General features: G+C 44.1%; 1 protein-coding gene and 4 pseudogenes across 8 annotated transcripts; 3 read left to right on the top strand and 2 right to left on the bottom strand.

The window, feature by feature from the left end:
- Nucleotides 1–24064: 24064 nt before the first annotated feature.
- Nucleotides 24065–24183, bottom strand: LOC148522341 (5S ribosomal RNA; annotated as a pseudogene).
- A 6722-nt stretch (nt 24184–30905) lies between these two features.
- Nucleotides 30906–31024, top strand: LOC148522340 (5S ribosomal RNA; annotated as a pseudogene).
- A 38185-nt stretch (nt 31025–69209) lies between these two features.
- On the bottom strand, nt 69210–450862 carry NTNG1 (netrin G1). 8 transcript variants are annotated; one of them, XM_088474047.1, is made up of 10 exons: nt 450067–450862; nt 433605–434336; nt 296121–296761; nt 204981–205153; nt 200651–200671; nt 198522–198560; nt 197831–197896; nt 166689–166748; nt 142295–142462; nt 69210–70610 (listed from the first exon to the last, which is right to left on the bottom strand). In XM_088474047.1, the coding sequence occupies exons 2-10, from the start codon at nt 433833–433835 to the stop codon at nt 70393–70395; spliced, it is 1617 nt and encodes a 538-aa protein (XP_088330173.1). In that variant the 5' UTR covers nt 433836–434336; nt 450067–450862; the 3' UTR covers nt 69210–70392. The 8 variants fall into 8 exon arrangements, with proteins under 8 accessions (XP_088330173.1, XP_088330168.1, XP_088330166.1 ...); XM_088474042.1 differs by lacking the exon at nt 142295–142462; XM_088474040.1 differs by lacking the exon at nt 166689–166748.
- On the top strand, nt 349801–363839 carry LOC148522339 (uncharacterized; annotated as a pseudogene).
- Nucleotides 364192–364689, top strand: LOC148522338 (kelch domain-containing protein 7B-like; annotated as a pseudogene).
- Nucleotides 450863–509403: the final 58541 nt, after the last annotated feature.

The raw sequence follows: 509403 nt of genomic DNA, 5'->3' as shown, positions 1-509403 counted from the left end.
GCTTCTGTTGATGTGTGACTCACAGGCTTTTGTTGTTGTTGTTGTGGAATTACATTTCCATTCTTTAGTCACCTGGAATTATACATATCAGCGCAGTTGGAGGTCTATATATATTAATATTTGTGGGTGTTTTCGAGGTACCTGCAAATATTAAGTATTAAGTCTCTCCCAAATGTATGTACGGGGGATGGGGCATGGCAGATATCAGAGATATCTGCTGCAGTCTCCAATTTTCAATCGCCAAAGCAGCCCCCGTACTGTAGGTTTCTATGGGGACTGCTTTATTGCAAAATTTACCACGCTTGGACCTGATAGATAATGCCATCTTTAGATGATGTTAGCCATTGTAGGCTATAGGATATCTACCGCATGATTTACCAGGAGAGCGATCAATGTTCTTGTTCAGTATGTATACCGTGTAGACTAATTGACTTATTTACTTTTTGAGAGTTCAAGTAACATATATATTCTGTAGTAATATATTTTTGTCTATATTTTCCCCATCGTGTTATGACCCCTTTGAATTTAACCAGTAAATATATATAGAGCATATTTAACGATTAAATATAGACAGGGCTGCCATCAGGGGGGTGGGGTGCCGGGACTGGAGTCCCAGGCCTGCGCACTTGGACAGTAAGTTGGGACATGTCCGCTCCTATCAACCGCCCACTACTACCACCGTGTATTAAAATGAGAGATGGGACAGTGGCCGCTCCCACCGCCCACCCTCCAGCTCCTACGGCAGTCATTGTGCAATATAAAGAGAGAGGGACCCGCCCTCTCCAACTGTTAGGCTGTCGCAGTGCAATGACGTTTTTTTTGTTTGACAGTTGCCACATGTGACTCACGCCGTGCCACTGAAAAAGAGAGGATCCGTCATGGCGCACGAGTATCAGCCACAACAGAAAACAGTAAGTCTCATGGGGATGCAGGGACTGGCTATGGATGAAGATGATACATAGCAGGGCTGGAGAGACAAAAAGTAGACTGGCTGGGGTAAGGGATATAGCGCAGTGCTGGAGAGATAGAGGGGATGCTGGCTGGGGAGATAGAAGGAGTGCTGGCTGGAGAGACAGGGTGCTGGATGGGGAGAGAGAAGGGGTGTTGGCTGGAGAGACAGAAAGGGTGCCGGTTGGAGAGACTGAAGGGATGCCGGAGGTACTGAAGGGGGGTGGCTGGACCAGGAGAGACACTGCAGGGCTAGAGTTGCAGAAACACGGAGGGGGCGGCTGTCTATTTTTTCAGTCCCGGGCCCCACAATTTCTGATGGCAGCCCTGAATATAGAGCATAAAGTGTTATTGAAATTGCTTTATCACCTCAGGCATATAAAACCCCTTTAGGTTTTAGCTTTACTTTTTCATCTTATGTTTATTTAATTTCACTAAATAATGTTTTTTTAATGTACTATATTTAATTCTGTTTGCAATTTAACTCATTTTATTGTTTGTTTAGTCTATAGTATACTTGCTTTATATGCTTTTTTTTATCACACTCTCGGTCTATAAAGGAAAAAACTACAAGCGCTAATACCTACTAATAGATCATGTTGATCTCTACATACAAATGAACCCAATGAAAAGCCAGCCCTCTACAGTGGGGAAAACTGGAAAATCCCCAAAAAAGCAGTAACCAATGTAAAAAGAAATAGTGGGCGCTAATCAGGGTACAATTAAAAAAGCATTTAATAAGGGGCAATAGGAGTAACCTCCAAGGGATATAAACACATATGGAAAAACATAAATAATATTCAGAACTATTGAAAATACAACAATTGAAAAATATTGAAATTAAAGATAATACATGAAATTGAAAAATAAAAAATAAAAAAATATATAAATAAAAATATAAAAAATACAAAATAAACAATAAAGTGGACCCTAAAAAATGAAAAATAATAAATAATGAAATTAATATGAGATGATATAATAAATACACAGTGTATGCATACACAATAATGATAAAACAGCATGCACCACTCCTCGTATGGTGCTGCACATAAAACTACACAAATGTATTGAATCACAGAGCAATTACTGTTTGATAAACACAGATGTAGCAATGTTGAATCGATTAGGATACTAGGATCACTTAGCAAGAGAGATACATGTCCTTCAAAAAAACTGTGTACATTTGTATCTGAAATAGTTCCTGATTGGGTCTGTATTTATTTTTTATATGTTGTTTTCTTAGCACTTTTGAAAACGGTTACTTCCTTGTAGAACAATAGCAGCCTTTTGGCTTTCTCTTTTGTTTGCTTTTACTAACATATCTAGCACAAAGTTCTGTTGCATTTAATGCATTTAAAAAAATTATTTCACTGTTCCTGCACTTTGTGCATTAATTCCTAGCCTGTCAGAGTGTAACATAAATGATTTCTCATTGGACTAAAGTCAGCATTTATAAAATATTAAATATTGGAGCGGTTCTTCTCTACTATTGACAATATATTAAACCGCACTCTCTGATAGTCATTAGACGCTAAGTTCTTTCCAGCAGTCACATTTTATACTATGGGGCAAATGTAGTAAAGATTTATTGAAATTCTTTTTTTTAATTTTATGTGATTTCTATGCTGTCTGTCCAGCGTAAATTGTGGCACCTTACAAGAAAAAGATGATGATGATAGGTAAATTCTCACTGTGGCAGATGGTCGATACTCAGCAGCATCACACATGGGCAGTGTACAACTGTGAGTCTGAGTCTAAAGCTGGGTAGACATGAGACGATGTGCACCCAGCACAACATCCAGTGGTGTAAATTCATCCCAGATGCTCGGAGGTAAATTATAATTTGGTTCCCCCGTCACAGCCACTGACACTGTAATGCAGCAATTTGCATGCTGACAGGCTATAGATAGACAAAGGCAGCAACTGATGGTCTATTATGGAGCTCTCCACTAGTGTATGGTGGCTTCTCAGGTGCCGGGAAGAGGTGCCATGTATTGGGCGGCCGTGACGGTACACTCCGGGTACATAGTTACAGTGGGGTGAATAAATTGTGGGCAATGGGGAGGTGCCCCTCCAGAGCTGAAGGCACCTCCATTTGTCTCCCATACAGTAGTTCTGCCCCTGACGACATCACCGGCGACAGGACCTGGCATGCGGCAAGTGCATACATACGTGCCGATGCTGGGCCTGACAGGGGGAGGGACATGTCATCGTTATCGTCATCGTTAGCGACATCCCCTATTGGCCCTGCAGCAAGGCCAACAGGCGATGTCACTTGTGACCCGTGGGAGCGTGCACATCATGGGTACACAGTAGATGATGTAGCCGACATGTCGCTCCAGTCCACAGGATCGGACAACATATCGTCTATTGTGTACCCAGCATAAGTTTCAGTTAATAAAAGAAAATATACAGTACTTAACACTTGCTCACCTGTTATTGGATTTGTGATGGGTGATTATAGGCCCCGAGAGGAGGGATGGGGGTGGTTTAGCCATGTTGGTGGTCGGGTCACATTGAGTTCTGGTTGACTGTCTTCATGGCAGTGTCTATACCCAAGCTGTCCTTTTTTTTCCAAGGATGGGGAGCTCACCAGGGGTCAGCTCAGAGAAATCACTATACCTTGTGTGGTAGGTGGACTACACCTTTGTCCCTCCACCACCCAATAAGATAAGTTATAACACACAAATGCACAATTTATTGAAGAGAAGAAAAGAATGTTAAGAGCAAATAAATAACAATAGGATTAATATATCCATACCCAGGGCTGGTGTAAGGTGTCACGGCGCCATAGGCAAAATTTTAGCCTACCATCCCTCAAATACCCTCACAAGTGACATATAGGGGTGGGAGAAGGAATAGATAGACAGCAGTACACTGGTGGCTGGCCACAGGGGAGGGAGCAGTCACCATGCAGAGAGGGAAGGGGGTGGGCATTGGGCACTGCTGCGCTGCATCAAACTGTGACATGTCTGCAGTCTCAGCCAGACAGCAGCTGATATGTGCAGGGGAGGTGGCAGTGGCTGTGGCTTGTAGGTTCTGCTGCCAGTGTTAAGTAAAATAAGCATGTCTCTTTGAGAGACATCCTTATTATTATACCAGCAGCCTCAGTGCTGCCCACTCAGGTGCCGGTGCCCTTGAATTGAATAGATGCTCTGCCCACTGACTGACTTGGCTGGCACTGTCTCCCTCTCAGAACTTTGAGAGGGGCTGACAAGGACCTCTTCTTCACTGAGGTACCTGAGAACTCTCTAACAGAACTGAATTTGGTAGTAGATAGGCACCTCTGTATAGATCCTGCAGCTTATGCTCTGGTTTTCTTACTGGCAACACAAGCCTAAGGGGCCCATTTATCAAGAATCATATAATCAATGTGATCTGGGCATGATATTAGTGCTAATGCCGCCCGAATGTATTAAATAGCACATGCAGGGACAGGGGCTCCAAAAGGAGCCCGTCCCACTGATGTGCTTGGAGTGAAGTGACCTCATCAGTGGTCTCTTCACTCCTCTATCTGGGCTCCTGCGCATGCAAGGTCTACAGACCATGCATGTATGGTAGCCATTGCCGGGGAAACTTCCAGTGGAACCCTTTCCCAGTAAATTTTGCAAAGTGTAACCTATAGGCTACAGCAGCACAATGCAATCTTCAGATGGGGTAAGCTGTGGTGGCCGAACTCCAGAATGACTCCCATAAAAATCTATGAGAGTTGCGGCTGATTTTGATAGAGAGGGTGGATTCCTTGTCGGACCAAATATCCTAAAGCTGAAGACCCTGAGTTACAGGGCTCCAGCCTGTCAACCTGGCATCCATGGTGAGTAACACCTGATAGATCGGAATCAATCTTCAGTAATTAATCACCAGCCCAAGTTCATTAGTGTATATCAGACCCTTGCATTACTGAGATCTCAGGAGATGATATCACCACAAACATCTGCCTTGGCTTCAAGATTCCCTCTGGCTATATTTGCGTGTCGTACAATAATATAAATCACAGTGTTCTCACTTTGCAACATACATAGTATCAGTAAGTACAAACATCTATTGTTTTCCAAGGTTAGTAAGGGGAGTAATGGGAGACAGGCATGCATATAAGTTAGAATACATTATGCTATTCATAAGCTTTTCTTAATTAGAACACATCTGCCAATGCCAAGGTCTTCTAAAACTCAAAGACTAGTGAAAATAATTATTTGTAATATTATACATTTAAAGCTATGAAAAACTTAAAGGCACACACCATCTTGTGACAAAGATGGAGTCTTATGTGGATAGCTTAATAACAGATTTATCATTTTTCCTATCTTTTATTCATAACTTTACTCTATACTATCTACTGTACCTCAGAGGAACACGATCTTGCTATACTAAGTATAGGTACATTTATATATAAGTTCCATCTACAGAACCCATACATAGGATTACACATTGATCCATTCCCCATAAAGTAAGTCCACGGTCCTCAGTGTCTAATTGTCTTTTATTCAGTCCATCTTGTCATGAATATTCAGGGAAATGTTGATAGTCTTGCATTGTCCACATGTTTGCTTGTCATCCTCAATGAGGCTGGTTCCACAAATGGTACAGCTTGGAATGTTGTCTTTGGCACAGATGTTATCATAGACTTGAATTATCATCAAGGCCTTTAGTGTATTTTCCTTGGAGAAACAACAGTCAAGTGTAAGTAACTTCTTAACCAGAAAAATAACAAGCTTTATAATAATCTAAATGATTACAAACAAAGCTAAACATTATCAATAAGTGAAAGAATTCCTGATATCCATCTAATGAATTCATTAGACCATTTAGCTGGGTTTAATTAGGAAAACCATTCATTATCATCAAGATCATACTCTGGATTACTATGAGTTTTCCTAAACTGCTCTTTCAGTTCCTTGATGTTCTTCACGTGTCCATGTATCAGGTCAGAAAAGTAATCAGCTATATACATTACATCAGGTTAATCTCACTATAAGACATGTACCTTATCAAGCAGCTGTAAGGTACTCAAGGATCAGTCTAAACTGTCCTATAACCTTTACTTTAAATTGCAGTTCATTAGGGATCATCTTAAGTACATCAAATATTTAATTTGTAATATTATCAAACAATTTGGCTTAAAGCTTCTATATTGTTAACATACTATACATTGAGTCTAGATATTTTTACAGCTTCATCTCTTTATATAAAACTATATATGCAGTTACTCAGCTTGATACTTGTGATAACAAGTCAAAGTTTTAAAGCTAAAGTAAAACTTATAACAAAGCAAAGCAAAATATACATTTCCACAAGCCTTTGTCAGGCTTGGGGCCTAGGAACATGCATCTATTCACAATATCAAATTACTCCAACTCCCCTCGGATGAAGACTTTGCAATAGAAGGCATATATTCAGGTGTCCTTCCCATGAAGTTTCATTGAAATAAGTTTTCTCATCAGGATTTGGAATAAACTTTCAAATCTGGACTCAATAGCCTTCCTGGTATATTTCCAAATCATCATCCAATTTCCTCGTTGTAAACAGTGGATACTAGTATCAAGATAAAGGACTGGGATAGAAGAAAACACCTAACTATGTATTTTAGTTAGTTGTTTCTGTAAAATTGATATATCTGCAGTTGACCTTAATCATGATTTTCTTAACACACTGGAGAAAATAATTTTCTTAATTAAATTAATTACCTTAATTACCTTGGCCATTGTCTTTGCATCTGCCCTCCAACACACCTACCCTCCGGGCTAGTGAATGATGAGGATCATACCTGGAGCTTTGTGAGTGTACTTAAGTCAATCTTTGGGGCAGGATCTGCCACATAAGTGGGTTGCCCTTGGGAGCAGTGACTTATGGAAGCAACACGTGTGGCCTGGTCTACCAGACTATTGTCTTCAGCTTCAGGTGTAGTCTCTCAAGTGTACTCTCATTTTTATCACTACTAGCCTTTGAGATAACTGGAATGCAGTAGACAGTGCTCTGACGTAGCCAACATATCTTGTGTATGGAACTCCATCTTTAAAAGAAACATTTGAAAAGTTAAATAAGGACAATGATTCCTGCTTCATTAGTTCAAAACAATAATGATCAGGAAAAGAAAAAGTTTGTATATTTTCAGTGTCCTCCTTGACACTGTTACCATTTACTTGTATATCGTCACTATACTCTCCCATCTTTTGAAACCTGCAGGATTAATGATGACGCAGGGTTTTAACATTGTACCTTTAAGAGTGACATTACTTGTACAACAAAGCAACTTTGCCTTTCGTAAGCCTAACAACAGATAAATACTTTCTTTAAGCTCTGCTCAGGATTTTATACTCTAGGGGGTAAATTTACTAAGAATTGAGATAGGTCAAGATGTCAATCTCGGGTGTTTTTAGGCATTTTTTCATCTCGCAAATTTACTAAGTGCAAACTCGGTTGGGTATTTTAGTGAGTTTGGTTTTCTCACTTGTTTTTTCTCTCCCGAGATGTAAAACTCGCCTTTACTCGCCATCGGCAAAAATCGGTCAGTTTTTTACTGTCAGATATACATCTCTCAAATTTACCAAGAATCGAGATTACAATCTCGGGAGAGATGCCTGCAAACTCGCTGCCAAATTGATGTTTTAAACAGTCACCTCCTGATCAGCGAGTTATGCAGAAAAATGCCGAAATCATTTTTTTTATTTTACATTTTTGGAAAAAATAACGTGAGGTCCTCCCCCAAAACACTAACCAGCACCGAACTTGCCAGCCTGTCCTGGTACCTAAAATTATGGGGAACAAAATTAATAGGGTTACCCCGTAAATTAGGCACCAGCACCAGACAGCAGGGACAGGGCTGGTTTTAAATATAGAGGCAAAAAAATTAAAACCAGCCTTAACCCTTTCTAGTTTGGGGCTGATGCCACAGCCATGGGAGCCCTTTCACTGGGCCCCCCAGCTGCACATCAGTCCTGACCGCTAGTCAGCCCAGGCCAGAGATCCCTGGGGAGTTGGGTACCCCTCCAATCAAGGGGTACCCCTCTCCAGGGCACCAATGGCCTAGGCTGATAGCCCGGGGCTATCCCAACCACTCCTGTGCGGTGGTTGGTGGGTTGATAGTGTCCGTGTTGTGTAAAATTAGAAAATTCTACATTGTCTTTCCAGTCGAATTACAGGTGCCAGCAAGCCTCCCCGGCATGCTGGTACTTGGAGAACCACAAGTACCAGCATGCAGGGCATTAAGGGCCTGCTGGCACCTGTAGTTAACCTGTAAAGAAATTAGTAAAAAACCACTACACCGTGACATTAAAGTTTTATTACACACATACATACACACACTGACTTACCTGCTGACAATTGTTAATGTCCACTTGTCAACATAAAGTATCCAAGTGATAAACCTGAAAGAAAAAGCCAATACTCACCCTTATGTCCCGCAACGTTCTCCGCAGATATCCAATTCTGTGGGCGGACACACTGTAACAGCATGTATCAGTATGCTCTTGCTGTCAGGACTGCGACTATTTCAGTACAGAATGATAGACTACTTTTGCCAAAGTTCCATTGTAGTCGTTGGAGGAGCTATCCTGCTTGCTGGGATGCTTCTCATTCAGTGGATAGAATGTTAAAGTGATCATCTGTTTCTCAGCTGTCGTCAAGTTGTGGGATTCCTAGATTGCTCATTATTCAGACCTGATTCCATTTGGGTCACATGTTCTGAAACTTCCTATGGATCACAGACCTCTAGAATAAAGCCTGTTACTAACTGTGTCTCAGTGTCTGTGCAACATTGCTATCAGGTCTTTTCTTGGACTCCTGCCAGATCCCCGCTGTGCCTGTGGATTGCTGTGGACTTTTTTATATTCCAGATGAACTTCTGATATTAGTCACCTACTGCACTACAGGGCCCAGCATTCCAATTGCCTAAGTATTGCTTATTGCTTCATCACTGCAGTTTCACCATTTTGCTGCACTATTTACTTTGCCTGTTGTCTTTCCATTCCTGTGGATATTGAACTCATTCTTGTTACAGTTGTTAACTGCACCATTACAGTGTTATCTCTGCATAACGGGGCTCAACCCCGCTCCGAACCCTAGCCACACCACAGGGCCCAACCCTGCTACAATCTTTTCTGCATCACAGGGCTCAGTCCCGCTCCGAACTCTAGACACACTACAGGGCTCAACCCTGCTACAGTCTTCTCCACATCACTGGGCTCAACCCAGCAACAATCTTCTCCACATCACGGGGCTCAAACCCGCTACAATCTTCTCCGCATGACAGGGCTCAACCCTGCTACGATCTTCTCCGCATCACGGGGCTCAACCCGCTACAATCCTCTCTGCATCATGGGGCTCAACCCCGCTCCGAGCTCTAGCCATGCCGCAGGGCTCAACTCTGTCCTGGAATCTCATCGCCTTACAGAGCTTTACCCTGCTCTGACTTCAGTACCCCACAAGGCTCAAGTTTGCTTCATCTCTCACTGCACCACAGGGCTCGGGCCCTGTCATGGAACTATATTATTCTGCAGGGCCTGCTCTGCTCCGGATTTCCATTACTATAGGGTTCTACCCTTGCAAAGGTCCTCAATGTCATCCTGAGGTGTTAGCCTCATTCTGGATTCAGGGTTCCCTACCACGTTAGTTCTTATATGCTAAAGACTGCTTATATATATTTGGGGATTCTCTCCTATACATATTATTGCATATGTGAACCTCTGTGCTGTTTGAGACTTTATTTGAGACTTTGTTGATTATCATTCTTTTGTGAATAAATTCTATTTTACTTTTATCCTGTGCTACTGAGTTTATGGAAAGGTCATTCCTAAGACCACCCCAGTCATTGTGCCTAGTAGGCCTGTCTCCCTCCAGGAGTCTCAAGTATCGGCAGCCATGACAGTTACAGTCTTGTTAATGAGTTCAGTCTCCAAGCCGACAGCCAATCAGTGGCGGCTTCCATTAGCGGCCGTTCATTGGCTGGGACCCACGTGGAGGAGCCGCTCAAGTCCACGTGGGTCCCAGCCGATGAACAGCCGCTAATAGAAGCCGCCGCTGATTGGCTGGCGACCGAGAGACTGAACTCATGAGCAAGACTGTAATAGCATACTGATACATGCTGTTACAATGTGTCCGCCCACAGAATTGGATATCTGCGGAGAATGTCGTGGGACATAAGGGTGAGTATTGGCTTTTTCTTTCACATTTTTCCCACGGATACTTTACGTTGACAATTGGACGTGAACATTTGGTAGCAGGTAAGTTAGTGTGTGTATTTATGTGTGTAACAAAACTTTAATTTCATGGTATGTGTAGTGTTTTTTTACTCATTTCTTTACAGGTGAACTACAGGTGCCAGCAGGTCCTTAATGCCCCGCATGCTGGTACTTGTGGTTCTCCAAGTACCAGCATACGGGGGAGGCTTGCTGGCACCTGTAGTTCGACTGGAAAGACAATGTAGAATTTTCTAATTTTACACAACACGGACACTATCAACTCGCCACCCACTGCCCAGGGATGGTGGGGATAGCCCCGGGCTATCAGCCTAGGCTGTTGGTGCCCTGGAGAGGGGTACCCGTTGATTGGAGGGGTACTCAACTCCCCTGGGATCCCTGGCCTGGGCTGACTAGCGGTCAGGATTGCTGCTGCAGCTGGGGGGCACGGTGAAAGGGCTCCCCTGGCTGTGGCAACAGCCCCCCGCTAGTAAGGGTCCAGGGCTGGTTTTAAATATAGGGGTACTCTTATGCAATTTTTTTGCCCCTATATTTAAAATCACGCCCTGTCCCTGCTGCCTGGTGCTGGTGCCTAATTTATGGGGTAACCCTATTCATTTTGTTCCCCATAATTTTAGGTACCAGGACTGGATGGCAAGTCCGGGGCTGGTTAGTGTTTTGGAGGGGGACCTCACATAATTTAAAAAAAAAAAAAAATCAAATTTATTACAGGTACAACACAAGCAGCCTGCACATATCTCACTGATGTGTGCAGGCTGCAAGGACGGGCAAGATTTGCAGTGAAAAAACAATGCAATCTCGGGTCAGTAATCACATCTTCACTTGTAACTCGGGAGAGAAATCTCGATTTGCTTCAGCATCGGAAAACTCACTTTCAGCTAAACTCGCTTCTTAGTAAATTTGCAAAACCAAAAAATACAAAACAAGCCCGAGTTTAGACTATGCAAATCGAGATAAAAAAATTTAAAAAATCAACCTATCTCGATTCTTAGTAAATTTACCCATTAGGGTTAAGGGGTGTCCTAACACTATGGACCTCATTCAGAGCCGGACGCTATTTGCGCTCGCTCGTTCAGAAAAAAGGGGTGGCTATTCAAAAGAACCGTTTGCTCTTTGCGGTCTGTTCACGCCTCTAGCTCTGAACGAGCGAACCAAACATGCGGTCGTTTTTTGGAAAACTACGCCCCCTGGCCGCTCGCATCCTACGTCATGTCCGCTATTTATTAGATTAATTGAGTACATCGACCAGCGTATGAACTGCTCGCTATTCTTGTGATTGGTTTTTCCTACCACAATCTTGCGAGCAGTTCTGACTATAAAATAACCCAGTGACGTGGTCAATGACGCTGCTGTATTAATTATGCACACCCATAAAACGCCCATTTTGACCGTTAAGCACGCCTGCGTTCTGATCTCCACTCCCCGTTTTCAAGCACCTTCCCCTGTTACCACCCACATACGCCTCCTCCTGTCACTCAAAATAGCAGGCATTCGCTATTTAGCGAACAAATGATTTTTGGCCGCACTGACTGGTTCGCGCATGCGTATTACGATCCGTACGCATGCGCAGTTGTGCAAACATCGCTCGGAACGAACGAGCGGCCGCTTACGAGCGGCTCTCAATCAGGCCCTATGTCAGCACTTAACAGTGTCTAGGTGACAAGATTTTCCATGCAATTGCTCAAGGACCCCCTGAGCATGTGAGTTAGACTCATGACAAAACAGTATAAACGGCTTACTATAATCAGGTAAAACTAATGCTGATGTATTAATAATATCTTGTTTTACAACTTAATAAACTTCAATTTGTTCATGTTTTAATGCAAGTATCCATGTATTATCTATAAATACTTTATAATTTTGTTTTACTTGGGCAGAATACTCAGCAATACTATTGTTTCATGCAAACAATTTTGCTCTGAATCAACACCAAATTGTTCATATACCATATAACGATTATGATTGCACTGGCAAACAGCCAGTCTTAACATTAGAACTTGCAGCACACCCTTGTGGCAGTTTAGATTAAACATACTGCTTCTTTTGTTAGGGACTAAAAGGCAGTAAAACACTATGAGGTGGCTGGTATTTCATTCAACAAGGTGTCCAGATTAGGTACTGTTAGCAGGGCTGCCATCAGAAACTGTGGGGCCCAGGACTAAAAAAAATAGATAGCCCCCCCCCCTGCGGTGTCTGTGGAGGGAGTGGTGATTGCATGTGTGTGTGTTTATGTGTGTGTATATATATATATATATATATATAATTCCAAATAGGTCCACACTCACGTCTTCAAAAACATTTTGCTGGGGTAGCTTACCCAAAAGGGAGTCACAAAACCATCCATAAAAGATAAACATTTGAAAAAATGGGGTGCACTCACCAGTCTTCTGAATAAAACTCCTTTATTAAATTATGACATAGCAGGTTTCACATCAAATCGACGTTTCGGTCCCAAGTTTGGACCTTTGTCAAGATATATATATATATATTGTATGTGTGTGGTACCCCCAAACTTGTGCCCAAATAGGGGTCCCCCAATTTTTTTATTATACAGATAATACAGCCCCATTAACTGTAATTGTCGGCTGAATTGTAGGTGACCCTGTGCTTCCCTGGGGCTACTGAGCCTTGCCTGCCCAGGAAGTAGAATTGTCAGCTGGCTAGTAACTGAGTGAGCCCACTAAAAAGGGCCCATATTGAATGGCCCCTTAAGTTGCAGGGCAGAGAGCCTTAGTGGTGGGCTACACTAGGGGCCCCTAACCAATGGGGGCTGAAGCTGCTGCTGAGAAAGAGGGGCAGCTCTAACCAGACCAGGGGTTCCTGGCACAGCTGATGAAGGAGAGAGTTACTGCCTGCAGAGCAAGAAGAACAAGGGAGCTGCTATGAGGATCCCCGCGGTGGGGAGAGTAATCGCTGGACCTGCTGCCCTGTTAGGGTGAATAGCAGCCAATACCTGCAGAAGAAATCACCGTTGGAGCTGAGGATTGTCTGCATGACCCGTGTAGCATTTGTTTGGCCTGTCTGCTGGATTCCTCACATGCACACCCACCTGCTCTCCCCTGCTGGTGACTGCTGACGGGACGCACCGGAGCTGCGCTGAGAGCGGCGTGGAGAGGTGCCCGTCCCTGCTTGCCAGCATAGGAGAAGGACCCGCCGTGGACTCCGCACCAGACCAGGCTGCCGGAGGAAGGACCAGGGAAAACTGCGGCCGAGGACAGTTTTCCCTGGAAGACTGAAGACCCCAATCACCACGGGTTGTCCGGATAAGTGCCCGAATACACGGAAGACCGGCGCGGAGGATCTGCATGCCAGGATCAAGGGAAGGAGCCCGCACCACGACTGTGCCCCCAGCATTGCCCGGAGAGACACCCTCCTGGAGGAGAAACTTCATCGTGGACGGCCCAGAGAGGAGATCCGGAAGCCGCGAGCAGAAGAGGAGAGCGTCCTCGTTACAGCCCTGCTTCTGCACATGCGCAGATGCTTCAAATTGGCTGCTTGAAATGGAGGAGCTCTGCAGCCGGCCAGTTTATCCAGGAAGGCAGGGACTGTTCATGGCAAGACACTGATTGGAGTATGGGGCCCGGCCCAGAGGGTAGTTGTTAGGAGTGGACAGGCCCTCCCTCACTGTCTGAGTGTGCGGGCCCGGGACTCCAGTCCCCGCTGTCCACCCCTGATGGTGGCCCTGACTGTTAGTGTATTAAACCTGTAACCTTCTACCTATTTGGTTACTTGATCTGATCTGAAAGGGTATTGTTTAAATGGCCACACATGTTAGCTTTAAGTTTCATTTAAATGGGCAGTAGCCTTATATCTATTTTACCTTGTGCCCATAACATATCAGGGACTCAAGCAAACATCTCATTTCAGTATAGACTTTCAGTGTTAACAACATTAATGAGCTAAAGTCACTTCCCCATCTTTGTATGTTATTGTAGCATTTAATGCTGACTATAAATCTGCCTCTAAAAGATTAGGTAGGCAGTCATCTAAGACTATTACACCATTATTTACAATAATCTGCAATGGATTTGTCTTTTGTAAATACTGTATTAGACCATCCAGGCCAGTGGCTGGGACTACAGAGGAGGTCAAATATCCTATATCCTAGTAAGATTACTTTGAACTGAATAACATTTTTAGAAGCCCCAGATGGGTACAATATATTGCGGGACTCTATGACTGGTCATATTGAGAGGTGGATGATTCTGAGGGCTATCTTCCTATGATTGTGTATGTTATTAATGTTACCTTTACAATAATTGTTACATTCAACACTTTTTGTAAACACTTCAATGTTACAATTCAACTTACTCATTATGGGTAACATAAATGTAAATAACAATATCTTAATAAATCCTTGTACAGGATTAAGGAAGACGTGGACAGCAATACTTACACTGTCTCCGTAATACCATAACTATGCAAAACTCATACATATTTATGTAGTATCACTAAAACAAAGGTCAATAGCAAAAATAAAAAAACTTTTGCAACAAAACAAAGGCTCATACCAAAAAGTAAAAACAATTTTGATTTGCTTGCTGGCCTGTGGAATGTCACTCCTCTCTTTACGGAGACAAATATCAGCAAGACAAAACTCAGCATACACGGAGATTTTTCACTGAGCCTTTTGTGAAAGATTTTGTCATACTTTCAAATATTTGAATATCTCAATAATATCATACTTAGATGTCATTGAACATACACCTTAATTTATGTATCTTTTACGTTCAAATGATCAGACATTTTCATTCTGAAAGTCCTTTGCATTGCAAGCTCACTTTTTTCAGCACAAACTTCTGAACACTCACTCCCCCTCTCTTCAGAATTTCTTAAAGGGAGACTATTGAAATTCTCAGACACACAATAGCAAAACTTAGTTTCTTTTAAAAAACGTAACCATTACATTGTATGGGCATCCCCAAACAAGTAGGATTAAACTGAAATATTTTAACACATTTCTGAAATCTACCTTTTGCAATCTTTACATGCACTTATCTTTACATTTAAAATCATAAACAATTTAGCACTCTCCACAATTTAATCGAGGGTGTTCACATTTCTATGTATTTTTCTTCTTCTAATTTTTGGTATTTTTTCTGGGTTCAGTATATGATACCTTCAGTTTACAAACTCTACAATCCACAGTTCCAAATCATCACATGCTTTACAGTCTATATCAGGGCATAGCTACTCAATTTTTAGCAATATTCTTTACTGAACAATGTAGACCTACTGTCCTTACAGATGTTACTTCAAAATAATCCTTAAGGTACATACAATTAATTTCTTATTCCCTTTCTCGGGAATCTTTATTTAACAAGATCTGGTTTATCACTTTTATCCAATCTAAAATTTTGCCTTCAAGTTTGTTACTGTTTATGCAGGAGCCATGTAACTTACGTATCTGTTGTAATTTTAATCGGATCAAGTGGGCCACTTCCATTCCTTCTGTTGCCCCAGGACCTAACACTGTATGTATAATATCCATGGGGTTCTGATAGTTGGACGGATTTTTGCTGTCTGCATTACCCATATCAGTTGGTTCTACAAAGCCCTATACGGTGGACTTACTAAATTGTTTTGTTTGGTGGGCTTACTAAATCCTGTATGGTTGGTGGGCTTACTATACACTGTATGCTTGGTGGGTTTACTAAACCCTGTATGCTTGGTGGGCTTACTAAACCCTGTATGCTTGGTGGGTTTACTAAACCCTGGGCTTACTAAACCGTGTTCTGTTAGGCAGCTCCTATTTAGAGGACGAAGCCAGATACAGATTATTTTGTACCCTTCTGTTACTAAAGTGGATCTCCTTAGTAGTTATGGGCACACTATGATCGTACCTTTGGGATATAGCTTGATTGACAAAGTTGTTATAAACAAATCCCAGACTTCTCCTACTATAGTCTGGAGATAATCTCCATCAATATGGCAACCTACCAACAAACAAAATGTACTTCTATGTCTATTCACTCTGGAAGTATAAAGATCACAAGATGTATCAAGGGACAATACTTATGCTAATCAGAGAAACAAATTATCAGACTGTTAAACACAATAACACATTTGTTCATATTCAAATCTATAAGGGTTATAATCTGTATACATTTTTAAAGATTCATTGGACATGTCATTCCATAAAACAAAACCCAAAACTTAAAAACAAAATACAAAAACAAAAACAAGAATCTGAGATGCACAGATATCCGAACCTGAATCCCTAAGCAGACACGGGAACTCCCCAAAACAGTGCAGTCCAAGTTAAGTAGAAAACTACTGATCCCGGGAGGAAAGGTAGAATCCACTTTTCTGGTCACACCCGATGTGTCCGCCCACCGATCAGGGTTAGAAATCTTGGTATGGGAGACTCCAAGTGATAGATTTGAATCAATCTTCAGTAATTAATCACCAGCCCAAGTTTATTAGTGTATGTCAGACCCTTGCATTACTGAGATCTCAAGGAGACGGAATCACCACAAACATCAGCCTTGGCTTCAAGATTCCCTCTGGCTATATTTGCATGTCGTACAATAATATAAAGCACAGTGTTCTCACTTTGCAACATACATAGTATCAGTAAGTACAAACATCTATTGTTTTCCAAGGTTAGTAAGGGGAGTCATGGGAGACAGGCATGCATATAAGTTAGAATACACTATGCTATTCATAAGCTTATCTTAATTAGAACACATCTGCCGATGCCAAGGTCTTCCAAAACTAAAGACTAGCGAAAATCATTCTTTGTAATATTATACATTTAAAGCTATGAATAACTTAAAGGCACACACCATCGTGTGACAAAGATGGAGTCTTATGTGGATAGCTTAATAACAGATTTATCACACCCAATCCCAGATGAAGAAGGGGGACCCCTTGAAGAGGTTTGGGGCATGGGACACCACAAAAGCGACTGACATGCACCAAGGAGAGAATCAGAAGAGTTGTCTGCCCAGACGGGATCCCATTTTGGACCACCATTGCAAAAAGTGATTTTGAAGAGTCCAAGCATGAAACCTGGAGAAGGTTCTGTCAGCAAGGATGGTGTCTCAGTGTCTCTGAAGACCTGCCAATGAGGAAAGGGTTTGTAAAGTACTGTGTATGAGAAAATGGAGTCTGAACTCCTGGCGCCATAGAGCTCACCAGTAGTGAGGAAACAACACTGCTACTGCACTCTGCCTTCTACCTTGTCATGGAAGCCCATAGGCTCCGCGTACCATGAGAAAACTGTGTGAGAGCGAACCACAGCCCAGCACTACTGAAGTGGTAAGCTGTGGCTGTCCTACCATGAATCAGCTGGCTGCTCCATTGTACTGTGTGCAGGAGAGGGTTCAGGATGGTTTCTGCACTTTTTAATGCATTTATCCCAGGTTGCTTTCTATAGAAAAGTCGAACCTCGATGCGAGTAGCGCACATTGACAATTCTTATTGAATCTTACATTTCTTAGGTATGCACTTTCACGAGATGTATACAAGCTTCATGAAACAAACTAGCTTTCGCAAACTTGCTCCTAATTAAACTGACGCCTATGTCAGTAGATAACACATTAAATTATTGTCTAGTAATAACATCAGCTGCTAATGCCTGTTCCAAAATGAATTTCATTTAGAGTTACTGTATTCTTCTGTTTTTTAAGCTGTATATAAAAATCATTTTCATTTAACATTCTAATATAATCATTACAATACAACTGGGTGGGATCATTAGGGCCCCTCCACACATATTGGCTATTTAATAATGATATTTAGAATATATTTTAGTTGTTTGAGGGCCATTCTTTCAGAAATGTTTAAATTATCTTTCATTTTTCCTGTTAGATGGATTACGTTTCTTAATACCTTTCATTATCAAATGATTAAAAGTATCAAGAGAAGCATCCAGTGCCTGTGTGGAATAAAATGTAAATGGATTCTTAAAACTAGTAATGAAAAGTTATTTTCCATTGTAATATCAGTGAAGGCGCTGTCAGAAAAAGAAGATAGAACAGTCTACTTAAATACTACAAGGGGTCTATTTACTAAGACTTGGATGGAGATAAAGTGAACAGAGATAAAGTCCCAGCCAATCAGCTCCTAACTGCCATGTCACAGGTTGTGTTTGACAAATGACATTTAGGAGCTGATTGGCTGGGACTTTATCTCCGTTCACTTTATCTCCATCCAAGGCTTAGTAAATAGACCCCTTAGACTCTAGTGCTTGCTTGCTCACAAACCAGGAGTCATACACATTGATGGTGGAGCCAAGTGCAGAACAAGCTGCTGTGCAACCCGTGCATTGCACCAGAGCATGCCGCAATGAAGAGGCCCGCAGCTGACGGCACTATAATGAGTCAGACTATTATGCTTCCACTACGCTGCAGGCTGTAACAAAGAAGGGATGCAGTCTGGCTGGGGGAGAGGAGGTGGTGCCACCCATCCCTCCATTTTCCTCTCTCCTCCCCTCAGCTCTCCCTGGCTCTTCCTTCCTCTCTGCCAGACTGCCTCCTCTCTTACTGCTGGCACCGGGGATCTGATGTCATGATCTCTTGACCATCCACTGCACTGCCGTGGGCCCAGGTAAGTAAATCGTAATAAATGTATAAAATGGGGTGTATTCAAGAGAGTAGACATGATCTGAGGGAATTACTTCAGGGGGTATCACTAATGAAAATTTGTATATAGCCATCAGATATATATGATCTACCTCTCCCTGTCAACCTCTGCCTCTCCTCATCACCATCTGCCTTTTTTCCTGTCACCCACTGCCTCTCCCCATCACCCATTGCCATTCCACATCACCCTCTCCCTGTCACCACCTGCCTCTCCCCATCACCCACTTCCTATCACCCTCTGCCTCTCTTCATCACCCACTGCTTCACCCCATCACGCACATCCTCACCTCAACATCCTCTACCTTTCCCTGTTACCCACTGCCTCACACTGTCACCCTCTCCCCGTAACCCTCTGCCTCTTTGTGTCACATACTGCCTCTCCCTGCACCCTCTTCCTCTCAGTTTCACGCACAGCCTCTCCTCGTCACCCACAGCCTCTCCTATCACCCACTCCCTATCACCCTCCCTCTGCCTCTCTTCGTCATCCACTGCTTCTCCCCATCACGCACATCCTCACCTCGTCACCCTCTACTTTTCCCCGTTACCCCCTGACTCTCTGTGTCAACTACTGCCTCCCCTGCATCCTTTGCCTCTCACTTTCACCCACAGCCTCTCCTCATCACCCACAGCCTCTCCCAGTCACACTCTGCCTCTCCCTGCCAATCTTTGCCTCTTCCTGTCACCCACTGGCTCACCCTGTCACCCTATCACACTCTCCCTGTCACCATCTGCCCATCACCCACTGCCTCTTCCTGTCACCCTCTCCCTTTTACCCACTGGTTCTCCCCATAACCTAAGCTCTTCCCCTGTCACCCACTGCCTTTTCCACGTCACACTTTCCCTGTCACCCACTGCCTCACCTCGTCACCCTCTGCCTCTCCTTATCATCCACTGCCTCTCCCTATCATTCACTCTCTGCCACCCACTGCCTCTCTCCATCACTCTCTTCCTGTCACTCCCTGCCTCTCACTGTCACCTTCTCCCTCTCCATGTCACCCACTGCCTCTTCTTGTCACCCTGTGTCTTTGACTGGCACCCACAGCCTCTCCTGTTACCGCCTTTCCCAGTCACCCCCTGCCTCTTGCTGTCAACCTCTTCCTGTCACTCACAGCCTTTACATGTAACCCACAACCTTTCCTTGTCACTCACAGTGTCTCCCTGTCACCATCGGCCTCTACCTTTCACCCGCACCATCACTCTCCCTTTCACTCACTCCCAATCACCCTCATCCTGTCGTCCACTGCTTCACCCTGTCACCCTCTCCCTGTCATCCACTGCCTTTCCATGTCACCCACTGCCTTTCCCTGTCACCCTCTGTCACTCCCTGTCATCCACAGCCTCTCCCCATCACCCACAGCATTTTCCCATCACCCTCTGCCTCTCCCAGTCACCCTCTGCCTCTACCTATCACCCTCTGCTTGTCACCCACTCTCTCTTCCTGTCACCTTCTGCCTCTCCCTGTCACCCACTGCCTCTTCTCTTCACCCTCTGCCACTTTGCATCTCCCACTCCATCTCTCTTTCACGCTTTCCTTGTAACCCTATGCATATCCCGCCACCCACTTGCCTCCTTCTGCCATTGTAGCCGGAATACATACAGGAGACCGGTAGTTGGGATGCCGGTGGTCAGAAGACGACAGTGGCACCCTGTTTCTCAGAATCCTGATAGGGGCTCGGTAAGTATCCTAACCCTCCCCCATTCACCCCACAACCCTAACCTTCCCTTCCTGCATCCTAACCCTAATCCCCCCCGCATCCTAACCCTAACCCTCCCCGTTAGTGCCTAAACCTAACCTTCCCCCCTTAGTGCCTGACCCTAACCCCCCCATTGTGGTGCCTAAACCTAACCCCCCCTGCCCACAGCCTAACCCTATCCCTCCTCCCCTGCAGCCTAACCCTAACCCCCCCAGTAGTGCCTAAACCTAACCCTCCCCACTATACTTATGTTCGGGATGCCGGCATCTCAAGTGATGTAGCTATTCTGGTGCCTGTATTCTGGCTGCGGGTCTGGCTTCCTGTGCTGGGATATTGGCTTCTGGCATCTTAACTGCATCCCATTGTAGCCTATAGGCTAAGTATCACACATTTTACTGGGAGAGGGACCCGTAGTCTGATGACCGCACATGCAGAGTAGCATCCTGGGGGTCCCGCAGCAGAAAGTAAAAGTAACATGATTGCACTATTCATTTACTTTACGCATCGCAGGGATGAGCTCCTATCGGAGCCTCTGTCCTTGGATGTGTTTCTTAATACATCCCAGCAGTACTGTACATCATATCTTAATGCCGTGATAAGCGACAATAATAAATTACAATTATTGGGTCTGAAACCTGATAATTAATAAATAGACCCCTTAGGGGCCTATTCATCATCACTTAATTTTGACAAAAGCAGATGAAAAAGCACATTTTCACCGGGAATTGTTAAAATTAAGTATTCTGGCCATTCATTAAGAAGGTGAAGCAGGAGATATCACAGATATCTCCGACTTACCTTCTGTTTTCGGAATAACCCGCTGTCCCCATACACTAGTATGGGGACAGAATTCATCAAGCTCCGAAAATCTTATATTTTCGCAGCTTGACTGCCGGGGCACTCCTTCCGCTGGACGTGACCTGTGTGGCTTAGGGAATCTGTGAGGGAGATCACTGCATCCATGCTGCACATGCGCAGCTTTCTGGCAATCAGAAAACTGCAAGAATAGTCGCTACACCGACCGGACATGAATCAGGCCCTATGTCAGCGTCTTACAGATGCAGCGGTGCAAAGTGTTTATTGGTGTATTTTAATAGTGGCATTAGTTTTCAGTGCTTCAAAGCGTTATTATCAAAAGCATTGCACCATCCAATCTTCATCCACTGTTGGTTTTGCAATATATTTTTATGTTTAATGGTGAATATTCTAAAATTAACTACTCACAATATTTTAGAATATACTGTAGGGAAACATTCTCTGTTTATATTGCATCTCCCTGTGTATCTCTGTAGTTGTGAGCTAATCATCTGCGCCACATGGTCACTACCATTAGGTGAACCTAGGCTGTTATATGTCAAAGGCATACTTTCTAACTGTCCCACTTTTCAGGGACTGTCCTGCTATCCCATCTGCAGGCCGCAGTGTCCAGCAGTGAGGGGAAGTTCGGGGAAGTATAGCAGAGCAGCGGGTGAATAGATGCCGAGCACGCACACAGTATCTATTCACAGTGCGGGGAGAGCCCCGAGCACAGCCCAGCATCTCCGGGAGTGCTGGACACACCCCTAGAGTGATGAAAATGGGGGCATGCCGCAAAGCCACGCCCTCCGAACTAGGTCACACCTCTTCAAACGCACTCACAGGATTCTTATTTCAAGTTTGAATATGTTGGAAAGTATGCAATGAGTGATTTTAATGCCCCTGCAGTGCCCGCACATGGAGCACTAGTCTCTGTTATAAAAAAAAGTTCCTCATACCTACCAAGGTATTATTATTATTATTATTATTATTATTATTATTATACAAATAATTTATGAACTCGGCACCAGTACCTAAACCAATAAATTAATCACTGGTGTGATTTAAGGTAGTGAAACACAATGCAAGTAATCCCAAAGGCGTTAACCTACATGGGCGTCTGCTCCTATGTCAATAGTCTGTAGTGTTGGTGAGTACACTACTTTGTAAATAGAAAAGGGGGGTTATTGACTGTGGGCGACCAACCTGCTATTGATACATGGTGATAATATATAAAAGTGTTACGTGCAAATGTGCTTAATAATCAGCTATACAATTGTATATTAAAACATAGAATAATAAAGTGCTTAGTGCAATGAAAAAAATAACTTTAGCGGCATAGACCAATGAAGTGACAAAAGATTGCTAATACCATTTAAAATACCAATTTAATAAAGTTTTAAAGAGATAAAAATAAACACTGTGGTTCCTAAAAGAGGAATTACCACCAAATAGCAATAATAGAAATATATAAGCAATAAAAAATGGTTCGTTTTTCAGAAGTGAATAAGAGAATTTAGCTGATCTGAATATCAATGCAAGAGAGTCTGGATGTAAATCACATGGGCAAGCTATAATAACCCAATGCGTTTCATCTGTTGACTTCTTCCTGGGGATGAAGGTTAGGGAATGGTGGTCACCTATTTATACCCCTTTTCCACCTTCCATTAGGGACTGAGAACTTCCGGGTCACAGTTCAATTGTGCATCCGGATCACATGTCAAAAATTCAAATATGGCGCATATCTTTATAGAAGGCGCCTAGAATCTAAACGTTCACCATAGGCAATGTCCATAAAAACTTTTGGCAATGTCCATAAAAACTTTTAGTTAGTTTAGACCATCAGGTCTAGAATAATCGCATGCCTCCGTCCTTACATGTGTATACTTCCGCCAGGCCTATTACATCATGTCCAGTCACTTGTCATTCTCCGGGACAGGCTAACATAATCGTCCTGCCTTTCGCCATTCCTCTGTCATGTCCGGTCATGTGCCTCGCTCCGGAACACCATAGCACCGCCGTACTCCTGCTTGCGTGCTTCCATCATGCGTCTATGACACTTGGTCACATGCAGCGCTCCATACTTCCTCCGGCTACCCATCTGTGTTATGCAGTCCATGTCATGCACTTCCGCCAGCACTTATGGAAAGTGTGGTTAACTTCCGCCCTTAGTTGCCGTCATTATTGTCCATTGGTTTTGATACCTTTTAATAATAATGGGCCATATCTAGAAATAGATAAAATCAATCATAAATTATATGGATCTGGACCTTTGAGCATAAAGCTGTCCACCAATAAGTAATATCACTAATCATTGGTACAAATCATCATATGGTGTAATTAGTTACTTTGTGTATAAGCCATAAAAAGATCAATTATGTATGCAAGTATGAAAGGAATATTGTTGAAAGAAATAAATAGTTGATGTCACTGAGTATAGCTAATAGATGCCGTTCCTAAAATATATATATAAACAATAAATAAATAATAAATAATAATGGGTATAGTACAGTTCCAACTGGGAAAGTTATTAGTTCTGTCCCTTCTTCTTTTAGTTGGGAAGAGATAAGGGACTACTGATAAATAGGTTAAAAGTACATGTTATCCTATTCATTAATCTTAAAATTAAAAGCAGAGACTGATGGTGTTTGACTTCCCATGGGGTTTAGATTCCAAGTTGTACTGAATTATTAAAAAATGTTCCTTTCCAAGAGTAGAGGTTTCTGAATGATTATTGCATATAGTCCTTTTTCTTTTCTCATCTTTTCCATTTCCACATGAGACTTAATTCGGATCTTCAGGTGAAGCCCACATGGGCTGGTGTAAGAAAAACCTGGACTCTGATTAACTACAACACCCGGTATGCTCAGGAGGTCCCCCATCCCAGTACTAACCAGGCCCAGTTGTGTATAGCTTCCAAGATCAGACGAGATTGGGCACACGCACACTGGTATGGTAGTAGATGTTCCCAAGGCTTTTTGCCATCTAGTCACCACTTAGATTTGATAGTAGTCATTGGAGGAAAAGGCAAATCTACCACACCTGGTATTCTTTGGGGTCTCCCTCCCAAGTACTATCCAGGCACAATTCAAATTACCCCACTTAGGCACCCATCAAAAAATGGGAAATAATGTTATAGTAGTAGAAAAAAACGATTCTATTCATCTCTTGACTCCTTCTAGAGGAATGGTGCGATCTCGTAATAGTCATTGAATCCTTCAGGGACCATTGTATCAAGAGTAAAAATCCAGTACATTTCATGTTTGGACAGGAGGTTTCCTAAATCACCCCCTCTTTCACTCAACATAACGTATTCAATAGCTTTAAAATTAAGGTCTTCTGGATTGGAATTGTGTTTCTCAGAGAAGTGTTTAGACACCGCATGGCCTTCCACTTTGTTCTTAATGTTCCTGATATGCTCTTGAACACGTGTTTTTAATGCTCTTTTAGTTTTTCCAAAATACTTTATTCCGCAAGTACACTCCAACAAGTAGATAACTGATGTGGAATTGCAATTCATAAAGCTTTTTATGGGGAATTCTTTAGAGCCTGCTGAATTCATAAAAGATTTACATGTGGGATGTAAGTATTTGCATATGTTGCACCATCCGCACTTAAAGCTACCCTTGCAGCTTAGGATGCCACTCCCCATTTGCTTAACGGTTTTTTGCAAATAGCTAGGTGCTAGAATGTCTTTTAAGTTTCTTGTCTTCCTAAAAACAATCTGTGGTTTGGGTGGAAGTATCTCCTTCAAAACAGGATCCATAAGGAGAATATTCCAATTTTTGCTTAGGGATTTTTTAATTTTATTTTCATGGCCATTAAACATAGTGATAAACGGAACCAAATCTGTCTTGGAATTCTTATCATTGTACTTCAACAAATTGTTTCTATCCAGAGCTTTGGTTTTGTTCAGGGCTTTCTCCAGGATCTCTTCCGGATATTCTTTATCCCTGAATTTTTCCGCATATTGTTCCAGTTGTTCATTGCATATTCTTTGGTCACTACAATTATGTTTAATTCTATAAAATTGAGAATATGGTATGTTCTCTTTCCATCTACTTAGATGACAACTTTTAAAGTGCAAATAACTATTGGCATCGACATGTTTAATAAAATTCTTTGTGGAGATTTTACCTTCATCTCCTGTTAAAACCAAGTCTAAAAATTCAACAGATTTATTGTTAAAATTAGAGGTGAACTTTAAATTCATGTTATTATTTGAAACCAGAGATAAAAACTGATTAAAAACTTCTTCTTGCCCTTGCCAAATAATTAAAATGTCATCTATGTACCTTTTATAAAAGATGTTTGCTTTATAGGGATTATTATTATAAATAATAATTTTTTTCCCAGCATCCCATAAACAGATTAGCGAAACTGGTAGCGAAAGTGGTTCCCATAGCAGTACCACAGATTTGTTTATAAAATTGGTCTAAAAATTTAAAATAGATCACATAAAAACTCCTTGTGCAAATGGTCCACATGTCCATCCATCTCTAAGAATTCTCTTGTAGCAATAATTCCTTTTGTATGTTCAATACAGGTATATAAGGATTGTACATCAGTTGTAACCCAATTATATTCTTCTCTCCATTGGATCTCTTTTAAGGACTGTAGCACATTGGTAGTGTCTTTCAAATACGAATCTAGCTCCTTCACTTACTTCTGTAGAAAGATATCAACATATTTTGAAAGGTGTGATGTGAGTGACTCTGTCCCGGCTATGATAGGTCTACCCGGTGGTTTCTCCAACGATTTATGTATTTTGGGTAGGAAATAAAATATGGGGGTAATGGGGTTATTTTTCATTAAGAACTGGAACTCTTCCTTAGTAATGATTTTGTTATGTAGCCCATATACCAGGAGTACTCTTAATTCATCCGTATAGTCCTCTACGGGGTCACTCTCTAGTTTTTAGTATGAATCTGTATCATTGAGAAGTCTAGTGGCTTCCTCAATGTAATATGATTGGTCCATGATGACTAACCCCCCCCCCCCCTTATCAGCAGGTTTTTTTACGATGTTTTGGTTATTTTTCAATTCCTTTAAAGCTTTTTTCTCTTGGCAATTCAGATTTTGTTTCTTGATTTTCTCTACCTCTTTCTCGCATAAGTCCTTTTTCACCATCTCGTGAAAAACATTGATATGGCTCCCCTTGGATTCGATGGGGTAGTATGTAGATTTCCCCTTAAGCCCAGATTTTGATGCATTCTCATTCCAATTTCTAATCGGTGCATCCTCTTTTCTTAGAAAATGTCTCTTAAGAGTTAAATTCCGAACAAATTTATTGAGGTCTATAAAGACATCAAAGTTCTTCATAGTAGTAGTGGGTGCAAAAGTCAATCCTTTACTGAGTAAAGATATTTCAGGTTTCTGTAATACATGTTGCGAGATATTAAAAATACCTTTATCCCTTGGATCTATTGGAGGGTCCTCCTTTTAAGGTTCCTTCCTCCTGTTGCCCCGCTTTCCTCTTCATCTCTGTACCTTCTTTTTAATGGTGATGCTGGAAGGGTTGTTTCTCTTAATGCGGTTTTTCTGTTGCTGAATACATTGTCCTGTCCCGGTGATAAAAAAAGTTCTCCATCACTGTTAGAATCCGTACGTTGGAGTACAGAAAATCTGTTTTTCATATGGATAGTTCCCTCCGTGGGATGAATCTTCTCCTCCTGTACTTTCCTATAGCTGTTTCTCCTTCTAGGGGGTACTGTTTACCAGCTGGGTCTTTCCCAAGATTCTAATCTTTGTACATTCCTTTCATTCCTTCTAAACTTGCTCCAATTCTTAATTTGGTTCATCTCATAGTCCTTCTTGTCCCTGATGAATTTCTTTTCTTTGCCCTTCATCACACCCTCTTCAATTCTTTCAATCTTTTTGATGAGAACTTTCTCATTCTCCTTATATTCCTCTTTTTCCTTCGCTTCTTCCATTTTGGTCTCCATACCTTTTATTTCTTGTTCTAGGGTGTTAAGTATGGTTTTCTTCTCTTCAATAATAAGTCGCATCAAATCTAAAGAACATCTATGTAAAATGTCCTCCCAGTTTCTCATAAAATCTGGTTTATCTAAACCAAAGTTGGGATTCTTCAATAATCTGAGTCCTCTAGGGATTCTATTCACTGTAATGTAATGTTCAAGCCCCTTTATGTCCCACCATGCCTTGATTTCCTTAGTAATCAGTTTTTCTATATCCCAGAACATATTGTCAATATTTTTAGTTGGGATATTCTCACTGGGAACTGCATTTTCATTAAACACCCTTTGACAATAATCACTTCTTTTATTCAAACGGTCTCTGTTTCTAAACATATTATTAAAAAAGTGTATAGTGTATGTGTATACAAAAAAAAATATATAATAAACAATTGGTGTTGTACTGTCAGCCTTAATTCAAACCACCAAATAGGAAATTGCACAAATAATTTATGAACTTGGCGCCAGTACCTAAACCAATAAATTAATCACTGGTGTGATTTAAGGTAGTGAAACACAATGCAAGTAATCCCAAAGGTGTTAACCTACATGGGCATCTGCTCCTATGTCAATAGTCTGTAGTGTTGGTGAGTACACTACTTTGTGAATAGAAAATGGGGGTAATTGACTGTGGGCGACCAACCTGCTATTGATACATGGTGATAATATATAAAAGTGCTATGTGCAAATGTGCTTAATAATCAGCTATACAATTGTATATTAAAACATAGAATAATAAAGTGCTTAGTGCAATGAAGAAAATTACTTTAGCAGCAGAGACCAATGAAGTGACAAAAGATTGCTAATACCATTTAAAATACCAATTTAATAAAGTTTAAAAGAGATTGAAAGAATTGAAGAGGGTGTGATGAAGGGCAAAGAAAATAAATTCATCAGGGACAAGAAGGACTATGAGATGAACCAAATTAAGAATTGGAGCAAGTTTAGAAGGAATGAAAGGAATGGACAAAGTTTAGACTCTTGGGAAAGACCCAGCTGGCGAACAGTACCCCCTAGAAGGAGAAGCAGCTATAGGAAAGTACAGGAGGAGAAGATTCATCCCATGGAGGGAACTATCCATATGAAAAACAGATTTTCTGCACTCCAACGTACGGATTCTAACAGTGATGGTGAACTTTTTTTTATCACCGGGACAGGACAATGTATTCAGCAACAGAAAAAACACATTAAGAGAAACAACCCATCCAGCATCACCATTAAAAAGAAGGTACAGAGATGAAGAGGAAAGTGGGGCAACAGGAGGAAGGAACCTAAAAACCTGAAATATCTTTACTCAGTAAAGGATTGACTTTTGCACCCACTACTACTATGAAGAAGTTTGATGTCTTTATAGACCTCAATAAATTTGTTCGGAATTTAACTCTTAAGAGACATTTTCTAAGAAAAGAGGATGCACCGATTAGAAATTGGAATGAGAATGCATCGAAATCTGGGCTTAAGGGGAAATCTACATGCTGCCCCATCGAATCCAAGGGGAGCCATATCAATGTTTTTCATGAGATGGTGAAAAAGGACTTATGCGAGAAAGAGATAGAGAAAATCAAGAACCAAAATCTGAATTGCCAAGAGAAAAAAGCTTTAAAGGAATTGAAAAATAACCAAAACATCGTAATAAAACCTGCTGATAAAGGGGGGGGGGTTAGTCATCATGGACCAATCATATTACATCGAGGAAGCCACAAACTCCTCAATGATACAGATTCATATGAGAAAATTGAGTGACCCCGTAGAGGAATATACAGATGAATTAAGAGTACTCCTGGTATATGGGCTACATAACAAAATCATTACTAAGGAAGAGTTCCAGTTCTTAATTAAAATAACCCCATTACCCCCATATATAATTTCCTACCCAAAATACATAAATCATTGGAGAAACCACCGGATAGACCTATCATAGCCGGGATAGAGTCACTCACACACACCTCTCAAAATATGTTGATATCTTTCTACAGAAGTATGTGAATTAGCTGGATTCATATTTGAAAGACACTACCAATGTGCTACAGTCCTTAAAAGAGATCCAATGGAGAGAAGAATATAATTGGGTTACAATTGATGTACAATCCTTATATACCTGTATTGAACATACAATAGGAATTAATGCTACAAGAGAATTCTTAGAGATGGATGAAAGTGTGGACCATTTGCACAAGGAGTTTTTATGTGATCTTATGTCTTTTATATTGAATCACAATTATTTTAAATTTCTAGACCAATTTTATAAACAAATCTGTGGTACAGCGATGGGAAACACTTTCGCTCCCAATTTCGCTAATCTGTTTATGGGATGCTGGGAAAAAAATAATTATTTATAATAATAATCCCTATAAAGCAAACATCATCTGTTATAAAAGGTACATAGATGACATTTTAATTATTTGGCAAGGGCAAGAAGAAGTTTTTAATCAGTTTTTATCTCTGGTTTCAAATAATAACATGAATTTAAAGTTCACCTCTAATTTTAACAATAAATCTGTTGAATTTTTAGACTTGGTTTTAACGGGAGATGAAGGTGAAATCTCCACAAAGAATTTTATTAAATATGTCGATGCCAATAGTTATTTGCACTTTAAAAGTTGTCATCTAAGTAGATGGAAAGAGAACATCCCATATTCTCAATTTTATAGAATTAAATGTAATTGTAGTGACCAAAGAATATGCAATGAACAACTGGAACAATATGCGGACAGATTCAGGGATAAAGAATATCCGGAAGAGATCCTGGAGAAAGCCCTGAACAAAACCAAAGCTCTGGATAGAAACAAATTGTTGAAGTACAAAGACAAGAATTCCAAGACAGATTAGGTTTCATTTAACACTATGTTTAATGGCCATGAAAATAAAATTTAAAAATCCCTAAGCAAATATTGGAATATTCTCCTTATGGATCATGTTTTGAAGGAGATACTTTCACCCAAACCACAGATTGTTTTTAGGAAGACAAGAAACTTAAAAGATATTCTAGCACCTAGCTATTTGCAAAAAAAAATTAAGCAAATGGGGAGTGGCATCCTAAGCTGCAAGGGTAGCTTTAAGTGCGGATGGTGCAACATATGCAAATACTTACATCCCACACGTAAATCTTTTACGAATTCAGCAGGCTCTAAAGAATTCCCCATAAAAAGCTTTATGAATTGCAATTCCACATCAGTTATTTACTTGTTGGAGTGTACTTGCGGAATAAAGTATTTTGGAAAAACTAAAAGAGCATTAAAAACACGTGTTCAAGAGCATATCAGGAACATTAAGAACAAAGTGGAAGGCCATGCGGTGTCTAAACACTTCTCTGAGAAACACAATTCCAATCCGAAAGACCTTAATTTTAAAGCTATTGAATACATTATGTTGAGTGAAAGAGGGGGTGATTTAGGAAACCTCCTGTCCAAACATGAAATGTACTGGATTTTTACTCTTAATACAATGGTCCCCGAAGGATTCAATGACTATTATGAGATCGCACCATTCCTCTAGAAGGAGACAAGAGATGAATAGAATCGTTTTTTTCTACTACTATAACATCATTTCCCGTTTTTTAAATGGGTGCCTAAGTGGGGTAATTTGAATTGTGCCCAGATAGTACTTGGGAGGGAGACCCCCAAAGAATACCAGGTGTGGTAGATTTGCCTTTTCCTCCAATGACTACTATCAAATCTAAGTGGTGACTAGATGGTGAAAAGCCTTGGGAATATCTGCTACCATACCAGTGTGCGTGTGCCCAATCTCCTCTGATCTTGGAAGCTATACACAACTGGGCCTGGTTAGTACTGGGATGGGGGACCTCCTGAGAATACCGGGTGTTGTAGTTAATCAGAGTCCAGGCTTTTCTTACACCAGCCCATGTGGGCTTCACCTGAAGATCCGAATTAAGTCTCATGTGGAAATGGAAAAGATGAGAAAAGAAAAAGGACTATAAGCAATAATCATTCAGAAACCTCTACTCTTGGAAAGGAAAATTTTTTAATAATTCAGTACAACTTGGAATCTAAACCCCATGGGAATTCAGTTTCTGCTTTTAATTTTAAGATTAATGAATAGGATTACATGTACTTTTAACCTATTTATCAGTAGTCCCTTATCTCTTCCCAACTAAAAGAAGAAGGGACAGAACTAATAACTTTCCCAGTTGGAACTGTACTATACCCATTATTATTTATTATTTATTTATTGTTTATATATATATTTTAGGAACGGCATCTATTAGCTATACTCAGCGACATCAACTATTTATTTCTTTCAACAATATTCCTTTCATACTTGCATACATAATTGATCTTTTTATGGCTCATACACAAAGTATCTAATTACACCATATGATGATTTGTACCAATGATTAGTGATATTACTTATTGGTGGACAGCTTTATGCTCAAAGGTCCAGATCCATATAATTTATGATTGATTTTATCTATTTCTAGATATGGCCCATTATTATTAAAAGGTATCAAAACCAATGGACAATAATGACGGCAACTAAGGGCGGAAGTTAACCACACTTTCCATAAGTGCTGGCGGAAGTGCATGACATGGACTGCATAACACAGATGGGTAGCCAGAGGAAGTATGGAGAGCTGCACGTGACCAAGTCACGCAACGCATGACGGAAGCATGCAAGCGGGAGTACGGCGGTGCTATGGTGTTCCGGAGCGAGGCACATGACCGGACGTGACGGAGGAACGGCGAAAGGCAGGACGATTATGTTAGCCTGTCCCGGAGCAGGACACGTGACTGGACATGATGTAATAGGCCTGGCGGAAGTATACACATGTAAGGACGGAGGCATGCGATTATTCTAGACCTGATGGTCTAAACTAACTAAAAGTTTTTATGGACATTGCCAAAAGTTTTTATGGACATTGCCTATGGTGAACGTTTAGATTCTAGGCGCCTGCTATAAAGATATGCGCCATATTTGAATTTTTGTCATGTGATCCGGATGCACAATTGAACTGTGACCCGGAAGTTCTCAGTCCCTAATGGAAGGTGGAAAAGGGGTATAAATAGGTGACCACCATTCCCTAACCTTCATCCCCAGGAAGAAGTCAATGGATGAAACGCGTTGGTATATTATCACTTGCCCATGAGATTTACATCCAGACTCTCTTGCATTGATATTCAGATAAGCTAAATTCTCCTATTCACTTCTGAAAAACGAACCATTTTTTATTGCTTATATATTTGTATTATTGCTATTTGGTGGTAATTCCTCTTTTAGGAACCATAGTGTTTATTTTTATCTCTTTTAAACTTTATTAAATTGGTATTTTAAATGGTATTAGCAATCTTTTGTCACTTCATTGGTCTATGCTGCTAAATTTATTTTTGTCATTGCACTAAGCACTTTATTATTCTATGTTTTAATATACAATTGTATAGCTGATTATTAAGCACATTTGCATGTAGCACTTTTATACATTATCACCATGTATCAATAGCAGGTTGGTCGCCCACAGTCAATAACCCCCCTTTTCTATTATTATTATTATTATTCTTTATTTATATGGTGCCACAAAGTTTCCGCAGCGCCTTACACAGTACAAAAATGAGCACACGAGAAAAACAGTTAATAGTAATTAGGGATGAGCGGGTTCGGATTTCAGAAATCCAAACCCCCCCGAGCCCCCCTGATCCGAGTCGTATCCGAGTCAGGCTCGACTTTTCCCGTCTGACTTGGATCTGAAATCGAGGCAAAACGTCATCATCCCGCCTTCCTGATCTCGCGGGTTTTGGATTCTATAAAAGGTCCCCGCGTTGGCGCCATTTCTCACTCCGGCTGTGGACAGTGAAGAGGGAGGGTGGGAGGTAGGGTTGGCTGGGCTGTGTTGTGCTGCTGTTGTCCATAGGGACTGTGACCACTCAGTCCATAGGGGCTGACTGGGCTGTGTTGTGCTGCTGTTGTCCATAGGGGCTGGCTGGGCTGTGTTGTGCTGCTGTCATAGGGGCTGGCTATGCTGTGTTGTGCAGTTAGTTGTCCATAGGGGCTGTGTCCACTCAAAAGTCTATAGGGGCTGGCTGGACTGTTTTGTGCAGTGTCCCATAAAGGCTGTAGTCCTAGAGGGGTGCTGTAGTGCTGTCCAGGGGGTGATCTGTGCATCAGGGGTTCTCCCCCAAAGTGCACTCCAAACAATAATAATTTATTTTTCTGTGTTTGTGAATTGTGTGCACAGTAGCCGCACGAGCATCAACAAAGTAACGCCAAGCGTGCTCCTGTGTCATAAGTAAAGGGCTGGCTGGCTTGACTGTTAAAGGGTGCTGTAACCGCCAAAGTGCACTCCAAACAAAATAAAAAAATATTTTCTGTGTTTGTGAATTGTGTGCACTGTGGGCGCACGTGCATCAACAAAGTAGCGCCAAGCATGCGCCTGTGTCATAAGAAAAGGGCCGGCTGGCTCATCTGTTAAAGGGTGGTGTAACCCACCAAATTGCACTCCAAACCAAATAAAAAATTATTTTCTGTGTTTGTGAATTGTGTGCGCAGTAGCCGCACGTGCATCAACAAAGTAGCGTCAAGCATGCGCCTGTGTCATAAGTGAAGGGCCGGCTGGCTTGTCCATTAAATGGTGCTGTAACCCCCAAAGTGCACTCCAAACAAAATAAAAAATTATTTTCTGTGTTTGTGAATTGTGTTTACTATGGCTGCACGTGCATCAATAAATGAGCAGCGCCAAGCGTGCGCCTGTGTCCCATAAGTAAAGGGCCGGCTGGCTTGTCCGTTAAAGGGTGCTGTAACCCCCAAAAGTGCACTCCACACAAAATAAAAAATGATTTTCTGTGTTTGTGAACTGTGTGCACTGTGGCCGCATGTGCATCAACAAAGTAGCGCCAAACGTGCGCCTGTGTCCCATAAGTCTGTTAAAGGGTGGTGTAACCCCCAAAGTGCACTCCACAAAAAATAAACAATTCTTTTTATTCTGTGCTTGTGTGCGAAATGTATGCGCAGTAGCCGCACGTGCATCAACACATCAGCAGCGCCAAGCGTGCGCCTGTGTTATAAGTCAAGGGCCGGTTTGGACATCTGGTCCAGACTGAAGGACGTGCCAACAATTACTGACATGTCTACTGTAACTGCAGATGATACTGTCACCACTTACAGAATGGTGGAGGAATTATTTTCTGTGTTTGTGTGCACTGTGGCTGCATGTGCATCAACAAAGGAGCAGCGCAAGCATGCACCTGTGTCATAAGTGAAGGGCTGGCTGGCTTGTCCATTAAAGGGTGCTGTAACCCCCAAAGTGCACTCCAAAAAAATAAAAAATTCTTCATTTTTTTCTGTCTTTGTGAATTGTGTGGGCTATAGCCACACCTGCATCCTCAAAGCAGCAGCGACAAGCGTGCATCTGTCTGTTAAAGGGTGGTGTAACCCCCTAAGTGCGCTCCAACCAAAATAAAATAATCTTCTTTTTTTTTCTGTGTTTGTGTGTGAAATGTATGCGCAGTTGCCGCACCTGCATCCTCAAAGCAGCAGCGACAAGCATGCATCTGTCTGTTAAAGGGTGGTGTAACCCCCAGAGTGCGCTCCAAACAAAATAAAATAATCTTCTTTTTTTCTGTGTTTGTGTGTGAAATGTATGCGCAGTAGCCGCACCTGCATCCTCCAAGGAGCAGCAACAAGCGTGCGTCTGTCTGTTAAAGGGTGGTGTAACCCCCAAAGAGCGCTCCACAAAAAATAAAAAATTCTTCTATTTTTTCTGTCTTTGTGAATTGTGCGGGCTGTAGCCGCACCTGCATCCTCAAAGCAGCAGCGACAATCGTGCGTCTGTCTGTTAAAGGGTGGTGTAACCCCCAAAGTGCGCTCCAACCAAAATAAAATAATCTTTTTTTCTGTGTTTGTGTGTGAAATGTATGCGCAGTAGCCGCACCTGCATCCTCCAAGGAGCAGCGACAAGCGTGCGTCTGTCTGTTAAAGGGTGGTGTAACCAATAAAGTGCGCTCCAACCAAAATAAAATAATCTTTTTTATTTCTGTGTTTGTGTGTGAAATGTATGCGCAGTAGCCGCACCTGCATCCTCAAAGCAGCAGCGACAAGCGTGCGTCTATCTGTTAAAGGGTGGTGTAACCCCCAAAGTGTGCTCCAACCAAAATAAAATAATCTTTTTTACTGTGTTTGTGTGTGAAATGTATGCGGAGTAGCTGAACCTGCATCCTCAAAGCAGCAGCGACAAGCGTGCGTCTGTCTGTTAAAGGGTGGTGTAACCCCCAAAGTGCGCTCCAACCAAAATAATAATCTTTTTTTCTGTGTTTGTGTGTGAAATGTATGCGCAGTACCCGCACCTGCATCCTCCAAGCAGCAGCAACAAGCGTGCGTCTGTCTGTTAAAGGGTGGTGTAACCCCCAAAGTGCACTCCAACAAAAAAAAAACATTTTCTCCTGTGTTTGTGAATTGTGTGCACTGTACGTGCATCAACAAAGGAGCAGCACCAAGCGTGCGCCTGTGTCCCATAGGTCTGTTAAAGGGTGGTGTAAGCCCCAAAGTGCACTCCACAAAAAATAAACATTTATTTTTATTCTGTTTGTGTGCGAAATGTATGCGCAGTAGCCACACGTGCATCAACACAGCAGCAGCTCCAAGCGTGTGCCTGTGTCATAAGTCAAGGGCCAGTTTGGACATCTGGTCCGGACTGAAGGATGTGCCAACAATTTCTGACAAGTCTACTGTAACTGCATATGATACTGTCACCATTGACAGAATGGTGGAGGATTACATCAATGACAGCATCCAAGTAGGTATGTCAGACAGTCCGTACCTGTACTGGCAGGAAAAAGAGGCAATTTGGAGGCCCCTGTACAAACTGGCTCTATTTTACTTGAGTTGCCTCCCCTCCAGTGTGTACTCCGAAAGAGTGTTTAGTGCAGCCGGAAACCTTGTCAGCAAAAGAAGTAGGAGGTTGCTTCCACAAAATGTGGAGATGATGTTCATAAAAATGAATTATCAACTCTTCCAGGGAGACCAGCCTCCAGAACATACAGAGGGACCTGTGGTGGTGGATTCCAGCGGGGACGAATTAATACTCTGTGAGGATGAGGATGTACACAACACTGAAGAGGGTGAGGAATCGGTGGATGAGGAGGATGAGGATGACATCTTGCCTCCGTAGAGCCAGTTTGTGCAGGGACATATTAATTGCCAGCTTATTTTGTGGGGGCCCAAACGAACCAATAATTTCAGCCACAGTCGTGTGGCAAACCCTGGCGCTGAAATGATTGGTTTGTTAAAGTGTGCATGTCCTGTTTATACAACATAAGGGTGGGTGGGAGGGCCCAAGGACAATTCCATCTTGCACCTCTTTTTTTTCTTTGCATTATGTACTGTTTGGGGCCTAGTTTTTCAAACTGCCATCCTGTCTGCCACTGCAGTGTCACTCCTAGATGGGCCACGTGTTTGTGCCGCCCACTCGTGTCGCTTACCATAGTCATCCAGCTACCTCGGTGCAACCTTTTGGACATAAAAACACTATTGTGAGGTGTTCAGAATAGACTGGATATGAGTGGAAATTAAGGTTATTGAGGTTAATAATAGCACAGGAGTAGAAAGCCCACAAATTCTGTGATTTTAGCTGTTTTTATGCTTTTTAAAAAAAAAATACAGATCCAAAACACAAAACCCACGTAAGGGTGGTTTTCGCAAAACCAATCCAGATCCAAAACACAAAGAAAGATCCAGATCCAAAACCAAAACACAAAACCCGAAAAGTGGCCGGTGCACACCCCTAATTATTTGTCTCCTTATCTATTATGGTGGTTAATACTTCACCCATTTTGGCTCTGAGGTCAATACTCTCCCAGTGGAGACAGGTGTCTAGGGTGTTTTCTGGTAGAGCATCTAAAGTGTGAATGCGGTGTGGTGGGTTGCTGGAACATGCAGTGTAAGGTTGTCTGTCATCAGCTTTAGGCTTGCAAAATTATTTTTTTGTTACAAGTATTGTAGCGCTTATTGAAAGCAGGACATTTGTGGAATGCATGAGAATGGTGACCACCTCAATTCACACAGCATGTTTGTTGCTGCACGCATTGCTGGAGGTCACCTACCTGCACACAGCAGTGGCTGCAGCCTCAATGACTAAGTTACTGCAGAGCACTGTACAGGCGTGATGGCATGTGTCTGTGGAACCAATGATGTCATGGAGTCACATCGCCTTAGGTTGCAGCCCGGGCCACATCTGAGCACCAGGAAGAGTTCACCGCTGCCCAGGCCCAAAGTTAGCACTTGCAGTGCTGCTGGCTACCAGCTCTTAGTTTGTTGACAGGCCCATCAATCTTGATCAGGCCATGGCAGCGGCCCCACTGCGCCCCCCATGTGGCTGCCCCACTGGAACTGCCGTGGTGCCGGTTCTGCCAGTGGGTAGATAACTAATGTTCATATACTGTTTATATAACTGTTAGTTGCAGAGAAGTTGTAGAAAATATATAAAAGATTAGTAATTGTATTTTATGCACTTTCTGCTCTTTGTGTATGTCAACCACAAAAACCTGGTGTTTATTCATGTGCACTTAGTTCCTATCACAGTAGCTGTAGATGATTCTGGATCACCAAAGAACCTTGTGAGTGATTGGTGTAGGAGGATACTTCCTCAAAATGTGGAAAAGCTCATGTTCATAAAAATGAACTACAAATTCTATGAGGAAGACCTTTGCCGCCAATTGCAACAAAGTACAGAGACTTCTGAAATGGTGGATTCCAGTAGGCTAAATTTGTGTGATGATGATGTTAACAGTGATGAGAGTGAGCAGGATGAGGATGATAATGACATCTTCCAAGTGTAGAGATGATTAACAATGCTCTTAGCTGCCTTAAGCCCATTGGTAGCTTGTATTGTGGGGGGCCCAAACAAACCAAGTACTTCAGCCACAAAAGTGGTAGTCCCTGTTGCTGAAGTACTTGATTTGTTAATCTGTGTTTGTCCTTTTTAATATACAACATAAGGGTGGGTGGGAACGCCTCTGTCTGGGCAGCCACGCCCCCGGCACACCCACCAAAGGTGGCGTGCTGTCAATCACCATCAACAGCACGCCCCCTTTGGTGCGAGACACAACATCTCCACTTCTAAAAACTCTCACTTTAGTAAATATACCCCTAGCACTGAAAAGGGTTAAGTACTGTAGAATCTATAACCTTCTATTTTTATGTACAACAACATATTTAAATTCCTTTTAGTTATCAGCCTCTGAAATGCATCCAGGGCCACATTATGGGCCACATGGGCCTGGAGCTGAAAATGATACAAGTGTCATTAATGGTTACCGGATAAATAGAAAGCATATATGGAACCCAAGGTGTTTAAACCTTCTTACTTCCGGATGTGCACATCGTATGGACTTGTGGAATGCATGTTGGAACGCAAATTCACAACTTCCGGACATACGCAGTGTACAAACAGTTTGAAATGCAAACCGCTGTTTCAGAAGCCATCTTGTTTCCGGTGATGAACTTTCGGTTATCGTAATTCTGATTACGGACATTGGTTATTATTACACTTACCGAAACTTGTTTAGACTAATGAACATCACCTGTTAATTCAAGGGGGTATATAAACTCGATCACTATAATAGCCACATGACGCTTCTGAGGAAGAAGCTTGCAGCTCGAAGCGTGTAAAGCGGTGTGGCTGCGAACACTGACAGATGGCTGTGGGGATGTACCATCTGTGACAATCCTGAAGGAAGATGGTTTTCTGGGACTCTGCTGCTCCATTGGGCACCATCTGGTCTGCTGGGTATGAGATGTACCACGATGCCAATCGGCTGGTATACATTTGTGTTTTTTTTATTCAAATTTGAGTGCAATGAATATTAAAATTGTATTACTTGTACTGAGTTACCTGCACACCTCGTCTTTATTTTTTGCTTCTCCCTGAGTACGAATACATGCCCATGAATATGAGGGAAATTAAATACCACGTTGCTCATATGGGAGTAAATTAATAAACACTCATTATTGCCTGGATATTGGAAGATATTACATATTCGGTTGTGCCTATAAGGACCTAGCAGTGGCATAACATGGGGGGGTTGAGTGAGGCACGTGCCCTGGGTGCCGTCAGACCCGGCAGTGCAGGGGACGTGCGGACCTTGGCACTACGCAGTAAAACAAACTCGCCAGTGGTGGTGTGTTTGTTTTAGCACTGCAGCCAATAAGAGTCAGACAGACTCTTATTGGCTGCTGCACCCTGGGCACTGAAAAGGGGAACTACTGGGGGCTCTGTATAAGGGGCACTATATATTAGGCACTACTGGGGCCACTATATAAGGGGCTCTACTGCAGGCATTGTGTAAGGGGTACTACTGGGGGCACTATATATTGGGCACTGCATAAGCAGAACTACTAAGGGTACTGTATAAGGGGCACTATATATAGGGCACTACTGGGGGCACTATATATTGGGCACTGCTTTAGAGACACTATACATTGGGCACTACTGGGGGCACTGCATAAGGGGCACTACTGAGGGCACTGCGTAAGGGGCACTACTGGGGGCATGCATAAGGGGCACTACTGGGTGCACTGTACAAGAGGCACTACTGGGGACACTGTATAAGGGGCACTACTAGGGGCACTGCATAAGGGGCACTGCATAATGGGCACTAAAACAGGGGGCAATGAATAAGGGGCACTACTACTGGTGGCAATGCATAAGGAGCACTGCATAATGTGCACTACAACAGGGGCATTGCATAAGGGGCACTATTATTGGAGAACTGCATAATGTGCACTACAACAGGGGGCATTGCATAAGGGGCACTGCTACTACAGGCACTGCATAAAGGGCACTACTACAGGCAGGGCCGGTGCTAGGTGTCAGCGACATCCCGTGCTTCCCCTCCACCCGCTCCTTCCCTGCGTCTTCCCCCTGACCATAATACCGGCAGCAGGTGGATGGTGGGCGGGGATTTTCTTTAGCCGGACCCGGTGAACCTGTGCGGCCGCACTGACAGAATGTGTCAGGAGCCAGCCCTGACTACAGGGGACATTGCGTAAGGGGCACTACTACACTGGGCATTGCATAAGGGGCACTACTACTGAGGGAAAAGTGATGAGAAACGGTGGTGTGTCATGTTGACATGCCCCCATTTTTTCAGTGGCCACACCCCTTGTGGCCACTTTACCCACTTTTTTTTCGGTGGGGGCTCCATTTTTCATCTTATACTGGGCTCCATATACCCTAGTAATGCCACTGGGACCTAGAGAATAATCCAGGAAAATCTTACACATTCAATAGTGTTTATAGAATATATATATATATATATATATATATATATATATATATATATGCTTGATTTAAAAAATTGCCAGTCTCTGGTTCTGCAGCACACCGAAGACAGGCTGAATAGGCTCAGTCTCTTCTATGCAGCCTATACTCTCGGGCGCAATACATGTTATTTAAATAAAAACAACAACACAGCAGATCACTGTTCATGGGTTTATTTTTGAGAGTTGGCCTAGAGCTGTAACTAGCTCTGACAGGCCAATATAAATATGACACTGCAATGGACCTATTTTAATATGTGGGCCTGGGGCTTCAGTGCCCCATTATTAATCCACTCATAATAATGAGTTAACAATTCATGTCTCCATACCTCCCAACATTCTGATAATGAGACTCGTTCGTACATGAAAAGGGGAGATGACCTCTTGCCACACCTCCTGGTGTGATATTTTAGGTGCATGTCCATGTTTCTCATCACGCTGCGGGCGAGCCTACGAGTACTCTGAATCAGGCATAAGTGCTGCACCTTCCTTCCTACAGTTTACATTACTTTGAGGTGATGAAGTGCCAGTAGTATTCTATGCCTACCACTATTGCTTATTACCTTATTGAGCTCTGGGGGTGGGGTCCCAATCAGTGAGCACACAAAGACATGTTTGTAACTTTAGTTATTAGTGCTCACTAAGGCTGCATAGACGTAGGCTGTGTTAGATGAAAAGTGTAATTACAATTTGATAACTAAGTCAGAGTTTAGCCGGAGTTAAACTGGAGGAAAACTGAGGGAAAAGAAACTCAAAACCAGAACACTTTCTGAACGACAACAAGCACTTATGTGAATTACCAAAATCAACATCTTCTGCTTTATGAATATCCAGAAAACTCCCTACTACACTCACTGCTCGGACATTGCAAATACTTCCCTATCTGCGAGCTGCTCTTGTTGATTGATCTTTGTTGATCATAACACTTCGGACTGGATCGGCTTGGTACATTGTAACTGTCCCCTCATACTACATAAGTTCTTCTTTGTATTGCCTTTTCCCATTGCGTCACATCTATCCACTTCAATAATTTGTTTAATAACTAATTCCTGCACCCACTACTCACATACCTCTATTTATATATCACTTTTTGAGCTTCGCTCATGCATTAGCAGCGCTGTTCTTTTATCTCTATTTTTGAACATTTAACAACTTTAATCCACACTGTCTCTACATCACACAGCCTCATCTCCAGTTTTCATCTCACTTATTACCTCGTCCACAGCATGAACACTCTTACTTCAAACACCCCCCTTAATCAGTGCCCACATAATCCTCTACTTTATCCATCCCTATCCTCCCCCTCTTGTCTCCTATGCTTGCTGTTCTCCCTTTTTTCTCACATCAGTCTGCTTTCCAACCCTCTGCTTCTTTCCCCCGCCATTACTGTTCCTCCACTCTGAACCACCTCCCTCCCTCCATGGCCTTGATACCCCACCTCTATGCCCATCGGGTTCTGCCTGTCACCTCCAGGACTGCCAAGAGAAATTCTGGGCCCGGGTACTGCAACATCCTGTGGGACCACAGCATGTCGGGCATGGCCGCACCAATTTGTGGGTGGGTCCTGCATGTGAGATGCACCCACTCACAGTAGCATGGCATAGCACCCAGCAGCTGGGATTAAAGTAGTATCAGTATCAGGATGGCAGGACAGTTCCATAATATATCCATTTTTATCTGGATGTACTTAGATGCTAAAATGTAACACACAATAATTAAAGGGCTACAACTTTATTTTGTACATCTCTCATGTAAATAACACATAATCAAAATCTATTTTCTGTCATAGAGACAGATGAATGAAGGACTTAATCTTGACATAACATCAGGTCATCCTAAACACACACATTCCGCAGCACATAACCTAACCCACTGTTCCATGCTCTTCCTCACTATCTACCCCATCTGTGTCACCCCTGTCTGTCTGCCCTTCCCCTTTAGAATGTAAGCTCTCACGAGCAGGGCCCTCAACCCTCACATGCTTCTCCTCCCCCTACTTATAGTATAATTTACTCCTAACTTCCCACTGCTCCTTTGTTGATGCACGTGCAGCCACAGTGCACACAATTCACAAACACAGAAAATAATTTTTTATTTTGTTTGGAGTGCACTTTGGGGGTTACAGCACCCTTTAATGGTCAAGCCAGCCGGCCCTTTACATTTGACACAGGCGCACGCTTGGTGCTACTTTGTTGATAACCGTGTGGCTACAGTGCACACAATTCACAAACACAAAAAATATTTTTTTATTTTGTTTGGAGTGCACTTTGGGGGTTACAGCACCCTTTAACGGACGAGCCAGCCGGCCCTTTAACTTATGACACACAGGTGCACGCTTGGCGCTACTTTGTTGATGCACGTGCGGCTACTGCGCACACAATTCACAAACACAGAAAAAATATATTTTTTGCACTTGGGGGGAGCACCCCTGATGGACAGAGCACCCCCTGGACAACACTACAGCACCCCTTTAGGACTGGGACACTGCACAGGACTTTGGAGTGGACACAGCCCCTATGGACAACTAACTGCACAACACAACCCAGCCAGCCCCTATGGACTTTGGAGGAGTGGACACAGCCCCTATGGACAACAGCAGCACAGGCCAACACAGCCAGCCCCTATGGACTTTGGAGTAGTGGACACAGCCCCTATGGACAACAGCAGCACCGGGCAGCACAGCACAGCACTACACTGCACTGCACTACACTACACTACACAGCCCAGCCAGCCCTAACTCCCACCCTCCCTCTTCACTATCCACAGCCGAGTGAGAAAATGGCGCCGACGCGGGTACCTTATATAGAATCCAAAACCCGTGAGACCCGGAAGGCGGGCTGATGACATTTTGCCTCGATTTCAGATCCCAGTCAGGCGGGAAAAGTCGAGCCTGACTCGGATCGGCCTCGGATCGGGGGGGCTTGGGGGAGTTCGGATTTCAGAAATCCGAACCCACTCACCCCTACAAATAATGCCATCAATATAAAAAATGTACACTGGTGACAAGTGTAACGTCATGTCACACAAACTCCTGCGCACAAACCCCAAAACACATAATGACTGCCTTCTCACTGTGATTTTTATTGCTTACAGTGGCCAAGTAATCAAAACCATGGACGTAGCCACACTACAATTCACAAATTTTCCACTGCAGTTTCATCAACCACTCCCAGGTTTGCCGAACAGCATAAAACTGGGGTTTATAACTTTAAGTGCTGATGTGCATATCATTCAATAGGATGTTCCAGAGTTAAAAGGCATTGCTGATCTGCTCAATTGTAATACCATTGGGAAAATCTCAGTCACCTATCTCATACATTTAGTTGAGACTGTTTATTCCCCCCCCCCCCCCCATTGTATGTACTCCCATACGTGTGCCTTTGGGCATGACAGCATTGGACGTCATTGCTTCAGTTGTAGAAGCAACCACATAGGTGTTGGCCATGGTTGCTGCAGTAAAAAAAAGATGGTTCTGTATTGACCCCGTGCCTCTGTACAAAGCTATGCTGCTATGATGACACTGCATCACCCCCTCAGAACTGTGGAGCAAGTAATAGCTGATATGCCAAATGCAAAGATATGTATTACTCTGGATGCCAAATGTGGATTCATAGCAGATGCTGGCAGATCTCTTTGGACAAGGAATCATCCATGTTCATCACGTTCCTGACACCTGTGGGCATGTATGCCTTCCTCAGAACGCCCTTCGACATATGCACTGGCAGTGAAGTATTCCAACATTGTGGAGCATCTCTTCAAGAGATACCCTTGTGAGATTATCATGGATGACATCCTAGTTTGAGGTTACACCATGGAAGAGCACGACATGCGCCTTTGCAAGGGTCTCCAAGGAATTGTAAAATCAACATGCAGTTAAACCCTGACAAGTGTCGTTTCAGTGTCACTGAGGTCCCATATGTTGGCTGTATCCTATTTTCAGAGGATGTTAAGCTGGAGCTTGTTAGGACACATGCTATTTAACACATGCCTACACCACAGACAAGATGACTCTGCAGCATTCTTTTGGTATGACCACGTACATTTCAAAATTTCTGCCACACTACAGTGAGGTTACAGCCCCACTCCGCCAGCTTTTATATATTGATGTTGAATGGCGTTGCTTGGACTGCCATGCTGCTACTATTTCTCTCCTCAAGGCTATGTTGACTTCCAGGCAGGTGCTCCAAGTTTTTGATGTGCACGTTCCTGTTGTGATCTATGTTGATGCCTCTGAGCATGGTTTTGCAGCTGTATGCTTGCAGCATAACAAACCAATCAGTTTTACTTCCAGGGCCCTTACTAAGACTGACTGATTGAAAAGGAGTCCCTGATGCTGATGATGACCTGAATGTCATGGAGTTTGATGTCCTCTCCTCCAGGCGCATGGAGGAGTTCCGTGATGCCACACTCTGGGATGACCTTTGCCCATGGTTGTCTCATTTTGTCCTACATGCCTGGCCTTCTTCCAGAGAACTGTCTCATGACCTGAAATAATTTTTCACCATCCGCAAATAATTAACCCTCTCAGATAGAATTTGCCTGCATGGTCGGCATGTCGTGATACCTTATAGCATTTATTTATTGTTTTGGCCCTCTATGGCTGCTGACATTGATCACGTTGACTCTGCCATTGCCCCCTGCAGTGCTTTACAGGCACATCATACCAAGGAACTGCTCGATCTCCATGAGGTTCCCTACCTCCCTTGGTCCATCATTGCTGCAGATCTCTTTGAATGGAGGGGAAAAGAGCACCTTGTGTTAATGGATTCATATTCTGGTTGGTTCAAGGTAGACTATCTTCCCAAACTGACAAGTGCCACTGTCATCTGCAAAATCAAAATACAGTTTTCTGCACGTGGCATACCACTCAAGCTACTAACTGACAATGCCATGCACTTCATGAGTGGTGAGATATCCGATTTCACCTGTGAATCGGATATCTTACATGTCACCAGCAGTCCTTGCTGTCCACAGTCCAATGGACTAGCAGAAAGGACAGTACGTTTTGCGAAGCACCTGTTGGACAAATGCTATAGAGATGGTTCTGAACTGTTTATGGAGCTTCTGAATTAGAGAAATAATCTGAGAGATGGACTTCTCTCTCCTGCTCAACACCTTCTGTCTAGGCAAACCTGCACCATAATACCCACTACCAAGTTAAAACATACAGATGTGTCCTCTTACATCCTTGCCGATCACACTAAAAATGTGCGCATGCATCGCGCCACGCGATTACCCACAGTAGCGTACGCTACGGTACACTAGGACGCACACTGCGATTGCACCATGCAATCCTATGGAGTCCTGGGTGTGAACACAGTGCGCAAATCTGCTCACGTGCGCACGCCTAAGGCCATGCATGGCACGATTTTCCACGTACACAGCAAAGATGCAAGAGGACATATCTGTAGGCCACAAGTTGAGAACAACGTGAAAGATACTCTTCAGAACTCCAGGTTGTGGCTCAAAGTCACTCATAATAAAGCATCCCATCGCTTAAGACCAGTGTTCTTGGGAAGAAGATCTGCATCCAGTACCCTGTGGGGCTTGACAGAGCTGGGACTGTGCAGGGATTTTCCAACAAACCCAACAACTCTGGCTTGCAACCTGACAGTGTTTTGTATGAGCACTACAGGCGCCACCTCCTAAGGGTGTGTGAGCCAATGCCTCCACCTCATCTGTCAGAACACCCACCATCATGCACACTGAGTCTTCTGAAGAAGCACCTATTGGGATGCAGGACAGTCTCATGCCCTTGCCCAATAGTGATCCTATTGAGACACCGAACACACCACTGACCCATTATTTTGTCACCAGGTCTGGGAGAATTTCCAAGGCTAATCCAGAACTATGTTACTTAGGGGCCTATTCATGATGTTAATTATCGGGGTCCGTTCGGACCCTGATAATTAACATTCTAACTCGCCTCGGATTCTGGAGCAATTCATCATTGCTCTGGCGCGGGGACAGGTTATATGAAAATCAGCTGTCCCTGCGAGCTGCTTCACTGCTCCTTTTCGGAGTAGTGACTCTTTTCACTTTTGGAGCAGTGACGGGAGTGCTCATGCGTGACCTACGACGCATGCACAAGAGCCCCGATGTCCGGTGTAAGGAGCCGGACAGGGGCTGAGGGGTCTAAAAGTCCCGGGTCTTCGCGACCTGGGACTCCTTCCCATAGGGAAGGAGCGGGTATTGGGAGCATTCGCCATCTGAAGATGGCGAATGCTCCCGCACTCAAGCTCCAAAAATATAATATTTTCAGAGCTTGATGAATTCTATCCCCATACTACTGTATGGGGACAACAGGCCATTCCGACGGAGGAAGGTAAGTAGGAGATATCTGTGACATCTCCTACTTTACCTTCTTGATGAATGGCCCGAATACTTAAATTTTACAATTGCAGGTGAAAATGTTAATTTTCACCTGCTTTTGTAAAAATTAAGTGATGATGAATAGGCCTTTGAATCTCAATTTTTTTCAGTTTATGTTTTTTATTTTGTTTCACACTGTCCCCGAACACCTATCACACTGTTTTACACCCACACACTTGTTTACTGTTCTGTTTGTTGAAAAAGTTGGATGTAGATATATGCCCGGGATGCGTTTAAGATGCCGGCGGTCACAATCCCGACCGCCGGCATCTAGAATACTTAATCCCGGCTAGGGTTAAATGACAGGCGTCTATAATCCAGACGCCTGTCATTTTCCCGACGCTGGCACACCGGCGTCCGGCATCCTGATGGAAGGGATGCCGGGCGCCGCAAGCGGACAGCCGCGGGGGGGGGGGAGGGTTAGGTTTAGGCCACCGGGGGGGACTTAGGGTTAGGCACCTCCCTGGGAGGGTTAGGGTTAGGCTAGGGGGAGGGAGGGTTATTGTTAGGCACCACCCCTGGGTCTTAGGGTTAGGCACCCCCCCCGGGATTTAGGTTTAGGCAGCGGGTAAGGGGGGGTTAGGGTTATGCACCTAGAGGGGGGAGGTTAGGGTTAGGCATTTGGGGGGGAGGTTAGGGTTAGGCACCCCTAAGGAGGGTTAGGGTTAGGGGGTTGGAATAGAATAGTTTATACTTACCTTTAGACGATCGGGATTTCCAATGCTGTCGGTCTTCCGCTGCCGGGCTCTGCTGTTTTGTCGGGCTGCCGCAGTCGGGATCCGAACTGCCGGTCATGCGGCAGCCGGCATTCCATACCAAATGCATATGCCCTATGTGGACTGCATCATAGTTACCCACTTGTCATACAGGAAGTGTTTGTTACACATGAAGTTTTTGTTATACAGTAAATGCTGTAGCAGAGTTGTACGCAAACCCAATGCTGTCTGTGTCCTTGTACACAGCTTCAATGGCTTCAGCTGCGTGAAAACACATCCATTCTGAGTAGATATGAGCGGGTTCAGATCTCAGATTTCCGAACCCACCCGAATTTTAAGATCCATGGCAAGAACCGAACGGCCCCGGATTTCAAACCGAGGCAAAACCATAGAGACGAAATCTTGCGGCTCGCGAGCTTTCGTCTCTATATATAAGGGACCCCTCAGTGGCTGCCATTTCACTCCAGCAGTGGAGACTGAACAGGGAGGGTGGGTAGTGTATGGCTTGGAGAGGTACTACTACTTACCTGTGCTGGTAGTACTACTTACCTGTGCTGGTGCAGTGCTGGTGCTGTGCTGTCTGCTGTGTCCTGGGCTGGTGTACTGCTGATCCATCTGGTACTGTCACTGCTGTCCATCTGGGCTAGTGCTGTTGCTGATCCATCTGGGCTGGTGCTGTGCTGTCTGCTGCGTCTATCTGGGCTGGTGCTGATCCATCTGGGCTGGGGCTGTGCTGTCTGCTGCGTCGATCTGGGCCCAAGTTCTGGACCCGGAAAAATATAAATATATATCTATATATTGTCTTTTTATTTTTTTTCTGTGTGTGCATGTTAGGCTTAGCCGCACAAAATACAGCAACACAACCTAGTGCTGCCCGACTCCAGTCGTCATCAATCTGTGCTCTGTGCCCAAGTTCTGGACCAGAAAAAAAAATAAAACAAATAGTGTCTTTTTTTGTCTATTTTTTTCTGTGCGTGTTAAGCTGGCCACACACTAGACCAACTTACATCCAACCAGCCAACTTGTTGATTGGTTGGAATGAAAATCTGGTAAGGAATGGGAGTAACTGATGATCAGCAATTTGCTCCTAAATGCCAGAAAACAGATGAAAATGATCGTTCAGACAAGTTTGTTAAATGTTTGATCTAAACTATTTGTTCAAACAACATTTTTGGTCTATTTTCCGGCGTTTGGGAGCAAAATACTGATTGTCATTTGCTTTCATTCCTTACCAGATTTTCATTCCAACCAATCAACTAGTTGGCTGCTTGGACAGATAATCTTTAGATGTGTGGCCAGCTTTAGGCTTAGCCGCACAAGATACAGCAACGCAACCTAGTGCTGCCCGACTCCAGTCATCATCAATCTGTGCTCTGGGCCCAAGTTCTGGACCCGAAACTCCCCCCCAAATAGTGTCTTTTGTCAATTTTTTTTTCTGTGTGCGCACAACTGCACGTGTGTGAATTTTGTAACCGCACCTTGGTTACACTATTGGTGCTTGTGACACTGCTTCAAGACCACAGAAAATATGGAGGGCTGTCATATGACAGGACAGCAAGGCCAAGAACCACATGTTGTAGCTGCCGCCAGCAGTCATCATGATAATGCAAGGCCGTCAACTTCCTCGTCCTCTATGAAGGCCCATGCCCCAGGGCTTAAGTCACACCATGGATATGGTAAAACTACTTTTACAGTAGTAAAGAAAGAAAAATCGAAAAGGTAAGTTGCCTTTAGATAAATAAATAAATGGCAATATGTCATTCACTACACAAAGTGGCAAGGAAAGGATAAGGCCTTGGCCTTTATTTATGTTGACTGCTTGTTCTGATAGCCCTTCTGCTTGTAGTAGGAGTGGTGATGGTACCATTAAAAAATTGAAAGTTAAGCAGAGTAAGACAGCCCTGGAAAAACCAACTGTATGCCCTGAGAAATCGAAATCACAAATCCCCAAGGAGAGTGCAAGTGTTGCCATGTGTGAGCCAGACCTAAATACTAGTGTACTGGAGGATCCTCCAAGTTATAACACTTGTGTGCCTTCTGTAAATGTGGGGAAGGGCAGTCAACATCTTGCAGACGTAGTCATTGAGGATGCTTCTGTGGAATTGCACATGGAGGAGGAGGATATTTTGGTAATTGAAGGCGCTAAGGATGATGAGGATGTTGATGATGAAGATGTTGGTGATGAGGATGTTGATGTTGAGGATGTCCTTTGTGTAAGTAAGGCAACAGCTGTTGCCCATGGATTGAAAAAGCCAAAGCCTATTGTCGTCATGCCGCGGCAAAAGACAAAAAAATCCACTTCTCACGTGTGGAATTATTTGCACCCGAATCCGGACAACAGTTGTCAAGCCATATGTAACCATTGCCAAGCATGGGTGAGTAGAGGTAGGGACCTAAACCACCTAGGAACCTCCTCCTTGTTACATCACTTGGAGCACATTCATCAAATTTCAAAGTGTATGTCGCCAAGTTCCAAAACTCAAAATGTAACAAGTCCAGTGTCACCTACCTGCTCCCTCTTTGTGGGATCCAAGCGCCTTCGATCTCCACCACCAACACCTGCATCATCAACAACCTCATTCATCATTAGGAGTAGTCCAATGTTGATATCCGTGATTCCTCAGAGGGATCCTTGATGACTATGCCTGTTGCTGCTGCTGTGAGTGGATCTTCATCCCAGAAGGGGACCAGGAGGAAGACTACTTGCAGTGTATCCTCCAAAAAACAATTAGCTGTCAAACAATCGTTTGCAAGGGCAAACAAGTATGACAGCAATCACCCAGTTGCACAGCGGATTACTGACACCATAACAGCTATGCTGGTATTAGATGTGCATCCAGTATCCGCCATTACTGCAGTGGGTTTTCAACAGTTAATTGAGGTCCTGTGTCCTCGCTACCAGATCCCTTCTAGATTCCATTTTGCTAGAACAGCAATTCCAAGTCTGTACAAGGACATTAAAAAAAACCTTATTAATGTCCTCAGAAATGCCGTGGTACCCACTGTCCACTTGACCACTGATATGTGGACAAGTGGAACAGGGCAAACTAAGGATTACATGACTGTGACAGCCCACTGGGTAGGTGTATTGCATACAACAGCAACAGTAGCAGCAACATCTACCAAAAGACAGCTGATACAGAGGCAGGCTACTCTTTGTATAACTGGTTTCACTAAGAGGCATACCGCTGAGAACCTCTTAGAAAAACTCAGGGAAATCATTACTAAATGGCTTACCCAACTTGGACTCTCCTTGGGATTTGTGATTTCGGACAATGCCACCAATATTGAGAGCATTACATGTGGGCGAATTCCAACACGTCCCATGTTTTGTTCACACAATTAATTTGGTGGTACAACATTTTTTTAAAAATGACAGGTGCATGTAGGAGATGCTCTCGGTGGCCCGCAAGGTATCCGGACATTTTAGACATTCAGCAAACGCTTGCCGAAGATTGCATGACCAGCAGGTACTGTTAAATTTGCCCTGCCATCAGCTGAAGCAAGAGGTAGTAACTCGATGGAATTCTACCCTCTATATGCTTCAGCGGATGGAGGAACAGCAAAAGGCCATCCAGAGCTATACATGACATAGGCCGTGGAGGGGGAATGCACCTTACTCAAGTGCAGTGGAGAATAATTTCCATGTTGTGCAAGGTTCTCAAACCCTTTGAACTTGCCACACGTAAAGTTAGTTCAGACACTGCCAGCTTTAGTCAGGTCATTCCCCTCATCAGACATCAGGAGGAACTGAAACGGAGCGATTGCACAAGGTATGTCGGACTGGTAGATCAAGCCCTTGATTCACTTCACCAGGATCCAAGAGTCGTCAATCTATTGAAATCTGAAAAATATATTTTGGCGACCATTCTGGATCCTAGGTTTAAGTCCTACCTTGTGAGTTTTTTTCCAAATGACCGAAATCTAAAACTATGCAAAGAGCTGTTGGTCAAAAAATTGTCAGCTGCAGCCGCACGTGAAACGCCTTCATCTCCTCCTTCAGTTTCTGCAGCTGCCAGGAAAAAACTAAATTTTCCTTACAGAATGGTTGCAGATCGTTCACCAAAAAAATTACATCTGGTCGGGCCTGAGAGAACTCCCTACTAGTGACATGTCTTCTACCGTGACTATGTGTGATACGATCTCCATTCACAGAATGGTGGAGGACTATTTCAGAGATAACATCCTAATAGGAATGTTAGACAGTCCCTTTCAGTACTGGCAGGAAAAACAGGCAATTTGAAGTCCCATACACAAACTAGCTTTGCATTACTTAAGTTGCCCATCCTCCAGTGTGTACTCCGAAAGAGTTTTCAGTGCAGCTGGCAACCTTGTCAGTGATCGGCGTAGGAGGTTACCTCCTCAAAATGTGGAAAAAATTATGTTAATTAAAATAAATTACAAATTCCACGAGGAAGACCTCTACCAACAATTACATGAAAAAATTACAGAGGTGCCTATGGTGGATTCCAGCGGGACGAATTAATATTGTTTGAAGAAGAGGATGTACACACTGATGGGGAAGACGAGGACGATGACAATTTGTAATGTTAAGCCAGTTTGTGTATGGGATAATTTTCATTTCCATGTCCAATGCACATTGGCAGCTTGTTTTATGGGGGTCCAAACAAACCAATAATTTCAGCCACAATTGGCAGTCCTTGTCGCTGAAATTATTGGTTTGTTAAACTGTGAATGTCCTGTTTCGTATACAACATAAGGGTGGGTGGGAGGGCCCAAGGACTATTCCATCTTGCACCTTTTTCCTTTCCATTATGGGCTGGTTTTAAATTAATGTTATGGCTGGTTTAGGAACCAATGATTTGTTTTTAAATTACTTTATTATCAATTTTACATCCAGGGGCTGCACCAATGAATTTCTTTTTATTAATTATTCAGCCAGGGGCTGCACCAATGAATTGTTTTTTAATTAATTTATTATCAATTTTACAGCCAGGGGCTGCACCAATGCATTTCTTTTTATTATTAATTATTCAGCCCGGGGCTGCACCAATGAATTGTTTTTTAATTTATTTATTATCAATTTTACAGCCAGGAGCTGCACCAACTATCAACTATCAATTCTTCAATCCTCAAGGGTATCCCAACCATCATCTTTGCACAGTCCTCAACTCTATTAATAATGATATCAATTAGTTTTGAGCCAGCAAGCTGGATGCAACCTTTTGGCCCTTTAACTAGATGAAAAAAATCAATTTTGTGAGCTGTGAGGTGGTCAAAATTGATTGTAAATGAGTGGAAATAAATGTTATTGAGGTTAATAATACTGTAGGAACACAAAAAGGCCCATTTTATGTAGAGATGAGCGGGTTCAGATCTCAGAGATCCGAACCCACCTGAATTTAGCAGATCCGAGTCGGATCCAAGCAGGCTCGGGGTTTCCCGCCTGACTCGGATCTGAAAACCAAGGCAAAACCATGGAGTCAGAAATCTCGCGGTTCTCTTACGTCTATATGATCAATGTAGTATATAGGGACCACGCGGAGGACGCCATTTCACTCCAGCTGTGGAGACTGAATACGGAGGGAGGGTAGTGTAGGGCTGGGAGAGGTGCTGGTGCTCCTGCTCGTGTGCTGTGCTGTCTGCTGTGTCCTGGGCAGGTGCACTGATCCATTCTGGGCTGTTGCTGTCTGCTGTGCTGTCTGCTGTGTCCTGAGCTGGTGCTGCTGATCCATTCTGGGCTGGTGCTATGCTGTCTGCTGTGTCCATCTGGGCTGGTGCAGATACATCTGGGTTGGTGCAGCGTACATCTGGGCCCAAGTTCAGGACTCAAATAAAAAAAAAAAATATATATATATTGTCAAAAAAACCCAATAAAAGTGTCTTTTTGTGTAATATTTTTCTGTGTGTGCGTGTTAGGCTTAACTGCACAAGATTGAGCCAGCAATGCAAGTTGCAACCTAGTGCTGCCCGACTCCAGTCGTCATCAATCGGTGCTCTGGGCCCAAGTTATGAAGCTGAAAAAAATTAAAAATAAATTGTCATTTTTTTTATCTTTGTGTGTGTGTGCATGTTAGGCTTAACCGCACAAGATCCAGCCAGCAACGCAAGTTGCAACCTAGTGCTACCCGACTCCAGTCATCATCAATTGGTGCTCTGGGCCCAAATTCTGGAGCTGTAAAAAAAAATACTAAAAGAGTCTTTTTTTTGTGTAATCTTTTTCTTCTGAAGATGCCGCCGCCAGGCAAGGAGGCGGGGAAACGCGTTAAGGATTGCCGACTTCTCATAACTCGCCTGTGCTAATAACCATCATCCTGTTCAGGTTTGGACCCTCGCTTCACACTATGGATATAGCTGTATTCTGGGGAACGCTGCCAGCAGTTTGGAGGAACAAGCTGCGGTCTTTACACAGATATTACATTTCCCACTACCTACCTGTGCTAATAGAACAATCCTCCCGTTCAGGTCTGGACCTGCGCTTCATACTCCAGATATAGCTGCACTCTGGGGAACGCTGCCAGAAGCTGGGAGGAACAAGCCGCAGCCTTTCACATGGACATACAGAGACAGAGGCACTGGATACATATATATCTTTTACTCCAGGAGCTTGGACATGAGACACCAGTGATACAGAGGGATGGCCCAGAGAGTGGTGAGTAGCAAATCTGCTACCAGATACAGTACATTATCTATTGTAATCAAATTGTTGCCATTTCACTTGTTACATATTGAACTAAACACTGCTGGATGACAAAAGACTGTTTTGGACACTCACGGCCCAAACAAACTAAGTGATGTTCAACTAACCAATGTGCAGATTCACATCTATATGATTTATGGCATTCATTAAGATCAAATAGATTGTCATTCAGGTGCATAATAATAATCAGCTTTACCCGCAGAGCATAATAACAAGTGTATTTTTACTATTGAATTCCCAAATCTAATACAGTCTATCGATATAGGTTAAACTTTATAATTTGAACATATTTGAATATAGATTGCAGTATTTGCTCTTATATATATATATACTATTCAGAAAATATTATATGTTATAAACTTTTAAAATATATGCCGGCCGGCCAATTGGGCCCATGGTCATTTTAAGGTATTACTTATATGTGTTTTTTTGATCTTTTAATAAATTGTTCTGATTTAATCAGTGCCTCTATATTTTATATAATTTTTTCTGAGATCATTTGCTGTGGGGATTGGTAATTTCCCCCCTATAGAGGCTGCAGATTATCAGGGAACATTAGTGTACAAGTGCAGCGCCAACCACATATATATATATATATATATTTCTTGGTCTTTTTATGTGTGTGTGCGTGTTAGGCTTAACCGCACAAGATCCAGCCAGCAACGCAAGTTGCAACCTAGTGCTGCTCGACTCCAGTTGTCATCAATCGGTGCACTGGGCCCAAGTTCTGGAGCTGAATAAATGTTAAAAATATTGTCTGTTTTTTGTCTAATAAAAAATTGTCTGTGCGTCTGTGCATGTTAGGCTTAGCCCCACAAGATCTAGTAAGTCGGCAACGCAACCTAGCGCTGCCCGACTCCAGTCGTCATCAATCTGTGCTCTGGGCTCAAGTTCTGGAGCTGAATTTTTTTTTTTTTAAATTGTCTTTTTTTGTCTAATATTTGTCTGTTTCTCTGTGTGTTAGGCTTAGTCGCACAAGATCTAGCACGTCGGCAACGCAACCTAGTGCTGCCCGACTCCAGTCGTCATCAATCTGTGCTCTGGGCCCAAGTTCTGGACCTGAAACCCCCCCCCAAAAAATAGTGTCTTTTGTCTATTTATTTTCTGTGTGTGTGCGTGTTAGGCTTAGCCACACAAAATACAGCAACGCAACTTAGTGCTGCCCGACTCCAGTCGTCACCAATCTGTGCTCTGGGTCCAAGTTCTGGACCCGAAAAAAAATAGTGTCTTTTGTATATTTTTTTTCTGTGTGCGCACGACTGCACGTGTGTGAATTTTGTAACCGCACCTTGGCTACACTATTGGTGCTCGTGACACTGCTTCAAGACTGCAGAAAATATGGAGGGCTGTCACATGACAGGAGAGCAAGGCCAAGAACCACATGTTGTAGCTGCCGCCAGCAGTCATCGTGATAATGCAAGGCCATCAACTTCCTTGTCCTCTATGAAGGCCCATGCCTTCAATCCTCAAGGGTATCCCAACCATCATCTTTGCACAGTCCTCAACTCTATTAATAATTATATCAATCAGTTTGAGCCAGCAAGCTGGATGCAACCTTTTGGCCATTTAACTAGATGAAAAAAAATCAATATTGTGAGCTGTGAAGTAACCAAAATTTACTGGAAACTAGTGGAAATAAATGTTATTGAGGTTATTAATACTGTAGGACCAAATAAAAGGCACATTTTATGTGATTTTAGCTGTTTTTTAATTTTTTTAAGAAAAAATCCAGATCCAAAACCAAAATACGAAAACAAAGCACGGAGGTGAGGTTTCGGCAAAACCAATCCAGATCCAAAACCAGGGGAGATCCAGATGCAAAACCAAAACACGGGGGTTGGCGCACATCTCTAATTTTATGTGATTTTAGATGTTTTTTTTTTATTTTTTAAGAAAAAAATCCAGGTCCAAAACCAAAACCCGAAAACAAAACATGGAGGTGAGGTTTTGGCAAAACCAATCCAGATCCAAAACCAGGGGAGATCCAGATCCAAAACCAAAACCAAAACACGGGGGTCGGTGCACATCTCTAATTCGGAGTAACCTGAAGGTTACTTAGATGACCAATGGTCATGCCGAGTGATCTAATTCTGCTGCCTCAGAAGCAGCAGCGGATCACTTAAGCTGGCAGGAGGCATCTATTATACAAAATGCCTCCTGTGGCATTAGTATATTTTAGCACTTTTGTTGCTTCAAAAGACGCAGCAACAATGCTAAGAGTGTACAACTCTGAATCAGGGCCATTGTTCAGCATGACGTGCTGGTAGCTCTCCAGAGCCTCTGATAATTTGCACACAGATCACTTTACACCGGCCTCCTCTGGCCATTTGTGCTATGAACAGGGGTGCCGAGAGAGGGGGAATTGGGTACTATTTACCCGGGCCTGGGCCTTATCAGTAAAAAGCTACAGGGGTCTATTGACTATCACTTAATTTCTACAAAAGCAGGTGAAAATGAAAATTACGTTTTGGGGCCATTCATCATAAAGGTAACACAGGCAATATCACAGACATCTCCTGCTTACCTTACTCTCCTGATGTGGCCCACTGCCCCCATACACTAATATGGGGACCTAAATTCATCAAGCTCTGAAAATACAATATCTTCGGAGCTTCACTGGGGGAGCATTCGCGATCTTCAAATTGTGTTTGCTCCTGCACACCACTCCTTCCCTATGGGAAGCAGTCCCGGTTTACATAGAGGTTTCTTTCGGATTCCTCCGCCCCTATCTGTCTCCTTCCGCCGGGGATTTGTGCGCCTGCATGAGCAGTGAAAACATTAAGGGAGACAGCTGATTTTCAGATCAGCTGTCTCCGTGCCAGAGCGATAATGAATTCCACTGGCGCTCGCCGCAAGTTAGAATGTTAATAATTAATCTAATGAATAGACTCCACAATAACAGTTTAACACGTTTGATATGTGAAGTGGATTTTTAAGGGAAGTGCGTTGGTGGGTTAGAGGTATATGAAGCATACTGTCTGTCCTATTTGTCCCCGTTTGGTTTCCCATATGTCATAGCACATGACACACGCTAACCTGCACTTGCTAACATAACCAGACAAGGAAGCGACTGTGGGACAGTCCACAGAAATCGGGACAGTTAAGGGCTAAGATGTGGTAAAAGCACTTCAGACAGTTACAGCTGCATAGACATTGTGCTCCTGATAAACTGTTGGTGACACCATAAGAAGTCTAGTCTACATCCATCAATAATTATTATATATATGCCTTAGGAACAGAACACAACACTGTACAAGGGTACCAATGTTAATTAATATACATTGCAATTACAATTAGGTTTTTCTCAGACGATAAATGTTTGTTTAAAAAAATGTGTGCAGGAATATATTTCCTGTATAAGACTAACATATTAAATATAAAGCTGCCAACATCGGGGAATATCTGAGCTGCATCTTCATACACATTGCTCAAGGGATACCTGTGTATTTGCAGAGCATGCAGAGCGCTTCTATGGTACTCATTTCATTTTGTTGAATAATTACACAGCCAATAAAATTTAAGGCACCGCTAATTCTAATTTTAATAAAAGGAATCACCTTTAATTATCAATAATCTCCTGTTCAGTGTTTGAATTTCCATCTCTGTATGATAGATAAATTCATTTGCATTTTATCACTGAGAGAAGTTTTTCAGCTAAATATATATTTAGATAAAAATGATTTGTAGCTGAGTGATTCCGTGGCAGCGGCTCACCTCGGCAGCGTGTATCTATATTACTACTGTACGTGCTGGAGAATGAAGGTGTATTAGATCCAGTACATGGGGATCTTTTCATTTGTGTAATAATACCCCGTCATCTTGTTCACTTTTCGTGCCTGATGTCTCACCCAATTCAATGGAGTTGGCTGCTTGCTGGACCTCGCAAGAAAGGGTTTGGAACTGATTTTGAGGTGCACGCAATGTGGATGCCAGAGGCTAGTGGTTGGTGCTTTCAGTCTGTGCTTGTGTCAGAGCCACATTGTGCAAATGACCCGATGGTTACCGCCAAATTTGGATGCAGAAAGAGGCAAATTTAGTGGGCATTTTTGGGTGGTATCATGGCGTGTCGTGGTCAGCTACTGCGTGTTTTGCCGCAGTAGAACTGATTCCGGCTGACATGTTCAGACAGAGCCTCCATAGGGTTGGTGCAATGTTCGATGGTGCGGCAGATGGTGAAGGTTTACTGTTAATATGCATGGCTAAACAGCGATAAGCCGTGTCCTAGTGCCCAGAGTGTTTTGCAAAGAGGAGACAATGAGGAGTGGACTCATTTCAAGCACCCCCCTTCCCCTCTCAGGGCTATCTGAGGTCACACAAACATATTGCACTTTTCTCAAACATTTTGGCAAAGTCCATCTGTAGTCAAAAGACATGGGGCTATGCAAAAGAATAAACAGTGAAACATATCAACAAATATACTGCAGTCCACATTTCTTTAGAAAGACACTACACTACACTAACACAATCAATCCGCCATCCACCGCCCAGGAGTGGCGAGGGTAGCCCCGGGCTATCAGCCCAGGCTTTGGGTGCCCTGGAGAGGGAGACCCCTTTATTGGAGGGGTCCCCAACTCCCCGGGGAACCCTTGCCAGGGCTGACTAGTGGTCAGGGCTGATGTTGCAACTGGGGGGCCCGGTGATAGGGCTCCCCTGGCTGTGGCATCAGTCCCCCATTAGAAAAGGTCCAGGGCTGGTTCTGTGAATTACAGGGAGACCCTACACAAATTTTTCCCTGTAATTCCAGAACCAGCACTGGTTCCCATAGCCCAGTGCTGGTTGTACTAAGTAGAGGGAGACCCTACGCAATTTTTTCCCTGTACTTAGTCAACCAGACCTCGTTTTTCAAAGTCCAGGGCTGGTTCTGTTTTGGGGAGGACCTCACGTAAAAACTTTTTTACATTTAACTCTTTATTTGCTTTTTACAGTCAGATACATGCAGGCATCTCACTGATGTCTGCATGTATCTGTGTGAGAACTAACTGCTCATGCTGAAAGTGAAAGCATGAAGCAGTTCTATGCTGTCGGTGATTTGCAGTTCGGTTTGAAGTGTGATTTGCCGTTCAATTTGTACATGAACATGTCAAATCGAACTGCAAATCACTGTTCAAATGCGAATCAAATCAAATTTGTTTTGCAAATTGCAAAAAAATTTGAACTTTAGTAAATCTAGTTAAAAAACGGTTTTGACACAATTCGATTTGAATCGTTTTGAGAAGAGCTAAATCACTCTTCAAATCGACCATCAAATCGACCTTTCATAAATTTACCCCAAAGTCTCTTTTAAGCATAAGGCTTCCTTAGAGATTTCTGTAAGCACCATGTATTCCATCTCAGGGGTGGAGTGGGCAACAGTGGATTGTTTTCTGCTCATCCAGCTGTCTGATGCACCTTCCAGTACAAACAGATATCCTATGAGTATGAACGACAGTCATCCTCACCTGAGCCCCAGATGGTGTCACAGAAAAACTTCAGTTCAGAATTCCCATACTTGTTGGTGACATGGCTTTTGTGCATTTAGTGCATTTGTTAATAGGAGTTCTGACTGGTTTAGAATCTAATATTGCATACATAATAAGTATTGCTTCAATATATCCATGTTAATAAATTTAGACAGTTCCTTCAGTCAAGTTTTGTAAGATTCTTAAGTCTAACAGGTGATGTGCAGGCTCTAAGTCTTTTAACTTGGAGTTCTGCTGTAGCAGATGCTTGACATTGGCTATGTGTTTTTCCTGACCTGCCAGCAACAGTTTATCCACATCATACTTGAGTACTCTCCCGGGAGTCAAGGGAGGCTCCCATTTTTTCGGGTAACCCCCTGCACCCCCGGAATGGTAGGCAGATCTCCCACATCCTGCCCACTTCCCAGTGAAGTGGGCAGGATGGGGAGACTTTACCTGAAATATTCGGGTCTGTATGGGGGGGCGGGGCTAAATGATGTGAATCGCATCATTTAGCCCCGCCCCCTCTGTGCGGACCCACAAATCGTGGGGGTTGTTTCATGTAAAGGGGGCAGGGCCTAATGCCGGCTATAGTCTGGCCCCACCCCCCAAAGCAGAGACAAGATGGTCCTCTCCGGCTGCTCCCGGAAAGGAGTGAAAGAAAGTCGGTAAGTATGATCCACATACATGACTACTATAAACAGTTTCTGTTCTATTTTTTTGTGGTATAGACAGTGATCAGTCTCTGATTGCACAAAGTCCATCTCCATTAGTACAGCATCTAACTTAATGCATCAACAATGAACACTGTGTTTCAAACCATATAATGTTTTCTTCAACAAACAGACTTTTCCCACTTGTAACATGTCATCAATAAAATGCTTAGGATATTCCATATAAATCTATTCAATTAATTCTCCATTTAAGAAAGCTGAGTCAAAGTCTAACTGATAAAGCAGCAAATTATGTATGGCAGATATGGTAATGACTAAATGTAATGTACTGTATCTTGCAACAGGTGAGAAGACTTTGACATAGTCAATCCCAGATTTCTATGTACATGTATTTGTAACAAGACAAGCTTTATAACAGGCAACAGTTCCATCTACACTCAACTCTTTACAGAAGACCCATTTATTTTGATTGTCTTGCTGTGACTCAGCCTGTTAACGAAAGTTTACGTACTGTGTCATGTAATGATGACATTTCTTTGCCTATTGTTGATTTCCATTCCTCCCAGTCAGTGCTTGACTTTTTTGATAATTTGGGATTCACATAAAGCGATATTTGCAAACTTCTCATAATATCTCTTGGGGGGGGGGGGTTCCTTTATTATTTCTCACAGAACACCTGCTCTGTGATTGGATGTCCACACTTGCAGTCTCTAGTTCAGACACACTTCCAGCTGGTGGCAAATCCAACATAATACACCTGTGCTGGGAATCCTGTTACAGCTTAACATTAGGTGGTGCTGTTTCTTGGAGTCACTTCACTAACTTGGGATCCAGCTTATGTCTCTTCTCTGTAGGTACAGTATGTGGCATATGCTCTGTACCCAAACATTCTGAGATTATTGACAATTGACTTACTTCCAGACCATGAATCTAGCTGTGTGTTAACTTTTACAGCTACTGTGGGTGCACGGGTTCTTAAGTATACTTCAGTAGATACTGCTGCTACCCAAAAACACTTTTCTAGACCCGTGTCACTCAGCATAGTCCGCACTCTCCCACAATCATACAGTTGGCACTCTCACTGACACCATTCTGTTCTGACATCTACGCAATAGTTAGCTAGTGCTCAATTCAATATTTTTTTCAGAAAACAACTTCATTTTTATATTCATACTCTCCGCCATTGTCAGATCTCAAGATCTTCCATTCCTGGCCTCTTTGAGTCTCTACCAGATTATTGTGGTCTGCAATTTTGTTTATTACCTCACTTTTGGTTTTGATGAAGTATATGTTCATCATTCTTATGAAGTCATCAATGAATGTCAGGAAATATTGGTATCCACTTATCAATTTCTTTTCCATTAGGCCACATACATATGTATGAACCAATGCTAGTGGTTCCTCAGCTCTGGTTGCTGACCTTGGGAAGGACAACGGGTTTACTTACCATTATACAGCTCTCACACACCAGACTCTATGGATTGTTTGCGGCTATTCCCATCACCATGCCTTCAAGGAGTTTCTGGATGTTATCATACCCCAGTTGGCCTAGCTGCCTGTGTCACAACTCCATAGATATATTTGACTCTATGAGGGTATTCCTTTAATGATTTTGTGTGATTAAAAGCAATTCTATATGGTTATGCACTTACTTGTGTTATATCACCTTAAGAAACTCACATTCAGATGTTTTTGCAAGTTATACAGACTTTCACCCCTACTACAAAGAAACAACTTATGCACAGCCTTCAGAAATTAAGAATCAGCATATCGGGATGTTCTCAGAACATGTAGTGTTCATGATGTGAAAGTACAGCAGACCTTGAGAAAAGAACAACTTGGGACATTCCTTTACAGACCTTGAGAAGAGAATAGACAAACAGTTCTGTAGGAGTGTACTTGTGAAACTTATTTTTTTTTGACAAGTAATTTAATTGAAAAAGTATTATACCCTTTGTTGTATTTCAAATAAATATAGCTGACTTATGAACGAGCCTCAGAAGCGGTTCAGTGCAGCATTATACTCACATCTCTATGTTGAGTGCCTTTACTGCTCTCCAGTCGACTGCAAGGGGGAATATCCAAATAGACATCGAAGGTACTTAGAAGGTGCTGGGTGGTCCCAGCACCCCGACAGATCAAAGGCTGTCATTGCATAACACTCTTCTGTGTCTAGGATATATAGTTGCTGGCATTGGATTGCTGTTATTATCACAGTTCCTCTTTTCTTTTAAACAACACATTTGCCCTCTGCGAACTTGACTCTAAATCCTTTTTCTTCTAGGATACTTATGGCAATGAGGTTTATCCCCAAATATGATACAAATAAAACATCCTGGATGTTTGTGACTGTGGTTTCAACAATTATTCTCACCAAAAACTATGTCTACAATCCCTCTGGATGTTATAGTGCCACACATGCCCAAGGATGTAAACCATTCTTGATTGCAAATGAAATGCCATGTGGCTCCTGAGTCCATGTACTGTACCAACAATTCTTCCTGTGACTGTCTGTCACAGATAAAGCTGACTAGTTTCTTTTATCACACTAATTCTTTCAGTCAGCATTCAGAGGCTTTATGTCCCACCTTGAGACATATAAAACACTTGTACATATTTGTTTTGTACTTAATGTTCTTTGTGAGTAAAGCAGAACTCTCAGCATTTGTCTCAACCTGTATGCGTTCTTGGAATTGCAGCAGTTTAACTCTCATGATCTCTGTTGATAGCTTAGTTGTATGTGATTCTAAAGCCACTACTCAGAAATGTAATTCAAGCATTACATTTTGCAGCATTGCCACTGCAACCTCTTCATCATCCACCTGGAATCCTACTGATGTCAATTGCTGAGATATGGACAATATTTTGCCAATGTACTAATTCACGTTACCGGGCACTACTTTACGTGGCAGAACTACAGGGGCACTACTTTAAGGGGCAGAACTAAGGGGCACTACTTTAAGGGGCAGAACTACAGGGAATTAGTTTAAGGGGCAGAACTACAGGGGCATTACTTTAAGGGGCAGAACTACAGGGACACTACTTTAAGGGGCACAACTACAGGGGCACTACTTTAAGGGTCACAACTACAGAGGCACTACTTTAAGGGGCAAAACTACAGGGGCACTACTTTAAGGGGCAGAACTACGGGGGCATTACTTTAAGGGACATAACTAATGGGGCACTGCATATGGGCACCACTACAGGGGGCACTGCATATGGGCACAGCTACAGGGGGAATTGCATATGGGCACAACTACAGGGGCAATGCATATGGGCACAACTACAGAGGGCCACCTTCTCACTGGAACACTTGAGGGGAGGGGACGCCATAGCATGCACGTGCTCCGGGCACCCTGGCTACAGGCTACACCTCTGGAACTATATAGAACTTGATTTTCCCTAGCTACTAGCCAATCATATTTGGCCAGCCAGAGTGAGAAACCACTTATGATTGGCAGCAGGTCACAGGCATTCAGCAAGTAACTGTAGAAAGCAGTTGTGTTTTTCATTGGATTACAAAGTCAGAATAACTTCCCAGTGGAGTACAAGGAATTAATAAATTCCCATGATTTATTCATCCCATTCAATCAGTAGCCCCTACATTGCAACGCTCTGGAAATTAATTGACTATTCTACATAAACAAAACCCTATGCCATTTATGTGTGATGCATTTGCAAATCCATGCGCATATGAACCACAAGTATACCACATGTCAATTGCATATCAAATGCATAAAAGTTTGCACTAGCTTTTTGTTTTTTGCACAAACACAATGGTAGCAGGTAAATGGCTAAGGTACTCGTACTGAAATAAATGAATGAATAAATAAATATTTTTTTCGGTGGTCTCCTAAAACAACAGATACTTAACCCTAGAGCTGTAACAAGGCTGTGTGACCAGATTTTAGCACTTAAGTTTTTGAATTCCGCTGTCCCTAAATGCTTTTGCTACCTTAAGTGTGTGAGCAGATTCAAGCAATAGGAAATAAATTTTACTTGATCCAAAATATATTTTTTTAAAAACTGCATAGAACTTTTGGAAAAATAATATGAGCGAGAAAAGATGTTCACTGCACTTATGCCTCACTATTCAATGCGAAGAATAAAACAGTTTTAAAAAATGCACAAGATAAGTGACTGATTTCTCCCCAAAGTCATAAAGACATAATTTAGCAGTTTGACAGTAGGTTTTAAATAATGTAGCATCTGAGACAGAATTACAGTAAATCAGGGCCATCTCTACCTATAGGCTAAATGAGCCCAAGGGCCCCAGGATTCCAAGGGCCCATTGCCGATAGCACCCCTACCCCCCATCGTATAGCTGCCACCGCTGATAATCCTGCATGGGGAAGAGGCAGAGGTGGGTACCGGCTCAGGGGAGGAACTAGCGAGAGTGCAGCCGGTGCCTTGCACCTGGGCCAGCTGTAGTGCAGGGGCCCATAGCCACCGCTGCACCCCCGCTAGTGTCCCCCGGGCCCAATGTGTAGGGCAGACCGCAGTGAGAGCTGTCTGCCCTACACACACAGTTTACACACAGGGCCTGATTCAGAGCCGCTCGTAAGCGGCCGCTCGTTCGCTCCGAGCGATGTTCGCACAACTGCGCATGCATATGGGTCGTAATGCGCATGCGCAAACCAGTCATTGCGGTCGGAAATCGAGCGCTCGCAAAACAGTGAGTGCCTGCTATTTTGAGTGACAGGATGAGGCGTTTGTGGGTGGTAACAGGGGAAGGTGCTTGAAAATGGGGAGTGGTGATCCGAACGCAGGTGTGCCAAACGGTCAAAACGGGCATTTTAAGGGTGTGCATAATTAACAAAGCAGCGTCATCGACCACGTCACTTGGTTGTTTCTTAGCCTGAACTGTTCCCATGATTGCGGTAGGAAAATCCAACCACAAGCACTGCGAGCAGTTCAGACGCCTTTCGATGTACTCGATTAATCTAATAAATAGCGGAGATGACGTATGATGCGAGCGGCCAGGGGGCGTCTTTACAAAATAGCGAGCGCATGTTTCATTCGCTCGCTCAGACATAGAGGCGTCAACAGACCGCAAAGAGCGAGCGCTCAATTTAAATATCCGGTCCCTTTTTCTGAACGAGCGAGCGCAAATAGCGTCCGGCTCTGAATCAGGCCCACAGTTTGTTATAGCAGCGAATGAGAGTCAGACAGACTCTCATTGGCTGCTGCGTTGTCCACAGAGGGAGCCGGCTGGAGTTCACTCATGAGCTCTGCCTTCCGGCTCCCCCCCGCAGCAGGTAATGATGGGAGAGGCACCATGACGTCTGTCCCATCCCATAGTGCAGAGTGAGAGCGGGCCCGGAGAAGTGGACAGTGGCGGTCGTCTGCAGGAGCAGGGATGAGGTAAGTTGCTTTTTTAGTGTATGTGTGTGTGTAAGGGGGCACAGGGACTCACAGAGCATGGGGGGGCGCTACTGGGGGCACTGTAGAGCGGGGGGGCACTACTGGGGGCACTGTATGGGGATGGTGGCCTCTACTGGGGGCATTTTATAGGGGTAGGCACTACTAGGGGCACTGTATAGGGGGGGCCACTACTGGGGGCACTGTATGGGGAGGACTACTACTGGGGGGCAATACATAGGGGAGATTACTACTGGGGGCACTGCATAGGGGGGATATTTTTTTAAACTGCCATGCGTTTGTGCCGCTTACTTTTTTTCAGTTTCATACTGTATTTATTTCAACTAAAATCACAAATAGGTATACTTGCAAATTACTCTTATGCCTTTTTCAACCTTTTACCAACCTGGTTGCTTTTTTTCTTAAACTTTCATTACAATGTGTAACAACATATGGGCTTGGCTTTCCTTGATCATAACAGCCATGTTTGGTCAGATGCAACTCAAGCACCAAATGGAAAGGATATTTTGTGATGGCATCTGTTCTCCCCCTCCCCTCTCCTCCCCTCCCAGCCTTCCCATACATAATCCCAGAAGCACAATGATGAGAGATGTTTAGTACCAGACTTTAATAATAACACATTAATAGTTCTTCCACCCGTTCAAGAATCGAAATGGGCAGGTGCGACACCGACATTGCTCCCGTCGGGGAGGGCCTAAGGACAATTCCATCTTGCACCTCTTTTCTTTGCATTATGCTCTGTTTGGGGCATTGCTGACTGTTTTTTTGTGTAGACAACAAACATATTGTTATAGTTTATTAAACTGCCATCCTGCATGCCCCTTTGTTTTTGTTTTTTAAATTCAGAACCACTGAAGAGCTCAACTGGGACAAGGACTGATGTAAATGAGTAAATGTTCTTTGTAAATGCCTCCCCTCGTCCCCCATAAATTTGCTTCGGAATCAAAAATTTTTATTAAATTTACTACGACCCAATCTTTCCTTTCCCTGCCTTCAACTACATACATACTCCATCTCCCTCAGGCCTCTTGATTATTGAAAACATTTGTTTCCTGATGTGCCATGTTGGAAGTTGAACTGACACGTGTTTGTGCCACCCACTGCTGTCGCTTAGCTTAGTCAGCCAGCTAGCTCAGTGCAACATTTTGGCCTAAACTGGATGAAAACAATATTGTGAGCTGTGAGGTGGTCAAAATTGACTGGAAATGAGTGGAAATGAATGCTCCAAACTTGACAAAGAGGCTGATCACATGCACAACCACCTCTTATATGCATAATCCTCAAACACTCCCACAATTCACTCCATTGGTCAGATAACCAACCACCTGACCAATAACTTCAGCTAATCTACCTAGTAACGAGGCTGTCAAGACAGCCAAATCAGCAGAAAACCCAGGATTCTTATTTATTCTCATGCCTATACGGCCTTCGTCTGCTATAATGTTAATGATACTCTAGGAACAAAATCGGCTCAATTGATGTGATTTTAGCTTTTTTTATAAATTTTTGGAAAAAATTCAAAACCAAAACCAGTCACTGCCTTCTAGCTAAACCAAAACTGGATGACAAATTAGAACCAAAGCCAGCAAAAATGGTCCAGCGCACATCTTTAGTAGTGTGTTTAGAATAGGGGTGTTCCCGCTGGTGTCCCCTTTGCCTCTGTTCTGTCCTGCTGGCAATCAGGAAACTGTCCCAGGAACATAGGAGCTATAATGTGCCAGGGATGGAGTAGACACATGGAGTACGACCTCCACCTTCACTTTCCAATACAGTGAGGGAAAATGCAGATGTTTGTACAAGATTCTTAGGAGATATAGGAGTTAAGTATGTTTAGAAACCTGAAAGTTTTCAAGTTTTACAGTATTTGAAGTAATTGTTCCCTGTACTCCAGTTTCAGAATATGGTCCTTATTGAATAAAAGGTTTTCTCCTAAAATACTGCTCAGTTTAGCCTTATTTAAGGTTTAAATAAATGATGAAGGTGAGATGACATTTGGGAATGTGTTTATTACATGTTTTATCTTTGTGAGGGTGTGACTTTTTACTACATTGCTTACAGCATATCTACTATAACATTTCTGTGACAAACACTGATGGAAATTAGGATGTTCTCTTAATGGGACACATTTAACAGAGGTGTACACCAAGCAGTGGCGGATTTTACCTAAGAGCTGGAGTGCTGCCCGAGTAAAATCTGCCACGTTAGTGAGCTAGTTTCGCTGCTACACTGTGACTGGCAGTGGCTTCCCATTGGAAGCGCTACCTGCCAGTCACACATAGAACAGGCAGTTTCAGGGAGAGGTGTGTTCTCCCCCTGGGACTGCCAGTCCAGGTAGCAATTAGCAGAGAGCGTGCTTCCAATGGGAAACAACTCCCCTACCTTCCGGGCAACCCTACCCGGCTTCTAGGAGCTGCAGCCATTGCAGTCCTTAGAATCTGGTGGTATACACAGTCCCAAAACCGCATATGCGCTTGCGCCGTCCCAGTGCCTGCCAGATCCATTGCGCAGGTGCCAGGACGTGGCAACTGTGACTACTGTCTCCTGTCTTCCTGCAATGCAGGCAGCGGCAGCCCTCCTCATTTAAGAGGGTATGTGCCACTGCTGACACCGAGTATCGTCATATACTTCGCACATAAAATTGGATTTTATAATAACAGCTCGTGAGAGCTTTAGATTGTAAGCTCTCATGAGCAGTACCCTCTTCCCTCGTGCTTTTCCTTCCCTCACTTATACTATCATCTTCTTCCCACTGCCAACAACAGCAGCAAACCTTTGGGTTTAGCCACCCTGCTGCTCATTAAGGTATTACAACTGCTGCTGCAGCAGCAGCAATGTTTAATAACCTTGTCCATGTTTTGCACTGTAAGTTCTTTTGTTCATACTGTTTCTGTTAATGTACTCTCTAAGGCACTGTGGACCTCTTGTGATGCCATATAAATAAAGGATAATAATAGTAATTAAAAAACAAAACAAGCGCCTAGGCTAGTTTCCACAATGACAAAGGCCAAAACTCTGAGGTCTTCTTTATTTTGTGACGCCAGCGGCTAACAGAGATTACTACAGACATCCAGGGCTCCTCCAAACTGCCAATGCTGCCTGATAGGAGCCGAGCTCCGATCAAAGCAGCCGGCCCCGCAACATTGAGCGGAGGCCTGGCGGCAAGCTGCATTAGTTCGGCCCAGCAGGAACTCTCCCGATCCACCCCTGCGTGATGCCCAGCCCCAGGTTAGTCAGACAAGAGCTGGTGCCTCTATGGGGGAAGGAGCTCTTTTGCTAAATGCAAATGACCTACAGTACACAGCAAGGGACACCCCGAGAATGTGTTTTTTCACACCCTTATCTCATTACAATATTCTGCTGTTTCAAAATATAGCTTTATGTACTAGTAGGAGCACTGTCTCCTATCTATTTTCTGTTATTTAGAAACTACGTATATCAAGTTGACTCTGACTTGTACTGTAGATTCAGATTAAAAAAAATTGCATTACATTGTTTGTTAAGTCGTTTTCAGATATGTTTTATTCCTTTGAAATCCTCCAGTGTTTTAAAACAACAAGAAAACATTTATAATTTCCTTTGGTGGAACATTATTACACGTCTTGTATATGTAAACTTGTGGCTTTCCATTACACCAGCACACGCTCCCTAAGGAAGATATTCTGAGCAATTTACCCATTTACGGCTGTAGGGGACCCAGGGAACTTTAAGCCCCTCTAGCCGTCAAAGGGTTAAAATGAGTAATACAATATAATGTAACTTATATAGAATTTAGAAATGAAAGAAGAAAATTATAATAATAAAAAAAAATATTTTCTGATATTTTGATGAAATTCACTTAATAGATTGTCTGTTAAACACGGATTTGCAATAATACAAAAAATCTACATTTTACATTATTTCAAGAAAAATAACTTCATTTGAATACAAAAGGATAAATACATTTTATTTTTGCTTAATCTCTAGCCTTTTCTCATATTGGATATCACACGCCTTATTTTTATCATCATGGCGTATCTATGATATACAAGTACTCTCTTAAAGGGTATGGGGCAAAGGAAGGGAGATATGTGCGCCACTAACATCGGACAAATAAAATCTTTCAACCAACAAGGGTATACGGAGCGACGTTCACAAAAGCACAGGTGTAAGGGTATCAGGGGACCAATATGGCCGCTCTCCTTTACCCATAATGCACTGGCAGCAAAGAATGACGCTATTTGGTTGGTCCACACACTGGGCAGAAAGGTACAATAACTGTGTGGAAGTGGCAAACAAACACTTGTTGTCCTTTTCATTTGGAGCAATTTTAAGGGCAAACAAATAATGCATTTCATCCTGCCATGGTAGCAGTCCTGCCTGAGGAAGCTCTCTTGCTGGGGCTTCCCATGTAGATTGAAGGTCCTTACACCCGGTATTACCATGGCTGCAGTTCTGCTTGAGGTGACCACGTTGCTAAGGCCTTCTATCTGTTGAAGGTCCTTATAGCTGGTTCTGTTACCATGGCAGCAGTCCTTGAGGCAGCCATCTTGTGAGCCAGAATCATAACAGTCATGGATCTCTCATTCACAAATTGATACATATGGCTTAGTACAGTCAGGCCCTCTCAATTTTATTATAATTTATTTAATCCTTTATATTACTTTTCTCCCCTTTATCCTTTATGGGAAATTGCAGGTATATTATTCATGTTCTTTATAAAGTGCAGAGTCGAACTACCAATATCATGGTTGTCAGATAGATGTTATGGGAAATAGATTCTTGTCCAGATTTAGAAGAGCAACCCCCAGTTTCCGCACACTTCTGTTTCTCACACAGTATGCCTGTGTAGCCATGAGGACACTGGCACCTTACATTGTTGTGGCAAACTCCACCATTTTGACAACGATGCAACTCATTGTCGCAGACATTTTCTGTGGAGATAAAAACAAACATTATTTAACAAAATAAGTACTCAAATAATCCTTCCGTCAGTCAAGTGTCATTAATGTTCAAGAAATAGCCATAACAACTATCATAATCAATGTGAAGCCAATGACTAGGTTTACTTATAAACATAATATTAATCTATATTGTTTATTAAAATATTACTATTTTAAATGAAATCCAAACTTTTAAAATACATTTTTAAGAATTGTCTTACAGAGATCTAAAAAGTTTAATATACATATAAATATATACTTATACTCGTGCCCAATAGGGGCTGGAATTAGAGCTGTATTAAGTGTAACATAAAAATGTGAAGATACATCTTGGTACATATTAGACAGGGCTGGCTCGAGGCATGTTCGACCCCTCTCAACTATCCCAATTTCAGCGGGACAGTCCTGTTTTTTGGGCACTGCCCTGATGTTCCACCCATGGGCCGAAGTGTCACGCTGGTGGTCAGGAGATTGGACACCTCCACCACTGCAGCTGTGCCAGCACCAGAGAAGTGTAATGGATGCCACGCGCATGTGCACGGCATCCATTCAGTGCGCGGAGAGGGCTGGGGGAAGCCCAGCTACTGACGGAGTGCTGGCCTCGCCCCCAGCCTGACATTAAATGGGAGGCATGCCATACAGACACGCCCCCAAATAGCATAATCTAGGGGCGTGGTCTATGGTAATTAGGCCATGCCCCATTTTTATGGGGCGTTGGAGTCCCAGTCAGCACAGGGCACATCGCCTGTTGGAGCCGGCACTGAATTTAGGTGCACAACTTGCATCCGTATTTACAGTTGCCCGTATCTTCCACTTACAGCTCCTTGTGCTTGGAGAGTCCAAGCAGGGGTGTTAATGTGTAAATGCAGTGCATAACTATACCCAGGGGTTAATGTGGGCAGGAACGGGGTGGAACTGAGTTCTGTCACCTCTAATGGTAGGTGGAACTAGCTCCACCTCCACCAAGTCCTTGCACAGAAGTCCCACAGACAGAGAGCCACTCTGCCTATGGAGGCTCAATCTATTCAGAGAAACCAGCATATAGGTAAGGAAAGAATCAAGCAAAGGCAATACATAGGGGTTCCAAAAAAACATTGGGCATCCAAGTGACATAGACTAGTTTGTGAGGACCCAATAAAAGAAACTCAAGGCACGACAGAAAAATAACACTGATGATATAGAATTTTTTTTTTCTTTTTAAGTGATCTAACATTGTAGTCTCAGCTGATATCAGGAGTGCTAAAAAATCATCTAAAATGTTTTTCACACTGTCATAGCCCCAAAACCAAAGCTTCTGGGGGCCTAGGCGGCCCCCATCCATTCACTTTACCATTTTGTATACACAACAGTGTGTGTGTAAAAAGAACAGTTTTCACACTAGTTTTGGCCTGTCAGACTAGCATGGTGGGGGGGTGGGGAGTATGCGGTGGGAGAGATGAGTTCCACCACCTCTCCAGGACCACTTTAAGCCCTGACTATACCCCCCATATTCGTGGCAGCAGGAATATGACATTAGAAGGGGATGTGGTCACATATCATAGGCCGTTATCATGCATAATGGGTGTGCCCAATGCTTCCAATGTGCTGGACTGCCCTCCTTTTGAATGCATCGCAAACATACAGCAGGTGTGTTCAGCACCAATTTACCATGAATGGGATTTACTTCCCCAACTGCCTAGCCAAGACAGACTATGCAATCTCAATCCGAAAGGGGGGACAGAACTACCAAATTTGGACTGTCCAACCAAAATGTGTGTAACTCAAAATACAGACAAACTATGGCACCTTTTTATCCTACTGGAAAGTTAAATCTTTATTTTTAACTCCACATTGGTCCCTGGAGCTCTAGAACTCAGAGCCTGAATCAGAGATGCACACTAATCCTGTTGAGACTGCGATTCCGCATGCCCCAGTTCTGCAAAAATATGCAAATGTCATAGCCACTGGGATTTGCCCAGTCTGATCTGCCACTTACTTACAAAGACGTACTATCGGTTGCACCATCGATCGTCTGAGCAACCCTGTAGTTGCTCAGTATGTCTGTAGGAAGTCAGCCCCTGGAGCCATTGTAACTGTGTACACAGATGCAGTCGCAGGCTAAGACATGTCACCAAAAGTCATGACACGCTTGACTGGCCACACCCGTTACCTCCCACAAGCTCTCACTGACTGTCAATAATTCTGCATCCAAATCCTCACTGCAAATGCTGTCAGTAATTCATTGGGACGCATATGTGCAGTGCGATTTACACGCATGCACAGTACTAAAAGTAATCTCTCAACTCGGCAAACATCGGCATGTAGTCCACCACTGAATCAAGCCCTTAGACTCATGAAGTATATATGGATTACCTTGGACATTGGAAAGGATCTATCACTTCACATCATATCACATGTATATTGAGAATATCTGTTTAACAAATAAATAGTTCTATGTACAGACCATACAAATGTCCATTTGGCCCTGAAACATGTTACAAGCATTTAAACGTCCAATTTTCCAGAATGCCCTGACATTCACATGTTCAGCTACAAACACAATTCTCCTAAGAAAAAGTACAATTCAGTAGCCTCTGCTTCATTACTGGGGACACACTCTCCCTTTCCTGGATGGAAACGTCCTGCACTCTGCAATGCCCAGACAATATAATAGTGAGAAGGATCTGAGGCTTCTTAGCAGTAGACACTTTGCTATTTACTAGGTTGGAGCTTTGGAAGCACTAAAATATGCAGCATTTTCTATTTGGTGTTCCTCACATTGAGGGGCCCAATAATTATGTTAATTATCGAGGCTGGACGACTTACCTTATTCTAGAGAGGTTGGTCACTGAATCCTGCCATTACTATGCTTACCTATATGCCTATCCTAATGTAATTTGATCCCTGTATTGCTTACTATTCTGTAAGCTTGTATCCCAAACTGGGCTATAACATCAAAGTTGCACAATAAAGTTCGGCTGTGGTCGGTGGGGTAACTTTCTTATGAATGGGGCATTGCACCAAATAGTTAACAGAGTGGCAGAGCCTAAATGATGAATGGTTCGTAATGTGCTGCTTTCCCAGAGGTTCAGACCTTTCTCTGACAAGCGATTTGTCAAGTCCATGCCATTGGGGAAAATGGTAGTGACAGCAAACGACAGATCCGCACAACCCCCATGCACCACAAAGTGTATGAGTGTTTAAAACGGTGTGTTAGAAATCCATTTGACCTTTATTTGTATCTGATTTCTAGCAAAGAAAAATATTTCCTTGACATTTTTTGATTAAAACAAGAAAAAAAAAATGTTTATCAGTAATAAAAAGTTATACAACCGTCTCACATTATTCAGTTGCAACTTTCTCCCCCAGAAGACACACAGACCATTCCTTGGGGGATATTTACTAATTATCAGGATGCAGACCCAATAATTAGAATTTCTTATCAATGCTATTCGTGGCAATAACAATTCACATTCTCAAAAATGCACTAAAAATCACATGCAGGGACAGGGGATATGAAAGTAGCCCGTCCCTGCGATGTGTATGGAAGTGAAATGATAGCAAAAGCAATAATTTCCCTTCTATATCAGAGGCCTGGGCTGTCCTGTGCATGCGAGCCAGTAGACCACGCATGTGCGGCGCCATCGCAGGATAGGGTTCTGGAGGAACAATCTCCCCATATTTTTTGCGAAATAGTAGCTCATAGGCTACTATAGGGTAGTGCCATCTGGAGATGGCGTTACCTATCGGGGTCAAACTGCGGAATGTGATCGCTGCCCCCGAACACCTCTGAATAGGCTGCAATTTTCTCTACACGCCCATGACACACCTGTTCTATTTGCGGAAGCCTTGCTGCCACCCAATTAACCACAACTAGAGATCCACCCTCGGACATACTGTATACAAATCACAGCTGTGACCAGGTCCCAAAGAGAAGTGATAAGTAGACTGCTGAGACACTCATCCTCATCATGTCTGCTTTCCTATTGTATACAAATAAAAAGTAACCAAGTAGTGAAACAAAATCCCTCCCCCCCCTCCCCCCCACCACACACACTCCAAAAAAAGTGCTTATAGCCTTGGATGCCCGCTGCAAATCTGGGGGGATAAGCAGATTGGTTTTCCCGAATAAAAAGTATACGCTATGACAGGCGGGTGACACTATAACAAGGAAAACTGCTCCAAAGGGGAATCCAACCTGCAACAGAAATGCAAGGCTTCCTCATAGGAAAAACAGCCCAATATGCAAATACTAACGCTCTACCCAACACCTTTTGCCTGTTGAGAAGAGTGCTCTGCGCTGTCTCCTCCGCTGCAGGGTCCCCGGGACCCCGTCACATAGCTACAGAGGTGGGCTGATGTCACAGTCGCCTTCGACCCAATGCAATACTGTGCATGTGCAGCTTGTACATGCATCTTCCTCCGTCCTCCATAAGAAAAGGACATGCTCCTGAGTGTCTCCATAATAGAGTCTGCTATTACCACTGTGTCACCACCACTCAGCACTGCATACAGTACATTCCACCGCCACCACTGAGTGTAGGTGCAGCTGTGTGCTCCAGATATCGCCCACCTCCTGTATTAACCTGTTCCTGGCTGGGACGTTACATTATATTCCTGCATTGTGTACCTGCTGCAATAACCTTGTGCTGACTTGCATCCTGCGTTCTAGCTGGTTAATATACCAATCCCTGGTTAAGCTATTCATCATGTGGACTGACCTCCATCACACACTGTTCACACCTATATCAACACCCACTGTATAGGTTCTGATAATAATGCCATGGCTGCCTGAGCATGCTGGCACTTATAGAACTACAGTGGTGCCCAAATTAATTGTGACAAATTTCTTATTTTGCTGGGTTTTATTTATTAAACAAAATAAATATATATTTACATATCATTAATAAAGAATATGTCTGTTTAGTGCTAGAAGTGGCTCTTTTTTTTGGGAGGGGGGGCGGGACTCCCCTCCCCTCCCTGAAGTTACGGCTACCAGCCTAGGCCAGGGGCGCCGAGAGGGGGGGGAGCGGGTACTGTTTACCCGGGCCCGGGCTTCCCGAGGGGCCCGGCGGGGCCCGGGTCCGGCGCCGCCCCCCCTCCCTTCTCTCTCCCACACATGCTAAGCAGCAGCCACAGCAGTCTCCTATGACTATGATCGCGTCCCCCCCTTGCTTTGCGCCGGGCTGAGGGGCTCACAGCGCCGCCCTCCCCGCTTTGCGGCGCTACAAAAGTGTTTATTTTGATTTTTTTTTGTTCACCCGTGATTAGGCGACGCCCCCCATCCTCTGTACGTGGGCCCTGCATAGCTCTCTACGGCCCTGGCCTAGGCTATGAGCACTGGAGCTAGGAACAATAGCAAAGTCAGTACTGATGTTCATCAGCAATCAGTAATTCAGCAGCCACAATAGATTCAGCTCCTGTCAGGCATATATGTGGCTGTTTCAGTTTTGACTTATATGGCTGTTTTAGTATATCAATATTTGTGCACTTATTTTTTTGTGATCAGAAATGTATTTTTTACACTAAGCATATCAGCACCAGCCGCTTGGAGAGGAAATTAAGGTTCTAGACATCTGCACACTCACTGCACACTGGGTCTGATTCAGAACCGCTCGCTAAGCTGCAATCACTTGCTATGGGCGATTGTCACCCGTCTGCGCATGCATATGCGTTGCAATGTGCGTGCGCGAGCCAGTCTGTGCGATTTGAAAGTGATCGCTCTCGTATGCCCACAGACGGAGCAGTACTTTGAGTGTCGTTTGTGGGTGGTAAAAGGGGAAGGTCCTTGAAAACAGGAGAGTGGATGTGTGAACGCAGGCATGTCTGAGCGTCAAAACACCGTTCTTTGGGCGCACATAGTTAACCTGGAAGTGTCATAGTACACGTCACCTGGTTGCATTTCAGCCTGCAATGATCGCAGTGCTTGCGGGGGAGTAGGGTCTACCTCAAGCGCTGCGTGCAGCTCCGATAGTTCTCGATGGTTCGGATTAATCATACACTTTCTGGAGATGACGTGTGCTTAGAATGAAAAGTGGGCGTCATTAGTCATTACACTAGCGTGCAGTCACTCTGCCGTCGCTCTCTAAGACATAGAGGGCGTCCTGAAGCCTGGCTGTGCGATCACGGAAATTGCATATCCGCCCCCTGATGGCTGCGAGAGAGCTCAGCATTGCGAGCAGGTCTGAATGAGCTCCACTGTACTCCGAAATGCTAATTTACATATTTTCTTATATGTGTTTACACTGTGACCTCATTTGCACATTAGTTCATAATGATTACTGTAAGTCTTCCAAAACCTAATTAGCCTGTAAATTGTCAGCAGATAAATCTTATGTATCTTTCATGGTGTATGTTTTAAATCATCAAAGCGAATATATTTCTTCTTCCATAAACTACTAGCAAAAATCCCTGTTTGGTGAACAGAGCTGAAAAAAAAAAATAGTGAGAGTTAGATGAAGTAATAAGGCAATATAGTGGCATGCTGTATTAAGCCTGCTTACCTCATCAAGATGTACCCAATTACGCTGGACACAGAGTATGAAAAGAACTATTCATGATGTTAATTATTCAACTATTCATGATGTTATTTATCGGGGTCCGAACGGACCCCGATAATTAACATTCTAATTTTCCACGGCCACCAGAGCAATTCATCATTGCTCCGGCGCGGTGGCAGCTGATGTGAAATCAGCTGCCCCTTCGAGTGGCTTCACTGCTCCTTTTCATAGCAGTGAATCTTTTCACTGCTCCTGTCGGAGCAGTGACGGCGGCGCGCATGCACGACCTACAGGTCACGCATGTGCACAAGAGCCCCGACGTCCGGCGGAAGGAGCCGGACAGGGGCGGAGGGATCTGAAAGGAAACCTTCTCGCAACCCAGACCTACTTCCCATAGGGAAGAGCGGGTTGTGAACCCCAAGATGGCGAATGCTTCCGCAGTCAAACTCCGAAAACATAATATTTTCAGAGCTTGATGAATTCTGTCCCCAAACTAGTGTATGGGGACAGCGGGCTATTCCGTAAACGGAAGGTAAGTAGGAGATATCTGGGATATCTCCTGCTTCACTTTCTTAATGAATGGCCCGAATACTTAATTGTCACAATTGCAGGTGAAAATGTGCTTTTTCACCTGCTTTTGTGACAAAGTGATGATGAATAGGCCCCTTAGACATTTTGGGGCCTGTTCATCATTACTTAAAAATCGATGGAGGTAATTAGGTTTCGAACTCGCAAGGAGTTCTACCTAATTGCCGGAGGAATTCATCATCATTTTTGAAATTACAGTTTTTCAGAAAATAGATACTTTTCCCTATCTGCTCTAACTTACCGCAGCTGTAATCAGTGCTGCGCATGTGCCGTTACATTCACAAAAGCAGCGCATGCGCAGCACTGATTACAGCTGTGGTAATTCTGTCAGTCCACCTCCCTAACCCACTCCCTCCGCTCACCTCTCCCACCTACCAGGCCGCATGTCATTGGCTCACAGGCTGTAGCCGCGGACCCCGACCTCTGGGTGAAGATTTTTTTTTTAAAACTTTACTTTAAAAAAAAAAAAAAAAAAAAACTTTACTGTGTTCTCCTGGGGGAACACAGTCAGAGGAGCAGCCGGAGGAGGGACCAGGGAGCGTCGGAGGGAGCCTTGGAGGACCTACTCAGCTGAAAGCAGGTAAGTGTAACCCGCTAAACGCCACCTGACAGTGGCGTATAGTAACACCATCAAATTCCGAAAATACATAATTTTCTGAGTTTGATGAATGGCCTAATTTCTACATCCCCATACTAATGTACTAATGTATGGGGAGTGTGGAAATTAACGCAGGCTGTGTGAACTGTTGATTTTGCCCAGTATCTATAATTTTTTGTCACTTGACTTAATAAGAAATGAAACTAATACCCCTTTCACACAGAAAAGCAAATTACCGGGTAAAGCACTTTTACCCAGTAATTTGCTGATCAACACGGGTATTTTTTCTGTGTGAAAGGGTCAACCCGGGTCAAAATTGCCAGGTCTCCGACCCTGGTTAAAAAAAAACAGGGTCGAAGTCACTTAATCCTCACAATTGTGCTGCTGGCTATTTGGTCTTAAACAGAATTGGAAACACGCTCTGCAATCAAACTCATTGGATGTGCATCTAATACTTTTAGTGCCAATCACAGACTCTGCCTATTTGTGGAAAGGGAAATAAAAACTCGTTTTATTTCAGCTAAAGCAAATTATATGCTTATATATAGAGGAACTTTTATCTACGTATCCCTAAACGGAGCCTACAGTATTTCTGTCGATAAATTGTTTCATCATTTCCTCTATTGGAGGTTGATACGTTTACGTGGTGTGTCTTTTTTAATCATAAATTGGCTTTTTATTATATATATTTTATTTATTAATTTTGTGTAATAAAATATTCTTTGTTTTTATTCGTCTATTTAACAATATATAAGCGCCCCCATTGCTATGACATGGTTACATGTAAAGCATCCTTTTTCTATAGCATTGTTAATGTACATGCTGAAGATGAGTCATCCTTAGCATTCAAAAAGTTAAACAGTGGAAGAAAGACTAACGGTATTTTGTTTCCAAAACTAGAAACAATGAAATTAGAAGCTAAACGCATTTATCAAAAAAGAGTTTATAGAAAATAATATTCTCCTGCAGTTGCACCCAATATGCAGGGCTGACAAACAGATATATTTGCTGATAAACAGAGGGCCTGATTCAATTTCAGACCCTCTCACAAGCGGCCACTCGCTCATACGCGGCCGATGTTATGCAATTGCGCATGCATATGCATCGCAGTGCGCGTGCGCGAAATAGTTTGAGCGATCGGGAAGCGCTCACTCGCCCAGCAAAGACAGCCCAGTGGAATGAGTGACAGGAGAGGCCGTTTGTGGGTGGTAACAGGGGCAGGGCAGTAGTAACGGGGGAGTGGAGTTGCGAATGCAGGAGTGCCAGAGTGTTTCAACGCCGTTTCAGAGGTGAAGTGCTCGCAATGTTTGCGGTAGGGTACAGTCAACTGCAAGCGCTGCGGTCAGATCCGATGGAACCTGATGTACCGATGGTTGTACTTCCTGGAGATGACGTTCACTAGTGGGTGGCTAAAGACAGGCTGGTGGGCATCTGTAAACACAAAGTGGTCACTCGCCAAGACATAGTGGGTGTGCTTATGCCTTGCTCAGCGATCGCCTGCCTTGACATCACTTACCTGAATTTCCATACGCAGGGGCCGAACGTCCGCATCTAGCGAGAGGGTCTGAATCAGGCCCAGAGTCCACTACCAGCTCCACCCTTTTCCTTTGAACTATGGTAAAAGTCCTCCCAGGTGACTAGTATATACCCCTTTTGTTGGCAGCTATAAAACCTGATCCAATTCTATTAGCTATTGTACAAAGCAGATCCATTTCTGGTGGCAACCTTCCAAAACTCACCCAATTATATTGGGTTGGTTTATAAACTATTCTGCTGGCTAGTATAGAAAGCAGAGTTCATTATGTTGGCTAGTACATATACAGTAATAGAGCCTTTTATGGTGAGGTGAGAATTGTAAAAATACAAGGTAGGATTTCCAAAATAAAGACTAATTCTTAATCTGACTTCCAAACTAATAGCAGCATTATTATAGGACTACCAATCTGGTGGCTAGTGTATTACAGGACTTTACATTTAGCAGATAGTGTGCAGTAGGATATCCTATTTAGTGTCTAGTTTGCAGTAGATATTCCCACCTAGGCAGTGGCGGAACTAGATAGTGGTGGGCCCAGATGCATGAATATGCTTTGGGTCCCCCTATGCAGTGCCCCCAATAGTGGTCCCCCTGTGCAGTGCCCCCAGTAGTGCTCCATATACAGTGCCCCCAGTAGTGGTACGTCTATGCAGTGCCCCCAGTAGTGCCCCATATACAGTGCCCCCAGTAGTGGTCCCCCTATGCAGTGCCCTCAGTAGTGCCCCTTATATAGGGCCCCCAGAAGTGGTCCCCCCTTTGCAGTGCCCCCAGTAGTAGTCCCCCCTATGCATTGCCTCCAGTAGTAGTCCCCCTTATGCATTGCCTCCAGTAGTAGTCCCCCCTATGCAGTGCCCCTAGTAGTCCCCCCTATGCATTTCCTGCAGTAGTAGTCCCCCTATGTATTGCCTCCTGTAGTGGTCCCCCTATACATTGCCCCCAATAGTAGTCCCCCCTATGCATTGCCTCCAGTAGTAGTCCCCCTATGCAGTGCCCCCAGTAGGAACCACCCCCTCTATACAGTGCCCCCAGTAGTGCCCCCCATACAGTGCCAGTGTCAGTGCCTGTGCCCTTTACACACAAACACAAAAAACCCCCACACAACTTACATGAATCCCCACTCCTGCCACGACCGTCGCTGTCCGCTCCTCCCTGCCCACTGGCGGCAGTGTATTTGTTACTGTGTAGTGCAGACCGCTCTCACTGCGGTCCACACTACACTTAAATACTGTGGGGCCCAGGGGACACTGGCAGTGGGTTGCAGTGGTACTGTTGGATGCAGGTGGCTATGGGCCCCTGTACCACAGTGGACCCTGGTGCAAGCCACCAGCTGCACCGCCGCTAGTTCCACCACTGCACCCAGGTGGATAATAAATAGTGGGAATTCCCACATGGTGGCTAATGTGTAGCAAATCTTCCCACCTGGTGGTTAATGTATAGAAGGACTTCCCACATGACAGCTAATATAACTCAGGACCCACCCCCATGATGTACTCAGTGTCTACTCTGCTCTGTCACTGCTTATTGTTAGTCAGTTTTGTAGTCGATTAATAGTCGATTTCCTATCTGACTGTTAGTAAATGAGGGGATCCTATAGTGGTCCATGACAAAGTATCGATGTTTGGTCGATGGTTGATTTTGGTCCTGATTTGGTTTTATAGCTGATGTTGCCTTTAGTAAATCTCTGATTCGCAAAATCGACTGAAAATCACCTACAAATACACCAAAACACCCAAATTGACCAAAATCGACCTTTAGTAAATATACCCCATAGTGTCTGACTATAGTAGTGCCAGAAGCTGTCAGCTAGATGTAAATAACTGCTCCCATAGGCTATCATGGTAGCAACGCAACAAGCAAACTGCATTGGAGGAGTCCAGAGCTAAAAAGTTTGGAAACAACTGTCCCCCAATCCCACCACCAATAATTAACCCAGACTGCCAATGTGGCTCTTAAATGTATCTGTCTGGTGGTGGCCCTGCTCATATATATGCACATTGTCCCCACCCCCAAAACATGTTACATTAAACATTACAGCATTCTCATGTGTATTAGTAAAAACCGCTTTGAGAATGTGAGAATCTAATTTGATAGTTATCAGTAATGCTAAAATGATTGACCTCCTCGTGCTGCCTTTTTGCCCCCTTCATTACCCAAGGTGCGCTGCCTCATATGCCCAAGGAAAGTGCCTCTGCTCCCCCTAACAGAGAAGGATGTGGCAGATATATAGCCTCTGCTCTCACAGCACCTTGTGAGACAAGGTTCAGTGCTGGCATCCCAGTTCAAACACGTTCCGTCTTCTCTTCACACATTGAAACCCCACAAAGCATTCAATTAAAAATAATTATGCATTTGAATCTGGTTTCTCTGTAACTCCTCATTAGCGCAGCTCCCTGCTGAATATTCTCCCATGGCATTTTATGTTATTTATTTATTATTTTCATTTTAGTTTCTCTTTAATGAGGGTAAGGCAAGCACTGCAGATGGATTTCCAATACAGACCAGAATACCAAACAGCAGCGGCGAGCTGTCGGTGAATTAGTGGTGCTTAACACTTGTTTTCCAAGGGCATACCCTCCACCCTGAGGCAAGCATCTAAGATACACAAAATGTTTCTGTTAAGCTTGTAGCTCTTGTTGCTGAAACAGTGGCTATTATCTTGGGTACAACATTGACATGTCTGCCCCTTTACACATTATGGCTATACACATGGTGATGAAGCCAATTCGATTTCACATTTACTAGCTCTGAACATGCAGGACTGCCTATGTTCCAATATTAACACAAAAAGAATTATAATTGAAGTGTCATGAATCAGTTAGTGCTAACAAATCATCATGGCAGAGAAAACCCACTTGGGCATCCCAGCCCAGTTATGCAGCGTAAACCAACAGATTATTCCTCTGGAGCCTGTGGGAACTGGATATAAAAAAACTGCTATGTAATGTGCTTGCCATTTAAGTTCTGCAATGTTACATTCAATTAATTTCTGTACAGTTAATGGCCAAATAGAGCTAAATATAAAAAGTACAGGGCTGTAGGGAGGGCATTGTGTCTGCTGCTGTTGCACAAGGTGTGATGCCATTACACCGGCCCGCCATGCTCAGCTGGGCGCCCAGGATGATACAAGGGTCATGCCCGGCACCTGCTGTTGGAGTGGCTTACCCTATGCATTAAGGCATTTTTTTTATATGTACAAGTTTCATACCGATGATGGTATAATTTAGATCAGTGCTGTGATACCGATGCATCTATTGTAACATTAATTAGCATATATTTTACAGCAAGACTTTGCAGCTGCAGTGACTTTATATTCATTAATGTTATGCACGAGACATATTCTAAGTTTAGGTATTCCACTGTACATGGCAAGAATATACAGAATAGTGAAGATGTTTAGGAAAAGTCTAGCAGCAGTTAGATTTATATATCATGTATAATCTTATTCATTACATTACTATACCTGAAATTACGATAACTGTATATTTCCACTTTAGCAACTTGTTGCATTCCAAATTCGCCCTTCAAAATCTAAAAGTGCCCGAGGTATACCTCACCTCACTGATATGTATATATATATATATATATATATATATATATATACATATATATACATATATATACAACATAAATATATATATATATATATATATATATATATCAGTGATGTTCGGTCAGGTGAGGCATAGCCTTTCCTTTCATACTTCAGTATACTCCAGAGTTTTGACTATAAAAATGATAAGAAAAATTTAAATAACATATTATAAATATCTTCCTTGTATTATTCTAATAATTTTTATAGTCAAAACTCTAGAGTAAAAAGTGTATGGCAGGTGAGGCAATGCCTCCCCTGTCTACCATTCCACAAATCCCTGTTCAAATTTCCAGCACTATATACTGCTGCACCTTTGTATAATGCCAACATGAACCTTTGGTTTCATATACAGTATGTATGTGTAAATTGGCTCTGATAATATCCAGTGCCTTCACAGCCAGTTACCTCACCGCACGTCACTATATATATATATATATATATATATATATATACTAGGGGTGTGCACCGGCCACTTTTCGTGTTTTGTGTTTTGGTTTTGGATCTGGATCTTTCTTCGTGTTTTGGATCTGGATTGGTTTTGCCAAAACCACCCTTCCGTGTTTTGGGTTCTGGGTTTTGTGTTTTGGATCTGTATTTTTTTTTAAAAAAGCATAAAAACAGCTAAAATCACAGAATTTGTAGGTTTTTCTGCTCCTATGCTATTATTAACCTCAATAACCTTAATTTCCACTCATTTCCAGTCTATTCTGAACACCTCACACCTCACAATAGTGTTTTTATGTCCAAAACATTGCACCGAGGTAGCTGGATGACTATGCTAAGCGACACGAGTGGGCGGCACAAACACGTGACCCATCTAGGCGTGAAACTGCAGTGGCAGACAGGATGGCAGTTTGAAAAACTAGGCCCCAAACTGTACATAATGCAAAGAAAAAAAAGAGGTGCAAGATGGAATTGTCCTTGGGCCCTCCCACCCACCCTTATGTTGTATAAACAGGACATGCACACTTTAACAAACCAATCATTTCAGCGCCAGGGTCTGCCACACAACTGTGGCTGAAATGATTGGTTCGTTTGGGCCCCCACAAAACAAGCTGGCAATTAATGTGTCCCTGCACAAACTGGCTCTATGGAGGCAAGATGTCATCCTCATCCTCCTCATCCACCGATTCCTCACCCTCTTCAGTGTGTACATCCTCATCCTCACAAAGTATTAACTCGTCCCCACTTGAATCCACCACCACAGGTCCCTCTGTACCTTCTGGAGGCTGGTCTCCCTGGAAGAGCTGATAATTCATTTTGATGAACATCATCTTCTCCACATTCTGTGGAAGCAACCTCCTACGCCTTTCGCTGACAAGGTTCCCGGCTGCACTAAACACTCTTTCGGAGTACACACTGGAGGGGGGGCAACTCAGGTAAAATAGAGCCAGTTTGTACAGGGGCCTCCAAATTGCCTCTTTTTCCTGCCAGTACAGGTATGGACTGTCTGCCATGCCTACTTGGATGCTGTCACCGATGTAATCCTCCACCATTCTGTCAATGGTGACAGTATCATATGCAGTGACAGTAGACATGTCAGAAATTGTTGCCAGGTCCTTCAGTCCGGACCAGATGTCCAAACTTGGTCCTGCCTGCCCTGCATCACCGCCAGCGGGTTGCTTAGGATACCTAAGTTTTTTCCTGGCAGCCCCAGTTGCAGGAGAAAATGAAGAAGGAGCCGTTGACGTGTCACGTTCCGCTTCAGCTGACAGTGTGTTCACCAGCAGGTCTTTGCACCTCTGCAGGCTTGTGTCGGCCGGAAAGAGAGACACCACATAGGCTTTAAACCTAGGATCGAGCACGGTGGCCAAAACGTAGTGGTCTGATTTCAACAGATTGACCACCCTGGAATCCTGGCAAAGCGAATGAAGGGCTTCATCCACAAGTCCCACATGCCGAGCGGAATCGCTCCGTCTTAGCTCCTCCTTCACTTTCTCCAGCTGCTTCTGCAAAAGCCTGATGAGGGGAATGACCTGACTCAAGCTGGCAGTGTCGGAACTGACTTCACGTGTGGCAAGTTCGAAGGGCTGGAGAACCTTGCACAACACGGAAATCATTCTCCACTGCGCTTGAGTCAGGTGCATACCCCCTCCTTTGCCTATGTCATAGGTGGATGTATAGGCTTGTATGGCATTTTGCTGCTCCTCCATCCTCTGAAGCATATAGAGGGTTGAGTTCCACCGCGTCACAACCTCTTGCTTCAGGTGATGGCGGGGCAGGTTCAAGAGTGTTTGCTGGCGCTCCAGTCTTCGGCACGCAGTCGCTGAATGGCGAAAGTGGCCAGAAATTTTTCGGGCCACCCAAAGCGTCTCCTGCACGCCCCTGTCGCTTTTCAGAAAATTCTGCACCACCAAGTTTATTGTGTGAGCAAAACATGGGACGTGCTGGAATTTGCCCAGATGTAATGCCCGCACAATATTGGTGGCGTTGTCAGATATCACAAATCCCCAGGAGAGTCTAAGTGGGGTAAGCCACTGGGCGATGATTTCCCTCAGTTTCTCTAAGAGGTTGTCGGCGGTGTGCCTCTTACTGAAACCGGTGATACACAGCGTAGCCTGCCTTGTAACGAGCTGGCATTTCTGAGATGCTGCTACTGGTGACGCTGCTGCTGTTGCTGCGTAAGGTGATACATCTACCCAGTGGGCTGTCACAGTCATATAGTCCTTAGTCTGCCCTGTTCCACTTGTCCACATGTCCGTGGTTAAGTGGACATTGTGTACAACGGCATTTTTCAGGACACTGAGGACACTTTTTCTGACGTTTCTGTACAGTCTCGGTATCGCCTGCCTAGTGAAGTGGAATCTAGACGGGATTTGGAACCGGGGACACACTACCTCCATCAATTGTCTAAATCCCACTGCACTAATGGCGGATACCGGACGCACGTCTAACACCAACATAGCAGTCAAGGCCTCAGTTATACGTTTTGCTTCAGGATGACTGCTGTCGTACTTCATCCTCCTCGCTAAGGACTGTTGGAGGGTCAATTGTTTAGTAAAAGTAGTGGTGTTCCTACTTCCTCTCTGGGATGATGAACGACTCCCAGCAGCAGCAACAGCAGCAGCGGCAGCAGTAGGCGTAGCAATGCAGGATCCTCCGGAGGAATCCCGGATAGGAGAGTCAGTCATGCCAGTGACATGGCCTGCAGGACTACTTCCGATCCTAACTAAGGAGGAAATTGACGAGGAGGGAGTTGACGGTGTGGTTTGCAGGCGCTTGGATACAACAGGACAACGGGATTTAGGTGTCCCTGGACTGCTTACGGTCTTAGCCAAAGTTTCTGAACTTGACAGTAACTTTTTATGAACGCGCTGCAGGTGCCGTATAAGGGAGGATGTTCCTAGGTGGTTGACGTCCCTACCCCTACTTATTTCACCTTTACATATGGTACATATGGCAAGACAGTTGTTGTCCGGATTTGGATAGAAATATTGCCAGACCAAAGAGGTGGAATGTTTGGTCTTCTGCCCAGGCATGACCGTGATGGGCTTTTTCATCCCACGGACAACAACTGTCTCCCCCGGAGCCTGATTTAAACAAACCACATCACCATCAGAATCCTCCTCGCCAACTTCCTCCTCAGCGCCAGCTACACCAGTATCCTCATCCTGTTGTACTTCAACAGTGACATCTTCAATTTGCATATCAGCAAGTGGACTGTGGGTGCTCCTTTCAGCACTTGCAGGGGGCGTGCAAATGGTGGAAAGAGCCACCTCTTCCCGTCCAGTGCTGGGAAGGTCAGGCATCGCAACCACCACCACACTTGGACTCTCCTTGGGGATTTGTGATATCTTCTTAGAAAGCACAGTTCTTCGCTGTGCTTTTGCCAGCTTAACTCTTTTGATTTTTTTAGTGGGAGGAGGGCTTCCATCGTCATGTGAAGCTGAACCACTAGTCATGAACATACTAGGAATCGACCTTAGCCGTTCCTTGCCACTCCGTGTCGTAAATGGCATATTGGCAAGTTTACGTTTCTCTTCAGCTGATTTAAATGTCTTTTTCAAGGTCATTTTCCTGAACTTTGCCATTTGGGATTGTATGTGCCCTCTACTATGACATTGGGCATCGGCCTTGGCAGACGACGTTGATGGCATGTTATCGTCTATGTCATGACTAGTGGCAGCAGCTTCAGCACTAGGAGGAAGTGGTTCTTGATCTTTCTCTATTTTATTTTTATCGGAGAAAGTTTGGTCCTCCATTTATGTTATATCGATTTGATATATACGTGCGGCTAAACACAGAAAATAATTTTTTTTTTGGTTTGGACTGGAGTGTACTTTGTGGGTTACAGCACCCTTTAACGGTCAAGCCAGCCGGCCCTTTACTTATGACACAGGCGCACGCTTGGCACTACTTTGTTGATGCACGTGCGGCTACTGCGCACACAATTCACAAACACAGAAAATAATTTTTTTTTGGTTTGGACTGGAGTGTACTTTCGGGGGTTACAGCACCCTTTAACGGTCAAGCCAGCCGGCCCTTTACTTATGACACAGGCGCACGCTTGGCACTACTTTGTTGATGCACGTGCGGCTACTGCGCACACAATTCACAAACACAGAAAATAATTTTTTTTTTGGTTTGGACTGGAGTGTACTTTCGGGGGTTACAGCACCCTTAACGGTCAAGCCAGCCGGCCCTTTACTTATGACACAGGCGCACGCTTGGCACTACTTTGTTGATGCACGTGCGGCTACTGCGCACACAATAAACAAACACAGAAAATATATTATTTTTTTAGCACTTGGGGGGAGCACCCCTGATGGACAGAGCACCCCCTGGACAACACTACAGCACTCCTTTAGGACTGGGACACTGCACAGGACTTTGGAGTGGACACAGCCCCTATGGAGAACTGACTGCACAACACAGTCCAGCCAGCCCCTATGGACTTTGAAGTAGTGGACACAGCCCCTATTAACAACAGCAGCACAGCACAACACAGCCAGCCCCTATGGACTTTGAAGTAGTGGACAACAGCAGCACTACACTACACTACACTACACTACACTACACAGCCCTAACTCCCACCCTCCCTCTTCACTGTCCACAGCCGAGTGAGAAAATGGCGCCGACGCGGGTACCTTATATAGGATCCAAAACCCGCGAGACTCGGAAGGCGGGATGATGACGTTTTGCCTCGATTTCAGATCCGAGTCAGGCGGGAAAAGTCGAGCCTGACTCGGATCGGACTCGGATCGGGGGGGCTCGGGGGGGTTCGGATTTCAGAAATCCAAACCCGCTCACCCCTAATATATATATATATTTACTAGGGCTGATTGAAAAGTAATGAGACTGCCTCTGTTTTTCTGTCACATAGGTAGACGCGGCAACGCTATGCTGGTTATTGTGAAGCTCATACATCAATGTGTCTGAACCTGCGGTGGGACTGCCGTAGTCTTCTTTGTATGGTCACAGAGAGTGGGAGATTTTCGTACGTTTCGTCATAGTGGATGTGGTAGACGGGTCTGCGAGATTGCGTCAGAGATGAGTGATTGAATTTTGTGTTAAAATTGGAAAAAGCGGAAATGAAACTCATGAAATGTTATGGCAAGCATATGGCGGAGAAACAATTAGCCGTGCTGCAGTATTTCTGTGGTGGAAGAACTTCAGAGAGGGTAATATGCGAGAGACTGATGAAGCGCATTCTGGGAGACCATCTACTGCGGTTACAGATGTCAACATTCCCAAAGCTGCGGAGATGTTGCAAAATGACAAAAGGTTACCTTTATGCGTCATCTGATTTTGATTAAAAAAATCAGTCTCATTTCTTTTCAATCAGCTCTCGTATATATATATTAGAGATGTGCGCCGACCCCCGTGTTTTGGTTCTGGATTAACTTTTGTGTCGTGCTTTGGATCTGTATTTTTTTTTTTAAATTGGTACGTCCTGTGTCACAGTGCTTATACGGAAACACTGGGGTACGGCCTGCAGCGTCACAGTGCTTATACGGATACACTAGAGTACAGAAGCATACACTGGGGAACGTTCTGCAGCGTCACAGTGCTTATATGGATACACTGGGGTATGGCCTGCAGAGTTACAGTGCTTATATGGATACACTGAGGTATGGAAGCATACACTGGGGTACGGCCTGCGGCGTCACAGTGCTTAAGTGCTTATATGGACACACTGTGGTACAGCACAAAAGTTTTTTTACTTTTTTTTATTTATTTTTTTACATTTTTTAAAAACTTTTCTTGACTTTTTTTTTTACAGCCCCTGGATGGACAGCACACCCCTGGCTGGACAGCATACCCCTGGCTGGACAGCACACCCCTGGATGGACAGCACACCCCTGGATGGACAGCACACCCCTGGAAGGACAGCATAGCACACCCCTGGATGGACAGCACAGCACACCCCAGGATGGACAGCACAGCACAGCCCAGCCCAGCACATACAGCTCGCCCTCCCTGCCATTTTTTAAAAACTTTTCTTGACTTTTTTTTTACAGCCCCTGGACGGACAGCACAGCCCCTGGATGGACAGCACAGCACACCCCTAAATGACAGCACACCCTTGGATGGACAGCACAGCACACCCATGGATGAACAGCACACTGGATGGACAGCACACCCCTGGATGGACAGCACACTGGATGGACAGCACATCCCTGGATGGGCAGCATAGCACACTTCTGGTCGGACAGAACAGCATACCCCTGGATGGAGAGCACACCTGTGGCCCTGGATGGACAGCACAAACTTGGATGGACAGCACAGCACATACAGCCCGCCGTCTCTGCACGGAGACTCAGCAGCAACTGGTGGCGATCACCGCGGGGAGAGACTTATATGCAATCCAAAACCCACGAGAATACAACACGGGATTGATGACATTTTGCCTCGTTTTGGATTCTGAGTCAGACAGGTAAACCCGAGCCTGCTCGGATTCACTATGTTCGGGCGGGTCCGGTTCTCTGAGAATCGGATCCGCTCATCTCTAGCAGTAACAGGACAAAACACCAACATGACTGACCTGATACTAGACATGATCTTTAATACAATTCTCATCACAAAGCCACAGCTGTATCACTCCACAAGTGTAAACAATAATATCTCTCACAGAGACACTGCTCACAGAAAAGCAGCACATTACTGCCTCACTGACGGGAACACACATCTGATAGAAAAATATCAAAAGGACCTAACATCAGTCTTCACTAAATAATGCTGGTACAAATGATGATCTATTCAAAGAATTTAAGCAAGACTTTTCTGAGCAGCAACTGTACTTCAGATTCCAGCAGAGCAAACGGGATGCAGTCAGGAAGCTGACGGTCAAAATGTCGACCGCCGGCTTCCCGAGTGTCTAATCCAGGTAAGGTACTAATGACAGGCATCCAACTCCCAATGCCTGTCATTAGACCTACGCTCAGAGCCCAGCATACCGAACGAAGGTAAGCCGGGCGCGAACAGCCGCAGGGGGGAGGGTTTGGTTTTAGGGCTCCCGGGGGGACTTAAGGTTAGGCACCCCACCGGAAGAGTTAGGTTTAGGCTAGGGGAAGGGGGGGCTAGGGTTAGGCATCCCCGGGGGGAGGTTAGGGTTAGGTACCCCCCGAGAGACTTAGATTTAGGCTGTGGGGAAGGAGGGGTTAGGTTTAGGTACTTGGGGGGGGGAGGTTAGGGTTAGGCACCCCTAAAGGAGGGTTAGGGCAGGGAGTAGGGTTAGCGATACTTACCCAAATTAACGATCGGGATCTTCACCCCTGTCGGGCTTCCACTGTTGGGATTAGAACATACTGATTCCGAGCAAGCAGTGAGCAGACATGCCAGCCTTGACCCTGAAGAAGCATTAAGCTTCCGCAACTTCCAGGAGTGTGGGCAAGTATGCCCAAAAGTCCTGTAAGTTGTGAGGTGGGCCTCCATGGCTCGCATTTGTTTTTGTAGCACATCCTGAAGATGCTTGATCGGATTGAGATCTGGGGAATTTGGAGTCCGTACATTGTACTCTTTGTCATGTTCCTCCATCCATTCCTGAATAATTTGCTGGAGAAATCAGTGTAGCAGTTGATGCATACCCTGAATATCATTGTGCTGCTGGGACTGGCTGGAAAATGTATAGAACACAACACTGGCCCTTGACCAGCGGTCTCTCCTTAAAAAGTAGTTTTAAGTATAGAACACAGGGACTTTGGGGTCTATTAGTAAAAATATATTATCTAACTACATGAAAATCACCACTTTTCGCAAAAGCATTTTTTCCATATTTATAATAAACATGCTGCCAGGACAGCTGATGCGAAAAAGGGCTGTCCCAGGGGCCTATTCATCATCGGAGGCCGTATGGCCTCCGATGATGAATTATTGAACTCGCTGTGAGAGATACTTAAGTATCAAACTCGCAGAGGGGGATAGATTACACCGAGCAAATTATCATTGCTCCAGTGAGGGGACAGCTGCTCCGAAAAGCAGCCGTCCCCTTGGTAAGTATCACAGGTACAGAAGTAGCTGCGTTACTTACCTCCTCCCCGTCGGCCTGGCTACGCATGCTTCCTCTGAGGATGGCGCTTGTTCTTGGAAGCAAACTTTTTGCTGATTATCAGGGGTCCTATCGGGCTCCTAATGACGAATGGCCCGGTAACTAAAACATGCAGAAACCAGTGTTTCCGCATGGCTACCGGGCCATTTATCGATAATGAATAGGCCCCCCCAGTGAGGAAATTTTTGCACACTCCCATTTCAATACAACTGTGCATGCGCTGGTTTGGGGACACAGTGGAATTGGAGGACCACCTGCGGGACGAGAGAACCGTCCAGTGCAGGAGAGTTCTGGCCTAGGGAGGAGAGAGCTGGCCGGAGGAGACAACCAGCTGGGGAAGGGAGAACTGGCCAGGGAAGGTGACAGGGAGCCGGCCAGAGGACTGAAGAAAAGAGAGAGAGTGCATATTCCTGTCTTTTTTACACTTCATCAGGTATAAAAAGACACATATCGGCTTCCAGAGATGGCGTTATGCTTGTAAAAATATTGCCTGGCGGAAGCACCCATAGCATCCTGTGGGGCTGCTAGTTCTTCTGTGATAGCTGAAATGTCAGAGAAAACACTCTCCGGACTTTTCACTGCAGATAAATATGGGAATAACTCATACTTGCCTACATTTTTCTTCTCCTCCCCGGGAGAAGCCAGCAGGTGGGTTGCGACGGGGGCGGGGCATCATTAAGCCCTGCCCCCTTTGTGGGACATTGTCACATTTGGCGCACATTTAAATTAGGGACGGGGCTAAATGGCACGATTCTTAAAGAATCGCATCATTAAGCCCCGCTCCCTACACGGGGACTCGCGATTGCCGCAGAAATTCTCCCCATTCTGCCCACTTCACTAGGAATTAGGGCAGAATGCGGGAGAAATGCCTACCCTTCCGGGGGTGCGGGGGGTTACCTGAAAAATTGGGGGCCTCCCGCGACTTCCGGGAGAGTAGGCATGTATGGAATAACTTCAATATCGCAATCTCAAAATAATATGCTGGAGACATGCGATTAGTTTACTAAATAGACCCCTAATTGTCAAAGGGTGAAAAGCCCTTTTGCTAGAGAACACTGTTGTTTTTGCTGGCCAATATATTTGCTCAGTAAGTAAGGCCCCAAATCCATACAGAACCTGCTGCTGGGGAGGTTTAGAGTTGTCCACTATGACGTTAAGGAAAAGGTTATTCATTACATCCGCCTGCAATATTGACATTAATAATGGTATTATTATCAAAATTGTATTTACTACAAAGCTGCAGAAAGAACCAGTGGACGACTATTCTTTCTGCTAACTAGGCACTTACATGGGATGTAGTCAAAATGTTTATGACTTCATAATGTCAACACCACAATGTCAACAGTTATGATGATGACATGCAATATGTCGACATTATTAAAATGCTGATAGGTGGAATGCATTGTCAGAATATTGACATTAGGGTTAGGCTGGTAAGGGAGGGTTAAGGTTACACTGCAAGAAGCGGGATATGCTTAGGCTCTAGAAGAAGGGGTAGAGATAAGGATTAGGGGTTAGGGAAATTGTAATCCGAGTTAACGCTGGGCCACCAGGGATTATATGTCAACATTTCATCACTATCTGCATGATGAATGTCATAATGGTCAACATCGACATTATGACTATGCTTACATTCTTATGTCGACATGATTAATGTTGATATTATGAGTGTCGACATATCATACCCAACCCCACTCACATTTGTACAATGGGACCATTTGCAAGCTATTCATTCATTTTGCAGTAGAGAAGCTAGGTTTCTTAGGGGCCATTACACATGTGGAAACACCAGTTTCTGCATGTTTTAGCTTACTTGCCTACTTTTTTTTTTCTCTTCCCAGGAGAAGCCCGGGTAGGAGAAGGAGAAGGGTGGAGACGAATCGCGTCATTAAGCCCCACCTTCTTCACGGAGACCCGCGATCACCGCGGAAATCCTTCCCATTCTGCCCACTTCACTAGGAAGTGGGCAAAATGCGGGAGAATTGCCTACCCTTCCGGGGTTGCAGGGAGTTACCCGAAAAATCTGGAGCCTCCCTCGAATTCTGGGAGGGTAGGCATGTATGTGTTTTAGGTAACGAGCCCATTCATTATTAGGGGCCTGATAGGGCCACATAATATTCAGCAAACTGCAAACAACAGTTTTCTGAGTTTGCTCGCGGGAACCAACACCATCTTCAGGAGGCATTGATTCCCAAAGCCCCCCTATGGGAAGGAGGTCCAGATTTGCAAAGGAGGATCCGAGTGGATCCCTTTATGGCCTCAGCACTGAGGGCCTGATTCAGCATATATCGCTATTCTGCTTATACGCACAAAACTGCGTTGCTAATATCAGTGGTGATATTTAAATATTTGCATTCGCATTGCAAGCGCAGCCTCACATAAGGACGCCCACGTCCCCTTACTCACATCCGTATACTAGGGGAACATAGCGAAACAATCGGTAACATCGAGTAACATCGGACCCAGATGCACAGTTAAGGAAGCCCAGACCTCATTCAGGAATTGCTTACTTCTGCGCACGCTATGAGTACTCAGGAGGCGTATCGCAGTTGAGAATTCATGCACGCCCATGCAATGGCATTGAAACGCACCGACCGCCTGCGTTCGCACGGCCACCCGTCTGTCACCACCCACAAACGGCACTTCCTGTCAATCACTCTGACGTTCGTCTGCGTAGCCTCTGCGTACGCAGTTCTGACCACAGCGCTTGGCTTGCGCTCATCGACTGATTGGGTGCATATCAGCAACTGCGTTCCTTGCTGAATCAGACCCTGAGTGCACAGCGGCCGTGCCATGCGTGACCTCTGGTCAGGCATGCGAATAAGGCCGAATGGGCACTGGTAATTTGACTGCTACTTCGGCAGCAGTGTTACTGATCATGGGGACAGCTGCTTTCGGAGCACCTGTCCCTGCACTGGAGCAATACAGAATTACTCCGGTATTTAAATATTGACCGCCACAACACGCGGCGAGTAGGATACTTAATAATTGGGGGCCCTCTAGCTCCCAATGATGAATAGGCCCCTTAGTACCAAGGCCGGCTCGAGGCATGTTCGACCAGTGTGGTCAAACAGGGGCTCCACCCCATAGAGGACGCACCCCTCCCAGACATTCCTGATTTCAGCGGGACAGTTCCGTTTTTCGGCCACTGCACTGCTGTGCAGCAGTGCTGGCCCCGAAGAAGAAGAATGGCTGCCGCACTTCAGTGCAGGGAGAGAGTTGGGGCAGCCCAGCTACTGACGTAGTGCTGGGCTCGCCCCCAGCCTAACGTTAAATGGATCATTTAGGGGGCGTAGCCTGTGGTAATTATATAACACCCTATTTTTGCCAGTGAAGGGGTGTGGCCATGCCTGCAGTGGGGGTGGCCTAGTGGACAGGGGGCGTGGCCCCACAGACCAAACCCACATGCCTATTACTTGGGTGCTGCAGGAGGTACCTGTGTGCAGTGCTGGCTGGCTCCCTCAGTTTCAGGAGCCGAGTGCTGCACTAAATGCTACAGTGCAGCACCTGGCTCCTGTCAGTGAGGGGGAGTTTGCACCTTGGTGTCAACCCTCGGCGGACCGCACCCCCTTTGTGACACCACTGGTATTAGCACAGTGCTGACTGCAATTACAGTGTCTCTCAACAAGCCTGCTGCCTGTTCCCCAGGAAGTGAGAGACTAAGACTAGCAACTGACACACCCTATATCAGTCTATCACAGGTGCTCTGACAATGAATGTTGCCAATTAGCTTATGTCCACCAGACAGAAGCCAGGTACCTAGGGCACGCATATCATCACAATATATAAATATATTACACCACTGTACTAACACCACTTACTGTACTAAATTTACTTCACCACTGTACTAAAACCACAGACTGTACTTTGGCTGCGTTTGCATGCTCACAGCCCACAATGCAAGTCCATTCCAGCCACAGTTTTGGCCCTCTAGTCATATAGTCTCATGTCGAAATCAAAGACAGAATAAAGACCAGGGGGCTAGGGTGCGATCTGGTGCTACTGCGGGAACTCCTGCAAGTCTCTGTATTTTTAAAGAGGCAATAATTTTAACGGCAAAACCAAGCTGGTTTTCCCTGACTGCCACTTCACAAGTTCCTGCAGCAGCACTTTATCACACCCTATTACATAAGTCCCCCGGATTGCGAAAATTTTCACTGGCACAATAAAAATAAAAAGCAAGTTGATACAAAAAAAAATGCAAATTGCAAAAAACAGAAAGCAAATTGGGACTGTCCAGCCTAAATCAGGACAGTTGGGAGGTATGCATTTGTAGAATGTCAACTTTGTTTAGTTTGGTATGTACTAAAAACAGAAGTTAGTTTGTGATTTCAGATCTGTTTCTTTTTAGACTACTAGAAAGACAGGTCTAGAGAAAAGCTAAGTAAATACCTTTGCAATCACTCGGCTGAGGGGTACTGTGGAGCTCATTCAGACCCGGTCGCTAAGCTGCGCTCGCTTGCAAAAGGGGCCGGGTATGCAAATCCAACGATCACTCTTTGCGGTGTAAGGACACCCTCTATGTCTTAGAGAGCGATGGCAGTGAGCGTACGCTGGACTATAAAACCTCCCACCTGTCACTCGCTGCACACGTCATCTCCAGGAAGTGTGTGTTTAATCGGGAAAATCAAGGGCCAACGGTGCTGCTCGCAGCGCTTGTGGTAGACCTTACCAACCGCAAGCACTACGAGCAGTTCTGGCTAAAAAACAACCAAGTGATGTGGTCAATGACGCTACTTTGCTAATTTTGCACACCCATAAAACTCCGTTTTGACTCCCAGACACGCCTGCATTCGCACATCCACACCCCCGTTCACAAGCACCTTCCCCTGTTACCACCCACAAACGGCGCTGTCACTCAAAGTAGCGGCCTGGTAGTGACTTACGAGCAACCAAAATCATATCGCAAAGACTGGCTTGCGCACGCGCACTGCGAATTATATGCATGTGCAGATGGGCGAAAATAGCACAGAGTGACCGCAACTTAGTGACCAGGTCTGAATGAGCTCCTGTGTCCCCAACTTCTCCACCGGTGAGTCCCATACACATTGTGTAAGAAATAGCTCAGTGTGTATGGGCTTCTATGGGATCGGGAGGATAAATATTGAACAGCACATAAAATGCAACCTCCCGATCCCGACCATTGCAGGAGCGTTATAAACCATTTATAGTCTAGTGATCCTACAACAGTCCTGCATACACACCTATACAATCGTCATCCCGATCAATATTGGGTGATCTGGCCGAGGATTGTATAGAAGTGTACACATCTTAAGATTTTGTACTTATGGCAATCATATAATTGCTGTTGTTATTATGTTTTATATGTGTTGCTAATACTCTTTGCTCATGTTTCAGTTAGTGAACGTAGGCTGTGGCTATTTAAGTCCAGTCATGCTGCGTACTTGTCGTTTGGGTGCAGAGGTCAGGTAGACAATTCCATAATACCCTCCTCATGCTGGCTGGTTCTCTCTCATCCCTTTTCATTTGTATACAAATTACATGGAAGAGGCAGATGAAAAGGTAAATGCAGAAGCTAAAGTAAGCATGTGTGGAATAAATGCCTTGCATGATAATTTCTGCAAGCTACCATGAATTAGAAAGAGAAAGTCCAGCACTATAGAGAAAAGGTTTCATGCTCTTCCAATGTCATGCAGAACACACGATGCTCTGAAAACATGTATTTCTACATGGACAGGTAGTGTTCAAGTGCTGCTGTGCTACAGCTCCCATCATCATCGAGTTCTATATATACTGAAAGCTGATCCTCATATTATTACTCGTTTTATGAGTAACTCTTTCATTACCAGAGGTTTGTGGCAAAGTGGTACCTCAAAAGGCCCCACCTTTATTTTGAATTATTTTTCAACTATAAACTATTTTAAGTTTTGCTCTTCCCAAGTAAGTTTTAGGATATTATTTTCTGGACATGGAAGCTTTTTTTTTTTTTCTTAAACAATAAAGTAAATAATTTATAGGCATTATATGTAGAGATAAAGGGGTTGATTCTTAGTCACTTGCTTACTTATTAGCAGAGTATAGCGGAGAGCGCCTTGGCACGTGACCTATTGGCAGAGTGACCAAGGAAGGACATTTGATAGATGGTATGATGTAAATATATGTAGTGAGTACACTAGGAGTACACTGGGCCCTGGGTATACAGGATGTTAAGTGGACTGCGCGGCAGAGGTGCTGGTGACGGTTACTCCACACATGGTACAGCTTTACCAAGTTTCAATTGTATTTAACCAAGTAGGACAGGTACGAAAACAGTGCTGGAGTAGCCTGGAGCTTAAGGATATGGCTAGGCGTTATAGTGCACTGGGTGGCAGGATTGTGTATGCCCTGGTGGCTAGTGGCGCTATGCCCCTTAGTAATAGGGTAGTGGTATAGGGTACTTGCGGTACTCTGTAGGGCTCTTATCGCTGGGAGTCTCAGAGGGCACATTCGGTCTAATGGTAACACTACCGAGGAAAGATGCTCCAACAGGGCACACATGCACAGTAGCGCATGTTGGAGGTCACCCTGCTGCCAATATCACTGCTGCCATGTGGCCCAGAACATCCTTTGGGCAAGCACCCTGCAGTCTGTACAGCCACTCTGTGCGTCCTCAGTGCCATACTACTCGGTACTGGCAGCCCCAGCCCCTTATTGCGACGTCATGTTGCTCTGGGGTCGTGCTGGCACAAGGGCGCACTGATGCCAATTTTTTAAGATTGAGACCAAGGTTGACAAACCCACAATACTTTCCTCATGCAACCTAGCTACACCCCTCTGGATTGCATTCCCTAGCATATTGTTGGCTCACTCACTTGCATTATAATCTCATATTTCAACCATTTATTAATCATCCATTTAAAAAAAAAAAACAATTACCAGCTTAATCCATTATCTCCAGCGAGCAACCTCATTTTCTCAACCAAACTTCTTGAAAATGTGTATACACCCACCAGATTCTCTTACATGAGCCCTTTCACCCAGTACAACACCTTAAGCTCTCAAACATCTCACTTAATTTATTATTGCAGTTATATGGACTGATTCATTAACTAATGTAAAGGGTGTTTAACAACTTGAATTAATTATTTCAGCCTCACTAGGTGTAATATTAAATTAAGTGGGATGTTGTGGAGAAAAGTATTTTGCACCAGCGGGATGAGTATTCACCCGCCTGACAGAACCTTTTTACACTCTTTGACCTCCTCTAGGGTTTGTCCTTTGCTTGTTGCATTCTACTGAATCGTTGAAATTGTTGAATATCAGTCTCCAGCAATGTTCTACTGCAGCTTCATTCTACTGTACTGTTCTACTGTAGCTGTATTCTACTATACTGTTCTACTGTAGCTGCATTTTACTGTACTGTTCTACTGTAGCTGTATTCTACTGTACTATTCTACTGTAGCTGCATTCTACTGTACTGTTCTACTGTAGCTGTATTCACTACTAATGGACTTTGTCTAAGGAACATTGCCCAATTTTGGATTTAATTGTCTCTCTATAATAATGAATTAAGCATTTCTATATTTGTATTGAAGACTCTACTGTACAGTGGTTCTTCAGCATATGTTCTCCCATTTGGAGGCCCCAGAGGACCGGTGCTGGGTCCCTTATTCTCAAATTACACTTGTACCCTTGGAAATGTGTCAAAAGATGTTAATTTCCGTGCTGTCTCTGTGCTGATGGAACTCAGATTCAATTGCAAATCAGCTCCTCTCATGTGCCTTCACTTCTAACCAAACCTTCTACTGCCACCACTTACATCTGGGAATCCATTCAGCACTTTGGCCAAATACTAATGAATTTATTATGATTAGGGTGTGCAGGAAGTCATTTGGGGCATTAAATACCAAATGAATTACTTTAATAGAAAAAAAAACCAATTTAGATTTGTTTATTTATGTCCTTTTGGTGTAATTATAATTTGCAAACTGACTGAGTTTTGTTTCACTAATTCAGTGCATTTTCAATCTTCTGGTTTCACTGCAAACACCCATTGGCACCACAGATTAACACAGGTTACGTCCCATACAGTCTACAAAAAAAGCACATATGTACTGGTCAGTAGGCATATATCTTATATGTGTTCGACTCCTGGTGCATAATACAACAATCAGCAGGAACTTCTGATTGGCCGATTGTATCTTGACTCCTCCCACTGATGCAACTACTATTAGCATCAATGGGAGTGATCTTACGGGTATATTTACTATAGTGCAGGTTTATAGAAGTGGAGATGTTGCCCGTAGAAACCAATCAGATTCTAGAAGGTGCTAGATAAATGATAAGTAGAATCTGATTGGTTGCTACAGGCAACAACTTATACTTACCTACTCTCCCGATTTGGTCGGGAGCCTCCCAAAAATCGGGTGCCGATCCTGTCCTCCCGGAAAAGAAGGTAAGCCTCCCGGCCAGCTGCCAACCCCCAGACCCCCCCGCAAATCCTCCTGCTTCGGGGGGGGGTTGGCGATGACGCAATTTGCGCAGAATCGCGTCATCCTGACCCTGTGCCCTGCTTTACAATGCTGAAAACCTCGGCATTGTGAAGCAGGGGCGGGGCCAAAATGACACTGTCATGGCCGCGCCCCCTGCCCCGCCTCCATTGCAGGGTAGTATCCCCGGCCACGCCCCCTCTATACGCGTCACTCCTTCCTGCTTGTCGGACCTGGCTGCCCCCTCCCGGGGGGGCTGCCGGAATGTGCGCAAGCCTGCAACAATTCCACTTTTAAAAACCCGCACTTTAGTAAATATACCCCTCAGTGTGGATACAGCGATCTATTTGCATTTTTTATTTGAAACGGTATCGCAGTAGGTAATTATATGGTGTAATTATAATTTGCAAACTGACTGAGTTTTGTTTCACTAATTCAGTGCATTTTCAATCTTCTGGTTTCACTGCAAACACCCATTGGCACCACAGATTAACACAGGTTACGTCCCATACAGTCTACAAAAAAAGCACATATGTACTGGTCAGTAGGCATATATCTTATATGTGTTCGACTCCTGGTGCATAATACAACAATCAGCAGGAACTTCTGATTGGCCGATTGTATCTTGACTCCTCCCACTGATGCAACTACTATTAGCATCAATGGGAGTGATCTTACGGGTATATTTACTATAGTGCAGGTTTATAGAAGTGGAGATGTTGCCCGTAGAAACCAATCAGATTCTAGAAGGTGCTAGATAAATGATAAGTAGAATCTGATTGGTTGCTACAGGCAACAACTTATACTTACCTACTCTCCCGATTTGGTCGGGAGCCTCCCAAAAATCGGGTGCCGATCCTGTCCTCCCGGAAAAGAAGGTAAGCCTCCCGGCCAGCTGCCAACCCCCAGACCCCCCCGCGAATCCTCCTGCTTCGGGGGGGGGTTGGCGATGACGCAATTTGCGCAGAATCGCGTCATCCTGACCCTGTGCCCTGCTTTACAATGCTGAAAACCTCGGCATTGTGAAGCAGGGGCGGGGCCAAAATGACACTGTCATGGCCGCGCCCCCTGCCCCGCCTCCATTGCAGGGTAGTATCCCCGGCCACGCCCCCTCTATACGCGTCACTCCTTCCTGCTTGTCGGACCTGGCTGCCCCCTCCCGGGGGGGCTGCCGGAATGTGCGCAAGCCTGCAACAATTCCACTTTTAAAAACCCGCACTTTAGTAAATATACCCCTCAGTGTGGATACAGCGATCTATTTGCATTTTTTATTTGAAACGGTATCGCAGTAGGTAAGCAATTTTTCATTCGATTTTTTCAAAAGGGAAGACAATGTATGTTTGCATTTAATGGAACTTAATTATTTTATATTTGTGCCTCTATTTAAATGTATTTACATATGTCAGGTGCATATACAGTACTACTGGGTTTACCTAACGTCAAACTGACGCATTTACTACTGTTCTCTCCTGGTATAGCATAGGACATATGCTACCCTTGCTGAGCTGGACAAATGTTGGGATTCGTTCAGCTACACAATGTGCGCAAAATGTGCCATTATATCAAAATTTTTATTTAATGAAAAGGATTGTTCTAAAGTGGTATTTATTTATTAGATATTTACTGTATACTTACAATAAACGTTCCCACACATCTAGATGTACTGCTGCAGTAGTTTGCAGCAGCACCTCCGAATACTATAAAGGGTACCAAAAGTAAAATGTATACATACTGTATATAGCATTAATAGTGCCAAGCACCAGGTACCATGTATAGTACATATATATATATATATATATATATATATATATATATATATATATATATATAGGTAAAACCGAGCACGGACATATCTCATTTTTTTTTTAAAAGTAACGTGATGCTTATCCTATGTGCAATGATTGCAACTGCATTTTTCCAGCAGTTAGGTGGACTGTAGCATGAACTCCTACTAAATCTTAGTCAGTGTCTACAATGCTGGTGATATAGGGCAAAAGATTTAAATAGCAAAGTGGAACATGTCAGTTATTTCCACTAAAACTTGCAACGGCATCATGAGCTGTACCCATGAAATGAGACACACACACACGTGCGCACACACACTTTGTTTTTTACATCAAGTGTTCATGTATTCTGTAAATTAACTGATTAATCATCTTTGTGCTTTAGGCATATGCTAATTATGTCATTCTACTTTTCAGAACAATTTATGACGGTCATGTGTATGAAATTTTTTCACGAGCAGATCTTTGTAATTAATCATGTCATGATCATTCCTTCAAGTACTTAGTAGAAACTGACTATTATATAATTGAAAGGAAAGAGTTTGTCACACATGCCAGGCAAATATATGCACCATATGCTCAGAAAATAAGTGCTATGACCTCTATGTTGTACATTGTGTTACCTGAGACAAAATATGTCCAACTTTTAGGAATTTGCTGTGACACCTATTAGGAAAGTGCGAGATACATCTAAGGCTGATAATTGATAATATCTCTGATATCAAAATACAGTTCTTAAAGAGCCACCAAGGCCATTATGTAGATCATGTGTGAAATATTTCCTAGCCGTGTACCTTCACCAACACACAGGGAGAGAAACCATTTTGTGGGCTGAACCAAAATATATAGAACTATAATTGCTGATTTTATTATTGTTCACTGCTGAAGATCCCAGAGGGTTACGTCAAGGTGGGAAGTGTGGGGTCATGGTGCAGCAAATCACGTCATCCCACGGACCATCACCCACTTATATCACTAGTGATGAAGCTAATAGTGGGACTAATTGTGAGTCACACATAGGTCCGAATTCTGCTGCATTGAGCCATTTTTCACATACAGCGCATGTATCTCGGGTTGCATACGCATCTTAGTGAACCTACGCACAATTCAGAGTGGTACATATCTTAGCTGTAGCTCTGCGGTCCCTATATGGATGTGTCTAGGGGCCAACTGGGCACAAACAATGCAAATGCATGCAAGAGAACCATTTAGTGGGTGTGTCGGTGTGTCATGGGCATGTAGCCAGAGGTACTGACTATTTTGAGCTAAGTGTATGCATTGTGAATGCCAAACGCAGATGGCTCTTCTATCATCCATAGGCATCAGGACTTGCCTATAGTCGCATTAGCATTCCACTCGCAATCCATTTATATTCAAAATGCAGCTACAATCAGACCTGACTTGGAATCAGCCAAGTATGTGCACTGCAAAGTACCTTGGTATTACATTGTTATGCCTAATTGGTCTTCATATTGCACTGTAAGGTACATGCCCTTTCTCCACACCATGGAAATGCCACCGCAAACTCAAAGGGCACCTAGATTTCTAGATAAAGTGTGGGACACTGTGTTAAAGTGTATATATCACTTTTATTGCAAATTTTTGACTATAAAAATTATTAGAAAAAAAGAAAGAAGATATTTACAATAAGGTAAACACTATGGAGTATACTTAAGTATGACAGGAGAGGCTCTGCCTCACCTGCCTCACCTCACCGCACATCACTGCTTAGCGGTCTATTCTTCATCACTTAATTTATACAAAACCAAGTGGATTTTAACATTTTCACCTTCTTTTGTGTAAATTAATGATCAGGGTGATTTATTATACAGGTAAGAGATATCTCAGTCCTGATTAGTCCCACTGTACCAATACACTTGTATGGGACCCTAAATTCATCATGTTCCAAAAAGACAATATTTTTGGAGCTTGACTGCAGGAACATTCAGCATCTTCAGATGGTGAATGTTCCTGCACTCTGATCCTTTCCAATGGGAAGGAATCCCGGTTTGCGAAGACTGATCAATTTTGATCAAACTTGGTAGTGCTAATTTTCACCTCTACTAAAGTAGCATTGAAGGCGTTTGCGGGGACAGCTGATCTTCGGATCAGCTGTCTCCCCTCGCCGAAGAATGTTAATTATAGGGGGCCACTCGACCCCCGATAATTAACATAATGAATAGGCCCCTTAGAGTCCATTCTCCTGACACTTTCATTAAATAGATAAGCCTTATTTTAGCATTCCCTAACCGCAAAATTGTGGCAGAGCATGCTGGGATGAGTAGTTCCACAGCATCTATTATCAGCAAATGGACAACCAACATTTAAAATAACATTGATACTATGATATCTAGGTCATAACACCTTCATCTATTTAAAAAAAAGTTATTTTTCAGAAAGTTATTACATAAATGTTTCAGCCACTCGCCTCTACAAATACAAGTTCCAATCTGAGAGCTGGCAGCAAAAATCAGGGCCCCTTGCCTTGTGCAAATGATTGTGCACCTTTCCGTGCAGGACACTCTTCACTCCATTATCTGATTTTGTGCTGTGCCTTGGCCGCTTTACGCATCACAGTGAGAATTCTTTCAGCTATATCCTGCAATGCCATTATTCTGTATAGCACTAGGTGGCAGTATTTGCACACCCCACTTCAACAATATTTGTACTGTTTCAGCTTCATTCACAGATTACAGAAAACACAGTTTTGCACTATTTTTAAAAAGCCTCTTTTAACTCTTTCTCAAAAAGCCACCAGTAAAGTGTCCTTTAATGCCATAGTTTCATGTTGTAACAGCAGTCATTGCCAAGGAAGCCACTGAGCAAGATGTATTGTATAATTCTGCTACACAGTATAAAGAAATAGGACAGTTCATCAACATGGCCTGACTAATCATCATGTTTATACAACTCTATTACACTCTGTGCAGAGTGCAGACACCTGACAAAACACCAACATAACTGACCTGACTACCAGACGTTATCTTACTACAATTCTACTATTACACTCTGTAGAGATAGGACAAAACACCAACGTGGCCAACCTCATCGTATCCACACGATCTTTAACCACTTAACTGACAAATTTTTTTCTCATCAAAACCGCACAGAAATTGCAGGTTTTTTTTATTTGATTTAGTTTAAAAAGTATTTTTTTTAATATTTAAATATTTTATTTAAACAAATATATATATATATAGGGGATGTTTTACATCCCCCCTAACTCCTCTGTCCATAGGCCCCCATTGTAATTTACCGTTCCACCCCCCCCCATTAAAAATAGCCCTCAAAGTATCAAAAGATCCCCAGCATTAACAACCCCTGTCCCCCTAGTTATAATAGGTACCTGTGGCACAGCCCCCACCCTCACTCCCAGGAACAATGGGTGCCCAGTTTAGGGCCCTCCCTCCCCATGTGTCACTATATACTGTACATGATAAATACAATTTTTTAGATAAACCCACCCCCCCAGCTAAAAAAAATACTTGACTGGCCTGCATAACCCCCCTCTCCCCCAAGGGCCAAAAGATGCCACCCCTCCCCGTTACCCCCGCCTCCCCTTTTCTAGCCCCACCCCCTCACATTTGCAGAGAGCAGTGGGGGACCGATCATCAGTCCCCCCTGCTGCAGCTGATCTCTGCAAATGCAAGATAAGGAGGCTGGTGCTCAGGGGGGAGTTATGTACCCCTCCTCGCACTTTTACTATCAGCGCATGCACCCCAGAGTGCCGTTCGCACAGTATTCTGGGGTGCGATTCTGGCAGTGATATCGGCGGTCACTGCAGGGGGGTTCGTGGTGACAGAGGAGATCCGTTCTGCACTTGTGCAGAATTGATCTCCTCTGCTGAATCCAGGGGACAGAGCGGGCTGGCATGTATATATACATATATACAGTCAGGTGCATAAATATTGGGACATTGACAGAATTTTCATATTTTGGCCTCTATTCACCACCACAATGGCTTTGAAATGAAACAAACAAGATGTGCTTTAACTGCAGACTTTCAGATTTAATTTGAGGGTAATTACATCCAAATCAGGTGAACGGTGTAGGAATTACAACGGTTTCTATATGTGCCTCCCACTTTTTAAGGTGCCAAAAGTAATGGGACAAACTAAACAATCCTAAATCTAACATTCACTTTTTAATACTTTGTTGCAAATCCTTTGCAGGCAATTACAGCCTGAAGTCTGGAACGCATAGACATCACCAGACGCTGGGTTTCATCCCTGGTGATGCTCTGCCAGGCCTCTACTGCAAATGTCTTCAGTTCCTGCTTGTTCTTGGGGCATTTTCCCTTCAGTTTTGTCTTCAAAAAGTGAAATGCATGCTCAATCGGATTCAGGTCAGGGGATTGACTTGGCCATTGCATAACATTCCACTTTTTAGCCTTAAAAAACTCTTTGGTTGCTTCTGCAGTATGCTTCGGGTCATTGTCCATCTGCACTGTGAAGCGCCGTCCAATGAGTTCTGAAGCATTTGACTGAATATGAGCATATAATATTGCCCGAAACACTTCAGAATTCATTCTGCTGCTTTTGTCAGCAGTCACATCATCAATAAATACAAGGGAACCAGTTCCATTGGCAGCCATACATGCCCACACCACGACACAACCGCCACCATGCTTCACTGATGAGGTGGTATGTTTTGGATCATGAGCAGTTCCTTTCCTTCTCCATACTCTTCTCTTCCCATCACTCTGGTACAAGTTGATCTTTGTCTCATCTGTCCATAGGATGTTGTTCCAGAACTGTAATGGCTTTTTTAGATGTTGTTTGGCAAACTCTAATCTGGTCTTCCTGTTTTTGAGGCTCACCAATGGTTTACATCTTGTGGTGAACCCTCTATATTCACTCTTGTGAAGTCTTCTCTTGATTGTTGACTTTCACACATATACACCTACCTCCTGGAGAGTGTTCAAGATTTGGCCAACTGTTGTGAAGGGGTTTTTCTTCACCAGGGAAATAATTCTTCTGTCATCCATGACAGTTGTTTTCCTTGGTCTTCCGGGTCTTTTGGTGTTGCTGAGCTCTCCGGTGCGTTCTTGTGGAGCGCACTTTGAGGGTACCACCCTTTAACAGACAGACGCACGCTTGTCGCTGCTGCTTTGAGGATGCAGGTGTGGCTACTGCGCATACATTTCAACACACAAACACAGAAAAAAAGAAGATTATTTTATTTTGGTTGGAGCGCACTTTGGGGGTTACACCACCCTTTAACAGACAGATGCACGCTTGGCGCTGCTGCTTTGCGGATGCAGGTGCGGCTACAGCCCACACATTTCACAAAGACAGAAAAAATAGAAGAATTTTTTATTTTTTGTGGAGCGCACTTTGGGGGTTACACCACCCTTTAACAGACAGACGCACGCTTGTCGCTGCTGCTTTGAGGATGCAGATGCAGCTACTGCGCATACATTTCACAAACACAGAAAATAATTCCTCCACCATTCTGTCAGTGGTGACAGTATCATATGCAGTGACAGTAGACATGTCAGAAATTGTTGGCACGTCCTTCAGTCCGGACCAGATGTCCAAACCGGCCCTTGACTTATGACACTGGCGCACGCTTGACGCTGCTGCTGTGTTGGTGCACGTGCGGCTACTGCGCATACATTTCGCACACAAACACAGAAAAAAAGAATTGTTTATTTTTTGTGGAGTGCACTTTGGGGGTTACACCACCTTTTAACAGACGAGCCAGCCGGCCCTTTACTTATGATACAGGAGCACGCTTGGCGCTACTTTGTTGATGCACGTGCGGCCACAGTGCACACAATTCACAAACACAGAAAATATTTTTTTATTTTGTTTGGAGTGCACTTTGGGGGTTACAGCACCCTTTAACGGTTAAGCCAGCCGGCCCTTTACTTATGACACAGGTGCACGCTTGGCGCTACTTTGTTGATGCACGTGCGGCTACTGCGCACACAATTCACAAACACAGAAAAAATATATATATTATTTGGAGTGCACTTTGGGGGTTACAGCACCCTTTAACGGACGAGCCAGCCGGCCCTTTACTTATGACACAGGTGCACGCTTGGCGCTACTTTGTTGATGCATGTGCGGCTACTGCTCACACAATTCATAAACACAGAAAAAATCTATATTTTTTTTGCACTTGGGGGGAGCACCCCTGATGGACAGAGCACCCCCTGGACAACACTACAGCACCCCTTTAGGACTGGTACACTGCACAGGACTTTAGAGTGGACACAGCCCGTATGGACAACTGACTGCACAACACAGTCCAGCCAGCCCCTATGGACTTTGGAGGAGTGGACACAGCCCCTATGGACAACAGCAGCACAGCACAACACAGCCAGCCTCTATGGACTTTGGAGGAGTGGACACAGCCCCTATGGACAACAGCAGCACAGCACAACACAGCCAGCCCCTATGGACTTTGAAGTAGTGGACACAGCCCCTATGGACAACAGCAGCACAGCGCAGCACAACACTACACTGCACTACACTACACTACACAGCCCAGCCAGCCCTAACTCCCACCCTCCCTCTTCACTGTCCACAGCCAAGTGAGAAAATGGCGCCAATGCGGGTACCTTATATAGAATCCAAAACCCGCGAGACCCGGAAGGCGGGATGATGACGTTTTGCCTCATTTCAGATCCGAGTCAGGCGGGAAAAGTCGAGCCTGACTCGGATCGGCCTCGGATCGGGGGGGCTCGGGGGGGTTCGGATTTCAGAAATCCGAACCCGCTCACCACTAATATATATATATATATATATATATATATTAGGGATGTGCACCAGACCATTTTTGCAGGATTTGGATTTGGTTCCAATTCATCGTCTGTCTTTGGATTTGGATTTGCCAAACTGCAGTGTGACTGGCTTTGGTTTTGGATTTTTTACAAAAAAAGCTAAAATCACATAAATTGGGCCTTTTTTTCTTCCTAGAGTATTATTAGCCTCAATAACATAAATTTCCAGTCTTTTACAGTCAATTTAAACCACCTCACAGCTTATAATATTGTTTTCACCATTATTGGCCAAAGGTTGCAGTGAGCTGACTGGTTACTAAATACCCCTTTTCCACCTAAATTCCGGGTCTGACCCGGAGTTGGAACAAAGTTCCTATCCGGATCAGACCCGGAATTTTGCCGGCGCCGACTCGGGATATTCCCGAGTCAGCGCCGCTCACACCGCAGTGGGGTCTGCATAGACCCGGCTTTTGCGGAGTGAAAGTGATCGCTTGGAGATGACGTCATCTCCAAGCGCCACTGAAGCTGGACCAACTGGCCGGCTAGCAGCGCACTCCAGGTCATCGTGACCCGGAGTGCGCTGTTCTCACAGCAGGGTTTCACGGGCTATGCCAGTGTTAAACCCTGCTAGTTACCTGGGTTGGATTGCCGGGTCACTCGACCCGGTGATCCAACTCTCTCCCCTTTTACACCGGGGAGCTGCCCGGGTTAACCCTTCAAAAACCCGAGTTTTAGCTCTGGTGTAAAAGGGGTATAAGTGACAGAGCAGTGACACAGACACCACAGTTTAAAGCACATCTATGAAACATTGCCACACAGCAGTGGCAGAAATGAAAGGTAGTGCAAGATGGTCACAGGTACTTGTATGAACAGGGGGCTATGGCCGACAAAGTCACGGTGCTTGTATTTTTATACAGAGAGGGCTATGGCCCACGGAGTCACGGTGCTTGTATTTTTTATGCACAGAGAGCTATGGCACACAAAGTCACGGTGCTTGTATTTTTTATAAACAGAGGGCTATGGCCCACAAAGTCACAGTGCTTGTATTTTTTATACAGAGAGGGCTATGGCCCACGGTCATAGTGCTTGTATTTTTTATATACAGAGAGGGCTATGGCCCATGGAGTCATAGTGCTTGTATTTTTTATACACAGAGAGTCACGGAGTCACGGTGCTTGTATTTTTTATACACAGAGAGCTATGGCCCTCAAAGTCACAGTGCTTGTATTATTTATACACAGAGAGCTATGACCCATGGAGTCACGGTGCTTGTATTTTTTATAAACAGAAGGCTATGGCCCGCAAAGTCACGGTGCTTGTATTTTTTATAAACAGAAGGCTATGGCCCACAAAGTCATGGTGCTTGTATTTTTTATACACAGAGGGCTATGGCCCACAAAGTCACAGTGCTTGTATTTTTTATACACAGAGGGCTATGGCCCATGGAGTCACTGTGCTTGTATTTTTTATAAACAGAGGGCTATGGCCCACAAAGTCATGGTGCTTGTATTTTTTATACACAGAAGGCTATGGCCCACAGAGTCACGGTGCTTGTATTTTTTATACACAGAGGGTTATGGCCCACAAAGTCACGGTGCTTGGATTTTTTATACACAGAGGGCTATGGCCCATGGAGTCACGGTGCTTGTATTTTTTATACACAGAGGGCTATGGCCCACGGAGTCACGTGCTTGTATTTTTTATAAACAGGGGGTTATGGCCCACAAAGTCACAGTGCTTGTATTTTTTATACACAGAGGGTTATGGCCCACAGAGTCACGGTGCTTGTATTTTTTATACACAGTGGGCTATGGGCCACAAAGTCACGGTGCTTGTATTTTTTATACACAGAGGGCTATGGCCCATGGAGTCACTGTGCTTGTATTTTTTATAAACAGAGGGCTATGGCCCACAAAGTCATGGTGCTTGTATTTTTTATACACAGAAGGCTATGGCCCACAGAGTCACGGTGCTTGTATTTTTTATACACAGAGGGTTATGGCCCACAAAGTCACGGTGCTTGGATTTTTTATACACAGAGGGCTATGGCCCATGGAGTCACGTGCTTGTATTTTTTATAAACAGGGGGTTATGGCCCACAAAGTCACAGTGCTTGTATTTTTTATACACAGAGGGTTATGGCCCACAGAGTCACGGTGCTTGTATTTTTTATACACAGTGGGCTATGGGCCACAAAGTCACGGTGCTTGTATTTTTTATACACAGAGGGCTATGGACCACAAAGTTACGGTGCTTGTATATACACTTACACAGTGGAGTACATCACCAAAAATAAGTTGTTTTTTTAAAATTTTTTTACTTTTACACAGTCCATTTTGCCAGCGCAGCCACTTAGAGTATAGCGCAGTCCAGAGCGTGCAGGACAAATGACTCAGTGCCTTATGTAGAGGCAAACTCTCGCCTCTCACGAGAGTTCGGCACTCTGGCGAGATCCAACGTCAGGACGCTGAAGTCGGGTGGACTAGGATCCCCACTATTCTGAGCGGTTTGAATTCCACAGAATCCGAACCACTCATCTCTAATATACATATATATATATATATATATATATATATATATATATATATATATAGTAAAACGGGGTTGAGATATGAGGACTCCAGAAAGACGGGTACTCGGTGAAGCAGAGTCTTTTTAATGGCAGCAAAAACTGGACCTTAGCAAACTTGAGCATAGGCCAGGACACACAGACTTATAAAATGAAATGTCTCATTGTCCTATTGCCTGGCCAGCTTGTCTGGCACCAGGAGCAAGGAGCATCAGGTGTGTGAGAGTTTTAAACCCTTCCTGTGTTCCAGTAATTATTCCAGCTGGGTCTATATAAATGTGAAAACCTGGAATTCGACACACACCTCCACTGCTAATGCAGAACGCACAGGTTTCACTCCAGCCTCCCCTGGAGTGAGCTGATCCCACCAGAATGTTGACAATTCAGGTTAGAGACAACCTTTCTCACCACAATAAATATACTGACACACTGAACAGGGGAAATAGGGGACAAAAGGCAAAGCTAAGGCCAGAATCTACTGTGTACACGCGGTATTTGGAATAAAGTGGCGCCTACACCATTTTCCCGGAGACAGCAGTATTGTACATGCGTGAGTCACTGGGCAAATGGCCGCCGCCATTTACCCAGTGATTTTTTTCTGCTCTGCAGTGTCGGCTCGGCGCTGCAGAGCAGCACTACGGACAGGTATGTATAACTCTATATGGGTACAGGATGTGCAGTGCACACAGGCTCCTGGGGCCAGGGAGACCCATCCTCAGACATTATAGATAAACCCCTGGTCCTGCTGATCAGCTGTTGAGCAAGGGGGCTGCTCCCTGGCTGTACTGGGTATGCCAGGGAAGAGAGTCTGCAACCGGGGAGGACAGGCAGCAGACGGGGTGAGGTCCTGTAGTTGCTGCAAACTATAACTACTGCATACATGCCTACTCTCCCGGGAATCGCGGGAGGCTCCCAATTTTTCGGGTAACCCCCCGCGATCCCGGAAGAGTAGGCATATCTCCCGCATCCAGCCCACTTCCTAGTGAAGTGGGCAGGATGGGGAGAGTTTACCTGAAATTATCGGGTCGGTCGGGAAGGGGCGGGGCTAAATTAGGCAAATCGCGTCACGGACCCGCAAATCACGGGGGATTTCTGTAAAGGGGGCGGGGCCTAATGCCATATATCATCTGGCCCCGCCCCCCAAAGAGGAGAGCAGCAGGTCCCCTCCTGCTGCTCCCGGAAAGCTGCCCAGCAATGTAGGTAAGTATGAACTACTGTATGCGTGTGCGGCTCAGGAGGATGGAAGAAAGGCAAGAGCAGAGATCCCACTGCTGCAGCAATCGCTCAGCCAGGCAGGGAAAGGCTCACTTTTCAGCTTATCACACAGGGGAAGGAAGTGGATTGCCGCCTCTCACGTCTGAGAGCATAGGGCTTCTCCTAAGCTTCCGGCCGGAACTCTTCTTCCTCACAGAGGAGATCAGGGGGAGGACTTTGCCAGGGACCAGCACCAACAAAGCAAGATAAGGAGCTGGCAGGCACACAGCTAACGTAATATGCTAGCATAACATTGCAACACTGCCCGACCGATGAAGATCGCGGCTATGGCTGGTTCCGTCCCAGAGCACCCTGTGCTCTGTGTGGCTGCTCCGGCTGCAGCACCCTAGTTACGGCCCTGGGGTTATACATGATTTCATACACAGGCCATTACATACTGTAGAAGCTAGTTGACAACATTTTAAAATCTTCTCCTGGGCAACTGTGATACTGGGAAGCTTCTAATTACATTGTCATGGTCCTGAGCTGCACAGCAGCGATGTTGGACGCAGTGGAGAAATTTTTTTTTGTGTGCACCGCACCATGCTGGCGGTCCAGTTTTATAAATACAGAGTCGCATTACAGATTTAGATGCATGGGAGCAGGTGTATTGGAAATGGGCAGTGATTGGGAGGTAGCAGGGAGTGGCTAATCAGACACACGGAGATGTTGCGCCTTAGGGGAGTGTCACGGTCATGTTGGTGATAGTGGTTGTGTACAGTGGCGCAGATTTGTTCACATAGGACTCCATATTCAGATGATAATCTGCCATAGGACTAGTGCAATCTTATATGGTGCGACTAGTAGTGTGTCTAAGATGCTGTATTTCAGCATCTGAAGAAGCTCAAAGTGGCTGTCTCTGTCCTTGCACATTCAAACACACAGATGGGAAGGGCTCTGTAGCAGCAGGTTGCAGATGTAACTGCAGCGGATAGAGCTACAGTATGCATACCTCCCAACTGTCCCGCATTTAGCTGGACAGTCTCATTTTTCTGGGACTGTCCCTCTGTCCTGCCCGCAGGCCGCAGTGTCCCGCGGTGGGGGGGGAAGTTGGGGGAAGCATACACCACTGCTCTGCTCTGCAGGGCAGCGTGTATGCAGAGCGAGAATAAATGCTGTGCGCATGCACACAGCATTTATTCACAGTACGGGTGAAGCCCAGGGGCAGCCCAGCATCTCGGAGATGCCGGACACGCCCCATTAGTGATGTAAATGGGGGGTGTCATCAGATCACACCCCTTTACCATCAGGCCACGCCCCCTTCTCGGGTGCGCGCAGGTCCCGACTCCTTGCCTGCAAATGTTGGGAGGTATGAGTACGTTCAACTTTGAATCAGGCCCCATTTGTGCCCTGCAATCCCCATCATGACATGTTACCCAAATTTGGCTAACCTGTCATTTATTTCATTTAAAATAATAATTTGAATTAAATGCTAGCATATAAAATGAAGAGAATAAGAGAACTAATAGTGACATTTGAAAACACAGATTAGGAGGACAATACAATACAAAGCATGACATGGACATGGATTTCAGGTTTTAGAGACATCCATGGCTGAGCACAGGTGACTTAATTAGTACCTCAGTAAATTTGATTTAACCACCTGCGCTCAACCATGGATATCTCTAAAACCTGAACTGTTGAGGAGCCATGAGAACCGCGTTTGGGAACCTCTGGTTTAGCCTAATTTGTATTTTGACTTTGTTTGTTTTTTTCTTGCATGTTGGTCCTCCATGTCTTTGTTCTATGCTGCATTTCCTCACAGTATGGCAGTGTGGAATTTATGGTGCCTTATAAATAAACAATAATAATAATAATATTAATAATAATAATAGGTATAGGAATACTACATGTCTGGTGTTCTTCTGAAAAGACAGGTTTTGAGATATCCCAACTAGTTTTCATAACACAATTGCCATTTCAGTGATCTTGATTATCAGACCATTTAAAATGATTAAGTTATGTATTACTGGATGCTAAGAAATTGCCTATAAATGCAGGTTAGGGCCAGTCAGGGAAAGGCACAGGGAGTAATAAGACTGGGATAGATAGGATCCTAAATGCAGATGGAGCATCAGTTATCTCTAATGAATTCCGAATTTCTTCAGTCATTTTAATCTCATTAACACTTAGGAAAACAGCATAACAAATTACTTCAACTATAACTATCTGGGAGAGCTTGAGTAAATCAATTTGGGATACGTGTTGTTCCATCTGTAATTACATGGAATGAGTTTACCTTTGAAGCACCATATATATTGTGTCTCGGGCAATCTGTGGTGCTCACTAAGGGCCTGATTCAGAGGTACATGATATTGGAGTCATGACTGCATCTCAACATGACTGAGCCTTTATGCTATTACCGTGGTCTATGGTATTCATATAGAGACACCTGCCGCTGCTGTGCACAGGGGCGTTTTAAGAGAGAAGAGGGCCAGTGTGCAGACTCAGGGCCTGATTCAGACCCGCTCGCCACCGCATAGCGCTTGCAAGCGGGTCGATGGTGGGATACTGTGCATGCGCAAGCCCCGGTGCGAGAGAGAAATTCTCTTGCTCCGGGACTCACTACAAAAGGGGCGGCTGTCGATGTTGATGGCGGCGGCTGTCGAGGGGCGGCTGTCCCGAAGGAACGCGTGCCATTTGTGGGAGGCACCACTGACATCACCAGTGATATCAGTGGAGAGCTTCCTGCTCTTTTAGAGCAGGAAGCTCTCTGGGGCTTGCGACCGACAAGACCCTACCACAAGGGTCTCGTCGCAAGCCCCGATGGTTCGCGATGATCGCAACCATCACCTGACCGCTCGCAAAAGCTGTAGGTGGTTACCCACAGCTTAGCGAGCAGCCAGGAGGCCGCAACAAAAAAACAAAAACGCCCTGATTCAGAGCAAGCGCTCTTAAAGAGCGTCCAGCTCTGAATCAGGCCCTCAGTGCAGGCCCCATCCTCTCTGGCAGCGCAGTAGATTCTGGCTTGGTGGCAGAATCTACTGTGCATGCCCGGGTCTCCAGGAAAATGATGCCCACAGGGGCATCTTTAATACGCAGAGCAACACTCTGGAAACTATGGAGAGTTAGTATAAATATATATGGGTGCAGGGTATGTGATGTGGGCCCCCCAGGAACCATGTGCACAGCACACCCTACACCCATTATACTGTAGATACGCCATTGGCTGTACATATTAAGATGCACCATTGGTCGGGTCATCGGACACACCATTGAACATTGCCCCAGCCGTATAGAGGCGCCGATTATCTGTCTGAACATGGCTGCTTGTGTCAGTAATGCAAAACTTGTTACCTCCCAGGAACGCCCACTGAAATCCCCAGCTCTTGCGTCCAAATTCGTTCTGCGGTTCCCAGCGGAACCATTAGGACTCATTAGCCACATGTGTGTGGTATCCACACTGCGTGCACCTCTGAGACAGGCCCTAAGGCTCAGTAATGAAACTGGTGAAGCAGCACAATTGCCACTTTATAAGGACGTGTTAGTGCAGGCTTACTTCTCCTGATGGGGGAATGACGTGAGGATGGCAGTCAGTGATAGTTGATCTTTAGATGACTTTTGAGCTCCACCTCCCACTTAATCATCTTCTCACAAATAAAAACAGTTATAAAATTGGGAAGAATGTGGGAAATTACATGGTAGTGCTGAGCAGTGTCATCACACCAAGGGCGTCTTAAAAGATCCACGGAATGCTATCTCAGCTCAGCTACTGGATCAACTGTTGTAGTTCTGCAAGCAGCAATATACAGCAACAGTAATCGGCTGCTAACAAGAGTCTAATATGCTGTTTGAAAAATGATAGTTACAGATCTGTCCACATACATCTATCCATAACGCGGGAGCTCCGTGTGACTAAGTAGCGTTGAGCACCTTTTCTTGCGACTTTTAACCTTCAAATGCGTCTTATTCGCACATCAATGCAAATATTTTGCACAAGCAGCTCCTGCTGATTAAAGTGATACTATTATATATGAGATGGTGGGCGGTCAGTGTTCCGCCCTCAGCAATGTTGCGCTCTGTGCGGAGGCACCGACCGCACCGCCCTAGCTAGGGCCCTGCTCACATCTGTTTACGATTTTAATTTTGGAGCTTGAAATGTGTGGGCTACTGGCCATTCATATATTTTTTAGGTTGCTCGATCTGAAGCCATTAGGAATGCTGGTTTATTTGCGGGAGCCAATAGAGTGTGCTGGCTTGGTTTGTGAGGCATGCTATGGGATTGTTTGGGTTGGTCGCACATGGTGCCCAGGTTGGTTTGGCAGGAGCCTAGAATTGAGTGGGTATTGATGAGGCCCGTAAGAAAGTGAATTCGGCACTTTCCAAATTTCTCTTAGTCTATGGTGGGTTTGTTGTTGCGCAATCCCTTGATACGTTTCCACTGTAAATATCTTTATCGAGTGGATGGTGTTTATTTTAGTGAGGATGGGTTGATGGTTTTCTTGGGAGATTTGTTTTGTGTTCTTGACAGTTTAGGTTACTGGGTGTATGGTGGTGGTGCTGTGGTTCTGTAGCCAGAACCTCGCATTGGCAGGAAAGCATGGTGGAACAGCTGACGGTGCAAATTTAGGGCCTGATTCAGACCCACTCGCGAGCGGCTGTCCGCTCGCAAGTGGGTCGATGTTATGCACTGAGCATGCGCATGACGGAGGGAGCTCCGTCGTGCGCATGCGCCAGACGCGACGAGCGAAAGGAAAGTCATTCGCTCGTTGTGTCTGATCAAAGGGGGCGCGCTGTCGATGTTGATTGACAGCACGCCCCCTTTGGTGGGCGTGCCGGGGGCGTGCCTCCCTGATGGGGGCGTTCCCACGGGAACGCCTCCCGTCAGAAGCCGGCCCACTGACATCACTAGTGATGTCAGTGGGAGTGATTTTGGCTCTGATAGAGCCAAAATCACTCCGGAGCTTGCGGTTGAAAACCTCAACCGCAGGCTCCGTCTCGCAGTTTCGATGGTCGCGATGGTCACGACCATCAAAATGCACGCTCGTAGAGGCTGTGGGTGGTGACCCACAGCTATACGAGCGTCCAGGAGGACGCTCCATTTTCATGGAGGGCGGCCCTCATTCAGAGCGTGCGCTCTGCTCAGAGCGTACGGCTCTGAATGAGGGCCTTAGAGTCTAAGTGTCTGATTCAGTACGGATCATAGTTTCAATCGCAGCTGCGAATCCATACGGAACGCAGCTGCTAAAATATGCAAATGCTTGCCAAAGCTCAGTAGGCATAAAGACGCCCACTGTTGCCTTCTCATATCCATCCAATCTCGCTCTTCTGCATAAATATTGGTACCATCGACCACTCACGCAGCATTTACAGTAGGTCTGACCAGCTGCAGGCACTGCAAGTCTCCTCGCACTCAAAGGGCTTTCATGTTGCGTATGCAATTGCAGTAGCTAATTTATGCACGCCCAGACAACGATGTTCAAATGGACAGGCAGACCTGTGTTTCTCCGACCACTCCCACGTCACCACCCCCAAACGCTGACATCCTGTCACTCAATCTGCGATGGGTTCCTCATACGCATTCACAATGGCAATCGTTTGATGTTGGTCTGTAGTTGCACTTGCAATTGGTACTTAATCGGGCCCGCCACTATACTTTTTTCTTTAAATCAGTAATATTCAAGTTTAAATGTTAATTTTATATAAATAGCTAACCTAATATGCACCCTATTTTCTGTGTCAGTGTGTTTATTTTAGAATAATTTATATTAATGTTATGTTTATTTTAGAATAAGTTATATTAATGTTATGGTATTTCACAACTGCGTCTTCATGCTAATGCTGCAGCCGATGGGCTTCCTACTGAGACAGCCAACCGTCTGCGGCACTAATCGGTCGCATCATCGGACACTGCACCTATACTATGGCAGGTGCAATTTCTCCATCTGACCATAACCGCCTGGATCATTGCAATGGCTTATTTGACCTCAGCCGCTGACCGCGACACGCCCATGACATGCCCGCGTCAGACTAGCCACCGCCTATTGCCTCCCAGAAACGCCCACCAAAATTGCTTGGATCTGTGTGCATTTTCGGTCTGCGCCTTTGTGCAGAAACCATTGGGATGCATGCACAGACTGAAAACATTAGCCGCTTGCAAGCAGCATCGACAGTATGTGCACATCTGAACTTGCCCAATAACTGAGGGGCTCTGAAATATTGTACATACAGCAAACAGCACATGCTGTGACAGTTCAGTTATTTAAAGGAGGAAGTAGGGGACACTTTTATTTATGTGAAATGTTTTGCTCGGGAGAGCAACACCTGACCAGCTTGTTATGCCAAGCAGATGCCGTCTTGTCTTGTTAGTCACTCCTCATAAGAAAATTGTTTGATAAAGACTCTGGGTTTCACGGGTCGGGAGGGGACGGGGACAGGTGAGCTTCTGAGAGGCCAGGTTCACTTATTTACTAATAGACTAAAATTCTGCAGAAAGCGGAATTTACATATATAAGGCCTGAAGAAGAGTTGGAGGTAAATCGTCTGTGTGTTGCTCCCAGATTGTGTGCATAGAAAAATATGCATATTCAGGATCTCATTCAGAGTCGGTCGAAGCGGCCGCACGGTCGTACGCGAAAAGGGGCCGTATATGCAAATGATTTCCTCGCAAGTTGCGGCCCTAAGTTTGGATCGGTAGTTGGCCGACCAAGGGGAGGAAGCGGTCGTAAGACAAAAAAATACGCCCCCTTTTCGTACGCATTGCACGTCATCTCCGGGCATATAAGGATTAATCGAGACCATTGGGAACCATCGGAACTGGTCGTAGAGCTTAAGGTTGACCATACCCTCTCTTAAGCTCTACGATCATGTCAGTGTAAAAACCTCCCATGTCACATGTGCCATGACGCTACTTTGTTAATTATGCACTCCCATAATCCGTATGCACTCCCATAAAACGCCGTTCGCATAATGAGGCACGCCTGCGTTCGGATCTCACTCCCCCATTTTCAAGCACCTTCCCCTGTTATCAACCACAAACGCCTCCATCTGTCACTCAAACTACCGACCTGGCTGTGTTCAAGGAGAGAGAAATTTCTGATCGTAGCGGCTAGTTTGCGCACGCGCATTGCGAACTGTACACATGCGCAGTATAGCGAACATCGGTGGCGTACGACCGTGCGGCCGCTTCGACTGATTCTGAATGAGGTCCTCAGTATTCTCCCTTATGTAGAGGTGCAAAATTCTTACATCCAACTCTGCATAACCCGCAGTTACACCATACTTGCCTACTTTTGAAAAAGCATTTCAGGGAGATTGTGAAAGTAACACCTATGAGCACTACGGTAAAGTGGATGTGTACTGCTACACCTGAGAGGAGCGCCATAAAACTGACACATCCAAATTCAAGCGAGCACAAATGCAATTAATAAGATCTATTTGTTGATGTAAACACACTAATACTCTTCAGAAAATGGATGTAGCCATAGGGATCATTGTGCCTTATAACCAATGAAGGGAAATGATACTAATGATCCCATTTGAATGTATATAATATATATATCTTTTTTTTTTTAATATAACAGCTTCATAATGGGGGTAAGGTGCAATCAAGGAGATTACTACACTCTTCAGGGAGTCAGGGAGATTGCTACTATGTCAGGGTGTCTCCCTACCAATGAGGGAGAGTTGGCAAGTATGAGTTACAGCCAGAGGTGTCACTGAGTCTGGTGACACCTGGTGTGCACTCCAGATACCCCCCGAGCGCCGGAGGCACGGCCGGCCGAAAGAGGTGCGTGGCCTAAATAAAAGGGGCGTGGCCTCGCGGGGGATCCCGATAACAACAACCCTGGGGGCAGCCCAGCATATGTCGGCTCCTCTTCTATGACAAGAGCTGGGTGCTGCAGGAGAATGTCACATTGCAGCACTCTGCTCTTGTCGCTGCGGAGGAGATGGCATTTTGGTGTCACCCACTCTGAGGGCCCGCACCCTCATGACACCACTGGTTACACCTTAAGCAGTGACGGATTGGGGGCAGTAATTGGCCTTGTGAAAAAGGGCATGGACATGAATTATTGGTCCATACTGCGAATCTCAGGGGGCATGGCCTCACTTCACGCCCCATATCAGCATGCCAGCTGAGCAGAGCCCTGGGAGATGGAACTGCTCTGCCAGGCCTTCAGGCAGCCGGACCGGCCAATCAGAAGTGCAAAATGTCCAGTACAACCGCGCTTGTAAGTGAAGATGTGACTGAAATGCGTATGATTCTGCATAGCCCGTATTTTTACAGTGTGTTCTGAAGCATATGCAGTGCGAAACATGCAAGGTGTGCTCACAAATGGGTATACATTCACCTCTGAAGAAATCCCTATGGGAAAAAACGCGTTAGGGAATCTATCATTTGTCGTTTTGAACACTGATGTGGGATCCATTCTGCGCTCCTGCAGTACTATCCGGTGTATGAGCTCATTGAATATCATTGGTCTTGGAAGCAGGTATATATTGACACCTGCTTGATCGCTACATCAGTAAGCGGAGGACGCCGCTACATTACACACGGCAGGCGCCTCACACCGGCTCTATACTTCTGAGGACGCAGTGGGAACAGACAGACACTGCTACATACGGGAGACCTGACTCCCCATGCACTGCTCCACAATTAGTAAATTATTAATCTTGTGACACTAAGAGGGGTATTCAATATGAAAGGTTAACTACCCTGGCGAAGTTAACATTTCATATCGGAGTTTTTTTCTGCGTTAAGTCTGGTGCGCGCTCCAGCTTGTCCCCGTATTCAATATCAAATTAACGAAATGAGAAACTCTGAAGTTGGATTTGCGTAAAGTTACGAATTTTTCCTTAAAATAATTGTAAGACCCCCCTAAAGTTGTAAAAACATGGGGGAACACTATAGATACCCCCGTTTTAGCCTTTAATTGAAAGTCGGGGATTTAAATAGCCGCAGCAGGTGCTTTTTTCCCGACATTGAAGAAGTGATGCAGAAGAGCACTTAGGTTCTTTTTTTCATTTTTTAAAGTGGTCCCATCAAATTTGGGGTACATGAAAATGGGTACTTGCATATTTTTAAGTCCCTAAAGTCAGTTTTTAAAAATTCTGCATTTGTGCACCTGCCGCTATAATTCTATCCTAGAAAACACCTGCCGCATACTTGCCCTGAACCTATTTCCCTATTGTTTAACAATTTTTTCCCATTTTTTTTTTTTTGCACCCCAATTTTTAAATACATTTTTTGGGATGTCCCTATTTTTTTTAAAACTTTTTTTGACACAGTTCTTTATTAAATGTCAATCTCAGGGGTGCAGGCTATTTTTTTTAAGCCTGCACCCCTAAACCCCAATTCTGCACTTTTTTTCGACACCTATTCAATGGTGAAAAGTTATCACCGTTTTTTATCAAAGACTTTTCAAAACTGCGATAAGTCTTTGAAATTGAATACGGTGTAAAACTAAAACCAGTGATATTAACGCAAAAACGTTAAAAAGTGCGATATTAACGTAAAAAACGATGTTATCGCACCCATATTGAATACCCCTATAGGTGAGAGCAGGTGGACACTGCCATACTAGGAGACGGGATCCCCCGCACATCACCGCTCCCACTGGGGACGAGGTGAGAACAAGTATTGCCGGCGAAATCAGGAGCTCCTGACTGTTAACCCGGAGAGGTGGCGAGTTTAATTTTTAAGCTGCTGCAGCAGTGAGTGCCAAAGTTTTTTTCACACTTACCACTATTCTACTGGCCCCCAGTGAGAGTGCGGGGCACAATGACTGATACTTTTAAGTATATTAATACAAAACATCTTTGCACTTGCTGGATAAATTTGAGTGCTGAACATCACTAACCATCTATTCAGGCATCACCTGTTCATCTAAACACAGTTGAATCTGGACATAAACCTCAGTGTCTCCCTTTTTTTTTCCGTCTCCCACATTGCACAATTGGTTACGAACTTAAGGGGGGTATCCACTAGACGATAAAGTTGAACGATTGAACGATAATGATAAAATCGTTCGATAATCGTTCAAACATCGTTTGAACATCGTTTGCAAATTGTACAGTAATTGTTTCTAACGATGTACGATGCGTGCTCCCGCTGGTCGTTTGATCGTCTCCTCCATCGACTGAACATGCAGGTCAATTTCACTTGATTGCTTACACATCGTTTACACATCGTTTACATATCGTTCACGCTGAACGATCAAACGATGAACCACTGTCTGCCCACTATAGCTGAAAGCTCTCAATCACAAATTAAAACAACATAGTTTATTGTTAGATGTTTTGCAAATCGTTCAGAGTGGAAGATCATATTTCAAGGGAAACTTCAAGGGAAAATCGTTAAGAGGTTGGACAGGGATAAAATCGTCTAGTGGATGCCCCCCATTATAATTTTGTCAAAACCATTTTATTATTAAATTGTGGTGTTTTCATCAACAAACACTCTTTCTTAATTTCACATCACTGTCTTTTTTATATGTACTATTTTTGTTTTTATTCAAATTCATTTTATGTAATAAATTGGTATATTTATCATTAATCATCATATGGCATAACTGTTTTTTTATATATCATGTAATATATATTTTTATATATATTTTTTTTATTCATTGTTTTGGGGAAATGGTTATCAATACCATTATTTTAATGTTTAATCATTGATTTGGGTCATCCACAGCGCTGTTATTTTTTCTTTTGTTTTTCACCTCTGCATCAAGCCTTCAATGCAAAATAGCTTTCTGTAACATGGCAAAGCAAAACTTTCCAATGGTATCGCCCGGGTAGGAACATGACACCTTTATGGAATGGCCTGTTCCTCCAGTATGACTTAGCCGCAACTTTGCTTATCTAATTTGTAGCATCTGAATTTAAACATCTCATATATTGTGATAAAATAATAAATGCAGAAACTGTTCATGTACATCCAGTCATATGAAGTACTGTACTTAGCGGCTTAGTGTATTTGCTTATAAACACTTATAATAGAGAAAGAATTGATATTTCTATAGAAAGTGGAAATTGCTTCTTTGCTGTTAGCCATAGCAGCATTAAATAATAATTCAGCTCTATTAGAGAATTTAATTAATGAATCTGCAAGCAGGCCAGTTAAGAAAATAAACAAAGAACAGAGGGGGTGATTCAGCAAGGATCGCAATTGCAAAGCTGCACGCAGGCTATAGATATGATGTATGCACACAGGCTATAGATATGATGTATGCACACAGGCTATAGATATGATGTATGCACACAGGCTATAGATATGATGTATGCACGCATGCAGCTTTGCAATTCCGTCCTTGCTATTATGCAAAATTGCAAATGCAGCAGTAGGTGTATGACACCCCCTCCAGGCACTGCGACGGAGGTCGCAAGCTGGGATCGCCATCGCGACCATTGGTAGACAATGGTCGCGATGGTGGACAGCGTCGGGCTGCCAGCCAGCTGAGTAAGTCTCAGTTTGCTCAGGCTGGCCGGCTTGCGAGGCCAGGACACTGCATCAACGCAGTCTCTGGCCTTGCCACTCCCAGAAAATCGGGCGGACACGCCCCCATTTCCGGGAACACCGGCCGCCCCGCCCCTTAAATGCCTATGCCTATCAATCAGGCAGAGGCACAGAAGGGGCTGCGTGCGACTACGCAAGACCCATTCTGCAAACTCGCAGAATGGGTCCTGCACACACGCAGATTCTCGGTATTCGGGAATCTGCGATCAGCTGTGCACTTGCGTGTACTGCTGAATCAGCCTCAAAATGTGAAGTCTGAATTGAAGTCTGACTAGAAAGATTTACCCAAAGTCAATATGATGAATACAGTACTCATCATTTAGAATATACAGTATATTGGAATTCAAATAGGATTCAGCAGATTTGGGAATAATGAAACTATAGTAAGAGGGTTCCTCCCAAAGAGGTGAGAGGGAAAGAAGAAACCATTTTTGCTGGCACTCTTTAAAGAAAATATAAGTAAATGTGATAAAATATAACTTTTATTAAAAGTGCATTAAAAAGGGGTCAGTAGCTCCCTACTAGACCCATGTGTGCCCTTTGGGAAAAAAAAATATATGCATAGTAATCTATGAGGCGAAAATACGTATTTAACACTTTTGCTAAATTGCTTGTGTCTTAGATAGACACACCCATATAATATTATGTCATGTAGGATAAATTCCTCTAAACTGTATCCACAGCAGCCAAAGCAATGATAACGTTTTTCACAATTATAAACCTATGAAGAAAAATTTGCTATTACAGGTTGAGTCTCCCATATCCAAAATGCTCGGGACCAGGGGTATTTTGGATATCGGATTATTCCGTATTTTGGAATATTTGCATACTATAATGAAATATCTTGGGTATAGGACCCACAACTAAACACAGAATGCATTTATGTTCTATATACACCTTATACACATAGCCTGCAGCTCATTTTATACAATATTTTTTATAATTTTGAGCATCAAAAAAAGTTTGTGTACATACATGAAATTAATTTATGTTTCATATACACCTTATACACACAGCCTGAAGGTTATTGTATACTGTATTTTAATGAATTTGTGCTTTAAAACAAGTTTGTGTACATTGAACCATCAGAAAGCAAAGGTTTCACATTCTCAGTCATACTAAAAATATTCCGTAATTCGGAATATTTGGATATGGGAGACTCAACCTGTACTTGAAAACATGGCATGCAAAATTGCTGCAAGAAAATTGTCATATATTTAAGTTGCCCAGGTAAGTGGTTGCTTGGAAACTTCAGACAGAAGGCCTTCAGTAGGCTGTCATAATTGTGTCTTTTGCTTATGATGACATCACATCATAAAAAATACATCATTTTCCCCATATCGAATAAAAGTCAGGCATCACAGTATACAGATTTTAAAATATAAACAGTAGTCTGAGAGCAGTGATTCTGACACTTCTACTACCTTTCCATATGATATAAGATCAGTGAACGGAAGGTGAGAGAGTGTCAGACTGCGCAGACTGGAAGAAAGTTAGTGGTGCTTCTGCTGTCCAAGTTGCAGGTAATGTATGAGCCTTTCCCTGTTGTCATGTACATTGCAGGGACGGTTCAGTCTGCAGTTGAATGAGAGAGCACTGGAGAAAAGTGCCTGATACCTGTGAACAAACCCATGAACGGACGAAACATACGTCAGCAGCTCAACCCGGATGCCCGTGGTGCGCACACGGGATCCGGCAGATAGACACACCCAGTCCACAGCTATAACTAGGAGCAGGCATCTCTAAGATCCACGGTATCAGGTACTTCTCTCCAGTGCTCTATCATTCAACTGCAGACTGATCTGTCCCTGCAATGTATATCATCCAGAAAAAATTGTCTGTAGCACCAACATAATGATATTATTATATATATCTAAACCAAAAAATTCTTGCTTGTTGGTTCTACATATGTTGCTGTATGAGACAATTTTTTTTAAAAAAAAGGGTCTTGTGCAGAATCAATCCCCTCTCCCCCACCTAATAATGAAAATATGTCTCTAATATATCCTTTTTACCTGATGTTGCTGCAAAGTGGCAACGATTTATGATTTAATAAGCTCTTATTGTGTAAATAAACTGATAGGTAATGTGCCTTTTCATCTTATACTATTATATCATGCTCTGCTATATAGCGTTGTGTTTTCAGTGTATCGTGCATTACAGTTGCAGATCTATGTGTACAGTTGTATCGTAAGTTGCCCTCAAGCCATTACTTGGAATTTCTTTGTGAACAAATGATCTCATGCACAGACCTGAAGACTTATTTCCGCCTGATATATCTAGACCTACAAACCACACTGCTAGTGTAACCGATCATAGTTTGCCATGTCAATTACCACAAAACATGGGACAAGCAGTTCAGAACATACATATTTTATGAAAGGTTCCCATGAGTATTGCTTGTTAAAAACAATGGTGGAGAGAGTGCAGATGAATGCAATGCCTTACAGGTATGTCAAAAGCATAAACTGGGTTCTAATTAATTACCAATGTATGTTGTAGCTTGTTATGCATTATATAAATGTAACTAAGGGGTCTATTCATGCAGATCTGTGGTATAGAATTACTACTTATCACTATAGATCGCATCACTTCGGCGGTCCAGCCTTCTCTTTTTTTTTCTCGGTGTCTTTGTTTTTTCTTTATTGTTCTGTGCATGCACTGGTATTTGTGTGGATGCTGGACTTTGTGAGCATGTGCCTGGTCATTTTGGCGGTGGGGGGTAGGTTGGGGCAGAGTGGAGGGGCACTGGCACTGACATATGCCGGGTCACCTTACAATAGCGACGGCAAGGAAATGAACAGGGTGGGGCACGGACAGTGGGCAGTCAAGACAGAGGAGACCCAGCAGTGGGCAGTCAGGACAGAGGAGACCCGGCCTTAGCAGAAGCAGGGGTAGGAGCAGTGCGGGGTGGACAGTGGGTAGTCAGAACAGAGGAGACCCGACATATGCCCTGGGCTCCTCTGATAGGATCCAGTCCATGAAGGGGGCGGAGAGAACAGGGAAAAGGCAGGGAGACAACTGTCTTCTCTGATCTGCTCCCCTAACAAGCCTCCTTACGCCATCCTGAGATGACCAATGCAAACCAAGCAAAGAAACGGAGAGCTTAGCTTTCCATTCTTTCATGAATTGCACTCACCATACAAAAGTATAGGCCCCCATACACCAGCAATCAAAAACCACAATTGAAAAATTTTAAGATTTGTTGCTCGATTTTAATACTTCCCAATTTAGCAATCTGCACCCATATAATATTAGATCGTTTTCAGTGATTTGCAGATCACTTTCAGCAAATACAGTTCTGTCAATCTTGAAAGGCCCATCCTTTTACTAGTAACTGTCTGAAAATCTGCTGATTGTTACCATACACTAGAAATCTACAGCCTCAATTGATCTGTGAAATCCAACATGTTGGACAACCTGAGTTACCAATTCCAATCACTTAATGGTTGAGAGCTGCGATCTGTGAACCCCATACAGTACATTGCAGATATTTTTACACAATCATCTGCAAAATGCAGAATTGCCACAATCGATCGTTGATGTATCGGGGCCTTAAAGTGATGCGATGTAGGCACGGAGCGGGTACACCGCTAGAGAAGTAATAAGCTTCTCCACGGTAGCTTGCTCTATGAAATGCATAAAACAAAGCCTTGTTATCAGATAAACAGGACTCTTCTCTGCTTCATGAATAGACCCCTAAGTTAAATAATTGGGTGTATTGCATTCTGTGTATTGCAAAGGTGTGGACAGACAGAAGAATTGGGCGAGCACAATGGCAGATTTTAGGCTTTGGCAAAATATACAAAAATTGCAAATGTGCTTTAAATTGTCTCCAATTGACAAAGTCCTGACAGTGAAATGTGCATGTCTTGGACGCATGTGGGATCAGCTGTGTGCACTAGTCTGATCCCACTGACAGTAGCTATGGTGCCCCCATGGACTTCTCACACATAGGGGCCTATTCATCATCGGAGGGCGTATGGTCCCCGATGATTAAGTAATTATCTCGCTGCGAGAGATACTTAAGTATCCAACTCGCAGCGGGGGGGAACTTGACACCAGAGCAATTCATCATTGCTCCTATGCGGGGATAGCTGCTCCGAAAAGCAGCTGTCCCCTTGATGAGTATCACAGCTACAGAAGTAGCTGCGTTACTTACCTGCTCCCCGTTGTCCCGGTCTCGCATGCACATAGCCGCCGGGGAGTTAGTGAGGAGGCAGTGGAGGGATCCGCTCGGATCCATCTTCGCATACCCAGAACTCCTTCCCATATGAAGGAGCGGGGATCCGAGAACAATCGCCGTCTGAAGATGGAGCTTGTTCTCGGAAGCAAACTCCTAAAGCTTTCAGTTTTCGGAGTTTGCTGAATATCAGGTGGTCCATTTGGGACCCCTGATGATGAATAGCCCAGTAACTAATATATGCGTTTCCGCACGGTTACTGGGCCATTTATCAATGATGAATAGGCCCCTGAATCACCAAGTACCTTTTTATCTCTGGATTACCTCACTACAGACGGCTTTTTATCTCTGGATTACCTATTACACCCTGCACTGTTATATTGCCACCAGAGGGCACAGGAACAAGTGCCTGCATAGGCTTCCCCCTTTATACTCTTCCTTCAGGTGGGAGCACTGCCCAGAGGATTGCTCACCACAGTTCACTATGGTGTAAATCATACACAGCGGAAAGCAGTGTCTTCTGGATAGAATCTCTCACCCCTGTACATTCTCCTTATACTCTGACACTCTCATTGGACTTCCTGTTTGGGTTGGTGGACCTGTGCTACACTGTAACAGGTCCATCAACATTAGGGGCTCAACAGCAGATGTTATCTTTACTGCTCTCCGTACCCCTGGCATAGGTATAGAGGGCCTGATTCAGAGCCGCTCGCAAGCGGCCGCTCGTTCGCTCTGAGCGATGTTCGCACATCTGCGCAAGCGTATGGGTCGTAATGTGCATGCGCCAACCAGTCATTTCGATCGGAAATTGAGTGCTCGCCAAATAGCGAGTGCCTGCTAATTTGAGTGACAGGATGAGGCGTTCGTGGGTGGTAACAGGGGAAGGTGCTTGAAAACGGGGAGTGTAGATCCGAACGCAGGCGTGCCAAACGGTCAAAACGGGTGTTTTAAGGGTGTGCATAATTAACAAAGCAGCGTCATCGGCCACGTCACTTGGTTGTCTCTTAGCCTGAACTGTTCGCATGATTGCGGTAGGGTAAACCTACCACAAGCACTGCGAGCAGTTCAGACGCCTTTCGATGTACTCGATTAATCAAATAAATAGCGGAGATGATGTAAGATGCGAGCGGCCAGGGGGCGTCTTTACAAAATAGCGAGCGCATGTTTCGTTCGCTCGCTCAGACGTAGAGGTGTCAACAGACCACAAAGAGCGAGCGCTCAATTTAAATATCCGGCCCCTTTTTCTGAACGAGCGAGCGCAAATAGCGTCCGGCTCTGAATCAGGCCCTGAGTTCGCTCACATACTATTCACTACTTGGTACATGGTATGAAACAGCCACACTCTTCATGCCAAACGGGGGTTATCACTACCTTCTCCCTATCCCAAATGTATCCAACACCACTATACTTGATTATCAGTACATACCTTTTTAGCCTGATGTTACTTAATTACCTGCTGATATTATTATGATATGTGTGCATACCTACTGAGAAATCCATTATTACCCATTGCTATTTCTGACCTAGCCTGGCATTTGAGTGTGCCTTACATAATTGTGCAGAGCTTTGTAGTGCACAGCATGCACATTTACTTATTGCAGTGACATGTGTTCTGTTATTTGACACTATGGGCCTGATTCAGAGCCACTCGTAAGCGGCAGCTAGTTCGCTCCGAGCGATGTTTGCCCAACTGCGCATGGGTACGGATCGTTATACGCATGCGCGAACCAGTCAGTGCGGTCGAAAATCGTGTGCTCGCAAAATAGCGAATGCCTGCTAATTTGAGTGACAGGATGAGGCGTATGTGGGTGGTAACAGGGGAAGGTGCTTGAAAACGGGGAGTGGAGATCCGATCGCAGGCGTGCTTAAAGGTCAAAACAGGCGTTTTATGGGTGTGCATATTTAAAACAGCAGCGTCATTGACCACGTCACTGGGGTTTTTTTTTGCCAGAACTGCTCGCAAAATTGTGGTAGCAAAAACCAACCACAAGAATAGCGAGCAGCTCATGCCCTGTTCGAGGTACTCGATTAATCTAATAAATAGAGGACATGACGTAGGATGCGAGCAGCCAGGGGGCGTAGTTTCCCAAAAAACGACCGCAAGTTTAGTTCGTTCGTTGAGACCTAGAGGCGTGAACAGACCGCAAACAGCGAATGGTTCATTTGAATAGCCACCCCTATTTTCAGGACGAGCGAGCGCTAATTGCGTCCGGCTCTGAATCAGGCCCTATAACATTACTGTGGTTTTTTTAATTGGTCTACACAACATATACTGCATCATAGAGTTTGTAGTCTGCAGTGCCATATATTTTTGTTTATAGTGACATGTTTTTCATGTTTTCATGTTTAGTGCTACAATATAAATGTGTACCATCTATATGGATTGTATTTCTTTGACAGAGTTCTGCCTGACATTTTTGTGCAACTTGTAGTACCGCACATTCATTTTACAATGACATGTTTTCTTATGTCTGATACTACAATAAAACTGTATATGATCTGTATGTACTGCACTAGCTTAAATTATCTCCTGTGGTGCTACACATCTATTCTACAGTGACATGTTTTCTAATGTTGGCACTATGATACATTTATGTGCGCCCAGAATGCTCATTTATTATTGGCAGCGACATGTTTTCTGCTATTAGACACTACAACATTACTGTGTTTTTTTCTGATTGCTCTACACAACCTATAATACATTATCCTTGGTGGTGCTATACACTTATTCTACAGTGTCATGTTTTCTAATGTTAGCACTATGATACATTTATGTGCGCCCAGAATGCTCATTTATTATTGGCAGCAACATGTTTTCTGCTATTAGACACTACAACATTACTGTGTTTTTTTTCTGATTGCTCTACACAACCTATAATACATTATCCTTGGTGGTGCTATACACTTATTCTACAGTGACATGTTTTCTAATGTTGGCACTAGGATGCATTTATATGCTATTTGAAAGGTCTATAATAGCATACACTAATTATTTTCGTGTGGCACCCACTAGCTCTGATTAAAAGGGATTGTTCCCTTATATGGTTATCCTTTATAGCTATAGTTCACCTATACCATACAGTACATGTTGTATTACATATTCGATGGATTATTACCTCTATTACCACTAGTAGATACATGTCTCTTGATCAGGGTTGCCTACCCTCCCGATTCGGCCGGGAGCCTACCGATAAACGGGTGCAGCTCCCAGCCCCCCGGAAAGGCAGGCAAACCTCCTGGCTGCCGCCAATCCCCCCCGGCCCCCCTGCAATCACCTGTTAAACCCCCACAGCGGGGGGCCGGTGATGCGATTCACGCTGAATCGTGTCATTTTGGCCCCGCCCCCTACTTCACCGCGCCTTTATTATCGGCATTGTGTAGCGGGGCCATTGTGATGCTATAACGTAGCCCCGCCCCATCACGCCCACAAATTTCATCAGCCCGCTTGGCCATGCCCCCTTCTTGCCGGCCACGCTCCCTGCCCTGCCGATCTGGCTACTCCCTCCCGGAAGGAGCAGCCAGATAGTCAGCAAGTATGCTCTTGATTTAATGACACGTTGTCTTGGTTCTTTGGCTCTATTTTTATGGCAGCTACTGGTGAGTGGCAATTTGTCACAGATGACTATCTCTATCTTCAAGATATATATCTAGATCACATTGAATTAAGCCATTACACTGTCCTTTGGATCTTCATAACTACTTTATAGTGAGGGATACCCTTACCAGGGGCGCCGAGACGGGGGGGAGCGGGTACAATTTACCCGGGCCCGGGCTTCCAGAGGGGCCCGGATCCGGCGCTGCCCCCCCCCCCTCCCTTCTTCCCTCCTCCCTCCCTCTGCAGCAGCCCAGCACACAGCGTGTGCTGGGCTACAGTGGGAGATTGCTCGTGGCTGCTAAGCAGCAGCCACAGCAATCTCCTATGCCTGAGGGGGGGAGCGATCACACCCCCAACTGGCTTTTCGTCGGGCTTAGAGGCTCACAGCCCGGCGTGGCCACGCCTCCCATGGTTAGGCCATGCCCCCTCCTTTACCGAGGCCCGACGGCACTCTCTGCGCCCCTGACCCTTACACAAGTTTACATATGGAGTTATCGATGAACCAGACCTGTTAATACCATTTTGGTTATTTTTTTTTATGTTTGTCTTTTGTTTCTATTTGCCTCACTTGGAGGCAGATGTATGAAGCTATGGAAAGTGATAAAGTGGTGATAAACGACCAGGCACTCAGCTCCCAACTGTCATTTTTCAAACACAGCCTGTAACATGACAGTTGGGAGCTGAGTGGTTGGTCGTTTATCACTCTGCACTTTATCACTTTCCAGAGCTTCATACATATGCCCCAGTATGTGATGCACTATATACTGTATTAATAAACGTTATGTTTTAAATTATCTCAAATAGGGTGATTGTCCCAAACAAAGAGAGTACTTGTCTTTCTTCTTGCTTACAATATACCTGTATTTTACTCTCATGGGTGCACCTCCAGCGGTCTCTTAGCAATTAGCCCCTAGTAGCATGATATTGTGCCCGCAGATAGATTTCCCTATCTAACATTGGGCCTGATTCATCATGGATTGCAACTGCAGCAGCGTACGCAGATCGACCGATGGTGCGTACTGCACATGCAGCATGCACTGACCCTGTTTAAGATGGGGGGGGGGGCACCAAAGCTCTTTCTGGCACAGGGCACCAAAATGTCTAGCTATGGCTCTAGTGATAAGTATCCCCAGCAGGGCCATACTAAAATATCCCGCGCGGCGAGGTAAATACTTCATCATTGTTGGCCATATGGCCCCCTGATGATGAATAGGCCCCATAGTATGTAATGGCTTTTATGCATTTCTTAACTGCTATTCATTTTAATCTTTAATCCGGACTCGGAAGTCACCACTGCACCACAAAGGTCAGTGATCGCCACACCGCCAGGACCCACTGTTTTGTCTATATAAGAGTAGAGCCTGTTATTAGTGGAATGCGCTACTGCGCTGTCTACAACAAAATGGCTCCTCCAGAGAAGGTTTATTCCCTAACCAAGATGGCCACCGGTAGTGTATCTACGCATGCCTGGTGCCATCTTGCCACTGTGTATGGGCGACATGGTGGAGGATGGACATGCTTCTCTTAGCTCCAGGGACCTGCATACTTAAACTGCTGTATCCAGTAATCCAGACCCTGCACACCTGCCCTACAGAGGAGAGTCACCGGCTGGTGAGATCTCTGCACCCTTGCTCCGCTACAGGCTCCGCTCCATCCAGAGTGTGTATTACAACAGTAAGTATACGGCTGTACAAACTATTTCCAGCAATAAATCACAAAGCCTACTTAAATTACTTGATTTGTCAGAATTGACCACTGGTGTGTACAGTATTCTGTTTAACATCCAGGTTGCACACATATTCCCAACGGATGCGGCTGGAGGTTCAATTCCTGACTGCGGCTGCCCGACAAAGGAGGAAATCCCGATCGTCCTAAAGGTAAGTATTTACTAACCTAACCTAACCCCCCTATCCCTCCTTAGGGGTGCCTAACCTTAACCTCCCCCCCTGTGCCTAACCCTAACCCCCCCTCTAAGTGCCTAAACCAAACCCGCTTTCCCCGCTGCCTAAACTTAAGTCCCCCGGGGGGTGCCTAACCCTCCCTCCCCCTAGCCTAACCCTAACCTCCCGGGGGGGTGCCTAACCCTAAGTCCCCCTGCGGCGCCCGGCATCCACTCGATCAGGATGCCGGGCGCCGGTATCCCGACGTCGGGCTAATGACAGGCGTCTCAATTTAGACGCATGTCATTCGTCCCTAGTCGGGATAAAGCAGTCTGGAAGCCGCCAGTTGGCATTTAGACCGTCGGCTTCCAGACTACATCCCTTCCCAACAGGGCTCTCTCCTTCTGTTTTCACTATGTAATTATGTAGTCTATGGTTTGTAATTGTGTAATTATGTATGTTAATTTGTGTACTCCTCTGTATTTGTCTAAACTGTTCACCTTGTACCCATGTAATCCTGTACGTTCTATGTCTATGTACAGCACAACAGAACCTGTGGCAGCATATAAATAAAATATAATAATAATAATAGAAATTTATCATTTAAATTTCAATGAATACATTAATTTTTCATGATGTTTTTTTTTTTTTAAAAAGTGTGTTTATTTATTTATGCTTATTTCCATTAAAGGGATGAAGTCAAAATATCGACAGATACAGTGCATCCGGAAAGTATTCACAGTGTTTCGCTTTTTCCACATTTTGTTATGTTACAGCCTGATTCCAAAATGGAATAAATTCATTTTTGTCTTCAAAATTCTACACACAATGGGGGTCATTCAGACCCACTCGCGAGCGGCAGTACGCTCGCAAGTGGGTCAATGTTCCCCACTGCGCATGCGCACGACGGAGGGAGCTCCGTCATGCGCATGCGCGAGACCCGGCGAGCGAAGGACTTTCCATCGCTCCGGGTTTCGCACCAAAGGGGGCGTGCTGTCGATGTTGATTGACAGCACGCCCCCTTTGGTGGGCGTGCCGGGGACGTGGCTGCCAGACGGAGGCGTTCCTATGGGAACGCCTACCGTCTGAAGCCGGCCCCACTGACATCACTAGTGATGTCAGTGGGAGTGATTTGGGCTCTGATAGAGCCAAAATCACTCCAGGGCTTGCGGTTGAGAAACCCGACCACAGGGTTTCACTCGCAAGTCCGATGGTCAAGACCATCGCGACCATCTTGTTGGACGCTCGTATATGCTGTGGGTGGTGACCCACAGCTATACGAGCGTCCAGGAGGACGCTCCATTTTAATGGAGGTGGGCCCTGATTCAGAGCGAGCACTCTGGTCAGAGCGTCCGGCTCTGAATCAGGGCCAATATCCTTAATGACTACGTGTAAAAAGAAATAAATCACATGTACAATAAGTATTCACAGTCTTTGCAAATACTTTGTTGATGCACCTTTGGCAGCAATTACAGCCTCAAGTCTTTTTGAATATGATGCCACAAGCTTGGCACACCTATCTTTGGGCAGTTTCGCCCATTCCTCTTTGCAGAACCTCTCAAGCTCCATCGGGTTGGATGGGAAGCGTCAGTGCACAGCCATTTTCAGATCTCTCCAGAGATGTTCAATTGGATTCAAGTCTGGGCTCTGGCTGGGTCACTCAAGGACATTCACAGAGTTGTCTTGAAGCCACTCCTTTGATATCTTGGCTGTGTGCTTAGGGTCATTGTCCTGCTGAAAGATGAACCGTCGCCCCAGTCTGAGGTCAAGAGCGCTCTGGAGCAGGTTTTCATCCATGATGTCTCTGTACATTGCTGCATTCATCTTTCCCTCTATCCTGACTAGACTCCCAGTTCCTGTTGCTGAAAAACATCCCCACAGCAAGATGCTGCCACCACCATGCTTCACTGTAGGGAAGGTATTGGCCTGGTGATGAGCGGTGCCTGGTTTCCTCCAAACATAATGCCTGGCATTCACGCCAAAGAGTTCAATCTTTGTCTCATCAGACCAGAGAATTTTGTTTCTCATGGTCTAAGAGTCCTTCAGGTGCATTTTGGCAAACTCCAGGTGGGCTGCCATGTGCTTTTTACTAAGGAGTGGCTTCCGTTTGGCCACTCTACCATAAGGCCTGATTGGTGGATTGCTGTAGAGATGGTTGTCCTTCTGGAAGGTTCTCCTCTCTCAAAAGAGGAATGCTGTAGCTCTGACAGAGTGACCATCGGGTTCTTGGTCACCTCCCTGACTAGGGCCCTTCTCCCCAGATTGCTCAGTTTAGACGACCGGCCAACTCTAGGAAGAGTCCTGGTGGTTCCGAACTTCTTCCATTTACGGATGATGGAGACCACTGTGCTATTGGGACCTTCAAAGCAGCAGATATTTTTCTGTACCCTTTCCCAGATTTGTGCCTTGAGACAATCCTGTATTGGACGTCTACAGACATTTCCTTGGACTTCATGCTTGGTTTGTAGTCTGACATGCACTGTCAAGTGTGGGACAATATATAGACAGGTATATGCCTTTCAAAATAATATCTAATCAACTGATTTTACCACAGGTGGACTCCAATTAAGCTGTAGGACTATCTCAAGGATGATCAGTGGAAACAAGATGCATCTGAGCTCAATTTTGAGCTTCATGGCAAAGGCTGTGAATACTTATGTACTTGTGATTTCTTAGTTTTTTTTTTATTTATTAAATTTGCAAAAAGTTAAAAAAAACTTTTACACGTTGTAATTATGGGGTATTGTGTGAAGAATTTTGAGGACAAAAATTAATTTATTCCATCTTGGAATAAGGCTGTAACATAACAAAATGTGGAAAAAGTGAAGCGCTGTGAATACATTCCGGATGCACTGTATGATGCTTGTCGACATTGTTGAAATGTCAATATTGAGCATGTTGAAATCTGCAGAATGTCAACATGTTCACAATGTCAACATCTGCACTGTCAAAATGTGAAATGCCGAGATTATGCAGAATGCCAACATTAGGGTTAGGCTGTGGGGGGAGGATTAGGCTGCGGGAAGTTGGGTTAGGGTAAGTGTTAGGGATAAGAGATAGGCTGCTCACAGCTGGAACTGCTGGATCAGATCACACCACTGGAACTTCGCATCACCTGACACTGCCGGACTCACCGCTGCATCACAAAGGTCAGTAATCACCACACCGCCAGGACCCACTGTTTTGTTACATTCTAAGCATGTCGACATTTCATCAGTTTTGACATGGCCAGTATCGACATGCTAAAAGTTACGACAAACTGCATGTCGACATTAGGACCGTGTATATCGACACAATGAATGTCAACTCCCTTTAAGAGTTTCAGAGCAATATTGCTATATAAACATAATTGGCCTGATTCAGAGGTGGAAGCAGAAGTGCATGTAGCAGCGTCTACTGGCAGTCGCCCGTCTGTGACTTTATGCCACTACGAACTCCTTCCCTTGTGTACATCCGTGTGGCTGAATATACCCCACCGGTCACACCATTGAACCTTGCACCAACCCAATGGCAGATGCAGTTTCTACGTCTGCCTATGGCCTCCTATGCCTGCAGCTGAGCATCTGTGTATGCAGCCGCTTTCATTGACATGCCTGCGACACTCCCATAACACGCCCACTGTATGGACCATAATTGTCTGCATTTCTAGCCACCTCCTAGTAACCGCCCATCACTTTTCTACAACATTACTGATGCGGTATATCTCCATCGCAGCAGCACCTTCGCATACGTTATGTGTGATGCTTGCGCAGAAGGAGATTTAGGAATTTTAGCACATCGCTCAACTATATTAACATCGGCATATTTCTGGAGCCCTCAGTATATAGATAACTAAAGTGTGTCGGTCTGTAGATCTGTTAATAAACACATTTACATCCATGATCCCTTTAAAATTTAAATCACCACAAATAGATAAACTTGCATCATACAGGTCTTATTTCTAGCAGCAGTAATTCTAAATATCAGGCACCTATTTTTCTCTCACAGCGGAAACTGCACATCCTAATTAAGATGAAGAGTCTCGCCCCATTCCGAGCTCCTTTTCTCAAAGGTGTGATAAAGGTTTTTATTCATCTTCCTCTCACTCTTGCTTTTTGTCTGATTGGACAGACGCTCATGTCTTTGAGTCAAGTTACAGTAGAGGTGGGCAGTCTGGTAATGATCATTAGAATGACGAGAATTAATTAAGTCTATGGAGAGAAATTAGTAGCTGTAAAATGTCTGTCATTTTTGGTGGAGGTGAGAAACCCAGGAGAAATGTCTTCAAGAGGAACAAAATACGTTCTTTAAAAAACACAGAGAAAGGATAACTTATAAAACAGAGTTTAGCTATATACAGCACACAATCAAACTTACAATAATTACTGGCATTCCAGAGATATAATATTCTACAGCACAGTTATATTAGCAACACAACCATCGTCAGTACACTACTAATGCACTTACAAACAGACTGCTAATTGATTCACACACATAATAATGTATGTTTTCTGCTGTAATTTGCTGTGTATAATTATATGGTGTTCATTTAGCATTGGTGGCAGTGGGGTCCCCAAAAGTATTATTACTTAATGCTGTATATAGTGGCAATATGAAGTGATGATGCTATTTATTAATAAACCCTTGCCAGGACTGCCGCTCCGGTAGGAGCCTGTCCCGGTGAAGAGGTTGGCAGAAAAGTGATAGCTATTGTAATCACTTTTGCACATGTGTGGCCATAGGGATGTGTACACGCAGTTTAATTTCACAAAAAATAGCTGGCTGCTGGGGAGAGATCAGAAAATCCCTCTCCAGTGATAATGCCTCCATAGGGACAAAGCAGCTAATGTCATCTGAAAATGGCATTAGACAATGGGGTCAAGCTTTGCAAGCTATAAACCTTCAATCGGAAGTGTGTCATGTCTGTAAATCACTTAACATCTAAAATATAACAATAAATAAAGACACAGACTTAGATTTAGCAGAAATATTGTTAGCGATTTATTAAATTGAATAAGCCCATACCTTTACTCCGCGCAAATGACCACGGCACACGTGTGCTCCGTCATTGAAGGAGCCGCCAGCCAATCAGCGGGCATCTCCGTCGGAGCAGCTCGCTCATTGGTTGAATGCGGTCAGCGTGTCTCCCCATAGACTTCAATGGGTAGAATTCTCCATTGAAGTCTATGGTGGGGACCGCTACATTGTATCATTGATGTAACCACAAGGCTCACCTCAAGTAACCTTGTGGTTACATCAATGATACAATGTAGCATATAAAAGTATGACACAGACAAAAGTCAGAGGAGTATATTTATTAAAGTGCGGGTTTTTAGAAGTGGAGATGTTGCCCACAGCAACCAATCAGATTCTACTTAACATTTTTCTAGCATCTTCTAGAAGATAATAGCTAGAGTCTGATTGGTTGCTATGGGCAACATCTCCACTTCTAAAAACCTGCACTTTAGTAAATATACCCCAGACACACTAAAGTTAGACATGTAAAAAGTTCGACAGGTACAAAAGGTTGACAGGGTCAACAGTTCGAAAGTGTCGACCATTTTTGTGTTGACCATTTTCATTTCGAACTTTTGACCCTGTCGAACTTTTTACATGTCTAACTTTAGTGTGTCTGACTTTTGTCTGTGTCAAACTTTTATCGTTGTCTAACTATTAACTGTCTAATAGTGTCTAATAGTGGGTACACACTGGCCGATTCACTGATCGGCCAATATATCATGCCCCCGTCGGCCAGTGTGTACTGAGAACGTGTCTGTGAACAACGTTGTTCACAGACATATCACACAGGGGGGCGATATGGTGGGGGGGAGGGGAGAGCCGCGAGCGGGTACTACTTACCCGGTCCGGCACAGCTCCCCATCCACAGCAGCACCATGTCGTAAATGATTGTTTTTTTTTTTGAAGGGGGTGTGGCCACGCTGTCTGCGATTATGCCACGCCCCCTATCCGCCCCCAGTCCGGCCCGACCTGCTGCAGCATGCAGATGATGGTCGTTCGGTGTGTATGAACAACCATCATCTGCAGATATATCTGCAGATCACTCGATCTGCAGATATACTGTATCTGTCAGGTGTGTACCCACCTTTACATCTGGTGTCTATCTAGACATTGTCTAACTAATTACTGTCTATATCTTATACCACACCCGGTGGCCTCAAATGTAAGACAATGAAACAGAACTACGTCATATACAGTCCATGATGGTGGCTGGGGCTGGGTGCTGAGTGTCACAGTCATTATTAAATGCACTTGAAAGGGCACTCACTGAAAGCCAATAAATGGATGGCTGTCAGTGAGTGGCCTTTCAGAGTGCAGTAAATGCCTGTGATGACGTAATTCTGTTTCATTGGCTTACATATCATGGACTGTATATGATGTAGTTCTGTTTCATTTGCTTACATTTGAGACCATCGTGGTGGGAGAAAAGGCCACCACACCACTGCTGCCTGACACCTGCACTGCTGTCCCTGATCAGTGCAGCGCTGCGGATCACTGCAGCGCTGCTGTTACCATGCTCCGCTCCGTTCTGCCCGATGCCGCCGCCACGCCCAAGCATACTCTGTGTGCGCACTGCTGACTAGCCGGCCACCGCTACCCACAACCCAGCGGTGGCCGGCCTTTAAGTATCATGGCGTGGCGTGGCGTGACGTCATGACGTCCCTCCGCAGACTCCGTCCCCCGACATTACATTTTCACAAATGTGCAATCCAATGGTTTCAAGTAACCGGGAGTTAATGTAATGTTTGCGGGGCAGCGGGAGGCTTCATTAAAAACCAGGAGCCTCCCGCTAAAATCGGGAGGGTAGGCAACTATGGCTTACACCTGACTTGTACTACAAGGAGAAGCGCAGCAAATGAGAAATGAATCGTAGCTTCACATTGACATAAATGCCTGAATCTATTTAGTCCTTAAATAACAATGTCCAAAGGTAGCCATTGCTTTTTAAAGGACAGAAGTTAAAATATTCAGACAAGAAATTTGACAAAAATAAAAACTTGTTTAGTATTTGCCTGACATTCCTTTCCTAAACTGGTCAAAAGCAAAATATTACCTCAACGTTCCACAACAAACAGGCGAATTCCCTCCTACATTTTAAGCATAATGGACCTGATTTAGTTGTACGCTATGCCAAATGATTTCGCAAATGGAGTGACATTTGCCACTGTGCATACGTCTCAGTCGAGCTGCGCATGTGTCAAGGTACATTACCGTAGTCACATGCTGCGAGTATTTGTTCGCAATGTGAGTAACAAGCAGGGAACAACGGGAAGTGTCAGCTAAAAATGCAGGCGTGTCTCGACCATTTCAGAGGCATGTCACATCCTTCATCTGCGGCAACAGCAAACCACACCCTTCGTCGACAATTGAGTTTCCCCCTAAGTCTGCATATCACATATCTTCTAACATGGTAATATGCTGCAGAGGTAAAAGAGGGCACGAGAGACAAATTTAGTTAATTATAAATATATATCATACTTGCCTAGTCACCAAAAACGTCCAGGAGACTCCCGGATTTTGGGGAGTCCCACTTCTGGAAGAGCAGGTCACCCATCTGTATCAGACAACTTCCTTGTGATATGGATAAGGCGGGATAGGTACGTGATGCCGATGCTCGGGATCCCAGCAGTCAGAATCCAGACACCAGCATCCCGACCAGGTTATAATCTCAACGGCTCTAGGTAAGTAACCCTAACCCTACTCCTAACCCTCCCTACCCAGTGCCTAAAACTAACCTCCCCCCAGTGCCTAAACCTGACCCTCCCTCCCCACACCCTAAACCTACTCCCCCCACCCTTAGTGCTTAACCTTAACCCTCCCCCTAGTGCCTAACCCCTAACCCTCACCCCGCTACTTACCTTCGGGATCCCGGCGGTCGATTAATTGCAGCAAATTGAGTCATCATGGCTCCGCCCACTCTTTGCAGTGCTGCAATTTACGGCATTGCATCGAAGGGGGGAGGTCAAAATTAGGTGATTTGCCCCACCCCCCACTTCTGTCACCTGCATCTCTCCTACAGAATGTCTCCAGGAGGGTACAGAAAAAAATAGGTAAGTATGATATATATAAATATCAAATATTGCCTGCTTTTTAAATGACATTACAGAAAGGTAACTGTTTACTAAAAATGTCAATGGATAAATGTTCAGTTATAATGTGCTGATACACACGTCAAAACATAATAAGTTAACATATACTTTACTCTGCAGAATGTGAATATAACTGTTATACAGTATGTGGTTATAGCTCACAAGGTGCAATAAATGGATCCTGCCTTTCATCAGTTGAATTTTAAGCTGCTGTTGGAAATCATACTTGTACTTTTGTAGCTGTGGTTGCATAAGTAATAAGTACTACTAACACCCATATGTGTCTCTACAGTAACAAAACTACTAGCAAAAAACGTACAGTATGCACAACAATATTACAAAGACGGAAGACACCTGTGTCCCCTATTTCCATCCCCGCCATGCAAAAGCGATTTCTGTTGTGTGTGAGGAGCAGTTGGAAACTAACCTATGCATACATTTACATCATCCAGTTTGGCAGACCCATTTCTGTGGAAACCTTTCTTGCACTTCTCACACTGCTGACCACGAGTGTTGTGTCTGCAGCCCACGCAGACCGCCGTGTTTACAACCTCGATGTAAGTGCAGCGGCTGGAGTGCCCGTAGCAATAGCAATCTTGTGAGGAAGGAGGTGGGGGGAGAAAGAGAGAGAGAAAGAGAGAAGGCATGCTTGGTAAGGAAGGACTGTGTGAGGGAATAGGGTGGTAGATGTCAGCATGATGTTGTGATACTGAAACTGGGAAGGGTATTCATTAAAATAAACTAGTGCTGACTGAACTATTTTCAGGCAGAACATCAGGCTGAAGTCAAACTGAGCTGCCTTAGGTATCACCAAGGGTGGTACTATCTGAGTTCAATAAATAACACCCCCAGCAGTAATAGTATTTTGACAGGAACTCAGTCACCATAATATGATGAAAATAAGGTATAGTGGATACCACTGCTGCCCTAAAACAAACCTACAGAGAATTCTAGCGTCATGCTTCTTCAGTTATACTACACTATCATTCTTTAGCACAGGTATTGCAACATATTAAAGAAAAGGAGTTCATTATATATAAAGCAGGTGAAGCGGCAGTAGCAAAAGGCCGATTGTTGCTTCACCTGCAGGTTCACAGCGCAGGCCATGAAGTAAAACCATAACAAAGGTGCCGCTGAACTTGCTAGCTGGATCATTTTGCAGAGGGCGGAGACATCCCTAGAATAAGCCGCCCACAGTAAGCTAGAAAATACACACTATAACAGTACAGGACTTCCGTCTCATCACTTTATTTACTGACACGTGTAACTTATACAAAGTCACTGGCTAATAAAAGCAAGGTAACATTCAGCCACAGAATCTGTATGATTTAATGGGCTATTTATTAAGGGCAGCCTAAAAACCCTTTAATTAACGTCTGTAATTGCAGCTTTTTATGGGGATAATATATTGATTCGTGGGGTAATTTACTATTGGCATTTACTATTGGATGCCTTTGCCCTATTAAGACTTCCTTTGTCGCTTACTTATTGCAGTGGCAAAGGAGGTGTTCGGACTGCTCATGCACACTGTCAGTGCAGCCAGGGATGGATCCAGAGATCCCTCTCCAGCATAACTGTAGGATATAAGCAGCAGTGTACAAACGCCAACTGAAGATTTTTGATTTGTGAAAAATTCACAAAAACTGCAGTCCCCTTTGAGAATTCTGGGGACTGCAGTCTTCAGCATTAGTTTGCTTAACGCAGGAGATATCTCTGATATGTCCTGCATCAGGCTATGCTTAGACAGGTATGATAATTAAAATAGTCATCATAATCATGTGAAAAATGTTCTTTCCATTTTTCGCATGATTTTATGGGTGGAAACAGCTTAAAAAATAGGCCGCTAAGTGTTAGTAATTAATGGGATGAGATGGCGATCCTGGATTTTCACCGTTCTTTTGTATGAATAGATAAACAGATCTCCCGTGAAATGTGCAATTCCCATGGGAAAAAAGCAAAAGTGCTATAAAAACCTTAATCTCTTGTGTGTGCGACCATGCTAGATCTAAAGGCCCCCATACATCAGCAATTGATTGCAGCAATCGTGAAATTTGCAATCGATTGTGTATAAAAATCTTTCCCTTTTTCAATCGATTGTGGCAATTCTGCAATCTGCAATCCCTTGAAAAAGGGAAAGATTTTTATACACAATCGATTGCAAATTGCACGATTACTGCAATCAATTGCTGATGTATGGGGGCCTTAAGTCTTTTCTCTAGAAAGAGTATTAGGAAAGTTCAAATCTTGCAATTTTTTTTTTTACTAAAGGTCCTTTTTAATGTAAAGATGAAGTTAATTAGATGACAGCATGCAATGTGTTATATAAAATTACATATTAACCTTCTCCCACTTGATTGTCTGTATAAATAAAGTAATTACATTATACCAGATAGGAACAACAATAACAATAAATTGAGAACCATTTTTTTAACAGCCGGGAAACCAATGCCACTGAGCTTGTATAAACTATATTAAGATACAAATGGGGGAGGTCATGGTGTTTAACGTTTAGACCAAAAACAAAGCTGCACTTTAGGGTCACACGACTCACACACGTAAGCAGATGAACAATGTGATAGATGTGACAGAGCAAAGAGAACAATGACTGAATTTGGCAGAAGCAGCAACAACAATCAGGAGGAGTTTGGGGAATACAAATAATTGCCTTTTTATATCCAGGAATCATTACATTGTCTCTGCAAATGTAGAAACCTAATGATATTTACTGCAGATAAATGAGTCTATCCTGTCTGCACATTTCACTTATTCACAGTATGTGCAGGATATTTATTCATACTGTATCATCTCTGTGAATTAATTGTACTGTATGTTTATGGTTACTCAAGTGTATAGGTATGTGCTGTCGCTAATGTCTGAAATATTAATGATGCTTATATAAGCCAGGTCCCATTGGCTAATAATATATATTATAGAAGGAGATGTCCACCTTCGATGTAGGGTTCATGCTTCAGAATGATAGCAGCTATAATTTTACAAAATACATGCAATCAGCTGGGTGCCAAAGTCTGTCACCAGACAAAGTCTCCAGATCTCTCTCTGGCAAGGTAAACTGCTATTTAGTGTCCCCTGGTAGCCAAAGAGAACCATGAACTAGTCCACGCAATCTTCCAACATTGTCACAGAGCCTGAGACTGAGATATCCAGTGAGGAATTTAAAAACAGTAATAAAAAGTAAATGTCTCCTGTGACAGTCCTAAAGATGGCGTTGCCCACTTCATCCAAGCCCAGAAATGTATTGGATTCTGGGGCTCGGTGTATATAAGGTGAGCAGCCAAACCTACGAAAGCGTCATTTTTGGAGGTTTGACCGCAAAAAAATGCTATAGTAAAAAACGCTATAGTGCATTCCACCCATTATCATGCTATAGCAATCATGCTAGGAAGATAAAGTACCAGTATGGAAAGAGGTGCTAGTGTCCCATATAAAAACAGTTCCTGGTTACTAGTGTAATAAGATTGAACCCCCACCTGGTGTTTAACATGCAATACAGGCTCCCTTCCTAATGGCTAGTGTTCAAGATAGACTCCTTTACAGTTACTAATGTACAAACAGAGAACTCGTACCTGGTGTTTAGCCTGCAATACAGTCTCTCTTCTTAGTGGCTAGTGTACTAAAGGATATTATCCTGGTGGGTAATGTGTTTACCTCCACTAGTGGCTAGTGTACAAATAAGAATATTTTCCTTGTTGCTAATGCGCTCACATTCCTTGGTGGTGATTTACCCACACCACATCTCGGAACTTGCACAAGCCTGTGCATTTGTTAGCTGAATGCACTCTATTTCCTTGTACGGTGCTGAACTCCAGTAGCTGTCAAACTTTAGTTCATGGAAGGAAAGTGAATGATTAAGTCAATAACTGCACTTTGGGCCCTGGTGGGAGGCTACAAGCAATGGCAGAAGCATGGCCAAGGGTGCATAAACAGAGTAGTGTGGATATATGATAATAATTGTGACCGTTATTATCTGCCTTTGTTACAGCTCTGTAATCTCTATCAACCGTGGGCTGTCAGTCAATAATATGTGGATGAAGAGACTGTTGTGAGAAGTAGTGTGATAATAATTTTGTTTTGCTTTCAGTACACCTGTTTTCTATGCAGTGTCAAACATGCAATAACTTATTCAGCCCAGGAACCATAGGAGTCTTTATAATGGGTGCAAGGTGTGCGGTGCACACGGGCCACTGGGTCAGGGGGGCCCACACCACACACCCTGCACCCATAGGTAATTATACTTACCTCTCCGTCGATCCCAAAGTGCTGCTTCGCAGCGCTCCCCCCCAGACAGAAGCAGCTAGATCCCCTTCCACAGATTGACCCTGACGTCATCAGCCAGTGTCCAACATCATTCCCTACCATCCAAGTGGGTATAGAGGGGGAACATAATCATGTGGCGAGCGTAGCGAGCCACCGAACCCGAAGCGTGGCGAGCGAAGCAACCCTTGAGGGGCCACCTTTTTTTTTTTGGTGGACTGTGCGGGCAGGAAACTGCACTTCCACCCTCAGTTCACATCACTTCTAGGTACAGTATCTCAAGGGGAAATATACCTTTCCAGCGCCGGACTGGTACTGCAGAGCAGCAAAAACGCACTGGGAAAATGGAGGCAGCTATTCTCCCCGTGATCTGCGCATGCGCAAAAAAGATGTCCCCGGGAAAAAAAGATGTCCCCGGGAAGCCAGTATCTATAGCGTTAGTGCGCTGAGGCGAGCCGCTGACAGAGAGGAGGGGGCCCAAACGGAGGCTGCACACAGGACCCCTCCTCTCTTAAAATGCCCCTGCCAGGAACTATTTTGTTACTGTTTAACTGGAGACTATAGTACACTTTTATTGAATGTCTATCAAAACCTAAAACCTACTACATGAATTATTAACCCTGTACGTGTCATTCCCTTTTAAATTTGAAGTGTTCATTCTAATAATTAATTATGTGGTACAATGTAGATAACAGTTAACATATTTAATTTTTTTATTTTTGTGATAAAAGACTGAATAGGATATAAAACTAACCCTATACTGCCCAATTTGCATCTCTAAAATGTAGGTATAAGAATGTGTTGCTTTTTAAGGGGTATCTAGTAATACATTCTTTTAGATAAATCAATCTGTCACGACAAGTCATCTACTTAGTGTAAGTGCAAAAGCACTGTGCTAATTAATTACCAAAACAAATTTTCAAACCAACCAGTTCTCATTACTTCAATCTTGTTATGTCAGGAATTAAGTTTATTGATTAGGATTTCACTCTGCTAGATACACACAGCTGCCTGAAAAGACTTTTCTAAAGCTTTAAAAATGCCAAAGGCAAAACTAGCAAGTGCCACTTAATTAAAGTTAGTTAAATTTTTTTTTCTTCATCTTTCATAGCTCAGCCAGCAAAATCAATGGGACTTGCATTTGTGATTTCTATAAGTGTGGTGGAAATAACTGGTATATATTTTTAAGGGGATGTCAGTTTACCTACGATTGGGATGCCTGCTGGCGAAATGCCAGCACCGGAATCCCGACCCGCAGCCACAAAAACAGCGCTGGAATCCCGACATCAGGTGAGATGCCGATGCTGGAATCCCGACAGCCGGCATCCCGATCGTAAGTATCGGGCCAGGCTTAGCTGTTAGCCAAGAGTGGGGGGGGGAAGGGCTTAGGTTTAGGCACGACCAGGGGGGTTAGGGTTAGGCACCACCAGGGGGGTGAGGCACCACCATGGGGGGGGGGGGGTTGGTTAGGCACCTAGGGAGGAGGGTTAGGTTTTGGCACTAACTGGGAGGGTTAGAGTTAGGATGCAGGAAGGGAGGGTTAGAGGGTGAAGGGGGGAGAGTTAGGATACTTACATAGCCCCTGTCGGGATTCTGAGCATCAAGATCCCGACTGCCAGTCCCCCATTCCCAACCCATTTTTAAGTGATTAAAAAGGAACCAAAAACTTTACTGTCACTTAGCACCAGTGATGAAAGCATTTATCAATGGTGCAAGTGAGGTTGAACTTGGAAAGGAGAGCCTGTAATTATCTTTTTGTACACATCTAGTTCTTTCCAAGAAAAGAGGACTCAAAATAGTGCCAAGGTTTCCTGTTCTCTGAATTACAGTTTCTAATTAGTATATGTTTTACATACTGTATCTCTGCAGGTTAGAAAATATACCTGCAGTTAATGGAATGTTCTCCAAATAAGTACATAGAATACTGTAATTAGTTTAGGATATAACATGGTCATATTCTGTTAGGAACATGTGTACACCTGGTTATTCTTGATACATCTTGTTACTGGATGAGATTGAAAGACCTGAACCTTGCAGACAGGGTAAAGGAGAACATGAGTTGTAAACAGGATGTGACAAAATTTAAAGCACCATAGGTTCTATACAGGTGCCAGGGATATGTCTACATATGAATATACTTAAGTGGTTTTGTTATTATTATTATTTGTCAATAGTTTCCAAAACGGAGATCAAATTTCAGATCTCGTAAACGCTTTGTGATTCTAGGCCAAAATATAATGTAAGTGTATGGTGAGTGGATGGAACACACACAATTTTTCAGACAGCTTAAATGAGCATCATTTTTCAACACCGTTCTGTCGGAGCCCTTAATTTGACAGTGATGTCTAAAGGGCACAGGCAGACGCCACTGGTATGGCAGCTGTGGAAATTTAGAGTTAGGGATTAGATATGAATGAATCTATGCAAAACTGATATCCAAATACTCTAGATCTATGGATGCATAAGGTAGATTTACTGTAGTATATTTTATTTTTTGAATCCTACTGTAGTTGTTACTATACATAATAACAAAAATATAAACACCTTATTTCAAATTTAACTGTCAGCAAATTTCAGAATATATCAGATTACAAACCAGGACTTCCATATACGAAGTTGTACTAAAAATAAATTATTAAACTAATGTACAAAAATATATGAATAAACTATTATGCATTACTGTTAAACATGGCAATCATTTGGCTCTTGGTCTACATTTGGACATGTACTATGTAAATGACTTCCCACCATCCCAGATTTTATGCTACACTTGGTAATAATATAGTGTAGTGATAATAGTACTATAATGGGAAAGCACTATTTTAGGATTGAAAACAGACACACATCAGCTCCTTTCCATAAACTCAGGTCAAAATGTTATATCAGTTCTACCCAGTACACAGGGATTGAATTAGGCTTGCCAGACAGGTTAGGAATGACAGATACTCTGAGGAATATTCTACCCCTATGGCCTGTCCCTTCTAATTATTACTTAATGAGATACAGTAAGCTCCACATTTTCTGTGTGCTACGGCTGTCAGTTTAAGCCGTTTAAACAACAAGATATAGCTGTACCAAGAGAACTAAATTTTGTTAAATGAGAAAATAAATGATACTAGGATTTGTACCAGGAATCAAAAAATAAGTTTTAAAAAAGAAAAATGTTTATATTAAGCTTGTAATAAAATGTATTTCAGAAATATGGCAAATCAATGCAATAAGATGAAAATAGTGAAACCAAGTTACGACCCCACATGTTACTATGTATTTTATCATTCAATTAATTCTACTTGTAAATTGTTAACCTTATATATATATATTGCTTGAGATTTTAGAAACCTTTGTGTCACCAGGTTCATTCATTTAAAATAATTGAACTAATTATATGGGGAATAAATAAGACTACTCACAATACAGACCGGCATCCTCTGACAAAACTACCTGCATTCAGACTACCAACTACTTTTGAAATTGGGACCCATAATTTATATCCAATAGGCACCCTTACAGTGAAACAAGCTGCAGGTGGCAGCTGCACGTTGGGCACATAGAGTTATCAACATCAGCTAACCCAGAATTCACTGCTCTGCCCGGGAAGAGATGGCGGTCTCACTGGAGTATGAAAGCTGTGTTACCGGGACAAGCTGCCTGCATTCAGGTGAACAATTGTTGGATTACACAAGGGGCCTGACTGGAGCTTAACAGCGGATTAACCGGAGAGGTAATACATCTATACCCCTGTCATTATACCGCTCACATTGCCCACATTCAATAAAGGCTATTCAAGTCTCTATATGGTAACACAGCGGTCTGCCATAAACAGCTGTATAAATTGATTTTCAAGTTAATCTGTGGACATTCCTTATATAATTTCACAGTTTAAAGATCTAAATATTTCTCTATTAATATACTTGGATATTCAACCAAGAACATTGAATGGAGTGTGAATTGGGTATAATATCCAAGATATTTATGTATGTGACTAACAGCTTTATATCAATGGATGTTGTATTTTAAAATTTGCTGGGACTCATATTCATATATGCATTATTCATTTATAGGTAATTTAATATGTCTTATCAATAAACATTTTATTATATTATAGTTTGACTTTTGAAGTGGATCATACATTGTATATTTTAATCGATACATTTCTAACTAGTGGAGCGCAGCTCATATTTTATTGCTTTGCAGTCAGTACAGACTGCCACCACCCAGGAGCAGGATGCTGGGAAATGCTGCAGGTAGGTTTCATTTTTGTGGGTGTTATATGCACTCTATAGTAACCACAGCATCCGCCAGTTTTTACAGGTTGATCATTATGACAAGTAGTAGGTAATCTGATAATAGGTAGATAGAAGTGGAAGTATCTTTTTTTTTCCTAGCATAGTTGTAAAATCGATTTTAGCTGTAGAACCCCTTGAATATTCTTCTACGCCATTGATTTACAATATGTCTCTATAAAAGCCAGGCACAGCTCTTAAGACTCATTTGGTAACAGCTCTTGTTCTTTAAACAATGCTCTTGCAAGGAGAATTTTTATTGTTATTGTATTATTAGGAGCTCTTTTGTGGCAATAAGCAAGTTTTCTTAGTAACAGTTATCTAAGCGATAATAAATTCCACTTAAAAAACAGAATTTTGCCAAGCTTGCTCAGTGATACTCAGGGGCTGGCTGGCAACTTTCAACCTGGGGGGCAAACACAAGCAAGTGGCCCCGGCTTTAAGCACTGTCTAGACCACCTTCTCTCTCACATGCCCAACCATTCAATTGCATGGTCCACCCACCCTCAAAATGCTATATGAGCCCAGGTACCCCCTTACATGCCCCCTCCACAGCTATTTCCCACCTGTTTGCCCGAGCATCTACCACTCTCCAGCACCATGTTCGTAACATGCCCTCAAGTGCCCAAAATGTCTGACATGCTCCACTTTGTGCCCTGAAAAACCTTTAGCATCTGCTCTGCAGCAGCGTTATCCCCACATGTCCCCCTGTTGCCACAATTGCTCATAGTGTCTGTCTGTTTCACACCCAGCAGCATCTGCAGCACATGCCCCCTGTGGCCAAAATTCTCCCAGCTGTGCCCCCCAACAGCATATTTCACATATGTCCCATGCCCTAAATGCCCCAGCATCTGCCCATTAGCATTTTCCCTACATGCTTCCTTGTGCCCCAATTGTCTGACGTGCCCCCTCCACATTAGTCACTTTGTGCCCCAAATGCCCCCATCTTCTGCCATCCCCCAGAAGCATGCTCCCCACATGTCTCCTGTGTGCCCCCAGCCTCTCCCTGGCATGTTCCATTTGCCTATCAGCTTCTTACCTTCATTGTGATGAATTTGCAAGCAGCCAGCTGCCCGCAAAAACTATGCTGCTGCAGGACCTGGGGATACTGTAACATGGATCGGTCACATGGGCTGATCACATGATCAGAACTCATAACGACATCAGGGGATATATTTCCTGCAGGTGGTCTATCCTCTACCTGCCCCCTAGGATCCGGCACCCGACCTGCTGCATCATCGTATCTCTCACTATCCTCCTGTGACCAGGGCCGGCAACAGATATCCTGGGGCCCAGCACACTCATTTTTTGGGGGCCCCCTATCCCCTCCCAGTATGTATATGCAGGTCAGCTATTGGCTCATCCCCTGTGTTTCAATCTCTCAGTTTAATCATCCCCCAACCCCTCTGTCTCTCATCTTAATCATTCCGCAGCCCCTGCCTGTATAATCATCACCCTGCCCTTCAGTTTAATCATCACCCAGCCCAGTCTCTTTTCCCAGTCCCTTTGTGTCTCAGTCTAATTCCCTAAGCTCCATCTTCCCAACCTATCATGTGCATACCTCCATCTCCCCCCATCACCTGCATACCTCCACCCCTCCTTCATCTGCATACCTCCATCTCCCCCCATCATGTGCATACCTCCATCTCCCCCCCATCATGTGCATACCTCCATCTCCTCCCATCATGTGCATACCTCCATCTCCCCCCATCATGTGCATACCTCCATCTCCCCCCATCATGTGCATACCTCCATCTCCCCCCATCATGTGCATACCTCCATCTCCCCCCATCATGTGCATACCTCCATCTCCCCCCCATCATGTGCATACCTCCATCTCCCCCCCATCATGTGCATACCTCCATCTCCCCCCCATCATGTGCATACCTCCACCCCCCCATCATGTGCATACCTCCACCCCCCCCCTCCCCCCAGCCCAGCCCACACTTACCTGAGGCGGCTCTCTGTCCGGCTATGTATGTTGTTCTTCTTCCTGGGTGGTCAGCCCAGAGCCAGCCCCGGTTCCATTGTGTTCCAGCGGCGCAACGTTATGACGTCATGCGCCTGCGCCGGGCAGCATCACCTGTCAGCTCCGGCTATTCTGCTCTGCGCCGCACAGCTGGCCCCGGGCTTATTTGAATATGTTGCTGCTTAAAGCAGCAGGCCAGCGGCAGAGGTAAGGGATGGGGGGACACATGGACAGGGCCTGATACAAGTGTCCCCTTTCTACCCCCCTGTCGCCGGGCCTGCCTGTGACTGTAGGGCTGCGGCACTCTCCTCACCGTAGCGTGTACCCGGCGTAATGGTCGGGCAGCCTCACAGTGACAGCCGGGAGGCAGGCACAGGAACCTCTGCGGCTGTCACTGGTATATGGTTACAGACCGCAGCGGCAGCCCTAGTGCTTCACAATTATACCGGCCCGGGGGGCAGATGGCACCCTGCCCCCCGGCCCAGCCCGCCACTGGTGATACTGGTCCAGTCTCTCCAGCTGCGGACATGTCTGAGCTAAATTGCCAGATCGCATATGAGCAGTGGAACTGAAGCCCATATATGGGCTATCCGTTCTTATTATGATGTGGAAACACAAACAAATACGTTATTAAAAAAAAAAAAGGAAACCAACTTTTTTTTTTAACTTTGATTACCGTATATACTCGAGTATAAGTCGACCCGAATATAAGCCGAGGTACCTAATTTTACCACAAAAAACTGGGAAAACTTATTGACTCGAGTATAAGCCTAGGGTGGGAAATGCAGCAGCTGCTGGTAGTAATCTCCCCTCTGGTACTGTCCCCAGTAGTAATCCCCCCCCTGGTAGTGCCCCCAGTAGTAATCCCCCCCTGGTACTGCCCCCAGTAGTAATATCCCCCCTTGGTTGTGCCCCCAGTAGTAATACCCCCCCTGGTAGTGCCCCCAGTAGCAATATCCCCCCCTGGTAGTGCCCCCAGTATTAATCCCCCCCCTGGTAGTGCCCCCAGTAGCAACATCCCCCCTGGTAGTGCCCCCAATATTAATCCCCCCTGGTAGTGCCCCCAGTAGCAATATCCCCCCCTGGTAGTGCCCCCAGTATTAACCCCCCCTGGCAGTGCCCCCAGTAGCAACATCCCCCCTGGTAGTGCCCCCAGTATTCCCCCCCTCCCTGGTATTGCCCCCAGTAGCAACATCCCCCCCCTGGTAGTTCCCCCATTATTAATCCCCCCCTCTGGTAGTGCCCCCAGTAGCGATATCCCCCCCTGGTAGTACCCCCCGGTAGTAGCCCCCCCAGTAGAAAGAAATGTAAAAACACCGTATATACTCGAGTATAAGTCGACCCGAATATAAGCCGAGGTACCTAATTTTACCACAAAAAACTGGGAAAACTTATTGACTCGAGTATAAGCCTAGGGTGGGAAATGCAGCAGCTGCTGGTAGTAATCTCCCCTCTGGTACTGTCCCCAGTAGTAATCCCCCCCTGGTAGTGCCCCCAGTAGTAATCCCCCCCTGGTACTGCCCCCAGTAGTAATATCCCCCCTTGGTTGTGCCCCCAGTAGTAATACCCCCCCTGGTAGTGCCCCCAGTAGCAATATCCCCCCCTGGTAGTGCCCCCAGTATTAATCCCCCCCCTGGTAGTGCCCCCAGTAGCAACATCCCCCCTGGTAGTGCCCCCAATATTAATCCCCCCCTGGTAGTGCCCCCAGTAGCAATATCCCCCCCTGGTAGTGCCCCCAGTATTAACCCCCCCTGGCAGTGCCCCCAGTAGCAACATCCCCCCTGGTAGTGCCCCCAGTATTCCCCCCCTCCCTGGTATTGCCCCCAGTAGCAACATCCCCCCCCTGGTAGTTCCCCCATTATTAATCCCCCCCTCTGGTAGTGCCCCCAGTAGCGATATCCCCCCCTGGTAGTACCCCCCGGTAGTAGCCCCCCCAGTAGAAAGAAATGTAAAAACAAAACCCACTTACCTGTAACCCCGCTCCTGGTCCCGACGCTGCTACAGGCTCCTCCGCCGCTTTGCATAATGGGAGAGACGTCGTCATGACGACGTCTCTCCCGTTACCCACTGCGGGAGCCGGAAGATGGCTCCCGCAGTGGGAGCAGCAGTAGCCGCTGAGAGTCTGACAGACTCTCAGTGGCTGCTGATTACACCAAACACATAGCTGCCGGCTCCGGCGGCTGTGTGTTTGGCAGTGTGTAGCGCTGACCGAACTCCGTCCGGTCAGCGCTACACACGCGGTGCAGGCTGGGTCACAGTGACACAGTCTGCACCGCGGCCCGCATGGTACGCTACTCAGCAGCGTACCATGCGGGCATGACTCGAGTATAAGCCGAGGGGGTGCTTTTTCAGCACAAAAAATGTGCTGAAAAACTCGGCTTATACTCAAGTTTATACGGTAATTAAAAAGATGAATTCAGATGAATAAAGCATTTTTTTTTTAAATGTTCTTTATTGCCTTTAGGAGATGGCTGTAGTACTTGTTAAGTAGGCTTTTTTAAGAACTGGTATTGGAACCAATTCCATACTTGCCTACTTTTGAAAAAGCATTTCAGGGAGATTGTGAAAGTAGCACCTATGAGCGCAGCGGTAAAGTGGTCCTGTACTGCTACATCTGAGAGGCGTGTCATAAAATTGATTTACATCCACATGTAAATGAGCCCCAAAGCAGTTAGTAAGATCTACTTGTTGATGAAAACACACTGATACTTCTCAGAAAATACATGTAACCATAGGGATCATTGTGCCTTATAACCAATGCAGGGAAATTATACTAATGATCCCATTTGAATGTATATATCTCTGTTTTTTCTTTTATAGAACAGTGTCATAATGGGGGTAAGGTGAAATGAGGGAGATTGGTAGACTCTTCAGGTAGACAGGGAGAATGCTGCTATTTCAGGGAGTCTCCCTGACAATGAAGGAGAGTTGGCAAGTATGACCAATTCACAGACAAAAGCCTAGGAATCTTACCATTAGCAGGGTTAACTTTGGTGATAATTATAGTTATGTCATCCATTTGTGCTGGCAATAAGGGGTAAATTTACTAAAGTGAGAGTTTTTAGAAGAGAGTTTTAAAAGTGATGTTGCCCATAGCAGATTCTACTTAACATTTAACTAGCTCCTTCTAGAAGATAATAGCTAGAATCGGACTGGTTACTATGGGCAACATCACTTTTAAAACTCTCTTCTAAAAACTCTCACTTTAGTAAATTTACCCCTAAGTGTCTTTTCCCTGTCATACATATGCCCCAAAGATTCAATTATTGTCTCCTAGTGCTCTGCATGTTGATTTGGGCCCTCTAGTAAAGCAGAATGCAAATCATCAGGATCCCAGGGTTTCTCAGGTCGTTACCCCACTTACAGACATTTTATGTAAAGTTATGTTTTAACATTGATATATATATATATATGGCTATTATCACTCGTTAGTAATCCTAAAAAGTGTTGCTGCTATCAATCAACCCTGATTGGGCTCTTTTACTAATTGCAGGCAGCTGCGGTAGTCAGTTTACTACTGCCCATGTACAATGCATTGGCTTGGTATTTAATGACAAGCGTTTTTTTCATCTTACCGCTAGCTGTGGTTATAAAAATTCTCCAGGTATTTGCTGCTGTAATTTAGCGCTGACAAGCACTAAGGACCCGACGGGGAGGCTGTAGTATGCGGGTCCTTACCCACAATGCACTGCTGCAGCTCTTCATACTTTCCCTCCCGCTCACCGCTCCTTTCCTCTGATTCCTTGCCTCCTACACTGTCACCTCCCTCCAGCTCTCCGCGGTCTGCCCTGTATTATTCATTCAGCAGCATCCGCAGGCACAGAAAAACATCGCTGCCTGCTTCACTAAGACCATCACTCGCCATGTCTGTGGTAAATACAAGGTCAAAAATTAAGATAGCGCAGCGAGTGGCAGTGCTATATAGCGCAAAAAAATAAAACTGGTTATTAAATGGAGCCCTTAATAATACCCCTTTTACACTGGAGCTAAAACCTGGGTTTTTGAAGGGTTAACCCGGGCAGCTCCCTGGTGTAAAAGGGGAGAGAGTTGGATCGCCGGGTCGAGTGACCCGGCAATCCAACCCAGGTAACTAGCAGGGGTTAACACGGGCGTAGCCTGTGAAACCCTGCTGTGAGAACAGCGCACTCCGGGTCACGATGACCTGGAGTGCGCTGCTAGCTGACGTCATCTCCAAGCGACCACTTTCACTCCGCAAAAGCCGGGTCTATGCAGACCCGACTGCGGTGTGAGCGGCGCTGACTCGGGAATATCCCGAGTCGGCGCCGGCAAAATTCCGGGTCTGATCCGGATAGGAACTTTGTTCCACAAATCCGCCATTTTGTTCAGTTTCTCACCCTCACAGATCATCATGAAATCATCAGTCCATTGTGTCTAACCAAATGCTCTCTGAAACCCTAGCAACGAATCCCAGGCACCAAAGTAATTCTGTCTGTAGAGTCATGGCCGAGATTTCCATGAAAAATATCACAGATGTCATGCAAGCTTGCCCATCACACGGGGATCAACTCATGGTCACTAGTGTAGCTGCTCCCTGTTTACTAAGCTCTAAACTGTTAAGATTAGGGGTGTGCACCGGCCACTTTTCGTGTTTTGTGTTTTGGTTTTGGATCTGGATCTTTCTTCGTGTTTTGGATCTGGATTGGTTTTGCCAAAACCACCCTTCCGTGTTTTGGGTTTTGGGTTTTGTGTTTTGGATCTGTATTTTTTTTAAAAAAAGCATAAAAACAGCTAAAATCACAGAATTTGTTGGTTTCTCTGCTCCTATGCTATTATTAACCTCAATAACCTTAATTTCCACTAATTTCCAGTCTATTCTGAACACCTCACACCTCACAATAGTGTTTTCATGTCCAAAAGGTTGCACCGAGGTAGCTGGATGACTATGCTAAGCGACACGAGTGGGCGGCACAAACACGTGACCCATCTAGGAGTGACACTGCAGTGGCAGACAGGATGGCAGTTAGAAAAACTAGGCCCCAAACTGTACATAATGCAAAGAAAAAAAAGAAGTGCAAGATGGAATTGTCCTTGGGCCCTCCCACCCACCCTTATGTTGTATAAACAGGACATGCACACTTTAACAAATCAATCATTTCAGCGCCAGGGTCTGCCACACAACTGTGGCTGAAATGATTGGTTCGTTTGGGCCCCCACAAAACAAGCTGGCAATTAATGTGTCCCTGCACAAACTGGCTCTACGGAGGCAAGATGTCATCCTCATCCTCCTCATCCACCGATTCCTCACCCTCTTCAGTGTGTACATCCTCATCCTCACAGAGTATTAATTCGTCCCTGCTGGAACCACAGGTCCCTCTGTACGTTCTGGAGGCTGGTCTCCCTGGAAGAGTTGATAATTCATTTTATGAACATCATCTTCTCCACATTTTGTGGAAGCAACCTCCTACGCCTTTCGCTGACAAGGTTCCCGGCTGCACTAAACACTCTTTCGGAGTACACACTGGAGGGGGGGCAACTCAGGTAAAATAGAGCCAGTTTGTACAGGGACCTCCAAATTGCTTCTTTTTCCTGCCAGTACAGGTACGGACTGTCTGACATGCCTACTTGGATGCTGTCACCGATGTAATCCTTTAACAGACAGACGCACGCTTGTCGCTGCTGCTTTGAGGATTCAAGTGCGGCTACAGCCCACACAATTCACAAAGACAGAAAAAAAAAAAGAATATTTTTATTGTTTGTGGAGCACACTTTGAGGGTTACACCACCCTTTAACAGACAGACGCACGCTTGTCGCTGCTGCTTTGAGGATGCAAGTGCGGCTACAGCCCACACAATTCACAAAGACAGAAAAAAGAAGAAGAATATTTTAATTGTTTGTGTAGAACACTTTGAGGTGTCACCACCCTTTAACAGACAGACGCACGCTTGTTGCTGCTGCTTTAAGGATGCAGGTGCGGCTACAGCCCACACATTTCACAAAGACCGAAAAAAAAAGAACAATATTTTAATTGTTTGTGTAGAACACTTTGAGGTGTCACCACCCTTTAACAGACAGACGCACGCTTGTCGCTGCTGCTTTAAGGATGCAGGTGCGGCTACAGCCCACACAATTCACATAGACAGAAAAAAAAAGAACAATATTTTAATTGTTTCTGTAGCACACTTTGAGGGTGTCACCACCCTTTAACAGACAGACGCACGCTTGTCGCTGCTGCTTTGAGGATGCAAGTGTGGCTACATCGCACACAAGTCACAAACACATTAAAAAAATAGTTTTTTATTTTTTGGAACACTTTGAGAGTTACACCACCCTTTAACAGACAGACGCACGCTTGTCGCTGCTGCTTTAAGGATGCAGGTGCGGCTACAGCCCACACATTTCACAAAGACCGAAAAAAAAAGAACAATATTTTAATTGTTTGTGTAGAACACTTTGAGGATGTCACCACCCTTTAACAGACAGACGCACGCTTGTCGCTGCTGCTTTGAGGATGCAGGTGCGGCTACAGCCCACACAATTCACATAGACAGAAAAAAGAAGAAGAATATTTTTATTGTTTGTGTAGCACACTTTGAGGGTGTCACCACCCTTTAACAGACAGACGCACGCTTGTCGCTGCTGCTTTAAGGATGCAGGTGTGGCTACATCGCACACAAGTCACAAACACATTAAAAAAATAGTTTTTTATTTTTTGGAGCACTTTGAGAGTTACACCACCCTTTAACAGACAGACGCACGCTTGTCGCTGCTGCTTTAAGGATGCAGGTGCGGCTACAGCCCACACATTTCACAAAGACCAAAAAAAAAAGAACAATATTTTAATTGTTTGTGTAGCACACTTTGAGGGTGTCACCACCCTTTAACAGACAGACGCACGCTTGTCGCTGCTGCTTTGAGGATGCAAGTGTGGCTACATCGCACACAAGTCACAAACACATTAAAAAAATAGTTTTTTATTTTTTGGAACACTTTGAGAGTTACACCACCCTTTAACAGACAGACGCACGCTTGTCGCTGCTGCTTTAAGGATGCAGGTGCGGCTACAGCCCACACATTTCGCAAAGACCGAAAAAAAAAGAACAATATTTTAATTGTTTGTGTAGAACACTTTGAGGGTGTCACCACCCTTTAACAGACAGACGCACGCTTGTCGCTGCTGCTTTAAGGATGCAGGTGCGGCTACAGCCCACACATTTCACAAAGACCAAAAAAAAAAGAACAATATTTTAATTGTTTGTGTAGCACACTTTGAGGGTGTCACCACCCTTTAACAGACAGACGCACGCTTGTCGCTGCTGCTTTAAGGATGCAGGTGTGGCTACAGCCCACACAATTCACAAAGACAGAAAAAAGAACAATATTTTAATTGTTTGTGTAGCACACTTTGAGGGTGTCACCACCCTTTAACAGACAGACGCACGCTTGTCGCTGCTGCTTTAAGGATGCAGGTGCGGCTACAGCCCACACAATTCACAAAGACAGAAAAAAGAACAATATTTTAATTGTTTGTGTAGCACACTTTGAGGGTGTCACCACCCTTTAACAGACAGACGCACGCTTGTCGCTGCTGCTTTAAGGATGCAGGTGCGGCTACAGCCCACACAATTCACAAAGACAGAAAAAAAAAGAACAATATTTTAATTGTTTGTGTAGCACACTTTGAGGGTGTCACCACCCTTTAACAGACAGACGCACGCTTGTCGCTGCTGCTTTGAGGATGCAGGTGGAATCTAGACGGGATTTGGACACACTACCTCCATCAATTGTCTAAATCCCACTGCACTAATGTCGGATACCGGACGCACGTCTAACACCAACATAGCAGTCAAGGCCTCAGTTATACGTTTTGCTTCAGGATGACTGCTGTCGTACTTCATCCTCATCGCTAGGGACTGTTGGAGGGTCAATTGTTTAGTAAAAGTAGTGATGTTCCTACTTCCTCTCTGGGATGATGAACATCTCCCAGCAGCAGCAACAGCACTAGGAGGAAGAGGTTCTTGATCTTTCCCTATTTTATTTTTATCGGAGAAAGTTTGGTCCTCCATTTATGTTATATTGATATATATACGTGCGGCTAAAGCGCACACAAACACAGAAAATATTATTTTATTTTTGCTGGAGAGTAGTGCACTTTGTGGGTTACACCACCCTTTAAGAAATGAGCCAGCCGGCTCTTTACTTATGGGACACAGGCGCACGCTTGGCACTACTTTGTTGATGCACGTGCGGCTACTGCGCACACAATTCACAAACACAGAAAATAATTTTTTTTTTGGTTTGGACTGGAGTGTACTTTCGGGGGTTACAGCACCCTTAACGGTCAAGCCAGCCGGCCCTTTACTTATGACACAGGCGCACGCTTCGCACTACTTTGTTGATGCACGTGCGGCTACTGCGCACACAATTCACAAACACAGAAAATATTTTTTTTTTTGGTTTGGACTGGAGTGTACTTTCGGGGGTTACAGCACCCTTAACGGTCAAGCCAGCCGGCCCTTTACTTATGACACAGGCGCACGCTTCGCACTACTTTGTTGATGCACGTGCGGCTACTGCGCACACAATTCACAAACACAGAAAATAATTTTTTTTTGGTTTGGACTGGAGTGTACTTTCGGGGGTTACAGCACCCTTTAACGGTCAAGCCAGCCGGCCCTTTACTTATGACACAGGCGCACGCTTGGCACTACTTTGTTGATGCACGTGCGGCTACTGCGCACACAATTCACAAACACAGAAAATATATTATTTTTTTAGCACTTGGGGGGAGCACCCCTGATGGACAGAGCACCCCCTGGACAACACTACAGCACTCCTTTAGGACTGGGACACTGCACAGGACTTTGGAGTGGACACAGCCCCTATGGAGAACTGACTGCACAACACAGTCCAGCCAGCCCCTATGGACTTTGAAGTAGTGGACACAACCCCTATTAACAACAGCAGCACAGCACAACACAGCCAGCCCCTATGGACTTTGAAGTAGTGGACAACAGCAGCACTACACTACACTACACTACACAGCCCTAACTCCCACCCTCCCTCTTCACTGTCCACAGCCGAGTGAGAAAATGGCGCCGACGCGGGTACCTTATATAGGATCCAAAACCCGCGAGACTCGGAAGGCGGGATGATGACGTTTTGCCTCGATTTCAGATCCGAGTCAGGCGGGAAAAGTCGAGCCTGATTCGGATCGGACTCGGATCGGGGGGGCTCGGGGGGGTTCGGATTTCAGAAATCCGAACCTGCTCACCCCTAGTTAAGATGAACCAATGACTACTGCAGTCATCGGGAGGCAGGACATTTATTTTATCAGCATATAATGTGGGGATTCTAATTATGATATTTTAAATATTTTTTATTAGATTTATAAAATGTAATGATAATGACTGTCTCTTAAGAGTAATTGGTCAAAATTAAGGATGTCAGGTATTAGCAAAGCCATGGCTTCTATGCAGTTGTAGTTGGTGTGTAATTAAACAAATAACAATGCTGGTCAGAATATAATTATATGTGTAATTGCTGCTTTATGAGACCTGATTGCTGTTTTATGCACCAAGCTAATATAGGTGGGCAGATGAAGATATCTATTGCGCAAACCTGGATTGTAGCCGGTACATTTTAATCAGATGTGGAAGGTAAAATGTGTAAAACATCTGGAGATGAATTTGCTGGGATACTTGAAATTACTTATTTAGAATTGAGCTGGTATGATTTATATGGTATGATACAGGTATTTATATTGATTGCGCAGTATTTAATTCCCCCCTGCCACGGACGGACAATAGATGGGAAATGTGTTTGTATTCTAGTTTAAAGGGCAGATTTTTTTCCTCAATGAGGTATCATTTAACCAGAGAAGGATGGGTAGTTACATTAATGACTTATAATGGCATAAGACATATAATGACGTGAGGCATACACACACAAAAAACAAATTCATACAGCATTACAGATATGTCAGATTTTAGATCACCAGCCAGCAGGCAAGACAAAATGTGCCAATAAATTTGCAGAATTATAATTCTTAAATGATAAATGGAAAGCAGGGCCAGGCTTAGCCTGGCATGCTGTGTTCTCAGAGACACCAAGGCTGGTCTTTTCACACTCTCACATCACACTGTTAGGGGCGCCAAGATGAGAGGGAGGGGCAGGCACTGTTTACCCAGGCCTGGACCAGTTGGAAGGGCCCAACAGGGAGGGGCCTTGGTCAGCAACCGCCCCAACTGCTCTGCTCACTACTGCTGTGGCCTCATCTGTACAACAGCACGACCACTGAGTCACATTGGGCAGTAAGATAGAGGAGACTACTTCTTCGCAGCGCACAGCAGGAAGAGGGTGAGGTTACTTCTCTCCAGAACTGGCCGCGCCCCATACCCAGGTCCGTCAGAGCTCTTGACGGTCCTGCACACTGTCACTGAAACAATTAAGTGGATTTGTCTATTTTAAAATATAGCAGCACAATGTAAAGGTATGGTTACTGTACTAGATGTGCTGACAAATTCAATGAGGTTCTCTTACTCGGGACCCCTGTTACATTGTATTGGTCACTGCAAACAGCTGTAGGAGATGTGAGCTTCTAGTATTGAACCTGTGAGCGAGGCAAAAAATTAAATACAGGGTAGTCCTCCAGAACTGTAATTCTCTTCTCTGACAGTGGGGAACAGCAGTGAATCTAACATACCAGTGAGAAGTTACAAGATTGACCCCCAATATGTTGCTACTCAAGGATCTGCTGCTTCAAAGTGAACAATCCCTACAGTATAAGAAGGTGGTGACTTAGGTAATGTAATATTGCTTTGTGTTACTCTGACATCTATGAAATAAGGGAATAGTCTGAGTATAAGGTGGTATGAACATTGATGGAGTGGCTGTTGGGCACCAAATATCTGATGCTCACAGGTTCCAATGATATAAATGTGGTTTATACAGTAAATTAAAGTATTGCCAGAACTATTTATATTAATGGGAGATAAGTAATTTCTCCAGCAACATAAACAACTCTTTTGCTGTTGTTAAGCTTACTGGAGAAACTATTTGCCGGGTTTCTCTCCAAAGCATGTAGAAAACTATTTATCGCAGAGGTGCAAAGCCAGTTCACGCATGTGCAGATGCTTGCAGGACTGGCTGGCAAAAGCAGTAAGCCTTAACACTGCCAGCCAATATCACCAGAGAGCTGGGTATCACCTGTCCCAAAGACATTTTCATAGTAGATTGTGGCGATAACTTCAATAAGCTGCCTTATAAATATGACTATTAAATGTTAGGTAAACAATCCATCAAGACTCCACTGAACAGCACTAAACTTATATTCTGAGCTAAACTTATTTTCTGTGGGTGAAGTTCTCATGATTAGATTGTAACTTGAAGACCATCTCGACCATTGGGCTTGCGAAGAGACCCTTGTGGTAGGGTCTCGTGGCCGCAAGCCCCAGAGAGCTTTCGGCTCAAACAGAGCCGAAAGCTCTCCCACTGACATCACTTGTGATGTCAGTAGGGCCGCCCCCAGACGGTAGGCATTCTCATGGGAACGCCTCCGTCTGGCAGCCACCCGACCGGCCCGCCCACCAAAGGGGGCGTGCTGTCACTCAACATCGACAGCACGTCCCTTTTGGTGCGAGACCCAGAGTGATGGAGTGCCCGTCGCTATCCGAGTCTCACGCATGTGCACGATGGAGCCGGCTCCGTCGTGCGCATGTGCTCTGGGCCACTATCGACCCGGTTGTGAGCGCTCAGCGCTCGCAACCGGGTCTGAATCAGGCCCAGTATTTCAAACCTTTTCATTGGTACCTTTCAAAATGTAGTGAACAGTGGTTCATATAACAATTCCCTACTGTATACAATTTGCTGTATCTCTATGGGTCACTGGAAACTAGTTTTAAATTGTAAGCTGTATGAGATAAGGGCTGAAAGGTCTGGCTTCCCGCGGCTCAATATATCCATGTTCAACCTCTACATTCTGCAATTATGGCTTATTTCATTTTTCCAAGAACCACAGAAACTGCACTTTAGCACCTATGTGAAGTAGCCTGAAATAACCAACTTGGCTTGGCTTGGAGTTGAGTACTGTGAGGATGGTAGCTGCCTAGCCATACCTCACACCCAGAACATACATGATTCATTGGTTAGTACAAGAGAGCCCTAATACTGCAAAATGACTGAAGGACAATTTAGTCCACTGTCCTGAGTAGCATTAGTATGCCTTCATTAACAATTACAATATTTGCTAGTTATACTTATTAAACATATGTACATTGAACATTCTGGGGACATTATGATCTATGACGTTGGGGTCTGTTCAGTAAAACATGGGATATACTATTGCAATGCAGTGATTTGGGAACACATTTTGGGAACAATTTATTATTATACTCATTCCAGGATAGCTGCTCCAATAAGCAAATCTAACTGGATACTTTCATCACTGATGGCAATGGTAGGAGTTTACACTGCTGGGTTATGTCCCTGCAGTGTAACTATGCATACACCACCTTATGTGATGCATGCCCATTGTGAAAGCTGGAGGAAGGGGAGGGATCTGAATGGATCAATGTTCTCACTCCAAAAGTACCCTCCATAGGAAAGAGCAGGCTATCGTCATCTGAAAATGGTGTTAACTATTGAAGTCAAGTCAAGTGAGCTTGATAAGTGACACAATTGCAACATCCCCATTCATTGTATGGGGAATGCTGTGTGCTCCGAATTGCCATTGATCTAGGAGATATCTGTGGTATTAATTAAATAACTTTACTTAATTTAGTGCAAACCAGACGGAGATCTCAAGATTAACTGAGCCGAAGTGCTTGTCAAATAGGCCCCATTATCTCACATGCGCATCAGGCATCAACCGCCCTTCTCACCTATAATTTATTTGACTGCTGTACTAGTAAAATGAAACCAAAAAATGTATCTGATAGAGGAAATGTTTCTTTATTTCCACAGATTTGTAACTTCTTCCCTATGCAAGATGCCAGGCCCACAATGTTGGGTTAAACCATTGGTGGACGCAATTACAATGTTTGCGCAGCTGAGTGATTATTGGCTACTGCACATGTGTGAATATTCCTGACAACCCCCAATGACGCATGCATTAACCCGAGTTACGCAGATAAGCGCTGCTGCGTATGGAATCACAGGCAACACGCTGCAGCCCGCTGCAGCCTTCTGATCCGCAGACCCAGCCCGGGTCCGGCTACATCACTGACCCAGACACCACCAGTCTGCCAGCACAACAAACGGAGTGCCAGATTCATTAGCACGGGCACATCCACACCAGGTGCCGCAGCATACGAGGAGCAGCAAGCGAACACAGTCACCTGGCGTTCTGAACTACAAAAGACAGCCGATCATCGCCACCATCCTCCCATATCGCAACGCCTACCCAGGCACCTACCGGTCGGTAAGTTGTACATTTGCGGGACGCCGCTACCCCATCCACCCCAAGGGCTTCCACCACCACACTGTCGGGTGTCAAGACTGTTGACCAAAGGTCCAGCAGGGACAACGTGCTGGTCCAGAACCGCACGGCAAGGAGCCCCCTAAAAGGGTCCACCCACCTTATCCCCCGTGCCACCACTCTGAACTACCCCATTGCCCCTGGGTCATTTGTTCTCAAGCAGCATTGTGCCTACTTAATAAAGCCTTTGACCCAGCACCATTGCTTCAGTCTCTCTGTTACACATCTCACTGATTATATACCAACACTACACACTCCCTCACCCACTAGAGAGCGCACCTTACCCTACTTCTACCAGTCTTTATCTCAGGTAGGATCAGGTACTCCTACCATAGGTGCAGCACTCTCACACTCCCCACCCCCATCCCTTCAGATACACGAACACTTTCTCTCCCGACCCCTCCCCCCCTCCTCCCCCCCACTCCTCTCCTACAGTCACACCAGTGAGCACGGTTCACCCACCTTTATCAGGATTCTGACTGATACCGCTGTTGGTATTCTGACCGATGGCATCACGAATTGCCGGGACCCTGTACCCAACCCCATAGGACATTTTTGGGATATCCTACCTCAATAAATCATCTTCTGCGAACTAGGGTTAATGTATAGACATTCATTGCATGCTTTTTTGTTGGTGCAAGTTTGCCATAATGGGTTAACTTGCACCATAACTGTTTCCATGTGGATTATCTATAAAGTGCTGGGGAAAATATAACCCTAGAGTAGAGTTTATGACATTATAAACGGTTTGCATGTAAATGAAGACTCCTCAGAATTGAGTTTTCTCTTTGGTGGAATAAAATCTGTTTAATCTGTATGCAACACAAACCAGAGCCACTGTATGAATGGAGGAGTTCCTACCTCTCTTGTGACTCGAAACGCGAGCAGGTGGCACAGTAGAGTGGGCTATTTTGGAAAAAACTGGACAGACAGGAAAGGAAAAAAAAAAAAAATTAGAAAAGAAAAAACCCTTGCAAATGTAAATAAACTAAAAAATAAATAACGTACAATTATGAGGATATTTACAGTAAAATTACAGACAGCAAATGTACTAAAAACTATGGAATCCAATAGTTAAACAGAACAATAAAGACATAAAGCATTAGAAGGAGCTATAGGAAAAACTATAAAGGACTTACACGTAGGGGCAGATACAGCAATAGACAATGGACATTAGACAGTAGCTTTACTGAAAAATATTATTGGATTACTGTACGGTCTTTCCTAACTAAGACACACACATGATTTGTTATGCAAGCAGTGATATATAAACATATAGAGATTAATGAGAAAATATAATAACATTTTGAAATGGTGTTAAGTAAAAGATTTGCCTTATTATCTGAAATGAACTATAATGTATTTGTAAAAAAGATTTGGGCGTCTCATTTATTCTACTTTAGTCCTGGGAAATGTACAGGGAAATGTTATATTTTTAATTGCAAAAGTTGAAGTATCACAACATATCAGGATTTGGAACTAATTACAATTGTACTGTAAATACTGTAAAAGACTAAAACACTCATTCTGTAAATGTGAATATTCTTGATATAATAATGAATAATAACTTCTAAAGTTCCTTTCTAAGCAAGTTTGGTTCAGCATTTCTGGATATCTCTCCTCTCAGTAATTAAGTTATGGATGTGCAAATGTATTTGTACTTTAGTAAGCTCAGTTGTTAGTACATAACAATACACATATAAGGGCCTGATTCTGAGATTTACGCAATGATAATATTTATGCAGATTGAGCGAATGTTAACCATTGCACATTACCTGGGCTTGTTAGAGTTGCCCGGCGGTGGCCCGGATCTACCGCCACCCCCCCTTACCTGTCAGAAGTCCAGCACACACTGCTGGATGCTGGGCTGCAGTGAGCAGCAGCAGTCTACTTTCCTCTGCAGGAGTGGGGGGGAGCGTGGGGGGGAGCGTGAGGCGTGTGTGCCGCTAAGGGGGTTATGGCTACACCTCCCACCGTTAGGCATACAAGCCTACCCTCCAGGAATTCACAGGAGGCTTCAGATTTTTCGGGTAACCCCCCGCAGGTGGCCCGTGGAGATCTGTCGGGTGGCCCGCCGAACGGGGAGAGCTGTTCCCCGCGGCCAACCAACAGGCTCCATTTGCCGGGCGCCGGCTGAAATTTTGTTATCAGCGGGCGCCCGACTCCCTACCTGCACCACACCACGAGCCGGAGGCTGGAGCTCACTCCTGAGCTCCGGCTTCCGGCTCCCGCAATGCGTGCAGTGCACTATGGGTGAGACGTTATGATGTCTCTCCCATAGTTCAGACAGAAGTGCAGCCGGGCGGACCGGAGGCAGCAGACGCAGGAGCGGGGTTTAAGGTAAGTAGTAGTAATTTTTTTTTGTAAGCGGCTTCACTTCTGGGGGCACTACTACTAGGGGGATGACTATTAGGGGCACTACTACTAGGAGGCATTTCTATTAAGGGCACTAGTACTTGGGGGCATTTCTATTAGGGGAACTAGTACTGGGGGAATTACTATTGGGGGCATTAATACTGGGGCATCACTAATGGGGGCATTGCATAGGGAGCACCACTCCTGGGGCCACTACATAAAGGGCACTACCACTACTGGGGACACTGCATAAGGGGCATTACCACCAGGGCTGCCATCAGAAATTGTGGGGCCCAACACTGACAAAATAGGCAGAGCCCCACTTGCAGGGGGATGGGACATAGGTAGGCGGAGCTGTAAATAATATGGGTGGAGCTACGTCAGGGATGGGGCATCAATTGGGAGAGGTGGACCGAGAATGGCAGAGGACGGGTGGAACAGGACAGGGAACGCTGTACCATACGGGGGGGGTCACAGGGCACGAAGGCTGGACATCAGGGGCACAAGGCTGGGAAAACTGGACTGGGGGGACACAGGGCTGGGAAGGCTGGCTGTACTAGATGGGGCACAGGGCTGTGAAGGATGGCTGTACTAGGAGGGGCACAGGGCTGGGAAGGCTGGCTGTACTAGGGGGACACAGGGCTGGGAAGGTTGACTGTACTAGGGGAGGCATAGGGCTAGGAAGGCTGGCTATACTAGGGGGCGGCACAGGACTGGGAAGGCTGGCTGTACTAAGGGAGGGCACAGGGCTGGGAAGGCTGGCTGGACTAGGGGGCACACGGCTGGGAAGGCTGACTATGGGGGGCACAGGGCTGGGAAGGATGGCAGTTCTAGGGGGAGCACAGGGCTGGGAAGGTTACTATGGGGGACACAGGGCTCGGAAGGCTGGCAGTACTAGGGAGGCACAGGGCTGGGAAGGCTGGCTGTACTAAGGGGGGGATAAGGGTTGGGAAAGTTTGCTGTACTTGCGGGGCAAGGGGTTGGGAAGGCTGGCTGTACTAAGGGGGGCACAGGGCTGGGAAGGCTAGCTGGACTAGGAGGGCACAGGGCTGGTAAGGATTGCTGTACTAAGCAGAGAAGGCTGGCTGGACTAGAAATGGGGTGCAGGGAAGGGTCAGTGTACTTACCGGTTACTGGCAGCCAGTCAGGCATGGAGAAAACCGGGAAAGGATGTCAGCAGTGTGTATACTGCACCGGCAGCCAGGGAAAAAAAACAGTTCCTGGCGGATTTTTGAATATGGTTCATCGGACCGACAGCCAATCAGGAGCGGCCACTGCTGATTGGCTGCTAGTGGGACAACCAAACAGGAGCGACTGCTCCTGATTGGCTGCCGCTCCATGAGCTCTAATTGGCTCGTGGCTGGCAACTTATTTGGAATGCTGCCTGTCTGCGCCGAGTCTTCTTCCTGGCTGCAGTATAATGACCAATCCATTAATGCTGACATCCGGGCCCCCCCTGATGGCGGCCTTGATTACCACTGTGGGCTCTACATAAGGGGCAGCACTACTGGAGGCACTGAATAAGGGGTACTACCACTACTGGTGGCACTACATAAGAGACATTACCACTATGGGCACTGCATAATGGGCAGCACTACTGGGGGCACTGAATAAGGGGTAATATCACTACTGGGGGCACTGCATTAGGGGCACCACTACAGTGAGCATTGCATTAGGGGCACTACTGCCGTGGGCATTATGTGTAAGGGGCACTACTGATGTGGGCATTGTATAAGGGGCACTAATACTGCGGGCATTGTGTATAAGGGGCACAAATATGGGCCTTGTGTAAAAGGGGCACTGCTGTGTGTCATACGTGAATAAGGGACACGACTATGTGGTGTAATGCGAATTGGGTGAATCAAGATTGTGCTACTTTGTGGCGTATAGCTTAGTGGCCCTTGGGCTTTGTTGAATTTTTTTATGTGGCCCACACTGTGTAAAAGGTTGAAGACCCCTGATTTAAATGTTTCATAGGCGTGCATAAATTAGCCATTGCAATCTCATTGCGAGGTCAGACATGACTTACATGCTGCGTGACTGCCCGATCTGCGTCAGTGTTACCGATTGTTTACACTATTGCACGTCGTTGGACGGATATGAGAAGGCAGCAGTGGACGTCCCTATGCTCGGGTAAGCTTTTGGAGACATTAGCATATTTTCGCTATTGTGGTCTGTAAAAGATTGCAGCTGCGATTGTATTAGCATACATCTCGGAATCAGCCCCCTAGATCACAAGCATGCAGCATGTCTATGTAATGGTACACATAACAATATTTTACATGACAAAGTATGGTTGGATTTTATTAGCATTTTTCTGCATTCACTACTTATGTAGCTGGAAACATAATGAATTTAAATATTCCAGTAATAATATTGTATTATGTGGTGATGATCAGTGCTAAACACACGTTCTACTGTGTAAGAGATTCATTTAAATAATTTGTTAGGCTGATACATTTTAGCTAACCAGTAGCAGAAAGGAGAATGATGATGTCATAAAACTAATGATGTGTGTCACACAAAGGGAGCTCCATTAACACTCAGCTAATAAGTGACAGCTCTGCCAGGGATAATAAAAGAAAAAAAGTGTTTCTCTGCCCCCTCCTTCTACACCACCTTCTCCCACCACCTAGTAGGTGAGTGTTTGAATCATTGCATGGGAAGACTCAGAAGTCCTCGCCTCTCATCCTGCACACAGCCACTGCTAATCCATGCAATTAAGGCCAGTGATTCAACTGCGTTTTTTTCTGTTACGGTTATAGTGCAGGGACCCAGACACAATAATTTGGAGCAGATGAACGAGATAATTGCATTTATTTGCTATCCATGAATCTAGGTCAGGATCTGATTTATCGTGGCTCCCATGGGCTAGAGTTTCAGTACTTGAGCTATAAATCTTAGAGAGATTGCTAATGTATTTTCTGCGATTACTAATCTGCTCTCCCCTTACTGCTCTCATCACCAAATTCATTTGTGTCCCATTAAATTATGGTGCTGGGACTTCTGCTGGCACTATGCTTGTTTAGAAAGATGCCCCTAATAAACCAGATCACACATATGCCCACTCCAATAACTTTTAGTAGCATTATTGATGAGAGAGTGAAGAATGTCAATAGGTCCTATAGGAGAACTTGTCAGGAGATGTTTTATAGATGCCCAGCAGCGACTTTGCAAATCCAGGCATCTGCATAAAAAGCCACTGGCATTGGTCGCAAATCTTTCTATTGTAGCAGTCCTGAGTAAAGCTGGGTACACACACAGATCGGAACGTCAATTCCTCCAAATCATCTAGTGTGTACTCATTACGTCGTGTGGTACGAGCTCCCGTGGGGTTGTCAGCCGCATCGTCAGGTTGGCCCTACATGCAGCTCAACCTGACGATGCGGCAGACGACCCCATGCAGTAGGATGCGGCAGGGGCCGACATATCAGTCAGTTGGGCACCGGATCGTCTAGTGTGTACCGGCCACCCGATATGTCGGCCTGTCGGCGGGGGGCGCTGGTCGCTTTGCTGTGTACACACGTCGTTTAGTGTGTACCCAGGCCAGCTTAAGTCTATGGTTCCACACAATGGCCGTGGGAATTGAGACGCCAAAGCCATGTGCTCTGCATACAGGATCACAGACGTAGGCAGCGACACGCCTTGAAAATGGTCGCGACATGCCTCCGTTTTTTCCACTCCCCCAAATGCTGAAGACCTGTTAATCACAATGCAAGTAAAAAGATGCATGCACAGTTTACCGATAATTGCGAAAACAGCATAGCGTAATTCTCTGAATCAGGCCCCAAGATCAGTAGTGGAACCACACAATGAAGCAACAGGAAACTGCTTCCTGATTTTACTATATTATAAAGTTACATAGGTTTACAATGAAACTATTTTTTTTTCCCATTGTACTCTGTTTACTGTACACAAGTGATGAGCTACACCACATAGAGGGCCTTATTCAGCAAGGATTGCAATTGCTTATATGCATGCAATCTGCCGATTGTTTTGCACTGCGAATGCATACACATCAAATTGCGCATACGTGATCCAGATGCTGCGACGGGGACTGTGAACACAGCGGCTACAGCAGACCCATTGCAGAGTGATTGACAGGAAGTGCCGTTTGTGGGTGGTGACGGGGGGAGGTGGTCAGGGAAACGCAGGCGTGCCAGTGTGTTCGCACGCCATTGCAGGGGCGTGCACAAATTAGCCACTGTGATACCATACGCAGCCTGAGGCCTCATAGCATGCGCTGAAGTTAGCAATTTCTGAGTGAGGTCTGACCTGCCTTAATGGTGCGCATGGGTCCGATGTTGCCAAAAGTTTACTGGTGTGAGTAAGGGGAAGCACCCTTATGTTAGGCTGCGATAGCAATGCGAAGGCAAACATTTACATGTCACCGCTGATATTAGCAACTGCATTGCATGCATATAAGCAGAATAGCGAGCCATGTTGAATCAGGCCCAGAGACCTAAACATGCTCTGATGTAAGGAAGGGAATTTAATAAGAAAAATAAATTGTTCCAATATTTCCACCATCAGTAATAAAATATTGATTCCACTAAAAAATTAAGGTTTATAAAACATTGTTTTTAAAGCATGGAAACATTGGGCCTAATTCTGAGTTATACGCAAAGCCGATGTTTCCACAGATCCAGCAATTGTTTGCTACAGGGGAACCACTCGCAAAGTGAGTGACAGGTAGTCAGCATTTGGGGAAGGTAACAGGGGTTTGGTTAGAAAAACGCAGCAGTGTCTGACTGTTTAAACACCGTTTCATGGGCGGGCATAAATTAGCCATTAGGATCTGCTTCACGGCATGAGAGCTATCTGCATGTCAGCAGAGCTACAGTGTTTGTGGATGGTCAGATTTGACTTACATGCTGCGTTACTGCCCCTTGTAAGTCGATGGTACCAATGTTGCACGTCGTTGGACAGATATAAGAAGGCAGCAGTGGGAAGACATTAGCATATTTTAGCAACTGCTATATGTGAGAGACTGCAGTTACAATTGCAGTAACGTACAACTTGGAATCAGGCCCATTGTTTTTTGTGTATTTCTTCATTGGTGCCAACATGGCAACTAACCAATCACCAGTCAGTTACCACCCCTATGTCCATGTTTTTGTGTAAAGAAGATATTGAAAGAAATCATTGCTTGTGACTAGACCAGTGGTTCCCAAACTTGGTTCTCAAGGCACCCTAATAGTCCTGGTTTTCAGGATATCCATTCAGCACAAGTGACTTACTTTAGTACCTCAGTCAGTTTAATTATACAATCTATGCACAAGTATATATATCCAGGGCCGGTGCCAGGTTTCTAGGCGACCTAGGCAAAGCTACACAATACCGCCCCCACCTCCCCCAAAACCCGTATGTTATATATAAACATATGTATGTTTAGTGACCCAACATAGATGTTATTAATATATGTAATATACAGTTTAATATATACAGTATGTGCCTCACACTTTTTAAGGGGCCAAAAGTAATGGGACTATAAACTCAAAAGCTATTTCATGGACAGGTGTGGGCTATTACCTCGCAATTTCAGTATCAATTAAGCAGGTAAAAGGTCTGGAGTTGATTCTAGGTGTGACATTTGCATTTGGAATCAGTTGCTGTCGACTCTTAATATGAGATCCAAAGAGCTGTCACTATCAGTGAAGCAAGCCATCATTAGGCTGAAAAATCAAAGCAAACCCATCAGAGAGATAGCAAAAACATTAGGTGTGGCCAAATCAACTGTTTGGAACATTCTTAAAAAGAAAGAATGCACCGAAGAGCTCAGCAACACCAAAAGACCCGGAAGACCACGGAAAACAACTGTGGTGGATGACAAAAGAATTATTTCCCTGGTGAAGAAAAACCCCTTCACAACAGTTGGCCAAATCAAGAACACTCTCCAGCAGGTAGGTGTATATGTGTCAAAGTCAACAATCAAGAGAAGACTTCACAAGAGTGAATATAGAGGGTTCACCACAAGATGTAAACCATTGGTGAGCCTCAAAAACAGGAAGGCCAGATTAGAGTTTGCCAAACAACATCTAAAAAAGCCATTACAGTTATGGAACAACATCCTATGGACAGATGAGACAAAGATCAACTTGTACAAGAGTGATGGGAAGAGAAGAGTATGGAGAAGGAAAGGAACTGCTCATGATCCAAAACATACCACCTCATCAGTGAAGCATGGTGGTGGTAGTGTCATGGCGTGGGCATGTATGGCTGCCAATGGAACTGGTTCCCTTGTATTTATTGATGATGTGACTGCTGAAAAAAGCAGCAGAATGAATTCTGAAGTGTTTCGGGCAATATTATATGCTCATATTCAGTCAAATGCTTCAGAACTCATTGGACGGCGCTTCACAGTGCAGATGGACAATGACCCGAAGCATACTGCAAAAGCAACCAAAGAGTTTGTAAGGCTAAAAAGTGGAATGTTATGCAATGGCCAAGTCAATCCCCTGACCTGAATCCGATTGAGCATGCATTTCACTTGATGAAGACAAAACTGAAGGGAAAATGCCCCAAGAACAAGCAGGAACTGAAGACATTTGCAGTAGAGGCCTGGCAGAGCATCACCAGGGATGAAACCCAGCGTCTGGTGATGTCTATGCGTTCCAGACTTCAGGCTGTAATTGCCTGCAAAGGATTTGCAACAAAGTATTAAAAAGTGAAAGTTTGATTTAGGATTGTTTAGTTTGTCCCATTACTTCTGGCCCCTTATAAAGTGGGAGGCACAAAACATGAAAATTCTGTCAATGTCCCAATATTTATGCACCTGACTGTGTATATATGTAATATATATATATATATATATATATATATATATATATACATACATACACAAGAAAAGTATAGGCGGCACTGAATGTCTTAGAATGCAAAGGTGGTTTATTCCAATGTTTCAGGGCATATACAGCTGTATATGCCCTGAAATGTTGGAATAAGCCACCTTTGCATTCTAAGACCTTCAGTGCCGCCTATACTTTTCTTCTGCATACCAATTATAAGGAAGGCACGGAGGCAATATTATTACTGGAAACACATGAGTGCCAGACCTTTTGGAAACTAATATATATATATATATATATATATATATATATAGTGACACAGTTAGGTTAGGGGGTCCCTCTCCTGGGTAGAGGACTCCTTCCTTACACACACACACAGCAGCAGGGAAGCAGCACACCAGTCTGGATGCAAGTACAAGCTGGTCGGCGCCAGTCTTTATTGTACAATGTCAGAAATAACATAAAGAAAACATAAACACAAAACCTAGCCCTGTCGGGGCACTAACTTCACAGGTAGTTCCCTCACTACCAGAACCTGGCAGGGCCTAATGCCCTCACCAGCAACCAAGGCACAGCACAACACTTACAGATAGGTTTTCAAGTGTCTCTGAGCAAACTCCCTGTCTGCTCTCCCAGGTGAGGCAATCAGCCCTCAACACACTAGGCTTATATTGGCCACTCTCAGGTGGAAACCCAATCAAGCCTGTTACCAGGCTGCGAGAACCAAAACCTGGAGTGGCCGTGGGTGGAGCCCTCCCTCTCCTCTCACCCACAACCCCCAGGTCCAAAACCGGCTTTTCAAAAAGCCGAAACTCAAGCCTGCTACACTCTTGGGGATTTTAAACACATAGGACAGGAATCTGGGATAAATGTCCCTGCCACAGACCACTTTACCAGTGATCCTATCACAATATATATATATATATATATATATGTGTGTGTGTGTGTAATTGGTACATATTAATAAGTTCAAACATTTTCCACTTTACTTGAACATGGAGAATACACAATGGGAATAAATCAACTCAGTCTCTGATGTAACTGCACTAAATGTTCTCCTCACAGGCAGAAGTGTTATGACAGTAGAGGGGGAAAGTATTACATGGGCTGAGCACTCACTGACTGCTTCTGATGATAAAGCCCACTGTTAGCTGTATCTGCTGCCCAGATGATAAAATAAGTAAAACCCCTAGAGACGTTAATCACTGCACTTTTACCTCAGTGACTGATTACATGTCTGACAGATCTGCCGAGGTGCTTATCTCACGGTGTGGGTGTGCTCTTAGCTGTCTCCACTCCGTCCTTAACTCCTGTTGTAATGCTGCTTCCCCAGCTCTCTTCACTGCTGTCACAGATTCTAGGGAAGCTTAATCTACTTCCAGTTCTGTAACAAAGTCCTCCGGCTCCGCCCGACTCTGCGGCGGAGTCGGAGGGTGAGGAGTGAGGAGACACATTGTGCAGCACTGACAGGGAAGTGAAGAGCGCCCTCCAGTGGCAGGTGCCCTTAGGCAGCTGCCTAACGCTGCCTAATGGTAGCGCCGGCCCTGTAGATATCCTTAAACCTGGAGTGATAGAGTGCCTCGAGGACCGAGTTTGGGAACCTCTGGACTAGACATTGGAAACTCTAAATCAATTACAGAATTAATTATTGATTTTCGTAACTAAATATCAATTGTTTCGATATATCCAATATATCGTTAAATCCCATCCCTTCTCAAAAGATGCAGAAAAATAATGGCAACGCACATACAACTGACAATGACATCTTACTAGACTAACTGGCAGCAGCTCTTCTAACTCTTCTACTTCCTCACCATGTAAACAAAGAGTACTGATAGGAATCTAAATCCATTCATACGAGTGAGAGAGAGAATGATTAGTCCTCGATTTCAGTGACATTATAAAGGAGGCCTGGATAAGGCCATCATTGACAAATATAAATAGGGCGAACTTGACAGCATGAGTAACGCAGTAGGATGGGCCACTCTTTACTGCCAGAAAAAGCCAGAATTACCCCATGGGACCCTATGCAAACTGCTGGTTTGGTCCCCTTCCCCTCTCCATTACTAATAACAAAAGTAAACATAAAGACCAGTTAGGGCATACTGGGCCTGAGGCAGGAGCATAGGTTGTCTAGTAGATAATCCAGAAATGCTTCCAGGAAAGTTAGAAGTTACGCTGAAGTAACAGAGATATATTATGGGGATCATAATTTGAAACAATAACCAGGGCACCAATAATATATGAAGTTTACTTAGTCTGTTTAATCCAGTGTTCCCAAACAGTGGCATCACTGCCGGGGGTGCGGACCACACCAGGTGTCACCCTCCGAGGGGATGACACCAAAATGTCGGCTCCTCCTCAGTGACTGGAAGACTGGTGCTGCACTGTAATGTTATTGTGCAGCACCCAACTCCCGATTGCTGAGGAGCCAGTATTGCGGGGAAAGTCTCTGCTGGCAGCTGGGCATCTCTGGAAGTGCTGAGCATGACCCCATGGTGATGAAATGGGGTTGTGCCATGAGGCCATGCCCCCTTGACCTTCAAGCCATACCCATTTTTGGTTGCGCACCTTTGCCACGCACAGGGATCTATTGGTCACACTGGGTGTCACCGACTCAGTGACACAACTGTTCCCATAGCCGGTCCTCATGACCAACTCACAGGTTCTAAGGATATCCAGCACAGTTATCTTAGTTATCACCTCAGTTATCACAGTTGGCTTAGTTATCACCTCAGTCTGTTTCATTTACCCAGCTGTGCTGAAGCATGGATATCACTCTTGTCTAAATTGTGAGTGGGCCATGAGGAATGAGTTTATAGAAAATAAAATAAATTAGACAAAATAAACTATTGCTACTAATCCTGTTAATGCAGGTGTATCGGAAGTCTGCATTTTTAGGTAAATCTCTTGTACAAGATTTCCAATAAACAAAAAGGAGCACTGTCCTCCAGAAAACCAAAATACAAGGTACAGTAGTATACTGTAGCAGAAAACAGCATTTACAAGCGGCTGTATTGTACCATAAGAATACTAGATTTTGAAATGAACTATCTACAGATTCCCATTAATTTTCATCTGTATTTATAAGTATCCCAGAATGCTCTGTGCAGCTGTCAGCGTGATCTGTAATGTCAGGGCACATGACTGTCTGCATAGCTCTCCTCCCTACGGTCTGTCAAACTGCCTGCAAGCGGCTTACATTTTCCCAACGTTTGTGAGATATAATTTAAAACAGAATAAATGTAATGACTCAAGAGTGAAGCAAAACTGAAAACTGTGTTGGAACACTGTATTTGGATTAGAGATGTGCGCCGACCCCTATGTTTTGGTTTTGGATCTGTATCTTGTGTTTTGGTTCTGGATTGGTTTTGCGTGTTTTTTTTTTTTTGGGGGGGGGGTTGGATCTACAGTTTTTCTAAAAAAAATTCATAAAAACAGCTAAAATCACATAATTTGGGCCTGTTTTTGTTCCTATAGTATTATTAACCTCAATAACATTTATTACCAGTAATTTTCAGTCAATTTTGACCACCTCACAGCTCACAATATTGATTTTTTCATCTAGTTTAGGGCCGAAAGGTTGCATCCAGCTAGCTGGCTAACTAAGCTAAGCGACAGCAGTGGGCGGCACTAACATGTTGCAGCTCAGCTTCGAACATGGCACAGAGTGGCATTGCAGTGGTAGACAGGATGGTAGTTTAATAAACTATACGACCCCTAGGAATTTAAAAAACCAAGAATGTTTTCCTTAACGTGGTCAGAGGCCTGATGGAGTTGGAATATGTTTATGGATTGAAGACAGGGAAAGGATGGATGGATGATTAGTTTTTAATTTAATGTTTTGATTCTTAAAAAAATTATGAGGGAAGATCAATCTAAGATCAAGTTTTTCAGTTCCTAAAAGACATCTTTGATCTGGAGGAGGTTTTTTAATTTTTTTTATACATCATGATATAATAAAAAAAATGAGGTGGCCTTGCTTGTGGAGGTGCTGCTAGAACATACTGTAAACAGATGTTTACTAGTTTGTACTCAGGGAGGTTGTTAGGGATAATGGGACCAAGACTTGCTGTTTACATCAGATGAAAGCAGCCTGAAGTTCTCCCACCATCTGTGATGTTTGCTGGGCCTACTGTACGTTATGTGTCAACAACAGGTGGCGTGCTTCAGGTTACACACTGTATGTACCATGTAAATATATTTGTATGTGACCAATATACACAACTCATTTTTGTATTAAACGTATTTGCAGTGTACTTTATTACACACATCCTGGCAGGAAGATGCTCTGTGCTGCTGCTGCTCATATTTGCCCACCCCATCAATTTGGTGGTCCAGAATTTTATTTAAAAAAATTAAAGGGGCATACAGGAGATGCTGTCTGTGGCCATTACAATTTCTGGACATTCATAAACCATAAAATTAAAAATGTCAGGCAGCAATGCCCCAAACAGCACATAATGCAAAGAAAAAAAGATGCAAGATGGAATTGTCCTTGGGCCCTCCCACCCACCTTTATGTTGTATATATGAAACAAGACATTCACAGTTTAACAAACCAATCATTTCAGCGACAGGGACTGCCACTTGTGGCTGAAATTATTGGTTTGTTTGGACCCCCCACAAAACAAGCTGCCAATGCAGTGGACATTGGTGGCAATGATCCCATACACAAACTGGCTTTACAACATAGGTAAGATCAGATGTCGTCATCGTCATCATCATCCCCATCAGTGTGTACATCCTCTTCTTCACACAATATTAATTTGTCCCTGCTGGAATCCACCATTAAAGGCGCCTCTGTATTTTTTTTACTCAATCGCTTGTAAAGGTCTTCCTTGTAGAATTTGTAATTCATTTTTATGAACTTCATTTTTTCCACATTTTGGGGAAGTAACCTCCTACGCTGATCACTGACCACAGTACACACTGCAGTGTTGGAAACTTAAGTAAAGCAAAGCCAGTTTGTGTAAGGGTCTCCAAATTGCCTCTTTTTCCTGCCAGTAGTGAAACGGACTGTCTGACATGCCTATTTGGATGCTATCATCTAAAATAATCATTCACCATTCTCTGAATGGTGACCGTATCAGATAAAGTCACGGTAGACATGTTACTAATTGTAGGCAGTTCTTTCAGACCCAACCAGATGTCATTAGTTTTTGCTGTCTGATCTGCAGTGGGTCCCTTAGGAAAATTTAGTTTTTCCTGGCAGCTGCAGAAACTGAAGGTGCTGCCATGTCGCGTACTGCTTGAGCTGACAATTTTTGTAACAACAGCTCTTTGCATCTTTTTAGATTAATGTCCGTCAGAAAAAAATACACAAGGTATGACTTAAACCTAGGATCAAGTATGGTCGCCAAAATATAGTGATCCGATTTCAAGAGATTGACAACCCTTGGATCCTGGAGAAGCGAATGAAGAGCTTCATCTACAAGTCCGACAAACTTAGTGGAATCACTCCATTTCAGCTCCTCCTTCAGTTTCTCCAGCTGCTTTTGCAAAAGTCTGATGAGGGGAAAGACCTGACTCAAGCAGGCAGTGTCTGAACTAACTTCACGTTTGGCAAGTTCAGAGACTTTGAGAACCTTGACTAAGGTGTATTCCCGTTCCTTTTCCTATGTCATAGGCCGTTGTGTAGCCTTGGATGGCCTTTTGCTGCTCCTCCATCTGCTGAAGCAGATAGAGGGTAGAATTCCATCTAGTTACTACTTCTTGCTTCAGCTGATGGCAGGGCAAATTCAACAATACTTGCTGGTGATGCAATCTTTGACACACAGTTGCTGAATGTCGAAAATGTCCCGAAATCTTTCTGGCCACCGAGAGCATCTCCTGCATGCCCCTGTCAGTTTTTATAAAAATGTTGCACCAACAAATTTTTCCAAGAGGTTCACAGCAGTATGCCTCTTAGTGAAACTGGTGAAACAAAGAGTAGCCTGCCTCTGAATGAGCTGGCATTTGTTAGATGCTGCTTCTGCTGTTTGCACTGTTGGAGGCAATACACCTACCCAGTGGGCTGTCACAGTCATGTAATCTTTAGTTTGCCCTGTCCCACTTGTCCATTTATCTGTGGTTAAGTGGACAGTGGGCACAACGGCATTTCGGACATTGATAAGGTTTTTTTTTAATGTCCTTGTACAGACTGGGAATTGCTATTCTAGAGAAGTGGAATCTAGAAGGGACATGGTAGCGGGGACACAGGACCTCAATTAACTGTCTAAAACCCACTGCATTAATGGTGGATGCTGGACGCATAGCTGTTATGGCGTCAGTAATCCGCTGTGCAACTGGGTGTCTGCTGTCATACTTGTTCACCATTGCAAATGATTGTTTGACAGTCAATTGTTTGGTTAAACTACTAAAAGTAGTCTTTTTCCTGGTCCCCATCTGGGACGAAGATCCATTTACAGCAACAGGCATAGCACTCAAGGATCCATCTGAGGAGTCACAGATAGGAGAGGAGTCAGTCATTCTTATGAAATTGGATGCAGGACTACTTCCGATCATGATTGAGGATGTTGATGATGATGCAAGTGTTGGTGGTGGAGATTGCAGGTGCTTGGCTCTAACAGAGAGAAGGAAGTAGCTAGGTGACACTGGACCGATTGTTATGTTTATTTAGCCAAAGTTTTTGAATTTGAAAAACACTTTTCAATTTGATGAATGCGCTGCAAGTGACGTAACAGGGAAGAGGTTCCTAGATGGTTAAGGTCCTTACCTCTACTCACTCTTGCTTGGCAAACGTTACATATGGCTTGACAACTGTTCTGCGGATTTGGGTAGAAACTATTCCACACATGAGAAGTGGATTTTTTTGTCTTTTGTGCTCGGCATGAAACAATGGGCTTTTTTTCTACCATGGGTAACAACTGTTGCCTGAACAACATCCTCAGCATCAACAACATCATCTTTGTTAGCGCCAACTACAGAAATATCCTCCTCATCCTCATGGTGCAATTCCACAGAAGCATCCTCGATTTCTACGTCAGCATGTTGACTTGTGATACTCATCCCCACATTTGCACAGGGCACACAAATGGTGGAAGGAGGATCCTCTTCAAGTACAGTATTAGAAAGGTCAGGCTCACACATGGCAACCGCGGACACACTTGGACTCTCCTCAGTGATCTGTGACTTTTCTGAGCACAGTTGGTTCATGTGCCTTAGCGATTTTAATTTTTTTGACACTTCTACAGGGAGAAGGACTTACATCTTCATAAGATGCAGAACCACCAGTCATAAATAAAGGCCAAGGCCTTATCCTTTCCTTGCCATTTCGTGTAGTAAATGGCATATTACCAATTTTTTGTTTCTCTGCAGCTAACTTAGCTTTTTTTTTTCTTTAACGCTGTAAAACATCGCTTGCTTGATGTTAGATGCCCTGACTTAAGACCTGTATGCCCTTGGGCATCGGCTTTAGTAGATGATGTAGGTGGACTAGTATCGTCATGAGTATGACTGGTGGCACTGGCAGCCGCTCTACCACTAGTATGTGGTTCCTGCTCCCCTCTCAACTGATCGCTCTCCATAGTAACAAACACGAATTAAGTGAGGTACAGCACACACGTCAATTTGTACCAATTTTAAATATTAGACTGCGGTATCAATGACCTACAGTGTCACAAGATTTTTTTGAATAAGAAAAGAATAACACACTGTGCTGTATTCATGAATACACTGCGTTTCCACTAACAGTGTGACAATATTTTTAACGAATACACTGCGTTTTCCACTTACTGTGTAACAATATTTTTTATGAATACACTGCGTTTTCCACTTACAGTGTAACAATATTTTTTATGAATACACTGTGCTACCACTTAAAGTGTCACAATATTTTTTATGAATACTGCGTTTTCCACTTACAGTGTCACAATATTTTTTACGAATACACTGCATTTCCACTAACAGTGTAACAATATTTTTTACGAATACACTGCATTTCCACTAACAGTGTGACAGTGTAAATGCAGTGTATTCGTAAAAAATACTGTCACACTGTTACTAGAAATGCAGTGTATTCGTAAAAAATATTTTGTTACACTGTTAGTGGAAATGCAGTGTATTCGTAAAAAATATTGTGACACTGTAAGTGGAAAATGCAGTGTATTCATAAAAAATATTGTCACACTGTTAGTGTAAATGCAGTGTATTCGTAAAAAATACTAACAGTGTGACAATATTTTTTATGAATACACTGCGTTTTCCACTTACAGTGTCACAATATTTTTTACGAATACACTGCATTTCCACTAACAGTGTAACAATATTTTTTACGAATACACTGCGTTTCCACTAACAGTGTAAGAATTTTTTTTACGAATACACTGTTTTCCACTTACAGTGTGACAATATTTATTATACACTGCACTAACCACTTACAGTGTCACAAACAATACGTGTATGAATATTACATTGCGATCTGACAGGCAACGTCACAGTAAAATAAAATAATAATAAATATAGTACACGGGTACAGCACAAAAATAATATATAATATATTCTTTTTTTATTAATTATATTATTTATAGCTTTTATTCCTTTATACACTGTGCACGCTTTGATGGACAAAGCACCCCTGGTTGGACACAGCAGCCCCTGCCCCTGGATGGAGACAGAAACCCCTGGATGAACACAGCAGCCCCTGCCCTGGATGGACACCGCAGCCCCTGCCCTAGATGGTCACAATAACTCCTGGATGGACACAGCAGCCCCTGGATGGATACAGCAGCCCCTGGATGGACACAGCAGCCCCTTGATGGACACAGCAGCCCCTGGATGGACACAGCAGCCCCTGGATGTACATAGCAGCCCCTGGATGGACACAGCAGTCCCTAGATGGACACAGCAGCCACTGCCCCCGGATGGACACAGCAACCCCTGGATGGACACAGCAACCCCTGGAGGACACAGAAACTCCTGGATGGATACAGCAGCCTCTAGATGGACACAACAGCCCCTCTTGGATGAAGCATAGCCCTGACAGCAGGGGACTCAGCAAGCAAATGGTGCCGATCACTGTGGGGAAGGACTTTTATACAATCCAAAACCCGTGAGAATCCGACAGCGGGATGATGACGTTTTGCCTCGCTTTGAGATCCGAGTCAGGCGGGAAACCCCAAGCCAGTCTCGGATCTCGTCTCGGATATGGAAGTTCGGGTGGGTTCGGTTCTCAGGGAACCGGACCCGCTCATCTCTAATTTGGATATTACTTTTCTGGGTCATGTCACTTAAAATGGATATAAACAAACAAATATTCCTGATTCAACAAATAGTAGTTAACAATAGTACAGTAGTAGCAGGGTTTTTTCACAGTTTTTTTAGTTTTCTCACATAAGGAGCACTCCACAAGTAAAGGGCTCATATATCTGCGGCGGATTGCTGCAATTCCCTGTTCTGCCGATGACAGGGCTGGGGAATCGGGGATATTCAACATGTTGAAAAACTCGATTCACTGATCCAAACCATGGTCAGAATGAGCGATTCAGGAATTTTTAACATGTTGCATTTCCCTGATCCACCGGCCCCATCGTCAGGAGAACGGGGAATTGCATTAATTGATGTCCGTAGATTGGCGCTTTTCATCGCTGATCAGCAGATCGCGTTGGCTGAAAGGGGAATCACAGCTCAGGTATGGGGCCCTTAACTTTACTAATGTGTGCATGCAACCATTGTCAATATACCTACAGTATGTGCTGCTTTTAAACAATATTTACAATTGTTGCAATAGCTTACTTTCAGTCTTATGCCGTGTATCCACTTGCCGATTAAAATGAGCGATTGAATGATAATGATATCGTTATTGTTCAATCGCTCATTAATCGGGCATGATTCGGGCATGAAAATGTCGAAAATGACCAGCGGTACATGCTCCTGCTGTTTGTTTTCGACATCAATCATCGCCTGAAGATGCTTGTCAAGCTGCCTATAAGGACAGACTGACCATGTTCAGGGATGAGGGAGGGTGCCTGCACTGAACGACATATCGTTCAGTGTAGGCACTTCAGGGGAAGAGGAACGACTGTCCGATTACCAGGTTGTAATCGTACTGCCGTTCCACTATCTGCTAGTGGATACGCACATCTCTATTTCCTTGGAAAATCCAAAGGACATTGTAAGGGATTATACAGGTTATTAAATACAACAAAAAAGTAATAAAAAAATTATATCTGCAGCAGTAACACTTGTAGTGACACAGAGCTAGACATTGTTCTACTGCCTATTCGTATACATCCTTATAGACAAATGCAGACTTGCTATTTGTCTATTGTTAAGATTTAAGTCTGCTGTGGGACCTGAGTTCTTCAGATGTTGCTCACTTATTCTTGCCATATTTCTGGGAATGTATTTCCCAACCTTTGAGTTGGATCAATAAATGAATGATACTCTGAGATTTTAGAACTGATATAAATGTATATATTACCATTTTCCACTTTCAAGCAAATGAATTTATTTCTTGGAATATAAAATATATTTTAAGTTTTCAAGTTTAGTCTCAGGACCTGATTCTGCAAGGATCTTAATTGCAAAGCTGCATGCAGGCTATAGATATATGATGTATGCACGCAGGCAGCTTTGCAATTGCGACCGTTGCAGATATGGTAATACAGCAGGAGGTATCACGCCTCCTGTGCATTACTTATCCGAGCTGCATTGTCCAACGAAGCATCGGATAATCTGCATAACATCGGCCAACTGTGGTGGCCCATGGGGTCCTGCAGCCGGCCGCCGCAGTTTAGAGGAAAAGGCCAGGAAATCTCCGTCAGCCGACGGAAATCCTGGCTTCTTCCCACCCCGCAATGGCGGAGACACCTTTGTTTTTGTCAGTATACAACAAAACCGCAGGACAAAAAAGAGCTGTAAAAGGTTGTAAGGAAGGAATGATACAATATTATCAATAACTGAACAATAACTGAACAAAATTGATTCATTAAAAGTAAGGGTTAATTTGACTATTCTAATTACAAAACCTTTGTTGCTTTGTCTTTTGAAATTAGCTTGAAACATAGCAAAAAAAACCATAGGACCTATGAATGCAACAAAAATGCTGAAACTACATAATGTCAAAAAAAAAATTCTATTTGTATTCAACTGGGTTTCCTTTCTTGCAAAGGTGCAGGTTGTTGTGACCCCACATTGCACCAAAAACTCTTAGCTCACTTAACCAAACAAAGCTGTAGATGATGAGAGGACAGGAATTTTATGTAGATAATGGAATCCCTCGGCACATAGCAGCTTAAAACTCATAATAGAGCTGCAGGGTTTTACAATTCTCTGCTCCTTCTCTTGGGAATATCTGTACTGACAACTGGCAGCTTCTTGTACTCTTTTTCCCATCACTTTATCAGGTGAAATTCCAGTTAGTGTTGTAAAAAGACGAATGCTCAATCCTTCCACTGTCACTTGGATCAGAAATGTGCTGCGAGGTTACCACACTAACTGCAGTCATTTCCTTTATTTAGTGCACCTGTTGCCTACACGCAATAGACAACCACTGTGTGAGCTGAGGCAGTGTTGTCTCTAGTCCTGAGCACTCTCACATATATTAGATAAACGCAGAAAGTGGCTGCCATCACATGTTTTTCAGACTCAAAAAACTCTCACGATTTAAAATCTCATTCAGATGTTTTCCCATTTTGAAGATAAAACTCGATCAATGTGAGAGTTTTTCTGCTAAACTCTCACATTTTCTAAACTCTCCCCCTATTACATTTGGCCTAAATCTATGTCTGGAAATGAGGCAGAGGAAAGGTTGGGTATTACAGAGGCCGAGTACGGTAATTGCAACAGGCTTGCCGACTTTCTGGCTGCCTCTTCGGGGAGAGGCAGCCAGCTCGGCACAGCTGCGGGGCGTGACAAAGTGTTTAGGGCGGGCCGGGGGCGTGACCTCACAATCGTGTCATCGTAGCCCCGCCCCTGGCAACATAATGCCTGTAATTTCGGCATTGTGGTGTCGGGGGCGGGGTCACAATGACGCGATTTAGTGCAAATCGTGTCATCAGCCCCCCCCCCGCAACCCCCGCTGCAGGTAAATATTTTTTCTAATACATCCTGTGGGCGGGAGGGGGGCTTTATTAACAGGACATGTGCCTACTTTTCTGGGAGGTCAGGAGCGGCACCCGATTTTTGGGAGGCTCCCGACCAAAACGGAATGTAGGCATGTATGAATTGCAAACACAAGCAGAGACGCATATGCATGTGTCAAGCCTGTAACAATTGTTAGTACCTAAGGGCTGGTACAAATATATGTTAGTGATAAATACGGTCACTAGCTGCTTTGATGGGCTAATTGCAAATTTACTTCTGAAGCTGACAGGAGCGTTCTTCATTGCTCGTGAATATACTACAGTATATGATTTTATGAGCGAAGTTTAGCAGCATTTTTCTTCAAGCATAAAAGTTTAAGAAATGTGTTTAATAAAATTGTATCTGACGTATTCCTGACATAAACCTGGCATATAATTCTACTACAGTAGGACAGACCTGCACACATATTGTGATTTTGTTTATGAAAATAAGAGATATGGTAAGAACTTACCCTTGTTATATCTATTTCTACGAAGTCCATAGGGTTCCACAGGATACCTTGGGTATAGGTGATGACGTCAGTCTTCAGGCACCACAGAGTTAAAGTTTTCAGCCTCCCAGGATGCATCTGGGTCCCTCTCCTATACCCCGCCCCCGGGCCAAGGCATCTCAGTTACGTCAAAAGCCATAGGCCGGAGGAGGAGAAGAAAGAGAGAGAAGAAAGATCTGGACACTCACGAGAATCACATTCTCACCATAGGGAGATGGAAAAACCGGTGACCAGAATAAAGCCCATCTGCAGTACAGGTGCGACAGGGCGGGAGTCCTGTGCAACCCTATGGACTTTGTAGAAATAGAGATAACAAGGGTAAGTTCTTACCATATCTCTTATTTTCTACTGCAGGGTCCATAGGGTATCCACAGGATACCTTGGGGATGTCCCAAAGCAGTATCCTTCAAGGGTGGGGATGCTCCTGTGCTGAGAGGAGAATCCGCCGCCCGAAGGAAGCATCCTGAGAGGCAAAGGTGTCAAAAGCGTAATACCTCACAAAGGTATGGACTAAAGACCACGTATCAGCCTTGCAGTATCTGAACTGCAGAGGCACCACGTCTAGCTGCCCACGAGGCCCCACAGACCTAGTGGAATGAGCCCTCATAGAGGAGGGAACTGAAAGACCTTCATGGAGATAAGCTTCTGAAATTGCCATACGAATCCAGCCTGCCAAAGTCTGCTTTGAAGCAGGCCAACCCTTTTTACGGAAGCCATAGAGGACAAACAAAGCGTCCGACTTCCTAAAAGACGAAGTGCGGTCCACATAAATCTTTAAGGCCCGCACAACATCCAAAGTGGCTTCACCCACTGAAAGTCCAGGTGAATTGAAAGCCGGCACAACAATTTCTTCATTGATGTGAAAACTGGATACCACTTTGGGAAGGAATCCCGGACGAGTGCGAAGCACCGCCCTATTCCTATGAAAAATCAGAAAAGGGGGTCTACAAGAGAGAACCCCTAAATCCGAAACCCTTCTGGCCGAGGCAATGGCCAGAAGGATTATGGTTTTAGCTGTAAGCCATTTAAAGTCCACTGAGTCCAGTGGTTCAAATGGCGGTCCCTGGAGAACTCTCAGGACCACAGCCCAATTCCAAGGCACCACCGTTGGAACAAAAGGTGGCTGAATGCGAAGAACACCTCGCATAAAGGTGTGCACATCAGAGAGCGCAGCAATCCTATGATGAAACCAGACTGACAGGGCAGACACCTGCACTTTCAGAGAAGCCAGGCGAAACCCATGATCCAGTCCAGTCTGTAGGAAAGCCAACACCCTAGACAGGCGGAACTCCCTAGGAGAATACCCTCTAGGTCTACACCACCGGAAGAAAGTATGCCACACACGATGGTAGATTCTTGCCGAGGAAGGTTTACGAGCTCTTAGCATGGTTTGCACCACGGAGCCAGAAAAACCCTCTGGACCTTAGCATGACCGTTTCAACAGCCACACCGAGTCAGGTCCGGGTGAAGACAAGGACCCTGTGACAGCAGATTCGGTCGTAATGGTAACCTCAGAGGAACGTCTACTGACAGACTCTGGAGGTCGGAGAACCAGTGCCATCTGGGCCACTCGGGAGCTATCAACAGTAGCGTACCTCCTTCTTTGATTTGAATTCCCGTATTACCCGCGGAAGAAGGGAAAACGGAGGGAAAAGGTAGGCAAACTGGAACATCTACTGGACGGACAGGGCATACACCAGAGATGCCTTTTCGTCTCTTGTTCAAGACCCGTACACCGGCAACTTGTTGTTGTGCCGGGACGCCATGAGGTCTATCTCTGGAAGACCCCACTTGTTCACCCGACTCTGAAAGACATCCTGGTGTAAAGACCACTCTCCCGGGTGCACGTCCTGCCTGCTGAGAAAATCCGCTTCCCAGTTGAGGACTCCCAGGATGAACACTGCTGATAATGCTGGGAGATTGCGCTCCGCCCAGACCAGAATACGGGACACTTCTGCGAGTGATGCCCGATTTTGGGTTCCTCCTTGCTGGATTAAATAGGCCACCGTGGTGGCGTTGTCCGACGGGATCTGCACAGAGTGACCCTGGAGAACCGGCTGTGCCAGCTGGAGAGCTCTTAACACTGCATGGAGCTCCAAAATGTTTATTGGGAGCTCTGCTTCCGCCCGAGTCCACATGCCCTGAAACAAGTGTGGACCTGTGACAGCTCCCCAGCCCCGGAGACTGGCGTCCGTTGTTAACAGGACCCAGTTCGCCACCCAGAACGGGCGACCCTTGTTGAGGTGGGTCGTCTGCAACCACCAGGTTAGAGACAGGCGAACATCCGGAGTGAGCCCCATCGTCTGGGACTTGAGACACTGAGGCAATCCATTCCATCTGGACCGGATCAATAGCAGCAGAGGTCTGGAGTGAAATTGGGCGTACTCCACCATGTCGAATACCGACACCATTGAGCCCAATAACCTCATTGCCGAGTGTATCGACACTCGACGACACTGCAGACAACTGCGCACCCTCAACTACAAAGCAAGGATCTTTTCCTCCATCACAAAGATCCACTGCTGCCTGGAGTCCAATAAGGCCCCGAGGTGCAGGATCCTCTGAGACGGGGTGAGAGTGGACCACTGCCAGTTTGTCAACCAGCCGTGACGTTGCAATACCGCAATCGTCAGATCCAGATGGTGTAAAAGAAGCTCTGGAGACCCCGCTATCAACAGGAGGTCGTCCAGATAAGGCAACAGTCGGACTCCCTGCGTCCGCAGGAGAGCCGCCATGACCGCCATGACCTTGGTGAATACCCGTGGAGCAGTCACCAGGCCAAAAGGCAGTGCCCGGAACTGGAAATGTTCATTGCAGATTGCCAATCTGAGGAACTGCTGATGGCGCAAAAGAATAGGGACATGCAGGTAAGCGTCCTGGATGTCCAATGACACCATGTAGTCCCCAGGTTCCAGTGCCAGAATAATGGACCGCAGGGTCTCCCTCCGAAACAGAGGCACCCTCAAGGACTTGTTGAGGGCCTTTAGGTTTAGTATTGAATGGTAAGACCCATTGGGTTTCTGCACCAAAAATAGAATGGAATAGAAACCCAGGCCCCTCTGGGAAATTGGAACATGCACTGAAACTCCGGCCTGGAGCATAGTGTGCAAAACCTTCCGCAGTTCTGAGGCTTTGCTCTAGTCTAGCGGAAGGCCTGTGGTAAAGAACCGGGATGGAGGCCTGTACTGAAAGGAGAGGGCATACCCGTGAGAGACCAACTCCTGAACCCAAGTGTCTGTCGTAGTCCTCGACCAGCACTGGGCGAACTGAAGCAGGCGCCCCCCACTTTGGGGTCCCCCAAAGGGAGACCTGGACCGTCAGGCCGCAGGTTTGTTATCTGACCTAGGAGCCGGACGTCTGGTACTCCAGACCTGTTTCTTGGGCTTGGACAATTTCTTGGTCCCAGCCTGCCGTGGAAAAGACTGTACTTTAGGCCTACCTTGGGCCGTGTGAGGCCGAAAGGACGACACACCAGCACTAGAAGGAATCGTAGCAGACGGAAGACATGCAGATTTTGCTGCTGCCAAGATCTGGACCAAATAGTACCTGTCCAGACCTTCTAATCCCTTTTTGGAATCCGCGTCCGCTTTCCAAGAACGCAACCATAAGGTGCAACGAGCAGCCACGGCTGCAGAGGAGATCCTAGAGATGAGCATACAAATATCTAAGGCCACTTCATTAATGTAAGTGGCCGAGTCTCGGAGATTGCCCACCAACTCGGTCTGTCCAAAGACGCCTCCAAATTATCCGCCCAGCGCTCCATAGCTCTGGTTACCCAACACACGGCCATAGCCGGTCTGGATGCTTCCCTGCAAGAGAATAAATGGATTTGAGGCAGATCTCCACCTTGCGGTCAGTGACATCCTTCAAGGATGACATCGAAGGCATAGGCAACGTGGCACTTTTGACTAGGCGTGTGACATGTGAATCCACTTGCGTAGGGGATTCCCACTTAGAAAAATAATTGACCGCAAACGGATAAGCCACGGCTAAGCGCCTCTGGGGCTGAAACCGTTTACCTGGATTTTTCCACGCCTCCTCTAAATGATCCACTAATTGATCAGAAAGAGGGAACACCGTAGCCTCACCCTTAATATCCTTAAAAAGGCATATATGAATGTGGCCACCGAAGGATCAATATCCTCAATAACTAAAGCCGTGCGGACCGCTCGAATAAGACCAGGGATATACACCCTGGACTTAGCGTCCGGCTCTTTGGTACGGAGAGGTTATTGGTCAGATAGATCCAGAATCTCCCCATCATCCGACGTCTCATTGTCATCTCCATAAGGAGCAGATAAAGACGCCACCGGCCGTTTATGAGGCCGCAACACAGACTCCCCCTGTAAAACATCGGACAAATGCTGAACCGATGTAGTTAGAGTATTAACCCACGCAGGCTCCGGAGAAACCTGGGAAGGGACAGGGAGACTGTGGGGTACCATCAATTGTCTTGGGAACTCCCGCATGGGTGACGACACCACTGACTGCTGGGACAAACCCGTCTGGGTAAACGCAGGTGGCGGAGCTAGCTGGCCCACAAGGGTTGTAAGCGCCTTAGCGAAACAAGCCCAGGGAGGTTCCTGTACCGGGACCGTGACCATAATCCGCTGTGACAGTGCCAGGCACTGGGGACATAACCCCTCCGCGTTATACTCCCCCTCCGCTATTGGTACCTTACATTTAGTACACATGAGCTGGAGAGGAAAGTCAGTCTCAGACATGATGGTAAGTATGTGACACTCACACCTATACGTATTGGTATAGTGTGAATAACACCCTGCACACCGCGCACCGCAAGGGCTTTGAGCAGAGCAAGATCAGGGACAGTAATAAGGCTGACAGTAGAAAGTGAAAGTACAGACAGCAGGCTAGCAGATTAGTCACATACAATGCAGAAGAAACAAATCCCTGCACTATTAGCGCTGATTCTCAACTACTCAGGCTGGTAGGACTCAGCGCTGCATACACTGACCTGTGACAAACGGAGGAGAGGTATGCTGGGGGACCCAGACCGCAATGCCACCGCTCACAGGCTTCCAGCAGCGTTCACCATGCTTCAAAGATGGCCACCGAGGAGCAGAGGATGAAGGAGGCCGGCCTGGGGGAGGAGCGCTGACACACTATGGCCAATCAGACAAAGCAGAGAGGCTGTGTGCAGCAGGGGAGGCGCTGGCTGTGAGACAGGGAAAGCGCGCTTCCCTGGCACGGATTTAACCCCTAGGACGCCGCAGCGGCCCGCTGTCCCAGGGGGTAGTGGAAGCGCAGGTTGGTCGCCTGGCTCCACGCTGCAGCCAGTCCCCAGGGAGCCCCTGCCTGAGGACTCAGGACCATGTGACCAGCGGGGACCCACCGCGGGACCCCGCTGCTTGCCTGCTATCTCCTGGGATCCGGCCATGGTCCAAGACATCTGGGGGCACTGCTAGCCGTGACCCCAGATGTCTACCAGCATCCCTAGATCAGTACCGGCGTTCTGGTACCGGCGTGGTGTAGGGGAGACAGCATGGACGTCAGTACTGCATGCTGTACTCCCATATGTGCAGCCAGCGCTGCCTTTAAAACAAACTTCAGGGGCTCTTCATAGCCCCCCTCTGCACAGTGCCTCCGACTCCGAGCCAGGCACCGACGAAACTGAGATGCCTTGGCCCGGGGGCAGGGTATAGGAGAGGGACCCAGATGCATCCTGGGAGGCTGAAAACTTTAACTCTGTGGTGCCTGAAGACTGACGTCATCAACCTATACCCAAGGTATCTTGTGGATACCCTATGGACCCTGCAGTAGAAATTGTATTTTTGTAGCAAATGCATTTGATAACTGCAGTTTGGACGCAAATGTTTTCGAACTCAGCATCAGCCCCAAAGTGTACAGATCCTGTAAATCAGGGACTATGCATTAAAGTTTGTATAGTGGATCAGAGTTGCCTACCCTCCCGAATTTCACGGGAGTCTCCTAAATTAAGGTGGGAGCTCCTACCACCCCGCAAAGTAGGTCCCCCACATTCACAAAGCCCTGCATAAACATCCGGACTGTGCATGCGCAAATCTGGAATCAAAGGGGTTGGGGGCTGAGCTTAAGAGGCAGGAGGTACTCACCGGGTGCAGGGAGTCAGGAGTGTGGCTGCTACTGGCCCGGAGGTCTCCGGGGCACGCCTTCCCCTGCTCACAGACTGCTGCTAGGAGAGGCTGATGCTCTCAGCATTCCCGGGTCAGTCAGTGATAACAAAGGGGGGAGGAGCCGATGCCAGAGGACAGGACACTGAAGACAGAGACCGAGGAGCTGCCTGAGACTGCGAGTGTTAGAGCTCACTGCAGCTCCTGCCAGATCTATTCATGTCAGTGCAGTGGGGAAGGAGAGAGGGAGGGAGATCTATTACTGTGTATGTGTCTGTGTGAGACTGTGTGATGTGTGTGGGAATCTATTCAAGTGATGTGTGTGTGTGTTAATCTATTCTTGTAAGTGTGTGTGTGTGAGACTGTGTGTGTGGAGGGAATCTATTCATGTAAGTGTGTGTGTGAGCTTATAGGAATATATACGCCCATAGGTGGAACAAGACAAGCCCTTTGAGTGGAGCAGACCACGTCCCCACAATGGCGCGGCGCATTCTACAGCCATCTGCAGTCTCCCTCAAAGTCATTTTCAAAAGTAGGCAAGTATGCAGTGGATACAGTACAATATCTGTGTTATTGACTGTGCATGACTGAACGGCCACAATAACATCACATGTCTATTGTGCATGACTTGTCACATGTTTAACTCACCAGACTTCAAGGTCAACTCAATTAAGCTGTAGGTGCAGGACTTGTTTAATTGGCTCTATAAAAGGGTCTGCCCAAACCTATCACTGTGTGTATAGGAGCCTCACAGTGCTGTACAGATGTACAGTACTTAGCCCAATAGAGATTACTACCTTAACGTATTAAGTGCTGTTTATCTTTCATCACCTGTATCCTGAAAACCTCAATAAATCCTACTCTGGTTTGTAATCAACGTGTGGACTAACCTCCTTGTTCACATCCATTATGCACCTACCAACTTGTAGGCAACTGCCAATAGGTTATGGGCCCAGCACTGCGGCTGTGAAGGACACGTTCAACAGGATCACAACTTCATATTCAACCTTAAAATCTATTCTCAAAGTGCAAGTTTGAGCTTTATAAAATTGAAAGGCAGTTAAAACATGAGAAGATGTGGAAGGTCACAATTAAACCAGGAGACAACCCAAATCCCAAAGAGGTGGACAGAGCCATTGGAACCATTGGCTTAGCTGCAGAATAGCAAGTATATTTCATCATCAATGAGAAGACATTTGCAAAGGACATGTGGGTAGCCCTGCAAATAGCTTACAAAGATAAGGGTCTTTTGAGGAGAATGAACCTCAGACGCACTTTGTGCAAGACTAAACTAAGTGATTGTAAGGACATGAATTATTACATTGATGAGATGCTTATCACCCAGCAATTGGAATCTGTTGGAGTCAAGGCAGACGATGAAGAGGTTTCTATGGCTATGCTGTAGAACCTGACCCCAGAATTTGCGTTTCTGCTAGTGGCATTGGAGTCAAATAGCACTGCATTAACTACTGATACCATAAAGGCAAAGCTGCTACATTTCCAGGAATGGATACCTGTGGACAAAATTGCTAGAACATCAGCCTTATAAATTAAGGACACTAAGTTTAAAAAAACAAAAATGCTTAAATTGCCACAAATTAGGGCACAAGGCTTCAAATTGCAGACCAAAAGACCAAAGTGGTATGCAGAAAAAAATGTTATTACAAAAACGAGTCAGCTTTGAACAAAGCAGACAGTCATAGGAGAGACTGCTGGTTTATGGACTCGGGGGCAACTATCATTTTAGTTGCAATGAAAAATGGTTCAACTCATTGAATTAATGTGAACCCATCACAGTCAGAGGAATCAGGGACAAAGTCCTCACATCATCTAAAAGTCTGGACAATAACAGTGAACCTAAAAATCAAAGGCAGAACTGTAGTCACAGATATTGAAAATGTTTTATTTGTACCAGACCTTGGAAGTAACTTAATCACCATCTGTATCCTTGAGGAGAAAGACTACAAAATCAACTTTGCAGTAGGCAAGTATACTGTGAACAATAAGAAAGGGACAATAAAAACTACTGATACCTGATGCCAGTATGTCTTAGATACTGAAGATTGTTATGCGATGGCTGCTGCTGACTCTAGTCAAACTATGGAACTGTGGCATAGGTAATTGGGATATTTAGGATATGGGAACATACAAAAACTTCAAGAAGAGATGGTGACAGGAATTAGTATAAACAATCCTGATGACTGAATGACTATAAACAATCCAAATTATCTGGAATATGACAGTCGCATCAATGGTAAGCAAACCCGATGCCCCTTCCCGAAACTAGAGCTGAGGCACCACTATCATTGGTGCACACATATGCTTGTGGTGCTATGGACCATGAATCATTTAGTAGATTCAGGTATTTCTTGACACTAAGGGGTAAATTTACTAAGATGGGAGTTCTATTAAGAAGTGATGTTACCCATAGCAACCAATAAGATTCTACTTCTCATTTATCTAGCACCTTCTACAAGATAATACCTGGAATCTGATTGGTTGCTATGCACAACATCACTTCTTAATAGAACTCCCATCTTAGTAAATTTACCCCTAATAGACTATTTTACAAGGATGACCCATGTATAATTCCTAAGAGCAAAAAATTAAGTTATACACAAAATTGTGGACTACATGAATTTAGTAGAAACTCAAACTTGTTACAAACTGAAGACTTTAAGATCTGACAATGGAGGAAAGTACAAACACAAAAATTTTTCGGACTTCATGAGAAAATATGGGATCAAGCATCAGCTAACCATGTTGTATATGCCAGGATAAAACGGTGTAAGTGAGCATGCAAATCATACTATAGTGGACAGAACTTATGCAATGCTGAATGATGCTAGCCTTGAAAATAAATTTTGGGCTGAGGAAGTTCAAACAGCAGGTTTTATAAAGAACACTGCACCCACTGTTGCAGCGAAAGGGAGAACACCAATTGAAGCGTGGACTGGTGAGAAACCTGACATAAGTCACTTAAGAGTATTGGTTGAAAAGCTAATATACATATTCCAATAGAAAGAAGGCACAAGTTAGACTACAGATCACAAGACTGTATTTGACATGGATATTGTCTTGAGAGCAAGGGATGTAGATTTTGGGATATTGCTAACAAAAAACTCGTTAAATTCCGAGATGTCATATTTCATGAGTCAAACTGTAAAGTGCGAGAGAAATGTGTAATGCTGGAACTACCTGTGAATACAAATACTTCTAACCAAGAGAGTTAAAACCTTGAAAGCCAACAGCAAGCAAGGATTACAACAATGAACATAAACACGTTTTTTTTAAGCCTCTTCTCCTGAGGTATGTGTGAGTGCATATAGGTTCACCTCAAAATGAGGGGTCTATTTACTAAGCCTTGGATGGAGATAATGTGAACGGAGACAAAGTACCAGCCTACCAGCTCCTGTCATTTTTCAAACACAGCCTGTGACATGGCAGTTAGGAGCTGATTGGCTAGTACTTAATCTCCGTTCACTTTATCTCCTTCCAACGCTTAGTAAATAGACCCCTAAGCCCTCTAATGTATATTGAAATTAATGAAATATTATTTCAGCATTTGAAACAATAATTTACAAATATAATTCTATTTTATTGCTTTGTGTTTTTTTTAAGGAGACATTTCTAAATCGCATATGACAATGCCCGCTGATTGGTTAAAAGCGCTCTGAGTCTAAGCAAATCATGGTTATAGTGCAGGAACCCACGTAGGGGAACTGTCATTCTCCAGGGAAGCACTGTAAAGTACAGTATGTACATACAGTGCTTCTAAATCCGTGGGATTGCAAATTCCATTTTTTGCTTTAAGAAGACCTTGGACTTCAACCAGAAGGGGACCAACCACCTCCAGGAAGAAGTAATTATGTAGTGTGTGAGTGAGTACGCATGAATGTGTAATAAAGGGATACATCATTTATTGTGTGTGTCTTATATTTTTTTATGTTAATAGGTATTTTTTGGGGACCCCAAAAGAAGTGGTTCCCAAAAGAAGGTATTGCATATCAAACATGCAGGAGACCTCAAAATCAGATTCTGTGACTTCACTAGGGGTCCCGAACCACAAGTTGTGTTCTTCTGATATAAAGTACAGTATATATGAAACAATCAGATGGATTGTAGTAACCATGGACGAGCCTGAGTAAAATCTGTTTAGTTTAGGACATCATACCTTGCTTTCTGTTTGCAACGTCTAGGAAAGAAGCATTCGTCTTTATCCTATCAAAGTTTGGAGGCGCTGTGTGTGTTAGGGAGAAATTCTGAATCATTATTTTGTACCGTAAATCAAAGGGGGAATATATAAAAGAGGAGCAGGTGAAAGTGGAGTTGTGGGGACAAATGTACCAGAATCATATTTTTAAATATGACCGTCAATTTGAAAGCAGTGTATGGTTGAAGAATGCTTTCCACTGAAAATGCTACATTTTGAAGATGATTATCTTTAGCAAATTTAAGTTCTTAAAACATTCCAGCTCAATTTATTGTAGAATGAAAGCACCCTTCAAATACATATGTATACATATATGTATATACATAGTGTGTGTGTGTGTGTGTGTTCCCAAGGTATCCACACAACTCCCAGCCAACACTGACTAGTCCTATAGGACGGGTTACCAGAGTATAACATTCAGCTCTAGGACTACAAAAAGGAGAGAAGGGTACACCACAGTCTAATGCACGTCACAAACCTCAGTGTACTAATGACATGGTAAATGTGATAAATTTATAGGTATATAGATATAAAGCATAGTTATAAATTGCATGGAAACTTCAATACTGTAGCTACACCAAGTTTCAGAATGAGCAAGAAGATAAAGGAATAGACAGAGCTTATATACTGATGTATATAATAAAATGATTACCTGCAGTGATGGTTTGCTTCCGTTTTTTTTCCTGTACAGCTGCCGTAAAAAGACAGGTTTGTCTCATTTAGTCAATGTTTTAATGAGTAGAGGCACATATGTATTATTTATCTTCCTTATATTATAGCATGTGTAACATTGTCATTATAATATAAGTGTTGAAGGAACGTGATTATATAAATTCCCCAAACTACTCCCTAGGATCAAACATGCTCTGCTTTATGCTTTCCCTGGTTAAACACTGTTGAGGTATGGAACTGTGCACTTATAACAGAATGGCCTAATTCCCAGAATACTTTAGGAATAGATTTTCATCAATAAACTGCGCTGTATTGCTGTGGTTCAAGATGTGGCTTACACTCAAATAGTTTATCAAATTACTCTGTAGGGTGAATTATCTTGCTGTGGTGTGTTTAAGTTAGCCAATCCCCATAAGCTGTGCTCTGGAGTGTTATAAATGGACCTTGCTATGAAAAGTCTATTGTGAATGGTTGCGCTGAATAACAGGTTCATAATGCCATCGTGCAGGGTGGGGTTCTGATGAGAATAAGCTTTTCACTGTCATAGCGCATCACATAGGGGTAGATTTTCTAGCGGGAGCTTCGTCCAAGCAGCAGTCCATCGGTGGCTTAGATAAACTGTCTGTTAATAAATCTACCTCTTAAACATGACAGTGATAAAAAAAAAATCATAAAAAGGAATAATTAGGGATTATATTAGTTAAGCTTTTGAGTAGTGGACTCATTAGGGCCAATTCAAATAAGTACTAGGTCCCGTTGAAGCCTTATGCACTGCATCTTCACAGGATGTTTATGGAATTAACCACCACTCTATTCGGACCTTGAGCTTAATGAAATTGGCCCATGATGTCTATGATGTCTATGGAAGTGATTGAGTTAGCGGCTCAGCTGTGAGGTGCCATTCCAGAATGGCACATTGTGCCCAGCAACATCGCTAGTTTTTCCTCACACACTTTAGAGTTGCGCAGAAAGAGAACAATGTTGAGCTACTGTAATTGGTGGTAAGTGTGCAACATTGCAGGAAGTTCAGTGGCATATCGCTATTAACTGAATCGCCCCCGCTAAGTGTATAAATTAATTTGAATATAAAAGCAACATAATCATTTGGAGGTTACATGTGGAAGAACGGGATGACATGTAAGTGTAAGATTTCAGGCCATATCTACAGTACTTGCTGCTGTATAGTGATAATGATATAGTGCACCCTGACACTTGCACTTACATTTCATAATATGGTTCTCTTTTATTTTAACACTTATAATGTTGATAAATACACGCCTTTGGAGTGGGTTCAAAGTGCAATAAAATAAGCTAAGATGGCGTGAAGGTTAAAAGGAAATATTATGAGGCACAGGGATTTGATACAGTGAGATTTATTGCAAAGGAATAGTGAAAGGCTCACAGGGCTGGATCAGTGCTGTGTTGGGCTATAATACAGTACTGGAAATGGTAATCCATGCATTCTGACTTACTGGGCTTCCAATTCCATTCTTTGTTTAGGAGCAAACACACAGAACAAGCAGGATCAGATGGTATGGAGAGAATGAGGAGCAACCACGTCATGCAACATAGGCAGCACAGAACCAAACATCCACCAAGACACATTTCTACAGTAGGCTTAATGGGATGCAGCCGACTTATAAATGTATGTAGAAAACATACCATATATGACAAATATTTTAATTTCAGTAACTCAGGCTGTCGGGAACAAGCAGGTAACGTGTTGGGGGAATAAAGCTTATTTATTCTGTAGGTAATATCATTTTTTGGAATCAATGATTTCCATGAGTTTACTTCGTCTAGCTTTCTCCATTGATTTAATCATCTGTCCGTCTTTGTGTCTGTGTATGTGTCTGCCTCCTCTGCTCAGTACCTGGGAGGAATATATCAGGCAAATAAAACCTGGTGCAGACAGGCCGAGACGGTTCCTGTCAGACCTGTCATAAGACGTATGCTCTATTCTCTCTGATTCAATTTTACATGTAAATGCAGCAAATATTATCCTGTCTTTCCTACAAACTTGTTCTTTCATTGCCGGTCTGTGTGGCTCTGATGGATGTTTGGAGAAGACTAGAATCATTGTACGTCAAACACTGAGATTGTACTCACTGCTGGGCATGTTGGATACACCTATGACAAAGGAATAAGAAAAGACATGTTAAGTACAGTCCTACCATACGGTGTGTTTACTTTCAGCTTTTAAATGAAAAAAAAAGTCATATAACCATATAGGACCTGATTTAGAGACGGCTGCAAGTACATTTGTGCCAAATAAAAATGTGACTTGTGTAAGGGTAGTCTATTGCGCATAAGTGTATTTTGTGGCAAGTATATCTTAGATTTGCAATTTCAATGGTGGGTGGTGGTAGTTTACGTGGTAAATACAGTAGGGGTGTGAAGGCACAAGTTACCCACATTCCTTGGAGATTACTTCGCTTTTGCTTTACACGCATATTTAAGGTACTTCTTTAGTAGGTGCATATTTACATGTCCCATAGGCATAGATCTTGATGATGGAATGGAAACGTGTACACAAAAGGGGCCATAGTACAGAAGAGATACACTATATGGACCAAAGTATTCGGATACCTGACCATTACAAAAACAGGGTGACATTGTGACATAGTGACATTGTATTCAAATACATATACTGTACTTTAATATGGAGTTGGTCCCCCTTTTGCAGCTATAACAGCTTCCACTCTTCTTGGAAGGCTTTCCACAAGATTTTGGAGTGTTTCTGTGGGAATTTATGCCCATTCATTCTGTAGAGCATTTATGAGGTCAGGCACTGATGCTGGATGAGAAGTCCTGGCTCGCAATCTCCGTTTTAGTTCATCCCAAAGGTCAGGGCTTTGTACGGGCCAGTCAAGTTCTTCTACACCAGACTAATCAAACCACGTCTTTATAGTCCTTGCTTTGTGCACTGGGGCACAGTCATGTTGGAATAGAAATGGTCCTTACCCAAACTTTTGCCACAAAGTTGGAATCATAGCATTGTCCAAAATGTCTTGGTATGCTGAAGCATTGAGATTGTCCTTCACTGGAGATTAGGGGCCTAGCCCAAACCCTGAATATCCCTATATCATTATCCCTCCTCCACCAAACTTCACAGTTGGCACAATGCAGTCAGGCAGGTAACGTACTCTGGGCATCTGCCAAACCCAAACTTGCCCATCTGACTGCCAAACAGTGAAGAGTGATTCATCACTCCACAGAACACGATTCCGCTGCTCCACAGTCCAGTGTCGGTGTGCTTTACACCACTCCATCCGATGCTTGGCATTAGACATGGTGATGTGAGGCTTGCATGCAGCTGCTTGGCCATGGAAACCCATTCCATTAAGTTCCCGCCGCACAGTTTTTGTGCTTACATTAATGCCAGCGGAAGTTTGGGGCTCTTCAGCTATGAAATCAGCAGAGCGTTCCCAACTTTTACGCACCATGCGCCTTAGCAGTCATTGACCCTGCTCTGTGTTTTTACGTGGTTACGTAGTCAACATGTACAAAAGGTTGACAGGTACAAAAGGTCGACATAAAAATGGTCGACACTTTTTTTTAATGGTTTTTCAAAATTTTTAAGGTTAGGGTGAGGGTTAGGGTTAGGCACTTTGGGGAGGGTTAGGTTTAGGCACCCGGGAGAGGGTTAGGTACTAGGGGAAGGGTTAGGATTAGGGTTTAATTTGAAAAGAAAAAAAAAAGTGTCGATCCATGTGCTTGGATACTTTGAACCTGTCGACCATCTGCATTGTCAAACATTTTTTCTTTCAACCTTTTGCACCTGTCAATCTTTTGTCCCTGTCGACATATTGCATGTCGACCATTTGGTGTCGACCCACTGAATGTTTACCTTTAATGTACATTGTCATCTTTTGTACCACACCCCCTTAAGTGATCCAGGCAAAGGCCAGTGTCCAGACCACAATCCCTTTGGGGATCAATGGAGTAAATAAAACATTGCTGTTCATTCAATCTGATGCCATTTGAGCAATATTGAAACAGAAGTACTGTATGGGTGAAAACTGCAGTGCCCAGATTTGTACAGCTGGTAGAGACTTACCCACTCAAACGCAGCACTGTAAGTAAAGCTACAGGCATTTCTATCAAGAATTTTTTTTTCTTTGTAATTCATTTAGATAATGCTTTAGAGATTTTTTTTTTGTATTTGGCACTATATCGTATTTTGTGTCAATCAGTTGTAGAGTTACTAGTTTGTAATAAAATAAAATCCTAAATAATGTGAATACCTTATTATTGCTGCTGGTGGACCTTTTACATTATCACACAAAGGTATTTAATATTTCTGAGGATGGTGATATTTATTCGGATTCCATCACAGTATACTGTACCTCTGGGATTGTGGATGCAACTTTTACTTCTGAAATACTGTCTTATCTTGTCCAAGATGCTGCTGCAATCAGTGATGTTTACTTTTATCAGCATCTTGATAAGTTGTCTTTAGAATATTGGGGGCCTATTCATCATCACTTAATTTTTACAAAAGCAGGTGAAACTGCAATAGTAAATATTAAGTATTCGGTCATTCATCGCGGAATGGACCGCTGTCCCCATACATTAGTAAGGGGACAAAATTCATCAAGCTTGGAAAATATATTTTTGGAGCTTGAGTGCGGGAGCATTCGCCATCTTCAGATGGTGAATGCTCCTGATGGTGATGGTGAATGCTCCCGATACCGTCCCTGTCCGGCTCCTTCCGTTGGATGTCAGGGCTCTTGTGCGCATGTGTGACCTTTAGGTCGTGCATGCACACTCCCGTCACTGCTCCGAAAGGAGCAGTGAAAAGATTCACTGCTCCGAAAAGGAGCAGTGAAGGCGCTCGCAGGGACAGCTGATTTTCGCAATAGCTGTCACAGCGCTGGAGCAATGATGAATTGCTCCGGAATCTGCAGCGGGTTGGAACGTTAATTATAAGGGTCCAAACGGACCCCGATAATTAACATCATGAATAGGCCCCTTGGATACTAACATTTGAGATTATCTATAAATGCAAATTAGTTATCTTACATATGAATTTCAGTAATACTTTTTATAGTTAGTGCTTGTGCTATTTTTTTTTTTACAGGTCTTTGGAAAATATGGTCACAGAATGTTTCAGAGACTCCTCCATATTCTACCGGGGTCCATCTATTAAAGTATATAAAGCTGTAAATCGCAGGATTAAGAGTCAATTAAGTTTATTTGCAATTTATTGAAGCTATGACACCGGAAATATCACAGATATCTCAGGCATTTACAAAACATTCATTAGCTACAGCTATCCTGATAGTTCTCAATGGGGGATGGAAATGTGGGGCTATTAAATAACCCACTTGATATGGGAGAAGCCAGGCTAGGAATGTGTCTTCTCATCACTCGGTGAGCTGCAGTTCCTCCCCATCCTCATAGCATATTTCTTGTTATGTACATGCGCAGCCTTATGGCTCAGCACATACAAACCCATGTCCTATCACTATACTGTGTTCTGATTATCAGGACCACCTCTTATCAGATGTACTTTGCTGGCTGAACTTCTTTAACAAATAGTGCATAGAAATCATTTCTTCAATTCTCGATGAAAATTAATATAGGTAATTCACAATATATAGGACTCATAACTAGCAGGCATAAATATTACATTATCTTTGTCTGAGTGTATATACTGGAAGTATTGGCTCATCAATTGTTACTTAAGGAGAAACCATATTTGTCTTGTCTAGTGGCACATTTGTGTCCAGGGACTGCACCCAACACAATATTATACTACAGAGGTCTAGGAATGCAATTCTAACCTCTATAGTTTCAAAGCAAGTCTCACTAGATATAAATCATCTAGTTAATGGGTTATGGGCAAGCTAGGTCAGCTGCTACACACATTTCCTACTTCTATTAGATTAAATTCATATCACCATCCGTTTTCCTCTTGTTCCCCCTGTCAGCTGCCTACGGTTGAAGCTCTATATTAAAAAATTAATTGAGCAGAATGATAGTAGAAAGCATTAAACCAATCATTGATCTAACACCTCATTGATTCCTCTCCATAAAAACAGGCTGCATTAACCTCTCCAATACTAGAGTGGCCTTGGTACACTAATGATTATACCACTATTTCTAAAGTACAATTATTCTTTTTAACCATCTTGTTCTGATGTTGGATAATTACTGTTTGTTATACTTATTGTATTTTTTAAACACATATAAATATTGCCAAGCTACTGCAGACATAATCCAACTGTTCTGGAGGCTTGGATTATATTGAGTTACGTAGGTTAACACATGTGCAATGCAACTGGACACATTTTAGATGATAAATAAAACATAGCCCAAGTATGGTTATGTGTTTATACAGTCAGAAGGTATTTATCCTCTAAGACATACAGTATGAAATCAATATGTGTAATATGATTAGCTTGTTTGTATCTGATGTCTACTAAGTACTCACATATATTGGCAGTTCCCTTGGGAATGGTGAGGTAAGAGCCGGGACTCCAAGCCTGTCCCCGGTAGTTCTTCTTACACTGGTCGCAGTCCTGTCCAGTAGTGTTATGTTCACAGTCACAGGTTAGTTGGCTTTTTATGAAGATACAGCTGTTGGCATGTAAGTTACATTTACACCTGGCAAAGATAAAGTTATATAATTCAGTATATCATGAAAAATCTCTGTCATTTATTATAAAAACTCATAATTAAGTTGTTTCAGTATTACATAGTGACTAATTAAACAGATTGCTAGTAAGGGCTGCAAATGGAGGTCAATGCTTGTTAAGCGTATGGTAGGACCTCTTTCTGCAGGGAGTTTATTATTTTTATTTAACTCTCATTTTACATTTTGCAGGTTGTCTTCTGCCTGAAACTAATTGAACTGCACTATGGGTTATCTTCTGTCACCATCAAAAACAGATGCTGCTATAGCCTGCAGACCCCCCACCAGAGGTAAGTGTCCATGCCACAATGCTTGTTACATTTGTGGCCATAGTATGGCAATACTGGAAGAAAATGTATTAAAATGTCTTAGTATTTGAATAAAACTTTTTATATATATATTTATATATATACAGGATATATATATATATATATATTTTTTTTTTTAACCATTTATTCATTTTTACTGAGTGAAACTGAAAGTCCAAGTCTGGACTTCAGTTCCACTGCGCTTGCATGAACTGGCTAGCTGGATCATGCATGCACATGCCTCCCGTGACTAGACTGACAAAGTAGTAACATAACCCTGACAGCTCCAGACCAGTACTGCCAAACCAGCTGTGTATCGCTCAGCTGTCCCAGTGGAATTTGATTTATAAATGACGGCGCTAAACAATCATTGCTATTGCCACTGTTAGTTAATAGACTCTATGGGGCCTATTCATCAACACTAAAATAAAGTTTTTAAGGACATTTTCCTTAATTACCGTTATTTTAGAATTCATGAAGACACTTAGCACAGGAGATGTTAAGTCCGCCTGCGTTCATTTCCACACTCCCCATACATTAGTACATTAGTATGGGGATATGGAAATTATGCTATTTATCAAATTCCGAAAATTATGTATTTTCGGAATTTGATGGAGTTACTATCCGCAACTGTGAGGTGGCGTATAGTAGGTGACACTTACCTGTGTCAGCGTGGGCAGGTCTTCCTCCGCTCCCTCCGGCGCTCCCTGGTCTCTCCTCTGGCTCCGGCTACTGTTCTGACACTGTGTTCTCCAGGCAGAACACAGTAAAGTTTAGATTAAAAAAAAAAATGTTTTTTGTCTTCTAAACTTTACTGTGTTCTGCCTGGAGAACACAGTGTCAGAACAGTAGCCGGAGGCGGCTGCAGTGGGCAGGTAAGTCGGGGACAGGGGAGGTGAGCGGAGGGGGGGTTGGGAGGGCGCACAGAATTACTGCAGATGTAGGCAGTGCTGCGCATGCGCTGCTTTTACGGATGTAACAGCACATGCGCAGCACTGATTGATTACATCTGCGGTAAGTTAGAGCAGGCAGGGAAAACTATCTATTTCCTGAAAAGTTGTCATCGCAAAAATGACAGCTTTTCGAAATACATAGTTATGGGGAGGAGGAATGATGAATTACTGCTGTAATTAGGTAGAACTCCATGCGAATTCTAAACCTAATTATCTCCAGAGAAATTTTAGATATGAAGAATAGGCCCATATATCTTGGATGCATAGGTAGGTCATATTTCAAGGTACATAAAGGTAGCAAAATCCAGCACACAGCCCTGGTTAAATGTAGGCCCCCATTTACCAATGAAGCATAAACCCTTTAGCGCTCGATAAGATGGCGAGAGCGATGCGGTCCCCATTGATGAAAATGGGGACCCGGCGCTGCCCTTCGGCGGACTGTCATATATTACACTGGAGCCCCGTCGCTGGCAGCATTAGGCTGCCAGCAGCCCAGCGGAGGACCTCGCAGAGCAGGTTGACTTCGCTGGACTTTGCAGGACCTCGCCGGAGGGTTAAGAATTGGTAAATACTAATGGATTTTTTGTTTGTATCACAGTGATACTATATGAAAAATTCCGCTGGTATTTGCCTTCGTTGGTAAACGGGGGACTTAGGGCCTGATTCAGACCCGGACGCTAAGCTGCGATCGCTCACTATGGGCACTATGTCACTATGATCGGGAATCGTGCGCTCGTAGCACAAAGACTGAGCGCTACTTTGAGTTTGTGGGTGGTAACAGGGGAAGGTGCTTGTGAACGGGGGAGCGGTGCTGCGAACGCAGGCGCGTCTGGGCATCAATACAGGGTTTTATGGGTGTGCATAATTAGCATGGAAGCGTCATTGTACACGTCACTTGGTTATATTTCAGCCTGCAGTGATAGCAGTGCTTGTGGCGGGGTAGGGTCTACCTCAAGCGCTGCGTGCTACTCCAATGGCTATCGATGGTTCTGATTAATCATACACTTCCTGAAGATTACGTGTGTTTAGAAAGAAAAGTGGGCATCTTTATACCGGTGTGCACTCACTCTGCCGTCGCTCTCTAAGACATAGAGGGTGTCCTTACACCAGACAGTGCGATCGCAGAATTTACATACCCGGCCCCTTTTGGATGCGAGCGATCTGAATTGCCCCCTTAGTTCCAACAAGAGATTTTGCATGCATGATTTTGTATATGCCATACAGGTGATTTATCACCTATTATATAACTCCCTCTGCTATTTCCTCCCAACATGACTCAGAGTGTAATAGTGATATGTACACAGAACATACCTGACAACTTTCTGGCTGCTCCTTCCGAGAGGGAGCAGCCAGATCGGCAGGACGGGGGGGGGTGACGAGGGGGGGTGGGAGGGCCGGGACAAGGGGGAGTGGCCGGGCGGGTGACAGCACTTGTGGGCGTGGCAGGGGTGGGGTCACGCGATAGCATCAGTTTGGCCCCGCCCCTGCTACACAATGCCGATAAAATAGGAATTGTGAAGCAGGGGGCGGGGCCAAAATGACACGAATCGCGTCACCGCCCCCCCGCTGCGGGGGTTGCAGGGGTTATTGCGGGGAGTATAGGAGGGGTCGGCGGCAGCCGGGAGAATTGCCTGCCTTCTCTGGAGGTCGGGAGACTCCCGAAAATCGGGTGGGTAGGCAAGTCTGACACAGAATCACTGGTGACTAATGTCAATAATTAATATTTCTTTGTACAATGTGTGGGTCCCTTCAACTATGACTTACTGTTCCACATTTTACTCAGATATATGTAATAACTGATATACTGTATCTCAGTACTTTTGGATTATGTGTGTTATGTAATGTCAATAAAAAATTTATACACAACTCAGGTAAAACAAGCCAATAGATAAAATGCTGGTTTGGTTACAGATGGACCCTAGTAACATTAATGGCACCATACTGGCAATACTTAGCCAAAATAGGGCGTATTCAATTTGGAGCGAAAAGCCGTTTTCGCGTGTTTTTGGCGGAAACTTTTCACCGATGACATCATTTCGCCAGGCGGAAAAGTATCGCCGTATTCAATTTGAAAGACTTTCCGCCAAGGCGGAAAGTCAATGCAATGTAATAGGTGAAAAAGTTTCGCCTATGAATAGCAGGCGGAAAAAAGTGCAGAATTCGGTTTTTGGGTGCAACGTTGTGGGAACCCCCGTGCAGCCTTCAGACAGTGCCCCATAGGTAAACTGTGTCAATTTTTAAAAAAAAAACACTTAAGGCCCCCCCATAAAAATCACTTTGAATTTGGGGGCGAAAAACAAAAATGTTGGGAGACAAATTTAAAAACTAGCGAAGTATGCCTTAGGTATTTTTTTCATTGCAGGGGCTTGCGGCAGGTGGATTTTTCACGATTTTTAAAACTTAACTTTAGCAACTTAAAAATATGCTGGCCCCCATTTTCAAGTACCCCAAATTTGCTGGGATAAGTTATTTTCTGCAAAACAAACTCCTGAATACTATTCTTCACCACTTCTACCAAAACGCTATTTAGCAGCTATTGAGCCCGTTTAAAAACACTAAATACCTTCAACAAGCCAAATCGGGGGGTATCATAGGGAACCCCCATGTCAGAGCATCTTTTGGGGGTGTCAGGCTGACTTCCGCTTGTTTAAGTTTCACCTGGTCCCGTTTTCGCCTACTTTCAAATTGAATACGGCGATACACAGGCACGCGCGTGATACTTTTCCACCTGCAAAACAGGCGACGTAGGCGAAAAGTTCAGGAGACGAAAAAGTATCGTGGCTCAGCTCAAATTGAATACGGGCCTTAGATTGCATTTAGTTATTTGGGATAAACCTGAAACAATAGCTCCGTTTTAATTTCAAAATATTCTATTTGCTCATGTATTTGTGGTAGTTGTGGTGTCATTGGGTGTCTATAGGAAATATTTTATAACAAATTGTCCCAAATTATTAATACATACTGTATGTAATGTCTGCTTCCACCTGTGAAGCTGGGAATTCCATTTCAGACAAACACGTATCCCTGGCCAGTTGCTGGGGTCCTGAAACACTTCTCAGTGATCATCAACTGAAGAATCCACATGTCCCATCAGCCCCTGCTACTGCTAGTACTGACCACCAGCATAGTGAGAGCTAAGTCATTTCCAGTATCTAGTGATCCAGGATACTCCCTCTGTGAACTTACTTGACAGATAAAGGACTGTGGGGAAAATGTGTTATACACTCTGTAGTGTGGGTGAGAAATCCATAGCAACCAATTAGCTTCTAGTTATGCTGCAGAGATCCACCTTGAACCCCTCCAGCGGGCATTCTACACTTTAATGTACACTTCACTTCTATTGTACTAAAAAGGGAGTAAAGGGGTGCAAGCCTGTAATACACTCAAATCTAAAGGTGCTTACACACGGTACGATATCTATGAACGTTATGAACGCTAACTATATCGTTCTTATCGTTCACTTTTTATGCAGTGAATGATCAACGATGCGCGTTCCCACATGAACAATAACGATATCTATGATCTTCCGTACATGCAGGCCAACTTGCACAATATTGTCAACTTTGCCTGTTCAGACATGTGGCAGGGTGACTTCACTGAAAGATATCTTTCAAGTCGTTGTTGGTACAGATTATACCGTGTGTATGCAGCTTAAGTACTCACGCACATTAGAGAGACTTTAATCCAACTCTAATTCAAGTCCTTTTGTTTACATGCTAAAACGTACTTTGTATAATGTATGGTTTTACTTCATGAATAAAGAGTAATTCTTTCACTACCTGTAATACGGCAAGTTAATGCTTTGCCGACTTTTGTAACAAACAATGGTTAATTATTTGACTAATGCAATTCAAAGCAGTAGCCGCCGAGAGTAAGCAGCCACTGGAGAGGCGCTGATACATTTTTAATGACTTGCCATATGTTCTAAGTTTAAACACATTTTCACCTTCTTGTTATTCTGTGTTAAAGTTTCCGAGCTGCAGATTAAAAGGACAGGGATCAGGGGTGAGCATCACTTGCCTAGCCGAGGAACTACTGGGAAATCTGAGGCAATAAGTGACTACTACACATTGCTAGTCTCAGAATAGCCCACAACACCCATCGCTGGTATCAGGCTGTCTATGCACGTCCTACATATGGTATATTCCCACAGCAGATGACTGCCCTGTTCTGCATCCTCTGTCTCCCAAAATAAAAGTCACTTTAGATGCAAAGCAAACATTTCCTTCCTTATATACTGGATTTGAACGGGCTGAACAAAAGTAATGCAGCACCTGCCAATAAGATTAGGTCCTAGATGACGTTATTGGAATTTATGAGGCACATCTGGATCAGCAAAAGAACGTGTAGCAGACAGATCTGTGGTAAATATATATTCCATGGTATTTGGTATATTCCATAAATATGTAAGTTATTCCATACTGTAATATAATTTCATGTTTTTAATTGCAGAATTGCATTCAAAATAGAACAAATAATTGTACTTTGGACAAGCCAGTTTCTAGTATACAAGTGTATTGTTAATGCTAATCAAGTTTTACAACCAAAGTTTGGAGATTTGGGGACATATTTTTTATTTATCTTTTTTTTCTTTTAAACTGAAAAATAATGGATCAATTTGCAATTGTTGGTCTGAATTACTGGATCTATTTATCAAACTAGAGCTACCAGAAAAGGATTCTCTCTATGGAGAAACTGTAGCCTATAGGCTACAGCAGCTAACGCCATCTGAGGATGATGTTAGTTATCAGGGACATGCTATAAAAAGCTAAGCTGTTTGGAGCTCAGTAAATTGCTCATGCAGCAGTACCTATTGAGAATAATGGCAAATTGCGTCAACGGCCGACTGTACCGCCCACTAAACTTGGAAGTGGACGGACGCAGCCGGGGAAGCAGCCGGCACCGGGAGACTTGGCTTCTTTTCCGGCCGGTCGGGAGCGTCACCTGATTTTCGGGAGCCTCCCGACCATTTCGGGAGAGTAGGCAAGTCTGGCGTATACATGTAACTTTATATCTCATGACTGCCTAGTGAAAAGCTACAGTCTAATGATGATGACCATATCTGTACTGCAGTGGCATAGTATAGCCAGAGGGGCCCGTGTACAGCACCTCCCTCCTCATTGAAGCAAACCTGCCCCTACCTTCTGCGTGGGGCGCCATCTTTTCAGATCGTGCATGCAATGAGATTACAAAGGCTCTGACACAGTACTAGAGTTTTTGCTTACACCACTATGGGCTCTATTTATTAACATTATTTTGACTAAAATAAAGTGAAAAAGGGTGTTTTCACACCCTTTTCACATTATTTTAGTATCACCTATAGTTATTACAGGGCAATTGGAGTAGAATTAGTAAATTTCTACTCCAACCCCTAAGTATCACTTATTTTTAGTAAGCAGATCGCATTTACCATAATTGTAATGGGAAATGTGATCTGCCTGGTAGTTACTAAAAATAATTAGTGAAAAAAATACCTAGGGAGGTCCTGTGATAATAACGCCACCTGGAAGTGGCATTATCCAGGGTCTCCCTCGGTTACTGGGCTCCTACTCTGCTCTAACGGGGAGAGCAGAGGCGGGAGCCGGCCCCAGTAATCAGCTGTGTGGTCTAAACAGACTGCAAGCTGATTACTGTAAAAAAAAGAAAAAAAAATTGTCAAAAACATTTTTTACTTACCTGACTCCAGGGACCGGTGATTGGGCCTCCGGTGATGTCTCCCCTCCGGTCAGCTGATCTCCCATGCTGCACTGCGGCCCGGTCATCAGATGACGGGTCACAGTGCAGTATGGGAGATCAGCTGATCGGAGGACATGGAAGACATCACTGGAGCCCGGATCATGCAGGTAAGTGTAATTAAGGGAGAGAGGGTGTCACCGGGGGGGTCACGGGGGATCAGCGATCGCGGGGGGTGGGGCTTAGCGGTTGGGCTTAGCGTCGGGGGGTTGCAGAGATGGGCGGTTGGCGCATGCACCTGTGGCGGTATTTTTTTGCGATAGTACAATGTGCAATGCGAATTCAGTCGGTAATATCACACTACAATCTGCATTACAAATGCGGATTGTAGTAAATAGAGCCCTATGTACTGTAGTGTGCCAGCGGCGCCATCTTTCCGAAGACATCACTTGAAAGATGGTGCTACTGGCACACTATATAGTGGGTCGACCCACTTGCTGGCACCTGTGAGGTATGTTCTATGTCAGGTCTGGCCAACCTGTAACTATCCAGCTATTGTGAAACTATAAAGCTGCATACACAAATTACAATCTGTACCACCAACTTGAAAGATATCTTTCAGTGAAGTCATCCTGCCACATCTCTGAACAGGCAAAGTTGACAATATCGTGCAAGTTGGCCTTCATGTACGGACGATCATAGATATTATCGTTCATAGATATTGACCGTGTGTACGCACCTTAGTCCCAGCATACCCTCCCACCGATCAGCTGGTCAAGCATGCTTTCAGCAGAGAGCCACAGGTTGGCCAGGCATGTTCTAGGTGGTGGGTGTGCATTATACTGCGCACCCTGCACCCATTATAGATATGCCTATGCTGTACTGTAATAATAAATAAGTAAATAATAGAAAAAAAGATTTGTTCCCTCCACTCTACCCACAAAATAAGTTACCAGCACCAGTGTTATAGCCTGTGCTAGTTACTGCTGTAGCAGGGTAACAACTGATGGATAAGGAGCGCTCCTGCGCTGCGTCCATCCTCAGTCCAAACAGGTAACTGAGCCAACCATCTTAAGGACCTGTCGAAGCTCAGCAGGGAGCCTGACCTCTGAAAAGGACTACTGTACAAGTGCCCCTTGTTCACGCGTCTTTCTCCCTGACGTTCCTAGTGACTGGACGCACCTCTGAGACCCCCGTAGAGATACCAACCATGCAGAGCCCACAGAGTACCGTAAGTACACTATATCACCACTGCTACATTAGAGGGGCATAATGCTGCTATCCACCCATGTTTTTACCACTCTGATTCACGGTGCACTACAATGCCCAACGATACCCTAGTGATCCAGGCTGCATCAATACTACTATTTGTACACCTGTTATATCTCTGTATCTTATACTGCTTATTGTTTTTACCTGGTTCAATAAACCTAAGACCTGGTTAAGTTGTACTATGTGTGGACTAGCAGCCACCAGCACCAAACAATTGTGCAACACATTTAACACCTTATACACTCTAACTCAGTGTATTTACTGTTATCTAGTGGGACCAGGACTGTTTTTCTGGAAAAATAGGTTCAGGAACTGTGGGTGGAGCTACTGGAGGTGGAACTACATAAAAACAATTATATATCGTGTGGTGAGGTAAACGGCTAGGGAGGCACTGGCTAGTATCAGAACCAGATTTACACATACATACTGTATATGAACCCGAGCATTCATGTGGGCATTATACAAAGGTGCAGCAGTAAATTGTGCTGGAAATTTGGTGTGTTTGATCAGGGATGTGTGGACAAGGTAGACAGAGGAGGCAGTGCCTCACCTGCCATACATTTTTTACTCCAGAGTTTTGACTATAAAAATGATCAGAATAATACAAAGAAGATATTTATATTTTCTTATATTACTTATAATTTTTATAGTCAAAACTCTGTATACCTTAGTATGACAGGAAAGGTTCTGCCTCACCTTACCGCACAGCACTGTATATAATATATACTTATATTTATATTATATATACATATATTTAGTATTTAGAAAAGAAGGTGCACAAAAGGGCCTTTAAAATACTGTAAAACTTATCTTATGGAAAATACATTTTGGCCCAGGACATTCTGTCATAGTAAATGAGAGGTTCAGGAATTGAGTTTCTGCTTGTTCCTGCTGAAAAATAGCACTGAGTGGGACTAATAACTAGGGGTGTGCACCGGCCACTTTTCGTGTTTTGTGTTTTGGTTTTGGATCTGGATCTTTCTTCGTGTTTTGGATCTGGATTGGTTTTGCCAAAACCACCCTTCCGTGTTTTGGGTTCTGGGTTTTGTGTTTTGGATCTGTATTTTTTTGAAAAAAAGCATAAAAACAGCTAAAATCACAGAATTTGTAGGTTTTTCTGCTCCTATGCTATTATTAACCTCAATAACCTTAATTTCCACTCATTTCCAGTCTATTCTGAACACCTCACACCTCACAATAGTGTTTTTATGTCCAAAAGGTTGCACCGAGGTAGCTGGATGACTATGCTAAGCGACACGAGTGGGCGGCACAAACACGTGACCCATCTAGGCGTGATACTGCAGTGGCAGACAGGATGGCAGTTTGAAAAACTAGGCCCCAAACTGTACATAATGCAAAGAAAAAAAAGAGGTGCAAGATGGAATTGTCCTTGGGCCCTCCCACCCACCCTTATGTTGTATAAACAGGACATGCACACTTTAACAAACCAATCATTTCAGCGCCAGGGTCTGCCACACAACTGTGGCTGAAATGATTGGTTCGTTTGGGCACCCACAAAATAAGCTGGCAATTAATCTGTCCCTGCACAAACTGGCTCTACGGAGGCAAGATGTCATCCTCATCCTCCTCATCCACCGATTCCTCACCCTCTTCAGTGTGTACATCCTCATCCTCACAGAGTATTAATTCATCCCTGCTAGAACCACAGGTCCCTCTGTACGTTCTGGAGGCTGGTCTCCCTGGAAGAGTTGATAATTCATTTTATGAACATCATCTTCTCCACATTTTGTGGAAGCAACCTCCTACGCCTTTCGCTGACAAGGTTCCCGGCTGCACTAAACACTCTTTCGGAGTACACACTGGAGGGGGGGCAACTCAGGTAAAATAGAGCCAGTTTGTACAGGGACCTCCAAATTGCTTCTTTTTCCTGCCAGTACAGGTACGGACTGTCTGACATGCCTACTTGGATGCTGTCACCGATGTAATCCTTTAACAGACAGACGCACGCTTGTCGCTGCTGCTTTAAGGATGCAGGTGCGGCTACAGCCCACACAATTCACAAAGACAGAAAAAAGAAGAATATTTTTATTGTTTGTGTAGCACACTTTGAGGGTGTCACCACCCTTTAACAGACAGACGCACGCTTGTCGCTGCTGCTTTAAGGATGCAGGTGCGGCTACAGCCCACACAATTCACAAAGACAGAAAAAAGAAGAAGAATATTTTTATTGTTTGTGTAGCACACTTTGAGGGTGTCACCACCCTTTAACAGACAGACGCACGCTTGTCGCTGCTGCTTTGAGGATGCAAGTGCGGCTACATCGCACACAAGTCACAAACACATTAAAAAAATAGTTTTTTATTTTTTGGAGCACTTTGAGAGTTACACCACCCTTTAACAGACAGACGCACGCTTGTCGCTGCTGCTTTAAGGATGCAGGTGCGGCTACAGCCCACACATTTCACAAAGACCGAAAAAAAAGGAACAATATTTTAATTGTTTGTGTAGCACACTTTGAGGGTGTCACCACCCTTTAACAGACAGACGCACGCTTGTCGCTGCTGCTTTAAGGATGCAGGTGCGGCTACAGCCCACACAATTCACAAAGACTGAAAAAAGAAGAAGAATATTTTTATTGTTTGTGTAGCACACTTTGAGGGTGTCACCACCCTTTAACAGACAGACGCACGCTTGTCGCTGCTGCTTTGAGGATGCAAGTGCGGCTACATCGCACACAAGTCACAAACACATAAAAAAAAATTTTTTATTTTTTGGAGCACTTTGAGAGTTACAACACCCTTTAACAGACAGATGCACGCTTGTCGCTGCTGCTTTGAGGATGCAAGTGCGGCTACAGCCCACACAATTCACAAAGACAGAAAAAAAATGAACAATATTTTAATTGTTTGTGTAGCACACTTTGAGGGTGTCACCACCCTTTAACAGACAGACGCACGCTTGTCGCTGCTGCTTTAAGGATGCAGGTGCGGCTACAGCCCACACAATTCACAAAGACCGAAAAAAAAAGAACAATATTTTAATTGTTTGTGTAGCACACTTTGAGGGTGTCACCACCCTTTAACAGACAGACGCACGCTTGTCGCTGCTGCTTTGAGGATGTTGGTGGAATCTAGACGGGATTTGGAACCGAGGACACACTACCTCCATCAATTGTCTAAATCCCACTGCACTAATGGCGGATACCGGATGCACGTCTAACACCAACATAGCAGTCAAGGCCTCAGTTATACGTTTTGCTTCAGGATGACTGCTGTCGTACTTCATCCTCATCGCTAGGGACTGTTGGAGGGTCAATTGTTTAGTAAAAGTAGTGATGTTCCTACTTCCTCTCTGGGATGATGAACAACTCCCAGCAGCAGCAACAGCACTAGGAGGAAATGGTTCTTGATCTTTCCCTATTTTATTTTTATCGGAGAAAGTTTGGTCCTCCATTTATGGTATATTGATATATACATGCGGCTAAAGCGCACACAAACACAGAAAATATTTTTTTATTTTTGCTGGAGAGTAGTGCACTTTGTGGGTTACACCACCCTTTAAGAAATGAGCCAGCCGGCTCTTTACTTATGGGACACAGGCGCACGCTTGGCGCTGCTCCTTTGTTGATGCACGTGCAGCCACAGTGCACACAAGTCACAAACACAGAAAATATATATTTTTTTGGTTTGGAGTGTACTTTGGGGGTTACAGAACCCTTTAACGGTCAAGCCAGCCGGCCCTTTACTTATGACACAGGCGCACGCTTGGCACTACTTTGTTGATGCACGTGCGGCTACTGCGCACACAATTCACAAACACAGAAAATCATTTTTTTTTTGGTTTGGACTGGAGTGTACTTTGGGGGTTACAGCACCCTTTAACGGTCAAGCCAGCCGGCCCTTTACTTATGACACAGGCGCACGCTTGGCACTACTTTGTTGATGCACGTGCGGCTACTGCGCACACAATTCACAAACACAGAAAATAATTTTTTTTTTGGTTTGGACTGGAGTGTACTTTCGGGGGTTACAGCACCCTTTAACGGTCAAGCCAGCCGGCCCTTTACTTATGACACAGGCGCACGCTTGGCACTACTTTGTTGATGCACGTGCGGCTACTGCGCACACAATTCACAAACACAGAAAATATATTATTTTTTTAGCACTTGGGGGGAGCACCCCTGATGGACAGAGCACCCCCTGGACAACACTACAGCACCCCTTTAGGACTGGGACACTGCACAGGACTTTGGAGTGGACACAGCCCCTATGGAGAACTGACTGCACAACACAGTCCAGCCAGCCCCTATGGACTTTGAAGTAGTGGACACAGCCCCTATTAACAACAGCAGCACAGCACAACACAGCCAGCCCCTATGGACTTTGAAGTAGTGGACAACAGCAGCACTACACTACACTACACTACACAGCCCTAACTCCCACCCTCCCTCTTCACTGTCCACAGCCGAGTGAGAAAATGGCGCCGACGCGGGTACCTTATATAGGATCCAAAACCCGCGAGACTCGGAAGGCGGGATGATGACGTTTTGCCTCGATTTCAGATCCGAGTCAGGCGGGAAAAGTCGAGCCTGACTCGGATCGGACTCGGATCGGGGGGGCTCGGGGGGGTTCGGATTTCAGAAATCCGAACCCGCTCACCCCTACTAATAACATAACCGTAACTCCACCCAGTGTCATTCTGCTGCATATCTTCACTTCTGCTACTCTGCTAATAGGTTTACGAAACCAGCAGCCTCAAGGTTCTGGGGCAGGATGCAGTGATGGGAGAAATGCAGTCAAACCTCAAAAAATGCGGGTTTTACCTCATTTCTCATATACACCAAGCCGCTTGGATGCAGTTGGTAACGCCATCTTCTCATGGCGTTAACCTACAGAAGCCTGTGGGCTTCTCTCCGCAGAGTGCTGTGAGAGAGATACAGTAACTAAAAGGCAGAAATCATTATTGCATTGATACACATTTTGCAGAATGAATAGTCTATGAATGGAGCTGGGATGATAACAGTGAAGTTAATCTGTTGTATGATTTGGTTAGGAGCACTTAAGACCAAACTCTGCTGGAGAAAGGTACAAAGCTCGGCATCCAAATATGAAATGAGGCAAATATTTTGAAGAACACTTTTGAAATGATGATCATCTCTCTATGATTCGGTATGTTTTGAACTGTGGGTTGCTGTAATGTGCTGCTGGTGACTGTTCCAACAAATATCTTTTGTTAGCATGCTGGAATAACAAATTGCCCGTATATGTAAATTTACTAAGATTCGTGTTGGTCCCGATTTGCATTTACAGGTGATATCACTTTTTTGCAAATCGGAAACCATCCTGGTTGTTATCTGTTACATGGATCGGGAATTTCATTTTTTTGTTTTAAGAAGACCTTGGATGCCTACTTTGGACAAAGAGACCAGTCCTGGTAATGTAGGTGAGTATGTGTGTATGTGTGTGTATGTATGTAATAAAACTTTACTTTCACGGTGTGTGTGTCTTGTGTTTTTTTAGACATTTCTTTACAGGTGAACTACAGGTACCAGCGGGCCCTTAATGTCCCGCATGCTGGTACTTGTGGTTCTCCAAATACCAGCATGCGGGGGAGACTTGCTGGGACCTGCAGTTCTACTGTAAAGACAATGTTGATATTTCTCTGTTTTTACACCACACATACACTATCAACCCGCCACCCACTGCTCAGGGGTGGCAGGGACAACCCCGGGCTATCAGCATAGGCCTGGGGTGCCCTGGAGAGGAGGACCCCTTTATTTGAGGGGACCCCAACTCCCTAGGGATCCCTGGCCTGGGCTGACTAGCGGTCAGGACTGATCCTGCGGCTGGGGGCCCGGTGAAAGGGCTCCCCTGGCTGTGGCATTAGCCCCCCGCTAGAAAGGGTCTGCTGCTGGTTCTGGGAATTACAGGGAGACCCTACACATTTTTTTCCCCCTGTAATTCCAGAACCAGGACTGGTTTCCGGAGCCAAGTGCTGGTTGTACTAAGTACAGTGGAACCCTACGCATTTTCTTCCCTGTACATGGACAACCAGGACTGGCTATGAAAAGTCCAGGGCTGGTTCCGTTTTAGGGGGAGACCTCACGTAAATATAAAAAAAACAAGCAGCCTGCACATATTTCACTGATATGTGCAGCCTGCTTATTCGGGAGAGAAATTTGGCTGGTTAAATCGGAGCTTCAAAACAGACAGGATCGACCAGATACACCATCAACCAAAAACGATCCTGTCAAAACAGGGACCTTGGTAAATTAAAAAATTTTTAAGTGAAAAAACTGCATTTTTTGATCGATCCTATCCGAGTTGAAAAACAGGACAAATCGGGACCAAATCGAACCTTAGTAAATTTACCCCTCAATCTTGAATTATCTTCAAGACTGTTGGTGCTTTCACAAAAGAGATCATTGATCCATATACAGTAAGAATTACAGGTAATGAGCAAATATGTTAGCTATGCTCCATAATCATTCTGCACTGTCATGAGTGGGCTACGTCACAAGAATTCTAAGCCTACAGAACTGTCCACATTCACCTAGTGTTTTTTTTTTTCACCATGTGGCGAAAAAAGCTTGGCATGACTTAGATGCTTCTCCACAGGTAGCGTTTCCCAGACTTTTGTACTGTTTCTGAATTTTTTTTTAAATTTGCGTCGTAGTTCATACAAAGTTGCTTATAGTGTACCAGGCATGCTAGATTAGTACTTCTGTCACAAAGGAATTGGTATTGCTGTTTAAGCATAGCAATGCATGGCACAAGGCACGGTGTGGGTCGCTCAGACCTCTGTTGTTTGTCCTCTTACCTAGAGTAGTGACTGAGTCGCACATATAAGATACATGAAATGCCAGCCTCAGTATTCAGGGCAGGGCCGTAGCTAGGGTAGTGCGGCCGGTGCCATCGCACAGGGCACCACAGGTCAGGGGGCGCTGTTTGGGCCTGTCAAATTTCTGTTTATTATCATTCTTGCTTGTAGCCTCCTCTTATTTCATCCCCAGCATCTCCTGGACTCTCCTATCTCTTCCCTGGCCCTTCCCCATGAGGCCATTCCCCTTTTTTGGGTGCCTTATGTCCCTTTGAAAAATGAGGGGGGTGCCAATGCTCTTCTGGCACAGGGCACTAAAAAGTCTAGTTACGGCTCTGATTCAGGGTACATTGTACTTTTGTCGCATTAGTGATTTGAAAACACATATTTTGTGAAAAAGTCTCTGGCGGGATGCTTGGCCTGGCGCAAAGTCTGTGGATAGGTGTATGCGGACACATCTGTATTACAATGTTGTGGTGCCTCAGTGATACATTATCATTTTAGTGCCAATTATATTGACTTTCACGTCAGTAATGTCTGTGTACCCACTAGGGCTGGTGTAAGCTGCCTCTTCACCCTAGGCAAAGCTTCAGTTTGTGGGGTTTGAACGTATTTCTGCCCTTAGTACATCCCGGCCAAAGTACCAAGCAATCAGTTCCTCCTGTCATTTTTCAAATACAGCCTGTAAAATGACACTTACAGATGTGCCCTCTATCATTGTTGCTGCAGTCACGCTAAGCAGCCCTTCTAGTATCGCCTAGTCCTGTGTGAATTTACTCATGCCAAGAATCTTTTTACCGAAAATGTGTCTTATTCGCAATGTAATGCTTTGTAATATGATATGCGGCATGTGTATGTTCTGTGCGACTGCAGCTGTCTCTGTATACAAAATGCTACGTTACACTGTCTGCGGCTGTTTTCCACACCACGTTCTGTTCTGATGATTATTACAGACTTGACCGCACACAGAACATACACATGCCGCATATCATTTTAATCAGCGTAGTCGCTTGTGCATCTTATTCGCATCGCATTGCGAATGAGACATATTTGCGGGGAAAAAGACGCCCGGTGCCGGCCGTGTCGCACGGGAGCCGGAGGCTCTCATGGGCCCTGAGTAACGTGACTCATAATGCATGGAGGACAGACAAGGAAGCACAGCTAATCAGGCGCCAGGAGTGTGAGAGCATCACTGACCTGCCTGCTGCCACTTCACGGTGGTTCTTCTGTACACAATGCTGTGGATTCAGGGCTGGTGCCCTAAAGCAGCTGCCTAAAGTTTCCCTGATCCCCACTTTTGAAAGTTACTTGGTGTTAATATGCTTTAAGTTCAACTCCATTCAATAGAATATGGGTTATTAAGAAGGAATGGGTATGGCTGTCGGGATGCCTCCTGTCAGAATACCAACAGCGGCATCCCCCTAATCCTCCCTTCTTGTAGCCTAACCCTAACTCTCCCCAGGAGGGACTGCAAGGATTGTGATGTGAGGTGGGCTCACATCTTTGTGCCCCCCCCATACAAAGGTGCAATTCTTTGCATTATAAAGAGGGGGTGGAAAGCCATAATTACATTATTCAGCGCAAATTTCTGCACCTAGGCGGCTGTGTCTACTCTCCCAGGATGAAGGAGACTGGGACATTCTGGGAGAGCAGGCAAGTGTGACATTTTGTAAGAAATGAGAGACAGAGGGAATTTGAATCCAAAAGCTAGACAGATCTCCGTAAGTAGAATTCGGGGGAAAATGCTACTTTTTCTCAACATACCTGTCAGCTACTGTTTCATCCTTGCTGTTCTGTCTAGGTTTGTTTCATTCCCTGTAAAGAACTGTGTGATGTTCAATCAACTCTCATCCATTTCTATACCTGGCTGCTTCTTATAAACCACTCTTCATCTCTCCCTTTATTCTCTCACAAACAAGACATATTCTGGCATACAGTAGTAAATGTTCTCATGGAAGCCTCACTCTCTCGCCGATCAGCTAAATGTGAGTTCTGAAACCTGTCATCTCAAACATTTGCTAAGTGTTTTAGCAGTAAGCGCTAACCCTTTGTGACAAAGGAGTAGGTGCACAAGAACACGCCAAAACAAAATACAAAAACATAAAGCATGTTATACTTGAAACCAGGGCTTAAAGTGGTCCTAGAGAGGTGGTGGAACACATCCCTCCCGCCGCCTACTCCCCTCTCCCCCGCCACACTACTCTGATAGGCCAAAACAAGTGTGAAAACTGTTCTTTACGCAAACACGCACACACTGTTGTGTATAGGAAACGGTAAAGTGAATGGCTGGGGGCCACCTAGGCACTATATCAACAGTGTTATTTTCTGCCGTGCCTCTGAGTTTTTTTTATGGAGTCCCTATAAACTAGTCTATGTCACTTGGATGCCCAATGTTTTTTTGAAACCCCTATGTATTGCTTTTGCTTGATTCTTTCCTTACCTATATACTGATTTCTCTGAAACAAGGGACCTCTGAAGAAATTGGGACTTCTGTGCAGGGACTTGGTGGAGGTGGAACTAGTTCACCTACCATTAGAGGTGACGGAACTCAGTTCCACCCCGTTCCTGCCCACTTTAACCCCTGCTTGAAACCAGCTAAAACAATTGGGGGCCTGTTCATCATTGGAGGCCTTATGGCCCCCGATCATTAAGTATTGATCTCGCTGCAAGGAATACTTAAGTATCCAACTCGCAGCAGGGGAAACTTTACACTGGAGCAATTCATCATTGCTCCGGTGCGGGATCAGCTGCTCCGAAAAGCAGCTGTCCCCTTGGTTAGTATCGCAAAGCCGCCGGGGAAGTAGTATGAAGGTGCCGGAGGCCCAGATCCCTCTTTGCATCCCTGGAACGCCTTCCCGTGGTAAGGAGTGGGGATCCAAGAAGATGGCGCTTGTTCTCGCAAGAAAATTCTGAAAACTTTCAGTTTTCAGAGTTGGCTAAATATCAGGTGGTCCATTTGGGACCCCTGATGATGAATGGCCCGGTAACTAAAATATGCAGAAACTAGCGTTTCCGCGTGGTTATTAAGCCATTTATCGATGATGAATAGGCCCATTAAAACACTCTGAATTGCATATAGATAATGGGCCTGATGCTGGGCTGAACGCAAATTGACCATATGAGCACCTGCAATGCATGCCCAGAAATACCAGCTGTTTCTGCATTGTTTCAAGAGATACTACTGATTGACCAACTAAGATTTGGGTCTACTTTTCAGCTATCAATTTTATTAAAGTCCTGTAAACATCCCACAGCTGTGCGTCCTCCCCTCCCATGTCTGTGTTGTACATGCCCCAAAATGTTGGTTCATTTATTACATACTTACCATGTGTTAAAAATAATGTACACACAGCTTAATATACCATTTTGAGCTGAGGTCACTATGTAAACAATAAATACTGTCTCTCATGTACCTCCTGATCTGCCAGATTTATTTAAGTCTCCAATGGTGCTGTGCTGCTCTTCTGTATGTATACTAGTATTGTTGATCTGATCTGAGTAGGCAGAAGTATTGTATCCCTCCAAGGTATTCTTATCAGTGGGTATTGGCTACACAAGTGCTTTTGGACTGGGGCGCAGGGCCATTAATGGCTTCAGGCTACTGGACAAATAGCCAAGTAAAAATTACAATGTAATCTCTACCCAATAATAGTTGATTTTAAGTTTTGGGTGGAACTTCCTAAAAGGTTATTAAGTGATGTACATGCATTATATGTTTTTTATTCTTGCCTTAAAGCTCCCCAACTGTTGCTGAGCTAAGGGCCTGATTCAGACCCACTAACGAGCACATAGCGCATGTGCGGCGTGCGCAATGTGCGTGCGCGAGCCCCGGAGCAAGTGAGAACTTCACTCACTCCAGGGCTCGCTACAAAACGGGGCGGCTGTCGATGTTGATCGACAGCTCGCCCCGTTTTGTAGGCGGGTAGGGGGGGTGGCTCGACAAACAGAGGCGTTCCTGAAGAAACGCCTGCCGTTTGTGGGCGGCCCTACTGACATCATTTGTGATGTCAGTAGTGAACTTCCTGCTCTATAAGAGCAGGAAGTTCACTCAGGCTTGCGGGAACCGAGACCCTACCACAACCGAGACCCTACCACGAGACCCTACCTCGTCGCAAGCCCGATGGTCGCGATAATCGCGACCATCACCAGGCCGCTTGCAAAAGCTGTGGGTGGTCACCCACAGCTATGCGAGCGGCCTGGAGGCGGATTTTTTTTTTCTTTAAATCCGCCCTGATTCAGAGCGAGCGCTCGCAAATAGTGAACGCCTCTAAATCAGGCCCTAAGTCCTAGCATGACCAGAAATGTACTATTTAGTTAAATATAAACACTAGTACAGTATTCCCAAACTTTCTTGAATCACGGCACCCTAAAGTATCAACATTTTTTTCACGGCACCCCTAAGCCAAAAGTTTGTTATTGAGAAATTCTGAAAAAATAATGATTAAGTAAATTGTGCTTAAATGTCATCCTTAGGTTCAGTTATGTGGTGGTGGACAGGGATGCACTTCTGTTTGTCCACATAATTTATGTTTTTACCTCTTACATTGACCATAAATAGTTTGATTTGGTGCTGGACCTGAGGCTCCCCTGAGAGTGTCCTGGGGCACCCAAGGGTGCCACGGCACACAGTTTGGGAACCACTGCACTAGTATATATTGCTAATGTATTTTGTATTATCACCAGAATCTAAAACACCTTAACACTTTTTTCATGTCATTTGCAAGTTATAATTATCATTTAGTAATGCAGTAATTTAATACTATAATGCGCTATTTATAACTGATGCCACAAGTTATTACAAAGCTAAATATGTTTGTGACACTCTTCAGCAGCAGGATGCTATATTAGCAAGGAGATGTGTTTCTAGCTAAACATGCAGAGTTTGCAGATTTGCTGTGCACAAATTCACTGTGAGGACTGGAAGATTAATGCATGGGGGCAAGGCCTCTATCAGATACCATCTAGGGTTGGCCATGACCATCGATGATAAGCAACCATCTAAAGTCTGATTGAGATAAGAGGCTGCTGACAGTGTACACCGTGGTAGCACTCCAATGGCTAATGCCTGCCACGGATCATGGCTGGCATTAGCCATCACTGGCTCAACTATCAAAAGTTTAAAACTATTGACCACTGATGGCATTGTCATTGATCGGCAGTCCTAATATAATCCCAAATTGGGAAGTGCATCAACTGTCTGTAATGTAGTGGTGAGGTAATACTTAAATTTTTAGTGTTTAACCACTTAACTGACAATTATTTTTCCCACAAATTGGTCAGAAATGTTTAAATTTTTTTATTTAATAAAGTTTGTAATATATTTTTAATAATATGTTTAAATATATATATATATTTTAAATCATACCTAGGGGGTCTTGTGAACCCTGTGTCCATAGGCCCCCATTGTAAAATGACCTCCCATTACCCATCAGAAATAGCCTTCCTAGTGGCAAAAGATCCCCAGCATTATCACCACACCTCCCTACTGTTAATAAATCCCAGTGACAGAGCCCCAACCCCCAGTGTCAATGGCCCTCACTGTATTAGTGCCACCAGTCCCCTTGTTTCACTGTACATGAATTTATATTTTTTTAATATGTCTACCCCTCCCACCGGCCATTTTATTTTTTGTGTGGTATATTTGCCCCCCTAGTGCCAAAAAATGACCTTGTTATTATCCCTCTCCCCTGTGGCATAGCCCCACCCCCTCACCTTCGTGCAGAGCACAGTGGAGCGTGGGACAGGGGAGTCTGATCATCATTCTTTCCTGCTGTAGCTGATCTCTGCATATGCCCTATAGGCATGCCCGCAGAACACCACCACAAAGCCCTTTGGCAGTGCTAATAGAGGTATAGTGTGGTATACTGTGTTGGTGTTGTCCAGCCTGTCTCCAGCAGCAGTCACTGAGTAACACTGTGGGATGGAAGGCTTGCCAATTGCCTGCTGCTTCCCTGCTCATCATGCTGTGGCTGTGCTAGTAGAAGTTGCAGCAGTGCATGGGAGAGGGGCAGGCAGTGCTCTGATTGGTTATCACTGTATCAGTGAGCCTAGATAGGGGAGGTATCACTGAGGCTGACTGATTCCCAGAGACAGCTTCCAACGTGTACAAGATGCCCCTGATGCAATCGCACAGTAGCTAGGAAGGAGCAAGGGCCAGTGCAGCTCTGAGGAATTAAAGAAAGAGTCAACCATCGAAACACCATCGAATAATTTCCATTATTAGGATGGATTTGGATAAAGCTCTGGCCGATTCCACTAGAAAGGAAACAACTCCCCCCTCCACCCCTATCTCCCAACTGTCCTATTTCAGGAGTTTGATGGGACTGTACTGCCAACTTACGAAAAAGTAGTTCTTCAATTCCATGTCATTAACATGACATTCTGTTAGATACGCGTTGTAACCCGTCAACTGCAGAGGTCGCTAGGGCTGTTGATAACAGAATTATAGCTGTATGGACTAAAGCGTCATTACCTACTGTCACCCTGCAAACCATAGACAAACGCGTTCAGACTAGGGGTGTGCACCGGCCACTTTTCGTGTTTTGTGTTTTGGTTTTGGATCTGGATCTTTCTTCGTGTTTTGGATCTGGATTGGTTTTGCCAAAACCACCCTTCCGTGTTTTGGGTTCTGGGTTTTGTGTTTTGGATCTGTATTTTTTTGAAAAAAAGCATAAAAACAGCTAAAATCACAGAATTTGTGGGTTTTTCTGCTCCTATGCTATTATTAACCTCAATAACCTTTATTTCCACTCATTTCCAGTCTATTCTGAACACCTCACACCTCACAATAGTGTTTTTATGTCCAAATGGTTGCAACGAGGTACTGGATGACTATGCTAAGCACCACGAGTGGGCGGCACAAACACGTGGCCCATCTAGGAGTGACACTGCAGTGGCAGACAGGATGGCAGTTTGAAAACTAGGCCCCAAACAGTACATAATGCAAAGAAAAAAAAGAGGTGCAAGATGGAATTGTCCTTGGGCCCTCCAACCCACCCTTATGTTGTATAAACAGGGCGTGCACACTTTAACAAACCAATCATTTCAGCGCCAGGGTCTGCCACACGACTGTGGCTGAAATGATTGGTTCGTTTGGGCCCCCACAAAACAAGCTGGCAACTAATCTGTCCCTGCACAAATTGGCTCTACGGAGGCAAGATGTCGTCCTCATCCTCCTCATACACCGATTCCTCACCCTCTTCAGTGATGTATACATCCTCATCCTCACAGAGTATTAATTTGTCCCCGCTGGAATCCACAACCATAGGTCCCTCTGTACTTTCTGGAGGCTGGTCTCCCTGGAAGAGTTGATAATTCATTTTGATGAACATCATCTTCTCCACATTTTGTCGAAGCAACCTCCTACGCCTTAAGCTGACAAAGTTCCCAACTGCACTAAACACTCTTTCGGAGTACACACTGGAGGGGGAGCAACTCAGGTAAAATAGAGCCAGTTGTACAGGGGCCTCCAAATTGCCTCTTTTTCCTGCCAGTACAGGTATGGACTGTCTGACATGCCTACTTGGATGCTGTCACCGATGTAATCCTCCACCATTCTGTCAATGGTGACAGTATCATATGCAGTGACAGTAGACATGTCAGAAATTGTTGCCAGGTCCTTCAGTCCGGACCAGATGTCCAAACTTGGTCCTGCCTGCCCTGCATCACCGCCACCGGGTTGCTTAAGTTGTTTCCTGGCAGCACCAGTTGCGGGAGAAAATGAAGGAGCTGTTGACGTGTCACGCAAAAAGCACTCACTCCGGCGCACGCATCCAAAAGGGGCAGCTGTCGATGTTGATTGACAGTTGCCCCGTTGGGAAGGCGGGGAAGGGGGGTGGCTGAGCAAACGGAGGCGTTCCTGCAGGAACACCTGCTATTTGTCGGCGGCCCTACTGACATCACTAGTGATGTCAGTAGGTGGACTTCCTGCTCTAATAGTGCAGGAAGTCCACTCGGGCTTGCGGCAACGAGACCCCTACCGCAAAGGTCTCGTCGCAAGCCCGATGGTCGTGATGGTCTTGACCATCGCGACCATCATCATGGCCGCTCGCATAAGCTGTGGGTGGTAACCCACAGCTATGCGTGTGGCCAAGAGGCCACAGCAAAAAAAAAAAATACACGCCCTGATTCAGAGCGAGCGCTCGCTTTTTGCGAGCGGCTCTGAATCAGGCCCACAATTCACAAACACAGCAAAAAAATTTTTGGGAGTGCACTTTGGGGGTTACAGCACCCTTTAATGGACAAGCCAGCCGGCCCTTGATTTATGACACAGGCGCATGCTTGGCACTACTTTGTTGATGCAAATTACAATACAATTCACAAACACAGATAACATTTTTTTTCTGGAGTGCACTTTGGGGGAGCACCCTTGATGGAAAGATCACCCCCTGGACAACACTACAGCACCCCTTTAGGACTACAGCCTTTATGGGACACTGCCCAACACAGTCCAGCCAGCCCCTATAGACTTTGGAGTGGACACAGCCCCTATGGACAACTGACTGCACACAACACAGCCCAGCCAGCCCCTATGACAGCAGCACAACACAGCCCAGCCATCCCCTATGGACAACAGCAGCACAACACAGCCCAGTCAGCCCCTATGGACAACAGCAGCACAACACAGCCCAGTCAGCCCCTATGGACTGAGTGTACACAGCCCCTATGGACAACAGCAGCACAACGCAGACCAGCCAGCCCTAGCTCCCACCCTCCCTTTTCACTGACTACAGCCGGAGTGAAAAATGGCGCCGACTCGGGGACCTTTTATAGAATCCAAAACCCGCGAGATCAGGAAGGCGGGATGATGACGTTTTGCCTCGATTTCAGTTCCGAGTCAGGCGGGAAAACCCAAGCCGGACTAGGTTCCCGACTTGGATCGGGAGGGCTCGGGGGGGTTCGAATTTCAGAAATCCAAACCTGCTCATCCCTAGTTCAGACGTACTAATATCAACACTTCTAAAAATAAGAGGGGGCCTACTTTCCATAATGGTCAGTCCGGGGTTGTTGCATGTATTTGTTCGCTACAAGCTGAGAGCTGCAGCAACAGATACCCTACTACTGCATTTTAGATGATACGGCTATGTTGAGCGCACTTACAGTACTATAAGACACTATACAGTGGCAGGACATGTATTACGATTCAAAACTATTGTATTCTGCTACTTAGCAACAAACAGTATGAAAAATATGCTGCCAGAGCGCTTTGCGGTGGTGTTCTACGGGCATGCCTACAGGGCGTAAATCCAAAATCTTTAGACGCCAGTTATTATCTGATTTTGGAAAACTAAACGGCAATCATCTTCTCGAATGGTCCCACAATTTTTTTTCAACCCTCGCAATTGATTCAATTTTTTTTTCTTTTTTTACCCACTTTTCAACCCACCCTATTGTCCAGCCCCCCAACCCGTATGTATCTCACCTACACAGTGAAGTGGTCAGTAAAGGGTTATGATGTTGCGATTTGCATTGAATCTCAATATTGTGACACCGCCTTGCTGTACAATGTGCGCACACACACGCACAGCATATATAAATAAATATATATAAGATTACATCTGATACCTCACAAGAATGGTTCATTAAATTGTCTACAGTATATGAGAAATTAGCTAATGATCTGACGGCCGTATTTAAAAAAGAATTGGATCGAATCTTACAACTGGCTGTACAGCAATCCATTATCACTAATAAAATCAGAACAGCATTATTACAAGAATGGCCCAAGACTCTGGTTTTATACACGGTCCCGAAATTACATACGAAAGCGACGTGCCCACCTGGCAGACCCATAATTGCCGCAAGAGACTCTCTTTTTATGTAATCTCCCAATATTTGGACTTTTTTTTACAGCCGCTGGTACAGAAACATCATTTTTTCCTGAAAGACACTACAGCGTTTTTACATAAGCTACCGGATCTATCTCCTTTACCAACTCGACAGTTACTATGTACCATCGATGTCATGAGTCTATACACAAGTATCCCACACCATCTGGGGATTGCGGCAGTCAAGAGATTTATTCAAGATAATGAAGATTATGGGGGCCCCAACAAAGAGTTCTTTATACAGTTACAGTTATTAGAACTGACACTATCTCGCAACTATGTTTTGTTTGATGGCAACTATTACATACAACGGTCAGGTTGCGCCATGGAGTCGTGCGTTGCACCTAGTTACGCGAACATTTTTATGTTTAAGATTGAAAAACTATTTTTTTTTAGTAACCAGAATATATCCAAACATATTTCAGGATACTGTAGGTATATAGACAACATCTTCTTTTGTTGGACGGGGACCCAGGAAGACTTCAGTCGTTTGATGGAAGGTATCACCTATTCCTGCAGTTTTGACTCGGTGCATTATTTGGATGTTCAGGTGTCGGTCACAAGTTCGCTACAGTTATGTACAACCATTTTTTACAAGCCTACAGATAGAAACACCATTCTCCAATGTGGCAGTCATTATCCACCTTTCCTCAAAAATAGGCTTCCTTACTCACAATTCCTCAGGATACGGCATATTTGCAGTGAGACAGCAGATGCCATTCAACAGATTAATGTGATGACCTTGAAATTCCTTAAACGAGGATACCACTACAAACCCTTATATAAGGCTAGAGCAAAAGTATTAGCAATCTCTAGATCGGAGGCATTACATCGAGTAGTGAAGGATAAACAGTCCAACAGAGTAGTGTGGACACAAGAATATTCCCCAGTCATGCATTGATGAAGTCGGCCAAAACCATATGGCCTATTGTATCCAAGGATGCTTCTTTACCTGCTTTACACAATTCGAGTATCCTTCCATCATATCGTCGTGGTAAGAACATCAAAGATATAGTGGTACAGAATGATGTATCCAATCACACAGTGACTAGACCGACACACTTCCTTACCTGCAAGGCCGGTAACTACCGATGCACAGGTTGCATTACTTGCAGTTTCCTGGAAGTAGGTAGTCATTTCCATCATCCTAGGTCAGGAAAACAGTATGACATTAAATATCCCGTTACCTGTTCCAGCCATTACGTTGTCTATTTCATTAGATGCCCGTGTGGATTATTGTATGTGGGCAAGACCACCAGAGAGTTAAAGGAGCGCATGACGCTCCACAGATCTAGCATATGTGCGGCTTTAGAGGGTAAGGGTACTGATTTACCAGTTGCCCAGAATTTTCGTGAACACCAACACGGTTTGTCCACGATCCAATATAAGATCATCGATTGGATTCCCCCTAATTCCAGGAGGAGGTGATCGTTGTCGTGTCCTCCTGCAGAGAGAAGCTAAATGAATTCTCATTTTGCAAACTGTTCATTCACTGGGACTTAATAAAGGAACATCTTTGATTTGCTTTTTATAAATGGGTTCATTTGCTTTGTATAAGTGTGTCCACTAGCTCCTAGGTCCCTGGTTATAGTAGTCCCTTTTCTTTTTATCATAGTCCATATTGGCCCTTATCTTAGTGTATAGTTTGTAGGTTCCGCTTTTAGTAGGACTGTATTGCTATTGGGGCATTGCTCTTGATGTTGCATATAATCCCAATTTGGGATATATTTATCTGTTATAGGCATGCTTATTGCATCTTATTTTTTTCTGCTACACAGCACAACGTTTAGAACATGAGGTCCTTAAAATGTTTTATTTATATTGCAGTGTTGTTGATGTTATCACTATGGTGATGGTGCACGGAACTTAGCCATGCCCCCTGGAGACGTCTGGAACGTGGGCGCATGGTCGCACCAGTGACGTCATCGGGTCTCCACGCGGGTGCTGCGGCTGCTGCGGCTGCTGACTGTCTTCACTCGGGTGTCACACACAGGACTTTATTGTCTGTTTTTTTAGTATGTATGTAAGTCTTGATAAAAGGGATAAGTCCCTGAAACGTTGATTATACGCCGACTGGTGTTATGGTAATTTTTTGACATAGTATAAGTGAGTGCCGTCCATGTTGCAGCTATACATTGGATTTTCTTTGGACAGGCACCTGAGCAGCTGGGAGTGACTTGGAGTGCCGGTTTTCTTGACTATTATTAATAGTCGTGAGCGGGTCTGAATGACCCCCTAAATCCGAGTAAAACCGAACACACACATCTCTAATTTGTGTATATATATATATATATATATATATATTATAATGCATGCAAGGCGGGATTCTAAATGACTCAAAGAAGGAATAAACAGCAAGCTGTATATATATCTCAATGCAAAAATGCCGGCACTCTGGATATAATAATCCAGTGTCAGAGCATAATCACATTGGTTTTACAATGTTATCCAGAGTGCCGCCATTTCAGCATTAATTCTACATTTTAGCTGCTGTTGTTATTGTGGAAAATACCCGTTTAGTACTTAGAGCGGCTGTTTCCCTAAATGCCGGTAACTATATATACATAAAACAAAGAAAGATGTCAATAGAGATTGATATAGTTAATTTAAATTTTTAAAGGCAACTGTCTTCACTGAATTGGTAATTCCCATCTTCTTGAACTGAAGCATGAATGGATTACGCATTAAATATTAGCATTTAACAAAACTCAGCAGAATATTGTTACCGCCCTGCGATAGGCTCCTATCAGCTGCATCTCTGCTTCCCAGCGCTGACAAGAAATAGGTCATGGAAAGCAGGAATGCAGGAAAATAAAGAAACAAACACCATAGAAAGGTTTTGCCAGAGCTAGAATCTTCCTATTGGATTTGAAATTTTCTCAAATAAATCTATTTTCAGCAATTTTCCATCCTGCCTACGGGAGACTAATTCAATCTAGTCCAGGTTATACTGCAATGGAAAATGAACAGTTACAAATCCAGAAAAACAACATACTAAATAACATAATGCAGTGTTATCTCTTCTGATGTGAATGCAATTAACCATAATTGGCATTCAGTGGGTTACTAGCAATGGACGTTTAACAATCAGCACTTAACCCTAAAACATCTCTTGATCTTGATATGCTGAGTATGTGTGTGTTTGGCAGGATGCCCCCAGATGTGGCAGAGGTGGATTTATTCCAGTATTAGACCAGCTGCTCCACACGCTGATTGCCCATTGTACTTGGCTTTTGTCATTTAACCTATGATCCTTGGGATTGATTGGGCCCTGATGAAAATCCAGGGATCCACAGGGAGCTAATTACCTTGTTACCTCTTTCGCTGCTGCCTCCCAAATCACAAACTGTCTTTCCTCATGTCTTTCTCAGCTCTTTCTTCTTCTTCTTCTTCTTCACCTTCATTCTATGTGTGCCTTGCCCCTTCACAGTCTCTATATTGTCTACGTTTGAATTTTGTTATGTGCATCACTCATTTACACTCTGCTTCAAACTTGATATCTTTTTTAATTCTTTCTCATCTTCGTTGCTTCTCTACTTCCTATTCTGACTGGATTCTACTGTAGTTGAATTTATTTTTTAAGACTTTTATCTACAGATTTCCCCATAATATATAATTAAATCTAACAGCTGTATGGTCATTAAATAATAGCTTCAGTTAAAACTATTATTTTCGTCATGCAGCGTGAGCCCCACAAGTGTCAATAAAGCTTTCACCCAGCTTTATTGACACATTGTAGTAAGCTCAGTATTGATTTAAACATATCCAGCGTGTCTTTTTTTTTCTGGGGGATAGAACTTTGAGATATATTTATCATTTAATAAAAGTAAAACCCATCTGCTGTGTCTTTTTCCAGTTATTTTACTGTAATATTTCCATTTGTTCTTTTGCATTCTATCTTTACTTGTTTAATAAGTTATTTTTTTTCAGTACTGTAAATATCCTCAGTTCTCTTTTACTTTCCACATACATACAGTCAGGTGCATAAATATTGGGACATTGACAGAATTTTCATATTTTGGCCTCTATTCACCACCACAATGGCTTTGAAATGAAACAAACAAGATGTGCTTTAACTGCAGACTTTCAGATTTAATTTGAGGGTAATTACATCCAAATCAGGTGAACGGTGTAGGAATTACAACGGTTTCTATATGTGCCTCCCACTTTTTAAGGGGCCAAAAGTAATGGGACTATCAACTCAAAAGCTATTTCATGGACAGGTGTGGGCTATTCCCTCATTATTTAATTATCAATTAAGCAGGTAAAAGGTCTGGAGTTGATTATAGGTGTGACATTTGCATTTGGAATCAGTTGCTGTCGACTCTCAATATGAGATTCAAAGAGCTGTCACCATCAGTGAAGCAAGCCATCATTAGGCTGAAAAATCAAAACAAACCCATCAGAGAGATAGCAAAAACATTAGGTGTGGCCAAATCAACTGTTTGGAATATTCTTAAAAAGAAAGAAAGCACCGGAGAGCTCAGCAACACCAAAAGACCCGGAAGACCACGGAAAACAACTATGGTGGATAACAGAAGAATTATTTCCCTGGTGAAGAAAAACCCCTTCACAACAGTTGGTCAAATCAAGAACACTGTCCAGGAGGTAGGTGTATATGTGTCAAAGTCAACAATCAAGAGAAGACTTCACAAGAGTGAATATAGAGGGTTCACCACAAGATGTAAACCATTGGTGAGCCACAAAAACAGGAAGACCAGATTAGAGTTTGCCAAACAACATCTAAAAAAGCCATTACAGTTCTGGAACAACATCCTATAGACAGATGAGACAAATATCATGGCGTGGGCATGTATGGCTGCCAACGGAACTGGTTCCCTTGTATTTATTGATAATGTGACTGCTGACAAAAGCAGCAGAATGAATTCTGAAGTGTTTCGGGCAATATTATATGCTCATATTCAGTCAAATGCTTCAGAACTCATTGGATGGCGCTTCACAGTGCAGATGGACAATGACCCGAAGCATACTGCAAAAGCAACCAAAGAGTTTTTGAAGGCTAAAAAGTGGAATGTTATGCAATGGCCAAGTCAATCACCTGAACTGAATCCGATTGAGCATGCATTTCACTTGATGAAGACAAAACTGAAGGGAAAATGCCCCAAGAACAAGCAGGAACTGAAGACATTGCAGTAGAGGCCTGGCAGAGCATCACCAGGGATGAAACCCAGCGTCTGGTGATGTCTATGCGTTCCAGACTTCAGGCAGTAATTGCCTGCAAAGGATTTGCAACAAAGTATTAAAAATTGAAAGTTAGATTTAGGATTATTTAGTTTGTCCCATTACTTTTGGCCCCTTAAAAAGTGGGAGGCACATATAGAAACCATTGTAATTCCTACACCGTTCACCTGATTTGGATGTAATTACCCTCAAATTAAATCTGAAAGTCTGCAGTTAAAGCACATCTTGTTTGTTTCATTTCAAAGCCATTGTGGTGGTGAATAGAGGCCAAAATATGAAAATTCTGTCAATGTCCCAATATTTATGCACCTGACTGTATGTCTCTTTATGGTTCCTTTTCCACCAGTGAACCTACTGTATTATAAGAAACATTTGCACTAATCTAGAGTAACCAATCAGACACTTGCTTCCATTGCCTAACTTGCAATTGTCAGATTAGCTAATTATGAAGTTGCTGTGGTTCAGTGTAATGGGAATCTTGTATCTAAATGAATGGACCAATGTGCTCATTATATTTTATCTGTCCTTCTCTCCTAATTTTTTCCTTTTTTTTGTAATTTCATTAATAAACAAAACTAACCAATATTTCCACTATGAAGTTTCTTAGGTGAAATATTACTTTCTATCACATTATAGTGTCTGTCATAGAAACATTTACAGTATAAATAACTTCACTGATGAACTTTATGCACAGAATAAGCCTGAAATAATATCATCTTATATAAGATAAAATTACACTGTTTCATATATCTAGGACAGTGTATTGCTGTAATATATATAAGCCGATTTTATTTAAACCTTTTTCATTCTTTCTTTTTTTTTCCCCAATCTTTTTGACTACCTTTAATCTTCCTGTCTTAATTTGACTTTGCGGAGTGTTAGATGTGCGTGAGAGATGTAACATGTGGGAATGAGAATGGGTGAGGTACAAAGTATAGAGGGTAACATGATTTAGGGAATGTATGAACAAAGGGCGCTGAGAGACATAGTCCAGACAGATTGATGTAGGAGCTGGGAACTGTGAATGAGCAAAGATAATGAGGGGGATAGTAAAGAGGAATGACAGAAATAGCAATGTAACGGAGAAAAGTTGAAAGAGAGTGTTGTAGATGTAGCGGAAATGTAAGAGAAGAAGGATAGTGAGCGGAAAAAGGTTAGAGAGCAGGGATACTAATCGTCAGCAAATATACTGACGCCAAAGGCAATTCTACAAGTATCAGTAGGAAACAAGCCATGGTCAGTAAAAATCAGACCTCACCTGTCATTACAATAATACACACAGTGCAAGAACAATGTTTTTTTAGATTGTACAGGGCTCTATCCTCTATGTACAATCTATATATAATCCTCTACATAAAACCCCTCACAGCATTCTGTAGTGATTCCATCACCAGTTTTGGATCTATTGTGAAATAATATGCTAATGCATCCATTATAAAAAAAACACTAGTCATTTTTATTATACATTTTTAGCAAAAAAATATTTCTGTGGTTTGACAACCCTGATGATATAGGTGTGGTGAGGGAGGATGGATGGAGAGCAGGAGAAATAGGTAGAAAGCTGGTAATATGAGATCTGAGAGAAGAAACTCTGGAATGGATGGTTTTTTAGAGGATAAAATGGCAATGTATGAAGGAAGGGAATTATCTATTTAAAGAAATAGTTTGCAGAGGAGGTAGGAAGAACATGAAGGTTCCATGTCTTAGCTGATGAAGTTTGTGATGAAATAAGAATTAACAGAAAAACAGAGAGAGATCACAGGGAAGGACAATGGAAAGAGGGCTATGATGGAAGAAGAACCGATAGAGAAGTCAGTGCGGATTTGATCATGAAAGAAGAACTGAGAGAAAGGTCAGTGAGGGACAATGGGCCACGCTATGGGCAATTATCGCCCGTCTGCGTCAAAATACGCATGCGCGAACCAGTCACTGTGTCTGGGAATCGTGCGCTCATAGTACACAGACTGTATGCTACTTTGAGTGCCATTTGTGGGTGGTAACAGGGGAAGGTGCTTGTGAACGGGGGAGTGGTGGTGCGAATGCAGACGTGTCTGGGCGTCAAAACTGAGTTTTATGGGTGTGCATAATTAGCATGGAAGCGTCATTGTACACGTCACTTGGTTGTATTTCAGCCTGCAGTGATTGCAGTGCTTGCAGCGGGGTAGGGTCTACCTCAAGCACTGCGTGCTGCTCCGATGGCTCTCGATGGTTCTGATTAATCATACACTGGAGATGACGTGTGTTAAGAAAGTAATGTGGGCATCTTTAGACCGGCATGGATTTGCTCTACCTTCGATCGCTAAGACATAGAGGGTGTCCTTACACCAGACAGTGCGATCGCGGAATTTGCATACCCAGCCCCCTTTTGTCCGCGAGAGAGCGCAGCTTAGCGTCCGGGACTGAATCGAACCCAATGTACTGTAGCGAGTGATAGGATGAATGAAAGAGTCATCGGTGAAGGACAAAGGAGAGAGAGATGTAGTAAAAGAAGAACTTGAAGAGATATGACAGTGAAGGGCGATGCAGAGAGGGTTATGATGAAACAAGAACTAATAGAGTGGTCAGCAAGGGACAATAGAGATAATGATATGATAATAGGAGTTTATGGAGGAGACAATGGTGTTGATAGAGGAAGCCTGATATAATGTGATGTAAAAAGACCTAAGAAGCCGTTGTGTGAGGGATAATGGGAAGTATGGAGGAGGATGGGGAACTGTGTTACAAACAGTGTAGAGGCCAGTGTAAGTAAAGAGTGAGGATGTGATAGAAGGATGGAAAGGGCTGGGAAGAATGAGGTACTGTATGAGAAATGAAGGACAGATACAGTAAAGTAAGTTAGGACGCAGGGGGTGATAGAAACAATCGGAAAGAGGATGTGGGAAGAATATAAAGAGCAATGTAGTAGAAGAATTGATAAATATTGGTAATATGTGATAGGAGTGATGCAGACAGGAAGAAGAGACACTAGTGACGCAGATGTGCTATGAGTATGGAAGGAATTAGGGTATCACTGAGGTTGATACAAGCATAGAAGAGAATGAATGGAATAAAATGAAATGGAAAATGAAGATCAGTAAGTATGGATGATGAGAGGTTGCTGAATGTGCAATCAGAAAACTTGGTATGAATGAATAAGTAGATTGGAATTAAATATACACCCTATTTATTACACAAAATGCCTATAAATTTGCCATATTTGATATCCTTTCAAACATTCCATAATAAGTCAGAATAAAAATTGGGGTATAATTATATAACAATGTTATTTGAATTTGCAAAAGACAGAATTATGATCCACTGTAATCTCCCTATTTGTACAATATTGCATGTCATTAAACTTGTATGCACTCTACACATCATTATCGATAAATTAACATTAATAAATAATCATTAATACATCTTTACAGTTAGTATTTTACATGTTACATCATGCCGCTATGAGATTTTTAGCTGAAAACAATATATATCTGTGTAATTTTTATTAACAGTATATATTTTATTGCAAGAGTATACTGTGGAGTACAAATATTGTACAGTATATGGATACTACTTTTAAATTCCATAGTGCCTACTTTCACAACATATACAATTTGGTGGAGGAGGACTTTGATTAACTTAAAATATAAGAGGAAATAATACATGTTTTACCTTTGTATGCAAAAAAATGCCTGGTTACCTGAGGTGTAAATGTGAATAGATCATTGGCAGGTGAAGAGTTAATTCTGTCTCTCAATGATGATAATGAAAAAAAACAAAAAACTTTTTTTTTTAAAAATATGCAGAAATGTGAATAGCTAAATATTCATACAGAGTTCATCTATTTGTCAGGAGACACTTTCTGAAATGTTTTGCAAAAATAAAACTTTATTAATAATAATGGGCCCCATTTACAAACAAAATGAAATACCAGCGGGAATTTTCGTTTAGTATCACTGTGATACAAACGAAAATTCCACTGGTATTTAGTAATACTCACCCGTCCGGCGAGGTCCCGCGAAGTCCAACGCATGTGCATGACACGGAGACCCGGCAGTGCCTGCAAGGCTTCGCTGAAGAAAGCACCGCCAGGTCTCCATTGACGGCAATGGGGCCTGCATCGCTCTCGCCATCTAAAACATGGTGAGAGCGATGCTGTAAGATTACCGCTGTTTACTAAATACAGAAACCTGGCATAACCTTTAGCGAGCGCTAAAGGGGTACTTTTTCGTTTGTAAATGGGGCCCATTATCATTTATAACTAACAATGCAAAGTAAGTCTACAAAACATGCTTAAGTACACAATGCCCTTTGTATCTACAGCTTGTCTTACAATTAACTCCATTAACTGCAGAGAAATAGATCTATTAACTCAGGTCAAATGTTTCCAGCATGGACAACTGGAAGACAATAACATTGTTATGCTGAAAGTAAATTTGTTTTCGTGAGATAAGAGTGATCGTCCCTTTAAGTGAGAGGCAAAACAAGACATCTCGGGAGTCTTTGGGTGGGTAATAGAAGCCTTCTGAGTTGCTCAAGGTCGTGGGTTCATCTCCTTCTCACTGATTAGTGGCTGAGAGACATTGATTGCTGACTGTAAATAAATTATAGTAACTTCTTGCAGCATCTTTAAGAAATGAAGCTGAGTGATGTTCGATTTCTGGGAAAGATGATTAGAAAAAGGAGACGATCCTGCCAGATATATCAGAATCATCAAGACTGTAAAATGTGAAGCTTACACCATGTGGCGGCACATAATGTACCACCGGCAGTGATGTGTCAGTACTTAGGGGTCTATTTATGAATGGATGAAGAGCATTTGCACGAGGAAGCCTATTTAACCAGTATTTTACCTATATTCTGCTACTGTCATGTCAACATAGCACAACAGAGGAGACTGGCCCAGGGAAGTGGTAAGTTAAAACATACTGTTCTGAGGTGTGTTTTAAAAATATCAAAATATGTTTTGTATTTTCCAGTTCTGCCTGGAACATTGGCAAAATCATCTTATCCCTACTCACATCTAAGTGCCCTTGCAATGCCAGGAGTTACCAGCCAAGGTGGAGCAGGATGAAGAAGTGGCAAATTAAACTCAGTTTGTTGCAAGTCTTAAAATGCTACATAAGATAGCACAACCCTGTCATTATACATTTGTTCCTTGTTTGTTATAGTGGGTTAAGTCTATTTTTCTCTTTCACAACTACTATGATCTCTATTGAATCTGTCACCTGCATCCCTTTACATACAGTAGAATGCCATTTGCTCTAAGGATATGTTACCAGTAGATGATAAGGAAAAGAAAGACAAATGCATTAATACTTTTGGCAGCCATTCCAAATGGAGAGTACCAGGGGTAAATTTACTAAAGTGAGAGTTTTTAGAAGTGAGTTTTAAAAGTGATATTGCCCATAACTTTCTTTTGGTTGCCGAATGCAGTCAGACATATAGGGACCAATTTCAGCTAATTCTTAATCTATATGCAAGTGGAATATAAATTCTAGGAAAATTTAATTTTGAAGGTGAACATTTTCAGTGGCAAAACATGGAACTATGCTGGGAAAAGCAAAGCACATGGACACATTAGCATTTGGGAGAAGATGAGAAACTATTTTTACTGACTAAAACCAAAGATGTAAATGCTAAAAAAACAAATAGCAAAAAAATTTTATGTTTTGTAACTACACTACAAAGTATATAACCTATTTAATAAAAAGTAGAACATGTGCTGTAACACATAGCGATCAGTGACACATTAGAGGTCTAAAAACTGACATGTGACTGGTTATTTTTAGAGATGTGTATAACCCTCCAAGATCCGTTTTTTTAGATCTGAGGTCTGTTTTTCTGGAAGACCCGAGCCAGGACTCTGTTCTACTCTAAATCCCCAAAATGACCCGAGCCTGGACTCGGTTCTACTTCAAATTACCCAAAATGACCCAAGCCGGGACTTGGTTCTCTTTGAAAAGCCCAAAAATGACCCAACCTGGGACTCAGTTTAACTCTGGATCTCAAAGTCCGGGTGTGTTCGGTTATCAGCAAAACCGAACTGCTCATCTCTAAGTATTATGGGTTATAACTTGAGATGAGCGGGCCCGGTTCTCAGAGACCCGAGCCAACTCGAACTTTGGGGATCCGAGGGGACCTGATACACAGCTTGGATCTCCCCACCCTCCCTGGATCCCTATTCGAGACAAAACCTTGAGATCCCGCTGTCGGATCTCGAGGTTTTGTCTCGAGTGGCCATTTTCAAAGTCCCATTGAATTCAATGGGCTTACCACTGATTAGCTGAGAAAGCCATCTGTCACAGCTCTCAGCCAATAGAGCGCTTGCCCATGGCTGAGAAAGCCATCTGTCACAGCTCTCAGCCAATACAGCGCTTGCCCATAGACTTCAATTGGCACAGGACAAGGAAGGAAGATACCGCCCCACTGCCGACACCGCTGGCACCCCTGCATTGCCACACACCGCCATCACTCTGCACTGAGGACATCATCAGCACCCTCACACTGATGACACTGCAGGCACCCACATACTGAGGTCACTGCCGGCACCCCTGCACTGCTGACACTGCCCACACCCCCGCACTGAGGACACCACCGGCATCCATGCACTGAGGATACCACCGACACCCCCGCACTGCCGACACTGCCAGCACCCTCACACTGAGGACACTGCTGGCACCCCAATTCTGACGACACCGCTGGCACCCTGTACTGAGAACACTGCCGCTTCTCATACTGAGGACACCGTCAGCACCCCCACAATGCCGACACTGCCGGATCCCCACCCTGATGACACCGCTGGTACCCGTGCACTGCCGACACCGCCAGCACCCCCACACTAAGGACACTGCTGACACCCCTACACTGCCGACACTACCAGCATCCCTGCACTGAGGACACCGCTGGCACCCCACACCGAGGACACTGCTGGCAACTTTGCACTGCCAACACCGCCATCACCCCTGCACTGGGGACCCCATTGGAATCCCCGCTCTGCCAACACCACTGGCACCCTGCACTGAAGACACTGCCCCCCATGTACTGAGGACACCGTCAGCAGCCTCGCATCGATGACACTGCGAGCACCCCCGCTGTAAGGACAACACTGGCACCCCCGCATTGCCAACACCACCAGCATCCCCACACTGAGGACACCGCTGGCAACCCTGCACTGCCGACACTGCCAGTACCCCCACACTGAGGACACCGCTGGCACCCCTGCTCTGCTGATACCACTGGGACCCTGTACTAAGGACACTGCCAGCGCCCCCGCACTGCTACCCCCCATACTGAGGACACCATCAGCCCCTCCCCCCTGCACTGCCGACACTACCGGCACTCCCACACTGAGGACACACAGAAACCCCCACACTGCCGACACCACCAGCACCCATGAACTGAGGACGCTACTGGCATTCTCGCACTGAGAACACTGCCGGCATTCCCACACTGCCGACACTGCTGTCACAGGAAGTGCACTACTGTTATATCCAAACCACACTGTATCCGACCTACACTGTAACCTGCACTGTAACTGACCTGCACTGTATCCAACCAACACTGTATCCCACACTGTATCCAACCTGCACTGTATTCAACACTATATCTGACCTGCATTGCATCAAACCCACAATGTATCCTGCACTGTATCCAACCCACACTGTATCCTTCCTGCAGTATAAACTGCAGTGTATCAGACATGCACTGTAACCAAATCACACTGTACCCCACACTGTATCCGGCCTGCACTGTATCCAACCCACACAGTATACCGCACTGTATATGACCTGCGTTTTATCCAACCCACACTGTATCCCGTACTATATCAGACCAGCACTGTATCCGACCTGCACTGTATCCAACCCACACTGTATACCGCACTGTATATGACCTGCATTTTATCCAACCCACACTGTTTCCCGTACTATATCAGACCCGCACTGTATCCCACACTGTATCTGACCTGCACTGTATCCTACCCACACCCTATAAATACACATCACAACACCACATACATACATACACCCCACACCCTATATATACACACCACACCCTGTATGGGATGCAGTCAGGAAGCCGACGGTCGAAATGCTTACCGCTGGCTTCCCGACTGTCAAATCCTGGCAGGGGTCTAATGATAGGCGTCAAAATCCCGCTGCCTATCATTATCCCTACGCCGGGAGCCCGACGCCCGGCATACCAAACAAAGGTAAGTCGGGCTGCGTGCGCGGACAGCCGAGGGGGGAGGGTTAGGTTAAGGGCTCCAGGGGGGGACTTAGGGTTAGGCACTCCCCCAGGAGGGTTAGGTTTAGGCCAGGGGAAGGGGGGGCTTAAGGTTAGGCACCCTCGGGGGGAGGTTAGGGTTAGGCACCCCCCTGGGAGATTTAGGTTAAGGCTGCGGGGACAGGGGGGTTAGGTTTAGGCACTTACAGGGAGGGTTAGGGTTAGGCACTTATGGGGAGGGTTAGGCACTAGGGGGGAGGTTATGGTGGGGGAGAGGGTTAGTTATACTTACCTTTTTTAGCTGTCGGGATCTTCACTGATGCCGGTCTTCCGGTGTCAGGATTCGAGCAGCCGGACATATTCATACCGATCCCCCCTGTATAAAGTAGATCCCACATCCTATATATACTGTACATACCACACTGTATATATATATATATATAATTATATATATATATATATATGCACACACTACACCATGTATATACAACCAATACCCTATATATACTGTACTTGCCATAGCCTATATATACACATCACCAAACCCCATACACATACACCCCACACCACACCCTAAATATACACCCTACACCCTGTATGTACATCCACACCCTATATATACACCCAGCACCCTCTACTACAATGACAAGATGTACAGACATGGGGACTCATTCTGAGTTGGGTATATGCCAATTTTTATGGTACAATATGCAAATTTCTATTGCTCAAGTGTAAAAAGATAGATGTGCGTCTACCTCCGTGTGTAGATCGGACACCTGGAGCTCATTACTCTTGGAAAGACGGTACTGGGCAGGAAAGGATGTGCAAATGCAGACCTGTTATGAGAAGGGCACGTTTATGTAATTGTGCCCTGGAGGCTGTCACTTGCGTGTGCCAGAGGGCTGCAGCAAATACAGATGATGATCATGGTCTCCAGCTGTAGCTGCCACTTCTGACATATATGAAACCTAATAGCGAATGCGTTTTTTTCGCGATAAAAACAAATGTTAAAAATCTTGGGTGTCACTATATCTGGGTGTAAGAATATATGATGTAATCTGGCTGATATACTACTGGTGCAATGCTGATTGTAGGATGATACCAAGGACCGGACACCTGTGCACCCTCTAAGCACTCAAGAATACACATTGGAATGGGTAAATCCTGGATAACTTTATATAATGTGGGTGTCAGTATTAGGGATGTTAGGGATCCACCTGATGAGGTCACCTTGACGTAGTATGTGGGCAAATGTTTTTGGCCAAACATGTATTAAGAACCTTATTTAAACCCCATGTTAATTGTTAGAGTTTATTATAAATGCTTTGATTATCAGTGTTCTTAGTGCTTAGAGTGCGCACCTGTTTCTTTTCTCTTTTTACTGTGTTTGGAGACGCAGGTCACTGATCTATAGGAGTTTCTTTAAATGATGAATCTCAGACGCCTGTACAGGGGTTAGTGCGATCACTGATCTATACATTCTAAGTTCTTAATTTTAGCTGAAATCTGTACATTTTTACAACACCTGAAAATGTTCTGACTCCATATCCCTCAAAATAGCATTGAAGCATGTGCCCCTATATGTGGTAGAGGACATCCACACCATGGACCTATCCTCAAGATATTAATTCAATTACACAATTTATTTAATTTTATCTTTACTGTATATATTTTACAGTATTTGAATGCTCTTTTTATATAAGAAAAAAACGTTTTTTTCAGTGCTAAAATGTCGAAAACATTTAGGTCCGTGAGCTTATCACGGATCCTATGTGTTTTCGGGAGAAATATCCTATGTTTTCGTTCTAAATAATAGGATATGGGGAAAAAATCCCCGTTTTTTGCCCCCGACAAATATCGGGGCTAATTGGATACCGATCTAAAGCATCTAATTGGAAAGGCATGATATAAAATAAATGAATAGGTGATATTAATGGCAATACTGTTATATATTAAATAAAATCCTTGGTGATACAAACTGTCAGCGTGCCAGAATAAAAATATAACATGATGGTTTTTTTTTTTAACAATATTATATATTTATTATAATCACTATGTTAAAAGGAATTATACTACATCAGTTATAGTTATGGGCTGCTTTGACTCTTTAGATATATATAAAAGAAAAGAAGAAAATTTTTTTTTTGAAACAAACAATGCTACTGTTGATTTACCAGTAAAAGGGCACTAATGCAATTTACCATTTACGTATAGATGGGAGTTTATAATGTATCTCTAAGGTCTCTACATAAAAATAAGCCCATCATGACGGCAGCATGATAATGACCAGCTGCCTAGATGGCCACGCAGTTGGACATAAAGCATAAATATTAAAATATTTTTTCTTAAGTTTTGTCACAAAAATTATGCCTTTTTATATTTATATATATTTAGGGAGACATTGGGGCTGAAAGTGTAGGGGGTGTACACACCCACGTGGCTCTGGCCACACCCACTCAGCACTGGTCACACCCACAGTTACTTTATTAATTAATTATTTTAATTATTCATTTATTTAGTTATGTTATAGTCTTTTTATTGACTTTTTATTGAGAAGATTTCAACAAAAGTACAACAGTACAGAAGTAGCTTAGGGAAGGGTAGAGCTGTATTTGCTTTAGGCTAGGATTATACAGTAGCACAAAATGCTAATTATATAGTATTCAGTCGAGCATCAGCCTGAATGTGGTTAGTTCTAGGAGATCCAGGTTGTAACATAGTGATGGGGAGCGTCATACACAGGGACGTAACTAGGTATTTGAATGCCCCATAGCAAAAGTTTGTAAGGGCTCCTATGTACCACTGAATGGTGAAAAATGCATAAAACCCATGTAATTTTGACAAGGAAGATGGGCCCCCTCAGCTCTGGCCCCATAGCAGCTGCACCCCTTGTGTGACACCCATGAAACGGACACCACTAGGACCGTGAGGGGTTAATACCACCTTGGGCCAGGAAGGAGTTAATACATATCTCCCCAGCCCGTGTGAAGCACGGGGACAGCGGGCGCTGATTGGATGAGCCTTGAGGGACAGCTGTCCTGTCCCTCAAGCGGTGGGTGTGACCAGGTGCCCGCGAAGAAGAGAGTGAGTTATAGAGTGCACGTCAGGAGCTGAGGAGAAGTGTGGCGTGCAGCGAGAGGACAGCGGGCAGAGACCGCCAAGCTGCAAAGTGGTAGTGTAGTGTGGAGCAGCCGAGCCGGGAGCGCGGACACCGGGGACCCGCGGAAGATAGACCGGGTCTGGTGAGCCACGGCAGTGGGAAGTTGGGACCAAGGGCAGCACTGAGCAGCTGTCCTGTCCCTCAAGCGGTGGGTGTGACCAGGTGCCCGCGAAGAAGAGAGTGAGTTATAGAGTGCACGTCAGGAGCTGAGGAGAAGTGTGGCGTGCAGCGAGAGGACAGCGGGCAGAGACCGCCAAGCTGCAAAGTGGTAGTGTAGTGTGGAGCAGCCGAGCCGGGAGCGCGGACACCGGGGACCCGCGGAAGATAGACCGGGTCTGGTGAGCCACGGCAGTGGGAAGTTGGGACCAAGGGCAGCACTGAGCAGCACACCATTAAGGCGCCCACCGCAGCAACAAGAGCCGCTCGTGGAGGTACGCGGCCACAGTGGCGACACGCAGTACAGGGTAATCATCCTCCCTGCCCCATACCACAGCAGCAGCCATCATAGGGTAACCCCAAAGCACCCTCATTTCAGTTATATTACTTGTAAGAGAAGACGCTGTCCTATTGCGATTTATAACTTTTCCAGCCAACCACAAGATGGCCGCAGGCCAACAACAACACTTGCTTTGAGTTGCCATGCTGCCAACCACAAGATGGCCACCGATTAACTGCAGTATAGACATACAGCTCCAGCAGTGGAAAAGTTACATAGCCTTGCACCAGAGGTAACTACAAGAGTGGAGTGGTGAGTGGAGGACTGATTGCACCAAAGGCAGAGCTGCACTGACACTCAGTATTAGTGGACTTTCTCATTCCTTGTTGCAAATAGCAGAACCTCAGTGTTGCTTTCACTTTCATTATATACGAGTTATCTGCTTCACTGACCAAGTTTACTACTATTTACCCTGCATGTATTCCGGATCACACCAAGACTGTCCTATTTCACAGCACAGTGATTCTTTGATACTTGAAAGCTGGAATACAATACTTAATGGAGAAAATATAGCCCATCAACCTGGGATAGAACTGCGGGACACTTTGCAGGAACAGTTGTCTAGGAATATTGAATAATCTGATTGCCTGTGAATTGAATGTGCCTATAGACAGAAAAGTGGAATTAACATTCAGTGACTGAATTGCTGTACTGCGTACAGGACTTCCATATACACATTGGCGATTCTTCCCTCCCAGATTTAATACTAACAAACTTTACACTAAGTGGGACTAGTACCATGGTCAACTTAAACTGATCTATAAGAGCTCCACCAGCTGCAGCAGCGAAGACGGGTAGTAATACAGTGTTTTGTGTTTAAGGTCATCTGGACATTGAAATTGTTAATTAGTTTAGTACTGTCATCATTGCTGAATTGTTTTCTTGTAGTGTGCAACCGTTTGAGATAAGAATGTATGCTTAATACTGAATTTAACTGTGAAGAGTAATGTAAAAGTTGTCTTACATTGTATGGTCATACTGCCGAGGTATTATATCACCAATTCGTATGGTGCCGTGCAAATACCATTGTTTTTTACGTGTAATCTCATTATTGATGGTTTTCCCACTGATAATGCAATACGAAGGCTGCCTCATTGAGTGAGGTGTGTTATTTATGCAAGTGCCCTGCCGACTCTCTAATAAACCTGTGTTCACAAAAAAAAACACAAGCTGCCTCGTCACCCCTTCATGTGCTTCTATTACTCTCACCTCTCCATAAGTCGAGTGAAGATTGAACCACAACACACAAGGTAAACTCTTTACTTACCATATAAAGTCAAGGTTACCACACTTGCCCCTATGGTAGTTATGCACATGGTCATACAGGGGAGCTGTAATGTATTCCTGATAAACCGTGGGGGCCTTGTTGCCAATATTAATATTATACTCCTAACAAATATGGCTAATTTAATAACTGAATAACTTATCATAATTAATAACTAATTATATAACTTTTATACTCATTAATACTAAAGGGCATATTTCTTAATTAATTCTGCCCTTAATATATGTGGAAACTAAACTGCTCTTTCCGCATATTTAAGGGCAGAATTAAATATACCTTAAATATACTACAGAGGAAAGCAGGAGATATTGGCGATACCGCCTGCTTTATGTCCGCTGGCTCCAGCAGCAAACGCTAGGCCACACAAATGATTCCAAAAAAAAGAGTTCAGGATGCACAATGGTGAAGAATGTTTTTTTTATATGCATTTTAAAAAAGGTTAAAATTACGTACATCAAGATATATTGTTCAGGTTTTCTATAACTTATCGCTGGAGCTTGGTGTAGTCACAGCACCGGACTCAGGGCCGGTGCAAGGTTTCCCGGCACCCTAGGCAAAACTTCAGCCTACTCCCCCCCGACACTGCCACCACAACCACCAATACCCAATTTCTAGCCACTCAGGTAAAGAGTGTAAATCTGTAACTCCTACTGCCTCGCTGTTCTATTATTGGTAGCCCCTTATGCCTCTATCTGTACCTCTGACTACCTCTCTGTGCCCACTTCTGCCTCTTTATGCCTTAATTTGTACCCCCTTGAGTCTCTATATGTACTGTACCTCTTCCTTCTTTTAACTGTACACCTTTAACCTGTATCTGTAATCACTACTGCCTCTCTGTGCGCCTATTTCTACCCCCTTTCTACCAGTTTTCCCTTTCTGCACTGCCCTTCCTTTATTTTATTGTGGTCTCTAGTCAACATGTCACCTTTCCCTTTACTTCTGCTCTGCTTACCTGCTCCAGTAGTGCAACATTAACCATGACCTCTTCAGTGTTCCCGGTCTGTGGTGCATTGGCAAGCACAATCCATTATCTCTCTACTGCTGAAGACTGAAGTCCCACTGGTCGGTTCCTCAGTCCTCGAGTCCTCCCTTTCTGCACGGCTCGGGTTAGCCTGCATCTCAGACACCAGCACCACCCTTGCTGGAGTCAAGCAGCCCCTTCTATACTACACTCTGACGCCATTTGGCGACCAATGCACACCCTCACACTACTACTCTTTCTAGAAAAGGCACCATTTGATTGATGGCGGAGTCTAATGAACAGCCCCCAGGGCCGGATTAAGCCTTTGGGGGGGCCATGGGGTACTTAAGACAGGGAGCCCTCCCGTGGCTGTGCACTCATCCTCCCGCTCCTCCATGAAGCAGAAGCACAGGTACTACCTGCACTCTGTCAGCGGGAAAGACCTGTGGTTCTAGCAATAAACATATTTCATTAAACCTTCCCTCCAGTGTTACAGCATATATGTGCACTCCACTACTTATAGTACACACACATATAGGGCTCTATTTATTAACATTATTTTTACTAAAATAAAGTGAAAAAGGGTGTTTTCACACCCTTTTCACATTATTTTAGTTTCACCTGTACTTATTATAGGGCAATTGGAGTAGAATTAGTAGAATTCTACTCCAACCCCCAGTATCACTTATTTTTAGTAAAGCAGATCGCATTTCCCATAATTGTAATGGGAAATGTGATCCGACCATAGTTACTAAAAATAAATTGTAAAAAAATACCGGGGGAAGCCCTGTGATAATAACGCCACCTGGAGGTGGCGTTATCCAGGGTCTCCCCCGGTTACCGGGCTTCCACTCTGCTCTAACGGGGAGAGCAGAGGCTGGAGCCGGTACCAGTAATCAGCTGTGTGGTCTAAGCAGACCGCAAGCTGATTGCTGTAAAAAAAAGAAAAAAAAAAATGAAACATTTTTTTTTTTACTTACCTGACTCCAGGGACCGGTGATCGGGCCTCCGGTGATGGCTCCTCTCCGGTCAGCTGGTCTCCCACAGTGCACTGGGGCCCGGTCATCAGGTGATAGGGCCCCAGTGCAGTATGGGAGATCACCTGATCGGGAAGCCCGGAGAAGATCACCGGAGGCCAGGAGGATGCAGGTAAGTCTAATGAAGGGAGGGGGGGTCGCGGGGGTCCGCGATCGCGGGGGCAGGGCTTACTGCCGGGGGGCGGGGCTTAGCGTCGGTGGGGGGGTAGTAGCGGTGGTCGGTCGGCGCATGAGCGGGCTCTTAGTCGCGGTATTTTTTCCAAAAATACCGCGACTAGAGTGCGGATGGGATCCGCAGGGACAGAGTTTTATCGCAAGCTCTGTCCCTGCAAGGGATTTATAGTAAATCCCTGTGATATTGCCTGAATTCGCAATGCGAATTCACTCGGTAATATCACACTACAAACCGCATTCAATATGCGGATTGTAGTAAATAGAGCCAATAGTCTGTGCCTCCCTCTCAGCATCATAATCCGTATATACAAGCACAGCAATTACATTATAGATACTTGTGGTGTCATCAATTTGCCTGTATACATCATGGCCCTGATTCAGACCCACTTGCAAGTGGGCGTACGCACGTTCACCGTACGTAAAAAAAATATTTAAATTCAAGCACTCGCTCGTTTTTTCCTACGCAGCTAAAAATCCGCCCCAAACTCAGGCGACCCCTCCTCTGACTAACGAGCGTGCCAAATAGCGAGCGTACGTCCCCGAAATGGCTTGAAGGGAACGCACGCACAAGTACAAACCGGAAGTGGGACTGTCAGATTCCGATTACCTGCTCGTTTTTTCGGCCTACCTCCCTCAATCGTATCATGCCAATCAATGTATCAATTAGCTTAATTTCTTTTTTTTTTTCAACACAATGCAATAAACTTTAATCTTGTCCGTGTTTGTATTTGCTCGCAGAATACGTACGGCTGAAACCTTCGCTTTTATTGTTCCAAAGACATGTTAGCCCCAATTAAACAATTGTTCTATTTGTTTGTCTCCCCACAATTTTTCTGTGGTTCATTTCTTTATTTAAATTAGCTTACGCATGTCACTGCATCAAGCCTATCATAACTCTCAAGAGATTTCTGGCCCTGTCGAACACATGACTCATACACTAACCAATAGAATTGGTCCTGTTAATTTCCCAAATACATTAGCCAATCAAATTTTTTTTGGGTGCTTTATTAAAAATATTTTTTCAAAAAAACACCATTGCCATCATGAGATCCGCCGCATTCACCAGGCGCGAACTGCTGGTGCTGACGGAGGTGATGGACAGGACGATCACCAGTCAGCCTCCACCCATCTCCAATAGGCGCAAGCGTTCCGCATATGCGGAGGTACGTCGACGCCTGCGCTCCTTCGGCTCACGCCGACATATTGGCCAGCTGGAGCACAGGTGGTCGAACCTGCACCGGCGGACGCCCCGCTTGCTGGCATGCTTTCGCATGCAGATTGCGGAAAGTAAGTGTTCTGGACTGTGGTTTTCAAGTTTTTCTTGTGGGCCCTAACTGCGTGTGCATGTTTTCATGTCTGTCCTATTGAGTCATTGTAGTCAAATCTGCATGTGCATGTTTTCATGTCTGTCCTATTGAGTCATTGTAGTCATATCTGCATGTGCATGTTTTCATGTCTGTCCTATTGAGTCATTGTAGTCATATCTGCAAGTGCATGTTTTCATGTCTGTCCTATTGAGTCATTGTAGTCATATCTGCATGTGCATGTTTTCATGTCTGTCCTATTGAGTCATTGTAGTCATATCTGCATGTGCATGTTTTTATGTCTGTCCTATTTTTTTTTTTTTGGTTTCCTGTTGAAACTAACAACAATTTTTTGGTCATTTTTTAGGGGCACAGCAAACACTACGGCGGCATCGCCACACAAGACGCCGGTCCCGGCCCCTCTCTCCAACCCCCAATTCCTCTATTCCCCCCTCATCCCCAGACCCTGTGGCCGATATTTCTGGCCTACTTCCCCTCCAGCCCAATTCCCCCTCTCCTCCATCCGTCCCTCCTCCAAATACCCCCTCCCAGGATCAAGAAAACACCTTGCCCCTCGGGTTGGGGAATGTAGCCACCTCCGAGGTGGTCCAGGGAGTGGCTTCTGGCTCTCTCGTTTTGGAGAACGGTATGTTTTTAAAGTTTATTTTGGACACCACAAACTGTCTGTATGTAATCATGTGTCGTCCCCATTTTTTTTAACTTTTTTTCGCCTTAGGGTATTTTTGGGGGTTGTCTTTACCTGTTCCTGCTGATGTCACCATACACATATCACACCTGTGTGCCTTTTTTTAGGGCCCTTGTATTTTTGGCATACGACATTTTGGGGTTCTGGGTTTTATCCGTGTAATTTTTTTTTGGCCCACAAGCTTGTAAGTTTGTGTTTGCTTGTTTTTTGTTTTTTTACAATGTTGCTTCATTATCGATTTATTAATCCCCAAACTTTTGTCACCCACAGAGGAACAGAGGCGTCGGGAAGAGATTCTGAATTGTGTGGGCCGTATGCGGGAGCAGGTCACCGGGCTAATGCAGGGCCTTGAGCATCTGTTGGTCCTCCTTAGGAATTAGTTTTTTTTAAATTTTTTTTACAAATTGTTTCTTAATAAATCTGTTTAAAATCAAGCTCTGTCTCATGCGTTTGGAGTAAATCCAAGATTCTTTACACTGACATAAGTAGACTCTTAAAGCAAGGTTTGCCCCAGAAACTCACTACAGATTGTGTGTTGTATTTCGAATGCAAACAGGCACAAGAAACACCTCCCAGTACCAATGTCATTTTCCTTTTTTGGTCAACATGATAGTTTACACCATTTTTCAGGTTCCTATTTGGTGGCCAAACTGCTCAGGACAATCTTACGAACGCAACTGATTGTACACGATTCCTTGTTGTGTTGGTTAGTACCCCGAAAACATATTACATTTTAGCTCCACTTGCTTCATTACTGGGTTACCCCTTAGGTAAAATTAACGTTTGGGAGTTTGTTTACACTTGCTTCTAACGTGCCCAAAAAGGAAACAAATTACACTCTCCAAATATTTATTCACAACAGAAATCAAAATCCAAAGTGGTCACTCACAAACAAAACACACAGTGATAATCAGAAAAACTCCACATACCAAAAAAACTAAACAAACACACAACAAATCAAGAACTGGTTGACGAAGGTCCATGCCCACATGATTTAAAAAATATGGCGTTGCAATATTGGTGTCAGAATATATTCCCGAAGTTTCCACAGAAAGGTTTTGGAAGGGTAGCAGGAAGTAGTCATCGTGGGAGTGCCAAAGATTATGCAAACAAACAGAAGATGGTGCAAGAATTAATATAAAAAAAGATGATCGTTAAAAAAATGGAACACATTGGGTATACACACTGTTGTTTGATCAATAATTACCTAAAATATCGGGCCACCACATCATCGCGTATGGCCCCCCCACATACTGACCTCTGACCAACCTCGGGGGGGCCATCCTCAGGTAAGGCATCCTCTGGCTGCATTGGAACACCACTCCTTATGGCGATGTTGTGAAATATCCCACACAGGACCACAATTTTCGAAACCATATCCGGCAAATACATGAGCTCGCCACCAGAGCGGTGGAGGCATCTGAATCGGCCTTTTAAAAGGCCGATACAGCGCTCCACCACTTGCCTGGTGGCTGTAAGTGCGGTATTAAACTCACTTTGTGGACCTGGTGTGGGAGCCAAGTAAGGAGTGAGCAGCCAGGGCATGCAAGGGTATCCACTGTCTCCTGTGAAAAAGAATAGACAACATCAGGATCACTGTGTATCAAGCTTAACATTGTTATGTACTAAAGGTCTCCACTTACCCAGAAGCCACGCATCACCAGCTTGTAGGTTGTTTAATTTGTGCCATATCCCTGATTGCCGGATGACGAAGGAGTCATGTGCACTTCCTGGTAATTTTGCATTCAGGGACAGGATCTGGAGGGAGGCATCACATACCACCATTACATTCAGGGAGTGATAGTGTTTCCTGTTTCGAAATATGGCCTCCAGCCGTGCTGGAGGCTGAAGTGGTATGTGAGTACCATCCACAACCCCTATGATGTGTGGGAAGCCAGCTATTTGGTAAAAATTGGCCTTGGCCACACTAAGGGCACCCATATCCAAAGGCATTTGAATAAAATGATGGAGGTGCTTGAAAAGTGCCTCCATCACTGCCCTCAGGATCCGGGAAAAGGAGGATTGTGAGATGCCCGCCACTATTCCCACCGTTGTTTGAAACGATCCTGAGGCACAGAAATGTAACACATGCCATAAATTGCGTAAGTGGTGGTATTGCTGTAGGACTGTCAATTTGCCGCTCAAGATCACTCTCTATTAATGAGAGAGTGTCTATGATGATTTTGGGAGGAAGACGGTAGCGTCTTAAAACCTCATCATCGGGCATTCCAAAAAGGGTGACACGTGTTCGAAATATCTGGGGCCTTGCACGCCTACGATGCCTACGCCTGGGACGAGATTGAGGTTGGTAGGCTTCCGGGAGCATGGCCAGAACAATCCGCCCTAGATCAACCTGAAATGGCAAGATTGGAATGTAAGGCTTTGGACCCACCCCAAAAGAAAATTCAAAACAACTTAGCTTGATGATACCATCCATTGCTGCTTACATGCCGGGGTATTGTCATGATACGTCCAAACTGAAATGAATCACAAAAATTATTTTACAAATTTCACTCTGTGCATTTTTGTTTCTAAATTTTGTGCTAGACCAAACTTAAAATATGCGAAACACACATTTGGCAAAAGTGCAAAACGACATTGCACACAGTACATCAAAATGGGTTGAAATGTTTGCCAAAAAAGCGAAAGGGCAAACTCAAAAATATAAAAATGATTAATAAGCATTTTAAAAAGCGCTAATTAGTTCGCAAATACAAGTCACAATAGTAAGTAGTAAAAATGCGCTAATTAGTTCGCAAATACAAGTCACAATAGTAAGTAGTAAAAATGCGCTAATTAGTTTGCAAATACAAGTCACAATAGTAAGTAGTAAAAATGCGCTAATTAGTTCGCAAATGCAAGTCACAATAGTAAGTAGTAAAAATGCGCTAATTAGTTTGCAAATACAAGTCACAATAGTAAGTAGTAAAAATGCGCTAATTAGTTCGCAAATACAAGTCACAATAGTAAGTAGTAAAAATGCGCTAATTAGTTCGCAAATACAAGATAAAAAATGGACTTACCAAGAGCAAATATATGAGTCCAAATCAAAAGGTCTTTGGGTCCGAAATTAATCAAAAGCTAAAATAGATGAAATTAGGGATCCAAAATGTAAAAAAACGAAGAAACACAATGAAACAACAATTGATCAAAAGTTAGACTTCACAAAACTTACCAAATCAAGAAACGAGGTCCAAAAAATAAAAAGCAAAAAAGAGAACGGAAAATAAAAACGCAAATCTACCAAACAAAATAATCTCCAACCGCCAACTCCTTTATACGCAAACAATACACTCCAGCCAAGGTAACCTCCAACAATCCAAAAACGCCACCTCGACTCGAGACACACCAAGCCATAAATAGTGTTTCGTTTCCCGCACAAATTAAGGAGGGATCATAGGAACGCACAATCAATGATGCGGCCGCAAAATAAGGACGCATGTATAAATACGTCACGAAAACACATTAAAATTCTGGTGTATTTCTTGTTTGGACCTCAGACATGGCGACAGACCAGGGAAACAATGCCCAAGAGTCTGGCGGTAAGTCTTTCATGCATTTTGTATCAATGATTAATTTGAAACATAAGATTGGGCAAGTTGTGATATCTGAATATTTACACAAATAGGTGAGGAGGATGACATGGAAGAGGCTGCTGGGCCCAGTATTCCGGCCAAAGCTGCCAAAAAATGTCAAACGGCGGTAAGTAAACACTTGCCCCCCCTAAAAACAAACACCATTTTAAACAAAAGGATAATGGCTTCCATTTTTTCCCACAGATGGGGCGACTTCAAATATCGCCTAAAGCAAAAACTCGCGGACAGGGCTAGGCATGCAAGGGGGACAGGTGGGGGTCCCACCCCTGTGTCATTGGAGTTGACGGATTTAGAAGAGCTGGCACAGGGGTGTGTGCAGCCTGTGGAGGTGTTTGGCGTGTCCAACATGGATACGGACATGCCAGACTTTGCGGCTCCTCATGTTGTCCCAGGTAAATCTTTTGATGTCATCAACTCTGAAATGTTATTGTGCCAATATGTAGATTCTAATGTGAGGCTTTTCTCTTTTTTCCTAACAGAGACACAGGCGGATGAGTCTGCTCCAGAGGGGAGCCTTGGCCGCCGAATTTCTGCTGGCTCGGCAGGGGAGGAACCAGTACATCTGGCTGAGGACCCTGCAGAAGCCAGTCCAGGGCAATCCCCCTCGCAGGCAGTGTCCCTCCTCACAGAACTCAATTTCAAATCGGATTTCCATACGGAGATTCTGCAGAGGATGGACGCCAGTCTGGTACGGGTGGCTGAGGCCCTGGAGCAAAATGCTGCGGCCAACGTGACCATTGGTCAGGCCCTGGCGGAAAATACCAGGGCCAACATCCGCATCGCCAATGCCCTGGAGCAGCTCGTTCGCCAGCACATGGTGGAGCCGACCTCCCTTCCTGCCGGAACATCAGGATCCTCCACCTCTGGCACAACATCAGCCAATCCTCCAAATGTGCCTAGCCCTGTGCCCACAACATCTGCCTCTGGACAGGCCAGCCCGATGACATCCCGGACCTGGTCTGGCGCCCTCCCTCCCCCATCCAAACGGGTGAAAAAACGGTGACAGCAATGGTGACTTTTCCCACAATCCTTCTGTGCTTGGCTCATATTCCTTTCTGGTCAAAACTTCCCTCTCCTTTCTTGTGAAATGTTTTTCAATTTTGGATGTATGTTTATGTCAACAGTTATGGGCGTGCGGCAAGCTGGTGATGGGGCGGGCGTCTAATGGGGACACATCTTACTCCTTATTGGTCGAGGAGATGCTGCCGCCCGTGCCAATTGGTTAGGGAGACGCTAGGGGAAGTTACTAAGCCGGCTTCTGAGACATGCACACACCCTTTAATCCGATCCTGACTGCCCTGTCAGAAGGCAGCAATCCTTCTCCACCGCAGCACCCGGGGGAGCACAAGCTCCAGTTTCTCCACCCTCCTTACGCCCCTGCTCTGAGATGGCTGGTCACCATTAGACAAGGGCCGGGCTGTGCCGGCAGCATCACACAGCTGGTGAGCGGGGGAGGTTGCTTCAACACGACAGTCTGTGTCAGCGCTGTTGTGATCCCAACTCAGAGCAGGGGAAAAGAGCTGGTATAGCAGCGGCCGCAGCAAGTAGGACCTGCAACCATCGCCATGGTTGTATTAATTTCTCTCCCTGCCTCAGGTAGCCTCAGCGGGCCGCCCCTCACGTCCCCTGCCTAAAGCTGCCTAATGGAAGCGCCGGCCCTGACCGGACTCACATCACAGAGAGCTCATTGATGATGAAATCCATTGGAAATGCTTTGGGAATGACACACGCGTAGTAGTAAATGAGGCTGGAGATCTCTGTAACGCAAGTTTGTCATTGTGACCAAGCCCCAGAGATAACTCACCATTGTGCACCCTCTAACTTTTTCTTTTATATAAATAAATAGTTAGGGCAACTTGAGATGGGGCAGTAAGTTGTCTGTAACGTTGCTGCTTTATATTGCTGTATGCTTAAATAAACAAAGAAAGCGGCACTCCAATTGTCAAGTCCCACCAAACATATATATATTTTATATAGAGTCCCGTCACTCATGCACTCAATCCTCCATTTCTTCTTTGTATTGATCTTTGGAGCATATTTATTGTAAAATGTGATGTCCCCCCGAATATTAAGAATCCTTATTGATGGATATCGCACCAATAAGGATTCTTTATTCACTTGAATGTATTATTTAGGTCTCCTGGATGGACTCTTATTGGATCCGCGATCATTTTACTTCTACCTACGGGCCCCTTTGCAGCTAATGTGCATGCAGATATTCAAGCTGCGTGTGATCAGTGCTGTAACGCAATGCACAGCAGGACCCCCAATGGGCTACTGCCATCTGGTAAGCATACACCAAGCAGTAGGTGCCTGGGGAAGCTCTGTAATATTAGCAGTTCTTGTGAGGTGTCAGTTTCTGGATGTGCTGCATAGAGAGTTTACTGGCAGAGGCTTCCTATTAGAACCGCTATCTGCTAATCACTGTCAGACAGGCAGCCCCAGAGGGAGGGGAGTGCTTTCTCCCACTGGGACTGCCAATCCAGACCACAATTAGCAGAGAGTGCTTATAACGGGAAGCCACTCCTCTGCCTTGCGGTGAGCCCTACCCAGCTTCTATGGGCTGCAGCTGATGCAGTCCCTAGAAACTAGTGTTTGTGCACATGTGCCAGTCGCAGGTCCTGCTAGATGTATTGCACATGCGCAATACACCTGGCAGGAGCAGATCAGAACAGGGCCGGGACGCTTTTCAGCACACGGGCAGCTCCCACTAACATAAAAAGGTAGGAGCCGTCACTGCTTTTAATATAATATCGATAATCTGCGCCCCCTGAAATTAAAATAGCAATAATCTGTTACCTTTATAAAAAAATACCAATAATTGGTGCCTCTTTTATTAGATTAGCAATAATTCACACACACACACACACACACACACACACACACACACACACACACACACACACACACACACACACACACACACACACACACATGTATGTGATGTGTGTGTGTATATATATATATATTTGTGTATATATATATATATATATATACATATATAATACACACGTACACACAAAGTCCAGATACTGTAGGTGCCTGGCATTCCAATAGTCAATAAAAAAGGCACTCCGGGACTGGTTATAAATAGAATCTTATGAAGTGCCGTCCATACACACAATGCTAGATATATTTATCTATCTCTATGGGGCCTATTCATCATTGGAGGCCGTATGGCCTCTGTAGATGAAGTATTGAACTCGCTGCGAGGGATACTTAAGTATCCAACTCGCAGCGGGGGAAACATGACACCGGAGCAAGTCATAATTGCTCCGGTGCGGGGACAACTGCTCCGAAAAGCAGCTGTCTCCTCGGTTAGTATCGCAGAGTACAGAAGTAGCTGTGTTACTTACCTCCTCCCCGTCATGAGTCGTAACTAGATGTTTTGGTGCAATGTGCCAGAAAGAGCATTGGCTTCCCCCTCCCCCTCATTTTACAAGTAGGGACATTAGATGCACACCCAAAAAAGGGGTTTGGCCTCATGGGGAAGGGGCATGACAATTCCGATTTCTCCCGTAGGATGATGAAGGGGTACTGATCCCATTGTATCACTGTTATCCAGCTATCACTGCTAAATACAGTGTGAATCCAATGGCTGCAGTGATGATACAATAATTATGCAGTATAACTAACCAGCTCTGGCCAGGTGTGCTGGTAACACCTGGGTTGGGAATTAGTGGCTGTGTTCAGGGCTGCCATCAGAAATTGTGGGGCTGGTAACTCCATGTGTAAGGTGTCTTACTGTCATGTGAGAGAGGTGATAGGTTTGAGTCCCGGGTTTGACAGTATTTTGAAATGTATGTGTTAAATAAAAGAGAATGTGACAGAAGGTGCTTGGGGAGGTGGCCAGATGGAGGGGGAGTTGGCGACCAGGAGAATAAATGAAAAGGAAGCTACAAGTGCGAATGATTATAAACAGAATTGAGAATTGACAGGCCCGAGCAGCACTCCCTGCCCTGCGGTGCCCTGCGCAGTGGCACATGTCGCACCACCCTAGTTACGGCCCTGGTCAGCGCACATCTCTAGTTATAACACACCACTGTTCTTTGGAACATGTCATATTAGCCTTTAATGTTCACATTTTGCATGTCAGTTAACAATTCTGATTTGATAATAGAGTCACCAAATATCAAGACCATACTTATTATGTCATCCTTTATTTATATAATGCCAACATACTACAGTTATGTAGCACATTACTGAAAATGTTTAATTATTAATAAATAGTCCCTACCCTAATGGGGGTTACAGTCTACAATCCATGCTAAGCACAGTGCTATCATGTTGACAATAGTATTTTTTAATCTGGAAATTATACTCAAAATTGAAAGTCTGTATGAGACTTCTTTTGTAATGTAAATCAGCACATTAACAAGCTGGTAACAAAGATACTTAAAAAAAAATCTACATCTTATCTGTCTATACAGTAACTGGAAAGAAGCAATAATAGGTAATAGTCTTAGGAAATAGTTAATACTGCCCTTCAGAGATCACGTGGTTTGATAACCTTGTCACGTATTTTCATCTAGATTTTTTTTAAAGCTTTTGGCTTTTCTGTTGCAGCTGAATTCTCGCTTCTGCTTTATTCAGTTCAAAGCCTCAGATCCTAACTTCACATTGTTCTGTTCTCGTTTGAAGCAGAGGATAGCTATTCTAACAAACTACTGTTAGATCTGTGTGTTACCTTTCCACCGGGATATGAAATCCATAGCTAGCCGCTCCGTGCTTCTCACATATTCTTTTTCAGCTATTTCTGTTCTTTACGGATTCTCAGCCACAATGGAATGTGGGCAAATATACCTTTGGCAGAATTCTTCTCTCCTAGATGATTTCATCTGCCCTGATTAATTCATTTTTCTCTTGCACTTAACACATTTAGTAAAAAAAACAAAGAAGCAAAAGTGCCAGGTATTTTTTATTACAGTATGTATTGTTACCCACACTACCAAGGCTACGTGTTCTATGGCATCTTTCACTCTGGAGTGTTAGAAAAGGCTCATAAATTACACCTGGAACTTGATGCAGACAGCTGCTGTCCTGGAGTTTAATGAAATCCAGGACAGTCTCTATGTGTCACTATTTATATTAACTGCTTTGTAGCCACAAAGAGAAACCCACACAAAATAAACCAGCCTATAATGCTACGAAGAAGGCAGAGACAGAGATAAGAAACATTTTCAAACTATAAACTCCCTATCGTCAAATAATGTGTGCAACCATAAACAACTTATCAAAACTTAACTAAAATAAAGAGACAGACCAAGTATATGCGATCAAAATAATGGTCAGCTTTATTTATTTTACATCAGAGTATGGTGGAATTAGAAAGAACGGCAAGTCATCTGACGCCCCACTTGACTTAAGCAAGGATGTAATGCACTCACTGAAAAGGGCCACTATCCCAATTCAAGTGTCAGAGTGATGTAAAACTTGTAAGGGCCGATATCCCTCTCTGGCAAGTTAGACGGTATCCAGCCCCCATCCCAATGCACTATTTTAGCCCACTCCGACGTTAGGTGCCGCTAACCCCAGTAGGGTAAAATAAACCTAACCAGTGCATTGAAGGGGGGGCGCACCGCCAATTACTGCAGCAAGGTGGATGCTTTATATAGACTGCCGTTCTTTCTCGCCATTGAAATAAAGCCGACACTAGACACAAAAGGAAAATTTGGGGGCAGAAGGTTGGGAAATCAAGTTCAAAAGAGGCAGTGTAACTCTACAGACCTACCCACACTCCTACTAACCACACCCCTTAACTCAACACTCGCCAATCCTTATTCAGTGTCCACCTGTCAATCATTAAACTAACACTCCCTACATAACTTTATTAACTCCACGTATTCCTGCCTAGGGGTTTATATGCCCTCTGATCTATCCGAACTTCAGTTATTTTTTGGTGAAATATTTGTCTCATTCAACATCTGGCTATGGAATTTTGCACACAGAAAGGAAGGGTTGGTCCCAGCACAAGATCACCATTAAGTAACGAGTAAAGAAATCCCACTCCCAACCCTGTTAGGTTGGATAATGTTAGAAAGGTGCTACCAGAAGTAAAACAATGATTCAAAGTGAAAAAGAGCAAACAAGTACTTCTCTATGGGGCACAGTACGGGGACTATTCATCATATGATAAATGGCCCGGTAACCATGTGGAAACGCTAGGTATTCAGCAAACTCCAAAACTGAACGTTTTTTGTCGTTAGCCATTGTAGGCTATGGGATACACCTCAAATGTTTCCAGGAGAGGGATCCAGCACTCTCCACTCGCACATGCATGACCGTGATATTGACCGTGACATGCACAGTACCGTGGTCAGGTCCTGAATTCGGAAGAAAAGTGATCGCATCAGTGATCACTTTACTTCTAACACAACACAGGGTTTGTTAATCCACCTCACTTCTGTTACACTAATTCATATTAGCAGCCCCACCTAGTGGTCAGGACAGTAGCAGCTTAAATCGGATCTATTTTGTCCTTCCTAAGATGCCATAGCAGTCTAACAATGCATTTTGGGCTAAAGGAGCTGTAAGCAGCCATTTCCCATTCTCACATGGTCCCAGGCAGATATCACCTCATATGCTCAACCTGGTATAGCATCCGATTGTGAGTTTCTAAGCTTCAACTGTGCCATCATAGATCTGCTTAGCCAGTTATGTATGATAGCTGTACTATGTCACACTGCAGCCTATACTTTGCATACTGTATAACTTTATGCTGTTTGCATATTCCATGTTATGTATGTTTGCCTTGCATTTCCATGTGCATATTGTAATTGCCTCTTATTGTTTACATTTACAGTTTTACCGCACACTCGCTTATACGCACGTACATTCTACTCGCCAAGAGAACAGAGATAAAGATCCTGCCAAGCAGTGTCCTCTGCATAACAAACCGCATCCTCTCCTGAAATGCAGAGCCTTCAGAGAAAAGACCCTGGAGAACCGCAAAGCATTCCTAAGAGAAAACGGCATCTGCTACAAGTGCTGCTCTTCTACAACATACCTTGCCAAGAATTGTAAGGTTAGTGCTAACTGCATAGATTGCCACAGCACAGAACACAATACAGCTCTACACCCTGGACCTTCCCCATTAACTTTACAACACAATTATGGTGACACAGAACATGGCGGGGAGCTCAAGGTGGAGCAAAGAGACACTACTGCCGCCATACCAGAGATAACTTCACAATATACTGAAGTCTCCAAATACACTATTAGGGGCAGATCTTGCTCCAAAATCTGTTTAGTCAGAGTCTACCCCAACGGCCTGCCAGAAAAAGCTGTCAGACTTTATGCAATCCTAGATGATCAAAGCAACAAGTCTCTAGCTAGATCAACATTCTTTGAGACCTTTAATATCAAAGGACCCAGCACCCAATACTCCTTAAGGACTTGTGCAGGGAGTTTCGAGACAATGGGGAGAAGAGCAATCGGCTATCATGTCGAGTCATAGACGGAAAGACATGCCTTCCCTTACCCACTATCACTGAATGCAATGAGATCCCTGATAAAAGGTCTGAAATCCCTACACCAGACGTAGCTATCCATCATGCACATTTGAAACGTATAGCACATCTGATACCAGAACTGGACCCACTAGCCCAGATAATTCTACTCATTGGGAGAGATATCTTACGAGTCCACAAATCCAGAAGTCAGATTAACGGTCCACACAATGCTCCTTATGCTCAAAGATTAGTCAAAGATGATGCCAACAGCTGCTTTTCACCTCTACCCTTTAAAACACACAGACGGCACCTACCTAACAACAGAGAACAAGTACTTAAATGCTTCTCTTCACTAAAACGAAACTTTCACAGGAAACCAGAAATGAAAGATCACTTCTTCTCTTTCATGGACAAAATATTTGAGAATGGTCATGCTGAGATAGCTTCCATTCTTAAAGACACACACGAATGCTGGTACTTACCAATGTTTGGAGTATACCACCCAAAGAAACCAGGTGAGATCAGAGTCGTGTTTGATTCCGGTGCTAAGTTCGAAGACATATCCTTATATTATGTTCTCCTGACAGGACCAGACCTTAACAACAAACTCCTTGGAGTATTCATACATTTCCGTAAGTACTCCATTGCCTTCACAGCTGACATTCAACAAATGTTTCAATGCTTCCTCGTGATGGAAAGTGACAGGAATTTCCTAAGATTCCTTTGGTTCAGAGACAACGACCCCTCTAAAGATATTGCAGAGTACCACATGAGGGTACACATCTTTGGTAAAAGCCCTTTCCCTGCAGTTGCCATCTACGGACTCAGACGTTCAGCTCAAGAGGGCGAGCTAGAGTATGGTTCTGATGTTAGACAACTTGTGGAAAAAGATTTCTATGTAGATGACTGTTTGAAATCTATGCCAACGGATGAGACAGCAATCAGCCTCCTCAAGAGAGCTCAGGAAATGCTTGCCTGCTCTAATCTCAGGCTTCACAAAATAGCTTCCAACAGCAAAAGAGTGATGGAAGCTTTCCCTTCTCAAGATCATACCAGTGACTTAAGGGAATTAGATTTAGGAACTGATTCTCCTCAAGCTCAACGTAGTCTCGGACTCTTATGGGACTTAAAATCTGACTCCTTTACCTTCCAAGTGAACAGTGAGGAAAGACCCTACACTCGCAGAGGCGTCTTGTCTGTTATAAACAGCTTGTATGACCCCTTAGGATTTGCTGCTCCTGTCACTATCCAAGGTAAAGCCTTGCTCAGAGAACTAACCTGCAAGTCATCCGACTGGGACGCGCCACTGTCTCCTTAGAAAAGAGATTTGTGGGAGGAGTGGAAAAGTTCTCTGTCCACCTTAACCAACCTTTATATTACACGTTCATATGCTCCTGTGCCTTCTACAGAAGTACAAAACCAGAGACTATGTGTATTTTCTGATGCTTCAATCCAAGCAATTGCCGCTGCTGCATATCTTAAAACTGTGGCTATTAGAGGTCAGTATCATATTGGGTTTGTCATGGGCAAAGCGAAGTTAGCACCACTTCCAGAGCATACCATACCCAAGCTAGAACTTTGTGCTGCAGTGCTAGCTGTAGAATAAGTTGAGCTCATTTCATCTGAGTTGCCAATTGAACTCTCGGGTGCAGAATTCTACACAGACAGTAAAGTAGTGTTAGGATACATCTGCAATGAGACAAGGCGATTCCATGTTTATGTCAGCAACCGCGTTCTACAGATCAGGAGGTCCACCAATCTAAAATAGTGGCACTATGTATCTACTGCTCACAATCCTGCATATCATACTACAAGATTCATCTCAGCCAGTCTCCTTAAAGATACTTCATGGCTCAGGGGACCGGAGTTCTTGTGAGAAACAGATAGGAACAATCCTGTACACGTTTGAGCTAGTAGACACAGATACAGATGTGGAAATCCATCCACAAGTGACTACGATCCATACCATGATCTCACATTGTCAACTTGAGTCACACAGATTCCAAAGATTCTCTACTTGGAAATAACTTCTTAGAGCAATTACCTGCCTAACTCACATAGCCCGTTCATTTAAACGTGCCACATCTCTCTAAGAGTGACTGAATGTAAAGGTTGGCATCACTGGCAAAATATTTACACAGCAGAAGATCCACTTCTGCTTACTCCTACCACTCTTTTTACTCAGAAGATCGGGACGATCTATGCTCCTTCCGGAGAGTTCACCAACCAAGACTTATTCAAACGACAATGGAGGCAAATTCAAAATCTAGCAAACACCTTTTGGGACAGGTGGAAATGACAATATATTTCTAACCTGCAGCCAAGGACCAAGTGGCAAGCTGCCAAACCTAACCTAAAACCTGGTGACATTGTGCTTGTCAGAGATTGCCAGTCACAACGTAATGAGTGGCTTTTAAGTCTTGTCACCAAGACGTTCCCAAGCAAGGATGGGAAAGTTCGTAAGGTCGTGGTCAAGATCTGTAAGCAAGGAGAGACTAAGTTGTTTCTCAGACCAGTGTCTGAACTGTTTTTACTGTTACCTACTTAGAGTTTAAATTTGTGGTATCAGCGATACCAGAGGGGGAGTGTCATGCATTCAGCATAGGGTTTGTCATGTTACACTAATTCATATTAGCAGCCCCACCTAGTGGTCAGGACAGTAGCAGCTTAAATCGGATCTATTTAGTCCTTCCTAAGATGTCTTAGCAGTCTAGCAATGCATTCCTGGCTAAAGGAGCTGTAAGCAGCCATTTCCCATTCTCACATGGTCCCTGGCAAATATCACTTCATATGCTCAACCTGGTATAGCAACCGATGGTGAGTTTCTAAGCTTCAACTGTGCCATCATAGATCTGCTTAGCCAGTTAGGTATGTTAGCTGTACTATGTCACACTGCAGCCTATACTTTGCATACTGTATAACTTCATGCTGTTTGCATATTCAATGTTATGTATATGTTTGCCTTGCATTTCCATGTGCATATTGTAATTGCCTTTTATTGTTTACATTTACAGTTTTACTGCACACTCGCTTATACATACGTATCTGTGTACATTCACACAAGTTCCTCTATTGAATAATAAATTCTGTTCTTCAGATCACATTTGACTGGATTATTGGAAGATAGAGTATAGGTTATGCTGTCTGCTCCATATTTGTCAGACACTTAGTGAGGGGCAGAACATATAGGCTTCTATTGGAGCCCCTGTCCCTGGATGTGATTTTTATTACATCCCTGCAATCCTTAATCTCTGCGATAAGAAATTATAGTTTTAGGACTAATTCACAAATCACCTATATCGGGGCTGTTAGTACTGTAGGGGGTATATTTACTGAAGTGCAGATTTTTAGAAGTGTAGATGATGCCCATAGTAACCAATCAGATTCTATTTATAATTTATCTAGCACCTAATAGCTGGAATCTGATTGGTTGCTATGGGCAACAACCAGAGCCGTGACTAGACTTTTTGGTGCCCTGTGCCAGAAAGAGCATTGGTGTTTCAAATAGGGACATAATGAGCCCAAAAAATTGGCATGGCCTCATGGGAAAGGGCCAGGAAAGGTATTGGGGAGGCCAGGAGATGCTGGGGATAAAATAAGAGTTAGCTACAATTGAGAATGATAATAAATAAAAAATTTACTTGGTCAAACAGCACCCCCTGACCTGTGGTGCCCTGTGCCAAGGCAGAGGTCGCACAACCCAAGTTACGGCCCTGGAAACAACTCTACTTCTAAAAATCCACACTTTAGTAAATATACCCCTAGGTATGCAATAATAATCTTATAAAAATCTACTGGAGCATTATTGGGCATGTTAGGCAACGTGGTCAGAAGATCGTTGTTGGCCTCTGTGCCTGGCTGCAGAAAATGAAAATAACACTTTATTATGCTTAGTTACATATCTAACTGTTAATTGTTTATTAATTGTTTTGTATGTTGAATACAATTCTCATTATCTCCTTCAATACTGTGTAAAAAGGTAAATTAACATTCATTCATGGAGAAAACATAATCATGTGCATCAGCCAAACCATGCTAAATACTGAAAGCTATAATTAGTTTACTCATCCTGCGTTCTTGTGACGCTTGCTATGTGTGACTCTCATACAGTAGATGCTTCTGTTCAGCAGTGAAGTGTCTATGAAAACTGTATACAAAATTTGGCAATGTAAAGGCAGATAGGTTGACAGTGCGGGGGATGCATCAAAGCATATTTTGAGGTCAAACCTTCGACACTTATGTTTTCGGAGGTTTGGCTGCTTACCGCATATGCACCAAGCTCTGGAATCTGAGCTGGATACTTAATTATTAGGTTCATAGAAAGATACAAGTGCTATCTATCTATCTATCTATCTATCTATCTAAAAAATTTAATTCGGGTAGGTCTGATGGTATGTGGGCAGATTCGGGGTATGTGTGAGGTCTGATGGTATGCAAGGTGATCTGGCGGACATATGGAGAGGTCTGAGGTGCATGTGGGAGGTGCATCGGTACGATAGAGAGAGCTTTATAGCTTGTGTCTGCTCTGGGTACCAGGGCTCAATGCCAGACTGTGCATCCCCCAGGCATTTTGGGGGGGGTGGAAATGAGAAGCTGGGGAGAGGGCAGCCCTTTTCATTTGTACTGGGCCCCACAATTTCTGATATCAGCCCTGCGCTTAGTAATTATGTAGTTGTTTGCGCTAAAATATACAGTATAGAAAGTACATAAAGATGACATCTGTTTACATGAGAGATGTCATGGTGTTCTAATTTTATACAACCAAGGGGAGGAAAAAGGTGAGAAATGATTATATTTCATTAATTCTCTTTTAGCAGAACGGATCAGCCAAATGCCGCTGCAGAATGACCGTAGAACTCTGTTTAATAGGCTCTAGGGGAATGAGATAAAGTGCGAATCTCTTAAGAAGATAAGCCCTTTTTTTTAATGATCTTGATCATTTTATTTTAGGAATTATCAGGAACAATAGCCACAAAAAGTGGCACTTCAATCTCATCAGGGAAAACAAGCTGCTTTAAAAAGTAATCCGCTCATAATACTGAAAATCCGTAATGATGTTACAAACGCCATATGCTGTGCTGTATATGAGAAATGTGAAAGGGATGCTGTACTCTACGCAACCTTTGACTTTCATATGCGTATTCCATGGTACTCTACGTCACACCCACAATCCTCCATTATAAATTATCTGTCTTCATAAAATCCTGTTTTTGTACTAGAATTTAATTTTCCTTGTTTCATTCTCACACAGAATGAGATTCTTCTTAAGCATTGTTCTGCCTTGGTAGAGGTCAATAAAATTGTAAATTGGTTCCTGAGATCTTCGAGTTTAGATTTAGAGTAGGATGCAGTTTTGTAGGACATGTGCAGGTGTGAGCCTATGGCTGCAAAATTGTCGCCTTACATATGTATCTTGAAATGCCTGTATCTTACATATGCTCTTTGTCTTTGTCATGGATGGAACTAGACATTTGAGGTTCCCTAGAAGAAAATTTGAGAGGGGAGGAGGTTCCCCCAGCTGCGGGCCCAGTAATAACTGAAGCACCTTTCTACTATGATAGTTACACCTTTGCTTTCTAAGCAGCTGGTTATCATCATATCATCAATTTAGTTGTGATGACTGTCATGTCTTTATGGTTTATAAAAACAGAATAATTACATAAATAATAAAAACATAAATATATAAACAAAGCATTAATGTCCTCCTTCCCTCTAACATAAGTAACCAGAATCAATGCTATAGCCACTACAGCAAGGGGACAATGAGCATGGAGTCTCACTGAAAAAGCGACAATTAGCACTAGGCTATGCCAGGCTGGGTACTGGTAGGATCATATAATACTGGGGAAAGACCCCTTGTCATAACGTGAAAGCAGCTCCAAACAGGTGTAGGGAGCCAGAAGAGCAAATCATGCTTAGATCTAAATCAGTCTGCCTATTACTGTATGGCCAAGCAGATTTTTATATTCTGCAGGTGGACTTATGTCCAACTCTGAAAAAGCCCAAGTATGGTTAAATGAGATATAAAAATGAGGTTGGCATTTGAATTAAATATCACCTAATTGTTAATTTTTTAATTAAACCAAGAAGAAAACTGATTTTACCGATTTGACAAGTAGGTCACAGTAATACAGCTCACTAAATTGTTTAATACTCTATGCAATTCAGAACTTTGTTTGATATGCATTACTGAGACATATTAATCAGATATTATGTTGTTAATGTGGGCAAATTTGGCTGATATTTCCATGAATGTGTCCCAAAACCATTACTATTGTCAAAAATGTGGCAATGGATCAGGCATGGCCGTAAATATGACAATAACTACTGTTGAGCCATAACACTAACAGGCTCTATTTGTCTGGCTAAACAACCTGAGTGCCAAATGGCTGGATCTGTCCAATTGTATCCACGTGTGTAGCCAAATTGGAGGGTATTTGATGCAGGAGCAGCCCATGTGCAGACACCTACAGTTCACCTATTTATAGCTAAGTCCGGTCCTTTTATACATTATTCCTCATTTATGTATATATTCACAGTTTTATATAAGCTGATAAAAGATTATAGACTATAGGAGTTTTGGAGTTACCTACAATATCTAAGGGATTCCCTAGTACAGGACTTCTTATCTCCAGAACTCAAGTACCCCCAACATGTTATGTTTTGTGTACTTCTTTAATCATGCACATGTGAGTTAATCTATTTTGCTGGGTCAGTAATTATCCCACCTGTTTCATAGACAGAAATCCTTAAAACAAGACCTGTTGGGTCCACAGCCCTAGAATATCATTAAGAATTATTAGAACATGATACAGCATGCTGACTGGTTTAAGTTATAGATGAGCGGGTTCGGTTTCCAGAGATCCGAACTCACCCGAATTTAGCAGAACCGAGTCAGATCCAAGCAGGCTCGGATGTTCCTGCATTAAGCTGGCCACAAACGACCAACTTACATCCAACCAGCCAACTAGTTGATTGGTTGGAATGAAAATCTGGTAACGTATGGGAGTAACTGATCAGCAATTTGCTCCTAAATGCCAGAAAACAGATGAAAATGGTCGTTCAGACAAGTTTGTTAATGTTTGATCTAAACTATTTGTTCAAACAACAGTTTTGGTCCATTTTCCAGCGGTTGGGAGCAAATTGCTGATTGTATTCCTTACCAGATTTTCTTTCCAACCAATTAACTAGTTGGCTGGTTGGACAGATAATCTTTAGATGTGTGGCCAGCTTTACTTGGATCTCTCAAATCGAGGCAAAACCATAGAGACGAAATCTCGCGGTTCGCAAACTTTCGTCTCTATGATCAATGTAGTATATAAGGGACCACGTGACGGACGCCATTTCACTCCGGCTGTGGAGACTGAACAGGGAGGGTGGGTAGTGTAGGGCTGGGAGAGTTGCTGGTGCTGTCTGCTGTGTCCTGGGATGGTGACTGCTGATCCATTCTGGGCTGGTGCCTGTGACAGCTGTCACTGTACTGTCTGCTGTGTCCATCTGGGCTGTTGCTGAGCCATCTGGGCTGTCTGTGCTGTCTGCTGTGTCTTGGGCTGGTGTTTTTCATGTGTGCTGTGTCCATCTGGGCTGGTGCAGAACTGTAGATACATCTGGGCTGGTACTGTGTCCATCTGGGCCCAAGCTCTGGACCCCCCCCAAAAAATAAGAAAAAAATATATATAGTCAAAAGAAAAAATCAAAGTGTCTTTTATATTTTTCTGTGTGTGTGTGTGTGTGTGTGTGTTAGGCTTAACCGCAGTACCGCACAAGATCCAGCCAGCAACGTGAGTTGCAAGCTAGTGCTGCCCGACTCCAGTCGTGCTAAAAAAAAAAAAATCAAAGTGTCTTTTATATTTTTCTGTGTGTGTGCGTGTTAGGCTTAAAAGCAGTACCGCACAAGATCCAGCCAGCAATGCAAGTTGCAAGCTAGTGCTGCCCGACTCCAGTCATGATCAATCTGTGCTCTGGGCCCAAGTTCTGGAGCATAAAAAAAATAAAGATCAATTGTATTTTTTTCTAATGATTGTCTGTGTATCTGTGCATGTTAGGCTTAGCCGCACAAGATTTAGCAAGTCGGCAACGCAACCTAGTGCTGCCCGACTCCAGTCAATCTTTGCTCTGGGCACAAGTTCTGGACACGAAACCCCTCCTCAAAAAAAAATAGTGTCTTTTGTCTATTTATTTTCTGTGTGTGTGCATGTTAGGCTTAGCCACACAAGATACAGCAACACAACCTAGTGCTGCCCGACTCCAGTCATCACCAATCTGTGCTCTGGGCCCAAGTTCTGGACCCGGAAAAAAAAAAGTGTCTGTTCGTATATTTTTTTTTCTGTGTGTGTACGACTGCACGTGTGTGAATTTTGTAACCGCACCTTGGCTACACTATTGGTGCTTGTGACACTGCTTCAAGACCGCAGAAAATATGGAGGGCTGTCACATGACAGGAGAGCAAGGCCAAGAACCACATGTTGTAGCTGCCGCCAGCAGTCATCATGATAATGCAAGGCCGTCAACTTCCTTGTCCTCTATGAAGGCCCATGCCTTCAATCCTCAAGGGTATCCCAACCATTATCTTTGCACAGTCCTCAACTGAGCTGTGAAACGAGTGGAAATAAATGTTATTGAGGTTATTAATACTGTAGGAACAAAAAAAATGCACATTTTATGTGATTTTAGCATTTTTTTTATTTTTTAAGAAAAAAATCCAGATCCAAAACCAAAACACAAAAACAAAACATAGAGGAAAAAAATTCAAACCAGAATCAGATCCAAAACCAGGGAGGATCCAGATCCAAAACCAAAACACGAGGGTCAGCGCACATCTCTACTTTAAGTTGTGTATCTTTTTTTTTTGTGGCGTAAGAATTTTACTATTTTTATTAATAAGCTGAAGGAAGAGGGTACAGAAAAATAAAAGGGGTTTGGTCAGGGTAACAAACTATTTTGATGGATTGCAGTTGAGACAGCGATATTACAATAGTTGTTCCTTGTAATCCATAGCAACCAATCAGATTCTAGCTATTATCTTCTAGAAGGTGCTAGTTAAATGTTAAGTAGAATCTGATTGGTTGCTATGGGCAACATCTCTTCTAAAACTCACTTCTACAAACTCTCACTTTAGTAAATTTACCCCTAGGTCTTCGTCCTGACCAAATGAAGTGGGAGATGTGTTTTTGCTAATCTTTTATATATGCAGCTGGCACCCGTACCGGTAGAATCTGAAATAAGTATAAAAGTCTAGCATTCATTTTGAAAGCTGCAACTCTACCTTACCATGAGATGTATAGGCTGTTCCATGAATGGTCCTTCTTGAGACAGTCCAAGAAAGGGTGGAAATCAGTGGGGAAGAGTTGGTCATAGTGCTTCGTCAAGAAGACTCCAAGGTATTTTAATTGTTGTGGCTGCCATTTAAATTGAAAGTTGTAGGAAAGGCAGCTTTGTTCTAGGGATGTGCGCCAGAATATTTTTGCTGGATTTGGATTTGGTTCTGATTTGTCGTCCGGCTTTGGATTTGCCAAACCTGCCGTGACTGGTTTTGGATTTTTTTTTACAAAAATTGATTAAAAAAAGGTACAATCAATTAATTTGGTGTGTTTGTTTTGTTCCTAGTGTATTATTAACCCCAATAACATTACTTTCCAGTCATTTACAGTCAATTTAGACCACCTCATAGCTCACAATATTGTTTTTACCATTATTGGCCAAAGGCTGCAGTGAGCTGGCTGGTTACTAAGCGGCAGACACCGCAATTTAAAGCACATCTATGAAACATTGCCACTCACTGCCACTTACTACTGAGTCACAGTACTTGCGTGTTATGGACACACAGAGGGCTAAGGCCCAAGGAGTCACGGTGCATGTATACACAGAGTGCTACGGCCCAAGGAGTCACGGTGCTTGTATACGCAGAGGGCTACGGCCCAAGGAGTCATGGTGCTTGTATACACAGATGGCTATTGCCCAAGGAGTCATGGTGCTTATACATTAGAGATGAGCAGGTACGGTTCCCTGAGAACCGAACCCACCCAAACTACGGGGATCCGAGGCAGAACCGAGTCGGCTCAGGTTTTTCCCGTCTGACTCTGATCTGAAAACTAGGCAAAATAGCATCATCCCGCTTTCGGATTCTCGAGGGTTTTGGATTCTATAAAGGTCCTGCGATTCGCCACCATATTTCATTCCGGTTGTGGAGAGTGGAGAGTGAAGAGGGAGAGAGCTGGGAGCTGTGCTGTGCTTTTGTTAACACTTGTTATTGTTAATTGCATGCTGACGCTGTGCATAGGGGCCAGCTACTGTTGTCCATAAGGGCTGGCTGGCTGTTGTCTATAGAGGGGCTGGCTGGCTGTTGACGTGTCCTTAGGGGCTGGCTGGCTGTCATTGTCCTGTTCACAGGGGCTGGCCGTTGTCCTGGCTGTTGTCCTGTCCATAGGGGCTGGCTGGCTGTAGTGCTGTGTTGTCCAGGGGGTGCTCTGTCCTTCAGGGGTGCTCTTCACCACCCCCAGTGTGAAACAAATTAAAAAAATTAGTGTTAGCCACACTCATCATCAGTGCAGAGGTGCTGTGCTGCTGTCTGTTAAGGGACTGCTGCCTCTATTGAGGGGTTCACCCCAGTGTTAAAAAAGAATCAAATAAACAATTTTTTTTGTGTGGCGTGTTAGCTACGCAGGGGTGCTGTGCTGCTGTCTGTCAAGGGCTGCTGGCCAAATTATTATTTTTTTTTGTGTGTGTGTTAGCCAAATCTGGCTGTCACTGCCATCGGCGTAGCTGCGCAGGGGTGCTGTGCTGCTGTCTGTCAAGGGCTGCTGGGCCAAAAATAAAAAAACTAATTTTTTTGTGTGCATGTTAGCTACACCTGGCTGTCACTGTCATTGGCGTAGCTGCGCAGGGGTGTTATGCTGCTGTCTGTCAAGGGGCTGCTGGAAAAAATAGTAAAAAAATTTGTGTGCATGTTAGCCACACCTGTCATTACCGTAGGTGCGCAGGGGTGCTGTGCTCCTGTCTGTCGAGGGGCTGCTGCACAAAATAATAAAAATAAAACCAACAATTTTTTTGTGTGTGGTTGTGTGTGTAGTCAGTGTGGAGGACAGTCACATGATCGTAGAGCAGGATCCACATACCAGTCTTGTAGCTGCCGGCAGCAGTCATGATGATGATGCAAGGCCGTCATCATCATCATCATCTTAAGTCAGGCCAAAAAGTCAGGCTAAAAAAAATCAACTTTTAACCTGCTGAAGCAAAAAAAAATTAAAGCTAAGTCAGCTTTAGAGAAACAAAAAATTGGCAACATGCCATTCACTATACGAAGTGGCAAGGAAAGGATAAGGCATTGGCCTGTATTTATGACTGATGGTTCCAGTGATAATTTAATCCCCTCTGCTTGTAGGAGAGGTACAAAATAAAATTAAAATTGTTAAGAAGAGTAAGACACCGGAACCAACTGTGTGCTCGGAAAAATCAGTAATCCCAGAGGAGAGTCCAAGTGTGTCCGCGGTTGCCATATGTGAGCTTGACCTTTCTAATACTGTACTTGAAGAAGATCCTCCTTCCACAATTTGTGTGCCTTCTGACATAGAAATCGAGGATGCTTCTGTGGAATTGCACGAGGAGGATGAGGATATTTATGTAGTTGGCGATAACAACAAGGATGATGAGGATGTTGATGATGATGAGGATGTTCATGGCCAGGATGTTTGTGTAAAAACTGTAAATCAGGCAACAGTTGTTGCCCATGGTGGAAAAAATCCCAAGCCATTTGTAACCATTGCCAAGTAACAGTGAGTAGAGGTAAGGACCATAACCATCTTGGAACCTACTCACTGTTACGTCACTTGCAGCGCATTCACCAAATCAGAAAGGGTACAGAAACTTTGGGGACAAAAAAACAAACAACAATCAGTCCAGTGTCACCAAGCTGCTCCTTTCTATCTGGATCCAAGCGCTTGCAATATCCACCACCAAAACCTGCATCATCATCGACATCTTCATTCATGATCGGAATTAGTCCTGCATCCAATATCATAAGGACTGACTCCTCTCCTATCCGTTGTTCCTCAGAAGGATCCTTGAGTGCTACGTCTGTTGCTGCTGCTGCTGTTGCTATAAGTGGATCTTTGTCCCAGAAGGGAACCAGGAAGACTACTACTTTTAGTAGTTCAGGAAGTTTAACAAAACACTTGACTATCACACAGTCCCTTACATTGGCAAACAATTATGACAGCAAACACCTAGCTACACAGCGGATTACTGATGCCATAACAGCTATGCTGGTATTAGATGTGCATCTAGTGTCCGCCATTAATGCAGTGGGTTTTACCCAGTTAATGGAGGTACTGTCCCCCCGCTACAATGTGCCTTCTAGATTCCACTTCTCTAGAATAGCAATTCCCAATCTGTACAAGGGCATTAAAAAAAATCTTATTAATGTACTCCGAATTGCCGTTGTGTCCACTGTCCACTTAACCACAGATATGTGGCCAAGTGGGACAGGGCAAATTAAAGATTACATGACTGTGACAGGCCACTGGGTAGGTGTATTGCCTCCAACAGTGAAAACAGCAGCATCTAACAAATGCCAGCTCATTTAGAGGCAGGCTACTCTGTGCATCACCGGTTTCAGTAAGAGGCATACCGCTGAGAACCTCTTAGAGAAACTCAGGGAAATCATTGCAAAATGGCTTACCCCACTTGTACTCTCCTCGGGATTTGTGATTTCTGACAATGCCAGCAATATTGTGCTAGCATTACATGTGGGCGAATTCGATCATATCCCATATTTTGCTCACACAATTAATCTGGTGGTGCAACATTTAAAAAAAAAATGATAGGAGCGTGCAGGAGATGCTCTCGGTGGCACGAAAGATTTCTGGACATTTTCGACATTCAGCAACTGCGTGTCAAAGATTGCAGCACCAGCAAAAACTGAATTTGCCCTGCCATCAGTTGAAGCAAGAGGTAGTAACTAGGTGGAATTCTACCCTCTATATGCTTCAGTGGATGGAGAAGTAAAAGGCCATCCAAGGCTACAATACGGCCTATGACATAGGGAAAGGAGCGGAAATACACCTTAGTCAAGCGCAGTGGACAATAATTTACGTGTTGTGCAAGGTACTGAAACCCTTTGAACTTGCCACACGTGAAGTCAGTTCAGACACTGCCAGTTTGAGTCAGGTCATTCCCCTCATCAGACTTTTGCAAAAGCAGCTGGAGAAACTGAAGGGGGAGCTGAAACGGAGTGATTCCGCTAAGTATGTGGGACTTGTAGGTCAAGCCCTTCATTCGCTTCGACAGGATCCAAAGGTCGTCAATCTCTTGAAATCAGATAACTATATTTTGGCGACCATACTTGATCCTAGGTTTAAGTCTTACTTTGCGTCTTTCTGACGGACATAAATCTGAAAAGATGCAAAGAGCTGCTGGTGAAAAAATTGAATTGTCAGCTGACTATTTTAGGGATAGCATCCAAATAGGTATGTCAGACAGTCTGTTTCACTACTGGCAGGAAAAAGAGGCAATTTGGAGTCCCTTACGCAAACTGGCTTTGCTGTACTTAAGTTTCCACCCTCCAGTGTGTACTCTGAAAGTGTTTTCAGCGCAGCCGGGAACATTGTCAGTGATCGTCGTAGGAGGTTACTACCCCAAAATGTGGAGAAGATGATGTTCATCAAAATGAATTACAAATTCCACGAGGAAGACATTTGCCAGCACTTAAGTCCAAAAAAGACATTAGCGTCTGACTCTGTAATGGTGGATTCCAGCGGGGACGAATTCATATTGTATGAAGAAGAGGAGGATGCACACAGTGATGGGGATGATGATGACAATGACGACATCTAATCTAATGTATTGTAAAGCCAGTTTGTGCATGGGATCATTGCCACCAATGTCCACTGCCCATTGGCAGCGTGTTTTGTGGGGGGTCCAAACAAACCAATAATTTCAGCCGCAAGTGGCAGTCCCTGTCGCTGAAGTGATTGGTTTGTTAAACTGTGAATGTCCTTTTTCATATATACAGCGTAAGGGTGGGTTGGAGGACAATTCCATCTTGCACCTTTTTCCTTTCCATTATGTGCTGGTTGGGGCATTGTTGCCTGACATTTTTAATGTTATGGTTTATGAATTTCCAGAAATTGTAATGGCCACAGACAGCATCTTCTGCTTGCCCCATTCATTTTTTTAATAGAAAATTTGGAACCAATTGCTGCTTGTTGTGTCAACCCGATGGCACAAGTTGCACAACAGTGACATTCAGCCAAGGGTTCTCAGCCCTTAAGGCTTCTACACGTCCCAAAGGCCGCATCCTGCTTCATGGCCCAAACGCCAGCTGTCGTCACTCCTCACCAGCCCTCAAGGCTGTAATGGCCGCAACTTGCCAAGAGTCCTAGGCCTCAAGGCTGTTGCAGGACTAATCATAGCTCTCAACTATCAATTCTTCAGCCAGGGGCTGCACCGATTTTCAAGTATCAACTCTTCTTACTTCAGTTAGTGGCTGCACCAACTATCAACTATCAATTCTTCAATCCTCAAGGGGTACCCCAAACATCATCTTTGCACAGTCCTCAACTCTATTGATCAATCAGTTTTGAGCCAGGTAGCTGGATGCCTTTAACTAGATGAAAAAAGCAATATTGTGAGCTGTGAGGTGGTCAAAATTGACTGGAAACAAGTGGAAATAAATGTTATTGAGGTTAATAATACTGTAGGAACAAAAAAAGGCCCATTTTATGTGATATTAGCTGTTTTTATGATTTTTTTAAGAAAAAATCCAGATCCAAAACCAAAACCGAAAAACAAAACACGGAGGTGAGGTTTTGGCAAAACCTATCCAGATACAAAACCAAGGGAGATCCAAAACCAAAACACGGGGGTCAGTGCACATTTCTATTATACACACAGATGGCTATTGCCCAAGGAGTCACGGTGCTTATACACACAGAAGGCTATTGCTCAATTGAGTCACCGTGCTTGTATACACAGTGGGGTACAGCACCAAAAATAAGTTGTTGTTTTTCTTTTTAAACTTTTAACTTTTAACTTAAAGTTTTTTTTTACTTTTTTAAACTTTTTGTTTTTAACACACAGCCACTTGTGAGTCTCAACACTTTAATCAGCAGACTATAGCGCAGCAAACATCAGTGTGCAGTGTGCCCCCTATACACAGTCACTTTGCCAGCACAGCCACTTGTTAAGGTGCCTACACACTACGTGATGTGCTCGCGATGCGATATCTTGAGCAATTTCCCTTGAACTCTCCCTGGCAGCTCCCCGGCACTCCAGGACACGATGTGCAGCAAAGCTGCACAATGTGTCACAAGATCTATCATGCATGATCTAAAGATTTGCCCCGGGCTTCAGTGACCCAGTGCTGGTTGTGCAAAATACGGGGGACAAATGACGTAGGGGTCCATCGTACTTAAGCACAACCAGCACCGAGCTAGTCAGAACCAGCCCTGGTTGACAAATTACAGGGGACAAACGACGACTTTGAGCAACCACCACTGGGCTCTGATCCGGTCCTGGTTCTGGAAATACACGGGGAACAAATGCGTAGGGTCCCCCTGTATTATCCAGAACCAGCACCAAACTCTTTCTAGTGGGGGGGCTAATGCCACAGCCAGGGGACCCCTTTCACCGGGCCCCCCAGCTGAAGCATTAACCCTGACTGCTAGTCTGCCCAGGCCGGGGATCCCTGGGGAGCTGGGGAACCCCCCAATAAAGGGGTCCCCCTCTCCAGGGCATCCCTGGCCTAGGCTGATAGCCCGGGCCTATCCCTACCACCCCTGGGTGGTGGATGGCGGCTTGATAGTGTAAGTGTTAGTGTAGTGTAAAAAAAGAAGAGTATAAACATTGTCTTTTACAGTAGAACTGCAGGTCCTAGCAAGCCTCCCCCACATGCTGGTACTTGGAGAACCACAAGTACCAGCATGCGGGGCATTAAGGGCCCGCCGGTACCTGTAGTTCACCTGTAAATAAATTTTAAATAAATACAATACAAACACACCGTGATAGTTAAGTTTTAATACATAAATACATACATAGACACACACTCACCTGGATTACCTGCACTGGTCCACATCTCCCTGTAGGCATCCATGGTCTTGGTAAAATAATAAAACAAGTAACGCAATCCACACAACAGGCAATAACCACGATGGTTGTTACCTCCCGAATGAAGAGCTCAGACATGGTTTCTGCCTTTGAAGAGCCGTATCTGAGCGTTCATTGGCTACCAATGGTGGGAACAGCAAAATAAACTTTAGTTACCCTGCGGCTCTCCATTGATATCAATGGAGGGAGCCATTCATTGGCTGAAAGAGGCACCGGCTGACCTCTCTCAGGTAATGAACGCTCAGATACGGCTCTACAAAGGGAGATGCCACGTCTGAGCTCTTCATTCGGGAGGTAACAACCATTGTGGTTGTTGCATGGATCGCATTACTCGTTTTTTGTTTTACCAAGACCATGGATGCCTACAAGGAGAAGTGGAATATGTGTGAGTGTGTATGTATGTATTAAAACTTTACTATCACGTGTGTATATTGTGTTTCTTTCAACATTTCTTTACAGGTGAACTACAGGTACTAGCGGGCGCTTAATGCCCCGCATGCAGGTACTTGTGGTTCTCCAAGTACCATCATGCGGGGGAGGCTTGCTGGGACCTGCAGTTCTAATGTAAAGACAATGTTTACACTCTTTTTTTATACTACACTTACACTATCAAGTCACCACCCAGGGGTTGTGGGGATAGCCCTGGGCTATCAGTCTGGGCCAGGAGTGCCCTAGAGAGGGGACCCCTTTATTGGCGGGGTCCCCAGCTCCCCAGGGATCCCTGGCCTGGGCTGACTAGCGGTCAGGGTTAATGCTTCAGCTGGGGGGGCCCGATAAAAGGGCTCCCCTGGCTTTGGCATTAGATTCTGGATAACACAGGGGGATCCTACACATTTTTCCCCCCTGTATTTCCAGAACCAGGACTGGATCAGAGCCCTGTGCTGGTTGCTCAAAGTACGAGGGACCCCTACTTCGTTTGTCCTTCGTATTTTGGCAACCAGAGCTGGTTCTCACTTGCCTGGTGCTGTTTGTGCTTAAGTACAGGGGACCCCTACTTTGTTTGTACCCCGTATTTTGCACAACCAGCACTCGGTCACTAAAGCCCGGTGCTGGTTGCTCTTTTGGGAGAGGGGTCACACCGTCTTTTTTTTTTACACAAGTTTATTCATTTTTATTAGACACAGATGCATGGATCGAGGTCCGTCTATGCATCTGTTTCTTCATGCATGCAGCACGGAACTCCTTGTTCCATGCCTGCAAGCATTGTATCCGGTCTCGGCGCCTTATGTAGAACCAAACTCTCACGAGAATCCAACATCGGAGGATGACGTTCGGCCCCGCAGTTGGATCCAAGTCAGGCGGGAACACCAGAGCCGCGGCTCGGGTGGACTCGGATCCCCGATGTTCGGAGCGGTTCGAATTCCACAGAATCTGAACCGCTCATCCCTACTTTGTTCCTCAGGGGAGACATTAAGGGCTAGGACCTCCATCTTATTGGAGTTGATTTTACTATCAGAGAAACGACCATAGGAAGTGATTTCATGCACGATGGATGGGAGTGAGATGTTGGTGTTCATAATAGTAACATGGATGTTGTCTGCATAGAGAGCTTGTTTATACTCAGAAGAGCCTAATGTTATTCCAGAGATTTCTGGGTTTAGACGAATGTGGGCCATGAGGGATACTAGAGAGAGGGCAAAAAGGAGGGTGACAGAGGGCATCCCTGTCTCGTGCTGTTTTTAATTATAAAAACTGAGGATGAACATTCATTAAATAGGATACAAGCTCTAGGATTGCAGTAAAGTGCAGCGACAGCATATATGAAGTGTGTATATCATGAAGGGCCAGGAGACCCTAAGAAAGGCCTTCTCGGCCTCAAGAGATACCACCAGGGCAGAGGTCTTCAATGTGTTAACTATATGTATCAGATCAATTATCTTCCTAGTATTGTCTGATGCCTTACATCCCGGTATGAACCCAACCTGATCAGGATGAATCAGGCCTGGGATGATAGCAGCCAATCTGTTCACAAGGATCTTGGTGAATATCTTCAGGTCCACATTCAAAATGGAAATGGGTCTATATCTTGCCCTGGTTTAGCTATGACCACAACATTTGTACTGGTGGTGGCCCCGTCAAACCACTGGCCATGTAGTAGTGAGTTGAAAAGGTCAAGAAAGACAGGGGTAAGAGAGTGTAGGAATTTCTTGCAGTAGATGGCTGAGAAGCCATCGGGACCAGGGGCAGAGGTATTTTGTATGGATTTAATCGCACACTTCAGCTGTTCAACTGTGATATCCGCATTGACTTAAGAATTTTGTGAGGGGGATACGTGGGAGAGAAGGCAAGATAAAACAGTATGTCCTGATCTAGTGTGTGTGGGGGGAGAAACTGCATCAGTGGGGAGATTGTATAGACCTGAATAATAGGTCTGGAAGCAGTGTACTTTTTACTGAGAATAATAAAGCTGGGTACCCGGAGGGTCTTTAATGAATGGGATCCTGTTGCGGGTTCGTGGAGAGCGAAGCTTATGATTTCATAGTACTGTTGGCGGAGTCAACGTAGGGTAGAAGCTGCTTTAAAGAACAATAGTTGATTTATTTCGCCTTTGAGGGCTAGAATTTTTAGATATATTTTTAGTTTGGGGAAGCGGTGTAGGGCCTTTAGTGAAGCGATCAAGCACTCAAGATGAGCAATAGAGGTCTTTTGTGATTTGGCTGCAGATGAGGCTAGGCTAATAACTACACAGCGGATTGTGGCCTTATGGGCCTCTGAAATCATAAAGGGGATGGAGATTGGGACATTACTTCTGTATATTCAGTTATCGCCCGTAAGATACTGGAAGCATTATCTGGCTTAAGCAGGAGGCACTCAGGAAAGAGCCAGCGATGACGATTTGGAGTCTGAAGGTCTATGTCAGGGTGGACCGCTGAGTGGTCAGACCAGGACATGGAAGAGACATCAGCAGACTTTAGGAACTGGGTCGAAATTCTATAGACCAACAAAATATCAAAGCGAGAATATGTTTGATGAGGAGCCGAAAAATGCATATAAGCTCTTGCAGTGGAGCATCTTCCTATTGGCCCTCGCCAAGGGCGCCATTGCCGCCCGCCATCATTAGTAAATGACTCTGGTGTCTCCTCTGCTCTTACCAGTGCACCGCAGTCAGCCGTCCTTAACAAATGATTCCTGGTCTCCTTCTATCTCCTCTGCTCTTACCAGTGTCCTCCATTGATTGCTAGTGTGTATCAGGCTTCTTATACGTCCCTTTACATCAGAAACATATCAGCAAGCACCACATCAATCACAAGGCTCCATTTACGAGGTAATTTGCATATATGCAAATTATCTTACCCACAATGCATCTTGTTAGTTTTTGATGCCCTTTTTTCCTGTGTTGTTGACATATAGATATTAATTAACAGTGCTTTGCATGTAGTACGTGTCATAACTGGAAAAAATCTTAAAATATATATTAAAAAAAATATATATATATATATATATATATATATATATATATATTGTCTCCCTATTTCTACAGCGTGTAAATTAAACTACCCCCAGTGTAAGTATAGAAAATTTAACTTTTCTCTAGTTTAGGGGAATTGGCTATGATCCTTATTGGTTGTGGATACTCTCATTTTGGGAATAAGACATGATTGTTATGGACTGTCTTTATTCTTATGTGGGAGATTGGAAAAGACCCATGTGGTCTGTCATCCCAGTGAATTTTATGGTGGAGTGTAATACCCCTTTTACACCAAACAAATAACCTGGGTTATTGCCAGGTCGATCCGGGTTGAGGCTCTGTGTGAACGGCTCCCAACAAAAAACCCGGGTCGATTTAGCGGGCAATCTTACTCGGGTTGAGAGCAGGGTTGAAAATGGGTTGTTCCCGGGTCATGACGCAGTGAAAACGGGTGCTACCCTGCTTATTTGACCCGGCTAGCTCTGAAAGATGCTGATTGGAGCTTCTGGGGCACCGGCAGATGATGTAATTTGTCAGTGCCCTGCAGAGAGAGACGCACATGAAGCCATCGCTTGCCTGCCTAACCTCCTGCACCACAGCAGCCTGACCAGCAGCCACAAAAGCATGCAGGCACACAGCCTGCCACAGCCAGAACTGCAGCCTGTAGCAATGCTGTAAGCAGTCCCCACCCCTCTCTTTTGCTGCCTTTTGTGACCATCTTTGTCAGACCTTAAAACAGACCATTTTTAATGACTTCTATAGAGAAAAGCAGGGATTACCCGGGTTCAGTGTAAACGGGGCAAACCCGGGAATAACCCGGGTCGAGTTGCAGTGTAAACGGGGTCTGAAGCCGAGCTCGACCCGGGATTGACCAGTGTTCAAATTCCAGGGTCGGACTCGAGATTTTGGTGTAAAAGGGGTATAAGTATCACTTGTTAAAATGCATAAGGCAGTATAGACAGTATAATTTGAATTTATGTAAATTATTTTACCCATAATGCATTTTATTTGTTTTTGATGCAATCTTTTCAATCTTTTCCTGTGTTATTTTGCATAAATAAATTAATAAATAGTGGTTTGCAATACAGTAAGTTCTATAAAAGATATATATATATATATATATATATATATATTATATATATTAAAAAGAGAAAAAAATATATTCTCCCTATTTCTACAGGTGTATGAATTAAACTATCCCCAGTGTGTGTTATTTTTTTTCCAGTGCAAGCAGTCATTGCCAGTCCCTTGGTTTGCCAGAGGTGCTCAGACCCCTAGATACACCCCTGCAGAGGAGTATAGGGATCGCCAAGAATCCTGTAGATCATAGTGTTTTAGTAGGTGGATAAGTTTGCAGCTGCTCTGGAGCAGAGCGCATAAGGTGGGGAATAGGATTTGTCTAGGGTATTATCAAGAAGAACATTAAAATCTTCCCTAAGCCCTAGGACAGTTGTGACAATTTGAGCAAGAATTCCCCAAAAGAAGGCACCCTGCAGTACATTTGGGGAATAGACCGAGGCTAAGGTGAGGGGGGTTTGGTGCAGGTGGCCGTGAGGATCACAAATCTGCCCTGACTATCTGAATAGGAAGTATAAACCGTGAAGGGGATGGAGTTGTGAAGCAGAATAGCTGTACCTTAGGTTTTGCGGTCCAAAGTGACATAATAAGTTTGGGGGAAAGCTCTGCAGGTGAGGCTATTATGTTGTGTATCTTTTGCAGAAATATTGTTGCAATTTCTTAGCAAACTTATGACCTTGACTATAATCGCCATCCATGTGCAGCGCAAAACATCTTGCTTTTACAGCGCTGCATCTAAATGGCCCTTCCTGCTGACAGTAACGTGCAAATTTACTCTCTCGAGAAATGTCTCCGCAAACTGGAAATGCACCTAGGAATTCAGAGAGGTAGAAGAGTCTGTATAAAGTATAAAGCTGCATACACACACAACGATTTAGTTAATGAACGATTTTAGTAAACGATTTTCTCCCTTGAAAAAATTTACTAAAATTGTTTACTAAAGTTGTTCATTTACTATGTTCATTTAAATGTAATGAACGATTTTTTAGAACTACAAACGATTTTTGCATATTCCCTTACTGAAAATCGTTGAGTTGACAAGTCTGACTGAACTACAAACTACAAATGTGAACGAGCATGAACGAAAATCGTTCATCGTTTGACTCAGAAAGTGAACAATTCTTACAAACGATTATCGTTAAACGATATCGTTTAACGATAATCGTTCAAAAAATCGTTGTGTGTGTATGCACCTTAAATGTCACGTGTACAACTGAAGAACAACCTGTGATCCATTTACCTTAGGTCCACCTTTCTATTATAGTAGTGCTTGCTTTTAGCTCATTTACAGTATATGGATACATCTTCATAACATGGACATTTTTATTTCAAGTTTTCACATAGATTGTAGAAAGTGTTTCTAGAAATGCCTTTATCTGCTGAAGTGCAACTGGAAAGCACAAGGGGCTTCCCTGGTGCAAAAGTCAAGTCCTTGGAATAAAAGTGCTTAATATGACCCCTCTCCATCCCTTTATATTAATGTTACTCTGCAATATGAAATATCATTGTTGTATTGCTTCCTAAATCTAAGCACACCAGTGTACCTGCACTGTACTCTTCAATAAACCTTAAGTCAGCTAAACTCTCTGCAGGTTCTGTTCCTCCACCACAATCTTCCTCCTTAAACCTAATGCATTCGTGTTATGGTGCATACACACGATCAGATTTTTCCTTCAGATATGAACGATAACGATTTAAAAATCGTTCAGTCGTTCATATCTGAAGGAAAATTGTTCATATCTGACATGCCTGAACGATGGACGATCAACGATGCGCGTTCCCGTTTGTCAGATAACGATATCTGACATCTGATGGGTTTGCAGTCAGACTTGGACGATTCCATTCATTTTAATGCAGTCAAAAATCGTTCAATCGTTCAAATCGTTCAAATCGTTCAATCGTTCAGTCGTTCATCTGACAAGTCTGACAAATCTGACCGTGTGTACGCTCCATTAATGTATACTCCTTATTGTAGCACCACCAAAGAAGAGTCTTTCACTTCTTATCAGTTTGTGTGTGCATGTAAGTATAATTTTACACATACACCTATCGGCAAATCACACCAAATAGCCGTGCTTGGCGTGCCACGGGCTGTACACATAACCCTTTTCATGCATCCCGCCACACAGTTTTGTACAGAATATGCATTTTATTTGTATCACTAATGCAACAAAAGTACAATGCACAAGTACCCTGATCCATTCACAACCATTGCAAGTAGCTGTGTGCAACTCAGGCGCTAAACTGGGTAAAAAAAACAAAAGACTAGAACTGATATGAGTCAGCTGTGCCATGCATTGTGTCACACAGCATTGTACTTAATCTGCACCTTTACACCACAATTCCACTGTGACAAAACTAGTAGTCCTAAGTGCCTAGGGCACTCTTGGCGACTTTGGATGCAGCTATGATGCCAATAACATAAATTCACAAATAAGTACAAAAGTCCAGGAATCACCAACCATGGTGGAGTGCCATGGCGTAAAAAGAATAGGTGTATGAGGACACAGCTATACCTATGGCCAGGATACTATGTGCAATAATATGTGTCATACATTATTTCTTTCTGCTGTAAACTTTATTATGTTCCTAGGCAGTGCTCGAAGTGTGCCGGTATACAACGGTATGGTATACCGGAACTTCGAGCACTAAACCATTTTTTTTTAACTTCAAAGGACAGCAGGCTACATGCTTCCGCCCGCCCGATACACTGACACTGCTCATAGGCTGCGTAGCTGCACCCAAGCCTGAGATCACCATGCTATAGCGAGCGGCCATGATGATGGTCGCGATGGTCAAGACCATCGCGACCATCGGGCTTGCGACGAGACCCTTGTGGTAGGGTCTCGTTGCCGCAAGCCCAGAGAGCTTTTGGCTCTAACAGAGCCGAAAGCTCTCCCACTGACATCACTTGTGATGTCAGTGGGGCCGGCCCCAGATGGTAGGCATTCCCATGGGAACGCCTCCATCTGGACAGCCACGCCCCAGCCCGCCCACCAAAGAGGGCGTGCTGTCACTCAACATCGACAGCACGCCCCCTTTGGTAAGAGACCCGGAGTGGCGGAGTGCTCGTCGCTATCCGGGTCTTGCGCTTGCGCACGATGGAGCCGGCTCCGTCGTGCGCATGTGCACTGGCCTACCACCGACCCGGTTGCAAGCGCACAGCGCTTGCGACAGGGTCTGAATCAGGCCCTATGTTCTCTGGAGTAATTATTAATCACGTTTCACAATTTGGCAGTCTGTTGGACAAATTGGCTGTTGGTGGATGCTTGATGAAATCTTCCTACCTGAATGTGTACTGCCAACTGTACAGTTTTGCGTTGGAGGAAAATGGTCTAGGGCTGTTTTTCACAGTTTGACCTGGGCCCCTTAGTTCCAGAAATGGGAAATCTTTATGTTATGTGTTATTTTTCATCTTGGTCGCATCAGCGCCAAATGTGCCTTCGAGGTGCGGCATGCGAATTGCAGTGCACCTGCACGTCACAGTACTGTACGTGGCAGCACGGTGATCCTATGGGATCGCATGTAGAAACTCTGTGCCCGCTAGTGGGCAATTAGTCACGGCATGTTTACCGTGGCGTTCAGCAGCCCTGGCCAAGATGGAAAAGAACACATCTGTACAGCACACAATGATTTCAGCATTACAATGTCCCAGATGTACAAAACAAGGTCCATCAAACAATGCTTTACCAAGATTGTTGTGGAAGACTTTGATTGGCTTGCACAGAGTCCCATTTTAATCCCATTGAACATCTTTGAGATTTATTGCCCAATATGAGGGATGTATTTTTTTTCGGTCTATTTAATTGAACAGAAGAGCTCTATTGCTGACTTTCAACTACATCTGTGCTTTAATTATAGTACACATTTCTCCAGTATTGGACTGTCACTTGTCAGGCTGCAGCTGATTTGTCCCTGAGTTCCAAGCTCGGAAACTAAGCAAGTGACTGACAGGTGCGCTAATGGTGGCTGATAGAACAATACTGAGCTGTGCCAATATGAACACTCTCATGAGTAATAGACAGGCATTATGTACCCAATGGTTGTGTGTCATGACTGTGAAGTGTCCTAGGTTCATTAGTGTGCTGTTACAGGAGGTTGTTCAGGTGTTTTCACCATGCCTAGTTTCCTAGGTCTGGTACTCTGTGTTACTTGTCAAGAAACATCTGAGCTGGACCTTGGCAGTCACAGGTCACTTTAAGGAAAGGAGACTTCTATAGGTAAACAATATGCTATAGAGGTCATTGACAGAAGTGAAAGTAAATGATAAGAATGAACTGTAATGAAGCAATATGAGATAAACTAATCATATCATTGCTAGACGTTTGTGAACTCTATAGAGGGGTGATAAATTAGCTCTGCTGTGTATATACTACTAGTCCCCAAAATGGGGGGGGGTGTATTATCGTGCTGCTATAGCTCTTTTCCTGCTTTGCCTCTTTACTGAGGCGAGGAGGAAGCAGTACCTGGTGTTGCCTTAAAATCAATTGTCATTTTAAATCTAGCAGCTACAGTATCTCACCAAAATTACACCTGTGCCCGGACATTGCAGGCTATTACATTTGGGCCATGCTGTCTATACTAGTTACCAGAATGATGTGGGTAATAGTCATTTTGACAATAATCAATATGTTGACAGTGAATATGAGAACAGCAGAATGTCAGCACCATAATGTTACTTACAGCATTTAAACAATGTGTACACTAACCCCAAAATGGGGTGCACTCAGGCCAAGCGACAAGGGGGGGGTCTAAGGGGACACCTGTACCGGTCCCCAAGATCCAGAGGGGCCCTGAAGTCCAGAAGGACCCCTATGTTCACAGGGGCACAAAATGGGACAGTGGACTCACTGATCCAATTGGTGCAGTGCGGCGTCCGCCGGGACCCATACGCACCCGCTGCGCATCTCCCTTGTAGCCTGGCCCGGGCAGTGCTGGGCTCTGCCGGGTTGGTCAGATGTGACCCGGGCCAGGTGTGACCTTGCAGTCGACAACGTAGTGGCGTGACGTCATAGATCATGTCGCCATCACCACAAGTCTGCTACAGCCACCCGCAACTTTCATTGAAGGAGTAGCTGACTCGGCAGGCTACAGTGGTGAGGGAATAGGGGCTGAGGAAGGTAATGGGGACTGTGGGAGGTGATTAAGGCTGGTGATGAGGGCTTAGGAAGGTTGATGGGGGCTGTGGAAGGTGATTAAGGATGGTGATGGGGCTGAGGAAGGTAATGTGGACTGTGGAAGGTAATTGAGGCTGGTGATGGGGGCTTAGGAAGGTTGATTTGGGCTGTGGAAGGTAATTAAGGATGATGATAGGGCTGAGGAAGGTTGATGGGGGGCTGTGGAAGGTGATCGAGGATGGTGATAGGGGCTGAAGAAGGTGATGGGGCTGAAGAAGGTGATGGGGTTTGAGGAAGGTGATGTGGACTGATAAGGTGATGGAAGTTGAATAATGTGATGGGGGCTAAGGAAGGTGATGTGTGGGTGGTGGGGTCAGGGGTGGTGGTGAGGAGGTGGGGGCCCCAGAGACATAAGTGTACTGGGCCACAAGATTTCTGTGGACGACACTGGGTGCACTTGTGTAAGTAACTCACAGACTAGGCTCTTCAGTGTATACATGTCACTAGAAGGGAGTTCTGCTGTTATATTAGACATACTATAAGCCTCTTCTGTGTTTCCTAGTGTGTTTACTCATCACCATTAGTATATGATTATGTGTACTGGTCACGACAATGGGATCGAAATTATAATGAGCATGGTATCATTATGAGAAATGAAGTTCATAGCACTAACTTGTTATCTAACATTTTCATCTTTGCTTATGTTATCAACCTTGTTACATTTCCCATGTCTTTACATTTCCATGTTCCTGAGATAATGCCTACTCTATAACACTTTTCTTTTATCTTTGAATATCTTTTTCATCTTTTTACACTATTATTATCCATTCCATCACTCCCTTTATATGTATCCACCCATCTTTTTCTTATCATATCAATCCTTCTCCATGCCATTGTCATTTCCAACTTGAATTTATTATTTTATTTTGCCTCTCACCTTTCATTATATCTTCCACCACCCCCACATTACATTTTGTCTCCTTTCCTTTACTGAGATCTTCTGAATGATCCCAATGTTGTCTCCTTTCTAGTTCTCATAATCCTTTCCATCTCCCCTATAACTAATCATCACATCCTCCTCTTATGATAATTTTTTTCATCTTCGCCCTTTCCATTCTCCTTGATATTTTTACATATGTTTCGCCCCCCTTCCCCATGTCATTATTTTTTTCCATGTATCCCTCTCTTGATCTTTTTATCTTCCCAATGTCAGTATGTTTCTGTCATTCTCCTTGCCTAGTATGTCCATATACAACTTTCACCAATTTAACAGTGTCTCTCCACATTTTATGCTATTCCTGTATTACGCTATGTTACTTTTATGTGCAATTAACCATCACTGATTTGGTTTTTCTACCTAAGCTGCTCATCATTATATAACACAAGTTGATCACTCTCCAATCTGTTGTTAATCTAGCATCTAATTTTATTAGCTCATATATTGCAAAAGGCTTTTGCCGGCCTGCAGTATCATAGCAGCTAATCCTTGTTATCTGTCCAGTCTCCTGTTGCAAAAAAGGCTCTCTAGAATTTAATCCCACCCTGATGGGAAAGGCAGCAATTTTAGTGTTTGGCATGAAACATTTTGTTCAGGTCCTGAATCCATCCACAGAGCATACCTAGATAAGCTGTTAATCCTTGCTTGGCAAGAACACATACCCAGGAGACGTGAATATACACTGCTTGTTTTTATACACTTACCTGTCCAGGATGTTGTGAGGAGGAAAATAATATCCCAACACACAGGGAGACCTAGGTTTCAAAATTAAATAACACTGTCTCAGATATGTGTGATGTGTAATAACAGTGGGAACTGCACACTGGTCCTTCCAAAACTATATTTATTATGCGTTCAGCTGCAGACTACATAGCATAGCTGTGTGGAACTACGTGATGTAGAGTGTTAATGGTGTTGAGACAAAATACAGAACAATTTCATACATCAGTAATGCTCTTTCTTTCTCTACTATCATGCTTGAGGTTCTTTTATATATATTTACAAAAATCACTGGATCCAAGAATAATATATATTAGGGATGAGCGGGTTCGGTTCCCTGAGAACCGAACCCACCCGAACTTCGGGGATCCGGGGCGATCCGAGCCCAAGCTCGGATCTCCCTGTCTGCCCCGGATCCCTCTCCCGAGGCAAAACCTCGAGATCTGCTGTCGGATCTCGAGGTTTTGCCTCGAGCGGCCATTTAAAAAAAAATGCCTTTGCCTTTAATGGGCAAAGTGCTGATTGGCTGACAGAGCCGTCTGTCACGGCTCTCAGCCAATCAGCATTATGGTGCTCATTTGCATGTAGCACGGACTCGTGAGATCCGTGCTACATGCATCTGTGTGATTGACAGTGACACAGAGCACAGATGGGTCAGTGAGACCCGTCTGTGCTGCTGTGTATTTCAATGACACAGATGCACGCACGGACCAGGAGATCCGTGCTACTTGCATCTGTGTCATTGACACAGAGCACTAACGGGTCCGTGAGACCCGTCTGTGCTGCTGTGGTAAATAAAAAAAAAAAAACCTGTGTAAAAAGAGAAAAAAATGGCGTGCCCCCCCCCAAAAAAAAGAGCAACCAGCCCCGGGCATTAGTGACCCAGTGCTGGGTGTGCTTAAATACAGGGGACAAACGACATAGGGGTCCCCTGTACTTAAACACAACCAGCACCGGGCTAGTCAGAACCAGAGCTGGTTGCCAAAATACGGGGGACAAACGACGTAGGGGTCCCCCGTATTCTGCGCAACCAGCTCTGGGCTCTGATCCGGTCCTGGTTCTGGAAATACAGGGGAAAAAAATGAGTAGGGTTCCCCTGTATGTTCCAGAACCAGCACTGGACTTTTTCTAGCGGGGGGCTGATGCCACAGCCAGGGGAGCCCTTTCACCGGGCCCCCCAGCCGCAGCATCAGCCCTGACCGCTAGTCAGCCCAGGCCGGGGATCCCTGGAGAGCTGGGGACCCCCCCAATAAAGGGGTCACCCTCTCCAGGGCACCCCAGGCCCAGGCTGATAGCCCGGGGCTATCCCCGCCACCCCTGGTGGCGGTGGGTGGCGGGTTGATTGTGTGGTGTGGTGTAAATAAAGAATATCAAACATTGTCTTTACAAGTAGAACTGCAAGTCCCAGCTAGCCTGCCCCGCATGCTGGTACTTGGAGAACCACAAGTACCAGCATGCAGGGCATTAAGGGCCCACTAGTACCTGTAGTTCACCTGTAAAAAAAATGTTTAAAAAAACACAGGACACACACACCGTGACAGTATAAGTTTATTAAACATACATACACACACACACATGTACACATACTCACCTATGTAACCTGTAGCATCGGTCCACTTGTCCGGTAAAGTATCCCTAGGGGACCTGTGAAAAAAAACATACTCACCATCTCCTATGCGAGGTTCTGTCCTCTTCGTTCCAAAGTAGGCATCCCCGGACTTGGCAAAAAAAAAAAAACGAAAACGCGATCCACGAACTTAGTACCGTTCTATAGAACGGTACTTCCCGAATGAGAGCTTAGCGGCGGGGTATCACCATGGAAACCCCGCTGCTAAGCGTTCATTGGCTGAGAGAGGTCATCTCCCGTCTCTCAGCCAATGAACGGCTCCCTCCATTGTAGTCAATGCTGGGAGCCGCAAGGTTATTAAAGTTTACCCTGCGGTTCCCACCATTGACTACAATGGAGGGAGCCGTTCATTGGCTGAGAGACGGGAGATGACCTCTCTCAGCCAATGAACGCTTAGCAGCGGGGTTTCCATGGTGATACCCCGCCGCTAAGCTCTCATTCGGGAAGTACCGTTCTATAGAACGGTACTAAGTTCGTGGATCGCGTTTTCGTTTTTTTTTTTTGCCAAGTCCGGGGATGCCTACTTTGGAACGAAGAGGACAGAACCTCGCATAGGAGATGGTGAGTATGTTTTTTTTCACAGGTCCCCTAGGGATACTTTACCAGACAAGTGGACCGATGCTACAGGTTACATAGGTGAGTATGTGTACATGTGTGTGTGTGTATGTATGTTTAATAAACTTATACTGTCACGGTGTGTGTGTCCTGTGTTTTTTTAAACATTTTTTTTACAGGTGAACTACAGGTACTAGTGGGCCCTTAATGCCCTGCATGCTGGTACTTGTGGTTCTCCAAGTACCAGCATGCGGGGCAGGCTAGCTGGGACTTGCAGTTCTACTTGTAAAGACAATGTTTGATATTCTTTATTTACACCACACCACACAATCAACCCGCCACCCACCGCCACCAGGGGTGGCGGGGATAGCCCCGGGCTATCAGCCTGGGCCTGGGGTGCCCTGGAGAGGGTGACCCCTTTATTGGGGGGGTCCCCAGCTCTCCAGGGATCCCCGGCCTGGGCTGACTAGCGGTCAGGGTTGATGCTGCGGCTGGGGGGCCCGGTGAAAGGGCTCCCCTGGCTGTGGCATCAGCCCCCCGCTAGAAAAAGTCCAGTGCTGGTTCTGGAACATACAGGGGAACCCTACTCATTTTTTGTCCCCTATATTTCCAGAACCAGGACCGGATCAGAGCCCAGAGCTGGTTGCGCAGAATACAGGGGACCCCTACGTCGTTTGTCCCCCGTATTTTGGCAACCAGCGCTGGTTCTGACTAGCCCGGTGCTGGTTGTGCTTAAGTACAGGGGACCCCTACGTCGTTTGTCCCCTGTATTTAAGCACACCCAGCACTGGGTTACTAATGCCCGGGGCTGGTTGCTCTTTTTTGGGGGGGTGCACGCCATTTTTTTCTTTTTTTACACAGGTTTTTTTTTTTTTTTTTACCACAGCAGCACAGACGGGTCTCACGGACCTGTCATTGCTCTGTGCCAATCACACAGATGCATGTAGCACGGATCTCCCGGGTTCGTGCTACATGCAAATGGGCACCATAACGCTGATTGGCTTCCTGTCTGCCACTGCAGTGCCACTCCTAGATGGGCCACGTGTTGTGCCGCCCCCTTGTGTCGCTTAGCATAGTCATCCAGCTTCCTCGGTACAACCTTTTGGCCTAAAAACAATATTGTGAGGTGTGAGGTGTTCAGAATAGAGTGGAAATGAGTGGAAATTAATGTTATTGGGGTTATTAATAGCGTAGGAACAAAAAAAGGCCCATTTATGTGATTTTAGCGTTTTTTTTTTATTTTTTAAGAAAAAATCCAGATCCAAAACACAAAACCCAGAACCCAAAACACGGAAGGGTGGTTTTGGCAAAACCAATCCAGATCCAAAACACGAAGAAAGATCCAGATCCAAAACCAAAACACAAAACACGAAAAGTGTCCGGTGCACACCCCTAATATATATATATATACATATGCACACACACTGTATATATATATGTCATTTTTATATTAAACACTGTAGTTGTGTTTAGAGTTGAACTTAAATATATGCCGTTTGTGCATGATGAAATGTACATTTCCATGTCTTTATTTTGAGCTACAGTATACCTACTGTATACTGTAGCTCAAAATAAAGACATGGAAATGTACATTTCATCACAAACGGCATCTTAGGATATGTACCATCGTAGATCTAATGCATAGATGCTTTAAAAAAATTGTGATCATCATCAACAAAGCTTGCACCTGAATTATGTCATTACTGACATATTTCCATGAAACTCGATAAGACATCTCAAAGGGTGTGCTTAACTTGGGTCTACAGACCCCTATTGTATTGCTCTTAATTGTTAACACCCCGGTTCACCTCACGAGCAAATGCAAAATAGTCACATCTTTAAAAATAGAAACAAATTGTGAACATGCCCCATCCATCAATTTTGAACTCAGACCCGTTCGCTAGGATGCGTTCACACGCAGCCGTCAGCAGCCAATATATGCAATCCCGCGATCGCTAGCAAGACATTAGCACGCCCACTATGTCTTGCCGTGCGATTGCGGTATGTATTTAGACGCCCACCAGCCTGACACAAGACACCCACTATCCCTTAGTAACATACGTCATCTCCAGGAAGTGTATTAAACAATCGGTAACATCGGACCCATATGCACCACTTGTGGCTGACCATACCCTACCGCAAGCACTGCGAGTGCTGCTGTGTGTAATTCAGCCATGTGACGTGTACGCTGATTTTGCGTCTTAGTTTTGCACACCCCGAAATGGCGTTCAGGCGCAAACACATGCCTGCGTTTGCACCACCAAACCCCCGTTACCATCGATCACCCCCTGTCACCACCCACAAACGGCACGACCTGTCACTCATGCTTGCAGAGCTTTCGCATGGACTGGTTCGCGAACGCGCGCTGCGTCTTATACGCAAGTGCAGATTGCAAAACATCGGCAGACTACGTGCGAACTCAGCCTAGCGAACGAATCTGAATCAGGCCCTCAGTCCCTTCTTTATGTTGTGTAACCTCTCTTATGTGTAAAACTCTATATCTTTCCTCATGGGTTTTAATCTCCATATGCATAGAGGTGACATACTGTAGTGTACACTGTATTTTTGACTGCATTTATGTTGGCATAAAATTAAAAAATAAATTCATGTACTTTATTCTTTGAATAGTTCAAAACACATTTTAGGTACAAAATATAGGAAGACTTTCATAGGATAAGTAGTTGAAAATTCTCATAATCAGATTATGGTCAACTGCTCTGTTATCATATAAGTACTTGAATAGACAAGCAACACACCGCTGGGCACCGCTGAGCCACCTACTGTTCCCTGTTGGTAATTGAAACCTGATGTGACTACAGCTAGAGAGTAGATAATTACTTTAAAAAATAATTACATTCAACATTTTAAGAGTTGTCTAATTTTATAATTAACTAAATTACACAAGTATAATGATGCCATAAACAAATACATCTCATGAAATGTTCTTACCTGCCATGGATCTTGATGTCTGATATCGCATAGAAATACCTCCCGAGATTTCTTTCATCAACAAAAGTGGCCCCAGTGGCCGGTTCAAGAAGTCTAATCCTTAAATCTGTCACGGTGAAGAAATCCCGCAGATTTTTTGTGGTGTCCAGTTGGCTGTAGAGGGAAGCCATATTATGCAACCGGGGTCCAGCAAATATTGCAAATCGATCTTTGATCTCAAAAGATATGGTTTTGGCATGTGCTGCATATCCTGTGGAATACTCCTCTGTACATATGATGTCTAGGACGGTACTTGCAGTCAAGTCTTTCACCGATTTTGGCTCCATCCTAAAGGCATCCAGGCAATCAGCAGCATAAAACTGGTATGGTTGCCACGTTTGGCCATAATCCAGAGATTTCTCCAGAATCATCTTTTCAGGTCGGCCAGACTCGAAGGTGATTGCAATATTTTGGGTGAGCTCAATGGTCTTTCCCCAGGACAATGTTATGTTGATCTGTAGAGGTCTTGGAAAGTGCTTCCATGTCACAGACTGCCAAAAAGTGCTGGGATTTCTGCCTTCAGCATCAAACATTAGTTCAGGAGGATGGGCAAGCTCCTTTGTGCTGGCATCACATTCATTGTTGCACATGTATGGATTTCCCTGAAAGGATAAAAATTGTGTTCAGTTTTCTAAGAATTGACAACCAATATTTATCATATGTTTTAGTGGAAAATAACCTTTTTTACAGGATGCCCAAATTATTTTAACCTGACTAGATCAGTAGGCCAATTTTTATGCTTTAAAACATGGCTCTAAATAGATCAGTATTATACTCACCTGCCAAAGCATTATACGTCTGAAACCATATTGAAGTTTCAGCATTGCGTGGCTGCTTTAAAAAGATCAGTAGCAATTAGTTCTCTCAAGAGGAGCCCAAGTAAGCACATTCTAAACCTGATGCTTTATTTACAAGACGCCTTTATAAATAAATTGTGTTCAAAAAGAACAGAGACAGCATATTGATCTTTATGTGAATCTTCCATTATATTTTTTATTAAACAATGACATTTTGTTTTTCCGGTATATATACACACAATAGGAGGGTAGTGGGGTAATATTACTCAACTAGTACTGCATCTATAAAGGACAACAAAAACAAAAGGTTTGACCACTTCAATGCCAGAGAGATTTCACACCAACGTGTATGGCTGATAGTCTAAGTTGAATGTAATTAGAAACGTTTATCAACATATTGCACAGACAATTTAATATACACCATTCATAGGGCCTGATTCAGTTTAGGATGGAGTTGCAAAGCTGTACGCAAGTAGCTTTGCAATTCCGTCCTTGCAATTATGGTAATGCAGCAGGAGGCATCACGCCTCCTGCACGCATAACTTATCCGAACTGCATTGTACAACGCAGCATCAAATAATTTGTGAGAACATAGGCCGGAAAAGTGACCCATGGGGTCATGCAAGCCAGGCACCGCAGATGAGAGAAAGAGTGTAGGAAACTCCATCAGCTAACGGAAATCCTTGCCTCTTTCCTTCCCCACAATGGTGGCGACACGTTTCCGTTGTGGAAACTTAGGCCATCACCAGCCCCTCCCGCTCTCAAACGGCAGCAGACTGTCAATCACTGATGGTCTGCTGCCGCTCTGCGTGCGTTCACACAGGACCCGTACTGCACCTGCGCAGATTCCCGACCATCGATCATCAGTTTCCTTGCTGTAAAGAACCTGTTATTCAGTTTTTGGTGTTATGATGACATGTTTCATGACAGGCGACAATACTGGGAGTCCACAGAAGTCTGTATCTCTAGCTCTCAATTTAATGCTGTCAAACAACACATTGGGGATCATTTACAATGGAACTAGGCAGAGCAATGTTGAACATCTAATTTATACCTCACATTGTTTTTTTGTGCCCAATGTTTTGTAGGGGATGGTTGTTTTTTGTGCCCAATGTTTTGCAGGGGATGTAGCCGGCATCCACATGTAGTTGGCATCCAGACTGTCAGGTTGCTGGCAGTCAGAATCCCAGCGCTGGAATCCTGACAGTAAGGTTAGGGTTAGGCTGCTGATAAGGAAGGTTAGGGTTAGGCTTGGTGAAAGGTGGGTTAGGGGGGAGGGTTAGGGTAAGAGTTAGGGTTACTTACCTAATTCTGTTGGGATTCTGACTGTCGGCATGCCACTGTTGGTATTCCGACTGTCGGCACCCTGCCTGTCGGGATCGCATACCCAACCCTTTTTGCAGTTTCCCTACATATATGAGTCAAAATCAGGTTGAAGCCAATTTATTTTGACTACTGTCTTATTATATTACATACCTGTTTATTCTCCATGCTACTGGTATGAATTTTATTAAGGTGTCAGATAAGGAAGGTAAAAGACACTTAGGGCCATATTCAATATGGGGCGAAAGTCCGTTATCGGAGATAATTTGTCGCAGATGACGTCATTTTCGCCTATTTCCAATATCCCCGTATTCAATTACATTGACTTTTCGCTGGTGCGAAAAGTCAATGTTAAAAAACGGGGATCATTTTTTTGTGAAAAAAAATGCAGAATTGGGCTTAGGAGTGCAGGCTTAAAAAAAATTAGCCTGCACCCTTGGGAATGCCCCCTTAAAATGATCTGTGTCAAAAAAATATTTTTTTTTAAAAAAAATAGGGACACCCCAAAAAAATTAGTTCAATTCTGGGGTGTAAAAAAAAAAATATGGGGAACAAGTTTTAAACTAACAAAATAAATTCTGGAGGGGTTCCCAAGTATGCGGCAGGTGTTTAAAGAATGCGGGTGGTAGCAGCAGGTGCATTTTTGAAGAATTTAAAAAATGTACCTTAGGGACTTAAAAATATGCTTGCACCCATTTTAATGTACCCCAAATTTGATGCACCTATTTTTTTTTTCGTAAAAAAGAAAGCTAAGTGCTCTTCTTCACCTCTTCTTCCCAGGTGGAAAAACACCTGCCGCAGCTATTTAAAAACCATACTTAAGTTCCGCAGGCCAAAATGCGGGTACCCATAATGATCCCCCATGTCAGGACATCGTTAGGGGGGGTCCCTGGATGCTTTCCCGAAAATTCACAATTTTTTTCCGATACTATTCTGTCGGGTCCCGTTTTCCCAGCTTTCAAATTGAATATGGGGATAAAGCGGGCGCGTGCCCAATACTTTATCCCCGTCAAACCTCCGATGTGGAGCGAAAAGTCCAGCATGGACTTTTCGCTCACATATTGAATACCCCCCTTAGGCTGACTTTATGCTGTGTCACACCATTTTAGAATATTAGATGCAACTCTTTACCTCTCATGTACAAATTACACTGTAGAGAAAATACTGGTTAATATTATCACCGAGTTGGCATTCAAAACATGCCCCATATTATCAAGCTTTGTGCCAGCATGCATAATATCGTATAAAGTTTATCCAATACCCATTCCTTGTAACATGTTGCGCTTACAGACAAAATCTTGATTTTGTGATGCACCTTTGCAACTATGGTAAATGATAAACTAATGGTGCATACACACGGGACGATTGTCAACGATAACAATATCGTTGAATGATCTCCCCGGTGTGCTGGATGATCGATATCGATCATCCAGCACACCACCAACGATGGCCTATAGTAACCTGGTCGATATCGACCAGGTTGGCCTGCATGCACGAGCAATGGACGATACCGTTATCGCCCATACGTGCCCGAAAAAATGCACGTTACGAACGATAACGATATGATCGATATCGTTATAGTTCATATTGGGCATTTTAATCATACCGTGTGCACGCACCTTAAACAGAACCTCACAATTTGTTCATTATACAGCATTCCTGGGAACCTCTATAAAAACTGCTATCTCAACCTGCTCTGCTACCAATTGTAAATTACTTAAAACAAGACTTGAATCCTTCTATCTTGTTCCTTGGAAACGCATTTCATATGCTTAATGTCATGGAAACAAGGTAACAACTTAAGGAGTTAAATGTATAGTTTATTTTACTTCACATATGCTAAGGATGTCCCAATGTAGTTGATGTGTAAAAGAATGTGACGGCATCCAGCTGTGTACTGTTACCATGTGATAACGTCCAGCTGTGCACTGTTACCATGTGATAACGTCCAGCTGTGCACTGCTACACTTAAGTAATACTAAGAGCTGCATATAGATGAATTATGCATAATAACCTCCACATGAATACATGGTCTTCGCTGCTCGGATCACATGATGTTACAACTACTGTTCTTTGTTTGTACACGTGAGAAAATAGGTTGAGAATTTTAGAATCAGAATTCTCCTAATTAACAAGTCATATCTCTGCACATCAACTCAGGGATATGATTGTGTCTATGTAAATATTTGAAAGCCAACTAGTACTTTCATCTTAAAGGAGTTCTTGGAAAAACCCTCACTTAGGTGGGCATCCTTCCACTAGGAATTTATAACCTTAAATGAGAATGTACCAGATCCATAGGAGGCCCCCTGCACTACACACCCTGTACCCAATGTATAATTGCCTAATTTTGGCAAATGATTCCCTCCTTCCCCGCTGCGCTATCTTCCCAGTGACAGCCTCTGAAAGATGGTGCTATGCAGTGATAATAAAGACTAAAAGATTTGCTCTCTAGTACACATGCACTATCTTCCATAATTTCCCTGGGAGTTGACGCTGCGGAGGAGGAACCCGCTTGCCAAAGTGAGGTAATATGCCAATGGGGGGGAGGGGGCCCACTGCTCAGTTGAGGGGATCCACTGCACATGGGCCCCCTTGGGCATTAATACGCCCCCTGACCTGATCCTTTGATTTGGAGCATTTTGGAGTCTGACTGGAAGTCTTTTTCAATTTCATATTGTTTTTTAGTGTCTGCAGGCCTTGGCAGTAATCAGCTTCATAATGAACAGTCATACTTCTAGAAACTACTCTTTGGAATGGAGATGTGACTATCTGACTATAAGGTGAAAAACACTTCTACATTCCAAATATCTTTTGAGTTGGTAAAACTCCAGGGATGATATTTCCATGACTTATTCTGGAAGATTTGTGAAACCAAGTAAAAAGGGAAAGGAGTCCTGCATGATTTGCAAATGAGGTGGAAAAGAATTATGGTGGATGGGTATCGTGGGTCCAGAAAGCCTTCAAGTGTCCTTTTAGGCAGTATCAACGGCTACTTATAAGCACTTTCATCAATTGCTGTAACAAATAAATTTGAGGCCATCAACTGTGAACTCCTTCCAGAAGATTGATATGATTTTAAGGCCCTTATTTAAAGCTGAAACCCCCACAATAGCAAGACTACATACATAGGGGTCAAGCTTCTAGTGACTAGCTACAATGCCGACAACATCATAAAAGAAAACTTTGCCAGAATTTTATAAAAAAAATTTAAATTCTACACAGTAGAATCAGTAATGGCAACTAAAGCTATAAAGATAAACTCAATCTGCAAGGGTAGAGCAGTATGAGGAAAGCTAAGTGCTTAGGACACAAACACAACATGTAAAATATATGGAGAGATATATTAAGCAGAATGATTATTTTTTTGTTTATGTAATTATATATAGCATAGTGTAGTTTGATGGTATGATAAACTGTATCTTTAAAAACCCATTTTCATGTTTTTACATCACTGATTTTCATGATAGGAAATTGGGGAAGCACCATACAAAATGGTGCAATGAAGTTTTCCTGAGAAGAAGCTGGAGATGAGTGTTGACATGTCTTGGAAAGGCATTAAAAACTGTCAGGGTGAAGACGCCAGCGAAAGGACGAGATGAGCTCGTCCTTCAGGAACAAAGAAAAAAATAGAAAAGAAGACCCTCTCGCTCCTAATTTCATCAGTGAAATGCTTTTATTGAAATCGATACCAAGCAAATTAGAATCTCACAGCAAATGTGCAGAAAATCAATGCGAGGCAGGTGTTATAGTGAGGAGGGTGAATGCTGTGGATGGATTGATGTGCTGATAGACATGGAGAGAAGGAATTAAACAGATGCTCACCATAGGCTTGGTAAGTCACATAGCGCTCACCTTGAATCATTGCATTACAAGTAATGGGATAACCCTGCCCAATATTATTTCAACACTTATTTATTTAGTTATTAGCAAGACTAAATCAGACAGAGCAGGCTTCATTGCATTGCTTGTTGTGCCGTTGCAAATGATAAACTGAAGAATTCCCTCAATAGTTCAATTAGCCGGTGCATGCTGATCACCACCTGGTCAAAGGAGGACAATGTGAAATCCGTGCTTCCTCAACTGGCATTTTCTGTAGCCATCCATCTCCATACTATATACATCAATGCAGTGCCTTTACATTTATTCAGTAAGCACTAACACAATATACTGCAACTACTGCTATACAAATTTGCAGAGAGGGGAGGAAAGGGTGGTGGTGGTGGTGAGATGGTCTGTGGGGGTTAGGGAAAGAGAGAAAGTTGGTGTAAGGTGTTCCACCTGGTAATGCTAGACACAAGCCTAGGTACACCCACACGTGGAGCTTGATATAACCTTTAAGCAGACCAAGACACAACTACTTCAACTGTGCATGATGATTACATTATTAGAGCATGTACCTGAGGTTCCTGCTGACCCATGGGACAGCACCCCCAAATTGGGGCTATCAACCCAAAATTGGAACAGCTACGAGGTATGACTTTCCATTGTCAATTGCCAGCTGTCTCTCATTCAGCTATTACTAGTTTATTCAAACATTGTATCCTAATTCTACCACCATGATTGTCCTTCATTTGGGTGAATATCAGCTGAAAAGAGAGTTATATATTAATGGTTTAAAGAGACCATATTGTGTCTTTAGACCTGTGTTTGTCAACCTGCGCCATACAATTGGTACAGTACATGTTTTCAATATTTGACCACCATTTATGAATTAGCTTGGGAGGTACTCACTTCTCAACAGGTCATTGCTGTTGGTATACTTTGTTACTAAAATCACTGGTCACATTTTTGTCCCTCCCTTTGTTGTCTAATTAAAGTATGTTTAACTATCCCCTGTTGCTAGGGTGAAGGGGTTATATATTAATATACATACAGAATCCCTCTCTTTCATATACACACAAATTCCTGGCTACATATTCTAATGAAGTCTGCACTCACTGTTAAATATTTCATACACATATTTAATGTCATGGAATTATAAAGCTACAGAAAAAAATGAAATAATTCAGCCTTAATGTCGTCCTTGTGAACTTTCCATTTATCTCTCAATATCAGGGTTTTTTCATCAAGCATCATCAACAAATTTGGTTAACTCTTTCACGCATTACTGGAGCAAGAATATTATTAGCACAATGGTATAATGAAAACGATCATTATAAAATCCTTAGAACTTTGTATGCATTATAGAGAAATGCTTTGAAGCATTTCCAATATAGCTTTCACTGCCTTAATGTTAAAGTTATATGATACATTAGAATTTTAACTTCATACTGTGTGAAAAATACAGTTGTTTAAAAAATGAAATTAATCAGCACTAATGGATGTATTGCTTGCTTTTATCCTGCTATAAACATATTTCTACTCCATTGCCAGCTGTACAGTATGTTATTAACGTATTAGCATTAAAGCCACTTTCCCAAGACATGTCTACAAATACATTTCATATCATGATAAACAATGACCAAAACAATGAAGAGACAAATTAATTAAATTGTACTGTCCTGAACTTCATACCTTACCCCCTTGTAAGACCTACAGTGGTCTATTTACTAAGCAGTGTTATGAAACAGAGTGAAAAGTGATAAGTCTGTGATAAGGTGCCAACCAATCAGCTCCCAACTGCCATCTAACAAGGCTGTGTTTGAAAAATTACAGTTGGGAGCTGATTGGCTGGCACCTTATCACAGACTTATCACTTTTCACTCTGTCTCATAACACTGCTTAGTAAATAGACCCCTAACTGTTTATCTCCCATGTTCAATATGTTAGCTGTATACACACTAAATGAATTATAGATTTAATTTCCCTCGCACAATCTAACCGATACAGAAATTATCCATCAACATGCTTTGTTAATATTGTTACCGATGTTTTCAATCTGCGGAAGCAGTTGCTCTGCACATTTGTCCCGATGGTTACCGCCAGAGGACGCAGAGCGAATTTGGACTCAGAGAGAAGCAATTTTAGTGGGCACATGGGTTAGGTTGCGAGTTTGAGGCTGAGTTGGCACTCTAACCATGATATGTGGCGAGTTATGAAGCCACACATTGACAGCATTCCAGTATGTTTTTAAAATGTTTGCTGTAAATAATTAAATAATTTAAAGGGATGGCAAAATTTAGGGGACAAACAGTGTGGAGTCTAACTAACTTTGCCTTTACAAGCACTAGGCTTGACCACCCGGGGCTAGTGGAACCATAAAGGGCAGACCCGCATTGTGGGGTTACCCCCAACATTATTCCATAAGTCATAGGCCAGTTGGCACCAGTGCTGGTTTTCCCAGAAGAGATGAACCCATACAAAAATGAGGGTTCTCTTGGGAACTACCAGCCATAGTGCCAATAGCATAGTGGTAATGAGTAAATAATAGTATAAGAAATATTGTTCTTTACAGGTGGACTACTGGTTAGCCTCTGTACCCATTTCAAGGCAGATATTGTTAGGAATTATAGATCTGATTAAAGTAAGTAGAGGTAAGTGTGGGCAAATTGAAGACCGTCCAGCCCAACTTTAGGTTTTGGGAAATCTCGTCTTAGTGGTGGCAGAACAGGGTACTTAAAGGTGAGTGTGGGATATAAGAAGGGGGATTGTAATCATTATAGACAGGCCAGGTAAGTCCGAGTTGTTGCAGTTAATACCACTAGATTTTAACTATTTTATATAATATAATTTCACTAAGAATTTTGCAATTGCAAAATAAATTAAGATAAAAATCTTGGCAATATACTGATGTGTTTGGGCACTTTGCAAATGTCTCACAGAGATGCATGATTTAATTAAGACTCAACAAGTAAATCTAAATACTAGAGCAAATTTCAAAGTACTAATATTTTGTGGACCTTTCTATAGAAAACCATTTTAAAAGACGCTTGCACTAGTAAAATGAATCAAGGCAGTAGGATGGACAGATCTTGGTGTTGTACAGTACTACCAGAGGTACAGTACAGTATTTGTACAACTACTGCAGCCATCCATGATGTTAACATCCATGGGTTAATAGTCTAACAGGCAGTTCTATTTTTATTTTTAATAATTTTTTTATTAAATAGAAAACGTATACAATAAAGGCAGACAACAGTATAGATCTTGCTGTTGCTCCCTTAATTTAACACACTCCTAGACACTAGAAAAATCCCTGAATTATAATAGGTTAAAATTCAGAAACATGAAGTGCAGTCCTTTGTCATCAGATTTATGTTATCAAATATTGTTTAAACAACAGTATTTTGGGAAAGTTGCTTTGAGGAATGACACAGTCTTTGAACATATCTAATGTAAGTCTTAGGTGTTCTCTTCTACTTCTTGTATTTTAAAAGTGGTAATTAAATATATTCCTTCTAAGTTACCTATACTCTTTATACGTCTTTTGGAATATGCTTAAATTATCAGCAAGATATAGCAGGTGCTTTATGCCTTTGAGACAATGTGAAGGGTTAATACCAAGCATTTACTCTGATACCTTGAACCTCAGCTCATGTGCAACAAGACTTGATACATTGTTTTGTTCCACAATCAAGCGCATATTATTATATCTAAAACCGCATTTACCCAAATGAAATGCTGCTGAATAATTAAACAGACACTCGTCCAAAATACTTTTCTTTCAATTAGTGGTAAATTGATATTGCTGTTGTGTTCTTTTTACAGTTCTGGAATTTACCACCCATTAGGAGGAAATTAGAACTTAAAGTGCATTTAAGAAGTAATAAGGATCATTTAAACAGAAATTTCTGTTTTCATTAAAGAAAGATATCTTGCATTCTGTAAGTCTGAATAGTTTTTATATGAGGAAAATTGTTTTCTTATTATAAGTAGATATATAATATGTTTAATTTAAAGGTGCAGTTAAAGAATATAAGAATATTTGAGCATGTACGAAAGCAGTAAAATTGGACGCTAAGGGGTATATTTACTAAAGTATGGGTTTTTAGAAGCAGAGATGTTGCCCATAGCAACCAATCAGATTCTACTTAACATTTATCTAGCACCTTCTAGAAGATAATAGCTAGAATCTAATTGGTTGCTATGGGCAACATCTCCACTTCTAAAAAACAGCACTTTAGTAAATATACCCCTAATCATGTCATTGTGCAATGGACATCACAGCTGTTTAACACATTAGAGTTGCCTGATAAATCAATGATCATTATACATCTTTGCTGCAGTAACGCTAAAAAGACCCTCTCGGCACGCCAGGCCCCATGAGAATCTGCTAGCGTCGGGGGTCTTTTTTGCCAAAAATGCGTCCAAGTCACAATGCAAAGCGTCTAATATGCACCAGCAGACTGCTGATTGATTTCATATGCAACACTTGTATATCTGTGTGCAACTGAGTCTCTGAATCTGTATATGAAGTGCTACAAAGTAGAGGCCAAAGCTTTTTCAATCCAAGTTCTGATGTGGTTCATATACAGACTCAGGTGAACACAGATATACAAGTGTCGCATATCAAACTAATCAACACAGTCTCCTGGTGCATCCTAGTCGCATTGCATTGTAACTTAGGTGCATTTTTGGCAAAAGACGCCTGATGCTATCAGAGCGGCAAGGGACCTGGCGGGTCACTCACACCAGGGAAGTCACGCTGCGTGGCGTATGGATGCTAGATGTATAAGGACACACATCTGTACAGTTTGCAAAGTATAACAGCAAATAGAATCTCTAGCAGGACTGTATGCTTATGTTGTCCTACCAATTAATTTATACAGTAGATTTTAATATGACACATTTTGGTGAAATTAATTAACAAATCTTAGCAAACATCTTTATCACCAATTAATTAAATTAGTCAAAACTAAATGAAGGCTAGGGGGAAAACCAATTCAATTTTGCTCCAGTGTGGGGCCAGCTACTCTGAATAGCAGCTGTCCCCACGATCCTTAACACTAATGATCCATTGCTAATTACTTGCGGTGGAATTTTAACTGAGTACACACATGCAAATTGACGGATGGGACGCAAGGCCGGAGGGATCAGAATGGAATAGGAATCCCATAGGAAGGAGCTGAGCTCCGGCCGGGAATCAACGCACGTTCCACCAGTCAAACTTAGATAAGGTTCAGTATTTGGAGTTTGATGAATGACGGACCCCATACTATGTAATAAATAGCCCGTTACTTCAATCCAACAAAATTAGGTAAACATAATCTTTAAGAAATGCTGAATGGGCCCCTAAGTGTTGGATATGTGTTATATTGGCATAAGACTGCTGATTGGTGTTCAGGAGGGATTCATTTTTATAGGTCATGGGCCATAAAAGCCCAATGGCATGAAATAACAGGAAAATGGGACACTTTGATGGCAAGCCTCTAATCATATTTAACAAATTATAGATTTTGTGCCCCTGGTACAATTTAACTGGTACAAGGATGGTCCTCGATCTGCATTGTTAATGTCACTAAATATTAACAAGGTATTTTACACCGTGTCATGCATAAATTATTTTACATACTAAACCTTTTTGAGTTGGTTGAAGTTTTTTTTGACACTTTTAAATGATTTTCCCCAGTCTCCTATCACATACCTTTCACTTACAGATTTTTCTCTGAACATATCCCAAAGCTGAGAGGCACAACTCAGGCTTGCCTACTATTACTGATTATTACTATTACTGATTATTATTATTACTGATTATTACTATTACTGATTATTGTTATTACTGATAATTTTTATATTTTCTATGGAGCAGTTAGTGACCTTTCTTGACTAAATGTGGATAAAAGGGGTCATTTGGAGGATATTTTAATTCCTCTAACCTATAGATCTGCCTCAATTATGTGATGTTTTGGATTAATTCTCAGTCTAACATTTTAATAGCTCTATCTGAACTCTCCTTACTTTATCACTTAGACAAACTGTTTAAAATACATTTTCACATAAAACATCTCATAGCGGCAATGGTTCTCCCATAATTTTGCCTCAAGATTTAAAGCAATTTTTTAAAAGGCAAAACCATACTATCTTGCCTTTAAAAATATTGAAGCTTTAAATTGAGCTTAAAAAAACACAGAAAAAACATTACCCATTGTAGCTATTTAGAGCTCTCCCTATTCTCTTCCAAATTGTAAATGTTATGCAGTTTTACAAAGACGTTCTTAACTTTGTTCGGGATGAAAGGAATAGTAGAATAATCAGACTTAGGGGCCTATTTATCAAGCCTTTTTTCATTAAATTATGCAGAAACTGCAGTTTCTGCATAATTTTATGTACCCCGTCTAGGTAACAGCTTAATATAGAAGATTTCACAGAAATCTCCTGCAACATGCTAACTACCGCTGTAGACCGCAGTCACCATTAATGTCAATTGGGACTGCAGTTTGGTCCCTTTGGTCTATGTCATCCTTAGATGACGTAAACCACTTTATACCTATAGAGGCATTTTAGTAGGGGATGGATCTTACGATCCCTCTCCCACAGCCTCCGTCCGGCTCCAGAATCTGACACTGTGCGCATATTATGCAACTTGCAGGGACAGCGGATAGTGCTGCCATTGTCCCTGTGAGTTACATTTAGTACATAGCGGGGATAATCATGTAAAAAATAATTATCAATGCTGCGATGTACAATTAAAATATCGTGGCACTTCTGATAATTTTTTGGCTCCTAAACTAAAGGCTGGATTGGAAATAACCATTTTGAAAATTTTTTTGTACACAAATATAAACAAATGGGAGTATCAGTCAGTTGTGGTGCCCAGAATGCAGTCTCTTGATGGGGTGCTGATGCCAGAAAATAAGAGGGTGCGAAAGCCCTTAAAAACTTATGTAACAAACAGAAATTGTGCTGCGCTGTTTACATCAAAATTTAAATTCTCGAGCGGTAAAATTAAACATTTTAATATACACATTGTTCAAAACAATTTAAAAACTACAAACATGACAACAATGACAACATACTGTATACAATGCTATGAGTATCCAATTGCAAAGTAATTAATTATAGTATGCTAAGCAGGATAATTGGAAAATAAAAGTATATGTTTCTGCATATGGTAGACTGTATGCTAGAACGTTATTCAGTGCATATGGCATAGAGAAACATTCTATAGTATATCACCTTGGCTGCTGAGAGTAGAGTGCTCTTGTGAACAAACTGGGCAAAATAAAAAAAATAAATTACGCAAACCATACGAACAGGTGCAAGTATATGTTGTTTCATAATACTTGCACCTCGTAAAATGACGGATGACCGGGATCATCTGTTAGTTTGCACGGGCCGCTAGCCAATCAGCTGCTGGGACCCACGTGTAACCAGCCAATGAGCGGCTGCTACCTGTAAAGCGGCCGCTGATTGGCTAGCGGCTTGTGGGAAATAATATATGATTATGGTTATCTGTCATTTCGCAAGGTGCAAGTATTATGACACAACATATACTTGCACCTGTTCGTATGGTTCGCGTAAGTCGTTTTCTTATTTTGCCAAGTACGTGGATGCTACAGAGATTAGCGCCAGGATTGAGGTGAGTATGGGATCTTTTTTCCAGGTACATCCGTGGAATCTACATGGGAGAAGTGGACAGACCAGCTGGCACAGGTAAGTATGTGTGAGTGGCATAGGTGTAACTATTTATTTTACAGTGGGGGTACAGGTGCCGGCCGCCTGATGGCACTTGTAGATCCACAAGTGCCAAAGGGCAGACATGCTGGCACCTGTAGTTCCACTGTAAAATACAATAGTTTTCTACTATTTTACACATTATTACCCCTGTACCCATAGCCCAGGGGTGCGGGGAAGAGCCCCGGTCTTCAGACCAAGCCTGAGGTGCTGGGAGAGGGGGACCCCACCTCCCCTGAGATCCCTGGCTTGGCCTGACCGGCTTGGGGTGAGAATGCTTTGGCTATGGAGACATGGTAATAGGGACTACTGGCTGTGCCATTATAACCCAGTCGGTTTGGGTCCGGTGCTGGTTTTAAATATAGGGGGACCCCGATGCAATTTTTTCCCCCTACATTTAAAACCAGCACTGGCCCTGCAGCCAGGTGCTGGTTCCTAAAGTATGGGGAGACCCTACTTGTTTTGTTCCCCGTAATTTTTTGAACCAGGGCTGGCTGACCAGTCCTGGGCTAGTTATGCTTTTGGGGAGGTAACGTAATTTTTTTTTACGATTTAACTCTTCTTTAACAGGTGTAACACACAAGCAGCCTTCACATATCTCACTGATATGTGCAAGCTTGGGAGAGTTTTGCAGAGAGAAAACACTGTAATCTTGGGTAAGTAATCTCATCTAAACTTGCAACTCGGGGGAGATATCTCGATCTGCTTCACCATTGGTAAACTCACTTTCAGCTAAACTCACTTCTTAGTAAATTTGAGAGTTTAAAAACGGGAAACTCACCCGAGATTCGGCGATGCAAATCGAGTTTAAAAAAAAACTTGTCCAAACTCGAAGCTTAGTAAATTTACCCCTTAGGGTGGTATTCAATTAGTGTCACACCCGCCGACGTCGTGTCTTTTGGAGGCGGAATCTTACCATGCGCGTCCACGCTATTCGCCGTATTCAATTCCAAAAGACGCAAAAATGCCAAGTGGCGAATGCAGAACAGGCGGAAGTACTGTCAGAATTGGGGAAACCAGGCTGAACCCCCCAAAAAGATGCACTAACATTGGGGATCAATGTAGATGTGTCCGAATAGCTCTAATAAAACTGTTTGGGGTACTTAAGTTGTTTCAATAGCTTCTTATTAGCGTCTTTGCACAAGTGGTGACGAATGGCATTAAGCAGTATTTTTTGGTGATAATAAGTAGTCCTGTCAAATTTGGGGTACTTGAAAATGGGTGCAAGCATAGTTTAATGTCTCTAAAGTGAAGTATTAAAAAACTTGAAAAACGCACCTGTTGCAAGTACCTGCAATCATAAAAACACCTGACCCATCCTTGCAGACCCCCAAGAAGTGTATTTCGCTAGTTTTTATACTTGTCCCCCCACTTTGTGCTTTTTCACCCCCAAAATGAAAGTACTTTTTTGGGGTGTTCTTAAGTTTTTCCCCAGAGTTTTTTGACACAGTTGTCCTTTGGGGGGTTGTCCCAATGGTTCTGAGAGGTTTCCCCACCTTTGCACCCCAAAATACAAATGTTGCACTTCTTTTCAGCTTCTATTCAGAGGCAAATCATTTTGTCTATTACACTGTATTGACTTTCCGTGTAGGCGAAAACCGGTTGTAATTGAATACGGAGATAAGTTCTAACCTGGCAAAAAGAGGCAATCGGTGATACTTTTTGGCGGAAAACGGCTTTTCGCATCTAATTGAATACGGCCCTTAGTCTCTTGGAAAGGTTCATATTCATTACTGTATAGCAGTGGATGATAATATTTTGTTGCCCAGACCAAAATTATTAAGTTTACAGCAAAAAGTAATTAAGTAATTTATGATGCATAAAGAAATACTCATAATCACATGTGACTTCACATCAAAACAGTGAGCTACTTTTCTTAACATTGAGCCACCAGTAAAAATAAAAAAATATATATATAATAAGAAAGTCAGATGAACAAAACTCTGTTGTCTCTGTTGACTGTATTTCATTTTGCAGTCACCTAACTTTCAAACTAATTTTCAAATAACTACATTCGCACAGTGTCAGTTTCCTGAGCCAGATGGAGGCTGCAGGAGAGGGATCATAAGATCCCTCTCCTGCTAGAAAACTCATAGCCATACAGTGGTTTATGTCCGTTTCTACATAATTTTATGGGGAATAAAAGCTTGATAAATAGGCCTCTAAGTGTTGCATCTCTTACAACATCGTTATCTCTTTGTTAGGAAGATGTGGGTACAAAACTATGGGGATGGAACAAAAGATGTAGCATTTTATTAACCCATTTTCCTAAACAAGTGTGAAATAAATGTCTAACCTTCAATGCTTGCAACATTTTATGGTTGGCAAAAAACAAGGCAGACTACTGGTCTTAGCTATCTGTGTCATGGTGCCAGGCATAATCTTTCCTACTGACCCCTCCCGACCTCACTTAACTAACAGCTTACTGTACTTCACTGAACTGTCAAGACTGCCCCGGAAGGTGGGCTGAAAATGCCTAATAAGACTATATTTAACTACAATGACTTTCTGAATATTCTCAGCTCATTCTCAGGCACACAGTGAAGCTTCAGGAGGTGGACTGTTAATTGAGTGCTTTTAGCCCACATCCCAGACCTTCAGTGACAGTACAGCTTAGGCTGTGTCTGTGATTAAAGTTATGGGAGTTGGGCTGGAATTCTGCTAAGTGCAATGAGGAAGACTGTCAGCACAGTAGTGCCTTGGAGATAGCTTCTGTAGTGGGAGACAAGGTATTTAGCAAGCAAACAAGCAGACAAGTAAATACATAACAGGACAGTAGATGCTCAGAGTGCAGCAAATGAACATATCTGCAAAAACTTTAAATGTCCCTTTAATTTAATTTGTTCTGATTAACAATGCAATTTAGGATATTTTTATGACTTTTTTATTAAGTGATTGAAAGGAATGGCGCTGAAGTACTAATTACCCGGGCCCAGGCTTTTTAAAGGGGCCTGGTGGGGGCCCAGGTCTCTGAGCAGCAGCAGTCTCTCTATGCCTGCTGTGCGGGGAGGGGTAACGATCGCACAGATCACACCATCCCCCCGGATCTACCCCTCGGCACTCCTCTGTGCAGCCCCCATATATGTTTTATATTGTAGAGGGTGTGGCCACACCTCCAGTGTTTGGCCATACCCCCCTCCAGTACCTGGGCCTGCCCCCACTCTCTACAGTCTTGACTGAAAGATCCAATTTTAAGTAGCGATGTTGGTTTGAATGGGCATTCATGAGTCAACAAAGGATGAACCACCAGAATAGAAGATCTATGGTGTGTGTGGGGAGAAGCATTGTGTCACCATCAGTGATCTGTGGCCTGCATTATATTGTCACCAAAGCCCCATTTTATGAATACCATGCCCCCTGACATATTCAGCATGCCGTCTGCAAACAGTAGTCATGAAAAATTGTTTTATTCAATGCATATATTTTCTCCAAAATACTGTACATACTGTACATATTTGTTATTATCACATAGTGTGAAAGCCTTGGAGAGAGATAAAGTGAATGGAGATAAAGTACCAACCAATCAGCTCCTAACTGTTATTTTTTAAACACAGCCCATAAAGTGACAGGAGCTGATTGGTTGGCACTTTATCTCAATCCACTTTATTTCTCTTCAAGACTTAGTACAAAGACCCCAGAGGTTTAATTGCTGGTTAACTGGCAATGAATTCATTCCATATAGGTTCCGGAATTATAGGTCTATGTCCGACCTAGTTAATTGAACAATTGCTCTAGAGCATACTCTTCTGAGAGGGAATTATCTGACGATCAATTGACTGCGGGTCCTCCTTTTTGTCGGGTCACAACCAGATCACAAATAGATCCACCTCCCCCAAACGTCACAGACCCAATTCAACTAGGGGTAAACGCAAAAAACAGCAAAATACCAGCAAAGAATCCTCGGACACAGTAAGTAATTAATATATCTTCCTACAATCTTGATATGGATGATCTGTCTGTATTATCACAGTGTCTTACATTTGTACACACTGTAAAATGTAATGGTCTCAGGTATTTCCAAACTGTATTCACCTCTCATACAATTAGTGTGATATGCGCACAAAGTCCGAAAATAAACAATTGTCACTGTAAGTTGCCTATTGCACAAACATAAGGGATAACAGCCCACCTTGTACAGTCTCACCTTGTACAGTATAGATTTCTAAAAGAAATAATAAAAAACAAAGAAAGCCGCTTAGTGCAATAAATCAGTGCAATCACCATTGTGCTCAATAATTAGCCCTGAGGAAGATGGTGATGCTATACACAGTGCCATGATGAAACGCGTTGAGGCTGGACTTAGGCTACTTGGCTGAATTCTTCTGATTCTTATTGTTTCTTTTTTAATGTACACATAATACATTATATTGTTACTGGCATATATTTTGTCTTAATGTTATTACAATATGTACTTTATCTTTATTTTATCGGTCACTCTCTGATATACGCATGCCTTTACCACTCTGAGGTGTGCGGTCGTGCTCTGATATACGCATGCCTTTACCACTCGGGTGTGTGGTCGTGCTCTGATATACGCATGCCTTTACCACTCTTGGGTGTGCGGTCGTGCTTTGATATATGCATGCCTTTACCACTCTTGGGTGTGCGGTCGCGCTCTGATGTACGCATGCCTTTACCACTCTTGGGTGTGCGGTGGTGTACGCATGCCTTGGTGGCTTATAATGTGGCTAGGATTAGTATTTTTGTCACAATGGAGTTGGTTTAAAGTCACAGATGAAGCACAATAGTATTTAGTTGGATGCATAACACGGCATCAGTTTTGTTCTTTTGCCTTTTTTCCCAGGTGAGCGTCAGGGTCGCACACCACTGCTACATGCAATGCCAGCATCAATGTCCCGGTTACTTGTGCATTGTACTTTTGTCACATTAGTGATGCAACTAAGGTTCATATTTGGTACAAAACTGTGTAGCAGGACGCATGCTGCAGCTTAGTCGCATAATTTGCGGCGCGTCAGAAAGGACAATATAAGGATAGGATAGTGTGGGCACATCTGGCTAAACATATGTAGAACGTATGTCTTTGCCATTTCAGCCACTCACTTTGCTAAATGGTGCATCAAATCAAGCATACAGCTATGCAATTTTGTGGCACTGTCATAGGATGCCAGCTTTCCACGAGTCGTGCATCTCATTTCTGTCCTGGTCAACTGTAAGTGCTGTTATTGTGAATTGGAAATGTCTAGGAGCAACAAAAACTCAGTGGTAAAACTCACAGAATGGGACAGCTTACTGCTGAATTATGGAGTATGTAAAATCATCTGTCCTATGTTGTAGCACTCCAGGGGTGGATTGGGACGGAAAACCAGCCCGGGAAGTTTATGGAAGCAGCCCTAATAGGTGCGGGGTCTGTTGAGGAGGTGCGGTCTGTCTAGGGGGGCCGGGATCCCTTCTCATAGGGTCTGATTCTGAGATGGACACAGTAGCAGCTGTCCTTGTGTTTTTTGCTGCAGTTGCCTCTTTGACTTTAGGCTATAAACACTACAATGTCCTTCCCTGGTGTATAGCCATGCGTTTGAATATGCAAGTACTGAGATGCCAACTGTCAGTGTCTAAGGGGTCTATGTACTAATAATCTTGGTACTGCCGCGATTGGTATCGGTTCAACTTGCATGGGGATATTTTCATCTTTAATGAAAATATCCCCGCTATGTACCAAGGGGAGCTAGCAGGGACATAGGTTGTGGTAACCACTGTCCCTGCAAGTTGTATAACCAGCAAATTATAGAAGAATTCACGTTTGTGAAAGACTTCACCGGGGGAAGCTGATGACAAACAATGCACAAAAAAAAAAAAAAAAACACTTTGGCCCCCACAGGAAAAAAAAACCACATTGTCCCCACAAAAAATACATAAATACACATTAGCCGCCACAGGAAAAAAACAAAACACATTGCCTCCACAAGAAATACATAAAAACACATTAGTCTCAACAATAAATAAATAAAATACACACCGTCCCCCGCAGAATAAAACAAATACATTGGCCCCCACAAGAAAAAAAAAACACTTTGGCCCGCACAGAAAAAAATAAGACACAATGGTCCCCACTGGATAAACAAACACTGGACCTTACCAAAATGGTAGGGTGTAGATGCCCTTCATGGAGAGGACCCTGACGTCATCAGTTACTGTCCAATGTACAGTAATTCCCTACTATCCACGTGGACATAGAGGGAGAATATAATCCTGTGGCGAGCGAACCGAGCCCACGAGGGGACAAATTTCTTTGTTTGGTTGCCTTTATGCGTATGGGACCGCTCTTCCGCCCTCTCCTCATGTCACTTCCAGGTCCTTACAATGAAGGGGAAATAAGTTCAACCCTACAGAAATCAATAAAACACAGTGGCCCCTACAAGGAAGAAAAACACATTGACCCCCGACACGTTAAAGAAAAAACATTGGCCCCCACAGGAAAAAATACACATTGGCCCCTGCAGTATAAAAATAAAAACACAGATCAGGTATAAGCTTGGAGTAGTAGTAGTGTGGGGGCAGACAGGGAGTAAAAGTAGTGTGGGGCTGGAAGTAGTAGTAGTGCGGGGCAGGCTTGGAGTAGTAGTGTGGAGCAGGTGGGGAGTAGTAGTAGTGTGGGGCAGGCAAGTAGTAGTACTGTGGGGCAGGCAGAGAGTAGTAGTTGTAGTGTGGGACAGGGAGTAGTAGTGTAGTGTGGGGCAGGCAGGGAGTAGTAGTAGTGGGGGCAGAAAGGGAGTAGTAATAGTGTGGGGTAGGCAGGGAGTAGTAGTAGTGTGGGGCAGTCAGGGAGTAGTAGAAGTGTGGGGCAGTCAGGGAGTAGTAGTATTTCAAAATAGGTGACAGAAAGGGAGTAATAATGTAAAGCAGTGCAGGATGGGAGTAGTTGTGTTGGAAGCTGGTAGGATAGGGGTAGGTCACCTCAGCTCATGGGTCCTGGCCGCTGTCCCTTTCTCTGCCCTGACAGCTGCTTCACACAGCCAGAGTAAGCCTCCGTATCCTGCACCGCTCCTCCGGCTGCCATACGTGTCCTGCTGTCTACTCCAGCTCCATCCCATGCAGAGTGACCACTGCATAGACCCGGCCCGCCCCCCCGCATGGTCCCGCCCACTGGCTCATCTCCCGCAGCCTTGCTCCGACATCCCACGGAACTGACGGTGGGCAGAGGTGGATGAGTGTATGAGTGAGGGCAGGAGGGGGCACCACACAGTCATTGTGGTGCCTGGAGCTTCAGCTTTGCGTTCCATAGCGAAACATAAACCCCGGAAGCGCTGCAGCCGGCAGTCAGTGCCAGCCTGAACGGCAGAATCAGCCAGCCCAGCAAAGGGGTTTAGGGGTCGACTTTCCCGCTGTCTCGGCGCCCCAATCCGCCCCTGTAGCACTCACTAGCGAGGTCCAAACTATCTCTGGAAGCATCATCAGCAAGGTTCTTATGGAGCTTCATGGGTTGTGTTTTCTTACGTCAAGATCTGTTTCATCTGCGACTTTGTGTTTTAAACTAATTCCTGGGCGATTCAAGTCACAATGATGTTTTTCTGCGTCGATGCAAAATTTAAAGCAAATGACATTACGCTAATCTCTCAGAATCATTATGATTCGGTATGGTTGGAATCCCGACAGCGGCTGCCTGACATGGGTGAAAATCCCGATCGTCCCTAAGGTAAGTATTGACTAACCTAATTCCCTCCCCTAACCCTAACCCTCTCTTAGGGGTGCCTAACCCTAACCTTCCCCCCAGTGCCTAACCCTAATCCCACCTCCTAAGTGCCTAACCCTAACCCCCCCTTCCCCTAGCCTAAACCAAACTCCTGGGGGGTGCCTATCCCTAAAACCCCCCCGGGAGCCCAAAACCTAACTCTCCCCCCACCCCGCGGCTATCTGCACTCGGCATCCCTTCGATTGGGATGCCGGGTGCCAGTCTCCTGGCATCGGTAAAATGACAGGCGTCTACATTTAGATGCCTGTCATTTAACCCTCGCCGGGATTAAGCAGTCAGGAAGCCGGCTGTCGGGATTAGGTACGCCGGCTTCCCGATTGCATACCAATCTCTCAGAGTGGTTCAGTCACTCTGGGCATCTTACATGCATATAATTAATGATCTATCTATCTCTTTCAGGTAAAGTCAAGTCACACTGAACATTATATATACAGTGTGTATATATATATATTAGGGATGAGCGGGTTCGGTTCCCTGAGAACCGAACCCACCCGAACTTCGGGGATCCGGGGCGATCCCTCTCCCGAGGCAAAACCTCGAGATCTGCTGTCGGATCTCGAGGTTTTGCCTCGAGCGGCCATTTTAAAAAAAATGCCTTTGCCTTTAATGGGCAAAGTGCTGATTGGCTGACAGAGCCGTCTGTCACGGCTCTCAGCCAATCAGCATTATGGTGCTCATTTGCATGTAGCACGGACTCGTGAGATCCGTGCTACATGCATCTGTGTGACTGACAGTGACACAGAGCACAGATGGGTCAGTGAGACCGGTCTGTGCTGCCGTGTATTTCAATGACACAGATGCACGCACGGACCAGGAGATCCGTGCTACTTGCATCTGTGTCATTGACACAGCAGAGCAATGACAGGTCCGTGAGACCCGTCTGTGCTGCTGTGGTAAAAAAAAAAAACCTGTGTAAAAAAATTAAAAAATGGCGTGCCCCCCCCCAAAAAAGAGCAACCAGCCCCGGGCATTAGTAACCCAGTGCTGGGTGTGCTTAAATACAGGGGACAAACGACGTAGGGGTCCCCTGTACTTAAGCACAACCAGCACCGGGCTAGTCAGAACCAGCGCTGGTTGCCAAAATACGGGGGACAAACGACGTAGGGGTCCCCCGTATTCTACGCAACCAGCTCTGGGCTCTGATCCGGTCCTGGTTCTGGAAATACAGGGGAAAAAAATTAGTAGGGTTCCCCTGTATGTTCCAGAACCAGCACTGGACTTTTTCTAGCGGGGGGCTGATGCCACAGCCAGGTGAGCCCTTTCACCGGGCCCCCCAGCCGCAGCATCAGCCCTGACCGCTAGTCAGCCCAGGCCGGGGATCCCTGGAGAGCTGGGGACCCCCACAATAAAGGGGTCACCCTCTCCAGGGCACCCCAGGCCCAGGCTGATAGCCCGGGACTATCCCCGCCACCCCTGGTGGCAGTGGGTGGCGGGTTGATTGTGTGGTGTGGTGTAAATAAAGAATATCAAACATTGTCTTTACAAGTAGAACTGCAAGTCCCAGCAAGCCTGCCCCGCATGCTGGTACTTGGAGAACCACAAGTACCAGCATGCAGGGCATTAAGGGCCCACTAGTACCTGTAGTTCACCTGTAAAAAAATGTAAAAAAAAAACACAGGACACACACACCGTGACAGTATAAGTTTATTAAACATACATACACACACACACACATGTACACATACTCACCTATGTAACCTGTAGCATCGGTCCACTTGGGACCTGTGAAAAAAAACATACTCACCATCTCCTATGTGAGGTTCTGTCCTCTTCGTTCCAAAGTAGGCATCCCCGGACTTGGCAAAAAAACTAAACGAAAACGCGATCCACGAACTTAGTACCGTTCTATAGAACGGTACTTCCCGAATGAGAGCTTAACGGCGGGGTATCACCATGGAAACTGGCTGAGAGAGGTCATCTCCCGTCTCTCAGCCAATGAACGGCTCCCTCCATTGTAGTCACGGACCTGTCATTGCTCTGTGCCAATCACAAAGATGCATGTAGCACGGATCTCCCGGGTTCGTGCTACATGCAAATGGGCATGGAAATTAATGTTATTGGGGCTATTAATAGCGTAGGAACAAAAAAAGGCCCATTTTATGTGATTTTAGCGTTTTTTTTTTATTTTTTAAGAAAAAATCCAGATCCAAAACACAAAACCCAGAACCCAAAACACGGAAGGGTGGTTTTGGCAAAACCAATCCAGATCCAAAACACGAAGAAAGATCCAGATCCAAAACCAAAACACAAAACACGAAAAGTGGCCGGTGCACCCTAATATATGTATATTAGGGGTGTGCACCGGCCACTTTTCGTGTTTTGTGTTTTGGTTTTGGATCTGGATCTTTCTTCGTGTTTTGGATCTGGATTGGTTTTGCCAAAACCACCCTTCCGTGTTTTGGGTTCTGGGTTTTGTGTTTTGGATCTGTATTTTTTTTTAAAAAAGCATAAAAACAGCTAAAATCACAGAATTTGTAGGTTTTTCTGCTCCTATGCTATTATTAACCTCAATAACCTTAATTTCCACTCATTTCCAGTCTATTCTGAACACCTCACACCTCACAATAGTGTTTTTATGTCCAAAACGTTGCACCGAGGTAGCTGGATGACTATGCTAAGCGACACGAGTGGGCGGCACAAACACGTGACCCATCTAGGCGTGAAACTGCAGTGGCAGACAGGATGGCAGTTTGAAAAACTAGGCCCCAAACTGTACATAATGCAAAGAAAAAAAAGAGGTGCAAGATGGAATTGTCCTTGGGCCCTCCCACCCACCCTTATGTTGTATAAACAGGACATGCACACTTTAACAAACCAATCATTTCAGCGCCAGGGTCTGCCACACAACTGTGGCTGAAATGATTGGTTCGTTTGGGCCCCCACAAAACAAGCTGGCAATTAATGTGTCCCTGCACAAACTGGCTCTATGGAGGCAAGATGTCATCCTCATCCTCCTCATCCACCGATTCCTCACCCTCTTCAGTGTGTACATCCTCATCCTCACAAAGTATTAACTCGTCCCCACTTGAATCCACCACCACAGGTCCCTCTGTACCTTCTGGAGGCTGGTCTCCCTGGAAGAGCTGATAATTCATTTTGATGAACATCATCTTCTCCACATTCTGTGGAAGCAACCTCCTACGCCTTTCGCTGACAAGGTTCCCGGCTGCACTAAACACTCTTTCGGAGTACACACTGGAGGGGGGGCAACTCAGGTAAAATAGAGCCAGTTTGTACAGGGGCCTCCAAATTGCCTCTTTTTCCTGCCAGTACAGGTATGGACTGTCTGCCATGCCTACTTGGATGCTGTCACCGATGTAATCCTCCACCATTCTGTCAATGGTGACAGTATCATATGCAGTGACAGTAGACATGTCAGAAATTGTTGCCAGGTCCTTCAGTCCGGACCAGATGTCCAAACTTGGTCCTGCCTGTCCTGCATCACCGCCAGCGGGTTGCTTAGGATACCTAAGTTTTTTCCTGGCAGCCCCAGTTGCAGGAGAAAATGAAGAAGGAGCTGTTGACGTGTCACGTTCCGCTTCAGCTGACAGTGTGTTCACCAGCAGGTCTTTGCACCTCTGCAGGCTTGTGTCGGCCGGAAAGAGAGACACCACATAGGCTTTAAACCTAGGATCGAGCACGGTGGCCAAAATGTAGTGGTCTGATTTCAACAGATTGACCACCCTGGAATCCTGGCAAAGCGAATGAAGGGCTTCATCCACAAGTCCCACATGCCGAGCGGAATCGCTCCGTCTTAGCTCCTCCTTCACTTTCTCCAGCTGCTTCTGCAAAAGCCTGATGAGGGGAATGACCTGACTCAAGCTGGCAGTGTCTGAACTGACTTCACGTGTGGCAAGTTCGAAGGGCTGGAGAACCTTGCACAACACGGAAATCATTCTCCACTGCGCTTGAGTCAGGTGCATACCCCCTCCTTTGCCTATGTCATAGGTGGATGTATAGGCTTGTATGGCCTTTTGCTGCTCCTCCATCCTCTGAAGCATATAGAGGGTTGAGTTCCACCGTGTCACAACCTCTTGCTTCAGGTGATGGCGGGGCAGGTTCAAGAGTGTTTGCTGGCGCTCCAGTCTTCGGCACGCAGTCGCTGAATGGCGAAAGTGGCCAGAAATTTTTCGGGCCACCCAAAGCGTCTCCTGCACGCCCCTGTCGCTTTTCAGAAAATTCTGCACCACCAAGTTTATTGTGTGAGCAAAACATGGGACGTGCTGGAATTTGCCCAGATGTAATGCCCGCACAATATTGGTGGCGTTGTCAGATATCACAAATCCCCAGGAGAGTCTAAGTGGGGTAAGCCACTGGGCGATGATTTCCCTCAGTTTCTCTAAGAGGTTGTCGGCGGTGTGCCTCTTACTGAAACCGGTGATACACAGCGTAGCCTGCCTTGTAACGAGCTGGCGTTTCTGAGATGCTGCTACTGGTGACGCTGCTGCTGTTGCTGCGTAAGGTGATACATCTACCCAGTGGGCTGTCACAGTCATATAGTCCTTAGTCTGCCCTGTTCCACTTGTCCACATGTCCGTGGTTAAGTGGACATTGTGTACAACGGCATTTTTCAGGACACTGAGGACACTTTTTCTGACGTTTCTGTACAGTCTCGGTATCGCCTGCCTAGTGAAGTGGAATCTAGACGGTATTTGGAACCGGGGACACACTACCTCCATCAATTGTCTAAATCCCACTGCACTAATGGCGGATACCGGACGCACGTCTAACACCAACATAGCAGTCAAGGCCTCAGTTATACGTTTTGCTTCAGGATGACTGCTGTCGTACTTCATCCTCCTCGCTAAGGACTGTTGGAGGGTCAATTGTTTAGTAAAAGTAGTGGTGTTCCTACTTCCTCTCTGGGATGATGAACGACTCCCAGCAGCAGCAACAGCAGCAGCGGCAGCAGTAGGCGTAGCAATGCAGGATCCTCCAGAGGAATCCCGGATAGGAGAGTCAGTCATGCCAGTGACATGGCCTGCAGGACTACTTCCGATCCTGACTAAGGAGGAAATTGACGAGGAGGGAGTTGACGGTGTGGTTTGCAGGCGCTTGGATACAACAGGACAACGGGATTTAGGTGTCCCTGGACTGCTTACGGTCTTAGCCAAAGTTTCTGAACTTGACAGTAACTTTTTATGAACGCGCTGCAGGTGCCGTATAAGGGAGGATGTTCCTAGGTGGTTGACGTCCCTACCCCTACTTATTTCACCTTTACATATGGTACATATGGCAAGACAGTTGTTGTCCGGATTTGGATAGAAATATTGCCAGACCAAAGAGGTGGAATGTTTGGTCTTCTGCCCAGGCATGACCGTGATGGGCTTTTTCATCCCACGGACAACAACTGTCTCCCCCGGAGCCTGATTTAAACAAACCACATCACCATCAGAATCCTCCTCGCCAACTTCCTCCTCAGCGCCAGCTACACCAGTATCCTCATCCTGTTGTACTTCAACAGTGACATCTTCAATTTGCATATCAGCAAGTGGACTGTGGGTGCTCCTTTCAGCACTTGCAGGGGGCATGCAAATGGTGGAAAGAGCCACCTCTTCCCGTCCAGTGCTGGGAAGGTCAGGCATCGCAACCACCACCACACTTGGACTCTCCTTGGGGATTTGTGATATCTTCTTAGAAAGCACAGTTCTTCGCTGTGCTTTTGCCAGCTTAACTCTTTTGATTTTTTTAGTGGGAGGAGGGCTTCCATCGTCATGTGAAGCTGAACCACTAGTCATGAACATACTAGGGATCGACCTTAGCCGTTCCTTGCCACTCCGTGTCGTAAATGGCATATTGGCAAGTTTACGTTTCTCTTCAGCTGATTTAAATGTCTTTTTCAAGGTCATTTTCCTGAACTTTGCCATTTGGGATTGTATGTGCCCTCTACTATGACATTGGGCATCGGCCTTGGCAGACGACGTTGATGGCATGTTATCGTCTATGTCATGACTAGTGGCAGCAGCTTCAGCACTAGGAGGAAGTGGTTCTTGATCTTTCTCTATTTTATTTTTATCGGAGAAAGTTTGGTCCTCCATTTATGTTATATCGATTTGATATATACGTGCGGCTAAACACAGAGACTGGAGTGTACTTTGTGGGTTACAGCACCCTTTAACGGTCAAGCCAGCCGGCCCTTTACTTATGACACAGGCGCACTCTTGGCACTACTTTGTTGATGCACGTGCGGCTACTGCGCACACAATTCACAAACACAGAAAATAAATTTTTTTTGGTTAGGACTGGAGTGTACTTTCGGGGGTTACAGCACCCTTTAACGGTCAAGCCAGCCGGCCCTTTACTTATGACACAGGCGCACGCTTGGCACTACTTTGTTGATGCACGTGCGGCTACTGCGCACACAATTCACAAACACAGAAAATAAATTTTTTTTTGGTTTGGACTGGAGTGTACTTTCGGGGGTTACAGCACCCTTAACGGTCAAGCCAGCCGGCCCTTTACTTATGACACAGGCGCACGCTTGGCACTACTTTGTTGATGCACGTGCGGCTACTGCGCACACAATTCACAAACACAGAAAATAATTTTTTTTTTGGTTTGGACTGGAGTGTACTTGGGGGTTACAGCACCCTTTAACGGTCAAGCCAGCCGGCCCTTTACTTATGACACAGGCGCACGCTTGGCACTACTTTGTTGATGCACGTGCGACTACTGCGCACACAATTCACAAACACAGAAAATAATATTTTTTTTGGTTTGGACTGGAGTGTACTTTCGGGGGTTACAGCACCCTTAACGGTCAAGCCAGCCGGCCCTTTACTTATGACACAGGCGCACGCTTGGCACTACTTTGTTGATGCACGTGCGGCTACTGCGCACACAATTCACAAACACAGAAAATAATTTTTTTTTGGTTTGGACTGGAGTGTACTTTCGGGGGTTACAGCACCCTTAACGGTCAAGCCAGCCGGCCCTTTACTTATGACACAGGCGCACGCTTGGCACTACTTTGTTGATGCACGTGCGGCTACTGCGCACACAATTCACAAACACAGAAAATAATTTTTTTTTTGGTTTGGACTGGAGTGTACTTTCGGGGGTTACAGCACCCTTAACGGTCAAGCCAGCCGGCCCTTTACTTATGACACAGGCGCACTCTTGGCACTACTTTGTTGATGCACGTGCGGCTACTGCGCACACAATTCACAAACACAGAAAATAATTTTTTTTTGGTTAGGACTGGAGTGTACTTTCGGGGGTTACAGCACCCTTTAACGGTCAAGCCAGCCGGCCCTTTACTTATGACACAGGCGCACGCTTGGCACTACTTTGTTGATGCACGTGCGGCTACTGCGCACACAATTCACAAACACAGAAAATAATTTTTTTTTTGGTTTGGACTGGAGTGTACTTTCGGGGGTTACAGCACCCTTAACGGTCAAGCCAGCCGGCCCTTTACTTATGACACAGGCGCACGCTTGGCACTACTTTGTTGATGCACGTGCGGCTACTGCGCACACAATTCACAAACACAGAAAATAATTTTTTTTTTGGTTTGGACTGGAGTGTACTTGGGGGTTACAGCACCCTTTAACGGTCAAGCCAGCCGGCCCTTTACTTATGACACAGGCGCACGCTTGGCACTACTTTGTTGATGCACGTGCGACTACTGCGCACACAATTCACAAACACAGAAAATAATATTTTTTTTGGTTTGGACTGGAGTGTACTTTCGGGGGTTACAGCACCCTTAACGGTCAAGCCAGCCGGCCCTTTACTTATGACACAGGCGCACGCTTGGCACTACTTTGTTGATGCACGTGCGGCTACTGCGCACACAATTCACAAACACAGAAAATAATTTTTTTTTGGTTTGGACTGGAGTGTACTTTCGGGGGTTACAGCACCCTTAACGGTCAAGCCAGCCGGCCCTTTACTTATGACACAGGCGCACGCTTGGCACTACTTTGTTGATGCACGTGCGGCTACTGCGCACACAATTCACAAACACAGAAAATAATTTTTTTTTGGTTTGGACTGGAGTGTACTTTCGGGGGTTACAGCACCCTTAACGGTCAAGCCAGCCGGCCCTTTACTTATGACACAGGCGCACTCTTGGCACTACTTTGTTGATGCACGTGCGGCTACTGCGCACACAATTCACAAACACAGAAAATAATTTTTTTTTGGTTAGGACTGGAGTGTACTTTCGGGGGTTACAGCACCCTTTAACGGTCAAGCCAGCCGGCCCTTTACTTATGACACAGGCGCACGCTTGGCACTACTTTGTTGATGCACGTGCGGCTACTGCGCACACAATTCACAAACACAGAAAATAATTTTTTTTTTGGTTTGGACTGGAGTGTACTTTCGGGGGTTACAGCACCCTTAACGGTCAAGCCAGCCGGCCCTTTACTTATGACACAGGCGCACGCTTGGCACTACTTTGTTGATGCACGTGCGGCTACTGCGCACACAATTCACAAACACAGAAAATAATTTTTTTTTTGGTTTGGACTGGAGTGTACTTGGGGGTTACAGCACCCTTTAACGGTCAAGCCAGCCGGCCCTTTACTTATGACACAGGCGCACGCTTGGCACTACTTTGTTGATGCACGTGCGACTACTGCGCACACAATTCACAAACACAGAAAATAATATTTTTTTTGGTTTGGACTGGAGTGTACTTTCGGGGGTTACAGCACCCTTAACGGTCAAGCCAGCCGGCCCTTTACTTATGACACAGGCGCACGCTTGGCACTACTTTGTTGATGCACGTGCGGCTACTGCGCACACAATTCACAAACACAGAAAATAATTTTTTTTTTGGTTTGGACTGGAGTGTACTTTCGGGGGTTACAGCACCCTTAACGGTCAAGCCAGCCGGCCCTTTACTTATGACACAGGCGCACGCTTGGCACTACTTTGTTGATGCACGTGCGACTACTGCGCACACAATTCACAAACACAGAAAATAATATTTTTTTTGGTTTGGACTGGAGTGTACTTTCGGGGGTTACAGCACCCTTAACGGTCAAGCCAGCCGGCCCTTTACTTATGACACAGGCGCACGCTTGGCACTACTTTGTTGATGCACGTGCGGCTACTGCGCACACAATTCACAAACACAGAAAATAAATTTTTTTTTGGTTTGGACTGGAGTGTACTTTCGGGGGTTACAGCACCCTTAACGGTCAAGCCAGCCGGCCCTTTACTTATGACACAGGCGCACGCTTGGCACTACTTTGTTGATGCACGTGCGGCTACTGCGCACACAATTCACAAACACAGAAAATAATTTTTTTTTTGGTTTGGACTGGAGTGTACTTTCGGGGGTTACAGCACCCTTAACGGTCAAGCCAGCCGGCCCTTTACTTATGACACAGGCGCACGCTTGGCACTACTTTGTTGATGCACGTGCGGCTACTGCGCACACAATTCACAAACACAGAAAATATATTATTTTTTTAGCACTTGGGGGGAGCACCCCTGATGGACAGAGCACCCCCTGGACAACACTACAGCACTCCTTTAGGACTGGGACACTGCACAGGACTTTGGAGTGGACACAGCCCCTATGGAGAACTGACTGCACAACACAGTCCAGCCAGCCCCTATGGACTTTGAAGTAGTGGACACAGCCCCTATTAACAACAGCAGCACAGCACAACACAGCCAGCCCCTATGGACTTTGAAGTAGTGGACAACAGCAGCACTACACTACACTACACTACACAGCCCTAACTCCCACCCTCCCTCTTCACTGTCCACAGCCGAGTGAGAAAATGGCGCCGACGTGTGTACCTTATATAGGATCCAAAACCCGCGAGACTCGGAAGGCGGGAAGATGACGTTTTGCCTCGATTTCAGATCCGAGTCAGGCGGGAAAAGTCGAGCCTGACTCGGATCGGACTCGGATCGGGGGGGCTCGGGGGGGTTCGGATTTCAGAAATCCGAACCCGCTCACCCCTAATGTATATATATATATATATATATATATATATATATATATATTATATATATAATCATAAAGTGCGAAAAACACAACATGACATGGCTAATGTAATGAGTCAAAGTTTCAATGCCTAAAGCAGCGGCATTTCAGCAGGTCATACTAGTCACACTGTTTGTACATGGCATACACTGTTTTATTGAACAATAGCACCTAGGCAGAGTCTGTCCTAGGCTTGCACAATGTTTAGTGTACTACAAAAGGATGTGGAGTGGGCAGGTTCTAATCCTCACAGGGCTTCATTATACAATGTATGCATCATTCTTAATTTTCTAATTCTGACTTTGCAAAGATCTCCCGCTTAGCCAGCTGGAGATTTCCTTAGTGCTTTAATAGGGACACCAATCAATATGATTTGCTAGCTTCTTGAATGTTGCTCCCTACTGTAATTCTGTTTGATGCAAGGCTATATAAAAAATGGTTTAACTTAAGAAGAAACGGTTATAGGGCATTTTTATTTCAGACAACAAACATTAAAGAGCCATTGTCATGAATAAAATGTTTTTCTTTTATGTTTTATGCATGCAAAAAAAATTTTGTGGGCTTGGAGGCAAATCAGAATTTTATTTTTTCTGTATCATTTCTACTCACTGATGACATTATGAGAATTTAAATGTTCACTTTGCAGAGCTCAATAATTAGAGATGTGCACTGACCCCCGTGTTTTGGTTTTGGATCTGGATTAATCTTTGTGTTTTGCTTTTGGTTTTGCAATACCACTCTCAGGTGTTCTAATACTGGATCTGTTTCTATTTTTTTACATTGATAAAAAGTTTTAAAAACAGCTAAAGTCATGTAATTTTCGCAATCCGAAATTCGGATTTAAAATCCAAACTCTCAACCACGGGAAGATCAGAACCTCGATTCAGATCTGTCCGGATTTCCTCTCGAGCTCAGAACCGCAATTCGGATTTGTCCGGATTCACAAAAGTTGGGTGGGTTTGGATTTCTGTAGAACGGAACCGCACATCTCTATTCAATATATGATAGCATAAATAATGATAATTAAACAACAACTTCCCCAAACGTAACAAAGAAGCTGAAAAACATAGAGGCTAAAAATGTATGCGTAAGTAATTAATTGCTCCCTCTTGTGCGGATGTACGTTATGTTATGGTGTTGCGTTTAGCTTTGTCTCACCTATGTCTAAATACTAGTGATTTGGATGGTATTGAAGACAATACAATCTGAATTAATGTGCTTTTATATTGCTTTTGCAGCATTGTGTCATTCACATTTTCAGTTTTTCAATATTTTAATCAAGACAGTAATAAACTTTGAGACATCGCTCTACGTCTTATCTATGCTTGTCCAGGCATTTAACGCAATGTGATTTATTAATTGATGATACAGTAGTTCAGCCATTTATGAGTCAATAGACTGTGATATACTAGAAAATTCTGTAAAATGTACATATATGTTAGTAGATAATGATAGGTTGTGGTTATTTTGTAAGTAAAGATAGATTGTGGTTATTTTGTATACATGTTAGTAAATAAAGATAGGTGGTGGTTATTTTCTAAGTAAAGATAGGTGGTGATTATTTTGTATACATGTTAGTAAATAAAGATAGGTGGTGGTTATTTTCTAAGTAAAGATAGGTGGTGATTATTTTGTATACATGTTAGTAGATAAAGGAAGGTTGTGGTTATTGTGTTTACATGTTAGTAGATAAAGATAATTTGTGGTTATTTTGTTTACATGTTAGTAGATAAAAATAAGTGGTGGTTATTTTGTAAGTAAAGATAGGTGGTGGTTATTTTGTATACATGGTAGTAGATAAAGATAAGTTGTGGTTATTTTGTAAGTAACGATAGGTGGTGGTTATTTTGTATACATGGTAGTAGATAAAGATAGGTGGTGGTTATTTTGTATACATGGTAGTAGATAAAGATAGGTTGTGGTTATTTTGTATACATGGTAGTAGACAAAGATAGGTTGTGGTTATTTTGTTTACATGTTAGTAGATAAAGATAGGTGGTGGTTATTTTGTATACATGTTAGTTGATAAAGATAGGTGGTGGTTATTTTTTAAGTAAAGATAGGTGGTGGTTATTTTGTATACATGGTGGTTGATAAAGATAAGTTGTGGTTACTTTTTAAGTAAAGATAATTGGTGGTTATTTTGTACATACAGTATATTAGTGGATAAAGATAGGTGGCGGTTATTTTGCATACATGTTAGTAAATAAAAATAGGTGGTGGTTATATTGTATACATGTTTGTAGATAAATATAGGTGGTGATTATTTTGTATAGATGTTAGTGGGTAAAGATAGGTGGTGGGTATTTTGTATACATGTTAGTAGATAAAAATAATTGATGGTTATTTTGTATACATGTTAATGATAAAGATAGGTTGTGGTTATTTTGTATACATGTTAGTAGATAAAGATAGGTGTTGGTTATTTTGTATACTTGTTAGTAGATAAAGATAGGTGATGATTATTTTGTATACATGTTAGTAGATAAAAATAGGTGGTGGTTATTTTGGAAGTAAAGATAGGTAGTGGTTATTTTGTATACATGTTAGTAAATAAAGATAAGTTGTGGTTATTTTGTAAGTATAGATAGGTGGTGGTTATTTTGTATACATGTTGTTAGTAGATAAAGATAGGTTGTGGTTATTTTGTATACATGTTAGTAAATAAAGATAAGTTGTGGTTATTTTGTAAGTATAGATAGGTGGTGGTTATTTTGTATACATGTTGTTAGTAGATAAAGATAGGTTGTGGTTATTTTGTATACATGGTAGTAGATAAAGATAGGTGGTGGTTATTTTGTATACATGGTAATAGATAAAGATAGGTTGTGGTTATTTTGTATACATGTTAGTAGATAAAGATAGATTTTGGTTATTTTGTATACGTGTTAGTAGACAAAGATAGGTGGTGGTTATTTTGTATATATGTTAGTTGACAAAGATAGGTGGTGGTTATTTTTTAAGTAAAGATAGGTGGTGGTAATTTTGTATACATGTTGGTTGATAGAGACAAGTTGTGGTTATTTTTTAAGTAAAGATAGGTGGTGGTTATTTTGTACATACAGTATTTTAGTGGATAAAGATAGGTGGCAGTTATTTTGTATACATGTTAGTAAATAAAAATAGGTGGTGGTTATTTTGTATACGTTAGTAGATAAAAAATAGGTGCTTCTTATTTTGTAAGTAAGATAGGTGGTGGTTATTTTGTATAGATGTTAGTAGATAAAGATAGGTGGTGGGTATATTGTAAACATGTTAGTAGATAAAAATAGGTGATGGTTATTTTGTATACATGTTAATAGATAAAGATAGGTTGTGGTTATTTTGTATACATGTTAGTAGATAAAGATAGGTGTTGATTATTTTGTATACTTGTTAGTAGATAAAAGTAGGTTGTGGTTATTTTGTAAGCAAAGAAAGATGGTGGTTATTTTGTATACATGTTAGTAGATAAAGATAGGTTGTGGTTATTTTGTTTACATTTTAGTAGTTAATGGTAGGTTGTGGTTATTTTTTAAGTAAAGATAGGTTGTGGTTATTTTGTAATCATATTAGTATATAAAGATAGGTTGTGGTTATTTTGTATACATGTTAGTAGATAAAGATAGGTTGCGGTTATTTTGTATACGTGTTAGTGGATTAAGGGCCTGATTCAGAGCCGGACGCAATTAGCGCTCGCTTGTCCAGAAAATAGGGGTGGCTATTCAAATGAACCGTTCGCTCTTTGCGGTCTGTTCACGTCTCTAGGTCTGAACGAGCGAACAAAACTTGCAGTCGTTTTTTGGGAAACTACGCCCCCTGGCCGCTCGCATCCTACGTCATGTCTGCTATTTATTAGATTAATCAAGTGCATCGACCAGGGTATGAGCTGCTCGCTATTCTTGTGGTTGGTTTTTGCTACCACAATTTTGCGAGCAGTTCTGGCTATAAAATAACCCAGTGACGTGGTCAATGACGCTGCTGTATTAATTATGCACACCCATAAAACGCCCGTTTTGACCTTTAAGCACACCTGCGATCGGATCTCCACTCCCCGATTTCAAGCACCTTCCTCTGTTACCACCCACATACGCCTCTTTCTGTCACTCAAATTATCAGGCATTCGCTATTTTGCGAGCAAATGAATTTAGACCGCACTGACTGGTTCGCACATGCGTATAACAATCCGTATGCATGCGCAGTTGGGCAAACATCGCTCGGAGCGAACGTGCGGCCGCTTACGAGCGGCTCTGAATCAGGCCCTAAGATAGGTTGTGGTTATTTTGTATACATGTTAGTAGATAAAGATAGGTGGTGGTTACTTTGTATACTTGTTAGTAGATAAAGATAGGTTGTGGCTAATATGTATACATTCAACTAACTTTCTCCCTTACAAAGTTCTTTAGCAAGAAAATGTATCTTGCCCTGAATTACTCCAATTTGCTATGTTGAAGGAGTCTTACTGTGTTACTGTAGTATGGCCATTCATTATTAATCCACAGCTGCACTTAGAGGCTGGGAAGGCACTATTAGAGGCTTCCTGCTGAGGCTGGAAGATGAGCACATACATCTTGGACTGGCAGTTTCCCTCTCTAAATTGTGTCTTAACCCATGCACTACCAAAGGGCATAAACTGTGCAACACTGCACACCAGGTACCAGAATTGTGTACCCTGTATAAGTAGACAGAACTATGGAATGTTATTATTACCTAATTATGGGTTCTTATACATGGTCAATTTGTCTGCGCCTGTGTCCTGTTGATACATTTAGTGACATTATAATGTAGCTAGTATGCATCTTATTTACATTGGTGCCTATATATCATCAAGAGCATTAACAAAGATTTTTTAATTGTCACAACAAAAAAACAGAAATGTTTTTTCTGTGTGTGCAACCATTATCCATACATGGGCACATTGCTTTCTGTGTGTGCAACCATTATCCATACATGGGCACATTGCTTTCTGTGTGTGCAACCTTTAGCCATACATGGGCACATTGCTTTCTGTGTGTGCAACCAATAGCCATACATGGGCACATTGCTTTCTGTGTGTGCAACCATTAGCCATACATGGGCACATTGCTTTCTGTGTGTGCAACCATTAGCCATACATGGGCACATTGCTTTCTGTGTGTGCAACCATTAGCCATACATGGGCACATTGCTTTCTGTGTGTTCAACCTTTAGCCATACATGGGCACATTGCTTTCTGTGTGTGCAACCATTAGCCATACATGGGCACATTGCTTTCTGTGTGTGCAACCATTAGCCATACATGGGCACATTGCTTTCTGTGTGTGCAACCACTACCCATACATGGGCACATTACTTCCTGTGTGTGCAACCATTAGCCATACATGGGCACATTGCTTTCTGTGTGTGCAGCCATTAGCCATACATGGGCACATTGCTTTCTGAGTGTGCAACCATTAGCCATACATGGGCACATTGCTTTCTGTGTGTGCAGCCATTAGCCATACATGGGCACATTGCTTTCTGTGCATGCAACTATTAGCCATACATGGGCACATTGCTTTCTGTGCGTGCAACTATTAGCCATACATGGGCACATTGCTTCCTGTGTGTGCAGCCATTAGCCATACATGGGCACATTGCTTCCTGTGTGTGCAACCATTAGCCATACATGGGCACATTGCTTTCTGTGCGTACAACTATTAGCCATACATGGGCACATTGCTTCCTGTGTGTGCAGCCATTAGCCATACATGGACACATTGCTTTCTGTGCATGCAACTATTAGCCATACATGGGCACATTGCTTTCTGTGCGTGCAACTATTAGCCATACATGGGCACATTGCTTTCTGTGTGTGCAGCCATTAGCCATACATGGGCACATTGCTTCCTGTGTGTGCAACCTTTAGCCATACATGGGCACATTGCTTCCTGTGTGTGCAACCATTAGCCATACATGGGCACATTGCTTTCTGTGTGTGCAGCCATTAGCCATACATGGGCACATTGCTTTCTGTGCATGCAACTATTAGCCATACATGGGCACATTGCTTTCGCGCTTCGTCAATGAAAAACTTATCGCCGCAATTTATCAGTGAATTTGTCAGTAAGACAGCTGAGCGATACTCATCTGTCTCAATGATATTGGCACCTAGCTACAAAGGTTTGCTTAACGCTTAACAGGTACGGTCTGATATGTGCATGCAGAGCAATATGTACAATGGAATTTGGAGGATTTCATGGTCTGGTGCACAAAATGGTTTACAACAAAATCCAATTTTAACCATAAATGAGCTTTTGTCAGCAGCACAGTATAACACTTATGGGCCCCATACATATGTGACGGATTGCCGCAATCCCACGGTGCTGCAATCCGGCATCACAGGATCGCAGAAATCCACCATGTTGAATTTCGGCGATTTGACGATCGTGATCAAAAAATGATTGCAATTGTCAAATCGTGGACATTTAACATGTCAAATGTCTGCGATCTGGCCACGGATCATAGAAAATCAATGGTGGGAGGTCGGCATTTCCACCTGAAAACGCCGGCATTTCCCATCGCAGCGCCGGATCGCGACAAACAGTCGCTGATGTATGGGCACCTAAACTCTAGTAGACATGGAGACTGCTTACTCACAATTTCAACCTTCACAATCTAGTTGGTAGCTAAGTAACTTACCACTTTCTTTAGTGACTGCATCAAGAAACATACAGTGCTTTTATCTTTATATAGATTCTTCCACAGACCCTCACTTAGCTGTCTTGTAAGCTAACTTTACAGACATTTTGCCTCTTAAGGGTCACATGCTAGCCTAATACTAGGCACTTCACTCAGTTTCCCACGCCTCTATTCCTCTTGGACAGACTTCATGGGCGGGAAGTACTAAGCTTAGCATTCGTGATGCTGTACATTCCGCCACTTATTGGGTACATACTGGCAATAAGTGGCTTTCCTGCTAAGAGCTGTTCTTTGTGATAGAAGGACTTCCGGGTTTATGACCCAGAAGTCCCTTTGGCGTCCTTCTGCGCATGCGTAAAATGATGCACACACTGCAGGAAAGCTGGGAGGGATCTGATTGGATCCCTCTCAGGGGGCATCGTGAAAAGAAGCGCATAGACTTCTATTGGGTAGCACCATCTTAAGATGGTGTTACCCAATGGGTCCAATGGTCCAAACAGCATTTTCAGGGATTTTACTGCATTTTTGCTCTTAGTACATCCTGCAACATATCTCTGATTGGTTCTCCTCTCTTACCAATGTACTGGGATACAGATACTGTTGGTGTGGCCACCTCATCTGTTACCATCTCACTATTTATAATGAAGTTTGACATTAATTATTTTTATAAGGTGATCAATTTTATTTAGCTGGGAGATGCAAGGAAGATTGGAACATTCCTTTTTAATGTGGCTTTGCTGCAGTTATTATTGCAGTTATAGGTCCTGAAACCATATGAAAAGGTGACATTCATCAGGATGGAGGTTGTGCAGATAGGGGGTCATTCTTGGTCTACCAAGTGGTTGTCCAAATCAACCTGATTTTAGAGTAAGCCGTCACTTTTAATCTGACGTCCTTTGCATGTAGATGCATATTGGAAAATTATTTTTTCTAATACACATGAAACAGTTTAATTCAAATATTAAAATGTACAAATGTAGCATATAAAATATAAAGAACTTTGATGTCTCCTAACTTTCATGACTTAATTAAGACATAAACGAGGCTCCAATGATCATTGTTTTAGGAGAAAAATAGAAAAGCTGCAATTAATTAATATGTGGTAGTTCAAAGTGATTGTAAGCAAGTGAGTGAATATGCGCATTCATCTGGCAGACTGCAATTCCGTATAATGCAGTGCGAAATACACACTCTGAAAAAAGTGTCCTGGGAGTGAACAGTGAGTATGAACTTGCGTCACATTCTTTCTGGTTCATTAATCATCCCCAAGTTCCCTATACTGTAGGTTTTTTTTCATAAATTGTCTCTCTTTCAACAACCTTAAAGGTGTTGGGTTACGAGATGCCGGTGCTCGGGGTCCCGGGGGTCAAATCCCAATGCTGGCAGCCTGACACGGTTAGGATACCGACACCTGTTGGGCAGTATCCTAACCCTTCCCCTCTCCCTACCCCTCACCATAACTCCTTGCTATCTACACCAAACCTCCCCTCCTAGTGCCTAAATCTAACCTCCCTCCCGCACCTTAAACCTAACCCTCTCCTCTTAGTGCCTAACCCTAACCCTCCACCTAGTGCCTAGCCCTAACCCCTAACTCTCCCCCTAACGTCGGTATGCCAGCAGTCTATTGGTATTATGACCATATCTCCTTTAAAAACTTCCTTTATAAACAAACATGTATTTGCCATAATATTGTAATTTTAAAGGTACAAAATATATCTTTAATTAATCTGGAGTTATTTTAATACCATGTACAGATATGTCTTCATACACCTAGCATCAATACACCATATGGTGCGGGACGCCTGGCATAGTAGAGATGCTCTGAGAGGTGTAGCTTGCCATATTTTTCTTTAGGCTGCACACATTTCAGATGCAGCCAATCACCAATCAAAGTGCACTAGAGACGCCAAGCAGTTTACTTGCCGATGCGACCATTAGCGGCTGTTAGCTGTTCAGGACATGCTGTGCGTGCCAATGCAGCCCCTAGCTATTCAGGACATGCTGTGTGTTCCTTTACAATTCCAAGAACCAACTTGTCCTCTTTTTCATGTAAAGTTCATTTGAATGTGAGGAAGACAAAGAAAATAAAAACAAAAATGTAAAAAAACATAAAAAACTAATCTTAAGAAAGTACCTGCATTCCAAGGGACGAAACGCGTTGACGTTATACCCCTGCAGTTACATCATTCTGGATAAGTGCCCAGACAAATGTTGATTACCTTACCGCCTGGCAGTGCAGCAGAGACTTACAGCAGCATTTGGACTCCACTTTTGATCTCTCCATTACCTAAGCCACCAATTCCTGCAGGGACAAGATTACCCTGTAGTGTGACCACGCTTGTTACAGTGGATCAGGAAAATGAACACTACCTAAGGGTAAATATAGCGTGCTGGCTCGTATGGACTTAAGCCGGCCACACACTAGACCAACTTACTTCCCAAAAGCCAGATAATGGACAAAAACTGTTGTTTGAACAAATTGTTTAGATCAAACATTTAACAAACTTGTGTGACGACCATTTTCATCTGCTTTCTGGCATTTATGAGCAAATTGCTGATCATCAGTTACTCCCATACCTTACCAGATTTTCATTCCAACCAATCAATTAGTTGGCTGGTTGGATGTAAATTGGTCTAGTGTGTGGCCAGCTTTAGGCAACTGACTGTTTCATTATTTATCTATATAGGAGAGAAAAGGAGACCTGTTGGATTCTATAGTATATGTACTGGGACGCCAGTATATTATTTATTAACAGTTTCTTATATAGCGCAGCATATTCCGTTGCGCTTTACAATTGGAAACATTGATAGAACAAAACTGGGTAATAACAGACAGACATAGAGGTAAGAGGGCCCTGCTTGCAAGCTTACAATCTATAGACTGATTTCTTATATACAGCTGCCTACTAATACCCCTCAGTGGCAAACGCAGGATTTTTTTGGGGGGTTTCCAAATCTCTCTCTATATATACAGACACACATATATATATATATATATATATATATATACACACTTTGTATATATATATATGAGAGATACACTCCCGTTTTTAGTTATGTGTATCTGTCTGTATTGTTACTCTTATGCAGTGCCCCTAATGCTGTGCCCCCAGTAGTTTTGTCGCATATGCGTGGCCCCCTTAAGTAGTGTCCCTTATGCATGGCCCCCTAAAGTGGCCCCCTTAAGTAGTGTCCCTTATGCATGGCCCCTTAACTAGTGCCCATTATACATGCCCCCCGCCCCTCCGCCCAGTACTTACCTCACCACCACGCTGTCTCCCGCTTCGCCGCTGCTTTGGCTGGATCAGGCTCTTCACATCGCGCGGGTGACGTCATGACGTCACCCGCGCAGTGCATCACTGGGAATGCTGGCCTCTGAAGCGATCGGAGGATTCTTTAGCCTCCGGTCTCTTCAGAGGCCAGTGTTCACAGTGCAGGGAGCCACAGAAGTCGGAGACGGAGCGCTGTCTCCGTCTCTGAAAATAAAGAATTTTGGATCATCAGGGGGGGTTTCTGGGTACTCAGAAACCCCCCCTGCGTGCGCGGGTGCCCCTTTTACACTGGAGCTAAAATCCGGGTTATTGAAGGGTTAACCCGGGCAGCTCCCTGGTGTAAAAGGGGAGAGAGTTGGATCGCCGGGGTCGATTGACCCGGCAATCCAACCCAAGGTAAATAGCAGGGTTTAACACGGGCGTAGCCCGTGAAACCCTGCTGTGAGAACAGCGCACTCCGGGTCACGATGACCTGGAGTGCGCTGCTAGCCGGCCGTAAGGTCCGGCTTCAGTGGCGCTTGGAGATGACGTCATCTCCAAGCGACCACTTACACGCCGGAAAAGCCAGGTCTATGTGACTGGCACCGACTCGAGAATATCCCGAGTCGGCACAGCAAAATTCCGAGTCTGATCCGGATAGGAACCCTGTTCCAACTCCGGGTCAGACCCGGAATTTTGGTGGAAAAGGGGTATTACTGACTGCCTTTCCTGGCTTACTAAACTTGAGAATTTGAGGACTGGAAACATATTTGCTACATGCTTAAGAAACAGACAAACATACAAACAATTATGTTGCTATCTTGCTAATGACTATATAGAAGTCTGGTGCGAAGTGTGGATTTTAAATAGAATACTATATGCTTAAGAAGTATTTATGTGGTCCTCTATAGATTTCTTTATATTTATTGTTGTTTTTATGTGATCTATACTGTTATATTTATTTGAGATTTGCATGTTTATGTGGGATATCACTACTTTTAAATAAATCCAATTATTGGTATAATTAAAACATGCCTCCTGTCTATAAATAGAGAGCAAATATATAATAACAGTTAATACTATATATTAAACAATAAAAAACACCAAGTGCAGTAATTATTGTTGTTTTAGAGACACTGGGCTGCAACTTAGTTTTAAACATGTACAAAATCGCAGGTGAAGCACAATGGAACTTGGGGTGAGAAAAAGCCACGGCTGCAGCAACACAGCGCTGCACAGACAGATTCGGGAAGCAGTCGGGAAGCCGACAGATGAAATCCCGACCGCCGGCTTCCCGACTGTCTAATCCCGGCAAGTGTCTAATGATAGGCGTCGATATCCTGACGCCTGTCATTAGACCTATGCCGGATCCCAACACCTGGCTTACCGATCGAAGGTAAGCCGGGTGCCGATAGCTGCGGGGGGAGGCTTAGGGTAAGTGCTCCCGGGGAGGTATTTAGGGTTAGGCACCCCCCCGGGAGCTTAGGGTTAGGCTAGGGGAAGGGGGGGTTAGGGTTAGGCATCCCCGGGGAGGTTAGGGCTAGGCACCCCCCCGGGAGACTTAGGGTTAGGCTGCGGGGAAGCTGGGTTAATTTTAAGCACTTAGAGGGGGGTTAGGGTTAGGCACTTGGGGGGAGGTTAGGGTTAGGCACCCCTAAGGGAGGGTTAGGGGGGGGAGGTTAGGTTAGTAAATAGAAAATATACTTACCTGTCAGGATCTTCACCTCCGGGCTTTCACTGTCAAGTGGTAAATCATACCGATCCCACAGATTCAGACTCATTCGCACACATATGTACAATTGTTGCACATCAAATTCCCGATAAATAAATGATTGCTTATTCCGTAACACACTACTCGGATCTGTGGCCGTGAAGTGGTTAAGACACTGTGTGGGGCTGAATGTACAAGGAACATATCATAAAAAATACAATAATAATTCTCTTTCTTGCTGCCCTCTGGGACATTAATAAGGATCCAGGCTGTGAGATGAATCCCAACCCTCTGATTTGGGGTATAATTTCCCAGTTCTCCCCCCAATGAAGATGAACTTCAGATGTGGACTGCGATTGATGCAGAATCTCCAGATACTTGTAAGAGATATAATATTCTTTCAGAGAGCCGAGCCTGTGTTTTATGTCATTAGGAGAAGATTTAGCTCATCTGTGCTGTAACGAAGTAGTGTAAAATATAGAAAGACACTGCAGGTCTTTATAGCTAGTGCAGTGGTTCTCAAACACGGTTCTCAGGACTCCACACAAGTCATATTTTCCAAGTCACCCAGCAGGTGCACAGGTGTATTCATTACTCACTGACACATTTTAAAAGATCTACAGGTGGAGCTAATTATTTCACTTGCGATTCCATGAGGATACCTGGAAAACATGCACTGTTCCTGAGGACCGAGTTTGACAACCTGTGATATAGACAATGGGCCTGATTCAGCAAGGATTGCAACTGCGATTACGCATGCAATCAGACAATTGTTGTGTTCTGTGCATGCGCGTACCACCCACTGCGATCGGGACTGCGAAAGCAGTGACTATGCAGACCCATTGCAGAGTGATTGACAGGAAGTGCCGTTTGTGGGAGGTGACGGAGGGTGTTCGGCGAAACGCAGGCGTCCCAGTGCGTTTGAATGCCGTTGCAGGGGGAGCGCATAAATTATCCACTGCGATGCCATACGCAGCTTGGGCTTTCACTGCGTGCGATGACGTTAGCACTTTCTGAGTAAGGTCTTAACTTGTGCAAGTGTACATGAGGCTCCGATTGTATTCAATGTTACCGATGGTTTCGCAGTCTTGCAAAACATTACAGATATGTGTAAGGTAAGGTGGGCGTTCTTATGTTGTGCTGCGACGGCATAATGATTGCAATGGATAAGCATATAACCACAGTGAGACTTTGTGTGTAATAGAAGCCGCGATCCTTGCTGAATCAGGCCCAATATCAATAGATACTAATTACCACATAGATAAATGTAATTATTATTATTATTATTATTATTATTATTATTAATAACAGTTACTTATATTACACCACCATATTCCGTTGCGCTTTATATTTGGGAATAAAACAGTAATAAAACAAGACTGGGCAGTAACAGACAGACAAAGGTAAAAGGGTCCTGCGCACTAGCTTACTGTACACTGTATTTATATGCACTTACTACAGCTTAAATTTAAATAGAAAATAATATCCTGTTCACGTATAATGTGCATTTAAATGGCAGTCATGAGCTTCTCTTTGACTTTACTTAGCTGCCCTGGCTAAAGAAACTCCACAGGTGCTCTGCAGGGTTAATTAGGTATCATGTTTGTGTCTGAACAATGTAAAAGTCTTATCTCAATCAGGGGCAAGTGCACAATTCCCTAAGAGAATTCCTCCTTAGCCTTTAAATATATGTATACATTACAGAGTATTGTGTATATAGCAACATGAAACAGCTCCATCATTCAGACTTACTGACACCTTACTATTGGTAAAAAAAACCTGCTGGTATCTGTAGTTCTCTGAGGTGAGATGGAATTTGCAGCAAAAAGCTGTGGAATTCATTAGGTCCCAGCACTCTTGGTCAGATTTTCAAATACTTTACTTGCAACCGAGCAGACTAGGTGAAGGAAAGAGACTAGGCTATCCTGTAACAGGGTGGGTATGGGGCGCCGGTGCTCAGGATGCCGGCGGTCAGAATCCCAGGATGCCAGCATCCCGGCAAAGTTAGGATACCTACACCTGTTGGTAAGTATCCTAACCTTAACCCTGCCCTAAACCTAACCCTCCCTCCCCACACCCTACACCTAATCTCTGCCCCTTGTGCCTAAACCTATCCCTCCCCTCTACAGTGTCACAATCCCGACAGAAGGAGATAAGTATGCTCTCCTTCCCCTACTCCTAACCCTACCCTCCCTCCCCGCAGCCTAAACCTAACCCTACCCCCCTAGTGCCTAAACCTAACCTCCCTCCCGCGCAGCCTAACCCTACCCCCTATTGCCTTACCCTAGCCCCTAACCCTAACCTTAATCCTCCCCCTAACCCTAATTCTTACAGTCGGAATGCTGGCGGTTGGGATGCTGGCACTGGGATTCTGACATGTGCCAGCATCCCGACTGTCGGTATTATAACTACATCCCCTTGGAACATGGTGATTTGGGTGTAAGAGGACAGCAATAACTGTGATGAATCCATATGGGGTCTGTGCAGCAGTGATTTAGGGGAGTATTTATAAAGTGAAGATAAGCCAAAATCTCTGACAAAAAAAACAGAAGCGAGGATCTATCCCAACTTCTCACATATAAAAGATAAACCATGGAGAAATCATTGTTTATTTCCCTGTGGTAACCCCATACTGTGCCGTTTACTATTACTGCATTATTTACTGGCCTGTAATAGGGCATTCACATCTAGGCAAAGGTTGGTGAGGGTGTGTCAATGAAGATAGCTATGCAGAGCTGAATGGAAAAATATACAACTCTTTTCCAGGCATATCTTTTGCACCTAGTAGGGGGTAAGTGCAAGTGATGATGATCAAACCAAGCATATGGATAGGGAGTAGGGCACGCTGCAGTATGTGCATATTTCTACATATGGGCACATTTGTTTTTACCTGCAGGCAATGCAGGAGCACATGCACTCTGTCCAACTGGTACATCGGGCCCTACTATATGTCTTAAAGTCAGTTCAGGGTCATTATCAGGATGCTGGATGAAAAATATTATGAACACTTGGTGGTATATTTACTAAAATGAGAGTTTTTAGAAGTGGAGATGTTGCCCATAGCAACCAATCAGATTCTACTTAATATTTAACTATCACATTCTAGTAGATAATAGTTAGAATCTGATTGATTACTATGAGAAACATCTCCACTTCTAAAAACTCTCACTTGGTCTAGTGCAGTGATTCCCAAACATTTGTCAATCACAGCACCCTATACTATCAGCATTTTTGTTCATGGCACCCCTAGGCCAAAAGTTTCTTACTGAGAATCTCATATAAAGTAATTAAATGAGGCCTTCATCCTAAAGTTCAGCTACGTGATGGTGGACAGTGTTGGGCTTCTATGTGTCCACTATCACTAGTTTTGTCTATCACATTGACCAGAAATAATTTGATTTGGCCCTGGACCACCAACCCGTGGCACCCCTGCAAGTGCCGGCTGCCACGGCACATAGTTGGGAACCACTGGAAAAAGGCATGATGCTTCAGCTTATGACACAGCCATACCTAGCACTGAAATATGAGCATTTATGTTCAGGCACTGATGGTTCTTCCTAGTGTGATTGAGTTATAGATTTGAAAATTAATAATAGTGACGGTTATATTATTGCATGTAATGTCATGAAACAAAAGGTAAAGATGGCCTTATCCAAATAGAGAGATGTGGGGTACAAATTGTACATAATGTAAGTTAGTGGAATAACAATTATAGCTGTTGGTGAGGAAGGTACATGTGACCACTATAAGACAGAAGAATTATTAGTACCCAATAATAAAGCAATTACTGGTGACTGGCATTACTGTGCAGCTACGGGTGGTGCCGTATGGTTGGAATGAAGAGAGACAGTCAAAGACATCGACATGACAGCTGAACTAGTCAATATTAAGACAGTCAGCCGTAGCCTAACAGACCAAAACATTAAAACCTGGCATGAGACTATGGCTGGAAATTGGTGTTATCTGAAGAACTGCTATCATAACACTAGCAACTTAATGTATCTGCAATCACTATATTATGATTCTCTATCACCCAAGCATAGTGCGGCTGAGTAAATCTTTGTGTTTTGCTGGTAATTGCTTGTATCCACCTAATATTTTCCCATTAATATGACAATTCATTATGGGTTTCCTGTCACAACAAATATCCCAATTATCTTTTTCTTATTTTAATTATGTTTCGCTGCAGGCAGATTGAATGCGTGTTCTGGTTTATTGAAGATAACGCACGTTTGCCCTGCCGCTCCTGAGCTGTAGTTTTGTTTTAAATGCGACCTCTCTGAGTAGATGATGTTAAATATTCATAAGGTGAGAAAAATCAAATGGTAAAATCAGCCCTGAGCTGACAGCCAGAAACATATTTTATGAGTTTGGACTTCTGCTGGGCAAAATTCAGCATTGATGGGGTTAAAACAGATTACACACAATTCAATTTTCACGTTTAACCCTGCATGTGACAGCAAGTCTGTAATGCAATATTAACATGAGACATCAATCCTTTCACAATATAATTCCAAATAGTAGATGACTTTACACCAGTACTAAACATATTCATAAAAGGTGCTGATTCTAATTTGGGAGCAAAGCAGAAAAAACAAGTGACTTTGCACTGGGACAAACCATGTTGCAATGCAAGGGGTGCAACTATGCAAATACATTTATATTTTTGCATGCAGGGCAGGAGCGTATCTATAATGGGTGCAGGGTGTGCGATGCACACGGGCCCCTGGGCCCAGGTGGGCACACAACACACACACTCTGCACCGATATATGCTTTTTTACTTACCTGTCCATTGACTCCAGAGTCCTGGCTGGTGCTGCAGAGTAGCAAAAATCACTGAGAAAATGGCAGTGGCCATTTTCCCTGTGACTCGCGCATGCGCAGTGCTGCTGTCCCTGGGAAACCGGCTCTAAGCCATAATCTACTGCACCACTAGTGAGAGAGGAAGGGGCCCCCACTGAGGGTCTGATTCAGAGTTGGGAATAGATATCTCTCAACTGTGAACCTGAACAAACCATATTGCAATGCAAGGGGTGTAAATACATAATTTTTTTTACATGTGGGGTAAATACTGGCTGATTTTACATGTAGCCCACATATACTGCACAGCTTTATTATTACTCTACAATTTAGATGTCAGTTTGGAAACACTCCTCCCAAATGTAAATCTCTCTGCACATTTTAAATTTGCCCCACCTGCAGTGCAGCATGGTTTCACCAAGATGATCAGTTGAGAGATATATCTCACTCAGGACCTGATTCAGAGCCGGACGCTCTGACCAGAGCGCTCGCTCTGAATCAGGGCCGGCCTAGCTTAAAATGGAGCGGCCTCCTGGCCGCTCGCATAGCTGTGGGTGACCACCCACAGCTTATGCGAGCGGCCAAAAAGATGGTCGCGATGGTCAAGACCATCGCGACCATCGGGCTTGCGACAAGACCCTGCGGTAGGGTCTCGCTACCGCAAGCCCAGGAGAGCTTTTGGCTCTTGGCTCTATCAGAGCCAAAAACACTCCCACTGACATCACTTGTGATGTCAGTCGGGCCGGACCCAGACGGTAGGCGTTCCCATGGGAACGCCTCCATCTGGGCAGCCATGCCGACCAGCACGCCCACCAAAGGGGGCGTGCTGTCACTCACCATCGACAGCACGCCCCCTTTGGTGCGAGACCCCAAGCGACGGCTTCCCCGTCGCTCGCCGGGTCTCGCGCATGCGCACGACGGAGGTGCCTCCGTCGTGCGCATGCGCATTTGGGTAACATCGACCAGATTGCGAGCGTACAGCGCTCGAGAGCGGGTCTGAATGAGACCTTCTATTCCTTAAGGTGCCCACACACATGGCGATCTGCACACGATCAGCCGATGTGTATATTTTGTGTACGATTTCCCTTGAAACTCTCCCCGGTAGCTTTGCACACGATCTCCACACGATCAGCACACAATTTGGTGTCCAATCTTCAAACGATCTCTCCTGCATCCAGATTTTCACAGTGCATCGTGTCCTAGATTGTCAGATCTGCCCTACTGCACGGCAGATCTGAAGATGCGATGTGCGACCAGCGGGGACGCGCATCGCATCGTGTTGGGTGAGTGGGGACTCACGATTTACTCACGATTTGGCCATATTTTGAACGATCTGTCGTTCCAATGTGTCGGAAATCGGCCAGATCGGGTAAAATATTGCTATGTGTGTGGGCACCTTAAGTCTGAATCAGGCCCTGAGTCTGCACACAGGCCCCCTCCTCTCTTAATATGCCTTTGATGGGGTACATAGTGGCTGCTTCTGCATGTAGTACACAAATGCTGGACAGCTTTATTTCTAAACTGCAATTTAAGATTTCAGTTTAGACACACCCCTCCCAAATCTAAATCTCTCTGTACATTTTACATCTGCCCCACCTGCAGTGCAGCATGGTGTTACCAAGGTGCAATTTACTTGCTTGTATTATTGCTGTGCTCCAAGCACAGAATCAGCCTCAAAGCATGAAACTTGGGTGGTGGGGGGGGGAGGGGGGGAGTTTGCAACCGGTTTATCAGCTGGTTTATCAGACCATTTCTGTACTTGTTACTAACAAGTTGCCCATTCTTTATCTATTGTCATAGTGAGGGAAAAGCTGCTGTACTGTAAGCTAGGTACACACTAGACGACTTGCAAACGATTTGATGGTGGTCTAGATTTCTCTTTAACTCCCAGGCAAACGATATAGTGCATACACACTGTGCGATCTACCAAATGCCCAAACAATATATAATGCGTCGTTTGGTTGTTTAGACGTTAACGATACAACATTAACATATCACCTGGTCATTCGGTAGAGCTTACACACTGCACGATTTGGGGGGAATCGTTAACAAGATTGACAGATTGAGTTGCATGTAAGGAAAATCTGAAGATGCGATGGGCGACGCTGTGGGAGCATGCAGAGTGTGTACGCACTTGACGATTTGACCGATTTATCGTTCCGATGTGTCAGAATTTACCATATCGATAAAAAAATCTTCTAGTGTCTAGGGCCTTAACTCAAGTGATCAGATGCTTGCTTTCATTGTCTATACTAGTGCATACATGCCTACTCTCCCGGGAATCGCGGGAGGCTCCCGATTTTTCAGGTAACCCCCCGCGATCCCGGAAGATTAGGCATATCTCCCGCATCCCGCCCACTTCCTAGTGAAGTGGGCAGGATGGGGAGATTTTACCTGAAATTATCGGGTCCGTCGGGAAGGGGCGGGGCTAAATTAGGCAAATCGCGTCATTTAGCCCCGCCCCCTCCTCACGGACCCGCGAATCACGGGGGTTTACTGTAAAGGGGGCGGGGCCTAATGCCGTCTATCGTCTGGCCCCGCCCCCCGAAGAGGAGAGCAGCAGGTCCCCTCCTGCTGCTCCCGGAAAGCTGCCCAGCAATGTAGGTAAGTATGTACTAGTGGTCATCCAACCTTAATTGAGGTGTGGGCTACTTTAGTAAATTGAAACCTCTTGAAGAGCTACTAAAATTGTAGAAAGAAAATCTGGCTAATAACCGAACAATTGAAGGTCATTTAATGAAAATTAAAAATAATGTTTTATAGAAAACAACAATGCATTCAACTATTACAGTGATATTGTTGTAGTTTGTAAATAAAATGTAAGCACAGGCACATTTCACTGTTAATTACTGGCTCCAAGGAGGTATGTGCAGTAGAGGAGCAAAAGATACTGAATAGGCAGGGCTGCTGTGTGATTTTCTGGCAGGGCTGGAGTCACTCGCTCCGCTGTAGCGTAGACACCGTGGGTGGAACCACAGGGAAGCACGTCAGGCAATTGCTGTAGAGGCTGCAGCAATCACCTGATGGGCTTCCCTGTGGCTCCAACCATGGCGTCGACACCACGGGGGAGCACGCCCCAGAGGTAATTTCCTCCTAGTTTACTCGGCAGTACTGCAGCTAGGTGAGCTACCAAAATTAAGACCGTGAGGTACAGGTTGGAGACCATCATGGGAATATGATTGTCTGCTATGAGATATACAGTAGTACCATTTTATATACTACTAGCTGGGATACCCGACGTTGCCCGGCTTGAAGACTGGACCCTGAAGTAAACCTGCAGCCTTTATAGGTTTACATTGTCCTCGCCTATATCCCCATTCCATTGGTCTGTCTTACGGCAGGAGAATAAATACAACAATGGGTGCAGGGTGCGCAGTGAGTGCCTCCCTTGACCCAGAGGCCTGTGTGCACCATACTCCCTGCACCGATTATAGATACACCACTGCAGGAACCCCCAAAATCCACTTGAACCCTACAGGTTCTGCTCTACTAATATAGGGATAAGTATGTCATCCTCTAGCTTCAGTAGTTTCAGGATTAATTTCATTAATTTTCTTTCTCCACTAAAAATAGATTAAATTCCTCCCATATCATCCAGACAAAGGGCCTGATTCATCAAGGAAAGCAGTTGCTTATACGCACACAATCGGCCGATTATTGAGTCGTGCGCATGCGTATGTATCACAGTGTGTGTGCGCTGCATTCGGAGCTGCGATCGCAGTGGCGACGCAGATCCATCACAGAGTGATTGACAGGAAGAGCTGTTTATGGGTGGTGATGGGTGGGGGGTGGTCGGGTGAATGCATGCATGCCAGTGCGTTTCAATGCCATTGCATGGGTGTGCATAAATTAGCCACTGCGATACCAGACGCCGCCTGAGGCCTCATTGCGTGCGCTGAAGTAAGCAACTCCTGAGTTAGGTCTGACCTGCCTTTTTTGTGCGTATGGGTCCGATGTTACCAATTGTTTCACTATGTTGGCCAAGTATACGGATGTGAGTAAGGGGAAGTGGGCGTCCTTATGTCAGGCTGCGATCGCAATGCGAATGCAAACATTTACATATCACCGCTGATACGAGCAACTGCTTTGCGTGCGTATAAGCAGAATAGCGAGCCATGCTGAATAAGGCCCAATGTGCAAATGATACCTGAGTTGCTGTGACATCACATTAACATACAGCAGTTACACAAGATCAGATATTTAGCTTTCATTTGTGCCCCATTATTGCACTAGGTTAAATTAAATAACCTGCACTGATTTCACAATACACAGAAATGTAACTACATTACTAAACTAAATACACAAATAAATAAATAAATGTGAAACTGTTACATGCTCACTGCACAAAAGTATTGAACTTAACTTTGCTGGAGTTTCTCTCAGAATGAATAGTATTCTGTACTTACACTTAATGGCCAAACTCTCACGTTCTGAAAATGCTTCCAACAGTTTCTTGAAGGCACTGACTGTATCTGACAGTAGCTGTAACCAATTCTACATTCCTATTGCCCTTAGTGGAAAGAACAAATGTGTTTGCAGATGAATTCTCCTTTCTTCTAGACCCAGGGGACAACCCATTTATTCTACCCATATGATAGAGATTTTCCCAAGTGGCCCTCGTATTGAATGTGAAAATACTTAAATAAATAAAAATATAGCCAAGGGTCTTCTTCTCCAGTGTGAACGGCATGAAAAATGAGGACTATATGACATACAAAGTATTATACTATAGTATATAAAAAGAAGGTTTGGTTAGTGTGTATGGGCACATTTAAATGCTTTCTTTTCACTGCAGGTCCCTCCCCCCAAACCGAATTAGTATCTGTGATTGTGTACTAAACACAGGGGCTGAGTCGGATGTTGCAAAGTGGCTGTGTTTGTGGGATGCTGCTGGAGTCAGATTTTCTACATTATGCTGATGCGGGAATCTGTCCTTCTAATGCGAGCATACGTATGGATTCTAAAGGAAAAACGCACTGCCCACTGTTTTTATCTTCACGGCTGCAAATCATCATCAGTATTATTGACACTCACACCTGACCCATGCTGGGTGCCAGAGATATATCAGAAAGGCTTCTCTCTGCTGTACTCATGCTTCAGAATATCACAGAAATCTAGCTATGCACACAAAACACAAGACAGATCTCGATGTGTGTGACTACAACATTACCGCCCAGTTGCCATCCTGAAATGCCCATTTTACGCATGCTTGCCGACTTTTCTATGTCCTCTTCGGGAGAATCCCAAAGAGGATATGCTTTTGGACACTTCTTGGGGGGGAGGGGGGGGGGGGCTGGATCCTTTGTCATTAGGGGCTAAATTACGCAGTTTCACAATTTAGCCCCACTCCCTCAATATGGAGCTGCGTTTCTCAGAAATTACCTCCCCATCTTGCCCACATCACTAGGAAGTGGGTGGGATGCGGAAGATCAAGATACTCTTCTGGGGATGCGGAGGGCGTTTCTGAAAATTCAGGAGCCTCCCTGAGCATCTTGGTGAGTAGATAACTAAGATTTTATGCACAAAGTGATCCTGCCAAGGTCCATCTGAAACAGACGGAGATGCACAACATTATGTACATTTGTTTCTGTGCATACGCAGTATGGCACGCCTGGCTACTACAGTATGTCCATGAAAATGTTGGGTATACTAAAAATATATTTTTTAATCACAAAGGTGTGCAACCCCTGCGATTGCACGGCTCACGATTCCACACTACAGTGCTGCAGCCATACAGAGTAGACCCGGGGGCCGTTTCGCATGCCCGTTGCCTGCCCACTTCCCTGCCCGCTGCCTGCCCACTTCTCCGCCCACTTCCAAGCCCGTCCTCAAGCTTGGCTGCCTTCCAGCTCAGCCACTGTGCAATAAAGTTTTTTATTTCTTTAGACCGTGTGCGGCGCATGGCGTCATACCGCGCCACCGCAGCTGGAAGAGAGGAACTGCACCGTCAAGAAGAAGGTAAGTAAGAGAGCTGGGCTGGTGACAGAAGGGGCCAGGCTGGGGACACAGAAGAGGGTGCTGGCTGGGGACACAGAAGGGGGTACTGACTAGCTGGGGACACAGAAGGGGGTGCTGACTGGCTGGGGACACAAAAGGAGAGCTGCCTGGCTGGCTGGGGACACAGAAGGGAGAGTTGGCTGGCTGGAAACATAGAAGGAGCAATGTGCTTTTTTCTGTGGGGGAGCAAAGTTATTTCCTCTGTGGGGGAGCAAAGTTATTTCCTCTTTGGGGGAGAATAGTTAATTCTTCTGTGGGGGAGCAAAGTTATTTCCTCTGTGGGGGAGCAACGTTTTTTCCTCTGTGGGGGAGCAAAGTTACTTCCTCTGTGGGGAGCAAAGTTATTTCCTCTGTGGGGGAGCAAAGATTTTCCCTCTGTGGGGGAGAAAAGTTACTTCCTCTGTGGGGAGCAAAGTTATTTCCTCTGTGGGGGAGCAAAGTTATTTCCTCTGTGGGGAGCAAAGTTATTTCCTCTGTGGGGAGCAATGTGCTTTTTTCTGTGGGTAGCAATGTTATTTTTTCTGTGGGGAGCAATGTTACTTCTGTGGGGAGCAAGATAATTCTTCTATAGGGGAGCAATGTGTTTTTTTTCTGTGTGGGGGGGGTACTGATGGTGTGCATTGCTCACTACACATAGACTCTGGCTACTCCACCTTACAGACAACCGTGCAAAATGACTTAAGATGATGGTCTAAATGAAACAGCCTGCGAGTTGTGGCAAATGCTGAGATTTTGATGATTTAGCGGAGAAACTTAAAATGGAAGTTATTTTTAAAGGCAAAACCCAATAAAATTGCCACTGTAAATCTTGAGGGAAACCGATGGAATATCTGCACTTGCCGCAACTCGCACACTATTACATTTGTCCTGGGGAGTGCATCACACTTTTCTCTATATTTACCTTGATACATGCAGCCCAAAATGGCAACTAAGGGGGAGATTCTATTAAGTGCGATTTTCAGTGAGACTCTGGTACAATATTTGGCTGTGCACATTGCAGGTAATTACAGGAAAACTTTGCTCATTATTGCTGGCACCTCCAGCAAAAGTTTTGATTTTCGGATTTATTGTTCTCATCATGGGGGCCACATTTTTATTTAATTAATCCTATCTTCATAACAAGAGAAAACTGTATTGGGACTCTAATGTTAAGATCTACCCCCATGTGGGTGACATGAAGACGACATCTACTGTCTCAGTCTTAAATGACCAGTCCACCAGGAAATGATCAGATATTCTGTACATGTGTCATTCACCACATCATCCCCATTACTGTAGGGTGAACAGAATGTACTCTATAAGTAATGGAGGCTGTGATTGATTTATGTTGGGTAGCTGCATTTATGATGTAGCTCATGTCCACAGCTACCTGGGAGTAGACTTAAGTGTTACGTCCATGGCAGTGAAAGGGTTCAACAAGGTAAAAGCCAAAGTGATTATGCCACAAGGGATTATGCCACAAGGGATTATGCCAGTTTCTATAGCAAAGGGTTCACTATTTTGTAGCCCCTACAACAAAGAACGCTTTTGCCCTTTACAAGGTGAGACAGAAAAAAAAATTGGATTGTGAAAAGAGAAATATATTAAAAGCTTGCTGTATCTATACTTCTCAACAGGGTCTAAGCGGAGTAATTTTAGTGGCAGAACCAAAGTCCTTGAGGCAATGACTGAAAATTATACGATACAGATGTATCTGCTGCTATTTCTGGAACCCATCAAGCTGAGATTCCCAAAATACATACCTCGTTTCTGCATTGGATTCTCCAGCCGAGAGGCAATCGCGACAGACTCGCAGATAGCCGGGTGGGAAACACAGAGGAATCTAATCAGCCTTTATTTCCACCAGTTCAGAAATGTTGGTTGAGAAACAAAAATTACAGGCTATGTGTTGGATGACCGATTGTAAATTGCATAGGGATGCATAATAAGGATTGCTATTGTGCAGGCAACTGTGCTCTGCCTTATGTGCTCTCCACTGGCAAGCAGGGGCTTATAAGGAAGAAAACAGATTTATGGATTTAGCTTTTGTTCGCTTGGGTCACACAGGTAATTCACATCAGCATAAATATAACACAATTAAAAAGAGGTTGTTCTCTTTCATTAGTACAGAACAAAGAGGTTATCTGACACAAACAGATGTCCGCACAGAGGGGGACATACCTGATGTTAATTCTAGTGCACCACTATGAAGCTTCCCGTCCTTCACCTCTCAAACTCACTTGGTGCAGAGGTAATTTGGGCATTGTGATCACAGTGGAATAGTTTATATGGGTTAATATGGATTCAAGGATAGATCTATTCTTAATGACCTTATGGTACTACAATACAGTACTGTCCGTTGCTGCATGCAGTAATGATGCCACAGAGAAGGGCAAGTTTAATGATCAGGCATTTGTAAAAACAATTATTTTGGTCCTCTGTTAATGTTATATCCTGTAGCTATGTGTTGTCTTGAGCTTGCAGTAGTTCTGAAATTAACAGCCAATAGATATTGTGGCAACTTTCATGCAGGGTCTAATTAAGGGTTAATTAATTTTGCTAATGTGAATATAATACCCCACCCCCATTCTCCACTGCGAGCATCACCTTTATCTGTCTGCCCAGACAAGAACATTTTTAGTGGAAGACTCTAAAGACGATTGCATACTGTACAGTCCTCCAACTGACCCAGATGGAGCTGTAGCATAATGGATTGTGGATAAAGCAAAGGGTTCAGCAGTAAGTTACATGGTGGCATTGACACAGTCAACTCATCTGATAGTCATTTAAGAACTTCAGGTATTTTCCCTCAACACTTCCTCGGGCGGTTGGATAACTAACAAACTGTACAGCATCCAGTGGCTTTGGAAGTTACTTTCATTAAGCTCAGCAGTCATTACCATCATGTAATTAATTGGTTCCTTCTAAAGAAATCTTCCCTGAAAGAGAAACGCATTAAGACAATTGGGTGAACACCTGTGTAGAGATCAAGAGGCCTATGTATCAAAGCTGGGAGAGAGATAAAATTGTGAGAGATAAAGTACAGTACTAACCAATCAGCTTCCAATTTACATTTTCCAAGCTGTGTTTAAAAAATGATAGTTAGGAGCTGATTGGTTGGTGATTTATTTGTTACAATTTTATCTCTCTCCCAGCTTTGATACATAGACCCCCAAGTGTGGCTGCCGAGATGCATCTATTACAACCACCAGCGGAGTAATCATTCAGCCTCAGGTAGCGGTGATTACCAAGTACACTTGCTGCTTTACCAGACAGCCAGAGGAGTGGAGCTCTGTGAACAACAATCTCAGGGCCTGATTCAGCAAGAATCGCAGTTGCAAAGACGCACGCAGTCGGTCAATTAATTCACATTGCGCATGTGTATGCATCGCATTGCGCATGCGCAAACTAGCAATTGTGATGGGAAATGCGTTTGCAGAGGCTACGCAGACCCTGAGCACAGTGATTGACAAGAAGTGTCGTGGGTGGTGATGGAGGGGTGGTCAGGCGAACGCAGGCATGCCAGTGCATTGGGACGGCATTGCAGGGGTGTGTATAAATTATCCACTGCAATACCATACGCAGCCTGAGGCCTCATAGCGTGACCTGAAGTTAGCAATTCCTGAGTGAGGTCTGACCTGCCTTAACGATGCGTATGGGTCCGATGTTACATTATTTCACTATGTTGCCCAAGTATACGGATGTGTGTAAGGGGAAGTGGGCATCCTTATGGTAATTTGTGATCGCACTGCGATTGCAAACATTTACATTTCACTGCTAATAATAGAAACTGTGGTGCATGAGTTCTAGCAGAAGAGCGATCCTTGCTGAATCAGGCCCTCAGTCCCAGCTACTGGTGCAGCGTGAAGTAAGGAGACCACACTAACTACAGCAGTGCAGCGCAGCTGTACACTAGAAGTGCTCACAAGCGGGATTTGAGCTGCATTTGCAGCGCCAACCTGGGAGAGCGAGACAAAGTTGGAGCTGTAGCCGGGTAATGTAACTACACTAATGGCAAATATATTAGCAGCACGCATACCATATTATACTATTATAGCTCTCAGATAAACCCGTACCTTATTCTATTTGCACCTTGGGACTTGATTATACCCTACTAAAAGGGTCTCATATTATGAAATGTTTGGGCTGTCTTAAATATGGACTGAGGCTGTATCTACATATATAACTGTGATTGTACCCATACCTGGACACTAGTTTTACTTGGAAATTAACTTTACCCATCATATCTATACAGAAAGTGTCGTTTTTAAACATATTTATGGGGAAATTTATTCTGTCTACATTGTGTCTGTTTACTAACTGAGAGAAATACAGATTAACTATTGTGAAACATGGGCCTGATTCAGAGCCGGACGCAATTAGCGCTCGCTCGTCCAGAAAATAGGGGTGGCTATTCAAATGAACCGTTCGCTCTTTGCGGTCTGTTCACGCCTCTAGTCTGAACGAGCGAACAAAACTTGCGGTCGTTTTTTTGGAAACTATGCCCCCTGGCCGCTCGCATCCTACGTCATGTCCGCTATTTATTAGATTAATCGAGTACATCGACCAGGGTATGAACTGCTCGCTATTCTTGTGGTTGGTTTTTGCTACCACAATTTTGCGAGCAGTTCTGGCTATAAAATAACCCAGTGACGTGGTCAATGACGCTGCTGTTTTATTTATGCACACCCTTAAAACACCCGTTTTGACCTTTAAGCACGCCTGCGTTCGGATCTCCACTCCCCATTTTCAAGCACCTTCCCCCATTACCACCCACATACGCCTCCTCCTGTCACTCAAATTATCAGGCATTCGCTATTTTGCGAGCACATGAATTTAGACCGCACTGACTGGTTCGCGCATGCGTATAACGATCCGTACGCATGCGCAGTTGGGCAAACATCGCTCGGAGCGAACGAGCGGCCGCTTAGGAGCGGCTCTGAATCAGGCCCCATGTTTGCAATAATGTTGCTATTTTTACTTTAATAACCTTTTAAGAATTAAGTGAATAGTTTCACCTGTTTTATATTGTGATTATTTGAATAAGTATTAAATAATTATCAGAAACCGTGAGTTGCACTATTTTTATTGAATACTGGAAACATAGGCGCTCCATACTATAATTAGTATGTAATTAATTAGGTCTTAATTTTATTCCCCGGCTGTCACCTCAGTGGCACCCCCCTAAGTCCTGGTGCCTAGGCTGCAGCCTAATCAGCCTACTTGTTGTTCAGGCACTGCTTTCATGTGATGGGAATGATATATGTTCTTCTCTGAGAAACATTTGAGGGTATAATGAACCAATAAACTGTGGGTACACACATTAGTATGGTACATTGATGGAATGGACATGTGTACTGAGACACCAGAGTCACTTTTACTGCATATGGGATCGTAGGCGCCGGTCGCGACATGCCTGCGTGCTTACCCACTACTCCCTGGTACCTCCCAAAAACACTCCCTGACTGTCATTCACACTGCGAGCAACTACGCTAATGTACCTAATGCATGTGCCCTGTGACTCAGACGCATGTGCAGACTGCCAATTATCACGCAACTACAAAAATATCGGCATAGCGTACAACTCTGAAACAGGCCCTGCTGTATGTTTCTACGAGCCAAAGAACTTATTGGGTCAATAATAGGGTCAGCTATGTATGTTAGGAGAATTTAACTCTTGCATACAATATGTTTCCTTTTCTTTCTCCTAATTTGATTGGCTAAAAACCAAATACAAGTATGAAAACCGTCAGAACAGTATTTTCCTTAATGAATAAGAGAATCAATGTGTCTGATTCAGAGGTGGACACAGTTTTGAGTCATTCACAACTGGCCAATGCTTTGTGCACTGTGCATGCATCTAAACCGCTCTGTGCATGTGCTGCGATGGACTTGCAACAGTGGTCACAGTTTGGATTTAGACTAGGGGTGAGCGGGTTCGGATTTCTGAAATCCGAACCCCCCCGAGCCCCCCCGATCCGAGTCCGATCCGAGTCAGGCTCGACTTTTCCCGCCTGACTCGGATCTGAAATCGAGGCAAAACGTCATCATCCCGCCTTCCGAGTCTCGCGGGTTTTGGATCCTATATAAGGTACCCGCGTCGGCGCCATTTTCTCACTCGGCTGTGGACAGTGAAAAGGGAGGGTGGGAGTTAGGGCTGGCTGGGCTGTGTAGTGTAGTGTAGTGTAGTGCTGCTGTTGTCCACTACTTCAAAGTCCATAGGGGCTGGCTGTGTTGTGCTGTGCTGCTGTTGTTAATAGGGGCTGTGTCCACTACTTCAAAGTCCATAGGGGCTGGCTGGACTGTGTTGTGCAGTCAGTTCTCCATAGGGGCTGTGTCCACTCCAAAGTCCTGTGCAGTGTCCCAGTCCTAAAGGGGTGCTGTAGTGTTGTCCAGGGGGTGCTCTGTCCATCAGGGGTGCTCCCCCCAAGTGCTAAAAAAATAATATATTTTCTGTGTTTGTGAATTGTGTGCGCAGTAGCCGCACGTGCATCAACAAAGTAGTGCCAAGCGTGCGCCTGTGTCATAAGTAAAGGACCGGCTGGCTTGACCGTTAAAGGGTGCTGTAACCCCCAAAGTACACTCCAGTCCAAACCAAAAAAAAATTATTTTCTGTGTTTGTGAATTGTGTGCGCAGTAGCCGCACGTGCATCAACAAAGTAGTGCCAAGCGTGCGCCTGTGTCATAAGTAAAGGGTCAGCTGGCTTGACCGTTAAAGGGTGCTGTAACCCCCAAAGTACACTCCAGTCCAAACCAAAAAAAAAATAATTTTCTGTGTTTGTGAATTGTGTGCGCAGTAGCCGCACGTGCATCAACAAAGTAGTGCCAAGCGTGCGCCTGTGTCATAAGTAAAGGGCCGGCTGGCTTGACCGTTAAAGGGTGCTGTAACCCCCAAAGTACACTCCAGTCCAAACCAAAAAAAAAATTATTTTCTGTGTTTGTGAATTGTGTGCGCAGTAGCCGCACGTGCATCAACAAAGTAGTGCCAAGCGTGCGCCTGTGTCATAAGTAAAGGGCCGGCTGGCTTGACCGTTAAAGGGTGCTGTAACCCCCAAAGTACACTCCAGTCCAAACCAAAAAAAAATTTTTTTTCTGTGTTTGTGAATTGTGTGCGCAGTAGCCGCACGTGCATCAACAAAGTAGTGCCAAGCGTGCGCCTGTGTCATAAGTAAAGGGCCGGCTGGCTTGACCGTTAAAGGGTGCTGTAACCCCCAAAGTACACTCCAAACCAAAAAAATATATATTTTCTGTGTTTGTGAATTGTGTGCGCAGTAGCCGCACGTGCATCAACAAAGGAGCAGCGCCAAGCGTGCGCCTGTGTCCCATAAGTAAAGAGCCGGCTGGCTCATTTCTTAAAGGCTGGTGTAACCCACAAAGTGCACTACTCTCCAGCAAAAATAAAAAAATATTTTCTGTGTTTAGCCGCACGTATATATCAAATCGATATAACATAAATGGAGGACCAAACTTTCTCCGATAAAAATAAAATAGAGAAAGATCAAGAACCACTTCCTCCTAGTGCTGAAGCTGCTGCCACTAGTCATGACATAGACGATAACATGCCATCAACGTCGTCTGCCAAGGGCGATGCCCAATGTCATAATAGAGGGCACATACAATCCCAAATGACAAAGTTCAGGAAAATGACCTTGAAAAAAACATTTAAATCAGCTGAAGAGAAACGTAAACTTGCCAATATGCCATTTATGACACGGAGTGGCAAGGAACGGCTAAGGTCGATCCCTAGTATGTTCATGACTAGTGGTTCAGCTTCACATGACGATGGAAGCCCTCCTCCCGCTAAAAAAATCAAAAGAGTTAAGCTGGCAAAAGCACAGCGAAGAACTGTGCGTTCTAAGAAGATATCACAAATCCCCAAGGAGAGTCCAAGTGTGGTGGCGGTTGCGATGCCTGACTTTCCCAGCACTGGACGGGAAGAGGTGGCTCTTTCCACCATTTGCACGCCCCCTGCAAGTGCTGAAAGGAGCACCCACAGTCCACTTGCTGATATGCAAATTGAAGATGTCACTGTTGAAGTACAACAGGATGAGGATACTGGTGTAGCTGGCGCTGAGGAGGAAGTTGCCGAGGAGGATTCTGATGGTGATGTGGTTTGTTTAAATCAGGCTCCGGGGGAGACAGTTGTTGTCCGTGGGATGAAAAAGCCCATCACGGTCATGCCTGGGCAGAAGACCAAACATTCCACCTCTTTGGTCTGGCAATATTTCTATCCAAATCCGGACAACAACTGTCTTGTCATATGTACCTTATGTAAAGGTGGAATAAGTAGGGGTAGGGACGTTAACCACCTAGGAACATCCTCCCTTATACGGCACCTGCAACGCGTTCATAATAAGTTACTGTCAAGTTCAGAAACTTTCGCTAAGACCGTAAGTAGTCCAGGGACACCTAAATCCCGTTGTCCTGTTGTATCCAAGCGCCTGCAAACCACACCATCAACTCCCTCCTCGTCAATTTCCTCCTTAGTCAGGATCGGAAGTAGTCCTGCAGGCCATGTCACTGGCATGACTGACTCTCCTATCCCGGATTCCTCCGGAGGATCCTGCATTGCTACGCCTACTGCTGCCGCTGCTGCTGCTGCTGGGAGTCGTTCATCATCCCAGAGAGGAAGTAGGAACACCACTACTTTTACTAAACAATTGACCCTCCAACAGTCCTTAGCGAGGAGGATGAAGTACGACAGCAGTCATCCTGAAGCAAAACGTATAATTGAGGCCTTGACTGCTATGTTGGTGTTAGACGTGCGTCCGGTATCCGCCATTAGTGCAGTGGGATTTAGACAATTGCTGGAGGTAGTGTGTCCCCGGTTCCAAATCCCGTCTAGATTCCACTTCACTAGGCAGGCGATACCGAGACTGTACAGAAACGTCAGAAAAAGTGTCCTCAGTGTCCTGAAAAATGCGGTTGTACCCAATGTCCACTTAACCACGGACATGTGGACAAGTGGAATAGGGCAGACTAAGGACTATATGACTGTGACAGCCCACTGGATAGATGTATCACCTTACGCAGCAACAGCAGCAGCGTCACCAGTCGCAGCATCTCAGAAACACCAGCTCGTTCCAAGGCAGGCTGCGCTGTGTATCACCGGTTTCAGTAAGAGGCACACCGCCGACAACCTCTTAGAGAAACTGAGGGAAATCATCGCCCAGTGGCTTACCCCACTTAGACTCTCCTGGGGATTTGTGATATCTGACAACGCCACCAATATTGTGCGGGCATTACATCTGGGCAAATTCCAGCACGTCCCATGTTTTGCTCACACAATAAACTTGGTGGTGCAGAATTTTCTGAAAAGCGACAGAGGCGTGCAGGAGACGCTTTGGGTGGCCCGAAAAATTTCTGGCCACTTTCGCCATTCAGCGACTGCGTGCCGAAGACTGGAGCGCCAGCAAACACTCTTGAACCTGCCCCGCCATCACCTGAAGCAAGAGGTTGTGACACGGTGGAACTCAACCCTCTATATGCTTCAGAGGATGGAGGAGCAGCAAAAGGCCATTCAAGCCTATACATCCACCTATGACATAGGCAAAGGAGGGGGTATGCACCTGACTCAAGCGCAGTGGAGAATGATTTCCGTGTTGTGCAAGGTTCTCCAGCCCTTCGAACTTGCCACACGTGAAGTCAGTTCAGACACTGCCAGCTTGAGTCAGGTCATTCCCCTCATCAGGATTTTGCAGAAGCAGCTGGAGAAAGTGAAGGAGGAGCTAAGACGGAGCGATTCCGCTCGGCATATGGGACTTGTGGATGATGCCCTTCATTCGCTTTGCCAGGATTCCAGGGTGGTCAATCTGTTGAAATCAGACCACTACATTTTGGCCACCGTGCTCGATCCTAGGTTTAAAGCCTATGTGGTGTCTCTCTTTCCGGCCGACACAAGCCTGCAGAGGTGCAAAGAGCTGCTGGTGAATACACTGTCAGCTGAAGCGGAACGTGACACGTCAACAGCTCCTTCTTCATTTTCTCCCGCAACTGGGGCTGCCAGGAAAAAACTTAGGTATCCTAAGCAACCCGCTGGCGGTGATGCAGGGCAGGCAGGACCAAGTTTGGACATCTGGTCCGGACTGAAGGACCTGGAAACTATTTCTGACATGTCTACTGTCACTGCATATGATGCTGTCACCATTGACAGAATGGTGGAGGATTACATCGGTGACAGCATCCAAGTAGGCATGTCAGACAGTCCATACCTGTACTGGCAGGAAAAAGAGGCAATTTGGAGGCCGCTGTACAAACTGGCTTTATTTTACCTGAGTTGCCCCCCCTCCAGTGTGTACTCCGAAAGAGTGTTTAGTGCAGCCGGGAACCTTGTCAGCAAAAGGCGTAGTAGGTTGCTTCCACAGAATGTGGAGAAGATGATGTTCATCAAAATGAATTATCAACTCTTCCAGGGAGACCAGCCTCCAGAAAGTACAGAGGGACCTATGGTTGTGGATTCCAGCGGGGACAAATTAATACTCTGTGAGGATGAGGATGTATACATCACTGAAGAGGGTGAGGAATCGGTGTATGAGGAGGATGAGGACGACATCTTGCCTCCGTAGAGCCAATTTGTGCAGGGACAGATTAGTTGCCAGCTTGTTTTGTGGGGGCCCAAACGAACCAATCATTTCAGCCACAGTTGTGTGGCAGACCCTGGCGCTGAAATGATTGGTTTGTTAAAGTGTGCATGTCCTGTTTATACAACATAAGGGTGGGTGGGAGGGCCCAAGGACAATTCCATCTTGCACCTCTTTTTTTTCTTTGCATTATGTACAGTTTGGGGCCTAGTTTTTCAAACTGCCATCCTGTCTGCCACTGCAGTATCACGCCTAGATGGGTCACGTGTTTGTGCCGCCCACTCGTGTCGCTTAGCATAGTCATCCAGCTACCTCGGTGCAACCTTTTGGACATAAAAACACTATTGTGAGGTGTGAGGTGTTCAGAATAGACTGGAAATGAGTGGAAATTAAGGTTATTGAGGTTAATAATAGCATAGGAGCAGAAAAACCTACAAATTCTGTGATTTTAGCTGTTTTTATGCTTTTTTTCAAAAAAATACAGATCCAAAACACAAAACCCAGAACCCAAAACACGGAAGGGTGGTTTTGGCAAAACCAATCCAGATCCAAAACACGAAGAAAGATCCAGATCCAAAACCAAAACACAAAACACGAAAAGTGGCCGGTGCACACCCCTAATTTAGACGCAGTTTGATTGGCAGCCAGCGATTGTTTGGGAGAGGTTACAGGGAGTGGTGACTAAATGAAGGTGTGTTACGACCATTTTGGGGGCATGTCGCAACTAGCAGCTACATTTTAGGTAGCAGTAGTTCTGGCCCTGGCATCTCAGTTGTGATGGAGATTCTGAGCAACTATAGGGTTGCTCAGAGGTCCGATGGTGGTCAGAGGTCCGATGGTGCAACCAAAATTCCCATTGTTCATCCCATACTGCACATTCAGAAACCAGCAGCGGATCTGAGAAGCTGTCAGTGGGCGGAAGTAGTCGGGAAGCCGACGGACGAAATCCCTACCGCCGGCTTCCCGACAGTCCAATCCCGGCAAGTATCTAATGACAGGCGTTGAAATCCCGACGCCTGTCATTAGACCCACGCCGGGAACCCGACACCCGGCTTACCGATCGAAGCCACCATCGCAACACCATTGAATGATTACCATTCGATGGCAGCAAACATTGGAATGCTGCCATCGAATGGTTAAAGCACTAATATCGAAATAAAAACATTGATGGTAGGCAACCATCGACCATCGATGTCCATCCCTAGGACTTAGGGTTAGGCACCCACCCGGGAGGTTAGGGTTAGGCTAGGGGAAAGGGGGGTTAGGGCTAGGCACTTAGAGGAGGGTTAGAGTTAGGCACTTGGGGAGGGAGATTAGGGTTAGGCACCCCTAAGGGAGGGTTAGGGGGGGAGGTTAGGTTAGAAAATAGAAAATATACTTACCTGTCGGGATCTTCACTGCTGGGCTTCCGCTGTCAGGATTTGAACCGTTTATAGGAGGTGACAGGGGATGGTTGATGAAAACGGAGGTGTGAACGCAGGCGTGTCTGAGCGTCTTAACACCGTTTCAGAGGCATGCATAATTAAGACGCAGCGTCATGGTACACATCACATGGTTGAATTACACACTGAAGCATTCGCAGTGCTTGTGGTAGGGTATGGTCAAACACAAGTGCTGCATTTGCTTCCGATGGTACTTGATGTTATCGATTGTTGCATACACTTCCTGAAGATGACGCAGGAAAGTGGGCGTCTTAAGACAGGTTGGTGGGCATCTAAATACACATCGCAATCGCACGCCAAGACATAGTTGGTGTGCTAATGCCTTGCTGTGTGATCGCGGGATTTGCATACTTTGGCTGCGTGCAAATGCATCTAGCGAGCGGGTCTTAATCGAGCCCTAAATGCAGATATTCACAGGTATGCCAAGTTGTACAACACTGTGACCTCACTGCCCCTATCAGTATACTTTATTGCATAGCCATCATCATTATCAATGCAAACTTGATCCTGCCATATCACTGGATCCTGAGATGCGCCTGAACTCAGAACTTGGCTCTCAGTTGTATCAAATCTATCATCCCTCACAAAACTTTGCCTATGTGCATATTCCCCATTATCAAACCATTAGCCACCATTTATCACCCAGCTACAAGTGGAGATACGTATTGCATATGACTCTGAATCGCCCATTGATATGTACACACACACCACTAAGTATATCCCTAAACACAAACAACTATGAGAAGCCATAAATAATATATTCCAATAAATCAGTGTTTCTCAACCCTGGTTCTCGGGACCCTGAACAGTTCATTTCCAGACCACCTACCAGATGCACAGGTGTATTTCCTTCTGTCACATTTAAAGGTCCAAAGCTGGCCTTGAAGACATGAACGGTTTGGGATCCTGACAGAGATAGCAGCATATAATCATTCACAGATGAACCAAGATGTAATAGAAGATGGACGATCCCCAGGGAATGGTCTTAAAGTCCCTGATGATGTACCAGGAGAGAACGCAAAGGTGCCACAGGTTAGTGATAGGGTTGAAATAAATTTCACACTTTTGTCCTATGACCATCAGCAGAATTCTCAGGTCAGCCTCTAGATACAGCTAATGATGATGTCCAGGAAGGTAGTGTAAGACAAGAATGTGACGTGGTCAACTCCTTGTTGCCGCCAACATAAAATGCAGAACAGAGTGACCTTGATGAGATCTATTTAAGTTCAAACATTACATATTTTCAACAAGATCTGCACAATGACTTTACATGTAGTAGCCATATTCCAAGTCATAAGCAGAAAAAAGATAAGGCATTACCACTTGATAATATAAAGTGATGGTGTGCAGCACAGGCAGATGGCTTTTCAATTTCCAGAGAAAATAGTATGTCCACCATTACTGACAATCCAGAGCTAAGTTTGTTAGAGTACCAGTCTGGATCATAGTGCCGGCTGCAGGTTATGTTTGCTGACAGAGTTTTACTCCTCTAACCTGCATGCTTTGGAGAATGGGCCAGTTGAAAGAACATTCATTTGTATTCCAAAGTGTCTTCAATATATAGATGGAGCGAGCAAAGTTACAGCTAACATTGGGAAACTGCCTACAAGTGTTAGCGTTAGTAAGAAAGAACCATGTGCCAGGACTTCTTAAAGCAGTTTACAGTATTATGAGTGACAACTATATAAATGTGCTAAATAACACTGCCATTTATAATAACTTAAATGGCTCACAGAGAGAGAGAGAGAGAGAGAGAGAGAGAGGATTCTATAGGTTATAATGATGGGAAAATTGTCTCTTTGTAAACTTGAAGCGAAGATCATATATGGCTTGATTACAAATACAGTGGGCGGGATGCTAGATGCCACCCTTCGCATGCATGCCGGCGTTGATGATATCGGTATGCATGACGAGCACCACAAAGGACAACTGTCTCTGTAAGAGCGGTCCTTTGCCATGGAGGGACTTCCAGGTCTATGACCCAGAAGCCCCTCTGATGTCCTTCTGCACATGCGCAGAAGGACGCACGCATCATGGCTGATAGAATTGGATCCCTCTCACAACACTCCCAATAGAAGCCCATAGGCTTCCATAGGTTAAAGCAAACAGGAAGATGGCGTTACCCACTGCAACCAAATACCAGAGTGCATCACATTCCGGGGCTTGGTGCACATGAGAAATGCGGTCAAACCAATATTTTGGGGATTTTACCACATTTCTTAGATTGCTGCATCCCGCCCAGTACCAGGTGTTGCAGGTCACCTCCAATGCAGAGCTCAATGCTAATTAAACATTAAAAACGAAATAATGGAAAACAGTGACCAGTATCCCAGAGGAAACCTGTCTTACATGGTGTAGAATCTGCACTATGTACAACTTCCTATTCATTGCATGAGGCATTTAAAGACCAATGAAGTCTTAGTATGCTCCAAGAAATTGATTTGTTATAATCATTTTACAGTAATCTGGACCCAACTGGCATCAATGAAACAAGCAAGGTACCAATTGAATCTCCTCCCTCTAGCTGCATTTATGCCATTGGAGGAAAGGGATTTAATACAAAGGAAAAATATAATCCAAGGTCAAACAACTGGATCTTTGTAGCTCCCCTTTCAAAAAGCTAATCTCCTGTAGTACATTAAGCTGCCACCTATGGAAGGAAAATCTATGTCACAGGAGGAGATTATATTACTGGCTGTTCAAGTACAAACCCAGCTGTGACCAGTGGTCAGAATGTCTTTATAAAGCCAGCTGGGGCCCTTCTTGTGACAATGAAGTATTGGATGTGTGAATATTATCCAATACAGTACTCAGGGGCGTTTTAAGAGAGGAGGGGGCCCGTGTGCACTCCCCGTATGGGGCCCCCTCCTCTCTTCCCGGTGGCCGGCAGCCAACTGACGCAGCTGGCCAGCCACCGGAGCATTAGTAGACTCTGGGTACTAGAGTGTGCTCGGAGTCTACTGTGCATACGCAGAACCCCTGTAAAATGGCTTCGGCTGCCATTTTCTGGTGTTCTGAGCAGCGCTGACACCCACAACGGGATCCACAGACAGGTAAGTTTAAAATAATATGGGTGCAGGGTGTGCGGTGCGGGGCCCCCCTGGACCTGCACACACTGCACCCATTATAGATACGTCACTGACAATACTGCTGCCAAGGAGTGGTCTCATTATACAACAACTTTTCCAGGCAGCAAGGTTCCCGTCAGATGAGCTGTGCTGGATGATACCAACTACAGCCTAAACCGGGAGACAACTGCACAGAGAGAAGTGGAAGAGTGATGCCTAAGTCAGCACTTGTCAGCGCAGTCCCCACCAGGGGTGTAGAATCCCTTTGCCCCATTGGTTTGAATCTGCGATGGACAATATCAGAAACATCTGTTTAAATTATTGCACAAATGTAATTTATACATTATCTGCAAAAAAATGACCTGAAAAAATGTTTTATGTGTTAATAATATTTAATAGGAATTTGGAGAGTGTAACATTTATTCCTACTTCTCGGTTCACTGTAGCATTTTAAGAATGGTGTGTTAGGAAGTAGTAATAGTGTGTCATCTATGTGAGTCACATTGTAAGGAAAATTGGGGATTCTGCTAACATTTGAAGGAGCAAAGGTGGTTTCCCATCTTGAAAAGTTGAGGAAAAAAATGCCTAAATCAGCCCCATAGTGCAACGATTGTTAATAAAAACATAGGTTATCGAGTTTGTGTTTTGTTTGTGTGTTTTTATGTGCTATACTCTGCAGCTGTGCTTTCCATGTAAGTATCTGTTCATCCACATGTTTGAAGAGATTCAAGTTAATGCTACATAGTGGAATTACGTCCCGTTAGTGGTAATGTTTGTCCTGGCTCATGTCTGCATAGCGGGGCAGAAAAGGTGTCCAGTTGAATGATTTTTTTTCTACTGTGCATGTGTCTAAGCTGCACCGTGCATGCGCCCAGAGTCTCTGCGCGTAGAGTCATAGTTGTTATTGACACGGTCTCAGAAATATTTTAAAAATCTACTTGGTGTTCCAGGGAGTGTTGTGGGCATGTTGCTGAACTGGTTGCAAACTCAGATGCACAATAGCTCACATTGGAAGCCATACGTATATGTCTTTGCATGGGGAAGCCTATATAACATACATCAAAGGGGTACTATGAGGGTGATAACAGAACAAAAGCATTTATACAATTATTTATCCACTGAATTAAGTATTTTTAATGCATTCCTCTTTTGAAAAAATTTTTTTTAAAGAAAAATCTGTTTCTACACTTTATTTAAAATGTACGGACCGCCCCCCCCCCCCAAAAAAAAAAAAAAATCACTGACTTTCATTTTGGCTTTCAGTTCACAGCTGATGCGAGAGTCAGTGAGCCTGCCCATGTATATACATAGCCGCAGACACTGGCCTAGCGAATCGTTAATGCTCACCACTCAGGCACGTATTGCTGGAGCAGCTGAATATTGCTCATCTGTCAAGGCGATATTTTTATAAAATACTTGTGATAAGTGATCACCATGAAATAAAATAGCGACCAAAATTCATGCTTATAATCGTGATGGTCTTGGCATTGATAAATAGACCCCTTATTTATGTAATCTTCTGACACTGAAACATGACAGGATTCATGGCATATTCTGATTTTAGAATTTGGGGTACTACTTGGAAAAAAGATAAGTAATAGAAAACTGAGCAACAAGTACACACTCTAGGCTGCCACCCAACCCGCACAAGGAAAAATCAATAGCACCTAAATGTAATAATTTCACTTTCTCTCCACCCCAATTAGCCCACCAAGAAATGAATAGTGTTTTTGGCTTCATAAACAGACCTTTAAATCTCTTGGATCTGTGGGAATAATGGATTGAATACATTTCTGTTCCATCCCCTCCTCCGAAAACCACAAGGTAAGTGGAACAAGTAATGAATCTTTACAAGAGCAATCAGACAAGCACTTAACAACCCTCTTGCAAAAACACAATAATTAATCCAAACACCAGGATAAATTGTGGTGAATATTATGGGCACCAAAACACTACAATTTGTTATTTTGACCCTGTGAAGAGATCTAGATTAAAAATTAAAAAGATTAGTGGGGTCATACTGTGATATGTGACAGGTTTCTGTGGTTTAAAGAACATAGTAAAGTGTGTAATGTTTTACAATTAGAGATACATAATGAATCTATGCTATTCTATAAATGAAGAGCTGTCTGTCTATTAACAGACACAAATTATCTGAAGATTGGAGAATGCTTATTGTCTAGACAAAAAATTATCTTATGTCAAAATAACATGACAAATACCTTAATACCGGCAGACGGCTTCCCGACTGTCATATCCCGGCGAGGGTGAAATGCCGGGTATCTAGATGTAGACGCCTGACATTTTCCCGACGCCGGGAGACCGGCGCCCGGCATCCAGATCGAAGGGATGCCGGGCACCGCAAGCGGACAGGGAGGGGGAGGGTTAGGTTTAGGGCACCCAGGGGGACTTAGGGTTAGGCACCCGCCCAGGAGGGTTAGGGTTAGGCTAGGGGGAGGGAGGGTAAGGTTTAGGCACCCCCCCGGGGGACTTAGGTTTAGGCAGCGGGGAAGGGGGAGTTAGGATTAGGCACTTAGAGGGAGGATTAGGGCTAGGCACTTGGGGGGGAGGTTAGGGTTAGGCACCCCTAAGGAGGGTTAGGGTTAGGGGGTTAGGTTAGGTTGGTCAATACTTATCTTAGCAACGATCGGGATTTCCAGCGCTGTCGGGCTTTCACTGCCGGGAACTCTGCTTTGGTCAGCCAGTTGCTGCCGGGAATTGAACCGCCATGTGGCCGGCGGTATTTCATACCGATTCCGTGACGTCAAAAGAACATGACAAATAGGAGCTCGAAAAAATGGCTAAACCCCCAGTAACGTCAAATATGTAATTGCATACGGTGTCTTTATAGCGCAGGGCAGCCAGGCACCATATACACACAGGGCCCCTAGTGGTGAAAGTTAAGGGGAGGCATGCGCATACCTGCCACATGCATGTCCCTGCCCGTGCAGCAGTCCGTGGCTCTCTGTGCCACAACACATACTACAACGCAGCCACTCCCACCCACAAATAACTTACCCACCTAACCATTTACCATGTTGTAATTGTATCCTGCTCCTCCTCATCCAGGAAATGTCCATTTCTTCCTGATGCATCCTGCGCTTGCATGACTGTGACACACACACGTGACACCTGATCCTGTCACTGCGCGTCATCGTGAAGCCCAATTTGACAGTGCTGTCAAATGTGAGAGCCAGGACGGAGAGAGAGAAACCTGAAAAGTTAGTGGAGATTTTCACAGAGGTATTTCAGACATGCAACACAGGCTGTTTTTACCTCCTTGTAAGAGATAGGAAAATAAGCACAGGTTCCTGCATTGCTGTCTACATATTAGAATGGGCATTATTATACTTTGCTACATTGACATAGTGGGCCAAGAGGTTTTGCAGTGCAGCGGCTATGACTTTTGGCACAGTCACATTAGTGCAGGGGTCTTCATCATGTTCCCCGCGGCCCGCCGATGGTTAGTGTAGTGCAGACTGCAGTGAGTGCGGCAGTGTATTTGTTTTGGCAGCCAATGAGAGTCAGACAGACTCATGAGCTCTACCTTCTGGCTCCTGCAGTGGGTGATGGGAGAGATGTCATGACGTCTCTCCCATAGTGCAGAGCGGGCCGGGAGGACAGAGGAGCGGACAGCAGCAGGCGCAGGGTTTCAGGTGAGTGGTGTTTTTTTGTCTTTGTCCTATATATGTAAGGAGCATTGCATAGGGGGGGCTACTACTGGGGGCACTATATAAGGGGCACTGCAGAGGGGGGGACTACAACTGGGGGCACAGCATGGGGAGACTACTACTGGGGGCACTGTATAAGGGACACTGCAAAGGGGGAGCTACTACTGGGGGCACTATATAAGGGACACTGCAGAGGGGGGGACTACTACTGGGGGCACAGCATGGGGAGACTACTACTGGGGACACTGTATAATGGGCACTGCATAGGGGGGACCACTGCTGGGGGCAATGCATAGGAGGGACCACAACTGGGGGCACTGCATAAGGGGTACTACTACTGGGGGCATTATATAAGGGGCATTACTAGGTGCACTGCATAGGGGGGCTACTACTGGGGGCACTGCATAATTGGGACCACTACTGGAACCACTACTGGGGGCACTATATAAGGGGCACTACTGGGGGCACTGCAGAGGGGGGCAGTTATGGAACATAATTAATGGAGGAGGAGAGACAGTTATGGGGCTTAATTATAATTGTGGGAGGAGGGGGGCATTCTGGGACCTAATTAAAAATGTAGGAGGGGCAGTTATGGTACATAATTGTGTGAGGAGGGGGCAGAGTCTAAATACCGCAGTATAGCTTAGTGGCTGTCGGGCTTGTTGAATTTTTAATGTGGCCCACACTGTCTTAAAGGTTGAAGAACCCTGCGTTAGTGAGTTATGCTAATGCCGCAGCAGATTCTCTCAATACTGACACTCCCACTTGCAGTGTCTTGAGACGCTGCATTTCTCCACAGGCAGGTGCAGTTTCTCCATTCGAGTTTGGCCTCCTGTGTGCGTGGTTCAGCATCTTTGGATGCAGCTACTTTCAGCGACACACCCTAGTCAGCTTAGTCATCCCTATGTTACTTCCCTGGAACATCCACTAAAAATCACAGACCCTACATCCGGTTCTGTACTGCGTCTCTAAGTGGTAACAATCGAGAGACATGCGCAGTGAGTCCACCTATAAATCAGGCCCGATGTCTCTGCAGCTCTCCATGACTCTCACTAAACTCCCACTCAGAACACTGGGCCTGATTCAGTGGTGGAGGTAATGCTGATGTTTGAAGAGTTGAGAGATTTTCATGTACTGTGAATACATCTGAGTCACACTGCAATGTGTCCCAATGGATTACCGATGGCAGACACAGTGAGGATTTGGACACAGAGGGATTGACAGTCAGTGAGCATTTGTGGGAGGTAACGGGGATGGAGAGTCAAATACAATTGTTTCACAACCGTTTGGGGGTAGAGTCTGGGGCAGATGTACTAAGATCTAGAAAGTGATCAATTGGAGAGATAACTACCAACCAATCAGTTCCTAACTGTCATTTTTCAAACACATGACAGTTTGGAGCTGAGTTTCTGGTAGTTTATTACTCTCCAAGTTATCACTTTCCAGAGCTTAGTACATCTCCCTTTCAACCTGCGACTGCGTCTGGGTATGCAGTTACAATGGCTCTGGCGGCTGACTTCCAACCTACATTCATAAGAGCCTGTCCAAAGAATCTAACACACCTTTTATCAGCCTCTCACAGGCTGTCTGTCAATTAAGGCTGCTCATTACCTGTATAATTACCACAGTGGTGTATACAATTATTGCGGCGCTTTACCAATAATCTGGTGATCAGCCTTATTTATTGTATAGTGTGTATGAATGATCTTTTCAGCGTTTCACTGATAAAACGGTTAGAAAAACATCCACAAAAGCATTTCTTCGATTATCTGATCTGTTGGTCAAGACCGAAAATCTTGGCCTCAATTTCCCAACATTGAGCAGTGGCCCTGATACAGAGCCAGACGCTCTGAAAGAGCGCTCGCTCTGAATCAGGGCGTTTTTTTTTGTTTTTTTTTAGCAGCCTCCTGGCCGCTCGCATAGCTGTGGGTGAACACCCACAGCTATTGCGAGTGGCCAGGATGATGGTTGAGCTTGCGACGAGACCCTTGTGGTAGGGTCTCGTGGCCACAAGCCCCAGAGAGCTTCTGGCTCTAATAGTGATGTCAGTGGGGCTGCCCACAAACGGCAGGCGTTCGCATGGGAAGGCCTCCATTCGTGAAGCCACCCCTACGCCACGCCTCCAAAATGGTGCGAGTTGTCGATCAAAATCGACAGCCGCCTCCTTTTGGTGCGAGACCTGGAGCGACGGAGCGCCTGTCGCTACCCGGGTGTCGCGCATGCGCACGTCGGAGCCGGCTCTGGCATGCGCATGGGCTGTGGCCTAACATCGACCCGCTCGCGAGCGCTGTGAATCAGGCCCAGTGTGTGGGAATTCTAATATAATAGTAACATTATATGCTTTATAATAGTATCTGATTAGGGATTAACTAAAATGTAATAAATAGATTATATATTTTTTTATCACAAAATTATACCCTCACATGTGTGCTGGTTTCTGTCTTTTTTATTTTACACATAGACAAATAAACACCTGTACTTGTTATTCTGCAATTGGACCTAAGCTCGGTGTGTGCTACTGTGCAGAGCTAATATTTGCTGTAGAAAATGTCAAACCTGTAGTTTGCATTACAAGGTAAACATTAATGGTTTCTGTGCCTTAATCAGTGTAAGCAGTTTTGCAATTGCTATGCTCTGTTGTGACAAGAAACTGAGCATTTCTACATCTGTTAATTAGCACATGGATTGTCACATTGTAAAAAACACAGTTGGTAAATATGTATTTCTGTATCATAAATCGTATACAGATCTGCACGCAAAATTGTCTGTACTTGAATGTCACAATATTATGGAACTGCACTTTTAATGCTGTCCTGCCACCAGCAAGGAGGTGCATTCAAAATAGTAATTTAATGAATGCATTCCTCAAGAATACATGGATATAAAATACGGTAGCAGCTACTGTTAAGTTAGGTTTTATTTTCCGCAGTTCAAGCTATAAACCATGTAGGAAGTTTTTCATGGTTTTAAAACGAATCTCTGTTATGATCCAATTAGTCTACTCATTGCAAAGACAGCCACATTGTGAGCTGTACCACTATTGATCAGTTACCACTTTCCAGTTCACTAGACACATGGTAGCAGAGTTGAAGGAAGTCAGCTTTGCATGCAGACCCTGCTTCTTTTCACACCGTGCATGCTCCAGAGCTAAGCGCACACAACACAACTACAGGTAATTCAGAACTGTATGTAATTCAATTGCATCGCTGCTTGCAGCTAAAGGGGCATAACAATTAAAAAAAAGAGAGGACCGTGCTTGAGGGTATAAAATCCACCAAAACTCAAAAACGAAATAAAACAATTTTCAGCTGATTGCTGGCATCTCAGTTTATAGCACAGAGCAGCTGACTTGGGGCCACAGAGCAGGAACCCGGCAATCTGCTACCCGGAGTCACAGAGGAGCTCACCAGATAACCGATCAATGGTCCCATGGGTGCAGGTACAGATGTCTCCACATACTGTACATCTATGCTCTATACATCTCTATACAGCGATACATCAATGCTGCATGTACTACAAGTCGCGTTACACACAACGCATCAGCTCCGTGCAACATTGTAATGCTGAGCGTCTTTTAGTGTGACTTTTTCCCTTACAGTGCGTCTTATTCGCAAAGTGATGTGAATAGGATGCACAATCAGCTTATGAATATACGCTTGGCGCTACCGAGTCGCATTGCTGTTTAACGTGATCAGCTTGTGGTCTATTTTTTTAGACATACAAGGCTGATCACAGGCGCTGGCTCCCGGCTCTGCTCTGCCTGGTCAGTAGTCAGTGAAACGGGGGAAAGCGCTTATAACCATCTCCAGGTGGCATTATTATCACAGGGCTTCCCCCATTAATTATAATTCAAATATATAATACATAATGATTATGTGCTCCCCACACCTTCCCTTGTATATATTTATTGATTATGTGGCCCACAGCCCTTATATATAATAGTTATGTTCCCCCACCTCTTCTCATATTATATATATATATATATATATATATATATGTATATGTATATATATATATATATATATATATATATATACAGTCAGGTGCATAAATATTGGGACATTGACAGAATTTTCATATTTTGGCCTCTATTCACCACCACAATGGCTTTGAAATGAAACAAACGAGATGTGCTTTAACTGCAGATTTTCAGATTTAATTTGAGGATAATTACATCCAAATTAGGTGAACGGTGTAGGAATTACAACGGTTTCTATATGTGCCTCCCACTTTTTAAGGGGCTGAAAGTAATGGGACTATCAACTCAAAAGCTATTTCATGGACAGGTGTGGGCTATTCCCTCGTTATTTCATTATAAATTAAGCAGGTAAAATGTCTGGAGTTGATTCTAGGTGTGACATTTGAATTTGGAATCAGTTGCTGTCGACTCTCAATATGAGATCCAAAGAGCTGTCACTATAGTGAAGCAAGCCATCATTAGGCTGAAAAATCAAAACAAACCCATCAGAGATAGCAAAAACATTAGATGTGGCCAAATCAACTGTTTGGAACATTCTTAAAAAGAAAGAACGCGCCGGAGAGCTCAGGCAACACCAAAAGACCCGGAAGACCAGGGAAAAATACTGTGGTGGATTACAGAAGAATTATTTCCCTGGTGAAGAAAAACCCCTTAACAACAGTTGGCCAAATCAAGAACACTCTCCAGGAGGTAGGTGTATATGTGTCAAAGTCAACAATCAAGAGAAGACTTCACAAGAGTGAATATAGAGCGTTCACCACAAGATGTAAACCATTGGTGAGCCTCAAAAACAGGAAGACCAGATTAGTGTTTACCAAACAACATCTAAAAAAGCCATTACAGTTCTGGAACAACATCCTATGGACAGATGAGACAAAGATCAACTTGTACCAGAGTGATGGGAAGAGGAGAGTATGTAGAAGGAAAGGAACTGCTCATGATCCAAAACATACCACCTCATCAGTGAAGCATGGTAGTGGTAGTGTCATGGCGTGGGCATGTATGGCTGCCAATAAAACTGGTTCTCTTGTATTTATTGATGATGTGATTGCTGACAAAAGCAGCAGAATGAATTCTGAAGTGTTTCGGGCAATATTATATGCTCATACTCAGTCAAATGCTTCAGAACTCATTGGACGGCGCTTCACAGTGCAGATGGACAATGATCGAAGCATACTGCAAAAGCAACCAAAGAGTTTTTTAAGGCTAAAAAATGGAATGTTATGCAATGGCCAAGTCAATCCCCTGACCTGAATCCGATTGAGCATGCATTTCACTTGATGAAGACAAAACTGAAGGGAAAATGCCCCAAGAACAAGCAGGAACTGAAGACATTTGCAGTAGAGGCCTGGCAGAGCATCACCAGGGTTGAAACCCAGCGTTTGGTGATGTCTATGCATTCCAGACTTCAGGCTGTAATTGCCTGCAAAGGATTTGCAACAAAGTATTAAAAAGTGAAAGTTAGATTTAGGATTGTTCAGTTTGTCCCATTACTTTTGGCCCCTTAAAAAGTGGGAGGCACATATAGAAACCGTTGTAATTCCTACACCGTTCACCTGATTTGGATGTAATTACCCTCAAATTAAATCTGAAAGTCTGCAGTTAAAGCACATCTTGTTTGTTTCATTTCAAAGCCATTGTGGTGGTGAATAGAGGCCAAAATATGAAAATTCTGTCAATGTCCCAATATTTATGCACCTGACTATATATATATATATATATATATATATAAAATGTATAAAAAATGTCCGCACTCACCAGACTTGTTAGAAGCAATAGTATTTACTCGCAACATACCTACAGGGTACATGTGCAGGGTCGACTTTTCGGTCCTTAACAAGACCATTTTCATGACCAGTGTTCAGCAGTCAGAGGACCTCATTCAGAGATGCTCGCAAAATGTGAGTGCTCGCTCTGAATGAGGGCTGCCGTATTTAAAACATGATCCGGCCTCCTGGCCGCTCGCTAGGCTGTTACCACCCACAACCTTAACGAGCGGCCAGGATGATGGTCGCGATGGTCAAGACCATCGCGACCATCGGGGCTTGCGACGAGACCCTTGTGATAGGGTCTCGTCTGCCGCAAGCCCCAGAGAGCTTTCGGCTTTAATAGAGCCGGAGGCTCTCCCACTGACATCACTGGTGACATCACAAACGGCAGGCATTCGCTTGGGAACGCCTCCATTTGTGAAGCCATCCCCCGCCACGCCTACAAAACGGGTCGAGCTGTCGATCAACATCAACAGCCACCCCTTTTGTAGTGAGCCACGGAGCGAGAGAATTTCTCTTTCGCTTCGGGACTTGTGCACGCGCAGTGCAGCCGCTGCGCTGCGCACAGACAAACATTGACCCGCTTGCGAGCGCTCAGGCGCTTGCGAGCGGGTCTGAATGAGACCCAGAGTCATAAAGAACCTGTAGATATGTTGTGAGTAAATACTATTGCTTCTAACAAGTCTGGTGAGTGCGCCCATTTTTGATACATTATTATTGGGACCCCAGTGTAAGTTGGGATATCCCTGGCTTGTTGCACCCCAGCAATGGATGGACATTTGGACTATTGAGAGTGTGGCTCTATCTACATCTATATATATATATATATATATATATATATTTATGGTTATATATATATACATATATGTATTTTTTTTTTCTTTAATAAATATGCACCCCCCCCAAACCTTAAATATATTAACTGACTTTATGGTCCCCTCTCTCTATACTTACCTTCTCCTCCAATTCTTCATCCTCTTCTCCCTGTGGCCTGTGCTGCTGGGGCTGAGCTCAGGCATTTGCTACACTCTTTCTGACTGCTGCTCTGCTTGGGGTTGAGAAGTTATGACGTTGTGGCATCATGACGCCTCATTCCCCTGTGTCACAGAACCATCACCGCCTGCTCGGCGTACACAGGAGCCTAGCCAGCCAGGACTCAGGAGAATAAGAGCCAAGGACAGCTGAGCGCATTGCACATCGCTGCAGTTGCTCGGCACTTCATGGTGCAGAGCACTTCATAGAAGCAGTGCGGGAAGGAACATCATGGACTGGTGTGGCTAGGCTGCGCCACCCTAGGACATAGCACCCTGGGCAACGGCACCACTGCACCGTCCTCCCAATGGCCCTGGCAATCATGCTTAGATGAAACATCACTTGAGAGGTCCAAAAATTTACTAATTCCAACTAATTTTGCTATTTACTAATAATGCACCAACATAATTGTTCACTGTTTTCTCCACTATTTCTAATCTTAGATATGTTGGGCCTGATTGAGAGCTGCAAGCAAGTCAGCTGCAAATACAAGCACATTGTAGTCATGGAAATGTGTCTATTTGCCTGTTTTCAAAGATGGATGGACGCAAGTACAGTACAGTATGCTGCCAGTCTGTTCCTAGCGACCTGATTGAAATAGTAGCCATCACCCTTATCATAAGGACTAGCACCAGCCCTATTTTTGGTGCAAGAGAGCCATTTAAAATCAGACATAAATTTGCTTTCGCTAAGCTCTGAATAGCAAGCAATTCCCCACACTTCTGCGCTATTTGAGGCACTGTATCAATCTAATTTTATTACTCCTATATTTATTTTTAACTTTGTTTTTTATTTTCAAGAATGCTTTATGTTTGCTATTTCACTGTAGTAAATTAATTATTTGTTTACCGCAAAACCAGTTCTCTGAGGTATAGCTATATTTTTAAATCATTCCCCAGCGCTGTTCTTGTTTGGGTAATGTTTTATTGAGTTTTGTGGGGTTGGCATTTCCTTTTCTAAACTGCAGCTTTAAGGATTTATGTTTTTATCGGGTTATTAGTTACTAATTTGTGATTACCCCTTTGAGCACATGGTTAATTGTTTTCTGAAGCCCACAATATAAATGCTTCCAGTGTGTGTAGGCAGGGGATACACTTGAAAGCTTGTACTACAGTTTTGAATAGAGGAACGGGGAGTTAAAGTTTGTTTATGTTGTGAAGACCAAACTAGACACATCATTATATTACTTTAGCATAATTATATTTGGACAACAGATCACTTTGAAAACAACAAGCATCTTAGAGAGGGTTGGTGTGTGGGTGGAAGAGACATTATAAGTTTTTCACTTGTGGAAACTTTAATATTTATAATAGAGCTGTGAGTTCTGCTTCTGTCACGAAGAAATGTGAAGAGGGAAAATGCCAAGGTCAGTATACACAAAATCCAAATACGTGTATACACAAAAAAGATTCACATGCTCCAATGGTGATATATTTTCACATAAAAATAATTTTACCCACATTTTCCAAATACACTGATCAGGGATAAACAGACCTAAAATAATAAAAAAAAATGAAAAACACTTTGAACCATACTCGCCTACTTTCTCGGAAATTGCGGGAGGCTCCCAATTTTTCGGATAGCCGCACATCCCCGGAGAGTAAGTGGATTTCCCACATCTCGCCCACTTCCTAGTTGAGTGTGCGGGATGGGGAGATTATACTTTGAATTTGAGGGTTCGTACGGAGGGGTAGGGCTAAACTTATGCAGATCACGTCATTTAGCCCCGTCCCCTTCTCACGGATCCGTGAATAGTGGCAATTTGCTATGATGGGGACGGGGTCTAATGACGTGAAGAGCCCCGCCCCCGAAGCTCTCAAGTACATCTTCTCTCCGGGCTTTTCTCGCAGAGGAGTTTATTAAAGTAGGTAAGTATGCTTTGAACAGGAATTATTTAATTAACACAATTATATTTTCCAACAAGGGAGAAATGATTTAAGATTTAGATTAGCATTTGTATATTGTGCTGCCTGCTCAATTCTGTTGTTTGAGACAATCATGTCCCTATATAGATTAGGGGTAGGCAACATGTAGCACACCAGCTGCTGTGGAACTACAGATACCAGCATGCCCTGCCACCGATTTAGCATTCCCTAACAGCAAAACTGTGGCAGTGCTGGGAGGTGTGTAGTATCACAGCAACTGAGGTGTAACAAGTTATCTACCCCTGATATAGAGGAAGAGCTGCCAAACCTTCTAAAGTGGACACATACAGATGTTGTCTAAAGCAATCATTTAAATTATAGCTATAATTTATCTAATACATTCTATAAAACTAATCTGATTGGTTGCTATAGACAACCCCTCCACTCAGCACATCCCATGACATTATTGGCAGAGTGAAACGCATTGGTAATGCCCCCTTTTACACCCGGAAATGGCATCAACCTCTAAACCTTTCAAATGGGATGTAGTTATTATCCCAGCACTCAGAATGCTAGCGCCGGATTCCTGACACCTGTCAGAATTCCGGCACCTTTATCCAGACTGCCAGCATCCCAACAGTGAGTATTGGATTTAGGAGGAAGGTTAGATTTAGGGGTAAGGTTTAGGCACTAGGGTGGAGGGTTAGGGTTAGGCACTAGGGGTAGAGGGTTAGGTTTAGGCACCAAGGGTAGAGGGTTAGTTTTAGGCACTAGTGGGAGGGTTTGGGTTAGGCACTAGGGGTAGAGGGTTAGGTGTAGGCACTAGGGGGAGGATTTAGGTTAGGCACTAGGGGTAGAGGATTAGGTTTAGGCATGCCGGTATCGGGATTTTGACCTTTTGACCACCGGCATCTCGTACCCAACCCCTCCAAACTACCTATCATTATGTCCCGCTGGCAAGAGCTCAGTCAGCAGGGTCTGAAGACCAAAGCGCAGCACTGCAGTGAGTTTGTAACAGACAAGCCTAGCCTCACTGACTGATTCAGTATGGGAAGCACTACTGAGATCAGTACAGTTACTGATTGGAACAGCTATTTACCAGGGGGCCTCTTCACATTCACTCCCTGCAATGGAAGGTAGGCGGTGTGTTAGTTCACACCACCTGGTCACTTTTAATACTGCTGTTGAACTTTAAAGAGTCCACACTCCTTTATGAAATTCTATTATTCATTCAGACCCATCAGTGATATTTAAGACTCACAAAGGGGCTCATACTTTTAAAGGACTTCTCAAGGACTCATTACTTTTTACATTGGTAAAATAATAACATTTTATAACTTATTTTCTTATAATTCTTTTTAGGGATGAGCAGGTCCGGTTCTCAGAGAACTTCCAGATCCGAGCCAAGAACCGAGCTAGGCTCAAGTTTTCCCGGTTGACTCAGATCTCAAAACGAGGCAAAACGTCATTCTCCCGCTGTTGGATTCTCGCGGGTTTTGGATTATATAAAGGTCCCCATGATCGGCTCCATTTTCACTCCGGCTTTGGAGAGTGTAGTGATCAGATGTGCTCTGTCCATCCAAGAGATGCTGTATCTGTCCAGGGCAGTGGCAGCTGTGTCCATCCAGGGGTTGCTGTGCCCATCCAGGGCAGGGACTGCTGTGTCCATCCAGGGGTTGCTGTGTCCATCCAGGGGTTGCTGTGTCCATCCAGGGGCAGTGACTGCTGTGTCCATCCAGGGGCTGCTGTGTCCATCCAATGGTTGCTGTGTCCATCCAGGGGCTGCTGGGTCCATCCAAGGGTTGCTGTGTCCATCCAGGGGCTGCTGTGTCCATCCAAGGGTTGCTGTGTCCATCCAGGGGCTGCTGTGTCCATCCAAGGGTTGCTGTGTCCATCAAGGGCAGGGGCTTCTGTGTCCATCTAGGAGCAGTGGCTGCTGTGTCCATCCAGGGACTGCTGTGTCCAACCAGGGGTGTTCTTTCCATCCAAGGGTGCCCAGTGTATAAAAATATAAAAGCTAATATAATTAATAAAAAAATAAAATTTATTTTTTGTGCTGTACCCCAGGTGTACTAAATTATTATTATTATTTTACTGTGACATAAATAATTAATCTTATCACACTAAGTAATATTGTGACACTGTAAGTGGCAGCGTAGTATGTTATTCTTTTCTTATTCATAAAAAATATTGTGACATTGTAGGTCATTGATACCGCAGTGTAATATTTAAAATTGGCACAAATTGAAGTGTGTGCTGTACCCCACTTCATTCGTATTTGATGATATGGAGAACAATCAGTTTAGACTTGAGAGGAGAGCAGGAACCACATACTAGTGCTGGAGCTGCTGCCAGTGCCACCAGTCATGACGATACTAGTCCATCTACATCATCTACTAAAGCCGATGCCCAAGGGCATAGTGGGCTTAAGTCAGGGCATCTAAAATCAAAAAACAATCGTTTACAGTGGTAAAGAAGAAAACATCAAAGGGAAAGTTAGCTGCAGAAAGACATACAATTGGCAATATGCCAGTTTCACCACATGAAGTGGCAAGGAAAGGCTAAGGCGTTGGCCTTTATTTATGACTGGTGGTTCTGCCTCTTATGGTGATGTAATCACAAGTGAACATGCTGACATAGAAATCGAGGATGCTTCTGTGGAAGTGCACCAGGATGAGCAGGATATTTGTGTAGCTGACGCTAATGAGGATGTTGATGATGAGGATGAGGATGTTGATGGGGATGTTGATGATGAGGATGTAGTTGATGGGAATGTAGTTGATCAGGATGTTGTTTGTGTAAATTAAGCACCAGTGGATGAAACAGTTGTTGCCCATGATAAGGAAAAGCCCATTGTCATGTCTGGGCACAAGACAAAAAAACTTGGTTATGTTGATTCATCTGCATCACTAGTGTGTTTTTTTGGGAAAGTTTATTTTTTTCTCGGCAGATGCACTTGCTGGAGAAACTGTAGGAGAAGCCACCGCTGAATCATGTGCCGCTTGAGCTGACAATTTGCTTACCAACAGCTCTTTGCATCTCTTCAGATCTGTGTCCATTGGGAAGAAAGACACAATGTCTTCATCCCTTCTGGGATGAAAATCCACTCCCAGCAACAGCAGCAGCAGGCTTGTGTCAAGAAAGACACAACGTAAGACTTAAACCTTCAATCTTAAATCTTGTATTTGCTCTGTTCTGCTTGTTCACATATCTGTGGTTAAGTGGACAGTGGGTACAATGGCATTTTGGAGGCCACTAATTACGTTTTTTTAATGTCCAAGTACAGGCTGGGAAATGTTTTCTAGTGAAGTGGAACCTTTGCAAAGGAATGTTTAACAGTCAATTGTTTTTTGAAAGCACTACTAGTAGTCTTCCTGGTCCTCTTCTGGGATGAAAATCCACTCCCAGCAGCAGCAGCAGGCATAGCACTCAAGGATTCTCAAGAAAGACACACCGTAAGACTTAAACCTTTAATCTTAAATCTTACATTTTCTATGTTTGGCTTGTCCAAATATTTGTGGTTAAGTGGACAGTGGGTACAACGGCATTTTGGGGGCCACTAAATAAGTTTTTGTAATGTCCCTATACAGGTTGGGAAATGCTTTTTGTAGTAAAGTCGAATCTTTGCAAAGGATTGTTTAACAGTCAATTGTTTTTGAAAGCACTATTAGTAGTCGTTGTGGTCCTTTTCTGCGATGAAAATCCACTCCCAGCAGCAGCAGGCATAGCACTCAAGGAGTCTTTTGGTGCAAGGACTGATGTGAATGAAAAAAATATTTTTTTGTAAATGCCTCCCCTCCTCCCCTCGCCTCCTCCCTCATAAATTTGCTTCAGAATCAAAATATGAAATTAAATTTAGTACCAATCAACCCTTCCTGTCCCTGCCTTCAACTACTTACATACTCCAACTCTCTCAGGGCTCTTGAATAATAAAAACATTTGTTTCCTGATGTGCCATGTTGGAAGTTGAACTGCCATGTGTTTATGCCACCCACTGCTGCCGCTTAGCTTAGTCAGCCAGTTAGCTTGGTGCAAATTTTGGGCCTAAACCGGATGAAAAAAGTGGTCAAAATTTACTGGAAATTAGTGGATATTATTGTTATTGAGGTTAATAATACTGTAGGAATGAAAAAAACAACAACAAATTATGTGATTTTAGCACATTTTATCAATTTTTTAAAAAAAAATACAGATCCAAAACCAAAACACGCAAGGGGCGGTTTTGGCAAAACCAAATCCAGATCCAAAACACAAGGAGATACAGATCCAAAACCAAAACATGGCGGTCGGCGCACATCTCTAATTCTTTTACTACAGTGTATTTGTAAACTATTGATTTGATCAATACTTACAGAATTGTTATCGTAAGATTTACCTGCACATACTGTAATAATACTATTAACAAGCACCCTTAATTAACACTTCAACTTGTCCTCTTTAGAAGGTTTGATAAATGTCCCCCTATGCTTTACGGCACATGCCCATGTCTGAACTCCAAGCTAGGTTAAACTGATTATTAGGTATAATTTGAGCGCTGTACTCATAAATGACAATGGTACAGTATGAACACCATTTTATGTCAACATGAATAAATACTGAACTTTCATTGGTCCAATTTCAACAACATCAAACTGTGTAACTATTGAGATCATTTGACAAGAAGGTTTTGAAGAGAGAATAAGGTACTTAAAAGTATCCAGAGTCTTTTAGGGTTTATAGGAGGTAGAATAAAAGTAGACTGAGCCAAGAAGGAGATTATTATCAGCATCAAAATCCATGTTTCTAAACAGTAAGTACAGTTAGATCGGCAGAACAGTCACAATCTTCCGGAGATACCTACTGTAGAACAACATTATCAATTCATCAAAGAAGCAAATGTCATTAGGAACTGGGAACCGGGAATCACTGCATTTGATCTCAAGCGTTGATAACATTGCTATTGATTGGCATATTCTCCGGCTTCTTGGGCTAGACACAACAGATCATACATACTTGAATCCTGTCACTCAACTCGAGCTAAACAGAGCAACCTCTTCTAGACACTAAACAAACTTTCCTAAATATTTTCATAGTCAAGTTGAGTTTGTTGCAAACAAAATATCTTTATAATGTTTTATCGAGTGATGTGTAACATGTTATCAGACCCGCATATAGAAAAGTTTTCTTAAAGGGAATTTGTTTTGAAAATAAAACCTTTTGAAAGAAGCTTTCTGTTAACCAACATTATTTCTTAGTAACGGTGTGCTTTGCTATGGGTCTCATCTGTGTGTCCTGTTTATCAGAACATTGTAATGATCAACGGCAGGTGAGGAGTGTGCCTATTTTGGGTGAGTTTTGACTACGGGCCAGGAGTGAAGCTAGGCTTATTATTTAGGCAAAGACGCACACCACCCACTATCCCTCATCAACATGATGGTTCTTAAGGGTAAGTGCTGTGCTGTGAATTGGTTAAATCTGTGTCACTCCAGCTGCTGCGGAACTACAGATCCCAGCATTCCTTGCCCCGATTTTAGAATGCCCTAACAGCAAAACTATAGCAAGGCCTGCTGGGAGGTTTAGTACCACAGCAACTGGAGTGCCACAAGTTGCCTACCCCTGGGTTAAATAATGATGGTGGTCAGGTTAGGTAAATCAGTAGGAACATTTTATTTGAACGCGTTATTGTAAATAAAAGCAATCACTTTACAATATTTAAAATAATAATAATGCTTATGATAATATTATTGATGGCTGACAGCTGGGACACTGCACGTCAATCTGGCAGACCCAGCAGCACCCACGGCCATCCGGCGTCTTGGTCTCCTAGCAACCGTGAGTGCCGTCCCAGTTCGGTGTCCACATTGCCTGATGACCAGGGAGGTTGATAGATCCTGCGGCCAGAAGAAATGACGTGAAGATAACCAGCCGCAGTAGCTTCTTGTGACAATATATGACTTCAGATTCCTAAACCTGCCCCTTTTGTGCCATCAAGCTCAGCCCATAGGCATCACCAGTTTATTACAAAACAAATGTCAAGCAGTCTAAGGGTGACTCTCTCTGATGATGCATGCTCCTTAGCTGGATGACTCAGTGTGCCCGGCCAATGTGCCACACTAAGCCTGGCAATAACCTGGAGACAGCTGCAGCGACGCTGATCTGAAAGGAGATGATTGCTCATCATTGATGTGGGGAGGGGGCAGTTACTCATTATCAGATCCAAGGCTTGTTTGTGGGGGCATGATGGAGGCAAACCAACATCCCCTCTTGGCACCTGCTGATGCTTTGCTGTGGCATGCACATGCTCCATTATTAGCCATGCTCCCTCTCTTGTACTTGGCCTGCAAAATGTTGGCTCTGGCAGTGACCTGTTCACTTGTGTAATGAAGTTAGTGATGAAAGGGTTGCATGTGACAGGGGTGTGTCGTGATGTGAGGAGCTGGATGGAGTCAGACAGGAAGCCACTAAATGAATGGAGCAGGGTCCTCAAACAGAGTTCATGCATTCAGATTTTTTGAGTTTGGATGGAATTGCAGAGGTAACATGTCATTTATGTACATTAAATTACTTACTGTAATGCACTAGACTAAAGCAACATTGGACACAGTCAGGGCCAGATTAAGGCTTGTGGAGGCCCCAGGCGTTCCTTCGGGAACGCCTCCATTTGTGCAGCCACCCCCCCCGACCCGCCTACAAAACGGGGCGAGCTGTCGATGAACATCGACAGCCGCCCCGTCTTGTAGCGAGCCCCGGAGCGAGTGATTTCTCACTCGCTCCGGGGCTCGTGGACATTCAGTGTGCACACCGTGCGTGCGCAGTACCCGGCCATCGACCCGCTTGTGAGCACTATGCGCTCGCGAGCGGGTCCGAATCAGGCCCATAGCCCCTAAGTAAAAGCATAACAGAAACAGCTTCTGATCTTAGTACAATTATTAGTCCCTTATGACAAGCCATTACCGAGATAGACAACATTAGTATTTTCAAGGCTGGATGTTTGCAGAACCTAAACGTCAGCGGCACCTGATTGGCTGATGACAACTGCGTACTCTAAACCTCTTCCAGTAACTGTAACTCTGTAACATACAATGTAAATGCTATATCAGCTGCTTGTGCAATTAGATCCTTAAATTCTTTACTAGGGGCCTGATTAATTATGGATCGTAACTGTGATCGCAGCTGCGATTACGCACGCAATCTCACGGTGAAAATATGCTAATGTCTGCAATTGGTATACCGTCGCAGTACAACACAAGGATGCCACATCTCCATACACACATCCCGTAATACTTTGCAAGTCATCGGTAACATTGAATATCATTGGAGCCTCACGCACGCTTGCACAATGTCCGACCTTACTCAGAAATTGCTAACCTCATCGCACGCACTGAAAGCCCAAGCTTGCATCACAGTGGCTAATTTATGCACGCCCCTATAACGGCGTTCAAACGCACTGACACGCCTGTGTTTCGCCGACCACCCCCCGCCCCCACCCTCAAATGGTTACTTCCTGTCAATCACTCTGCGATAGGCCAGCATAGTCAATGAGACCTTCGCACACTGCAATGCATACGTATGCGTAGAATGCAACAATCGGCCGTCTGTGTGCGTTGAAATCGGTAATGAATCAGGCCCTAAATCTGTTGTCCATGCATTGATGATGATACAGAGTGAGCACTACGTGTGGCATTATTTGCGTATGTACACACTTCGCATGGCCATAAAGCAAGCGCACTCTAATATGCGATTAAAGAGTGGGATTAAAGAGTGGGATGCAGTATTGATGCATTGAGCCTTAGGACCAGATCAGGGAAGGGAAGCAGTGATCTCAAATCATCAAAGTTCAATAAGGGCATGTTCATAAAGTGCGGGATGTACTCAGCATGAAAATGCGGCCAAAAGGCAGAAAATGCAGGTTTTGGAGTTTTGGCCATATTTCCATATGTACAAAGCTCCAGAATGCAATACATTCTGGAGCTTGGATCCGATGGCGTTACCCAATAGAAGCCTATGGGCTTCTTACCACAATTCTTCTGGGAGAGATCCAATCAAATATTTTGCCACAGTGCAACTGCACCTTAATGCTAATGCCACAGCTGATGGGATTCATTCAGAGACGTCCACCGGCTGCAGCATCTTAAGATGAACCATCAGCCATACATCGGTCACACCATCGAACGCTGCATTAGCCCTTTGAAGCCGCAGAATCTCCTTCTAAAGATGGCCGCCAAAATCAGTACAACTTCAGCAAAAGAAGCAGTCACTGACCACAACGTGCCCACATCTGGCTAGCCACCCCAAGTTACCACCCAGAAACGCCCACTGAGATTGCAGCTCTCTGGGTCCAAAATCATTCTAAGGCTTTCAACGGTAACCATAGGGACGCATGAGCAGACATAAAACATCTTTTGTTTGAGCCCGACATAGACTTTGCACCCACCTCTGAATCAGGCCATAGATGCATATGCTGCCAATGCAGACACATAACGAGATATGTGCGGCTCTTCATATGTATGGAAATATGCAATTTTTGCATCAACTATTTTTTTTTTTTTGTAATTTAGGCCCATTTTATTACCGATGCTAGATCAAGACCAGGTGTTTTTTGTACCTTTAAAACAAATATAACAACAATGTAGACATACCTATTACCTCCTTCCAATCCAAAGTTAATCAATGTGCTAATAAAGCGGTACAAGAAATTCATGGTGACAGATCAGGAAAAGTAAGATTTGGTAGATGGACAATCACCCACTCCATTCTGGGTGCAATAGATAAGTCTAAACCAGGTGTCCAATCCCCGTACACACACTGTGAATGCCCACAACACACAGTGTAATCACACTGTCGCCACCTAGAAAAGCCCGTTTCACGGATAGCATGGTCCATGAAAAGATGGATCAGTTCTCGCTATGCGTGTGAGGGTGTGCCGAGGAACAGCTGGCTATGCAGAATTAAGCATAAATACACACCTTTTCATACTTCTCACTTACACCAAGTATAAGCTGGCGCAAGTGTGCATTGATGAAGTTGACTATTAGCAAACCAAGATATTGGTGGGGGCATTCTAGCATATAAATGCATTTATATCTGTGCAGCAATGTGGGAGTATACAGTATATGGCCAATTTTCATGCAGCTCAGCACAAGGGCCTGGAAGTCTATAAGATGGGTGTATCAGCAGACACAGTTTTGCAGTATGAGCTTTGCACCATGCTGCTGTGTAGTGAGGGCCTGATTCAGAGATGTACATTCATCCGAGGATAAACGCACATCGCCGATGGTTAGGGGTCTGTGTCTGCGCAGGACCCGTTCTGCGCAATTGTGATCTTGCACGCAGACCCCCAAGCCACAGCATGACATGTTGCGGCGTTTGGGGGGTGGAACGGGGGCATGCCTATTCGTCGTTCCCGGAAATGGAAGCGCGTCCCTCCATTTTCCGGGAGGGATAAGGCCAGGTTCTGCCTCAGCGGATGCAGATTCCTGGCCTCTTTCGTGATCAGGCACCGGCCAGGCTGCGGGAATCTTCAGCTTCCACAACCTGACCAAAGGAGAAACTATCTTGACCATCGGTCGCGATGATCGTGATGGTGATCCCAGCCTACGACACCGGTCACCGTGCTGGGATCATAAATACAGCAATGAGGTGTCTGGTCTGACACCTCCTTCTGCATGTGCATCTGAGATGGACGGATTTGCATAGACACTTGTGTGCGGCTCTGCCAATCCATCCATCTCTGAATCAGGCCCTAAATGCCCCTCAATTTATCAGACTCTTATCTTTGTGGCAGGCACCAGTCAGTACCAGTTAGTACCTTTCCATGTTACCAAGGTTTTTCTTACCAATTGCTAGGTCAGTTATTTTCTGTCATTTTTTTACTGGCAAGTTTTCTTACTGTTCAGTTTTTTAAATAAGTGTTACTAATTTCTCCCTAATGAATTCACCAGCTACATATTTATTTTAAAAGCAAGCTCTTAGTTCATTTAATTACTATGTTCTCATCTTGAAAGTACTTGTGTTTTGGTTACACCAAATTATAGGGAACAAATGGCCTTTCCATAGTTAATTATTCCTCTATTCTACATACTGTAAAATATCCATCTAACACGACTGATTTTGCAATTGTAATATCGTTAATTTAAGATTATTCAAAGATTAATTTTAATTTTGTGATTAAAATATTTACTTGATAATATAGTCTGAGATGACATTTTATGCAGTGAGAGTGATTTATACAGAATATGCAGGGTCGGTTAAGGGCCACATGGGCCTGAAGCTGAAAATGATCAGAGACATATAGAAGCAGAAAAAAGGCATAGGGGTCTATTTACTAAGCAGTGTTGGAGACAGAGTGAAAAGTGATAAGAAAGTGATAAGGTGCCAGCCAATCAGCTCCCAACTGTCATCTCACAGGCTGTGTTTGAAAAATGACAGTTGGGAGCCGATTGGCTGGAACCTTATCACTTTCTTATCACTTTTCACTCTGTCTCCTAACACTGCTTAGTAAATAGACCCCATAATGTTGTCAGAAAAATAGAAATACAATTTAATACTTGTGATTTATGGTCAACCATGTGCCCAGCTCTCTTGCTGGTGGACTTTGACATCATGCTGTCATGATGATTGGCCTATTTTATGTAGAGGTCTGGGGCTGTAGTCTAATCTGTCCCGTTGTTAATCTGGTCATGAGTATATGGATCATATTGCGTTAATAGAGATGTATGCTGCCTCCATAGTTCCCTTCTTTAGCTACTAGTAGATGCACTGTTAAATCTATGTATATTGTAAGGAGAACTCCAGGTAGGATTAATATTTAATTATTATTACAGATGTGTTCTAATACATTATTGCTGTCATCGCACCAAACATCCCTTCTCAGCGCGCCAGGTCCTCTGAGCCTCGACTTCTGCCGAGCATCATTTGTTGCGTCTTTTTTACTTGAAAGTGCAACAAAACCTCTTAAAAAGATTGCACTGATAATCTGATATGTGACACTTTTATATATTTGTGCAAGTGAGTCTGAATCTGTATAGATTAGAGATATGCGCTGACCCCCGTGTTTTGGTTTTGGATCTGGATCTCCCCTGGTTTTGGATCTGGATTGGTTTTGCCAAAACCTCACCTCTGTGTTTTGTTATTTGGTTTGGGTATTGGATCTGGATTTTCTCTTTAAAAATCATAAATACAGCTAAAATCACATAAAATGGGCCTGTTTTTGTTCCTACACTATTATTAACCTCAATAACATGTATTTCCACTTGTTTCCAGTCAATTTTGACCAACTCACAGCTCATTATAATGTTTTCATCCAGTTTATGCCCAAAATTTGCACCAAGCTAGCTGGCTGTCTAAGCTATGCGGCAGCAGTGGGCGGCACAAAAACGTGGCAATTCAACTGCCAACATGGCACATCAGGAAACAAATGTTTTTTATTATTCAAGAGAGGTCTGACGGAGTTGGAGTATGTATGTAGTTGAAGGCAGGGACAAGAAGGGTTTGGTAGTAAATTTAATTTAATTTTTTTATTTGGAAGTAGATTTATGAGGGAGAAGGGGAGGGGAGGAGGCATTTACAAAAAAATATTTTACTCATTCACATTAGTCCTTGGGAAAAATTTACTAAACGATGGTTTGACTGCGGTTTCTATTCTATTCTAAACCCCCGTGGTTTGGTGGCGGTTTCTATTCTATTTTAAACCCCGGGGCTTTGGTGGTGGTTTTGCAGCGGTTTCTAAATGACACCCCTGTTCTATTCTATTGTAATATGTGTTTTGACTGTGGTTTAGCGGTGGTTTTGCTTTCTGCAGATTTACTAAGGCCAAAACCGCTGCAAAACTGCTATCAAAACACATTTTAGAATAGAATAGAACAGGGCTGTCATTTAGACACCACTGCAAAACCACCACCAAATCCCCGGGGTTTAGAGTAGAATAGAAACCGCCACCAAACCGCCGGGGTTTAGAATAGAATAGATACCTCCTTCAAACCGCCGCTTAGTAAATTTTGCCCCTTGCCTCAGAAGAATCCTTGAGTGCCATGCCTGCTGCTGGGAGTGGATTTTCTCATCCCAGAAGGGGACCAGGAAGACTTCTAGTAGTGCTTTCCACATGAAAGAGGATTTCCCAACCTGTACAGGGACATTAAAAAACAAAGTTAGTTAGTGGCCTCCACACTGCCACTTAACCAGCACAAAGATATTAAAGGGTAAATTTAATTTACTAAAGTGAGAGTTTTTAGAAGTACGTTTTAAAAATTATGTTGCCCATAACAACCAATCAGATTGTACTTAACATCACTTTATAGAAGATAATAGCTAGAATCTGGTTATTTTCTATGGGCAAGCAACATCACTTCTAAAACTCACTTCTAAAAACTCTCACTTTAGTAACTTAAATTTACCCCTTAAGATCTTACGTTGTGTCTTTCTTGAGAATCCTACCCCAACTTCTGCTGCTAGGAGTGGATTTTCATCCCAGAAGAGGTCCAGGAAGACTGCTTTCCAAAACAATCGACTGCAAAATCATTCTTTGCCACTTAACCAGCACAGATATGTGGACAAGCGTAAGATCTGATTTAAGGCCTTACATTGTGTCTTTCTTGAGAATCTTGCGCCTGCTTCTGCAGCTAGGAGTGGATTTTCATCCCAGAAAGGGACCAGGAAGAGTGCTTTCCAAAACAATTGACTGTTAAATAATCCTTTGCAAACCTTCCAAAAAAGCATTTCCCAACCTGTACAGGGACATTAAAAAAAACATTGTTAGTGGCCTTCAGTTCAAACTGCCGTTGTACCCACTGTCCACTTAACCGGAGCAGATATTGTGGACAAGCAGAACAGAGTAGCAAATGCAACATTTAAGATTTAAGGTTTAAGTCTTACGTTGTGTCTTGAGCGCCATGCCTGCTGCTTGGAGTGGGTTTTCATCCCAGAAGGGATGAAGACATTGTTTTTCTTCCCAAAGGACACAGGTCTGAAGAGATGTAAATAACTACTGACAGAAAAAAGAGGCAATTTGGAGGCCCTTGCTTTACTTGAGCCTACACCTTCCAATGTGTACTCAGAAAGAGTTTTCAGCACAGCCAGGAACCTTGTCAGTGATCGACCTGAGACTACTTCCCCAAAATGTGGAAAAGATGATGCCCATCAAAATAAACTACAAATTCTACAAGAAAGAATTCTACAATTACATGCAAAAATTACAGAGGCACCTGTAATGGTGGATTCCAGCAGGAATAAATTAATTTTGTATGAAGAGCATGATGTATACATCACCCCAGATTATACCATCACCCAAGCCTATATCGTCATCCCATCCTGTGTTTGTTGTGTATAAATTACAGCTGCGCTCCCTGTTAGATTGGGGATTCATTTGCCACTTTAGTGGATGTGAGCTCCATTTTAGTCCATATCATCTCCACACCCCTTACACATCTTCTGACCTGGGCTACAGGAGGAGCAGCTGCACTCTGGAATACGGTTGCATGGAGTTTCCCCTCTGCCTTGCTGAAATTCAGGTAGAGGGCCCATGGGTAGGGACTGGGAGTAGGGACACTATAATCAGATAATGCAGTTTTAACTGCTTTATACCATTTTTTAAAACATATCCTCTAATTTTACCTTTGAAAATGTTTATGCAAATCTCAGCAGAAGCGTTTTGTGATGCCATGGCTAACACACACACACACAAAAAACAGATTGATTGAATTAAATTTTGGGGGGCACTTGGGAGGGAGAGCACCCGAACTAGGCAGCAGCCTCTTGATAAATGACACAGGCAGCACCCCTGACACACAGACACACACACAAAAACTGATTGATTGATTGAGGGAGAGCACCCGAACGAGGCAGCAGCTTCTTGATAAACAACACAGGCAGCACTCCTGACACACACAAAAAAAAGATTGATTGATTGATTTAATTAATTTTTGGGGGGCACTTGGGAGGGAGAGCACCCGAACGAGGCAGCAGCCTCTTGATAAACGACACAGGCAGCACTCCTGACACACACACACACACACAAAACTGATTGATTGAACTAATTTTTGGGAGGCACCTGGGAGGGAGAGCACCCGAATGAGGCAGCAGCCTCTTGATAAATGACACAGGCAGCAACCCTTAACACACACACACACACACACAAAAAAGATTGATTTAATTAATTTTTGGGGGGCACTTGGGAGGGAGAGCACCCGAACAAGGTAGCAGCATCTTGATAAATGACACAGGCAGCACCCCTGACACACACACACACACACACAAAAAAAAGATTGAATTAATTTTTGGGGGGCACTTGGGAGGGTGAGCACCCGAATGAGGTAGCAGCCTCTTGATAAATGACACAGGCAGCACCCCTGACGCACACACAAAAATAATAGAAGATTGATTGATTGAATTAATTTTTTGGAGGCACTTGAGAGGGAGAGCACCCGAATGAAGCAGCAGCCTCTTGATAAACGACACAGGCAGCACAGCACCCCTGCGCACCTACATTGCTGATAAATGTGGCTAACGTGCATACACCAAAAATAGTTTTTATTTTCACACTGGTGGTGTGGCAGGCTAACACACACACATACACCAAAAAATAGTTTTTATTTTCACACTGGTGGTGTGGCGGGCTAACATGCACACACAAAAAAATTGTTTTTATTTTCACACAGGTGGTGTGGTTAATATGCACACACAAAAAATATTTTTTATTTTTTTTACACTGGGGGTGAAGAAGAGCACCCCTGATGGACAGAACATCAACTGGACAACACAGCAGAACAGCCAGCCAGCCCCTATGGACAACAGCCAGCCCCTATGGACAGGACCACTGCCAGCCAGCCCCTATATGGATTAATATGGACAACAGCCAGCCAGCCCCTATGGACAACAGCCAGCAAGCCCCTAGGGACAGGACAACCTCAAAGTAGCTAGCCCCTATGGACAACAGCCAGCCCCTATGGACTACAGCGAGCCAGCCCCTATGGACAGGACACCAGCTAGCAACAGCCAGCCCCTATGTATAACAGCCAGCCAGCCACTATGGATAACAGCCAGCCAGCCCCTATGGATAGGACAACCTCAATTATGCACAACAGCAGCGCAGCATAGCTCCCAGCACAACCTCACAAGTCACAATGCACAACAGCAGCCCAGCACAGCTCCCAGCTCCCTCCCTCTTCACTCTCCACAGCCGGAATGTAAAATGGCAGCGATCGCGGGACCTTTATAGTATCCAAAATGCGCGAGAATCCGACAGCGGGATGATGACGTTTTGCCTCATTTTGAGATCCGATTCAGGTGGGAAAACTCGAGCTGACTCGGATCCTTTAAGTTCGGGTGGATTCGGATCTCTGAGATCCAATCCCGCTCATCTCTAGTATGGATAGGGCTTGATTATGCAGCACACGCTAGTGTACTGCTGAAAGCAGATTACTGATGGTCGGAAATCTGCGCAGACGTCTGACTCATTCAGCGCGTATGCAGAATGGGTCTGTGATGCTGCACGCAGAGCGGCAGCAGACTATTATTGATTGACAGTCTACTGCCATTCGTGGGTCGGGGAGGGGGCGGCAATGGCCTCCATTTTCCGAAACGGAGGCGTGTCACCACCATTGGGGGGGAAGGGAAGAGGCCAGTCGACGGAGATTTCCTGGCCTCTTTTTCTCATCTGCGGGAGCTGGCTTGCGCGACCTCATAGGTCATTTAGTCAGCCGATGTTCATGCAGATTATCCGATGCTGCGTTCAGGGGCGTTTTAAGAGTGGAGGAGGCCACTGTGCAACCTCCGTTTAAGCCCCCTCCTCTCTGTCAGCGCAGTAGATTCTGACTTAATGCCAGAATCTACTGCACATGCACGGGTCCGGGAAAATGACGTCTGCTTCTTTTTCCCAGGGACATATATTTTGCGCATGTGCAAGTCATCGGGTATATGGCCACCGCCATTTTCCTTGTGATTTCTTGCTGCTCTGCACAGCAGCACACCGGACAGAAAGGTAAGTATGACTAAATATGGGTGCAGGGTGTGCCCATTATAAATACGCCTCTGGCTGGGTTGTACAATGCAGCTCGGATAAGTAATGCATGCAGAAGGTGAGCTGCATTATCATAATTGCAAGGTCGGAATTGCAAAGCTGCTTGTGTGCAGCTTTGCAATTCCATCCTAGGCCTGTATTCAATTAGGCGAAAAGTCGGAAAAGTTTTGCCTGTCCGACTTTCCGCCTTCTTCGCCAGTTTCAGAGACGGAAACTTTATGTGCGCATCCCTGCTTTTCTCCCTATTCAATTACTAAACAGCGGGGATTGCGGAACAGGCAGAAAGTACTGTCAGAAGTGGGGAAATCAGTCTGTACCCCAATAAAAGCTGCACTAACATAGGGAATCAATGTACATCTGTACTAATAGTCCTAATAAAGGTGTTTGGGGTACTTAAGTAGTTTAAATTGCTTCTTATTAGCGTCTTTGCAAAAGTGGTGAAGAATGGCATAAAGCAGTATTTTTGGTGAAAATAAGTAGTCCAGTCAAATTTGGGGTACTTGAATATGGGTGCTTGCATATTTTTATGTTTCTAAAGTGAACTTTTAAAAAATGTGAAAAACCAACCTTATACATGTACCTGCAATCCCAAAAACACTTGGCTCCTCCTTACAGCACCCCAAGAAGTCTATTTCACTGTTTTTTATAGTTGTCCCCCAACTTTTAACTTTTTCGCCCCAAAATGAAAGTACTTTTTTGGGGTGTTCTGAGGTAATTTTCTTTAATTTGTATTGCTGTTTTGTCCTTTGCGGGGCTGTCCGTAGGGTTCTGAGTCATTTCCCGACATTTGCACCCCAAAATAACGAATTTGCACTTTTTTTCACCAGCTATTCATAGGAGATACTTTTCCGCCTATTACAATGCATTGACTTTCCGCTTAGGCGAAATCATCCTGGAATTGAATATGGAGATACTTTGAAAACAGGCGGAAAGTCCGAATCCACGGAAACTGATCTCCAAACTGTACTTTTCGCCTCTAATTGAATCCGGCTCAGAGACAACAGTCACTAATTTGGGCATTGGGTAACCTTAAATATTAGCTTAAGAACGTGTTGGGTCATAGTATCCTATTTTAATTCAATATTCATCCCCTATTTGTCATCTGTTATATACCAGTTTTGAAATGAGCATTAAAAAAATAACCTGTAGCCAATCAGATCATTGTAATTTGCAATGCAGTGCAGAATATTTCAGGAACTTATATTATCTATCTTGTGGAAAGCATTTACCTATCAACTTAGAGCAGCAGAATGTGGTTAGGGCAACCTAGGCAAGCTGGAAGCCAAAGCCTGACAGCTATATTATATAGTGGAAGCAACAAAGTCCCCAAAAGAAAAGATGGTAATTTGTGAAAGTGTAAGTGTGAGTGTGCTGGACACTGGGAATGACGCTGGACACTGGCTGATGACGTCAGGGTCCTCCCGTGAAGGGGATTTAGACATTACCATGATTGATAATAATTATGAGTGTAGGAAACTTGGGTTCTCTCTGCAATGAGTACGTAAAGTACACAAGTACTAGCTGTTTTACAGACTGCCAAAGAGAGTCATCTTAAAAAATACAAAACTGGCTTTATATCGAAAGGTCTGAAGAGTAGAAACATAGAAATGTTTTTGCCAGCTAACCAGGGCCAGATTAACAATGGGGTGGATGGAGCTACAGCTCCAGGCCTTCAAATAAAAATAGGCCCATCATCACGACAGCATGATGTTGACTGATCATCTGCTGTCCACATGGTCAGCCATAAATCATAAGTAGTAAAATTGTATTTCTAGTTACCTCACGAAATAGAATTTTTCTTCTTTTACATATTTACGGAGACATTGGTGTTGAGATTATAGCGGGTGCATATGCCCATGTGGCTCTGGCCACACCACACAGCACTGGTCACACCTCGTCTGCTTTTCAAATTAGACCCTTAATCATTATCAGCTCCAGGCCCATGTGGCCCTCAATCCGGCCCTGCAGCTAACTACAATAAATCTATTATTCCATTGTCTCTATGGGGTAAATTTACTAATGTGAGAGTTTTTAGAAGTGAGTTTTAGAAGAGATGTTGCCAATAGCAACCAGTCAGATTCTAGATATTACCTTCTAGAAAGTGCTAGTTAAATGTTAAGTAGAATCTGATTGGTTGCTATGGGCAACATCTCTTCTAAAACTCACTTCTAAAAACTCTCACTTTAGTAAATTTACCCCTATGTGTATTGAGAGTTTATGCTGGCAGAGCTGCCCTCTGTCCGCTGCATACTTTGCTGTTACCTTGATGGTCTTTTAACAAGGATTAGGTGAAGAGGTTGAGAGAACACTTGAATGACAAAAGCCCTTCATTCCTTCATTTCAGAAGAGGGATACATTATTTATTCCCAATTAATTTACAAAGAAAATACAGAAGATAAAACATTTTAGTCTAGTCACTTGAGTTCATTACAGTACATAATTTCATAATGCTAATGTGCATTTGCCCATACATGAAATTAGATTAAATTAAACAGAATTATTGTTTTATCAGTATTTAAATCCCATTAAACACAGCACTCATCCAATAATGTGTGTGATTCTCGACATCAGTTTCTCAGATATTAACAGTTACATGGGCGTGCATAAATTAGTCACTGCGATTGCATACGCAGCTCTGCGTGTCAGAAGAATTGCCATGGACGTGGCAGGTCAGACCTGCCGCAAGGGTAAGATGGCCGCCAATGTTCTTCGATGTTACCGATGTTTACAAAGGTATGCGTACTCGCACGCAGGTGAGAAGGCAGAAGTGGGTGTCTTAATGCTCAGATGATTTTTACAGACATTTGCATATTTTCACGACTGCGTTGTGTACGAAAACGCAGTTGCGATTGCATTAGTATCCATCTCTGAATCAGGCCCACAGTTACCACACACGTATGAATGGAGTGTGGAGTCTACAATGAAGCGGATAATCGGATGATATCACAATGTCGACAGTCATAATGTTGACACCACAATGTTATGACAGTTATGATCTTGACATTGTTGATATGTCAGCATGGTGACAGCATCCATTTATCCGCTTTATTGTAGACATGTGAAATCTCTGCATTCTACAGAATGCCCACATTAGGGTTAGACTGGGGGAGGGTTAGGCATTGAGGGGTTAAGGTTAGGCTGCATGTAGGGGAGGGTTAGGGATAAGGGTTTGTCGAAGCTGGAAATCACCTGACCCAGGGGCTTTTCTAGTGAGGAGGGGGCCCGTGTGCATTCTCCGTCACGGGCCCCCTCCTCTCCGTTCGGCAGCCGGCGGCGCACTAAGCTATGTGCAGCCAGCACCGGAACTATAGACTCTGGGCACTAGAGTGTGCCCAGAGTCTATAATGCATGCACAGGTTACCGGGAAAATGGCCGCAGTTGTCTTTTTCCTGTACTGCGCATGCGCAAACAACTGTAAATGGTAGCCACAGCCATTTTCCAGACATTTTTACAGCGCTGGACCCCCACGCCGACGTGGGACTCCGGAGAGGTAAGTACATTATGGGTTCAGGGTGTGCGGCATGGGGCCCCCCTGGACCCAGAGGCCCGTGTGCCCCGCACAGCCTGCACCAATTATAGATACGCCCCTGACCTGACCGCAGTGGCGTCATAAGGGGGTGCGGGCCCCCTCAGTGACAGGAGCCGGGTGCTGCACTGTAGCATTAAGTGCAGCACTTGGTTCTTGACACTGTGAGGGAGCCGGCACTGCACACAGGGCAGTCCGCACCTCTGGCACCCTCAACCCCGCAGTAATAAGCACGGGACCATTGGGGTTCGGACCGCGAGACCATGCCCCTTTCCCATGTGGTCCCGCCCCTTCCTGTGGTCCTGCCCCTTTTCAGTGGCACAGCCTCCCTCCCCGCACCGGGTGACACTGCGGAGAGGGACACCACTGCCTGACCACCGGACCCAGAAGAAACCACAGGAGCTCTGCTAGCAGGTAAGAGAGCACTGCACTGGTTTGTCGACATTCTAATCATGTCAACATTTAAGCAGTGCTGACATGACAATATTGTTGATGTCAACATCTTAAGCATGTCGACATTAGGAATGATGACAATGTATACTAAACCCAGATAAACAATCCTGTCTTATGTTAGGTTTACTCAGAAAGTGACAAAAATGTAAACATATCATCTTTGCTTCATGTAGCGGCATATTTATCACAATCCACATTTAAAAATACCCTGAGACTGTGCCTGGGCATGCACCACAGGCTTCCACTCCTTGCTCCCTAGTTCAGCTTACACTTACCTCCGTTCAGTTGATTGGTGTCCCAGTGATCTCCTCTGCGATCCGATCATCTGATTTGCTGCACATGACCCCGGCAATAAGCTGAGGATGCCACCATAATCTCTGTCTACAGACCAGGTGGCCCGTGGCACAGCGATCAGAAGACTGGGTCACTGAGGCGCTCACTGGATCACTGATGACTGAATGGAGGTAAGTGAGTTTTGTTTTATTTATTTTTTTCACTGTAATCAGCCTGTGGTCTAAGAGACACAGAGGCTGATCACAGAAGCTTACTCTGGGCTCTGCTTTCCCTGTAAGCAATCAAGAAATGCTGAGCTGGAGTGAGGGAAATGGGGTGGAACCCTGCATACGCCATCTCCAGATTCTGGTATTTTTTCACATTTTACTTTAGTAAATTTGAACAGATAACAGTTTCCATTTACAAATATGAGAAATGCAATCTGTTTACTAAAAAAATGCAAATTTGAGGGCTTGGAGGAGATTTTTTTTTAATTCTCCTCCAATTGTCCTTTCATACATTTCTCTGATACTAAAATAATGTGAAAAGGGTGTGAAAACACCCGTTTTCACTTATTTTAGTAAGACAAAGGGCTCTAGTTATTAACATTATTTTTACTAAAATAAAGTGAAAAACTGTGTTTTCACACCCTTTTCACATTATTTTAGTATCACCTATAGTTATTACAGGGCAATTGGAGTAGAATTCGTAAAATTCTACTCCAACCCCTAAGTATCACTTATTTTTAGTAATCAGATCGCATTTCCCATAATTGTAATGGGAAATGTGATCTGGCCAAAGTTACTAAAAATAAATTGTGAAAAAAATACCTAGGGAGGCCCTGTGATAATAACGCCACCTGGAGGTGGCGTTATCCAGGGTCTCCCTCGGTTACCGGGCTCCTACTCTGCTCTAACGGGGAGAGCAGAGCCGAGAGTCGGCCCCAGTAATCAGCTGTGTGTGGTCTAAACAGACCGCACGCTGATACAGTGACTCCATGGACTGGTGATCGGGGCTGCGGGTGATGTCCTCCCTCCGGTCAGCTGGTCTCCCATACTGCACTGCGGCCTGGTCATCAGGTGATCGGGTCCCAATGCAGTATGGGATATCAGCTGACCAGAGGAATGGAGGACATCACCGGTGGCCCGGATCATGCAGGTAAGTGTAATTAAGGGAGGGGGATTGCGGGGGGTCTGCGATCAAGGGGGTGGGGCTTAGCGCCGGGTGCGGGGATTAGCACCGGGGGTGGGGCTTAGCGCCAGGGGGTAGCAGCGGCGCATGGTCGGCGCATGCACGGGCACTTTGTCACGGTATTTTTTTGCGAAGGGACAGAGCTTTCTCGCAAGCTCTGTCCCTGCAAGGGATTTGTAATAAATCCCTGTGATATTGCCTGAATTTGCAATGCGAATTCAGTCAGTAATATCACACTACAATCTGCACTTATGTAAGCACAAAGTAGTCAGATATTTGCTTTTGTGTGAAATTAAGTGTTATACAGTAGTCTCATATTTTGATGTTCATAAATGTCCTTTATAGTAACACTAGCTGAAGTACCCGGCGTTGCCCGGGTTTAAATTTATATCTTTTAAGATTATTATGTGATGTCGTCCAAATCTATCCAGCAGAAGTCCCAGAACAGGCTCAAAGTTCTGACCAATGTACACCAACGGGAGGTCCGACTGGAACCCTAACCCTGCTAGTATGTCTTCTGGCATCCAATGATACCACTCTGTGAAGTTTTCATCCAAATCCATCCAGTGGAAGGCTCAGAACAGACTCCCTGGGTCAAAGGTCTGAATAGAGTACACCAAAAGGAGGTCCGACCAAAACCCTAACCCCCCCAAAAACCTGACCATGATCCAACTGGACCACCTAGTATTGGTTTCATCCCAAATGGTGCAGGGGTGTTCGTATGCATAACCGGACAGACACACAAACAGACCAATGAATTTTATATATACGATTATTATAGTAATAAAACACCCTTCACTTGTGATGTCACTGAGATAAAAAGCTGGTACTCTTCCCACCCATGTCCTGTCTAATGCCAAAAGTTTTCGTTCACATATATATCTGTTGGTCCCAGATGATGAATAAGCACAATTAATTAAACTACCTTTACATTTATTCATTTAAAAAAAAAACTAAATTTCAAAATGGACCTAAAATAGTGGAAGATTTGCTCATTATTCTCAGACTCTTTTCCTTCAGATATTTAAATACCAACCAAATGAATTAAAATATATAACAAAAGAGATTACTTATTTTTTTTTAATCCTAAACAATATTCCTGTGCATGGCCACATACTAAAAAATAAATTAGGTAATGACCAGAGTTGGCCTATTTCCCCTTGCATTCTTTAATTATAAATATTTAGCAATGCAGACTATTTGCCAGTCTCCATGGCTGGGGATGCATGCAGATGAGGTTCCAGAACCAATGAATAATGCAGATAGGAAGCAGAGAGAAGTCTGCGGGAATCCTTACTGCTTCACAAGGTGTTTCTCTGAATTTCAGTAACATTTGTCATTAGAAACTAGAGGATTCAGCAAGGGGTGACGAAGGTCGGCTACCCCCTTTCTACATGTAGCTATAATTAATATTCAGAGTGCTGACTGCTGGAGAGCTGACATGTCATTAAAATGAAAATGATGCAATTTCTCTTTCTCTTCCTTAATGGGGCTCTATGACATTGTAGTTGACACGTGTTTATATGCACCTGATAGGGCGGCATCCTCCATGCAGCTGGAAACTTGATGAAGTCAGATTGTTCATTAAGTAGGTTCCAATGAGCTTGTGAATGATGTAGTAAACTTTTCAGTGTGCAACATTTATACTGGTCACCTTTATGTGTCATTACTACTGGTCACCTTTATGTGTCATTACTACTGGTCACCTTTGTGTGTCTCATTTCTACTGGTTACCTTTGTGTGTCTCATTTCTACTGGTCACCTTTATGTGTCATTACTACTGGTCACCTTTGTGTGTGTCATTTCTACTGGTCACCTTTATGTGTCATTACTACTGGTCACCTTTGTGTGTCATTACTACTGGTCACCTTTGTGTGTGTCATTTCTACTGGTCACCTTTGTGTGTCATTACTACTGGTCACCTTTGTGTGTCATTACTACTGGTCACCTTTGTGTGTCTCATTACTACTGGTCACCTTTGTGTGTCTCATTTCTACTGGTCACCTTTATGTGTCATTACTACTGGTCACCTTTGTGTGTGTCATTTCTACTGGTCACCTTTATGTGTCATTACTACTGGTCACCTTTGTGTGTCATTTCTACTGGTCATCTTTGTGTGTGTCATTTCTACTGGTCACCTTCGTGTGTCTCATTTCTACTGGTCACCTTCGTATGTGTCATTTCTACTGGTCACCTTTGTGTGTGTCATTTCTACTGGTCACCTTTATGTGTCATTTCTACTGGTCACCATTGTATGTGTCATTTCTACTGGTCACCTTTGTGTGTGTCATTTCTACTGGTCACCTTTGTGTGTCATTTCTACTGGTCACCTTCGTGTGTCTTTTCTACTGGTCACCTTTGTGTGTCTCATTTCTACTGGTCACCATTGCGTGTCTCATTTCTACTGGTCACCTTTGTGTGTCTCATTTCTACTGGTCACCATTGTGTGTGTCATTTCTACTGGTCACCTTCGTGAGTGTCATTTCTACTGGTCACCTTTGTGTGTCTCATTTCTACTGGTCACCTTTCTGTGTGTCATTTCTACTGGTCACCTTCGTGTGTGTAATTTCTACTGGTCACCTTCGTGTGTGTCATTTCATATGGTCACCTTTGTGTGTGTCATTTCTACTGGTCACCATTGTGTGTGTCATTTCTACTGGTCACATTTGAGTGTCTCATTTCTACTGGTCACCTTTGTGTGTCTCATTTCTACTGGTCACCTTTGCGTGTCTCATTTCTACTGGTCACCTTTGTGCGTGTCATTTCTACTGGTCACCATTGTGTGTCTCATTTCTACTGGTCATCTTTGTGTGTCTCATTTCGACTGGTCACCTTTGAGTGTCTCATTCCTACTAGTCACCTTTGTGTGTCTCATTTGTATTGGTCACCTTTGTGTGTCTCATTTGTATTGGTCACCTTTGTGTGTCTCATTTGTATTGGTCACCTTTGTGTGTGTCATTCTATTGGTCACCTTTGTGTGTGTTTAATAAGAGCCTCATTTTAGGTTCAATTATCATTGGTGGCTAGGGAGCAGTTGTGCTTATTACTCTATATCGTTGCATATCGCTGGATTTCGGGTTCTTTTCCCTATGATAAATAGGAGCCATAGGAAGATGTTTTTAGAGGCTGGAGAAAATACGATGCTGCAATTGTGTTTTTTTTCTTTCGATGTCCCAGTTAGTGACCTGTTCCTCTAGTAGTGAAATGGTTAATATAGTCTCTGAGTGTCCTATGTATAGTGCATATAAATAAAGAGAAAAGAGAGGCCTCATTGAGTTGTCCCACTCAGAGAGCTGTAATTTCGGCTTTATAAGGCACTATTGATAATCAATAGGTTAATCACTTTGCACTAATGAGAGGCAGAGTATTGGTGATAAAGTAGGGATGATTTCCTATTGAGGAAATAGAATATTTAACAAGTTCCTGAGGCTAAAACACAAAAGCCACAACACACTACAAAATAACTCAATGTTTATGTATATAATGTACAGACAGGATTTTACTATACTATAGAGTAAATGTCATATAATACCTGTATATTTATGTATTTGAGCTGTGACAATACTGTCCACACTACAAATCATACTTGGCTGCTCTCCCAGTGATGTGGGCAGTACAGGAGCTAGATGGCGCAATTCAAAATGAATTACAATATGTTATCATGGACTGGCCCCAGTTGCATGATGCATAAATCACAACATTCCATAGGGCGAGACAGGGCTGCGATGGCAGGATTCACGCCGCCCACAATCTCCCACCCTTCCTCTATCCTGGAAACTTCCAGAGGGTATAAATAAAAATAGGAAAGTAGGCTACAAATGAAAGAGTACATAATAAAATGTATTTATAAATATCAACTAGAAATATATCATTTAGATAATCTGATGATTTTACCGCTAGTAATAGCTTCCTCGTGCCTATTTCACAGAGATTACAGTGGTCAGTGTCGGGCATGGAGGGCCCACTAGCAGATTGCAGTGGTAGGGGCCCATGCTTAAGGGATATGTTTACCCAACAGTCTGGTACTGACCCCTAAAGGAGGGTGTGGGGCCCTCATGCATTGGGGCCCACCAGGGATTTCCACTGTTTCCCTGTAGGCCAGTCCGACCTTGACAGTGGGTCAAGGATCACTCTTGCACAAGTACCTCCACAAATTCTTATTTCGTTATCGTCATCTTGCCATGGCAACAACATAAAATAAATAAAATTATACTTTAATATTTAAATAAAGCATTTAATCATTGTGCAATACTTTTTAAATATATTTATATATATATATATATATATATTTTTTTTTTAAATATCTCACTGCTCATGTGTAAACAGGCTGCTGAGATCACACATGACTGGGATGCGGTCATACTCAGGACTGTTGTGATGCCGGCACTCTGAAGGCGCTGGAATCAGAACCCTGCCACTGGCATCCCAACAGTAAGTAGTGCTAGGGGAAGGGCTAGGGGAAGGGTTAGGGGTTAGAGTTAGGCACTAGGGAGATGGTTAGGGTTAGGCAATAGGGGGGAGATTTAGGGAGCAGGATGCAAGGGGGAAGTTAGGTTAGGCACATGGGGGGGAGGTTAGGTTTAGGCTGCGGGGATGGAGGGTTAAGGTTAGGGGTAGGGAGAGGGGGAGGGTTAGGATACTGACTGACAAGTGTTGATATCCAAACCCTGTCATGATGCTGGCATCGGGATTCTGACCACCAGGATGCAGAGTGCCGGCATCCCGTACCCAACCCAGTGAGAATAACCCCTTAGACCAGGGGTTCCCAACCACGGTCCTCAAGGCACACTAATAGTGCATACACACTAGACGATATGCTCCCTGAGTGATATCGTGTAGTGTGTCCCCGGCAGGGTGTGCTCAATGTCGTTCATGACATTGAGCACAGCTGCTGAACGATATCATTAACGATATCGTTCAGCGCCGGGCTCTCTTCCCCCATTCCCCAACATGCAGCAACCTGACAATATCGTCAGATTGTGCTGCATGTTCAGGCGATGGACAATGTCGGAAACGACGAGCGGGAGTGTGCATCGCTGGTCGTTTCCGACATAAAAGTGCACGATTTGTGCGCGATTACTGAGCGATTGCACGATTACGATGTCGTAATCGTGCAGTCGCTCAGTAATGTCGCCCAGTGTGTACCCATTATAACAGTGCAGATTTTAGGGATAGCTATACTTGAGCACAATTGACTTAATTAGTATCTCAGTTATTTTGATTTAACCATCTGTGCACAATCATGGATATCACTAAAACCAGGACTGTAAAGGTGCCCACACACATAGCGATATTTTACACGATCTGGCCGATTCCAACGAATTGTGACGACAGATCGTGTAAAATATGGCCAAATCGTGAGGAAATCGTGAGTCCTAACTCACGATCACGATGCGATGCGTGTCCCCGCTGGTCGCACATCGCATCGTCAGATCTGCCGTGCAGTAGGGCAGATCTGACAATCTGGGACAAAATGCACTGGGGAAAAAAAAAAAAAAGTTAAGCAGCACGATAGATCTTATGCTTTTTACTCCAAATCGTGTGTAGGAGCTGCTGGGGCGCTGCCGGGGGAGAGTTCAGGGGAAATCGCACACATCGTGGGATCGTGTGCAGATCGGTATGTGTGTGAGCACCTTTAGTGTGCCTTGAGGACCGAGGTTGGGAATCACTGCCTTAGACTGTCCAGTAAATCTAAAAGGTAATACTCCAGTCCAGATGAGTATTGCTCAGCTGCCTCTGCCATATTTTAATTGTTAACTACAGTGACTTCTATTTCCCTGTGGGTTTTGGACATTACAGCAGTGTCATATAATCCTTTCAATTGCACGTTCTAAAAATGTTGCAGAAAAATAATAGCTTTTCATGTTGCCCTTTATAAATCGAGGCGATAACTCCGACCACTTCAAATAAGCCATCACTGTAATTTATTTTAGAAACTGTGGTCAAATAACTTTCTGTGGCCGCATAATATAATTACTCTCTTATTCTTCTGTAAAATCTGATCTGACTTTCACTTTATATGAGTTGATTGTTTATTTAATCTCCCAGAATACAGTATAATTGCAATGAAAACATGTACATGAATATCTATATAGTTTTAATGATGTTCTTTATTAAAGCTATAACTAATACATGTCTTGTATCATGTTATGACCAGTATTTATAATATGGCTGTGCAGTGTGTACATTATCCTATTTAATGTCTGTAAAGCAGACTACATGCAGATTATTTGTTATAAAGTACAGCTCTATGTAAACACATACAGTATGTATTTTGTCTTTAAAAACACAATCTGTGATTAGTAACTTTTTTGTACCCCTTTAACTTCCTGGCTGAATCGTTCCTCCATTTCCCAGAGGTTACTTGGCATGCATATGGCTCCCAGCACTTAAGCCTATACAAGTGCTTACTGCCTACAGATAGACAAAAGCAGTTATCTGTGAATGTCCCCATAGTTTGATTGATGATCATGTCTGCATAAAGTGAAGTCTATGGTTGAACATCACTGGAGCAAAGCATGATGGGACAGACAGTTTTTTCAGCTTAGATTAACAAAGCCCAGCAGTATATAATGCACACCAAACCATTTTTATTCAAGAGCTTCTGTACATGTAATACTGGCACATTCCAAAGTTAAGTTTCAAAGGCCTATGTAGAAAATAATAATAATAATAATAATAATTTTATTTATATAGCGCTTTTCTCCTAAAGGACTCAATAAATATAGCACACCAATATGTAGGAATAAATTATGTATATGAAAATAATTATTTTAGTTGGAGTTCTTTAATAGCAGTAAGGATCTAGACACTTTTATATATACTGTTATCAAACACATTAGTATTTAGGCATGTTTCAAAAACATGTAGCAGCTGCAACACCGACATCTAAATAAATAAGTGTCGAAAGGTATTGTCAGTAACACTTTCTAAAAGCTGTGGGGCATGTAAGTGGGAAATTAGGAGCTGATGATGTACAGCATGGAAGAGCTGAAAATAAATCATTTTTTTTTCTAGGTGATTTTTAGTTTCTGATGGATATATATCAGAGATAGCAAAGAATAAGGAAATCTTATATAGCTACCATTTACTGATGCTTGGGCAGCTTGGTGACATTCAGTGCCCTGGTGGTACTGGTTGGCAGTGGTAAGCAGACCCTTGTATCCTCCATTATCTACATCCTTAGAAGGTAATAGCCATCACAATCTTTCTTGAATAGGCTTCTCCCTTGATAGATAGGGAGAACCCCTATCTCTGGCACAAACACCTTATTTGCCAGAGAAATTGCATTTCTCCCTTTAGTAAATAATCCCTAGTATGATATTTTCCTTTCAAGGGGTAGTAATAACAGGGCCATAATCTACTCTCTACATAAATTTCCATATTACCTATACAAATAGGCCCCTATTTACTACAGTCCGCATTTCAATAGTGGTTTTGGTGTATAATTTTCACCTAGGAAATATCACAGAAATGTATCAAAAATCACTTGCAGGGACAGAGCTTGTGATATAAAGCTCTGTCCCTGCGAATCCACTGCGCACATTTCTCATTGTATTTTTAGCAAAACATACAGTGAGAAGGTGTCCATGCATGTTCCGCTGGCTCACCAAAACCCCCCAGGACCTAAATCGCACCCCCTCCCCGGGCCCTGTGATCGCACTTACACACTTACCAGCCGGGTGACCGGTGCTCCAGTGAGGTCCTCTGGGACTCCGAACAGGTCAGCTGGTCTCCTGCACTGTGACCTCGGTCACCTGCTCTATGCTGCAAACTGAGATGTTGACATAGTGCAATATTTTCTAAACTTGAGTGCGGGAGAATTCGCCATCTTCAAATGGCTAGTGATCCCACACCAGGCTCGCAACCCACATCCCTTTCAGATCCCTCTACCCATGTCCGACTCTTTCCAACGGACGTCGGGGCTCTTGTGCGCATGTGCATTAGAGTCACTGCTCTGAAAGGAGCAGTGAAGCCACGCGCGGGGATTGTCAGATCAGCTGTCTAGGCGCCAGAGCAGTGATGAATTACTACAGCGTCCATGGCAAGTTAGAATTACCGCAGCTGTAGGCAGTGCTGCGCATGTGCTGCTTTTAGGGATGTAACAGCGTATGCCCAGCACAGATTACAGCTGCGGTAAGATAGAGCAGGCAGGTAAAAATATCTATTTTTAGAAATGCTGTCATCGCAAAAATGACAGCTTTTCGGAATAGATACTGATGGGGAGGAGGAATGATGAATTCCTCCGGTAATTAGGTAGAACTCCATGCAAGTTCTAAACCTAATTACCTCCAGAGAAATGTTATGTGTTAATGAATAGGCCCCTATGTTCTTGATCATTATGTGAATATACTGTACATGCAATCTGTACATGCAATTGTGTTCTAAAGTGGATGAACTGCAAACATATCTTTAATTATAATTAAAAAACAGTAAATATTACTTGCTATTTATTTCTCAGGGGCCTATTCATCAACACTAAAATGACGGTTTTAAGGACATTTTCCTTAAACACCGTTATTTTAGTATTCATGAAGTATCTTAACACAGGAGATATCACTGATATCTCCTGGTTAAGTTCCCGTGTTCATTTCCACACTCCCTTTACATTAGTACATTAGTATGGGGATGTGGAAATTATGGTATTCATCAAATTCCGAAAATTATGTATTTTCGGAATTCGATGGAGTTACTATCCGCAACTGTGAGGTGGCGAATAGCAGGTGAGACTTACCTAATTCCAGCTGGTGAGGTCCCCCGGGGTCTTCCTCTGGCTTCGGACACTGTGTTCTCCCAGCAGAACACAATAAAGTTTAGAAAAAAAATAAACGTATTTTTTTATCTAAACCGTACTGTGGTCTGCTGGGAGAACACGTGTCAGAGCAGATACCAGAGCCGGAGGCACTGCAGCTGCCAGGTAAGTGCGGGTCAGGGGGGAGGTATGCGGAGGGGGGGTTGGGGGACACACACAAAATTACCGCAGCTGTAGGCAGTGCTGCGCATGCGCTGGTTTTACAGATGTAACAGCGCATGCGCAGCACAGATTCCAGCTGTGGTAAGTTAGTGTAGATAGTCAAAACTATCTATTTCCCGAAAAGCTGTCATTGCAAAAATGACAGCTTTTCGGAATAGATAGTTATGGAGAGGAGGAATGATGAATTCCTATGGTAATTAGTTAGAAGTTGAACTCCATGCGAGTTCTAAACCTAATTACCTCCAGAGAATTTTAAGTTATGATGAATAGGCCCCTCAATCTCTTCACTTACTGCCCTAGAAAGTTTAAACTTAACCAGGCAGACGCCACAAAATGCACAAATCTGTCATCACTACATCATTGCTCATAAATCCGCCCTCCCAACGTTTGATAGTGCCAGATATCACCAATCTGCTGTGTGGGTAATTAGCATTTATTTATAATGTGCCAGCAATATCTGCAGTGCAGTACAAAATACAAAGACTATCCAAAGAATTCAATAACATTAATTAATGCACACTGATGTAACCCTGTCTCTGCCAATGGATTGTGTCGGGCAGAAGACTTCTTAATTTAGTTTAGATTGGCTGTGAAAAATATAGCTGCACTCAAGGTTTTCAATTTCTCCTGGCTCAGCATCCCAAGCCCCATAACCGCAAGCTGTCTTCCGCTCATCCAGTCTCTGTCAGAGTCACTCTCCTGAAGCTGCAGATCAGCATAGCCGTTTATTTGCTCTTGATCTGGCAGAGCCACTGGGCAAAGCTACGTTGGAGATCTTTTTCTTTTGGCTGATATGAGAAAGCTATATAATCAGTAGACTTTGGGTCTGAACCAGAGATGGAGCAGTGGAGAGGTTTACGCAGTTTGAGTGATTATCGGTAATCTTCACATGCCTTAATTTTCGTTGTCACTCACAGTGAGGTTTTATTCGCAAGTCGTTTGCCAGGCAGCAACTGTTTGTGGGCGGGAATGATGAGGTGGCGACTCAAACACAGTCATGTCGCAACCATTTTCGGGTCATGTCTGTGTGTGACTGTGATCCTGTACATAGTGAAAATGGCTCCAGCATCTTAGTTCCTGCGGTCATTCTGCGCGACCATAGAGTTACTCAGAAGACTGATAATTGACTTATCTGCACACAAGTTGCGTCTTACACAGTCACTTGGATTTGCGAAGCCGCCAATGGGCATCTCAATGCAATTCCCAGCGGCTGCAACATTTGCATATTTTCTGACAGAAGCTGCGTACAAATGTGAAGCTGCGGCAGCATTACTGTACATCTCAGAATCGGGCCCTTTGTAAAGGTTCCGACACCATTATTTCCATGGAGCCAACAACTCCACATTTTATTTTTACAATATTTTGTACCAAATAATAAACAGAACCTAAAAAATACAGAACTATCATTTCACTATGACAGATATTTATCCATTAGATCTTTTCTAAACCAGACAAGTATTAAGGCTTGTTGATGCTCAAGTTCATCTGTGGCTGAAAAGTGTTTTGAACACTTTGAAATCCTCTAAGAAATAGAACACAAGATGAAGCTGACCCAAAGTGAAAAAAGGTTCATGTACAATCCGATGGGACATTTAAAAAAACCCTTTATTACATACGTACCTTTATTTATATGGGATATGTCTAGGTGGGTTGTGGATGTGGAGGGAGTGTAGCATCGCCATTTGCATCGTCGTGTGAATTACAGCATGGAGGGGGCAGTTTTGTTTAAGACTCACATAGATTGTGTTGCCTGCCGGGTCCAAGCTCCGGAAAGTTTCACTTTGGGAGCTTTGTACATATGAGGAATATTTACAGTGCTGAGGGGCCTATTCATCATCACTTATTTTTCACAAAAGCATGTGAAAATTAACAATTTCACATACTTTTGTAAAAAATAATTGCCAGGGCTATTCATCAAGTTCTGAGAAAGCATTTTTTTCAGAACTTAATGGTTTTAATGAACGCCACTTTCAGATGGCGTTCAGCACTCGATAACCTTCACAGGCTGCTGTTTACACGGCAGCCTGTGAAGATTACCTGCCAGTCACAGAAGAGGATTCTATTAAGATCCCTCCTTGTTGTGTCTGCATTCCGCAGAGCTGTGTGCAGCCCAGGCGGCGACGGCAGCTGAGGGAGAGGGATGGAGAGAATGCTCCCGTGCATGTCCCCCGCGACGGGGAGAAAGTTCCCTTCCAGGCTCCCGGTGGCAGCAGATAAGAGAGAGGGAAAGGAGAGAGAGAGAGAAATGCGGCGACGGCAGGGGGAGGTGAGACAGCAGCAGAGGCAGGATAGTGGATACTTGGGGAGACACAACAGCGTGGTTGTGTGGCGGCGGGGGGCTCCGGCTGCGGGGAAAACCATGGGACATGGCAGGTGTAGGGGGAAAAGTATAAGTTTTTCGAAAAGCTGACTCCTCAAAAAGAGCAGCTATTAAGGAGGAATGATGAATGCCTCAAAAACATCTTTTAAACTCGCAGCGAGTTTAAAACATAATTATCACAAGTGATTATTATGTAATGATGAATAGGCCCCTGAGTCTGTCTGTTCAATGCTCAGGACATCTTGTGAACATTGATTCTATATGAGCATTGGAAGGGAATTGATGATAAAGCAACCTGAGTGACAAAGTGACATTGGGGCCTATTCATCATTGGGGGCGTATGATGAAGTATTCATCTCACCGCGGGGCATACTTAACCCCGGAGCAATTCAGCATTGCTCCAGTGCAGGCACAGCTGCTCTGACAAGCAGCTGTCCCCGTGATTAGTAACACTGCTACAGATATAGCAACGTTATTACCTCCCCCCGTGGCCGGCTTCTGTGCATGTGTGATCTGAGGTCACGCATGCACAAAGCCGCCAGGGAAGCAGTATGGAGGCGGAGAGGGATGCACTCTGGGGTGTTCGTCGGAGGCTGGCTACACCGCGGGAGGGGGCACTGCAATAGAGGAGGCTGGCAGCACTCACTGTGACTGCAGAGGCAGGCTACAGCAGCGCAGGCTGCCGGGGGGATGTTGGAGTAGGCTGACAAGATCAGCGCATGCTGCAGGGATGGTCTGGCCACACTGTGGGGGGGGGGGGGGGGAGGTTAAGCTAGCTATAGCAGGAGGTAGTTGGTTGGAGTGGGCAGATTAGATCAGTGAAACCTGAGGGGAGGTGGAGGGCTGGCAACAGTGCGGGAGAGAGGGGAGGTGAGCAGAAGGGGGTTTGGTCGGAGGAGACGGGCTGAACTCATTGACTGCAGCAGCTCACACTGCATGGGGGTGGAGTTGATTTAAGCTGAGGTGAGGAACAGGAAGTGGACTGGAGCTGTGCTGGAGACAGTGATGACAGTGGTTACCCGGGCTGCAACTTTGCTTCTGCATGATAGTAGAGGCAGGGCCCCGACTGTTCTGCTGTTATACTGCCTGTGTGTGTGTCCTCTCCTTGGCCGGTGTCAGCAGGAGCAGTTGAAGCACAGCACAGAAGGTTATCTCCAGGGCTCGATTTCAGGGGGCCTGGCAACTGGCCCCTTAGGAGCCGACAGGCCCTAGGCAGGCCCCTAGGTTGCCTAATGGTAAGTCCCACTCTGCTCTTGAGAGTAAATATTGACAACTGGGGGAAACAGAGTACCACTAGGAATATCTAGGTTTAATGAAAAACCTGCTGCTAATAGTGAAGACCACAAGTAGTGTGGTTATTGGTGCTCACAGACAGGGTAGGCAGATATTATCGATGGTCTAACACTGGAGACAGTCATAGTACATCACTGATTTCTCAAGAAATGAAGAATACATTTTTGGGAGTAAAATGGTTATGTTTTCTCTAAGGAAAAAGCAAAAGCTTATGCTGTTAATGCACAGTACTCACATATATATTGTTGGAATATGTGTGTACAGTTGGCGGTGGTTTGACAGCATGTGGGCACACACCAGTGGATGCCCTTAGTCAACAAATAGTCCAGTACTTAACCAGTGGGGTGGTTTTTTCTGCAGCAATGTGAACTGTGCAGCCGTACTCATAGTTATGCATACACAGACTGTTTACATGAGACAGCTTGAGCGGAGCATATAGGTGACCAGCCAGTAACTGTATGTGAGCAGCGGTGCAGGATGCAAGCGTTACCAGTGTCTCTAGCGTCGTAGATGAGCAATGATACACAGGGTCTCTCTAAACTAAGTGAAAGATGTCCGTCTTCCACTGTGGCGCTCCAACACAATGACAAGATGGCGCTGTGCATGTGCAGAAGTAAGGTCGGCAGCCATCTTAGTTAGGGAATTGAAGCCTCCCTGCATGAACCAATATGGAGTATGCGCTCTCTAGCTTCAACACATTTATTCATTCATTCATTCAGATACAACAACTGCATTCAACTCTGAGACAGATAGTAAATGTACTGAATATTGATAACTTTGTCGCACAATAAGACATGATTTCATTCAATAAACAGACAAAGCTGAGCTAGTTAGAATTCCCCCATTATCTCTCACTGCTGTTATGGGTAATTAACAGAAAAATGTTTCTCAAACAATGAAATATGTCGGGTCTTCCATTAATATCATCCATACTGTATAATAATATAATTAATCATTTCAGTTACCACAAGATGTATTAAATATCAACATGAGCTACAGTATGTTACTTTCTCAGCACAAATAACTGATGTTTTACTTTAAAATACATATTATTTTCACAGTGTGATCATGCTTGAGTTAGTTAATGGAGTAATCAATCCTTTGGAACAAATACATTAAAGATAGAAAAGTATATTTTATATGTAATTTGTATGCATGTGGAAAACATGTTGACATGAATCTTCAAATTTTTTTGGAAATGTTAGCACAGTGGTCAGGGAACAGGGGTAAATTACCCCACATGGGGTAAAAATGAAATTCCCGGGGGTAATGGACGGACAGCCGGGCATGCATATGAATCATTCTATAATATAGAATGATTCATATGCATGCCCGGCTGTGCCGCATGGAGGCTCTAAGCCGGACGCCCGCTGAGATGTTATTACCAGCGGGCGCCCGGCTCCTTCCCTGCAATGTCGCGTTAGCCGGAGGCTGGAGTTCTCATGACGTCTCTCCTATAGTTCCAAGGAGCAGCTGGGCGGACAGGACAGCGGCGGATGCAGGAGCGGGGATTAAGGTAAGTGTTTTTGTTTTTTTTGTACAAGCGGCACTACAGGGGCATTATATGGGGGAACTACTACAGGGGCATTATATGGAGGCACTACTACAGGGGCATTATATGGGGGCACTACTACAGAGGCATAACCATGGGGGCACTACTATAGGGGCATTATATGGGGGTATTACTACAGGGACACTTTATGGGGGTACTACTACAGGGGCATAACTATGGGGGCACTACTACAGGGGCATTATATGGGGGCACTACTACAGGGGCATAATATGGGGGCACTACTACAGGGGCACTACTACAGGGGCATAACTATGGGGCACTACTGCAGGGGCATTATTTGTTGGCACTACTATATGATTTCCTTCCTTTCAAATCAAGGGGTAACGTTGGCATTTCTAAATATATTTTGGGGTAAAAGGTAAAAAAGTTCCCTGACCCCTGTGTTAGCACCATTCCTTACTAATACGCAGAGGCTCACTAGGGCATGCCCAGAAAACAATTCCGACACATCTGCGTTTTTTCTAGTCACCGCCAGTTACCTCCCCCATACGCTGACTACCTGTCACTCACTTTGCAAATAAATCCTCTCTGTGACCGCCATCACTAACCAATCGCTGTGCATGCGCAGTGTGGCTTCGATGCATGCACAGTAGCAAAAAATCGTTCCACTGTGTCCAACATCGACATTGCTTGCATCCAGGACTGCCATCAGAAATTGTGGGTCTCGGGACTGACAAAATAGGCATGGCCCCTCCTATCCCCCGCCCTCCCCAACTACCGCTAAGTCTCATGAGACATTACTTATTTTATCTCCTTGATGAAGGCTCCTTCCTTATGGCTTCTTCTCCTCCTGGTCTGGCTGGCGCTGCTCCTCATGTGCCGCATCTCCTCTGACCTCTGCTTTCCAGCAGCACGGCATGATGTAATGTCATTATGCGTGCCAACACCAAAGGAAAAAAAACTTTATTGAACAAGGGGGCGGACCTCAGTGTGGTGTACAGGTTGGAGCGGGCCCTCCTACTTTTACTCAATGGGGTAGTGTGGGCCGGGGGCGGTAGTAGCTGCTCCCCTTTCACTGAAGGGGGTAATGCAGGCTGTGCAGCGGTGGTAGGAGTGGACGGCACTGGGAAGGAGCAGGCGGTACTGGATGGGATTGGGCAGGCCCCCACCCATTTTTCCAGTGTCCAGGCATGGGACTCTAGTCCTGTCAGTCCCCCCTTGATGGCGGTCCTGCTTGCATCTCAGAATTGGAACATTAGAAATAATAGGGTCTACTTAAGTAGCTGTAAAAAGCCCTTTAACAGTGATAACAAGGCTTTTCATTGCTTCCTCACATTCATAGAAGGAGTTACCGTGGGGAGATATCAGATTTCTCCAGTGGTGCCCCTAATTAGTGTAGAAATTGCTTCCCGTACACTAGTAAGGGGGAGATCGATTCATAAAAGCACGGAAAGCTCAGCTTTACATTTTGCCGTCTCAGGATGGTGTAAAGAGGCTGGCTAGGGGAGAAAAGAAGAGAAGACAGCTATCTTCCTGCCTTCACCATCTTCTCTCCACCTCTTTCACTAACAGCAGCAAATCAGAGGAGCCCACGGCATATGCATATCCCGGGTTACGTCCTCCTGACTACCTGCTGCTGCCCCAGTGCCCCCTCGCTCTGCCCTACCCCCACCACCATTAGTAAGGTGACCTGACATATGCATGTGACGGGTCACCTCCTACTGACTGCCCTTTGCTCCTCCCTCGCACAGCCCCACACACGCAGCCGCTGCAGTACTGAAGTGAGAAGACCCGGTGGCTGGCGCATGCGCAGCAGAGGAGAGCCTTACTGAATGCAGAGGACAGGAGGAAAATATAACTATAATCATCATCTATCACTATAATTCCTGATCTTTCTTTTAAGTTCGGACAATTGGGTTATGGGGAAGAAAAGATAAACAATGCCAAGGCTACTGAATTGTGAGCTCTGCAAGCAGTAAGTATTCCAAGGCACACCAGCAGCCTTGGAGTACTTACTGCTTATGGAACATGGCTATTGTGACGTAAGTGATCTACCCCTTCATCAAGCATAGTATATACACATGACAAAGATATTATTCAGACATTTCTGCCAATTAATCAATACAGATGTGCCCTCATTTAATTATTCTTTCAGCCAAATCTCAAGATGGCCACACACATGCACGATAGTGCAGATGACATGTAAGAGAGCTCGATAATTGGAGTACCTCCATTCACTACAAAAAAAAAACCTGACAAGGTCCCGTGCATGCGCCAACCGGTTGCCGCTAAACCCCCCCCCCACATGGCACTCCCTCCCACCCGTAACCACCCTCTGGCCGACCCTACCCCCTTCCACAACCCCCTTTACTTTTACTTGCCTCCAGTCACAGGGCAGGAGCCGGGAGCCCAGCTGACCGGAGGGAGGACATCACCGATCACCGGCCCTGGACTCAGGTAAGTTTTTTTTTTTTTACTACTTTTTTTTTAGCAGTGATCATCTTGAGGTCTGTTTAGACCACACAGCTGATCACTGGGGTCGGCTCCCGAGTCTGCTCTGCCTGTTAGAGCAGAGCAGGAGTCCGGTAACCGGGGCAAAGCCAGGATAACGCAACCACCAGGTGGCGTTATAATCACAGGGCTTCCTCCGGTATTTTTTTACATTTTATTATTAGTAAATCTCAGGCAGATCGCATTTCCCATTACAGTTAAAGGGAAATGCGATCTGTTTACTAAAAATATGTGATAATTAGCTTTTTTATGAATTCTACTCCAATTGCCCTTTAGTAAATTTAGTTGAAAGTAAATAATGTAAAAAGGGTGTGAAAACACACTTTTTCACTTTATTTTAGTAAAAATAATGTTAATAAATAGAGCCCTTTGAGTGATATGATGTAGAAAAATAAAACATCTTGGGCGGGATGCATCAAGGGGAAAAATGCAGTCAAACCCAGAAAATGTGGATTTGACCGCATTTTTTTTATGCACCAAGCTTGGTTGTGGTGGGTAACGCCATCTTCCTGATGGCATTACCCATAGAAGCCTATGGGCTTCTCTCTGCAGATCCAATCGGATTCCTCCCAGCACCCCCTGAGGTGCGTGCGTCCTTCTGCACATGTGTCATAGACCCGGAAGTCCCTCCATCGCAAAGGGCCGCTCTTACCGACTTACTACTAGTGGTACTGCTGGGTGGGACTACTAGGGGCATTGCTGGGGGGGTTACTACTGCTGGTACTGCTGGGGGGGACTACTGGGGGGGTTACTAAAACTGGTACTGCTGGGGGGGACTACTGGGGTCATTGCTGGGGGGGTTACTACTACTGGTACTGCTGGGGGGGGACTGGGGGCATTGCTGGGGGGTTTACTACTACTGGTACTGCTGGGGGGACTACTGGGGGCATTGCTGGGGGGGTACTACTACTGGTACTGCTGGGGGGGACTACTGGGGGCATTGCTGGGGGGTTACTACTACTGGTACTGCTGGGGGGGACTACTGGGGGACATTGCTGGGGGATTAATACTACTGGTACTGCTGGGGGGGATTACTACTGTGGGGCTCTGCTGGGGGGGACTACTGGGGGCACTGCTGGGTGGGACTACTACTGGGTTCACTGGTGGGTGGGACTGCTACTAGGGATACTGCTGGGGGACTACTACTGGGTGCACTGCAGGGAGGGCTGCTCCTGGGGGCATTGCTGGGGGGGACTACAACTGGGGGCATTGCTGAGGGGGAGGGGACTACTACTGGGGGCATTGCTGGGGGGGCTACTACTAGGGGTACTGCACTGGTGGGACTACTACTGGGGGCACTGCACTGGTGGGACTACTACTGGGGGAATTATATAAGGGGCACTGCATAGGGGGACCACTACCTGGGGCACTATGTAAGGGGCACTGCATAGGGGGGACTACTGGGGGCACTGTATAAGACCCCTGACATCGAGCAGGTAATTTAAAAGTAATTAGAAGCCTTACTGTGGGGTATAAAATGGTGTCAGGGGGCAAATATGTAAGTGGCACTTTGGTAATAGACATTACAGTGTGCGGCATAATGTGTAATGGGCATTATGGTGTGTAGAATAATGTGTAAGGTATGTATGGTATGTGGTATAATGTGTAAGGGGCATTACTACAAGGAAGAAAAATACTGCAAACTGTCTAGGGGGGTGGAGCACATTTGTAGATTTTGCACTGGGAGCCAAATTGCATATAAATGGCCCTGTAATTTTCCCAAAATGCCATGGGGAGGGGGGGAGGGTGTCAGAAATATTTTTGGCAGGGGGGAGCAAAATTTATAGTTACGCCACTGTTGGACACCCCCGTGCAGGCGAAATGCATACCATGTATACCATTGCACACGAATTCCAAATGGTCACTAATGTGGCGGCTTTGACAAGAACACTCCATAGGTCGGCCCATGCACTTGCAGTTCTATGGAAACAATGAATGTTTTTATGAGGACGACAATGCCGTCATGTTTCCAGGGCGATGCTGGACTGGTATACAGAAAATGTGGTATCCCAGATGGATTGGCCAGCTCAGAGTCCAGATCTTAACCCCACTGAGAACCTCTAGGATGAATTGGAATGACAGGTGCATTCTAGGCCGACTCAACCTTCTTCAGTGTCACAGTTGGTCACTGTACTTTAGGCGGAATGGGAAAACATATCTAAATCTCTTTGCTCAGTTTCAATCTGCCCCACCTGCAGTACAACATGGTGTTACCAGAATGCAGTTACTGGCTCGTTTTTTGTCTTATTCCCACCACAGAATCAGGCCCTATATCATGTATTAGGCAGATATCCTTAACATACAAAGGGGCCGATGTATCAAGACCGCCATTTTTTCCCAGATAAACTTAATTTCTTATTGTCACATGTCACAGCAATATGAAATCATTTATCATTTATGTATACTCTCTGAGAAGCCTAAAAAGAAAAGTGATCACTTGCTTCTGGGTTCGCCATCGGGTTGTGCAGGCACAATATGTCATTATCAGAGAGGGATCTAAAGGATCTTATAGGCTACATTGGCTAACAGGAAGCATTTGGCCAGATAGCAGTCTATGGACACTGCTGTGGCGATCGAAAAAAGAGGGACCGCAACAGATATCTCCGATATAAGCCCGTATTCAATTACACGTGAAAAGTCAGAATCCGCGGAAAAGTATAGCGGGTGACATAATTTCACCAGGCGGAAACTTTCCGCCATATTCAATTCCAAAGACTTTTCGCGTAAGCGAAAGTCAATGCAATGTAATAGTTGAAAAAGATTCGCCTATGAATAGCAGGCGGCAAAAAGTACAGAATTGCGGTGGTACAAAGGTGCGGCAACCACTCTGCACACTTGGCACAGCCCCCCAAAGGCTAACTGCGTAAAAAAAAAAAAACATTAAAAAAGTGAGGACTACAAGGGGGCGAAAAAAAGTACAAAGTGGGGGTACACATATAAAAACTAGTGAAATATACTTTTGGGGGGTCTGCAAGTATGGGTGAGGTGTTTTTTTGATTGCAGGTGTTTGCTGAGGGTGCGTTTTTAGCGCCACTTAAAACTTCACTTCAGCGAATTTAACCCATGCTTGCACCCATTTTCATGTACCCCAAATTTGACAGGACTACTTATTTTCACAAAAAAATACTGCTTAATGCTATTCTTCACCACTTGTGCAAAAACACTAATTAGAAGCAATTGACAGCACTTAAGTACCCCAAATAGCTTCAGGGGGCCTAATCTGGGACATCTATACTGATCCCCAATGATAGTGCATCTTTTGAGGGGGGTCAGGCTGATTTCTCCGTTTTTGCCTGTTTGAGTTTCGCCAGGACGCGTTTTCACGTTCTTTGGAATTGAATATGGCGAATAGCGGAGGCGCGCCCGATAAGTTTCCGCTTCCAAAACACGCGATGTAGGCGAAAAGTCTGGCAAGCGGAAAAGTCTTGTAGTTGCGAAACTAACTAGGGTGGTGTAACCCTCTAAGTGCACTGCAACAAAAATAAAACATTTTCTTCTGTGTTTGTGAATTGTGTGCACTGTACGTGCATCAACAAAGGAGCAGCGCCAAGCGTGCGCCTGTGACCAATAAGTCTGTTAAGGGGTGGTGTAACCCTCAAAGTGCACTCCACAAAAAATAAACAATTATTTTTTTCTGTGTTTGTGTGTGAAATGTATGCGCAGTAGCCGCACGTGCATCAACACAGCAGCAGCGCCAAGCGTGCGCCTGTGTCATAAGTCAAGGGCCGGTTTGGACATCTGGTCCGGACTGAAGGAAGTGCCAACAATTTCTGACAAGTCTACTGTCACCTCATATGATACTGTCACCATTGACAGAATGGTGGAGGATTACATCGGTGACAGCATCCAAGTAGGCATGTCAGACAGTCCGTACCTGTACTGGCAGGAAAAAGAGGCAATTTGGAGGCCCCTGTACAAACTGGCTCTATTTTACCTGAGTTGCCCCCCCTCCATTGTGCACTCCGAAAGAGTGTTTAGTGCAGCCGCGAACCTTGTCAGCGAAAGGCGTAGGAGGTTGCTTCCACAAAATGTGGAGAAGATGATGTTCATAAAAATGAATTATCAACTCTTCCAGGGCGACCAGCCTCCAGAACGTACAGAGGGACCTGTGGTGGTGGATTCCAGCGGGGACGAATTAATACTCTGTGAGGATGAGGATGTACACAACACTGAAGAGGGTGAGGAATCGGTGGATGAGGAGGATGAGGATGACATCTTACCTCCACAGAGCCAGTTTGTGCAGGGACAGATTAACTGCCAGCTTGTTTGTGGGGGCCAAAACGAACCAATCATTTCAGCCACAGTCGATTGGTTTGTTAAAGTGTGCATGTCCTGTTTATACAACATAAGGGTGGGTGGGAGGGCCCAAGGACAATTCCATCTTGCACCTCTTTTTTTTCTTTGCATTATGTACTGTTTGGGGCCTAGTCTTTCAAACTGCCATCCTGTATACCACTGCAGTGTCACTCCTAGATGGGCCACGTGTTTGTGCCGCCCACTCGTGTAGCTTAGCATAGTCATCCAGCTACCTCGGTGCAACCTTTTGGACATAAAAACACTATTGTGAGGTGTGAGGTGTTCAGAATAGACTGGAAATGAGTGGAAATTAAGGTTATTGATGTTAATAATAGCATAGGAGCAGAAAACCCACAAATTCTGTGATTTTAGCTGTTTTTAATGCTTTTTTTCAAAAAAATACAGATCCAAAACACAAAACCCAGAACCCAAAACACGGAAGGGTGGTTTTGGCAAAACCAATCCAGATCCAAAACACGAAGAAAGATCCAGATCCAAAACCAAAACACGAAATGTGGACGGTGCACACCCCTAGTGAAAATGCACATTTTCACCTGCAATTGTGAAAATTAAGTTATCAGGCCATTCATCAAGAAGGTAAAGCAGGAGAGATCACAGATATTGAAATCCTGTTGCAGAATGGCCCGCTGTCCCCATATACTAGTATGGGGACAGAATTCATAAAGCTCTGAAAATATAATATTGCGGGAGCATTCGTTATCTTCAGATGGCGAATACTCCTCTGCTCCGGGATCGCAACTTGCTCCTTCCCAATGGGAAGGAGGTCTTGGTTGCGAAGACGGATCTTTTCGGATCCTTCCGCCCCTGTCCGGCTCCTTCTGCCGGATGTCGGGGCTCTTGTGCGCATTCGTGACCTGTAGGTGGCGCATGCACAGTCCCGTCACTGCTCTGAACGGAGCAGTGAAAAGATTCACTGCTCCGAAAAGGAGAAGTGAACCCGTTCGCGGAGACAGCTGATTTCACATCAGCTGCCACCGCACCTGAGTAATAATGATTTGCTTCGGTAGCCGCGAGGAGTTAGAATTAATTATCGATACTTAACATCATGAATAGGCCCCTTGGTCCTCTTGAAGCTTTGGAGAAAGCATTGTATCATACTTGCCGACATTCTAAATTCCCATCCCCATCCCCGGGAGAAGCCCCAGAGAGAAGATTCTGTGACATGACATCTTCAGGGGGCAGGGCCGAAGTGTATACGTTATTAGGCCCCGCGCCACCACCGGAAATAGGCTGTGATTCATTAGGGCCCATCCCCTACTTGCGGACCCGAAAATTCCCTGTAAAATCTCCCCATCCTGCCGACTTCACTAGGAAGTGGGCGGGATGCGGGAGATATGCTTACTCTTCTGGGGGTGTGGGGGTTACCCGAAAAATCTAGAGCCTCAGGCGACTTCCGGGAGAGTAGGCATGTATGCATTGTATGCAGTGTACACATCAGCATGTGAACTATATGCTGGCTAATTTACTTTCATTCATGAAGTGACAATAATGAAAAACTGGAGCTAATGCATGCACAGGAAGTCATTGTAAGTGCCACTCTGCCAGAAACTGCTGGTGCCATATTTCCATATGGAGGCGGTGCAATATTTCTAAAGAAATCATTGGAATAATGCTGCAGGCAGGTGATTAAATGCAATGAGTACAGAGGGCCTGATTCAGACCCACTCGCAAGCGGGTCGATGGTGGGGCACTGCGCACGTGTGAGCCCCGGAGAGAGTGAGAAATTCACTCACTCCGGGCCTCGCTACAAACGGGGTGGCTGTCAATGTTGATCGACAGCCCGCCCTGTTTTGTAGGCGGGGAGGGGGGGTGGCTGGTCAAACGAAGGCATTCCTGAAGGAACGCCTGCTGTTTGAGGGTGGCCCTACTGACATCACCAGTGATGTCAGTAGCTCACTGGGGCTTGCGGCAGATGAGACCCTGCCACAAGGGTCTCGTCGCAAGCCCGATGGTCGCGATGGTCACCCACAGCTTAGCGAGCGGCCAGGAGGCCGGCTTAAGAAAAAAAAAGCGGCCGTCCTCATTCAGAGCGAGTGCTCGCTTTTGCGAGCGGCTCTGAATGAGGTCCAGAGTGTGTAGTGTGACCTAGGACCTGTGTGCAGAGTGCAGACCATACTTGCCAACTCTCACTGAATATCAGGTAGACTCCCTGAAATAGTAGCAATCTCCCTGACTCCCTGGAGAGTCTAGCAATCTCCCTGACTCCCTGGAGAGTCTAGCAATCTCCCTGATTGCACCTTACTCCGATTATGTAGCGTTTATATACCTGGAAAATTAAATAAATCAGAGATCTATACATTCAAATGGTATAATAAGTAGAGATGAGCGGTTCGGATTCTGTGGAATCTGAACCGCTCCGAACATAGGGGATCCGAGTTCACCCGAACCCTGTTCGGGTGTTGCCCGCCTGACTCGGATCCCCGTTCGGGGACGAACGGCGGCCTTCTGATGTCAGATTCTCTTGAGAGAATCCAACGTCAAGGCTTCTCTAGTTTAGGGCAGACCGCTGTGATAGCGGTCTGCCCTACACAGATCAAACACACAGCCTACAGCGGTAGCTGTGTGTTTGTAATAGCAGCCAATGAGAATCAGGCAGACTCTCATTGGCTGCTGCACGGAGGGAGCCGGTTGGAGCTCACTCACTCGTAATAGAGCAGCAGAGCAGGACAGATGGACGGCAGGAGCGGGGATTCAGGTAAGTTTTTTTTCTTTTTTTGTTTGTGCGTTTTTAAGGGGGCATTACTGGGGGCATGCTAATGGGGCACTGCTACTGGGGGGCATACTACTGGGGGCATGCTAATGGGGCACTGCTACTGGGGGGCATGCTAATGGGGGCACTACTACTGGGGGCACTGCTACTGGGGGGCATACTACTGGGGGGCATACTAATGGGGGCACTGCTACTGGGGGGCATACTACTGGGGGGCATACTACTGGGGGCATGCTAATGGGGGCACTGCTGCTGGGGGCATACTACTGGGGGGCATACTACTGGGGGCATGCTAATGGGGGCACTGCTACTGGGGGACATGCTAATGGGGTAACTACTACTGGGGGACTGCTACGGGGGCATACTACTGGGGGCATGCTAATGGGGGCACTGCTACTGGGGGCATACTACTGGGGGCTTACTAATGGGGCACTGCTACTGGGGGGCATACTACTACTGGGGGCACTGCATAGGGGGCACCACTACTGGGGCCATTGTGTAAGGGACACCACTGCTGGGGGCATTGTATAAGTGGCACTACTACTGTGGGCTTTGTGTATAAGGGTCACTACTGTGGGCATTGTGTAAAACGGTCACTACTGTGGGCATTGTGTAAAAGGGGCACTACTGTGTGTCGTAACATAAGTAAGAGACACTACTTTATGGTGTACTGTGAATCAGAGACACTATGTGCGGTGTAATGTGAATAAGATTGTGCACTGTGACTCCTAGGGCAGTAGCCCACTTTGTAAACAAGTACTGTGATTCTGCTGGCCGTACCCCACTGGGTAGGTGCACTACTTTTAATTTCTGCCACTGCTGTGTGGCAATGTGTCATTGATGTGCTTTAAACTGTGGTGTCTGTGACGCTGCTTTGTCGCTTGGTAACCAGTCAGCTCACTGCAACCTTTGTGGTAATGGTGAAAACTATCATTTAAACTGTGAGGTGGTCTAAATTGACAGTAAATTACTGGAAATTATTGTTATTGAGGTTAATAATACTCTAGCTTTTTTTTGTTAATTTTTGTAAAAATATCCAAATCCAAATACAAATCCAAAGCCAGTCACTGCAGTTTGGCAAATCCAAATCCAAATGCAAATCCAAAGCCGAACGACGAATTAGAACCAAATCCAAATCCGGCAAAAATGCTCCAGTGCACATCACTAATAATAAGTTCCATTTCCCTGCATTCGTTTTACAAGCATTTTCAAATAAGGTTTCTCGTGGCCACTTATATGGAACCACTAGTGAGTGAAACACAATACATGAGCAGGCCCTGAAAAGTGTTTTCATCAACAAGTAGAGTTTACACGCGGTGCTCATGGGTGGTTCTTTCTCAATCTCGCTGAAATGCTTTTTGATAAGTAGGCAAGTATGGGGCAGACGCACACCCTTCACCCATTATAGTTACGCCACTAGGGTAGGGTCAGAAAAAAAAATAGAAAACACAAATAAAATGAACACACATCATATTTACTTACTCTGCCGGAATTCCTGGAGACTCCTAAATCTTGGGTGGCTCTCCTGGATACCCGAAAACATGGGCAAATGTCCCTGTGGCTGCCCACTGCTGCCCACTTCCCAAGTGAAGTGGGCGTCTGGGTTGCCTGGTGACGTTATTTGCTATGAATTGCTTCATCGTTGCTGCGCCACCAGCTTTACAATGCCAGTAATCACTGTATTATATAGTGGGGCGGGGCCATGATTGTGGGGGCATGGCCACAATGAAGCAAGAAAGTCGGCAATTATGACATTTGTACACTTTCTGCTGTTCTGTGCCAAGTGCTGCCCTGTGTGCCCCTTAGTATATTGGCTTGTACATGGCGCTATACAACTTTTACTAAACACATTCTTTGTTATTTTCTAACTTGCCTTGTAATATTTTGGAATATTTTAATTTAATTCAATGATGCTGCTTGTATTCACTGTCCTGGGATAGCACACAAAGCTGCTCTTAGGGTCATAATACAAAAAGTGCAGCAGAACTCTAAAGGAGCCTATCCACTAGGCGACCTGAAAGACTGAACGACTAGCGTTCAGACCTTCAGCACGCCGAGGTGCGGTGCCCGCACTGAACGCCGTTCACTGAACGTCATTCAGTGCAGGAGCCCGACCTCCTATCTCTGAACATGCCGAACCTGACGAGCGTCGTCAGGTTGACGGGCATGTTCAGTAGATAGTCAGGGTCGACAAGGACCCAACAAGCACACGCATTGCTGGTCCTTGCCGGCTATCCATTACACAACTTTCTGTACGATGCAACCAATACCTCCTGGTTTTGGTTGGATCGTGCAAAAAGTCGGGTGATGGATAAGCCCCTTATAAAGGACAAGTGGAGAAGTTAGCCATATCAACCAATCAGCATCTACCAAGTACATTCTATAAAATAATAGTTAGAAGCTGATTGGTTGCTATGGGAAACTTCTCCATCTGTAGTCTTTAGATCTTAGTGCAATGAAAATACACAACTGGTCTGGATTAGGGTTTGTGTAAATGTGAGCACATGCAGACTGGGACATTTATTATTAATATGTGACAAACAAAGCCATATTATTTGAATGTGATAAAGGCCAGGTGAAAATAGCAGTTGATGACGACGGCGCTAGCGAACTGCGTGTGACTGGCTGCCTGCAAACATAATAATGGTCTTTGGTGATTTCTTCATGGTTTGGACATGTATTATGTTTCTGTGCTTGTGTCCTCATACACTGTGGCTTCAATTGCGCCAAACGGCCCTTTCGGCGCTCCAGATCCCCGATGACTCGGCCATGCCAAGAGTTTTTCTCGCTCAAAATGTGCATCTTATTCACCTAAATAAAACAACTGGAAGCAACAAAGCTACACTGTTAGATTACACTGATCAATTTGATGTGCGACATTTGCAATCAGGGGCGTAACTAAGTATTTGAAGGCCCCATAGCAAAAGTTTGTACGGGTTCCTGTGTACCACCCAGTGGTGAAAAATGTATATATAACACATGTAATTTTGACAAGGAAGTTGGGCCCCCCTTAACTCAGGGCCCCATAACAGCTGCACCCCATGCATCTATGGTAGTTACACCCATGTTTGCATATCTGTGTACAAATGAGTCTGATGGGTCTATTTACTAAGCAGTGTTAGGAGACAGAGTGAAAAGTGATAAGAAAGTGATAAGGTGCTAGCCAATCCGCTCCCAACTGTCATTTTTCAAACACAGCCTGTGAGATGACAGTTGGGAGCTGATTGGCTGGCACCTTATCACTTTCTTATCACTTTTCACTCTGTCTCCTAACACTGCTTAGTAAATAGACCCTGAATCTCTAAGTGCTACGATGCAGCGGCCACAGCTTTTTCTCCCACCAAGATCTGTTGTGCTTCATCTATGACTTTGTATGTGTTTAAAACTCATTTCTGTGCGGTTAATGTCACAGCCCAGCTTCTGTAGTACACGGTGAGTGGTGTTTCCCTGCATCTGCGATGAGAATATAATGCAAAAGTTAAAGAAAAAGATGCTACACTACACCTATGGGAGGACGTCAGTGTTGCACCAGGCATCTCGTGCTGTATGGCATATAAATAGTTGTGTGAGGACACAACTTTTTTTAATCATACACAAGACATGGATATATTCATTCTCTCTCTCTCTCTCTCTCTCTCTCTCTCTCTCTCTCTCTCTCTCTCTCTCTCTCTCTCTCTCTCTCTCTCTCTCTCTCTCTCTCTCTCTCTCTCTCTCTCTCTCTCCTCTCTCTCTCTCTCTCTCTCTCTCTCCCTCTCTCTCCATATACAGTATATATTGCATGCAGTAAAATCTTTATTCTGCAACCAATACCAAGACTGCTAATATAATGCAAAGTGACAACGTGTCAGAGCAGGGAGAGAATGTATCTCCTGCTCTCACCAAATAGTGTCATTACTGGTAATTGAATATCCAGCTGTCTTGGCTGTCAGCCTCAGATTAGTTTATATCTGAGAGAGATATATTGCAGATTAGTTACATTACGACATACTCCAGGGGTCAGACAAATGCATTAGGGGCTTCTCAGTTTGCAAAAACACAAAACAAACATCATGGCATCTCAGCTAAAATATTACAGATCTACAGTTGCAAATCCTTTGCTACTTACATATGCAATCAAGAAACATTTTTAGAATGATGCGTTAGACAGCACATATACATAACAAATGCACTTCACATTTATGATAACAAAACTGCCACAATTATTCAAGAGAAGTGCGTTGAAGTCTGATACAAATCTTAATTGTAACTTAGCAAAATACTTGTAGAGGAGGAAGGCTAAATGCACAGTCTGCTAGGCAAGTTATGTATAAGCTGAGGAAAGCAGGTAGTGAACCTCAGCTTTAGTGGAAGTGTCATGACAAACGTAAGGAATTTAATTTTGGTTAACCAACATGTTAGGCAAAGCGTCCCTCTTTGATAAAGATTGCTATTAGGGAATATTTTACTGGTATAGACTGCTTACAATGTACACACCACTGTTTTTTTGTTTTTCACTCTGGATTTATTTTAGATACAGAAAAATATAATCTATTGTCCCCCCAAATCTGCGACCTAAGACGGATGCCTCAGCTTGCCTCAATATAAGCATAGCCTTGGCTGCTATCTGTTTCAGTAATGTTGGTTTCTGGAGGAACCTTTGAGGCAGAGGAGCTTCATATTGCAATGTATCAGAGGAAGAGTTAGGAGACATAAGGATCAGTAAGTGGAAGAGTTATAGGATGCAGTACTCTAAATTGAGATGTTATATGAATTGCATGCAGTCATTCCTGTCTGCATGTATGATAAGAAACATATCTTACAGAACACCTGGGAGGCATGTATAACACTCAATCACAGACAATCCAGAACCAATACATAGCTGTCATTGAAAATAATAAATAAATGAAAATGGAATTTTGCATGGGGTTAGGATAACCCCAAAGTTGAAGCCAAAGTTAGTTTAGTCTTTCCTAGCACTAAATTAAACTCTGACCCTAATGCAATGATTTGATAATCTCTGTCACCTCAGTAGTATGTCCCAGGGGAATGGGATTGAAATTCCGGCGGCTGTCCGACAGGATGAAAATCTCAACAGAGGCAGTTAAGTACCATAACCTCCTCTGTCCCCTCCTAACCCTAACCCACCCTTAGCGGTGCCAAACCCTAACCTCCCCCCTAGTGCCTAGCCCTAACCTCCCCCCGGGGGTGCCTAACCCTAACCCCCCCTTACCGCTCCCTAAACCTAACCCTCCCAGGGGGGTGCCTAACCCTAACCTCTCCCTGGGGGTGCCTAACCCTACCTCTCCCCCCTAGGAGTGCCTAACCCTAACCACCCCCCTCAGAACCTAACGCCAGCCCCGCTAGCTGCCCTAAACCTAACCCTCCCTAGGTGCAGCTAACAGGACGGGTGCCCTGGACTTACCTCATTTCACACGCGTTGTCCTGGGTTCCGACATCGGGATTATGATAGGCGTCGGTATTTTGTCGCCTATCATAAATCCCTAGGGGACATTCTGCTGTCGGGATTGTGACATAACTACATCCTGTCCCGGGTGTATGAGTCTGCATGCAGGGGAGTTTGGGGGTGGGTAGAATGTTTCTTAATATAACAGAAGCCAGAGTCTTTTGTGTTTGTGCCATATTTCCAGTGATTTCGACCAAAATATGGAGCCAATGCTATATTTCCAAGGAAATCTCCAGAATAATGCTGTGAGTAATTGGCAGGTGATTTAATGCAATGAGTACAGGGTGTGTAGTGTGGGCCCCCCTTGACCTAGGGCTTGTGTGCAGACGCACACCCTGCACCCAATTTACTTACACCACTGGGGTAGGGTGAGAAAAGAGCAAAAAAGAAACAGAAACAGCAAATAAAATGAACATACATCATATTACTCTGCCAGAATATCCCAGAGACTACCAAATCTTGGGTGGCTCTCCTGAATGCCCAGAAAAGTGGATAAGTATCCCAGTGGCTGCCCACTGCTGCTAACTTCCAAAGTGAAGTGGGTTCCCGGGTTGCTTGGTGATGCAATTCGTAATGAATTGCTTCATTGTGGTTGTGCCCGCGCTTTACAATGCCAGTAACTGGGGGACGGAGCTACAATGGTTGGCAAGTATGACATACAGTACATACACTTTCTGCTGTTCTGTGCCTACAGCTGCCCTATGTATCCCTTAATGTCTTTACTTGTACATTGTCCTATACAACTTTTACTAAACACAGTCTTTGTTATTTTCTAACTGTCCTTGTAATATTTTGAAATAATGTAATTTCATTCGATGTAGTTGTTTGTATTCATGGTCCTGGGACAGCACAACAATTAGCATCTATCTAGGATTTATCAAATACATTCTATAAAATGATAGAAGCTGATTGGTTGCTGTTGGTTTCTATGGGAAACTTCTCCACTTGTCCACACTTTACAAAGTTTGATAGATCTTCCTTATAATAACAAAGGGCTTTAATATAGTGTCACAAATAGATGTACACACATAACAAAGGTGCAGTGTACATGCATCCTACCCTGGTATACTATGCTAGTGATACTGTACTATGTATGTATAGGGCTCTGCATTGCCACATACTGGCCGTAGATGCTAATACATCGTTCCTATTTGATATTTCTTTCTAAACATATTGCGACAATAGTTCTTGATTTGGGGGATTGTCACTAAACCCCTATGATATGCCTCCATAAAAGGCTTTTTTTTAAAAAAAATGGATTGATTTATAACATAGTAAGCATAAGCATAAAACGCAGAAGCTGTAATGACCAATAAGGTGAAGCGATACGAGGCACAGTAAGTAAAGCAATAATATACTGTACAGTAGTATAATACAGAAATACAATGACAAGGTGGGGTAATAATTATTGGGGAATGATAGGGATGTCTTGGACTTATGTTGTACTAGAAGTAAAGGTTATTTACTTTTAATTAAGAGTACTGGGCAATTTATTGAAGAACTTTAGGCAAGTAATTTTAGCCCAAGTACTGTATATAACCTCAGCTGTACTCCTCTCATTCCTTAATTAAAACCACACCTGCTCCTAAAACATCAACAACATGAGATAAAGTGTATTAACAAAGACCATGCATCTATGCTATGCAGGCATTCTGTGGCACAGATTGGCAATAAAAAAAATCTCCATTTCATAGAATGCAAATAAACATATGTAATGGATGCCTGCAGGCACCTAAGCACTAACAGCTACTGAACACAAGACAAAGCACCCAGATAGTGGCACTTTAGCTTCCAGTTATCTCAGTGTGGACGCCTCGTTACTTCTCTGCACACAATGTACAGATGTTCAAGTGATGAATAGAGCAGAGTTAGCAGCTGTAATACAGGAGCACTCTCTAACCAAGCGTATCCACACTATGTCAGGAGAGAAAATTGGCACTTGCTTCTTAGCTGCATAGCCCCATCAATGTGTTAATGAATGCAGACTTGGTTTCAAACAAGGCGGGAAGGTTAACTCTTTGCCTGAAGGACAAAAGCTTTTCAACCTAGGTGACAAAGTGCTGTGCCTGACACATGACACAATTACTGCTTTATGCATACATGTCGCTGTTGTTATTTATTGATCTGTATTATTTTTTACACTGTAATTGGGTGCAATGGTTAGCATTACTGCCTCACAGCACTAAGGTCGTGGGTTCGATTCCCAGCACAGCTCGCACTGTGTGGAGTTTGTATATTCTTCCTGTGCTTGCGTGGGTTTCCTCCGAGTGCTCTGGTTTCGTCCCACACTAGAAGAATATACTGGTAGGTTGATTGGCTCCCAACAAAAAAAAACATAGTGTGTATGTGTGTGAGCATGTGATAGGGAACATAGATTGTAAGCTCCACTGGTGCAGGGACTGATGTGAATGCTCAAATATTCTATGTAAGCACTGTGGAATATGTGTGCGCTATATAAATAACCGGTAATAAATAAAATAATTCTTAAAGGCCTGTATAGTGCATATAATGCTTGCATTAATGACTAGGCCTAAAACGGTCATCTCATCTACTTTAATAAGAGTCATATACTGTAGAATACTTTATTATGTTGTGGTAGCTCTGGCACTGTCATGGCAATGTAAATGACAATGTGCAGACTTTATCTGGCAGCTATAATCTGCACTGAAAACACAATGTCCTGATGAAGATGTTAGAAACCCGATCGATTGATAAATCGCCTCCTATGTGTTTACATGACTTGTTCTAATCTTATGAAAGATCTTTTCCTGTCACATTACAAAGAGCCATTACATGTCTACTGATAAACACCTGGGGTTTAGATCTCTATTCATATAGCTGCAGACACATTTTTAATGAAAGCTGTAGAGAAAATGTTGATTAGTCACTCATATCTTATTCAATAGTAGCACGACTGACATTAAGAGGTAATATGTGAAACCTCTACATAAGATTACTAACATTCCTCTATATATTCCCTCCAGATCATCTTACATTTATAGATCACAATATCCGATAGGCCAGACTGTGCTAAAATAATTATGGAAACAATATTGTGTAATTAAATGAAACTATTAAAAAAATAATAAAGCATTGTAATTTCTTCTCAGACTAGCCACGAGAGACTCAATTTACATGGGGAGGGCGGAATGACGGCAGGTGAAGATGCATCTGTAGTATTGGCTAAAATGCTACATTATTTAAAGCACCACTATACCTAAAGATAGAGCCTTATAAAAGAGTTACTGCAGTATAACACACACATATATATTTGCAAGATTTAGGCAGCAAGTTGTGATTAGGGGCAGTGGAAGTGCCCTGGATGCCCTGATTGCTCCCTCTCTTAATTTCTGTGCCCCTAGCTCTCCCACTGCTTACTTTGTGTGTGTGTATATGTGTATATATAATATATATATATATATAATTATATATATATATATTAGTAGGTCTGTATTAGGCAAACTGTACATTATGTTTAATGGCTCTTTAAGGGGTTAATAAACCTCCTTATATCTCCTATTCACAATGAGAATGTAGCCCACTTTGTGCATCAGTGAATGTCGCCAATCTGTAATGAATTGATAGGCTGAATATTGGGGTACAGTACCTCAAAAAAAATGCTGCCCTCAACTTTGTGTTAACAGTATAATTACGTGGCTGTATTTGAAATTTAGATTAATAATATTTCCAAAATTTAATTTCCAATATTACAATATTACATAGTACCACTAGAAAATATCAAAATGGAAATTATGATATACAATAAGATATTCCCCTATAACAGATGATTATATTCAATATAAAATATTGGTAACACTTAATTGAAAATCATACAAATGCAGTAGGCTTATACAGCAATACTGATAAATACATAAAGTACTGTATGCAATAACATTACATTGGTACAAACTAATTATTCCTAAAGCTCCTTTAAAGCATACAGAGATCACATGCTATTCCACTTTCCGCTCTAATTTTTTGCTTTATTCCTATAAACATACCCCTAAAGATTTGTACATACATGGCTTGCCGCTTGCAGTAAATGAAAATTGATGATTTTGAGTGACTGGGAGAGGTCTGAAGAAGAGGAGCATTAGATGCTGTAGAGGGCAGTATAAGATTGAATGTGAGCAGCTCACAACCAATCAGATGCAGTCAGAACACACAATGCTCCATGATTATCAGATACTAAGGGGGAGATGTACTAAGCCTTGGAGAGAGATAAAGTACCAACCAATCAGCTTCCAACTGTCATTTTACATGCTGTGTATGAAAAATGAGTTAGGAGCTGATTGGTTGGTACTTTATCTTTCTCCACTCTATCTCTCATAGAGGGGTATTCAATATGAAAAGTTAACTTCACTGTCGAAGTTAACGTTTCATATCGGAGTTTTTACCTGCGTTAAAGTATCGGGCGCGCTCCCGCTTATACCCGTATTCAATATAAAATTAACGAAAACAGGAAACTCTGAAGTTGGATTTGCGTAAAGTTACGAATTTTTCCTTAAAAAAATTGTATGACCCCCCCCCTAAAGTAGTAAAAACATGGGGGATCACTATTAGCCTATAATTGAAAGTCGGGGATTTAAATAGCCGCAGCAGGTGTTTTTTTTCCGACATTGAAGAAGTGATGCAGAAGAGCACTTAGGTTATTTTTTTCGTTTTTTTAAGTGGTCCCATCAAATTTGGGGTACATGAAAATGGGTACTAGCATATTTTTATGTCCCTAAAGTAAGTTTTTAAAAATTCTGCATTTGTGCACCTGCCGCTATAATTCTATTCTAGAAAACATCTGCCGCATACTTGCAGAATAGCCCTGAACCTATTTCCCTATTGTTAAACAATTTTTTCCCATTTTTTTTTTCACCCCAATTTTTAAATTAATTTTTTGGGGTGTCCCTATTTTTTTTTAAAACTTTTTTTGACACAGTTCTTTTTTAAATGTCATTCCCAGGGGTGCAGGATATTTTTTTTAAGCCTGCACCCCTAAACCCCATTTCTGCACTTTTTTTCGACACCTATTCAATGGTGAAAAGTTATCCCCGTTTTTTATCAAAGACTTTTCAAAACTGCGATAAGTCTTTGAAATTGAATACGGTGTAAAACTAAAACCTGCGATAATGACGTCATACCTCCGATATTAACGCAAAAACGATGTTATCGCACCCATATTGAATACCCCTGTAAGGCTTAATACATCTACCCCTAAGGTCAAATAAATACATCAACAAATAATCTAGACTCATTGACTCTGCACTGAGGAATTTAGGGGCTTATCAAGCCCAGTTGCTAGAAATATATACGGTCAAGAAGCTCTTTTTGAGAGATCATTTTTTTTAACTTACCAGTTAATTGAAAATGTATGTTGTTGTTTGTTTTAAGCTCTACTACAACCTATGTTGTTGCTTATATAATGGCTTCTCTCATAACTCCTCACTATTAACCCATATAAATGAAGTTCTCTCTATGATTTATTCATAGAGAGAACTTCTGCTGCTTCTGGACACAACACAATACATCTTAATAAGTTGCTGCAGTGCACATATTATATGTAACAGACTCCACTAGTCCTTCTAAACTGTCCTTATCTTTTCATAAATACATTCTACTAAATTATCAGTTATGACACAATTTGGTTGTTGAAGCTCTCCTGATCAGTGCATCGTATTCTGTTCTTTTGGACTAGCATGCATGTATATAACAATTTACAGGATCTCATAATTCAAAAAAACACTAAAAATAAATCCATTCATAATCCCATTTACATTAGGTTTTATATCTGTTTTGCTTTCATTTGCGCCTCTTACCATTGCACAGAAGGGTTCTGGTGGGTCTCCACAGGTACTGTTTGGTGGATCCAACTTTACCCTCAGATATGGTGTCATGTCTTTAGATTCTGGTTGACAAGCCATATATTCCCACACAATGCCTTCATCAGATTTTGTTTGTGTCTTACACATATCATAGTGTCCATGCTGCATTGCTATGGAGACTGCCACCCACAGGGTGTGGAGATTCAGCACCATGGACAGGTACATATCGAGACGCTTGTTAGGACCTCACTTGACAAATGCAGAAATTCCAAAACGTTAGGTTGTTACAGCTCAAAGTTGGGAAATATATCTCTACAGTAATGTCCAGGATATTGATGGAAACCCAACATTCTTTGTCCACCTTTTATTATTTAATGGTTATAGGTGATTGGCCTAATTTTGTCAGACCAGACATGAAATAAAAGGAACTGCAAAATTCTGCACTGGTAGTAGGTGGGACTTACACGTTCATGGACTTTGATGATCACAGAAGTTACTATTTGGCTCTCATACATTTACCACATTTTTCACAAATGTTGACGTATGAGAGTTTCGATATTCAGAGATGATTCTCAGAAAAAGGAATTTGACAAAACAGGGAAGTTTTATATTGCCGAGATGATAAACCAAAGAGCATCCTTTGTTCCAAGGTTGGGACGGTTGCTGAGATGAGATTAGCTTAGAGCTTGATATGAATCAATCTTCCTCTACCTTTGGCTTTTCCACCTTTGAAACAGAGAAAAAAAAATCAGGTTGGAGTTTATTGTCTGAAAAATCAATGTTTTTCTGTAACAGCACACAGCCTGACATTTGATGGATCTTATCAATAAGGACGACAGATAATCATTCACTGAGAGGTTTTTGCGGTTTAAACCATGTTCAAAAAAGAGTCATGGATTTAAAAATAGATATATAATACCATATCATATTGCTAGCCTACTGACCCTAACATCAGTTACTTGTTTTTATTTAAACAATACAGATCTATTATTGTTATTATTATCATCTATTACAGTTATTGGTCAGTATGCAAAATGTTCTAATTGCATTAGCTCTTTCAAAATAGTCATAATTACAACTACATTCTCTACTTTATCAATACATTTGTTTATTTTAGCCTAGAGATGTGCAGGTTAGGTTTTATTCGGTTCTTATCGCCAAATTATTGCAAGTTCGGACTTGTTCGGATTTCTCTTATTGGCTATCCAAAACATGTGACAGCCGGATAGCCAATATGATGCAGTTTTTGACACCCGAACATACCGAGTATATCCGTGTAAAACCGAACCGCACATCTCTACTTTAGACTACAACAATTAATGTATAAGATTGCAGGGCTTTTCCTTGCTGCCCTTTCCCAAATGATATGATCCATTTAAAGCAATCTAGTGAAAAGCAGCCAATTACACTTCAGGTGCCACAAGTTGCAGCCCTCTACCCTATTAGGCTTAGCAATAAGTCAAAACAACGCTGCTAATCAAATATAGAGACATCTATCTGTAATAATATATCAGCAAGCATTTTAAACAAGTCTTGCAATCTATAAAAAGCCAATCTAACACTATAAGCAGGAAGGAGCTGAGGGCCGCAGATGAAACTTAGAGGGCCGCATGCAAGCCTTGGGATGGCTGTGTGCCAGCTCATTGCCATTGCCTCTTTAATCAATGGTTTCTCAATTCTGCTAAACTGATTCAGTTTGTGACAGCCCAAGACCAAACAGAAGCTGAGATAATTCAAACGTTAGGAAACAGCCAAACCGGCAAAACTTCTCTGTGTTGTATAGTTTAGAACAGAAAACTACATTTTTTCCTCTCTTATTTATGCTTGTTCAATATGGATACCAAAAATATATGCCTAGATCATTAATAAAATCAATTAGCTCAAATAAACAATGGGTATAATAATAATAATAATAATAATAATAATAATAATAATAATAATATAATGTAGAATGTGCTATTGTGGTTTTGTTGTGTCAAATTTTGGAAACCTTTGGTCACTTCACCATAAAGCATTTTATTTAGGTAAATGTTGTTTTCCAAATTTTTCCTTTATATGCTAAAATACCTAAGCAACTTATTGCAACAGACCTCTATTCCTGTATCAGGTAAGGAGAATAATATACTCCTGTTGTTAGGTGAACCGCGGGATGTAGGTATATTAACTACATCCCATCGTGGTATACTATCTCTATACCGTTTTTTAGAGGTTTATTTCTTTATCATATTTTCTGGGTTCTTACCTCGCATACTTTATGTTTAACAAAGTTTTTTGAGCCAGTAGAAGTTCCAGGTTGACCCAGACTGGCAGCAGGTACATAGAAATGCAAGCAGATGTTGTACATTGTGTTTCCATGGGAAACCTTATTTTGAATAACGACTTCATGCATACACATATTATTTTCCATTCCACTCCATTCATAAAACCATTTTGCTGGCATGAGCCATACAGGTATAAATGTGCAAAATGATTGACTCTAACCTGTTACAGTGTTCTCCAGTATTCAATTTCAGCTATTTTCCCAGCAATTCTAGTTTATTATGAAGGAGATACATTCAGAAGCCCTTCCAATAGTTTTAAATACAAGTATATGCTAGATTTGAGGACTGGAATAAAAAAGCAATTACAAAGTATTTTCTGCTATTTTTGAACGCTTATTATGATGTTTACAAACTAGAAATACAGAAACAGATGGTAATGTATGGGAAGATGGACCTTTTTGACCAATGTGCACTTATGTGTTGGAGAGAACTCGACGGAAGATAATTCCTATCCATTGCTGCAATAGTGGTGAATGATGGGTGTAGCCAGCAACGTTGTAATTACAGAGGTGATCTCATTTCACAAACTGCATCAGGACAACAAAAGAAGTCCATCAGAGCTCGTTTTGCTAGCGGCATCATACAAAAATACCTATCACAGCAATATGAAATTACTGTTCCAGGTCTGTAAATGGGGGAGTGCGACGTGTGCTGTTGCACAAGCAGCAGGGCCCTGGGGGCGGCATCGTCGTTGCCCCACGGCACCTTCATGTGGCTGCAGAGACACCACAAAAATTAGAGACACTCCGGGCAGGCACCCTGCAGCCTGCAGAGATGACCGGATCGTCCTCTGTAGTGCTCTAATTCCCAGAGCGGGTGCCCCCCCCAGGTGTGATGTCATGATGTCACAGGTTTAGGGGACGGCACAGGGCACACTGCTGCCATTATGGTGCTGCAATGTTTTCCCAAATGTATTAATGATCACCTGTAGGAACAATCCATGGGATTTGGCAGCGCTACTGTGCATGCTCGGTCTGCTCATCATTGTCACTAAATGGTGCGCTAAGTAGCCTTTAGGCTTCAATGGTGTAAGCTATTGGGTCCAAGCTTTTTTAAAGTCGGCAATGTAGCAGCACCTATAGAAAGCTTATGGGGGCTGCTTTTGCCATTAAAAATACATACATTCATGGGACACTTAATATTTGCAGGTACCCTCTGAAAATAGGAGTATTTTGGGGGGATATCCCACAAATATTAATTGATAAATAGGCCCCTAGATATCTTTACCATTTAAGGAGTATTTTTATATCTCTGAGCTGCCAACATATTGATATACACATTGTTTTATCTTGATTTCTACTTTAATAGAGTGACTTTACATTAATCAGGGATATACCGGAGCTTACTCAGAGTCATACACAGACGCGGCCACTGCTGCGTCTTTTTCCACAGTCGCATCTGTATGCTAATGCCACGGACAACTAATTTAGACGCCCAGTTGTAGCATCTTGCAGCAGTGCAGTTTTGTCTTGGTGAGTCTTTAGACGCTGTTGCGCCATCACTGCACCATCACTGTATCATCACTTCACCATCACTGTATCATCACTGCACCATCACTGTATCATCACTGCACCATCACTGTATCATCACTGTGTCATCACTGCACCATCACTGTACCATCACTGCACCATCACTGTATCATCACTGCAGCATCACTGCACCATCACTGTGTCATCACTGCACCATCACTGCACCATCACTGCACCATCATTGCACCATCACTGTATCATCACTGCACCATCACTGCACCATCACTGCAGCATCACTGCACCATCACTGCATCATCACTGCACCATAACTGCACCATCACTGCACCATCACTGCGCCATCACTGCATCATCACTGCATCATCACTGCACCATCACTGTATCATCACTGCACCATCACTGCACCATCACTGCACCATCACTGCACCATCACTGCACCATCACTGTATCATCACTGCACCATCACTGCATCATCACTACACCATCACTGCACCATCGAAACTTGCACCAGCCCTATAGCAGGTGCAGTTTTTCTGTCCGAGTATGGCCGCTTGTGTGAGCGGTTGTGCCTCTTTGGACACAGCCGCTTACAGCGACACACATGCATCCATTTAGCCACCCACCTGTTACCTAACGGTAACCCCACTGAATTCCACAGACATGCGTCTGATAATGTCCTGCATCTCTGAGCGCTAACAATCATGAAGCATGCACTCTGCAATTGGTAATGAAAACATTGGCCAACTGCATGCGGCATCGATACTGCGTGTGACTTAGAATCAGCCCCCTGGCCTGTGCTGGTCATTCTCCAAGAGGCTTTTCATTAAGATTAATGGTCATTTGCTTTCCATGTGGACTAGTTGGTCAATAATAACTCATTTCTACCTAGTTTTAGTTAAGAGGTAAATATACTGGTAGCTGCATACGGCCTCATGACTAGAGTAATGTCCCCTCTTACTAATACCTACAGTGCAATGGCGTATTTCCCACTAGGCACGTAAGGCATGTGCCTAGGGGCACCACCCGCTGGAGACGGCACAGCAGGGCAACCCCTCACCCCCCCACCCCACACTGCATCACAACTGCTAATTCTTTTTTATGTAGCAACAGTGGGGAGAGGGTTGCGGGCAGCAATTTGTGTACAAGGGCTGCAGGAGAGGATGGGGCTATGTGCCTAATGGATGTCTGCTGAAAGGTTACATTTTTTGGGACCAGCTGACTCCGGCCACCATGAAGGGATCTGAGTCTGAGCAGGCATGATGTCTATGCAGAGCCTTCTGCTGGGAGGCTCTGCAACTGTGCTTAAATGCACAAGGCCGCAGAGGGTGATGGCAGGTGTGAAGGAAGGGTGGTGGTGGGGGAAATAATGCTGTGCCAATGCATGGCCTGACTACCACTGAACCACATACACTATTTATAAGGTTATTCAGTGTTTGAATTTTTTTGCCAGCTATCTAGGCATAGTGTATACTGCTGTTTGGGCTGTGTGTTTATCTTAGCTATGTATGTTGTCTTGTGCGGTACAGTGAGTACACAGATACCAGTACATCTTACATTACAGTGCTGTGTCTGCGAATCTGATACCGCATAATGTCACATGTGCTGCAGCTCAGGAAAGGTACATTGTTAGATCAACCTGACAAGCACAAGGAAAGTATAGACACTGGAAAATGGCTCTTTATAAATAGAGATAGTGGGGAATACTGAATGTAATTTTATGCTAAGCATTCAGATACAATTAGAGTTATGCACAAACGCCCGTGTTTTGGTATTGGTTCTAAATCATCGTCATGTTTTGGTTTTGGCAAAACCACACTGGAGTGATCTAATTCAGTTTTGGTTTTGGATTTCTTGAAAAAAATATAAAAACAGCTAAGACATGTAACTTAGGGCCTTATTCAGAGGCGCTCGCAAAAAGCGAGCGCATGCTCTTAATCAGGGCGGCCGTTTTTTTTTTTTTTAACCTGGCCTCCTGGCTGCTCACTAAGCTGTGGGTGACCACCCACAGCTTTTGCGAGCGGCCAGGTAATGGTCGCAATTATCGTGACCATCGGGCCTGCGATGAGACCCTTGTGGTAGGGTCTCGTCTGCCGCAAGCCCCAGTGAGCTTCCTGCTCAAATAGAGCAGGAAGCATACTACTGACATCACTCGTGATGTCAGTAGGGCCACCCACAAACGGCAGGCGTTCCTTTGGGAACGCTTCCGTTTGTCCAGCCACCCCCCTCCCCGCCTACAAAATGGGGCAAGCTGTTGATCAACATCGACAGCCGTCCCATTTGTAGCGAGCCCCGGAGCCAGTGAATTTCTCACTCGCTACGGGGCTTGCGCACTTGCGCGGCATAGCGCTTGCTAGCGGGTCTGAATGAGGTCCTTAGACCTGTGTTTGTTCCACTTCTTACAGTAATATTAACACCAATAACAATAATTTCCAGGCAATTTTGACCACCTCACAGCACCTGAAATCATGAGGGAGGGACTTAAATACAATCCAAAACAAGCAAGGCATGGTATTTAGATACGAGTCCCGAACTTGGCGAGAAGACTTGAGTCAGGACTTGATCCTACTCAGAAAACCCAAAGTGATCCAAGCCATGACTAGGTTCTACTCGGAACCCCAAAGTTTTGGACGCCAATGTTCCTGATGGGGATAAACGGTATTGCAGAGGCATGATGTGGATGGCAGCAGGGTATGATTAATGTGTATTTTGCTGTGGTATTTATATGTACAGTATATAACTTCAATTCCTTTTATAAAGTACACTTGCATAGTCAAAAGATGTCCCATGAAAAATATTGGCCTCCGATCTCTGGCAAATATGAAGATTTGTAACAATGTAACAGTTGTTTGGAGGAGATTCACCCACAAAGACTCTTCCATCATCTGCTGACCTAGACTAGCTATCCTCACACTGTGCAGTCTGCATTTCTAGTTATTCATCTAAAGATATCATCTGATACCACAAAATTGTTTTTGCATTTGGGAGCTCAATACTGCAGTCGGCCTACATTCATGCCTTCATCTACCTGGCGTTTACCATCAGCAGGAGTAAAAATGTGTATTCCCCCCCCCCCTACCAAAAAAAAAATCTTGATGCGCTTATTTATGCCATTACAAACATGCGGTACTGAGCAAAAAACATGCACACAAGATTACAATAGGCGAGGAAACATGAATTACTATGCACAATAATTAGACATGCTCTTGGATTGTTTGCTTGACTGATTAATACAATACTTTGTGTAATGTGTTAATTTATAGCTTATTCACTTAAAGTCAAGTGTATGATTCCAGTTTCCACAAAGCAATATACCCAGGGGCTACACAATAATATATTGATAAGCAAGGACCAGTCTTTAGCCTAATTGAGTAAAAAGATCAGGCCAGATCGGAAAATTGTGCTTGTCTAAAGTTCTTCATGTGAGCCTACTGTTACTGAGCCAGTCAGCTAGCGAGCAAAAACCATTAGGTACCTATCAGCACAAGTAAAAATAAAAAGCTTCCGCTACTTTTAAAACAACTTCCAGGAAATCCCCTGATTATAAGTGATCAGCTGAAGGGCTCCCATTTCTGCAACAAACCCTGACACGCTTAATATCTGCCTTTAGCATCACACAGATATTATTAACGTATTATAAATGTCAGACAGCTGGAGCGGCATGGACTTGGCCTCTGTTTAATGATGTGTGGCTGAAATAGACCAGCAGTGGCCAGAGTGCATTACAGATAAGATACTTGGGGTCACAGGCCTTGTCAGTGTACTGGTGGATTACTGGTCACCATTTATCTAGAGCACACTAATAAATGGTGCTTTCATTTCTACTTAAACACATCCGAAAATGGTGCTGACTTGGCCAATTAAATATTTAACCCCAACAAAATATGCCATCAATATGAATATTATTGGTTTGTATGTTCTATATATATATATATATATATATATATATATATATTAAATTAACCCTATAACTTGTCCCTATAATATGTCCATGTTGTTTATGTGGTAAGGAGTATTAATTGTAAGCTCCACTGTGGCAGAAACTGATTTGAATTATGAAATACGCTCTGTAAAGTGCTGTGTAATATGTAGACGCTATACAGAAAACTGTTAGAATATAATAAAATAAATTGTTAATATTTTTGTCTAGTGTGACTGTGAACGGTATATACAGATGCAGTTTATAAGGAGACCAGATAAAGATTGGAGATGTGTTGAAATGACTGCAAATTAAACAGTATAATATTTCTTGGGGTGCTGAATAATATATTTGTTATAAGTAACATGATGTTCACTGGTCGTGTGTGGTAACTGAAAGATATTTTATAATACCGTATTTGTGAATTAATACACGTGTTTGTGTCATGTTTAGTTAGTACGCTATATAAGCATTACTATGCAGTGAAGGATTTTTCAAGCAGTCAAAATAATGTTTTGCAGGCCTGTGCTTTCATTGGCAGAAGCCATCAGTGGCAATACTATGGGTAGTGCTGAGTCAGCAACTGCTATAGTGCCCAGGTTCGGAGGGGACCCCCCCCCCCAGCTATGCTGCACCTCTGCCCATTCCTGAATCCTTTGCTCAGCACTTTTTATGATGAGTGGAGGCCACATATGAGCATTTGCTGGACTGGGGGACCCAGGATGGTAGAGTGGCATCTCTGGGTACCTACAAAATGTTGCTATGGTGCCCAGTGATGCACTCTTCTACCACTAGCAGTAATATAGGAAAATTGATAAGAGCAGTATCTATGATAGTCCACTGAGACTTTCATATACTACCTGTGCTCCAGGCTGATTGCTTCTTTCCATAAACTAGCAACCACTGGCTCATTAGCACCAACAAGGCTTGTTCAGCCATGATAGGTGTGGCTCTCTAGCCCTTGTGGAAGCATAAATCCACATACACAGTATCAGCACTGATAGAGCATGCTGGGACTTGTTCTTCCATGACAGCTGGGGAACCATAGGTTGCACAAACTTGATGTGACTAGACTAATATGTAATACGCTGTTCTCATTTGCATGCCCGTCATATTTTCCAGTTCGTCACAGCAGCCACATAATTTACTATGACTACTGTCACATCCTTATAAAGTTAGAAGAACACTTTATGTAGCTACTAGGTGTTGAGCTCACCCGCCCAGAATAGCAGACCCACCTACTGCGGCAGCATCAATGTTCTACTGACACTTAATGTCACCTGCTGCTGGTATGCACTGAATTATGTGTGGCTGCATCTCTACCAGTGCTATATGGAATCTGCTTACAGGTTTTCATTTAAAGTTGATAACCCTTTTCAACATTTTATTTTCTAATTATATCATGTACTGTGAAATTGAGAAATACTGTTTTTATCTTGTACTGCAGAAATTATTCCCTTGTTAATTCAACAATGTTAAACATGTGTGCCCCTAAAACTAAACTTGTTAAATGAAATGCATACTTATTACTTACTAGTGAAACACCTGACGTAAAATCTTTTTGTGTAATGATTAAATATGGCGACCATTGTAAGTCCTTCAAGATATGCAGGGAGAAGCATTAAATGCTAAATTACATCTGAGCCGCCTCACAATTAATAAACTTAAATTGGTCTCATCCACTGCACCCACTTCAGAGTCTAAACAGATTCTCTGCACAGAATAATGAAACTTAAATTAGCTAAAAGGCTCGTTTTCTGTGAGACGGAGAAATTAATTCAATCAGGCGCCAGTCCAACGGAAATTGGCAATTTGCACTGATTGTCCCTAGCAAAATCACTAGAAAATTTGCTCAGAATAACTGTTTTCAGTCATTTTACAAGCAAAGTACATCAATATGTTATATCTGGAGCTATCAGAGGCAGTGTAAACACTCATCTGTGCCCACATAATTCAAGTATTAGTAGAGTAATTATTAGAAGGCATTAATATCCCCACAAATAATGGCTGGGGCATCTATTTAACTGTTTGCTTTAATAAATAGCTAAAACAAGAACACTTTAAGATAACCTATTAAGTGTAGCGAATACCAGTTAGCTAAAATAGTTAAGGATGCTCTTTATACAGTAGGTAAAAAATGGAGCTCCCCAAAAATTAACAACTTGTGACAACGAGACTATACAAATGACAGAATTGGCGATAAAGAGGTTAAAGAACGCAATTAAGCTAGGGAATGGCTAATGTGATGAATTGGTTTTATGCAGCATAGTTGTGTAAATAAACTGAAGCTATAGGATTTCACAATCCACAAGGTACATATAATAATGAAGGAAAATGCCAGTACTCGATGCAGTAATTCATTTTATTACCAGTCATTTCCCCAGGATGAGCAAAATGGTGCATCACAAAATGACGATGTACAGCGGATGTGTTTTAGAGCATTTATCATGCTTTTTTGTGTGGTGTGAATATTGTGCAGGGTGAGAGTACAGCTATAGTATGCCTCGTCTGAGTGTTCTGGGAAAATGGGGGCTACAGGGACATCGCAGTGATATGTCATAGAGCACCAGAATCCATTACCAGTAATAATATGCAGCATGTAAATAGAAAATTATTAGAAGCTATGGCTATATGAAAGGGAGGAATTTGTGCATGGATATGAGCCTTAGAAAACTCAAATGCAGAATATTAGCTGTAGAGATGGTCTAAGCCCTAAAGAGTTCATAATAATGAGCCCATATCTGAAACCTCCTCAGCTTAAACAGCAGGTTTAATTTTCATGAACACGGTACATATGAACCTAAACAGATAACTGAATATACTCTATATCCAAAGAGAAATTAGACATTTTTATTTAATTCCATTTATAATCAACGTGAATGTATGGAAGTGTGCTGATAGTATGTAATAGTGGAACATTGTCTGGCCTCTTCCCACATGCTAATTTCATTGAGGGGCTTCAGGTATATTGTCAGTCAACTCAAATAAACAGATGTATAAGAGGAAGACAGATAGATGTCATCCATATCAGTAAGAGCTGCAGGGATTATATACATGGGGGAAATGTGGTCATATAGGATATCTTCATGAAGCCAATGAGGTGTTAAAAGGAGATTTAATAGTGAGTGCAGTTATGTGCAGCAATCAGTGCTGGACATTCTACATGCAGCCAGGTATACTGGGAGCAGCCACAAGCCATTCAGCAGGTTTGTATGGTACAACCACAAGAAGATGAAGCAGTTTATATAGCAGGATGAGTTAAATGATTAGAAGGCAGGTGTATGAGCCTGAATGACTTTTTGGAAGACATGCAAGAAATACGTTTGTATAGATCTAAGGAGGGTAAACTTAGAATTAAGTAACAGGTTACAGAGTAAGGGTCAATGCAATGTTACAAGTCATTGTTAAATAATGTACTATTAGGCAGTGGATTGTGTTATAAATAATGGTTAATAAAGAGATATTATGGATGATATTACAGATTCAATATGTTCATTTAAAGTGCACTCAAGCGGGTTGATAGCAGCATAAGAAGTTACATAAAGGACATCATGACGTTATGTGTAGTGTATACAAATAGTTTAGGTGATTTGCCTTATACCAAATGCTCGACATCACAGCAGTGCAAAAGAAATAAAATCTGCACCAGGGTCTAAATACCTTCTACTAAGTCACAGAGCCAAATTACTTAGTCAAACGTGAGTAAAGGATCAAAATCAAACAAAATATGTATTCGGGCTCTACGCTATTTAGTAATAATAAACAATAGATTAATAAAAGGATTTGAACAGTCCTGGGAAGACAACTATGGTATCCACCAGAACAGAAAGTTGCCCCTGAAGCAGACCTGTGTCAGACTCATGGATGATAAAATGCCAAGGAAAAAAAAGGGTGAAGAGTTACAGGTCCTTGGCACATAATTGTAACAGCCAGGGGCGTATTTATAATGGGTGCAGGGTGTGCGGTGCACACGGGCCCTTGGTAACAGCACTCCTTTTTTTCTTCCTATGAGTAAAATCTCAATGACTTCTCCAAGTATAGCAGCAATACTGCACATTTCATGGAATTAAATAGGGATATGTAGAGTATGGTCATTATTAGACAAACTAGCAATAGTGACCTGGTTACTGCCAAGAGAGATCTATAGGTCAGCTAACTAGAAGTAGGATCAGGGTAATAGAAAGCAGATGAGCAGTCAGTATATACTCTATTTCTTATCTGGACTAATTCTAGAACTCAATCAATATTCCATATTTTCATTTAGTGGAAAAGTCCTTAATTCATATTGGGCTGAAATGAACTGCTAAATTACAAAGAGGAAGGATGATGGAGTCACCTGCAGATTTATGCCAGCCTCTACAAGAGTCCTAGCATTATTTCAGTCTAATAAAATCACGTACGAGTTAGGGGAAAAATGGGTTTTATCATGAGATGTATGCATGGCTCAGCTTTTCCAAGAAGCACACTTTTCATATAATAATCATTAAAAATAAATTATAATACAGTTGGGTTTGTAAAATATACATGAAATATATACCAGTAATAATTTGCACTTCAAACATATTCTTAAATCAAGTGACCTTGGGGATACAGTACAGGTTAATTTATTGGCCTATTCATCAACACAAGGATAAATTCTCCAAAGTATAGAACATGAGAATGACTACGTAACAGTACACCAATTCATGTATGCACACTGAAAAATGTATGGAAATAGGTGGCACATAAATGAACTGATCTTTAAAAATATATACACATGTCCCCTGTGACCCAATTACCATTACCCTGCTGGTCAAGTTTGACAATTTAAAGACAAGTACACGGTATATGCTAAAATAATGTGATAAAAGATATTTATGGGATCAACATCTCTTGGGAATCAACAGTTGATTAACCTTTACTTTACTGACTGCAAATGTGAATGTTTATTTACTTTAGAATTTTTTTATTTTTTTTTGTTATACTTACTGGCACATATAAAAAATACTAAAATCGGACAGTCACCAGATTTTAGGACTCCTAAATTTACCACATTCAATCTGGTGGCTAAAATTGACAAGAAAACCTTTGAAATTACACAAACGCATTATCGTAGATGTATAAATTCTATAACTTTTCAAGGGTATATGAGCATGAAGATTATGTGCATTGTATGTACATACGGGGATGCACCGTACAGTATGTGACCCCTTCACAATACATGAAAATCGGCTGTCTGAATAACCTAGTGTCGTGCCAACGTCCATCTTTTTTATTGAGATTCAGCAAGATTGCTGTAGGTGATATGGCTAGTAATGACAATCCATATCCTAAACTAATTGATCCAACAATGTAATTGCAAAATTAAAAGGAAAAAAAATCTGATGGAAATATTATCATTGTATATATTTAATGGAGATGTGTGTAATATACCGTATGAACAAAACATACATATACGCATTTTATGCCTAAAACCTTTGACTGGGGTAAGAGGAATTAAGGGATCTAAGGTTGGCCATGAGAAAAGCTTTCATAAAATGATGGTATTATCACATAGTATTATCATAACTGGAGCTAGCTGTCTGCTAGTAATGTACATTTTAGAATTAGTAGGACTGTATTTTTATCTGACAATTATAAGAGGATTCATATTATATTGATATCCAGACTATGAAGTGAAATTAGGAGTGTGTGGGATTTCTTGGCCATTTTTCCATTCTGCGGAGTAAAAAAGCTGAAATGAGTCATAATAACAGAACAAAGATTTAAGAGATTCTTGACCTCATTTTCTTTCTCACAAGGAAGCACAAATATCCTTGACATCTCCACTTTTCTCTAATAGGTGATTTAAGTCATAATACTGGTATTCATGTTCTATTTATATGTGCTACAACAAACATTTTGGAAAAGGTTATGGACATTTTATTTCAAAAAGATCTAGGCTTTACATGTTATATGTATGTCTTCTGAACTGCTGGCTGATCGCTAATCAGAATGACAGCAACAGCAGAAGTCTAACCCCCTCTTACTGACCGATCTACCTCCATTCTTTGTCTATATCTGTGATATTGCAGCAAGAAACAATCATACTATTTTTTTATGCCTCATGGACACATTTTTGATGACTCTGTCCAGGTGAAAAGTTGCATTATTATAGAAAAAATTACACTGGCAACAGTCCCCAGCAAACTACTGCCCATTCACATTTGTTTAAAAAGTTACCTTTAAATGTACAGAGTTGTTTTTTACTGCTTATAAAATGTAATTTAGTGAATACACTGCATTAGAGGAGTAATTGAGAATTAGAGCTGCACCAGGATATGCTGTACTGTCTTTTTCATAGATGCTATGTATCAACTATCAAGGCACAATGACAGATTTGCACAAATGCACTTCCTTGATTTATATGCGCTTTTAATTGCATGGTTTGGAAGCACATTTCAAACATAACAATTATGTATCCAAGTAAATTCAATCTAGGTACCAAATAAAGCGTTTTAACAAAAATAAATTAAATGTTGCTTTAACGCAGTCGCTTAGGTTTAACAATCAATGAAAGATTATGACATTTACATCTATGTGTATAATTGAAAAAATAGCTATTAAAAATGCTACAGTTTTGTCTCTAAAAAGTTAGTAATAAGCATTTAAAACACAGAGGGAATGTGACATCCTTTATAATGAAGGGGCATATGAAATTTCACAATGAGTCCTCAGCTTGAGAAAAACCATTTGCCTGGAAAATACACAATCCAGGTGTTATGCTAGCAAATAGGTTTCCTTGGAATTTTACATAGGATGGACACTGGTTCAGCAATATACCCTGTGTTACTGCATTTCACAGCTAGTGTTGTATTTGCAAGAAAATCCTCACACTCAAGTGGGTTTATCTGTTCTGGATAAGAGCTCAATCCTGTTGCACAGTCTGATAATTGGGCTGTTTTCTTGTTGCAGGAATGAGATCACTACTACTAAATATTCACAGGATGTGTCACCCATAAGTTTACAGCTTCACATTAATTTCCATGTGTTCGGTTATAGTGTGAGATGTGAATGCAAAATTAATTTGACTGTTGTAGTGTGGGGCTTTTTTGTGTGCAAATTGACTAGTAAAGCTAGATGTTATATGTATACTATGTATATATATATATATATATATATATATATATATATATATATATATCAGAACCTTTAAAAGTGGCTGTACTATGTTGAGAATTTAAATAATGATGAAATATAGTTTATAATTTAATTATTATTCATGATTATCTGTGTCGTACATACCATATTACATTCCATATTACATACCATATTACATACCATTATGGACATCCCCTAAGATTGTAGATCTTTTTTTTATGCCAAATAATTAAAACTTGTCTCAGTTTCTCCTAAACTTGTTGTGTCAGTGTATATAATACTAACATACAGATACTTTAATCGTGTACACCAATAAACAGTAATTGGGGTCACATGGCATTTCCTAAATATGGCATTTCTGCCTGAAATACACACCTACTATCTGGTACATGATAATACACTACACACAACATATCAGGACCAAATATAGAAAATCAATTTCTGCTTGCTAGCAATGAAGGGGTTAATTCCTGTCTTTGCCTGCATTCTGCTATTGTGCTGTGTTTATTGAAAAGTCTAAGCAGAGCTAATACTACACTTTAAACAACAACAATAATAAAACACTCCTATGCTGTCTCACCACCACCTTGCAGGATCGTGCTGCCTTAAACTGCCCGTTGCAACCAGTAGTTTCAATCTATATTTCCTGTAAGTATCCACCAGGGGGCGCTGCATCCCTCTGCCGCTTTCCTTTGGGGACCAATTTGACTGCTAATGTTCTCTGGATGCTAATGGTCAGAGTGCTCTTTACAGACAGTCACTCATCTATCTCGCAGTGACTCGCAAAAGTGGAGCATCAGCATTGTGAGATAGGTGGAAGAACAGCATCATATTAAAGTTGGGAATTGAAAATAGATCTCTGTCATGGATGAATACTGTGATTTTATTTCGTGTGGGTTTTTTGTGTGCGTGTTTTAATCTAAGAGGCTTCATCAATTGACTCTTACGGAGGTCAGTAAAGAAGTGATTGATCCTAGCAGTAAGCACTGATAACACAGGTGTAGTAAAGTCATAGAGACGTCCCATTATCTCAGTTGTTAGCCTATACTTCTAATTTTTAAAGACAGCTTCTATTTTTTGGTACATTGTATTATGTATTTTATAGAATTACAGCATTGACACAAAACAATTGCATGTAGCTGGCTGAGATATCACTTTTTTTGCACGTTAATGAAAATATCATTAGCTTTCTTATACATAATATAAAATGTCACTATATAGGTATATGATGACCAATGTATATGTATTTAGGGCTGCCGTGGCTGAAGCTCATATATATGTATGAGCAATAGAGGGTGAGCTACAGTATAGTCACTTACACACATCTCATGCTGATAACAGACATCAGAAGGAAGTGCTTTCAAAGGCTGTATCGTGCACATAACAGCAAGACACACAGCAAAGATACAGGGACCTGTTCAAAGAGTGACATCATCAAAGCGTATCTTGACAAAAAATAAGGAACAATTAAGAAAGAACCTTCTTCCCCCTCATCTCTCCTCAGCCCCTAAGGGAGTTCACCTGAATCTCCGCTTGCAGCTTCTGCTAGGAACATTTCAGCAATAAAAGAAATGCAAATGAGAGAAACGACATTCAGGAAAGTATGTACTTACTGAGGGAAGGTTTTCTGTGTCCTAATTAGAGAGAAGTCCCTGTGTGAGGAGTTATAATCCTTTTATTGGCACTCATTAGCCAACAGAAGTGTTTTATCCAGGTTGTCTTTTTAGGAGAATGAGCCCCTGTTCTATCTGGAAGCTGCACCCAAGAGTTCAGGAGGAGAGCAGATCATCACCTCCGATCATCCATGTCCCTAACCAAACCCAAAGCTCTTCAGATGGAGAAGGGACCCCCTGTGTGCTTGGTATGTGCGAGGAGTTTCTGGGAAGTAAAGTGCATATTATCCTTTTAGATCCTGTAAATAAACAAGAAAGGAACAAAACAAAAGCATCACAGGTACAATCAGGAGTTGCTTTCCTGGAAGTGGCCCCCAGATGTTCTGTGAGGTCCCTCCACTCTTGGCCTCCAGATGTGCAGTGTGGGGAGATGCTGTTGGTCCAGAGTGCTGAAATGCACACAAGCCACTCTTCTCATTGTATTTAGAATGGAGATTTGTGGAAAGGGATTGAGAGGCAGCATCAATCACTCTCAATTAGCATTGGCATGATGGGTGGGGACCTCGCTGTCCTTGTAGTGACCAGTCTGTCCCTCCAAGTTACTGCAAAACACATAGCTCTGAGGTGTAGGAAAGGAAACACATGCTTCAATAAGATGTGCCAGGGATCTCTCTTCTCTGGGTGGGGTGGGAGAGGCTTACCCTGAGCATACACAGCAGCAGGAGGGGAGCAGGACAGAGTTGGGGGTGCAGCTGGCACACAGAAGGAGGAGGAGAGAGGTATCTTGCTGTTTGGAGAGAAGATTTCCAAATGCCAGCAAACAAGAGATTGCAAACCTTATACTAGCTCTACATCAGGATTCCTGAGCGGTCCTAAAGACCTCAGCTGATTATTCTTGACAAGCTCTGCATTATTGATTGCAAGCTCTGTGGTGCTCCCTGGGGTAGAATCCCAGCTGTTATAGAGGGTATTTTGTTTGTGAATGGAAAAGTGTTCTGATTGCTAGCAGAGAACTGTAGCAAATCCCAGATTTACAGATGGGAGTCACTTCATCCAAAATGTTAACCCCATTTCTACTAAATTATTTCAGTTACCTGCATATCAGTGTACTTAAGTATGTACTGACGCAATGAATCAAGTGTACCTCCATGCAAATGAATAGAGAGAGAGTGAGAGTGAGAGAGTGTGAGAGTGTGTGTGTGAGAGAGAGAGAGAGAGAGAGAGAGAGAGAGAGAGAGAGTTGGATATATGTAACTACATATTATATTATATTGATGTTATAAATGTAATGCATTTTCTGCAAAGAAAATAAGTAATTTTATAATTGTGGCATTTAAGATAGAAATACTGTATATAAACTACACATGTGTATTACAACAATATGCAATTACTCATAAGTAAAATTACATACAGCCATGCAAATACAATACAATGCTCCTGTTAACTTAAAAGAAGTTTGCAAATTCATGGATATTTAGTATAGTACGTAATATAAGTATTTCCATTCCTGCACAGAATTGGAGAAAGTATAAGAGATAGCCCCTAAAAAACGTTTTTTTCATCTGTGCCATAAATCAATAATAATAGATTTTTCCTCACTTGAGAAGATAGATAGAGAGACCTGTACTTTCAGCAAATTTATTGTGCAAAATGGCCAGTTTCTCATAGGGTGCGATGTGCGCAGGTTCTGGGAGTGAGCTGCTGGAAAGTAAGTGGGGATATTGTATTGGTTCATAAGTTTCAAGTGAGTGTCACAGAAATCGACCATTTTGTTCCAAATAAAACAGGTTATATCTGGAATGCCTGTATAATTAGAGACAGCTGGAAAATAATGAGCTGTCCCTTTAACCTGCTGTATTCTAAATCCTAACAGCACTCAGAATCATGAATGGTCAGGCTCTAACAATGTGTAAGATGCCACTAAAAAACTGCATAAGAATAAAAATTATTTAACAAGTAAAGCGCCTGGAAGTCACTCATAGGGATACATACACTAAAGCAAGTGAGCATTGTTACATACATTGTTATTTATAATTATTTGTGGTGCAACAAATCCAGGCAGCAGCCTGCCAAACTGCCCCCTCATTCCATAATGGGTGGATGAGAAGAGACTGCAAATAACCAGCTATCTCATAACAACAAAACCTTTTTTTTAACTCACAGATATGCTAATTTGAGTATTTAACCCCTTGTATGAATGAGGTTATATATTCCTTTCTAGCTTTTTAATTATATAATTGTCCCAACATCTAATACCCATGGGAGCAACCACTTGTAGTTATTTGGCTGATTCTCTTTATTGTCCCTGCAGCAAGGGAGCGGGGTACAATAAACCTATACTGTGGGGTAAATATGGAACATTATGCCATTAGCTCTGTATAGTAACCTAGACACCGAGCCACTTTCTCCCTCTGATAAACTCTGCACCATGCTCTGAGACACATCCGGTCTGTACAGTTTAACCTAATGTTACCCCCCCCCCCCCCCAGTTCAGCTCTCTTACTATCAATTATTTAAAACTAAAATGAACTTTACCTTCTGTTACAAGTCATTGTGTGTTATTTGTTTGTATCACAATTTCACTAATGTACAACACTGAGTACTATGTTGGCAGTTAATAAATGATGATAATAATATTAAGACAGGAAAGTAAGGTCAATTCTGATCAGACAGATTAGACATTCATTAGGATGGAGTGAGCTGTGTTATTTATCACATAACCCCAGCTCACTTCTTTACCGGTACATACAAGCAGACAGATTGTACATAGATTATGTGGGGACACAACACATTCTGGGGAAATATGAACCTCCTTCTTTTAACCTGTTAAGTACCACAGAGACGTTCTGCAGCAGTGAAACACATACCAGCACTAGGAGAGCATGCAGATCATCTGTTATACAGATCTGTGTCCTGCAGGCACAATGGGAGGGAGAGAGTGAGGCAGCGCAGGACTGGAAGCTGAACAAGGGACTTCACAGGAATTGTTGAATGAAATGTAAGTGTGGCAGGGGTAATGTGAGGGAGACCACAGTTGAACTACTTTGGAGAGGTATCCTGTCAACACCCTATGCGGTAACAAATTACATTTATAGAAACCATTTATCCCTTGCCTCCTCTCTTGGGAATCTGTGTCACTGCTTTGTCACCTTTAACGTAAACTAGAAGACAGCGGTGGACCTATACTGCAGCAGGTTTCTCAAGCAGCACAGTATAAGAACACAGAGCAAAATAATGAAATAATGCTATTTGTTTTCTTTTTGGTACATTTGATAGGGATTAAAGTGATACTATTTGGCATTTATATTGCATACCACATTAATACATATATTTCTTTGTAGACAGAATGATAAGAGCCCCATATTTTCTGCTCCAAATCTAAACTTTAATCTCAAACCTAGTTTACTCTAGATAGGACTGGATAGTCCAGTGGGATGTCTGTGGGCTCCATCTGACTCCTTCTGACTCGCCAAGGCCTTTCCAGCCTCCACCTCGCTCACTGGCAGCCTTCAAATATATATTTCTAATGGTGCAAACACACGGTCAGATTTTGTTTCAGATATGAAAAATCGTTCAATCGTTCATATCTTTGACATGTAGGGAATGTATTGACGAACGATGCGCGTGCCCGCATGTCAGATAACGATATCTGAAATCTGATGAGTTTGCAGTCAGATTTGCTAGATATCATTAATTCTTCATCATTAATGCAAATCGTTCATGATCGTTGGTCAAATCCTTCAAATTGTTCATCGGTCATAAAAAAATCGTCCAGCGATTTCATTGATCTGACAAATCTGACCGTGTGTATGCACTATAAGAGTATTCATGCTGCAAGCACAATACATATCTGTGGCCCTGTACATGTACATACTCAGCCACCTCTGTCTAGGGTCAAATTGTCCCTGAAAATGATCTTTTCTCCACATATGTCTGAATGATCTCACTTTTCACAATACATGGCATATACTGTATATGTGAACATAGGGGACACTGCAGATCACAGTAGGATGGTTACAGCTAATATAGTAACATTATGATATATGTAAAGTTGGATCTGAATGATATATCATATACATCATATAGTGTGTATGCCCGATCCGTCATTCATCAAATTGTCACATCTGCTCTCTGCACAGCAGATGGGACACTGCAATGAACGACGCTGTGCTGTTTCATGCAGCAGTCAATGACACAGAGCACCGTCGTACATTGGATCATGCAATATGTACGGCGTGCGTGATGTATCATTACATCGCATCATTGCAGGGTCACACCATCGTATGGTGTGTACCCAGCTTTAAGGTGCGTACACACGGAACTATATATCTTAACGATATGAACGATAACGATATTGTTCAATGATATATCGTTCATATCGCTCCGTGTGTATGCAACGAACGAGCAACGATGCGCAATCCTGCTGGACGATAACGATATCAACCATTGTCCATGCACAGTGTCGGACTGGGACATGAAGGGCCCACCGGGGGAAGGCAGTGGTAGGGGCCCATGCTTAAGTGGTGTGGCCAGCCAACCCAGAGGCTTGGCTAACCAATAGGAAAATCTTTTGTAGTTTCTATAGAAAGGAGCCAAGCACCCATGTTGATCAGTGGTACTACTCCACCAGGTAACTGACCATCTAATACAGTAATAATGTATGACTTGAGGTCTGGAACCTAACACCTAGAAGAGTGGGGTGGACACTCAGGTAGTGGGGCCCACTGGGGATTTATACTGCACCCCTGTGGGCCAGTTCAATTCTGTCCATGCATGCAGGCCAACTTGGACGATATCGTTATCTCTCCATAGGGATCTGAGATCATTCATCGTGGGTCGTTGGTGGTTTTTAGGTGTGTGGATGAACAATACCGTTCATCCAGCACACCTGGATTTTAAAGGAAGATCATTCAGCAATATCATTATCGCTGATGATCGTTCCATGTGTACCCAGCATTACAAGCATACATATTACTCTTTCTGTGGCTGCTGTTCAGCTGAGAAAATAGCAACATTTATAAGGAGAGGAAAATATATAGCTGAAAACCAGTTTGGAGAATTGATATTGTAGAGTTGTGCATTTCAGAAGCCATGCAATTCTACAAGGAGGCACTGCTAAGTCAAGAATATGTCAGTCAGCAGAATACTCTCATATAGTCAGATAACAAATTAAAGATGCATTGGATTCAGTGATCTGTCTCATACCTTATGATTCTATTATTTTAAAAGGTGGAATTCTGCCTACTCAAGGGGGACACATATATTTTGCTTCTATTTTTAATACTGCAATCATTTACATTGTGAAACCACCAGGGATATTCAAACTGGGCTGTGCCTGAATCTCCAATCAAAATCTCTGGGATAAAGTAATATTGATAATTCATCCCCCTTAGGGAAGGTTGATGTCAATAAACAGAAAGGCAAGCCAGCAGATGTTTTGTGGCAGGTTATAGAAGACAGAGTTCAATCATGGCAGCTTATGCTTACACAGAAATTCATTGTGCGCACAAAGGACATAGTGATTCTGTCATTGATGGGGTTTTCAAATATGAATTTTACTAACTCCCCTTCCTTTTCCAATAATAGTACCTTGGTGTGTGTGTGTGCCAATTCTGCTAAAATTGGCAGGGTTCCTGCACTCACTTGTAGCTGGGACTACTATATATCATCTCTAATATCAAGAACTGAAGAATGAATGCCAGATGTATCAATCACAAGTCCTTGGACCCTGCTAAATGCAGCAAACAAAGGGGTCCCACCAAGGTTTTATTATTGGAAAGGGAGGAGATTTAGTACAATTAATATTTAAAGTGGAAAGCCTCTGTAAGAGTGATAGCATTCTATATTTATCATTGGCATTGATGTAGATTCCGGCTCTTGGTCCCAGTCATAGATACAGGGTTTTAGCAAGAGTGTAGATACTGTTATAGTATGGTTAGATGCCGCCAACAGACCAAGAAGGCTTTGTACACACAACACAAACTTTTTTGCAGGACTGACTTATTTGATATGAAACAAAATGGTTAAAGGGGGGTATCCACTAGGCGATTTTGATAGACGATTGCACGATAACGATGTAGTTATCGAACAATCGCCTGCAAATAGCCCACAAATCGGGCATGTAAATGATAAAAACAACCAGCGATGCGCCTGCCGCTGGTCGTTTTTGCCATCTATCATCGCCCATACATTCTGGTCAACCTGACGATCTCGTCAGGTTCAGCATGTACAGGGAGCAATAGAGAGCACCTACTGTTCTCTTGCTGCCGCCGGACCTCTCTGCAATACACGGGAAGGGAAACAAACAGTCACAGCCTGATGACGCTGGACACTCACATGTTGTGAGTCTCCAGCATCATCATCAGTCTGTGACTGTTTGTCAGCAAGAGCGGCAGAGAGGTCCATGTCTTGATCTGCCTAGACTGAACGAGTGAACGTTCAGTCTAGGCACATCACTAGATATACAAACGAGACCACGATTGCAATGTCGTAATCGTGCTCTCATTTATATATCTAGTAGTGGATACCCACCTTTAGTTAACATCCTGGTGGGAGAGGGACACACCTTTGGTTCACACACAGGTTTTGAGCTAAGTACATACCTGAACTACGGTGCAACCCAGCATCACAGTGATGCGATGTAAATACATATCGCATCACTGTACACACTACAAGATCCATCATATGACGATGTGATATATCGTTATATGCTTCATGTAACAACTCCATGCCGTCTGTGGAATCATCCCAATTGGATGATGCAATGACCAACATGTGAAAACGATGGACTGGGGGTACACACTATACGATGGTCATGCAGATTGGTCAAAAGTACCAAGATTGCACAATATATCATATAGTGTGTACCCAGCTTAGCTATCACAATGGGCAAACATTTATCTGAGGATAAAAGCATGTTAACATCTGTACAACAAATAAATTGATAATATATTGATAGTGCCCAACAAGAATGCAGAACTTGTAAATTGTGTTAGACATATTGGGAAAAGGCTATTTATAGCAGTAACTGCTTTCATTTACTCATAGGAATTTTAGCCATATTTGCAGCATTGTAAGATCATTGCAAGTCAATATGAAAAAAGTAAATTTCTAATGATGCAACCAGTAGTATATATTAGCATGCAACATACAATATATTGCATTTGTGTACAGGTGTTTTTCATCAACTTTGTTTATAATAGATGCCCAGCAGTGTTCAGTTTACATATAATGGGGTCACATATCTACTACAAAACTAAGATACATTTTTAAAACTTTAATTCCTCCTGCCAGGATTATGGCATAATCAGGAGTTAGGGAAATAAAATATTAATGTCGTCCTAATCCCTCCTCAGATAGGGAGTGCTTTAACCTGTGAACTCACTGGAGATAATGCAGAGAGAGTGTTACACCGGTTGTCATACTGCATCTTGTGTGGCCAGAAAGCAAATGCACGCAAATGTGCGCTTGCAGACCTACACATATCGAGCATGTACAAATCCGTATGACTAGAGTTGTGGGAATGGATGTTATTACATAGGCTGAGTACAGTGAGTGTGTAAACACTCATACAAGTTTGGAAAAGCCATGTTAAGTGCTCAGGGCAGGCGCAAATAACGGATGATGATGGTCGCTGGAACTAGCAAACCAACTATGAGGTGACTAAATTGTGTACAACGTTACTTTACCTATACCCCCCCCCCCAAAAAAAAAGATCTAAATGTAAAATCAACTTCAACTCTGTATCAGCCCATATGTGATCACCGGTACATGGTTGTCCTTGGGATTTAAAGTCTAAGTAGTAGTAACTGTAGTAGTAACTTGTCAAGTGCTGTTTTAGATATAAGCAGGAGACTATGAAATATGAGATGCATAAGCAGGATTTGCAGCATATACCCAGGCATTGTCCGCAATACATCTCCGCAGGGGCAGTTTAGGCGGCTAGATGCCTAGGGGTAAATTTACTAAGAATCGAGTTTGGTCGAGATTGCATTCTCGCCTGTTTTTAGGCATGTTTTTCATCTCGCAAATTTACTAAAGGCAAACTCAGGCGGGTTTTTGGTTCTCGCACCTGTTTTCTCGCCCGAGTTTTAAATTTCGCCTTACCTCGGCATCAGCAAACATCGGTACTTTTTAACATGTCAGAAATACAGTCCGCAAATTTACCAAGAATCGAGATTAGAATCTCGGGTGAGATTCCTGCAAACTCGCCAGAAAATTTAAGTTTTAAACACTCACCTCCTGATCCAGTGGGTTTTGCAGAAAGATGCTGTTTTTTTTGGTTTTATTTTGTAAAAAATTACGTGAGGCCCCCCAAAAAAACACTAACCAGCCCCGGACTAGGCAGCCTGTCCTGGACCCTAAAATTACAGGGTACAAAATGAATAGGGTACCCCCGTAAATTAGGTACCAGCACCAGGCAGGTGGGTAAGGGCTGGTTTGAAATATAGGGGCAAAAATTTTGCGTAGGGTACCCCTATATTTCAAACCAGCCCAGGACCCTTTCCAGCGGGGGGCTGATGCCACAGCCAGGGGAGCCCTTTCACCGGGCCCCCCAGCCGCAGCATCAGTCCTGACCGCTAGTCAGCCCAGGCCAGGGATCCCTGAGGAGTTGAGTACCCCTCCAATCAAGTGGTACCCCTCTCCAGGGCACCCCTGGCCTAGGCTTATAGCCCGGGGCTGTCCCCTCCACCCCTGGGCGCTGGGTGGCGGGTTGATAGTGTCAGTGTTGGGTAAAACTAGAAAAATAAACATTGTCCTAACAGTCAAACTACAAGTGCCAGCAAGCCTCCCCCGAATGCTGGTACTTGGAGAACTACAAGTACCAGCATGCGAGGCATTAAGGGCCTTCTTGGACCTGTAGTTCACCTGTAAAGAAATGAGTAAAAAAACACTACACACACCGTGAATTAAAAGTTTTATTACACACATACATACATACACTGACTTACCTGCTGCCAGATGTTCGCGTCCACTTGTCAACGTAAAGTATCCGAGGGACAAACCTGCAAGAAAAAGCCATCACTCACCCTTATGTCCCGCGACGTTCTCCGCAGATATCCAATTCTGTGGGCGGAGACACTGTAACAGTATGTATCACCATACTGTAACAGTGTTGCTAATGATTTCAGTCTCCCGGCCGACAGCCAATCAGCGGCAGCTTCCACTAGTGGCCACTCATTGGCTGGGACCCTCGTGGACTTGCCAATGAGTGGCTACTCCACGTGGGTCCCACCCAATGAGCCTCACGTAATTTTTAATTAAAAAAAAAACAATTTCTTAACAATTACAACATAAGCAGCCAACACATATCTCACTGATATGTGCAGGCTGCTAGCTTGGGCGAGATTTCCAGTGAGAGAAACCGCTGCAATCTCGGGTGAGAAATATCATCTTCACTTGTAACTCGGGAGAGAAATCTCGATTTGCTTCACCATCGGAAAACTGACTTTCACCTAAACTCGCTTCTTAGTAAATTTGCAAAACCAAAAAACAAAACATGCCCGAGTTTCGGCGATGCAAATCGAGATTAAAAAAACCAAAACTCGACCAAACTTGATTCTTAGTAAATTTACCCCCTAGTGACTAATCCTGATTACTGTTAAATTAGTGTTCAGCTTCATGGTGGCTGGTCACTCCCTCCTCCTCGAGGAGGGACCAGTCACTAATTCAATGGGCCATGGATCAAAGATTTGGCCCTTCCATTCCTTCACCACCCATCCCATTCCTTCCTCTCCTCAGGGCAGTTTCTAGCCAATCTGGCTCCCAGTGCGAGCATTCAAAATGCGCCCCCCCCCTATAATATTTACTTCTCTGAGCCATGCAATCAGTGGCATCACTAATAATGCCATCATATTTTAACTATATAAAATACTTCCTGTAAGGTACTTTGTATTACCAAATTATAAGTTATAAAATGTGGTTTTTAATAATAACATAGAAAACCATATTTCATGACAATCTGGCATCTTCTAAATTGCAGTGTTCTATAAGCTTCCTGTGGATTGGGACTCGAGATGGGGTCACAGAAAATATGTTATATTAACACATAATGTACATACTGAATCTTGCCCCTTTAATTTTTCTATTTGAGGAACTGGAAGCCTCTCTCTGCTGCCTGCGTGCCGTGCTCCGGCATCTGTCATCACCACTGCAGTCCAGCCCAGGCAGTCACACACACTGGGGGTCATTCAGACCCGGTCGTTAGCGCCGATGCGCTCGGACCGGGTCGATGGCCCCCCACAGAGCATGCGCACGACGGCGCCGTCGCCGTCGTGCGCATGCGTGAGACCCGCTACGACCAACAGCGCCGGTCGTAGCGGGTCTCGATCCAAAGGGGGCGAGCTGTCGATGTTGATTGACAGCTCGCCCCATTTGGAAGGTGGGCCGGGGGGTGGCAGCCCAAACGGGGGCGTTCCATGGGAACGCCTACCGTTTGGGGGCGGCCCCACTGACATCACTAGTGATGTCAGTGGAGAGCTTCCGGCTCAGACAGAGCTGAAAGCTCTCCGGGGCTTACGACAAGGGAGACCCTACCCTAGGATCTCGTCATAAGCCCCGATGGTCGCGATGGTCTTGACCATCGCGACCATCACCTTAGGCGGTCGTAAGGCTGTGGGTGTTAACAGTCTTACCACCGCAAAGGAGGACGTCTTGAATATTCAATTACGTCCTCCCCTCATTCAGACCGACCGCACGCTCTGTGCGACCGGCTCTGAATGAGGTCCTCTGTCCCGACGGGCTGGTGTCCCCTCACGAAATGGCGCCCATATTCTTACATTTGGGTCTTTCTGTTAGGTAAAGCTGGCTCTTCATTGGGCTAGGTCACACATATAGAAAAGAGAAGGAATTTTCCCAATTGGACAAGCCCCAGTTTAGCAGTTGTAGAGGATTAGATAGTGTTCACTGTAGGAATTTTTTAGGGCAGGGAGTGTTGAATGCAGAGAATAACACATCTGTGCATACCAAAGCAAAGCTGTAACTACACATTTTCGTGCCCTGTGTACATAAAGAACATTAGTGTCCCATCCATATTAGAAGCAGGGGGAGTGCACCAAAAAAAACCAGTTGTGGTTTCCCTGGGAAGGTGCATGACCACACAATAGTACCCCCAATTCGAATTATGCCACACAGTAATGTCCCTTCTTCACATTACACTGCACCGTAGTGTCCCTTAGTCACATTACACCACCCAGTAGTGCCCATTCATCTTAAACCACAGAGCCCATTCACGTTATGCCACACAAAGCCCATTAACATTATGCCACACAGTAATAAAACGTATATACATTATGCCACACAGTAGTAGAGCCTTTCATGTAAAAATTACGAAAAAAACCCCATTAATGGCCAGTCAATGTTCCTATCATAAATCTTGCATTTATATTTGTAATTTCTTAAAAATTCAAAGTAATTAAACTGAGCACTGCCAGCCCTGTCACACAACCTGTGTGTAGTAATCAGGCTGAGAATGGTCTTCCCCAGTACACAACCTGTGTGTAGTGATCATGCTGAGCACCGCCAACCCATTCACACATCTGGTGTGTAGTGACCATGCTGAGGCCACCAGCCCATTCACACAACCAGTGTGTAGTGATCATGCTGAGGGATGCCAGTCCTGTCACACAACCTGTGTGTAGTAATTGTGCACAGCAATCATGCTGAGGGCTGCCAGCCCTGTCACACAACCTGTGTGTAGTATATACATGGTTTTCCCTGACACATGTAGTCTTTCCAAAGAGAATACTATGTGCTCATGGGTGACTGCAGGCAGCTCTGGTATGTCACACAAACAGTACAGTAATAGTGTGTACTGACTCATAGGAGTAGCCTAATTCCTACCATTGTGCCACAGTGTAAGGATTATCCCTGGAGAAGAGGCAGAATGACTTGCCCCTCCCATACATGTTGTTACATACTGTAATATAGTAACTCCACATCACCTAACTCAGCCATCACATATCACAGCATACTATACAGTGCGACTCGGAACGTTATGTCTACAGCAGTGGTCGAAGTGGAAATTTTGAAGTGTGGGTATGGAAATATCAGTGGGGCTTTAATTAAGCAGGCCGAATCCTGAGCCACCCTGATATTTACAATTCAAAATTAGGACAGTGACTTGGGCCTAATGCCTAGAATCACTTAACAGTAGCACGGGCTCTTTGCTCGTTTACCAATCACCACAAGTCTGAGCGCTGACTGGGCCCACGGGCCTAGTGTCCAACAATACTGGTGGTCTAGGGAGGGTTAAATAAGTGAAGGTGGCCGAAGCCGCTTACCATGGGTCTTGGAGAGGCTCTCATCATGGCCAGCGGTGCATACGATTCTTCTGTGGCCGGCTCTTCCGTCTTCTTTTCTTCAGGAGGTCTTCTTTCCTCCCTCTTCTCCTCTTCCTTCGCAGCAGCACACATCTCCTTACAACAGCACTCTCCTCTCCTCACACCTCACCTACCTGCAGAACTCACTCTTCCCACATCTAACTGCAGCACTCTCCTCACACTTCCCTTCCCCTCACTGCAGCACTCACCTCTCCTCACACCTACCTTACCTCACTGCAGCACTCACCTCTCCTCACACCTACCTTACCTCACTGCAGCACTCTCCTCAACTCACACCTACCTTACCTCACTGCAGCACTCACCTCTCCTCACACCTACCTTACCTCACTGCAGCACTCTCCTCTCCTCACACCTACCTTACCTCACTGTAGCACTCACCTCTCCTCACAAGACCACTTACCTCTCCTGACACCACTCATGTCACTGTAGCACTCACCTAGAGCTCCTCATCCCCCCCTCACTGTAGCACTAACCCCCATTCACCATCTGTACACACACAGCCCCTTCACTATCTGTACACACACACAGACCCCCTTCACCACCTGTACACAGTTACACACCCAGCCCCCCTTCATCACCTGTACACAGTTACACACACAGCCCCCCCTTCACCATCTGTACAGTTACACACCCAGCCCCCCTTCACCACCTGTACACACACAGCCCCCTTCACCATTTGTACAGTTACACACACCCACAGCCCCCTCTTCACCATCTGTACACACAGTAGACTCTTCATCAGTATGTATACACACATAGCTCTGCCCCTCATCACTCGTTTAGCATCACAGCAGCACGCTGAGCAGCGCTCCCTTCCCATCTGGGTCCCCTCCCCGATAGTATTTTGAATATTGTGCTGGCCACTTGGACCGACAGCCATTTAGGGGCGGCCACGCGGCTGCCCCTGATTGGCTGCCGGTCCGCGAGCTGTTATTGGCTCATGCGACCAGTGTCAGCGGACAAATTTAAAGAGAACTTGCCTCGGGGAGTACTGGGACTGTAATAGATAATCCCAGCACCAGCTGCTAGATGCCCGCACGTAGAGATCACTCAGCCCCTGTCACCCGGCTGGTCAGGCTGCGGTCCCTGCTGCTCCGCCTGCCGCTGCTGAGGGTGCCGGTGTGTGCCCTGATTGGAGACCACTGTCAGTCAGACTGTCTGAAGGGGTCAGGGTGGAGCGCCCCATGCAATTGCCCGGGTCGCCCGCCCCTAGAAACGGCCCTGCCTCTCCTGATTGCTTTACATCCCTCTCCCTCCTCTTCCATAGAGCAAGTGCATTGTAGATTACTTTGGAGCCTGAAGTAAACAGTGAGGACTATTCTAAGTGCAGGAAAGGACGGGCGAGACCACCTCTGCTATAGAAATGGCGTTCAACACTAAGGGGTAGATGTATCAAACCTTCTAAGAAGTGGATAAGTGAACAAATGGAGTAGCCCATAGCAACTAATCAGCTTTTAGTTATCAAGTACATACATCCTATAAAATGATAGCTAGAAGCAGATTGGTTCCTATGGAGTAACTTCTCCACTTCTCTCCTAGAAGAGTTGATAAATTTCCCCAAAAGCCCCCCATTACTTATCTCACATTCAGGCAATTGGGATTATTCTGTTTCTGTTTTTATTCCTGTTTATTTTAAGAAAACTGTGTTGAAGTTTTATTCCTGTATGTCAAATTGTTATCTGTTCAATTCAAAAAGCATTGTGACTTTTGTTGTCTTATTAATCTCCTTTTAATAATTTTCTGCCTTTGTGTTCTCAAAGACTTTGGCCCTGATTCAGAGCCAGACGCTCTGACCAGAGTGCTCGCTCTGAATCAGGGCCCACCTCCATAATTATGGAGCGTCCTCCTGGACTCTCGTATAGCTGTGGGTCACCACCCACAGCATATACGAGCATGCAGGATGATGGTCGCGATGGTCTTGACCATCGCGACCATCGCCACTGCGAGCCGAAGCCTGCGGTTGAGTTTCTCAACCACAAGGCCGGAAGTGATTTTGGCTCTATCAGAGCCAAAATCACTCCCACTGACATCACTAGTGATGTCAGTGGGGCCGGCTTCTGACGGTAGGCGTTCCCTTGGGAACGCCCCCGTCTGGGAGGCACGCCCCCCGCACGCCCACCAAAGGGGGCGTGCTGTCAATCAACATCGACAGCATGCCCCCTTTGATCAGACACAACGAGCGAAGGAAAGTCCTTCGCTCGTCGCGTCTCGCGCATGCGCACGACGGAGCTCCCTCCGTCGTGCGCATGCGCAGTGCACACCATCCACCCAATTGCGAGCGGACAGCCGCTCGCGAGTGGGTCTGAATCAGGCCCTTTGTTTTCATAATGCTACATTTTGTCTATATTGATTAAATTATGTAAGCAGTTTTGTTATAATTAGAGATGAGTTGTTCGGTTGTACTCGGTCTTTTCACCAAATTAGTGCAATTTTGAATTTATCTTATTGGTTATCCAAAACATGTGAGAGCCAGATAGCCAATAAGATGCAGTTTTTCAGATCCAGAAATAACCGATTAGAGCTGAACTGCTCATCTCTAGTTTTAAATAAGTGTTAAAGATAGAGGTACCTCCATGGATAAGTCCTGGAACAGCCTTGAGGGCTGGAATACTTGGCAAGCTGCGGCCGTGTAGCAGCCTTGAGGGCTAGAAAGCCTTGGCTAGTTGTGGCCTTTGGGCCGTAGAACAACTTGCAGCCTTTTGGTCATGTAGCAGCCTTGAGGGCTGGAAAGCCTTGGCTAGTTGTGGCCTTTGAGCCGTAGAACAAGATGCGACCTTTGGGCCATGTAGCAACCTTGAGGGTTGGAAAGCCTTGGCTAGTTGTGGCCTTTGGGCCGTTGAACAAGATGCGGCCTTTGGGCCGTGAAGCGGCCTTGAGGGCTGGAAAGCTTTGGTTAGTTGTTGCCTTTGGGCCGTAGAACAAGATGCGGCCTTTGGACCGTATAACAAGATGTGGCCTTTGGGACGTGTAGCAGCCTTGAGGACTGGTAAACCTTGGCTAGTTGCGGCCTTGTGAAATGATTCTAAATGGGCCAATGAATTTGGGGCCCAACTTCTGTGATCTCTGGTGAAGGTCCTGGATGACAGTCAAACCAAGTCTTCCACTTTGAAGTTACAGGGCCTATGACATTTGTCAGCTCAAACCCTGGAACGACCGGATAGTTGGAGAAGAGAGTGGCGTACCTTCCTGCAGGCTGACCATAATCTTGAAACAGATGAAGATGAAGGAGTTCTGGTTGATGTGGTCTCAAAGGAATTACTTCTAGGATGAGTCCCAAAAGTGCAGAAAAAAAGGAGAAACAGAAGAAGCAGAATGGCAGGAGTAGTTGAATGCAAATTCAGCAAAAGGCAAAAGAGGAACCCAGTTGTTTTGACACTTGGAGATGAAACAGCGGAGGTACTGCTCCAAGGACTGATTGGCCCGCTCCATCTGTCTGTTGGACTGTGGATGATAACCTAATGACAGGCTGACATTGATCCCCAGATCAGCACAAAAACACCTCCAGAAATGGGCAACAAATTGAGTACCTCGATCCAAGACAATACATGACGGAAGCCCATGAAGTCTAAAAACATGTTGAATAAAGAGTACTGCCAACTCTTTAGCTGAAGGTAGTTGGTGAGGGGAACTAAATGAGCCATCTTAGAGAATTGGTGAACAATGGTCCAGATAACCGAACAGCGGGAAGATGATGGGAGATGAACTACGAAATCCATAGCAATAAGGGTCCAAGGTTTCTAGGAAGTAGGCAGTGGACATAACAGACCTGAAGGATTAATCCGGACAGTCTTATTCCTGGAACAGACGTCACAAGCCGCTACAAACTCACAAACATCCCAAGACATGGACTGCCACCAAACTGAACGGGAGAGTAGTTCAAGAGACCTAGAGATGCCTGGATGACCAATAGCTTTGGACAAGTGGATATCATTCAGGACTGCCTTACAAGAATTCTCAAGAACAAACAGCAACCCTGGTGGCTTTTCAGAAGGAGCTTCGGACTGGCGTTGCCTGAGAGAAACAGCCAAGGTTCTAGATAAGGCTAGATGAATCCGGGAAGCCGGAATGATGGTTTCTTCCAAAACAATAGGAGAATGAATGATAGGAAAACTACGTGAGAGGACATCCGCCTTCAGATTCTTGGAACCAGGTCTAAAGGAGATGACAAAGCTGAAGCGGGTGAAAAACAGGGCCCATCGTGCTTGCCTAGCATTCAGCCTCTTGGGATTTTCGATATAGGACAGATTCTTATGGTCCATCAAAACAGCAACCACATGATTAGCTCCCTCTAACCAGTGTCTCCAGTCTTCAAACACCCATTTAATGGCCAAAAGCTCTAGGTTGCCCACATCATAATTCCTCTCTGCCGAATCAAATTTCTGAGAGAAGAAGGCACATGGATGCAGATTGCCATCTTGAATATCTCTTTGAGAAAGGATGGCGCAACTCTGAGCTCAGAAGCATCCACCTCAACCATGAATGGAAGATCTGGCTTGGAATGTCGAAGGACAGGAGAAGACACGAAAGCCGTCTTGAGTAAGTTGAAAGCTTGACTGGGGCTGAAGACCAGTTAGCAACATCAGCCCCCTTCTTCATTAATTCCACCATGGGTGAGACAATTGAGAAGGATTTAATAAACCTGCGATAATAATTTGCAAACCCAAGAAATCACTGGATGGCCTTCAATGAAGTGGGGTGCTCCCAATCCAAGATAGCCTTCACCTTGTTTGGATCCATGGAGAACCCATGAAAGGAAATTATGTAACCCAAGGAGACCTCTTCCACCTCAAATTCACATTTCTCCAACTTGGCATATAAATCGTTGTCTAGAAGTCTCTGCAACACCAGTCTCACATGCTGACAATGCTGTTTCAAGGACTTGGAATAGATGAGGATATCATCTAAGTAGACTACTGCAAAGACTCCAAGAAAATATCTTAAGACCTCTTTGATAAAGTCTTGGAAGATGGCTGGGGCATTGGAGAGACCAAATGGCATGACAAGGTATTTGAAATGCCCTGAATGCATGTTGAATGTCATCCTCCACTCATCTCCTTCTCTGATGCAGATAAGATTATATGCTCCCCGGAGGTAGATTTTAGAAAATATAGAAGCTTCCTGCAATTGATCGAAGAGAACAGAGATGAGCGGCAGAGGATACGCGTTCTTGAAAGTGATTTTGTATAATCCTCGGAAATCAATGCAGGGTCGGAGTAATCCATCTTTTTTCTGGATGAAAAAGAAGACTACTCCTACCGGGTACAAATCTAATACTGTAGTGAAACCACTACACTTCAGGGCGCTAAAAGTGTAAAAAATATATAATTAGATAACACCAGCTTTAAGTAAAGGGTCTAGTTAGGACCTTAAGGGGATACAAAAGGCTAAAAATCTTTATTTACTGCGCATAGTGGTATGAAGTAATCCCATTCAATAATTAAAGTATATCGGTGTTTGCTTTCTATTTAGACACAGGAGGCTTAGACACAGGAGGCTTGTATATAATTGCACAAAAAAAGGGGACGAATGGTCGAATAAAACCCTTTCACAGAGTCTCTTGGATATATTTTTTGCATCGTTTTACTTTCAGGGACTGACAAAGCGTATAACCTGCCTTTGGGAAGTCTGGAACCGGGTAAGAGATCGATAGCACAGTCGAAGGGTCGATAAGGAGGCAGGACGTCAGCCTTTTTCTTAGAAAATACCTTGGCTAGATCACGATATGGAGTGGGATGGCCGCTGCTAGATGAATGGGTCGAGAAAGACAGTGCGAAAAACAAGAGGACTCCCACTGAAGTATTTCGCCAGTTTGCCACTGGATCACCGGGTTATGTCTCTTAACCCAGGGTAATCCCAGTACCACAGGAGCCAGTGGACATTGAAGTAAAAGAAACGTCAATTCCTCGAGATGCAGAGCTCCAATAGCCAATTGTAATGGAGGAGTCCAGAAAGCAATCAGAACCTTGAAGAGGTTTCTGATATCCAGATCAATAACTGTGACTGGAGTAGATAAGGGTTCAGGAGTGAGGCCCAATGTTTCAAAAAATAACAGGTCCATGAAGTTATCTGCAGCTCCACTATCCACAAAGGCAGAAACAGAAATCTGCACACATGATGACTTAATTACTGTGTGGATAAGGACTGAATTTTCAGGAGAGATGGATGCAAGGCCTAGATGTAACTCTCCAATTACATCTAGACCGTGCTTTTTCCCGACTTAACAGGACAAAAGTTGGGCCATATGTTCCTTACCACCACAATAAAGACAAAGGACTAATGTGCGTCTCCTGCAATTTTTCTCTGTTGGAAGACAAAAAGCCCCCAATTGCATTGGCTCCTCTTGTTCAGCCAGAGACATCCAAACAGTAGATCGTGGAGCCAGAGAGGGCAAGATCTTTTCTACTCTGCGTTCCTGGAGCCGCTGATCGATGCGAACAGCTAGGCTCATCAAATCATCCAGGCTCTCTGGAGAAGGATATTGAACCAAGATGTCCTTTATATGATCAGAAAGTCCCCATCGAAACTGAGTCCAGAGAGCTGAGTCATTCCACTCAGAGTTGACGGCCCACTTACGGAACTCCGTACAGTAATCCTCAGCAACCCTGTTCTCCTGTTTCAGAGACCAGAGACTAGCCTCAGCCATAGCTGCTCTGTCCAGATCATCATAAAGCAGACCCAGAGCTGTGAAGAAGGACTCCATGGTCAGTAGCGCAGCAGAGGTGGACGGAAGGCCAAAGGCCCAAGTTTGAGGGTCTCCCTGTAAGAGGGAAATTACAATCCCAAATCATTGGACCTCCGAGCCCGAGGATATGGATTGGAGACTAAAATAGAGTTTACAACTCTCCTTGAAGTTTAGGAAGTCCTTGCAGTTTTCTGAAAACTGGTCGGGCATATTTAATTTAGGCTCCACCACCGTAGAATGAGCAGGAGCAGCCCAAGTATCCTCAACCCGCAGAGATAGTTCTTGCACCTTTTGGGTCAGAACCTGAAACTGAGCAGCTAGGATTTGCACAGGATTCTGAGTGGACTCCATAACAGAAAAGAACAAAAGTAAGGAAGAATACCCCTATCGACGTATGAAAGAGTTTTCTTTTCTGGCCGATGATAATGTTAAGGATAGACGTACATCCACGGATAAGTTCCACAACAGCCTTGAGGGCTGGAATACTTGGCAATCTGCGGCCGTGTAGCAGCCTTGAGGGATGGAAAGCCTTTGCTAGTTGTGGCCTTTGGGCCGTAGAATAAGGTGCAGCCTTTGGGATGTGTAGCAGCCTTTAGGGCTGGAAAGCCTTGGCTAGTTGTTGTCTTTGGGCCGTAAAACAAGATGCAACCTTTGGGCCGTAGAACAAGATGCGGCTTTTGGGCCGTGTAGCAGCCCTGATGGCTGGTAAACCTTGGCTAGTTGTGGCCTGTGCAGCTTGTGCCACCGGGTTGACACAAGCGGCGGTACGCTTGATTGCGCACTCTGGATTCTGGGGTGCAGGTGTGCCGCCGGATTGACACAGTGGCAGTATACACAGTGACACAGTGGCAGTATAGTGGCAGTGTACTATTCACACTGGATTGCAACCTGTGCCGCTGGGTTGACACAAACAGCAGGACACTTGATTTTGTACTCTGGACGCTGGAGTGCGGCCTGTACCGCCGGGTTGACACAAGCAGCAGGAGGTTTGTATGCGGACCGTACCGCCTGGATGACACAAACGGCAGGAATAACAAGCAGATAGGAGAACTGGGTACTCAGCAGGTAGGAAGAGTTCAGTGTTCGCCTCGTCCTGCGTTTGCAATGCGGCGGCTTGTGAAAATAAGCTTTTCACACTCACTTCAGTCAAGCCTGATTGAGGCTTGTTGTGACACCCCATCAATTCATTTATCATATATTTTACTTGGAAAGCCCTTTATACCTATATTATGGTTGTACTAACTGTTGTGATTCGTGCTCCAGTCAAATGTTGCAGGAGTGAAAATCTGTCAAAATAATATTTTTTAACGGTAAATCCTGTTTGTCTTTTGCTATTTGAATTAGAAAAAAACAGGTGTAATATAGTGTGTATGCAACAAGTGTTGTGCATTTTACAGTACCTTATGCTTTTCTACAGAGTAGGGTTTAGAAATGTGTCTGACACTATAAAAATTACCTACAGCGTTGCTAAGAAGTGTAAGAATTTAGAGCTTGTTATTTACCATAAGGAGCCAGTGAGGGCAGTGCTAGCCTAGGATCAGTACTACCATAACATAAACATTACTATTTGCCTTTTCCATACCAAAGCCTTTAAATAGATGCACACGTACACACACATAAACATATGTATAAATGTGTGTGTGTGACTGTTATTCTCTAATTGTGTGACTGTTATTCTCTAACTGTATCATATTGTTACAGTACCATTATATGCTGTTTACAAACTCATGCGGGTCATTCATCAGTGTATTGACAGCTTAGGAACAATGGGCTCGATTCAGACCTGCTTCGCTCGCACCCAGCGTATGCAAATTCAGCAAAGGCAGGCGATAGCATGACAAGGCATTAGCAGGCCCACTATGTCTTGGCGTGCGATTGCTCTGTGTATGCAGACGCCCACCAGCCTGTCTTAAGACGCCCACTAATGCACGTCATCTCCAGGAAGTGTATGCAACCTTCGGAAACATAGAGTACCATCGGATACGATCGCAGCGCTTGTGGCTGACCATACCCTACCGCAAGCACTGCAAGTGATTCAGTGTGATTTTCCACCAAGTGACGTGTACTATGCCGCTGCGTCTTAATTATGCACGCCTCTGCAACGGCGTTAAGACGATCAGGCACGCCTGCATTCGCACCACCAGTCCCCCGTTTCCATGGACCAACCCGTTACCATCCACAAATGGCTCGTCCTGTCACTCAGTCTAGTGAGCAGTCTATGCACAGCAAGCAAACGCTTCCTGACCGCCTGGACTAGTTTGCGTACGTGCACTGTGATGCGTACGCATGTGCAGATTGCGAACCATCGGCAGCTCCGAGTGAACACAGCCTAGCGAGCGGGTCTGAATCGGGCCCAATGTTGAGCAATCAGGAGGGGTGAAAAGTGTTATCTGATGATAACTCTATCCTGGGCTGCTGTGTTGGGTCACTGGTGTTTAGTGCAACCCTGTAGAATGATTTTGCTTTCTTTACAGATTATGTTTACTATCTATATAGTGCCCCACATGTAATGTTTTGTGGCCAGCACCAACAGGAGGAGCAGAGAATGTTGCAGTGGTCAGACCTGGATGGGTGAATGAAGCCTGACCTAGCTATAGGTATGTAGTGAAGGTGACACAGGCTTGAACAGGAGTCACAGGTATCAAGTGTGTAATTTGCAAGAGCTTCTCTTTTTAGCAAACTGCAGAGGTAGCACTGGTTATTATAACTCTTTCCAGTGACGTACCACAAAATAATTATTTCAAATTCTCTACCAAATTTATACCAAACATTAACCAGGACTTGCAAATCTTACATTGTTTTGCCATGTTTGTATTAGGACAATTGTGCTAGATATCAAACATTAGTCTTCGGTTACATATAGGTTGTGGCCTATAATTTGCTCATCACTTTATAATGTTCACACCACCGTGGAATCATGGCAGATCAGTTCTCCATCCCCAGTAAATGGCAATGAAATGGGAACTAAAAATAGAGACTGCTGTTTATTTGCTGTTGTATTCCTGCACAGCAGAGCCAGAAAAGGTAGAAATTGGGATTTCCACAACTCTGCAACCCCCAGTCTATGCAGTCTGAGAGTCCCTAGTAGCATTATCAAAATTAGGAAACCTGGGGCCAAGCCTTTCAATAAATATATATCATCACTGCAAGCAAGACATTTTAAACTTAAAAATAAATGACTGAATTGCAATTCATTCATTATTATTATAAATTGACCACTGTCTTTTGAAAAAACAAAATGTCTTTATGGTATAAATATATAAATAGATTTAGGTGTAAGTTGAACACAGTAGGGGCGTATTCAAATAATTGCAACAGGGTTAAATGTGCAGGCACCTACAGATATACCTTTTAGGAGGAGCGACACTGACTGGCCACTTCTGATAGGCTGATTGCAAAATGAAAAACATAGATAAATCATAGGTGTCACTGCTGTCATATACTGTATATGTGTGTGTGTGTGTGAAAGTCACATTTTTAAAATAAAATGTAACTAAATACAAATATACATAATACAAATACAGACATTTGCCCTTTTCCTCGTGGAAATATAAATTACATAATGGGCGCAGACAGCCATGACTTGATGTGCATTAAAGTGCACTAAATTTGCACTGTCATGAAGCCATTCCAATGGATGAATCCAGCTCCCAGCGGAGGGCGCGATGACCTGTGGCCTCTAGAAGAAGTGACTACAATTTTTTTGATTGAATTTATTTGCATAAAGATAGCAAAAAACATACATAAGACATTACATTCAAGTGCATTGTGTCGCAGCACAGCCAAAATGCAGTACAATACACCACAAAACATGAATCATTCATACATTATAACTAGGGGTGTGCACCGGCCACTTTTCGTGTTTTGTGTTTTGGTTTTGGATCTGGATCTTTCTTCGTGTTTTGGATCTGGATTGGTTTTGCCAAAACCACCCTTCCGTGTTTTGGGTTCTGGGTTTTGTGTTTTGGATCTGTATTTTTTTGAAAAAAAGCATAAAAACAGCTAAAATCACAGAATTTGTAGGTTTTTCTGCTCCTATGCTATTATTAACCTCAATAACCTTAATTTCCACTCATTTCCAGTCTATTCTGAACACCTCACACCTCACAATAGTGTTTTTATGTCCAAAAGGTTGCACCGAGGTAGCTGGATGACTATGCTAAGCGACGCGAGTGGGCGGCACAAACAAGTGACCCATCTAGGCGTGATACTGCAGTGGCAGACAGGATGGCAGTTTGAAAAACTAGGCCCCAAACTGTACATAATGCAAAGAAAAAAAAGAGGTGCAAGATGGAATTGTCCTTGGGCCCTCCCACCCACCCTTATGTTGTATAAACAGGACATGCACACTTTAACAAACCAATCATTTCAGCGCCAGGGTCTGCCACACAACTGTGGCTGAAATGATTGGTTCGTTTGGGCCCCCGCAAAACAAGCTGGCAATTAATCTGTCCCTGCACAAACTGGCTCTACGGAGGCAAGATGTCATCCTCATCCTCCTCATCCACCGATTCCTCACCCTCTTCAGTGTTGTGTACATCCTCATCCTCACAGAGTATTAACTCGTCCCCACTGGAATCCACCACCACAGGTCCCTCTGTACGTTCTGGAGGCTGGTCTCCCTGGAAGAGCTGATAATTCATTTTGATGAACATCATCTTCTCCACATTCTGTGGAAGCAACCTCCTATGCCTTTCGCTGACAAGGTTCCCGGCTGCACTAAACACTCTTTCGGAGTACACACTGGAGGGGGGGCAACTCAGGTAAAATAGAGCCAGTTTGTACAAGGGCCTCCAAATTGCCACTTTTTCCTGCCAGTACAGGTATGGACTGTCTGACATGCCTACTTGGATGCTGTCACCGATGTAATCCTCCACCATTCTGTCAATGGTGACAGTATCATATGCAGTGACAGTAGACATGTCAGAAATTGTTGCCAGGTCCTTCAGTCCGGACCAGATGTCCAAACTTGGTCCTGCCTGCCCTGCATCACCGCCAGCGGGTTGCTTAGGATAGCTAAGTTTTTTCCTGGCAGCCCCAGTTGCGGGAGAAAATGAAGAAGGAGCTGTTGACATGTCACGTTCCGCTTCGGCTGACAGTGTGTTCACCAGCAGGTCTTTGCACCTCTGCAGGCTTGTGTCGGCCGGAAAGAGAGACACCACATAGGCTTTAAACCTAGGATCGAGCACGGTGGCCAAAATGTAGTGGTCTGATTTCAACAGATTGACCACCCTGGAATCCCGGCAAAGCGAATGAAGGGCTTCATCCACAAGTCCCACATGCCGAGCGGAATCGCTCCATCTTAGCTCCTCCTTCACTTTCTCCAGCTGCTTCTGCAAAAGCCTGATGAGGGGAATGACCTGACTCAAGCTGGCAGTGTCTGAACTGACTTCACGTGTGGCAAGTTCGAAGGGCTGGAGAACCTTGCACAACACGGAAATCATTCTCCACTGCGCTTGAGTCAGGTGCATACCCCCTCCTTTGCCTATGTCATAGGTGGATGTATAGGCTTGTATGGCCTTTTGCTGCTCCTCCATCCTCTGAAGCATATAGAGGGTTGAGTTCCACCGCATCACAACCTCTTGCTTCAGGTGATGGCGAGGCAGGTTCAAGAGTGTTTGCTGGCGCTCCAGTCTTCAGCACGCAGTCTCTGAATGGCGAAAGTGGCCAGAAATTTTTCCGTCCACCCAAAGCGTCTCCTGCATGCCCCTGTCGCTTTTCAGAAAATTCTGCACCACCAAGTTTATTGTGTGAGCAAAACATGGGACGTGCTGGAATTTGCCCAGATGTAATGCCCGCACAATATTGGTGGCGTTGTCAGATATCACAAATCCCCAGGAGAGTTTAAGTGGGGTAAGCCACTGGGCGATGATTTCCCTCAGTTTCTCTAAGAGGTTGTCGGCAGTGTGCCTCTTACTGACACCGGTGATACACAGCGTAGCCTGCCTTGGAACGAGCTGGCGTTTCTGAGATGCTGCTACTGGTGACGCTGCTGCTGTTGCTGCGTAAGGTGATACATCTACCCAGTGGGCTGTCACAGTCATATAGTCCTTAGTCTGCCCTGTTCCACTTGTCCACATGTCCGTGGTTAAGTGGACATTGGGTACAACGGCATTTTTCAGGACACTGAGGACACTTTTTCTGACGTTTCTGTACAGTCTCAGTATCGCCTGCCTAGTGAAGTGGAATCTAGACGGGATTTGGAACCGGGGACACACTACCTCCATCAATTGTCTAAATCCCACTGCACTAATGGCGGATACCGGACGCACGTCTAACACCAACATAGCAGTCAAGGCCTCAGTTATACGTTTTGCTTAAGGATGACTGATGTCGTACTTCATCCTCCTCGCTAAGGACTGTTGAAGGGTCAATTGTTTAGTAAAAGTAGTGGTGTTCCTACTTCCTCTCTGGGATGATGAACGACTCCCAGCAGCAGCAACAGCAGCAGCGGCAGCAGGAGGCGTAGCAATGCAGGATCCTCCGGAGGAATCCCGGATAGGAGAGTCAGTCATGCCAGTGACATGGCCTGCAGGACTACTTCCGATCCTGACTAAGGAGGAAATTGACGAGGAGGGAGATGACGGTGTGGTTTGCAGGCGCTTGGATACAACAGGACAACGGGATTTAGGTGTCCCTGGACTGCTTACGGTCTTAGCCAAAGTTTCTGAACTTGACAGTAACTTTTTATGAACACGCTGCAGGTGCCATATAAGGGAGGATGTTCCTAGGTGGTTAACGTCCCTACCCCTACTTATTCCACCTTTACATATGGTACATATGGCAAGACAGTTGTTGTCCGGATTTGGATAGAAATATTGCCAGACCAAAGAGGTGGAATGTTTGGTCTTCTGCCCAGGCATGACCGTGATGGGCTTTTTCATCCCACGGACAACAACTATCTCCCCCGGAGCCTGATTTAAACAAACCACATCACCATCAGAATCCTCCTCGCCAACTTCCTCCTCAGCGCCAGCTACACCAGTATTCTCATCCTGTTGTACTTCAACAGTGACATCTTCAATTTGCATATCAGCAAGTGGACTGTGGGTGCTCCTTTCAGCACTTGCAGGGGGCGTGCAAATGGTGGAAAGAGCCACCTGTTCCCGTCCAGTGCTGGGAAGGTCAGGCATCGCAACCACCACCACACTTGGACTCTCCTTGGGGATTTGTGATATCTTCTTAGAAAGCACAGTTCTTCGCTGTGCTTTTGCCAGCTTAACTCTTTTGATTTTTTTAGTGGGAGGAGGGCTTCCATCGTCATGTGAAGCTGAACCACTAGTCATGAACATAGGGATCGACCTTAGCCGTTCCTTGCCACTCATAAATGGCATATTGGCAAGTTTACGTTTCTCTTCAGATGATTTAAATGTTTTTTTCAAGGTCATTTTCCTGAACTTTGTTATTTGAGATTGTATGTGCCCTCTACTATGACATTGGGCATCGGCCTTGGCAGACGACGTTGATGGCATGTTATCGTCTATGTCATGACTAGTGGCAGCAGCTTCAGCACTAGGAGGAAGTGGTTCTTGATCTTTCTCTATTTTATTTTTATCGGCGAAAGTTTGGTCCTCCATTTATGTTATATCGATTTGATATATACGTGCGGCTAAACACAGAAAATATTTTTTTATTTTTGCTGGAGAGTAGTGCACTTTGTGGGTTACACCACCCTTTAAGAAATGAGCCAGCCAGCTCTTTACTTATGGGACACAGGCGCACGCTTGGCGCTGCTCCTTTGTTGATGCACGTGCAGCTACTGCGCACACAATTCACAAACACAGAAAATATTTTGTTATTTGGTTTGGAGTGTACTTTGGGGGTTACAGCACCCTTTAACGGTCAAGCCAGCCGGCCCTTTACTTATGACACAGGCGCACGCTTGGCACTACTTTGTTGATGCACGTGCGGCTACTGCGCACACAATTCACAAACACAGAAAAAACATTATTTTTTTAGCACTTGGGGGGAGCACCTCTGATGGACAGAGCACCCCCTGGACAACACTACAGCACCCCTTTAGGACTGGGACACTGCACAGGACTTTGGAGTGGACACAGCCCCTATGGAGAACTGACTGCACAACACAGTCCAGCCAGCCCCTATGGACTTTGAAGTAGTGGACACAGCCCCTATTAACAACAGCAGCACGGCACAACACAGCCAGCCCCTATGGACTTTGAAGTAGTGGACACAGCCCCTATGGACAACAGCAGCACAGCGCAGCACAGCACAGCACAACACTACTCTGCACTACACTACACTACACTACACAGCCCAGCCAGCCCTAACTCCCACCCTCCCTCTTCACTGTCCACAGCCGAGTGAGAAAATGGCGCCGACGCGGGTACCTTATATAGGATCCAAAACCCGCGAGACTCGGAAGGCGGGATGATGACGTTTTGCCTCGATTTCAGATCCGAGTCAGGCGGGAAAAGTCGAGCCTGACTCGGATCTGCCTCGGATCGGGGGGGCTTGGGTGGGTTCGGATTTCAGAAATCCGAACCCGCTCACCCCTAATTATAACATATTACCAGATAGATGGCCAGTGGCGTAACTACTGCCCCCGCAGCCCCCGCGGTGGCTTGGAGGCGCTGGGTAGCTTGGGGGCGACGGGGGCAGTAGTAGTAACTATGGAGGGTGCAGGGGGTGCGGTCGCACCCCCTGCACCCTCCATCTGCCGGGCACCCACTGAATGTGTTACCAGCGGGCGCCCGGCTCCTATTCAAACCCCTGGCGGCAGCCGGAGGACGGAGCTCCATCGGTCTTCCGGGTCCCGCAGGGCACTATGGGAGTGACGTAATGACATCACTCCCATAGTGCCGAGGAGGGACGCTGGGGACGGAGCTCAGGAGTGAGCTCCGTCTTCTGGGTCCCGCAGAGCACTATGGGAGTGATGAGGGGGGGAGCAACTACAGGGAGCTAACTACAGGGGGCTAACTACAGGCGGCTAACTACAGGGGGCTAACTATAGGCGGCTAACTATTAGAAGGGGCACTACAGGGGGCTAACTACAGGGGGCTAACTACAGGGGGCTAACTGCAGGTGGCTAACTACAGGGGGCTAACTACAGGTGGCTAACTACTAGAAGGGGCACTACAGGGGGCTAACTACTAGAAGGGGCACTACAGGGAGCCCTGCATAATGGGCACTACTACAGGGGCACTACTTTAATGGACACTACTACAGGGGGCCCTGCATAATGGGCACTACTACAGGGGGCCCTGCATAATGGGCACTACTACAGTGGGCATTGCATAAGGGGCACTACTACAGGGGGCATTGCATAATGGGCACTACTACAGGGGACATTGCAAAAGGGGCACTACTACAGGGGGCATTGCATAAGGGGCACTACTACAGGGGGCATTGTATAAGGGGCACTAGTATAGGGGGCATTGCATTTTGGGGCACAACTACAGGGCGCACTGTATAAGGGGCACTAATTTGATACACAGTTTACAGGTTATAAACTATTTTTCCCAATAATCTGGTTCTACACGGACATAAAAACTGTGCAACCTGTCTTGAGCTGAGGTGACGGACTGGCAGGAGCAGAAAGGAGGGTTGGTGAAGTAGATCTGTCAGGGTGGGATGTAATGGGCATTACTGTTTGGCATAATGTGTATTTGGCATTACTGCATGCACAAAGTGCTATTAGGGACACTGTGTTATAAGTGCCATTACTTAGTGTGTCATAATGTGTAAGGCACGTTGCTGTATCATGTAACCACACACCTTAAACGTAGTCTTTGGGTGTGTTTGATCTTTGGGTGAGGGGGGGGGGGTCGCTTGAAACTTTTTTGGCATGGGGGAGCAAAATTTATAGTTACGCCACCTTAGATGGCATAAGGTTTCCTGCACTATACATCATGTACTGTACTATTCACTTATTAATTAAACAATACAACAGTCAACAAGGTCAATGGGTGTGGTGGGGAAAAAAGGTGAGGGAGGGAGACACAAGAACAAATAAAGAATTCCCCCAGCACACCCTAATGGCCCAGTAAATGAGATTTATATCTTGGATAATAGTAGTAATACCAAGATCTCAGATTACATACATTTGCAAACATATGGCTTATGCTGGGTACACACTGGCCGATATCGTTCCCCCGTCGGCCAGTGTATACAGGCGATATGTCTGTGAATGACGTCGCTCACAGACATATTGCATTGGCTGTGCTGCACAGCCAATGAACAGATATGTTTGCAGACATATCTGTCCATCGGCAAATGTGTACAAGCGATCAGCCGATCGCCCGTACACAGGGGCACCGAGAGGGGGGGTGGAGCCGCGAGCGGGTACTAATTACTCGAGTCTGGCACCACTCTCCATCTCTCTTAGGTCACAGCAGCCCAGCACACGCAGCTGTGTGCTGGGCTGCACTGGGAGACTGTCCGAGGCTGCTAAAGCAGCAGCCGGAGCAGTCTCTGATTGCACCCCTTATTGGCTGTTGGGCACAAAGCGACCCCTCCCCAGCGCAAATGTTTTTTTTCTGAAGGGGGCATGGCCATGCCTTCCGCGATTAGGCCACGCCCCTACCCGCCCCCAGGCCGACCCTATCCGCTGCAGCATGCAGATGATGGTTGTTCAGTGCGTATGAATGACCATCATCTGCAGGTAGATCGCTATAGTGTGTACCCACCTTAAGCCACCAGTCACTTCAAGGCGTCCCTGATATGGTGACCCTAACAATACATGATAATAGCACCCACTTTGGGTCATATGTTTATGTAGTTTCTTATGCTACAGGTTAATAGCACATATGTTCATATATTTCTAAACTGAAAGCTAACTCACAGGCACCCAAATATCCCACAAATGGCACTACAAGGACCAGCATACACTCCAACCACTGAACTGATATATGCCTCTCAGAACAGTGATACACAAAAGTTGCTCAAATCAATTTATTGGTCCACTACAGGTGCTTGCAAGGAAGGGACTAATCTAGACAAGAAAAAACACATGATTCCCCATGTACACTATAATTGATCAGTAAATGAGATTTACATCCTATATAATGGTAGTAATGCAGAGATCTCAGGGCCTCATTCAGCTTTAGACGGAACTGCAAACTTTGAAATTCCGTCTGTGCATATATGGTAATGCAGCAGGAGGCATCACACCTCCTGCTGCATTACATAAGCGAACTGGGTAGTCCAATGCAGCCATGGGCGCAGAGAGGGGGGGGAGCGGGTACAGTTTACCCGGGCCCGGACTTGCTAGAGGGGCCCGGGTGCAGTGTCGCCCTCCCCCTTCCTCACAGCAGCTCAACACACAGCTTGTGCTGGGCTGCAGTGCGAGACTGCTCGAGGCTGCAGCAGCCGGAGCAGTCTCCTATGGCTGAGGGGGGGAGCAATCACACTGATCGCGCCCCCTCCCCCAGCTTAGCACCGGGCTCTGGGGCTTACAGCGCCTCCCTCCCCAGTGCTGCATAAGTGATTTATTTAAAAATTTTTTGGTCAAGGGGGGATGCCCACGCCTCCCGTAATTAGGCTACGTCCCCTCCTTTACCCGGACCCGGCCAGGCTCTCTACGGCCCTGAATGCAGCATCGGCTATTCTGCAGAACATCGGCCAGCTAAGGTGACCCATACAAACATGCTATTATCATGTAGTGTTAGGACCACCATATCAGAGACGCCTTCAAGTGGCTAGTGGGTAAGCCATATGTTTGCAAATATATGTAAACTGAGATCTTTGCATTATTACTATCATGTAGGAAGGAAATTTTATTTACAGATGTGTCCACATACATCTAGCCTCCGTACGCTACAAGTCAAACTCTGTGTGACTCGGTAGCGCTGAGTGTCTTTTCTTGCAACTTTTTACATTCAAATGTGTCTTACTCGCACAACAATGCACAAACAGCTCCTGTTGATTAAAATGATATGCAGCATGCCTATATTCTGTGTATCTGCATACGAAACGCTACATTACAGTGTAACAGCCATTGACACTATAACGTAGCATTTCGCATGCAGATACACCCGCAGTCACTCACAGAATATAGTCATACTGCATATCATTTTAATCAGCAAGAGCTGCTTGTGCTATCTATTCACATAGCCGTGCAAATATAATGCATTTGAAGGTAAAAAGTCTCACAAAAAGATGCTCTAAGCTACTAGTCACACCACGACATGGCGCAACTCGGTGGGCTGTTTAACGCTCAAGGAGGATAGATGTATGAGGACACATCTGTACTGGTCCATATTAGTGTGCTGGGGGAGTTCTGTGTATCATTGAAGGAAAGACACAAGGGAAGGGTACATAAATAGAAAAAAATATCAACAAAACGTGCATACATGGGAGTGGGCTAGGAGTCACAGGCCCAAGTCTTAGTTGAACAGTCACATGTGGGTAGAAGGAAAGAAGAAGGGGATTTGATCCTATTCTTACTCAAGACTGCCCATAGCGGAATAGTCTCTTAGCAGACTGTGGATTGGCCTGCGACAGTCTTGAATAGACATCTTCTCAGTTCTTAGAATGAGGCAGTTCTTGGCAAGCCACAAAGCATCCTTAACACAGTTCATAAGGCTCCAGGCCTCCTGGATTGCCCTATAGGTATGTGTGCCAGAAAATAGTCCATAAAGTCCTGAGTGGTATGAAAGGCTGTTCCTTGGAATTGTCTCTGAGTTCATGTTCTGGGACATCCAACATTAACTGTGCATAGTGACAGTTCCAAAAGAGGTGCATAGATGTTTCCTCGTGGACAATGCACCAGGGGCATTGTCTGTACCTGCTCAGGTTACAGGAGTGCATAGATGACCTGAGGGGCAGACCACCCTGGATGGCCATCCATGACAAGTGTCTATTTGTGAGCCTCTTGGATGTCACATTCTCCCAAACATGCTTTGTGTTTGCAGATGGGAGTCCTGGAATAGACTCTATCATGTCCTGATGAGCTTGTGGATTATCTTAGGTTTCCACAAGTCATGTTTAATCCTCCAGTTGGTGCTCCTTTACCAAACTTGGCCATGTCCAGATAGAACCAGTAGTATCCCAGTTGTAAGAGAAGGAGCTGTATCACTTGTCCCAGCCGAGGGCCGCTCCAAAGGGGCAGGAAGAAGAAGCAAGACATGGAGTTTCCTGCAGATCTATTGAATTCTTCACAGAAAGTCCTGCAGATGCAGTTACAGCCAAAGAAGGCCCACAGCATAGTAGGGATGTCCAGAATTCCCTTTTCAACTTTGAGGGGCTCTTTGTACATAACTGTCTGTCTGTCTGTCTGTCTCAGAACCTCAGATAAAGTGAAACACTGCCCTTGTGATGGCCCTGCAAACTGCGACTCGAGGTGGCCACACCTGCACTGTGTACTGCAGACCGGGATCTTGCTGTGCAGCACAAATGTCTTCTGTTTGAGGATGAGGTCTCTGAAGCTCCGCAGTTCAATATTCTATTGAAAAGTCACCAGTCTCTCGTCACAACATGTCAGGGCCACACCATCTGCACCAAACCAGACTTCCAGAATTTTTATGAAGTCAGGCTTGATAGTGAAGGGGAATGGAGTGGAGGATGACAGATGCCACTGCCCAAAAGCAGGGCCTCTGACTTCCAGCAGTTGACCTTTGCCCCTGAAGCTTGGCCGAACTTCTTGCAGGTCTGGACGAGTGCTGTCACTAAACACTAGTCTGTGCAGAACACAGTGACATTGTCCATGTAGAGTGAACACTTGGCCTCTTGTCGACCTGGACCCAGTGCAGTGATCCCTCTGATCTCTGGATTCTATCAGATGTATACAGCTCATACTTTTTATAATTTTAACTATAGGTTTCATTATAACGAACTTTAAAGTATATGAGAAAACAAAACAGAAATCAAGTAATAAATATTCCACACTATTACTAAGTTCAACAAAGAATAAGCATGGTTTACTTAGAGCTTCTATCACTATATTTATTATCTTTATTCATATAGCCTCAACATAGTCCCAACATATAGTAGTGTTGTACAATAAAAAAATGTATTCAGATAAATCTGTTCTTATCACAGTGGAGATTATTTACATTTCCTATCATACAAATATGTGCTGGGTCCAATTTAGTTAGAAGCAAATTAATGTCATATCTACCATAAGTATAGGGTGCATGGTGCACATGGCCCACAAATCAAGTGCTAAACCCTTGTCATATGGGTTCTCCTTTTACCTACATGTATTAAGGGGATAGACAGTGGAGCCTGCCTTCTGTAGGAATAGTCTGCAAAGCAGGTTAGCAAGTAAGTGTGATGCTGGAGAATGCATGTAATGTGCATAGAATTAGAATTAGAACAGATGATTACGGTCATCTGTCATTTCACGAGGTGCAAGTATATGTGACAACAACATATACTTGCACCTGTCCGTATGGTTCGCGTAAGTCATTTTCTTTTTTTGCCAAGAATGTGGATGCTACAGAGAGCGGCGACAGGATGGAGGTGAGTATGGGATCTTTTTCTCGGTGAATCTGTGGAATCTACATGGGAGAAGAGTACCAACCTGCTGGTACAGGCAAGTATGTGTGAGTGGGTTAGGAGTATGTATTATAGTTTTACTAGATACGGTGTGTGTGTACTGTGGTTTTTTAACTATTTATTTTACAGAGGGGGTATGCATGCTGGCCACCTGCTGGCACTTGTAGTTCCACAAGTGCCAAAGGGCAGGCATGCTGGCACCTGTAGTTCCTACTGTAAAATAGTACTAGTAGTTACTAGTTCCAATGTAAAATACAATAGTCTTCTACTATTTTACACTTTATTACCCCTGTACCCACCATTCCAGGGGTGCAGGGAATAGTCCCAGGCATCAGACCAAGCCTGGGGTTTCGGGAGAGGGGACACCCGTTTTTTGGGGGTCCCCACTTCCCCTGAGATCCCCAGCTTGGCCTGACCGGCTTGAGGTGAGAATGCTTGGAGACCCGGTAATAGGGTCTCCTGGTTGTGGCATTACACCACGGTCGGTTTGGGTCCGGTGCTGGTTTTAAATATAGGGGGACCCCTACACAATTTTTTCCCCCTATATTTAAAATCAGCACTGGCCCTGCAGCCAGGTGCTGGGTCCTAAAATACAGTGGAACCCTACTCGTTTTGTTCACCGTAATTTTGGAACCAGGACTGGCTGACCAGTCTGGGGCTGGTTATGGCTTTTGGGGGGGGGGACCCTACGTCATTTGTGAAAAAAAATGAACCCTTCTTTTACAGGTATAACACAAGCAGCCTTCACATATCTCACTGATATGTGCAGGCTGCTAGCTTGGGAGAGATTTGCAGAGAGAAAACACTGCAATCTCGGGTGAGTAATCTCATCTAAACTTGCAACTCGGGGGAGATATCTCGTTCTGAATCACCATCGGACAACTCACTTTCAGCTAAACTCACGTCTTAGTAAATTTGTGAGATGAAAATCTTGAAAATCACCCGAGATTCGGCGATGCAAATCGAGATAAAGAGAAAAAACCTCGACCAAACTCGAGTCTTAGTAAGTTTACCCCCTAGAATGTTCACTTGTTACTTGGTTGTCAGGAGCTGAATAGTACCTATTCCTTATTTATAGAGGGCTCCAACATTTCAGGATCTTGCCAAGCAGCAACAAAGCTTATAACATCAGCAATAGGTAGATACAGTTGCAGGAACAGGTAGGAGAAAGTAGCAGGGCCAGATTAAGGGGGGGGGGATGACAGAGGCAATCGTCCCGGGGCCCCCACACATAGAGCTGCATTAGAGGCCATCCTTCTTCCTTTAGTAACTGGCCGGGGTTAGCTGAGTATGGAGGTGCTGTTTTCCCAGCCCGGGGTTGAGCCAGAGGTGAAGCAGTCAGTAACTGAAACCCGCCCTTATTTTTACACCCACAAGTCAAGTACAGATCCTGGGCAGTCCAGGGACAGCAGGGTTGGTGTGAGCCTGCCGAAGCTCCGTGTTGCTTGGTGGGGGCCCCCACAACTTATTTGCCCCATGGCCCCCACAAGCCTTAATCCGGCTATGGAAAGTAGTACAGTCGTCCAATTTCTAGGTTCCTGCATAACAGTTCTAATTTTGGGGTACTTTCCCACATATTTAGAACATTCAGAACTATAGTAACAGTTGGGTTGCTTGTAACGCTTGACGCTGCTCTCCCATTTCTCCCCTGCCACCAGTTCTTACAATGCAGCATTGGCCGGTGGAGGTGGAGTTAGAATGCTGCAGATCCCTACACAGCCAGTGCTGATGTATGATGTGAGCAGTATGTGTAATGTGCCAGTGACATCATCAGTGGAAGCCACCAGAGCTCTGCACAGAACTCCTTACCTTATGGAGCAACAGATGTGACAGCTGCTGTGAAGACCAGAAAATAATAGCCCTAATGTCCCCTTACTCTTATTATTATTTTTATTTATTTATTGCCAATTATTTATATAGCGCACACATATTCTGCAGCGCTTTACAGAGAATACTTGGCCACTCACATCAGGCCCTGCCCCAGTGGAGCGTACAATCTATATTCCCTATCACATGCTAACACACATACACACTAGGGTTAATTTGTGTTGGGAGCCAATTAACCTACCAATATATTTTTGGAGTGTGGGAGGAAACCGGAGTACCTGGAGGAAACCCACACAAGCACAGGGAGAATATACAAACTCCGCACAGGTAGGGACATGGTGGGAAACGAACCCACGACCTTAGCGCTTTGAGGCAGTAATGCTAACCATTACACCATCTGTGCTGCCCTATTATTACTTTAAGCCTTAGCTCGGGCTGTCCTGCAATATTTTATTTGAAAAATGGAAAGTTTGTTTTATTTTGAGAGGTGGTACTATATCCAGAGCGGGGAGATATTGTCACATGGTGGATGTCTTAGGGGTATATTTACTAAAGTGAGAGTTTTTAGAAGTGGATATGTTGCCCATAGCAACCAATCAGATTCTACTTTAACATTTAACTAGCACCTTCATGAAGATAATAGCTAGAATCTGATTGGTTGCTATGAGCAATATCTCCACTTCTAAAAACTCTCACTTTAGTAAATATACCCCATAGTTTCTGAAGTACTCTAAATGAGATGCAATATCTTGGATAAAGAGTAAGGATGGGTCTGAGAGTGGAGCAAGCATGGTCAGAGATGCCAACATTCATTGCACAGTGGACAGAACAGCAGACAATGACTCGTGGGCAAATCTTCAGAGCAGACTGGCAGTGTCCAAGTAAGTGTCACTTTTGACAGCTATCTCCAAAGGCGTGTGCTTTGAATTACGCTGGTGGACCATCCAGTTGCAACAGTGCAATATCAATACTTCTTTTCCGTGTATTAACTTCCATTTTGGAAGTTCTGTTCACTATTGGTAAATACGTCCTAAACGCAGAAAAATGGGGACATTTTAAGAAAAGAATAGTTCTCAAATATTTGTGTTTGCTAGTTGATTAGGGAAGGTTTGAAGCAGATTATGTTATTAAATATATATGGTTACATGTATTTCTGAGCATTTTGTGTTGTTCAGGGACAAGCAGGTCAGCATACTCATTAAAAATGAAACCGAATTTCAGCCCTGATTGGTTTTTGAGGTGTAATTAGGAACAGATAACTCTGTGCGGAATATGTAGAAGAATGATAGTATTGCTATTAAAATGAATGTTATGTAGGAGCATTTAATGAAGAGTAGATTTACCAGCAACATTAAGGATATGTGTTAAGATGTGGTTTAATGGCATGAAGGTATCTTTCGCTGATTATAAGTCTCATACGAGCAAACATTAAACAATGATTGGAAGTCAAAATGGATTATTTTAAATGAGATAGATTTACATCAAGTTTTAGAATCCTAATAAATTTCATTATCAACAATTAGGAAACCTGGGGCTAAGCCTTGCAATAAATGCATCTCATCCACAAGAAGCAAGCGATTTTAAATTTAGGAATAAATGGAATTCATAGCCTATATGAAAGATCTGAAGATCAAAAATATCACAAGAAATGCAAGAAAATGATATAAATATGTATTAGAAATGGTTTATTTTACAACACTTTTTATATCATTGCTTAATTTTCACTGCAATAGCAGTATTAAGTCGTGCTTACCTTTTAAAACAGTGAGCGACACAGGGGTAATCCCAAGCTATACCCTCTGGAAAACATGATTTGCATATTTATTCCATATTTATTTAGGGAGACTTGGCAGACGTAGCAGTCTCTCTAACCCTGCTTCTTGTGTTAGTGAGTTTCTTCCTATAGCTCTTTGCATGGCTATGAATCCCCACAGCCATGTTTCAAAACCTAATGGAAAGCCTTGCCAGAAGACTAGAGGCTGTTGTAGAAGCAAAGAAGGGATCAACTCCATATCAATGCCTCAAGTGTCCACATACTTTTGGCCATTTAATGTATATACTATATGTTTTCCCAGTCTGGAATTGGAGTGGCATTGTCACACATCGGGATTCATGTCCACGTTACTAGTTATGCCTGTGTCATCTCATCTCATTGGGGAATATATAGCAATATATAGGGGAAGATAGTGTACATGCATAGACAGAGTATGATATTTTTAAAAATAAGGGAGCTGAAGGTATTCTGTATGAGATAAATGTATGCAGTGACAAGGATGTTGGAAGCCAGTGAGATTGTTTTAGTGATCAAATGGGAAGATTGTGGGCACTGAGTGGGATGTGGGAGCCACATAACTGCTTTGACCTCAGTTGCATAGACTGCATGTGTGTATTCCAATGAGCACACAATTCTGTAAATTAGCAGCTCCACCATTTTGTGAGTGACAGCAATCTCATTCTGTGAGAGTGCTGAATCTGCCGTTAACCACAGGGTGTGATGGTATACCATATCTGTATTGCACAAGGAACACGTCCATTAAGGCGTCAGCCTTAATGATCGTAATTTCATTGCTTTTTGGAGTTTGAGTGGCAGAAAATCAATAGGTTTTGTGAATTTTCAGAACATGTCGAAGCAGCCTTAATGGGACATATGAAACCGTAAGGTTTTTGTCTATGGAATTTCATAGCTTTTGTTAAAATTTATTAACTATCAGGGTTTGGATGAGCAAACTGGGCCACCTGCAGGGGAGAAGGGCAACAAAATGGTACTCTAACGCAGGTGGAAGAGGGGACAGCACACAGGAGGTTGGTTTGGGAGGTGCAGAGTGCGAGACGGCTGTAGGCGTGTGGGGAAGCGGCAGCAGCAGTGGCAGCGGTGCAGTGCAAAGGGGGCATCAGTGGGCGACAGAGGGTAGAAGAGGGGACCGCACACAGGAGGTTGGTTTGCATACCTCCCAACTGTCCCGCTTCCAGCGGGACAGTCCAGTTTTTCTGGGACTGTCCCGCCTGCGTGCCGCAGTGTCCCGCGGTGGGGGGGGAAGTTGGGGGGAGCACATGTCGTGCGCATCTGTTCTCTTGTGTAGGGAGACCCTGGGGGTTGCCCAGCGTCTCAGAGAGTGCCCCCAAAGTGACGAAAACGGATCCGCAAGGATCCGCCCCTTTTACAGCAAGCCACGCCCACTTTTTGGGCGCGCAAACTGTACCTCCTCAACATCTTTAAATGTTGGGATATATGGGTTTGGGGGGTGCAGAGTGCGAGATGGCTGTAGAGTGTGGGGTAGTGGCAGCAGCAATGGTGTAAAGCAGTGGCAGCGGTGCAGTGCAAAAAGGGCATCAGTGGGCGACAGAGAGCTCACTGGTAGTGCGTATACACATGAGAAAATCAAATCAATAAGTCACAGATGGATGAATGCAACAGTGAGATCTACGCATTTATGTTAAACATTGAATGTGTAAAAAAAAAAAAGCGTAGTCACCCCCCACAGAAAACAACCAGCCCTGGGCTTTGGAACCCCAGTACTGGTTGTGCTAAATACAGGGGACAAATGACGTAGGGGTCCCCTGTATTAAGCACAACCAGCACCAGGCTTTTGAGATCCTGTCCTGGTTGCAAAATTACGGGGGGACAAATGACGTAGGGGTCCCCGTATTTAGGGCCAGATTCAGAGCTGAACACTCTGACCAGAGCGCTCGCTCTGAATCAGGGCCCTCCTACCTTTTTTTGGAGCGTCCTCATGGACGCTCGCATAGCTGTGGGTTACTATGATGATGGTCGTGATGGTCTTGACCATCGCGACCATTGGGCTTGCGACGGAGACCCTGCGGTAGGGTCTCGCTGCCGCAAGCCCTGGAGTGATTTTGGCTCTATCAGAGCCAAAATCACTCCCACTGACAAAATCACTCCCACTCCCACTGACATCACTAGTGATGTCAGTGGGGCCGGCTTGAGACGGTAGGCGTTCCCATGGGAACGCCTCCGTCTGGCAGGCACGCCCCCGGCACGCCCACCAAATGGGGCATGCTGTCAATCAACATTGACAGCACGCCCCCTTTGGTGCGAGACCCGGAGCGATGGTGAGCCCGTCGCTCGCCGGGTCTCACGCATGCGCACGACGGAGCTCCCTCCGTTGTGCGCATGCGAAGTGGGGAACATCAACCCGTTTGTGAGCGTCCTGCCGCTCGCGAGTGGGTCTGAATGACCCCCCTAGTGCAACCAGCACAGGGCTCTGAGCCGGTCCTGGTTCTGGAAATACGGGGGGGGGGGGGGAAATGCAAAGGGCTCCCCCTGTATTTCCAAAAACTAGCACCGGACTCCGTCTAGCAGGGGGGTGATGCCACAGCCAGGGGAGCCGTTTCACCGGGTCCCCCAGCCGCAGCATCACCCCTGACAATAGTCAGCCCAGGCCGGGGATCCATGGGATGTTGGGGACCCCCCAATAAAGCCCGGGGCTATCCCCGGCACCCCTGGGCGGTGGGTGCCGGGTTGATTATGTATACTGTGGTGCATAAGAAAATATAAATATTGTCTTTTGCAATAGTACTACAGGTCCCAGCAGGTATTTCCCGCATGCTGGTACTTGGAGAACCACAAGTACCAGCAGGCGGGGTATTAAGGGCCTGCTGGCACTTATAGTACCCCTGCAAAAGAAATATTCAAATAAAACAAAAAAACACAGTTTTTAAAAGTATTTTATTATGCCGCACCTTCACCTGTAGGGCGACGGCCTTTAAGCTCTTTGGCCGTCGCCCATCCAGGACTTCTACGGCGTCTTCACCTGGAGCTCAGCGGCCAGTAAGCTCTTTTGCGTGGCCGCCGCATATCCAGAGCTTCCCGTCGTCTTCATTCTGCAGCTGGTCTCTCTAGCTCCCCGGCCGACGACTGAATGGACGGGGCTCGCGCTGCTGGCTGTATTTAAGCCAGCCGAGGGGGCAGGGCGATAACATCGCGAGCCGTGATAGGCTCGCGGTGGCCATCTTTGAATTTCAAAAATGGCGTTGTGAAAAGGGCACGCTCGGTTCTCACCATTGAATTCAATGGTGAGAACCGCTCATTGGCTGAGAGGCGGAAGGCTTGCCTCTCTCAGCCAATGAGCGCTCCACATCCGGTTTTCTGTACTGAAATCCTGGGCGGAGCTGTCAATCGGGCAGCTCCGGTTATCTCCGTTTTTTTTTTGCCAAGACCCTGGATTGTGTGAAGAGGACCTGATCCATGCATAGGAGGAGGTGAGTATGGAATTTTTTTTCACAGGTAATCCATTGGATTGTCTACTGGAGAAAAGGACAGATTGGCTTCAGGGATACATAGGTGAGTATGTGAGATAGTGTGCATATATGTTTTAATAAAATTATACTTTTCTACGGTGTGTGTGTGATTTTTTCAATATTGCTTTTGCTGTGGAACTAAAGGTACCAGGAAGCCCGTAATGCCCCGCATGCTGATACTTGTGGTTCTCCAAGTACCGGCATGCAGGGGAAGGTTTCTGGGAACTGTAGTTCCACAGCAAAAGCCAATATTTATTTTTTCAAATGCACCACACTTTACCGGGGAGCTGGAGAGACCAGCTGAAGAATGAAGACGATGGGAAGCCCTGGATGTGCAGCGGCCGTGCAAAAGAGCTTACTGGTCGCCGCGCTCCAGGTCAAGACGCCGCAGAAGCGCTGGATGTGCGGCGGCCATGCATTAGAGCTTACTGGCCGCCGTGCTCCAGGTAAAGGTCCCGGTAAATAAAAGATTTATAAGACTGTGTCTGTGTGTTTTATTTGAATATTTCTTTTGCAGGGGTACTATAGGTGCCAGCAGGCCCTTAATATTCTGCCTGCTGGTACTTGTGGTTCTCCAAGTACCAGCATGCGGGGGATACCTGCTGGGACCTGCAGTACTATTGCAAAAGTCAATATTTCTATTTTCTTATGCACCACACTATACATAATCAACCCGGCACCCACCGCCCAGGGGTGCCGGGGATAGCCCCGGGCTATTAGCCTGGGCCTGGGGTCCCCAACTCCTCAGGGATCCCCGGCCTGGGCTGACTAGCGGTCAGGGGTGATGCTGCGGCTGGGGTACCTGGTGAAAGGGCTCCCCTGGCTGTGGCATCACCCCCCCCCCCGCTAGACAGAGTCCGGTGCTGGCTCTGGGAAATACAGGGGTAGCCCTATGGATTTTTCCTCCTGTATTTCCAGAACCAGGACCGGTTCAGAGCCCTGTGCTGCTTGCGCTAAATACGGGGACCCCTACATCATTTGTCCCCTGTATTTTGGCAACCAGGACAGGTTCTCAAAAGCCTTGTGCTGGTTGTGCTTAAAACAGTGGACCCCTACGCCTCTTGTCCCCTGTATTTAGCACAACCAATACAGGGGCTGGTTGTTTTCTGGGGGGTGGGGCCATGCCATTTTTTTTAAACACAGGCAGCCAGTCATGTTTGTGCTTAAATGCAGGGAACAAATGACATAGTGTTCCCCCATATTTAGGCACAACCAGCACCGGGCCAGTCAGAACCAGCCCTGGTTGCCAAAATAAGGGGGGACAACTGACATAGGGGTCCCCCGTAGGTTATGCAACCAGCACTGGGCTCTGATACGGTCCTGGTTCTGGAAATACAGGGGGGAAAAATGAGTAGGGTCCCCCTGTATTCTCCAGGACCAGCACCGGACTATTTCTAACGGGGGGCTGATGCCACAGCTAGGGGAGCCCTTTCACTGGGACCCTAGCCGCAGCATCAACCCTGACCGCTAGTCAGTCCAGGCCGGGGATTCCTGAGGAGCTGGGGACCCCCCCAATAAAGGGGTCCCCATTTTCAAGGCACCCCAGGCCCAGGCCTTGTGTTGTGTCGGTGCATTTTAAAGAATATTTTCTTTTGCAGGTGAACTATAGGTCCCAGCACATCGCCCTGCATGCTGGTATTTGGAAAACCACAAGTACCAGCAAGCTGGGCATTAGGGACCACTGCCACCTGTAGTCCACCTGTAAAAAAAAATATTAAAATAACACAACACACTTTAATATTGTAATAGTTTATTTTACAGGTCTTCACCTGGGGGACGGCGGCTTTTAAGCTCTTTTGCATGGCCGCCGCCACCACAGGACTTAAGCATCTTCGTCCGGCGGGCGCCAACCCGCCAGGGCTTCTGCGTTTTCGCCTGGCAGGCGCCAAACCGCCGGGGCTTCGGCGTATTCGCCTGGCGGACACCAACCCGCCAGGGCTTCGACGACTTCACCTAGTGGGTGGCAGCCTGTGATAGCTCTTTTTCATGGCTGCTGCCCACTAGGACTTCCGGCATCTTCGCCTGGCAGGTGCCAAGCCAGGGCTTCGGTGTCTTTGCCTAGTGGGCGGCAGCTTGTGATAGCTCTTTTTCTTGGCTGCCTCCCACTAGGACTTTTGGTGGCTTCACCTAGCAGGCGCCAACCCGCCAGGGCTTCGGCGTCTTCACCTGGCTGGCACCAACCCACCAGGGCATCCACGTCTTCACCTAGTGGGCGACAGCCTGTGTCAGCTCTTTTGCATGGCCGCCCACTAGGACTTCCGGTGTCTTCGCCCAGCGGGTGGCAACCCACCAGGGCTTCAGCATTTTCGCCTGGCAGGCGCCAACCCACCAGGGCTTCGGCCTCTTCACCTAGTGGGTGGCAGCCTGTGTCAGCTCTTTTGCATGGCCACCACCCACTAGGACTTATGGTGTCTTCACCCGGCGGGCGCCAACCCGCCAGGGCTTCAGCGTTTTCATCTTGGGCGCCAATCCGCCAGGGCTTCAGCCTCTTCACCTAGTGGGCGGCAGCCTATCTCAGCTCTTTTGCATGGCCGCCGCCCACTAGGACTTCTGATGTCTTCACCCGGCGGGCGCCAACCTGCCAGGGTTTTGGCATCTTCGCCTGGTGGGCGCCCACCCGCCAGGGCTTCTGGTGTCTTCACCTAGTGGGCGGCAGCCTGTCAGCTCTTTTGCATGGCCACCACCCACTAGGACTTCCGGTGTCTTCTACCGGTGGGCGCCAACCCGCCAGGGCTTCGGCATCTTCGCCTGGTGGGCGCCCACCCACCAGGGATTCTGGCGTCTTCACCCTGGGGGGTGGCTGCCACCTCCCCAGGGCTTCTATGGTCCTCTGCAGATGCCGCCGCCTCCAATGACATCACGAGTCATGATTGGCTTGCAGCGGCCATCTTTGAAAATCATCGTCGGTGGTAGCTGCGGGACCAGCGCCTGTTTGGGTGTCGGCGGCGGCCTGGATCTGAGAAGATCTTGTCCCCGCCAGCCATTCTGCCGAGTATGGCAGCGGCGCCCATCTTAAAATTCAAAGATGGCCTCCATGAGCCGTGATTGGCTAGCGGCTGCCATCTTTGAATTTCAAAAATAGCGCTGAGGCGCCATTTTTGAAATGGGCGCCACTGCCGTATTCTGCCTAATGGCTGTAGGGGTCTGAATCCTCTCCGGACCAGGCCCGCCACCAATGCCCTCACCGCCGCTGGACCCTCCGCCACCACTGGACCCTCCGCTGGACCCTCCGCCGCTGCCACGTCGCCGGACCCTCCGCCGCCAACACCCATGCCCCTGCCAACATCCGTGTCCCTTCTGCTGCTTTGCTCGCTACCGCCCGCAAACGATGGCCATCTTGCTGCACCCAAGTAAAGCCACTATGACTACACCTGCTGGAAGCTCCTACTGCGGCTGCACAACAAGTTGAAAAGTCCTATCTTTATAATGGCGCATTCTAGAGGTAATAGTTTAAAAACTGTCACTTTCTAATTTCCCTGAACCCCAAAAGCACGTACCCTGGCACAATAGCTACTTAATAAAACAAACCCCAAGTCTAAATCCCACCCCTAACTTGAGTTTTACCTTCCCAAAAATCCCCCATAAACTACTGCATAAAAAGGGTTCCTAATTAATGTCAGAAAAACTGACAGTTGGAGCATTTAGATTACTCCCAAATCCTCATATTTTATGTTTTTGCCCTGAAATTTGCAGCACCATGCGACAGTTCTACCCGCCCCTACCAAATTTCAGATCCGTATCTCCTATATAGCTTTTGAGGTAGCCCCTTGGACACCCTGCCCCCCCCTTCGGAATTCTCTATGGCGAAATCCGTTTTTTTAGATGCAGCCTTAATATAAGGGCACGACTGTATATATATAAACACATACATTCATATAATGCATCCGGTAAGTATTCATAACGCTTAACTTTTTCCACATTTTGTTATGTTACAGCCTTATTCCAAAATTAAATAAATTCATTTTTGTCCTCAAAATTCTACACACAATACCCCATAATGACAACGTGTAAAAAGTTTTTTGCGATTTTTGCAAATTTAATTTAAAAAAAACAACTAAGAAATCACATGTACATAAATATTCACAACCTTTGCTCAATACTTTGTTGATGTACCTTTGGCAGCAATTACAGCCTCAAGTCTTTTTGAATATGATGCCACAAGCTTGGCACACCTATCTTTGGGCAGTTTTGCCCATTCCTTTTTGCAGCACCTCTCAAGCTCCATCAGGTTGGATATGAAGCGTCGGTGCACAGCTATTTTCAGATCTCTCCAGAGATGTTCAATTGGATTCCAGGCTGGGCTCTGGCTGGGCCACTCAAGGACATTCAGAGTTGTCCTGAAGCCACTCCTTTGATGTCTTGACTGTGTGCTTAGGGTTGTTGTCCTGCTGAAAGATGAACCATCGCCCAAGTCTGAGGTCAAGAGCGCTCTGTAGCGTTTTCATCCAGGACGTCTCTGTACATATTGCTGCATTCACTTTCCCTCTATCCTGACTAGTCTCCCAGTTCCTGCTGCTGAAAAACATCCCCACAGCATGATGCTGCCACCACCATGCTTCACTGTAGGGATGGTATTGGCCTGGTGATGAGCGGTGCATGATTTCCTGGCATTCACGCCAAAGAGTTCAATCTTTGTCTCTCATGGTCTAAGAGTCCTTCAGGTGAATTCTGGCAAACTCCAGGCGGGCTGCCATGTGCTTTTTACTAAGGAGTGGCTTCCGTCTGGCCACTCTACCATACAGGCCTGATTGGTGGATTGCTGCAGAGATGGTTGTCCTTCTGGAAGGTTCTCCTTCTCTCCACAGAGGAATGCTGTAGCTCTGACAGAGTGACCATCAGGTTCTTGGTCACCTCCATGACTAGGGCCCTTTTACCCCGATCACTCAGTTTAGACGGCTGATCAACTCTAGGAAGAGTCCTGGTGGTTCCGAACGTCTTCCATTTAAGGATTATGGAGGCCACTCTGCTCATTGGGACCTTCAAAGCAGCAGCTTTTTTTCTGTACCCTTCCCCAGATTTGTGCCTCGAGACAATCCTGTCTCGGAGGTCTACTGACAATTCCTTGGACTTCATGCTTGGTTTGTGCTCTGACATGCACTGTCAAGTGTTGGACCTTATATAGACAGGTGCATGCCTTTCAAAATCATGTCCAATCAACTGAATTTACCACAGGTAGACTCCATTTAAGCTGTAGGAACATCTCAAGGATGATCAGTGGAAACAGGATGCCCCTGTGCACTCAATTTTGAGCTTCATGGTAAAGGCCATGAATACTTATGTACATGTGATTTCTTAGTGTCTATTTATATTAAATTTGCAAAAATCTCCAAAAACCTTTTTACACGTTGCCATTATGGGGTATTGTGTGTAGAATTTTGAGGACAAAAATGAATTTATTCCATTTTGGTCTAAGGCTGTAACATAACAAAATGTGGAAAAAGTGAAGCGTTGTGAATACTTTCCGGATGTACTGTACATACATACATACATACATACATACATTAGGGGTGATCCGAGTCCGATCCGAGTCAGGCTCGACTTTTCCCGCCTGACTCGGATCTGAAATCGAGGCAAAACGTCATCATCCCGCCTTCCGGGTCTCGCGGGTTTTGGATCCTATATAAGGTACCCGCGTCGGCGCCATTTTCTCACTCGGCTGTGGACAGTGAATAGGGAGGGTGGGAGTTAGGGCTGGCTGGGCTGTGTAGTGTAGTGTAGTGCAGAGTAGTGTTGTGCTGTGCTGTGCTGCGCTGTGCTGCTGTTGTCCACTACTTCAAAGTCCATAGGGGCTGGCTGTGTTGTGCTGTGCTGCTGTTGTTAATAGGGGCTGTGTCCACTACTTCAAAGTCCATAGGGGCTGGCTGGATTGTGTTGTGCAGTCAGTTCTCCATAGGGGCTGTGTCCACTCCAAAGTCCTGTGCAGTGTCCCAGTCCTAAAGGGGTGCTGTAGTGTTGTCCAGGGGGGTGCTCTGTTAATCAGGGGTGCTCCCCCAAGTGCTAAAAAAATAATATTTTTTGTGTGTTTGTGAATTGTGTGCGCAGTAGCCGCACAAGCATCAACAAAGTAGTGCCAAGCGTGCGCCTGTGTCATAAGTAAAGGGCCGGCTGGCTTGACCGTTAAAGGGTGCTGTAACCCCCAAAGTACACTCCAGTCCAAACCAAAAAAAAAAATGTTTTCTGTGTTTGTGAATTGTGTGCGCAGTAGCCGCACGTGCATCAACAAAGTAGTGCCAAGCGTGCTCCTGTGTCATAAGTAAAGGGCCGGCTGGCTTGACCGTTAAAGGGTGCTGTAACCCCCAAAGTACACTCCAGTCCAAACCAAAAAAATAATTATTTTCTGTGTTTGTGAATTGTGTGCGCAGTAGCCGCACGTGCATCAACAAAGTAGTGCCAAGCGTGCGCCTGTGTCATAAGTAAAGGGCCGGCTGGCTTGACCGTTAAAGGGTGCTGTAACCCCCAAAGTACACTCCAGTCCAAACCAAAAAAAAAAATATTTTCTGTGTTTGTGAATTGTGTGCGCAGTAGCCGCACGTGCATCAACAAAGGAGCAGCGCCAAGCGTGCGCCTGTGTCATAAGTAAAGGGCCGGCTGGCTTGACCGTTAAAGGGTGCTGTAACCCCCAAAGTACACTCTAGCCAAACCAAAAAAAAAATTATTTTCTGTGTTTGTGAATTGTGTGCGCAGTAGCTGCACGTGCATCAACAAAGTAGTGCCAAGCGTGTGCCTGTGTCATAAGTAAAGGGCCGGCTGGCTTGACCGTTAAAGGGTGCTGTAACCCCCAAAGTACACTCCAGTCCAAACCAAAAAAAAAATATTTTCTGTGTTTGTGAATTGTGTGCGCAGTAGCCGCACGTGCATCAACAAAGTAGTGCCAAGCGTGCGCCTGTGTCATAAGTAAAGGGCCGGCTGGCTTGACCGTTAAAGGGTGCTGTAACCCCCAAAGTACACTCCAGTCCAAACCAAGAAAAAAAATATTTTCTGTGTTTGTGAATTGTGTGCGCAGTAGCCGCACGTGCATCAACAAAGTAGTGCCAAGCGTGCGCCTGTGTCATAAGTAAAGGGCCGGCTGGCTTGACCGTTAAAGGGTGCTGTAACCCCCAAAGTACACTCCAGTCCAAACCAAAAAAAAAAATATTTTCTGTGTTTGTGAATTGAGTGCGCAGTAGCCGCACGTGCATCAACAAAGTAGTGCCAAGCGTGCGCCTGTGTCATAAGTAAAAGGCCGGCTGGCTTGACCGTTAAAGGGTGCTGTAACCCCCAAAGTACACTCCAGTCCAAACCAAAAAAAAAAATATTTTCTGTGTTTGTGAATTGAGTGCGCAGTAGCCGCACGTGCATCAACAAAGTTGTGCCAAGCGTGCGCCTCTGTCATAAGTAAAAGGCCGGCTGGCTTGACCGTTAAAGGGTGCTGTAACCCCCAAAGTACACTCCAGTCCAAACCAAAAAAATATATATTTTCTGTGTTTGTGACTTGTGTGCACTGTGGCTGCACGTGCATCAACAAAGGAGCAGCGCCAAGCGTGCGCCTGTGTCCCATAAGTACAGAGCCGGCTGGCTCATTTCTTAAAGGGTGGTGTAACCCACAAAGTGCACTACTCTCCAGCAAAAATAAAAAAATATTTTCTGTGTTTGTGTGCGCTTTAGCCGCACGTATATATCAATATAACATAAATGGAGGACCAAACTTTCTCCGATAAAAATAAAATAGGGAAAGATCAAGAACCACTTCCTCCTAGTGCTGTTGCTGCTGCTGGGAGTTGTTCATCATCCCAGAGAGGAAGTAGGAACATCACTACTTTTACTAAACAATTGACCCTCCAACAGTCCCTAGCGATGAGGATGAAGTACGACAGCAGTCATCCTGAAGCAAAACGTATAACTGAGGCCTTGACTGCTATGTTGGTGTTAGACGTGCGTCCGGTATCCGCCATTAGTGCAGTGGGATTTAGACAATTGATGGAGGTAGTGTGTCCCCAGTTCCAAATCCCGTCTAGATTCCACCTGCATCCTCAAAGCAGCAGCGACAAGCGTGCGTCTGTCTGTTAAAGGGTGGTGACACCCTCAAAGTGTGCTACACAAACAATAAAAATATTGTTCTTTTTTTTCGGTCTTTGTGAAATGTGTGGGCTGTAGCCGCACCTGCATCCTTAAAGCAGCAGCGACAAGCATGCGTCTGTCTGTTAAAGGGTGGTGACACCCTCAAAGTGTGCTACACAAACAATAAAAATATTCTTCTTTTTTCTGTCGTTGTGAGTTGTGTGGGCTGTAGCCGCACTTGCATCCTCAAAGCAGCAGCGACAAGCGTGCGTCTGTCTGTTAAAGGGTGGTGTAACTCTCAAAGTGCTCCAAAAATTAAAAAACTATTTTTTTAATGTGTTTGTGACTTGTGTGCGATGTAGCCGCACTTGCATCCTCAAAGCAGCAGCGACAAGCGTGCGTCTGTCTGTTAAAGGGTGGTGACACCCTCAAAGTGTGCTACACAAACAATAAAAATATTCTTTTGTCTGTCTTTGTGAATTGTGTGGGCTGTAGCCGCACTTGCATCCTCAAAGCAGCAGCGACAAGCGTGCGTCTGTCTGTTAAAGGGTGGTGACACCCTCAAAGTGTGCTACACAAACAATAAAAATATTCTTCTTTTTTCTGTCTTTGTGAATTGTGTGGGCTGTAGCCGCACTTGCATCCTCAAAGCAGCAGCAACAAGCGTGCGTCTGTCTGTTAAAGGGTGGTGACACCCTCAAAGTGTGCTACACAAACAATAAAAATATTCTTCTTTTTTCTGTCTATGTGAATTGTGTGGGCTGTAGCCGCACTTGCATCCTCAAAGCAGCAGCGACAAGCGTGCGTCTGTCTGTTAAAGGGTGGTGTAAGCCTCAAAGTGCTCCAAAAAATAAAAAACTTTTTTTTTAATGTGTTTGTGACTTGTGTGCGATGTAGCCGCACGTGCATCAACATAGTAGCAGCGCCAAGCGTGCGCCTGTGTCATAAGTCAAGGGCTGGTTTGGACATCTGGTCCAGACTGAAGGACGTGCCAACAATTTCTGACAAGTCTACTGTCACTGCATATGATACTGTCCTCAAAGCAGCAGCGACAAGCGTGCGTCTGTCTGTTAAAGGATTACATCGGTGACAGCATCCAAGTAGGCATGTCAGACAGTCCGTACCTGTACTGGCAGGAAAAAGAAGCAATTTGGAGGTCCCTGCACAAACTGGCTCTATTTTACCTGAGTTGCCCCCCCTCCAGTGTGTACTCCGAAAGAGTGTTTAGTGCAGCCGGGAACCTTGTCAGCGAAAGGCGTAGGAGGTTGCTTCCACAAAATGTGGAGAAGATGATGTTCATAAAATGAATTATCAACTCTTCCAGGGAGACCAGCCTCCAGAACGTACAGAGGGACCTGTGGTTGTGGATTCCAGCGGGGACGAATTAATACTCTGTGAGGATGAGGATGTACACACTGAAGAGGGTGAGGAATCGTTGGATGAGGAGGATGAGGATGACATCTTGCCTCCGTAGAGCCAGTTTGTGCAGGGACAGATTAATTGCCAGCTTGTTTTGTGGGGGCCCAAACGAACCAATCTTTTCAGCCACAGTTGTGTGGCAGACCCTGGCGCTGAAATGATTGGTTTGTTAAAGTGTGCATGTCCTGTTTATACAACATAAGGGTTGGTGGGAGGGCCCAAGGACAATTCCATCTTGCACCTCTTTTTTTTCTTTGCATTATGTACAGTTTGGGGCCTAGTTTTTCAAACTGCCATCCTGTCTGCCACTGCAGTTTCACGCCTAGATGGGTCATGTGTTTGTGCCGCCCACTCATGTCGCTTAGCATAGTCATCCAGCTACCTCGGTGCAACCTTTTGGACATAAAAACACTATTGTGAGGTGTGAGGTGTTCAGAATAGACTGGAAATGAGTGGAAATTAAGGTTATTGAGGTTAATAATAGCATAGGAGCAGAAAAACCTACAAATTCTGTGATTTTAGCTGTTTTTATGCTTTTTTTAAACAAAATACAGATCCAAAACACAAAACCCAGAACCCAAAACACGGAAGGGTGGTTTTGGCAAAACCAATCCAGATACAAAACACGAAGAAAGATCCAGATCCAAAACCAAAACACAAAACACGAAAAGTGGCCGGTGCATACCCCTAACATACATACATACATACATACATACATACATACACACACTAGCTGGGATACCTGGCATTGCACGGGGTGAAGCCTGGACCCTAAGTACACCTGTAGCCTTTATTTGTTCACATTGTCCTTGCCTATAACCCCGTTCCACTGATCCTGCAAAGGACCAGACTGTTTACTAACATGCATGCAAACAGTGGCATAACTACCGTGGATGCAAGTGGAGCGGCTGCAATGGTGTCTGAGCTGCCTCTGTGGCCCGCTGCTCCCCCTGCTCCCAGTCATGCACACAAGGTGGGCCGGTCCAGTAGGACCGCCGCGGGGGACCCGGGTGGCAGTGGTGTTGATTTGGTGCCGGCCCACCAGCTAATTACAGCTGGTGCACTGGCAGGCAGTCATGGAGAGACAGCGCTGACAGTCATGAGGCAATCAGAGCTCGTGGACCGGCAGTCAATCAGCAGTGGCGGCTCCTGATTGGCTGCTGGGCCGTGAGCTTTGATTGGCTCACGACTGGCACCAGATTCAAATTGCGCCGATGCTGTCTGTCCATATCTGCCTCTGCCTGTCGGTGCGCCACCTGTAACTAGCAGGCATCCTGGCCTCAAATCCACACTTGCTAGCTGCTGATGGCACACGGGAAAGCGAGAGGCTGCTGGAGGGAGGTGAGTTGCTGGGGAGGGGGCATAATGTGTTAGGGTCATTACTGTGTGGCATAATGTTATAAGGGGTATTGCTGTATGGCATAATGTGTAAGGGGCACTACTATTGTGTGAAATAATGTGTTATATGGGACACTACTACTATGTGGTATAATTTGTAAAGGGCATTACTGTGTGGTATAATGTGTAAGGGGCATAATGTATAATGGGCACTACTACTGTGTGGCATGTGTATAAGGGGTACTACTGTGTGGCATAACCTAAATGGACTTTGTGTGGCATAACATGAATGGGCTGTTTTTTTTTTCACCTCTGGGGGGGGGGTCACTTTTAATCTTGATATGTGGCCCACAAAGTTCTAGTTACGCCCCTGCATGCAAACACAGAGGGTTGAGTAATACTACTTTCACACAAAAAGAAGCCAAAAAACCTGGCTTTTACCCGGCAATTGATGCACCTGTTTTTTGCCAGTCCCAGCGTGTACCGCCCTTCACACAGAAAAGCAAATTCCCGGGTCAAGCATTTGGACCCGTTAATTTTTTTTATCAACTCTGGTATTTCTTCGGTGTGAAAGGGTCAACCCAGGTCGCAAATCCCTCGACTTCGACTTTGAAGTCCTGGGTATTTCGACCTGGGTTATATATATGTAATGTCCCATTTTACTAAGGACCAGGTTCGATTTTGATCAGAGGGGCCAGCAGAGGGGCTGTTGTGTTTCCCTTTTTAACAACAGACACAATGACAGACACGTTTAAAACGGTACAATGCAATTTTATTATCTATAGGGCGACCATAGACAGGTTATAACAATGTATTACTTGCATTATACAGTACACTGGGCAGAAATAAATGTCAATTGGTTATGCCAGTGGTTCCCAAACTGCGTGCCGTGGCACCCTGGGGTGCCTCGGAACACTGCAGGGGTGCCTCAGGTTGGTGGTCCAGCACCAAATCAAATTATTTATGGTCAATGTAAGAGGTAAAAACATAAAATATGTGCTCAAATAGAAGTTCAACCCTGTCTACCATCACACAACTGAAGCTTAGGATGACAGGTAAGCACAATTTATGTAAGCAATCATTTATTTTCTGAATATCTCAACAACAAACCTTTGGCTTAGGGGCGCCGTGAAAAAAATGCTGATACTCTAGAGTGCCATGATTCAAGAACGTTTGGGAACCACTGGGTTATGCAGCTGACAACTTTAACTTGAGCACCTGCAGGCCACTTGAATGACAGTCTTTGCTAAACTGAAGCAATACAGGTCAATGGCGGGAAACAGTGCAGTAGAGAAGCAGAGGTACACTTTACAGAAATGACACTTTGGCTATATCGCAGACAACTTTAACTTGAGCACATGCAGGCCACTTGAATGACAGTCTTTGCTAAGCTGAAGCAATACAGTTCAATGGCGGGAAACAGTGCAGTGAAATGGCAGAGATACACTTTGCAGAACACAACAAAAATAAATTGCAGCATTTCATATCACATAAATGACGGTGTCAGTGCCACGGCGGGCAATGGTTCTCACAAACTTTAGCAAGTAAATGCAATAATAACACTTTTTAACTTTTACTACTCTGTGAATAAATACAAGTCTACCTATAACTCTAGTTCTCTTGGGAGCTAAACTAAAATCGCCCCACCACTCAGTATACTAAACGCCCCTAGGGACCTAATAACAACTAACTTCTACCCCAAGAGCAGACTCTCCAGAGGCCTGTAACAAGGGAAGGTTTATTATGACACATTTAGGGGATCCAAACCCAGACTGGCACTGGGTACACTAACATACAGTGGGACCACACTAAAGGGAGTAATAAAAGAGGAATGGATAGGGCTAAAGGGACAGCACCAGAGGTCTCACCCAAAGCAGTGACTGTTCAGCCCCACCAATATCCAACGCAGCCCTGGCCACTGCATCAGGCTGCGCTCAGAAGAACCAGAATCCAGGGTACTGCCTAGCTGTTCCATCGGCCTTCCAGCCACTCCATCAGCTTGAAAACTGCTACAGGCTCCCTAGCCATTCCATCGGCCTTCAAGCCACACCATCGGCTCTCAAAGCTGCATCACTGGCTTTCAAGCCGCACCATCAGTTCTCGAACTTGTACAGCCAGCTCATAGCTGCACCATCATCACTCAAAGCCACATAACTGGCTCTCAAGCCGCATCATCAGTTGTCCAACTTGTACTACTGGCTCAAAGCTGCACCATCGGCTCTCAAAGCCGCATCACTGGCTCTCAAGCCGCACCGTCAGTTCTCCAACTTGTACTACCACCTCAAAGCAGCACCATTGGCTCTCAAAGCCACGTCACCAGCTCTCAAGCTGCACCATCAGTTCTCCAACTTGTACTACCGGCTTAAAACAGCACCATCGGCTCTCAAAGCCGCATCACCGGCTCTCAAGCCCCACCATCAGTTCTTCAACTAGTACTACTGGCTCAAGGCCGCACCACTGGCTCTCAAGCCGCACCATCAGTTCTCCAACTTGCACTATTGGCTCTAAAGCCATATCACCGGTTCTCAAGCCGCACCGCCAGCTCTTCAAATTGTACTACCAGCTCTAGCCATACCACGAACTATCTTACTGGTATCCAGTATCTCATGCTATTCTGTGGTTCCCATAGGTAATTTGTGTAAACCACTACTACTCCGAGTTTAAGTCCAGGTGGCCACTTAAGTTCCGATGAACGCTTCTAGTTCTAAGGGAACAGCTGGTGGCTGTTAGTGGCAGAAGACCTCGCTAGCTTTGGTTCTCGGAGGTTTACATGAAGCAGCCTAGGGAATCATAACATTATAGTCGGCCTAAAAGATAGATATGGAGCAGTTACAGAATCTTGCCCAAATGCTTGCAGCACAGATTCAAGATCTCACGCAAAAGGTTCAAGAGCTTACTCTTTGAGTGGAGGATGTCCGGTTGCCCTCAGCTCCAGTTGCTTTCAAAGACCCTAAGATGAACTTACCGGACTGAGGGCCTGATTCAGAGCCGCTCGTAAGCGGTCGCTCGTTCACTCCGAGCGATGTTCGCACAACTGCGCATGCGTATGGGTCGTAATGCGCATGCGCCAACCAGTCATTGCGGTCGGAAATTGTGTGCTCGCAAAATAGCGAATGCCTGCTAATTTGAGTGACAGAATGAGGCGTTTGTGGGTGGTAACAGGGGAAGGTGCTTGAAAACGGGGAGTGGAGATCCGAACGCAGGCGTGCCAAACGGTCAAAACGGGCGTTTTAAGGGTGTGCATAATTAACAAAGCAGCGTCATCGACCACGTCACTTGGTTGTTTCTTAGCCTGAACTGTTCGCATGAGTGCGGTAGGAAAATCCAACCACAAGCACTGCGAGCAGTTCAGACGCCTTTCGATGTACTCGATTAATTAAATAAATAGCGGAGATGACGTAGGATGCGAGCGGCCAGGGGGAGTCTTTACAAAATAGCGAGCGCATGTTTCGTTCACTCGCTCAGACATAGAGGCGTCAACAGACCGCAAAGAGCGAGCGCTCAATTTAAATAGCCCTTTTTCTGAACGAGTGAGCGCAAATAGCGTCCGGCTATGAATCAGGCCCTGATTTTCTGAGGATCGCAAACAATTCCTCAATTTCCGAGAGATTCGTAAACTTTACTTAAGATTACGTCCTGTCTGCTCTGGGTCTGAGTCTCAGCGAGTGGGTCTGGTCATATCTCTTCTCCAGGGAGACCCTCAGACTTGGGCCTTTGGGTTACCCCCACGCATGCAGCTTTACAATCTGTCAATGCCTTCTTTACCACAATGGGACTATTGTATGATGACCCTGACAGAACTGCTTTGGCCTAGTCAAAATTAAGGTCCCTAAGGCAAGGGCAGAAGGAAGCAGAGGATTATTCTCCTGAATTTTGTAGGTGGGCAGTGGACTCTGGTTGGAATGACCCAGCCTTGCATAGACAATTCCGTCTCAGACTCTCTGAGGCCATCAAAGATATTCTCATCCAGCATCCTCCTTCTGAGTCATTGGATGACCTCATGCATAAGGCAATTAGAATTGATTGTCATCTCCGTGAATGTAGATGGGAGCAGAATCTTCCTACAAGATCACCTCAATCTCCCATTTGGGTTCCGTCTTTGGTTCCGGAGGAACCTATGCAAATCAGTGCCACACGTTGACCTCCAGAAGAGAGACGCAGGAGATGTTCCCAGGGTCTCTGTATGTATTGTGGGGACAAGGGACATTCCTTGAGTAATTGTCCACTCAAGCCAGTAAAAGGCAAGGCCTAAATGTTCAGGAGGAATTACATTTAGGCCTGGCCCCCATTTCCTCCAAGAATTCTGTAGTAGTTCCTGCAGATATCTAACTTTCCAATTACCCTGGCTACTTCTGCATTTTTGGATAGCGGTGCAGCTGCTGTCCCTTTGGATCAAGATATCCCCATCTCCAGATTGGATGGAGGACTAGTCTCTAATAGTCTCTAATGGACTTATTAAATTCAAAACACCTCCTATCCGGTTGTCAATAGGGTTTCTACATTCAGAGGTCATCTCGTTTTTTCTTCTCCAGTGTCCATTAGCGCCCATCGTTCTTGGTCTCCCTTGGCTCAGGGATCATAATCCCGTCATTAACTGGTCCTCTGGGGAAATCATAAGATGGAGTCATGCTTGCCATTCTCACTGTTTTGCTTTACCAGCACAGGAGGTTCAACCTGCTGATGTTGAAACTCCTCCTGCCATTCTGATCCAGTACCAGGAGTTCTCTGATGTTTTTTCTAAACAAATGGCTGATGCCCTTCCTCCTCATCACCCATATGAAAGTGCCATCAATTTAGTTCCTGGTGCCAAGTTACCTAAAGGCCGATTGTATTATTTGTCAGTTCCTGAAAACAAAGCTATGAAGGAATACATCAAAGGTGCATTAGCTAAAGGATTTATCCACCCCTCTAAATCTCCAGTCGGAACTGGTTTCTTTTTTGTTGAGAAGGACGGTTCCCTCTGTTCCTTGTATCAACTACAGGGGTCTCAATAACATCACCGCTAAAAAACTCCTACCCGCTATCTCTCATTTCGTTCCTTTTTGACCAGTTGCGTTAAGCCACTATCTTTTAAAACATCTACCTTAGCGGAGCCTACAAACTTATCCAGATTAGGAGTGGCGATTAGTGGAAATCTGCCTTCAGTACTCACTCAGGACATTATGAGTATTTGGTCATGCTGTTCATTCTAGCTAATGCTCCTGTGGTCTTTCAAGACCTAATTAATGATGTCCTTCGTGAGGGAGTCTTTGTGGTTGTATACATTGAAGACATTCTCATTTGCTCACAGTCCTTGAATCAACACCATCAACATATTCGTCAAGTTCTGCAGAAACTGCAGGAAAACCATCTCTTCGCTAAGCTGGAAAAGTAAGATTTTGACATCACCCAAATAGCTTTCCTAGGCTATATAATTTCTTCCCAGGGGTTTTCTATGGATCCTAACAAGGTCAAAGCGATACTGGAGTGGATTCAACCAACTACCCTTAAAGCTATTCAGTTCTTCCTCGGCTTCGCTAATTACTATCAAAGGTTTATCAAGTCATTCTCTGCTATTGTGGCACCCATTGTGAAACTGACCAAAAATAAAGCTGACACCTCCAATTGGGCACCCAAGGCTGTCCAAGCCTTTGAAGATCTTAAAGCTGCATTTACTCAGAATCCGGTGCTTCGTAATCCTAATCCAGATCTCCCATTCATCCTGGAAGTTGACGCTTCTGACATAGGAGCTGGAACCATTTTGTCCCAGAGGGATTTTGTAGACAAGTTGCACCCCTGTGCTTTTTTGTCCCATAAGTTCACCAATGCAGAACGTAACTATGATGTGGGTAATTGGGAGTTGCTCGCTATTAAATGGGCCTTTGAGGACTGGAGGCACTGGCTAAAGGGGGCCAAGCATCAAATCGCTGTTTTTACCAACCATAAGAACTTATCGTACATTCAGTATGCTAAAAGGTTGAATTCTAGACAGGCGTGGTGGGCGTTGTTTTTTACCTGTTTCAACTTTCTAATTTAATTTTGTCCTGGGTCGAAAAACGTTAAGGCTGATGCTCTCTCCAGAAGTTTTGTACCGGTTCAACAGATCACTATCTCCGATGAACCTATTATTCCTTATTATCATATCCACTGTGCTTTCGTCTGTAATTTGGTTGAACTCATTCAGGCCTGCCAATCAGAGTCACCTCTGGAAAAACCTCCCAATCTTTTGTTTATTCAAGCAAGATTCAGGAAGCCAGTCTTACTGGATTTCCACTCCACAAGCTTTTGGTCATTCCGGTATTAGTAAGACTCTGGAGATACTCTCCCACTCAGTGTGGTGGCCTTCACTGGCCAAAAATGTTTGTGAGTTTGTTCTGGCATGTGAAGTCTGTGCCCGAAATAAGACACCTTGAATAGCCCTTTCAGGTCTGTTGCTTGCTCTCTCTATACCTAAGAGACCCTGGATTCACATAGCCATGGACTTTATTGTCGATCTCCCAGTTTCTGCTCAATGCTCCATCATATGGACTGTGGTGGACCGTTTTATCAAAATGGCACATTTTATTCCTTTGACTAAATTACCCTCTGCCAATGAACTCTATGGTTTGTTCCACCAGCATATCTTTCACTTGAATGGTTTACTTATGGATATTGTGTCAGATCGAGGAACAGAATTTGTTGCACAGGTCTGAAGATCCTTCTGTTCTTCCTTAGGCATCCACCTCAGCCTTTCTTCGGGTTACCATCCTCAATCTAATGGGCAAACAGAGTGCGTCAACCAGTCTCTGGAGCAATATTTACGCTGTTATATTTCCAAACGACTGGGTTTCTCATCTGCCTCTTGCAGAATTTGCATTTAACAACTCATGTCATTCAGCATCTTCAGTTTCTCCTTTCTTTAGTGTCACGGGTCAACATCCCAGAGCGAATTCTTTTGACTCTAGTTGGTCTGACTCACCTTCTATCTCTCGGCTCCGTCGCATTTGGAGCAAGGTTCATCAAAGCTTTCGGAAAGTCTCTCTCCGCTCTAAGAAGTCAGTTGATAGACATCGGAGGTCATGTGTATTTAAGAAGGGCAATTTGGTTTGGCTCTCTACAAAAAACATCAAGCTTCACCAACCTACTCAGAAATTGGGTCCAAGATTTATTGGCCCTTTTTGCATCATTGCTCAGGTGAATCCTTTGGCTTTCAAGCTTCAATTACCTAAGTCTCTCCGCATGAACAATACCTTTCACTGTTCTTTATTCAAACCGGTCTTCAGGTCTGTCAAATTGAAGGCCGAATTTCCATCCAGACCTGCTTTGATTGTTGTCCACAGTCATTGCAAATTCGTTATTGAGAAGATATTGGACTTCAAGATTTCCAGGGGCCGTTTACAGTTTTTGATTCACTGGAAGGACTATGGCCCAGAGGAACACTCCTGGGTCCCTGAGAGTGCTCTACATGCTTCAAAGCTGAAGAGACTTTTCTTCCAGGATTTTCCTGACAAACCAGGTTCTAGGGGTTCTTCAACCCCGCATCAAAGGGGGGGGCGTACTGTTATAAGTCACGTTCACAACTTGTTTGTCTCCAGCAATTTACTTCCTTCCGGCAGTATTCTTCCAGTTCCGTCGGTTGCTAGGCGATCCGGACGCCGCAGGGTGTCACGTGTTTTCCACAACACAGCATGATTGGCTCCTTCTCTTATTTGTGCACTCTAGCCTTTTGCTGCCTTGCCGACTATAGCGTTCCTTGTGGATTTCTCGGCTCTGCTGCATGATCAGCATTCCTGTTGTTCCAGATTGTAGTGAACCCTATTTCTCCAGCTCCTTAGCCACTCCATCAGCTTGAAAACTGCTACAGGCTCCCTAGCTGTTCCATCGGCCCTCCGGCCACACCATCGGCTCTCAAAGCCGCATCACCAGCTCTCAAACCACACCATCAGTTCTCCAACTTGTAAGACCAGCCCAGAGCCACACCATTGGCTCTCAAAGCCGCATCACCGGCTCTCAAGC

The sequence above is a fragment of the Taudactylus pleione genome, unplaced genomic scaffold (genome assembly GCF_031769625.1).
Source record: "Taudactylus pleione unplaced genomic scaffold, aTauple2 ptg000146l, whole genome shotgun sequence".
Classification (NCBI taxonomy): Eukaryota; Metazoa; Chordata; class Amphibia; order Anura; family Myobatrachidae; genus Taudactylus; species Taudactylus pleione.
This window is presented reverse-complemented; position numbering and strand designations above follow the sequence as displayed.

Bases quoted from the DNA above. Each gene is read 5' to 3' on its own strand.
- NTNG1 (XM_088474047.1), bottom strand. From the start codon at position 433,835: ATGTACCTGTCCATGGTGCTGAATCTCCACACCCTGTGGGTGGCAGTC. The intron at 205,154-296,120 runs GTAAGAACATTT...TATCTTTGCCAG, and splicing joins GACATCAAGATCCATGGCAG to GTGTAAATGTAACTTACATG. The intron at 200,672-204,980 runs GTGAGTACTTAG...CCTTTGTCATAG, and splicing joins CAAGGGAACTGCCAATATAT to GTGTATCCAACATGCCCAGC.